Source organism: Bos javanicus, chromosome 13 (genome assembly GCF_032452875.1).
Source record: "Bos javanicus breed banteng chromosome 13, ARS-OSU_banteng_1.0, whole genome shotgun sequence".
Classification (NCBI taxonomy): domain Eukaryota; kingdom Metazoa; phylum Chordata; class Mammalia; order Artiodactyla; family Bovidae; genus Bos; species Bos javanicus.
Window position 1 is genome coordinate 3,298,897 of NC_083880.1, and position 576,716 is coordinate 3,875,612.

The 576,716-nt window shown below is 43.1% G+C and overlaps 7 protein-coding genes and 1 non-coding gene across 11 annotated transcripts; 3 read left to right on the forward strand and 5 right to left on the reverse strand.

Moving 5' to 3' along the window:
- The first annotated feature begins 490 nt into the window (after window positions 1-490).
- On the forward strand, window positions 491-84,553 carry SNAP25 (synaptosome associated protein 25). 4 transcript variants are annotated; one of them, XM_061435609.1, is made up of 8 exons: window positions 491-639; window positions 52,040-52,174; window positions 54,115-54,156; window positions 61,005-61,053; window positions 71,384-71,501; window positions 75,365-75,490; window positions 77,836-77,980; window positions 83,264-84,553. In XM_061435609.1, exons 2-8 carry the CDS (start codon window positions 52,103-52,105, stop codon window positions 83,330-83,332), a joined length of 621 nt encoding a protein of 206 aa, XP_061291593.1. In that variant the 5' UTR covers window positions 491-639; window positions 52,040-52,102; the 3' UTR covers window positions 83,333-84,553. The 4 variants fall into 4 exon arrangements, with proteins under 4 accessions (XP_061291593.1, XP_061291589.1, XP_061291590.1 ...); XM_061435605.1 differs by lacking the exon at window positions 71,384-71,501 and adding an exon at window positions 71,662-71,779 and having other exon boundaries at window positions 494-639; XM_061435606.1 differs by lacking the exons at window positions 491-639; window positions 71,384-71,501 and adding exons at window positions 717-823; window positions 71,662-71,779.
- A 123,019-nt stretch (window positions 84,554-207,572) lies between these two features.
- Window positions 207,573-215,406, reverse strand: MKKS (MKKS centrosomal shuttling protein). Its single transcript, XM_061435610.1, has 4 exons — window positions 214,422-215,406; window positions 211,239-211,414; window positions 210,227-210,337; window positions 207,573-208,076 (listed from the first exon to the last, which is right to left on the reverse strand). Exons 1-4 carry the CDS (start codon window positions 215,404-215,406, stop codon window positions 207,636-207,638), a joined length of 1,713 nt encoding a protein of 570 aa, XP_061291594.1. The 3' UTR covers window positions 207,573-207,635.
- Window positions 215,407-215,609: 203 nt separating this feature from the next.
- LOC133258908 (uncharacterized) lies at window positions 215,610-215,790 on the reverse strand. Its single transcript, XM_061435613.1, has one exon. The coding sequence runs from the start codon at window positions 215,788-215,790 to the stop codon at window positions 215,629-215,631; it is 162 nt and encodes a 53-aa protein (XP_061291597.1). The 3' UTR covers window positions 215,610-215,628.
- Window positions 215,791-219,236: 3,446 nt separating this feature from the next.
- On the reverse strand, window positions 219,237-219,446 carry LOC133258907 (uncharacterized). Its single transcript, XM_061435612.1, has one exon. The coding sequence runs from the start codon at window positions 219,444-219,446 to the stop codon at window positions 219,255-219,257; it is 192 nt and encodes a 63-aa protein (XP_061291596.1). The 3' UTR covers window positions 219,237-219,254.
- Window positions 219,447-226,312: 6,866 nt separating this feature from the next.
- Window positions 226,313-226,420, reverse strand: LOC133259965 (U6 spliceosomal RNA). Its single transcript, XR_009740628.1, has one exon. It is a non-coding gene; the product is annotated as a U6 spliceosomal RNA (small nuclear RNA).
- A 5,661-nt stretch (window positions 226,421-232,081) lies between these two features.
- Window positions 232,082-445,079, forward strand: SLX4IP (SLX4 interacting protein). The gene is given in 12 exon segments (XM_061435611.1): window positions 232,082-232,168; window positions 250,073-250,128; window positions 366,887-366,976; window positions 373,995-374,115; window positions 412,913-412,990; window positions 420,685-420,773; window positions 441,945-442,048; window positions 443,127-443,357; window positions 443,359-443,576; window positions 443,579-443,691; window positions 443,693-443,739; window positions 443,741-445,079. Coding segments are annotated over 11 exon segments (1,260 nt in total). The 5' UTR covers window positions 232,082-232,168; window positions 250,073-250,101; the 3' UTR covers window positions 443,883-445,079.
- Window positions 445,080-461,281: 16,202 nt separating this feature from the next.
- JAG1 (jagged canonical Notch ligand 1) lies at window positions 461,282-505,854 on the reverse strand. Its single transcript, XM_061435614.1, has 26 exons — window positions 505,256-505,854; window positions 504,531-504,836; window positions 495,936-495,987; window positions 490,546-490,800; window positions 488,884-488,944; window positions 485,036-485,166; window positions 484,709-484,828; window positions 483,894-484,007; window positions 482,647-482,760; window positions 481,949-482,062; window positions 481,490-481,536; window positions 480,976-481,149; window positions 480,329-480,479; window positions 479,344-479,508; window positions 478,768-478,881; window positions 478,042-478,155; window positions 477,844-477,957; window positions 477,591-477,707; window positions 468,093-468,120; window positions 467,604-467,689; window positions 466,143-466,256; window positions 465,389-465,498; window positions 465,069-465,302; window positions 464,730-464,861; window positions 464,178-464,328; window positions 461,282-463,474 (listed from the first exon to the last, which is right to left on the reverse strand). The coding sequence occupies exons 1-26, from the start codon at window positions 505,334-505,336 to the stop codon at window positions 463,017-463,019; spliced, it is 3,657 nt and encodes a 1,218-aa protein (XP_061291598.1). The 5' UTR covers window positions 505,337-505,854; the 3' UTR covers window positions 461,282-463,016.
- Window positions 468,161-468,754, forward strand: LOC133258910 (reactive oxygen species modulator 1-like). Its single transcript, XM_061435615.1, has one exon. It carries the CDS (start codon window positions 468,414-468,416, stop codon window positions 468,651-468,653), a length of 240 nt encoding a protein of 79 aa, XP_061291599.1. The 5' UTR covers window positions 468,161-468,413; the 3' UTR covers window positions 468,654-468,754.
- Window positions 505,855-576,716: the final 70,862 nt, after the last annotated feature.

Here is a 576,716-nt window from a genome sequence, read left to right on the forward strand (position 1 = left end):
GGTTGACAGGGATGCCCCTTCGGACCAGCTTTTTTAGAAAAAGCAAATTGCAGCTGAAATCCCCCACCCTCTTACTCCTCCTCTGCCTTCCCCTTCCGTTTCATGACTCAACCAAAGACTCAACTCAGCAGGGGAAATTTTTTGTATATATATAATCGCATATAGTCCATGTATATAACACATATACATACAGACACACACCTATACAAACAAAACAATATCAGAAGACCAGTCGCAAGATAAATGAATTTGCCTGTGCCTGGGTGTTAAAGTGGAATCATAAGAATAGTCCCGTTCGGGTGTTTATAAAAAACTAAAATACAAAGCTTTGCAGTAAAGCGAGCTGGGAGCTGAGTCAAGCGCTCAGTACCTCGCGGCTCCTCCCCTCCCACCCCCGCCCGCGTCCTCCCCCCGCCCTCCCCTCAACACACTTCCTCCCCGCCCCTCCAGGAGATGGCTATTAAAAGCTGCTGACGTCAAAAGGGACGGCCATCTTTGATGAGGGCAGAGCTCACGTTGCATTGAAGACAAAACCTCGGGGAGGTCAGGTGCTGTCTTTCCTTCCCTCCCTGCTCCGTGGCTCCTCCACACTTGGAACCTGCAGGGGCCGGGCGAACACCACCCTCTGGAGAAGCCAAGGTAAGGAGACCCCCTCCCCAGGTCGTGGTTCTGGCACTGGCTGGCTGCATACCCAGAAGGGACCACAGCTGGGCAGACCAAGTGAGCTTGGGTAAATACAAGAATTTGTGCACCCAGGGTGCGGTATTCCGTGTGTGCGCGTCCGGCTGGACTCCCGCCTAGGGCTTTATAAAGTATTTTCGAGGTGAGCTGCTTGGGGAAGGGGTGAAAGGGGATAGTGCAGATGGAGCGATGGGGTGGAAGCGCAAGAATACGTACGGAATAACTTACTCTTTTGAAACAGTAGTGGGACCCTCTGTCTCTTCCATTTTGCGATGCAGTTTTCAGAGATGTTTAGGCTGCTGTTTGTTTTTTTTTTTTCCCCTTCTGTAGATCAAAACAAACCAACCCTGTCGTTCTGACCTTATTATCATGACTGCTGTCGTTAGGGAGGTATTATCCAGGGAAGAATTAGGTAGAAGGCAGGGTGTGGGCGCTGGGAGGCGAAAGAAAGGGGAGTTCCCGCCCCGGGCAAGCTGAGCTGCAGCCGCCACAGCAGCCTCCATGCCCCACAGACTTGATTTATGCCGCCTGCTCCACGTCAACAGCAGGCTGGCGGAAGGCGGGCGGGTAGTGCTGGGTGGGAGGGCTCTGCGGAAGACTGGCGGGGGCGGGGGCGGGGGCTCGGGCTCGCCTCCGGGACTGCGGCGGCCCGCTCTCAGCACCCTGGACAGCAACACCAGGGGACTGCGTTGGCGCCCGCGACCTTTCAGCACCGCGGATAGCGGTCCTGCCACAGCGCCGCATTTACCTGCGGCAGAGACGCCTGGCCAGGGCTAGAGGTTTCAGGCCAAACTGCTTCTCTGAGACTCCGATCTCTCGGATATCCCTAATAGAGCAGGCATAGTAGGTTAAAAGGAAAAAATAAATCCTTCCTACCGGAACCCTCTGCAGGCAATTACCAGTTCCCATCCTTAGCTCCTGCATAGCTTCAGAAAAAAGTCTACTTACGGAAATTTTCTGTGTTACCCTCTCCCTCTCCTTACCCCCGCCTTTTTAAGGTAGAAAACAAACACATTTTTTAAGATCTGTACTTATCTTCCAGTAGGCAATCAGGGGTTTTATTTATTTATTTATTTATTGACACAAAATAGATCTGTCTACAGATCCTAGGTGGTCATGGATAGGGTATATACAAAGATGGCAACACGATCTGTTTATAGGAGTGTTATATCTTTTGACATGTATCTATTTGATAAAAAATATGGGGGTAGTTGAACTAAGCAAAATCAACTTCAATAGTGAATCCCTCTTCCTCTCCTTTATCTTTGTGATTAGGCATGAACAGAAGCACATACCCATAAAAATACATCTCTAAGACATATTATGGGTCTTGCAGGGTATAGATTTAACCTCTTTGGCTGTGGTTTCAGAATGAGAGGAAGTGTTTCCTATGGACATTGGTTATCTCAGGATAATTTTCTGATTTTGACAATATTAAGACTGGTTTTCCTCAGGAGAATCCAACTGTGTCCTTCAATGTGATGCAGATGGAAGGACCATGGTGTTAGACTGAAACTGGACTCTGACCTAAAGATCTGTGATTTCCTTTCCAGCACTGCGGGATTTTGCTGAGGCAGTGATAAGTACTTTGATTATTTTCTATTCTGACATTTTGAGCCTCTGAGTGAACAAAAATTGTTACAGGGATATTTCCAGCCATCGGTATGGACAAAAATCAATATAAAATGACCAGGAACAAAACTATGCTCACTGAGTAGTTGTTAAATAAGAGTAACAGCATCATGTGTAAGAATGTAGATACCACACATTAAATAAACGTTAGCATGATCCCTTGAAAAGTCTTAAAATAAGATCTTATATTGGGGCTAGTTAGTCATTAAGTCCAGTCATTTATATGCTGGAGGTGCTCAAATGCCCTATCCACATAGAGAAAGTACTTTTCATTCCTGGCTATTTATTTACTACTGTTTTACAGTTTTTTATGGATAACTATGTGGTTCCATGTAAGTATATATTCAACTGTTGTTGGATACAAATGTAAAATTATTATTTAAGTGTATGTAACTACATAGATGAATTTTATAACTCTGCAGTCTACAGATGAAATAAACAACTGTGTTTTAGTGATGGGAGGAGGGGAGACAAGATGGCTAGGAGTCTTTAAAAATGCTTTGACTCCATGCTGCATGTCCAGACAGCTCTCTGCGTAGTTGCGACAAATGAAAAAGCTCAACGCTTCCGAATTACGTGCTTGGTCATTAGTAATTACTGCTGGGTTTGTTTGCTAGTGGAAGACTGGGACGGTGGGGAAGAGGTAGAGGACTGCAGTGAAGCTGGCAAAGGGCACAGATCTGGGAGGAAGTGTTGATGTGCACAATTATGGAGCTTATGGCTTACTGAGAAGTTAAACAGAAATGTAATTGAAACATGAATTTTAACATTTACATTATGGATAAGCTTCAGGGAAAAAAAATCAAGATATTTCCTATCTTAAGTTTTAAATTTAAAAAATCCAGGGCAATACAGTGAGAAGAGGCAGAAGCAGATGGATGTAAAGACTTGCCAGGAAACATCAACACAGACCTTCTGACGGTACCTGCCTGTTTGCTCGCTGGAATTTTCTGCTTTACCACCTTGGCATTCAGAACGTGAAACAGTTTGCAATCTTATTAACCTCTCCATGGTAAAATCTGCCAAGAATTCACTGTCTTATTTTCACTTTGTTAAACATGCATGACCACACATGCACAAACACAGTACCAACTGCCCCTGAATTAGATTATATAAAAACACTTCTAAAGTCTTAAGTCTTGACCATCAACCAGAAGACTGAGGTGTCTGCCAGTAGCACCTCTTCTTGTAGCAGGCAGCCTTCAGCAGATCATGTAGGTGTCAGTGATTAGGAGAAATGAGAGATAATTTGAGAGAGAAGTTGGGAAAGAAGATATGAAGGATTAAAAATAGATGAATCTGCTTTTTATATGATGCACTATGAATAAACTTTTTCTCACATCATGGAACTGATTTACAGCTCTATAAAGGGAAGAAAATTGGTTTTTTCAGCCTCAGTGCTAGATACATTTCTGCAATGTCATCCCTTGTCAGCAGAGACAAACCTGATTGAAAGATATTGATCAATCAGTGAGCACCAGATACATAAATGAACCCCACTGAAGATATAAAATCTCATGCTTATATGGTTTTTGACCTCAATAAGTTTAACATCTAGTATTCTTAATGAAAACAATAAACAACAAACATTTGTAAATAATACCAGAAAGAAAATACAATAAAACAGTAGAAGGAAAATCATGAGGGAGTATATAATTATTTGCTAAGTCAATGTGACCAAAAGTAAGGAATAAAAATTCTTAGGGCAATATTTCAGTGGACTAGAATGATCTGAGAGAAGAAACAGAACCTAAGCTGGCTTTTGGAGGTTGGAGAGAGGTGGGGGGAAGTCTGCCAAGTAAAAGTTACAGCACAGGTAGAACTACAAGTTAAACAAACTCAAGTTATGCTCAGCAGACCCCAAAAATGCCCATCTATTTGGGTGGAGTGGGAGGCTTGTAAAGGGGAATATGCTAGAACAGTGAGTTAGAGCCATCTATGAAAGGCCTTGAATGCTACACTGAGGAATTAGTGCTTTATCCTTTGAAGATGATTTCTGAGCAGAAGCTGATGTACAAAGTAGCCATGTCTTTTTTTAGCATTTTGGAATTGCTGTTGACCGAATGGAATTAAATTTGCATTCTCTCATAAATAGACAGTGGCAAAGTGTTATCATAAAGGATGATAAATTAAAAAAATAATAACCAGTCCTCATTTAGTCATCTGTTAAGATCACCCTGCATGGAGGGAACGGAGACTCAGATATAGAGAATGGACTTATAGGAGAAGCAGAGAGTGGGACAAATGGAGAGAGGAGCATTGGCCTATATACACTACCATGTGTAAAATGGATAGCCCGAAGTGGCTGTGTTACGCAGGGAGCCTGCCTGGTGCTCTGGGATGGCCTAGAGTGGGAGGAGGGGAGGGGAAATATGTATAATGATGGCCGATTTGCACTGTTGTACAGCAGAAGCCAACATAATACTGTAAAGCAGTTTTCCTCCAATAAAAAAAATAAAGGAAGCCAGATATCTCAAAAAATAATAAATTTTAAGAAAGATCATCCTGCAGTATACACATGGGCTTCTAAGTCCTACCCAGAAGTTAATTGTAAGTTTCAAATTTTAATTATTGACTGGAACAAATTATTCAAGATGAGTGTCTACCAAGAAGGTCGAGAATCGGGTCAGAAATCTGGGGATGAGAGGTATCCAGAAGGTACACTTGAATAATAATCATGTGGAACACTCTTGTGGACTCTCTGAGTATTCTGCATTGTCAAATACACTAACTGGATAGATGGGGAAAGAGGCCAGGCTTTCTATTCATGTTTCAGGCAGCATGACACATACAACCAGTTCCCAGTGGCCAAAACTGGAGAAAAAAGAAAGGAAGGAATAAAAGATGCTATGATAAAAGTTTGAAAAACTGAGGTAAAGTGGGCAGTATATCATATTTCTTTCCCTACCATCCTAGCATCCTAGCTGAATTTTGCTGATTACTGTCACTCCAGGGCTTGCTTGAGGTCTGAACTATACCCATTTTATTTTTAATCTTGTGGTTGCTACTCTCACAGCAGAGCTTCACAATTCCAAATTCTAATGTAACTGCTGAACCTGAAATAGTCCCTGGCTTCATGTGGAAAAATAAATGGCAGTTGCAGATATAGATCTTGTTGCTATTTCAATTCTTGCTCAGAAGTGTCAAGGGACTATTCTCATCTGTCCTTCACCAAAACACTGGCAGGAGAGACATCCTTAGGATAACATGTTGATTTCCAAGTTGACTCCCTGTGGCGAAATTGCAGATAGTGACGTTTGATGCTTTAGAAGGTCAGGCTGATGGTTATTAAACTGAGTGCAGAGGGCCTTCCAAGTTATTAAGTAGAAGGGAGGAGATAGAACAGAGCACTGAGGAAACAGAACATGGTGAGTGGAGAAAGTTTTTTAAAAGTAATCTTACAAAAGGAAGGAGGCTTCAGAGAAATTTCCAGAGAATGCTGTCTGCACTTTGAACTCTTCAGAATTACTTTCATTGCTGTAATGATAATAGCTACTTGTTTCTACATAATTTTCTTCACAAGGATCTCAAAGCACTTCACCCAATATAAAATCCAAGCAGTTTCTAATGTCTAAATAAATGATGCAAACCATAGTCAGTTCATATATGATATTAGTAACATTTAGTAAGCCATAAATCTGAGAACAGAAATACCCAAAGCAGTGACTAATCAGAATAGGTCTGTGGGGGAGAAGAGTGAACCTCTAATTCTAAAAGCTTTTACCTGTGCTAGCTCACTGAATCCTCGTAACAGTCCTGTAATCAGGGTACCATTATTGTTTCCATTTTACAGAAGAGGAAACTGAGGCAAAGAAAGGCTAAATAACTTGCCTAACATTACAGAGCAGAGCCAGGGTTTAAATGCAGTCTGTGTGATTTCAGAGTCTAAGCTATACACTCTGCAACCTCTTGCATCATCTGCATTTTTCATGTTGGCCAAATAGGGCACAGAATATACATGATTTTTTGTTTGTTTGTTTGCACTATCTTTCCCCTTTCAGTTTGATGGCAGAGCATGATGGCAAGGATGCTTGCTGATCAGGAGCCAGGAGATCTGGATTTAGATCCGAAGCAACTGCTTTTTCTTTTCTTTTTTTTTTTTTTTTGGTAGATTTTTTTTTTAATTTATTTTTTATTATTTTTTTTTTTACTTTATAATATTGTATTGGTTTTGCCATACATCAACATGAATTTCTTTAAATGAATCATTCAACCACTATTGAATGGTGGAACTGAGTTCCACTTGGAACTCAATTTCTTCATCTACTGAATGACAGAATTGAATGAATGTTTTCCAATATCCTTACCATATTAATGAAGTTAATGAAATCCGTGGTGAAAAGTCTAGGTGGGTGAGTCTGAGCCAGTTTACCTGGTGGTCTCAGAGGTTACTGCCTAATACTGCTTCAGTAACTGACCTGACTGCCTCTCTCAATGTGAGATTAATTATATCCACCGCTCCTCTGCTCCTCAGTGTTTCTCTCTCTTTTTTCCCCCTCAATAATTTCTTTGACATCATCTTTCTGAGGCCTTTCTGGTCAGACTTAAGAAACCTTGACTTTTTTCTCAAAGGCCTAATCTGAGTCATCACTGCTTTGGGAGATCTCCCCTCCTCAATCAGATTTATTGCTGTCTGGCACAGACTGTTTTTTTCAACCTGCCTAAACTTTTTACAATTCTTCTTTCAACCCAACTAACTGTTTTTAAAATTTTATTTCTAAACCCCCTTTTGATCATGTCTTCTGTCTGATTTAAAGCAATTTATTAGCTGCTATATCCTCATTCTTCTTTCTTCTCCTACCTCTTAGAAAAGGGGAGAGAGAAGCTTTTTATAGAGTCTGTGAGATCATAAGTACTTAAAAAGCAACATTTTCATATGAACTGAATTACATGATTTAAGTAGCCAGCTCAAAAACTAATAAAATTTGGAGGATGGGGAGAAGGTGGTGAAATAACATTACAAAAAAGTTTCAAGGATGAGGGACTAGGAGAGAAGGAAGCTTTAAAGGCTATGAGATTTAAAGTTCAGAGGTTACAGCTGGCGGTACAATATATGTTAATTAAATTCATAGTCACGTGGGGATTAAATTCACAAGTTCCAGAAAAGCCTTGTTCCCCTTGTTGCTATAACCTCATTCTTACTGCAGACTTCAGCATCTTTCCATCAAAGTAAAGCATGAGGAGATGCTAACTGATTTTCTTACTGCTGACTCACAGAGGTTAGTTTCAGCAGTGATTAACTAATAAGAAGAACAAATCTGTATCCCCAAAAAGAGATGGGGGAAAATCCTATTGAAGTGTTAGTGCTTCCTTTTAAACGCTTAACAACCATTCTGGAGGAACTCAAAGTGAATTAACAATGCTCAGACTGGATTGGTGCTGAATGACAGCTGCGCTAGGTTTGTGAATTGCTTTCTGTGGTTTTGAAAAATAAATTTGATCCTCTTAGTTAGTAAAACAAGCTGAAGTATAATCCCTGTGAAGGGAAAATTAAAACAACTTACTTATCTTTTATTCTATTGTTGGGTTTTTGTTACTGATTTTATTTGGTTCCTATTACCGAAAGAGGCTTCCCTGGTGGCTAGACTGTAAAAATCTGCCTGCAATGTGGGAGACCCAGGTTTGATCCCTAGGTTGAGAAGATCCCCTGGAGAAGGGAATGGCCACCCACTCCAGTATTGTTGCCTGGAATTGTTACCTCCTCCAGGACAGAGGAGTCTGGTGAGCTACAGTCCATGGGTTAGCAAGAGTCAGACACAACTGAGCAACTATTGTGTTATATTACCCAGAAATGGCTAATTCTCATATCTTAAATTGAGACTGCACTTTCTGTCCGCTCACCTCATTTTCCAAAATTGTCCATTTCATACTTGAAGAAAAGGTTGTTTTTCTTCTAGAATGGTTCTAGGTTCAACAAAATGCCTATCTTGTCCCAGTTTCTCCATCATTTTCTATATCCAAATGACCCTACTTATAGATTTTGAACTTGAGAGATGATTTTTTATGCCTACAGGCTTGAGTGAGTGGTTTCTGTTCTTTACTGATGAGATGTAAGAAAACAAAAGCCTCTCAGCTGCCCCCAGAGGCCAGAGTTTCCCTGGGCTCCTGCCTCATCCCTATTCTAGAGAAATCTCTCAGTGAAGCTTAGAGAGTCCTGCAAGTTGAACAGAATTCCCTTTCCACAGAGAATCTCAAGCCAAATTGCTGATCTCTTCTATTCATGTTCTGTACAGTTTCAAAGAATAGTGACTGACAAATTGTGAAGCAGTATATTTCTTAAATTTCACTGAGGTTGGTCTGACAGCCAGTTGGAGGCAAATCACACTGCAGCATAAACAGAAAGTAGAGGGAAATAAATGCCAGTAAGTCTGCTAGGAAGAACACTGGCAAAAGATTTCAGTATGCAATAGTTCTATCGAGTGAATTTTTTCATTTTCATAGGACAGTCCATTATAACTTCATTATGATACTAGAAAGCAAGATAGTATTCCTGATTTATGCTTGAGAAATTGCTGAATATATGAACTTTTTCCAGTTTCAAAGTGACTATCCCTCTATTCCCTCCTCAAACATAAATAAGCTGTCATTATAGCACTCTTCACTAATTAATTCAATAGATACTTATTGAACGTCTGTCTTGTCCCAGGAAAGCAGTACTGGTTAGTGAAGATAGAGCAGTGAATAAAACATACATGATTCTGCTTTCAGTGTATTTTTGCTGGGCATCCGTTCTTGATGTATTTTTCTTTTAGAAGACACATTTCACATAGACTCCCTTTTAGACTCAAGGACATGAACCCAACTTAGAAAAATATTTGGCTCTCTGTCCAAAATATGCAACTGATTGAAGGTTTCTACTCAGTGATCAGTGTCCATGGAAAGGTTGCCATCATAAGCAAAATGTAAATTAAGAATCATCCTTAGCCATCTAGGAACTTAGGAAATATCTAAGATATTCCTGTGTGCAAATTTGTCTCTATTTGTGTGGCAACAAATTAGGATATCACTAAATTTCCTTTATATTCCTGTTATATTACAGTACCCCAATCTCTCCCTATATAGACCATTCCCCACCACTCATGGAGAGAATAGGTCAGGCTTCAAGAAACATAGTATTTTCTAGGTCAGAAAACCTAGTCCCAACTATAAAATTCGTGGCACAAAGCAAGAATAGAGTGACTGAGAAAAACAGCAACATCTTTTAGGTGACAGTACCTCCCAAGCCAATCCACTCCCCTCCTCTGAAAACTCCCTTAAATAAGTTTCAAAGATTCAGGAACAAACAGAAGAATGTAATGATCTCCCAGCTCTTGCTTTTCAGAATCTACCTCTCCTTACCAATAAGCAATGCTCCCATCTTCCTTATAAGATTTATCACATTGCTTTGTAATTATGTACTTGTGAATTTCTCTACCCTAACGGACTATAAAGGTCTTTGAGACCAAGAGCAGTGTCTTAACCATCTTTGAATCCTCAGCACTTGTAACAATTCCTGTCACACACCAGGTATACAGGAAAAGAATGAGTGAATGGGAATGCCAACTACCCCTTTGCAGCGAATTCTACCACTGTAAGTAATTTCTTCTTTTATTGATCAGATATTATGATCAGAACAACTCAGAAATACAGATTCACCCTAAATGTTGGAATAAAATTATGTCCTAAAGAATTATGTTTGTTCATCCCAACTAGCTGCCAAAGTTTGGCAAATAATTAATTTTTCTGACCTGCTGTTTTATCACCTATGAGTCAAGAGTTAAAATGCTAATGAAGAATCAGAAGAATCTCAAGAAAAACCTTACTAAAAGTAGGTTTATATTCAGATATGAAAAACCACTGAAGAATGAAGAATATTGCCTATGAGTGATTTAGGCCAGTTTCACATATAAAGCCAAGCTGTTTAAGATATATAAGCTGTTAAAATTCTTTACTTTTCATTAGGATAGAAAGGATATTTTTGATATTTTTGCTGCCTCTCTTCTCATGTTTCCTGAGACATATAGTCAATGGAGACAGACTGGTGGCTTCAGCTCACTCTTGTTGTTGAGACCACGTATTTTGCTCGCTTCTGTGATGGAGTGGTGGCCTGGTATATATGAACTCTCCATGTTGAGTTAACTTCTGAGAAAATGTCCTCCAAACACAATAATTTCTAATTTGTCCTCTCAAACATCCAGTGTCCTCTTGCCTAGGAGAGAAAACTAAACTGAGACATGATGTGGTAAATTAGTCCCATTTATCATCCACCTGCCAATGCAAGACTCAGGTTTGATCTCTAGGTCGGGAAGACCCCCTGGAGAAGGAAATGGCAACCCACTCCAGTATTCGTGCCTGGAAAATCCCGTGGACTGAGAAACCCAGCAGGCTATAGTCCATGGGGTTGCAAGACAGTTGGACATGACTTAGCAACTAAACAACAACAATCGCTAAGAAAAAGCCATTACCAACGGAGCGTTGAATTTTGCATCCCCCTCCCCCGCCCCTGCCAGTCCTTCTCTTGAAACAAGTCTAAAACCACTGAGCGGTTACTCTGTGCCCTACTTTCCCCAGCTGAGGGAAGGCACCACTTGTTGGCCACCAGACTTGTTGCATGCCCACAGTACGCTGTGCTAGACCTTGGCATACGTTATCTCATTTAATTTCCATGGCAACCTTAAAAGCCTTTGGAATTTTTGTCTCTCTGACTGCAAAGCCCATGCTTTTCCCTACCACCTCATAAATTTTCTCATGAGTCGCACACAATACATTGAGATCTTCTTTTAGAAAATGTGCTCTGATGTACAGAACATGAGTCAGCAAGGTCTGAAGAATTCTGTCCTCTGGACGAAAAAGTTCAGGTGAGATATGGTGATGTGTGCTACCTGGAGAAACTCATTGAGCGCTGAATCAAGCGTCAGAGGGCTGCATACCCAGCCCATCCCTGCCGCTTCAGTTATATCACCCTGACCAACTTGCCCAGCTTAGACTGAGCCTCAGTTTTCACATCTGTGTGAAGAAAGCAGTGGCAGCCTTGCATGCGTCTTGTGATGCTATGTGATGCTGAGCTTGTGGAATATTGTTACCTGCCCCAGGGAAAGAAGGAACTGGTGTCATCATGTTCCACTGTCCACCGTTTGCGGCGCCAGACGTCCAGTGTGCTTTATCGCAGGTCACATAAAGGCCATGTGCTTCTCTTCCTCTTTGTAGTGTGGATGTTGCTTATGGAAACAACAGGTCACACCACCACATTATTCTTTTATCTTCAGCAGCATGCATGATAAAATGGAAAAACGTGTCAACAGTCTTTGGTTTTTCTATTTGTGCAAGGATTTTTCAAATGCTTTTGAATAGCACCTCTGCTCTGGGAATGGCTTTGTGAGTCTCAGGATAGCTTTTGGAAATGAAGAAACTCGGGCTATGCTTTATCAAAGCACTGGTCCCCTCTTGCTTAAGGCCTTAAGTGTTAAGGCCCTTGAGGAGTTAGAGATGATATGAAAAATTCCCTGCTCTGCTTTAGCTTAAGAAAAAAATTTGCTGTAAGTTAGTGAACTGTTGCTGAAGCTACATCTGTTGGCTTCATTTTGTATTGAGTGTTAATGTTTTTGTTGGGGACCATTGGGCTCCTTATTAAATATTGTACGTGGGCATGTGTGTTTTTGTATATGCACATAATATATAGACAGAGAGGTACAAACACAGACTCTCTTGCAGCCAGCTCCAGGTACAAGATTCCTACATGTGTCACCTCATCAAAACCTTTACCTTTATTCATGAAAACCAATAAATATAAAATCAAATATATAATAGAACAAGTCATGTGAACTGCAAAATGTATGCTCCAGCCTGCATTCACAGAATGATTTCCCTCCAAAGTTGGAAAATGCTCCCAAAGCAATTCTCTATGCAGCAGCGACCTTACATTTTAGGGGAATTCTTGCAAATTGAGACCCACGAAAGGAGGAAGGGCTTCAGAGATAAGTGTACTCAGGCACAGCAAGAATATCTTGGGCCCTGGCTTCCCCCTTATCCCTCCCAAGATGCAGAACATGCCTCAGAAGATTTGCAGCTTGGAGGAGCAGAAAATGTAACCTCTCTGTGGATAAGAAAAAGAAAAAGCCAAATGGAGGACTGGGCTCTACTTGCTCACTGCCTGTTTCCCATCTTACAAAGCACTTAAGTTGGGTGTTGGAAGGGCAAATAAAGAAAGGAGTGGAAGGAATGGTGGAAACTATCTTCCCAAAGAGTGAAGGTTCCCATTTTAAGGGACGAGGGAGGAATTAACAAGTCTGAGGGATGCTCCTTCCACACAGCTAATAAGAGAGGAAACTTGAGTTTTCAGATCCCAAGCACAATACTGCTGACCCTCCACAGTCATTGCTGTTTACTCTGGAACATTGGCTCTCAAACTGTCATCTCTGTACCAGCTACATCAGTGTCCCCCGAGTTTGTTAGAAATGCAGCTCTCAGGCCCCATCCCGTCCCACTAAGTCTGAAACTTTAGGGATGGGGCAAGAGCCTTCCTGTTTCATCACTTCCAAGTGATTCTGGTACACGCTGCAGTTTGAGAACCAATAGCCTTTAGTAGGTCCTTCAAGTTTTCACCCTGATCTTGAACGGGGTCTGATGAGGATGAGGCATTTCCCCTGTTCTCTGCCACACAAAAGCTGTGCCTAGGTATTTGGAGAGAGAAGTCCTGTCCTGGGCCTCTGGTTAGAAGTGTCCACTCACTCTTCTGAGTGAGTAGTTAATAATATATGGATGCTGTTGCCCATCAGAATGAGTTTGAAAGATGAGGAAGACAAATGTCCACAGAATGAAGACAGGGGTCATGGGTGGGGAACGTAGGGCTCCTTTGTTATCTTTTCCCCCCTGCGACAATCTCTGGCTCTTAGATTCTTCCTCCCCAAACTTAGAAAAATTTAACATCTCACCAAATGACAGAGTAGCCCCTTCTTTCTGCAGTTCCAGCCTGCAGCCTCTGAAGGATACCAGAGAGGAAACAGTACCCACTGTGCAAAGAATAAAGCACTTCTCCATGCCTTTGCTTTGGGCGCTTCAGTAAACTGCAGCTGGTGCAAGAAGGGAGTCTGACCTTTTCCACTCATCCCGCAATGTTTTGTTTTCTGCTCTGGATCAGAGCACCAACTGTCCTTAGAAAAAGGATCCTGACAGCTCACATCAGGATCTGTGTGATTTCTGTCCTCAGCTCACATAGAACCGTAGGTTTGAGCTATGGCAGAATGTACAAATGGCATTTAAAAAATAATAATAATAACAAATGACCAGGCTCAGAGCTAAATTATTTACCAGGCCACAGGGTGAGCATTAAGCAGGACTCCTAACTCACAGTTCAGTGCTCCTCTCCGGTCCTGTTCTTCCTTGCCAGTCCTGCCTCAGCTCTTCCAAATTTCCTCTCCACTCAGGAGATGTCTCAATCTGCTGTTCCCCTCAGAGATCTCAGGCTTCAAATGGTGACCCAACATTTATAAAAGCATTTGAGGAGCATTTTGATTCTGAGCTTCCAGGTAGAGCATCCTAAAATGATTGGCTATATTGCTTGTGTCTATTCGGGTTTTGCACATAACAGAAAAACCCAAATATAAATTATTTAGGCAAAAATGGAGATGAATGGTTGCTCAAAGAATCTGAGTAAATGTTGAACAGCCAAACCATGAGAAGGACAGAGAGGTTGCTGGAATTCAGGAACAACCCAAACCTAGTGTTTAAGCACCTCCAAGGCTCTCCTGCTGCCTCGTGTCAGTGCTTCCTTCTGTACACTGACTGCACTTTCTCTCCTTAAAAAGTCAGTTCCTCCCTCCATATACCAGAAACATGGATGCCTAGTTTGTGCTCCCTGCACATCCACTATTGAAAACGGACGGCCCTCTATTGTCTACTGCCCATGTTAAAAGCCCTCAGAACAGCTCTGGCTGGTGCAGCTTGGGCCAGGTGCCCAGCTTATATCAGTTGATTGTGGGTGTGAACATCATGCAAGATTATGTTTTATGTGCTGGAACCACACAATGCAGTTGAGGGGAGAACCAGGTTCAGGGTTGGTATGATAAGCCGCAGTGTCTCCTACATGCACAGACTTAATTTTTATCAGGTCACTGACCAAATCTGGAGAACCCCATAGACAGAGAAGCCTAGCAAGCTACGGTCCATGGGGTCGCAAGAGGCAGACATGACTTAGTGGCTAAACTAAACCAAACCCAAACCAATATTTAAAGACTTTTTTTTTTTTTTTTTTTAACAAATTGCTTCCCGTGATATGACCTAATTTTTTAACTTCATGACAGCTCTCGAAAGGAAAGTTATTTTAAAAGTAACCATTTTGTGGCTATGCAAACTGAGGCATCAGAAATTTGACTGCCCTGGGAAACATCAGCTACCTACGTAAGTTGACGACAGTGCCAGCTCAAGGAAAAGGACTGATCAGATGGCTGGTTTTGCTTTTAATCCATGGTTAACAAGCTAATGACCCCAGGCTTAATACTGTCCCCAGGCTTGCTTTATTGGGCCAATGCTGAGTTTGCAAACACTTTAAATCTGAGTGCCTTAACACAGTATTTCTGTTTCAATTTGCCACAGAGCCTAGCACTAAATGTCTTTATATACCTGCTTCAATTCACACATCTATTATTTTGCCAGCCTGTAAGGGCATTTGAGTTTGTTTCCACTACCTAAAAGTAGTGATTTTCTTGGTGATTCTATGATCCTGCCAGAATCAGATACATCTAGAAGTTTCCTGGGTTATCTTTTCCTAGTCTTCATAGGTGATGTCAGTATTTGGAGACTAGATTGGTTGTATTAAATAGGCCAACCAAGTTTGTTTTTGACTTTTAATCTGAATAGAGTTAGCTTTTTTTTTCCCCCACTGATCCTCCTGGCAATCAATCTAAGGAAGTCTTTGGATCCCTTTGCAGGGTGATATGTTTTAATGTATAAGATGAAATACTTAGGATTTCATAGGAAATCAACTAACGTATAGCTATCAAAATATTTAAGTTGTGGGATAGCAATATATAATCTTTTAAGTATTTAAGTATTAAGTAACAATGTTTGGTCCAATAACTACCATAATTTCAAAGTGGTGCTGAGAATATAATATTCTGAGATATTTTCAACCACTGTAAAGTAATATGAAAACGTCCTAAGATTTCTACTGGCAGCTCATTAGGGTTTGAGCCCTCCCGGTGCTGGGGTGGGAGGAGGCTGATGGAGGGAGCAAGGGGAGTCTACATGCCATCTAGGTACCAGTGACAGCCGGGAGACCCTGAAGCCATTAGTCTTTGTTATGAAACAGTTGACCTTAAAACTTAGTAGTTTGAAACAGCAACCATTTCTGATCACTTATGGGTCTGCGGGTAACCTGGGTGGTTTCTTATTCAGCTAGTAGATTGGCTGGAGTCCTGTTGGTCCATGATGTCCTCACTTCTGTGGATGGTGGTGGGTCCTGGCTCTTGGCTGGGGCAATAGGAGTGACTGGACCACATATCATCCAAAAACAGCATGAGCAGGCAGGCCGCCATGTTTCGCATTTCCAAGTCCATTGAGGCCACGTTCATTATCGTCCCATTGGCCAAAGTAAGTCACGTGGCCAAACATACAGTGAGTGGGGGAGGGGCCACCCAAGATTGTAAATACCCAGAGGGGAATTATTTCAGCCATTTTTATAAAATTATCAACCACAGCCCCCACCAATCTTGGGAGCATAAGTCACAGAAACCCCTCCACCACCACAGGCTGGGCTCGAGGCTCTGCCTGTCCATCTAGGGGCTTCCACTAATTTCCACAAAGCAGGGAACTTGGGCATGCATGATTATGACCCTGTCACCCTATGGGCCTCGGTCCCTTCCTCAGCTAGAGTTGGAGCCCTTGGCCTAAGCTTGGATATCCTTGAGTCAGGAAGGCACCTGTAATCTTTTACTGAATCTCTCCAAGGTGGCCAAGAAATCATAGATCCAGATGTCTAGTCAATTCAGGAGGCAAAGGGAAAATTTTCTGCTCTAAACATTGAGGATGAGTAAGCATTTCTGTGCTCCAACTGGAGAAAAACATCAGTTTCTTACTGTTTTGTGATGATGTTCCTTTACCTGAAATTTCACTCGGGCTTGTCTCAGTGAATTTGTATTTGAAGTTTTTTCTTTGTCCTTCCAGAAGTCTCCTCTGTATAAGAAAACCCCGCTTTGTCCTCTAATTGCAAAAGCTCCCCATAACGGTAGAAGCCGCCCTCAGCCAACCCACTATCCAATGAGGGCTTTGGAAATGAGAACCCGAGGGAGGAGGCAGTGGAAAAACCCTGAAAGCTTTCCAGCGGTGCTGCTGCTTCACGGAAAACAAGCCAGATACCTGCATCAGGACCTCACAGCAGCCCCACCAGAAACTTCATCTTAGCTCTTCTGCAGATAAGCAGGGGACATCTGGCTCACCCCACTTTCTAGTCACGCACTTCCAAAGAGTATCCTGAAACCTGGGTGTTCATTTTTTCAAACCACTTCAGATGGCAGATGACAGGCTCCTGAGGATAAGACCCCAGGCAGAAGAGCTGTCCACTTGTTCAGTCTTGCAGCAGCTTTAGTTTACTGAATCCCCAAAGTGGGAAAAAAAAAAAAAGGAAGAAAAAGGAAAATGCAAAGGCTTCTAAATGTTTTCATCGGAATGCTCTCTTAGGTAGTGTCCTCCTAGAAGCAGAGCCTGGGAGAAGGATGCAGCACTCTATTTGGGAGGTGATCCTAGGAAGCAGGGTGGTGTGCAGGGAGGCTAGCTCAAATGGGAAGGAAGCCAACACAAGGGGCATCAGAGAGCAGAGTGCCGCCTGCAGGGGTTCAGTCCCGGCAGGACCTCTCTCAGAGGGAGCGTACAATATGCCTGAATTGCCCCACATGAAGGGCATGGAATCTGGGGGTACTTATATACCAACTCCCATCCTTAAGTGGCTAAGTGCCACTTGCACCCAGCCCTGCGAGATGCCAAGCTTACTCCCAAGAAGGCAGAAATCCCCGAAGGCACATAGGTGCTTGTCATACATGCTCTTAGAATATAAGGGAGAGGAGAGTACCGAGGTGATATAGGCAGAGAATCAAGAATGATTGCTACAGTTTTGCAAACTGTCATCTCCAGACACCCCAAGCGTCACAGCTGTCTCCAGCTTTGGCACATAGATATTACAACCCTTCATTTATTCAACATGTATTCACTGCACTCCAACTGGGTACCATTTATTCAGCATCTCTGTGCTAGTCACTAAGCTAAGGTTTTTGCATACATCATCTCATTTGATTCCCATGATAACCTACAAGGTATTATTAGTCTCATTTAACAGTTGATAAAACTGAGGTTTAGTAAGTAATTTAAGGTAAGTAAGTTACCTTAGTCTCTTGGCTTGAAAATGGCAGAACTAACATTCTCAACCAGGCCTATCTTCAAGTCTAAGCTCTATTCACAGTAACCCCTCTCTGAGGGCAGTGGGCTGTCCCTCTCATCTCCCAGGCCCCCCTACCCTGGGTACTGTGACCACTCTCTCTAAGCTCACTACATCTTTGAATCTCTGGATCCTTAAACATTCTCCAGCCCACACCCACCCGTCATCTGTGCTCCCCCATCCAGCATCTGTCAGGCGCTTTGTCTGGTCCTGCTGCTCCTGGTTTCCTACTGAAGGAGTCAGAGAACCATATCTCTGTGGCATCTTGTGATCTTAAGGCTGATTGCACCCATGGGCCCCTAGCAGACAGAATCAAACGGTTTGTTTTTAAGCACCAAACCAAAATGTAAGTCCCACTTTATCGTTGTTAACATTTAAAAAATAAAATGGCATGGGGTGAGGACCGAGAGAGGGAATAATTCTCTCCAGCTTGCCAGCCGGGGAGTGGGAGGGAGGTGGCAGCTCTCGCAGTCCCAGGAAGGATGCTGCAGCAGTCGGCACAGAACGTCAGCCTCCAGGTGGCAAAAAAAAAAATAGGAAGGGGAGCATGTGGGGTGCAAAATGATGGTGCACAACTCCATTTTAGAACCCGTATATCTGACTTCATGGGGGCCTTCCTGTCATTTTAGAAAACATTATTGATAGAACATCAGTGCTGCTCTGAAGCCAGTATTGGTGAGTGGCTGAAACTCTCCACCCCTCACCGGACAAAAACAAGATAAAGTTGGCCTTGAAAGAACCCAAACTGGGGGGAGGGAGGGTCTCTGATGGAAAAACGCCTTGGTATAGATCAATGAATGTAAATTTCATGCCATGGGTTCACGGAACCCATTTAAATGACATACTCTAAAGTGCTTTAACGGAGATATGGAGATAAAAGCTAGGGCACCTTGGGTCATTCAGGCCTAGTTTGAATCCCATCTAAGACACCAGCTCTAGTTGCTTCTGAACCACTCAATGTGGTGCCCCAGGGATGGGGTTCCATCGTAGAATCATGGAACGTTGAACTGGAGAAAATGTTGAGAAGCCTTCGATTCAACCCCCTCACTCACAAGTAAGGACACTTTGGGACTTTTGTTATGAGTACAGCTTCCATGCTACGCTGCAGTACCTGTGAGCCTTTCCTAAGTAGAGGTGTGGAGGGAGACAAGAGGGGGCAGAAACCCTCTGGTCTGGGGGAGGTAGCCTGCAAACCCATAGCGGCCTCTCTAAAATCCAGGTGTAGTTCTTGTCTATTGCTGCATAACATTATTATCGCAACCTTGTGGCATAGAGTACCTCACGGCCCCATGGGTCCTGGGTCTGGGCCCTGAGTGGCATAGAATGTCTCACGGTCTCCTGGGTCCTGGGTCTGGGCGCTGGGTGGCACAGAGCATCTCATGGTTCTGTGGGTCCTGGGTCTGGGTGCTGGGTAGCATAGAACATCTCACTGTCCCATGGGTCCTGGGTCTGGGCGCGAGGTAGCATAGAATACCTCATGGTTCCATGGGTCCTGGGTCTGGGTGCTGGGTAGCATAGAACACCTCACGGTCCCGTGGGTCCTGGGTCTGGGCGCTGGGTGGCATAGAGCATCTCACGGTCCCATGGGCCCTGGGTCTGGGCGCTGGGTGGCATAGAGCATCCCACAGTCCTGTGGGTCCTGGGTCTGGGCGCTGGGTGGCATAGAGCATCTCATGGTTCTGTGGGTCCTGGGTCTGGGCGCTGGGTAGCATAGAACATCTCACTGTCCCATGGGTCCTGGGTCTGGGCTCTGAGTGGCATAGAATGTCTCATGGTCTCCTGGGTCCTGGGTCTGGGTGCTGGGTGGCATAGAGCATCTCATGGTTCTGTGGGTCCTGGGTCTGGGCGCTGGGTGGCATAGAGCATCTCATGGTCCCGTGGGCCCTGGGTCTGGGCGCTGGGTGGCGTAGAGCATCCCACAGTCCTGTGGGTCCTGGGTCTGGGCGCTGGGTGTCATAGAGCATCTCACGGATCCCATGGGTCCTGGGTCTGGGCGCTGAGTAGCATAGAACATCTCATGGTCCCATGGGTCCTGGGTCTGGGCACCGGGTGTCATAGAACATCTCACGGTCCATGGGTCCTGGGTCTGGGCACTGGGTGGCATAGAGCATCTCACGGTCCCGTGGGTTCTGGGTCTGGGCACTGGGTAGCTGGGATCTCTGCCTGGGGCCTCACTGGCTGCTGTCCAGGGTCAGCTGGCTACACCTCCTGAGGGCCTCTCCCAGGCATATTTGGGTGGTTGGCAGGATTCATAGGACTGAGGCTTCGTTCCCTGGCCGGCCAGCCACCAGGAGCCATTCTCAGTTCCTTGCAAGCCCCCTCGCAGGCCCTTTCAGAAAGCTGCAGTCTACTTCTTCAAGGCCAGTGGGAGAGTTTCTTCAGGAAGGGCCAACCAGCTCCCTGTTCTAAGGACTTTCCCCTGATTAGGTCAGGCCCACCCCCTAGATGATCTCAAAATCAACTAATTAAGAACCTTAACTACCTCTGCAGAGTCCCTTTACCTCTTCCATTTGACATAACCTAGCCACCGGGTTATGTGTTATCCTGTCACAGTCACAGATGCCCACACCAGTGCCCAACGGGGGGATTACACACAGAGCTTATGGCGGAATCTTCAGCACTGTCTTTTTTTTTTCCCTGATGTGGACCATTTTTAAAGTTTTTAATGAATTTGTTACAATATCACTTGTGTTTTATGTTTTGGCTTTTTGGCAATAAGGCATGTAGAATCTTAGCTCCCCAACAAGCAATCAAATCCATACCCCCTGCATTGGAAGGCGAAGTCTTAACCGCTGTGCCACCAGGGAAGTCCCTTGAGTGTTGTCTTAGAATCCTGCCCCCACACTGGGGAAAGGCCAGTTCCGTTTCCTATAGCCCTTCAACTGTCCACAGGCTCCTCTCCTGAGGACGCCCAGACCCAAATCCATCAGTGGCCTCCCAAACGACCCTATCTCATCAGCTCGGTCTCGCTCTGAACTGGGTAATTTGGTTATTTGCAGCCTGCCTTCCAGCCCGAGTTGGGGCCCCCATGCACTTTTCTGACCTTGATTGCCTCAGTCCACAGTCATTGTTCCAGAAGAGGCAAGGCCTGTGGAGCCCTGGAAGAGAAGGCAGGGGGCTCTGGAGGAATGCCTTTCGGTGTTCGCCGTTAGCAGCCCTGGGGACTGATGCAAAGGCTTCAGTCTCGGTGTGGGGCCAGCAGTCACGGCAGGAGCCGGGGTCCCTGGTGCGAGCTGTGGAGACGCCTCTGCTGTTGGGGGTGGGGAGGACGCCCCTTGGCCTCACTGAGCTTCCGTGGAGCTGAGCAAAAGATCTGGGGCCGCTCACCCTGCTCGAGAGGGGCTGTGAGGGCTGTGGGCCATCGGTACATGAGTCCCACCAAAGCTGGGGCGCCCCGAGCCAGGAAGAGCAGTGAGGACGTGGCCAGAGAGATGGGGACTGGAACAGATCTCGAGGGGCCAGTCTGACAGAGGAGTGCCATCGCCGCGCAAGGGTGGCCTCTTTTTCTGTGATTTATAGGCTGTCTGGTGACGCCTCCTGGGCCCCAGAGGTCGTCGGTGGGCTTAGATCCCCTCGACGCGGCGTTGGAGCACCAAGCACCGGCGCCTCAGCTCCCCTCCTTCCGTGCACTTTCTGAGCATCTGTTACGTGCCCAGTGCTCCTCTAGGCGAACAGGGCCAAGAGTCGGGCAAGATCGGCAGGGAGATACGTTTTAGCAGGAAGAGGCAGGCATCCAACAAGCTGGCAGACCAAAAACGGTCTCGGATGACACAGGGGCTAAGCAGATTCAGAGAGGGTGAAGTGGAAATGAGACGGGTCAGGGTGGGCCTCTCTGAGGGCGGATGGGAGTCCAGCCCCAGAGGAGGAGGTGCCAGCCCTGGTGGGGGCGTGTTTCAGGATAGTGGTTCAGAGCCCTGAGGCAGGAGCCAGGCTGGTGTTTTCAGCAGCAAGGGATCAAAGCTGGTGGAGAAGGAAGTGATGTGGGATGAGGCGGGGTTGGGAAGTGCCAGGTCCGCGAGGACCACTGGGCCTTGAGGAGGGTCCAGCTTTTGGTGGAAGAGCACTGGAAACCTCTGGAGGGTTCCTCGGAGGGGCTTTATCTTTTTCCAGCATCATTCTGGATTGAGGTGAAACAAGAGCAGAAATAGGGAGCCCAGTAGGAGGCAACTGCGTCTCCTGACTGTGGCTGTGGATGGAGAAATTGAGACCGCATGAGAGCCATACTAGGGGTGCCCAGGGAGACACAGATGGTGGCCAGTGAGGATCATGGGGTGGGAGGACCCTAACTACTGTCCCCCAGTCACCACTTGGAGCGGGATGCAGGCAGATATAAGTCTGGTTCCCTGGTTGTAACAGAACTCAAGTGCAAGTGATTTGATGAAGGATTCTCAGGTCAGCCTGTAAGAGTGTGAGGAGAGCAAGACGGGGAAGGGGAAAGAGCCCAGCAAGGATGCCATCTCAGCCAGGGACTAGCCTCAGCCTGGTCCTGAGCTCCGGAGGGCATGTGGCATCACAGTTCATCCTGCCTTGAGGCAAGGAGGTAGCTCCGTTCAGCCAGTCACTGGGCAGCCTGGACTCCCAGGCATCTCAGGGTGGGGTGGCCCATGAGCCAGGGGCAGGGCTCAGGGCAAGTCTCAGGTGTAACCTGTAAGCACAGCAAGCTTGACCTCTGGGGAACTGGTACACCTTCCAGTACAGAGTAATTGGGATCTAGGCAGGGCACCTCCAGCATCCCTTAGGGTAGCCATAACTCACCTGAGTGAGGGAGTGAGGTGACTAGGCCATAAAGTGCCCTGAAAACATTGGAACCAAATATAAATAAATTGTGAGCTAATATGGCAGGTCTGTTACAGGAGGAACTTCTCATTGTCCACAGGTTCTCTTCAAAAAAGCCTGTAAATAGTCAACTCTCACTAGGCACTTAATTGATTCCCAGATGTTCCATTCACTCAACTCCTCAGGAATAAATTTCTGGCATGCTGGATGATGTCATAAAACAAGCTCTACCCTCAGAATAAAACAAAGCAGAAGGATGAGTTTATTGCAAGGCTTTTGACCTGTGAACTGGAAAGCTCAAGACTCCAGGAGCAAAGAATTCTAAGTTGCTCACAGGCTGAGGGATTTATGGGATCGATACAGAAGCTATTTGGCTTTTTCAGCTGATTGATTGCCCAGTGATCGTTCTTATTTGGGTCAGGGCAGCTGAGTCAGGATCACAAGGAAATCTAGAGCTAATGGGAACAGAACTAGAGTTTGGGGATTGGCTGGTGTCCTCTGCTGATTTCTGAGAAGAGCCGTAAAGTCCTGTAAGGCTCACTTATGTTTCCTTTGCATGCCTATATTGACCATCTTGATTTCGTCCCTGACAATAGCAACTCCATTTTAGTTTGGTTCTACAAAGGGAGGTCTGAATACCCATTTAACCAGCATAATTATGATTAGGCCCACCTAACCAGTACACCTGACCTGCCTCTTGAGAAATCTGTAGGAAGCAACAGTTAGAACTGGACATGGAACAACAGACTGGTTCCAAATCAGGAAAGGAGTACGTCAAAGCTGTATATTGTCACCCTGCTTATTTAACTTATACGTAGTATACATCATGGGAAATGCTGGGCTGGATGGAGGACAAGCTGGAATCAAGATTGCCGGGAGAAATGTCAATAACCTCAGATATGCAGATGATACCACCCTTATTGCAGAAAGCGAAGAAGAACTAAAGAGCCTCTTGATGAAAGTGAAAGAGGAGAGTGAAAAAGTTGGCTTAAAGCTCAACATTCTGAAAACTAGGATCATGGCATCCATTAGTTCATGGCAAATAGATGGGGAAACAATGGAAACAGTGACAGACTTTATTTTGGGGGGCTCCAAAATCAGATGGTGATTGCAGCCACGGAATTAAAAGACACTTGCTCCTTGAAAGAAAAGTTATGACCAACCTAGACAGCATATTAAAAAACAGAGACATTACTTTGTTTTTTCCAGTAGTCCTGTATGGATGAGAAAGTTGGACTATAAAGAAAGCTGAGCACCAAAGAATTGATGCTTTTGAACTGTGGTGTTGGAGAAGACTCTTGAGAGTCCCTTGGACTGCAAGGAGATCCAACCAGTCCCTGCTAAAGGAAATAAGTCCTGAATATTCATTGGAAGGACTGATGCTGAAGCTGAAACTCCAATGCTTTGGCCACCTGATGTGAAGAACTGACTCATTGGAAAAGACCCTGATGCTGGAAAAGATTAAAGGCGGGAGGAGAAAGGGACAACAGAGGATGAGATGGTTGGATGGTATCACTGACTTAATGGACATGAGTTTGAGTAAACTCCAGGAGTTGGTGATGGACAGGGAAGCCTGGCGTGCTGCAGTCCATGGCGTCGGACATGACCGGATGACTGAACTGAGATCACAGAGAAGGAAGCAGTAGCTCAGGTGTAGAGTCACCTTAAGGCAGCTGCCCCTTTGACTTTACCTAAAAGGAAGTAGCTTTACTGCTCAACTCCTAAAAGTGTGGATCAGTGGTATCCAAAACTTGTCTGCAGATCAGAATTCCAATGGCTCTTATAAAAATTCCAAAGCTCAGGCCATATCTTACAGCAATCAAGTCACAATTTCTGGAAGCATTTTAAAATAAACTTTTTACTTAGGAATAATTTTAGGTCTACAGACAAATCACAAGGATATTACACTGCCCATCCAATTTCTCCCACTGTTAACACCTTACATTTTCACATTTTACATTTGACACATGGTACATTTGTCACAACTAAGAAACTGACATTACTATTTATGGAATTCCGGATTTTATTTGGATCCTACCAGCTTTTTCATTAACGCTCTTTTCCTGGTTCAGGATCTAATCCTGGTACCACATTGCACTTAGTTGTATGTCTCCCCCATGTCCTCCGATCTGTGGTGGTCTCTCCATCTTTCTTTGATTTTTATAAACCTTGGTAGTCTTGAGGAGCATTGCCCTGTACCTGGTAGAATGTCCCCCAACCTGGGTTTGTGTGCTGTTGCTCTTAGCATTAGACTTGAGTTATGGGTTTTTGGAAAGAATATGGCAGAAGTGAAGTGTCCTACTCACCACCTCCTGTCAGGAGGGACAGTAAATCCATGTAGTATCACTGGAGAGGTCTACCCCCGGGACTTGCCAAAGGCGCATGCACGCGTGCTCGGTCATTTCAGTTGTCTCTGACTCTTTGCGACGCCATGGACTACAGCCCACCGGGCTCCTCAGTCTATGGGACTTTCCAGGCAAGAGTACTGGAGTGGGTTGCCGTGCCCTCCTCCAAGGGATTTTTCCGACACAGGAAAGTTGAACCCTCATCTCCTGTATCTCCCGCTTTGCAGGTGGATTCTTTACTGCTAAGCCCCTGGGGAAGCCCACTTGCCCAAGGCAGAGCTTGTCAAGTCTCTCCCTGCAGAGTTACTATTTTTCCTTTCCGTACGCTCATGTTAGAAACTCAGCACTGAATCTAGCCCATCCTTAAGGTGTGTGTGTATGTGTGTGTAGTACCCAGACCCCACTCAACCAGCAAGAACCTGAGGGGCACACTTCCATAGCCACCGTACTGACCTCATCTCTTTGCCTTAGTTCCCAGTCACTATTATGCAAACTTCTCAAATGATCCAGGACTTGGCATACTCCTCAGACCCCCTGAGACTGAATCAGCACTTCTTGGCTATGTTACCTTGGGCAAACTGTTTAGTAACCTCTGAGCCTCAGTTTCCTCATCTTAAAAAAGAGTATTAATATCTATTTCTAAGATTTATTGTGAAGATTACATCAGATAATGCCTATAAAATTTTGACTACAGTGCCAGATACAGAGCAAATATTCCATAAATGTTAGGTACCAACCATAATAGTAATAATAGAAGTAGTAATGCCTTCCTTACTCCACCCATGTGCATTGGACATCTAGTACCACAATAATTTGTCTCAGTGATGAAAAACAATAAGTTGGAACTTATATTTGAAAGGAATGTATTAAACAATTCATTCCATTTTGTTTATGTATTAAATGAACACTTATTTAGCATTTACCTAGTGCCAGGCACTCTTCTAATCATTTTCATAAATATTACTTCATTTGGTCTTCAAAAAAAGCCTATGAGGTAGGAACTACTCTTAACCCCATTTTACAGATAAGAAAAACTGAGGCACAGTGAAGTTAAACAGCTTGCCTAAAAGGACATGGCCAGAAAGTGGCAGAGCCAGGATTTGAACTGAGGAGGTCTGATTTTGGAGTCCATGCTTATAACCACTACAGTATTTTAAATGGTACTGTCAAAGGTATGGAGTGTTATGAGACTGTTTAAAATGGGGCATGGCCTGGTCGGGGAAGGGGACTCCATCAGGAAGTGTACCTGTGAAATCTTGGGTAAACTTATACCAGGAAAGTAAGTTGGGAGTGAGATAGGGGAAGGAGAGCAGAGATGTATGATAAGATTTGGTTCTCTCCAAGGCCATGTGATGTTAAGTATCCTTTACACAGGAAGTCTCTTTCTTACTGCTTTCTCAATTCTTGAAGACGCACTTGGGAAAATTCAGCAGGTCTTTGATGTTAGGGAGATGTTAGGAGAGGGGAGGACACTGCTTTCAATAACTCAAACTGGTGGTCAGTATAAAAGACTCTGGACCATTCAACACACACTTGTGCTCTGTCTTGCACACTTAAGAAAGTCAATCTGTCTTTCATATTTATGTCAAGAGTTTGGTTAACACAAAGGAAGCTTCTGATTGTGAAAACCTAGGTTAGCTGTGTTTCAGGAGAATGAATTTTCTCTTAAATTTGTGAGTCTAAAGAAAGTATTATTTCCTGGATAGGGTGGGTTTCTGAGTACTGCCAGGGCCTCACCCTGAGTATGTCTCCAGATCCATGTTCTTGCACCTGGACTCGGCTACAAACTTCTTGGTGCCAGAAATACTATCCTGTTTATCATTCACACACATGGCACTAATTCCCACTCAGTTGGTGCTTGGTACATATTTTTAAATGAATTTATAATTAAATAGACTCATGAATAAGTCTATTTGCTTACTTACCACTGCAGCCTATTTGAAACCTCAGAAGCACATGTAAATCATAAGCTGTCTTTTCTCTTATCCTATTTTGTCCCCATGTAAAATCATCTTTCTGCTTCCAAATTTGGCAAGGAATAGACTGAAATTTTAAACATGTCTTTACCTACATCTGAGACTTCAAAGCTTCATGCCCTTCAGCCCAGGTAATGAGTATCCTCGAGGTTTGGCATTATTTAGTGGAGCTCATTGGAATTCATCTTATACTTGACTGTGTTGATTCCACTTCTTTCTGAAGCCTGCTGGGAAAACACAGAATTCTAGGGCTTTCACTAGGGTCATGTTGATTCTGAACTGATTCTGAGCAGTTATATTTCACAAATAGAGTCTTACTTGAATTTTCCTGATTGACAGCAAAAAACAAACGAACAGAAAAACATGGGTGGTGGGCATGTGACGTGTGTTCTGTGCACATCTGTCCGTGTTTGTGGGGTGGGCACAGGAGGTGGAAGAAAAGAGATGAAAATGACTGACCGATTTATTGAGAGGCAAATCAGTTCATACTTGCAAGGTTTTTAGTGAAGATTGCATGATCAACTGGACCCAGGAAATTTTAATGTTTGGCTGAACCATAGAGAAGAGAGAAAAGAGGTAAACCACCTTGACAATGGCAGGTGTGTCTAGGGGGATGCTTTTCCCACCCACCATGCCCAGAATCTCCACCAGTTCCCCAGCTGGCATCCACAGCACTCACTGAACCCGAGTGAAAAGTACGTGTGCTAGGAAAACTCACTTTCCAGACAAGTCTCCTGAACTTCCTACCAAATCACCACTTTTTAAGCCATAAAGAATTTCATGGGCTCTTTGAAATCCATAAAGAATGCATATGCTAAAAGTGTCCCTAAAAAGAGAAAGGTGGGGATAAAAGAGGCAAATCGATCAATACCCATCACAAATATTCATTCTCCAGAAGCTGCTCACCAGGCCCAAGTGCAACATCCTATCAGGGCTCACATGATCAGCCCCACACAGCATTTACTGACCATCTGCCACATCCTAGGCACTGTCCTGGCATGTGGCTGCCGTCTAACATAAGGGTTAAATGGCGGGTGTTCCAGCCTCAGATCTGGCGGAAGTTATGTAATCTTCCTGTTTCTCGTTTTCTTCACTTATCAGATAGGGAAATGGTAACGGAGTTGCTGCGGAGAGTATCACATTTTATTTTCCCAACTTCATTCTTCCTGTCCGGGCCCACAACTTCAGTATTATCTTTCAGACAAAGCTAGATGTTTAACTGGAAATAAATTTCAGCTTCAATAGAGGAAAAGGTTAAGAATAGAATGGCTGGTTGTTCCTGAAATGCCATATGAAAAATTTATATTAAGTCAGGCTTCTTTTTTTCCTCTTGGCCTATTTTCTTTTATTAAGGATGTGAAGACAGCACCTTCCATTACTGCCGTGCCTTCTGAGCATACTTTATTTCCGCTCTACTTGCTGCCTGCTGCTTACTCATCCTGATAGTACCACTATCTTTAAAACTCCTAACATAGAAGGGTATAAACAAAAATGATTTCCGGGTATGGAGAGAAGAATAGGATGATGGCACTTAGTAAACTTGATGTATACCCGGTATATCAGTTAGCATTTGCTGGGTAACAAATAGCCCCCTCAAATGTAGTGGCTTCAACACCATTTATTTAGCTCATGATTCAAAGTCAGTAGTTTGAGTTGAGTTCAGTTGGGCAGTTTTTCTGCTCGTGGTTGGGCTCACTCTATGGTCAGTTGCTAGGTCAGGTGGATGCTAGTTGGTCTAGAGTAGTCTTAGCCGAGATGACTTATCTCTGTTTCACATGGTCTGTCTTATAATCCACTAGGCCAGCCTGGGTTTGTTCACCTAGAGGCTGCATGGATACAAGGAGGTATAGAAGTCACCCCAGTCTAATCCATCATCTGAAGCCCATGCCCATGGGTAATGAGGCCTAAGATGTTTTTCTTCATGATAGACCACATAGGAATGAGCAAACTCACACACATGTACACATGTACAAAAGCCAATAAAATATATGCTTGGCTCTAAGGATAAAGAGACCCATGAGGACCCATATAATACTCCACAGCCACCGAACACCTCATCCAATTCAGTTGTTAACACTTTCTCTCCTTTAATGCATATCATTTTTTATAGTGTTTCTTCTGGTTATAAAAACAATTAATTTTAATTGCAGAAAAAGTATGTAAAGAAAAGTATAAAAAAGAAAGTCAACAATGATCTCACAGTCCAGAAGCAATAATTATAAATAATTATTTATTATATATATGCAAGTTCTCGGATAACCAGGCATTACTGTGAGATTGGAGGTTGTTATTCATTATTAGTTATATAGTGTTACATAGTGTGTGTGTGTATATGTGTGTGATTTCTGTAGTTATTCATTCATTCATTCATTTATTTATTCCTTTCCCTGGAGAGGGGCTCAGCTGGGAAGCCCTGGGATGCACAGTGTTATGAGCCCTACTCCCAGCAGCCTCTGGTTACTGATATTTAAGGGACTGTCCTCATCAAAAGAGGTGAAAAAAAAAAATTGCACAAAAGTTTTGCCTTTTGAAGCTACAGAAAGGAACTTGCTCCAGCACCTTCTGTGCTGTTTTTCATTTCACTGGATTTCTTACGGGGGAAGAAACGAAAGCCTCCCTGTGGTTGCCAGGGCGTCATTACGTGCTGACTGCGTGGAGTGTGGCTTCTGTAGCCGTGTATGATCAGCTCATGGCTTTCTGAACGTCTGCCCTTGCTACTCAAAGTGTGGTCCAGGGATCAGCAGAACCACTGGGCAGCCTGAGAGACAGCAAATTCATAAGCAGCACCCCAAACTCACTGGACTAGAATCTCTGTGGTTGGAGCCCAGGAATTTGTGTTTAACAAGCTCTCCTGGCGATTTTGACAGCTACGTTTTTAGAAGCTCTGGTGTTCTGAGAACTCTGTAGAACGGATTGATTTGCTCCCAAAGGAAGACAACTGATCTGTGGAGAGTTTTGAGTTTGCTCACCTAGTGACCCTCAGGATCACCTCGAGAGCTTATGAAAACATAATTTTGGGGGCTGCATGCTCAGAGACTCCAGTTCAGCTGCCCTGGGGTGGGGTTCGTGAATTTGTATTCCCAGCGAGCCCCCTAGGGCTGCAATGCTGCCAGCCCTAGATCACACTCCAACTAGCACCACTTTAGCCAACACCCTTCTGCAAAAAAGAAACTGACCTCAACTTTCAAGAACTTTTTGAGATCTCTGATTTTATAGTTACATTTTAAAAGGATATCTTCTTAATTTGGGAACTCACTTTCTTCAGAAAACCACTTATTTTTAAAACATTTTTTAACCAAAGTCTGTGGCCTCATCGACTCAAAAGGATATGAGTTTGAGCAAACGCTGGGAGATAGTGAAGGACAGGGAAGCCTGGTGTGCTACAGTCCATGGCGTTGCAAAGAATCAGGTACAACAGACCAACTGAACAATGATGACAAAAACTTTTAAAATAGAGCTAGTTCTGGTGCATTTCTGAAAGAGCTGGCTGAATCCAAGTGAATAGAAGGGTGCAAGGTACAGTCATAATTTCATGTTCTGGGAACTTTGGTGGCCTTCCAACTGGTTTCATTAGAACCAGAATCCCTGGCAAATATGGCTGGGGCTACATTTTCTGGGCACATTAGTCAGGCCCTACAGAAGTGACATCTGATGGCCAGCAGTGGCCTCTGTGTCTCTCATATTCCCTCCACCTTCTATGACAGAGGTCAGATAATGTGTGTGTGTCTGTGTGTGTGTGTGATTTCTTAAACTGCTCATTGGATTCTCCAGTAAATATTAACATACATTAATTAAGGACTAATTGCCTCCAATGGTCAAAGGAAGACTGGTGCCAAAAAACTGCAGGAAATGAGCAACATGTGTGTGAGCGCCTGCTCAAGTGTGAGAGCCCAGAGCCGGGTCAAACCAAAGCTGTTACAAGGTGTGTGAGTGCCTGCTCAAGTGTGAGAGCCCAGAGTCAGGTCAAACCAAAGCTGTTACAAGGAAGGGTGCGCTCTTACCCTTGTCCTCAAAATGAGTCATTTGATGTTTTCTGTGTGCTAGCCTCCCTCAAAGGGTGGCTGTTGAGGACCCATGAGGGGGTAGTGGAGAGGTCGGTAACATAAAGAGGCCAGTGTAACACGAAGTGAGAAATACGAGGACAGGACACCCAGGGGCACACAGGAGTCGAGGGGGCCTTGGCCCAGGCTACCAGCCTCCTCCTGGAGATACCACCTGCACTGAATTCTGAAGGCTGGGCAGAAGCTGGCCCAATAAAGAAGGCAGGGCCGAGTCTAGGGTTGATACTGCGGCAAGCAAAATCACAGGGATTTGGAGGATTACAGTAAAAGTAGGTAAGCATTTTCATCAAGCTGGCTCCCGAGGGAGCAATGATTAATAAGCACGAGACAGATTCTTTGGAAAATGTTAAACAAACCTGCTGCCACCTCCAAAAAGGAACACATAAATCGATTTGAAAGGATCTATGTTTGCACTTGTGATTAAAGCAGACCAACCTTTTCCTGGGTGGCTTTTCTGTTTCCATTTTGTTATTCATGAAATCTTTCATTTCCCATCACATCCCTTTGAGGTTCTAGTGAATTGAACAGTAGGCCCAGAAAAGCCCATTTGCCTGTAATCCCTGCCTCCTAGAAAATGAATTTATGGAATTTTTAGGTATTTGTGCAGCTACCAGAAAAAGAAATCTCAAACCTGGAGAAACGGAAAGAAGAGGAACCTGGAGACTCAAGGCATGCATTCTCAATACTCTTGTGTCTGCCAGGTTATTACACCAGCACACGCCAAATACAAATGTAAGCCTTGTTTCTGCCATGGTTTCCATGACCTTCTAGAACCATCTGGAGTTCTACCATACTTAAGTGGATAAGAAAATGGGTGCCTTAACTTACTGTCTGGAGACATAGGGATACATCGACACATTCTCAAATCACACGTGCAAACTCAGTAGTGTCCAAAGAGTTAAAGCATGACTGTCCTCTCAGCCCATAGTAAGTATATTCTAAAGGTTCCTTTATGTCATTAGTGAGAACCAGTAGGCTAGGAAAACACACTCACAGAGCATTTGAGGAATAAAGATTTATATAACCAGGAAAGGATGTTAGAATAAATGCTTTCAGTTAAGTATGAAACTGATTAATGTCTTATAGGGCAATAGAACTGTCATACTTGGGATTATCTTTTCTATTAAAGAGAGACCATTTGTATCTCTATGGACAAAAAACTCATTTGCTCAGTTGTCTATAAAGTACCATTTAACTTGATATTCTGTTCTCTAATTAAGAGGAAATAGTGAAAATTTTGGGGGTGATGGATATAGTTATTACCTTGATCACGGTGCTGGTTTCATGGGCAATGTACCTGTGACAGTACAGTTTAAATATGTGCGTATATTATATATCAATTATGCTTCAATAAAGCTGTTAAAGAGAAAGAGAAAAAATAATAAGCCAAACAAAGAAACATTCCTCTATAATGTTAGACAATTCTCCAGTCTGATAGAAAAGGATGTGATCATTCTCCTTTATTTCCAAATTTTGGATAATTTTTATTAACACCAATTAAAACAACTGATTCTAGAATAAAAGAGATTTAGGTTTTGGTCACTTGCCAGTTGTGTGACCCTGGCAAAAATATTTAAACCTTCCTAAAGCTCAGGCTTTCTATATGGAAAAAAAAAAATGAAGATTAAAAATAGCCTCCTATATAACTAGGATTGAAGGAAATAATACATGTGGAATGCTTAGCAAAATACCTAGTACATATTATATTGAGGACTAGTCAGTGTTCACTGTTTTTAGTTACTGTTTCTAAGGAAGAAAGGGCTTCCCTGGTGGCTCAGTAAAGAATCTGCCTGCAATGCAGGAGACCAGGGTTTGATCCCTGGATCGGGGAAATCCCCTGGAGAAGGAAATGGCAACCCACTCCAGTATAGCTGAGGAGCCTGAATGAGATAATAAAGTGGATAGAATACAGGCCAAGAATGAGGCACCAAGAGTACTAAGAACTCCGTCATCTTGACCACGGCACCTCCCTTTACCTTACGTCTCACTTCTCACCTGTGGACTAGGAGAAGAATAGATGAGCACCCAAGTTGGTTCTAACCCTTAAGTAGAACTCACCAGGCCTTGGGCCAAATCCTCATGGAAGTCTGGCTTCTTCTCATCCTGGAGCTACTCACAGCTCTTGGAACTATTGGTCCCCAAGGCTCTGTAACCCAGTGGTCAAGGGGAAAGACTCTGGATTCAGGCTCTCTGGCTTCAGATCTCAACTCTGCTACTTTCCAGCTATGGAACCCTGGGCCTTTCACTCAATCCCTCTGTTCCTTGGCTCCAAGCACCCTCCTCACAGAGTTGGTTATTACCCTGCATCTCAACACGGCTGGGCAGATGCTCGGCGCTCAGTGGCCCTTGCCTTATTATTAGAGCCTTTGCATGAGTGGCTGGGCAGCCAAGGGTCCTGGGTGTGTCAGCAGAACTGATGGGCATTGTTGACCTTCTCAGAGGGATGAGGCTTGAAGACATTTTTATATGCAGAACAATTTCCCTTTGGGCTGTCATTCAGTAACAGCTACAAAGGTATATATTTGTGTTACTAACACACATTGACGGCTGCATATACAGTCTAATGACACGGAAGTTCTGGTGATCATGCACAGCCCGGCACTGGAGGGAAGGTGTTGACACTGCGCAGGGCCCAGGCAGGCAGGCTTCAGGGTGAGCTGGCCAGGCTTTGCCCCCGCTGACTGGCAGGGATCCCTAAGCAGGATGTGCCTCGTGCTCCCACAGAGCCCACAGATGGCTTCCCACCTGCTTTAGGCCAGATGACTTCTCCTTGGTTTTGGAGTACTGCTCTGCCCAGGGCTGCTAGAAGATGCATCTCCAGAGGCTCCTCCCCCAGGCACTGCGGGCCTGCCATGAGATCCTGGGTCCCTTTCACCAGCTTTTTACACAGTGTCCGCAGCTTCTGCTGCTCAGACAGGCCCCACCTCCTGCCATACAAAGAGCTGCCCCTGTATAGCCCCGCAAAGCTCGCCTCAGTTAGACAGAGTCTCAGAAATGCCTGCCGAGTCTTCGTGCCCTTCATCCAGGCAGAGGCTTTTGCCCATGACTAACTGGGGTGGGAGTCCGAAAGCCCAGCTCCCTGGCCTCAAGGCAGCACATAATCTCAGGCTGGTTTTACACTTTGTGGCTCCCTGCAGAATGAGCCTGTCTTGCCTGATGTCCTCCCCTTCTTCAGCCTACTTCCTCTATTATTCTCTCCCAGGTATCTGCTGAGACTCTTCCCCAGGAGAGTCTTGTACACAGATTCTTGGCTCAGGGTTGGCCCCTGGGAGGAATCAGTCCAGGACCACCTCCTTTCTCCCTGCTGTCACCAGTATAGAAGTGTCTTTCTGCCCAGAACTTGTGGGACCCCTATGGAGAAGGGCCCAACTTTTTTTATTTTTCTGTTTTATACTGGAATATAGCCAATGAACAGTGTTGTGATGGTTTCAGGTCAACAGCAAAGGGACTCAGCCATGCATATACATGTATCCATTCTCCCCCAAACTCCCCTCTCATCCAGGCTGCCACATAACATTGTGCAGAGTTCCCTGTGCTATGCAGTAGGTCCCTGTTGGTTATACATTTTAAATGTAGCAGTGTATACATGTGGAGTCCAACTTTGAAGTTCCTACAAAATCAGGGCTTGTTTTGAGCAAGGGACCACCCTGAGCGACTGGTTTTGTAAGCACCGTGAGAGGCTTCCCTGGAGGCTCAGATGGTAAAGAATCCACCTGCAATGCAGGAGACACAGGTTCAATCCCTGGGTTGGGAAGATCCCCTGGAGGAGGACATGACAACCCACTCCAGTATTCTTGCCTGGAGAATCCCATGGACAGAGGAGCCTGGTGGGCTGCAGTCCATGGGACTGCAGAGAGTCAAGCATGACTGCATGACTAACCCTTGGGTGCAGGAGGAGAAGCAGGCTGGGAGGCTTAGAGTCACAGTGGGTGAAGAGAGCAGCATTCAGAACCCTCCAGGGGTCAGACGACATGTTCTTAAGGCAAGATGCCTTCTGCTCAGACCTGTATCACTGGGAGTTTTTTCTCATGCATGGGGAGGCCCAGAGCCTCAGGAGCTTCTCCCCAAACAGGTGCAGCCTGCTCTGAGCCTCACTGATGTCTGCACAGTTTGTTCAGCTTCCTCCTTGAATTCAGCCACAGCAGGGGGTCTGGGCATCCTACTGTTTCTTCATTTGAAGTGAGGGGATGGCTGAGACGTGGTGGGACTCTTCAGCCCAGCCATCTGCCAACTAAGGGTCCCTGAAGTGACCTCAGGGAAGGCCACGCCCTACAGCAAGGGAAAGACCTGGAAGTTTGCTGGGTTGAGTTTGCCAGATCACACATCCCCAGGGGCCCTCGGGTTAATGCAATGACTGTGAGCACCACCCTGCCAGGTTTCCAAACGCTGGATGGTCTCACAAGGACTTTTTGGTGCTGGGAAGCACTTCTAAGTGATACTTGCTCCCCTGGCCACAGATGACACCTTTAATCTCGGCGACCGTCTTTCGTGTATATTTAGAGGAGCAAGTAACTCCTTGATCAAGATCGAGGCTGGGTGGGGGAGGGTCGATGAGTTAGGGTAAGCTAGTCTCAGTTTCTGAAACAGTAACATGATTAACACACACACACACACCTTTCCTCTGCCTTCTCAAGGAATGGAAGTACACTGAGGTCAGCTGTTCCTCTTTGTAACACAGTCACTAGGGGTCTGTACAATGTCTGGAAATAGGAGATGAATAGTGACGGTTTCTCAGACTCAACAAAGCTAGCAGAGTGATAATGCTAATGAAGTACAGCTCATTAAAAAACTGAGTAGGAAATGTCATGTGGCAGCCTGGAAGGGAGGGGAGTTTGGGGGGAAATGGATACCTGTATAGGTTTGGCTGAATCCTTTCACTATTCACCTGAAACTGTTATAACATTGTTATCCAGCTATACCCCAATACAAAATAAAAAGTAAAAAAAAAGAAAAAGACTGAGTAGGCAAGTCTACCTTCCTTATGATTTAAAGAGGGATTTTAAGGAATAGAAAGGAGAAATTCAGGTCCTGCAGTCATCAAAAATGTTTCTGTGTTCTTGAGCATAATTAAAAATTCTGGGCTGCTTTTCTTTTGTGTGATATGGCTTTGATAGATTTCGTCTTCATTTAATTATTTTAAATAAGGATATTATGCACAGAACAACAAGACTATAATTATTATAGAAATAATATTAAAAATAAATATATGTAAACAAAAATATATGAAAAGGGATCCCACTAAATTCAGAATTGATAATAACTCGATCGGAGACATTACATAGAAAAACCTTTCTTCATAGGTAATGTAAGAGTAAAACCAACATTACAAAGGGAGAATATATAAAGTAGAACAGATGGATTTAGGCAGGCCTGTTATTGGCAAAGCTACAAGCTGCTTGCAGACAGATTAAAGCCATCTTAGGGAGGATGAGATTTGAGTTGCTTTTCAACACCCAAGAGTTCTCTGAGGGAGCATTAAAACCAGAACTGGGTATCTCTAAGAAATAGTGATGGTCAGAATTGAGACAAGAATACAGTCAAAATAGTTTGTTAGTAGTTTAAACCTTCATGAATATCTGTGAGTCTATCACCCATTACAAAGCACAGTTAACTAACCTACATGTTTTATTTTATATAAATTAATAGAGAAAGAATGAATTATTCCACAAAGAATGTTCAAAAAAGGGATTGTTTGGAAAACATATGAAATTAGAGTTTTAACTGTTTCTATATACACTCTAACATAAATTTAAGCTAGATTAAAAAGTTAAAAATAACCACTAAGAAAGACTGAAAGAAAATGAATATTTGACTGTTATTAGAATATTTAAATAGCTTGTAAATAAAAAAATTGAAGAGATCATCAGTTTAAAAGTATACATTGATAAGACTTTATAGGAAGCAGTTTTGGTAATATGTCTCAAGTGTCTGTGAAACATTTATTTGTTTATTTTGACCTGTAAATCCACTCCCAGAAATCCATTATCAGGAAATAATCCAAGAAGTAGATAAAGTTTCTATGTAAATATGTTCATGACAGTCTAACTTATAACAGGAAAAAAAGAAAACAAAAGTAAAGAGTATTAAATATCTAGGGATAAGCCCAATGAATCATAGCACATTTATATGATGAAGCACAGTATATAGTCTTTTAAAATATCTGAGAAACATTTAATGATTACTGAAAGTTTTCAAAATATAATTAATAAAAGAAAAAACAGGATGATATATATAATTATATTCTAACTGAAAGGTAAACTTATTTATATACATACACACATATATGTCGATTCTAAATAGTTCAATGGTTCTCAAATTTCCTGCAGTTAGAATCACCCAAACAGATTTAATATATCCTCCTGTCTAGATCCATTCTCAGAGATTCTCATCGAATTGCTCTGCAGTGTTCCCCAGACATCTAGATTTTTTTTAAGTTCTATAGGAGACTAATGTGCCTCCCACCCACCTCATATTTGAGAAACTAAAAAAAAAAAAAAAAAACCACTCCTTTTCACTAAGCATACCAGAAGAGAGCACTCCACTTTCCAAAGCAAAAGAAATTCATCAGGTGGCAGCTACAAATTTCATGGTATAGTGCCCATGGCACAACTCACCTATTCTATATTAAGAAAACTACCAAAACTTGGAAATAAGACAAGAAATTGGATACAAGTCTAAGCGACTCACCTAAGGATTACTTACTTCTCTTTGTATGACTTTCTATTAACTTCTGATCAGGCTCCAGACCCTGTGAAGATCAGCTTGGAGATTTTTGTGTGCTAAAGATTTAAATGATTTCTGTCTAGTATAAAAGCTACAGTTTTACTGCCCTATAAGATATAAACCAGTTTGTATCTAATTTAGCAATCTCAATGCAGCATTATTATATATGAATTATCTGTGAACAAGCTTTTTTATCTAGTTGCTTCCCTCATTAATGAATTAAATAAATCTGTTTTTTAAACCTGAAAGCAAATGGATTTTTAGAAAATTGTTTATTAAGCTCTGATATTTATTTATTTATGTCCATACCATACCACATGTGGGGTCTCAGTTCCCCGAGTAGGAATCAAACCTGCACCTCCTGCCTTGGCAGTGCAAATCGTAACCACTGGACCTCCAGGAAAGTCCCTAAATAAATATTTGGCATATTTTTACTCTATACTTTCATGAGAGTTGTGTTTTTAACTTTTGGGAATTTTGCGTTGGATTTATCTGTGATCAAACACAGATTCAATGATAGAAGCGAACACTGGAAATACATTGAGTGGGGATTTAATCCGGCATAAATATCTTAGCACTTGGGCACAGGAAGCTTCTTTCTCTCTGATGTTCTCAGTATGTGCCAAAAAAAACCCCTAGGCCCTCTGCCCACAAGATTTAATCCAAAGTGCTCTCTGCCCACAAGATTTAATCCAAAGTGCTTTTTTTTTTTTTTGCATTGATTGATTTTATTTTTAAACTTTACATAATTGTATTAGTTTTGCCAAATATCAAAATGAATCTGCCACAGGTATACATGTGTTCCCCATCCTGAACCCTCCTCCCTCCTCCCTCCCCATACCATCCCTCTGGGTCGTCCCACTGCACTAGCCCCAAGCATCCAGTATCGTGCATTGAACCTGGACTGGCAACTCGTTTCTTACATGATATTTTACATGTTTCAATGTCATTTTAAACCCACTCCATATTCATGTTGTTGTTGTGTTGTGTTGCGTTTTTTAGTCACTAAGTCATGACTGACCCTTTTGCAATCCCATGGACTGTAGTCCGCCAGGCTCCTCTGTCCATGGGATTTCCCAGGCAAGAATACTGGATTGGGTTGCCATGCCGTCCTCCAGGGGATCTTCCCGACCCACGGATTGAACCTGCATCTCCTGCATTGCAGGTGGATTCTTTACCACTGGGTCAGCTGGGAAGTCCATATTAATGTTAGGGAATGCCAAATCAAGTCATCTAAGAAACCAGATTTATACTCTGGTGACTTGTTCTAAGCACCTGGAGATTTGAGTAAATCTCATACTACAAATCAGTCTTTGGTTCCCAAAGACTTATACAATCACATCAGAGACCCTTCACTATCTCTTGGAGTCCTTCTGCATTTAGCTGAGATTTCTGATGCTCTGGCCAGAATTTTTTATTTTTTGTTCACACTCTGTCTGTCAAGTACTTAATGATCTGGAAAATGCTAGACTGTAAGCCAGGAGCTTTGCTATTTAAAGAAACCCTAAAGTAAATTCATTTCTAGAACAAGTAATTTTCCATGAGTTTCTTAGTTTAATTGCCTAGTAGGTTGTTCCATGATGGGTGTGCTTGGAGTGGGCTTGAGTTTGAAGGTGCTGGCTGCTTCAAGAGACAGAGCTCTTATATAAGACCAACAAAAAAATATATTATCTCTATTAGAGGTGAAAATTATATAGTCCAGGGGCAAATGCCTGTATTGTTTGATGGGAAATTATCAACAAAACTAAGAAATAACCATTAGGTTGGCATTTTTGGTTCTCTTACCTCCATAAAGTGGACTTTGCTAATGAAACTACTCCTTCCTGGGAGCTTGTCCACTTAGGAAATATTTTCCTGGTTTCTACCCACCTCCTATCCTTTAACACAGAGAAGCAGATGGTGTTGCTGATCAATGACTCCCAGTTGCCATGGCACAAAGACCCCACTCTTGAGAAGGGCCTGGCCTTGCAGCATCACCATCGTAAATTCACCTTGACTTCCCTTATACAGCCGAAGAACACAGGTTTGAAAAGAAATTTTACACATCGCCTAATCCAGTGTCCTCTCTCTTAATTGAATCCATCCACCATGGGCTACCACCCTTTCCCTGAGTATTTCCAAGAAAAGGAATTCGATCCATCCAAGATGTCACACTCAGACCTTAGACTTCAAGGTTCTTTACTGAGCCAAACTCTCTTTTTCTATAACTTCCCCCCAGCGCTGGTGGTTTTGTTCCTTGGAGTCCATTGCACATTGTCTTCTGACGATTATTTGTAGATAGTCACAGCCTCCAGTAGTTAGAACTTGTGGGTCTCTTCTGACACGACTTTGAAACTAGATATTGTGTTAGAAAGAAAAAAAGATTCAGGATGAAGTGTTCTCTTCATACAAATATTATCAGAAAAAAGACACAACCCTCACAACCCTAGATGGACAACCTGTTCTACCAGTGCATATCCCAACTTTCTGTTCTTCGGGACACTCCAATAAGTACCTTGCATGAAAAGCTTAATCCAGGAGATTGCCAAAACATTCTAGTGGGAGGATTCACATGACCTTGTAATCAGACCATACCAGTGATTCTTAAAGTGTGTTCCCTGAACCATCAGTAGCAGTATCACCTAGGAGTCTCTTACAAATTATCAGGTCCTATTCCAGAGTTACTTACTACCTCAGCAAGCTGTTTTTGCAGGCTCTTCAGGTGAGAATCTGTGGGCAAGGGAATTACCTAACCATAACAGAATTAAGAACCAAATTCCAACCTTAGGCCAATGGCACATTCTGGACTGAGAAAGTATATATGTGTGCAAGTGTGCATACACATACACACACACTTTATGTTATGTGGGATATTAGTGCCTGTATTTCTAGCCAGTTCCTATATCTTGAACACTATCCACCAATGAAAAAGCATCCCTAACATCCATTATGTTAATTAGCAGGGCTCCCAGTAGATCCCAGGTGAAGGATACTGAAGCACTTGGAAGAGCTGTTTCAGGAAGGTGGACCTCCGGGGTTCACCAAGACCATCATCACGTTTCTTCCTTGTAACCATCACGTTTTGTTCTGCTTTCTTCTCTCCCAGCTAAACACCCTCATGCCTTCCTTCATCCTTAGTATAATATGATTTCAAAGCTCTTGACCCCCTTGTACTCCTCCCAACTTCAAGCTAACCACAAAGTGATGAGTATGAATTCTGATAGATATCACTTGGTTTTTGGACTCCTTGATTCCAGGGAAAGGAGGCCTGGCTAACCACAAAGTGATGAGTATGAATTCTGATAGATATCACTTGGTTTTTGGACTCCTTGATTCCAGGGAAAGGAGGCCTGGCTAACCACAAAGTGATGAGTATGAATTCTGATAGATATCACTTGGTTTCTGGACTCCTTAATTCCAGGGAAAGGAGGCCTGGCTAACCACAAAGTGATGAGTATGAATTCTGATAGATATCACTTGGTTTTTGGACTCCTTGATTCCAGGGAAAGGAGGCCTGGCAGTGGAGCAATGGCAGGTGAGGTCTCCAAGCGTGACCCTGAGCGAGCTTTCGGAGTGTCCACTGAGTTCAGGATGTCTCTCGCTTTAGGACAAAAAAAAAGCTGGGCCTCTGTACTCCTTTGCCAGCAGGTTGCCAGCTGTGGGTCTGCCCAGAAGGACCTGGGGACTTGCAGGTGATCAAGCAGATCAGGTGAAGCCACATTAGGGTGGCTTTACAGAGAGGGTCACGTGCACGAGTCAGGAGTGAAACAGAAATAGGGGGTGACCACATGGAAACAATGGCGGGAAGTCACAGGGAGGCAAGCAGAGCCCCAGTAGCATCTGCAACTGAAGGCAAGGTGTCAGGAGACAGAACATACCGTGGCTTCCTTCCAACTGCTGATTAGTCATGTGGGCATAGGAAGAATTTGTTCCAATGAGAATGAGGGTCTTTCTGCCTGGTCCTGGCTTCTATCTGTTCATGTGCTCCTGAGTGAAATCATTTTATTTAGGGCATTTTGTTTTTCATGTGGCCAAGTATTAGTCTTACATGGATATTGTCCTTCCCTTGGAAACCAAGCCAGATACCTTGTAATACAACATTTTAATCAGTTCCTTCTGAAGGCAAGATGGAGGAGGAGACCTGAAAGCAAAGAATTCCAGCTCAAGCTCCTACAGCCACCCTGTAGAGGAAGCCGTTCCTCTCCAGCTGCAGGCTGGGTGTGGCTGCACTAACCTGTGTACTCGGCAAATACTGGTTAGATGCACGAACCAGTTACTGTGGTTTGCTTTGACTATGATCAGGGTGAATGAGATGAGATTCAGTTCTGCCTTTCCCTCTCTCCTGGTCAGTGATTCCTCCCAGCGTGGCTCCCACGTAAACAGTCAGAAACTGTTGCATAATACAAACCTCATTGCTAAATACCCATCTGACCACATTTGCAAAACAGAGAAAGGAAACATTGGCATTTTTGAAAGGGGAAATTTAGGCATAATCAGTGTTGGTTGTGGCTGGCTGCCTTGTTGCAATTAAGAGATGCCAAAGCTGGCTGCATTGAAATGCCAGGCCACCCCTGACCCAAGTCCCTAAAAAACAAAAACCAAGCCAAATCTGCCTGTCAGCCATGATGTCATTAATCCCAGAATAGACCAGGAAGGGGCTCATTTGGGAAGTTAGACTTCCCTTATCAAAGGAAACCAGATCAGGACTGTATCCATATAACCAGATGTACAAATATAGAGTCACATTTAGGAACAGTGTGGGATGCAACGGTTTGGAAGATAAATAAACCCAGCTTAAAAAGAACTGGGCTCTAATGGTAGTCAGTGCCGTCCTTCAGAAACACTCAGGGGCACAATGACACTTCTGCAAGCTGGTTGAGATATTTGTCACTTGAGATGGTTCTTAAGTCAAATTCTCCTATAAGGAGTGTATCCATGGTATTTAACCCAGCGCATATTATGCTATCAATTGAGAACGTGGTGGGGAGAAGCAAAGACCGCTGTTTCAGATCAAGATGACCTCCTAAATGCTGGACAGCCGTGCACTTGGACTTCTAGATGGTTTTATCATAGAACTACCAGACCATTGAGTACTTGCAGGACCCTTCAGCCTTACATGATACTGCACGTGGATCCTCCAGTTCTGGACACATAAGAAGGACCTGTGGTTTTGTCAAAAATACAGATTCTGAGACCTGGCAGTCTGGTGGTTAATATTTTGCTTTCCAGTGGGAGTGCAGGTTCAATCCCAGGTCAGGGAGCTAACCCCACATGCCCCAGGGGCAAAATAACAAAACATAAAATAGAAGCAATATTATAACAAGTGCAACAAAGACTTTAAAATTGGTACACCTTAAAAAAAATTTTTTTTAATGCATATGCCAGCCCCACCTTCATAGATCCTGTTCCATAGCTGGTGTGACTGGAAATTTGTATTTCAATAAGCGAGTAAAATGTTTTAGATGCAAGGAGAACTCAGACCATGCTACCGAGAAGCCCTAAGTCACTTGTGACTTATCTGTGAACCACATAATGGACATAAAATGGACATATGATAGTAAGTCAGTTCATTCATGAGCCACTTATTCTTTATGTTTGAAAGATACTCTTTTCATTCAACTAAGACATTTATTAAAACCAGTAGTGAAAAGAGGTTAAATTTCATGCACAAGAATGTTCAAAACAGAGTAACAGGGAGCCAAATGTAGTCCACACTTTGAAGAACTTAAACAGCCATGGATCCAGCAGACTTAACAAATGGCCATTTTTAACAGTAGAACTGCAAACAGAATCTTGTTGCCTGTCATCTGCTGAAATTATTCTTTGCTCTGGTCCTGAGTTTAGCATTAAGACCTGTATTTGCATTATCATCATTTTCTGAAGAAGAAGAATTTATCAGGACCGTCCATAGAGTCTCCAGTATGCAAAATCTCCAACTTTCTTTTTTGAGTTCTAATGATCTTAAATGATAAGTCTTAACCTTATAGACTCTATTGTTTGGGAAGATGAAAAGTCTCCAGTGCGCTTTTTCTTATAAGCATCTTCTCTGTGCATTCTGAATGACATAATCTCATTGAAATCAGCCAGTTTGTCCACTTCCAAGGACAAGACTCTGTTGTGAAATATTTAGAACCATGGCCCCATGGAGCTTTAAGCTTTTGGGGAAGCAAATGCTGCTGGAAGTCTGCAGGTTGTGTAGACAGAGTAGAGTGAAGTAATGCATCCAGTCTGAGTGGAGGGACAGGCAGGGTCAGGCTCCAGAGGTGGGGCTCTCGGTCTCTTCCACTGCAGCTCTGTGATCTTGGTTGGTTATCAACTGGCACATCATTCATGCTTAGTGTGAAGATGATGTGTTTAGGGCAGCACGTCTCAAACTTTTCATGCTTGGTGATCTTCTATGGCAGATGATCTGATTCTCTAGGTCTGGGTGGAGCCTAAGATTCTGCATCTTCAACCTCCCAGGAGAAGCTGATGCTGCTGGTCTGGGGACCACACTTGGAGTAGCAAAGGTTTGGGGGACCCTATTATAAAACCCCATATAAAGTTTAATGTAAAGTTCCTGACCTGATTTCTATCACTTATTAAATTCTCAATAAATGACTATTATTACATCTAATATTTTGACAAAAGAGTTATGTGACATATAATGTTGCATAATTGCAGCTGATTTATCTTAATCAAGAAAGGCTGCTTCAAACCTAGGCTTAATTCAGATAATTCAGAATAAATAATGCTCCCACTGTGCTTTAGGAATCTTAGAGACTTGTCTCAGCAGCAAAAACTGTACTCACCATTCTCTTAGAGTGAGCATTTTAGATCTTGTAGCTGCATTAACCTCAAGGAGAAATTTCAACTGGGAAAATAATAGCACTGGGCCTATCCTTGATAACATTCTTGTACCATCACAGTTGGGAAAAGAGACCTGCCTCCAACCGTACCAAGTACTGGTCTCTTCTGGAGGGGAGGAGGAAAGCCCAGAGTAACAGAAGGCTGCCCCACTGTTAGCCTCTGAGTCATGAGCCAAGTGAGAGCGCCCACAACTTGGATGTGTGATACTGGTTTGTTCTTGTTGTAGCTCTTTGGGTTTATTTACTGTTTGCTGAAGATGAAATGGATAGGGTAAGATATATATTCCCTCCTTTGAGTTTGACCTAATTTGTGCAACATAAATAACATAATGGAATGGGGTACACAGGTACAATATTATTCTTTAACACTGATAAGAGCTGCAATCCACCATGAAAATGTAGCCATTGGGCAGGGTCTATATGTATGATAACACAGCTGCAAAATAGAAAAAGCAAATATGGACTGAAATATAAGAAGGAAAGAATAAAACAATCGCTCCTATGCAGAATGTGAATACACAGGAATCAACAGATCAAGTTGACTAAGGATTTCAGAGAGTTTGAATAACACACCTTCCTTTTCAGTTCCATCTGATGGGGGTAGGTAGCTAGATAGTGTCAAATACAGAATAGACCTTCTTTTCAAACACAAATTAAACATTCTCAGAAGTTGACCATATGTTAGGGTGCAAAGAAAATCTCAGCAAATTTCAAAAAGCAAGAATTGTATGGATTGTCTTCATTGATCATAATGAACGTAAAATTAGAAATTACCCAAAAATATTTAATTTAAATTTTAAAATCAAATTTTCAAATAACTCTTGAGTTATAAAAGAAATTAAAACTGAGATCTGAAAGTATTTAGAAATAAATAACAAAGACCATTCTATATGTCAAAACATGTAGAAAAGGGCCACAATAACACACAGGACAATTTATAGCAATAAGAAGTGTACTGTACCAAAAATAAGAAAAAATGTAAAATGAATCTTTTGTCAAGTCAAGAAGATATAAAAGGAATAGTGTAGTAACACATCTTAGGAAGAAAAGAAGTAAAATAAGAATAAAGGTAAGGGGAAAAAGAATTGGAGATTAAAAACATAAGTAGAGATGATAAATAATATCAAAGTTGGAATATATGTGAGATATATCTGTCAGTTGGAGAAGGCAATGGCACCCCACTCAGTACTCTTGCCTGGAAAATCCCATGGACGAAGGAGCCTGGTAGGCTGCTGTCTAGGGGGTCGCACAGAGTCGGATACGCCTGAAGCGACTTAGCAGCAGCAGCAGCATACCTGTCAGTGAGTGTGAGTGAGTGAAAGTTGCTCAGTCGTGTCCGACTCTTTGCGACCCCATGGACTATACAGTCCATGGAATTCTCCAGGCCAGAATACTGGAGTGGGTAGCCTTTCCCTTCTCCAGGGGATCTTCCCAACCCAGGGATTGAACCCAGGTCTTCCACTTTGCAGGCAAATTCTTTACCAGCTTAGCCACAAGGGAAGCCCAACTTCCTTAAAAATCTAAAACTAGAGTTACCATATGATCAAGCAATCCCTCCACTGGGCATATACTCAGAAAAGAAAAAAATTCTTATTTGAAAAATTAACTGCATTCCAATATTCATATATATATATGTGTGTGTATATATACATATATATATATATATACATATATATATATGAAGTATTACTCAAGCCATAAAAAACAGTGAAATAATGTCATCTGCAGCAACATGGATGGACTTAGAGATGATCACATTAGGTGAAGTAAGTCAGACAAAGACAAATATCCTATGATATCACTTCTATGTGGAACCTAAAAAAATAATGATACAAAGAAACTTCTTTTAAAAAAAACAGAAACAGACTCGCAGACATAGAAAACAAGCTAATAGTTACCAAAGGGGTAAGGGGAGAGGAATAAATTACGAATTTGAGATTAACAGATACACACTGCTGTATATTAAATAGATAAACAAGCACCCTGTGGCTCAGCTGGTAAAGCATCCGCCTGCAATGCGGGAGACCGGGGTTCGATCCCTGGGTTGGGAAGATTCCCTGGAGAAGGGAACGGCTGCCCACTCCAGTATTCTGGCCTGGCAGGAGCTGCAGGAGAAGAGAGACATGTCCTATAGAAGCTTCATTCAAACGATTAGCAGTGTGTGGAGACACAAAGATGTCGGATTCAGCTTTCTGTAATAATTCAGCCAATGGATATTGGTGTATATAGGTTTTTTATTTTTATTTATTTTTTTTTTATGAAAGTGTGAAACATGAAGAGAAATAGATGTTAGCTCAAGGTACACTCTCTTACACTTTCTCCACGACATTCCTGCCCTGTGGCACTTGGACTGATAGCTGGTGTCCCCAGGATAATGGCCATCCATGTCTCTGTCAACCTTGTACATCAAAGCCACACATCTATATATCCATACTCACCCACGCTTCTTGAGTCCTAACCCCGTATTTGAGTCCAGACCCTATACTGAGAAAGCAGTCTTAACCTAACTCATGTAAGTAAGTAAGCCCGTTCATGACAGAGAAAGGGTTTTCTCTAGAGCCTACCTGTCCTGTGTCCAGTGTGGGTCTCAAATAGACTTGCATGCAGAAGGAGAATGAAAACTTCTCAAACTGCATTTGATGGCAGTGGGTAACTGCAGCCAGCCCACTCTCTACTGAGTACCTCAACAGCGGCAAATCCTCAAGACATCTCTGTCTCCAACACAAACCAGTGCTGCAGCTGAGGCTAGGAACCTTGTTCCACAGCTGGTCGTGAAAGCTAGGAGTCTTTATGAGGGCTGTGTGCCCATCCCAGATTAATCACACAAATTAATCGGACTTGCAGTCCCAAAACTCTGTCAGTCAAAGGCAAATTCACTTTCATATTAATATTTCACTCCATGCGTCATTTCTTGTTTCAAAATGTGGTCCAGGAGGCACGAACCCCATCACAGGAAGCTCCATCGCAAAGCTCCAGAGCTACAGACAAACAGAAAAACACACACACCCTGTATCTGTATATGGCAAATATATGGTGCCCATGGGCAAGAACTGCTTTAAGGATTTCTGTTTAACTTTATTTAGCCTAGGGATTAGCAACTGTTTTCTGTAGAAGAGCAGAGAGTAAATATTTTCACTTTTGAGAGCCCTGTTGCCTCTGGCAACCACTCAGCTCTGTCAAAGTGACCTAAAAGGACCATGAAGGTTGGGGAACAAATGAGTGTGGAAGCGCTCCAGCAAAGCTTAGTTTACGGACCCTGACACTTGACATATACAAGATATTTTTCTTCTTTGAGTCTTTTTAACCATCTTAAAATGTAAAAAGCATCCTTCACTTACAGCCAGAATAAAAGCTGTCAGCAATCTGGATTTGGCCATGCTTTCCGGAAGCCCCTGGTTGAGTCCACTGTTTCTCCAGCTCTAAACAACCACAAGGCCTTGCCCACCCCACCTGGGGACACTTATTAACATTCCGGGGGAGTGTTCTGAGGAGCAGAGCTACTCGAAGTGCCTTCCGTGTACCAACACCACCAGCATCTCCAGGTTGCTCGTTAGAAATGCAGAATCTGGGACCCTACCTCTAACTGACTCAGAGTCTCTGAGAGTGAGAACCAGCAATTTGTTTCAACAAGGTTTATGGTGAGTCTAATGCCCATTGAGGTTTTAGAGGTACCGCCCTGGATCACATCTGGAAAATCGTTATCTTGGAAGCATCAAATGCCACCTAAGGGTGTCAGAATGGTCCATTTGTTCGTTCAACAAGTCATTTAACGTGAATTGAACACCTACTAGGGACCAGACCCTTTGATAAACACTAGTGATTTGAGCTAATTAATAGGATACTGTTGGGCCTTTAATGGACTGGGAGAGAGAATTTACATCAGAGCCCCAGGGAACAGATTTGAGAGGCTCTGCTTCTAATTTCCTCACTTACTAAACAGGCTTTGCTGGCTGAGGCCACACTAGCAGCTTGGGCAACACCCAAGATGGAAAGTGAAGTAAAGTGAAGTCGCTCAGTCGTGTCCAACTCTTTGCGACCCGTGGACTGTAGCCCACCAAGCTCCTCCATCCATGGGATTCTCCAGGCAAGAATACTGGAGTGGGTTGCCATTTCCTTCTCCAGGGGATCTTCCCAAACCAGGGGTCGAACCCAGGTCTCCCACATTGCAGGCAGACGCTTTAACCTCTGCGCCACCAGGGAAGTCCTTAAATATAAGAATACAGTCTCTCAGAAAACCTCCTATAGAGACACAGAACTTCAGATCCAAGTACTAACATCAAAGATTTCAAAGGGAGGAAAGGAAGCCAGGTTGAAAGAAGAAGGGGGAGGAGGCGGGAGAGGGGGTGAAAAGGGTGGCCTTACAGACATCTGCCACCTACAGATACCCAGGCGTTATGGGACTTTACCCTGGGCCTCCAGAGAAGGGAGGACTGGAACTCGGCCCTACCAGAAATCAGAACCAGAATTTGTGTTCTCTGCCAAGAGGAGGTGATGAGTCTCCAATCCTCAGCTCACGCTGAGGGCCCTTTGACCAGATTCCTGCATCCAGGACTGGGGGACTAGAAAAATGGGGAAGGATAGGAAGGGTTAAGGAGAGGAAAGAGAGAGGGAAGGGGAGAGAGGTCAATAAAGTCTCTTGTTCCTTGCTGGTCGGAGCACTCTGGCCAGTTGTCCACATCAGGAGGAGACCAGGGACAAAAGGGTCCCAGTTGCAGCTGCTGGGTCTGGTCCATTAGCAGGCAAGCTGGCCCCTGAGTACCCCAAGATGGAGATTATGTGCTAATCTGAGTGAAGTGTTGCGTATCAGTTCAGTTCAGTTCAGTCGCTCAGTCATGTCCAACTCTTTGTGACCCCATGAATCACAGCATGCCAGGCCTCCCTGTCCATCACCATCTCCCGGAGTTCACTCAAACTCACGTCCATCAAGTCAGTGATGCCATCTAGCCATCTCATCCTCTGTCGTCCCCTTCTCCTCCTGCCCCCAATCCCTCCCAGCATCAGAGTCTTTTCCAATGAGTCAACTCTTCGCATAAGGTGCCCAAAGTACTGGAGTTTCAGCTTTAGCATCATTCCTTCCAAAGAACACCCAGAGTTGATCTCCTTTAGAATGGACTGGTTGGATCTCCTTGCAGTCCAAGGGACTCTAAGAGTCTTCTCCAACACCACAGTTCAAACGCATCAATTCTTTGGTGCTCAGCTTTCTTCACAGTCCAACTCTCACATCCATACATGACCACTGGAAAAACCATAGCCTTGACTAGACGGACCTTTGTTGGCAACGTAATGTCTCTGCTTTTCAATATACTATCTAGGTTGGTCATAACTTTTCTTCCGAGGAGTAAGCGTCTTTTAATTTCATGGCTGCAATAAATGCCATTTCACTATTAACATTCTTTCAGCTACTGAAATTACTGCTAATTGATATCATTATGCTTCTTCTGGTGCTGCCTCTTAGAATCTAATATGCGTGGGTTTGGGGGGTGTGGGGGTGATTTATCAAATACCAACAATAAATGTCCCAACAGAAGATCTGGAGGTTCATTCCATGCTTTCGTTCCCCCTATTCTTACCAGGAGAGTGGACACTGCTGTCTCAGCTTTGAAATACTATGCACCTGAGATCTGTCAGATGCATCACCAACCCCCCAATCACAGACATACCCCCACTCTTTAGAGCAAGACAAGAGCTGGGAGCACCAGGGAATGGGGATCGTGAAAGTGATTAAAAAAAAAAAGAAAAAGGTGTCTATCACACGGTTTTGCTGCCACTGTGCCAAGTGCCCGTTCGCCAGGTCCCTATAGGTGACCATGAGCTTGAGCTTAGTGGTCCCTGCAGCTGTTCTTCAAGTGCTGAGAATAGCAACTTTAAGAGGAGATTGCCAAGGAAACACATGAGACGCACACGCGCGTGTGTGTGATGCTACAGATCTGAAAGCACACGGACCTCTGCCTTCTAACAAACTGGTCTATTTAAAGGAAAGTTAGGTTTCTTTCTACCTCCACCAAGGCAGCAGAAATACAAAGATGAGAACAGGGGAGAAGGTGCTCTTGTTTGTCTCCACGTGGAAATCCTTTGAGAGGTGCTGCTTGGAGACTGGAGACTCAGGCCCTGTGCTGGTTCCCCAGGTTTCAGGCTTCCGTGGGTGCTCAGCACTGCGTGCAATGTGCCTCCTGCCCAGCCATCAGCAAAGGAAAGCTAATTAAGAAACACTAGACTGGTTCTACTTTTGGCAAAGGCTACAGGTTTATCGTGAAGGTGCAAGCCTTTCTGATGACTAAGCTCCCACATCCTTACAAATGAGGTTGATCAGAACTTCCTATAATATATGCCCCTCCCCAGTAGCCAAAGAGACTGGTATTATTTGCCCGGTTGAGAAAGCTGGGCTCAGAGACATTGATAAACTTGCCCAGAGTTACCCAGCAGCTGAGTGCCAGAATCAACAGTCCACCTCGGCCTTTCTGATATCACAGCTACAACCTACGATGTACTCAGTGTTTCCACTAGGTCACCACTTTATCCTGGAGAGCAGACCCCAGCCACAGAGGATCACAGGAATTTTGTTTCTGCTCATCTCAAGGTTCAGGAGTGGTTTGGTATAAAAATTGCTTCCAATTTCTGTTTCCTAGATCCCTAATTTCTAAAATGGAGACTTACGCTAAAACGCAAAGCATTTACAGCTCTACATCATAAGAACTTACTCTGGTGACTAATATGGAGGAGGAAGCGGGGAGGGGAAGCAAGGGGCCGATTGGCTTTGGAGGGAGCACTCTGGTTATCTGTAATTTGTACAACACAGGATTTCAAGAGCATAACCAGAAAAATGCACAGGTCACGTTTCACCACCAATGACCCATTCTTCTTTGGAAAAATTCCTATGCACCCCCCACATCAGCCCTCTAGACAATCTGTGATAATAACTGAAAGACACTATAGATTTTCTGTCTTTTGCTTCTGAATACAATAGAATATCTCAAAAGTCCATGCTGTATTATTCCATTTGTATAAAATTCTAGGAAATGCAAACTAATTTATAGTGACAGAAGGCAGATAAACCATTGTCTTGTCATCGTGAGGAAGGTGGTGGACGCAGGGTACAGTGTAATGGAGTGAGTGGGTGGGTAGGATTACAAGAGGCCTGAGAGGAAACTTCTGGGGGTGATGGATATGTTTACTTTCTTAATTGGATCATGGTTTCCTTGGGAGTATGTTTCAAGATGTCTCAAATTGTGTACTTCAAAGATGTGGGATTTATTGTATGCCAATTATGCCTCACTAAAGCTGATAAGAATAAAATAAAAGTAAACAAGTGCAAGGTTAAATGAATTCTAACCCGGAGCCACATTCTTCCATTCCAAACGTGGGTGGTGTGTATCTTTAAGAATGCTTCATGAGTAGACGGGTATCTAGCTCCACTGTAAAGTAGGCAGAGAGGCACTCACGTGGCTTTTGGAGAAGCAGCTTAATCCGGTGCCCTCCTCTCTGAGCACCGCTTCCAACTCAGAAGATTGCTGAGGCATGGAGACAGAGAGCGTGGACCATTTAGAGCTTCCGCTAGTTGGGCACAACAGCGTGTATACATAGAAACACTCATATGGTCAAACCTTTTTCTTTCCAGGCTCCGTGGCCAACCCGTCCCTGACGCCCCGACCCAGGCGCCACGCCCGCCCACACCGCTACCATGGCTGAGGATGCGGACATGCGCAATGAGCTGGAGGAGATGCAGCGGAGAGCTGACCAGCTGGCCGATGAGGTGATAGAACCCAGCCCCGGGAAGCAAGCAAGAGATGGGCAGCCACGTAGTCTATTTTAGTCAGGCTGAGGTGGGAAAGAGCTTCTTCTCGTGTTTCAGAAGAAGCAGCATTGATTTCCTATATACCTAAGGCCTCTGCAGACAGGAATGGGTTGGTTATAAAACTTACATGCAGATCAGTGACTGAGCCCAAACTCCCAACTTGTGAAAATCTAGAGAAGTCACGATGCTTTGAGAAAAGCAACGTCTCTGGATGTCTTACAGCCAGTGGTGTGCAGGAAATGGCTCACTTCTGAAAGCTGGTTGTTACATTGTCCAGAACTTTGCAAGCTGGTATTAAAATTGAATTATATAAACTGAAATGAAATAGATTCTATTAAAATCAAAGGTAATAAATGCTTAAATCTCATCACATCCTAATGATTTTACTACAATCTATGCTTTCAAAGTTCTTGGCATGTGCAGTATCTGTAGTGTGAGGATATAATCTACCAGCGTGTGACCGATGAACCTTCCCAAGTTCACCTTTAGTGACACCACGGTGCACTTAGAAATCAGAGAGGGAAAAAATATTTAGACCATGGAATCTGCCAACACTACAAATGAGGACTTGACCTATTGTTTTGTTGATCCTCTAGACTTAAGAAAGTGGAAAAATATTAATAACAGATTAAATTTTGAAGGATGAACATCCACAGCCATTACACTATAAAACACACACACACACACACACACACAAACAATTGAGCAAATCTTCCAGTATTTGAAAACTATGATTGTCTTCAACAGAGAAGCCACTTGCATCATTGACAAATGAATAGAATTGTAACATACATCTTTCTTCACTTTGCTTTTATTCATTAATGTAAATGAAAATATCAACCAAAAAAAAAAAAAAAAAGAAAATATCAACCAGTGTTCATACCAGAGCTGCACTTGTTGTCTTCATGCTTAGCTGTGGACACAATAGTTCAGCAAAATAAACAAAGTTTTCTGTGAAAATCCATTGGCTATATGGAATTTGCAATAAAGAGTATTATGTATTTTATTAGTAGTAGTAAGTTTTATGCTATTATATAAATAGCATCCTTTATATCATTTATATCCATCCTTTATATCATTAAAATAACACACTTTTTTTTTTCTGGTGAGCCTATTGTTAGGCATTTACCAGCACACCACTGCTTACAGCTCTTCTATTTCAAAAAGCAGCCTGCTGACCGTTCTTCCCAGAAAGTGAACATGCTTCATGTTCCTAAAAACTCTTGTCCCAAATAAGTTTGTCACTTAAAAGCACAGCTTTTGAGAAATCACACTCATTGCTGAATTCTAATAATTTCAAAAGAACTGAGAAAAAAGTGACCACACTATGCCCAAGGGACCAGTGCTGAATTCATTTTTTCTTATCTTAGAACCGAGATAATTATAGCTGTCTCCTGTAGGCTAGTCATTTCAAACACGCTTGATTTTTTTTTCCACCCTAGGGCAACAACTTAATTTGTACTGATAAGAACTTCCAATTGTGTTTCTAGGAGCTTTATAAGAAACTTGATGTTAGATTCATCTCAATTCATGAAAAACAATGTCTTTAAAATTCAATATTCTTCATCCAGAGGGACAAAATTAGTCCTCTGCGTATTTGAGATAATTTTTCATGACTCCTCCACATGCAGAATTATCTTTTCCGGATTACTTTGTCTTTGATATCAAGATCAGCTTCATATGGTTCTAATTTTATGACAATCAGCTTTAATGTAATTGCTTTAAGGAATCTTATTATGTAGAAAGCCTGATAGGAAAGAGATTGAAATTGTGTTTCTGTTACAAACTTCAAAGAACATGTGATAATGGCCCTATGTGTTTCCCAAGTGAAGAAAGTTTTCTGATTTTCCTCGACCTCTGGATCCTGCACTCATAATATTTATGTTTTTTTGTCTCAGTCTCTGGAAAGCACCCGTCGTATGCTTCAACTGGTTGAAGAGGTAAGGAGTGACCATATTTTAAGATGAACATTCCCTTTGGCTGACGTATTCTTTGCCTAGGCCCTTTGTCTTTCCCTTGGCCACCGTCCCTTTGACTTCAGTGTGAACGTAGGTACCAGAAAGCCACATAAGGAAGGAGATGCTGTATTTAAGCTGCCAAGTAGACATCAAAGTATTCACTCTCCCTCCAGCCCAAGCTAAGTCTGGAAAGCAGAGGAAAATGGTATTTCCAGGTAAATAAATGCTCCCAAGAAATCTTAAAAATATATCAGAGTGATGTTTTTTTAATATACAAAAGAATTGTCCGCATAAAAATCCTCATTTGTACTGATTTGGATGCCTCTAAATTGCATCTAATCTTGGCTTTCTGTTCTGACTTTAGCCACATGTATGACTTTTAAAAATATGTCTCCATAGAGGCATCATATTTTTAAAAATTGTTAGATTTAGAGTCAGGAACTAAAATTTGTGAAATAATAGGAAAATTCCTTAATAAAAGGAAGCATTAAGTCTAGTCATGTGAATATAGCTCTTTTTTCATTCCTGACTCTGGACTGAACATTCATTTGCAAGGCATGGTTAATGAATCCTTGACTATTTTTAAATGGGTAAAATAGGGCAGATAGCAATAATGGAATCAAAAGGGCATTTGCAATAAACTCCACTTATTCCAATTTGGGAGAGCAGCAGTCAACCAGGAAGAATAAATAGATTAATTGAACTTGTCCACTGGGAGAGATGAAGTGGAAAAAGAATGGGATGAGCTATATTTATCTTAACTGAATAAAACAAGTCTAATCGTTTTTATTCAGTGAGATGCTGTTTTAGCTATGCTTTGAAAATGCTTATCAACGTATGAATTCATGTGTGGTTATCATCTTCAGAGATCTTGGGGGTTTTCTAGCAGAATGATTAAATGAGCCTACTGGCCTCATGCTTCTGTTAATTGCTTCTGCAATGACATGAAAGGAGGAAAAGATAAATTTTATAAGGCGAAAGGAAAGGGCAGCCATCTCTCACACTATAGAAGCCATCATTTTCCCTTATTTCTGCAGCTTCAGCTTCTCAGCTAAGAATGAAATAAAGCTAAATGTGACTTGTCACAGGAAGGGGAGGAGAAGGTGACAACCAAGAACTTGGAGGACCCCCAGGAGGGTGGGGGTGGGCTGCTAAACGAAATCTGTTGTCATGAAAAAATGATAGTGTGAGCCTGCAGTGTAACAGAAATTGGTCTCACAGGAGGGCAGGCCAGCTAGGGGCCCTGGGCAGGCACACGAGGAGGCAACCTTCGCTCTCTTAATGAAGAGAAATGTTTTCTTTGCTCCATCCTGGGGACACCATTCATGCGGAAATACTTGAGGACCAAGAAGGAAGCACAGATATACTAAATCTAAGAGTGCTGGCAGGGCTTTCCGAATAAACGTGTTGCCCCTCAACCTGTCATGAGAACAAGTGAAAGGAATAAATCTGAGTAACATCCCCACGTGAGCTATCACGGTGACTGGAAGGCAGGGAGCTTGGAAGTCAGCTGATTTCATTATCTTGATATATAATGATACATCTGTATGACCTTCAACTGTGGCCTCCAAGCTCATATTTAACTTGTGTGTATGCACATGTGAAGCAAATTTCTAATCTACAGGAACTATCACCATTTGCCCTCCTGTGCAATGTTGAAACACTGCCTAGAACATGACAAGTGATAGAGAAACGTATCCAACGCACCTTTCCCCCCGCCCCTCCCCACCTGAGCCTTTGGGCTGTGCACACTTCTCTTTTGTGTGTCTTCTTAAATTGCAGGCAGTGTTGGCCAGTCTTGGAAAAGAAGCATCTGCTCTAATTCTCTAATTTATTCTGGAGGAAAACATCTCAAAAGCTCTATTGATTGAAGTAGGATTCTCAAATCATACATTTTTGTTTCTCCTAAGTGTTTCTGCCAAGCATAAAGTTGCATCTTAGATCAGGGGATGAAGCATATGGATGCTGTTTCCTACCTCTAATGAGAGAGAGGAGGCTATTAGACTTTCGATCCTTAGGAAGTTATGAGCAAGGCATAATGAGACTAGATTGATTGCTCTTATATCCTCCTGGGTTATTTTATATTGATGGTCGGATGCCTCTTATGTCTAGGGCATTGACTAGTCAGATGATATTCTGCTTTTGAATCAAGAAGGAAATTCTCTTTAAAGAGAATCGGCATTAAATATTCATCAAGGGCAGAAATCATTAGGAAAATTCGAGCATTGAAGTACTAGGATCTTGCCCATGATCCCAAAGTACATCAGTGCTGTATAATTTGAATTGAGCTGAATGCTTACTGAAATTCAGTCTTAAAGACAGGAAAGGTTACTCAGCTTGTGAAGTCTCCCTAAGGTCAACAGTTCCACTTTCAGTGCAATATAGGACTTTGTGCCATCCTTCGTGGACTGCAGGGTATAACAGAGTGGAAGCATGGAGGCTTAGTTTTTAGTAGAAGCTACCGTGAGCCTATCAAGGACAATGTAAAGTCACACGGTCAGTGGAGAAAGTTCAGAAAAGCTGAATACCATATACACTTAAAAATATTGGAAATCACATAGCACTTGGTTTTTAGGGAGAGTTGGGAACTGGCTGTTTTGATGGATGCATTTCAACAAGTATTTACGGAATGCCTGATTCTGGGGGTGGAAGATAAAAATGGATATCATGCAGGAAAACTTACGAAAATAGTTCTCCAAAGTCAAGACTCCCCCTCTTAGGAGCACAAAGGAGAGGACAGTGATTTCTAAAGGAAGAGTCATAATACTAACTGCAGGAAACGGTGTCTACACGTTAATGCCTTGGGCCATGAAGCTAAACCAGGAAAAGCCAAGCTGCTGTAGGGCAGGCTGATCCTAAAGCCCCACAAAGAGCTTCATGCCATGGTGGTTACTGAGGGCTCCCCAATGTTGATGGGTGTTTTAGCATCTTTTCATTCCAACTTATCTTTTGAAACATATTGGCCACAAGAAGAAAGTAAGTATTCTAAAGCTATGTCTTTATTATGCCATATTTTCTACCAAAGGGGAGATCAGGCTGCACAATTGTTTTCAGGTAGACAGACGGGAGGGTGTTTTGGAACTCTAGCAGTTGAGAGAGTACCCGGACTGGCCTAGTTTTAGCTCAGGTGTATTGGACTTTGGAGAAAGCATTTCAGGATGACAAAATAAAGACTTTAAAATGTTCTATAAACATTGTCTTAGTTCATCAGCAAGAAAAAAAATAAGACAGAGAAATACAAGGTAAATAAAAAGAAATGAAAAAAAAAGTCCCTGACATCTCCAATTCCCCCTGTTATTAGGTAGACAGGTTTCCCAGGAATCTCAAACAGGAACCAAGAATTGAACTAGGACAAATATAGAACCACCTCCTCTCCCTCCTTGCTATTAAAACATAACACTCGTCTTCTCAGCCATGTATTTGTCTGGCCCTTACCTTAGTTCCAGGGGAAGAGTAAAAGCTTAATAACCATTTAGTGAATAAACCAACCTAGGGACTTCCCAGTTTTATTTAGCATCTCTGTCTTTGTCTGAAACATGGGGAAGCATCTAGACCAGTGCAAGTTCGATGCATGAAGCAGGGCACTCAAAGCCCGTGCTCTGGGACAACCCAGAGGGATGGGATGGGGAGGGAGGTGGGAGGGAACTTCAGGATGCAGAGACACATGTGCACTGGTGGCTGACTCATGTCAATGCATGGCAAAAACCACCACAATAAAGTAATTACCCTCCAATTAAAATAAGTTATTTTTTTTTTTAAAGAAAAACATGGGGAAGCATCTAGAAAGGTCAAGTGACTATTCCTCAATCTCAGTTGCTGGCTGAGCTAACACGATCCAGTATTCCTGACTTTCTGATCTGTGCTCACTGCTTCTGTTCTCCCAAATTGAGGCATATCTGGATTGTTCAGTGAATCATTCCAACAGTGAAATATTGAGCGCCAAATTGAACAAAGAGGAAATTATGCTTGCAGGGCTTCATATAAAATAAATGAGTAGAGCAAAAAGGGTCAACAGCTGAGAGCTGGGTTGACTCAACTGAAATCATTCATCTGTTGCCCATCCTCTGTCCCCAGTAGAATGGAACAGAGATCTCATACATGACCTTGAGTTGAGTCCTCACAAAAGAAGATACTCCCTAAGATGACTCTGTCCTCACCAGAACTTGCATTATCACATCTGTATGTCTGAACGAGCCATCTGCTTCTTAAAATTTCTTCTCATACGCAATGGCTAAAATTTTCAGAAAAGGGGCATAGAAATTAAAGTAGCCCATGAGGCTCCTCTGTCCATGGGATTCTCCAGCCAAGAGAACTGGAATGGGTTGCCATTTCCTTCTCCAAGGGATCTTCCCAACCCAGGAACTGAACCCAGGTCTCCTGCACTGCAGGCAGATTCTTTACCATCTGAGTTACAAGGAAAACCCCTGTTAAAGTTCAGGCTAGTGTAGATGAATTTCCATTTATAGCACATTGAAGAACAACGTTTTGAAGTAGCTTCTGGGGTCTAGAATCTTGCTGCTAGTATACATCCTTGCACCAGCCAGCACTGATGATCTTGTTCAAGATGCAAAATCTTTGGCTCTATCGCAGTCGTACTGAATCAGGATCTATATTTTAACAAGATGTTTCCTATGCAGGGGATTCACATGCACATCAAAGTTTGAGAAGCAGTGATCTAGAAGCTTCTTACGGTAGTTGGTAATGATATTTTTGTTTGCCCAGATATCCTGCTATAGATGCAGTTTGTGAAGGTGTTTGTTTTAGTAACCCGATTGTAATGCTAACTGTAGGCCAGGCACTGTTCTAGCACTGTGCTAGAACAGTGAATTCAGGTAACAACTTGAACTCAAGTAACAACTCAGTGAGATATGAACTATTATGATCACGGTATTACAAATGAGGGAACTGAGGCCCAGAACACTTAAGACCCTTGGCCAAGGACCAATAGCCAGGAAAGAAAATCACCAGGATTCCAGGGCAGAGCCTGGCTTCAGAATCTGTGCTGTCAATGACTCTTGAAGTCACGCTGAGCCATCACTTTCAAAACTATATCCTGAATTGGCAGCTAAAGTTTATCAAAATGTGTTCAAACACTAGTTCAGAAAGATACATGCACCCCAGTGTTCATAGCAGCATTATTTACAGTTGCCAAGGTATGGAAATGACGTAAGTGTCCCTCAACAGATAAATGGATAAAGAAGCTATGGCATATATATACACAATGGAATACTATTCGTCATAAAAAAGAATGACATTTTGCCATTTGCATCAACATGGATGCACTTGGAGGGTATTATGCTAAGTGAAATAAGACAGAGAAAGACAAATACTGTATATCACTTTTATGTGGGATCTAAAAAACACAAAAGACTAGTGACTAGAACAAAAAAGAAGCAGACTCACAAATATAGAGAACAAACTAGTGGTTGCCAGTGAGAAAAAGGAAGGGGCCATATAGGGATGGGGGAAAGGGGCTATTATGAGATATATGAAATCAGGCATGTGAACCTTGTGAAAATTATACAGCACTTTAAAGAATCTTTCATTCAATTTTTTTTTTTTTAAAGCAAAATACTTTTCTGTCTGGGAAAGTTAACTGCACACATTTTCTGAAACAGTGAGTTTATAAAAGCTCACAGAAATAATTTTCGTTGTTTAAATTTTTTGAAGCCCTATTGGAATTGAATCATTGAAGAACTGTTCAAACAACAACAACCCATACCTTCTGTTGACCTCCAGTAACATCTCTCTCTCTCTCCTAGTTTACTGTAAGCCAGTAGAAAATAAAAGGAGCCATGAGAGATGTGTTGTTTTAGAATTTATTCTCAGGGCTGCCATGAGTATTCCTTGGAAAACCAATTAATCCAAACTTTAAGCAGTACCATTTAATACCTATCAACAGTCACCCTGTGAAATGGAAGGTCTTTACTTAACTAGTTAGGATTCCTGGGAATGATGATTCCTAAGTATGAGCAATACAAATATCTCTGCTCCTTTTCCCACCCATCACCAACTCCCACTTCCCTCCACCAAATAGTTCAGGGCTGTTGGACATACTGAGATCATAACGAGTGAGGTGTGGGTGCCTTTTATAGACTTCTCCTGACCTGAAAATCTGCAGTAAAACTTGTGGATGAATTATTTTCTCACACTATATTGTTGTGCAGAATTTTAGATTTCATTAGCAAAAGCCCTTATCTTCATCTTTCAATCCCTTTTCTAAATCTTGCAGAAAACCTCTCCATAGAGAAAAATAAATGGAAGATTGAATTTCCTTTTGAGCGGTATTTCTCAACCTTTGTGATGCAGTCATCTCTTTTGATAACCCTAAAAATCTCACCCCACCTCCCACACAAGATTCCACACACATCCTCCCAGTGGACCACCCTTCCCCAATTCACTGATGGAAACTTTCTGATATATCAAGCCAGAGAAGTTTTAGTCTCAAAGATTTTGAAATATTTTCTTTCTGTGGTTGGTGTTACCAAAATGATAGGCATTTTTATTTTCCAGATATAGAATTACAGTATGATATTATATGTGTATATTCCAAGTCCATGTCAAGCCCCAACCCCAGTTCTACCCCTTGGAGACTGAGCTGTATCGCCCTCTTCTATCTGAGAATCACTGAATGATCAGATCCATAAATGACCCGCTCCTCTGAGTCCCTCCCCAGCCCCTAATATTCTTCACCATATTTCCTTCCTCTTTTTCCTTTGATCCTTCTTCATTTTCCATTTCTAGGGCTAATTGTCCCCTTACTGATTTCTCTTTCTCTCTTTTCTCTCTCTCTAACTCTTTTTCCACTTTGCTACATTATTGGAATGTAGAGTAAAGATGCTGGTATCAGGACTTTGGTTATGTTGGATGAACAAGGAGGTAAGTTCAGATTTCTTCAGTAAGAACAATTCCTCCTCTGAATAAAATGCATTTAAAAATGATTTGTGCATCCACAGGTGGTCATTGCATGTGTTACGCACATATAGAAGTGTAAGAGTTATAGTTTTCATCTTATTTTTTTGTTCCTTTTTCTTTTAAAGAAATTGGTATATGTATAGAAATGTCTTCATGGTTGAATAAATGGTACTACACTCTCTGTTATATGTGTTGGGGTAAAAGAATTTTGAAGGCAAAAGTCATTTGTTTGGATTTTTTAAATGATAATATTTTGGACAGTTTGGGGATTCTCCCCCTTAGCCCCAATCTTTCCCATAAATTTGGTGTTCTTCTAATAATTCCTAGATAGAATGAGACTGGCCGTTTTGATTTATAAGTCATTATGAGAGTTCCTTAAATAACTAGAAGCTTTTTTAACAGGCCATAAACTGAGGGAAATCATTGGAAAATGGAAAATTGAACCACTTAAAATATTTTAACTTTTTCATTTAATTTTAAAAATAGAGGCAGTGAAAATCAGAGTACCAGCTATTTAGTATAGCATCTTTATAGTTTACGGTGGAATCTAGAAGGGAGTACTAACATATTTCCCTTTGACTTATTTGTCTAGTCATTCAGTGATGCTTTAATTCTAGCTAGAAGTTAGTTGCCTGATTCCATTCTAAATTCTTATCATAACAAACAGATTTGGCAGAAATATTTTCTCTTTATTTGTATTTAATGTCAGCATTAGAAAATTCTCAGCAATCATGAGAAATTTTTAAATGTCAAAGATAAAAAGGTAACATTTATTTAAAACATGGAACATCATAAACAAACTCCAGGAATAAATCTCAAATTGAGAGGAAAATTGCCTTAATATGTAAATCATCAGCTTACATGTAGACTAATGAAACTATGCTTTACCCAACGACAGTAATAAGATGCCACTCTTTAGCCAACGGCACGACTTTTTTTAACTGATAATAATCAATACTGTGAATATGCCAGGAAAACAGAAACCCTCAATCTACATGTGGGCATTGTTGATTGATACAAACATTTAAGAGTAATTTGATAATATACACACATTTTGATGTGTGCCCATCTTTCAACCAAGATATTTCACTCCTAGAATTAGATGCTGCAGATATTCACTGACAAATCTGTGAAGAAAAATATACATGCCTTACCTATGATACTGCAAAACTGGATACAACCTAAGTGTCCGGCAATGAAGAGGCCAACCACATTAATTATGGTATGGCCATAAAAGAAATTCTGCATAAAGTGTCTGCAACCATTGCAATATATAATATAAATCTTTATTTACTGACCTCTGAGGAGTTGGGGCAGGGACTGCGAGGGACTGAACTACTCTTAGGGGTCCTCTGAGAAACAACTGCTAGGAATCAATTAGAAATACATTGGTGAAGAGGAGACAAGCAGGAGTAGGCAGGGAGAGCCTTTTGTGATGTGGGCCTGACACTTTTGAGAGGGGAGAGGGTGGATGGAGGCTTGGGTAGGAATCTCATACTGCAATGCTGCTCTGAGAAAGTCTCAGCCAGACTGATGTGCAGCCCAGGAGCAAAGACTACCCAGCGGGGCAACACCATGCTGGGCAGGATTGCCTCCAGGCTAGTAAGTCACGCTCAGTCATTGGCTAGGAGCATCCCAGAGTGGGCGTGGCCTCCATGTAAATATGGGAGATCATAGACGTGCGACAGCTGGAGGTGTCTACTAACTAAAGAAGCCCTCTTGGAAGGAGATCTGAGTATACCCTCATGGCTGTCAGTAAAGACATTTGTTTCTATATTATTTATTTGTATTAAAATTTTTCAATAAACATACACTAACTAACCAGTTTTTTAAAATCGAGAGAAAAGTTCTTTTAAAAAAAACAATGAACATCAATCCCAACACTTGCCCTCTCATTTAAAAAAATATAAATTGCAAAATTAATACAAAAATAATTAAGTCTAGTAGAGTTGTATTTTGAAGGGATTACAATAACTATAGCAGTCTTCAGAATTCCTCAAATGAATTTGCTATAAATTTTAAGACTTGCTGACTTGATCTGTATAACAACGTCCCAGACTTTGAAATTCAGGATGCACTGTCATTGCGTTTTTTAAAAATTGTATTTAATTAGGCAACATGTGCCCATATAGAAGAGTGGTACTTCATTTCCAGTGCTAAATTGATACATATACACTCAAAAAGAAATATAGAGTTCTACCTTATTAACTCTCTTTAGTTAATGATTTGCATATGAAAGGGCTAGAAAAGAAGCATTGCAATAGAAAAAAAGGATAATGCCATTTTACCCCTAACTATAAAGCTTTGACATAAAGACATGAAAAATAATACATAAAATCTGAAGTTAAAAAAAAGTAAGATATTGAGTTGCAAATTACATTGTACTTTGATGAAGAAAATCGAGACAAAATTTGCCAAAATCTCCAAACAAATGCAAAAATAAATTATTCTTAAACATAAGTGAGTCCCAAGAATATCTTTATATTATTCTCAGAGAAACAAACCAAGAGTGCAGATATTCCCTGCAAGACAGATCATGTTCTCAGCTAAGACATTTCAGTTATGGCCACACAGCTAAATTCTCGGCTGAACATATTTCCTAGGATAACGTGGGTTTTACCAGATGCATGATGGATAATTGATATTGAAGAGAAACACACAACTGTAAACCTTCAAAAGTAGGTGGCTTCTGCCTGATCTTAAGTGGTATATGTTCCGTTTATACTGTAAGAAGAGATTAGGATCTTTTTAAATGAGTCAACAACTATCTTCTCTGCCATTGTAAATGCATTTGAATGCTGTATATGCTGTGTTTAGTTGTTTAGATCAGTAACTGCTTTAAAATTTCTCTCCAATTTATGCTCTACTAATTTTATCTTCGCCTGAACACCGAAAGTGTTGACTGCTTCTACCCTTCAGCTGCACAGAAGTCTCAAGAAACAGTCATCCTCCTAAAGAGCCATTCCAGGTTGCCCTGCTAAATGCTTAAACTCAGAAATTCCTTATGGGATTCTTGTTTTATACTCAGGTATCAGGAGGCCATGGAACACTGAGCATGACAGCTGACCCTGGAAATGTACTGCATCCTGGGATTTTTCTGTTCTACGAAAGAAATCCCCCGATATACCCTTACCTCTAATGTGGGATGATTTAAACTTTCACTTCCATATCTCTTGTCCCCTTTGCTGGTTTTTACTGGGTTATATGTTTGTTTAGATGCTGAAAATGTGGCTCTTGGGAAAATCCAATGGGAAAAACTCCAAACTAGACAGTGAAATCTTTGGCCACTGCCTGGCAGAGTAAAGGCACAGTAAACCATCAGCCAGAGGGTCTGCCAACATTTCTAAATGGTTCATGGCCCTACAAGAGAGCATTTGTGAAAACATCCCTCTTGTTAAAGTCCCCTCACCAATCTCTCTTATGAATGACTAAAGCTGCTATTGTCCTATATGGTAGCCACTAGTCAAGTGACTATTTAAATTTATTTAAATTAATTACCGTATGTTCATCAGTGCACAGGAAAATTAAAATCATATACTCAGCATGTGTAACTGGATACACTCATGAAGGCTTATACATTGGGTCTTGCTATTCTTCTATTTTTTTTCTTATTAGATTGAGGATTCTAATGGCCCCATGCTGCTTTACTTAAGTAATATTAATAGAAAGTAAAAGTCACTCAGTCATGTCTGATTCTTTGTGACCCCATGGACTATACAGTCCATGGAGTTCTCCAGGCCAGAATACTGGAGTGGATAGCCTTTCCCTCCCCAGGGGATCTTCCCAACCCAGGGATGGAACCTAGGTCTACCTCATTGCAGGTGGATCCTTCACCAGGTGAGCCACAAGGGAAGCCCAAGAATACTGCAATGGGTAGTCTATCCCTTCTCCAGCAGGTCTTCCCGACCCAGGAATCAAACCAGGGTCTCCTGCATTGCAGGTGGATTCATTACCAACTGAGCTATTAGTAGAAATGATATCTAAACTTAGATCCCTAAGCATCCTGCCATTGGTGGGTCCATCACAAATAACCAGTCATCCAAATATCATGGCAGAAATAAGAAAGAACAATTTCTTGCCCCAACATATAGTGTGATGTACTGGAACACCTCCCCAGTCCAAAACGTTATTTCCCTCCCAGTCTCCAAGAGGAAACAGAGAACAGTCAGAAAGTAAGTTTAGGGAAGTAAGGAGCAGTCAAGCCTGAATACTGCATTGCATCAGTCTCTCAGATGTTGTTGTCCATGTCAGAATGGAATGAGGATATTGATTGCTTTCAAGCATTTCCTGAGAAATATCTTCACACAAATCATTGAAGTGCTGTGAAGTCCCTATAGTCCAAACATATTCACAAACATAACTCGATTACACTCTAAAGATTGATATTATTTGGGGTACCTACTATGTGCCATGGCACTGAAGAAAACAGACAAAAGTCCCTGACTTCATAACATTCACATTCTAAGAGGGGACAAGAAAAAGGAAAGAATGTTATCATTAGAATATCTGTGACAAAATTGTTCCATGATGTTTTTTCAGGATTTGACTTACATTGTGTATAATGATACATTCAGCCAATATTGGTAAATATAAAATAGTTTTCAGAATCAACTGTTCTGAAAGAGCTCCAGAATTCTACTTTGTTATGATCTTTGCTGTACAAGCTGCAACCCATGGCAGAAGCCCACTCTCAGAAATAGGGATTTGACTCTGCCTGTTTGTATGTTTTCATCTGGATTCTCTGGTTCAGAAATCTAACACTTGTGTACCAATTTGCTTTTATTTATGTTATTTTCTAATCCTTGGAGACACAGTGAGTGGGGCTCCTATATTTTGCTGAAAATACTAACTTGAGAAATTACTTAGGAAGGGCAAACACCTGAATGTATGTCCGCATGCCATAACCTGTGCATGTGTCAGCTTATTGGTCGAGCCCAGCATATTTGCCCTCTCTACCCAGATAGGGGAATATGGGCCTACCTGCCCACAGTCCTCTTGGTTTCAAGCACTCTGCTGGGCCATTTCAGTTCCTCTCTGGTAAGAGCAGACTTTCAGGAACCTTGTCCTGACCAGTGGGGAGAATGTGGAGCTCCAGAACAAGCCAGAATGCTGGTGGAGGTGGAGCGCCCCCAGAGGAGGGATGCTCTACTAGTCTCTCACAAGTTCAACGAGAGCAACTAAGATTCAGGCAAGATCACTCAAATGAACTTGAGAGGCTTCAGATTTTTGAAGCAATGTAGAAACAAGTATTTCAAATCATTCTTTACAATCAATGCCACCCACAGTGAACACATCAAAAGAAACCTTTACTTTCATAATTCTAGGAGAAAAAATCTTACTGCAGGAACCACTTTCATCTTCCCCCAGACACCTGCAGGTGGTAATGAGCCATGCCGAGTGGGGCCACCCAAGACGGACGGAGCATGGTGGAGAGGTCTGACGAAACGTGGTCCATGGGGGGAGGGAGTGGCACACCACCCCAGTAGTCCTGCCTTGAGAGCCCCGTGAACAGTATGAAAAGGCAGAAAGATAGGACACTGAAAGATGAACTCCCCAGGTCGGTAGGTGCCTAATACACTACAGTGGAGAAATAACTCCAGAAAGAATGAAGAGATGGAGTCAAAGCAAAAGCAATACCAACTGTGGATGGGACTGGTGATGGAAGTAAATTCCAATGCTGTAAAGACCAATATTGCATAGGAACCTGGAATGTTAGGTCCATGAATCAAGGGAAATTAAAAGTGGTCAAACAGGAGATGGCAAGAGTGAACGTCTACATTCTAGGAATCAGCCAACTAAAATGGACTGGAATGGGTGAATTTAACTCAGATGACGATTATATCTACTACTGCAGGCAGGGATACCTTAGAAAAAATGGAGTAGCCATCATGGTCAACAAAAGAGTCTGAAATACTGTACTTGAATGCAATCTCAAAAATGACAAAATGATCTCTATTCATTTCCAAGGCAAACCATTCAATATCACAGTAATCCAAGTCTGTGCCTCTACCAGTAATGCTGAAGAAACTGAAGTTGAATGGTTCTATGAAGACCTACAAGACCTTCTAGAGCTAACACCCCAAAAAGATGTCCTTTTCATTATATGTGCCTAGAGTGCAAAAGTAGGAAGTCAAGAGATAGCTGGAGTAACAGGCAAATTTGACCTTGGAGTACAAAACAAAGCAGGGCAAAGGCTAACAGAGTTTTCACAAGAGAACGCACTGGTCATAGTGAACACCTTCTTCCAACAACACAAGAGAAGACTACACATGGACATCACCAGATGGTCAACACCGAAATCAGATTGATTATATTCTTTGCAGCCAAAGATGGAGAAGCTCTATACAGTCAGCAAAAACAAGACTGGGAGCTGACTGTGGCTCAGATTATGAACTCCTTATTGCCAAATTCAGACTTAAATTGAAGATTCAGGTACGACCTAAATCAAATCGTTTACAATTATACAGTGGAAGTGACAAATAGATTCAAGGGATTGGATCTGATAGACAAAGTGCCTGAGGAACATGGACAGAGGTTCATGATATTGTACAAGAAGCAGTGATCAAGACCATCCCCATAGAAAAAGAAATTCAAAAAGGCAAAATGGCTGTGAGGAGACCTTACAAATAGCTGAGAAAAGGACAGAAGCAAAAGGCAAACGAGAAAAGGAAAGATATACCCATTTGAATGCAGAGTTTCAAAGAGTAGCAAGGAGAGATAAGAAGACCTTCCTCAGTGGTCAATGCAAAGAAATAGAGGAAAACAATAGAATGGGAAAGACTAGAGCTCTCTTCAAGAAAATTAGAGAGACAAAGGGAACATTTCATGCAAAGATGGGCTCAATAAAGGACAGAAATGGTAGGGACCTAACAGAAGCAGAAGAAATTAAGAAGAGGTGGCAAGAATACACACAAGAACTGTACAAAAAAGATCTTCATGACCCAGATGACCACGAAGGTGTGATCACTCACCTTGAGCCAGACATCCTGGAGTGTGAAGTCAAGTGGGCCTTAGGAACCATCACTAGGAACAAAGCTAGTGGAGGTAATGGAATTCCAGCTGAGCTATTTCAGATCCTAAAGATGATGCTGTGAAAGTACTGCACTCAATATGCCAGCAAATCTGGAAAACTCAGCAGTGGTCACAGGACTGGACAAGGTCAGCTTTCATTCCAAAATCCCAAAGAAAGTCAGTGCCAAAGAATGCTCAAACTACTGCACAATTGCACTCATCTCACACGCTAGCAAAGTAATGCTCAAAATTCTCCAAGCCAGGCTTCAGCAGTATGTGAACCATGAACTTCCAGATGTGCAAGCTGGATTTAGAAAAAGCAGAGGAACTAGAGATCAGATGGCCAACATTCGCTGAACCATCAAAAAAGCAAAAGACTTCCAGAAAAACATCTACTTCTGCTTTATTAACTATGCCAAAGCCTTTGTGTGGATCACAACAAACTGTGGAAAATTCTGAAAGAGATGGGAATACTGAACCACCTGACCTTCCCTCTGAGAAATCTGTATGCAGGTCAAGAAGCAACAGTTAAACTGGACAGGAACAACAGACTGGTTCCAAATCAGGAAAGGAGTATGTCAAGGCTGTATATTGTCACCCTGCTTATTCAACTTATATGCAGAGTACATCATGCAAAATGCCTGGCTGGATCAAGCACAACCTGGAATCAAAATTTCCTGGAGAAATATCAATAACCTCAGATACACAGATGACACCACCCTTATGGCAGAAAGCAAAGAAGAGCTAAAGAGCCTTTTGATGAAATTGAAAGAGGAGAGTGCAAAAGTTGGCTTAAAATTCAACTTCAAAAAATGAAGATCATGGCATCCAATCCCATCACTTCATGGCAAATAGATGGGGAAAGAATGGAAACAGTGACAGACTTTATTTTGGGAGGCTGCAAAATCACTGCAGATGGTGACTGCAGCCATGAAATTAAAAGATGCTTTCTCTTGGAAGAAAAGCTATGACCAAACTACACAGCATATTAAAAAGCAGAGACATTACTTTGCTGACAAAGGTCCGTCTAGTCAAAGCTATGGTTTTTCCAGTAGTCATGTATGGATGTGAAAGTTGGACTATAACGAAATTTGAGCGCCGAAGAATTGATGCTTTTGAACTGTGGTGTTGGAGAAGACTCTTAAGGGTCCCTCGGACTGCAAGGAGATCCAACCAGTCCCTCCTAAAGGAAATCAGTCCTGAATATTCATTGGAAGGACTGATGCTGAAGCTGAAACTCCAGTACTTTGGCCACCTGATGCAAAGAACTGACTCATTTGAAAAGACCCTGATGCTGGGAAAGATTGAAGGCAGGAGGAAAAGGGGACAACAGAGGATGAGATGGTTGGATGGCATCACCGAATGTATGGACATAAGTTTGAGTAAGCTCTGGAACCTGGTGATGAACAGGGAAGCCTGGCATACTGCAGTCCATGGGGTCACAAAGAGTCAGACACCACTGAGTGGCTGAACTGAACTGAAGCCAGATATGTGCTTCAATCCCACCTCAGATCAGCTCTCCAGGAAGCCCTTAGCAGTTCCTCCAATGGGGTTGTCATCCCTATTCTGTCTGTTCTTAATGTGCTTCTTGTTTTGAAGATACTGGGCTCCACTTCCCCAAACCAATCTCTCATTTGATAGTTATTTTGATCTATAGACTAATTTATTGCATTCCTTAAGGAAACTGAAATGAAGTGTTTGGAAAAGTACTGAATTCTCTGGAATGTAAAGAGTTGTCAGCCATCCATTTTTTTAGCCCCTTCAAGAATTTTCTTAAAGATATGACTATACCTATATTTATTCAGCAAAGTTTGCCAGCACTACACTGTTATTTCCTGTGGCTATCACATACTAGATAAACATTCTGTTTTCCCCTGTCTCTTGAAAAGCAGAGCAGAGACAGCAGATTCCTAATAAGCTGAATTCTGTTCCTTAGCCCCACAAAAGACAACACAATAGCTTCTTATTTTCCAAATGGACAAGCAGTCTCTCCAGTTTGGAATGACAATTTAATGTGAAATTGTTTTTAAGTAATTATTTATGCCCTTTTATACAGGGAAGTTTTTTTATACCAGTTTTATTCTAATCATGTCTTTCTTCCCAGAGGTATAGGCATGCATGCATGAAAATACAGTTGAAAAGAGGAATTGAAGTGTGAAGGTTTTGTAAATAGCCGGCCAGGACATCCCACTGCTGCCTTAATGGTCTTATGTGCTCAGTCGCTATGCCGTGTGTGACTCTTTGTGACCCCATGTACTATAGCCCACCAGGCTCCTCTGTCCATGGGATTTTTCAGGCAAGAATACTGGAGTGGGTTGCCATTTCCTTCTCCAGGGATCTTCCCGACCGAGAGATAGAACCCTCATCTCCTGCAACGGCAGGCAGATTCTTTGCCACTGAGCTACCTGAAAAGCTGAAAAGTCATAAAAGCTGTTTTAAAAATCACTTCATGGAACTTATAGTTTACTCAGTTTAATGACACCACTTTTGAAAAATTAATCAAGTTGATGAGTGTAACCCTGGCAACCTAGAAGTATGATTTGTTTTTATGGCCATCAGTCTATGTCTTAAGATACTGTCTAAAGTCAGCTTTCCTGGCAGTGATGACTTAGTACTGTTTCATGTTCCAATCCATTGCCTTTCTCCAAGAATTTAATGGTCCAGTACCTGTAATGTTGCTGTGCTGATATTGCTTTTCTTACAGCTTCTATGAATTGAATATTAAAAACCAAAAACTGCCTATGGCCTGCCTTTGGCTAGACAGCCATTCCTAGGGGGAAAAAAAGATATGGTACCCATTGCTAATTATCACTATAGTTGTTCTTTTTCCCAAAGGAGAAAGTGGATTATTTTCTATCCTTAGCTGGTTGGGGATGCTAAAAACCAAAAGAAAGAGGTGTTTTAAAGTTGAAGCAGACACTTTCTCTAGTACCATTGCATTTGAATGCCTAAAACATAAACTAACACCCTATTTTCTTTCTCTTGGGTTTCACTGGTGTCTGAGTAAGTGAATACGCTGTGCTGTTTTCCTGGACATTCAGAATCAAGCAGGCTTACCTACCCCACCCCATCATGTCTGAACTGTAAACTATATGAGCATCACTTTTCATTTTCTTCCATCCCTGGCTGCATAGGGCATCAACAGCCGATTCTAGCAATGCATCTCCTCAGACAATGCATTGTAATAGCTCTCCCTCTTTTTCAAATTCCGTTTCATTTCTCATGTTCTGTTGAAAACCCCCAAAAAATTCATTCCACACTGTCATCCCTTTGTCCTAACCAGAACAACTCGATCGTGTTGAAGAAGGCATGAACCATATCAACCAAGACATGAAGGAAGCTGAGAAAAATTTAAAAGATTTAGGGAAATGCTGTGGCCTTTTCATATGTCCTTGTAACAAGTAGGTACTGGGTACCAGCTCTAATCTGTGGCGTCCAGTTTTCTTTCTTTCTTTTTTTTTTTTTTAATGTCAAAGTGAATGTCTGAAGTTTTGTCTTTTTTTTCTTTGTCCTTTTCCATCCGCTTCATTCTGTGGGGATAAAATACTTGTGTTTAATCAGAACAACTGGAACGCATTGAGGAAGGGATGGACCAAATCAATAAGGACATGAAAGAAGCAGAAAAGAATTTGACGGATCTAGGAAAATTCTGCGGGCTTTGTGTGTGTCCCTGTAACAAGTAGGTGCTGCCTGCCTGCCTGAAGCTTTGATTTCCCAAGGCCCATCTCCAAGCCTTGACAAGCTCATTCCTGCTGGGTGCAAAGGCAGGATGAGTATGTGGCATGCAGAACAGATCAATACCGTCTCTAATGCATTCATCTCATAGCATAGATGATATTAGTGGGAGTAAACTGTTGATGCATTAAAAATCAGGCATACTACAGTGAAAGCTTCACTGTCAGCAACTTTTATTGATGAACGTTTCAACATTTTCCAGAAAGTGTACCTCAAGACAGAGACTAACCTCAAGAAAGAGGCACCACCCAGGGAATTTTATGTTCTCTAAATCCCAAAAACCAAAATTGCAGATTTAGAAAAGACTGGGGGTAAGTTTGGAAGTTGAGATACACATATGTATCAAGGTTTGATTTTTCAGAAGCAAAAGTAACAGGTAATTTGGCCCAAACAAGCATTCCATAAGTTAGAGAGTAAGACAGAGATTCACCCTTTCAATTGCCCACCAGTTACCAAATCTGGTCAGCGGTTAGAACATAGATGCCGCAGCTGCACCCAACGCAGAGGCAAAGAGTCCTTCAGCAAGAAGTGCTCACACCTTAGCAAATTGGACCCATCCCTCTCCAATTCTTCCTTTTGGAAGATCTCCCGTACACTGGCCGAAATGTTGAAATGTGTAGATTTTGCATGCACAACATCACAAAACATTCAACTGTTAAGGTTCTGCAACGCTTTTTTGGAATGTAGCAGAAATGTGACATGTGGTTATAAAGGTTTGCAACAGAAGGAACCTGAAAATTAGTGTTCTGGAAGGTAGTCTTATTTGACTAGCAGTGGGGAAAAAAAAAAAAAATGCATGAGCGGATTGTCCAACATGCATTTGGAAAATTAAACCCATTACCCGATTCCCCTCACCCCTCCTACTTCCCTTTGAACAGAAGCCTTTTTCTAAAAGCTCTCCTGATCCTAGCTTTTAGAATAGAAATCGATGTCATTTCTAGCTGATTATATGACCATTCACATCCTTTAAACTTTGAGGCTGATTTAAAATATCCCACTTCCTGTTTAGGAGGGGAGGGGCTCAATTTACAAATAAATTTAAGTGTTTTTTTTGTTTTTAAAGAATGATCTACAGTAAAACCTGATTAACTGGAATCTAGCTAACTTGAACCTTCAAGTATATTTATATTTGTGTTCGTTTTGACTTTTAGCAAAAAGAGGCAAATAAACAAAGGGGAAAATCCCATCAGGGATTTAACAGCATTTCTCTTAAAGGTCAGTCTAGGCAGTTTGCATTCTCTTGCTCAGTCTTCATTCTGTAAGTTCCACATCCAAGCGGACCAAGCAATGAAAGCTGAGCTGCAGAGGAAAGGCAAACAGACATATCAAGAGAAACCAAAACCAAGGAATGCTTTGATCATGTTCCCTGCCCTAAGACTCTAAGGCAGGAAAGTGGCTCAAGAGTCTAACAGAGAGTCAGCCATCACTCTTGATACTAAATTTACCTCCATGGCCCACTGTGTTAGGAAAGTCCTATAATTCACCAAAATAGCATTCCAGTTAGTCAAGATTTAACTGTTCATCATTTTCAGTGGCCACTTGCCCCCAGGTGAGATGTCTACCTATTTTGTGATGAATTTCATAGATACATTTTCCCCATCCACCAACTGTGTGGACAAAGGGTGGAGGCAGGCCCCCCTCCCTCCCTGTGACAGATTCTAATGCTCAGATGAAATCACGACCCCTGGGAATTCCACGTACTAGTTGGCACTAATTCCTTATTACACAAGAGACCCTAACTGAGCTTCAAAGCTTGACTGAAGTGTTCCCTATTGTGTGTAAATAATGCTTTAAAAACCATGTGTCACAGCACAGTGGCTGGTGGCGCCCTGCACTCTCTGGGGGCTTCGCCCTGTCTCGGCATGTTTCAAGGGACTATGGTAGATGTCCCGCAGTTATGTGAGTCTATGTGCAGCATTGTGGGTGCAGTGATTTGCCTTCGTTCAGAAACGCAAACTTTCCCACTCCCTTGACTGCCAAAGATGGTACACAAGACATTTTACATAGCAGAAAGCATCACAAGGTCCATATAACTTCTGTTAATGTAAGGAGGGAGGGGATGGGGATTTGGAAAATAACAAAAACAAAGCCATACTCTAAACTCTATTAAATTCATTTTTGGATCCTGTCCCACTAAGTGGCCCTGGCTCTTTAGAGCAGTGAATTCTGACTGCTTGAAGGCTATGGCATTATACATTAGATGTGGGAGTTGCTGAATTTCCATCTGTACAATTTTCCAATTTGTCTCTGGGGTTTCTTGGTCCCTAATCTTCAAATATTAGTCTTAGTGCCAGTTTTAATAGATGGCTATGGTCCTCCAGGAAAAAAAAAAGGTTAAATTCTGGTGTCGTATAATAGAGAATAGAAAATGTGAAAACAGGACCCAAAGAAGTTCTGTTCTTGGACTAAAAAGCGTGTGGCTTCTACTATGCAAAGAACATAAAAACATCTTTGATTGCTCAGTTAAAATACACCCACCAAAATATGCTGCACACGTGTCTATTGGGCACAATAGGTATGCCTGGATTTTAAGTCTCTCTCCAAGGCAGCTCAGTGAAATATAGCCCACAGAGACCACACCAGTTCCATACCACTTTCCCCTACCACATCCCAGGATAGTTTGAAGTAGGCAGCTATAACCACTCCCGTCCTGTCCCTCAGTCCAACAAAGAAGCTATTGAACCTGCGTTTCAAATCCTCATGAAGGCTATTACTGTCCTGCTACTGCCTTTTTTGAGAATGGTCAACTTCTGGAGTAGTTTGGCTTAAATGAGAATGCTTCACTTTCTACTCATGCCTGTAGCTGGTGCATGAAGAAGATGTAGAGGGATTTCCCTTTTTGGTGCTAGATGGCTTGTTCTCTCTTCTATTTTCCTGCATTCATTTCACTATGCCTCTTTTACTTTTTGTCTCTGTGGACAAAGGTTTGTACATCGACTCTGGATGTATGGTGACTGTTTGGAAGTACCGATATATTATCTAATTCAAATCACTCTAGAGGCAACTCAAAGACCATCACCCTTGGCCAACCACCAATCCTGTATGTTCTCCATGCAGAGTGAGAATGCTTGGTTCTGCACATGCATTGGGGGAAAACAATTAAAACGGGAATCTTTGCATGATGGTGTGTAAAAACTCGGTCCAGGATGTTTTTCTTGATGACAGTGTGTTGCTGTGGTGTGATAGACACACTCTACTTGGCAGTCTTGTTTTGTGTCTGTCTGCCAGTATGTTTTTTTCTGTGTTTTGTGTCTCCAAATATAACCATGTCATTGAAATAGAACTGAATGTCCTCCAACTACGTTAATCCTTGTCTTAAATCCAACTAAACTAACTAAAATGAAATCCTTAGTAGCTGAGGCTTGGTGGTGGCCAACTGTTTGGGTCTGGATTATGATATATCGGTATTCTCTAATGCCTCGAATTAAAACTCATTCGCTTGGTTCGGTTCTGAGCTTGAAGAGGTAATGATTGTTGTGAGCTTGATGCACCGCCCTTTTGCTCGTCACTCACCCTCTTTTTTGCATAGGCTTAAATCAAGTGATGCTTACAAAAAAGCCTGGGGCAATAATCAGGATGGAGTTGTGGCCAGCCAGCCTGCTCGCGTGGTTGACGAACGGGAGCAGATGGCCATCAGTGGTGGCTTCATCCGCAGGTGAGCCTTGTGCAGCTGGCACTATAGCAGTTGCCTACTTTTGAGTGACAAACCACTCCAACCTGAGTGGTTTTAAAACAACACTGGGAAGTTCCCTGGCAGTCCAATGGTTAGGACTCGGTGCTTTCACCATCATGCTCTGGGTTCAATCCCTGCTCAGAGAACTAAGAGCCCACAAGTCGAGTGGTGCCACCAAAAAAAAAAGAAAAAAAAACACCATTTTTTTTTTTTAACTTCTGAATCTCTGTGTTGACTGAGCAGGTCTTCTGAGAGCATCTCCTGGGCTTGCTCATTACATGCAAGTGGGTGCAAGATGATCTAAGACAGCAGTGCTTCCTTGTCTGGTGACTGGCTGGGGCCGTGGGTATGAGGCGTCCCTTCTCTTCTATGCGACCTCTCCCCAGGCAAGCCCATGGTTCTTGTGTGGTGGTGACAGCACCAAAGGGTAGGCTCCCACGTGCAAGCACTTTTCAAGCCTTTGCCCACATTTCACTGGACAAAGCCAGCCACATGACCACATCCAGCATCAGTGTGCAGTAAACAATGTTTCACTCCATGACTTTGATTGGACAGAATTTATGAGATTATGTACAGAGATGTGGGCAGGGTCGATAATAAGGAATGGTGAAACATCTATGAACTAGCAATGGCAGGAAGGATACTAAAGGGACAGGAGAGAACTGTCACCGGAGCCCAACAGTAATTATGGCTGTGGGAAGAGGTTGAGATCAAGAGAATCTCTAGAAGTGAAATCCAGGTGTCAGTAGTTTTTAGAGCCCCTCAGATTTTAATATGAATAGAAGGCTGAGAACTACGGAACCAGAAGTAAGTCGTAGCTGCTGACGATCATTTATGTAAACTTCTTTTCTACATACGAAACCTGGGAAGTGCCCCTTTAACTTTATCTGGCCTAGATTGCTTTAAAAACCCTAGAGGAGCAGTCTACATTGGGATTTACCATGAGGGATGGGTTTTAACCCCTGTGAGCAAATTTTAGCCCATCGCCATCTGTAGGAGGAAAAACCCAGACATTCTGAAATAAGTATCTACCATTTACAATAAAGTTAGTGTGGTATGTGCCCATGTCCATTAGCTGGGTCAAAAGCAGGTGCCAAGAATGAGAGAGAGTGCAAAAGGTTTATTAGAGAGCAACATTGGGGAGGGAAAGGGGGGAAGTAAGACTGGGAAAGAGCTGTCAGACCATCAGGCAGAGCTGGCAAGCAATCTACCAACTCATTGGGAACTCCACAGCAAAGTTGCTCATTGGAGGAATTCCACGGTAGGTAGAAATGACTAAGTCTTTGTAAAAAGTCTTGCTTCGTCATTGCCTGGGGCCACCTTGAGAACAAGACCTCAGCTCAAAGCAGACCTAAAGGAATGAACAATGAGAAGCTGTCAGCTAATCACACTCCTTACAACTGGGCGATGAGTTCTTTCTTTTTTAAAACAATGAGTTCTTTCTTAAAGACAGTTTGAGCAGTGCATGGATCCATACAGTGCAGGGGGTGAACTGTGGCTATATAGTAGCTATTAATAAAAATGATATGTAAATAAATTGCAATTAGAAGTTTTTTTAAGGAAAAAAAAAAGTGCCTTCTTAACTTTCAAGCTGAGTTATGAAAAAAATGGGAACTCCCTTTGGGGAAGGCCTTTTGAGAGCCAATTCCTTCCTCCCTACGTAGGCTGAAACAATATTTTATCACAGTTTTCTTCCTTGAAATCACCTACTCACAATGTCACAAAAAACCACATAGCATCGAAACCTGAGCAAGTAAAAATCGTCTTGAAAAAGTAGTTCCCTTTGGAGTTCTTGGGAGCAAATAGGATTAAGGGGCAGACTGTTATTCTCATTACTCTTCCCATTAATGTTTGTCCCAAATGGAGAAGTAGATGAGTGGAGAAACTCTCTCACTTAGTACAATAGCTTTTCTTTCCTTATAAATTTGAGTCTTGGAGATTTTGATTGACATTTCACAAAGAAAAATACAGTTTCTAACTGGTTCCACCTTCATTCTCTAACCTGGAATCCTCCCAACTAAAATGATTTTAGCCTCAAAACATGAAAATTGGGATAGTCATAAAGGGAGGAAATGAGGTGTTGGTAGAATTGAGAGAAGTGATATATTAATCTGCTTAATATGCTGTCTTTAAAAGTAGAAATTTAAGTGTTCAATAATGCATTTACAAATTATTTTCCTATCTACACAAGCTAAAATGTTCTCATATAGAACAGAGATTTAAAAAGGATCGGATTGATACCTGGAGATCAATAGATTTTCCCTAAGCTTTGGGTCCTGGGCATTTGAGTTTTTCTTACCTTCTAAAACCTCTTCTTTGATGCCCAGGGTAACAAATGATGCCCGAGAAAATGAAATGGATGAAAACCTGGAGCAGGTGAGCGGCATCATTGGAAACCTCCGTCATATGGCCCTGGATATGGGCAATGAGATTGATACACAGAACCGCCAGATCGACAGGATCATGGAGAAGGTGAGCACGGGGCAGTCAGCAGGTTTCTGTTGCTTATCACCTTCTCTGAAATAACCACCAAGGAAGCGTGAATGGCTTAACAAGACCCTCAAACCGTGACTTTGGATTCAGGCCCTGGTAGATAGACATCTTCCCCTTAATTTTCTGAGACAGAAATACAGCAACAGATAAGTAAATAATAAGGTAGAATTTAATCTAGCAGATATTCCTCAGGGCCACCTTTACTATAGGCATTGTGCTAGGCATCAAAGGACATATTAAGATGAGAAAGACACTATCTCCACTGCCAAGAAACTCATAGCCTATGGGAGGCAGTGAGCATCCAGAGGAAAATAATTTGTCAAGAAAGTTGCACATCAGATGCTAAGTCAGGTTAGATGGGGAAAGATTTCAAGGGTCAGGGGATGGGAAAATCTCACCCAAAAAGATGAATTTGAATCGAGTCTTGAAGGTTGGTTAAGAGCTTGTCAGAGATGATGTAGGAATAGAATCAGGAAATGGAGGGAAGAACAGTTATTTTAGGTTTGCCAGAAGATGAATACGAGCTTTGATTCTCTAAGTGCGGAAGCTCAAATGATAGTTCAAAAAGGCCCAGATTCCATTTCCAGTTCAAAAGTGCACATGTCCAGATCTCGAAGTAGGCAACATAATCTAATGAAATTGAGTTCATATAAGGACACCAGATGTCACACTAAGACTGAGCCGCCTAGTGTCAGAAAGAGTAGAGACAGTCAAATGGAAAAAGATAGGGTTGGGGGCTTCAGATTAGGAAGGAACAGAAAGAAGCACTGGAAAGCTTTTATAAAAAGATTTGGGGCACCCACACCTGATATTCTACACTATGCAAATCTGATAAGTCTCTGTCTTTGTGTTCCATCCCCTCCCTAATCAGTAGACTCCTAAATATTATTTATAATCTCAAGATATCCAAGTGCCAACAGGGAGAAATAGGCAAATTATGAGTTTAATGGTAATTGTGCATCTATAATCAATTCTACTTAGCTAATCTTGTATGATGTGAGTTTATTCCTTGGAAGATATTGAAGTTTTGAGCCTGAAACCCTGAGTTTCTTTTCAACAACTCATTCCACTTTGGTTGGGGGTCAAAGGGCAGTTTTTGTGTTCTCTTGAATCGTAAGACTAAATACTCTGTGTCTTGGGATCTGAGCATCCTCCACTGACTTAAGAAAGGAATGAGTAGACTTAAAGGGAGCGTTTTGCCCTGTTGTGTTCTATGCACTTTATAAAGATATTTGACTGCATAATATTTTGCCTAATCAATATTGAGCTCCACAAATGTCAGTGTAGTTGACAAAATACCTGTGCTTTGCTTACTTCACAAGTCATGCTTATTGTTGGTAAGAGCCTTTGATGTGCTAAAGCTTTTAAGCTGTGTAAATCAATAGATTTTTAGAACAATATTGAGAGTTTCAAAAAGCCCTGGAGCCAACAGAAATGGATCTAACCCATTATGGCCCAGAAAAATGAACTAAGAAATAATTGCTGAACCACCTTCCAATAGGAAAATGATTCGGGGGGAAAAAAAAAAAGAAAAGTAGCCATTTTTCTATCCAAGGACCCAATTGACTCACAGATGTAGGGAGATAAAATATCTCTAACTCAATTAGAGTCCTAGAGAGAGAACTTCTACTAAGAAAGAGGGGTCAAGTCTTTATTGACAGAGCTGGGCTTTAAGCAAGCAGTTTTCCTGGAAAGGCAGGTGGCATCTTAATCTACCACTTCACATCTCTAGGTCTATTCTTTAGGGGAAAGTTTTCATTCTGGGCCCAGTTTACTGCAAGAACCAAGACTTGTGCAGCTATAGGGTTTCATCAAAAGTCAGGCAAGTGGATAGGAAATAGCCATTATAGTTTATCTCATCCTTGGATAACGAATTGCTTAAGAAGTGGGGCAGGGGTCTAGTTCCCTTCTAATAACTAGCCTTTTTTTCCTCAAAATAAAAATGTGGATATGATTGAGATAAAACCCATTTCAATTCAGCATTGCCCCAAATGATACATGTTACATGATTATTAGTAGACTTCCACCTTCTTTTGCAAATTCTTACTTCTGATCATAGAAAATGGTGTGCAAAGATCTGCATATCCAGGATTAAAATCATACTGTAGGACTAAAGAGAATCTTCTGTTTCTCCCATATTCTCTCATGACCCAAACAACAACCCTCACCCAACCCCACCAATCATGATCCTTTCTCATCACTTCAATTAGTAGTGAAGTTTTGGGAATCCAAAATAATGCAGTCTTCAGTACATTCCTATGGACTGTCAAGAAATTACTTTGTCCATTTGAAAACCCTGTTTTCTGATTTAGGGTATTTATAAATAGGCAGTCTTCTAAGGCTGGAATTGTATGATTCTTTTAGAAATCTATTAAAATGGGGCAAGTTTCTGTCAGGTCTTTATGGGAACTGTTGCTAAGGAAACAATAATGTTCAAACTTGGATTTAAAATTGTCAGTGCAAGATGCAAGGCACACATCACATCTTTACTGTTAAATACAGTAAAGTTGAAGATTGAGCATTGCTCACAGTCTCCCATCAGTATGGAAGCATGGCGTTTGAAAACTAAGATCTTGAGTTCCAGCAAGGCTTTCCTGCTCACCAGCTTCACGACCTGGTTCCTCATCTGATACTGGAGTGGGTTGCTATTTCCTTCTCCAGGGGAAAGATAATAAGAGAACAGTTCAAACCTGGGATCAGAACAGCCTATCATGTAAGATACAGATATCCTCTTCCAGAAGTCAGAGCTGTGCCCGAAAAGCTACTTGCCATGGTCTGGAGTTAAGATTTCCAGAGTGTTCAGAAGCGTGGGCTAAACAGCCCCTTCTACCTCTTCCGCTGGTTTTTTGGATCAGGTTTTCTCACAAAGGCAAATCATGTAATGTATCTTGAGTGTATTAGCAAGTTTAGGATTCTCTAAATAGAAATGTGAAAACAGAGATGGGATATATTGTATAAATATGTCCTACAAGATATAAATAGAGTAAACACAGATGCATTCTCCAAATACCAGGAAGACAAGTGAAAGAAGATTATCTCAGGATTTTTTTCCTAAAAGCACATATGTTATATAATATAATAAAGATTTGGCTCCTGTGGTGTCAGATATTGTATAGGCTGGAATTTTGATATGCTTCGGAAAGAACTGAGGTGGACATCACAGATGCTCATTGACGATACGTCTGTTCTAGCTCCTCCCAGATTCTTTGAGTGTATCCAAAGAGTAGCCTTATGCTCTACTTCAAAACATTCTCTTGTACCATCACATGAAGCCTCACCAGTGCCTTCATAATGCAAGAAATCCTAGAATGTTTGCCTTCAGAAATGCTGTTTTTAAATGTATGTTTTTTCCTTATTTGGTGCCCAGTCGTGTCCGACTCTTTGCGACCCTGTGGACTGTAGCCCACCAGGCTCCTCTGTCCATGGGATTCTCCAGGCAAGAATACTGGAGTGGGTTGCCATTTCCTTCTCCAGGGGATCTTCCCAACCCAGGGATCGAACCCAGGTCTCCCGCATTGCAGGCAGACGCTTTAACCTGTGAGCCACCAGGGAAGCCTTTTCCTTATTTGAGCAGTTCTCAAAGTTAAGTCTGGAAAAGCATAATCCAATCTTAAGGAACATTTCACATTGATCTGAGCTTCTGATTTTCCTTTGGATCAAAGTGTTACTATTTCTGATAGGACTTGTAGCTAACGAGGGAATACTAAAGCGTTCGGGAATACTAAAGCGTTCAGGAAAACTGGAGAGAAATACCCATTTTCCAAATTACAAGCCTAAAGGTCAAAACTACGAGTCTAAAGATCCAAACAATCAAGGAAAATTAGTGTTCTGCCTTAACTGTTTTGAAGTCAACTCTTAACTATCCAAACAGATGGTAAGGAACCATTGCCAGATAATTCAAAGCTATGAACAGCCTAGAAATATTTTTCTTTCACTTGGCAAATTTCTATTTGAATAGTGGTAACTCTAGTGTCCTGGGAATTCACAACTAAACTGGATAAAGAAGACACAACTTGGTGGAGATTACAAAGCACCAGGCACAGTTGTTGATGTGAAAGCAGTAATCAGCGAATAAGTACTGTTGCTATAAACCAGTCCAGTTTCCCTGCCCTGCCTCTCAGTTTCCTGGCCCCTTCCCAGGCTGGAGAGAGACAGACCACATTACCAACCACAATAGAGCAGAAACAACAGCCACAAAGGAACGTTTGTCTTCCCTTCTGCTTGCTGACTCGTATGTTCTTCGGTAATGTTAGGAATAGTTCATTTTCCGGAGTTTAACAGTATATCCAGGTAGTAGTCCTAGGTTTCATGATGCATGTAGAGCGAAAGAGAACTCAAGCAGTGAGGCAGTCAGTCAAAATACAAAATGATAGTAAGTGTGTCTCTGTTAAAACAAGCCAGTTATCAAGCTGACAGGAGTAAGTCTTCAGAAATGGGACTAAAAAATATTAAATATTGCAAAAGCAAACCACGTTTTCACCCAACAGCAGTAGTTGTAAGATAAGATATATTGAGCGCTTCATTTCTGCAAAACATTATTCTAAGACCATTATGTGTAGCAACTCATTTCATCCTCATAGCAAACCTAAGTAGTAAGATGACTAACAGTGATTATAGTGTGGACTCTGACTCTGGACCTTCTGACTCTGGTTTCCCCATTTATTAGTGCTGTGACGTTAGACAAATTGCCTAAATCCTCTCTGCTTGGTTTCCTCAGTTGGAAATAGGAGCTAACAACAGTATATCCCTCAGTGTTGATATCAATCTTGATGTTGTCCCAGTTGAGTGAGCAGGACCTAGTAGTGGTACTGTGCTCGCCAGCAGTGTTCTTTACTGCCCCCAGCTTACCGTGCAGAAAGCTGAGGCCCCAAAATGTTAAGTAATCTGCCCAAAGTGACACTGCTAGTAACTGTACAAATAGCAGGAATTCAACTCAATTTAACAGATGTGAATGTCTGCCATAGAAGTCGTTGGGTGTTGTTCCAGAAGAGAAAGATAAATGATATGTCTCTGTCCTCCAAAGAACACTCTGTGGTAGGGAAAACAGTCTTGAGAACTAAGTCATGAGATCAAACTTCTGTGATCATGCTCAAGTCCAGCCAGTGGTTCTGGGAACACAAAAGAAGGGATGGTTCATTCTGATGAAAAGGAAAGTTTCAAAATGCCTTCACCCAATAGGAGGCATTTGAACTGGACTCTGAAGGGGTCCAATAGAATTCTAATGGGTAAACTGAATTTTGTTTTTCTTTCCCCTTTTTCTAGGCTGATTCCAACAAAACCAGAATTGATGAGGCCAACCAACGTGCAACAAAGATGCTGGGGAGTGGTTAAATGGCCCGTCTGTGTCTTCTTCCAAATGCTGTTGGGCAAGATAGCACCTTCATGCTTTCTCATGGTATTACCTAGTAGGTCTGCACACATGCACACATCAACCTGCCCCCATTGTGAATGTTGTTTTGTGTCATCCATCAGCCCAACGATACTACGTGTCTTCTGTTTTTTCTGGGTCTCTTTCTTTCCAAAGGCTATATATAGTGGTCATTTGGTGGCTCTAACTTTTTATGTAAGATGTCTTGGGTTTCATTTTACCTTTTCTCTTTTCAATGGTGTTTGCTGAATGATAACAAATTAGGAATGCTCAATGTGCTGTTGATTCTTTCAGTACACAGTATTGTTCTTGTAAAACTGTGACATTCCACAGAGCTACTGCCACGGTCCTTTCTTTGGGTGTCAGGCTCTGAAACTCAAAATTTGCTGTCTTTGGTTCCTCATGGCTGTCATCTGTCTTTATGATTTCATGATTAGACAACGTGGAATTACATAACAGGCATTGCACTCAAAGTGATGTGATTTATGCATTTATGCATGAGAACTAAATAGATTTTTAGATTCCTACTTAAACAAAATCTTTCCATGACAGTAGCATACTGATGAGAAAACACACATACAACAACAGCAGCAACAGCAAAACAACAACAAAGCATGCTCAGTATTGAGACACTGTCAAGATTAAGTTATACCAGCAAAACTGCAGTAGTGTCACTTCTTTCTGTCAATATTTAAACTTATCAATCATAATCATCCTTTTTTAAAAAAAATAATTTTGAAAAAAGATGGGTTTGACATACTCACCATTCAATCATTTCCAGCAAAATATACGTTTGACTGAAATTATGTCCAATGGATGTAATATAGAGTTTGTTTGCTGCTTTTGAAGACTGTGTTTTGGAGAAAGCGACCTTGCTGTGAAACAGTGTGGAGATGTAAATTTTATAAGGCTGACTCTTACTAATCACTATTTCCCCTGTGGTTTGTTATCAGTACAATTCTCTGTTGCTTAATCTAGAGCTATGCACACCAAATTGCTGAGATATTTAGTAGCTGATAAAGAAACCTTTAAAAAAAATAATGTAAATGAATGAAATATAGATAAACTATGAGATAAATATCATTACGGCATGTAATATTAAATTCCTCCTGTCTCCTCTGTCAGTTTGTGATGTGATTGACATTTTGTAGCTAGTTTAAAATTATTAAAAATTATAGACCCCAGATGTCTGCTTTAATTTCTTCATGGACCCTGTCTGAGTTTGTACTCACATGAGAAGAAGAAATCTGGCTACAGTCCCATCACTCCTAAGAAGTCTGTTCTGTGTGCTAAGGACACCGTATGGGAAAAGCAAAGGTGTCCCTTCTACACATGATCCATTGGCATTGAAACGTGGCATGATTTTTATAATCTGTTTCAAAAATTCTTATGTAGAGATCAGTGTTGGCCATGGGGGGAATGTAATTCAACCAGAAGGCACAGAAGAAAAAAAAAAAATCCATAGGAAAAATCGGTAGTACTCAGACTTGGCTGTACATGGATTAAGGTATATTAGGTGTCAATCAACTCTCATCTTCCTTCTCTCCAGTATCACCCCACCAAACTGAGCCCACCACGACCACCACCACTGCTGCCTCCACTTTATTTAACAGCTTTAATGACATATCATAACATTCACCATTTAAAACGTATAATCCAGTGTGAAAGTGAAAGTCCTAGTTGCTCAGTCGTGTCCAACTCTTTGCCACCCCATGGACTGCAGCCTGCCAGGCTCCTCCATCCATGGGATTCTCCAGACAAGAATACTGGGGTAGTTTGCCATTTCCTTCTCCAGGGGATCTCCCCAATCTAGGGATCAAACTTGGATTTCCCACATTGCAGACAGATTCTTTACCATCTGATCCATCAGGGAAGCCAATATATTCAATATTTGTGTTATCCAATAGTTTCTAGTATATTCACAGTTGTGCAATCTAATTTTAGAATATTTTTATCATCCCCCAAAGAAACTCCATACCTATCAGTAGTCATTCCCATTCCACTTCCCTCAGCCATAGGCAACCACTGATTTAAGTTTTGTCTATAGATTTGCCTATTCTGAACATTTCCTATAAATGGAATGGTACAATATGTGGTCCTTTGTGACTAGCTTCTTTTATTCAGCATCATGTTTTCAAGATTTCATCCATAGTGTAGCATGTATCAGAGTTTTTCTTTTTATGGCCAAATAACATCTATTGTATGGAAAACATTTTGTTTATCCTTTCATCCATTGCTGGACGTTTGCAGTATTTTTACCTTTGGACTCTTATCAGTTATGAGGCTCTGAACATTCACACACAGGTTTTTGTGCAGACGTGTGTTTTCAATTCTTTTGATGTCACCACTTTCACTCCCATTACTGTCTCTGCCACCGTAACCTCCATCATAACCTGTACCCTTCCAGCTCCTCCACCACCACTGCTTTGACTACCACCACCTTGACCTTGCCACTACCTCTACCGCCTCCGAATCATCCTAACTAGCACCTCCTTTATCACTGCTCCATCCCCAGTCATCACCACCACCCCATCACCACTGCTGCTGCTGCCCTTGCCTCCCCCTCCACCGCGTCACCAGTGCCATCATTATCTCCTCACTCCTGCCACCTCTGCTGCTTCCCTCTCCTACCCCGCAGAGGCAATGCAGGTGAATTCGTCCTGATCACCTTGGCTCACTGCCAGGTCATTTTACCAGTAGTTCCAGAGGTTTGGTGAGAGCTGTTAAGAAAGGAAACCAGTGATGACAAACTCATCATCTTCAGCAAATGTTTGCAGTTCTTTAGCTTCTCCCCAAGTTTTAGAACAAGTTCTAGAGATACCCAGATGCTCAGGGAAGTTATTCTAAGGACCAACTTTAGCAACACATTTATGCCTTAAAATTAGGTAGTAGAGAGGATGCTCAAAGATGGGGAAAATAAACATACTATGTATGTCAAAGCAACTAAGGGGTTGATCTATGGGCTGTGTTAGAAAATTCTTTTCCCAGCTCCATCTGTTCTTAGTGAAGTGAGTGTGTTTCCACATTGTTTGAATAATTAAAACCCCATACTGGATATATGAAATGTAGGACATGGGCATCCTGCTTTAAGGTCCAACACATAATTCATTCTGAAGCATATTTCCTTGGATAATTGAGCTTGTCTAGCCTCAGCTCTAATGCAGTCCGTTCCTTTTGGCTAAAGGAAGACATATTCTCCAGGGATGAATCAGATCTGGGTAATGCACCAACTCAGGAAGTACACTAGAAATACAATTATTGGGGCAAGGCAGAATACTGCAAGGCCTAAATCTTCTACAAAAACACTAGAAGGTGGTCCTGGGTCCTAGTGACAGAGCCCTTTCCTCTTGTCTGCCTCTCGTTTCTCCTGGTTCTCCTCCTTCCACACCCTCTCCTGGCCTCTGCTCTGACCACCTCGCCCCAAGCTTTGTGGCACTCATTTGTCAGCCCATTGACAACTGCACTAGAAACTGAGAAAAAGGGAAGAAAATTCATACTTCTGATCAGCTAATACAAGCCAGGTGCTGTGCAAAGTGCCTCATTTATGATGACTCATTAAATTCTTAAAAATTCTGTAACCTTGACACTATTAGCCCCATTTTGCAGAATAAATTATTAGATTACCTGAACCAGATTTATCTTATTAAAGCTAGTAAGTGATACTGGCGTGATTTGAGCCGGATGTATGCCTCCAAAGCTGTAGACAGACCTAGAAGATAACCCTTCCCAAGTGGCTCAGTGGTAAAGAATCCATCTACCAATGCAAGAGTCATTGGACGCTTGGGTTCTATCGGTGGCTCGTGAAGATCCCCTGCAGGAGGGCATGGCAACACACTCCAGTATTCTTGCCTGGAGAATCCCGTGGACAGAGGAGCCTGGCAGGCTACAGTCCATAGGGTCCCACAGAGTTGGACACAACTGAAGCGATTGAGTACACATGCACACACATTCAAGCTGGAGGGTTTATCTGCTCAGATAAGTCAACCACTAAATATGAAGTATATCTGACGGTAAGTGTGCCAGAGAAATGTAAAACACTGAAGGAGATAAAGAGTGTAGGAGGTGGGAGAGAAGATGCTATTTTTAAAAAGAATGATGACTATACTCAACTGCAGGTAGGCTGGGTGAACTGGCAGCTGTCTGCTGAGGCTCCTCCCCTTTTCTCTCTGTGGTTTCTCATTCTCCAAATCAATCAGGATTTGCTTTCCTGGCAAAATCAGATAAGTCCAAGAAACAGAGTTCAGTTCAGTCACTCAGTCCTGTCCAATCCTTTGCGGCCCCATGGATTGCACCATGCCTGGCCTCCCTATCCATCACCAACTCCCAGAGTTTACTCAGATTCATGTCCATTGAGTCAGTGATGCCATCCAACCATCTCATCCTCTGTTATCCCCTTATCCTGCCTTCAGGGTCTTTTTCCAATGAGTCAGTTCTTCACACCGGTGGCCAAAGTATTGGAGCTTCAGCATCAGTCCTTCCAATGAATATTCAGGACTGATTTCCTTTCAGTTCAGTTCAGTCACTCAGTCGTATCTGACTGTTTGTGACCCCGTGAATCCCAGCATGCCAGGCTTCCCTGTCCATCACCAACTCCCGGAGTTCACTCAGACCCACGTCCATAGAGTCAGTGATGCCATCAAGCCATCTCATCCTGTCGTTCCCTTCTCCTCCTGCCCCCAATCCCTCCCAGCATCAGAGTCTTTTCCAATGAGTCAACTCTTCACATGAGGTGGCCAAAGTACTGGAGTTTCAGCTTTAGCATCATTCCCTCCAAAGAAATCCCAGGGCTGATCTCCTTCAGAATGGACTGGTTGGATCTCCTTGCAATTCAAGGGACTCTTAAGAGTCTTCTCCAACACCACAGTTCAAAAGCATCAATTCTTCAGCATTCAGCTTTCTTCACAGTCCAACTCTCATATCCATACATGACCACTGGAAAAATCATAGCCTCGACTAGACGAACCTTTTTTGGCAAAGTAATGTCTCTGCTTTTCAATATGCTATCTAGGTTGGTCATAACTTTTCTTCCAAGGAGTAAGCGTCTTTTGATTTCATGGCTGTAGTCACCATCTGCAGTGATTTTGGAGCCCAAAAAAATAAAGTCTGACACTGTTTCCACTGCTTCCCCATCTATTCGCCATGAAGTGGTGGGACCAGATGCCATGATCATCGTTTTCTGAATGTTGAGCTTTAAGCCAACTTTTTCACTCTCCACTGAAAGTGGAGCCTCTTTCATCAAGAGGCTTTTTAGTTTCTCTTCACTTTCTGCCATAAGAGTGGTGTCATCTGCATATCTGAGGTTATTGATATTTCTCCCAGCAATCTTGATTCCAGCTTGGGCTTCTTCCAGCCCAGTGTTTCTCATGATGTACTCTGCATATAAGTTAAATAAGCAGGGTGACAATATATAGCCTTAACATACTCCTTTCCCAAATTGGAACCAGTCTGTTACTCCATGTCCAGTTCTAACTGTTGCTTCTTGACATGCATAGAGATTTCTCAGAAGACAGATCAGGTGATCTGGTGTTCCCATCTCTTGAAGAATTTTCCACAGTTTGTTGTGATCCACACAGTCAAAGGCTTTGGCATAGTCAATTAAGCAGAAGTAGATGTTTTTCTGGAACTGTCCTGCTTTTTGATGACCCAACGGATGTTGGCAATTTGATCTCTGGTTCCTCTGCCTTTTCTAAAACCAGCTTGAACATCTGGAAGTTCACGGTTCACATACTGTTGAAGCCTGGCTTGGAGAATTTTGAGCATTACTTTGCTGGTGTGTGAGATGAGAGCAATTGTGTGATAGTTTGAACACTCTTTGGCATTGCCTTTCTTTGGGATTGGAATGAAAACTGACCTTTTCCAGTCCTGTGGCCACTGCTGAGTTTTCCAAATTTGCTGGCATATTGAGTGCAGCACTTTCACAGCATCATCTTTCAGGATCTGAAATAGCTCAACTGGAATTTCATCACCTCCACTAGCTTTGTTCCTCATGACGCTTCCTAAGGCCCACTTGACTTTGCATTCTAGAATGTCTGGCTCCAGGTGAGTGATCACACCATCATGATTATCTGGGTTATGAAGATCTTTTTTGTATAGTTCTGTGTATTCTTGCCCCCTCTTCTTAATGGCTTCTGCTTCTATTAGGTCCATACCATTTCTGTCCTTTATTGTGCCCATCTTTACATGAAGAGTTCCCTAGGTTTCCCTAATTTTCTTGAAGAGATCTCTAGGCTTTCCCATTCTATTGTTTTCCTCTAAGAAAAAAGGCAGAAGCAGGCAAAATCTCTTGAGATCTAGGCTCATTGCTTCTACTACTTTCTATTAGCCAAAACAAGTGACAAGACCAATTCAGATTCAAGAGACAGGGAAATACATTTCTTATTAGGAAAAGGTTAAATTCATACTGCAAAGGGTGTGGATACAGAGAGAAGTGAACACAGCAGTCTTGGCCATCTAGCTATGATGTGTATGGAATTTTCCTTTCCTCCTCTGCATCCTTATTCTCACAGAGAAACAAAAGTTCAGGGCAGACCCTCTGTGTAACTTAGAGTAGGTACATGCAGGTATTCCTCCCCTTTAGTGGTGGTAGTAGTGGTGTTAGTTGCTCAGTCATATCCGACTCTTTGTGACCCCATGGACTGTGGCCTGTCAGCGTTCTCTGTCCATGGGATTCTCCAGGCAAGAGTACTGAAGTGGGTTGCCATTCCCTTCTTCAAAGTATCTTCCTAACCCAGGGATCGAACCCAGGTCTCCTGCTTGCAGGTAGATTCTTTACTGTCTGAGCTACAGGGAAGTCCCATTCTTCCCCTTTAGTCATATTAAAAAATAATAATAATAATAACGGAGGACGCAGCATGCAGCTGCCCAAGGGAGGAATTGAGAACCCAGAGCAGAGTCCGGCACTGCTGACAGGATGTGGCAGCCAGTCGATAAGACTGACCTTAATCCCAAAATAATGAAACTAATCCCTCCTATTCAAAGCAATAGGGTTTCAGCACCGTCATTAACCCCTACACACCAGAACTGGAAAGGAAACACTTTAAAATGTTCAAAATAGAACTGGATCCTTGACCAGCACTTGGCAAATACCCTTATTCTAGAAACTTCTGTGGTTTTTCCCTGTCATCTTTTATTTGTTGCTATTTTGTGAGAATTTACACTGAAATTTCTCAAGAGAATGGTGCTTTCTTTAATTTTTCTTTCCTTCCAGTCTTTTCTGTACAAAAATATACTCTTCTCTTTACTAAGAGGATAAAAAAGACTGATTACTCAGGGATGAAAAAGAAATTATGTGTGTCAGAGACAGCTTAAATACACACAAGATGTATCCTGGGTGTCTAGGGGAGTGGGGGTGTGGGAGGTGACTGCTGTCTTCCAAGGCACTGTCTTACTTCTTTAAGGGAACTGTGACAACCACCAGTTTAGGAAAGATGAGGCAAGTGCTAAGGGTGTGTGTTTTTAAACTTTCAGAGGCCGGGGGAAGAAAAAGCCCAAGAGACCTAAACCCATATCTTCATTTGCTATTAAAGGCAAAACCCCCACCTAAACCAATGAGATTCTCCAGGAGGCTAAAGCTTTTATCTGTCTCCACTGATAATCCACTTTATCTTCCATATCTATCAATTTGACCACGGCAATGGCCCACTGGAATTCCCAGCCTCCAGAATTTCATTTCTGCACCTTAAATATGGAGAACCTGCTCAGCTCTGAGAACAATAAACAGTCAAGATATCCCTACCAACTATCTCAATATAATTATTATTCCAGAGCAGTTATTCAAACCAAGAAGAAACACGAAGTACCTTGGAAATGGTTTCCTCCAAACTCTAGGGGCTGAATCAGGGGCATTCCAGGCTGATTTCTCAGAAAACAAAGCTGAGATTGATGCATAAGTCTAAGTAGTTTATCTGGGAGTGTGATTTTAGAGAGCAGGAAAAAAGGATAGGAGAGTGAAATAGCAAAGGAAAGGAAGCAAATGCCAGAATGCATACCAATTAGCGAAGTACAGGCACCTGGATGTTTGATTTCCATGGGGAAGCTGAGCCCTATGAAATGCACACCAGGGCCATCTTCTTAGGGCAAGCAGGAGAGATTCGCCCATCAGCTTTTATCTCCCTTTGGTCAAGGGTAGCCACAGGGCAGAGCATCAATTCCCTTGTACTTCTTAGTGATGCTCTTGAATGTCAAGAGGTTCTTTTTAAGGATGTCCCACAATAGAGGATCAAAGAATTCCAGGCAGAAGTGAGAGGTGAGGCTGAGGTGGATACTGTCTGCCCTTGTGTGAAACTGGTTGAAACCTGCATGACATTGGTCACCACTTCTGTGGCTGTGGTGAGAGAATTGGAAGGTATGTTTAAGAAGCATCTGATGTGCTTTGCATACAGTTTTGTGGGTTGCATACTGCTCAGTCTTAGGAGTCATCACTCACATCATAGCAGCAGCTCCCTATTTCCCTGCTTTATAATTAGGGTCTCAAGTGAGATTTTGTTTGAAAAAGCTTCCACTGCTTAAAAAAAAAAATGTAAAAACAACATAAGATGAAGTATTTAAAGCTTCTGTTTTACTATAATTTGGAGGACCAACAGATATAGTTTGGAAGACCAAACTGAAGAATAGATTGAGGGGTTGGGAATCAAGTTCTAAATACTGGTGGTGGATCAAAGATTTTGGATAGCAGCAGAAAAGTGATAAAGAAGGCTTGGTTTTGAGTCCTGAAGACCCAGAGACAAAGGGTCAGGAAGCTTAGCATGAGGTGGGCGATAAGGAAAAGTGACATCACGGAAGATAGCATTGAGTGATTCTGGCAAAATGACAGCAGAGAAGAAATTGAGGGGGTGGGGGCAGAGAATGGTGTAACTAGTCAAAAGGGAATAAGAAAGAGATATGAAAGAGAACTTTTAGGCGATACTATTACCTGAAGGATTGGAGAACAGGGGCTGATTATAGACTCGGGCCCCTGTTGCCACTTCTCTTTCATCTTCTGAAAATAACCTGACCCGCAGTCCCTGGTCTTTCTCTACCTTTATGCTCACAGCCATCAAGGTGACCTTGAATATAAGCTTCTACACTGCAAAGCTGCTTTCATCCTCAGTCTCACCTATATTGCCGCAAAGTTCAGAGAAAAATTCATCTCCGACCCAAAACTTCACACTTCATTGTCTTGTGTTCTTACATATCTGCTCATGCCCTTCAAACTCATCTAAACTTTTGGCTGCTCCTCCTCTGTTCTTTCTCAGTCAGTCCAACTTCCTAACGTCACCAAGATGCTTGGTACACAATGCTCTCCACTCTTGTGTTAATATCTATAATTTCCTGCCCTTCAACCCTGAATGATAAGCCCCAGGCTCTGAATAATACAGTCCTCTGCCTGGCCTCTCTTGTATGAACTCCTTGGGAACACAGGGTAAAATCATACAAGTTCCTGGACGGGTGCCAGTGAAAACAAATGGTTCCGCTAGAACTCTCATGCGTGTAGGTGGCAGTGTCAATTGGTACAACCACTCTAGAGAGCAGTTTGGTGGTATATTTGGTCCTCCATACCCAGGATTCTGCATTTGCAGATTCAACCAAACACAAATCTCTTGGTAAGGAGCTTGAGCACCCATAGATTTTGGTATCCAATGGGCCTGAAACAAATCTCCTGGGAATAAAGAGGAACCATATTTACAAAAACTAAACATAAGCAAACACTACAATTTAGCCATTCCATCTACAAAAGCTAAACACAAGCAAACCCAGGCAAACACTATGATTTAGTCATTCCATTCCTGGATATCTACCCATCAGATATGTACTGTACCTTCATTGATCAAAAGCATGTACCAAGATATTCATAACCAAAGTATTCATTATAGACCCAAAGTGGGCTTTACCCAAATGCCCATCAACTGTAGAATGAAGAAATCTTTTATGGTTGTTTGCACATGGAATTCTTATAGCAATAGGAATGTACAAACTATTGATGTACAAACTATATATTGCTAAAGCAATATGCGTGGACCTTACTAATTCAATGCAGGATGAAAGAAGCCAAATATAAAGAACATTTTTACTTAAAAAATGTTGTTGAAGTATATTAGATTTACAAAGTTGTGTTAGTTTCAGGTGTTATTTTCAAATGTACTGCAAAGTGATTCATTTATATGAATCACTATATATATTTATATATATTCATTTATATACATATGTGTATTTTCTCAGATACTTCTTATTACAGGTTATCATAAGATAATCTATCTTGAATATAGCTCCTGTGCCATACTGTAGGTCTCTGCTGCTTCTTTTAAATATAGCAGAATATATGTGTTAATCCCATATTCCTAATTTATCCCTCCTCTCACTTTCCCTTTGATAACCATATGTTTGTTTTCTATCTGAAGAACACTTTATTTGAGTTTATGTATATAAATTTTAAAAACAACATCAACAAAAAATCAATCCACAGAGTTAGAATTTGGAATAGCAATTACCCTTGGGGTGAAGGGTTAAGAACTTAACCAGGACACAGGGAAGTTTCTGGGGCATTGATAATGTCCTGTTTCTTGATATCAATGCTGGTTACATGTGTGATTCAGTTTGCACAAATTCACTGAACTCTATATGATATGTGTGCAATTTTGGGGATGTATTTTATATACCTCAGCAAGAAGTCTCAAAACAACAAAATACAGTCTCCAAATACATCTGGCTCTTCCTTCAGCTGTAAGGGTCTTTTAAATATAAATAAACAAGTTCTGGCCTACCCTTTTCCTTTCCTTTCTACAAGCATGATTTTACCTTTTATTATAAGACAAAAACTGAAGTTTCAGAAGGAGCATAGTTATGAGCTCTGTGGAAGTTCCCCTTCTGTCTGTCTTTATATTCTTGTGTTAGCTAACTGCTTTTGCTCTCTCATAATGTTGCTGCAAGAAAAGGAAAGATACACCCAGCTAAAGGCAGAGTTCCAAAGAATAGCAATGAGAGATAAGAAAGCCTTCCTAAGTGAACAATGCAAAGAAATAGAGGGAACAATAGAATGGGAAAGACTAGAGATTTCTTTAAGAAAATTAAAGATACCAAGGGATTATATGCAGAGTACATCATGAGAAATGCTGGGCTGGAAGAAGCCCAAGCTGGAATCAAGATTGCTGGGAGAAATATCAATAACCTCAGATATGCAGATGATACCACCCTTATGGCAGAAAGTGAAGAGGAACTAAAAAGCCTCTTGATGAAAGTGAAAGTGGAGAGTGAAAAAGTTGGCTTAACGCTCAACATTCAGAAAACGAAGATCATGGCATCTGGTCCCATCACTTCATGGGAAATAGATGGGGAAACAGTGGAAACAGTGGCAGACTTTATTTTGGGGGGCTCCAAAATCACTGCAGATGGTGAGTGCAGCCATGAAATTAAAAGACGCTTACTACTTGGAAGGAAAGTTATGACCAACCTAGATAGCATATTGAAAAGCAAAGACATTACTTTGCCAACAAAGGTCTGTGTAGTCAAGGCTATGGTTTTTCCTGTGGTCATGTATGGATGCAAGAGTTGGACTGTGAAGAAAGCTAAGTGCCGAAGAATTGATGCTTTTAAACTGTGGTGTTGGAGAAGACTCTTGAGAGTCCCTTGGACTGCAAAGAGATCCAACCAGTCCATTCTGAAGGAGATCAGCTTTGGGATTTCTTTGGAAGGAATGATGCTAAAGCTGAAACTCCAGTACTTTGGCCACCTTATGCGTAGAGTTGACTCAGTGGAAAAGACTCTGATGCCAGGAGGGATTGGGGCCAGGAGGAGAAGGGGATGACAAAGGATGAGATGGCTGGATGGCATCACCTACTCGATGGATGTGAGTCTGAGTGAACTCTGGGAGTTGGTGATGGACAGGGAGGCCTGATGTGCCTCATGGGGTCCAAAGAGTCAGACATGACTGAGTGACTGAACTGAACTGAAGGGACTATTTCATGCAAAGATGGGCACAATAAAGGACAGAAAAGGTAAGGACCTAACAGAAGCAGAAGATATTAAGAAGAAGTGGCAAGAATACACAGAAGAACTATACAAAAATGATCTTACTGACCTGGATAACCATGATGATGTGTGGTCACTCAGCTAGGGTCAGACATCCTGGAATGAGAAGTCAAGTGGGCTTTAGGAAGCATCACTATGAACAAAGCTAGTGGAGGTGATGAAATTCCAGTTGAGCTATTTCAAATCCTAAAAGGTGATGCTGTGCTCAATATGCCATCAAATTTGGAAAACTCAGTAGTGGCCACAGGACTAGAAAAGATCAGTTTTCATTCCAAAGAAGGGCAGTGCCAAAGAATCTTCACATTACTGTACAATTGCACTCATTTCACATGCCAGCAAGGTAATGTTCAAAATCCTCCAAGCCAGGCTTCAACAGTACAAGAACTGAAAACTTACATGTTCAAGCTGGATTTAGAAAAGGCAGGGGAACCAGAGATCAAATTGCCAACATCCATTGGATCATAGAAAAGGCAAGAAAATCCCAGAAAAACACCTAATTCTGCTTCACTGACTATGCTAAAGCCTTAGACTGTGTGGATCACAGCAAACTGGAAAATTCTTCAAGAGATGGGAATACCAGACCACCTGATCTGCCTCCTGAGAAATCTGTGTGCAGGTCAAGAAACAATAGTTAGAACCAGACATAGAACAATGGACTGGTTCAAAATTGGAAAAGGAGTACATCAAGGCTGTATATTGTCACCATACTTATTTAACTCACGTGCAGAGTACATCATGTGAAATGTTGGGCTGGATGAAGCACAAGCTGGAATAAAGATTGCCGGGAGAAATATCAATAACCTCAGATATGCAGATGACACCACCCTTATGGCAGAAAGTGAAGAGGAATTAAAGAGGCTCTCAATGAAGGTGAGTTGGACACAACTGAAGTGACTTAGCAGCAGCAGCAATGAAGGTGAAAGGGGAGAGTGAAAAAGCTGGCATCAAACTCAACATTCAAACAACTAAGATCTTATCATCCAGTCCCATCACTTCATGGCAAATAGATGGGAAAACAATGAGAACTGTGACACTTTATTTTGGGGGGCTCCAAAATCACTGCTGACAGTGACCAGCTATGAAATTAAAAGACGCTTTCTCCTTGGAAGAAAAGTTATGATGAACATAGCGTATTAAAAAGAAGAGACATTACTTTGCTGAAAAAGATCCATATAGTCACAGCTATAGTCATGTATAGTTGTGAGAGTTGGACCATAAAGAAGACTGAGTGCCAAAGAATTGATGCTTTTGAACTGTGGTGTTGGAGAAGGCTCTTGACAGTCCCTTGGACTACAAGGAGATCAAACCAGTCAATTCTAAAGGAAATCAACCCTGAATATTCATTGGAAGGACTGATGCTGAGGCTGAAGTTCTGATATTTTGGCTGCCTGATGAGAAGAGTTGACTCATTGGAAAAGACCCTGATACAGGGAAAGATTAAAGGCAGGAGGAGAAGGGACGACAGAGAACAAGATGGTTGGATGGCATCACCAGCTCAATGGACATGAGTTTGAGCAAGCTCCAGGAGGCAGTGAACAATAGGGAAGCCTGATTGCTGCAGTCCATGGGGTCTCAAAAAGTCGGACACGACTGAGCGACTGAACTGAATGTTGCTGCAGGGGACCAACCATGCATCTCAACCCTTCAGCTTCTGCTCTCATCACTTAGTTCTGCATTCTCTAAATCTTATGTAGTAAGATTCCCAGAACAGGGACTCTATTTACCTTCTCCCTTATTTTTACAAGAAGAAGCATCATAGGTTGCTGACTCATCTACATTTGAATTGGTTGTGCTTAGTCACATGCTCACTCTTGCTCCAATTAGCCATTACTGGAGAGTTAGATCATGTGATGCAAACATAGCCACCTAGTCAGCAGGAGCTTTAAGGAAAGAGAATGCAGTGCAGTGAGTACCTATTTATATCTATAAATTCACCTTAAATCTTTAGTCTAAAAGATTTATTTTTTAATTTAGATTCTCCCAAAGCAGAGCCTGAGTCAAGGAGTTGGGAGGTCATCCCAGGGAGCAGGAATGAGGGCTCTGGTAAGGAAGAAAAGCCGATACAAGCATGCGTTGTCAACATCACTGCTCTGAGCAATGGAGCTCAGTTCCATGGGCACCTCTGAAAAATTTACAGAATGCCTCTCAGAATCCTCCATTCTAAAGAGGAGAGGCAGTAGCACACTTTTTTCTTTTCTTTTCTTCTTACTTTACTAAGATATAATTAGCATACAACATTTTGTAAGTTTAAAGGGTACAAGGTGATATTTGATATGTGTTCATATTGCAAACTGATTATCACAATAAAGTTAACTAACACATCCGTCATCTCACAATTTTGTGTGTGTGTAAGAACATTTAAAATTTACTTTCTTAGCAACTTTCAAATATATAATGCAGTATTATTAACTATAGTCTCCATGCTGAATATTATATCCCCAGAATATATTCATGTTATAACTGGCAAGTTTGACCCTTTGACCAAACCTCCTGATCACCCTCATCTGGAGCTCCTGACAGCCACTATTCTAGTCTCTGTTTCTGTGAATTCAGCTTTTTTCGGGTCCCACATGTAAATGAGATCACATAGTATTTGTCTTCTTTTATCTGGCTTACTTCATTTAACATAATGCCCTCAAAGTTTAGTCATGTTGTCACAACTAGCAGGATTTTCTTCCTTTTCTAGCTGAATAATATTCTATTATGCATAAATACATTTTTAAATGTAGTCATCTGCTGATGGATACTTAGGATTGTTTCCATGTCTTGAATTATGAATAATGCAAGCAGAAGCCTTTAATTCATTAATTCACATTCACATGGGTGTGATTGATTCCCCCACAGAGGTATTAATTCCCCAATCCCTCTAAGATTGCTTGTACTGAGCAAGCTGTCACTGGTGCGCATGGCATTGGAGAAGTTCCGGACAAAAGGGAATACTCTAAGTACAAACCAGAGGCAAGATGATGCCTGCTCGAAAAGGCCGTACAGGACTATTTACCCAGCCATGGCTGCAGTCAAAGCTGAGGCCAAGAGACCATGGATGGATCTCCTACTGAGAAATAGTTAACAACCCTTGTTGTCTCCATTTTCTTGTCTACTCTCTGCAATATATCTCTGACCCTTCCTGAACTTTAATTCAACTCTTGGGCAGGAACAGCATGAAATTCAGCATAGTTTCTGGATACAAAACCAAGAAAAAACTTTCCAGCCTCTCTGGAATATTTGATACTTTTGACCTCTGACTTCAAAACTCAATCTTCATGTTTTAAGAAACCACTTTCTTCTGAAACTTCTCAGTCTCCTTTCTCTTTTCTCAGTCTCTGAATGTTCTCTTCCTCTGCCCATCTTTTAGGAGTTGATGTTTCCCTAAGGTACTAAATTTGGTTCACTTCTCACTCTACATAAAGCCAACATTCCCTGTAAAAGCTTCAGCTACAGCCTCCAGGCAGATGTTTAAAACTGGGGCTTCTCTTCTGAAGCCCCAAATCATATCTGCCTGCCTACTAAACACCTCCTCCCAGCTCACCCACAGACATTTCAAATTCATCATGACCCACAATGAAATGCTTACCACTCCCCCTTACAAAGTTTTCTCCTTGGTACTGAAGCCAGGTACCACTCACTCCCTCACAAAATCTGTTGCCAAGCCTTGTTTACACCACTTCTTAATATCTCCCTTCTCTTGCCCTCTTCTTATCTGTGGCTATATCTGGAAGATCATTGATTCAAGACTAGCCTCCCCCAGGGGATAGATGCTTGGGTTCATACCACTCCCAGTGGAGAAGGCAATGGCACCCCACTCCAGTACTCTTGCCTGGAAAATCCCATGGATGGAGGAGCCTGATAGGCTGTAGTCCATGGGGTCGCCAAGAGTTGGACACGACTGAGCGACTTCACTTTCACTTTTCACTTTCATGCATTGGAGAAGGAAATGCCAACCCACTCCAGTGTTCTTGCCTGGAGAATCCCAGGGACGGGGGAGCCTGGTGGGCTGCCATCTATGGGGTCACACAGAGTCGGACACGACTGAAGTGACTTAGCAAAAAAAAAAAAAAATTACCACTCCCAGAATGAACTTAAAAAATCACCAATCTGTTCATGTTATGTACCTTCAACCTTTCAATGGCTACCTTTTTAAGTTTTCTGAAAAAATGGGCTTCCCTTGCACCTACCTCAATCTCCCAACCCACTCTAGAAAACACCTGCTCATGCTTAGGACTTCATTCAGGCATGAGCTGAAGTCTTCCACCGCCCTGACTGCTCTGAGAGATATTTAGGCACTGCCTACTCACTCTTCCAGAGACCCTATTAGATCCTCACGTATGACATGCATCATGTTGCACTGCAAAATTTGCCTGTATATTTGTCTCTTTCTTGACACTATAAACTTGTATCAGTTACTATTTTTGTGTAACAAGCAATCACACCAGCTCTGTGGTGTGCAACAATAAATATTAATGTCTCACATTCAGTTCAGCAGATCTGAGCTGGCTGGTTCTGCTGGTTTCTGCTGGGCTCCCTCATGCCTCTGTGGGTCGTTGCATTTCCCTCTGGTCTTACTTTGGCTGGGACGGTTTAGCTTGGATAGCACTGTTCCATCTGTATCTTATCCTCGAAGGTAGAGGTTTGACTTCATTCATCATGGCACTTGATATTGAATTGTTGAGTTGAAGGATGTAGCAAGATAGCTAGTTCATATTGAATATGTTAAACAGAAAGCACTAAATTGAAGCCAGCAGCACCCCCTACTCTTATTCTCATAAGTATGACTCTTTTTCACTATTTCCATGATTATGATGTAAGACTTTATACCCCTTGCAACCTCTCAGCAGACCATTCACATACCGGTATTTTATTCACATACTGGTATTTTATCCACAGGGTAACTTGTTTGCCTTCTCTGGAGCTATTGGAAGGAAAGCTCCTCTGGTGGTTTAAATTCCTTGATGTTCCCTCCAGTAGATGAAGCCTAATTCTCTTCCCTTTTAGTGGACATTTAGTGACTCACTGCCAAGGAACAGAATAAAGCAGAAGCGCTAGTGTGTAACTTCTAAGACGAGGTTGTCAAAGCCCTGTGACTTCTTCCTTGTTTCCTCTGGGACCACCAGCTTTAGGAGCAGAAGGCAGTTTCCAGGTCATGAGGTCACTCAAGCATCCCTATAGAGAGGGCTTCATGACAAGGAACTGAGGCCTCCAGCCCAGGGGCACAGGAATCAGCCTCCTGAAAGCAGATCCCGCGGCTCCTTCTGAAGGCTGTAGTAGTCCTGTTATCAACCACAAGTTCATGTGCCTGGTGCACAGTGAGGCTGAACAGTAAAACAGTGGAGTTTGGAGCAGAGAAAAATTCATAGACGGGCCATGCATTGCAAGGTTAAGTGGGTGGTCATGTCCCTCAAAATTCTGAATTCTTGGAAAGGGTTCAGGAAAGCATTTTAAAGGCCAGGTGAGGGAGGGGCATTGCCAGATGTGTGATCAGCTTGTGCACAATTGTCTGATTGGTTGATGATGAGGTAACTGGGCAATTAACATTGTTAATCCTTAGGCGCCCGAAGTGCTAAGTGCTCATGATCTTCAAGTAGTTTATTTCTTACACTTGGTGTTGGTTTTAGCATCCGAAAAACTCAGGGAATATGCATGAGATACGACTATCTGGGTGGGCTTCCCAGGCAGTGCTAGTGGTAAATAACCGGCCTGCCAGTGCAGGTAGATGTAAAGAGACTGGATTTGGTCCCTGAGTTGGAATGTTCCCCTGGAGGACAGCACAGCAATTCACATCAGTAGTCTTGCCAGGAGAGTGCCACGGACAAAGGAGCCTCATAGGCTGCAGTCCATGGGGTCAGTCAGACCTGACTGAAGCAACTTAGCACACATGCACGCACTATTATCTGGGTACTTCAGAGAGGAGCTACAGCAAAAGATATGGGGGTGGGATCTGTCCCAGGAAGGCCCATAGTGTCCTACTCAGTTACAGCCCCAAACAACATTTTGACAGGAACTTCACGAGAGACCCTGAATCAGAATAACCCCTGATTCTCAGAAGCTTTGTGAGACAGTCTATGCTTGTTGTTTTAAGATGCTAGGATTGCGGAGAGTTTGTAACATAGCAAAAACCCTCTTTAATGGACTCTACACATGGACATCATCAGATGGTCAATACCGAAACCAGATTGATTATATTCTTTGCAGCCAAAGATGGAAAAGTTCTATACAATAAGCAAAAACAAGACCAGGAGCTGACTGTGGCACAGACCGTGAACTCCTTATTGCCAAATTCAGACTTAAGTTGAAGAAAGTAGGGAAAGCCACTAGACCATTCAGATAGGACTAAATCAAATCCCTTATGAGTATACAGTGGAAGTGACAAATAAATTCAAGGGATTAGATCTGTTAAACAGAGTGCCTGAAGAACTAGGGACAGAAGTTCCTGACATTGAACAGGAGACAGGGATCAAGACCATCCCCAAGAAAAAGAAATGCAAAAAAAGAATGGTTGTCTGAGGAGGCCTTACAATAGCTGAGTAAAGAAGCTAAAGGCAAAGGAGAAAATGAAAGATATACCTATTTGAATGCAGAGTTCCAAAGAATAGCAAGGAGAGATAAGAAAGTCTTTGTCAGTGATCGTTGCAAAGAAACAGAGGAAAACAATAGAATGGGAAAAATTAGAGATCTCTTCAAGAAAATTAGAGATACCAAGGGAACATTTCATGCAAAGATGTGCCCAATAAAGGACAGAAATGGTATGGACCTGACAGAAGCAGAAGCTATTAAGAAGAAGGGGCAAGAATACACAGAAGAAATGTACAAAAAAGATCTTAATGACCCACATAACCATGATTGTGTGATCACGCACCTAGAGCCAGAGCCAGACATCCTGGAGTGTGAAGTCCAGTGACCTTAGGAAGCATCACTACAAACAAAGCTAGTGGAGGTGATGGAATTCCAGTTGAGCTATTTCAAATCCTAAAAGATGAGTGCACTCAATATGCCAGCAAATTTGGAAAACTAGGCAGTGGCCACAGGACTGGAAAAGGTCAGTTTTCATTCCAATCCCAAAGAAAGGCAATGCCAAAGAATGCTCAAACTACCACACAATTGCACTCATCTCACATGCTAGCAAAGTAATGCTCAAAATTCTCAAAGCCAGGCTTCAACAGTACATGAACTGTGAAATTCCGGATGTTCAAGCTGGATTTAGAAACACCAGAAGAACCAGAGATCAAATTTCCAACATCCGCTGGGTCATCCAAAAAACAAGAGAGTTCCAGAAAAATATCTACTTCTACTTTATTGACTATGCCAAAGCCTTTGACTGTGTGGACCAAAATGGGAAATTCTGAAAGAGATGGGAATACCAGACCACCTGACCTGCCTCTTGGGAAACCTATATGCAGGTCAGGAAGCAACAGTTAGAACTGGACATAGAACAACAGACTGGTTCCAAATAGGAAAAGGAGTACGTCAAGGCTGTATATTGTCACCCTGATTATTTAACTTATATGCAGAATACATCATGAGAAATGTTGGGCTGAATGAAGCCCAAGCTGGAATCAAGATTGCCGGGAGAAATATTAATAATCTCAGATATGTGGATGACACCACCTTTATGGCAGAAAGCAAAGAAGAACTAAAGAGGCTCTTGATGAAGGTGAAAGAGGAGAGTGAAAAAGTTGGCTTCAAACTCAACATTCAGAAAACTAAGATCATGGCATCTGGTCCCATCACTTCATTGCAAATAGATGGGGAAACAGTGGAAACAGTGTCATACTTTATTTGGGGGGCTCTAAAATGATTGCAGATGGTGACTGCAGCCATGAAATTAAAAGACGCTTGCTCCTTGGAAGAAAAGTTATGACCAATCTAGGCAGCATATTAAAAAGTAGAAATATTACTTTGCCAACAAAGGTCCATCTAATCAAAGCTATGGTTTTTCCAATAGTCATTTATGGATGTGAGTGTTGGACTGTAAAGCAAGCTGAGCGCAGAAGAGTTGATGCTTTTGAACTGTGTTGGAGAAGATTCTTGAAAGTCCCTTCAACTGTAAAGAGATCCAATCAGTCCGTCCTAAAGGAAATCAGTCCTGAATATTCATTGGAAGGACTGATGTTGAAGCTGAAACTCCAATACTCTGGCCACCTGATGTGAAGAACTGACTCATTAGAAAAGACCCTGATGCTGGGGAAGATTGAAGGCAGGAGGAGAAGGGGATGATAGAGGAAGAGATGGTTGGATGGCATCACCAACTCAATGGACATGAGTTTGAGTAAACTCCAGGTGTTGGCAATGGACAGGGAGGCCTGGCGTGCCGCAGTCCATGGGGTCGCAAACAGTCGGACATGACTCTGCAACTGAACTGAACTGAACTGAACTGTAACACAGCAACAGATAACAAATATTTGTTATTTGAATAACAAATTCAAATAATTGTGAATAAATTATTGCACCTTCCCCTAACGATCAGGTTCCATAATTGCAACCTTGCAGTGGCTTCTAAATAGCATAAAGGGGAGAAAAGGCAGCAGCAAAACCCTTACCTTGGAAGCCCTCTTTTGTTGTTGTTGTTTAGTCACTGAGCCATGTCCAACTCTTTTGTGACCTTGTGGACTGTAGCCCAAAAGATTCCTCTGTCCATGGGATTTCCCATGCAAGAATATTGGAGTGGGTTGCCATTTCCTTTTACAGGGGATATTCCTGACCCAGGGATCAAACTTGAGTCTCCTGTGTCTCCTGCATTGCAGGTGGATCCTATACTGCTAAGTCACCTAGGAAGTCCCTGGAAGACTTCTGCTGCTGCTGAGTCACGTCAGTCGTGAATGACTCTGTGGGACCCCAGAGACGGCAGCCCACCAGTCTCCCCTGTCCCTGGGATTCTCCAAGCAAGAACACTGGAGTGGGTTGCCATTTCCTTCTCCAATGCATGGAAGTGAAAAGTGAAAGTGAAGTCGCTCAGTCGTGTCTGACCCAGTGGTGCGCCATTGCCTTCTCCGGGAAGACTTCTACCTAATACTTAAAAAAAAAGAGAGAGAAAGAGAGAGACAAAAAATATCTCTCTACCTTCCTTGGAGGCTAATGGAAAACAATCAAGTTTTAGGAGGGACTGTTAAATCTGACTACAAACACTGTCCCGGAAATCTGAGTTGGGAATTTGTAGAAGAACTAAAAAACTCTAACATCATCCCTTTGACTGAAACCCAATTCCTAATCTTCAGATTCCATATTTATCCACTACCCCCTCAGAACAACTAGACTGCCAGAACTCTAAAATGACACCCAGTTTCTTGAAGTGTCGCATGCTTTGTGTTCCCTAGGTTGGCTCTGAGACATGAAACACTGCTGGAGAACTCCTGTTTTAAACCCAAAGGTGATAATGAGGGAAATTGTGAAACTCCTAAAAATCATGGGAAAAGGGATCCGCGTTTGTGGTTGTAAGTTACGGTTGTTTAGGAGGCAGGAGAAGGAAAACGGACAGAGGAGGAGACTAGAAAAAGAGCATGGCAGAAAATAAACACAGGCTCTGCAGGTGCAAAGTGGAGGGGAGCCCCAGGTCAGAGGCCTCAGGAAGCTTCCGAGCAGGCTGAGCTGGAGGTCTTGATGGGCAGGTTCACAGGGGAGCGGCCACCCACCCACACACAGCCAGCTCTGGCCAATTATGTGAGGCCTTGGGGATCCTCACATCTCCCCATTAGCCACTGAACAGCAGCATCTACCTCCTCTTCATGCCAAGAAACAAACACTTGCTAAGATGCCACTTTGCACTCAGCATGGTACCAAACCCAGAAAATACAAAAATTAATAAGGCCCTTGGGGATTCAGAACTTAACAGGGAAATTGACTTAGGGACAGTCATACAAGAGAATAGGGGGAAAAATAATAGAGCAAAAGCAACGAGAAAGGATTGTTCAAGGAACTGTGGGAGGGACTTCCCTGGTGGTCCAGTGGCTGAGACTCTGTGTTTCCAAGGCAGGCAGCCTGTTCTATCCCTGGTCAGGGAACTAAATCTCAGAAGCTGCAGCTAAGAGTTCACATGCCACAACTTAAAACAACAACAACAAAAATCCCACATGCCATAACAAAGATGGACGTTTCTGCGTGCTACAACTAAGACCCAGTGCAACCAAGTAAATATTCTTTTTTTAAAAAAGAAAGAAACTGTGGGAGACGGAGGAGGTGTGTTGACTCAGCCTGGGGCCTGGAGGTGGTGGGAGGAGGGGTCTAGAAGTCTCCCTGGAGAGGCAGCACCTGAGCTGCAGACAGGCATCATTCTGTTGGAGTGTGTGTTGCAGGGACAGGTAATACCAGAAAAAGGTAATATTCCAGTTGTAATACTTTCTGATGGTTTCTATAATAAATTACCATAGTTGGGTGGCTTAAAATCATAGAGTTTTATTGTCTCACTGGTCTGGAGGTTACAAGTCTGAAGTCAGGGTGTTGGTAGAGCCATACTCCTTATAGAGGCGCTAGGGCAGAATCTGTTCCTGCCTTTTCCAGCTTCTGGTGGTTGCAGGTACTCCTTGGCTTAAGGCCACATCGATTTCTGCCTCCATCTTTACAGGGTCAAATTTCCCTCTGCCTGTCTTATAATGACACATGATTGCATTTAAGGCTCACCTGAAGAATCTAGATAATCATCCATGTCAAGATCCTGAATAATTATAAAGATGTAAAGATCTGTAAAGATCCTTTCCCTTGCCAGACTAACAGTTTCCAGGGATTAGTACTTAACATCTTTGAGTGACTTTTATTCCATGTGCCACAACAACCTAAGACCTACATGTGCAAAGACCACAGTAAGTGGGTATTTTAGCCACCCTCCAGCTGAAGGAAGAGTGAGCAATGAGGAAGGTAGACATCTAAGCATGAAGCACGTATTTACAAAGATTGAGGACATTGGGGAAAGTCAGGAGGTCAGTGAACGTCAATGGAGGGGTCCCAGGGCCTGCAAATTCTTACTGAAAGCACTGATGGGAGGTGCCCCACGCAGACGATGCCACATGAACCAGGGGAACCCACCACCAAGGCTTGAGTGACATTGGGGTATTAAAGGGTGGTCTCCTGAGCCAAAGTGGCACGTCTCTTAGTGCCCTTCACGCCCCAGAGCTCCGCAGGGGCTCAGGTTGAGGCTACAGATGAGACCACACCTCCATCCCACTCCTGCCTGGCTTTGCCCTGCTCTCCTCACTCCATCAGTTTCCTCCTTAGTGCCTGCCCTAAGTAAGAATTCTCATCTCAAGCTCAACCTAAGATAGCTTCTTCCCCTTATGACGATGTGAATCTCAGGATGGTGTTAGCTAAGAGGTCAGCAAGCAGAAGTTCAAAACAGTTGTCAATGAGTTCTGGGAGAATGCTAATTCTATACGCACTAAAATGAGGGAAGAAAGTTTTAGCAACAAAATTGATATTCAGTAAGTGTTAATAGATACCAAAAATTTGATGGTCTGCACAAAGTAGAGTGTTTTTCCCTTTTCCCCGTAACTGGTTTCTAATTAAAGTCTATTCCTTTGGCACTTATCTCATTCCTCCTTGCACTGAAAATTTGTTTTTGCAACACATGTTTCGTTTTCACTAACTAAAGTCTTAAGTCTTTGTGGATGAGGGCCATGCAGTAGGGCTTTCCCCCCATAATGCCTGTCACCATAGCTGCCATTCAATCAGGTGCTTCACTAACACTCAAAGTTCACATTCACCTGGTTTACATGGGCTTTAGCATTTACAAAGCACTTCACGTACCCAAAGTGTGGCCGTGGGCTAGTAGCACCAGATTCACCTGAGAGCTTGTTAGAAACGTAGAATTTCAGCCCGCAGCCCAGATCTGCGAGTGAGAGCCAGCAGGAATCCACTGGCAATGGATAGATTGGAGAGACGATTGTGGACAGAAAGCCACAAAGAAGTGCGAGAGCAGCAGGAGCTGATCCTGCCTCAAACCTGCCTCCACTGTGTCCTGCCTTAGGAGTGCTGGGCCAGGCCAGTGCAGCCCCATTCCGCCACTGAGCTTCAGACCCCATGTTCAACACAGGCTGCTTCAGCAAAGGGCTTCCCTCAGCCTCTGTTTTCTCATCACTGAAACAGGAATAATCTCAGTACTAGCTCACACTGCATAAATAAATTGTGGTTCATCCATGGTACAAAGGAATACTGTGCAACCTGAAGAATGAGGTGGGCTTATATCTGTTGCTATAAAAAAATGGTCAACTTATATTTCTATGTAACACAAGATTCTGAACAGTAAATTGTGCACGTGTCTGTGTGTGTGGTTAAATATAAAAGATGTTGCGTGTATATGTGCATTATACACATATGTATACATTGCCTATGTGTGTTCCACATATGCATTACATATTGTGTTAAGTTAAAGGATTCATTAACATAGAAATAATTATTACTTATATATTGTGTATGTGTGTGTGTGTGTGTAAGAGTTCTCCAGTTTTAACCTCTCATACACACATACTGATTATAGGTGAGATTCAGGAATATCAGTGAAAATAAGAACATCAAATTCTTGTATATGAGAAATGTATTTTCTAAGAAGGCAGCCAACAAAGAATTAAATACATGAATAGGATAATTATAGATTGTGACTAATGTTATGAACGAAGCTATCTAAATGGTCTGATTGCAGCTTGGGAGAGGCTTGTTGATAAAGGACAGTGAGGATCTCCAGGAGGAGGTGATGCTTAAGCACAAACTGATGCAGAGTGTGGTGACTCACATTGCTAAGGAAAGGGCATTCCAGAGGGAGCAGTGTGGGCAAAGGCTCAGAGACGGAAGGGGCTGGGCTTATTTGAGGACAAAAATAGAGCAGGTCAGTAGAATAGGATTATAATAAAAGGATGGAACAGTGTTTTATAATAAAACTCAGATGAGCAAGCATGGTATGCAAATCTTGAGAACTGTGCTAACATATTGGATTTTATCCTAAGAACATCATGGACATCACCAGATGATCAATACCAAAATCAGACTGATTATATTCTTTGCAGCTGAAGATGCAGAAGCCCTATACAGCCAGCAAAAACATCACCACAAGTTAACTGTGGCTAGATCGTGAACACCTTATTGCAAAATTCAGAAGTAAATTGAAGAAAGTAGGGAAAACCAGTAGGCCATTCAGGTGCAACCTAAATCAAATCCCTTTTGATTATACAGTGGAAGTGACAAATAGATTCAAGAGATTAGATCTGATAGACAGAGTGCCTGAAGAACTATGGACAGAGTTTGGTGACATTGTACAGGAGGTGGTGATCAAGACCATCCCCAAGTAAAAGCAATGCAACAAGGCAAAATAGTTGTCTGAGGAAGCTTTACAAGTAGCTGAGAAAAGAAGAGAAGCTAAAGGCAAGGAGAAAAGGAAAGATATACCCATCTGAATGCAGAGTTCCAAAGAATAGCAAGGAGAGATAAGAAAGCCTTCCTCAGTGATCAATGCAAAGAAATAGAGGAAAACAACAGAATGGGAAAGACTAGAGATCTCTTCAAGAAAATTAGAGATACCAAGGGAACATTTTATGCAAAGATGGGCTCGATAAAGGACAGAAATGATATGGACCTAACAGAAGCAGAAGATATTAAGAAGAGGTAGCAAGAATACACAGAAGAACTATATTAAAAAGATCTTAATGACCTGGATAACCACGAAGGTGTGATCACTCACCTAGAGTCAGATATCTTGGAGTGAGAAGTCAAGTGGGCCTTAGGAAGCACCACTACAAACAAAGCTAGTGGTGATGATGGAATTCCAGCTGAGCTATTTCAAATCTTAAGATGATGCTGTTAAAGTGCTGCATTCAATAGCCCAGCAAATTTGGAAAACTCAGCAGTGGCCACAAAACTGGAAAAGGTGAGTTTTCATTCCAATCCCAAAGAAAGGCAGTGTTCAAACTATAACAAAATTGCACTCATCTCACATGCTAGCAAAGTATCAGGTTTCAACAGTACATAAACTGAGAACTTCCAGATGTACAAGCTGGATTTAGAAAAGGCAGAGGAACCAGAGATCAAATTGGCAACATCCATTGGATCATAGAAAAAGCAAGAGAATTCCAGAAAAACACCTACTTCTGCTTCATTGACTACACTAAAGCTTTTGACTGTGTGAATCATATGAAACTGTGGAAAATTCTTCAAGAGATGGGAATACCAGACCACCTTACCTGCCCCCTGAGAAACCTGTATGCAGGTCAAGAAGCAACAGTTATAACTGGACATGGAACAATGGACTGGTTCCAAACTGGAACAGGATTACATTAAGACTGTATATTGTCGCCCTGATTATTTAGCTTATATGCAGAGTACATCATGCAAAATACCAGGCTGGATCAATCACAAGCTAGAATCAAGATTGCGGGGAGAAATATCAATAACCTCAGATATGCAGATGACACCACCCTTATGGCAGAAAGTGAAGAGGAACTAAAAAGCCTCTTGATGAAAGTGAAAGAGGAGAGTGAAAAAGCTGGTTTAAAACTCAACATTCAAAAAACAAAGATCATGGCATCTGGTCCCATCACTTCATGACATATAGATGGGGAAACAGTGGAAACAGTGACAGACTTTATTTTCTTGGGTTCCAAAATCATTGCAGATGGTGACTGCAGCCATGAAATTAAAAGATGCTTGCTCCTTGGAAAAAAAGCTATGACCAAGATAGACAGCATATTAAAAAGCAGAGACATTACTTTGCCAAAAAAAGGTACGTATAGTCAAAGTTATGGTTTTTCCAGTAGTCATGTATGGATGTGAGAGCTGGACCATAAAGAAGGCTGAGTGCCAAAGAATTTATGCTTTTGAATTGTGGTGTTGGAGAAGATTCTTGAGAGTCCCCTGGACTGCAAGAAGATCAAACCAGTCAATCGTAAAGGAAATCAGTCCTGAATATTCACTGGAAGGACTGATGCTGAGGCTGAAGCTCCAATACTTTGGCCATCTGATGTGAAGGACTGACTCATTGGAAAAGACCCTGGAAAGATTGAAGACCAGAGGAGAATGAGATGACAGAGGATGAGATGGTTGGATGGCATCATGGACTCAATGGACAAGAGTTTGAGCAAGCTCCAGGAGATGATGAATGATGGGGAAGCCTGGTGTGCTGCAGTCCATGGGGTGACAAAGAGTCAGACCTGACTGAAAGACTGAATAACAACAACAATCAAAAGTTTTATCTAGGGGAATAACACCCTCTGAAATGTGTTTTTAAAAGATCCCTTGCCTGCTGAGTGGGAACAGCCTTGTGGGGAAAAGTGAGGGAAAGTGGGGCTGCTTCTAAGAGGCCCTAGCACAGATGCTTTAAACTAGGGCAGTGACTGTGTAGGTGGAAAGAAGTGAGCAAACTCGAGAATGACATTGGAGATAAAACCAGAACTAGACCATGGATTAAAAGATAAAGGATTGGTATGGGAGTCAGTCGGCCCTTGATTGATCTAGATTGTCTCTACCTGAGACAAACGTAACAACTCAGTTCTGCTCCATATATCTCTCATTCTCCAGCAAGAAAGGCTGGGCACATGTTCCTGGAGACAGCAGAGACACAAACCACAGTGGAAAGGAAGAAGCTCCTTTTCAAGCCTCTGCCTGAGTCACATCTGCTCATATCCCATTGGCTAAGGCCAGGTAATATGGATAAAATCAGAGTCAAAGGGCAGGGGAGCAAGCTCAGCCTCTGGAAGGAAGACGCTGGAGAGCCACAGGGCCAAAGGCGTGGATACCAGAAGGGCTGAAGAATAGGAAGACAGAGCTTTTCAAAGGACTGGCAATGCTACATTAATAGCTGGGGACCGGAGACAACAGAGGTTAACATGGTCCTGAAATGTTGAAAGTGATAAGTGCCTGTCACCTAGGAAGCCAAGGATTAAAGTGATGAAATCAATGCTAGTCTGTGAAGTGCCTTAGGGTCCAAGGCTATGCCAAATATTCAGGATTCTCTGCTCTCTGACCAGTTTTATTTTATCTCAGTGAAGCAGAAATTGTGGGACAACACGAGATAGGCTGGTAAACAATTTCATTTTCCCTTTAGTTAAACTATAAGTCCTTCTCAGTTATTATTTAACTGGTGCCTTCCCTGAGTGCCTCCCTGATAGCTCAGTTGGTAAAGAATCCACCTGCAATGCAGAAGATCCCAGTATGATTCCTGGGTCAGGAAGATTCCATGGAGAAGGGATAGGCTACCGACTCCAGTATTCTGGCCTGGAGAATTCTGTGGACTGTATAGTCCATGGGATCCCAAAGAGTCAGACACACCTGAGCGACTTTCACTTTTTCCCCCTGAGTGAGATTTGCCTGGGTCCCACACCCCCAGCCTCGCAAAGCCCATAGCAATTTCTCTAGAGGAAGCAGAATTTCTACTACTATCCTCAGGCAACCCATTCCAACAGTCAGGTGAGGGTGGTGGTGGTGGTGATGTATGGTCACTCTTTTTTTTTTCCACTTAGGACATAAATTATAGGTCCTTAACGGCATCAATTGTAATGTAACCTCATTGGGACAAGAAAGGATAAGCAAGCATCTCCCTAAAATTTCTAGAAACATAAATAGCAAAGAAATAGGACATTTAAACCAACAAGAGCCTTTAGCATTAGGTCTGCAGATGTTGCTTGCTTCTCTCCAGCACTGTAGATCTGTGGCCTGTCTCTGGGAAGGAGCGGGAAGCCTTTGGGCACCTTGCTCAAGAACAGGAGATAAAAGTCATGCTCTGGCTATCCCATCTGCTTCCCTGAAGAGGGAAATATTATAAAACAGTAATGCCAGGGCTCCAGGCAAAGCAGTTTCTCAAGGGATCTCTGAGTTAATTCAACCAACATGTCTTCTTCCATGTAAACTTAGAATTGTGATAAGGGTGGGGCAGACGGCTGCTGAATGCACTGGCTGTTGGTGGACAGTGCAAATGAAAAGGTGCCATCTGTTCAGTTGTTGAAAAATGATGATGCATAAATGCGACTTTTTTTTAATGTTCCATCTGGGTATAACTGAATTGCCTCTTTAAAATAAAAAATATCCTTCTTTGATATAAATCCTTTCTTGTAATGTTCTCCATCCATTCTTTGTTTTTTCTGTAGGGTTTATTTCATAAGAAGTATGATGTGAAATATTAAAAGCTAAGAACGAAGGCCTCTAGGGGATGACTGTGGTGTTTTTGTTTCTTTGCCTGACTTGTTCTTTATTTTCTTGTCATTTCAAAAATACTTTCCATATGCAAAATTTCCTCTCACCCCCACCCCCCAAAAAAATACCCTTACTGAATAACTGGAAAGACATGCGGAAGGAAATTATCAGTCTGTTTTCTACATAGAGGAAGAAAACAGCAGATGAATTTGCCAAAATACCCAGTCGCCCACATTTCTAAACCAAGAAAAGGTGTAATTAATCTCCTTTTAGAAAAATTGTGTTGGTTCTCAATAACATTCTGAGAATAATAGTAAGGGCAATTAGAAGCACAACTTGAATTCAGAGTGACTACCTTTTGAAGCACTGAAAGCATAAGCAGGAACAAAAGTATATGGAGGAGTCTTTAATGTGCCTCTCTCCAGGTACAATTATAGATTTGAAATCTGCTGTTACTTTACCATGGCAACCTTCATACTTAATTTCCCAACCGTTGAACTCCTGTCATCCTATTGCTTTGAGAGAGCCCTTCAACTACTGCTTTCCCTGAACCCATGTCATGTCATTGCCTTAAAAACCTAATATTCCTCCAAGTACATGCTATGAGCACACTTGCCCAGACCAAGAACAACAGCAAAGACTAGGAAGAATTTAGCTATGTTCTCAGCAAAAGCACTTAGATGTGTTCTATCTGAATGATGGATACCAACAATTGAATGTAACTCTGAACAGTGCCGACTTTGAAAATAGAAACTTGGTTTCTTGTTCTATGCAATTCCCTTTAAATAAAGTTATTAACTATCTACAGTTGCTGGGAGCCTCAGGAAATACATGATTAGAATAAACCATATTGTCTGATCTCAAGAAGTTTACAAATATGGAGGGAGAACTAGAAAGCTGCATCACCTGGGACTTTGTTAGAAATGCAAATTATCAGACCCCACCCCGCCCCCACCCCCCGCCCCCGCCCAGACCTTCTGAGTCCAGATCTCGGGGAGGCAGGCATAGAAATCGATTTTCACAATTCTTCCATGTGATTATGATGCTCTCTAAACTTTGAGAATCACGGCTATAAAGCAATAGAGCCATCGCACTGTAAGAGAGATACAAAGTGCTTTGAGTAAAGGGAAAATCACATCTGCTTTGGAAGGAGGACTTCCAGGATTGACTGTTTCTATAAAGCTTTAAAAGCTTGCTAAGATATTGAAATGTAGGGAGTGCAGTGGAAGAGGACATTCTGGATGAGTGAAGTGAAGTGAAGAAACAGAATTAAGAAAGCAGAAGGCAAATCAGAGAGTCTAGATTGATGAGCATGGAGGGAGATGGAGAATGGGATCAGAAGACAGGTTGGGGTCTCAAGTGCCTGCTGAGGAATGAGCTGTCTAACTTGGTGGGCAATGACAAGCCACTCCGGTTTTTAATCAGAAGAGTAACAGGATTAGAGGGGTGTTTTTGGAAGATTCATCTAGGGTTTCCACAAGATAACGGTGTAGGAAGACATGCAAAAAGTGGGAAACAATTGAATCGACAATTGCAATGGTTTGGGTAGGTGATAATAAAAAGTTTCAACTAGGGAGTTTTCAGCAGAGATAGAAAAATGAGGAAATTAATTGGAGAAGATTTGAAGGACTAGATCAATAAGATTTAGCAATTAATTCTACATTAGGAGGGAAAGAATAAGGAGAATCAAAACCTTGATTTACAGCAAGAGATTAGTAATGTCATAAACCAAAGAATAAAGTAATTAGGAAGAGGAGTTGGATTTGGTAGGGATTTGTTTTGAACGTGCTTAAGGCTCTGTGGTAGGGTCATTATGAAATTGGGAATGCAGGCACAGAGTTTATATTTACAATGTTTCAGCTGCTTAGGGCCCTGCCTGGCTAAGCACATGACCTATAATATAGGCACATGACCTATATTCTGCGAGTCAACCTCACAATGACTTTGTGAGAAGCATTATTATACCCATTTTTTATTACCTAAATTAGATTCTGTGGCATATACAGAAAATCTGAGCTAACAATGGCTTAAACACATAGAGTTTATTTTAGCATGTAGAAGAAATCATAAAGTGCAAGGCTGAACAAATATGTCACAGCCAACAGAGTCATCAGGGAGTCAAGTTTCTTCTAAAGTGCTCTTCATCAGCAGATGAATGGATAAGAAAGCTGTGGTACATATACACGATGGAGTATTACTCAGCCATTAAAAAGAATACATTTGAATCAGTTCTAATGAGGTGGATGAAACTGGAGCCTATTATACAGAGTGAAGTAAGCCAGAAGGACAAACACCAATACAGTATACTAACGCATATATATGGAATTTAGAAAGATGGTAACGATAACCCTGTATACAAGACAGCAAAAGAGACACTGATGTATAGAACAGGCTTATGGACTCTGTGGGAGAGGGAAAAAAAAAAAAAATAAAGTGCTCTTCAGCATCCTACAGTGGGGGACTCCATCCTCAAGAGATCTCAACATTCAAGATTGCTACTGAAGCTCCAGCCATCAGGGAGGTGATGGCTAAAAAATATGAGAATGGATACTTACTGAATATAAAGAACAGGAGGCTGGAAGAAAGAGCCTTTGAAGAATGACCTGAAGGGAGACCTGCAAGGATGCCCAGAAGAAAGAAGCATTGTTCCCACCACAGGCAAGGAAACAGGCTTCAGTACGAAAGGCGGAGCAGGCAAGCGGTGTCCAGTGGTGCGGCCCTCAGGGCTGAAAAATGCTTACTGGATCGGAGAGGGTGAGGTCCTTGATGACATTCCAAAGAACAACATAATTCAAGTGTTCTGTGGCAGTAGATCTTAGAATCAAGGAAATATTAGGTGGTGAAGCAATAACGTCTCTACCATAAAGTTTGGTGCTTTGGGGAAAGAGAAAATCATGATAGTGGCTGAGTTGAACAGTGTTGAGGTAATGTTTCCTTAGATTAGAAGACCTGAACATAATTTCCTTTTATGATGTCAGGTCTCTGGGAGACTAGATTTAAATTGCTTGAATGTGCATTGAGACAACAAAGTATGACTTCTTCCATGATCAGCAGCTCCAATCTGATTCCTCCCAGGGAAAGTGAAGCAAATATTCGCTGATATTATATCATAATAAATGGCTGATATTACATTTTGTAAAGGCTGTCTGATAATCTTAATTAATTCATTTTTGTTTTTCACTTCAAAAGCTGGCTGGAAAATCATCTAGCCCTGCCTTGTGTTCTTGAAGAAAAATTAAATTGCAAAAGCGAGGATGTTTCATTAGCCTCTGCCCTTTCTCAAGGTCAGCGAAGGCTCTCTGGATGCTTTTGCAAGGCTGCAGAATCTGAAATAGCAGGGCTATGGCTCCATTTCAGCAAAAATAAATATCATATTACAATACATTGTTTTTGCAGCTGACTGAGGCTTTGGTGTAGGGGAGATTTCATTCTACAATTGCAAATAAAGAGAGAAGTTGCTGGCAGGGCAATGTACAGTGTTTGCATCATTCTTTATGAAGCCATTTTCTCCCCTCAAGGAGTGCATTCCCAGAAGACTTTTTCCCCCAACAAGCATCTGGTGTTTCTGCAGTGCTCAGCATGCATGACTTGCTTTGAAGGCTGTTAAAAATCAAGACAGATAGTTGGACCAGATTCCTTGGTACATTTCATTCCTCACTCCCTAACTTTATCCCTCCCCCTATATCCTGCCTCGCCCAAACCCTTATACTACAAAACTATAAAAGACGGGCAGAGACTAAAACTACAGCATACTTTGAAAGTCTAATTTTTTAACCTGAAGCTAGTGAGCCATAAAACCCTAGGAGCTAAAAGCTGCCTCAGACAAATCCAAATCTTCTAGCTTTAAAATAGCTACATATATTTTACCATTTTAGCTATTTTGAGGTAGATTTTCTCACACATGCGTGCTTATTGAAATTAAATGTGTTTCATCTTAATCCTCTTTTTTCTGCTGGAGAGAGAACAGAGGGCACTTGTTTTCTAACTCATAAAGAATAAATTTGAGCACCTGGGGTAGGCATTAAGTCATCTGACTATGTGATTTCTATCTAAACTGATTATGTCTGATGCTGCTTTGGAAACTAAGTACATGTAGGCAAGGGAGTTGACTTACTTGAACCTGCCTTTTAGTGTACAGGTATTACCACAGGGCTGTCATGGTTTGTATCCCTCAGAAACAAATCCTAAGAAGAGATTTTGAGGAAAAGTATCTTATTTTGGAGGTGATCACAGGAAACACTAATAGGGGAGTGGGAGAGTGAGCAGGGAAGAAAAGATATTTAATAAGATCAGATCATGCATCGAACCTGGACTGGCAACTCGTTTCCTACATGATATTTTACATGTTTCATTGCCATTCTCCCACATCTTCCCACCCTCTCCCTCTCCCACAGAGTCCATAAGACTGTTCTATACATCAGTGTCTCTTTTGCTGTCTCGTACACCGGGTTATTGTTACCATCTTTCTAAATTCCATATATATGCGTTAGTATACTGTATTTATGTTTTTCCTTCTGGCTTACTTCACTCTGTATAATAGGCTCCAGTTTCATCCACCTCATTAGAACTGATTCAAATGTATTCTTTTTAATGGCTGAGTAATACTCCATTGTGTATATGTACCACAGCTTTCTTATCCATTCATCTGCTGATGGACATCTAGGTTGCTTCCACGTCTTGGCTATTATAAACAGTGCTGCGATGAACATTGGATAAAAAAAAAAAAAAAAACCCCCCCCCCAAAAAAAAAAACCAAAAAAAAAATAAAAAATGTAAAGATTGACAGATCTTAAAAAAAAAAAAAAAAAAAAAAAAATAAGATCAGATCAGATCAGTCGCTCAGTCGTGTCCGACTCTTTGTAACCCCATGAATCACAGCACGCCAGGCCTCCCTGTCAATCACCAACTCCCAGAGTTCACTCAGACTCACGTCCATCAAGTCAGTGATGCCATCAAGCCATCTCATCCTCTGTCGTCCCCTTCTCCTCTTGCCCCCAATCCCTCCCAGCATCAGAGTCTTTTCCAATGAGTCAACTCCTCGCATGAGATGGCCAAAATACTGGAGTTTCAGCTTCAGCATCATTCCTTCCAAAGAAATCCCAGGGCTGATCTCCTTCAGAATGGACTGTTTGGATCTCCTTGCAGTCCAAGGGACTCTCAAGAGTCTTCTCCAACACCACAGTTCAAAAGCATCAATTCTTCGGCACTCAGCCTTCTTCACAGTCCAACTCTCACATCCATACATGACCACAGGAAAAACCATAGCCTTGACTAGACGAACCTTTGTTGGCAAAGTAATGTCTGTGCTTTAGAATATGCTATCTAGGTTGGTCATAACTTTCTTTCCAAGGAGTAAGCGTCTTTTAATTTCATGACTGCAGTCACCATCTGTAGTGATTTTGGAGCCCAGAAAAATAAAGTTTGACACTGTTTCCACTGCTTCCCCATCTATTTCCCATGAAGTGGTGGGACCAGATGCCATGATCTTCGTTTTCTGAATGTTGAGCTTTAAGCCAACTTTTTCACTCTCCACTTTCACTTTCATCAAGAGGCTTTTGAGTTCCTCTTCACTTTCTGCCATGAGGGTGATGTCATCTGCATATCTGAGGTTATTGATATTTCTTCCGGCAATCTTGATTCCAGTTTGTGTTTCTTCCAGTCCAGCGTTTCTCATGATGTACTCTGCATGTAAGTTAAATAAACAGGGTGACAATATACAGCCTTGACGAACTCCTTTTCCTATTTGGAACCAGTCTGTTGTTCCATGTCCAGTTCTAACTGTTGCTTCCTGACCTGCATACAGATTTCTCAAGAGGCAGATCAGGTCTGGTATTCCCATCTCTTTCAGAATTTTCTGCAGTTTATTATGATCCACACAGTCAAAGGCTTTGGCATAGTCAATAAAGCAGAAATAGATGTTTTTCTGGAACTCTCTTGCTTTTTCTATGATCCAGCGGATGTTGACAATTTGATCTCTGGTTCCTCTGCCTTTTCTAAAACCAGCTTGAACATCAGGAAGTTCACGGTTCACATATTGCTGAAGCCTGGCTTGGAGAATTTTGAGCATTACTTTACTAGCATGTGAGATGAGTGCAATTGTGCGGTAGTTTGAGCATTCTTTGGCATTGCCTTTCTTTGGGATTGGAATGCAAACTGACCTTTTCCAGTCCTGTGGCCACTGCTGAGTTTTCCAAATTTGCTGGCATATTGAGTGCAGCACTTTCACAGCATTATCTTTCAGGATTTGGAATAGCTCAACTGGAATTCCATCACCTCCACTAGCTTTGTTCATAGTGATGCTTTCTAAGGCCGACTTGACTTCACATTCCAGGATGTCTGGCTCTAGGTCAGTGATCACACCATTGTGATTATCTGGGTCATGAAGGTCTTTTTTGTACAGTTCTTCTGTGTATTCTTGCCACCTCTTCTTAATATCTTCTGCTTCTGTTAGGTCCATACCATTTCTGCCCTTTATCGAGCTCATCTTTGCATGAAATGTTCCTTTGGTATCTCTGATTTTCTTGAAGAGATCCCTAGTCTTTCCCATTTTGTTGTTTTCCTCTATTTCTTTGCATTGATCGCTGAAGAAGGCTTTCTTATCTCTTCTTGCTATTCTTTGGAACTCTGTATTCAGATGCTTATATCTTTCCTTTTCTCCTTTGCTTTTCACTTCTCTTCTTTTCACAGCTATTTGTAAGGCCTCCCCAGACAGCCATTTTGCTTTTTTGCATTTCTTTTCTATGGGGATGGTCTTGATCCCTGTCTCCTGTACAATGTCATGAACCTCATTCCATAGTTCATCAGGCACTCTATCTATCAGATCTAGTCCCTTAAATCTATTTCTCACTTCCACTGTATAATCCTAAGGGATTTGATTTAGGTCATACCTGAATGGTCTAGTGGTTTTCCCTACTTTCTTCAATTTATCTGAATTTGGCAATAAAGAGTTCATGGTCCTAGCCACAGAAAGCTCCTGGTCTTGTTTTTGCTGAAAGGATGTTTTAATGAGAAGTTGGGAGCTTCCCTGGTGGTGCAGATGGTAAAGAATCTGCCTGCAATGCAGGAGCTGCTGAGTCGCTTCAGTCGTGTCCGACTCTGTGCCACCCCATAGATGGCAGCCCACCAGGCTCCGCCCTCCCTGGGATTCTCCAGGCAAGAACACTGGAGTGGGTTTCCATTTCCTTCTCCAATGCATGAAAGTGAAAAGTGAAAGTGAAGTCGCTCAATCGTGTCTGACTCTTAGCAACCCCATGGACTGCAGCCTACCAGGCTCCTCCATCCATGGGATTTTCCAGGCAAAAGTACTGGAGTGGGGTGCCATTTGAGATCTGGGTTCAATGCCTGAGTCGGGAAGATCCCTGGAGAAGTGAATAGCTACTCACTTTGGTATTCACTGTGGGAAACCGGTGCTTGAACCTGTGGAGACCTCTAGGAAGCTCTGCGGAAAATGCACAGAGATGTCACACTTGAGTAGTGGGAAAACTTGGGCATTCATCAACCAACTCCCATGAGTCATTAGTGACAGTCCTGGCCAGAGATGTCGATTCTTCCCAAGTTTATCTGTAGATGTAATGTAAAACAAATCAAAATCCTAGCAACTGTTTTGCAAATATCAAAGGATTCTAACATGTATATCAAAAAGGAAAAGACCTGGAATAACCAACACCATATTGAAAAAGAAGAGAGACTTAAACTGCCCAATTTCAAGACTTACTAGATAGCTACCATAATCAAGACAGCATGGTACTAGGGGAAAAAATAGATACATAGATCAAAGAAGCAAAATAAAGAGCCCAGAAATAGACCCACAGAGTATAGCCAAATGCCTATCACACAAAGTCTAACTGATCTGTGACAAGGGCTCAGAGGCCATTCAATGGAGAAAGAACAGTATTTTCAATAAGTGACACTAGACACTAGATACAGGCCTAACACTTTGACAAAATTTAACTCAAAGTGGACGCTGATAGACTTAAATGTAAAGTGGACAACTGTGAAACTTCTGAAGAAAATGGCGAAAATCTTTATGACCTTGCGTTGAGAGACAGTTTTTAGCTGCAAGACCAAAACTGATATGTTGGATTTTATTAAAATGTAAAACTCCTGTTCTAAAAAGACACTTAAGAAATAAAAGACAAAATAGAAGAAAACAATTGCAAAACACAAATCTGATAAAGGACTAGTATCCAACATATACAAGGAATTGTTAAAGCTCAATAATAAAAAAATCCAATTAAAAACTATAAAGATTGTCATACTGGATAAAAACAGCAGGTAGAATATGATCCTGATTTTGTAAATAATAATCATAACAAATAAATTTTTTTCAATAGCCAAATCCTTTATTCTCTCATTTTTCTAAAGGGAGTTGTAAACTGTAAATATTTCCTTTCTTAGATCCTGTTTTTTCTAAACTTGCATAAATGGGATTATACAATGGAAGAAGGAATTGCAGGACAAAGAGTGACAGGCAGATAAGGTAAAATCCTTAAAGGGGAGTAGGTACACAGAGAGCGTGGAGGCCTCAGGCCCCATGCTTCATAGACTGTGTGTTGTTACTGTTGTTTAGTAAACAAATTGTGTTCGCCTCTGTGTGACCCCATGGACTGCCAGGCCTCTCTGACCATGGGATTTCCCAGGTAAGAATATTGGAATGGGTTGCCATTTTCTTCTCCAGGGGATTTTTCCAATAGAGGGACTGAACCCTTGTCTCATGCATTGGTAGACCGATTTTTTACCACTGAGCCACCTACCCTTTGGTGGTGACAAGACCTCAGAAGGAAGCTTCCATGGGTAATGAGCCTCCCATTGGAGCAGAGCTCTCTGTGCTCTTGCAGGCTCTGAAATAGTACAGCTCCTGTCCTCCTGAACTGCTGGACAACAGACAACGATGAAGGATACCATGGTGGGTAGAAGGGCAAAGGCCTTCCCCAACTCTGCAAGTAGTGATTAAGCCTCTCTGTTTTCTCTTTGACTTCAAGGAAAGTCAGGAGCCTCAATACTTACAAGGATCTCTGGACAACCTTGTAGGTTGAAAATCAGAGATACACTTAATTTTATTTGAAGAAAATAAAGACACAATGAGTTTGCTTATACGATGTCATATGTGCTGAAACACGTGAATGGAAAAACAACTGTAAGAATGCATATAAAAATGATTATAGATGGGGAACACTGGGTAAAGATTACTGATGATTCTTTTTTATTTAGCTGTGCTCTTTGATTTCCATACAATGAAAAAATATTACCTATCGTAAAATGGGGAAGGGTAAGCTGAGTGGTATGGTATAGAGGGCCTAGGTTTTAGACCCACATAAACCTGGGTTTGAATGACTAATTCTTTTACTTATTAGCTTGGAGAATCTGAGAAAATTATTTCCATTTCTAAACTTCATGTCTTCATCTAAAAATGCCAGTGATGTCAATCTTGCAGAGATATCATAGAGATTATAATCAGCATAGAGTGCAGAATCCTTTTCTACATAATTGTACTCATGATAATTGTACACTTTAGACTGGTGAACTTTGTAGTATGTAAATTATATCTCAGTACAATTGTCAAAACACACACACAAAATACCTATAATACTGTTGTATGAATATTTAGACCAGCTATGGAAATAGCTAACTTAGATACCTTGAAGCGTATTTATAAGTTTGGCATATATCCATCATTTATATCTTTAAATTAAAGACAAAGAAAAGAGCATTGCTTTCTTTTTCTCTAATGCCAACTCTGAAATTTTAAGGTCTTCTCCTAAGAATGACCTTAAAATGAGTCCTAAGAATTAGAGGTCTATCTGTGTTCCTTACATTGCTCAGAGGTCACTTAGTCCCTGAATACCTGGCATTTGTCTTCTACTGAAATAGAAAGAACAGTCTTTGTTAAGGGATGAATTATGGCCCTCCAAAATTCATATATTGAAATCTTAGCTTTCTTACCTCAAAATGTGACTGTGTTTGAAGATGGGGGTCTTTAAAGAAAGAGTTAAGTTAAAACAAGATCATTAGGGTAGGCCCTAATCCAATGTGACTTGTGTCCTTAAATGCAGAGGAGATTGGGACACAGAGGGAAGGCCGTGTGAAGACACTGGGAGATGTAGATAGACATCTACAACTCAAGGAGAGGGGCCCAGAAGAAACCAACCCGGAAACACCTTGATCCTGGACTTCTAGCCTCCAGAATTAGGAGAGAATAAATTTTTGTTGTTTAAGCCATCCAATCTGGGGTACTCTGCAACAGTAGCCCTAGAAAACAAATACAGTCCATCTGCTTGCTGAATTTTGAGACTGTCGAGAGAAATCCAGTTAACATTTAGAAAAAGCTCAAGAATCCTTTCTCAGAAAAGTTACCATTTTTATAAAAATTGTTATCTAGTATGGTGCACATACTTAAAAGTATGATATGTGGCAGCTATTTATATTCCAAGACATATAGCAAAGAGACTTAATCTTTAGATGGAAATAAAGTGTGACAAGAAGGAACATATCAAATTACAAGTTTTTGTGGTATCCCTCTTCATTCACTTCCGAGGATATAGGATTTGCTTGGTTTTGTTTGGCAGGACATTGTGCTGAGAGACACAGTAGAAACAGAAAAATTGAAGATGAGAAGATGAAGTTATTATCTCTATTTAAAAAAAGAAATAATAAGGAGAAGAGTTTGCGCAACTGAACACAAGTGAGAGAGAAGAGATTCAGGAATAGCCGTTAGAGGTGGGATTTGGGGGTTAGAGGAAGAGGTGTAAGAAAGTAGTCAAGAAGGCTTGCTAGACAGAATGAAGTGTGGTGTCTTGGTGTCTTTTAATTTCTCATGAAAATTGTCATAAGACTTTCACATTATTCTCCAAAGCATTTGATTCAAGTTTCAAGGATTCACAGTGCTTTTCCTGACGTTCCAAAATGTTGAAACTTGTGAAATCAAAAGAGTGTAGCTTGAAGGACATCTCATTCATGTAGTGTTTCTCTTAAAATTTTCCACACCGTGAAACACAAAGCAATATGCTCTAAAGACAATGATTAAGCAAAGGGTATTTTAAAGTTTACTCTCCTTCCCTTTGATTTCTCCAGCTCCCAAGTACCTGCTATTCAGTCCGTCTGTTGTCCTGTTTTGATTGTTTCTGGCAAACAGACGCAGGAGGAGAGCACGGTTGCCTTTTCTGTTTTATAGAACCTTAGAGAGACAGACATGATGTTAGTCAAGTTTTCTTTTGTAGGAAGAAGTTATGAAGGACTGAAATACAGCCAAAACATTCTCGGATGTTTTCAGTGGAAAACTAGCAATGTTTGTCTCCAAGTTATCCGATTCTGCAGGGCCTTTACATCTGTCATTGTATTAATGTTCTCCACAGATCTTTAAGTTATAGACAACTGAAAGAGATAAAAATGATTCTTGTCCACAGATATGCAAATGCATTTGGAGGAGGTTCTATTAATTTTCCTCCCTCTCTGTGGAAGAAGCGATTTTGGCACCAATGAAGCAAATCCAAATTCACTGCAACATTCCTGATAGCCTACATACGTGTATTTTTTGGGAGTCTCCTTTGAACTGGTGGTAACATCCTAGCAGTTCTCTCACTAATTAACGAATTAAATAAAATCTTTGACGTGTGCACATTTTTTATATTTATGAGGATTTTTTAAAAAATTATCTTTTAATACTTTCATAAATTGACTGTCTCTAAGCTTCTAGGAGCCCAGCTGAACCTTTTACCTGAGATTGAACTAGACATAATAAAGTGAACTGCTCTTTTGGAGTGAGGAATAGCAGGGGATGGCTGGGGAACAGCATAGCTGAACTGACCTCTCTGTACCTTGTCAAGAGTCTCAGCTGTGTCCATCTCCAATGAACCCAGGATAACTGAGTTATGATCTGCATGACATTTTTATCTCTGACATTCAGTTTGACTTTCAAGTCAAATCAAAGAGTAGGAAAAAAGAAAAACATGATCCAAAATGAAACAGCATATTTTGCAGCTTGTCACTACACCATCTAGTCTAATGTGAAAGAAAATCCATTTCATTTTGCCACTGCCTGCTGATTGGCGTGAACTCGGCTCTCCTTCAAAGGTTCAGCCTCTCCTGAAAGTCGGTACAGTCGGTACAGTCGGTATAGTCATTGCTGTGAGCCGAACTGGAGTTGGAATTTTCAAATTCCCCTATGGCTTGCTTTTTGGGGAAAAAATACATTTAATGAATGGTTTTAGCATACACTATTACTTTGCCAACAAAGGTCCGTCTAGTCAAGGCTATGGTTTTTCCTGTGGTCATGTATGGATGTGAGAGTTGGACTGTGAAGAAGGCTGAGTGCCGAAGAATTGATGCTTTTGAACTGTGGTGTTGGAGAAGACTCTTGAGAGTCCCTTGGACTGCAAGGAGATCCAACCAGTCCATTCTGAAGGAGATTAGCCCTGGGATTTCTTTGGAAGGAATGATGCTAAAGCTGAAACTCCAGTACTTTGGCCACCTGATGCGAAGAGTTGATTCATTGGAAAAGACTCTGATGCTGGGAGGGATTGGGGGCAGGAGGAGAAGGGGACGACAAAGGATGAGATGGCTGGATGGCATCACTGACTTGATGGACGTGAGTCTGAGTGAACTCTGGGAGTTGGTGATGGACAGGGAGGCCTGGCGTGCTGCGATTCATGGGGTCGCAAAGAGTTGGACACGACTGAGCTACTGAACCGAACTGAACTGAACAGCTACTTTAATTCTATCTCACTTTCATGTATGGAAATAAAGGTAACATAAGAGAAGCAGAGAAGCGGGGCAGGCCAGAGGCCGGTACACCGGCTGCAGGGACTCGGGAACCTGGCAGAGCAAGGCCACGCAGGCACGTGAACCAGAAGAGGCCGCCTCCGGGGTGCAACGCTGCGGGGTCTTTCGGCTCCGGGGTCTTTCGGCGGCGTGCCATGAAGCGCTATCTTCACGGATGCTCAAGTGTCGAGCGCAGTGTTCCAGCTGAAGCGCATCACCGAAGGCATCCTGGAGCGGCCGCCGGACCAGAGTGGCTGTGTACAAGGAGCCCTAGCTTCTGGACGAAGGCAGGGCATTGGGCGAGTGTGGCTTCACCAGCCAGGCAGCGTAGCCCCGGGCCCTAGCCACAGTGGGGCTAGCCTTCTGGGCAGGTTTTTTGAGGCCCTGCGCACCCACCGAGCCCTTCTCCAGCCCACCTGAGCTACCAGGTGTGATGGAGCCACAGGACCCAGGAGGCAGTACCAATGAACAGGCTGTGCGATGAGAGCGACCCCTCTCCCCATCCACCCAATAGAAGAGATTTGAGTATTTAAAAAAAAGAAAGAAAAGAAAAACCAGCCCAGATGTTGGTATTCCGCTCATCCATATTCTGGTATTTTCCTTCAGGCATCTGGAGATAGCACTTAAAAGGAAAAGTAGCAGGTAATCTTGCCTTGGTAACCATGTATACAAAAGGAGATAAATAAACATACAGAACCGGTTGTATTTTTGGAAATGGTGTTGGAGCAAAGGTTTTCAGATAGCCATCCAGATTAATCCAGTCCATGTTGTTTCTTTAGAGGCCTACTGTCGCTAGACCACAACCAGTGTGAATTACAGACGCTGGTGAGATTCTGTAGACTCCCTGGTCCCATCTGCAAACAGGAGTAGGCAAAATGCCATCTTAACCTCAATTCTAAGAAATAAATATTGACAACATTTTCACCTAGGTTATCCGCAGGGCTGAGTTTCAGCCAGCACGAGCAGTTTGTGAACTGGTAGTGCTGACTGGTAGTTAACCATGACTGTGAGCCCCTTGGGTTATCCTCAAGTTATCTCAGTCATCCCATCCTCTCTCCCATAGAGCCCCAGAATCAGCCAGCTCTGAGACTTAACTCGTGCTCAGAGTAGAGAAACAACCTTCATTGATGAGTCCATGGCAATTGCCAAGTGTCCTCAATATTTGTGTGCTAAATATTCTTCACTTTATACCCCATATTACATTCCTCACATTACCAAATTGTTCACAGTCTATTTTTAATTAAGTTCCTCTAGGCATCCACCAGCACATCACAAAATCAATGCAAATCTCTTTAAAAACAGCAAGGACAAGTAAATAAATAAATAATAGTGTTCTCAGGACCAAAAAAAAAAAAAAAACAAAACAGGGACAAATAACAAAGAAAAATTCAGGAGAACCAAACCAATCTTGACCAACCTAGACAGCATACTAAAAAGCAGAGACATTACTTTGCTGAAAAAGGTACGTATAGTCAAAACTATGGTTTTTCCAGTAGTCATGTATGGATGTTAGATTTGGACTATAAAGAAAGCTGAGCACTGAAGAATTGATGCTTTTGAACTCTGGTGTTGGAAAAGACTTTTAAGAGTCCCTTGGACGAAAAGAAGATCCAACCAGTCAATCCTGAAGGAAATCAGTCCTGAATATTCATTGGAAGGACTGATGCTGATGCTGAAACTCCAATACTTTGACCATCTGATGTGAAGAACTGACTCATTGGGAAAGACTCCGATGCTGGGAAAGATTGAAGGCAGGAGAAGATGGGGACGACAAGGGATGAGATGGTTGGATGGCATCACTGACTCAATGGACATGAGTTTGAGCAAGCTCTGGGAATTGGTGATGGACAGGGAAGTCTGGCGTGCTGCAGTCCATGGGGTCACAAAGAGTCGGACACGACTGAGCGACTGAACTGAACTGAAGCCAATCTTAATACTACATCCTGGGGTCTCAGATTCAAAAAGGATTGTGAAAACTATTCTAACAAAGAACTCTAGCACAGTCAAATGAAGACTGAGGATTGAAGAACTACACAGCCTGGTCTAGTGGAAATGACTGGGATGTTTATCCACCCACTGGCAGAGGGGCCTCCAATTGGGAAAGTCTGTAGGGCAAGGACAAAAAAAAATAGAAAAGAGAGGAAGCTTTGCAGATTACTACCTCATGTAATAAAATACACTGTTCTGTGGAGGTCTAAAAAAAAAAAAAAGAAAAAAATCTCTGATTTTATACATGTGCTCAATCCAACTTGTGTGCTCAGAAAAACTTATCCATTTTGATTTCATTTTGTTGTTGTTTAGTCGCTAAGACTTGTCTGACTCTTGTGACCCCATGGACTATAGCCCACCAGACTTCTCTGTCTGTGGGATTTCCCAGACAAGAATACCGGAGTGGGTTGCCATTTCCTTCTCCATTTTGATTTCTAGATTCCCTCAGTTACTGATACTGTGCTTCTACACACCAAAGATCGGATGCTGCTGCTGTCTTGCCCACATCCCCCTACTCCTCTGAGTGGCTTGGTGCACACTGGCCCAGCTTTCAACAGCCAGTCTCTGCATTTCTTTCCCCAGGGTTTTCACTGTCCTCTGGAGCCCCCTCTGCCAGTCAGTGTATAAATGTCCCAGTTCCTTTGACACTCAGGTAGGATAACCCTGACATATTCTTCACTAGCTTACAGAATTTCCCCAGCAAAATTAAGCTCCAGTTCTCCATAATGGTAACTGACTCAGTGAGACACATCACTGACTCTTTCTTCCCCATCTTAGAAGATTGCCAGTGTGTATTTCCCTCACCTCCTAAATAATCCTGAAACCTTGCCAATTTACACTCAAATTAACTCCCAAACTACTCTCAAATCCTTGTCTCAGGACCTGATTTTTAGGAGAACCCAAAATAAAACTCAAGAGACATTCATTCACTCACTGAACTCTTTTGAGTATTTCTTATTTAAAAATCAAATATTTTACAGTTTAATAATCATTTCAGGTACAGTAAACAGTATTAGGAAAGCATAGTTGATGATTATTTTCATATTATATGCTTTTATTATTAAATTCATTTCTGTTCAGTTAAGTCTTAAAACCACAGATATCCAGTATCATTCCTTATGATATGAATATAATATTAAACACTTCATTTCTTTGGTGTTGTAAAAATGTTTTGTTGAAAAGGAAGAAAGGAAAAGAAAACTATTCTACATACACTACAATGGCGCCCAACTTTATAATCCAGTTCTTTTCTTGAAGTATATAGAAGCCATTTATATACAGGAATTACAGCTATATAAATGGCACTAGGTAATTTTGATTTTATACCTTTTAAAAATCTGTCTTCTCCAAGTTATCCCCAATAAGCATATGTAAATCATAATAGCAATCATTAGAAATGAAATTCTTAAGAATAGGCCCTCTCTTTTCTTCAGTTTCAGTGGTACAGGAGATTCTGAGGTTGTTTAAGCAAGACAACCACAAAGAAGAAAGCAAGCGTGGGAGCAAACTTTTCATGATTATCCACATAAATTAACTATGCCAGTAATTAATGACAATATGTGTTTTCTAGAACCCAAAACCTTCTCAAATTATGGTACAATTATGTGTTTATTTTGTTTAGTTGTGTATCTGACTTTAATAGTAGATACTGTTTAAAAGAAAATACTTAGAGGGTCTTCCCTGGTGGTTAAGACTATACACTTGCATTGTGGTGGGCATGGGTTCAATCCCTGCTCAGGGAACTAAGATCCTGCCAGTAGCATGACATACCGCCCCGCCTCCCAGCAAAAATTTGCATTTGGATGCAAGCTAATACCGTACTTATGATTTGGTCAGGTTGTATGTTCCTCTACCACTGTGTATTCTATATTTTACAGTTTAAATGAGAATGATTAATAATACGAAACTTTGGGATTTTGAAGAAACTGGTTATTAAAGTCTTTTCAAGTATTTCTACTTTTTGGAATTTATTGAAAGTTTTTTGTGTCCTGATTTTTTTTTTAATGTGGTCATTTTTATGAGTATTTCATGGGATATTGAGAAAAAATACATGTGCTCTATTTTCAGGGTATAACTTGATAAATATCAATCAGTTCTACTTTAAAACTATGCTGTTTAGACCTTCATTTATCCTTTCATATTTTTAATACACTCAAGCTACTATAAACTCCAAAGTAATTTTAAGTCCTTTACTACAACATGCTTCTATTTCTCATTTTATCATCTATGTTTTTGCTCTATGATTGTAGTTGCTATGTTATTTGATACATAGATATTTATAACTGGTATGTTTTTTGGATTCTTCAAAACTACAAAGTGCTGAATTTGGGGCTGAGTCATACTTTCTGATACCATGATCCTAATCCCTCCATTTTTAAAAATGTGTCCTTTTTTAGTAGATTTTGCCCACTCTTCTATTCTAAGCGTCCTGAATCACTTTGTTTGGTGTGTCTCTTATGTGACATAGAATTCACATATTTTTAATTCAATCTAATCTGAAATTCTTATTTTAATATGTCGGTTAAACCATTTATAAATACTGAGATGGCATATGTTTGTTCTTGGTTCTATCATTCTGTCTTCTTATTTTCTGCTTTTATATATTGCAAAGACTTTATCCGTATAGTCTGTTGGTTTGTTTTCTGTCTGTAGCTCTGAGTTTTAGGAAGATCTGTAGTTCTGTTCTGGTGATTACTCTTACTAATGCATTTAGCTAGTACATAATAGTCCTCTGTTAAGTGACTTAGCAGCAGCAGCAGCAGCAGCAGCAGCATGAGAAATAATAAAAATAGCATTTTCTCTTTCTTCCACAATCCTTTCTCTCCTCTACCACTCATATCAATAATATTACGTTTCTTACTGTTATCTTTGCATTGTTAAAAATGTGTGCATCTATTCTTTGATTGAAAGTGAAGGTGAAGTCACTCATTCGTGTCCGAATCTTTGCAACCCCATGGCCTGTAGCCTACCAGGCTTCTCAGTCCATGGGATTTTCCAGGCAAGAATACTAGAGTGGGTTGCCATTTCCTTCTCCAGGAAATCTTCCTGACCCAGGGATTGAACCCGGGTCTCCCGCATTACCATCTGAGCCACCAAGGAAGCTAAACACCATAGTGGCAGTCGTCCAGCTTTTAATGATGTTATTTAAGTCAGAGTCACTATGGATGAGAAAATCATCACATTTAACTACCATCTGAGCTCCAACTTCTGTAGGTTGTAAAATTTCTGTATTATCCATAGTCCTTTCACATGAGTGCATCACCTTCTGAAACTGTATTCTTACAGTGCTTTCTGAGATCTGTTTTTCTCCGGGTCCTTTTACTAATTTCTTGCTTTCTTCCTTCTCTTCCTTCTTGCAGCTGTTGCTCATCTCTGTTGCTTTATTTATTTCACAGTCTGTGGATCATATTGCCTCCTACTTTCACAGAAGATGAAATCTATGAGGGAGTAGAAGTTTTTTATTCTTCTAGAAAATATTATACAATTTTCAGGAATTAAAGAAGAAAGAGGCTTGCTTATACAGACTTGCTCATACCTGAAGTCCCTAGACTGGTGTTTTCTGTTGTTTTGCTTTCTGAACATGTGACCCTTACTCATCCAAGTTCAGAATTAAGCCCCTTGAAGAAACACAAAAGAATGACTCCAATCATAGGAATTGTAGGTGTTTTAACAAGACAACGAAGGAGTCATTGGTAGGATAATCTTTTCTAGCACCTCTCAAGGTGCAGAAGTAGACAGCTCACTATTCTGGCTAAATAATTATCTGCGCCAATTTAACCATTCCTCATTTGGTAATAATCATTTTCCTTTCAGTTCAGTTTTTACAAGTCTAATTTCATAGAATTACAGATTATTAGCAATAAGACTGATGCTAAAGTTTATGTTCCCAAAAAAGTTTCAGCTGTCGATGTTTTTTTCTTGGAAGAGAAACATCTTTTGCTTATTCTTAATTACTCAAAGGCTTTTAGAAATTCAAACATGACAATAACTCTCCAGGCAAAGATTTCAGTCAGTGAACATTTCTATCTAGATTACTTCAGCAAGATTAATAAAATTGAAAAGAATTGTTTGTCTATAAAGTTAAGGAACTGAGAACACAACCTATTGGTTAGGTCATGGTTCCCCATTGCTTAATTCTCCCACCTTCATGAAATATTGGCCCAACTGTAACAAGGGTTTGATGGAAATTCACTAGTAAGAAGATTCAAGCCACTGTCTATTACAGGCTAGGGAGTCTGACTTTCAATGTAGTCTTACTGATTACTTTTGCAAATGCTGTGAATACTCCAAAAGGAAAGGCTTTGCATGTCTTGATATTCCACTGGGAATCACTAGAACTTGAGGGATAAGGACGAGAGCAGTCTGGTGCAGTAGAACAAAAATGAGCTTTTGGACCCAGCAGTCCATATACTCAGCCCCACCACTTACTGGGCCTCAGTTGCCCATCTATAAGATAAAGAAAATTACACCTTTCTAATACAATGGTATGAAGACTGCCTAAGGTCATGTACATAAAGCACACAGGATGTAGCAGATAATTGATAAAAGTCATTGGCCCTTCTTTGTGCTTCCCAGCTCCTCCTCTATTTCTTCCTTTATTTTTTTTAAATTTTATTTATTAATTTATTTTTGGCTGTGCTGGGTCTTCATTGCTGCATGAGTTTCCTCTAGTTGAGGCGAGTGGGGGCTACTCTTTGTTACAGAGCACAGGCTCTAGGAGTGAAGGCTTCAGTTGTTGCAGCACATGGGCTCAGTAGTTTGGTGCATGGGCTTAGTTGCTCCATGGCATGTGGATGTCCCCTGCGTTGGCAGGCGAATTCTTATCCACTGCACCACTAGGGAAGTCATAATTCTTCCTTTTTTGCCTTGGACTTAAAGTAGTGCATTTCTTTGTTGGGAGAAGGTAATTGTTTACCTAGTGGAGCGTATATAGTCCTCTAGTGATCTGGAGATCACGGAGAAGGCAATGGCACCCCACTCCAGTACTCTTGCCTGGAAAATCCCAAGGACTGAGGAGCCTGATGGGCTGCAGTCCATGGGGTCGCTAAGACTGAGCGACTTCACTTTCACTTTTCACTTTCATGCATTGGAGAAGGAAATGGCAACCCACTCCAGTGTTCTTGCCTGGAGAATCCCAGGGACGGGGGAGCCTGGTGGGCTGCCGTCTATGGGGTCACACAGAGTCGGACACGACTGAAGAGACTTAGCAGCAGCAGTGATGTGGAATGAAATGGAATTTTTGCTCCCAAGTCTTATTTGGCTTACTAGTGACCTGCCCGAATATGGCATCTCTCACTTTGTTTTGTAGTTGCTTTTTGCATATATATCAAGGGAAGCCTCTTGATTTCAAAATATTCAAAGGCTATATTTTCTTCAAATCTATATATTTACCCTGTTAGTTATCTATTGCTGTACAAAAATTACCCCCAAATTTAGCAGCTTAAAACAACAAATGCTTATTTCCTGGTGTTTCTCCAGAAGAAACTTAACTGGGTGATTCTGGCTTGGGTTCTCATAAGATTGCAGTCAAGGGACTTCCCTGGTAGTCCCGTGGCTAAGACTCTGTGCTCCCAATGCAGGGGGCCAGAGTTTGATCTCGGGTCAGGGAACTAGATCCCACATGATGCAACTAAAAATTCACATGCTGCAAATGAGAAAAAAAAAAAAGATTGTAGTCAAGCTGTCTGCTATGGCTACAGTCATCATTTTTCATATTTTTGGTTTTGTTTAATATCACGTCAAACAGATTCTCTTTCTGCCTTTTTCTTTTTGAGGTTCGATTCTTTATGAGACAGAAACTCCAGCATCAATTTACTTTTTAAAAAAACACTCAAATTACCCCTAAAGACAGTCTATATCCTCTTCAAAGAATTTAATACAGTTAACGGCATGGATTAAGGCCGGTGACGATAGTTGGCTTGGCAATAGGTGACATGTTGTATGAAAAATTATGCACCTTTAAACACAAGAATTGTATTCAGCTCACACACACGGAGTTCAGGGACTCAGGAAGCTGAGGGAACAAAGACTCCCATCTCACACTGACTGTGGGCTTACCCCAAGTCAATGAAATGGCAAGTGCTAATTGAAAGGTGTGTGTTTTTGCCAAGTTGAATTCATATAAGTTAAATACATTTATGTTCAATACAGATGTGTTGAAATGTAAAGACATTTTCTAATTTATGTGTAAGCACTGAATTATTAGTTTTATAGGATTTGATATCTCACCTTATGCATTTTCTTTCCAGTATTTTAGAGCTTTGCTCTGCTTGTTCATTAATGTTCTAGTATTTAAGTACTTGGAAACCAAAGACCTTTTCCCAGAATTTGATGAACTTTTGGTATGTCTTATTCCAATCATATAGATAATAATTTAGCTAAAATTATATGCTTGATTTTTTACATTTATCTTGAAGGAAATCCTTAATTTAATTAAATTTATGCAGTATGAAAGGCAGTAGTATATCTCAATCACAAGTATAAAGTCCAACTAGACACGCACAGGCTTTTGAATTAAACCTATCCCTCAGTATTGGTTTGTTGTGCTCATTCCTCTAGCTGTTGACTGGATCTCCTGGCTGATAATCAATGGCTTGAAAGTTTAAGAAATATTATATTTTCAAAAGCATTGTTGAAAAACAAATTTGAGAAAAATTTTATTGATCGTTTTCCCTAAACTGGAATACTGTTTATCTTTATAGCTGAATCCCTTGTCCTTGTTCACAGGAGGTCAACATTCTACTGCAGCTGAGTGGACAAACCAAGTCTAAACTTTCAGTTGGACAGAAATCTAGAGGTCATTAAATGTTGAATGTCTTCCTTCTGTTATCATTGTTAAAAAATAATATCTCCTATCTGAAAATCTAGTGCTTGCATTCTCCATGGAGAACAATTTCCTTCCAAGCTGTTATGTAATCTCTATTCGCTGAGTGATGTCTTTACCACTAGCTGTGTTTAATAATTTGCTCTGATGTGTAGGTACAGACGCAAAAACATTTTGGTTAAAGGTAAAGGAGTTTTAAATAAATTGGCTCCTCTGATCAGGAAGAATACTACTGAAACATATATGCCATGACTACAGTGGTTTCCATCAAGTTTGCCCACTGAGTTTTTCTAGAAAAATGCCTGGCACATACTACATGCTCAATGAATATTTGTGGAATGATTTTATGGTTGGAGCCATCTTTTAGGTGCCATTAACTTTTGTCACATATTTTGTTTTATTTTAATACCTCTGTATGAGTTTCCTAGGGCTGCCATACCAAGTTACCACAGACTTAATGGCCTGATTACCAAATTACCACAAACTTAGAGGCTAAAGAGCCTCTTGTTGAGGGTGAAAGAAGAGAGTAAAAGCTGGCTTAAAACTCAACATTCAAAAAACTAAGATCACGGCATCATTTCATATCAAATAACATCATTTCATATTAAATAGAAGGGAAAAAAATGGAAACAGTGGGAGATTTTAATTTCTTCGACTCCAAAATCACTGAAGAAGGTGACTGCGGCCATGAAATTAAAAGATGCTTGCTCCTTGGAAGAAAAGCTATGAGAAACCTAGATAGTGTATTAAAAAGAAGAGACATCACTTTGCCGACAAAGGTCTGAATCGTCAAAGCTGTGGTTTTTCCAGTAGTCATGTATAGATGTGAAAGTTGGACCATAAAAAAGGCTGAGCAATGAAGAACTGATGCTTTCAAATTGTGGTGCTGGAGAAGACTCTTGAGAGTCCCGTGGACAGTAAGGAGATCAAACTACTCCATCCTAAAGGAAATCAACCCTGAATACTCATTGGAACAACTGATGCTGAAGCTGAAGCTCCAATACTTCGGCTATCTGATGTGAAGAGACGACTCATTGGAAAAACTCCTGATGCTGGGAGAGACTGAAGGTAAACGGAGAAGGGGGCAGCAGAGGAAAAGATGGCATCACCGACTCAGTGGACGTGAATTTGCACAAACTCTGGAAGTTAGTGAAGGACAGGGAAGCCTGGAGTGCTGCAGTCCATGGGGTACCAAAAAGTCAGACATGACTTAGCCACTGAGCAGCAACAACAGTGGCTTGAAACCAAAGAAATTTTCTCTCACAAGTCTGGAGACCAGAAGTCTACAACCAATCTGTTGGCAGGTCACACTTCCTCCAGAGGCTCTAGAGATAAATCCTTTTCTTGCCTCTCTGTTGCTTTGTGGCTCCATAACTCCAGTCTCTGCCTCCAACTTCACATGGTCTTCCCTTCTGTCGGTTTCTTCTTCTCTTCCTGTAGGGATATTTGCCCTTGGATCTAGGATACACTTTATTAACCCAGGTGGATCTCATTTTGAGATCCTTCCCTTAATTATTACAGACATATTTTTCAAAATAAGTTCACATTTACAGGTACCCTGGGGTTAGAATGTGAACATACATTTTTGGTACCCCAATTTAACCCACTATAACCTCTGATTATCAGTTTTAAAATTCTGTCCATTCAACACACATTTTGTTAAATGTCTATTTTGTGTCAGACCCCAAATGAAGTGAGGATGCAAACATCACTGTGATACAGCCACTGACCTTCTTCAGCCAGATAACACTATTTTAAAGATTTTTATTCTAGATCTCTCAGACTTGGAATAATATAAAATTGAAATTTTATTTAAAATAGAACAGAATTTAAACTCACATAAAATAATGTCCTGTCTACTCTGAAATCTCTTCATGTTAGTTTTTCCATGAGTTCTAATGAACACAGTTCATTGCTGTTAATTTTTCAGTTGTGATACCATTCATCATTTCAGATATTATTTCACAGTAATCCCTTTCAAAAAATTCCATGATGTGAGACACTTTTAATTAGTTTCACCATATTTTATTTCACTACAAATCAGAGTTTGTGCAGGAGCATTAAACTCAGTGAGAGCCTATTTACCTCTGTGCCTTTGTGTCATTAAGGTGTCATCAGTATTTCTCTGACTGAATTTAGCAGTATTTTGTCTTTAGCTGGTTTCTCTGGCAAGCACAGCCTGCAAAAATGTAGATAGTATATTTGCAAAATAATCTCAGGGAATAGGAATATGGTATAGAAAGAGGACCCCAGGGCAGGAAAGAGAAACAAAACAGGAATATCAAGTAAGACACCACTATGTGGCAACTGGTGCTTGACCACATAAGACTTTTTTGAAGAATCTTATAAAATATATCACAGGGACAAAATAGGGACCATTTACCCACCCATTGGCTTCCATTACTCATTGGTTAAGAGCCCACATCCCCTCTCATCTGGTTGCACACGTGTAGATGCTGACCTGTTCCCTAAGGTACTTGCATAAAAAGGGAGTGGCTGGTCTTAATGAAATACATTCCCCAAAGATGATCAAGGAATGTCCTGAACTGGTCACTGTAGCAATAGGTGGAATAAAAGATAGGGCCAAGTTCAGTTCAGTCACTCAGTCGTGTCCGACTCTTTGTGACCCCATGAATCGCAGCACGCCAGGCCTCCCTGTCCATCACCAACTCCCAGAGTTCACTCAGACTCATGTCCATCGAGTCAGTGATGCCATCCAGCCATCTCATCCTCTGTCGTCCCCTTCTTCTCCTGCCCCCAATCCCTCCCAGCATCAGAGTCTTTTCCAATGAGTCAACTCTTCGCATGAGGTGGCCAAAGTACTGGAGTTTCAGCTTTAGCATCATTCCTTCCAAAGAAATCCCAGGGCTGATCTCCTTCAGAATGGACTGGCTGGATTTCCTTGCAGTCCAAGGGACTCTCAAGAGTCTTCTCCAACACACTGTAGCAATAGGTGGAATAAAAGATAGGGCCAAAACGTTATGCAAATGAGCATGAGGGGTCCAGCATACTTTTACTTCCATACTGCCAAATGGGTTATCCTCAGCTTATGAGACTGTAGTTTTAGGAGCAATATGAATCACATCACTGGAATTTCACATCAGGAAACAAGGCCTTCAGATGGCTTCAGAGGTGAATTCTATCAAACATTTAGAGAAGAGCTAATGCCTATCCTCCTAAAACTCTTTCAAAAAATTGTAGAGGAAAGACCATTTCCAAACTCATTCTACAAGGCCACCATCACCCTGATACCAAAACCAGCAAAGGCAACACCAAAAAAGAAAACTACAGGCCAATATCACTGATGAACACAGATATAAAAGTCTTCAACAAAATTCTAGCAAACAGAATTCAGCAACACATTGAAAAGTGTTGGGGGCCAGAGTGAGGTACTCCGCCCATGGCAAAGGTCATGAGGAAGGAGGCTCGACATACGCAAAGGCGGGATCGAACCTCAGGAGTCCCCCTGGAACCCCCATTACCAGAGCCTGCCTACTTTACTACTTTGTGCTCTTACCTACACCTCTGACTTTACGGGGGGCTGTCCCCCACCACCTCTTTTGGAGAAGGAGTTAACTTAGAGCTCCAGTTTATAATAATTCCTGGGCGTGATAAGAGTGTTTTAACCTACAAACTCCTCTGAAGGTTCTCTAGCCTGCCTGACAGGCTTGTCCGGCCACATGTGATCACTCACAGCCTCCCAACCGTGAGAGGCACAAGATGCTTTAAACCTTCTAAAAACAGGTTCCTTAGAAAAGTTAGAAAACTATTAGTATAAGTATAATGGGCTAATTAGAAATTGTGTTGGTGAAGGGTTTTTCATTTGTTGAGCCAATGTTTGTTGCTAAGTCTCCATATCCCCTGCCCTTACACACATTAATGAATATATAGAATTAACCTTTGATATTAATCACGTTAGACCTTAGGCTAAGTAAATTCTTTCCTTAACTAAAACCCACTACACCCTCACCCTGTAGGAATGTAACTTTATTTGGGTGGCGTCTGTTTTGAGACTAATCAGCCCTGGAGAAATAAGTGTCCTGACTGACTGACCGCTATCACAAGGAGAGGGTTGTAAATTGTCAGCAGGCCCCCCTGGCCAGAAGATGATGTAACACCCCTAAGACCTCTGTATACATTTGTGTGAAGCACCTGACTTTAATAAAAGTCAGGACTGCTGTCCCCACGTGACTTTTGTATAACATCTCAGTGTATAAAAACAGACTCTGGAAAATAAAGAATTGGGATCAGTTTCTCGAAATACTGGTCTCCCCATGTCGCTCTCTCTCTCACTTGGCTGAGTCTCCATCTGGAGCGCGGAACCCACCATGCTTACTAATTATGCCTGGGCTTCTAAGATCCGACCGGGGAGGCCTCAGTGTCTCCTCTTCTTCGGGAGAATGGAAGGATGCCTGCGGCCTACGTAAGTGGTGCAAACTTCTTGTCTTGAAGTTTTATTGGTCTCCCGCGTAAACCAAGCTACTCAGCCTCTTTTCTCCACTGAATTTTCCTACTGAGCTATCCTCATCCTATTACTCTTTATATCTTTGATAAAATATTTAAATAAATAAATAGGTCGCCGACGCCGTCCCCGCTTCGAATACCCTGGATCAGCCGGGGCAGGACCCCGGCAGAAAAGCTCACACACCATGATCAAGTTGGGTTTATTCCCAGGATACAAGGGTTTTCAATATATGTAAATCAATCAATGTGATACACCATATCAACAAATTGAAAGATAAAAACCGTATTATAATATCTATAGATGCAGAAAAAGCCTTTGACAAAATTCAGCACCCATTTATGTTAAAAACTCTTTAAAAAATGGTCATAGAAGGAACCTACCTCAACATAGTAAAGGCCATATATGATAAGCCCACAGCAAACATTATTCTCAATGGTGAAAAATTGATAGCATTCCCTCTAAGATCAGGAACAAGACAGGGGTGTTCACTCTCTACACTAATACTCAATATAGTTTTGGAAGTACTACTTTGGCAATCAGAGAAGAAAACAAAAAAAAGGAATCCAGATCAGAAAAAAAGAAGCAAAATTCTCATTGTTTGCAGATGACATTATAATGTATAGAAAACCCTAAAGATACTATCAGAAAATTACTAGAGCTAATTAGTGAATTTAGCAAATTGTGGGATACAAAATCAATACACAGAAATCACTTGCATGCCTATATACTAACAATGAAAAATCAGAAAGAGAAATTAAGGAATCAATCGCATTCACCATTGCAACAAAAAGAATAAAATATCGAGGAATAAACCTACCTAAGAAGACAAAAGAACTGTATAAAGAAAATTATAAGACATTGATGAAAGAAATCAAAGATGACATAAACAGATGGAGAGAGATTCCATGTTCCTGGGTAGGAAGAATCAATATTGTGAAAATGACTATACTACCAAACGCAATCTACAGATTCAATGTGATCCCTATCAAATTACCAATGGCATTTTTCACAGAACTAGAAAAAAATTTTTCACAATTTATATGGAAATACAAAAGACCCTGAATAGCCAAAGCAGTCTTGAGAAAGAAGAATGGAGCTGGAGGAATCAACTTTCCTGACTTCAGACTATACCACAAAGCTATAGTCATCAAGACAGTATGGTACTGGCATAAAAACAGAAATATAGACAAATGGAAGAAGGCAGAGAGCCCAGAGAAAAACCCACACACCTATGGGTATCTTATTTTTGACAAAGGAGGGAAGAATATACAATGGGGCAAAGACAGCCTCTTCAATAAGTGGTGCTGGGAAAACTGGACAGCTACATGTAAAAGAATGAAATGACAACACTTCTTAACACCATACACTTTAAAGATAAACTCAAAATGGATTAAAGGCCTAAATGTAAGACCAGAAACTGTAAAACTCTTAGAGGAAAACTTAGGCAGAACACTCAATGACATAAATCCAAGCCAGATCCTCTATGACCCACCTCCTACAGTAATGGAAATAAAAAACAAAAGTAAACAAATGAGACCTAATTAAACTTAAAACCTTTTGCACAGGAAAGGAAACTCTATACAAGGTGAAAAGACAACCCTCAGAATGGGAGAAAATAATAGCAAATGAAACAACTGACAAGGAATTAATTTCCAAAATATACAAGCAGCTCAGACAACTCAATAGCAGAAAAACAAACAACCCAATCAAAAAGTGGGAAAAAGACCTAAACAGACATTTCTCCAAGAAGAATATAGATGGTTAACAAGCACATGAAAAAATGCTCAGTATCACTCATTATTAGAGAAATGCAAATCAAAACTACAATGAGATATCACCTCACACTGGTCAGAATGGCCATCATTAAAAAGTCTACAAACAGTAAATGCTGGGGAGGGTGTGGAGAAAAGGGAACCTTCTTTGGGTTCCAATTTTGTGGGAATGTAAATTGATACAGCCACTATGGAAGATGGTATGGAGATTCCTTAAAAAGCTAGAAATAAAACCACCATATGACCCACCAATCCCACTGCTAGGGATATATCCTGAGGAAACCAAAATTTAAAAAGACACACGTACCTCAGTGTTCATTGCAGCACTATTTACAACAGCTAGAACATGGAAGCAACCTAGATGTCCATCGACAGATGAATGGATAAAGAAGTAATGGTACATATACACAATGGAATATTACTCAGTCATGCAAAGGAATGCATTTGAGTCAGTTCTAATGAGGAGGATGAACCTAGAGCCTATTATGCAAAGTGAAGTAAGTCAGAAAGAGAAATATAAATATCACATACTAACACATATATATGGAATCTAAAAAAGATGGTACCCATGAATTTATTTGCAGGGCCACAGTGGAGAAACAGACATAGAAAACAGACTTATGAACCCAGGAAAAGGGCAGGAGAGGGTGAGATATATGGAGAGAGTAACATAGAAACTTACATTACCATATGTAAAATAGATAGCCAATGGGAATTTGCTGGATGACTCAGGGAACCCACACAGGGACTCTGTAACAACCTAGAGGGGTGGGGTGGGGAGGGAGATGGGAGGGAGGTTCAAGAGGAGGGGACATATGTATACCTGTGGCTGATTCATGTTGATATTTGGCAGAAAACAACAAAGTTCTGTAAAGCAATTATCCTTCAGTTAAGTAAAATCAGATTAAATCCCCCAGAAAAGAAATCTTAATAACTAAATGTGCCATTTAGACTTGAAACTATTTTTTGAAGTATTACTTAAAGATTTTTAATATAGTAAATCTAATGTATGTTAAACCTTAAAAAAAAAAAAGAAAAGAAAAGAAACCAGGCCTCTGATCTTGGAGAAGTGTGCCTTAATTTCCTCATTTGCATAAGAGGATAACAAAAGCCACACTTACCTCATGGATTTACTGTAGTGAAGCCAAGATGAGAAAATATACAGAAAGTGCTTAGCCCAGTGCTAAGGATTTTCTGACACTAACTTTCTGATACCAGCTGGGTGTCCAATAATCCAGTTGCATTCTGATGTGCATTACCAGGAGCTAGCACATACCGGATGCGACTGGTGCACTTAGCACGGGCGGCTGCGACCGGCGCACTTAGCACAGCCAAGAGGAGCTACCCACGTCCGAGGTCAGGGGCAGAAGCCGGGAGGACCCCATGCCCGAGAATCCGCTGGATCATCGAAAAAGCAAGAGAGTTCCAGAAAAACATCTATTTCTGCTTTATTGACTATGCCAAAGCCTTTGTGTGGATCACAATAAACTGTGGAAAATTCTGAAAGAGATGGGAATACCAGACCACCTGATCTGCTCTTGAGAAACCTGTATGCAGGTCAGGAAGCAACAGTTAGCACTGGATATGGAACAACAGATTGGTTCCAAATAGGAAAAGGAGTACGTCAAGGCTGTATAAAGCAACAGTTAGCACTGGATATGGAACAACAGATTGGTTCCAAATAGGAAAAGGAGTACGTCAAGGCTGTATATTGTCACCCTGCTTATTTAACTTATATGCAGGCTGGAAAATCCCATGGACGGAGGGCCCTGGTGGGCTGCAGTCAATGGGGTCTCTAGGAGTCGGACACAACTGAGCGACTTCACTTTCACTTTTCACTTTCATGCATTGGAGAAGGAAATGGCAACCCACTCCAGTGTTCTTGCCTGGAGAATCCCAGGGACGGGGGAGCCTGGTGGGCTGCCGTCTATGGGGTCACATGGAGTCAGACATGACTGAAGCATCTTAGCAGCAGCAGCAGCAGCAGAGTGTATCATGAGAAATGCTGGGCTGGAAGAAGCACAAGCTGGAATCAAGATTGCCAGGAGAAATATCAATAACCTCAGATATGCAGATGACACCACCCTTATGGCAGAAGGTGAAGAGGAACTAAAAAGCCTCTTGATGAAGGTGAAAGAGGAGAGTGAAAAGGTTGGCTTAAAGCTCAACATTCAGAAAATGAAGATCATGGCATCTGGTCCCATCACTTCATGGCAAAAACATGGGGAAACAGTGGAAACAGTGTCATACTTTATTTTTGGGGGCTCCACAATCACTGCAGATGGTGACTGCAGCCATTAAATTAAAAGACGCTTACTCTTTGGAAGAAAAGTTATGACCAACCTAGATGGCATATTGAAAAGCAGAGACATTAGTTTGCCAACTAAGATCCGTCTAGTCAAGGCTATGGTTTTTCCAGTGGTCATGTGTGGATGTGTGAGTTGGACTGTGAAGAAGGCTGAGCACTGAAGAATTGATGCTTTTGAACTGTGGTGTTGGAGAAGACTCTTGAGAGTCCCTTGGACTGCAAGGAGATCCAACCAGTCCATTCTAAAGGAGATCAGCCCTGGGATTTCTTTGGAAGGAATGATGCTAAAGCTGAAACTCCAGTACTTTGGCCACCTCATGCAAAGAGTTGACTCATTGGAAAAGACTCTGATGCTGGGAGGGATTGGGGGCAGGAGGAGAAGGGGACGACAGAGGATGAGATGGCTGGATGGCATCAGTGACTCAATGGACATGGGTCTGAGTGAACTCTGGGAGTTGGTGATGGACAGGGAGGCCTGGTGTGCTACGATTCATGGGGTCGCAAAGAGTTGGACACGACTGAGTGACTGGACTGAACTGAACTGAGCACATACCTCCCAGGTTGATGGCTCAGTCCCATGAGACTGCCCCCTCCCCACCCTCAGATGCCAGCTGCATGGCCACAGGGTCCCATGCCACCTACACTTACGGTTGAAAGCTACAAATTCATAGCTTCCTATGCCCGCTCAAGTTTGATAATTAACTGAAACAACTTGTAGAATTCATCAAAACAATATACTTACAATGATCATTTTATTAGGAAGTATACAAATGAATAGTCAGATGAAGAGACACATGGGATGCAAGGTCTGGCAGGTCCTGAGTGTAGGACCTAATGCCTGTGCAGTTAGGGTCCACTACGCTACCAGCACATTACATGTATAAACCCAAGCCTCACTGCTGAGCTTTTTAATTGAGGTTTTATTGAGTAGACCCGCTTGATTAAATCATTAGCCACATGATTAAACTCCATCTCCAGCTACTCTCCCCTCCTTAGTAGTTGGGAGATGGGGCTGAAAGTCTCAACCTTCCAATCAGGTGTTTGATTTTTCTGGTCACAAGCCCCCATCCTGAAGCTCTATAAAGCCCCCATCTTAAGTCATTTCATTAGCATAAACTCAGTGGAAAGCGGTGGAAAGCGGCTCATTATGAATAGCAAAAGATACTCCTATCATTGAGGAAATTCCAGTGGTTTTTGAAGCTCTGTACCAGGAACTAGAGACAAAAATCAAATGTATTTTTAAAAATTATACTGCAGCATGATACATAAGAAGCTTTTGTTGAACATGGATGATAATTATTCCTAATTTCTGGAAGTTCTACCAGGTACCACCATCATCTATCATCACCACCCACACAACAACTTTGCTTCATTAACTTTTCAATTAAAAAGTAAATCTTTATATGTTGTTGCTGTTCAGTCACCCAGTCATGTCCAACTCTTTGCGACCCCATGGACTGCAGCACGCCAGGCCTCCCTGTCTGTACCCATCTCCTGAAGTTTGCCTAAGTTTATGTCCATTGCATCGGTGATACCATCCAGCCATCTCATCCTCTGATGCCCTCTTCTTCTGTCCTCAATATTTCCTAGCATCGGGGACTTTTCCAGTGAGTTGGCTGTTCGCATCAGGTGACCAAAATACTGGAGCTTCAGCTTCAGCATCAGTCTTTTCAATGAGTATTCAGGGTTGATTTCCTTTAAGATTCACTGGTTTGATCTCCTTGCTGTCCAAGGGACTCTCAGAAGTCTTCTCCAGCATCACAGTTCAAAGGAATCAATTCTTTGGTGCTCTACCTTCTTTACAGTCCAACTCTCACAATCCTCCATGACCACCGGGAAGACCATAGCCTTGACTGTACAGATCTTTGTTGGCAGAGTAATGTCTCTGCTTTTCAACACCCTGTCTGGGTTTGTCATAGCTTTCCTGCCAAGAAGCAATCATCTTCTGATTTCATGGCTGCAGTCACCATCTGCAGTGATTTTAGAGCTCAAGAAGAGGAAATCTGTCAGTACTTTCACATTTTCCCCTTCTATTTGGCAAGAAGTAACAGGGCTGGTTGTCATAATCTTAGTTTTTTTTTTAATATTTAGTTTTAAGCCAGCTGTTTCACTCTCCTCCACCCTAATCAAGAGGTTCTTTAGTTCCTTTTCTCTTTCTGCCATTAGAGTGGTATCATCTGCATATCTGACATTGTTGATGTTTCTCCCACCCATCTTGATTTCAGCTTGTAATTCATCCAGCCCAGCATTTCTCATGATGTGCTCAGCATATAGGTTAAAAAAACAGGGTGACAACAGACACCTTCACAGATCACTACCTGGTCATGTATCACTAATATGTCCTGCATAACTCAATGAAACTATGAGCCATGCCATGTCAAGCGACCCAAGATGGATGGGTCAGAGTGGCAAGTTCTGACAAAACATGATCCACTGGAGGAGGGAATGGTAAACCACCCCAGTATACTTGCCATGAGAACCTCATGAACTGTATAAAAAGACAAAAAACTTTATGCATACATACATACACAGAGTAAAAGAGTTGGAAGTGGTTAAAGTACCAGCTCAATTTAATTTCCTTTGGCAAAATGTAGGAAATATATGTTTAAAACAAAAATACAAGCAATAATTCCTGAAAGACCTCCTAAATGAAGGCATTAGATGGAGTAGGGTGCTATTACCTAGAAGCATAATCAACAGTTCTTGTTCTCAAGGTTAAAATTCTAGGCAGGGAGAAGTGCCATTAGCTTGAAACTGAACATTATGAAAGATAAATATGTGGTACAGAGAGCAAGCAAAGTAATATTGCAAAGCCATTCTTGAGCAAATTAATAAATGTATTCTACAAACAATACATGCCAGAGACAATCTATACAAATAAAGGAAGTGTTTATAGGCAATTTTTAATATCGGGATTGGTAGAATTTAAACCTTTGGAGGAACAGGAGAGGACCTTGAAAGATGTAGAAAGTGAAAGTTGCTCAGTCGTGTCCGACTCTTTGCAACCCCAGGGACTATACAGTCCATGGAATTCTCCAGGCCAGAATACTGGAGTGGGTAACTTTTCCCTTCTCCAGGGGATCTTCCCAACACAAGGATTGAACCCAGGTCTCCCACAGGTGGAGTCGTTACCAGCTGAGCCACAAGGGAACCCTGAAGGATGTAGAAGGGCAGGAGCAAAATCCAGGAGAAAAGAAAGACAAAATGCAGCCCAAACTTTTGTCTGAGTAACTAGCTCACCCTTGCTCATGTTTTAGGTTTGAAATTAGCAACACAAATCTAACATTAGCAATGTGTCTAATGTTAGACACATTAGCAAAGGGTCTCATGTTTATTCATGGTCTTTTCACTATAAGGAGCCTGTGAGGATCTGTTGGGGAGTTTATTGTAGCAAAGGAGGGAAAGATATTGAGGTCAGTTGTAAAAATGGAATCTATGAAACCAGTGAATTCAGGACAATGTATTCAGGTCACCAAAACTTTGTGAAGAAACAAATATTATGAAGAGGGGAAAAGTGGGAATTTTTTATATTCTTGAAATCATGTAAGTGATCTGAGCCAGAAACATAGGCGGAATGTGACCCAGTAGGGCAGGGAGTTCCACCGAGCGTGAACACATACCCACTGGGGGCTGCCTCCATGAGGACCTGGCTTCTCCCATCTGTTAATGAGAAAAAACATACCCAAGTGAAGTAAATAGTAATTAGAGGTGGACCTAGCAGTGGCCTCTAGGGCCACCTTGGCATTTAGATCACAAAGGATAAAGTCAAAATGAAAACACTCTTAAGTTATTTATAAAGGGATTAAACTGAACCTGTTTGTGCAGGAGTTTCTAGGCCCAAAAGATATTTCTCTCCCTGGCCTTGGTCAGGGTCAGTCTATAACAAATCTAATGATGCTATATCCACATGGTCTGACTATTTTCCTATTGGCATTGCTACATGGAAGGAATCTTAAGCTGAAAATGACAGCTGAGAATGCTGACTTAGGATCTATAATATTGTGATTTATATTAATAATAAGAAATATACATTTGGTGTTCTTTTCACTTTCCTGGTACAGAGCTCCTAAAAGACTTGTAGTTTAAGTGTGGAGAACCATAATGGTATCTTTTATTATGTTAATGAGGTGACTTTCAGAAAGCCCTAGGTTCCCTAAGAATGTGAGAGAGAGATGTGAGAATTGGACCGTAAAGAAGGCTGAGTGCCAAAGAATTGATGCTTACTATTGTGTTGTTAGAGAAGACTCTTGAGAGTCTCTTGGACAGCAAGGATATCAAACCAGTAAATTCTAAATGAAATTAACCCTGAATATTCACCGGAAGGTCTGAGGATGAAGCTGAAACTTCAATACTTTGGCCATCTGATGCAAAGAGCTGACTCATTGGAAAAGGCCCTGATGCTGGGAAAGACTGAGGGCAGGAGGAGAAGGGGACAGAGGATGAGGCAGTTGGATGGCATCATCAACTCAGTTGGCATGAGTTTCAGCAAATTCTGGTAGATAGTGAAGGACAGGGAAGACTGGCATGCTGCAGTTCATGGAGTCCGAAAGAGTTGGACACGACTTAGTGACTAAACAAAAACAACAGCCTAAGAATGCAGGCTTCTAGCTTGTTAGAGGGTCAGGACTTTCAGTCCCCTGCGCCCTCCACCCACCGCTGGCAACCATGGGGGAGGGGAAAGGAGATGGAAATTGAGTTTAATCATCCATGGCCTATGATTTAATTAACCATGCTTATGTAAAGAAGCCTCCATTAAGAAAGACAGAAAAAGAGAGGAAAGAAAGAAAAAAAAAGAAGGAAAGAGAGCTTCTAGGGCAGTGAACAAGTAAAAATTTGGGGACAGTGGCATGGTCAGAGAGCACAGACTCCTCATACGTCTCCCATACGTTGACCCTATGAATCTCTTCATCTTGCTGTTGATTTGTGTCATTTAAAATCCTTTGTAATAAATCAGTAATCCAGTGAGTAAACTGGTTTCCTGAATTCTGTGAACCACTCTAGCAAATTAATCAAACACAAGGACTGGGTTGTGTTTGAGTGTGATTGGCTATATAATTTACAGCCAGCTGTTCAGAAACAAAGGCAACAAAATGGACTGTGATTGGTATCTGAAGTGGAAGTCTGTCTTGGGGACTGAGCCTTTAACTTGTGGAATCTGATGCTCTCTCCAGGTAAATAGTGTCAGAATTGAGTGGGATTATAGGATACCCAGATTGGTGGTGTGGGGAAAAGACTCACATGTTGAAACAGTGCAGAATTGTAGGAGTACAGTGGTGGAGCCTGCCCACAGAGCATACTGGGAGGAGCACAAAAGTCAATAGTAATGGCTATTATTTCATTTGACCTTTACAACCCCAAGAGAAGAATACGCTTTATTGTTTCTATGTTCTGCAGATGAGAAAAAAGAGCTCCAGGAAGATTAAACAATTTTAATAGTGATAGCTCATCTAGAAACTAAAGCACACAGGTGCTCTGACTACAAAAATAAATGCTGTGAGCTTTCTATGCATTAATATTTTTCTGTCTAGTCCATGAATATTTTCCATGATACAGTTGCGGACTCTGTTTTCTGTATTTAGTATGTTTAGAACCTGAACAATAAGGCACAAATCACCTCTCAGGAAGCTCAATATGCTTTTCATTCTTTCTAACTCAGTGTTTCATTTTGCTTTGTTTCTTAAATAATTCATTACTCATTTATAACTTAATAAAATAAAATTCTTCTTCCTAAACAATTGGAAATCTGAAGCAATAATAATTTTTATGGACAGAGATTCTGCAAAGGCATATGAAATTGCTATGTGGGGAAATTTATAACGTTCTGGAAATCTGAAAAAATAAAAACAAAAGCCAATACAAACTGTACTGCCATAAATCATCAGTCAGTTCAGTCACTCAGTCATGTCCGACTCTTTGTGACCCCATGGACAGCAGCACGCCAGGCTTCCCTGTCCATCACCAACTCCCGGAGCTTACTCAAACGCATGTCCATAGTATTGGTGATGCCATCCAACCATCTCAATGTTGTCGTCCCCTTCTCCTCCCGCCTTCAATCTTTCCCAGCATCATGGTCTTTTCAGATGAGTCAGTTCTTCGCATCAGGTGGCCAAAGTATTGGAGTTTCAGCTTCAACATCAGTCCTTCCAATGAACACCCAGGACTGGTCTCCTTTAGGATGGACTGGTTGGATCTCCTTGCAGTCCAAGGGACTCGCAAGAGTCTTCTCCAACACAACAGTTCAAAAGCATCAATTCCTCGGCGCTCAGCTTTCTTTATAGTTCACATCCATATAACCACTTTTCCTTTTTGTGTTTCTTTTTCTTGGGGATGGTCTTGATCACTGCCTCCTGTACAATATTAGGAACCTCTGTCCATAGTTCTTCAGGCACTCTAACAGATCTAATCCCTTGAATCTATTTCTCACTTCCACTGTATAATTGAAAGGGATTTGATTAGGTCATACTTGTATGGTCTAGTGGTTTTCCCTACTTTCTTCAATTTAAGTCTGAATTTGGCATTAAGGAGTTCATTTTCTGAGCCACAGTCAGCTCCCGATCTTGTTTTTGCTGACTGTATAGAGCTTCTCCATCTTTGGCTGCAAAGAATATAATCAATCTGATTTCGGTATTGACCATCTGTTGATGTCCATGTGTAGTCTTCTCTTGTGTTGTTGGAAGAGGGTGTTGTTGGAAGAGGGTGTTTGCTATGGCCAGTGCGTTCTCTTGGCAAAATTCTGTTAGCCTTTGCCCTGCTTTGTTTTGTACTCTAAGTCCAAATTTTCCTGTTACTCCAGGTATCTCTTGATTTCCTACTTTTGCATTTCAGTCCCCTATAATGAAAAGGACATCTTTTTGGGTGTTAGTTCTAGAGGTCTTGTAGAACCATCCAACTTCATCTTTTCCGGCATTGCTGGTTGGGGCATAGACTTGGATTACTGTGATATTGAATGGTTTGCCTTGGAAATGAACAGAGATCATTCTGCCATTTTTGAGACTGCATGCAAGTACTGCATTTTGGACTCTTGTTGACTATGAGAGCTACTCCAGTTTTTCTAAGGGATTCTTGCCCACAGTTGTAGATATAATGGTCATCTGAGTCTTCTTTGTTAGAGCCACATCTGGTAAAAAAAAAAAAAAAAGATACTAATAAATTAAATGGAAAATTTGCATTCGAGTATTATCTCTATAGCTTCTAATCATAAACTGTTAGGTGGGACAATGGACCTTAGTTTTAGATTCAATAAAATGAGGATAATAATATTTACCCTTTGAAATATTGCTAAAGTTATGTCAAATGTGACATCATGATCTCCATTGGGTTACCATTATCAAAACCAGAGACCCAGAGAAGAAAGGGAGAAAGGTGCAGAGTACTTACTTAAAGAGATAATGACTGAAAATTTTCCAAGTCTGGGGAGAAATTTGGAAATCCAAGTTCATGAAGCACAAAGTTTCCCTCTAAAATTTCAACCTGAAAGATATTATCCAAGACATAGCATAATAAAACTGTTCAAAGAAAGAGAGAATTTCAAAAACAGCAAGAGAAAAAAAATGTCATATGCAGAGAACCACTATGTCAGCAGATTTCTCAGCAGGCAAATTATAGTCCAGGAAACATGGTAATATATTCAAAATGTAGAAAGAAAAAAACTGCTATCCAGAATACTTTACTTGGCAAAGCTGTCCTTCAGAAATGGAGTGGCAATAAAGACTTTCCCAAACAAGCAAAAGCTGAGGAAGTTCATCATGACTAGACTTGCCTTTAAGAATGCTGAAAGGAGCTTTTCAAGATGAAAAAAAGGATTCTAATTAGTAACACTAAAACATATGAAAATATAAAACACCTGTAAGGATAAGTATTAATATATGGTCAAATATAGAAAACTATAATACTGTATTATGTTGGTGTGCTAAGAACTTAACTCTAATATAAAGCCTGTTGCTGCCATTGCTAAGTCACTTTAGTCATGTCCGACTCTGTGTGACCCCATAGATGGCAGCCCACCACGCTCCTCTGTCTCTGGGATTCTCCAGGCAAGAACACTGGAGTGGGTTGCCATTTCCTTCTCCAATGCATGAAAGTGAAACGTAAAAGTGAAGTCGCTCAGTCGTGTCTGACTCTTTGTGACCCCACGGACTGCAGCCTACCAGGCTCCTCCATCCATGGGATTTTCCAGGCAAGAGTACTGGAGTGGGTTGCCATTGCCTTCTCCAAATATAAAATCTAATGGAAAAAATTATAAAAATAACTTGTAGCTACAATGTGTCAATGAATATACAATATAGAAAGAGGTAAATTGTGACATTCAAAACAAAATGTGTGTGTGGTTAAGTAAAAGGGTAGAATTTTTGTATGCAATTGAAGTTCAGTTGTTATTAGAGTAGAATAGACTATTATGACTATGTGCTCAGTCACTCAGTCTTTGTGACCGCATGGACTGTATGACACCAGGTTCTCTGTCCATGGAGCTTTCCAGGTAAGAACGCTGGAGTAGGTTGCCATTCCTACTCCAAGGGATCTTTATGACTGAGGTATTGAACCTGTGTCTCCTGCTTCTCTTGCATTGGCAGATGGATTCTTTACCAGTGCCACCTGGGAGTGTTTTATATAAATCTTATGGTGAAAACAAAGCAAAAATCTACAGTAGGTACACAAAAGATAAAAGGAAGGGAATAAAAAACTACCAGTATGGAAAATCATCAGTTACCAAAGGAAGACATCAAGGGAATAAAGGAACAAGAAAACTACAGAACAACCAGAAAACAATTCAGAAAAATCATACTATAAGTCCTTACCTATTAATAATTATTTAAGTGTAAAAGGATTAAATGATCCAATCAGAAAGTATACAGTAGCTGAATGGATTAAAACAAAAAAACAATGCCCAAATATATATTGCTTACAAAGACTCACTTCAGTTTTAAGGACACATGTAAGTTCAAGGTGGAGGAATTGAAAGAGTTTCCAAGAAATTGGAAGTCAAAAAAGAATAGGAGGTAACTATATTCATATTAAACAAAATAGATTAAAAAAAGTAACAAGAAACAAAGAAGGTTGTTATATGATGATAAAGAGGTCAGTTCATCAAGAGAACACAACAATTTAGAATATATATGTGAGATTCCCTGGTGGCTAAGTGGTGAAGAATCCATCTCCAATGCAGAAGACATGGGTTCCGTCCCTGGGTTAGGAGGATCCCCTGAAGAAGAAAATGGCAACCCACTCCAGTATTCTCGCCTGGAGAGTCCTATGGATGGGGGAGCCTGGTGGGTCCTTCGGGTCGCAAAAGAGTCAGACACAACTTAGCAACTAAACAACACTGGCAAATATACATAACAACAAATATATATGCACCCAACATCAGAGGACGTAAGTTTACACAAATAGTAACAGATCTGAAGGGAGAAATAGACAGCAATCAATAATAGCAGGGGACTTCAATAGCCTGCTTTCAACAATGGATAGATCATTCAGACAGAAAATCAGTAAGGAAGCACTGAACCTGACCTGTACTTTAGACCATATGAACCTAAAAGGCAGACCCAGAACATTTCATCCTACAGCAACAGACTATACATTCATCTGAAGTACACATAGAACATTCTCCAGGGCCGATCGTGTCACAAAGCAAGTCTTAGGAAATTTATGAAGACTGAAATATACCAAGTATCTTTTCTGACCAAAATATTATAACACTAGAAATAATGACAGGAGATCAATTGAAGAATTCACATATATGTGGGAATTATACAACTCCTGAACAAAACGTTAATCAAAGAAGAAATCAAAGGGAAATAAAAAATATCTTGAAACAAATAAAAATGGCAGCACAACATACCCAAACTTACAAGATGCAGTAAAAACAATTCTAAGAGACAAGTTTATGAATAATCACTTGGAAAAAAATGAAATCTGACCTCTGTCTTATACCACTCACAAAAATTAGCTCCAAATGGATTAAAGGCTTAAATTTAAAATGTGAACTAAAAAACTATTAGAAGAAAATATGGGAAACCCTCCTTGACATTGGCTTTTGCGATGGTATTTTAGATATGACACCAAAAGCACAAGCAACAAAATCAGAAACAAGTGTACCTCCATCAGACTGACAGCTTTTTCACAGCAAAAGAAACAACCAGCAAAAGGAGAAGGCAGTCTAAGGAACTGGGGCAAATATTTGCAAACTGTCTGATGAGGGGTTAATATTCAAAATCTGTAAGGAACTCATATGACTCAATAGCAAGAAACATAAACAAATAAGCTAAATAATATAATTTAATCCAGTTCAGAGAACCTGAATAGACATTTTTCATACAGAGAGACTGTAGAATGATCATTGCCAGTGGCTCAGGGATGGAGAAAATGGGGAAATGTTGGACAAAGAGTACAAACTTTTAGTTTTCAGATGAATAAATAGTAGGGATCTAATGTACAGCATAGTGACTAGTTAGTAATATCATATATTTGAAAGTTGCTATGGGGTTAAATCTTAAATGTTTTTAACGTACACACAAAGATAAGCATGTGAACTTACGGAGGTAATTACTAACTTTATGGTGGTAATGGTGGTATTATTTCACAATATATATGCTTGTGAAATCATTACATTGTATATTTAAACTTATATAATGTATATGTCAATTACATCTTCATAAAATAAGTACTGCTGTTTTGACCTTGTGTTACCTCAGTCTATAACTAATTTGTAAAAGATCAGGAGCAGTGGTCTTGAGGTCCTATGCATTGACTCAACAGAAAAAGATTATTTGGGGGAAACATGACGACAACTTTGAGATAACCTGTCTATTCATACTAGAAAAATAACCCAATTGTTTTAGGTTCAAAGTCCAGCCACTCTGTTGCTATAGTGCGTAAAGCTCTATACTTTGCATGGTGTTATTTCTTGCTGCCTCTGAAATATATTGCAAGCAATCTTTTAATTAACTTCAGTGTTGTTAGTTCTGCCTAATTATTCTCTAGAGGCAAACCAGAAAATACAGACATGAAAATAAAGCTTGGTATTACAGTGAAAACAGGTTGGTAGTGGGTAGTGAAAATGACTGAAGAGTAAGTAGGTGATATTTCTGCATAGTCTATATGTAGAATAAAAATCTCTACAGCCATGAACATTTCTAAATTGACACCTCTGGTTATAAAAATTATAATAATAGCTTCATAGAGTTTTATACAAACAATATAATTAATATAGTTTTGTATTTCAGTTTCTGCTGATATCTTAGTCCTGATTTTTACAGAGCCCTTCCCCTTGCATGGAGAAGGCAATGGCACCCCACTCCAGTACTCTTGCCTGGAAAATCCCATGGATGGAGGAGCCTGCTGGCTGCAGTCCATGGGGTCGCTGAGGGTCAGACACGACTGAGAGACTTCACTTTCACTTTCCCCTTGCAAGTTTCTAATTTTAATTCATTAAGTAGATTGTACATTTTCTATGAAAAGACCATCACATAGTACATTCAGTTGCCAGGATTTAAAAACTCAAGCTAATACAAACAAACCAAAAACCACAAGCCAAAAACCATTTTTTAAATAAGCGTTAATAGAGACTTTTTGTGTGTTTATTCTCTATTCTCTAATCACTTAATATTGGACCCGCAACACAGATACAATGCAAAGAAGGATGGTCAGATTTTTTGAAATTAATCTTAGGATTGCTTATTATGGCAAAAATGGAAGATAGAGTAAATGGAAGTTTCTGTTCCCTGCTACTTCTAGATTTCTATTTTGTAGAAAGAATATCTTTTAGTAAAGTACAGGAAAGTGGTTGCTTTTTCTTCCTTGTGACAAATGAAGCTGAATAAATACATATATATTTTTTCCATAACACCTTTTGTGTTCAAAGGTTAAGCAGGCTTCTAGAGGGACAAAATGATGCTATTAAATAAAATGCAAATCTTTAAAGAGCATCTGTATTATATGAAAGTGAAAGTCACTCGGTTGAGTCCAACTCTTTGTGATCCCATGGACATGGAATTCTCCAGGCCAGGATACTGGAGTGGGTAGCCTTTCCCTTCTCCGGGGGATCTTCCTGACCCAGGAATCCAACTGAGGTCTCCTGCATTGCAGGCAGATTCTTCACCAACTGAGCTATGAGTTAAGCTCTCTGTATTATATATCTTAGTTCAAAACCATCCAATGCTTATTAGATCAATTCTGCAACCTCACATGCACTTAGGCACTTAGAGGATTTCTACTTTAAATATTCTCACACTTTTCAGAATTTTTCAGCATCTTAGCAGCAGCTCAGAGGCTGCCAAGTGTGCTAAGGACGGACTTAACATAGACTGATGCTGAAGCCCAGGTTATGTCCTCCTCACTGTAATCCATGGGGTCACAAAGCGTCGGACACGACTGAGCGACTTTCACTTTCAAGTTCAAGGGGACAAAGTTCTAATCTCAGCTAATCATTCATGAAATAAAGAACAGGGAATGGTTGACAGCTAGAATATATAAAGAACTCATACAAACTTCCCTGGAGTCCAGTGGTTTAGACTCTGCACTCCCAATGCAGAGAGGACAGGTTTGACCCTCGGTTGGGGAACTAAGGTCCTGCATGCTACACAGTATGGCTAAAAAAAAAAAAAAAATAGAACTCATACAACTCAGCAGCAGATCTGACAAAAATTGGCAGATGATCTGAATATATATATTCTTGAAAGTTGCTGAGAGGGTGAAATGAAATAAGTAGATGATATAATGCAGATGTTAGTGACACTTTGGTGGTGATCATTTTATAGTATAAAAATGTACAAATCAACACGTTGTATCCCTTAATTACACAGTGTCATATGTCCTTTATGTCTCAACAAAACTGGCATAAATAATTAGAATAGAATAGGATAGGAATATTGCTCCTAGCACCCTTACATGATCTTCAGTTCAGTTCAGCTCAGTCATGTCCGACTCTTTGCAACCCCATGAATCACATCACGTCAGGCCTCCCTGTCCATCACCAACTCCGGGAGTTCACTCAGACTCATGCCCATCAAGTTGGTGATGCCATCCAGCCATCTCATCCTCTGTCGTCCCCTTTTCCTCCTGCCCCCAATCCCTCCCAGCATCAGAGTCTTTTCCAATGAGTCAACTCTTCGCATGAGGTGGCCAAAGTACTGGAGTTTCAGCTTTAGCATCATTCCTTCCAAAGTAATCCCAGGGCTGATCTCCTTCAGAATGGACTGGTTGGATCTCCTTGCACTCCAAGGGACTCTCAAGAGTCTTCTCCAACACCACAGTTCAAAAGCATCAATTCTTCGGCACTCAGCTTTCTTCACAGTCCAGCTCTCACATCCACACATGATCACTGGAAAAACCATAGCCTTGACCAGACGGAGCTTTGTTGGCAAAGTAGTATCTCTGCTTTTGAATATGCTATCTAGGTTGGTCATAACTTTCCTTCCAAGGAGTAAGCGTCTTTTAATTTCATGGCTGCAGTCACCATCTGCAGTGATTTTGGAGCCTAGAAAAATAAAGTCTGACACTGTTTCCACTGTTTCCCCATCTATTTGCCATGAAGTGATGGGACTGGATGCCATGATCTTCGTTTTCTGAATGTTGAGCTTTAAGCCAACTTTTTCACTCTCCACTTTCACTTTCATCAAGAGACTTTTTAGTTCCTCTTCAATTTCTGCCATAAGGGTGGTGTCATCTGCATATCTGAGGTTATTGATATTTCTCCTGGCAATCTTGATTCCAGCTTGTGCTTCTTCCAGCCCAGCATTTCTCATGATGTACTCTGCATATAAGTTAAATAATCAGGGTGACAATATACAGCCTTGACGTACTCCTTTTCCTATTTGGAACCAGTCTGTTGTTCCCTATCCAGTTCTAACTGTTGCTCAAGAGGCAGGTCAGGTGGTCTGGTATTCCCATCTCTTTCAGAATTTAAGAAGGGCTAATTCAGATAAAGTGTCTAAATCAAGCACTTCTCAAACTCTAACATGTATTAGAATCCCTTGGACCTCTTGTTAAAAGGAAGGTTCCTGCTCATATCTGGGTGGGACCTGAGCATCTCTTTTCCTAGCAAGCTCCCAGATGATGTCCATGCCATGATCCACTTTGGGGAACAAGAGTCTAAAGCCTAGATCACACTCCTTGACACACAGTCAGCACTTAACGAATAGGTGTTATCTTATTCGCTTATATACCCATGCATAAAATGAGGCCACGACTACATGAAACATGACATGAAACGTTTTATAAGTTATGTGCAGAGTCTACATATTCTCTGTCTTATGAATGTACATAAATGTGGCCACAAAATAATGGGACATAGAAACTGCATGTGATAATCACCCTGGTACCTTGACAGTCTCAAGTTAGGGTCAATGTTAGATTTTGCTAGAATTGAGTACACTTTCTCATTTAACTTTCCAACTTCTCATTGATTAACTTTTAAGACTGAATATTGCTCCTCAAATTATAAGTCCCTTAAACTGCTCTCTAAAAGTTCAGAAATGGTTAAATCAGTACACCTGTTTTGGCTGACAAAAGCTAGTCATTGAAGAATATGGAAGGCTGCAGCATGCTGTGATGCTAATGAAACAGTGAGTGAGGGACTTTTCATTTGAAACCTGGAATTACTTTATTTTTTTTTAATTGAAGCACAGTTGATTTACAATATTGTGCCAATCTCTGTCCAGCAAAGTGACTCTGTTTACACATACATATTTTTTAATATTCGTTTCCCTGATGGTTTACCAGAGGACATTCAATATAGTTCCCTGTGCTATACATTAGGACCTTGTTCATCCATTTTAAATACAATGGTTTGCTCTACCAACCCCAAACTCCCAGCCCACCCCTCGCCCTACCCTCTTTCCCCTTGGCAACCACGTCTGTTCTCTATGAGTCTGCTTCTGTTTTGTAGATAGGTTTTTTTGCACCATATTTTTGATTTCACATGAAAGTGATACCATATGATGTCTGCCTTTCTCTTTCTTACTTACTTGACTTTGCGTGATAATCTCTAGTTGCACTTATGTTGCTGCAAATGGCATTATTTCATTCTTTTTAATGCCTGAGTAGTATTTCATTATATATATCTACTACATCTTCTTTGTTCATTCATCTGTTGATGGACATTTAAATTGTTTCCATGTTTGACTATTGTGAACAGCGCTGCTGTGAACATAGGGGTGCATGTATCTTTTTGAATTATAGCTTTGTCTGTGTGTTTTCCAAAGTTGGATTGCTAGATCATATGGTAATTCTATTTTCAGTTTCCCGAAGAACTGGCATACTGTTTTCCACATTAGCTGTGCCCACTTACATTTCCACCAACAGTGTAGGAGGGCTCCCTTTACTTCAAACCCTCTTTAGCATTTGCTACTTGTAGACTTTTTAATCATGGCCATTCCAACAGTTGTGAGGTGGTACCTCATTGTAGTTTTGCTTTGCATTTCTCCAGTAATTAGTGATGTTGAGCCTACTGACCATCTGTATGTGCCTACTGACCATCTGTATGTCTTCTCTGGAGAAATATCTATTAAAGTCTTTGGCCCATTTTTCAGTTGGGTTATTTTTTTGTTGTTTTTGAGTGGTATGAGTTGTTTATGTATTTTGGAGATTAAATCCTTGTCTGCAGTATCATTTGCAAATATTTTCTCACATTTTGTAAATTGTCTTTTGTATGTGTGTGTGTGTGTGGTTTCCTTTGCCATGCAGAAAGCTTTAAGTTTGGTTAGGTTCCATTTGTTTATATTTGTTTTTATTGCTATTACCTTGGGAAATTGACCATGGTATATCTCTGATATACCATTTATGTCAGAGAATGTTTTGCCTATGCTCTCTTTTAGGAGTTTTATGATGGCTTATGTTTAAGTCTTTAAGCCATTTTGAGTTTATTTTTGTGTGCGACATGAAGGTGTATTCTAACTTCATTGATTTAGTGCATCTGTCCAACTTTCACAGCACTTATTTGCTGAAGAGGGTATCTATTTTATATTAATGCCTCTTTTGTTGAAGATTAATTGACCATAGGTGTGTGGGCTTATTTCTGGGCTTTATATTCTGTTCCATTGATCCATATGCCTTAAAAAAAAATACTGTTTTGATTATTGTAGCTTTGTGATATAGTCCACAATCTGGGAGAGTTATGCCTCCTGCCTTTTTATTCCCCGCCCCCCAGGATTGCTCTAGCAGATCTTGGTGGGGGTGGGGGGGGGTTATGGTTCCAAATAATTTTTTGGATTATTTGTTCTAGTTCTGTGAAAAACATCATGGGTAATTTGATAAGGATTGCCTTAAATCTGTAGATTGCTTTGGGTAGTATTATCATTTGAACAATGTTAATTCTTTCAATTCTGGAGCACGGGATATCTTTCCATGGATCTATATCCTCTTTTATTTCCTTTATTAATGTTTTATAGTTCTCAGTATGTAAGTCTTTTACCTCCTTGGTCAAATTTATTCCTAAGTATTTTATTTTCTTCGTATATTTTAAAAGGTTTTTTTGTTTTGTTTTTTTTTTTTTACATTCCTTTTCTGATATTGTATTGTTAGTGTAAAGGAATGCAATCTTTGGGGTTACTTTAAACCATGAAATTATTTTAAGACATAAGGAAAGTCTTGAAGTTTAATTTTGAGTATCCTTACAGATGGAATACAGAGGGACAACTTCAAACACTGAACTGAAAAATATTACCATACATGGAAATCTATTTCAAAATCACCATGGAATACCCATGTACTGCTGGTGTGAGCATTTTGGAAAACCCATTGGCAGCGTCTGCTAAAGCTGAAGGTCTGTATGCCATATGACCCACTTATGGAATCCCACTTGTAGGCACACAACAGGAAAGTATTTGCATGCTTACTGAGGGACATGCACGAGAGAGCTTAAAGCAGTACTAGTCACTGTAACCCAGAGCAATCCCAAACCAAAGGCCATGAATGGTAGCAGCCTATCATACAACGGAAACCACACAGCAATGCAACTAGTGGAACTACAGCTGTGGCAACAATGTGGATGAATCTCAAAAATATGTTGAGCAAAAGAAATAAAATTAAAAACAATGAAATTAAATACAGACATGGAAAACCAGCTTATAGTTACCAAGAGGGGAATCAGGGAGGATAAATTAGGAGTTTGGGATTAACATATGCACACTACTATATATAAAATAGGTAACCAATAAGGACCTGTTGTATAGCAAGAGAAATTATACTCAATATTTTGTAATAACCTAAAAGGGAAAAGAATCTGAAAAAGAATATTATATATCTATAACTGAATCACATTGCTGTATACCTGAGACTAACATATCATTGTAAATCAAATGTATTAAAAAAAAATAAAACTTAAAAAAAAAGTGAAATTAAAACCAAACAAAGTTAACCTATAGTCTTAATTTTGGATGGTGCCACCACTTGGGGTGGGGGCCATAGGAAAGACTGCTGGAGTGCTGGTCATGGTCTATTTCTTAGTCTGGACACTGGCTACAGAGCATGTAAGCTTTGTGATAAGCTGTCTATCTGCTTGCTTGTAATTTGTGCAGTTTACTGTATGTATGCTATGTATTGATAAAATTTACATTACAAAACCCCCTGAGACTGTCTTAAAAGTGATTAATACTTTTGAAGTGCTTGGTTATTCTAGTCAGTAAAGTATTTGAGAAAAAATAGATGATTTGTTTATGAATTTTTAATCTGTCTTTGATCTGACACATCTTAGCTCAGATCCATTCTTTAAAAGATGATGTCAAAAGAAAAATCTTCAGAAATACACTTAGAAAAAAAGTAGCATGTTTCTTAAAGGAGGGCTACAGCTTCCCAATTTCTATTTTCTTTTCATTAACCTGTGAGGTTCCTTGAGCAAAAGCCAATTAAACAATCACAGACTCAAGGGACCCCTTCCTTCTTCTGGCCGAGAAAGTCAGTGAGCAGAACTTGGGAGGCAAAAATCAGAAGATCTGAAAAGGATTCCTGAGTTTTCTCAAAAGCTGCAAGAACAATGGATCTGTCCTGAACCACCCACCATTAACCACACTGAAGTAGATGAACTTTAAAAAGAAAGAAACAAACGCTGTAAACTTCTTGGGAAATGAATCATCATTGAAAATTATTAGCCCACATGCAAGATGCCATTTCTAGGTGCTCCCAAAGCTTTTTAATATTCCCCTCATTTCATCTCTCCCTAAAACCCATCTCTCAATCCAAATAAGTCTCTTCTTTTATTGCAAGATCTCCTGGTTGGGTCTCTAAGGTTGGTCCCTGAGGAATCATACAATTTTCATTACAAATCCAGCTTGTTTGTGGGAAGAAATCTGTTAAATGAGCTTTTCCAGTGTATACCACTGTTCCTGTTCATTTGTTTCCCTTCAGCTTTTCCCAGCTGAAATTCACTTTTAAAGCTTTTTTTTTTTTTAAACAGCAGCTTGCAGTCTACAATCTCTTATTCATAGTGCCCAAATAGGAAAAGCTCTGAAAACTAAGTTTCCTTTAAATTTAATGACAAAATCAGAACTCACATAAAACTGTTTATAGTGTCTATTTATCTCTCTTACTGTGAATTTTTATGTTTCCTTGCAGAGATTTAAATGTGTTTATTACAGGATGCTGCTTTGGACCTCCCTGGAGATGTAATACAATATGCCAGGTATGCACTGCATTAACTTTCTACACTTCCCGAATTTCCAGTTCCAAAGCACATCTGGGATTGTGGAGCTGTAAACAAGAATTCCTCTCCAGGAGTGGAAATGAACTTATTCAGCTACTAGAGAGATTTAGGTTAAATTTAAACAGCAGTCTTATGGCCAGAAGAGTGTTTCAAATGGATATTTTCTCCCAAAAGCCTGTATAGAGAGATCAGAACCAATATTTAACTTGGAATTCAAGCTTAAAAGTTAATTCCAGGCTGACTACAGGACTCTGAACCCTACGTATCAGGTCTTTTTCCTACTGGTGAGATAAGGAGGTAGATACAGGATGCAACTCAACACGTTTGGGGTGAGTCACATAATTAGGAAGAATGGAGGATAAAATATGAATGTTATTGCAAACGTTTGATGTGCCTATTTTTAATGTCTGAAGCAGGTGATAAAACTCAGTTCCCTGAATCCATTTTGTGGATTCCTCAATTGAGAGGGTTATTAGAGTGATGATCTTGGTGGAACCTACTTGCCTCCCACTTAAAAGTCTCCTCTGTGTGATAATAAAAAGATTGTGAGACTTTGCAAACTAAGAAACCTCTGTATTTCATTTGCTTGAACTTCCATTACCGTAAATGTCAAGCTTAGCTGCACAAGCCATGTTGCATAGAGGAGGTATGGTAATTTAACCAAACTGTAGATAGCTGGTTCTCTAGTTTGGTGCATCCTTTAGAAAGAGATTAATGCTTGTAGCCCACACTCAGAAATTCACATTTGTCTGGAGGGCTTCTTGAATATCAGAAGTTTAAAGTTACGAGGTGATTTGACCACATAGCCAGACCTGGGACTCCTGCTTCAAAGAAGCCTCTTAAAAAATTCGAAGATATACCATCTCCCAAGATGTTTGGGGGATATGCCTTTATAATGACATTGATAAAGCTATTATAAGGGACATTATATCAGCTAGTTATCACTGTGTAACAAAACCAGGGGTAAGGGCTAGACAGAAGGTAGAAGAGTTTTTGCAGTAGTTATGGAGAAGGAAATGGCAACCTATTCCAGTATTCTTGCCTGGAGAATCCCATGGACAAAGGAGCCTGGCGGGCTACAGTCCACGGGGCCGCAAAGGGTTGGCCACGACTGAGAGACTTCACACACACACACACAGACACACACACACACGCACACACAAATGCCAACCAAGGATTAAAAAGGAACAATGTAGACAGAACAAAAGAATGGGATGAAATGGACATCTGCTTACCAAGGAGAAGAGTTAAGAAGAAGTGACAAGATTACACAGAAGAACTATACAAAAAAGATTTTAATGACATGAATAACCACCATGATGTGGTCACTCACCTAGAGCCAGACTGCCTGGAGTGTTTGTTGCCTCAAAGAGCATTTCTAGGAACAAAGCTAGTAGAGGTGATAGAATTCCAGTTGAGCTATTTCAAATCCTAAAAAATAATGCTGTTAGAGTGCTGAGCTCAATATGTCAGCAAATTTGGAAAACTCAGTCATGGCCACATGGCTGGAAAAGGCCAATTTTTATTCCAATCCCAAAGAAAGGCAATGCCAAAGAATGTTCAAACTACTGTACAATTGTGCTCATTTCATATGTTAACAAAGTAATACTCGAAATCTTTCAAACTAGGCATTAGCAGTATGTGAATCAAGAACTTTCAGGTGTACAAGCTGGATTTAGAAAAGGCAGAGTAGTAAGAGATCAAATTTCCAGCATCCGCTGGATCATAGAAAAAGCATGGGAATTCCAGAAAAACATCTACTTCTACTTCATTGACTATCCCAAAACTTCTGATTCTGTGGATCACAACAAACTGGAAAATTCTTAAAGAGGTGGAAATACCAGACCATCTTACCTGTCTCCTGAGAAATTTGTATGCAGGTCAAGAAGCAACTGGATATGGAACGACGGACTGGTTCCAAATTGGAGAAGGAGTACCTCAAGGCTGTATATTGTCACCCAGTTTATTTAACTTATATGCAGAGTACATCATGCAAAATGCCCAGCTGGATGAATCATAAGCTGGAATCATGATTGCTGGGAGAAATATCAACAACCTCAAATATGCAGATGATTCCAATCTAGTGGCAGAAAGCTAAGAGGAACTAAAGAGCCTTTTGATGAGAGTGAAAAAAACTGACTTAAAACTCAACATTCAAAAACTCTAAGATCACAGCATCCAGTCACATCACTTCATGGCAAACAGAAGGGGGAAAAGTGGAAACAGTGATAGACTTTATTTTCTTGGGTTTCAAAATCACTGCAGATGGTGACTGCAGCCATGAAATTAAGACATGCTTGCTCCTTGGAAGGAAAGCTATCACAAACCTAGACAGCATATTAAGAAGCAGACATCACTTTGTTGACAAAAGTGTGTACAGTCAAAGCTATGGTTTTGCTGGTAGTCATGTATGGATATGAGAGTTGGACCATAAAGAAGGCTGAGCACTGAAGAATTGATGGTTTTGAACTGTGGTGTTGGAGAAGACTCTTGAGAGTCCCTCGGACTGCAAGGAGATCAAAGCAGTCATTCTTAAAGGAAATAAGTCCTGAATATTCATTGGAAGGACTGATGCTGAAGCTGAAGCCCCAGTACTTTGGCCACCTGATGTGAAGAACTGACTCATTGGAAAAAGCCCTGATGCTGGGAAAGATTGAAGGCAAAAGAAGGGAATGACAGAGGACGAGATGTTTGGATGGCATCACTGACTCAATGGACGTGAGTTTGAGCAAACTCCAGGAATAGCGAAGGACAGAGAAGCGGGCATCCATGAAGTCACCGAGTTGGACATAACCTAGAAACCGAACACCACCACTACTGGTTGAATTGAGTTTAGTTGTCAGTCTGAGCACAGGTCACTCAAAGCCACTGGTCTTTCATCACTCTCAGCTGGTTAGACATGATGAAGCACAGGGTTCATTTTGGTATATTTTAAAACTAAAACTCTAAAAGAGTGGGGCTCAGGCTTTAATGTGCACACAAATCCCTTGGGCATCTTGTTGAGATGCAGATTCTAATTCTCTAGGCTTGAGATGATTCTGAGATCCTACCAGTGGCCAGGAGACTGTTTTTCAAGGCCTGAGTTTTTCAAACTTCACTGTGCATTGGAATCACCTGGAGGGATTGTTAAACGCAAGCCCACCCTCACATCCTGATTCTGTAAGTCTAGGGTGGACCTGCAGAGAAGGCAATGGCAGCCCACTCCAGTACTCTTGTCTGGAAAATCCCATGGATGGCAGAGCCTGGTAGGCTGCAGTCCATGGGGCATGAAGAGTTGGACACGACTAAGCGACTTCACTTTGACTTTTCACTTTCATGCATTGGAGAAGGAAATGGCAACCCACTCCAGTGTTCTTGCCTGGAGAATCCCAGGGACGGGGGAGCCTGGTGGGCTGCCGTCTATGGGGTCGCACAGAGTCAGACATGACTGAAGCGACTTAGCAGCAGCAGCAGCAGCAGCAGCAGGGTGGACCTGAAATCCTGAACATTCCTGCCAGGTGATGCTGCTAATTCAGGACCACACTTTAAGTTTTTAAAAAAATCAGTTAAATAAAACAGTTACTCTTTTGGATTTATTGTTAATATCTGAATATTTGCTTTCAAATTGAAATAAGCATCTAGATAAAATATTGAATAAAAATTTCCTTGTGAGCTTTATGTGCTAAAATTCAATCATTCAGCTGAAATTTGTATTTATTACTGAAAGAGTAAAATACTATTATAATGAACAACTGTGAAAGGTTTTTACAATTTTAGGTAAAAAATTAATTATTAAAAACTTTTAAATAGTTAAATCAATAAAGAAATAAATCAGCCTAATAGGAATATTAAGCATGAATGCTGGGTAACTTTAGGAAGAATAAATTATTCTTCTTGAGGCAATAAATATTTGTACAATTTTAAATGAGAATAGAAGGCTGAATAATTGAGATTATCTACAAATCATGTTTATAGAGTTTGCATAATTATTAGATTTGTATCATTTATGAGATTGAACAAAATATCTTCAAAAACTATATTTCCATTTTGCTATTTAATTCCATTTGGGCTGTGAGTTTTTAAAAAAAATAACCTGTCCTAGAAGTTCATTTTAAGTTGACAATATTTGGCTTCAGCCTATTATTTATTTTAACACTAGGCTATTTGGCATTCAGCCAAATTGAGGATTTGGTACACTTCCAACATGACTCAAGAGCTGGATTAAGGGAGCTCCCAAGATACTGGGTCAGGCACTGTCCCGAGGGTTTCTGCTCCTGATGAACTGGAGCATCTCACATCTCCCTAGCCAGCTCCCCTCACTGAGGATTTTGGGGAAGTCAAAGCCAGTCCATTGAACTCCTTTATTTCAAGGATCAAGTGAGATTAGGGTTGCCAGATTAAATACAGGATGCCCAGTTAAATCTGGATTTCTGATAAATTATTTTTTAGTGGACGGATGCCCAATGCAATGTGTGAGACATTCCTGTATTTCTTTTTGCTATGTCTCACATCATTAGGCCCCAGGTGCAAGACACTTGTCCATGGATTATAATACACCTTTATTTCAGTAATTTTTAAATGTGGGGGGAAATGAATATCTTAGAATTAATAAATATGATACTTTGACTTGCCTCATTTATATAATGAGAATATCATTATCTTATTGAATAAATATGAAGATCCGACCAAGAAATTAATAATCAGTTCTTGTTGCTCAATCCAGTTTTGAATTGCACAACAGGAACTTTAGCTTCCAAGGTAGAATGTTTTCCAATGACTGCTCCTGTCAAAGTAGCACAAGAGGAGGTTACAACTTCTTATAGACTTTTTAGGACAAATACTGTATAATTCCAATTATATGAATTATCTAAAATAGTCAAAATCATAGAAAGTAGAAAGGTGATTACTGTGAGTTAGTGGGGGAAGGGAGGTAGAGTAATTAATATTTACTGGGTATACAGTTTCAGTGTTACAAGATGAAAAAGCTTTAGAAATCTATTGCAAGAAATGTGAATACCTTTAACTCTGCTTGACCACTTACAAATGGTTAAGAAGGCAAGTTTAATGTCATGTATGTGTTACTTCAATGAAAAAATTCTTATAGTCTATTCGTTTAAAGTTCCTTCCTGTGTGGGTCAATACTAAGTCAGTCTTATGATCACTGAGTGAAGAATTATCTTTATTATTAAAATGCATCAGAATTCAATGTCGTATAAACAGAAAGTAGCTGAATCCATGAGTCTGTATCACCTATGCACTCATCCATCCTTTGATCCATTCATACATGCATGCATACATCAATCCATCGATTTATTCATTTAATAATTCATCTGACAGCTATTGAATTTCTATTCTGTGCCCAGTACTGGGATTAGATATGAAGGAAACAGAAACAGAAAATGTCCTTGTGTTCAAGGAAAGGTCCAAAAATGTATTGCAATGCCCTACTTCTTAAGAGACTATAATACTTTTTGCATCTCAAATCTCTGGAAAATAGTTAATTTCTTCTTTCACATGTAATTCTCATCCCTTTCCCTTACTGACTATTCAAATCCCACCCATTTCTTCAAAGGCAACTCACACCCTCCTATTCTATGAAGTCTTTCCTGGATATTACAAATCTCTCCCTTCCTCAGATTCCTAAGTTCATTAAAGTACATAATTTGGCTGCTAATTGGGTATTGGATGAGTAAAATATGTAAAGTGTTAGAGAGTTATATGAGCTAAGAGGAAAAATCAAGTGGGAAGAGAGGATATTAATATCTGCAAAAGAGCTGGGTTGAAATTTTAAATGAAGTAACCAGTAAAACTCTTACACAAAAGCAGAATTCTGAGTCAGATCAGATCAGTTGCTCAGTCATGTCCGACTCTTTGTGACCCCATGAATCGCAGCACGCCAGGCCTCCCTGTCCATCACCAATTCCCGGAGTTCACTCAGACTCACGTCCATCGAGTCAGTGATGCCATCCAGCCATCTCATCCTCTGTTGTCCCCTTCTCCTCCTGCCCCCAATCCCTCCCAGCATTAGAGTCTTTTCCAATGAGTCAACTCTTTGCATGAGGTGGCCAAAGTATTGGAGTTTCAGCTTTAGCATCATTCCTTCCAAAGAAATCCCAGGGCTGATCTCCTTCAGAATGGACTGGTTGGATCTCCTTGCAGTCCAAGGGACTCTCAAGAGTCTTCTCCAACACCACAGTTCAAAAGCATCAATTCTTCGGTGCTCAGCTTTCTTCACAGTCCAACTCTCGCATCCATACATGACCACAGGAAAAACCATAGCCTTGACTAGACGAACCTTTGTTGGCAAAGTAATGTCTCTGCTTTTCAATATGCTATCTAGGTTGCTCATAACTTTCCTTCCAAGGAGTAAGCATCTTTTAATTTCATGGCTGCAGTCACCATCTGTAGTGATTTTGGAGCCCAGAAAAATAAAGTCTGACACTGTTTCCACTGTTTCCCCATCTATTTGCCATGAAGTGATGGGACCGGATGCCATGATCTTCGTTTTCTGAATGTTGAGCTTTAAGCCAACTTTTTCACTCTCCACTTTCACTTTCATCAAGAGGCTTTTCAGTTCCTCTTCAATTTCTGCCATAAGGGTGGTGTCATCTGCATATCTGAGGTTATTGATATTTCTCCCGGCAATCTTGATTTCAGTTTGTGTTTCTTCCAGTCCAGCGTTTCTCATGATGTACTCTGCATATAAGTTAAATAAACAGGGTGACAATATACAGCCTTGATGAACTCCTTTTCCTATTTGGAACCAGTCTGTTGTTCCATGTCCAGTTCTGTTGCTTCCTGACCTGCATACAAATTTCTCAAGAGGCAGATCAGGTGGTCTGATATTCACATCTTTCAGAATTTTCCACAGTTTATTGTGATCCACACAGTTAAAGGCTTTGGCATAGTCAATAAAGCAGAAATAGATGTTTTTCTGGAACTCTCTTGCTTTTTCTATGATCCAGCGGATGCTGGCAATTTGATCTCTGGTTCCTCTGCCTTTTCTAAAACCAGCTTGAACATCAGGAAGTTCATGGTTCACATATTGCCAAAGCCTGGCTTGGAGAATTTTGAGCATTACTTTACTAGCGTGTGAGATGAGTGCAATTGTGCGATAGTTTGAGCATTCTTTGGCATTGCCTTTCTTTGGGATTGGAATGAAAACTGACCTTTTCCAGTCCTGTGGCCACTGCAGAGTTTTCCAAATTTGCTGGCATATTGAGTGCAGCACTTTCACAGCATCATCTTTCAGGATTTGGAATAGTTCAGCTGGAATTCCATCACCTCCACTAGCTTTGTTCATAGTGATGCTTTCTAAGGCCCACTTGACTTCACATTCCAGGATGTCTAGCTCTAGGTCAGTGATCACACCATTGTGATTATCTGGGTCATGAAGATCTTTTTTGTACAGTTCTTCTGTGTATTCTTGCCATCTCTTCTTAATATCTTCTGTTTCTGTTAGGTCCATACCATTTCTGTCCTTTATCGAGACCATCTTTGCATGAAATATTTCTTTGGTATCTCTGATTTTCTTGAAGAGATCCCTAGTCTTTCCCATTCTGTTGTTTTCCTCTATTTCTTTGCGTTGATCGCTGAAGAAGGCTTTCTTATCTCTTTTTGCTATTCTTTGGAACTCTGCATTCAGATGTTTATATCTTTCCTTTTCTCCTTTGCTTTTCACTTCTCTTCTTTTCACAGCTATTTGTAAGGCCTCCCCAGACAGCCATTTTGCTTTTTTGCATTTCTTTTCTATGGGGATGGTCTTGATCCCTGTCTCCTGTACAATGTCATGAACCATAGTTCATCAGGCACTGTATCTATCAGATCTAGGCCCTTAAATCTATTTCTTACTTCCACTGTATAATCATAAGGGATTTGATTTAGGTCATACATGAATGGTCTAGTGGTTTTCCCTACTTTCTTCAATTTAAGTCTGAATTTGGCAATAAGGAGTTCATGGTCTGAGCCACAGTCAGCTCCTGGTCTTGTTTTTGCTGACTGTATAGAGCTTCTCCATCTTTGGTTGCAGAGAATATAATCAATCTGATTTTGGTGTTGACCATCTGGTGATGTCCATGTATAGAGTCTTCTCTTGTGTTGTTGGAAGAGGGTGTTTGTTATGACCAGTGCATTTTCTTGGCAAAACTCTATTAGCCTTTGCCCTGCTTCATTTCATATTCCAAGGCCAAATTTGCCTGTTACTCCAGGTGTTTCTTGACTTCCTACTTTTGCATTTCAGTCCCTTATAATGAAAAAGACATCTTTTTGTGGTGTTATTTCTAAAAGGTCTTGTAGGTCTTCACAGAACCATTCAACTTCAGCTTCTTCAGCATTACTGGTTGGGGCATAGACTTGGATTACTGTGATATTGAATGGTTTGCCTTGGAAATGAACAGAGATCATTTTGTCATTTTTGAGATTGCATCCAAGTACTGCATTTCGGACTCTTTTGTTGACCATGATGGCCACTCCATTTCTTCTGAGGGATTCCTGCCCGCAGTAGTATATATAATGGTCATCTGAGTTAAATTCACCCATTCCAGTCCATTTCAGTTCGCTGATTCCTAGAATGTCGACGTTCACTCTTGCCATCTCTTGTTTGACCACTTCCAATTTGCCTTGATTCATGGACCTGACATTCCAGGTTCGTATGCAATATTGCTCTTTACAGCATTGGACCTTGCTTCTATCACCAGTCACATCCACAGCTGTGTATTCTTTTTGCTTTGGCTCCATCCTTTCATTCTTTCTGGAGTTATTTTTCCACTGATCTTCAATAGCATATTGGGCACCTACTGACCTGGGGAGTTTCTCTTTCAGTATCCTATCATTTTGCCGTTTCATACTGTTCATGGGGTTCTCAAGGCAAGAATACTGAAGTGGTTTGCCATTCCCTTCTCCAGTGGACCACATTCTGTCAAATCTCTCCACCATGACCCGCCCTCTTGGGTTGCCCCATGGGCATGGCTTAGTTTCATTGAGTTAGACAAGGCTGTGGTCCTAGTATGATTAGATTGACTAGTTTTCTGTGAGTATGGTTTCAGTGTGTTTGCCCTCTGATGCCCTCTTGCAACACCTACCATCTTACTTGGGTTTCTCTTACCTTAGGCGTGGGGTATCTCTTCACGGCTGCTCCAGCAAAGCGCAGCCATTGCTCCTTACCTTGGACAAGGGGTATCTCCTCACCGCTGCCCTTCCTGACCTTCAATGTGGGATAGCTCCTCTAGGCCCTCCTGCGCCCGCACAGCCACGGCTCCTTGGACGTGGGGTTGGTCCTCCAGGCTACCACCCCTGGCCTTGGTCGTTTGGTTGCTCCTCCCCGCCGCCGCCCTTGGCCTCGGGCTTAGGGGCGTGGGGTATCTCCTCCCGGCCGCCACCCCTGACCTCGGACGTGGGTTAACTCCTCTCCTCGCTGCACCTGGCCTCGGGTGTGGGTTGCTCCTCCCTGCTGCCGCCCCTGGCCTCAGGCATGGGGTGTGTGGTAGCTCCTCCTGGCCGCTGCCCCTTGCCTCGGGTTTAGGGGCGTGGGGTAGCTCCTCCCGGCCGCCGCCCCTGACCTCGGACGCGGGGTAACTCCTCTCGTCGCCACCCCTGACCTCTGACGCTGGGAATCTTCTCTTGGCCGCACCCCCGACCTCGGATGTGGGCTAGCTCCTCTCGGCAGTTCCTGTGCCGTGGCAGTCTGGTATTCTTGGCCGCTGCCCCTGATCTCGGAGGTGGGGTAACTCCACTTGGCCGCTGCCCTTCGGGCATGGGGTCCTCCCAGCTTCTGCCCCTGACCTCAGACGTGGGGTGGCTCCTCTCGGCCGCGCTACGGCGCACCATGTCGCAGCCACCTGCGCTATGGCGCGCCCGTCGCAGCCGCCTGTGCTAGTGACCTGAATAAAGTAAAGGGTAAGCAATCTGGGTATTTGGGAGTGTCCGTTCAAGCAAAAAGAATAATTAATAGAATGGTCCTGATCTGGGAGAGTGCCTAGTATGTTGGAGGAACAGGAAGGAGACCACTGTGGTTGCAATGAAGTCAACAAAGGAGTGAAACTGGGAATGAAGTCAGAGAAGACATAGAACCAGGTCACGTGGAGCCTGTAGGTTTTACTAAGAATTTTGGCTTTTACTCTGACTGGAATAGGGTGCCATTGAAGGGTTTGGGAGGAGAAGTGATCTGATCTAATATTTATTTTCTCTCTACTTATTTTTAACATTATCTCTTCATCCTCTGAGTTGAGAATAGAATATGAAGTTGGGTAGAAGTGAGGAGGCTACTGTAATAATTTAATCAAGAAATAATGATGGCAGGAATCAGTGGTGGCAGCGAGGTAGACCGAAGTAGTTGAATTTGGACTATATTTTAAAAGAGCTGTTAGGATTTGCTAATGGATCAGAGGTGGGATGTGAAAGAAAGAAAACAAAAGATCACACTTGCGCAGCTAGAAGCAGCCCTTGACTAAGAATGGAAAGATTGTTTGGAGTGTATATCCAGTTTGGAGTACACAGATGGTATTGAAAGCCAGGATACTGGGTGAAACCAGCTAAGGAGAGCATGTAAGTAGAAAAGAGAAAATATCCGAGGACTGAGCTCTAGAGATGTTGCTGTAATTATCTCCATCAGAGCAGAACACTCTGTCCTGCCAGAAAGGAGTGTTGCCCAAGTCTTCATGATCCTTAAATCTTAAGACAGGTTAGGAAATCCTCTGGAGTGGAAATTATAAATGTTCACTGGGCATCTTTGGCATTAAGGAGAAAACAGAAAAGAGAGAACTTTGGAGATAAAAATTGTGCTACAATTCACGGGCTCGCAAAGAGTCAGACACGACTGAGTGACTGATCTGATCTGATCTGGTCTGATGAGCACTCTGTGATACCTGTAAGCTGTCTATAGCATGTGAAGTGGACACAATCTATATAAGAGAGAATAAGACAAAAAATAAGAAATGATTTGGTAACTGAAGAAGAATCAATGTCACAAGTGTGACCATCTGACACCAATTCTGTACTACCAACTGGATGTCCAACAAATAAATTCTGATGCTAACTCCCCAGCATTAGTGCAGACCCCACAGACAAGGCCTGAGCAAGACTGACCCCACCTCAGACACTAGCCACAAATCAGATTCCAGGACATCTGCACTGCTAAACAGTTGGTTACAAATTCAGGAGCTGCATGAACCTCTCACTGTTTATAATTTGCTAGAATAATTTGTGGAATGCAGGAAAGTACTATTCTTAACAATTACAGTTTTCTATTAAGAGTATGGATCTGACAGATGGAGCAAGGCACGGGGCAAGGTTGGAAGATAAGGCAGAACTTCATACTGTCTTCTCATGGAATTCAGGTACGTCAATTTCCCGGCACATCGAGTTATTCACTCACCAACCAGGAACCTCCCATGAGCTTCTGTGTGATGGTAAACCGGATGTATCAACTTGATTGGGTCACTAGCTGCCTAGATATTTGGTTAACCATTATTTCTGGGTATGTGTGTGAGGTGGTTCTGGATGAGGTTACCATTTGAATCAGTAGACTGAGTAAAACAGGTCATCCCCCACCAACGGAGGTGGGCCTCACCCAATACATTGAAGACCTGAAAAAGCATGAGTAAGAAAAAATTCCTTCTCTCAGCTTGGCTGTCTTTGAGCTAAGACATTGCTCTTCTCCTTCCCTTGGACTAGGGTTTGGATGGGAACTATATTATTGACTCTCCTGGGTCTCCAGTTTGCCAGCTGCAGACCTTGGAATTATCAGCCTCCATAAGGAAATGGCAACCCACTCCAGTATTCTTGCCTGGAGAATCCCATGGACAGAGGAGCCTGGTGGGCTACAGTCTATGGGGTTGCAAAGAGTCCGACATGACTGTGCAACTTCACTTTCACAATAATATGAACCATTTCTCATAGAAAAATCTATGAACATAGAGAAACAGGAGATCTCTTCGTCTCTCCCCCACTCTCTTATGCTCTCATTTGACCCTTCAACAACATGTGTTTGAAGTGCACACTCCACTCATATGTGGATTTTTTTCAATAAATTCTATAATACTACATGATTTATAGTTAGCTGAATTCACAGATGCCAAACCACAGATATGGAAGATTGACTATAAAGTGATACACAGATTTTCTAATGCACAGGGGTCAGTGCTCCTGACTGCCACATTGTTCAAGGGTCAACTGTATACTGCTGGTCCTTGAGAACCCAGATTAATGCACTCCAGAGATTTTCTTGTGGTTTCAGTACTTGGGTGTGATTGATCATATCACTGTCATATGCTTGAACTCCATCTCCACCCCCCTCTCCTTCTAGGAGGTTGTTGTTCAATTTCACAGTCGTGTCCAACTTATTATGACTCCATGGACTGCAGCACGCCAGGCTTCCCCATCCTTCACCACCTCCCAGAGCTCACTTAAACTCATGTCCACTGAGTCAGTGATGCCATCCAATCATCTCATCCTCTGTCATCCCCTTCTCCTCCTGCCCTTAATCTTTCTCAGCATCAGGATCTTTCCAATGAGTCAGCTCTTCACATCAGGTGTCAACGTATTGGAGCTTCAGCATCAGCATCAGTCCTTCCAAAGAATATTCAAGACTGATTTCTTTTAGGATTGACTGGTATAATCTCCTTGCTGTCCAAGGGACTCTCAAGAGCCTTCTCCAACACCATAGTTAAAAAGCAGTAATTCTTCGATGCTCAGCCTTCTTTATGGTCCAACTCTTATGTACATACATGACTACTGGAAAAACCATAGCTTTGACTATACGGACATTTGCTGGCAAAATAATGTCTCTGCTTTTTAATATGCTGTTTGTAATAGCTTTTCTTCCAAGGTGCAAGTGTCTTTTAATTTCATGGCTGCAGTCACCATCTGCAATGATTTTGGAGTCCAAGAGATAAAGTCTGTCACTGTTTCCATTATTTCCCCATCTATTTGCCATGAACTGATGGGACCAGATGCCAAGATATTAGCTTTTTGAATGTTGAGCTTTTAGCCAGGCTTTTCACCCTCCTCTTTCACCTTCATCAAGAGGCTCTTTGGTTCCTCTTTACTTTCTGCCATAAGGATGGTGTCATCTGCATATCTGAGGTTATTGATATTTCTCCCGGAAATCTTGATTCCAGCTTGTGCTTCAATCAGCCCAGCATTTCACATGATGTACTCTGCATAGTAGTTAAATAAGCAGGGTTACAATATACAATCTTGATATACTTCTTTCCCAATTTGGAACCAGCCCATTTTTTCATGTCTGGTTCTAACTGCTGCTTCTTGACTTGCATACAGGTTTCTCAGGAGGCAAGTATGGTGGTCTGGTATTCCCATCTTTTTAAAGAATTTTCCACAGTTTGTTGTGATCCACAACAAAGGCTTTAGTGTAGTCAGTGAAGCAGAAGTGGAGGTTTTTCTGAAATTTTCTTGCTTTTTCTATGATTCAACAGATGTTGGCAATTTGATCTCTGGTTCATCTGCCTTTCCTAAATCCAGATTGAATATCTGGAAATTTTTGGTTCAAGTACTGTTGAAGACTAGCTTGGAGAATTTTGAGCATTACTTTACTAGCATGTGAAATGGGAGCAATTGTGTGGTAGTTTGAACATTCTTTGGCACTGTTTTTCTTTGGGATTGGAATGAAAATTGACCTTTTCCAGTCCTGTGGCCACTGGTGAGTTTTCCAAATTTGCTGGCATATTGAGCACAGCAGTTTCACAGCATCATTTAGTATTTGAAATAGCTCAGCTGGAATTCCATCACCTCCACTAGCTTTGTTTGTAGTGATGCTTCCTAAGGCCCACTTGGCTTTGTACTCCAAGACGTCTGGCTCTAGGTGAGTGAGCACACCATTGTGGTGATCTAGGATAATTCCAACTTTTAAATCATGGTTGGTCTTTCTGGTGACAAGTCCCCATCCTAAAGCAAACTCACTATGAGTAACCTCATTGGCATGACAAAGACATTTTTATTACAGAAAATTCCAAGGGTTTTTGAGGCTCTGTGTCAGGAACTGGAGATAATGAGATATTTTCTTTATTATACCACAGTGTGAACCATTGCATTCAATATTTTCCAAAATGGCTGCAATGCTATGTCATTTGGCACACTTTTCTTTGTAATTCACTTGGCTGCACCAGGTCTTAGTTGCAGCATGGGGGGATCTAGTTCCCTGACCAAGGAGCAAACCTGGGCCCCCTACATTGGGAACATGGAATCTAAACAACTGGACCACCAGGGGAGTCCCCCCACCCCCTACTCTTCTTACTGTCCTCCTAAGGAGACATGGTAACTATATTATTGTTTAGTCACTAAGTTGTGTCCTACTCTTTTGAGACTTCATGGACTGTAGCCCACCAGGATCTTCTGTCCATGGGATTTACCATGCAAGAATACTGGAGTGGCTTTCCAATTCCTTCTCCAGAGGATCTTTCTAACCCGGGGATTAATCCAGCATCTCCTGCATTGTCAGGCAGGTTCTTTATCACTGAGCCACCAAGAAAGCCTGATGACTTCATTTCCTCCCCTTAAATTTGAGTGTGCTTGTGACTACAGTGACAGTGATGCTAGGTGACTTCTGAAGTTGGTTTGTAAGAGGTAAATGCAATTTTTGCATCATCTCCCTTGGGACACCTGCTCTGGAAATCCAGACACCATGCTGTGAGGAAACTCAGGCTACGTGGAGAAGCATCTATATGTGCTTTGGCTGACAGGTTCTGCTGAAGCCCCAGCAGACAGCGACACCCATCGCTAGACATCTGACTGAGGAATACTTCAAGAGGACTCTGGCCTTAGCTGCCACCTGCCTGCAATTGCATGAGAGACTCCCAACTGAGAACTGTAGTTGAGACAGTGAGCCTCCAAACCATGAGAGATAATAACAATAACAAGTTATTGTTGCTGTTTTATACCACAAGTATGTTGTGGGTGGTTTTGCAGCAATACGTAATTGATACACAGGGATTTCCCATGAATGAAATTTAGCTGATATGAACAATTTGCTTTTTTTTTTTCATCTTGGGAATAAAATCTAGATGAATGCACCCAATAAAATGAATATGTTGAAGGAGAATTTCATGCCTGGACTCTACTCCTAATGGAGTTTTCTCATTTGCTCCCTATATGACCTTGGACAAGTCCTGACATGCGTTTGGCCCCTGGCTTTTCATCTGTTAAAGGATGGGAGTGATGTGGATGACTAGAGTGTACTGTTCAGCCAAGTTTCTTGCTTTCTCTGTTCTCAGACATGAAACTTCCATGGTTATATTCTTCTTTCACAACAGATAACAATGGAAGGTTGGTTCATTTTGACATTTTATACTACAGTTAAAGGAAGAAACAAGTCTTAGCCCACAGGCTGATAAATCTTAAATATTATACATTTTTATAAAGAAAGAGTAAATTGTCCTGGAGTAATTAAACTCCAAGCTAAGACTTGAGCAAATTGGTTTGAAATACTATAAACTGATCACGAAGCACCTTTCACTCAGAAAATTGTTGTCAGTTCTTTTTAAAATGTGTGCTTTGAAAAATTACCTGTCACTGATGATTTTCCCTCCACTCTTCTGAGGCTGAGAATGATTTAACTCAAACTCTATAGTCAAAGCTATGGTTCTTCCAGTAATCACATACGGATGTGAGAGTTGGACCATAAAGAAAGGTGAGCACCAAAAAGTTGATGCTTTTGAATTGTGGTGCTAGAGAAGACTCTTAAGAGTCTCTTGAACTGCATGGAGATTAAATCAGTCAATCCGAAAGGAAATCAAGCCTGAATATTCATTGGAAGGGCTGATGCTAAAGCTGAAACTCCAATACTTTGCCCAGCTGATGTGAAAAGCCGACTGACTGGAAAAGATCCTGATGCCGGGAAAGATTGAAGGTGAACAGAAAAGGGGGCAGCAGAGGATAAGATGTTAGATAGCATCACAATTGAATGGACATGAATTTGAGCAAACTCTGGAAGATAGAGAAGGACAAGAAAGCCTGGTGTCCTGCAGTGCCTGGGGTCACAAAGAGGCAGACTCGACTTAGCAAGTAAACAAGAACAACTGTAGTTTTTAAGCCTAGGCTTTCAAAGTTAAGAAGCTAAATAAATTTCTGTAATTTTGGCTTTTGATGCTCCTCTATATGTAATCTGAGGAGCTGTGGCTGTGCGGGCACAGGAGGGCCGAGAGGAGCTATTCCACGTTCAAGGTCAGGAGGGGCGGCCATGAGAAGATACCCCTTGTCCAAGGTAAGGAGCAGCGGCTGCGCTTTGCTGGAGCAGCCGTGAAGAGATACCCCACAACCAAGGTAAGAGAAACCCAAGTAAGATGGTAGGTGATGAAAGAGGGCATCAGAGGGCAGACACACTGAAACCATACTCACAGAAAACTAGTCAATCTAATCACACTGAGCACAGCCTTGTCTAACTCAATGAAACTAAGCCATGCCATGTGGGGCCACCCAAGACAAGTGGGCCATGGTGGAGAGGTCTGACAGAATGTGGTCCACTGGAGAAGGGAATGGCAAACCACTTCAGTATTCTTGCCTTGAGAACCCCATGAACAGTATGAAAAGGCAAAATGATAGGATACTGAAAGAGGAACACCCCAGGTTGGTAAGTGCCCAATATGCTACTGGAGATCAGTGGAGAAAAAACTCCAGAAAGAATGAAGGGATGGAGCCAAAGCAAAAACAATACCCAGCTGTGGATGTGACTGATGATAGAAGCAAGGTCTGATGCTGTAAAGAGCAATATTGCCTAGGAACCTAGAATGTCAGGTCCATGAATCAAAGCAAATTGGAAGCGGCCAAACAGGAGATGGCAAGAGTGAACATCGACATTCTACGAATCAGCAAACTAAAATGGACTGGAATGGGTGAATTTAACCCAGATGACTATTATGTCTACTACTATGGGTAGGAATCCCTTAGAAGAAATGGACTAGCCATGATGGTCAACAAAAGAGTCCAAAATGCAGTACTTGGATGCAATCTCAAAAACGACAGAATGATCTCTGTTCATTTCCAAGGCAAACCATTCAATATCACAGTAATCCAAGTCTACGGCCCAATCAGTAACACTGAAGAAGCTGAAGTTGAATGGTTCTATGAAGACCTACAAGACCTTCTAGAACTAACACCCAAAAAAGATGTGCTTTTCATTATAGGGGACTGAAAAGCAAAAGTAGGAAGTCAAGAAACACCTGGAGTAACAGGCAAATTTGGCCTTGGAATATGGAATGAAGCAGGGCAAAGGCTAATAGAGTTTTGCCAAGAGAACACACTGGTCATAGCGAACACCCTCTTCCAACACAAGAGAAGACTCTACACATGGACATCACCAGATGGTCAACACTGAAATCAGATTGATTATATTCTTTGCAGCCAAAGATGGAGGGGCTCTATATAGTCAGCAAAAACAAGACTGGGAGCTGACTGTGGCTCAGACCATGAACTCCTTAGTGCCAGATTCAGACTTAAATTGAAGAAAGTAGGGAAAACCACAAAACCATTCAGGTATGACCTAAATCAAATCCCTTAAGATTATACAGTGGAAGTGAGAAATAGATTGAAGGGACTAGTTCTGATAGATAGAGTGCCCGATGAACTATGGACAGAGGTTCGTGACATTGTACAGGAGACAGGGATCAAGACCATCCCCATAGAAAAGAAATGCAAAAAAGCAAAATGGCTGTCTGGGGAGGCCTTACAAATAGCTGTGAAAAGGAGAGAAGCAAAAAGCAAAGGAGAAAAGGAAAGATATAAGCATATGAATGCAAAGCTCAAAGAATAGCAAGAAGAGATAAGAAAGCCTTCCTCAGGGATCAATGCAAAGAAATAGAGGAAAACAACAGAATAGGAAAGACTAGGGATCTCTTCAAGAAAATTAGAGATACCAAGGGAACATTTCATGCAAAGATGGGCTCGATAAAGGACAGAAATGGCATGGACCTAACAGAAGCAGAAGATATTAAGAAGAGGTGGCAAGAATACACAGAAGAACTGTACAAAAAGATCTTCAAGACCAAGATAATCACGATGGTGTGATCACTGACCTAGAGCCAGACATCCTGGAATGTGAAGTCAAGTGAGCCTTAGAAAACATCACTACGAGCAAAGCTAGTGGAGGTGATGGAATTCCAGTTGAGCTATTCCAAATCCTGAAAGATGATGCTGTGAAAGTGCTGCACTCAATATGCCAGCAAATTTGGAAAACTCAGCAGTGGCCACAGGACTGGAAAAGGTCAGTTTATTCCAATCCCAAAGAAAGGCAATGTCAAAGAATGCTCAAACTACCACACAATTGCACTCATCTCACACCCTAGTAAAGTAATGCTCAAAATTCTCCAAGCCAGGCTTCAGCAATACGTGAACTGTGAACTTCCAGATATTCAAACTGGTTTTAGAAAAGGCAGATGAACCAGAGATCAAATTGCCAACATCCACTGAATCATCAAAAAAGCAAGAGAGTTCCAGAAAAACATCTATTTCTGCTTTATTGACTATGCCAAAGCCTTTGACTGTGTGGATCACAATAAACTGTGGAAAATTCTGAAAGAGATGGGAATACCAGACCACCTGACCTGCCTCATGAGAAATCTGTATGCAGGTCAGGAAGCAACACTTAGAACTGGATATGGAACAACAGACTGGTTCCAAATAGGAAAAGGAATACATCAAGGCTGTATATTATCACCCTGTTTATTTAACTTATATGCAGAGTACATCATGAGAAACCCTGGGCTGGAAGAAGCACAAGCTAGAATCAAGATTGCCAGGAGAAATATCAATAACCTCAGATATGCATTTGACACCACCCTTATGGCAGAAAGTGAAGAGGAACTAAAAAAACCTCTTGATGAAAGTGAAAGAGGAGAGTGAAAAGGTTGGCTTAAAGCTCAACATTCAGAAAACAAAGATCATGGCATCCAGTCCCATCACTTCATGGCAAATAGATGGGGAAACAGTGGAAACAGTGTCAGACTTTATATTTTGGGGCTCCAAAATCACTGCAGATGGTGATTACAGCCTTGAAATTAAAAGATGCTTACTCCTTGGAAGGAACGTTATGACCAACCTAGATAGCATATTTAGATTTAAAGCAGAGACATTGCCATCAAAGGTCCATCTAGTCAAAGCTATGGTTTTTCCAGTGGTCATGTATGGACGTGAGAGTTGGACTGTGAAGAAAGCTGAGCGCTGAAGAATTGATGCTTTTGAACTGTGGTGTTGGAAAAGACTCTTGAGAGTCCCTTGGACTGCAAGGAGATCCAAGCAGTCCATTCTGAAGGAGATTAGCCCTGGGATTTCTTTGGAAGGAATGATGCTAAAGTTGAAACTCCAGTACTTTGGCCACCTCATGTGAAGAGTTGACTCATTGGAAAAGACTCTGATGCTAGGAAGGATTGGGGGCAGGAGGAGAAGGGGACGACAGAGGATGAGATGGCTGGATGGCATCACCGACTCGATGGACGTGAGTCTGAGTGAATTCCGGGAGTTGGTGATGAACAGGGAGGCCTGGCGTACTGTGATTTGTGGAGTTGCAAAGAGTCAGACACAACTGAGCGACTGAACTGAACTGATATGTAATCTGACCTCTACATACCTTACGTGAAAATATATTCCAAATGGGTTGTGGATTTAAGTATGAACGGTAGATTAATAAAGTAAAAAAAAAAATAGAATATCTTCATGACTTTGAATAGGCAAATTTTTTTCAAAGCCCAATACAGAATTCTCATCATAACACAAAGAATTGATTAAATTTGACTATATAAAATTATAAACTTCTGTTCATCAAAAGACACCATAAGGGAATTAAAACACAGCCCACAGAAAGAACCCTTGTATTACATTTATCCAAGAAAAGACTTTCGTCCAGGATATATAAAGAACTCCTAAACAATCAATGAGGAAGAAAAAAGATGGCCATCTGATAGAAACAGGAAAAAGACTTGAATAGATACCTTATTAAACAGAATACCTAAACAGCCAGTAAACACTTGAAAAGGTACTCAACTTTATGCAAATTAAAACCATAAACAAAATAAAATCCACCAGAATAACCAATTATAAAGACAGAAAAGATTAAATGTTGGGTAGGGTGTGGAGCAACTGGAACTTTCACATGGTTATTTGTGAGTTGCACTGGCTTTATCTACTAATGCTGTGAGCATACATGTTTCAGCAGTTCCACTCCTAGTTATATACCCCAAAGAAATTCATACATATGCTCACCAATGACATGTACAAGAATATTCTTAGCAGTGCTATTCGTAATAGCCAAAACCTGGAGACAACTCAATGTTCATCAACAGAAGAATGGGTAATGAATAAACTGTGATCTATTTAGACAAAAAAATAGCCAGAAGAATGAAATATCAATAACTTCACAAAACAACAAGGATGACTCTCATAAATGATAGGTGAAAGAAGATGGACATGAATACTGCTTACTGACAATATGCTGCCCATGGAAGCAAATTTAGAGATAATCACTAATGTCTTTACCTATTACCCATGAAGGGAATCAGAACATGCCAACTGAAGACATGCCACAATGGCATTTTGATTTTGCTGTTGTTCAGTGGCTGTCATGTTAAGCTAAAGGCATTTGAGAAATAGCAGGTGCCAGAAAGCCTCTCTGAACTCCCTTTCTACTCAAACACACTTTATAACATTTCCCATAAGAAAGCTTCCCTCCTTGTACCAGGAAGAGAAAAGCATTCTTATCATTGGAGATGATTTGATGCCAAAATGGATTTTTATAAAACAGCCCTACTAAAATAACCCTTATCTCCCATTGGTTTCCACTCAATATTTCCTTGCTGTGCATCCTGGGACACTCAGGCAAATCACATATCCTCTGCGCCTCAGTTTCCTCATCTGTATTACTATTATTTGGTAGGGGGAGAGGAGGCATGCCATGGGGCTGTGGGATCTCGGTTCATTGCAAGGGATTGAACTGGGGCCACTGCATTGAAAGCTCAGAATCCTAACCATGGGGCCAGCAGGGAACTCCATCCCCATATATTTCCTAGTTCCCTTCGCATGATTTACTGTCCCAGCCCAAACTCCTTTTTCTTGTCACTTCCTCAAAATTTATCATGTCTTTGTTTACAAAAAGTATTTGAGCTCTTGATTCTAACTGCTTTTTTTGTGTCTCCATTTTTCTCCTGAAGATTCTTGTGTGCACATAAAATTATTAAATAAAATTGGTATGCTTTTCTTCTATTAAGGAAGTAGGATTCCATTTATGTAAAATACAAAAAAACAGATGAAACTAATCTAAGTTAGAAGTCAGAATAGTGGTTTCTGTTAGGAGGAGGTGGTGACTGAAGGAGACTTAAAGAGAACGGTCCTGTTTCTTGATCTGGGTGCTGGATACATAACAATGTTCAGCTTGCGAGTACTCATCACAGGTGTGTTTATGTGCACATTTCTCTATGTATGCTGCAGTTCAATAACGTGTAAAATAAAATAGCAAAAACATTCTCCAATCTTTTAGAAGACTGCACCTAAGAATGTAATTATAGTTATTCTATCTGATGGGTGTTTTCTTAAAAATAATAGAGTTAATCAAATTTGGATTATTTATTTCAAGTGCTCAAGTGGAAGCAACTCTCTAAAGAAGGCTGAGATGAATCCTTTGATACATGAATAATTACGGTTGGTGACATTTTGGAGTTCAGATGCTCTCAGAGTGAGACTTTTCTAAAATCTAGTTTCATATTTTGATTCTCGGATCAATATATGTAAAAATAAAATTAAATTTTGCTCACTTGGGAACCTAATCATATTAAGACCTTTTGAAGATTTCTCAATCATGACTCCACTTTTTAATGTTTATTTCCACCTGCATTGGGCCAATATAGCCAGAAAAGTTCTTTTGAACTTCATAAATAGCAAAAGCACTTAGAGGCAGAAATTTAAATGTATGCTCTGTTAATATTTTCATGTCAATGATATTATCAGATATGTGAGAGAATTAACATGGCATTCAATAGTTTAAAGGAAAAAAAGTTTTGTAATATTGAAATTGTTAGGACTTGTTTACAGTTACTGCTCTTCTTGAGGGCAAAATATATATATATATATATATATATATATATATATATATATATATATATATCACATATATGTATACCCTATCCCCTTTATCCATTCATCTTTTCATGGGTCCAGTGGTGGGTGAGGACAAGTCCTGGAAATTGGCAGCCCACTGGTGGGCAGAACTGAGTTCTGGGGTCTCTGGCTGCCCAGTACATGGAGGTCCTGGAGTTGCTGTTGACCTGCTGGTGGGTGATGCTGGAGCCCAGGTGGTCCCAGGCTTGTGTTCTCCCCATGGTGGGTGAAGCTTATCTTGAGGCTAGCGCCAGCCCACTAACAGTGAAAATGTAGTCCTAAGGTCTCTAGCTGTGGGACCAAGGATCCAAGAGCTAGTGTCCACCCTCTGATGGATGGGTCTGGGTTCTGGGCCTTCTGGTGGATGGTACCTGGACCTGGGGTGGCTGGTGGTTCAGGGAGTCCTACAGCAGCTATTCTGTGGTGGGTGCAGCTGTGTCCCCAGCTGGCTAGCTTCTTGGCCTGAGTGGGTCCTACTACTGATGCCTGCAGGCTGGGTGAGTGGGTTCAGGTCCCAGAGTCAACAAGCTAGAAATAGGACTTTCCAGCACCAATATCCCTGTGGTAGAAGAGCTCCCCCAAATGGCTGCCACCTGTGCCTGTGTCTACAGAGTGAGTCCAGGTGCCTGTTCCCTCTTTAGGAGTCCAAGATCAGTAGGTGGGTCTGAGCCAGACTCCTTTCACATTACTGCTTCTGCCCCTAGTCTTATAGCATGAGAGACTTTGTGTGTGCCTATAACAGTGGAGTCTCTGTTTCTTCCAGCCAGCTGTCTGACGCTTCCAAAAGTGAGCCCTGTGTGAGTGTGTGGTCGGTCTCTTCAGTTGTGTCTGATGCTTTGTGATCTCACGCCTGCCAGGCTCCTCTGCCCGTGGGGTTCTCCGGGCAAGAACACTGGAGCCAGTTACCATGCCCTCCTCCAGAGGATCTTTCCAACCCAGGGAGTGAAACTGCATCTCTTACATCTCCTGCATTGGCAGGTGGGTTCTTTACCACTGGTGCCACCTGGGAAGCTCAAAAGTAAGCCCCCTGGCCTTCAAAGCCAAATGTCTGGGGCCTTGTCTTCCTGGCCCAGGACCCCTGGTCTGGGGAGCCCAATGTAGAGCTCAGACCACTTGCTCCTTGAAGAGAACTTCTTCAGCTGTAATTATCCTATTTGTGGGTCACCATCCAAGGGGTATTGGTCTTGACTATATGCCATTTCTACACTCCTACCTGTCATGTTGTGCTTCCTCCTTTCTATCTTTGGTTGTAGAAGACTTTTTCTGCTAGTCTTTAGGTCATTCTCATCAATAGTTGCTTTGTAAATAGTTGTAATTTTGGTGTGCCAATGGGAGGAACTGAGCTTGGGGTCTTCCTACTCTGCCATCTTGGCCACTCCCCCTCAATAATTTCTCATTATTGATGTGAAAATCATCATACTTGAATTCATTTTGATATTAAATATCCTTTAAAAATTATGCAATTTTGCAGACATGTCTGACAATCCTAGATATCAATTAACTGTTTTGCAGATTAATAATGATATGTAGCTTTTTATTGTTCAGCCTGGTTGACTATATCCTGAATTCATAGCTGCACAATCTGTTTAATGTACTTTAGGCAGATTTATTTTTGTAGCAACTTGAAATACAAAAGAAAGACAAAAGCAGTGGTTTCCACTTCACTGTAATAAATGCAATAATTATTTTAAGAGTAGTGCTCACTAAACTTTCATTATTCTATTTAGATGGCAAGCTGTTATTAACAGGAAGCAAAATGCTATTAACAACACATGCTACAGGGTCATCATTAACTGTGCTAGACTATTACTTTTGTAGCCCTTTAGACATACATGCACTTTAGTTTGGCATGATGTCCCTATCATTTTCTATGTTTGCTTGATATATTTTAGGATGTAGATCTTCAACAGGAAAACCAAAAAGAGCTTTCTTGTTTGGAATTGCTAGGTCCATGTTACATCAATAGGCTTTTTTAATCCATTTAAACAGTAAAACAATCTTTTGAGATATAGTAATAATGATGTTAAAGCCCATAAATTATTTTATATATTTCTCACTTTCAATGTTAATTTAAGTATTTGAGGACACAATTAAATGATATAACCTTCCTTATTTCAATATCCTAAAATATATGTTTCTCATTGACTAGGGAAGATGTAAATTTATGAAACTTTTAACATCTCAAAAAAAAGTTCTTTAAAAAGTTCCAACTATCCCCTCTTACTATTCAAATTGTACTGTCAGTCTAAGTCAATGCAATGAGGTCAAAAAAGTGGGGGAGAAAAGAAGAAAACTCTATTCACTAATAGTATAACTGTTTATCTCCAAAGCCCAAGACAGTCAACTAACTAGAACTAGCAAGGAAGTTCACTAAGGAAATTGAATTAGAGTGTAACACACAAAATTGCTTTCTGCAGGTTTGTTTTAACCAGTGGAGAAACATGACATAAAGATATCATTCACTGTAACAAAAAACTTATAAAATAACTAGGAATAAACTCAACTATAGAACATGAAAGACATAATGATACAAAATATATTAAAGAACTAAATAAAATCAAAGTTAAGTTTGGAGATAGACAATTTTTCAGGATTAGCAGCCTAAATATTACCTAGATGTCTTTACCATCTGAGCCACCAGGGAAACCCAACATAGGTGTCAGTTATGTACAAACAACGAAATCCCAATTAAAATCCCAAAGAATTTTCATGGGCCTTGTCAAGATAATTGTAAAATTTACCTTGGAGAGGAACAAAGTGGTGGAGGAGTAGGTGGACATGGAGTACATTTCTCTCCATGGATACATCAGGGATATACCTTCAGACACAGAAGTGCTTGCAGAACACCAGCTGAGAGCAGGCAGGAGTACCTGACCAGTGGAAAAGAATATATGCTGCTGCTAAGTCGCTTCAGTCGTGTCCGACTCTGTGCGACACCAGAGATGGCAGCCCACCAGGTTCCCCCATCCCTGGGATTCTCCAGGCAAGAACACTGGAGTGGGTTGCCATTTCCTTCTCCAATGCATGAAAGTTAAAAGTGAAAGTGAAGTTGCTCAGTTATGTTCGACTCCCAGCAACCCCATGGACTGCAGCCCACCAGGCTCCTCTGTCCATGGGATTCTCCAGGCAAGAGTACTGGAGTGGGGTGCCATTGCCTTCTCCAAAAGAAGATATAGAACCATGCAAAACTCGATAGGATGAAGGAAGTAGGGGGAAAAAGAGGAGAGTTCATAGGATTGGACCTGCCCTCAGCAGGTGGGGAACTGAAGCAGGAGTTTGATCCCAACATTAGGCAATTGTTTGGGACAGAGGAGAAACAATTGATGTTGAGAGTGAAGCAGCTGATCTGTGACAGTCTAAATGGAATGAAAATCACACAGACTATCTTTGCCGCAGCCATCCATATCCCGTACAGGAACACAAGTCCCCTAGATGGCACCGTGGCTGGAAGCTGGAGTATAGGGGTTGTGGGGAAATCCCAGGGTGAGTTCTGCTATTGACTGTGGGGAGACATCTCTGGGTGATATGAGGAAGGAGATTGTGGTGTGAAATTTCTGTGGAGAAAAACCAGGCAGCCATGGAAGCAAAAAACCTCACCTCTTCCCACCAGAATGCAAGCACAAGTCATATAAACCACTGGACCAACCTTATGAGGGCAGAAACCAAAGGAAGAAAGAATTCAACCTCAAAGCCTGGGAAAAGGAGACCTCAAACATGCTAAGTTAAAAAAAAAAATAACGAAAAAGCAGAGAAATACTGCACAAATGAAGGAATAACCTGGAAACACATAAGTTCAAATAAATTAAGAGGAAATAGGGAAATTACCTGAAAACTGATTCAGAATAATGATAGTAAAGATGATCCAAAACCTGGAAAATAGAATGGAGAAAATGCAAGAATCAATTAACAAAGACCTAGGAGAAATAAAGCATAAACATACAGAAACAAAAAACACAATTACTGAAATTAAAAATACTCTAGAAGAAACCAACAGCAGAATATCTGAGGCAGAAGAACGAATCAGTGAGCTGGAAGACAGAATGGTGGGAATAACCTCTGAAGAGCAGAATAGAGTAAAAAGAATGAAAAGAACTGAGGATAGTATCAGAGACCTCTGGGACAGTATTAAATGTACCAACATCCCAATTATAGGGGTCCCAGAAGCAGAAGAGAAAAAGAAAGGGTATGAGAAAATTTTTGAATAAATTATAGTTGAAAATTTCCTCAATATGGGAAAGGATATAGTCAATCAAGTCCAAGAAGTGCAGAGTCTCATACAGGATAAACCCAAGGAGAAACACATTAAAACACATACTAATCAAACTAAAAAAGATGAAACACAAAGAAAGAATATTAAGAGCAGCAAGAGAAAAGCAGAAAGTAACATACAAGGGAAACCCCACAGGTTTAACAGCTGATCTTTCAGCAGAAACTTTGCAGGCTGGAGATGGAAGGATAGACAGAAAGGGAAAAATCTTTCTGTCTATCCTAACCAAGATTACTCTACCCAGCAAAGATCTCATTCAAAATTGATGGAAAAATCAAAAAGCTTTACAGACAAGCAAAAGTTAAGAGAATTCAGTACCACCAAACCAGCTTTACAACAAATGTTAAAGGGACTTACATAGTCAGCAAATACAAGAGAAGAAAAAGATCTACAAAAGTAAACCCCAAACAATCAAGAAAATGGCAATAAGAACATATATATCAATAATTACTTTAAAGGTAAATGGATTAAATGCTCCACCAAAAAACACAGACTAGCTGAATGGATACAATAAAAGACTCATATACATGCTGTCTAAAGAAACCCACTGCAGACCTAAAGACACATATAGACTGAAAGTGAAGGGATGGAAAAATATATTCCATGCAAATAGCAAGCAAAAGAAAGCTGGAGTAGCAATCCTCATATCAGACAAAATAGACATTAAAATAAGGAATGTTACAAGAAACAAGGATGGGCACCATGTAATGATCAAGGGATCAATGTCTTCCAAGAGGAAGACATAACAATTGTAAAGATGTATGCACCCAACATAGAAGCACCTCAGTACATAACACAAACACTAACAGACATAAAAGGAAAAATTGACAGTAACACAATAATACTAGGAGACTTTAACACCCCACTCACACAAATGGACAGATCATGAAAACAAAAAATTAATAAGGAAACACAAGCCTGAAATGACAAATTAGATCAGATGGATCTCATTGATATCTTCAGGACAGTCCATCCAAATGCAGAAGAATATACTTTCTTCTCAAGTGCACATGGAACATTCTCCCGGATAGACTACATCTTGGGTCACAAATCAAACCTCAGTAAATTTAAGAAAATTCAAATGGTGTTAAGCATCTTTTCTGACCACAACATCATGAGACTAGATATCAGTTACAAGAAAAAAAGCTGTAAAAAACACAAAACATGGAGAGTAAACAATACATTTCTAAAGAGCAAACACGTTACTGAAAAATCAAAAGGGGAATAAAAAATTCCGAGAAACAGTTGACAATGAAACCACAAAAACTCAAAACCTATGGGATGAAGCAAAAGCAGTTCTAAGAGGGAAGTTTATAGGATTACAATCCTACCTCAAGAAACAATAAAAACATCAAATAGACAACCTAAAGAAATAAATGAATCAGAGAGAAAAAAAGAAAAACAAATTAAAAGAAATGAGGACAATCTCAGAGACCTCCAGGACAATGTTAAATGCCCCAACATTCAAATCATGAGTCCCAGAAGAAGAATACAAAAAGAAAGACCATGAGAAAATACTTGAGGAGATAATAGTTGAAAACTTCCCTAAAATGGGGAAAGAAATAATCACCCAAGTCCAAGAAACCCAGAGAGTCCCAAACAGGATAAACCCAAGGCGAAACACCCCAAGACACATATTAATCAAAGTAACAAAGATCAAACACAAAGAACAAATATTAAAAGCAGCAAGGGAAAAACAACAAATAACACACAAGGGAATTCCCATAAGGATAACAGCTGATCTTTCAATACAAACTCTTCAGGCCAGGAGGGAATGGCAGGATATACTTAAAGTGATGAAAGAAAATAACCTACAGCCCAGATTACTGTACCCAGCAAGGATCTCATTCAAATATGAAGGAGGAATCAAAAGCTTTACAGACAAGCAAAAGCTGAGAGAATTCAGCACCACCAAACCAGCTCTCCAACATATGCTAAAGGATCTTCTCTAGACAGGAAACACAAAAAGGGTGTTTAAACTCAAACCCAAAACAATAAAGTAAATGGCAATGGGATCATACTTATCAATAATTACTTTAAATGCAAATGGGTTGAATGCCCCAACCAAAAGACAAAGACTGGCTGAATGGATACAAAAACAAGACCCCTACATATGTTGTCTACAAGAGACGTGCCTCAACACAGGGGACACATACAGACTGAAAGTGAAGGGCTGGAAAAAGATATTCCATGCAAATAGGGACCAAAAGAAAGCAGGAGTAGCAATACTCATATCAGATAAAATAGACTTTAAAACAAAGGCTGTGAAAAGAGACAAAGAAGGACACTACATAATGATCAAAGGATCGATCCAAGAAGAAGATACAACAATTATAAATATATAAGCACGCAACATAGGAGCACCACAATATGTAAGACAAATGCTAACAAGTATGAAAGGGGAAATTAACAATAACACAATGATAGTGGGAGACTTTAATATCCCACTCACACCTATGGATAGATCAACTAAACAGAAAATTAACAAGGAAACACAAACTTTAAATGATACAATAGACCAGTTAGACCTAATTGATATCTATAGGACATTCCCCCCCCAAACAATGAATTTCACCTTTTTCTCAAGCACACACAGAACCTTTTCCAGGATAGATCACATCCTGGGCCATAAATCTAGCCTTGGTAAATGCAAAAAAACTGAAATCATTCCAAGCATCTTTTCTGACCACAATGCAGTAAGATTAGATCTCAATTACAGGAGAAAAACTTAAAAATTCCAACATATGGAGGCTGAACAACACCCTGCTGAATAACCAACAAATCACAGAAGAAATCAAAAAAGAAATCAAAATATGCATAGAAATGAATGAAAATGAAAACACAACAACCCAAAACCTGTGGGACACTGTAAAAGCAGTGCTAAGGGGAAGGTTCATAGCAATACAGGCATACCTCAAAAAAAACAAGAAAAAAGTCAAATAAATAACCTAACCCTACACCTAAAGCAACTAGAAAAGGAAGAAATGAAGAACCCCAGGGTTAGTAGAAGGGAAGAAATCTTAAAAATCAGGGCAGAAATAAATGCAAAAGAAACAAAAGAGACCATAGCAAAAATCAACAAAGCCAAAAGCTGGTTCTTTGAAAGGATAAATAAAATTGACAAATCATTAGCCAGACTCATCAAGAAACAAAGGGAGAAAAATCAAATCAATAAAATTAGAAATGAAAATGGAGAGATCACAATAGACAACACAGAAATACAAAGGATCATAAGAGACTGCTATCAGCAATTATATGCCAATAAAATGGACAATGTGGAACAAATGGACAAATTCTTGGAAAAGTACAACTTTCCAAAACTGAACCAGGAAGACACAGAAAACCTTAACAGACCCATCACAAGCACAGAAATTGAAACTGTCATCAGAAATCTTCCAGCAAAAAAAAAAAAAAAGCCCAGGTCCAGATGGCTTCACAGCTGAATTCTACCAAAAATTTAGAGAAGAGCTAACACCTATCCTACTCAAACTCTTCCAAAAAATTGCAGAGGAAGGTAAACTGCCAAACTCATTCTATGAGGCCACCATCACCCTAATAACAAAACCTCACAAAGATGCCACAAAAAAAGAAAACTACAGGCCAATATCACTGATGAACATAGATACAAAAATCCTTAACAAAATTCTAGCAATCAGAATCCAACAACACTTTAAAAAGATCATACACCATGACCAAGTGGGCTTTATCCCAGGGATACAAGGATTCTTCAATATCTGCAAATCAATAAATGTAATACACCACTAACAAATTGAAAAATAAAAGCCATATGATTTTCTCAATAGATGCAGAGAAAGCCTTTGACAAAATTCAACATCCATTTATGATAAAAACTCTCCAGAAAGCAGGACTAGAAGGAACATACCTCAATATAATAAAAGCTATATATGACAAACCCACAGCAAACATTATCCTCAATGGTGAAAAATTTAAAGCATTTTCCCTAAAGTCAGGAACAAGACAAGGGTGCCCACTTTCACCACTACCATTCAAGATAGTTTTGGAAGTTTTGGCCACAGCAATCAGAGCAGAAAAAGAAATAAAAGGAATCCAAATTGGAAAAGAAGAAGTAAAACTCTGTTTGCAGATGACATGATCCTCTACATAGAAAACCCTTAAGACTCCACCAGAAAATTACTAGAACCAAACAATGAATATAGTAAAGTTGCAGGATATAAAATCAACGCACAGAAATCCCTTGCATTCCTATACACTAATAATGAGAAAATAGAAAGAAATATTAAGGAAATAATTCCACTCACCATTGCAACGAAAAGAATAAAATACTTAGGAATATATCTACCTAAAGAAACTAAAGACCTATATATAGAAAACTATAAAACACTGGTGAAAGATTCAAAGAGGACACTAATAGATGGAGAAATATACCATGTTCATGGATCGGAAGAGTCAATATAGTGAAAATGAGTATACTACCCAAAGCAATATATAGATTCATGCAATTCCTATCAAGCTACCAATGGTATTTTTCACAGAGCTAGAACAGATAATTTCACAATTTGTATGGAAATACAAAAAACCTCGAATAGCCAAAGCAATCTTGAGAAAGAAGAATAGAACTGAAGGAATCAACCTGCCTGGCTTCAGGCTCTACTACAAAGCCACAGTCATAAAGACTGGCACAAAGGCAGAAATATAGATGAATGGAACAAAATAGAAAGCCCAGAGATAAATCCATGCACCTACGGACACCTTATCTTTGACAAAGGAGGCAAGAATATACAATGGAGAAAAGACAATCTCTTTAACAACTGGTGCTGGGAAAACTGGTCAAGCACTTGTAAAAATGAAACTAGAACACTTTCTAACACCATACACAAAAATAAACTCAAAATGGATTAAAGATCTAAACATAAGACCAGAAACTATAAACTCCTAGAGGAGAATATAGGCGAAACACTCTCCGACATACATCACAGCAGGATCCTCTATGACCCATCTCCCAGAATATTGTAAATAAAAGCAAAAATAAACAAATGGAACCTAATTACAATTAAAAGCTTCTGCACAACAAAGGAAACTATAAGCAAGATGAAAAGACAGCCTTCAGAATGGGAGAGTTCAGTTCATTTCAGTTCAGTTGCTCAGTCATGTCTGACTCTTTGTGACCCCAAGAATCGCAGCAGGCCAGGCCTCCCTGTCCATCGCCAACTCCCGGAGTCCACTCAGACTCACGTCCATTGAGTCAGTGATGCCATCCAGCCATCTCATCCTCTGTCATCCCCTTATCCTCCTGCCCCCAATCCCTCCCAGCATCAGAGTCTTTTCCAATGAGTCAACTCTTCCCATGAGGTGGCCAAAATACTCGAGTTTCAGCTTTAGCATCATTCCTTCCAAAGAAATCCCAGGACTGATCTCCTTCAGAATGGACTGGTTGGATCTCCTTGCAGTCCAAGGGACTCGCAAGAGTCTTCTCCAACACCACAGTTCAAAAGCATCGATTCTTCGGCACTCAGCCTTCTTCACCCAACTCTTACATCCGTACATGACCACTGGAAAAACCATAGCCTTGACTAGATGAACCTTTGTTGACAAAGTAATGTCTTTGCTTTTGAATATGCTATCTAGGTTGGTCATAACTTTCCTTCCAAGGAGTAAGTGTCTTTTAATTTCATGGCTGCAGTCACCATCTGTAGTGATTTTGGAGCCCCAAAACATAAAGTCTGACACTGTTTCCACTGTTTCCCCATCTATTTCCCATGAAGTGATGGGACCAGATGCCATGATCTTCGTCTTCTGAATGTTGAGCTTTAAGCCAACTTTTTCACTTTCACTTTCATCAAGAGGCTTTTGAGTTCCTCTTCACTTTCTGCCATAAGGGTGGTATCAAATGCATATCTGAGGTTATTGATATTTCTCCCGGCAATCTTGATTCCAGCTTGTGTTTCTTCCAGTCCAGCGTTTCTTATGATGTACTCTGCATATAGGTTAAATAAACAGGGTGACAATATACAGCCTTGACATAGTCCATTGTCCTATTTGGAACCAGTCTGTTGTTCCATGTCCAGTTCTAACTGTTGCTTCCTGACCTGCATATAGGTTTCTCAAGAGGCAGATCAGGTAGTCTGGTATTCCCATCTCTTTCAGAATTTTCACGGTTTATTGTGATCCACATGGTCAAAGGCTTTGGCATAGTCAATAAAGCAGAAATAGATATTTTTCTGGAACTCTCTTGCTTTTTCCATGATCCAGCAGATGTTGGCAATTTGATCTCTGGTTCCTCTGCCTTTTCTAAAACCAGCTTGAACATCAGGAAGTTCACGGTTCACATATTGCTGAAGCCTGGCTTGAAGAATTTTAAGCATTACTTTACTAGCGTGTGAGATGAGTGGAATTGTGTGGTAGTTTGAGCATTCTTTGGCATTGCCTTTCTTTGGGATTGGAAAGAAAACTGACCTTTTCCAGTCCTGTGGCCACTGCAGAGTTTTCCAAATTTGCTGGCATATTGAGTGCAGCACTTTCACAGCATCATCTTTCAGGATTTGGAATAGCTCAACTGGAATTCCATCACCTCCACTAGCTTTGTTCGTAGTGATGCTTTCTAAGGCCCACTTGACTTTACATTCCAGGATGTCTGTCTCTAGGTCAGTGATCAGACCATTGTGATTATCTGGGTCGTGAAGGTCTTTTTTGTACAGTTTTTCTGTGTATTCTTGCCATGTCTTCTTAATATCTTCTGCTTCTCTTAGGTCCATACCATTTCTGTCCTTTATCGAGCCCATCTTTGCATGAGAATGAGAGAAAATAATAGCAAATGAATCAACTGACAAACAACTATTCTCAAAAATATACAAGCAACTCCTGCAGCTCAATTCCAGAAAAATAAATGACCCAATCAAAAAATGGGCCAAAGAACTAAATAGACATTTCTCCAAAGAAGACATACAGATGGCTAACAAACACATGAAAAGATGTTCAACATCACTCATTATCAGAGAAATGCAAATCAAAACCACAATGAGGTACCATTTCACACCAGTCAGAATGGCTGTGATCCAAAAGTCTACAAGCAATAAATGCTGGAGAGGGTGTGGAGAAAAGCGCACCGTCTTACACTGTTTTTGGGAATGCAAACTAGTACAGCCACTATGGAGAACAGTGTGGAGATTCCTTAAAAAACTGGAAATATAACTGCCATACGACTCAGCAATCCCACTGCTGGGCATAAACACCGAGGAAACCAGAATTGAAAGAGACACGTGTACCCCAATGTTCATTGCAGCACTGTTTATAATAACCAGGACATGGAAGCAACCTAGATGTCCATCAGCAGATGAATGGATAAAGAAAGCTGTGGTACATATACACAATGGAATATTACTCAGCCATTAAAAAGAATACATTTGAATCAGTTCTAATGAGGTGGATGAAACTGTAGCCTATTATACACAGTGAAGTATGCCAGAAAGAAAAACATCAATACAGTATACTAATGCATATATATGGAATTTAGAAAGATGGTAATGATAACCCTGTATGTGAAAGAGCAAGAGACACTGATGTATAGAACAGTCTTTTGGATTCTGTGGGAGAGGGAGAGGGTGGGATCATTTGGGAGAATGGCATTGAAACATGTATAATATCATATACGAAATGAAGCACCAGACCAGGTTCGATGCAGGATACAGGATGCTTGGGGCTGGTGCACTGGGATGACCCAGAAGGGTGGTATGGGGAGGGAGGTGGGAGGGGAGTTCAGGATGGGGAACACGTGTACACCCATGGTGGATTCATGTTGATGTATGGCAAAACCAATACAATATTGTAAAGTAATTAACCTCCAATTAAAATAAATACATTTATATTAAAAAAAATAGACAACCTAACTTTACACCTAAAACAACTGGAAAAGAACAACAAAAAAAACCAAAGTTAGCAGAAGGAAAAAAAAAATCATGAAGATCAGAGAAGAAATGAAAGAAACAACAGTAAAAATTAATAAAACTGAAAGCTGGTTCTTTGAGAAGATAAACAATATTGGCAAAACTTTAGCCAGACTCATCAAGAAAAAAAGAAAGAAGAATTAAATCAATAAAATTAGAAATGAAAAAGAAGAGATTGCAACAGACAATACAGAAATACAAAGGATTATAAGAGACTATTATGAACAACTATATGGCAATAAAATGAACTACCTGGAAGAAACAGACAGATTCATAGAAAAGTTCAATCTTCCAAGATTGAACCAGGAAGATACAGAAATTATGAACAACCCAATTACAAGCACTGAAATCAAAACTGTGATCAAAACTGTCCGAAAAAACAAAAGCCCAGGGCCAGTTGGCCTCGTAGGTGAATTCTATTAAACATTTAGAGAAGAGTGAATGCCTATCCTAAAACTCTTTCAATAATTTTCAGAGGAAGGAACACTTCCAAACTCATTCTATGAGACTCCTGTCACCCCGATTCCAAAACCAGGAAAGACAACACAAAAAAAGAAAATTACAGGCCAATATCACTGATGAACATAAATGTAAAAATCCTCAGCAAAATTCTAGCAAACAGAATTCAACAACACATGAAAAAGCTCATACACCATGATTAAGTTGGGTTTATTCTAGGGATGCAAGGATTCTTCAATATATGCAAGTCAATCAATGTGATACACCATACTAACAAATTGAAAGATAAAAACCACATGATCATCTCAATAGATGCAGGAAAAGCCTTTGACAAAATTAAACACCAATTTATCACAAAAACTCTTCAAAAAATTAGCACAGAAGGAACCTACCTCAACATAGTAAAGGCCATATATGATAAGGCCACAGCAAACATTATTCTCAATGGTGAAAAACTGAAAGTATTCCCTCAAGATCAGGAGCAAAACAAGGGTGTCCACTCTCATCACCATTATTCCACTTAGTTTTGGAAGTCCTAGCTATTGCAATCAGAGAATTTAAAAAAATAGTAATAACAAAAGAAATCCAGATTGGAAAAGAAGTAAAACTCTCATGGTTTGCAGATGATATGATACTATACATAGAAAACCGTAAAGATAATACCAGAAAATTACTAGAGCTAATCAGTGAATTTAGCAAAGTTGTGGGATACAAGGTGAGTACACAGAAATCACTTGCATCCCTATATACTAACAATGAAAAATCAGAAAGAAAAATTAAGGAATCAATCCCATTCACCATTGCAACAAAAATAATAAAATATCTAGGAATAAAACTACCTAAGGAGACAGAAGAACTGTATATCGACAGTATAAAACAAAAGACGCTGAAGAAAAGAAATCAAAGATGACATAAAGAGATGGAGAGATATTCCATGTTCTTGGGTTGGAAGAATAGATATTGTGAAATTGACTATACTTACCAAATGCAATCTACAGATTCAATGTGATCTCTATCATATTACTGATGGCATTTTTCACAGAACTAGAACAAAAAATTTCACAATTCATATGGAAACACAAAAGACCCCAAATAGCCAAAACAGTCTTGAGAAAGAAGAATGGAGCTGGGGGAATCAACCTTCCTGACTACAGACTATACTACAAAGCTACAGTCATCAAGACAGTATGGCACTGTCTTGAAGAGAAATATAGACCAATGAAAGAAAGAAAAAATATAGACCAATGGAAGAAGATAGAGAGCCCAGAGATAAACTCATGCCCTTATGGGTACCTTATTTTTGACAAAAAAGGCAAGAATATAAAATGGGGCATAGACAGCCTCTTCAATAAGTGGTTCTGAAGACACTGGGCAGCTCCACTTAAAAGAATGAAACTAGAACACTTCCTAATGCCATCAACAAAGATAAACTCAAAATGGGTTAAAGACCTAAATGTAAGACCAGAAATTGTAAAACTTTTAGAGGGAAACATAGGCAGAACACTCAATGACATAAATGCAAGCAAGATCCTCTATGATCCACTTCCTAGAGTAATGGAAATAAAAACAAAAGTAAACAAGTGGGACCTAATTAAACTTAAAAGAGTTTGCACAGTAAAGGAAATTGCAAACAAAGTGAAAAGACAATCCTCAGAATGGGAGAAAATAATAGTTAAGAAAACAACTGGAAAATAATCAATTACCAAAATATACAAACAGCTCATACAAGTCAATAGAAAAACAAACAATGCAATCAAAAAGTGGGAAAAATACCTAAACAGATGAAATGTCTGTCCAAAGAAGACATACAGATGGCTAACAGATACATGAAAAGATGCTCAACATCATTCATTGTTAGGGAAATGGAAATCAAAACTACAATGAAATACCACCTCACTCTGGTCAGAATGGCCATCATTAAAAGTCTTCAGACAATAACAGTTGGAGACAGTATGGAGAAAAGGGAACCCACTTTCATTGCTGATGGGAATGTAAAGTGATATAGCTACTATGGTAGTCAGTATGGAGATTCCTTAAAAAACTAGGAATAAAACCACCATATGATCCACCAATCCCACTGCTAGGCATATACCCTGGAGAAACATTGCAGCACTATTTATAACAGCTAGAACATGGAAGCAACCTAGATGTCCATTGACAGATGACTGGATAAAGAAATTGTGGTACGTATATACAATGGAATATTACTCAGCCATAAAAATAAATGCATTTAAGTCAGTTCTAATGAGGTGGATGAGCCTAGAGCCCATTATACAGAGTGAAGTAAGTCAGCAAGAGAAATATAAATATTGCTTACTAATGCATATATGTGGAATCTAGAAAGATGGTACCAATGAATTTATCTGCAGGGTAGCAATGGAAAAACAGAACAGACTTAAGGACACGGTCAGGGGGAGGGGAGGAAGGAGAGGGTGAGATGTATGGAGAGAGTAACATGGAAACTCACATTATCATATGTAAATAGATAGCCAGTGGGAATTTGCTGTAACACTTAGGGAACTCAAACAAGGGCTCTGTGACAACCTAGAGGGGTGTGATGGAGAGGCAGATGGGGGGAGGCACAGGAGGGAGGGGACATGTGAACACCTATGGATGATTCATGTTGATATTTGGCAGAAAACAACAAAATTCTGTGAAGCAATTATCCTTCAATTAAAAATAAAATAAAATTTATCTGAATCCCCAGAACCTAGAACAGAACCTGGCATATAGTGATAGTGTTACCCATGTGGGGTGATTTAACAATCAGTGAATGGACAACTTTAACTTCTACCTATTCCCAGGTAGCTCAGTGGTAAAGAATCTGCCTGCCAATCCAAGAGGTGCATGAGATGTGGATTGTGTCCCTGGGTTGGGAAGATCCCCTGGAGAAGGAGATGGCAACCCAGTCCAGTGCTCTTCCCTGGAGAATCCATATGGACAAAGGAGCCTGGAGGGCTACACTCTGTGGGGTCACGAAGACTTGGTCATGACTGAGTGACTAAACACAGCACAGCAAGTAAGAATCATGGATCAAAAAACTGACTGTGCATACTCTATATTTGATTTCATATTTTGAAGTTGTTCCTGCAGCAGAGTCCCAATGTTTCCATTAATTCATTGATTAAGATGAAAATAAAAACAGAAAAGATTCAAATATGAGAAGAGAGGTTCATCCATGAAGATAAACAGGATTTAATTTATAATAGAAAATGGTGAAGATATTTCTTGTAATGCTCAATAATAAAGAAAAATACAGCATTTAAACAAGAACTTGAATTCATCTGTGTTTTAAAGACCTTATTTTCACGTGCCATGAAGATAAAAACATTCTATTATACTTCATCATCAAGTGTAACCTAATTTGGTAAAATATTCATGCACAGTAAGTCCACAAGTAAAATAAGAAAGAATGGCTGACACTTTCTCCTGAGAAGTTGATGGAAATTCCTATCTTAGTTTTAATAAGTCATTTAATTTTCATGAGTAATCTAAGAATTTTCAAGTTGCTTACATAATTATAAAATAGATTCAAACATTCTTCACATATATTTACTCATTTCTTACAGTCAAAACATATATAAACAAGAGTAAAGAGATTCAGAATAGTACCTTTGAAGTATCTTAAGCACCATTGATAAATCAGTTCAGTTCAGTTCAGTCGCTCAGTCATGTCCGACTCTTTGCAACCCAATGAACCACAGCACGCCAGGCCTCCCTGTCCATCACCAACTCCTGGAGTCCACCCAAACCCATGTCCATTGAGTTGGTGATGCCATCCAACCATCTCATCCTGTCGTCCCCTTCTCCTCCTGCCTTCAATCTTTCCCAGCCCCAGAGTCTTTTCAAGTGAGTCAGCATCAGGTGGCCAAAGTATTGGAGTTTCAGCTTCAACCTCAGTCCTACCAATGAACACCCACGACTGATCTCCTTTAGGATGGACTGGTTGGATCTCCTTGCAGTCCAAGGGACTCTCAAGAGTCTTCTCCAACACCACAGTTCAGAGGCATCAATTCTTCGGCGCTCAGCTTTCTTTACAGTCCAACTTTCACATCCATACATGACCAATGGAAAAACCATAGCCTTGACTAGACAGACCTTTGTTGGCCAAGTAATGTCTCTGCTTTTTAATATGCCGTCTAGGTTGGTCATAACTTTCCTTCCAAGGAGTTAGCGTCTTTTAATTTCATGGCCGCAATCACCATCTGCAGTGATTTTGGAGCCCAGAAAAATAAAGTCAGCCACTGTTTCCCCATCTATTTGCCATGAAGTGATGGGACTGGATGCCATGATCTTCGTCTTCTGAATGTTGAGCTTTAAGCCAACTTTTTCACTCTCTACTTTCACTTTCATCAAGAGGCTTTTGAGTTCCTCTTCACTTTCTGCCATAAGGGGGTGTCATCTGCATATCTGAGGTTATTGATATTTCTCCTGGCAATCTTAATTCCAGCTTGCGCTTCCCCCAGCCCAGCGTTTTTCACGATGTACTCTGCATAGAAGTTAAATAAGGAGGGTGACAATATACAGCCTTGACATACTCTTTTTCCTATTTGGAACCAGTCTGTTGTTCCATGCCCAGTTCTAACTATTGCTTCCTGACCTGCATACAGATTTCTCAAGAGGCAGGTCAAGTGCTCTGGTATTCCCATCTCTTTCAGAATTTTCCACAGTTTATTGTGATCCACACAGTTAAAGGCTTTGGCATAGTCAATAAAGCAGAAATAGATGTTTTTCTGGAACCCTCTTGCTTTTTTGATGATCCAGCGGATGTTGGCAATTTGATCTCTGGTTCCTTTGCCTTTTCTAAAACCAGCTTGAACATCTGGAAGTTCATGGTTCACATATTCTGAAGCCTGGCTTGGAGAATTTTAAGCATTACTTTACTAGCATGTGAGATGAGTGCAATTGTACAGTAGTTTGAGCATTCTTTGGCATTGCCTTTCTTTGGGATTGGAATGAAAACTGACCTTTTCCAGTCCTGTGGCCACTGCTGAGTTTTCCAAATTTGCTGGCATATTGAGTGCCATTGATAATAAATGTTAATGATTTGTTGACATAAATTCAATCCATTTTTCTTAAAAAGTCAGGGAATATTAAATTTCTTTGCAATGAAATCACCTAGTCAGTATTCATAGATGTGGCTGAGTCACTGATAAAAATAATATATAACACATTTATCTATGTTTCTAGTGAACCAAGACTGCCAGAGGGATTTAATAAATATGCCCATCATGCATAGTCTCTGACATAACCTAAGATAATTAAAATTATGCTGTTACTGTCTATATGATTACTTGAAAATTAAGCAAATGATTGAATATCCTTGTGATCACTCCACCAAAGTTTATAAATTTGTAATTTCACTTTATCACAAGTAAAATTTTTAAACTCTTTCTAGGAGTTTCTAAAATAATGTGGAATTCCCAGCCTGTTGAAATCTGCTGGAAGATTTTTCCTAGCTCCTATTTATTAAGTGCTGCTTACATGCTTACATTCTGTGCTAAGAGCTTTAAATTCATTATTTAATTTACATAACAATCACTTGAGATTAAAAAGCTCACAAGAATTAAGAGCTTAGTTAAGTATTTAAACTAAGGTCTCTCTGTCTTCAAAACACCAGAATTCTCAAATACCTGTATCTTGACTCCTTCTATCTATATAGATTGCATAGATATGTCTATGTCCTCAAATCTGTGACAGTCTATAAAACACATCATCAACTTAATAGTAACTATTTTGTGTGGGGAAAAAGACACCCAAATAATGTATACTTTGGTTTTAAGACGCTTCAATATTAGAAAAGTTAAATGTAAAAATATGCAACAATAACAACAAAAACCAACTCATAGTTATTAAAAAGATCTATGGTGTATTAGCAATGAACAGTATTCATGGTCTTCTAAAATATAAAATCAAAATATTTTCTGGTAATGGAAAATCATTCTATTCAAAATAGCAACAGAACAATGAAATACTTAACAATTCATATAAATCCCATCCCTTGATCTCCAAGGAGAGTAGAAGGGCTGGAGGTTGAATTAGTTGCCAGTGAACAATGATTTAATCAATTATGCATATGTAACAAAGCCTCCATAAACCCCAAAAGGAGAGCATTCTAAGAGCTTCCCGGCTGCTGAACAGGTGGCAGTGTAGGGAGAGTAGCCCTCCCTGAGAGAGCGTGAAAGCCCCTTGCCCTTTCCTCATGACTTGCTCTGTGTATCTCTTCCATCTGGCTGTTGCTGAGTTATATGCTTTTTATAGGAAACTGGTGATCTTGTGAGCAACATGTTTCTGTGAGTTCTGCAAGTCACACTAGCAAATTAATCGAATCCAAGGATTGGGTCATTGGAACTGCTGATCTATAGGATCTATAGCCAGTTGGTCAGAAGTACAGGTGATATCCTGGGCTTATGATAGGTGCCTGAAATTATTTTATTTGAAATTTGATTATTAGTGCATTTAAAAATATAATGTGACTTCTAGTTTCTCATCCAGTATATTAGGAACTTAGAAATCATCTCTACATCCAAACAAGTAAAAAGTCGAACAAACTGAAAAATCGACAACTTGCCTTAGATCTGTGAAATGTTGCTCTGATCACCAAATGTGTGTGAGTGTTTGTGTGTGTGTGTGTGTGTGTGTGTGTGTGTGTTGGAGGTGGGATAGACACCTTTCCCCACACCAGTAAGCAATTCTCCAGATATCAGCAAGGTCCTACAATTCAACTCAATTCTGACACTCTTTGCCTGGAGAGAGAACATCAGATTCCATAGGCTCAAGGCTTAATCCAACAAGATCTCCCCCTGCTCCTCCTAAGGAGGGAAAACCCTGAGAAGCGCTGGTGAAGTTCAGAGTCCAGGAGCACCAGCTCACTGGAAGACCAAGACCTAACCATAGGACCTTAGAATGCCACTCTTCTCAGAATTTACCACTGCCTCATGAAAGACCTCTTTACCAAGATCCCTTTTACACAGTGTGACATATCTGCCTTCTAACACCTGATGAGAGTAAGCATGACGATGGTGCAAAGAAGGGGAGTACCAGAGGCACAGGGTGATTTAAGGAAGAAGCGGGGCAAGGAGATAGAACCCTACAAAAAAGATGATTGTAATTAAAGGACAACAATAAACAGAAACGAATTGAAATGTTTGGTGGTGAAACCTGGTTTATGGATGCCCATTGTCTCTGCTGGACAGATTTTACTCTATGTACAGCTGTAGCCCTGAAGAAGGAGGATTTACATCTTGACAACTTTAGCTATCTATAGGGAGTTGAGCGGTGAAACCCTCAAAATACCTAAGTCCTGTGCCCTATCCTGTGAACACGATCTTATTTGGAAATAGAGTTTTCGCAGATGTAATCAAGTTAAGGATATAATCAAGTTGACATCAGATCATCCTGGATTTTGAGTGAGTGCCACCAGGGAAGTCCCCCAATGTGAATTCTTAGTTGGAAATTGTCAAGTTTCTTCATTTCCCTCTTAAGTCACAGTTTGTTACAGATAATGGTATTCCACTAATTTTAGCATACCTAGTCTATTGATTATCTCTCCAACAAATGGCTTAGTATACATATAGGAAAAATTTAAGAGATCAGATACTCTTTTTTGAGTATTACTATGTCCTATATAAAGAAGCATAAAAATCTACTTGTAATCCCAAAATACAGGCTAACATTGGGTTTAGAAACATCTAAACTCAAATTTTGTACATGAATGGCAAAAATTTACAAGGATTATGGGATACTTCCCTGGTGGCTCAGATGGTAAAGAATCCGCCTGCAATGCGGGAGACCTGGGTTCAATTTGTGGGTTGGGAAGATGCCCTGCAGGAGAGCATGGCAACCCACTCCAGTATTCTGGCCTGGAGAATAGCCATGGACAGAGAAGCCTGGCAGACTACAAGTCAGACACGACTGGGCAACTAAGCACAGAGTTACTAAGTGGAAATACTTAGCTACTTGAAAAAAAATTATAAAGCTATCAGATGTTCAAACTTCCCTCTTACTTCAGATTAAAAGATAGATTTATTTATACAGCTGAAACAGGACCCTATAACATATGTTTAGTCTCCTTGACTATTCTCCAAAGATTATCAGAAATGAATAACCTGACTAATCAGATATTTTGACAGGGCCCACATTGATTTTGAGAGTGATTTTTTTTACATGATATTCTTAAATAGTAACCTATATAATTTATGTCATTATAAACAATATTGTTTTATTTTAAACTTATCCAAAAAGCTGTTCAACAATATAAGAATACAGAATACGATAGGTCTTATAAAAGTGCTTATAAGTTCTTTTCAATCATATGAATGCCTAAGTAGTTTTGATCATCAAACTGAGTCTGAGAATACCTATGATAATAAAAAATAATACTACTAATAATTTAAATATACTGTGGAAAATACTTCACTCTTAACAGTTGATTTAAATGTTTAACATATAAAAATTCTCTAATAGTATAAGTGGAAGAATTAAGAAATTGGATATTTACTAGACCAAATGAATATTTTGATGTAAAATGTCTTAACTTGTATTAGTTCTCCACTTTTTTTTCTGTGCTGCCAAAATCCTAACTTCTTTAGATTAATAAGATGCTAATCCCTACGGTTCAGTAAACTTCACTAATAAATAATAATGATAGAACACGAGACATGTTCTGTGAGTCCCACAGACATGCTGAGCCATGTTCACGGGCTTCATTCTCCTCTGTATGATGCTCCTTTCCCTTTTTTTCTGTAGCTATCAGGGCTTCCTGTTCTGTCCCCCGAGGAAATGCAATACAATGGTTAGACTTCATCCTACTTTATCAGCAAACAATGCCCAAAGCTTAACTCAGTTGATATTTTATTGTTGTTATTTCTGACAAGATGAGCTCCTTTGAAATTATTTTCTTCAAGAATTTGCATCTCATATTTTACCATCTGAGGTTGAATGATGATTTCCTTGTACTGTTGTTGTTATTTTTTTTTTTTTTTAAATTTCCAGTGTTTTCTACTAAAGATTGTATACCACTTTAGAAAACATGAATTTATAAAAATACTTCAACAAATTTATGACACACTCAAAATGAGAGCACTGGTGTTTCACAAAGAGACGTTACTGAACTCGGCAGAGTTAAAAACGACAATTAGAGATGGCTATCCTGAGAAGTGGAGACCTCCATTAACTGATGCGGTCGGGTCGAGAGGTTTGCTCCAGCGTCCCTTCTTGGGCAACAGTTGAAATGCAGTCGAGGGCCAAGGAGACCCGGGACACTTCCCATGTTCCTAAGTGAGACCCTTTCTTAAGTGAATATAAAAACCCCTTGGTAAACACGTGTGAAGAACACTACCTTTGTGTTCGGAGTGATGGTGAAATGCAAAGCCATGGCATCAAGAATTTTTTTTCCACTTGTGTGATCAAATTTTTAGTATGTAATTATAAATAAGCTTTACTCTTGCCTTTATTAGGGGTCGACTGCTTCCTAACAAATTACACCCAAAACTTAAAGCAAAGTTTATTATCTCATAGATATATGAGGAATCAATCCAGGAGTGGCTTTTTAGATGCTCTGCTTCAGGGCGTCTCATGAGGCTGCAAGGATAAACGTTAAACTCATCCTGAGGCCCACTAGGGAGAAACTGCTTCCAAATCCACTTCTGTGGTTACTGGCAGGATTTAGTTCCTTGTGGGCTGTTGGCTGGAGCCTCCCGTAGTCCCTTGTCCTGTGGGCCTCTACTTAGGGAAGCTCCCAACCTGGCCAATGGCTCACTCCATCAGAGTGATATTGAAAAACAGGCCTATCTTTTGATCACACAGTATCGGAAACAATAGCCATCACTTCTGTGGTATTCAACTCATTAAAATCTAGTCATTTGGTTCCACTTACACTCAAAGGGTGTACGCCAGAGGTGAGATCAGTGGGAGCTATCTGGGAGGCTGCCCATCACGTGCAAGATACATCCACCTCCTTCCCAGATGCCCCAGATACTCATCACATTACAACATGAGCTAAAAGTCTAGAACCTCATTACTGAAGTCAAGTCAGGGTGGGTGAGGCTCCCGGGGTGTGATTCTTAGCTCCAGGAGCACAGGTCCTCTCCATCTGTAGACCCACAAAAACGAGTTATGTCTTGACATACAGTGATGGATCAGGCATAGGATAACCATCCTAAGACACTCCTGTTCACCAAGGGAGAACAGGGAAATGCAAAGGAATTTACACGTAGCCCACACTCAGACGGAGGGATTAGACCGGGGTCTACAAACCAGGAGGCGTCTCGAGGCTGCCCACCACTCTACCTGACTGACCCTAAAAATAAAGGACATGAAATTTTAGAGAAATATTTTATGAAGCTTGCAGTGTAGCTGATTTTTGGATATATATTGTATTGCTGTGAGTTTGTATTACAATTATTTTCTTTGACTTAGGATAAAAATTCTTTCAGATTTGTAAGAATTTTGGAGGAAATTGCTAAACCATTCTATCTCCCTCTATCATGACTATAGATATGACCACTGACTCTTAGGTTGTTTAATTTTTCCAAACTTTTCAACATGTTTTCCTAAAATTTAATGTAACATGTTGTAGCTCCATACTGACTATTCTAGCTATATTCCGTATTTCTTCTTCAATTTATCAATATATTTTGCTTTTCAAGTTATATTCCTTGATATGACATGTCTTTGAGTATGAGAATTGTTGTAGTTTCTTTTTGGCACTATTGACTGAAATAGAGAAATAGTTTTTCCACTTCTTTATGCTGTTTAAAATGAAAAAGTATGAAAGTGAAAGTTGCTCAGTCATGTATGACTCTTTGTGACCCCATGGACTATACAGTCCATGGAATTCTCCAAGCCAGAATACTGGAGGGGGTAGCCTTTCCCTTCTCTGGGGGATCTTCCCAACCCAGGGATCGAATCCAGGTTTCCCACATTGCAAGCAGATTCCTTATCAGCTGAGCCACAAGGGAAGCCCGAAAATACTGGGGTGGGTAGTTTATCTCTTCTCCAGGGGATCTACCCAACTCAGGAATCAAACCAGGGTCTCTTGCATTGCAGGCAGATTCTTTACCAACTGAGCTGTCAGGGAAGTTACTATATAAAGTCTATTTTTTTCTTGATTACACATTTCCTCAGAATAACAGAAATGAAGAACAATAATACAAACTAGCAATTGCAGGTAGAGCAGCTTCTACATCAATTACCCAATTACTGAATGATACAGTCTCAGATAAAGAACCTGGAAATTTTACTGAATGTGCAGTTTGAATACTTCTTTTGAATGAACAGTCTGTATCAGATGCTTTGTGATACTTCGGAATCTAGCTTTATACTTTAAAAATAAGTAATTACTACTAAGTAAAAAATATCTATAAAAGCATATCCAAGCAAGAACATAGACTAGGATGTTTTAAAATTTCTGTATGCTCTTAGAATGACGTCAAAATAACGAGAACAGAAACTTATAACAATCTACAGTGGTACCTATGAACTCACTGACATAATTACCATATTTTCAACAATGCTTCATATTTTTATTATTCTATAGTATTTCTATTCAAGAATCAATTCTTTTTTCCTTAAATAAGTAAATCTATGATTTTATGAATCATCAATCTCAATATGGAGAACAGGCCTTTCAGAGAGAACATATAAACTCAATGCTTTTCTTTATTGACACGTCACTAGTTTTTCTTTTTGTAAGATAACATTACATCAGTTTGTATCTTCAATGACACATGAAAGATCCAAAATCAAACTGGCAGTCTCCACAGCCACCTGCAGGCCACTAAGCTTCGCGGTAAAGCAGTCCAAGGTCAGGGTGTCAGCCGAGCCTGTGGCTTCACGGGAAAGGCAGGTTTGCGGTGGGAAGGGATGACGAGCACTTCTTAGGAAGGACCAGCTGAGTTCTTCCTGGCTGCTGTAGAGTCCACAGCCACATCTGGAAGGCAAATCTGGCCAGTTCACAGCAGAAGGCAAATTGGCCTGAACCGACCAGAAGTGTCCGTATTTGCTATCGGTAAGAATTTCACCTCCGTCGTGCTCTAGAGAGCCAGCGAGAGATTCAAGTGCGCTGCAGAATGCTTCAGTGATCAGCTGGAGTTCTGTCTGAGAGCATCTCTCATCTCGAAGAACACTTTCTGGCTCATTACGGGTCTAGAGAGTAACAAAACCATTGAAGACATAGAACAGAGCAATTAGGATGACAAAAATGTTTCTGAAAAATACTTGATCAAACACTTAGTCATACAGTACTTGGCTGTTGGCACAAGGCTAATGGGCAGGGATGGGCCAGCTGGCCAGGCTAATCCATTAACCTGGTTGTTACAGTAAAAGCATCCACTGCTACTGCTAAGTCACTTCCATTGTGTCCGACTCTGTGAGATCCCATAGATGGCAGCCCACCAGGCTCCCCCATCCCTGGGATTCTCCAGGCAAGAACACTGGAGTGGGCTGCCATTTTCCTTCTCCACTACCAGTCATTTTATCAGAATGAATGACTCAGAATTAACCCCACCATCAATTTGTTCTGAAGGATTGCCAGTAGCGGTAGTGCCTTTGTACAACACGAAGGACAAGGCATAATAAGTGAATCACAGGCTTCCATACACCCAGAAGGAAGCTCGTGAAGACTAATGAAGTCACAAACGAAGTACTTATTTATACTCAGTAAACATTTGAGATTTGTTTAAAATGCAAATACATGTGTTATAACTAAGACAAAAACCATCTAGGGACATGTATCATTTTCACCTTAATGTTTAAAAAATAAGTATTCTTCACTTTAATTAATGACAAGGTTATATAATTTTGAATTGCTTTTCTTCCACCGTTCTAAAAAGTTTATTCTAGAAATTTCATGAGAGAAAAAGTAACACATTAACAAACTCATCACTGAATGATCGTTAAAAATCTGTATCTTAATTACTCAAAAACAATGACCATTTTTTCCTTTTGCCCAGGAGACTGGAACCAGATATCATGTCTACTGCACATTCCCTCCCCACATTTTCAGTGCTATATTGTTTCCTCAAAAATCCTATTCACTGTCCTTCTCCAAAAGACTTTTTCCAGTCTACTCAGTTCCATTTGCAGACTATATTATTGTCTCTTCAGCATCAATAGATTGGCAATGGTTTTGTTTTTCATAATGTACATTCTGATAACTTTTCATGAAGAAGCTTTATATTCATACAGATTTTAAGTTATTTGGGGAAGCAAGTTATTTGGGCATGTCTGTGGAAAACATTCACACACTCACCAATCCCAGGCATCCCAGAGACTCTGCACTCCTGACTGATCAAAGAACCAACTGCAAGCACTTGGAAAACACATACCTTTTTGTAGCTACTTTCAAAGAAAGTAGGTCAGTGTTAATGAAATAATAAGAAATATGATGTGTGACATTTATCTACTATTAGGATATGGAGTCTCATAGATTAATAAAAACAATTCTATTTAATAGAATTAACATGTATCATAAATGAATACCATTTAAAATTATAACAGAATCTAATGATTAGATGCTTTAATAAATGAAACTTTTTCTGGAATATTCAGAAGGTACTGAAGTTTTTTTGTAGAATCTCAACACTTTCATCATGAATATCAATTATTACTGTATCTTAGCAGTAGAGATCTCTAGGACGACAACTCCCATCAACAGAATACTCATTCAGTACAAATGAACTTACTTAGAAAACAGAAACAGACTCACTGATTTTGAGAACGAGCTTACAGTTGCTGGTGGTAGTGGTGGGAAGGGATAGTTAGGGAGCTTGAGATGGACATATACACACTGCTATGTTTTAAATGGATAACCAACCAACAAGGACCTGCTGCGTAGCACACTGAACTCTGATAAATGTTATGTGGCAGCCTGGACGGGAAGGGGGTTTGGTGGGGAGAATAGATACGTGAATATGTATGGCTGAGTCCCTTTGCTGTTCCCCTGAAATTACGTCAACGTTGTTTGTTAATTGGCTATACCCCAATACAAAATTAAAAAGTTAAAAAGAAAAGAAACTAGAAAAAACCCCAGAATGCTCATTTCAACAGGCAGTATATTTAGACAGTCCTCAAAGAATGTGATCATCTGCTAAAAGGCTGGATTAATAATCATTGTGATAAAGATATGAGCTTATATTTTCAAGTATTATTTTCCTCAAGTGTTTTTAAATACAATATTGATTTCAAGACTACTGAGAAATTAAGCATTAAAGGCTCCAGAGTATTATCATCTTATTATCTCATAAAATGCATGTTGCTGAGAATTCAGATAATTTAGGAGGGACTATCTAACCTACCTTGTGTCTGATATATGCCACCAGATGAGTTTCAGTACAGCCACCTCCCAACAAAACATACGGGTCCTTGATTGTTAACTGCAAAGCATGCAGTGCTGTTTGACACGTGAGCTAAAAAAGAAACAATCACCAGAATCTGACGTTGACATCATAAACACGAGGAAATAGAGCCATGTTTTCAAGGCAACTTAGACAGTGGACTCAAGGAGCCTGATTTTAATTGCAAAAGAACAAAACTAGTGTCACCATGGTTGTCATGTGATGAATACATTTTGGAATAATAAAAATTAGAAACGAAAGACTACTTTAGCCAGATGTTTGTTTTCATGGACTGGATTAATATTCTCCTTCATATACATTTAGCTCTTCAAATTGAGATTCACAAACACAACTGGATCAGCAGAGTGCTAATATTTCTAACAAAAATACCTGCATCTAAATAAATTAGCTGTATAAATGCTATATAGAATTTATTTCAAGCTGCTATGGAAATGATCCAATCCAGCAGCAATAAAAACACACAGACCTTGAATATTTACCAGGCTAGAGCCTTGAGTATCCATTCTGCTAGTCTGTGACAGTACCATTGGGCATCACTTTCACTGTATAAAAACTGCATGTGTTATTGCTGTTTGTGAACATCTCTGTTAAGAAGTGGATGATGGGTATAACTGGGGAACCTATTTCTAAGTGAGTTATTCATACACATTAGCATCAAGTACACAATTCAAATTAATTTCTTAAGAAAATTTCCCATCAAGGACTTTTACATTGCTTGTAGATTACTAGAAATAATAAGAGGCAACATATGCCAAGTTTCTATATCACAGGAAAATAAATCAGCTTACTTATAACTGTAATTCTCACATTTTGGTTGTTTTTGCTTTCTACACCACCTAGGAAAGTTGTGAAAAAAGCACAGCTGACTGATGTGAAAAAAATTATAGTACCTATCTGATTCTTTAATCCCTGCCCCAGTCCCTAGATAAGGAATTCAACATTTATTACCTACCTTCAGCTCATCCCAGGCTGTGTCATTTCTGTTGCAGAGAAGCAGGCTACAGATAGTTGTTTTGTTAGGAATAAGATGAAAAAAATGTTTGCAGCCAAACTTTGCAATGCACAAATCTTTTACACTTCCATAACTACTGGGGGAGATTGAGCCCAGGGAACCAATAGGCCATGTTCCTATTTTTTAAAAAAGTTTAGAAAACACAAAATAGATGAATAAACATGGAGCTTACAATCATTTAAAATTACAATATCCATTCCTAGCAAATATAAAAGTCCCAAAAGCACAGCATTTAAAATATGAAATATAGGATAAAGAAATAATAAGATGCATCTTCTTAAACTATAAATAGTATTCTATTATTCAAATGATGTGCAAATAAAGCAGCGGTTCTTTTGATTTATAGACTTCTTTGAACATTTGTTAGAAGCAATTCTGCACTCTCCAGAAAAAGGCATGCACAATTTTGCATACCTTTTCAGGAAGTCCAGGAACCTTGGAAGCCCATTCAGGGATCAGAGACCCCAAATTAACAACCACACTAATCTGAAATAAGGATGAAATTAGGAGACAGGATATTTTTAAAAGGTGTTATTATTTTTACCTTAAAACTCACAAACTAAGCTATGCAGAGGGCTGTATCACTGAATTCCTTTGGGGCTCCATTTAGTGAACATACAGGATTTTTTTTTCTTTGCCAAACAATTGTTTGTATGTAAACAACTACCTAAAGCATGTCAAAATAAAGTATGTGAACTTATTATTTCATTTTGTTATTCTTTATATTTTGCCCTCCCTCCTGCATAGGTAAAATAATAAAATTTTACAAAACACAAATTAATAAAAAAATGAATGAAGGAGAAGTTAGGATGACTTGAAGGTTTCTAAAATCTCTAAATGTAATTAAGTTATATAAGAAATGGCAACAAACTTTTAAGAAGTAACAATGGTTTAAAGTCTTAAGATTAAAACTATAATTCAGCAATGCACCTCCTTGGGCCAGTTTCCTCTCAAACGAATGGAATTAAAACAATAATGTCTAAATATTCTTGCAGCTCATGAACAATTTCACTTCTTTGAATATCCTTTCTTCTTTACTTCTGAAGTCTCAAAGAACAAGGAATACTTGAGGGATCTAAAATTTAAGAAAAAGAAACAAACCCTACATCTTGTACAACTTCAATGGTGGAACCAACAGAAAATTTGTAAGGCAAGGCTCAGCTTTCCTGCTGCCCAGCCTCTGATGTGGAGCAAATCACTGAACTCTTCTTGGTGGGCTTCCCCATAGGACAGTAAAGTGGGGGTGATCATGTCCATTTCACAAATTAAACCAAAAGTTAAAAATGTTTTGTAAGCCATGACAAGCCTCATACCCACCAGTCTACCAAGCACAATAACCCCATTACTCATCCTAAATTATCCAAAAAGAGGAATTAGGTTTGAAGCAGGAGGGAGAGGTAATTTCAACCTAGATAAAATGGATTAGGCCCAAACATACTTCATCTATTGTTTAATGGAGCCACAGGGGCCTGATAAAGAGTTTTTCTCCCCGCTTTCTCTTTTGTCTCAAAAAAGTTTCTGTCCCCAAGATCCAGGACTATAATTCTGGCTTTATGTAAAAGTGTTGGTTGCTCAGTCGTGTCCAAGTCTTTGCAACCCCATGGACTATAGCCTGTCAGGCTCCTCTGTCCATGGAATTCTCCAGGCAAGAATACTGGAGTTGGTAGCCATTCCCGACTCCAAGGAACCTTTCCTACCCAGGGATCAAACCCGAAATTATGTGGGGGAACAGAGCACAGCATGTCTATAAAAGAAGTTCACACTCTCCCCAATCCCAGGCACCCACTGGTAGTGCTGCAGTCTCTCGATGACACTCCTAAGCAACCAACCAATCAGCAGCAAATACTTGGAGAACGCTTAACTTTTTGTATCCATTTGCAAGTGAAATAGGTCAGCTCATGTTCTACAGCACTCTAGTTATCAGTGGGATAAAAATCAGTTGTGGGCTGGTGTGGAAACCAAATGCCCACTTACACTATTTCTATGGAAAAATTCTTCAGTTTAAAAACTGACATCATAGTATTTAATACTCAATATTCATAACTTGAAATCACCTGCTCATGAAAAGCCAGTAAATACTTAGGGATGTGGGTCTGACCCACAACATCACTAATGAGTTCCAAAGAGTGATTGCCATTATTTCTTAACAATTTCCACTCTGATGATCGTCTGACAATAGCCCAGATATACTAGGGATTCGATACTGGCACTCACACTTCTTCTCTGATGACTTATAAAAATAGTCAACTTTAACAGTTTTACCAAAATTTATTAAACTCTTAAGTCCAACCACTTATAAATTGAAATTTATCCAAATGAAATGATTCTGATAGGTTATCAATGCAGTTAAGAGATAAAGACAAGTGGCTCAAATCAGGAACTCTCTAACTTGTCATTTCTCTTGGTCTCTATTAGGTGACTACCAACCTGTTTCCAATTTGCCAGGTTTGTAAAATACAGTGAAATTCTTGCCTGTTATAATTTTATATGTTAATAAATGTATTATTGTTAATTCAACAAACATTTTAGAGCCCCTACTACGGACCAAGCTTGTTTTAAACACTAAAAGTAAAAGGCAACCCCAGCTCTCAAGGAGCCTAGCTGGAAATATCTGGGATATTTAATCATGTGTTAGCTTTAAACAAACATACACCCTAATAATACACACACATACCCTAATTAGAAACCACTATTTAGGCAGAAGTACAGTTGATTGTTGGAGTTAGATAACACAAAGTGACTTAAGAGCTTTGTAAAACTCAAGTAGAAGAAATCTGTTTAGATTATGAGACTTTATATGACTGTAAGAATGTTAGCTTTCTTGATAATCTGTTGAATGTTTGGGGGTTAATAGCTGTAAATTATGGCAGACTCTGCAGTACATTTGGGGCTGGAAAATACCTACAGAATAGTCATCATCACTCAATTTTTAGTAAGTGAACAATACAGGATCTTTTTCAGAAACAACCTTTGCTGCCAGAAATGATACACACACACACACTGTGAGGTTGGCAGCTTTTCAAATTGTTCAATATGTTAACACAACACACACCAAGAATATCTTTGCTCAAGGGAAGTGTGATTTATTAACTATAAAGGGCAAAAACTGAGAGTGCTTTTTACCTGTCACTTTACTCAGGGGTTCCATCAGAGACACGCCAATTCTGTCTACAGCAATAACATGATGAGTTCTGAGAAACTGTTTCAAAGATGGGTGTATAACTTTTTGACACAAGACAAGATCTACATGGTCACTAACTAGTTGTTTTCCTAGGTTAAACAACTGGTCCAGAGCTGCATTTTCAAGAGAAACTCCGTAACTGACCAACAGTGTTCCTTCTCCAGTATCAGAAAGGTCTCCGGATAAAGACACACAAAAGAGGGCCACCTTGAAGGAATCTGATTTTTTGATAGGTAGTATCTTCATCAATTGAACTTCTGATACTTCAATAAGTATTCCAGGTAACACAGCAGAATCTATAACCCTTTGCCCTTTTAAAGGAACAATTATACTCTTTCCTAAAATGATGTGCTCTTGGGCGTTCTCTGGAATTGTAAGCAGAAAGGCTCTCAGAATCAGAGTACTGATATGGTCAACTTCCTTTGCGATGAGCATGCAGGCAGGTTTACTTGTTAATATGCTGCGTACCAAACTCAGGAGGATCTGGGTGCTACTAAAGTCGACTGGGATTCGGCAAGCACAGCCCTCAGATTTCAAGTAACTGGTGCAGAGGCTCAAAAGATGCTTATTTAACTTAATAACCGTGGTGGGTGCCAAGCCTAGTCTCTGAACATTTTCGACAAGGTTGCAGCAAAGAATGGCTGTGAATAAGCCGCCATCGCTGAAGCAGGCCACGTGATTCCGCACGGCGGCCGTCAGGACCTTTAACACGGGGTGGCTGACGGGCAGGCCGGCGAGAAGGGCAGCCGACTGGGACGTGGTGACCACGGAGCCGCCCCGGCCGTTGTGCAGCTGCTTCAGCCTGCCCGCTGGGCCGTAGCACGACATGACAAGGCCCTTCAAGGCCGCCAGGCTGGCCCTGGCACGCTCGCCCGTCAGGGGGTCACTTCTGCAGATAGAGGGCTTTTTAGCTTCTAAACGAGACATGTTACTGCAAGGTAATTTGTGAAGAAAGTTTTTATTTTGTTAACCAGAGTTTTCTATTCATTGTATTGTCGTGGGTTTTAACATTTAACAAGATTATCTTTTAGGAATCAAGAGTTAGGATTTACAGCATTGTGGCTCTAAAATTAAATACTGAGCTCCATGCTTATGAAGCGAATCGGCACATAAGGATCGATATAATGACATTTTAGTAATTCCAAATATTTATTTTACTTCATTATTCAAATTCTTTTGTTTGCCTTCAGGCTGAGACTTTACAGACTGTTTTGCAGCCCTCTGTATAAAATACGTTCCAAGATGGACACCTATGAAGGAAACCACAGCTACAAGAAGCCAGTTCTTTCTGATCCAACTGCTATTTTTCATCTCTTCTTTCTAGCTCAAGCTCTGACTCAGAGCTGCTTCTTTCTACAAGAAATAAAAATAAAAAATATTTTAGAGAAGTAACCCCAAAACACTGTATAATTGAAGCTTAGTAATTAATTTTAATGCTCTGCTCCTTCTTTAGAAAAAGGAACCACCCACAGGTACAAATCTCCAGAAAATGAGAAACTTAAGACTAAAAACATCCATTTCTTTATTCTTCAATGAATCTCTATAAGGAAAAGTACTGGTATTTTAATAATTCTGGAATGCACAACAAAGTCAGGAAGCTTATAGTACACAGTTTTTTAATATGATATGGTTCTAGAAAATGGTGTGTGTATATATGTGTATATATATATATAGTAAAACTCATAGAATCTGGTCTCGAGGTCTCAAATGTTTTTATTCTCTTGCATCAAGTCTCAAATGTTTTTATTCTCTTGCATCAAGATCTAGTGATATTTTTTTCTCTTAACTTTGGTTTGCTTGGAAACCTTAGGTCTGAATATAAGTACATTTGTATCAAATCCTATTTGTAAATAATTATGAAAATGAGATAACCGTCAGGATTCCTAATATAGACACGATCTAATGTACACTATCTAGTCTACATCTAGCTGGACAAATGTGTACAACACATTTACCAAAGAAAAAACCATGTTTAAAATATCTGGCTAAAGTCAGAGCAATCCTATGTAGTTTTACCCTATCAGTTAATGATACTCAGTGTTGATATCTTACAACTAATCCACTCCCAAACTACAGCTATGACAATAAATACAAAAGCCGGGGAATGTGCTGGATGACAAGGAGAAAGACAGGACTGGATTGGCAATCTGGCCTCAAAGAGGGTAAATAATGTACAATGCTGCCGTTTACCAGGTGTGCCCGCACTTGTACTAGTTTCCTTAATGAGGCTGGAAGAAGGGAGCCGGAGGCGTAAACTTCTGATACTATAATAATGTGTGGAGATCTGTTGAGGTTTGGTGCTTTGAAGGTAAAGGTTCAACCAATTAGCGGTTATTTTCATGAATATACTAACCCTGCTAACCACGTGGACCGTGTTTAGCATAAATAAAACTAACTGAACTACTCAGACTACAGTCCTGCCCAGAGTAGACTATGGCACAGTACTATACAGACCAGGAAGGTGATCTGAAGACATGCAAAGATGTGAAGAGAACAAAGGAATGTTATGCAAAGTGTTATTTTGGTTATCACACCTCCCAATTTAGTTACAGGGCTGTAACCATGGCAACTGGGCCCAAATAAAGCGAAAGCAAGGATGGCCAGCTTTCTCACTGCAATGATAAAGCTATAGTTGTGTCTTTTTACAGCACAAGGAAAAAAAGTTTCTGTTCATCTCATATGAGAAAGAGCCAAATAACTTAAATATTATTTCAAAGCTTATTTTAGATTCAGCAAAATCTGTGAAATACATTTAAATGCAAGCTTAGTGAAGTGACTTCCATATGTAAATTTGCATATTACAACACCCACACAAACCACAGAAACCACAAATCTTAACAGACTGTGACCAATAAAGTGATTTACCTGGTTACTTTTCAATACATAATAGTGACATGCGACTTTTCAAAAGGGGCTAAATTGGCCCCTCTCACATCTTGTGGTAGTTGGACCAGTAACCACACATTTTGGCTAGTATCTTTATGAGAAAGGAAGAAAGTGTTGGTGACTGCCAAATCATTTTCAGGATGTCAAAACTGCTGACTCATGGTCCTATGTCTTTCTCTAGACAACATAACGTTCAACTGAGAAAATGGGGGACATAAAACACAGGGCTGGCTTATAGAATAGGTTTGGAAGTGCCAATTCAGTTATTTCTTTCTTCCTAACAATGTGACCTATTATTCCTAAAGTTAACATCACATGAATGGCCCTGACTATTCCTGGATGCACTGGCCTGGCAGATGGTCTTTTTGCAGTGATGGATAACAATTAAATATTAATAATACTAAAACTTCCATGACTGTATTCTCAATTCAGAGCTATAAAATATGATCTAAAGAAATATAAACAGGTAAAATTTTTTCCTAAAAGGAAGCAGGGTTCTGTGGAGAAATGGCTGAGGCAAGAAAGAAATGAGACAAGCTAGGGACTTTTCCTGTCAAAAAGTAATAGTTATTAAAAAATGACACAGGAAACAACTGACAAAGGATTAATCTACAAAATATACAGCAGCCCATGCAGCTCAACGCCAGAAAAACAAACAACCCAATCAAAAGGTGGGCAGAAGACCTAAACAGACATTTCTCCAAAGAGGACATAAAGATGGCCGACAAACAATGAAAAGATGAGCAACACTGCTCATCGCTAGAGAAATGCAAATCAAAGCTGTAAAGGGTGTCACCTCACACTGGTCAGAATGGCCATCACAAAAAAGTCTACAAACAACAAATGCTGGAGAGGATGTGGAGCAAAGGGAACACTCTTGCACTGTTGGTGGGAATGTAAATTGATAGAGCAGCTATGGAGACCAGTATGGAGATGTCTTAAAAAACTAGGAATAGAACTACCATGTGACCCAACAACCCCACTACTGAGAAAATTGTAACTGGAAGAGATATGTGTACCCCATGTCCGTTGCAGCACTTTTTACAACAGCTAGGACGTGGAAGCAACTTAGATGTCCATTGACAGATGAATGGATAAAGAACTTATAGTACATATATACAATGGAATATTACTCAGCTATAAAACATTAACACATTTGAGTTAGTCTTAACGAGGTGGATGAACCTAGAGCCTGTTGAACTGAGTGAAGTTAGCTGGAAAGAGAAAGACAAATATTGTACATTAACGCATGTGTAGGGAATCTAGAAAGATGGTATTAATGAACCTATTTGCAGCACAGCAATGGAGAGGGACACATAGAGAACAGACACTGGACACAGCGGGGGAAGAAGAGGGTGCAACAAACTGAGAGAAGAACATGGAGACATATACATCACCATATATAAAACAGATAGCCAGGGGGAATTTGGAGGGAATCTAAGATGGGACAATTTAAGCATTAAAAAGAATATTGATGATAATGACTGTGATAATTCAAATTTATGCCAACTTCTGAATTCATCAAGAGCAAAAACTCTCATTGCTACTAGAGCATTAACTTGTTATTATAAAAACTGATGAAGGGAAACAAGGGCTTCCCTGGTGGCTCAGTGGTAAAGAATCAGCCTGCAATGCAGGAGATGCAGGTTTGATCTTTGTGTTGGGAAGATCCCCTGGAGAAGGAAATGGCAACCCACTCCAGTATTCTTGCATGGAAAATTCCATGGTCAGAGGAGCCTAGTGGGCAACAGCCCATGGGGGGTTGCAAAGAGTTAGACATGACTTAGCTGCTAAACAACAACAAAGGAAAACAAAGCCTATATTTTGCTTTTCCTATATAAATGCATTTTGAGGGGGTAAATCAAACTCACCTGAAACTTGCAAGCCTGCTACTTCCCTGGGAGGTGGTTCTTCTTAGGACTTGTAAGTGCCAGACTGTCTGGTTCAGAGAGGTTGTCCTTACTAGGAATTTGGAAAACAGGGCTGCTTTTGATCCTGTGCCACCCCAAATGTATGAACCCAATCAGAGGTACCATAACAACCAGAACTTTGTAGTCTTTCCAGAAGTTCTGAAAGCCCATAGTACTTCAGCATCAGTGTACCTAAGAAAAGGTTGACAGTTAAAAACAAAATTAAAAAAAAAAATCCCTCTAAAATTACACCTCTAAAGCACAAGCAAAATACTGCCCTCTAATAAAAGCTACCTGTTAAAAAGTTTCTAAGTACAATACATTGCAATGTTATTTAACAAAAAGAGGTAAGTTGCAGACTTACAGGGATAGCAGGAGATCAGGCTTGGAAACATACAGGACAACACTAAAAGTTTAGTCAGCAATTATGAAGGAGCAACATCACCTGCTGGGAAAGCTGCTGGAAACTTTGGGAACACTCATGCATCAATGTTATTGTCTTTATATAATTAATTTCTCTGACCCACAACAAGTTAAATCTATTTAGTCACAATTTTAACAGAAGAACCAAATGGCAATCCTTAAATATGCAGTGAGAATTCAGATTCTGCATTCTGATAGGATGTGAGTGATGATCTTTCCACTGAAATGTTGCCAAGCATTGGTCCCAACTGTAGCAGAAGACTTTTGGCTTGAACTCTGTGAATGCCATCTCCACATTTCTGTGCTGAGCCTCTGCATTTAGAGTGTTTACCCTCATCACTAACTATATCCTGTAAGGGTTATTTCTGCTTTACTGACTATGCCAAAGCCTTTGACTGTGTAGATCACAACAAACTGTGGAAAATTCTTAAAGAGATGGGAATACCAGACCACCTGACCTGCCTCTTGAGAAACCTATATGCAGGTCAGGAAGCAACAGTTAAGAACTGGACATGGAACAGCTGACTGGCTCCAAATCGGGAAAGGAGTACCTCAAGGCTGTTTATTGTTACCCTGCTTATTTAATTTACATGCAGAGTACATCATGAGAAACGCTGGGCTGGATGAAGCACAAGCTGGAATCAAAATTGCCAGGAGAAATATGAATAATCTCAGATATGCAGATGATACCACCCTTATGGCAGTTAGTGAAGAAGAACTAAAGAGCCTCTTGATGAAAGTAAAAGAGGAGAGTGAAAAAGTTGGCTTAAAACTCAATATTCAGAAAACAAAGATCATAGTATCTGGTCCCATCACTTCATGGCAAATAGATGGGGAAACAGTGGAAACAGTGGTTGACTTTTTTTGGGGGGCTCCAACATCTCTGTAGATGGTGACTGCAGCCATAAAATTAAAAGACGCTTACTCCTTAGAAAAGTTATGACTGAACTAGACAGCATATTAAAAAGCAGAGACATTACTTTGCCAAAAAAGGTCCGTTTAGTAGAAGCTATGGTTTTTCCAGTAGTCATGTATGGACGTGAGAGCTGGACTATAAAGAAAGCTGAGTGCTGAAGAATTGATGCTTTTGAACTGTGGTGTTGGAGAAGACTCTTGAGAGTCCCTTGGACTGCAAGGAGATCAAACCAGTCAATCGTAAAGGAAATCAGTCCTGAATATTCATTGGAAGGACTGATGTTGAAGCTGAAACTCCAATACTTCGGCCACCTGATGCGAAGAACTGACTCACTGGAAAAGACCCTGGGAAAGATTGAAAGCAGGAGAAGGGGACGACAGAGGATGAGATGGTTGGATGGCATCACCAACTCACTGGACATGAGTCTGAGTAAACTCTGGGAGTTGGTGATGGACAGGGAGGCCTGGCGTGCTGCAGTCCATGGGGTCACAAAGAGTCAGACACGGCTGAGTGACTGAACTGAACTGCTAAGGGTTATTGTCAACAAAGTTTACTTGAAGAAACTAGGGCTAGGAACTTGTCTGCAGTTTCAAAGCTCCATAGTATTAAGAACAGTTTTTTTGCTCTGTCTGTTCTGGAAAGCATGAAATGTGGCCCAGGAGGTCTGTTTCTGATGATCTCTTGGGTTTGGGGTTGTAAGTCTAGATGACCTCTAAAGACTTCTTACACTTTTTTACTCAAGGGAGCTCACTAGGCTTTAGTGATGAGCTTATACACTCATAATGCTCTGAATGGACCCGCTCTCCAAGCTCCCTTCTGGGCAATGAAGGACAATAAGGACTGTTAAGAATTAGGTTCAGTGGCATATATGTGAGTTCCATTATGAAATCACTTATGGTAATTTTGTGTGAATGTGTTTAGAAAAATGTCTGAACATAATTTTTATTTATACCTTCCCTTTTAAGGCAAGATTAAAATATAGGACTAATGAGCTACATATCTGAACTGTGTTCTGTATGTACATATTAAAAATAAACAATACTTAGAGTTATGCCTATGTACATATATTATTCCCAGCATTAGAAACGATTTCTCCTCGAAGTACAAATTCACATTTCATAAGGACTTTTTTGCTAACTTAAACAAATTGCTAGAGAAATCATGGCCTGCTTTGTAACTTCAAGTATTTTTAGCCCTCTCTCTTCTCTCAAGGGCTTTGGCATTCTATATGCTTTTTTGCAACCTTTAGGACCATACCTTTTATTGACAAACTCATGTTCTAATCTTTGGAGAAAGTCAATCACAAATAACTGTATCATGATTACATTTCTTTGTGGAGCCCACTGTGCAAAAGCCTTTGGGGCATTTGAGATTTGAGGAACAATAAAACCTCTGAGGGAGGCCCTGGGTGATCAGGAATAATGAGGGAAGAGCTTGAAGACTTACTTCTGAGATGGAAGGAGGGACTTGAGGCTGTGCCAAAGTCAATGGTCTGTGTTGACAGGTGGCATTTTTGTCCACAAAATACCTTCAATTAAAGGATCAGGATATACTGTCCTTTCACATCCAGTCTCAATACTTAAAGGTGACTTTAAGCATCTCCAACTCTGTCCCTTTTGACATGAGCTTGTCAAGTCACAGCACTTTTCATAGACAGCACCTCTGCCCCTGTTTACTTCTCATGATCACTAACATATCATCGTATTTGTCACTTCTTCGTGAGTTATGAACTTTTAGGAAAACAGCTTATAGAAAAGACTCATTAGGAACGGGGGTAGTAGTGGTTTAGTTGCTAAGTCATGTCTGACTCTTGCGACCCCATGAGCTGTAGTCCACTAGGCTCTCCTTCTCCATGTTTGGAATGAAAGAATAAAATAATAAAGCTGAGATGAATAACTCAATAACCAAACTTCAGAATAAATCCAGGTCCAAGCTGTAACAGCAATGTCTGGACTGTGGTACTATTCCCTCCATGCACAACAGATCACAGTATGGAATGTCATGTGCTAGGAGCCCTCGGATTAGGATCAGCGTGGCTCCCTGTACTCAACGTCTCTTTGGGTCTTCCCTGGGTTAAGACAAGGGAGGTACTCCATTCTGTTTATATTGTGTTTAACAGGCGAGTATCCTTTTCCACTAGAATAAGATGCATTAAGGATCAGTGCATCTTTTTCTAGATTTAGGTTTAGTTCAGCCTTGCAATTAGTATCTATTTTGGCTGAAAACTCATTATTTGCCAAATGATCACTGAGGCCCAGCAACAGCACTTCCTGATATAATAATTTTAATATTTGCTCAACACCCACATGCAGCCATTTCCTCATATTCTCTGCGTCTCATATATTGATTTGGCTAATGGAGGTGAAAAAGCAGGTAACTGACTTCCAGTGATTATTCTGTCGTCCTTTGTGAGGCTTGGAAGATGATAAAGATCAGAATGACAGGGCATTTTACTTTACAAAGTACTTTTAGAGTCTTCACATTTAAATCCACATAAACACGCTGAGTATCACACCATCTCCAGCAAGTAAGATAGACTCACAATGGCACAGCAATCTTCACCTACTTCGTTTCTTTTACTTAGCGTCTTTCCAGCATTTTATATATACTGTCGCTTGTATAAATCACATACCAGGGCAGACACGTTAGACTTTACTAAATAAGGCTCCTTGCTAGTTGTAAGAAAAAGACAACAAAGTAGTTAGTGAAGTAATGTGTTCCTTATTTTTCTCGTATCTTCTTGTGGGGCTTTTGCTATGCTAAGTCACTTCAGCCGTGTCCAACTCTGTGCGACCCCATAGACGGCAGCCCACCAGGCTCCACCGTCCCTGGGATTCTCCAGGCAAGAACACTGGAGTGGGTTGCCATTTCCTTCTCCAATGCATCAAAGTGAAAAGTGAAAGTGAAGTCGCTCAGTCGTGTCCGACTCTTAGCGACCCCATTGATTGCAGCCTAACAGGCTCCTCTGTCCATGGGATTTTCCAAGCAAGAATACTGGAGTGGGGTGCCATTGCCTTCTCCGTGTGGGGCTTTTAAATACAATCAAATATACTAGGGGTATACAATTTGATTTAATCCATTTTTTTCTTCTAAAGTCTTTTTGTGGAATATTTTCAAAATGAAACTTAGTATCACTGCCCTTTTCTAAAAACTATAACACAGGCTTACTTTTTAAAGTTAGAAAATACAGTAATAAGAAAGCTAAAAAAATCTGTAATCTTTTTGGTTTTAACAAAAATATGACTGCAATATACACTCTCTCTTTGTAATCTCTTCTCCCTCCAATAATATAAATTTTCATTATGATTTTTAGTAGTTATATAGCTTTTATGGCGATATCCTAATTTAACAGATCACTGATTGATAGGAATCTGAGATTTTTTTCAGTTTTATTGCTAAACATGCTGAGTACTCTTGTAAATCCTCCAGAGTCCATGCTATAGCCTCTCTATGCTGCTTCTCAGGATAATCAAAGTCTTACTAGAATTCCTAACAATTAACTCATTTTTCAAATGAATTTAACAAGAAGGTTTTTAAAACTTTGACTTTTATAAAGGTTCACAGTGCTGAACAGCAGGGAGACAGGGAGTTCCAACTTGGGGATGGAAAACAAAGCTGGATACAGCTTTTCTTGAGATGGCCCTTCCCTCAAAACATTTGGCAAAGAGTTATTCCAAGTGGTGTGGAACTATTTTATGGACAGAAGAGATTCCTAAGTCTGAAGCAAGATTTTCTCAAGAATATGCTCAAAATGATCACATTTGCCAGGCAAAAACAGGCTGGCTTCTAAAATGAGTTAGTGCTTCTTCATTCACAGAGCGTTTCAAGTTTGCTTGGACTAAAGCAGTGACACAGACCACAGCAAGAAGACGTCTTCCCTCTCCTTACCCTCCTCCAGTCTACCTGCCACTGCCCGTATCTTTCCTGGGTCCTCTCTAAACACGCTCCTAAGAAAAGCAAATGAAAGCAGAAGGTGTGGGGCTCTTTTGCAAAGATGGAGGAAACTAAGAAAAAGGAAAAGAGATTAGTAAATTTTACATTAGTAAACAGAAAGTAGATATTTACAGTTTTATCCATTGAAATGCCTCTGTTAAGTATAGAAAATGTTTATACACCATTGACACAGATGCTTTCTTATATCCTTCTTTCCAAAACAAATACTTTGTATTATTCAAAAAGTTTCCTATTTTTTCTATTTGTTTCCATAGCAATTTTATGAGACCAGTTTATATATGAGGAAACACTAAATGACTCTAAAATTATTGTCAGTTAATATGGCACACATCTTGGAGTTTGGAGTCCTAAAGTCTAGGCTGGTATTCTTAATGGCAATTTTCAAAAGTTGAGTATTAGTATCTCAGCTTTGGCAAGAGTCAATCAGAATTGCCAGTGCATAATGATGTGTGCCAAGAACATTCTGGGCACTGCTGAATAGCTGTGCGGGTCGCTGAGGTCAGGTTCCCCAGTGTATTACACCTGGCATGTCTTTATTCTCACAGCGGGATACATTAGAGGTTAACAGGTCTTGTGCCACTTGGTCCAAAATGAGAGGGCAAACAAGCCCATATCCTCTAAACACACACCCATGATCTAGTAATGGATGAGTGGAGCTAATTTTAGCCGCTATTTTTTTTTTTTTTTAGCTCAGTTCTTAGTGCTGAATAAATAGTGAGAAATTAATGAGCAGAATGGAGAAAAACTGGTTACATCTCTGCCCCACTAAAATATCATAATCTTTTTGACTGCATAGAACTGATCAGTAACGTGAAGGGCAAAAAAAGCACTTAATTCTAAACAACCTGGCCCTGGCTATCAGATTACTCTTTGTATGCACGCAGTTAAAACCACCGCGTTTCGCTATCCATTAGGCCTACAATAACCCGGATGCAGGCAATGCGGGGAAGGCTCTCATTCTGCCTATTGGGCTTGCGGGGCGCCATCTGCTGGCCTCTTGAACACAGTGTAAGGCAGATTCTTACGTCTTCATTTGGCTCCGTTTAAATTTGAAAAAAAAAAAATGTTTAAACCATTTTTAAAAATTATTGAATGTAATTTAAACATGAAGAGAACACTAAATGGAAAGTTGAACAGTTAATTAACCCAGCTCTTGTGGCTGTGATATTTCATTAAATTTATTGGAATTGTATAATGCCTTTTCTTCTGGCGTGACAAATGTTGATTTTAAGTATCTGTGAATTCCTCATTCCTGAAATCTAATTACTGACCCTGAAAGTAGTTCTTTTTATCCTCAATTTTAATACAACAGTTCACATTTTGGCAATTTTGTGTACACGTTAGAAAGGACTGCATGGTGTCTTCAGGCCTATTGAACTGACTGGTATGCCAAACAGAACAATAATTTCTTTTTCTTTTCCCCCTTTTCTAACTACATCACCTAAAATAACAGCTTTGCTGAACTTTGTCTTGTCAAAACACAGACAACAAAAAAATTACTGTCAATCCTTGATTAACTGAGTGGACCATGTGTCTTAGTGGCTTAGTCCTGTCCCGACTATTTGTGACCCCACGGATAGTAGCCTGCCAGGGTCTTCTGTCCATGGAATTCTCCAGGCAAGAACAGTGGAGTGGGTTGCCATTCCCTTCTCCAGGGGATATTCCCCACCTGACCCAGGGATCAAACCCGAGTCTCCCTCACCGCAGGCAGATTCTTTACTGTCTGAGCCACCAGGCTTACGAAAAAATAATGGAACGCTTCATGAATTTGCCTATCATCCTTGCACAGGGGCCATGCTAATCTTCTCTGTATCGTTCCAATTTTAGTATATGTACTGCCGAACCTGAGCTCTAAGTTTCCTTTCTGCAAAATCTTTCCCCTACCTTGACCAGTAGGCAGTAACTGGTCAGAATCAGCTGACCAGCACAGCCTGGTCTGGAGCGGGTCAGGACCAGGCGCAGAGCATGGTAAAGGCATAAGCATTTTACGATCTCTGATATCCTCTACTCCATTACTGTGAATTCAGTGTCTTTATAAATAAGTAGTATACTGGAAGCATCACAAGTTTTATATGGGAGCTTTTAACTGTCCACAACCTAAAATTTGAACAGCAAGTGAATAAGTAGCAACTAACAAGGAAAAGACGATCAGCTTTCTGGCAGGCTGTGGCTTATCAGAAAAGTGTGGAAAGTCGTTATAAAACTTAGGGTTGTCTGAGAATCTTTCCAGTCCCTTTCACCATCTTTACACCTGCCATTTGACATGGAAGCTGGTGGGGAGTTACTGAAGACAGTGGAGTGGGCTCTTAGTGCTGCAGCAATGCCTTTATGTTCCCCTGGTCAGATCTGAATCTCAAAAGGGCTGGTTTCTGTCCTCACCATTTCTGAGATTTCTATTTTACTCTCTAACTTGGTTTCTTCAGATAACCTACTGGCCAGAGGACACTGTGGCTACTGGGTCTGAGCCCCTCTGCTTCCCGCTCCCATGTGGTAAAACTTCCGTCTCAGCTCCCATTTTCACGTCCTTCCTCACTGTCTCGGAGGAGGACCAGACACTTCTGGTCAGTCAGTCCCACCTGCCACTGTGTCTTCAGGGTCCCAACTCCATCACCCACCCCCCCAACTTCTACTTTCTATCTCCCACTTGGAACTGGTCTTCCTCCTTGGCAAAACTGTTTTTCTCCACTGAAAAGGACCAAAAGCAAATTCCCTAAAGCCACTACCCTTTACTGGCCCTTCCTTCTAGGTACTAGACACTGATTCCTTTCAAATAACACATTTCTAGAGCCAATTCCCAGGAGAAGGCAATGGCACCCTACTCCAATACTCTTGCCTGGAAAATCTCATGGACAGGGGAGCCTGGTAGGCTGCAGTCCATGGGGTCGCTAAGAGTCAGACATGACTGAGCGACTTCACTTTCACTTTTCACTTTCATGCATTGGAGAAGGAAATGGCAACCCACTCCAATGTTCTTGCCTGGAGAATCCCAGGGACGGTGGAGCCTGGTGGCTGCCGTTTATGGGTCGCACAGAGTCGGACACGACTGAAGCGACTTAGCAGCAGCAAAGCTAATTCCCACTTCCATCTTCACACCCAAGTAATTTGCTTTTGTTCCACTCTCCATGGAAACCGCTTTGACTATAAAGATCACGAATCTCTCCCTATAATCTCTCTACAGCACTTTTGATGAGTTCTTGAAACTCTTTAAGTACCTGAGGCTAGTCTGATCCTTCTCGGTCTCCTTTAATGGTTCCTTGGTCTCCATCCACCTGTTCACCCTTCTCAAAGCTCTGTCCTTGGCTGTCTTCTCCCTCTGTTCATTTCCTGGGTGTCCTCATTCACAACCAAAGCTTCTACTTTAGCTTTGTGACTCCCATGCCTTCATTTCCAGCTTAGTCCCACATGTCCCATGCTGCTGTTCCCCACAAGTGTCTAAACTCATCTCATATAAAAATGAATCCTCTTTCCTTCCCAAATTGCTGTTTCTCCTCTACTTCCTGCTTTTTTTTTTTTTAAATAAAGAAATTATCTACCTCACTGTTCAACTAGAAAATCTAAATACGGTGGATTCTGCTGTTTCTTAAACTCCCCATCAAGTCAGTCACCCAATTCTCCATTTGACCTGACATTTCTTTTGCACAATTTCTCCCTACCACCATAGTCCAGACCCTCATTACCTCACTTGCTTCTAGTCCAATGGTTCTCAGTGTGGTTCCTTCGCCACTGGCAGTAGCATCACCTGGGAATTTATCAGAAATGTAAACTCTTGGGCTGCCCCGGAGCGACTGAATCAGAACTCTATACTGGGATTCAGTAATCTGTGTTTCAACAAATTCTTTAGGTAATTCTGAAGCTTAAATCTGAAAACCACTATTCCACTCTCTACCCTCTTAACACTGCTATCTTGGTGAAAACAACAACAGATACAGTTGTGTTGCTCAGAAGCCTTCAATGACATTTTTGACTAGAAGTGAAACCTACACTTCTTTGTACAGCACAAAAGATGGGATCTAGTTCCTGCCTACCAGTTTCCACAAGGTAAAGCACAATACATCGTCTTAGTAAGAATGCACTGTTGTGTAGTGATTAAGTGGACAAGCTGTGGAATCCTATTGCCTGGGCTTTGCATCTCTGCCTTATTACAGTACAGCTGGCTGTGACCCTGGATGATTCCTTAACCTCACAATGTACATCATCCATAAAATGAGAGTAACACTGACAGCCATATCACAAGGTTGTTGTGCAGTTATCACACACCTGGCACTCACGCTGGACTCTGTTACTAGATTTCAGGATGTTATAGAAAAGGTTGCTGCTAAGTCGCTTCAGTCATGTCAGACTCTGCGCGGCCCCATAGACAGTAGCCCACCAGGCTCCCCCGTCCCTGGGATTCTCCAGGCAAGAACACTGGAGTGGGTTGCCATTTCCTTCTCCAATGCATCAAAGTGAAAAGTGAAAGTGAAGTCGCTCAGTCGTGTCTGACTCCTAGTGACCCCATGGACTGCAGCCTACCAGGCTCCTCCGCCCATGGGATTTTCCAGGCAAGAGTACTGGAGTGGGGTGCCACTGCCTTCTCCCATAGAAAAGGTTAACAGGCTCCAAAAGTGAGGGCCAGGAAAGTTCATCATGAAGGAAAGAAGGAAACTCAAGGACAAAGCAAAACAGCAAAGACAGGGTGATAAATTCATATTTGTTTCTCTGACAACAATTAATGAAGTTAATGGTGCTAAGTGATTAAATATGAGGGTTCCATATGAGGGTTCCATCATCCATAATGATGCTTTGAGTAATGACGGAAATCAAATTCTAACCTCCCCCACTAAGTATGATCTTAAGCAAAAGACTTATTTCTTGCCTCAATTTCATAGTCCATAACATGGTGCTATATAATGAGAATTCCTATATATTTACCTAGGACTTCCCTTGTGGCTCAGACGGTAAAGCATCCGCCTTCAATGAAGACCAGGGTTTGATCCCTGGGTCAGGAAGATCCTCTGGAGAAGGAAATGGCACCCCACTCCAGTACTCTTGCCTGGAAAATCCCATGGATGGAGGAGCGTGGTAGGCTACAGTCCATGGGGTCGCAAAGAGCTGTACACGACTGAGCGACTTCACTTGGTCTTGGTCTTACCTACGTAAATATTTATTGTTTATCCAATATCTGATATGTGAACATTCAATACAGGGCAGCAATTATTCTTATTGTATGTACAATATCTTCAATACAAATCAGATATAAAAACAGGCACTTCTGGAGACTCCTGTCTGATCCAAGCTCTGGGGAGTGTGCAGACAGATGTCAGTCCCAGGACTGACTGTGGGAAGAGTTGAAGTTATGCTGTCTTTCGGGAACAGTGGGTATCCAATAACTGATCACTGCAGGGATATAGTCTTGATTCTTCCCTCCAACTTAGGACAACTCTCAGAGTTACTGTGAGACTTGGTAGATACTCTCCTTGGGACCATACTGCAGCTCAACTTTTTCTACCCACCATTCTACCTCTTTTGTTCCTTGGTAAGATCCAAAAAGTACTAATAAATGTCCTGGTCATAAATCTCCTTAGGTCTGCTTCCCAGGGAACCCCATCTAGGACAATCTGGAAACATCTTGTTCATTTATCAATGTACTTGTTGACTGTTGCCCCTCCCATTATTAAATATAAGGTCAATGTGATCAGGGCCATGCTCGTGTTGGCCACTTCTGTATCTGCTAACTAGGCAGTGTGACAAATATGAATATAAACTGCCGGTGTTAATGAATGCATCAATGAAACTGCGGGTAGAGCGAGCCTCTGAAACACCAACAGGATGTGAGCCTGCTCTGGAATGGGAGGAAGAAGCATATGACCTCAGGAGGCCTCCATCTCAACAGGGTTTCCATGCCCAGAATGTCCAAAGCGCCAAGTCCTGCTTCTGCCGTCCGAGCTAGTACTGCCACACGCTGCGGAGTGCTCCCGTCAGAGGGCGGCTCTCCAGGCAGACACAGGTCTCAGGGCCAGGGCATTCGGCGCCTTCCCTCGGGCGCCTTTTCCGTCTACGTTTCGGTGCGGCCGCGCGGATCCGAGGGAGGAGAGTGCACACCCGGCGCTGTGCGCACACCTTCGGAGCACCCCCGCTCCTCCGCGTTCCTCCCGGCAGCAAGCGCCCAGCGCCGAGGCTGCAGGTTAAACGCAGTCTCTAAGGAGCCGGCCCCCCCAGCCCCGTCCCCGGTCTCCTTCAGTGACCTTTCCGAGCGAGGACGAGGCACCGAGGAGCCCCGGCCCCCCTGCAGCCGGGCAGAGAGTCGGCTCCCCGCGGCGGCCCTGGCCTTCTCACCTGCCTGCCGGCCGCCGCCCGCAGCCCCCAAGGCCGCACCTCGCGCCGCCGCAGCTCCCGGAGTTAGGCCCGCTCTGGGAACCGAGCATGCGCAGCCCCGTGCTCGCGCAGGCCCGCGGCTCCTCCGGGCGTTGGTGACGCTTTCGGCCGGGGACGCGGTGGTGGCGACCGGAAGACCGGGGGCGGGGCTCGTCTGGCGTTTCTCTAGGCACACTGTCGGAAGTGGAAACGTTAAATGACGGGTCACACGGCCTTGCTGAGGCACAGTGTCTCCCTTTTTGCCCGCGCTTAAGAGGCGCTTATGGAATGGAAACGTGACCAACCGCTCTCGGCGGGTCCCGGGCCTTCCGGCCTTGACCAAGGGCGACGCGCCGGATCCCGCGGCCGCTCACCAGCCCCGGTTTTCCGGAGCGACCGCCCAGAAGACCCGGAGAGAGGGCGCCGCCGCGGCCGCCCCTGTGGAGTGGGGCGTGCGGGAGGCCCTCAGCGGTGCGGCGGCCGCCCCTCGTCCACGCGGGGGCTTACGGGGGTCGGAGGCCCCTGAGTCTGTGCGCTCGCCGGCTAGCTCATGTCCGTGCCGTCACCCCTCCCGCTGATGCGCTCGAGGGCCAAGACTGCATTCTTCCGTTCAAAGGAACTGTAAGAGAAGTTATGCTCATGGATAACTGTCTCACAATGCACCCGCCATTGAGAAAGCCACCTTCATCTGCCAACCCGTGTTTTCTATACTCGTTCCCCATCAAACTTTCGGGAGACTTTTCCCCTTTTTGTGCTAGTAATTTTCAAGAAACATTCGTGTCACACAAATGTTGAGTTTTATTTTTCTCTCTTTCGATCGCCCTTCTCCCTGGCATAGCGGGTAACTGGTTTGTCACCGGCCAATCGAGCTCGCCTTGTTCGCGGTCCCTAGATAGAGGTCCTTCGCCGCCATGATTGTTTTGGGCCCTCGTTGGAAGCCGCAAGACCTTGCACGGAGGACATTATTGTTTTTGGAAGATCCCGCGCGCTCTTCCGGCCGTTAGCTTAGTGTTCGCCGCCATCTTAAGTCCTGGTTGTGGCTTCAAGCGGGCCTCGAAGCAACCCAGGCCATCTTGTGTTTGGGCGGCGGCTGCAGGGCTTCTCTGCGCGCCCGGGAAGCCGGAAGGAGGTCGGCACCCGGAACACCAGAGCTTCCAAAGGCTGGCTTGGGAGCTTCTGGCCTCCTTTCTAGTCTGAGTTTGCACAGCCAGGTACCCTGGACAGTAACTAAACAAAAGCCCGACCCCAAACCCTGCCACCATCGTAGGTAAGAACTTGGAAATGCTGGGAACCTAAGACGTTCCTTCCCTTGCACTCAGCTGTGAGCCCAGCTCCTCTCCCGCTTCGGTTATTTCCTTTGATTAGTGAACCTTTCCTGAATCCTTATCCCTGTGCTTCCTCCTCTCTGTTTTAAACAGAAGGGTGCCGGAAGCCTGGGCTTGACAGTGGAAGTTTTGGCCTGGGAAATTGTTATTATTTGGACGAAATGGAGTACAGTGACAGGGCCAGGTATTTATATCAAACATCTACATTGTATGGAGAAGGCGAAGGCACCCCACTCCAGTACTCTTGCCTGGAAAATTCCATGGATGGAGGAGCCTGGTGGGCTGCAGTCCATGGGGTCGCTAAGAGTCGGACAGGACTGAGCGACTTAGCAGCAGCAGCAGATTCTCCTTCCCAGTTTTCAGTTTGTGACATACAGATTGTGTTTGTATATACATTCATTCATTCAGTACATTTGTTGAGTACCTGGTGTGTACTAGGTTGTAAGGATTCTGTAGTAAATGAAAACCACTTTATTTCATGAAGTTTCCATTCTGTCACCTTGAGAGCTACTAGGTTGGGCAAGTAACAGTGTTTTCTGGTTCTTAGACCTGCTATAATATACAAACAAGTATTCGTTTGCTCCTTCGCCTATCTTCCCCCGCTCCTTTTTCCTCCTGGACTAGGAATAAATCATACTGACACTTTATTTCTTGGATCCTGGACCTGACTGCATTTGTAGATGAACTGGTTAATGTTACAAACAATATTCAAGGTACTTACGGCCTTGCTGCTCCAGTTGTGAACTGTGTGTCAACCGCTTGAACATCACCTGGGAGCTTGTTAGAAACGCCGCTGACTCAGAATCTGCCCTGAGAAGCGCATCTTAAGTTCAGACAGCACTGACTGAGGGCACGGACTAAAGACAAAGACTTTCTCTTTACAGCTTGTGCTTCTGAAACAATATATGGTCAGTATAGTCACGCTTTAAATGAAGTGGACGTGTGGCTTTATATTCATCAGTTTAATGTCAAGATGCCAATTTAGCATTCTAAAAAGTTGAGGATTTGTCAGCCCCATATACTGTTATGTAACATTTGCTATGCAACACCTTTTGTCCTATGTGCATGCTTTATTTTTAATTTATTTGAAGTTGAACTCAAAATTCTGTTTGTTTTCAGTAGTTCAATATCAACTTGGAAAACCTTGGAGCATAGTTTACCAAAGCTTTTTTGGCACCTTGCATTCTGTCATTTTAAAATAACAAATCTAAATTTAATTTATTTCAGGGGTTCTCAGCTTTGATTCTCAGCTATGAAAAAATCACTTGGGGTGCTTAAAAAAACCAACAACCCAGACCAGTATCAGTAGACTCTGAGATCTGTGGATGGAATTTAAGGAAGTTAAGGTATTTGAGAAACAACAAATGAGTTTTATATTTTCTGTGTTGCTATTTGTTAGATTTTTCTCCCTTGTAGATTTACTTAAAATAATTATGAAGAGAGTTGGACTGGAAATGTGGTGAACTAGCTTCTTAGTAACCCATCAGCTTGCTGTTTATTGTGTCCTAAGCAAGTTATTCAGTCTTTCTTTCCTTTATCCATCTAAATATTAATTGGGAAAAGAAGAATGAAGGTCCTGTTATGTTTTATTTAGTCTCTTGTGTATGTTGCAAAATGTAGTGGATATTTATATTCTGTGCATGTGAGGAAAAGAAGTATTTTGCAAGTGCAATATTCACTGCTTCTGATTCCTATACTGTATCTTGTATATGCTGGTAAGCATAATGGGTCTGGAAATGAACTCTAGAGCCAGACTCTCTGGGTTGAAATCCTAGCTCTTCCAGCTACCAGCTTAAACTGATTACTTAACCCTTTTGTGCTTCAGTCTGTTGTTTAGTTGCTAAGGGGTGTCTGACTCTTGCTTACCACATGGACGGTAGCCTGCCAGGCTCCTCTATCCATGGGGTTTCCCAGCAAGAACACTGGAGCAGGTTGCCATTTCCTTCTTTAGGGGATCTTCCCAATGCAGGGATCAAACCCGAGTTTCCTAAATTAGCAGGCAGATTCTTTACCACTGTGCCACCTGGGAAGCCCTATACCTTAGTTCAGTTCAGTCGCTCAGTCGTGTCCGACTCTTTGTGACCGCATGAATTGCAGCACTCCAGGCCTCCCTGTCCATCACCATCTTCCAGAGTTCACTTAAACTCACGTCCCTTGAGTCAGTGATGCCATCCAGCCATCTCATCCTCTGTTGTCCCTTTCTCCTCCTGCCTTCAATCTTTCCCAGCATCAGGGTCTTTTCCAGTGAGTCAGTTGCTTCATCTCAAAAATAGGGTTGATATGAGGGTCAGATAAGTTAATACACGAGAAGTGCTGAAAACAGTGCTTGGCACATAGTCACAGCTATGTAAATGTTAATTAGGTATTATTCTATTTAAGTCTTCGGATTATTAAAGTTTTGTTGATACATTCAAATCACTAATGGGTAAAGGTATTGTAGTTCCATGACTTTTTAGGCCACGTATCCATTTGGGAAAGAGGGTGATTTAAATACAATATGCCAAGCCAGGAAGATGTGTGAGTGAGAGGTTTTTTTAATGATCTTTTTCTTTTCTCTGAATAGCTTTATGGAGGTATGATTGTCGTACAGTAAACAGCACATACTTAAAGTATACCGTTTGATGGTGATTTACATGTATATACCAATGAAATCAACACTTGAGTCAAGATAGTGAATGTACTCATCACCTCCCAAAAGTTTTCTCTTGTCCTTTTGTAAACCCTCTGGGCTCTTCTAGACAACTGCTGCTCTGTTTTCTGTCACTCTTGCATTTCCCAGAATTTTATCTAAATGGAATCTTCATGTATGTGCTGTCTTGGGGGGTGGGGTAGTCTGCTTTTTTTCACTCATTATAATTGAGGGCCATCTTTGGTGCAAGTATCAGTGTTTCATTCCTTTGTAATTGCTATATTCAGCAATTTGTTAGACTAATTTGTTTGCACATTTGTTAATTGAAGGGCATTTGGGTTGTTTTTATTTTGATAGTGGTCATTTTCACATTGGAAAAAAAAAAAAGTAATTATTTGGTGGCCAGTCAGTTCAGTCGCTCAGTTGTGTCCGACTCTTTGCGACCCCATGAATCGCAGCACGCCAGGCCTCCCTGTCCATCACCAACTCCCAGAGATCACCCAAACTCATGTCCATTGAGTCGGTGATGCCATCCAGCCATCTCATCCTCTGTCGTCCCCTTCTCCTCCTGCCCCCAATCCCTCCCAGCATCAGAGTCTTTTCCAATGAGTCAACTCTTCACATGAGGTGGCCAAAGTACTGGAGTTTCAGCTTTAGCATCATTCCTTCCAAAGAACACCCAGGCCTTCCATATGCAGAGAACCTAGGAGGTGCCAGTAGTAGACTGTGTTTGTTTGGGACTTTGTCTTTGACATTGTTTAGTTTATGCATTCATGTTTTCTGAATGAAACGTTATAGTTTTTTAGATGCCAAACATGTCATCTATATTGAGTTGTTAGTGGGTTGGATCTCTTTTATTGAGATATAATTTATATGTAACGTAATAGTTTCATATGTACAACACAATTGTTTGATATATGTATATATAGTTAAACAATTCAGGGGGTTAGGGGTGCTGACCCTCTGTGCTGTTGAAAATCTGCATACAACTTTACAGTGACAAGCTCACAACTCAGCCCCCATCTGAGATTCCACATCTTTGAATTCAACCAACTGTGGATCATGTGATACTGTAGTATGTATTTATTGGGAAAAATCCAAGTGAAATGGATTCTCATAGTTCAAACCTTGTTGTTCAAGGGTTATCTGTATAGTACGGTTTTATTAACTGGTCACCATGTGGTACATTCCCAGGGCTTACTTATTTCATAACTGGAAGTTTGTACCTTTTGACTCCCTTCACCCATTTCACCATCCCCTACCATCCCTTCCTCAAAACCCCACCCCCTGCCCTTGCCCCACCAACGACCACCAATATTTTCTCTGTATCTGAGTTTGGTGTTTGTTTTGTTTTAGATTTCACAGAAAAGTGGATCATATTATATTTGTCTTTCACTGTCTTACTTATTAGAAGAATGCCCATTATGTTGTCATAAAGAGCAGGATTTCCTTTCTTCATGACTTGAATAGCATTCCATTATATATATGCATACACCGTAATTTCTTTATCCATTCATCTATCATGGACACTTAGGATGTCTCCCCTGTCTTGTCTATTGTGGTTAATACTTCAGTGAACATGGAGGTGCAGATTACCTTTTCAAGTTAGTGTTTTTCTTTTCTAAAGATAAATACTGTGAAGTGGAATTGCCACATCATATGGCAGTTATATTTTTAATTTTTTGAGGAACCTCCTTACTGTTTTCTATAGTGGCTAACCAATTTAAATTCCCATCTACAGGACACAAAGGCTCCCCTTTTTTCACATCCTTACCAATACTTCAGTTGCTCAGTAGTGTATGACTCTTTGTGACCCCTTTGACGTCAGCACGCCAGGCTTCCCTGACAGTCACCAACTCTTGGAGCTTGCTCAAACTCATGTCCATCGAGTCAGTGTGTCGTCCCCTTCTCTTCCTGCCTTCAGTCTTTCCCAGCATCAGGGTCTTTTCCAGTGAGTCAGTTCTTCACATCAGGTGGCCAAAATATTGGCCATCACCAGCACTTATTTGTTGTCTTTTTGATGATAGCTATTCTGACAAGTGTGAGATGACATCTCATTGTGATTTTGAGTTCCTTTTCTCTGGAGATTTGGAGGTGCTGAGTAGGCTGTCTGAGGTCATGTAAAAAGGTAGGATTTGAACGCATGTCATTTTTGCTAGAACCCGAGACCATGACTGCCTTGTGGGTCAGTGCCTGTTTCTGACAAAGTATTAAATAAAAATTAGATGCTGTTTTTTAGTGAAGCAACCACACAGGGCCAGGTGGGGATTTTCTGTGGGCCCCACAGGAATGGGAGGCCCAGAACTTGGCTTAGATGACCACGTTAAGGGTATAGAGTGAACTGTGGACTTAATCTTGGTAGGAGATTTCAGTATATGACCTACATTTAAAGAAAAAGAAAACAAAATCCTAATTTTTTTTGTGTCACTTGCATTATTTTCCTGTTGTTTCCATTTGTTTTTTTTTTTTCAAGTTCACTTTGGCATTCAGAATTATCATATGAATAATAGGAAAAGCTGATTCACTACTTTTTTACACTGTAATTACCTTTTCAAATTTTATCAGAGTTGTTGTCAGCAAGATCTTTACTCATTTATCATTTTTCCTTGGTATTTTGTTAAGGTTTGTGATTTCTTCTTCATATTGTCCTTTTATGCGTGTGTGATAAAATTAGATTGGGGGAGTAGGGGCAACAGGTTATGAAATGATTTCTCATTCCTGAATTACAGTTGTTCCTTCATAAATTCTAGGGCCTTTGTTGTTTTAAGACAATAGAAGAGAGTATAACATATTCTTGGTAAAGTTTGAAATCTGGAGATTAGAAGCCTAAAGCTAATTTCTGATCTTTTAAATCCTGAGTACGTGCTTTGGCTTGTGATGCAGACCGGCAGTGCTAGATGGAAGACAAATGTGAATTTCAGAGTGCCTTGAATTTTCCCACAGAATAATCTAGAAGGTCACAAACTTTAATAGAGTTTATCTCTGCTTTGTATTTAAATGACAGGACAATCGTGATATTGTTTCATCTACTTCCATTCCCTCCCCAAATTAATTTTCTTAAGGATTTTAGGATCTTTCCCTCTCCACTAAAAACACATATTTTTGGTGAGGTCAGACGCTATTGAAGACTTTTTGTGAAAGAATGCCTGTTTACAGGTCAGAGAAAATGGGCTCAAGAATGCAGGGTAGAGGATGAGATACTGTTTGTAAGACATATACTTTAACTTCTCAGTATGTTTATGAAGATTATATGCTTTGAGATATTTGGAAAATTGATCTTTTTGGAGCTTGTTCTGAACTTCTTAAAAACAGGGTGTAAAGTAAAAATTCTACTGCATGTAGACTCGAATCGGCAGCTCTGATAAAGCTTTTTTAACATTTATTCTTTGAACCCCAGGCCCTGAGCTTGCTGTTCCCTCCTTAAAGTAATGCTAGGAGCCTAGGAAGGTAATTTTTTAAGGTGCATGTTTGCTTTTTAACTGTGTGTGTGCACATTTATCTTTTAATGATCAGTATGTAGAGGCTAGTAATACCTTTTTCATTCAGATGAATGTAAGGATGTCAGTATTTTAAGGACAAAAACAAGTCACTGAAAACCTCACATTTATGACCTAATAAGGCTGAAACTCCAGTACTCTGGCCACCTCATGCGAAGAGTTGACTCAATGGAAAAGACTCTGATGCTGCGAGGGATTGAGGGCAGGAGGAGAAGGGGACGACAGAGGATGAGATGGCTGGATGGCATCACCGACTCGATGGACGTGAGTCTGAGTGAACTCTGGGAGTTGGTGATGGACAGGGAGGCCTGGCGTGCTGCGATTCATGGGGTCGCAAAGAGTCAGATACTACTGAGCGACTGAACTGAACTGAACTGAACTGATGACCTAAAACTTCAACCAGGTATCTCTTGCCCCTTATGTTCAATACAAAACACTTCCATATTTTCTTTACATTTATATGCATCTTAGCTCTCTCAACTTTGGCTGCATGATATATGTAACTTACGTGTTATTTGTGTATTGAAATAGGACCAGAGAGTACCTTGACCTCCTGTTTAGAGGGTTTAATAAGGAATTTGGGATTTGGAGACAGTAAAGATGTATTAGATCAATAGGTATAAGTCTAAAACAGTAACACAGTCTGTAGCCACTGATTTCAGTAACATCAGCAGATTCCAATTAGCAGGCTTGACACTTACCTTTGCCCTGCTCCAGGTTATCAGAGGGAATAAGAATGGCCCCTGTTCTCAGAAAGCTCTGGTTACAGGGAGGGGAGGGACTGAGGAGCAGAGTTAAGTGAGTGGAGGGGGTGTGGAAGGGCTGGGCTGGCCCAGAGAAGGGACCCTTCACCCTGGGGATCCCTAGAGAGCTCCTGAGGAGCAGGCGGCAGCTCAGTTGGGTTTCCAATGATAACTCGATCTTAGGAAGAGAGGACCTTCTCTAGTGTGACACGCATATGTACACATATGTGCTGGCCCTGCGTGTTCAAGGTCACATGCCCAAGTTGGCTGTGGAGGCCTCGGAGCTGTGACGGTCCCTGAGCCGGGGGTGGTGGGGCTCGTACCTGCTCCAGTTCCTCGCCTGACGGTTTCGAGGCTGGAGAGTGCCAGGATGGAGACTGGAGCTTCTTGGAGAGGCCTGGGCCCTTCAGGACGACCAGCTCTTTGGGGCCTGAGACCGCCTGGCACCCCCTCCTGTGGTTTTCCCTCCTTGGGGGAGGCAGATGGCTGTCTGCGGCTTCCTCTGTCCTGTCCCGGACGACGCGCTGAGAGGAGAGAGCGCCCTGTGTGCTGCCCCAGGCCCCTGGCAAATGGCCTTCCTGTGTTTAGACTTCAGCCTCCCAGGGTTTCATAAAAGGACAGTGAAGGCCTTGCCCCTCACCGCCCCAGGGTGGTCGTCAAGGCAGCAGTAACGCAAGGGGTCAGTCAGAGATGCCTACGGGCACTGCCGCCACCTCGCCAGATGTGGGGAGACTCAGCAGGGAGGCTGGTGCTCTCTGGTGCTTCTGCTGCCCGTCCCTTCTGTTGGCCTGTTCTGTTATGAATACGCGTCTGCACGTCTTACACACACCTTCTCTCAGTTTGTGGTTCCACCTCACCCCCCTCCCCAACTGAAGTTTAATTTTTTTAACCTTTTTGTTTTGAAATAATTATAGATTTGCCCCAAATTGGCATAAAAGTACATGGAGTCCCCTGTACCCATCACCCAGCTTCCTCCAGTGGTGACATCTTTTGTGACTAGAGTGCAGCTATTAAAACCAGAAAGCTAACATCGGTACAACCTCCAGAGCTTATGAGATGGAACCAGTTTACATGCATTTGTGTAGCTGTTTTTATCATGTGTTTCTATTCCTGTAACCAGCACCACAAGCACAGTGCAGAATTCCATTGCCAGAGCTTCCTTCTGCAGCTTCCCTATTCCTAACCCCTGGCAACCACGAATGTGGTCTTCGCTTCTATAATTTTGTTGTCTGAAGAATGTTATATGAGTGGGATCATACATTCTATAACCTTTCAGATTGTCTTTTTTTCTCCTGAGGATCATCCCCTTGAGATGATCCAGCCAAGCGGTCGTGTGTGTCAGCGGTTCAGTTATGGTTGCTGAGTGATGTCCCATGGTACAGATACGCCAGATCTGTTTAACCACTCACCCACTGAAGGACACCTGGGCTGTTTCCAGTTTTTGGCTGTTATGAATAAAGTCACTATGAACATTTGGCTACAAATTTTTATGTGAGCCTAGGTTTTCATTTTTCTGGGGTGAATTACCAGGAGTGCAAATTTTAGATTATGTGGTAAGCACATGGTTAGTTTTGTAGGAAGCTGTCAACAATCTCTTTTCTAGAGTGGCTCTGTGATCTTTACAGTCTTTCCAGTAGTGTAGGAGACATGCCTGTTCTCTGCATCTCCACCAGCATTTGGTGTTACCTGTTTTTTTTTTTTTAATCTCTTTTTTTATTAGCCATTCTGGTAGGTATGTAGTGATGGCTCATGATGTTGAGTGTTTTTTTTAATTGAAATATAGTCAGTGTATACTGTTATGTATAGTCAAGCCAACAAAGGTCTATATAGTCAAGGCTATGGTCTTGCCAGTCGTCACGTACGGTTGTGAGAACTGGACGATAAAAAAGGCAAGGCTTCAAAGAATTGATGCCTTCAAACTGTGGTTCTGGAGAAGACTCCTGAAAGTCCGTTGGACAGCAAGGAGATCAAACCAGTCAATCTTAAGGGAAATCAACCCTGAATACATGTTGGAAGGACTGATGCTGAAGCTCCAGTACACTTGGCGCATTGGAAAAGTCCCTGATGCTGGGAAAGATTGACAGCAGAGGAGAAGAGGGCGTCAGAGGATGAGATGGCTGGATGGCACAATGGATATGAACTTGGGCAAACTTCAGGAGATGGTGAGGGACAGGGAGGCCTGGCATGCTGAAGTCCATGGGGTCGCAAAGAGTCGGACACGACTGGATGACTGAACAACAACTGTTTTTTAGTTTCAGGTGTACTATATAAATGATGCCTCATTTGCATACAGCATAAAATGATTCGAGTGTCTTTCATGCTTACTTCCCATGTTTGTCCTCTGCTGACATACCTGGTAATGTCCTTTGCCCACTTTTTGACTGGATTGGTTTTATTTTTTTACCATTGAGTTTTGAGAGTTCTTTATGTGTTCTAGTTTATAAGTTGTTTACTGGTTATGTGGATTGCAAATATTTTATTCCAGTCTGTAGAGAAGTTTTAATCTTAATACTGCCAAATCTACCATTCTTTTTCTTTTTGGGTTATACTTCTTGTATCTAGTTTAAAAATACCTTCCTTTCTCAGAGCTTATGAAAAACATTTGCTGAAAGCTGCTAACTTTTCACATTTGAGTTTGTAGCTCATCTGTAGTTGATCTTTATGTACTGTGTGAAGTAGTGGTCCAGTTTTCTATTTTTCCAAGTAGACACACGGTTGTTGGACCACAGTTTGTCAAATGAACAGTCTCCTTATTTCCCACTGATGTGCACCACTGCTCCCGTCACCGTTTCCACGAGCCCAGGGGCTTGTTTCTGGCCTGTGAAGTCTGTTCCTTCAGCCTGTTTGTTTCCCCTTTGCCAGCACATTATTTGATTTACTCTGGCACTGTGGTAGTTTTGCAGTATCTGGTAAGACTGACTCCCTTCATTGTTTTTCTTTTTTTGTTTTCCTTCTCTCTTAGTCCTTTTTGTTCTTCTTCAGATTCCCTGTTTAGGATTGTGCCTGGGATTGCATAAAGTTTGAACAATGTGATGAGGTCTGGCACATGTCTTATTAAATTCATCTCTAGATATTTTAAGTCTGTGGAATGCTAGTATGATGATATTTTCAGAAATCTATATCTTCTGCTTGTTTCAAAGAAATTGCTTTTAACATTCATCAGTAAACATGTTTGCTACTTTTTTTTTTTTTGGTAGATGCTTTTCTCACATTAGCTTGTTTCTATTCAGAGATTTCTAGTGTTTTTCTTTTCTTTTTTTTCTATTTCTATGAAAATCATCCTGTGCTTTTATTCTGCTTCAGTTTTTAAGTATGGTAATTGTTCTAGTATTAAACTGACCTTGCACTGCTTGGATAAACCTCACTTGGTTCTGAAGTATTTTTTTAATGTATTGCTTCTGTTTGTTTAGGGTTCTTGTGTCTAAGTTCAGGCGTAGAACTGGCTGTGATTCTCCCTTTCATAGCCTGCCCTTGCCCAGTGTCAGTCTCTGGGCTTCATAGGCTGAGTTGCACGGTGGGAGGGGCTCCCTTTCACCCTCTGCTCTGGAATCATGTGTACATTTTGGCATTATTTATTCTTGGAAGAGCTGCTGGATTTTGGATCTCTTCTTAGATCACCTCTAAGAAGAGACCTTAGAGGTCAGCCTGTCCAACAGCATTGTTCTTCTGAGGCAGAAAGAATTAAATGCTGAGGCTCCAGTCCAGAAGGCCTGGTCCACTGTCTCAGGACTCAGCAGCCTCATCATTGTAGAAGCCCTAATCCCGACGTAAAGGTAACAGCCATTTTATTACCTGAGAGAGAGGGCACAAAGCCTTCACATCAGAGTCCACACAAATTCATAGGGAGACTTGAGAATCATCCCATCAGTATGACAAACAGGTCCCCTAGGTTTCTAGGGTCATCGGATTAAGTTAAAGAACCGAGAGGGGAAAGGGAGCCTTGGGCAGCACTCTGACAGCTCATGGAAAGCTGTGGGGAACAGGCAGAGGCTTCCCTGGCTCCACTGTGAGCAGCTCTGTGTAGGAATAACTCAGCGGGCCATTAATGCATGTATTGCCCTTTGTGATGACAGGTGATAATTTTCACCTGGAATATCAAATATTCACTGTATGGTGTTTTTTCATGAAAGTCAATAAAGATTCAGTGTATTTTTTGGAAAATTTCCCAGAAACAGCAAACATAAAATAGTGTCAGCTCCTGTTTCAGGATTATTTCTTCATCCAGCAGACTTTCTTGAGCACCTTCTAACTTTGATAACCTGCTCCTTCCAGGATGGATAAGTGTGCTTTTACCTGTTTGGAAAACAGCAAATTGTTTGGGTTCATTTTATGCTTCAGCTCCTCCTGTAGTTCATTTCTAGCCCCTGTGCATAAAGCTGTAGTGAGGCAGAGGATATGCGCCTTATCTAAAGGACTTCAGCAGGTGTGCAGGCTCAAGGTCTACACAGCTGCTGTCCAGATGCGTTACGTGCTTTATCTTGGTGCCCTGTCACATAGCATGATGGTAATTAAATTGATTCAGGCCACATTTGCCTTAGCTGTGGAGTCCCTTCCTCCCTTCTCCACACCCCCCACCTCTTCTGTCTCTTACCTTTCCCTCTATTTCTCTTTCTTTGATGAGCAGGAGAGAACCACCCTCCTGCAGCCTTGTTTGAAGTTGTGCTCCGTGTTGGGAACGTCTGCCTTGGCCAGGGGAACAAGGACATGCCTACCTTGGCAGCCCAGTTAGCCTTTGACCTCGCAGTTCTGCAGGGGACAGATGATGCTCGATGGCTCTCAGTGAGGTGACCTGACTCTTCTCCTGCCCTCGATCTTCAGCTGTGAGACCCTGGCCTGATCCCCCAAGTTCTTGTTGGGGGAATAGATGTCAGGCCTGGGAATAGATGGTCTGTAAGGGTGTCTTATAGTTGTAAAATTGTTAGTTTTTTGAGATTGCAAACACTGTGGGAACAAGTGAAAAAAAAATTGCATTGAGAGGCAGAATGCCATATGGTATTAAAAATGGGTTAAAAATGAGAGTAAGGTTATACAGTTGCTTTTTATTTATTTATTTTTTGCATGCAGTCTGTTTTATACTAGAGATCATATTATTTCATATAAAAATATGCCTTTCAGTTCTGGATTCTTACAGATTGTATTTTTGAGACGGGGCTTTGATGATGCTTTTTGAAGAATCCAGATCTTAAAACATAAATGCAGCTGCTCTTGCTTTACTGATTAAAGGGGGGGGAAATGAGCATTTTAAGAGTCAGCTGGAACCTTATTGTGAATTGAAAATATAACTTTCACTGTAATATAGCTCTTAATCTATCTAACAGCAGATATGGTCTAAAGCCTTGTAATAGTCTTCTGCGTGGGCCACCTGTCCTTCTGGAAAAGGAAGACATACTGGAAAACCAGTGTGTAATTAAAAATAATTAGGTCGCACGTGCTTCAGATTTGGTTGGATACTTGTTGGCAGTACTCTTTTCCCTGTTCCTCTGTCTAGCTGAACTACTAGTATCCTCTAAATATCCCCACAGAGGGACTCCCTAAATTCTTAACAGAAGTTACTCAAACCTGATTTAATATATTTAAAGGAGCTGACTGTGTGTTTATCTGGCTCAGATAATACAATGTAATTTTAAAGATTTAACTAGTTTTCAGAACAACCTTTATGGATGTTGTTTTAAAGCACATGTTCTTGACTTTCTAGAAAGTTATTTTTTCCATTTACACCTCTGTAGAAATGGGCTTGCTAAGATGAACGTCATTAAAAAACATTCTAAAGCATATGCATTGCATTGTTCAGGGAACAGAAGTGAATAGATTAAAATGAAATTAAAATGATTTAGGGTTTGGATAAAGAAAGATATTTTTGTCTATTAAAAAATAGAATCAAAGATTATAAGATTTTTTTTTTAAATTTCCCATTGACTAAGTAATAATAACTGTTAACACTCATCTGGGGCCTACTATTTGTAAATGATGAGACTGTTTTCATGTACTTAGTCCTTTCAATAATTTTAGGTATTGCTACCCCTATTTTATAAATAAGGAATCTGGGATTCAGAATAACTGCTTTTCTTCTTTTGCATTATGATTTATTGCAGGATATTGACTGTAGTTCTCTGCTGTGCAGTATCATATTGTTGTTTCTCCACTGCAGGTATGCTGGTTTGCATCTGCTAATCCCAGAGTCCCAGGCTGTCCCTCCCCAGCCCTTTCTCCCACTGGCAGCCCCCGTCTGCTCTCTGTCTGTGAGTCTCTTTCTGTTCTGTAGACAAGTTCACTTGTGTCATATTTTAGATTCCACATGTGAGTATTTGTCTTTCTCTCTCTGACGTACTTCACTTAGTATGATAATCTCTAGGTCCATCCAAGTTTTGCAGATGGTATTATTTCATTCTTTCTCATGGCTGAGTAGTAGTCTATTGTATGTGTGTGTTGGAGAAGACTCTTGAGAGTCCCTTGAACTGCAAGGAGATCCAACCAGTCCATTCTGAAGGAGATCAGCCCTGGGATTTCTTTGGAAGGAATGATGCTAAAACTGAAACTCCAGTACTTTGGCCACCTCATGCGAAGAGTTGACTCGTTGGAAAAGACTCTGATGCTGGGAGGGATTGGGGGCAAGAGGAGAAGGGAACGACAGAGGATGAGATGGCTGGATGGCATCACTGACTCGATGGACATGAGTCTGAGTGAACTCCGGGAGTTGGTAATGGACAGGGAGGCCTGGCGTGCTGCAATTCATGGGGTCGCAAAAGTCGGACACGACTGAGCAACTGATCTGATCTGATCTGATCCTACGGAAAAAAAGAGAAATTCGTGGGCAGTTCACATGGCCCTTGTGATAGTTAACTGTCAACTTGTTTGGGCTAAGGGATGCCCAGATAACTAACAGACATTATGTCAGACATTATGTCTGTGAGAGTGCTTCTGGAAGAGATCACCATTTGAATTTATGAACTGAGTAAAGCAGATGACCCTCCCCCGTGTGGGTGGGCATCATTCAATCCACTGAGAGTCAAAATAGAACAAAAAGGTAGAGGAAAAAATGAATTCAAGATCTAATTTGGGATATCCATCTTCTCCCGCCCTTGGACATTACCACTCCTGGTTCTTGAGCCTTTGGACTTGGACTGAATCACACCACTGGTTTTTCTGGGTCCCCAGCTTACACACAGTGTATCGTAGGACTTCTCAGCCTCCAAAATTTCATGAGGCAGCTCCTTTAATAAACACATGTATATATGCATACATGTGTGTGTGCATTTATATCTTCTATTCATTCTGGAGAAGCTTGACTAACACACCCCTCTATCCTGCTATAGTCTCCAAATAGAAGACTGAAACCTCCTCTTTTAGGGAACTGGATCTAAAAGTACTGACATCAGGGGTTCCCCAAGGAAACAGTCAAGACAGATGGTTCTAAAGTGAAGGCCACACCCACAAACCCCACATCTGTGTGCAGAACTAACTTCCATCTCCTAGTGCCCCACTCCCAAATACACACACATAAACAACGACAAATCATCTACCATGTAAGGAAAAACTCTATTATGAAAGAAAGTTAAACAGAAAAAAAACTACTTGGCTGAAACCCAGACTATGCAAGGAGAAAGACACTTTCACTGATATCAGCAGGATAGAAGATATTACATCAATAAATATTTTTTTAAAGGAGCTTCTGAGAAGGATAAATATCATATTCTAATGCATATAAACAGAATCTAGAAAAATGGTACTGAAGAATTTATTTACAGGGCAGCAGTGGAGAAACAGACATAGAGAAGAGACTTATCAACATGGGGAGAGGGGAGGAGAGGGTGAGATGTATGGAAGGAGTAACATGGAAACTTACATTACCATATGTAAAATAGATAGCCAACTGGAATTTGCTGTATGGCTCAGGAAACTCAAACAGGGGCTCTGAATCAACCTAGAGGGGTGGGATGGGGAGGGAGATGGGAGGGAGGTTCGAAAGAGAGGGGATATATGTATACCTATGTCTGATTCATGTTGAGGTTTGACAGAGAACAACAAAATTCTGTAAAGCAATTATCTTTCAATAAAAAAATAAAACATAAATAAAAAGGAGCTTCTAGAAAGCAACTAAAACTATGATAAGTGAAATTTAAAACCTTAATAGAAGGACTAAAGGATCAAGTTGACTAAGTCATCCAGGAACTTCAGAAATAATAAAGATGAAAAATAAGAGAGAATAAATGAAAAAACTAAAGGATCCGTACAAAAGTACCAACATGTAAAACTTAGGATTGAAACAGACACATATCAGGGCATATATAACAGGAAAATTTCAGACATTGTTGAAAAAAGGATTTTAAAGTATGTGTACAGGAGGGTGAGTTGAGGGAGTGGGTGAGTTGAGAGGAGGGGGATGGGAAGAGAATATTTGGCTCCAAACTACCCAAAGCAACTCTGGAAGCTAAAATAATGGAAAACTATCCCCCAAAATCTGAAGAAAATTCTTTTCAAACTCCGACTACATTTAAACACAAGGGGGTGTGGGTGAAAACATTTTTAGATGTGCAAGATCTTAAAAAATGTATATTCTGTGCATCCTTTCTCAGTAAGCTACTAAGGATGTGCTTCACCAAAATGAGGAAATTGATCCCAAAAAAGGGAAGAGACAGGAAAAAGGAAGGCTGAGATAGGCAAAAGGCAGAGGAAATCCCTGGATCTGGTGAAAGCAGATTCCTGCCTGGGACCCATGGGCTAGACAAGCAAAGAACCACAGTCCCGGAGAGGTGTCTTCAGGAAGTGTCTGGGCAGATGCAGATGAACTTCAGACAACCAGTATGGAATATGAGATTGAATTAGGACAGGTATGTGGAAAGCAAAGCAACTGAATAATACAAAGCAATTGCTGATTCCAGGATAAACAAAAAGTATGCAGAAAATAATAAGTAAAGAGTACTTCACACAGTTCAGTTATGACTAGCATTTATAATCATGATAATAAACAGCAAATATTGGCCTAAATAGTACTATGCTTTCAACAAAATTTAAAGAATGGGAAATGTGTGTGTATGTATGTGGTATGTAAGGTTAAAGGGAGCTCCCTTTAACCTTAATGGAATGTTTTAGAAACAAAACCTAAAACCAATAATAGCAACAATCTACACAGCCACAATAGTAATCATAAAGCAGCAATACAGCATGAAATTTAGTGATAAGGACTCAATTCCTTTTTTAAGTATATAGTTGATTTACAATGTTGTGTTAGTTTCTGCTGTACAGCACAGTGATTCATTTATACATATATATATACGTTCTTTTTTATATTCTTTTCCATTATGGCTTATCACAGAATAGTGAATATAGGTCTCTGTCCTACAGAGCAGGACCTTGTTATTTACCTATTTTATATACACAGTTTGCATATGTTAACCCCAAACCCCCCCTTCATTCCTTCCCCATCCCTACCCCTCTTCTCTATGGATACGGATCCAATTCTTAAATGCTAAATTCTGCTCCAACCTGCAGAGCAAGCTGGAGAGAGCTGCTGTGGAGGAAGGGATGGGGTGGGAAGGATGCCTTAACTCATAAGTCTTGTGCGTGGAATTATCTGCCTGTTTAGATCCTGCACAGATACTTTTTGAGCAGCACTGTCCAAAAGAAATGTAATGCAAGGCACAGATATAATTTTAAAATTCCTAACAGCTACATTTAATAAAAAGTTAAACAGAAATGGTTAATTTTAATAATGTGTCTTATTTAACCCAATAAACCCATCCCGTTATCACTTCAGCATATAATCAATATAAAAATGTTTACATTCCTGATGTTTTAACTAAGCTTTCAAATCAGGTATGTATTTTGTTTCCAGAACCTTAATTTGTACTGGCTACGTGCTAAGGGCTCAACAGGTACTTGCAGTTAGTGGTGACCATAATGGACAGTGCAGTTTAAGGGATTTTGGTTATATTATAAGAAAAGCACTTATTATACAAACAGCTTGTGTGGCTCAATATTAAAAAAAAAAAAATCAAAAAAATAGGCAGAAGACCTAAACAGATATTTCTCCAAAGAAAACATACAGATGGCCAATATGCACATGAAAAGATGCTAAATATCACTAATTATTGGACAAATGCAAACTACCATGAGGTACCGCCTCACACCTGTCAAAATGGCTATCATTAAAAAGTCAAATAACAAATGCTGGACTGTGTGTGGAGAAAAGGGAACCTTCCTACCCTACTGGTAGGAATGTAAATTGATGCAGCCACTATGGAAAACAGTATTGAGGTTCCTTAAAAACATCAAAAATAGAACTACCACATGATTTAGCAATCCCATTTTTGGATATATATATATATATGCAGACAAACCTATAATTCAAAAAGACACACACCTCTATGTTCACAGCAACACTATTTACAACAGCCAAGACATGGATTTCTTCTGATTTTTCTTTTTGGTATTGGTGCGTGTGTGCATGCCAAGTTGCTCAGTCGTGTCTGACTCTTTGCAACCCCATGGACTGTAGCCCTCCAGGCTCCTCTGTCCATGGGATTCTCCAGGCAAGAATACTGGAGTGGGTTGCCATGCCTTCCTCCAGGGAATCTTCCTGACCCAGGGATTGAACCCACATCTCCTGCATTGGCAGATGGATTCTTTACCACTGAGCCACCTGGGAAGCCCCTTGGTATTGGTATCAGGATGTAACTGGCCTCTTAGAATGATTTGAGAATTTTTGTTATGCTTCTTTTAAAGGGTCTGTGAAGGACTGATATTAATTCTTCAAACATTTGGTACAATACATCTGGGCCTCTGCCTTTCTTTGTCAGCAGATTTTAAATTGCTAATTCAATATAATATTTTTGTTAAGACCAGTTATAAGTGGGCATTCATCTTGCAAAAATACATATTGATATTTGATTCTTTAGCCAACCTTTCTCTGATATAATATCCAAATAGAAAGAAATTTTAATATACCTACTTATAACTTTCTTTTTTCTTTTGTTAAAGGTCTGTAATTATTCTGGAACCAGTAAACCATGGCATCAAAGAAATTTGCTGTTAAAGTAAGTGTTGCTTAATAGCTTTCTTTAAAATGATTAATCACTTTCTAAAATAACCAAGCCCTGTATTAATTGAAAATAGAAGCCCTGAACTTTCCTTTTGCTTTTTAAATTTGGGAGACCACTGAAAACTTGAAGTTGGTGATTGAAAATGAGAAAATGAATAGTTCATATGGTCATGGCAGTTTCTTGATTAAAGTCTTTTATAAATGCCTTTGGGGCTAACTTGGTCCTTAATGTTAAAAATTATGGTTCATGACATGATTTTTGATTATGACAGAGCAGGCAAAAGAAAAGAGGCAGGCAGCCCGTGCTGCACCCCAGTGAGTAGCAGGAGCTAGTTCTCCTGCCTCATGGCCCTGCTTTGTTTTCCTCTCATAAGCATCTCTTCTTTATCTGTTGATGACTGGGTCTGACCCTTGCCTGTGAGGGAAGGGTCACCTGAGAGGGAAAAGAGAGGAGAAGAATTGATAAATAGTGACTATGATTGGCCCTCCAGGTTGTGCAGCCAGGGGTCCTGCCTCCCAGCAACTATAGATTCCGTCTCCCTAGAGGGACCACTGCATGAAGGATGCTTTCACATACGCGTGCTCTTTAGGGCATGTTCTCTATGCTAGTGTTTCATTAAGCAGAAATTGAAAACATCAAATCACACCAATTCTAGTGGTTGTTAACCAGATCAGATACTATATAATATTGTAGTCATGTCTTACCTTTATGGAGCCAGTGCTCATTAGATTTACAACCTATTTATAAATTTCATCACTTAAAATTATTTCTAGTATTTGTATATTCTGTATGTAGTTTTCTTTCTGTGAGAGATTATAAGGTGAACTTTCACTATTTGTCTGTCTAGAAATGTATTTGGTTTTCCTCTAGAGAGTAAAGTTTGTTTAGAATTTCAAGTTGCACATCATTTCTCCTCAGCACTTTAAGGTATTTTCCCTTGTCTTCTGAAATCTCTTACTGCAAGTGAGAAATGTTTTAATTATCAATTGGTACTAAAAAACCACCTGAAAATATAGTGACTTGAAACACAAGCCGTTTTACTCTCAGGATTCTGGAGGTCACCAGAAAAAAACGGGTTGGTTTTTCCATTTGCGGTTGACTGGGGCTGCAGTCATCTGGGACCTCAGAGCAGCTGGTGCATCGAAGCTGACGACTGTAATGGCTGACTGTGCTGCAGTCTCACCTGGGCTGTTAGTGCTGCCCTTCAGTTCCCATTCAAGTGGCTGCTCAGTATGGCTTGGGCTTCTCCTAGCTTGGTGGCTGAATTTTGAGGGATGGGCTCCCAGGGCAAGAGTTGCCGGAAGAAGGAAGTGTGTAATTCGTCCAACCCTTGAAGACCTGGGCTCAGAAGTCTCAGATGCATTTCCTCCACATTCAGTTGGTCAGGGCACTCAGAGGTCAACTCCAGGGAAGATGGAGCTCTTGATGTGAAAAGCAGCTTGTGCTCACAAGGAGGGGAGCCACTGAGGGTGCATCTGTGGAGACCAGTCAGCTCAGAAATCTACTTGTGATTCCTTTCTCTGTTACCTTGCTTATCAAGCTATCTTGGTTCTCTGTGGTTACTTTTAAGGTTTTATCTTTGTCTTTGATAATCTACAGTTTCCCTGTGAAATCTTGAGATATAGACTTATTTTTATTTATCTGGCTCAGGATGCAATGTACTTCCTTTGGAGGAGTCAAGTCTTTTGTCAGTTTTGGAAAATTTTGGCTTTTTTCTCTTCAAGTACTGCGCGTCTCTGTTCTCTCTGTTTCGTTCTCAAAAAACCAAGATCATGGCATTCGGTCCCATCACTTCATGGCAAATAGATGGGGGAAACAATGCAAATAGTGACAGACTTTATTTATACAAAATCACTGTGAACGGTGACTGCAGCCCTTGGACATTTGCCCTTGGAAGAAAAGTTATGACATACCTAGACAGTGTATTAAAAAGCAGAGACATTTCTTTTCCAACAAAGGTCTGTCTAGTCAAAGCTATGGTTTTTCCAGTAGTCATGTATGGATGTGAGAGCTAGGCCATAAAGAAGGCTGAGTGCCATAGAATTAATCATTCTGAACTGTGGTGTTGGAGAAGACTCTTGAGAGTCCCTTGGACAGCAAGGAGATCAGGAAATCAACTGTGAATATTCATTGGAAGGACTGATGCTGAAGCTGAACCTCCAATACTTTGGCCAACTGATGTGAAGAGCTGACTCATTAGAAAAGACCCTGATGCTAGGAAACATTGAAGGCAGGAGAAGGGGATGGCAGAGGATGAGATGGTTGGATGGCATCATCAACTCAATGTGCATGAGTTTGAGCAGAATCCTGGAGATGGTGAACGACAGGGAATCCTGGCGTGCTGCAGTCCTTGCAAAGAATCAGACAGGACTGAAGCTCTGAAAGACAGCGATTCTTCTGGAACTCTTAAAACTTGTGGATAGTCCTGTATAATTGTTTCTTATATGCTAGAGGGTGATATTAACTCATCCAAGACTGAGCCCTTGCAGACTCTCTACTCAGAAAAAGACTGGGCCTCTTGCAAAGCTTTGCCCAAACTGACTGATCCATTTGGGCAGACAGTACTCATCAGGGGCAAAGCGTGGGCCCCAGGCACCTGATTATGTCAGAGTTGGTCTGTTGATTTCCAAAGCATATACCCTGCTGTGACAAGTTCTGCTCCCAGATTGCTCAATCTCACAGCTGCACCAGGTGGCGCTAGTGGTAAAGAACTGGCCTGCTTGATCTCTGGGTTGGGAGGATCCTCTGCAGGAGGAAATGGCTCTCCACTCCAGTATTCTTGCCTGGGAAATCCCATGGACAGAGGAGCCTGGCAGGCTGCAGTTCATGGGGTCGCAGAGAGTCACAACTTAGAGACTGAACAACAGTAACAACAAAATATTTTCAGAATCTTTAAAAAAAAAAAAAAAAAGATACAAATGAGCATATTTACAAAACTTAAGCATACAGACATAGACGTATTTCCACTGTTACTTAATGTTTGAAATACGTGGTGGGAAGACCTACAAGCCTGGCCCTGCAGAGCCGTGGAGCGGTTTCAAGTTTACTTCTGCTGGAGCCATTGGCACTTGGGTGGTTTTGGACCAGGTTTATGTTCATTTCAGGGCTTGGAATTCCACCACCTGTGGGCAGTCTGACTTTGTAGCCCACAACCAAGTGTGGCACAAGCTTCGTGCTTTCAGTCTTTTCCACTCTTGTTCTCGCTCTTCTCCTCCCCCCTTCCCTTTCTCAGAACCCTGGGTCGGGGGCAGGCTTCCATGCTGCCTCCCTTGGTCAGGGAGCAGAGAGGTTTTTGCATTTTCATGAAGGGCACAGTTTCTCAAGAGAAAGAAGGAAAAGCTCTCTTGAATAGCTTTTATTCCAAGAAATTGTGGACAAACTTATCCACATGAACTAGAGTGTATTATATGAGATATCTCCAAATTGAGTATTTATTTCTATAATATTTCTGTTTCAAGCTTTGTATTATGTCTTTAAGCTATTATGAAGAGCTGAAAGTTTTCTCCACAACTCCTGACTTAACTGGAATCAGTTTATTCCCAACTCCTCTCTCTCCTTTTCCTACCCTCTTTGGGCATTAGGATGCCAGCTCTCAGCTATCCTGGCTTCCAGATACTCTGACAACCAGGCTTGAACCTTTCAAAGGCATGATTATTTTTTTTTCCAGCTTGATTGAATTATTGACATAAAACCCTGTGTAAGTTTAAGGTGTACAGTGTGTTGGTTTGAGAAACATATAAATTGCAAAACGTTTATTTACCATAATGTTTAGTTAGCAAACATATCCTTCACTTAATTACTGTTTTCTTGTTACGGTGACAACATTAGAGCTTTACTCTCAAGTATATGGTACATTGTTGCTAACTACAGTCACCAGGTTGTATATTAGCTCCCTGGAACTTTGTTGTTTTTTGGTCACTAAGTCATGTCCTAGTCTATTGCGACCCCATGTACTGTAGGCTGCCAGGCTTCTCTTCATGGGATTTCCCAGGCAGGCTTATCTTATAACTGAAAGTTTCTACCCTTAAACCAGTATCCTTTCATTTACCTACCCCCTCAACCCCGTACATCCACCACTCTACTCTGTCTCTGTGAATTCAAAGGTTAAAGATCCCACATGTAAGTGAAATCGTACAGTATTTGTCTTTCTCTAAGGTACTGACTGCACTTAGCATAGTGTCCTCGGAGTCTATGTTGTTGCAAATGGCAGAATTTTCTTCTTTGCTATGGCCAAATAATATTCCACTGTATGCATATACATTTTCTTTATTCATTCGTACGTGAATGGGCATTTAGGTTGTTTCCATGTCTTCACTGTTGTGAATAATGCTGCAGTGAACACAGGAGTGCAAATATCTCTTCAAGATAGTGATTTCATCAACATTGTTAATAGGCTATACCCCAATATAAAATAAAAAGTTAAAAGTAGTAGTGATAAAAAAGATAGCAATTTCATATTTCATATCCTTCACATATAATCACAGGAGTGGGATTGCTGGATCATATGGTAGTTGTATTTTAAAATTTTTTTGGAACCTCTGTTTTCCGTAGTTGTGCCACTAATTTACATTCCCACCACCCGTCTACCAGGGCTCCCTTTTCTCGACATTGTCACCAGCATTTGTCTTTTTTCATAATAGCTACAATAGCTTGTGTGGTTATAGCTCATTGTGGTTTTTAGGTATATTAGGATATTGACTAATACTGTTAGGGATTTATTAATTTTATTATTCTTTTCAGAGAACCAACTTTTGGCTTTGATTTTTTTTTTTTTCCTGTAGGGTACTTGTTTCCTGTTTTATTGATTACTTTATTATTTCCTTCCTTCTATTTTGAGTAAATTTGTCCTTTTTCTAGCTTCTTAAGGTAGAAGTTTAAACCATTGATTTTGAACATTTTTTTTTTCTAATATATACACTTAAAGCTATAAATTCCTAAGCACCTACTTCGGTTCAGTTGTTCAGTCATGTCCAACTCTTTGTGACCGATGGACTGCAGCATGCCAGGCCTCCCTGTCTATCACCCAACTCCCAGAGGTTACTTAAACTTATGTCCCTCGAGTCAGTGATGCCATCCAACCAATGATGCCATCATCCTCTGTTGTCCCCTTCTCCTCCCACCTTCAATCTTTCCCAGCATCAGGGTCTTTTCCAACGAGTCAGTTCTTTGCATCAAGTGGCCAAAATATTGGCGTTTCAGCTTCAGCATCTATCTTTCCAATGAATATTCAGGACTGATTTCCTTGAGGGTGGACTGGTTGGATCTCCTTGCAGTCCAAAGGATTCTCAAGAGTCTTCTCCAACACCACAGTTCAAAAACATCGATTCTTTGGCGCTCACCTTTCTTTATAGTCCAACTCTCACATCCATACATGACTACTGGAAAAACCATAGCTTTAACTAGATGGACCTATGTCAGCAAAGTAGTGTCTCTGCTTTTTAATATGCTGTGTAGGTTGGTCATAGCTTTTCTTCCAAGGAGCAAGCGTCTTTTAATTTCACAGCTACAGTCACCATCTGCAGTGATTTAGGGGCCCTCCAAAATAAAGTCTGTCACTGTTTCCATTCTTTCCCCATCTATTTGCCATTAAGTGATGGGATCAGATGCCATGATCTTCATTTTTTGAATGTTGAATTTTAAGCCAACTTTTGCACTCTCCTCTTTCACTTTCATCAACAGGTTCTTTAGCTCTTAAACTTCACTTTCTGCCATAAGGGTGGTGTCATCTGCCTATCTGAGGTTATTGATATTTCTCCCGGCAATCTTGATTCCAGCTTGTGCTTCATCCAGCCCAGCATTTGGCATGATGTACTCTGCATATAAGTTGAATAAGCAGGGTTACAATATACAGCCTTGACATACTCCTTTCCTGATTTGGAATCAGCCTGTTGTTCCTGTCCAGTTTATTAACTGTTGCTTCTTGACCTGTGTACAGATTTCTCAGAGGGCAGGTCAGGTGGTTCGGTATTCCCATCTCTTTCAGAATTTTCTGTAGATCCTAGTTTATTGTGATCTACACAGTCAAAGGCTTTGGCATAGCCAATAAAGTAGAAATAGATGTTTTTCTGGAAGTCTTTTGGTTTTTCGATGATCCAGCGGATGTTGGCCATCTGATATCTGGTTCCTCTGCCTTTTCTAAATCCAGCTTGCACATCTGGAAGTTCATGGTTCATGTACTGTTGAAGCCTGGCTTGGAGAATTTTGAGCATTACTTTATTAGCATGTGAGATGAGTGCAGTTGTGTGGTATTTAGAACATTCTTTGGTACTGCCTTTCTTTGGGATTGGAATGAAAACTGACCTTTTCCAGTCCTGTGGCCACTGCTGAGTTTTACAGATTTGCTGGCATATTGAGTGTAGCACTTTCACAGCATCATATTTCAGGATTTGAAATAGCTCAACTGGAATTCCATTACCTCCACTAGCTTTGTTCTTAGTGATGGTTCCTAACGCCTACTTGACTTCACACTTCAGGATGTCTGGCTCAAGGTGAGTGATCACACCTTCATGGTCTGGGTCATGAAGATCTTTTTTGTACAGTTCTTCTATATATTCTTACCACCTCTTTTTAATATCTTTTGCTTCTGTTAGTTCCATACCATTTCTGTTCTTTATTGTGCTCATCTTTGCATGAAATGTTCCCTTGGTATTTGTAATTTTCTTGAAGAGATCTCTAGTCTTTCCCATTCTATTGTTTTCCTCTATTTCTTTGCATTGATCACTGAGGAAGCCTTTCTTATCTCTCCTTGCTATTCTTTGGAACTCTGTATTCAAATGGGTATATCTTTCCTTTTCTCCTTTGCCTTTCGCTTCTCTTCTTTTCTCAGCTATTTGTAAGGCCTCCTCAGACAACTGTTTGCCTTTGTGCATTTCTTTTTCTTGGGGTGGCCTTCACCCCTGCCTCCTCTACAATGGCATGAACCTCTGTCATAGTTCTTCAGGGACTCGGTCTGTCAGGTCTAACCCCTTAAATCTATTTGTCACTTCCATTTGTTAAGCACCTGCTTCCATCTGTTTGTCAAGCACATAACTTATTTCTATCCTTTTGCTTTCATAAAGATGCAGTTCAAGTAGTAATTTTGCTTTGATTCATATCAAAATATTTTCTAATTTTCATATTGTTTCATTTTTGATTAATGGGTTATTCACATGTGTAGCTTCTAAGTGTTTGGAAATTTTTCAAAAATCATTTTGTTATAGGTGTTTTGTATAATTCCTCTATTTTGGTTAATATTTTATAAACACTGGAATAATCTGATGGTTGTTGTGTACAGTAAACTATGTATCTGACTCATGTCAAGTTTGTTACATGTGTTGTATAAATTTGCTATGTGTTTACTATATTTTGTCTACTTGATTAATCAGTTGAGAGTGCTGTATTAAAATTTCCAACTATGATTTTAGATTTGTATATTTGTCCTTTTGTTGATATTTGCTTTGTATATCCTGAGGGCTTCCCTGGTGACTCAGTGGTAAAGAATCTACCTGCCAGTGCAGGAGATATGGGTTTGATCCCTGGGTGAGGAAGATCCCCTGGAGAAGGGAATGGCAACCCACTCCAGTATTCTTGCCTAGAGAATCCTATGGACAGAGGAGCCTGGCGGGCTATAGTCCATGGGGCTACAAAGAGTCAGACACAACTTAGCAACTAAACAACAGCATTATCTTGAGGCTCTATTAATAGATATATACAAATTTATCATTGCTTTTTCTGTTGAATAGAATCTTTAATCAATATGAAATATCTCTTTTTATTTCCAGTCATAGTTACCCGAAAGTCTACTTGTCTGATATTAGTAGGGCCTACATTTGACATTCTCCAACCAAATAGCTGGGACCCCACTGGATTCCTGAAGCCCAGTAGTCATTCATTGCCACCCATGTAAGGAAAGTTTTTAATTAGCATTTCCTTGTCTGTTCTTAATTATGAATGGACAAAAGATACCACCATAGATGTAAGGATGACTTGAGAAACAGAGTTCCAAAGAATAGCAAGGAGAGATAAGAAAGCCTTCCTCAGCGATCAATACAAAGAAATAGAGGAAAACAATAGAATGGGAAAGACTAGAGATCTTGTCAAGAAAATTACGGATGCCAAGGGAACATTTCATGCAAAGATGGGCTCAATAAAGGACAGAAGTGGTATGGACCTAACAGAAAGAGAAGATATTAAGAAGAATACACAGAAGAACTGTACAAAAAGATCTTCATGACCCAGATAATCACGAAGGTGTGATCACTCACACTTACCTAGAGCCAGACATCCTGGAATTGAAGTCAGGTGGGCCTTAGTAAGTATCACCACGAACAAAGCTAGTGGAGGTGATGGAATTCCAGTTGAGTTATTCCAAATCCTAAAAGATGATCCTGTGAAAGTGCTGCACTCAATATGTCAGCAAATTTGGAAAACTCAGCAGTGGCCACAGGACTCATTTCAATCCCAAAGAAAGGCAATGCCAAAGAATGCTCAAACTACCACACAATTGCACTCATCTCACACATTAACAAAGTAATGCTCAAAATTCTCCAAGCCAGGCTTCAGCAATATGTGAATCGTGAACTTCCTGATGTTCAAGCTGGTTTTAGAAAAGGCAGAGGAACCAGAGATCAAATTGCCAACATCTGCTGGATTGTCGAAAAAGCAAGAGGCTTCCAGAAAAACATCTATTTCTGCTTTATTGACTATGCCAAAGCCTTTGACTGTGTGGATCCAATAAACTGTGGAAAATTCTGAAAGAGATAGGAATACCAGACTACCTGACCTGCCTCTTGGGAAACCTGTATGCAGGTCAGGAAGCAATAGTTGGAACTGGACATGGAACAACAGACGGGTTCCAAATAGGGAAAGGGATATGTCAAGGCTGTATATTGTCATCCTGTGTATTAATTTGTATGCAGAGTACATCATGTAAAATTCTGGGCTGGATGAAGCACAAGCTGGAATCAAGATTGCTGGGAGAACTATCAATAACCTCAGATAGCAGATGACACCACTCTTATGGCAGAAAGTGAAGAGGAACTAAAGAGCCTCTTGATGAAAGTGAAAGAGGAGAGTGAAAAAGTTGGCTTAAAGTTCAACATTCAGAAAAGATCATGGCATCCGATCCCATCACTTCATGGCAAATAGATGGGGAAACAGTAGAAACAGTGGCTGACTATTTTTCTGGGCTCCAAAATGAATGCGGATGGTGATTGCAGTCATGAAATTAAGACGCTTGCTGCTTGGAAGGAAAGTTATGAACAACCTAGACAGCATATTCAAAAGCAGAGACATTACTTTGCCAACAAAGGTCCGTCTAGTCAAGGCTATGGTTTTTCCAGTAGTCATCTATGGATGTGAGAGCTGGACCATAAAGACAGCTGAGTGCCGAAGAATTGATGCTTTTGAACTGTGGGTGTTGGAGAAGACTCTTGAGAGTCCCTTGGACTGCAAGGAGATCCAACCAGTCCATCCTAAAGAGATCAGTCCTGGGTGTTCATTGGAGGGACTGATGTTGAAGCTGAAACTCCAGTACTTTGGCCATCTGATGTGAAGAGCTGACTCATTGAAAAGACCCTAATGCTGGGAAAGATTGAGGGCAGGAGGAGAAGGGGATGACAGAGGATAAGATGGTTGGATGGCATCACCGACTCAATGGACATGAGTTTGGGTAGACTCCAGGAGTCGGTGATGGACAGGGAGGCCTGGTGTGCTGCGGTTCATGGGGTCGCAAAGATGACTGAGTGACTGAACTGAATTGAACTGAGTAAGAAAACTGAGAAAGAGAGGGGAAAAAAGCTAATGAACCAACTAAGGGGGGTAGGGTGATTCTAGTGAGTAAGAAAAGACTTTGAAAAAATTTGAAATTATATCTTCCTAGCAAAAAAAGAGACTGTTAAAACTATCTAACAAGTTGTAACAATAAGCATGTTATGAATAAGGGAAATTCCCCAGAAAATGTAAGTGTTCTTGTAAATTTAAAATATAATAGAAATAAAAATTTAGTAGTGTACCGGACAATAGATAAATATCTGCCCAAATAGTAGAGCAGAAAGATAATAGATAAAAAAATGGAAATATACCATGGGCACTTTTTTTGGTGGTCCAGTGATTAAAACTCTGAGCTTTCACTGCATCGAGCATGGTTCGATCCCTGATCAGGAAACTAAGATCCCACATACCATGTGGCAAAAAAAAAAAAAAAAAAAAAAAATAAGGTGAGGGGGAGGATAGCGCAAAAATGTTAGAAATTAGAGAGAGGTATAGTCTTAGAATGAAAAATTAGCATTCTGGAAAGGAAAACAAAAAAATGATGGAGAAGAAAATTATGAAGAAATAATAAAATTACTAGAAATGATAGCACAAAGTTACTATTTGAAAATTTCTGTGAGTGGACACCTAAAAAAGGCAGTGAGAACAAGTAATACTTAGGCATATTGTGCTAAAATTTCCTAACAATGGGAACTCAGAGAAGATCCTGAAAGGAAAATAGGTCACATGCCGAAGATCAGATTCAGAGCAGCCTCCTCAGCAGCCGGAGCTGGACAGTGGAGCAGGGGCTTCGGTATTCTGAAGATGATGGATTCCAACCCTGAATTCTTCCCTCAGCCCTGCTTTAGATCACATGGTCAGCTGGAATAGAAGTGTTTTCAGACTTGCAAAGACTAAAAAAAGAGTCCTTCTAATGTACTCAATTTTAGGAAGGATGTGATTTCTCCCAAATGCAAATGTGAACAGAGAAAGGATAAGATATAGGATCTTGGAAATAGGGAATCTAACAGGTGAGGGTCTCAGCAAATCCCATAATGATGAGCTATGTCTTATGCTTGGAAAGTAATGTTTGGAACAGGACAGATGGTTCCATGGACAATCTCCCCAACAAAAAATGAAATAAATAAAATAACACATGTATTTAAATGTATCGAAAGGAGTTTTGTAGGCCTGTCAGAGAGTGTGGGAATGATTTAGTGCTAGAAATAAGGGAACCTAAACAAAAGGAAAGTGACGTAGCCCTTCATTCTAAGCAAGCAAAAGACTATGCAAGATAGAAAAGTAAGCATAGTATACTACACTCCTCAGCTTTGAACATTTCCTATGTTGTGGTCTCCAAATTTTGGAAGGCTGGCAAAGGGGATGTGTGAGAGAGTGGGTTGTAAGCATTGTGTTTTCATTTTCCACAGATAGTGCTTACATTTGAAATAATAAGAGGTTATAGTATAAACAAAATATCTAGAACTATTTAGTAAATACGAGGTGAAATGTCTAAAAGTTTTCAGTGTGGTTGCTCCTAGTGAGTGAGAGTTGGGGTGGGGGTGGAGGCCGGATGGGGCAGAAGAGGCCTGTTTTTTATATTTCATTTTAATCTGTGTACATAAATTGCTATGACAAAAAATCAAATGAATAAATGTAAGTTAAAAAGAATTAACCTATGCAGATTTTCATACTGATGCATTTACTTTTGACCCTTAGGGTTGAAAAATACCTGGATAGAACATGATTTCCAAAGTAACAGAAAACCAGATGAACACCAGTTTGCCACTCGCACCTCAGGTGTTTATTCTTACTCCAAATAGTATTAATTATCCATGCAGACAGATTATTCTTATTCAAATGAAGAAAGGTCTTCTGACCTTCCTTTGAGGAAGAGGGCTTTTTTTTTTTTTTTTAACTGCTGTGACCCTGGTCTTGATCTTTCTTATGATTGCTACCTAGGCTAGAATTCCAGGAAATGGCAGCAGTGTATGAGATGAAAAAGTCCTTGGAACCCCAGCTTTCAGGGTCTCAGGGCAGGAAGACATGTCCTGAACTGCAGTGAAGGCTTTCTTAGCTGAGAGTAGTAGTGGCAGCAGACACATGTCTTCCTGGGGCTCTTGAGTGATCCTAATTCTAGCTCTGCAGCCTCCCCATTATTTCAGAACTTCCATAATTATTAGTTCTTTAGAGAACCAGGGGGCAGCAAATTACATCTGACACAGAGGAGCTGCCTGTTTTTGTAAATAAAGTTTTATTGAAACACAGACACTCCCATAAAAGCACCCTTGCTGATTTTATGCTATAATGGCAGAATTGAATAGTTGCAACAAGAGCCTTATTGGTGCAGAGTCTGAAACATTTATGATATAAGCTGATTTAAGTGTATAAATGTATCTCTCAAGGCACATCTCAGTTCCTGCCAGCCAGGTTTCAGAAGCTCAGTATTCACACGTGGGTAGTGGTTGCAGCTGGATTGGACCACTCGGATCTGAATCAGTGCTTCCTTGTGTACCCTTGCTTCCTTGTATCTTGTCAGAGTAGGCTTTCAACGAAGATACCTTGGGTTAAACTGGCTGCAAGGGCTGGGTAAGTTAGGAAGGTCAGGGCAACGCCATTTCCTTTGCAAGTGGAAGCAGAAAATAGACATGGACATATAATGTATTCAGAGTTTATTAAGAAAATAAATTTAAATAATAAATTTCTATTGAAATTGTCAAATCAGTATTCATGGCATCTACCTCTGAAAAGTTTAAGGATTGATTCCACTACAGGTTTTTAAAAAAACTATGCAGTGTCATCAAGTCTCATTCCCATGCAGTTATAATTACAATCTTATTTAAAGTGTTCAGCTTTGGTTCCAGCAGAGCAGTACTGTGAAAGGTTCCTACTTCATTGTCTGTCTCTGTTTGTAGATCATTTCCTCTGCTTCCTGCATCTGTTTTCTTGGATTAGTTAGGTATTACACCAAAGTCTAGAATTCTTTGGCTACAAAGCTTGCTCTGCTGTTTCCCCTCCCCGCAGCCCACTTTATTGTGGGTGGGAAAATTTTTGTTGGGAGGGTTTGATTAATTAGAAGGGATTCCTGGCTTCCCTAGCATTGGCAGCCTGGGAAGATTAGAGCCTGGCTTAGTGACAGGCCAATCTGTATTTAAGGAAAAACTCGGACCAGCCAGATTTCCCTGGAATGTGGATCTGGCTTTGTCTTCTTCCACAGGGAGTGTGTAATGACCGCTGCCTCCTCCTTCCCACCCACTCCAGGAGACCTGAGGCTTTTACTTGTGTTGATAGTTGTCTACTTTTTATTTGGCGGAAGGGGGTGGGGAGAGCAGGGGTGTGGTGTGTTAGACTACGGTTTAGGAAGGCTGAGTTATTTTCTAATTCTAAAAGTAACAGATTTAAGATTTTATTAATGTTAGCACAGAGAGGAGAGATTTTTACGTTTAAAAAAGTCTCCTTGCATCTTTACTATCAACGTTTTTCTTTCCACTCCTTTGTAGCAATTATAGTTTTATGTGTTCCCCTCTAAATTTCAATTAACCTTAATCTCTGCATTCCTAAGAAAAACTGCAAAAAGAGAAATATGTCCAAGAATTGACAGTAGTTTTCCCTTTATAGTAAAAGTGAAGAGCAACTCTTTGAACTTCCAGAGAGAGAAAGTTTATGAATAGCAAGTAGCAAATGGGCTTTTGTCTTGCTGGTGTGCCTCAATGAATAACTTAAGTTCTGTGTCCTAGGTTTTTCAGTTACCTAAAGGGGAGTGTAGTACTTTGTCATCAGTACTCAATGCAGAAAAAGTTATACTGATGTATTGAAAAAAGATTTATGCAAATATTTTCATACTGTTTGAGTTCTAGTTAATGACTGTTAAGTTTTAAGAAAGAATAAACTGATGTGTTGTAACAAAATAAATCACGCAAGTTTTCAATGGTTACTTTTTCACCCCAGTATTTATGTATTTATTTGGCTGCACTAGATCTTAGTTGTATCGTGTGGGACCTAATTCCCTGACCAGGGATCGAACCTGGGCCCCCTGCAATGACAGCTGAATCTTAGCCCCGGGACCGTTAAATGGTTACATGTGTGTGTCGTCAGTCACTCAGTCATGTCCAACTCTTTGTGGACCTGTGGACTGTAGTCTACCAGGCTCCTCTGTCCATGTAATTTTCCAGGCAAGAATACTGGAGTGATTTCGAGTTGCCATTTCCTATTCCACAGGATCTTCCCTACCCAGGGATCCAACCCACATCTTGCATTGCAGGTGGATTATTTACTACTGTGCCACTTGGGAAGCCCAGATGGTTACATTCTTTACTAGAAATAAATCTAAAGGAAGAGCACGCAACCTTTATCCTTGAGAATGTTTTTCCAAAGGAATTTGTCTTTGTGAAACTTTTCAAGGTGAAAGAAGTACCTCTGTCCTTCTCCCAGTACTTAAAGTCTTCATCTTCCAGTTCCTTCTTAATTCTGCCTATTCTTTGGGCAAACTTGAAGTTTTAAAGACATACAGGATCCCTATGAGTTTGCCTGGTGGAGGATGACACACACCAAGTTGGCTGCTCTTCCTTCCCCACTGCACAGTAAACTTGTTCTGTTTCATTGCTCCTGTTGGGAACTCAATGTGTGCTGAGTACTTGATCTGGAATAAAATTCATAGACGTTCACCAGCTATCACCCAATTAAATTCTGCCTCAGGCTTAAAGCTTTCAGGGACCATCACATTCCAGTGAGAGCATTTGTTCTGCGTGTTGATGACTTTGAAACCAAGTTCTTGTTTAAATACAATCCTGGCTTCTCAAACCCTCTTTTCAGTTTCAGCTTTCCACCTGCCTGCTGAAGTCTATGCCTAAATTGATCCCTGAAACTGCACACTAAAAATTCAGTTTATCCTATTTTCTTCTAAATTGGCGTTTGCTTTGGATGTCCCTGGACTTAGCAGCCTACGCTGTCTCCTGGTCCTTCCCTCACCGTCGTGTGTAATGCATCCATCCTTAACAAAGTGTCCTGGACTTGCTTCTTCTCTCTCCTTTTCTTATAATTCAGCCTTTATTATCCTTGTTGTTTATATTTCTGCACTGATCTCAGCATGATCTCTATGCCTTTCTTGTGTTGCCATTCCAGTGCCTCTAGAGAAGTGCCAGGATAATGTTTTCTTAACACCATTTTCACCATGTTATTTCCTTGCTTAAGCGATCAGAAGTAATTCTTTCTGTTAAATGAGATCTAATCTAAACTTGCCAGCTGACTTCAAGCCACTCTGATAACTCTTTTCCCTTTCCTCTTTAACTTTGACCCATATTTTCATCTTGAAACTTGGGAACGTGTCCACCTGTTTCTATGAAACTGATGAATTTGCATTTCCTGCAGTGGTCTGGCCTGTGGTTTTCTGTCTTCCTGTGCCCTCTCACCTTTTCTTGCATAGTCTGTAGCATCAACTTTTCCCAGGCTTGACCAAAGGCTTGCTTTTATTTTCACACAAGATCTAAACCTTTCCTGTGTTGATTACCCTCTCACGTTGTTCCTCTGACTACGCGCAGTTACACCATCATGTGTTATATACACACACACACTCTCTCACAGCATATTCCTCTTAGCTACATTTCCCAAGACAAAGGACCTGTGCTCTGCTTCTTGGGTATCTGCCTTGAGTAATTCAGAACCTTTCTGAGGCGCCCAGTATCCCTCATTTTCATATTACAAAGATGAGGAATTTCTTTCCTCATGTCTTACGGAGAACAGGGAAGTCACTCCAGCTTAGAGTTATTTCATACTGGTCTTTTTTCAGTCCCAAACAGGAAATGTTATAATCTCCAATTTTATTTCTTTTCTTTTAAAAAAATTTCGTCTCAACCTGTTTCTCCTTTTAGGAGTTCCTCTTTGAAAATATTTTAAGTGATTCTTTTGAAAATAGTCTTTGTTAATAGCTAAAATGACGTTGTGTAGAATTTGCTTCTATGAGGCCTTTAGGAAAGTAAATTGTTTCAGTACAGTGATGTTAATTCTTTGGACATCTTTTTATTTTATTTTAATCAGGACCTTACTGTTAGACTATGTAGACTATGGTATTTAGATTCTTTTCCAACATGCATACAAAACACATGTATATTATTAACTTATGCTAGTGTAAAAAAAAAATCTTAGTAGAAAAGCAGATTCAGGATGTCTCACAGATACAAGAGCTCATTCTGTCTCTTGAATTCTCTCTGAGGGCTGTAGAGGGCATCATTGTTCCACGAGTAACTCAGTAGACATGGCGATCCAAGAAAGGACAGCAGACCAAGTGCTTTTAAAATTGCTGGCTCGTTCCTACATGATCATGACATCCTAAATGCCGATGTTTGTCAGCCTGGGAGTTGTGTGTTTACCGCACCAATAGCCTGCTAGCCCGTGGATGTGTAGATCGCTGTCTCATGGACCTCCTGACCAGGAAACACAACTGTTAACCACAGCAGTAGGAAGCAGTCAATCCAAACTATCCACAGAGGCCTCAGAGAAAGCCTTCTCAGTGACACAAGACTGCCTCTGGCATGCCGCCCTTCCAGATTCTGGAAGCGGAAGCAAGGGGCTGAGGGTAAGGGTCCTTTTGGTCCTGAGAAGGCTTTGGGACCCCAGCCCAACCCTGGTCCTAGCAGTAAAGACTGGAAGGATTCGGCTGGGACAAAGTCCTTGAAGTCACAGTGTTATTATAGTACTGTACTTCCTACTCACCTTTCCTTATTGTTATTGTTACATGAACTTTGGAGATGTGAGGCTGAAGAAGTGAGCTGTGGGGTGGGGACTCACAGAGGGTCGTTGTGTTCCAGAGCCCCTGGGAATGGAGATGATACTTCACTGAATGGCCCACATGTGCAGCAGTCCAGTCATGAGCCCAGTGATCTAAAGGTGCACAGTGTCCATCTATTCTTATTGTCCTCTTCAGGGCTTCTCTGGTTGTAACCTCTTGGAATACCCATGATTAAGTAATATAGGAACTAGGCCACTGCATATGTCACTTTTTTGCACGTGAGTAGCATGTGACAATAACATTCTGATTTTCGGACTACTAGAAACACCAAAGAAGGAATGAGTTTGTAATAGTCACTCTACACAGCAATAGGCACGTGCTATGTTTTGTGAGTGTGGTCTGAGATAAGGGAGAATGTTACGCCATTTGTTTCACAGAGATTTGGTGTCATATAGGTTCTGGCAAGGCCTGTGCCAAGTCTGACATCCTAGTTCTCATGACCTGAAAAACGCACTGTCTCTTATGGGTCAGTATTGAGATCATGTCTTATAAATTTCTGTGATTCTTTGTATCCTTTTCATGTGACTAGGTTCTTTTACAGTACTTCTTGAGATTTAGATCCTCAGATTTTTGAGGAAGATATCCTAGAAGATGAAATTAGCCTCAGACTTTCAATCAGGGTTCCTGATATCATGTCATGGCCTCACTTGTGAAACGTGGATGACTGGATGAATTGTGTTTACCCCTCTGAGCATCCATTTCTTCAACTATGTGAAAGTGCTGTTATTCCTGTCTGTTTAACAGAGTTTCTTATGGGTATCAAAGTAATAATTAAAGACAGTGCTGTCAGAGTGTTCGGGAAAAGAACACTTTATGCGGTAGTTATTTTACAGTGACATTCTGTACAGTGTTAGAGGGACTTGGCCTGGGTGTCTTACTTGTTCTTGCTCTCATAATTCTTTGGAGTGAGGACTAGTCTAATTCTTTTCATATGTGAGGTGTCAGTTAGCAGATCTTCATTTATCCCTAGTGTGCAAGGCCCTGGGTTAGGCACTAGAGACACAGACAAGGGTGATGATTGCCTGTCCGCCTCCTCAAGGTGGTTTGTAATGAGAAAACGTGTCCCAGTTTAAACAGCAGTAGGTTAGGTGACACAGACGCTGCCTTGCAGAGCTGAGTTGTGAACGAATGAGTACGGTGATTTTGTTCAGGTCTCTCTCTTTATGGGACATTGTGGCAAAACCATAGATCACTCAGGTTTTGGGGAGTATCATTTGTGTGTCAGTTTCCCTGGTGGTGGGTAGCCAGGGCCAGAAACCAGAGGGCTTAGATTTCAATCCTTGTTGTTGGTTCTTGACTATGGGCAAGTCAGTTAACCTTTTGTTTCAGTTAGCCACAGCTGTATAACCAAGCAGCCCCAAACTTTCATAATTCCACGGGTCAGAAAATCTAGGTGGACAGTCTCTCTGCTTCACATGGCATTGACTAGGTCAGTCATTTGGAATGCATTCAGATACCCACTGGGTCGGAAAGCTCAAGAGGACTTCGCCCCCATGTTGGTTCCTTCTCCCCAATGCCTTTCTCTTCCCAAGGTGTCTTGTCATTCAGTTGTTTAGCTTGAGCTCCCTTACAGCATGGCGCTGGCCCTCCAGAGGCCATGACGCTGGAAGCTTCTCGGCTTCCTAAGGGCTGTGTCTAGAGCTGGCAGGCTCTTCTACCATACTCGAGCCATATGCATGTGTGCTCAGTCAGATCCAACTTTTTGCAACTCCATGGACTGTATAAATAGTGCTGTTCATTGATTTTTCCAGGCAAGAATACTGAGGTACGTTGTCTTGCCCTCCTCCAGAGGATCTTGCCAACCCAGGGCTCAAACCTGTGTTTCTTGCATCTCCTGCATTGGCAGGCATATTCTTTACCGCTGGCACACCATATTCTGTTGGTCAGCAAATCACAGGGTCTGGAGAGAGAAAATAGCCTCGTCCTCTTGATGGGATGAGCAGCATGCTTGTGCAAAGCGGGGAGGATTGTTGGTGGCCATCTTTGGAGACTGTAAAGCATTTCTTCGTATATCTTAGATCTTATCTGTTCAGTGAGGTATTGAATTACTGAGTCTCCAAGGCCCTGTCTGGCCCTATATTTTTATAATTCCATAAATTCTTACTGGAGGAATTTTTTGTGTATGATGCAGTGGAAAGAATTTGGGCTTTGGCTGCAGAAAGGCCTGGGTTTGAACCTGGTCCTCACCACTGACCTGCTCTTTGGAAAGTGATATAAGTCTTTGTTCCCATCTGTTAAAAAGGGTTAATTAGTGTTAATATAAACTCCCTTCTGGGTTAATTGTCCATCTCAGCACAGAGTCATCACTTAGAAATAGTTAGCATTGTTTCCCCTTTCACTTCTTCCTTACCTGATAGGGGCCTTTTCAAAGCCAATATTAGTTGAAGACTTTAATTGCCATTCATTTTGCTTAATTTTGATATAAAGATGATTAAGTATTTAATCTTGTTTTGCTGGTACAAGGGAATTTTTCTACTTCAAGTAAGACTGTTCAGTTTATCTGTTGTGGTTTTATATATTATTCCTATAACACTGTTGCTCCTTAGAAAGCATATTTAAAAATAAGTATTTTGAAAACACATTTTTGGTCTGTGAACAGCTGACTTATTTGGCACCTGTATCTAGTATCTTTTGTCTGGAAGAAACAAAAAGCCATGTGCAGTGGCCAGCATGCAGTCTGCCTGTTTGCACTGTTGCGGTGCCTGGCCTGTGGACCAGCACTGGTGTGTGAGGATGGGACGTGCAATTCTGTCAGCCTAACTGGATCCGAAGTGAAGCTCAGAGACAAAGGACAAGAAGAGAAAAGACAGAGTCTGGTTTTCAAAATATGTTCCCTGAGCCCAGCATAAGCATTTCTAGTGCTAATTGCACTATTTTTATATCAGTGTTATTGTGAGGGCTAAATGAGATGATGGACTTCCCTGGTGGCTCAGACGGTAAAACGTCTGTCTACAATGTAGGAGACCCAGGTTCTATCCCTGGGTTGGGAAGATCCCCTGGAGAAGGAAATGGCAATCCGCTCCAGGACTATTGCCTGGAAAATCCCATGGACAGAGGAGCCTGGTAGGCTACAGTCCATGGGGTCGCAAAGAGTCGGACACAACTGAGCGACTTCACTTTCACTTTCACTTTTCACAAGTGCTTAGCAGAGGTAACCATATAATAAAAGTTAGGCACTATTTCAGTAGTAATCATCATCATAACAAAAAATATGCATTACTGAGATTAACTTTTTTCTTCCAGTGTTTCATGAAGCAGCTTGCTGGGTTTTCTTTTGTTTTGTTTTTTTTTTTTTTTAAAGCTACCAGAGTTCTTATTTATCCTTTAAAAAATTTTTTATATAAAATTTTTAATTTTAATTGGAGGCTAATTACTTTACAATATTGTATTGGTTTTTTGCAACTGATCTCAGTCTAAGAACATTTCATGTTGTCAAGTAAATAAAGTCTTGTTTAAGCAGTGTCTGAAGGTACTTAATAATTCTGAAGATAATCCTCCATTTAAAGTGATGTTGAGAGATCATATAACATAGCTATGCAAATATATTCAAAGCCTTAATGTTTGTGGGAGTAATTAATGCTATTGAATGAGTCCTCAGGCAGTGTCTGAACTCTGGTTGTTGTTTGCTGTTAAAAAAAAAAAACCTATTCTTTCTCTAGACCTCCTTTCTTCATTTAGACAATCTGTATCCTTAAAAGTCCACATGGAGTCGTTTTCCTTTCCTTTCCTTCCTTTTCTCTTCCTTTCTCTCTTTCTCTCTCTTGTTTCTTTCTTTGATTTGTGGTCAAGTAAGGATCATGGTTAACCCCAGAAGGAAGGCCAATAGGGCCGCAGGGGGCCTGGACCCAGCAGGACCTGGGCCTGGGGGCCCGGAGCCTCTGTGCTCATCAGCCTGCTGCCTCGGTCGCTTCCTCTTTTTCTCGCCTGTAACCACTGTGTGTAAGCCAAATCCCCAGATGAAAGCTGTGCATTGGTCTTTGCGGCCTGGTGATTCAGAGGCATGGGTGCTCTTGGGTGTCAGTGTCTGACCGCGGAGCTGTCGCTGTCACTTACCTTGGCCCCCTCTGGCACCTCCATCCAGCGGGTGCTCTCACTGAGGGAGCCTTGGGCTCAGGGTGGCCACGGCAGCTGTCTTGCCTGCGCTTCCTTGTCTCGGCTTGAGGCTGGTCTCATCGTCTCGTCTGTCTCCTTTGGGCCAGCATGTGGAGAGGCTAATGTAAAGCTGCTCTGCCCTTGGCGGGTGGGATTCCGGGCAGAGCCAAGGGCCCTCGAGAGCGCAGTGCTCTGGGGTTTGTACAGCACCCCCTGGGAGTGCGGCCTTCCAGGGGAGTGAGCCAGGCCCTGGTCCCAGCCCCATCCAGGTGGCTCAGCTGCCGTGGCTTTGCTCATTGGTCCCGGCACAGAATTTAACTGGGAGCGGGACCAGGGAGGGAGAGATGGCATAGAACACACAGAAAAGCATGATGTAGTCCAGCTCCTTCACAGACAAGGTGAGCATCCTCGTGGGGCAGAAGGTGAGGCTCTGAAAACTTGCTCAGGAGAACTTCAGTTCAGTTCAGTCACTCAGTCGTGTCTGACTCTTTGCGACCCCATGAATTGCAGCACGCCAGGCCTCCCTGTCCATCACCAACTCCCAGAGTTCACTCAAACTCACGTCCATCGAGTCGGTGATGCCATCCAGCCATCTTATCCTCTGTCATCCCCTTCTCCTGCCTTCAATCTTTCCCAGCATCAGAGTCTTTTCCAATGAGTCAACTCTTCTCATGAGGTGGCCAAAGTATTGGAGTTTCAGCTTTAGCATCAGTCCTTCCAAAGAACACCCAGGACTGATCTCCTTTAGGATGGACTGGTTGGATCTCTTTGCAGTCCAAGGGACTCGCAAGAGTCTTCTCCAACACCACAGTTCAAAAGCATCAATTCTTCGGCACTCAGCTTTTTTCACAGTCCAACTCTCACATCCATACATGACCACTGGAAAACCAAAGCCTTGACTAGACGGACCTTTGTTGGCAAAGTAATGTCTCTGCTTTTCAATATACTATCTAGGTTGGTTATAACTTTCCTTCCAAGGAGTAAGCGTCTTTTAATTTCATGGCTGCAGTCACCATCTGCAGTGATTTTGGAGCCCAAAAGTCTGACACTGTTTCCACTGTTTCCCCATCTATTTCCCATGAAGTGGTGGGACCGGATGCCATGATCTTCATTTTCTGAATGTGGAGCTTTAAGCCAACTTTTTCACTCTCCTCTTTCACTTTCATCAAGAGGCTTTTTAGTTCCTCTTCACTTTCTGCCTTAAGGGTGATGTCATCTGCTTATCTGAGGTTATTGATATTTCTCCTGGCAAACTTGATTCCAGCTTGTGCTTCTTCCAGCCCAGCATTTCTCATGATGTACTCTGCATATAAGTTAAATAAACAGGGTGACAATATACAGCCTTAACATACTCCTTTTCCTATTTGGAACCAGTCTGTTGTTCCATGTCCAGTTCTAACTGTTGCTTCCTGACCTGCATATAGGTTTCTCAAGAGTCAGGTCAGGTGGTCTGGTATTCCCATCTCTTTCAGAATTTTCCACAGTTTATTGTGAACCACACAGTCAAAGGCTTTGGCATAGTTAATAAAACAGAAATAGATGTTTTTCTGGAACACTCTTCCTTTTTCCATGATCCAGCAGATGTTGACAATTTGATCTGTGATTCCTCTGCCTTTTCTAAAACGAGCTTAAATATCTGGAAGTTCATGGTTCACGTATTGCTGAAGCCTGGCTTGGAGAATTTTTTTTTTTATAATTCAAAATATTTATTTTTTTTAATTTAATTTTATTTTTTAACTTTACATTATTGTATTGGTTTTGCCATATATCAACATGCATCTGCCACAGGGTATACACGTGTTCCCCATCCTGAACCCTCCTCCCTCCTCCCTCCCTGTACCATCCCTCTGGGTCGTCGGAGTGCACCAGCCCCAAGCATCCACTAGCGTGTGAGATGAGTGCAATTGTGTGCCTTATTTAAAGAGTAACGACTGTATATGTTAGTCACTCAGTTGTGTCTCACTCTGTGACCCTATGGACTGCAGCCCGCCAGGCTCCTCTGTCCTTGGCATTCTCCAGGCAAGAATACTGGAGTGGGTTTCTGTGCCCTCCTCCAGGGGATCTTTCCAACCCAGGGATTGAACCCGCATCTCTTACATCTCCTGCATCGGCAGGTAGATTCTTCACCACTAGTGCCACCTGGGAAGCCCCTAAGGACCATATAGGGCTGGTGCTAATCAAGGCTTTTGGAGGAAGAAACAAGCATGTGCAAACTACCGAACTGGAAAGGGTGCTTTAGGATAGGGAGGTGGAGTGTCTCAGAACCCTGGCCCGGGCTCTCTGGTTGAGCCCGGGAAGGTCGCAAGACAGCCTCAGGCTGCCCGTGGCAGCTCCCTGTGGGCCTCTGTTTGAGGAGTGGAGCCCTGTTCTCTGTCTCTGCTTGTTACCCATGCTTTGCTCTCCTGTGCATGATGTGCACCATCGCGATGGTGCCTCACCTCCCCAGTGATGTCTTTTATAAGCCTGCAGTGCATTCCACCCCAGTGCAGCCTTCTGGAGGGAAATTTGGGTAGGCATCCATCATTACTCCAGTGACTGTGGCACAGGGGCAGGGGCACTTGGTGTGTCATGACTGTCCATGCCCCCCTACCGTTGGGCCTGGCAGTTGTCAGGATTAAATGCACAGATGAGCCTAAAAGTTACACAGCAATATTTTAAAGTTTAGAGACTTCACTATAAAGTTTCTCTTGGCAGTTCCATAGAAGGCCTTTTTATAGAACATAACAAGTACTTCAAGTATGTGGTGAAGCCTCTGGGGCATCCAAGAGGTAACTGGAATAATCTGACCCTTGAGAAATTTCTCTTGGTACTGAGGATGAGGGCGATCATAATTACTGCATTGGCTCAGACAGTAAAGCATTCATCAGCAATACCAGAGACCTGGGTTTGATCCTTGAGTCAAGAAGATCCCCTGGAGAAGAAATGGTTACCCACTCCAGTATACCTGCCTGGAGAATTCCATGGACAGAGGAGCTTGGCTGGCTGCTGTTCATAGGGTTCCAGAGAGTCAGTCACGACTGAGTGACTAGCGATATTTACACTTTGCAACTTGCTTCATTGTTGATGTGCTTGTTGAAGCATTTTAGGGTCTTCACATCCTCAGTGTGTATATGTGTTATAACAGTTAAAATATTGCAATAATCAAGTCAAGTACCAAAGAGGGTGTCATCCTACCAGAATTTTTGAGTATCTACTCTATGGTTGGCATTCTGAATCAGGACTCTCAGTAGGATGCATCTGGCCTTAAATCTTGAGTTCTGAAGCACTGAGTGCATTCCAACAAACCCCTAGTTAGCCATGAGTCTGCATATTTGTCTCTGACTCAGCATTCCATTGTACTTTGCCCTGAGTGCAAAACTATAGAAAGTGCATTGTAGCTTCATTTTTAATTGTCATCAAGCAGTGCTGCATGCCTCTGTGCAGTCTCCCAACAGCTGATGAAATGCTTACTCTTTTAAAGATGGCCTGATGGAATCAGATGGTGCCGCATCATTTCCGACGCTGCTGGGGTCTGTTTCACTTCCTACAATGACTGATCCTCCATCGGCCATGACATTGCATTCCTGGGCTGCTGCCCCTCACTGGGTTGGTGGCTGGACTGTTTATTTTTAAGAAAAGTTAAAATTATCCAGGGAAGGATGTCTTCTGTAAAATTTACATGAATCAGCCTCTCCCTGCAGGGATCTTGGGAGGGGTGTGTATGTGTATAGACTAAAAAAAAAACATTTTCTGGAAAATTTTAAATCTATTAAAGGGGAAGGAGTATAATGAACATAGAACCCATCTTCAAAATTGTGGACAGTTTTAAGTAATATTCAAGCTAAAGGCTGGTTTAAGAACAGCAAGTGGTACCATGTGACTCCATCACTCGTGTGTTTAAGCTGACTTTTCCAAATTTCAGCACTGTTTGTAATTCTTCTCTACAAAACCAGAAAAGCCTTAGTTCTACCATCAGTCTTTGGTTTAAATAGTATGAGAAGTATGAGATCTTACTGGGGCCTTAGTGTGAGTTTTCTCATGACAAAAGCAGCCACCCAAACATTTTGGTGACCTTGGTTCTGAAGATGCTAATATTCCTTAGATTTCTGAGTTTACTGTGAAGGGAATTCTTGTTGAGATATCAGTGCATGGTGGTTAGATGGGCCCACCTCTTTTCCTACCTATGGGATCCTGATTCCTCCTCTCCAGTGTTGGGATGGCTTCCCCCATGGCTCAGCAGGTAAAGAATCTGCATGCAGTGCAGGAGACACTGGAGACAAATGTTTGATCCCTGGGTTGGGAAGATCCCTGGAGGAGAAAATGGCAACCCACTCCAGTATTCTTGCTTGAAAAATCCCATGGGTAGAGGAGCCTGGCAGGCTACAGTCCGTGGGGTTACGCAGAGTCAGACATGACTGAGTGACTAAGCAAGCAGGGTGGGGATAATAAGTGCCAACCTTCACATTGTTGTTACGTAGAAAGTATTTAATCCAGTGCCTGGCAATTGTTAACATTCACTAAATTGAGCCCTTAGCAATCAAGTTAAAGATACCAGCTGGGAGAGATTCTTACATTGTCTCGTATCTTGGGATCCATTGCCTATTCCAGTTCTTAAGTTATCTTCCTTCAGGATGTGTCTTCCTATTAAGTAATTTTTATTTGCTTTCCATGTTTATTAGGTTTTCTCTAATTGTTTTAATCTCCTTTTTCTTATATTTTTCATTCTGAAAAATGAGTATAGAAACCATACCACAGTAAACATGGTCCTAATGTATAGCACAGGGAACTATATTCAATATCTTGTAATAAACTATAATGGAAAAGAATATGAAAAGAATATACACACACATACATTTAACTGAACACTTTGCTGTATACTAACACAACATTGTAAATTAACTATACTTTTCAAAAAATTGCACCATGACTATTGAAACCTTTTTACTGTCAGTTCATCGATATTCAGGGTTGTCAATTTCTTGACTGTCTTATTTTCACTTATTAATTCTGTAATAATACTGATTTTGATTCTCAATTTGTTTCTTTATTTTCCCCCTTGATAGTAATCTACTATTCTTTACCAGATTACCCCAAAATTTAGACATTAAGACAACAAACCTTGCTGACCTAGCTAGGTAACTTTTCTTCAGTATCTCTCACAAGGATTCCGTCAAGATGTCAGCTGGGCAGCGGTTATTATCAAGGCTTGATTGGTGGAGCCTTATCAGTACTTCCAGGCTCCCTCAGTGATCCTGACAGGAGATCTCAGGTACTTACTTGCTGTTGACTGGAGACATCTACACATGGGCGTCTCCATAATGCAGCTCACAACATGACAGCTGACTTTGCTCAGAGAGGGCAAGAGAGAGTGCCCAAGAGGGAAGCCACCGTCCTTTTGTGAGCTTCCATCAGAGTGACATCACACCATCAGCCCTGCCATATTGTTTGCTAGAAGCAGATCGTTGAGCCTGGCCCACACTGAAGAGAAGGGGAGCGTGGAACCAAGAGATGAGGACGACTGGAGGCCGCCTTAGACGCTGCCTGCCTCACCCTCTTTCTCATGTTGTTGTGTTGCGTCTATCTTTGGGCTCTTGAGTTAGTGAGTTTAGCTCCTAACTGCTATTTATCACATTGTGTTTTATTTTATTTTTAAAATTTTTATTGATGTGTAATTGATTTACAGTGTTGTGTTAGCTTCAGGTGTGTAGCAAAGTGATTCAGTTATACATCCAATATCCGATTATACATATACACTCTTTTTTAGATTCTGTTCCCACATAGGTCATTACATAGTATTGAAGGGAGTTTCCCGTGCTATGCCATAGACCCTTATTATCTATTTTGTGTGTAGCAGTTTGTGTATGTCAATCTCAATCTCCCAGTTTCTCTCTCCCTCCATTTTCCCCCTGGTAACCATAAGATTGTTTTCTACATCTGTGACTCTATTTCTGTTTTGTAGATAAGTTCATTTGAACCATTTTTTTAGATTACTTATAAGTAATATCATGAGATATCATTCTTTAGGGACAAATAAGTGACAAGTGAGTGGCTTACTCCACTTAGTATGACAGCTTCTAGGTCCACCCATGTTGCTGAAATCACATTGTGTTGCCTTTTAGGTTGGCCTTGTACCTTTTGTTCTCCTCTCGTATTATGTTTTTGATGGAAATGCACTTAAAACCGTGCCATTTATTTCAGTCTTGATCTCTTGGTGCTCCTACTCAGACATTCTCTTTGCTTTGGTGTAGTATGAGTGACTTTTTAATATTCTTCCCTCTGTATCTAAAGCCAGTTTGATTTCCTTTCAAGCTGTAGTTTGAGAACTAGGTATTTTGGCCAGCCTACTTTTATGTAGCTCTTAAGGATGGCCTCTGGAGGAAGGAAACAGTTGAGGTGAGGAGGTTAAACACCAGAATACCTGGATTCCTCCTCTCTTCTGAGGCCTTGTTAGCCACCCTGTGTTAGAGTTCACCTCTAGTCGGGGAGGGCTTGGGCAGTGCTGGATCCTCTTCCGTTGGGACATCCTGTTGCTAACTCTGCCTCCCAAATGCTCATTTACCATACTTCATAGCAGGAAGTTCAGTTCAGTGCAGTGTCTGACTCTTCGTGACCCCATGGACTGCACCATGCCAGGCTTCCCTGTCCATCACCAACTCCTGGAGCTTGCTCAATCTCATGTCCATCGAGTCGGTGATGCTATCCAACCATCTCATCCTCTGTCATCCCCTTCTCCTCCTGCCTTCAGTCTTTCCCAGCATCAGGGTCTTTCTAATGAGTCAATTCTTTATATCAGGTGGCCAAAGTATTGGAGTTTCAGTTTCAGCATCAGTCCTTCCAATGAATATTCAGGACTGATTTCCTTTAAGATGGACTGGTTGGATCTCCTTGCAGTCTAAGGGACTCTCAAGAGTCTTCTCCAGCACCACAGTTCAAAGGCTCAGTACTTTGGTGCTCAGCTTTCTTTATAGTCCAACTTTCACATCCATACATGACTACTGGAAAAACCATAGCTTTGACTGGATGGAACTTGGCTGGCAAAGTAATGTCTCTGCTTTTTAATATGCTGTGTAGGTTGGTCATAGCTTTTCTTTCAAGGAGCAAGCGTCTTTTAATTTCATGGCTGCAGTCACCATCTGCAGTGATTTTGGAGCCCCCAGAAATAAAGTCTTGTCACTGCTTCCATTGTTTCCTCATCTATTTGCCATGAAGTGGTGGAACTGGATGCCATGATCTTTGTTTTCTGAATGTAGACAAGCATATTTCCTGGAGTAGGTAAGTGGGCTGAGGAACTTTGGGGATAATGATAGAATCACTCTAAAACTGAATTATGATGATGGTAGAACAAGTCAACAAATTTACTTCAACTCATCAAAGGGGGAACTTAAAACAGGTGAATTTTATGATATGCAGATGGTTTGCTACTACTGATTGGAAGGTGTGTAAGTGAGAGTCCTACCTAAAAATGCAAATTCGATTTTAATTACTTTCTAACTGTAAAAGAAACCAGTAGGAAAAAGGTGGAGAAAATGAAAGTAATGCCTTCCTAAAAGTATTCTGTGATGAGATAGCCTTTTATTTATTTTATCCTAATAGTAAAACATGGAGTCTAGTAGAGTCAAATCTTGATGGGCTTTAGATAACAAAGATAGAAATAATGTGGCTGCTGCTGCTGCTAAGTCACTTCAGTCTTGTCGACTCTGTGTGACCCCATAGACAGCAGCCCACCAGGCTCCCCCGTCCCTGGGATTCTCCAGGCAAGAACACTGGAGTGGGTTGCCATTTCCTTCTCCAATGCGTGAAAGTGAAGTCGCTCAGTCGTGTCCGACCCTCAGCGACCCCATGGACTGCAGCCTTCCAGGCTCCTCCGTCCATGGGATTTTCCAGGCAAGAGTACTGGAGTGGGGTGCCATTGCCTTCTCCGAATAATGTGGCTGAAGGAATTAAAAAATAACCCCCACTTTTTTTAGCAGCAGCTTCATTAATATAGCTAAGGAATATTTATTACGGGCTTGTTACTCTGGTGATCAATTAGAAAGACACACAAAGAAATATGGCAAGCTTCCCATCAGTCAGCCTTCCAGTAAACAGATGGGCAAAGACTTCTGTGTGCTTGTCGCTGTGTGAGGCACCACGGGATGTACAGAAATTGGGAGGTCCTTAGGGGGAGGGCTGTGTCTTATGAATTCCTCCTTTCTTTTTTCCTGCTGCGCCCCATGGCATGTGGGATATGAATTCATTTCTATGGCTGTGATTCTTCATATATAATAGGTGCTCCGTGGATAATTAGCACATAAATAAATGAAAGAATAAGTAAGATAGAGTCCTTATCCTCTGGAAAAGTTGTGTTCTGCTTAGCACACTAACCCATGTAAGGGGAGTGGTCCCATGTCAACGCCAAGTGCTCATGTTGTCCATGTCGGGCCTGAGGAGGAGGAGCTGGCGGCCAGGACTGCTCAGCAGAGCCTGTGCAGTGAGTGGTACCCAGGTGGGTCCACCTGAATCCTTGACAGAGAATACATTTGAATGCTGGGCATACACAGGCTACAGGGTAGAAAAGAAGTTGGTTTGCGGGAGACCTCAAAGAGCAGGTGCTGACTCTGGTTGTAGAGGGAAGAACTGGAAGTTGAGTTGAGTGGTGAGAGTGGCTGCAGACTGCCTAGTGCCCAGGATTTGAAACCCAAAATGAGATTGGGTTTGTTTCATGGGGCATAAGGGAATTGGTGGTTCTTGAGCCAAAAGTGATTAGATTAAAATTTAGAAACTTGCTGTTAAAGTTATTGATGGACCGAGTGGGCAGTTTGGCTATTTTCACATCTTTTACCCAAGATGCTTATGTATTTAGGAAAGTTTGTATATTTGTTGTGACATGGTCTTTTTTTTTTTTTTTTCCTGGCAGCTTAAGCAAAATAATCATCAATTCTTCACTTTTTTTGTTTGTTTGTTTGTTTTGCTAGATAGGAATTCTCACACTGTCTTGTAAGAACAAAAATGTTTTATCTGAAACATTCAAGCAGAAATTCTTTTAGGGCATGTCATATATAGGACACCAAGTGCTGCCTGGAGGGTTCAAGTGGAGCTATGGCACACACAAGCGGAGCAGACAGTTAGAAAAGTAGCTATGTGGTGTCACTAGGGTTGAGAGGAGGGAGGAGCCAGGAAGGAGAGGTTTGGCCCATGTGTGTGCGAGACACTTTCCCATGTCTTCTTTTAATCCTCATAATGTCTCAGTAACATTTTTAATCCCTACATGACAGAGAAGAAATGAGACCCAGGGCCAGTGTCTATGGACATGAGCATTTCAGGTATCAGGTATATGCTTGGGTGAATTTTCTGATAGAATTCTTTTTTGTCTTTTGTAAAATTAATTTTTATTGGGTATAGCTGCTTTGGGCTTCCCAGGTGGCACAGTGTATGTATAGAATCCACCTGCCAAGCAGGAGGCATGGGTTCAATCCAGAGGTTAGGAAGATCCCCTGGAGAAGGAAATAGCATCCCACTCTAGTATTCTTACCTGGGAAATCCCATGGACAGAGGAGCCTGGCGGTCTGCAGGCCATGGGGTCGCACAGAGTGGGACGTAACTTAGTGACCAAATGGCGGCAGCAGTCGCTTTCCAACGTTGTACAGCAAAGTGAATCAGCTATGCATATGTATACACACATACACATAGACATACGTATACATCCCCTCTGCTTTGGCTTTCCTTCCAGGTTAGGTCACCACAGAGCACTGGGTAGAGTCCCCTGTCTTACACAGTAGGTGCTCATTCGTTATCTGTCTTATATGCATATCAATAGGGTGTGTGCGTCAGTCCCAGCCTCCCAGTCCCTTCCACCTCGCCCTTTCCCTTGGTACACATACATTTGTTCTCTACATCTGTCTCTCTGCTTCTGCTTTGCAAATAAAATCATGTATACCATTTTTCTAGATTCCACATACATGTGTTAACATACAACTGATAGAATCTGGGTAGGAAAGGCAGTCAGGTCTGTGCGTCTTGTAAGTCAGCACTGTTACATGTTTGCTGGGATGGATGATCAGGCAGACGGTATAACCAGGGCAGCTCTGTGTATGTCCCTGTTTACAAAGTGTTAGACTCTCAGATAATAGTCCTTCAAATATTGCTTAGAATCAAATTCGTTACACTAAACATTCAACCCTAGCATTTCTTGGAAGGTTTAAAGATTGAACCCTTTGGAAAGATTCTAATCTGAAAAAATCTCTCCTGTTGGAACAAACTAATGCTTGAATTTCAGCACTCAAACTTGGTTTCTTTTGAATCATCAAATGAAGGGTGCAATTAAGTGTTAATTTAGTTTGCTTGATCACTGACTTTGATCCACTTAGCGTGGGCCTTAGTTCCTACTCAGTAAACAGAGTTTTTGGATTAGAGCAGCCCTCACACCCTTGCAGCTCTGAACTTTCTGTCCTGTACTGTAGAAAACTATTTATTCCTTAAGACAGTAGCTCTTTGAGGGTTAAAAATGAAAACAACAAGAAGGAAAGCCACATCCAGTCTAATCCTGCTCAGCTCTTATTTACTCCGACATTTTTGGGAACTGTAATAACTTGTTAGATCTTGTGCAGTAAAACATGATTCCAAATTTTCCAAGCCCAGCTGTAGATTAGGATTCTAAAGGCCTAAATGGAAAAGGGTGGGCGTGTGTTTGTCAAGAGGCCACTTAGGGAAATCAGTTCCATGTAATTTTTAATACAGTTCTTTGGATAGACTTTTTTATGACTCAGTGTTACAGATGTCATTAATTTATAATGGAAAATAGTGAGACAATATGAAAATTTTCTTCAGCCTCAAGAACACTTAGGCAACAGGGTGAGTGATGGTTGAACAGTTTGAACAGAGGCTGCTATGAAATACCACTGCTAGGCACCAGGCTGAAGGGTCAGTCTGGCCTCTGGCCTCTGATCCTGCTGGGTTGGCAGCCAGTCCCTGGGTTACTAGGGCAGCAGAAAGAACCAGTCTTGTTGGAAATGCAAGGCTCTCAAGGTTTCTTCTCACCAGAGGAGATTCTACATGCATTTCTGCTCTGGGCAAGCTAAGAAAGGTAGTCTTGGATAAAATAGGAGAGTGGGTTTAATTTGTCTTCCTTCAAAGGCTTGTTTCCACACACTCACCTCCTCTGAGCAGTAGACACTTTAGAGATGAGTACTGCAGAAATATTTCAGGCGTCTTTGTGAGGGAGGAAGTTAAAATATCTTGGTGAACGTTGATCAAAGGGTAAGATGTTTTCCTTTCTCTGGTTTTGAAGGTTTCATTGGCTTTTTCAAAATATCAACATATTGTGGGTGACTTCATAAGTAGGGACTCCATAGCCTAAGCTAGAAATAGAGAGAATCTTGTGAACAAGAAAGGCTGCTGGTGTGAAATTGTGAGACTTGGGTACAGCTCATATCATGATCAGAGTTCCTCCTGCTTAGTCCTTGTTCTGGGTTGAATTGTGTCCACTTCCCACCCACCAGAAGATTTGTTGAAGTTCTAAGCCCTGGTGCCCCAGAAGGTGACCTTATTTAGAAACAGTGTCAGTAAGGGGTAATCAAGTTTTAGTGATGTCATTAGGGTGGGCCCTAATCCAGTAATACCGCTGCCCTTATAAAAAGGGGAAATTTGGATACAGTCACAGGCAGAAAGAAGGCCACGTGAAGATACTGGGAAAAGGCCATTTTGCAAGCCCAGGAAAGACTGAGGCCACCAGAAACCGGGTGAAGCCTGGAACAGCTTCTCATCATAGCCCTTGGGAAGAATCCACCCTGTGACAACCTTCTTTGCAGACTCCCAGGCCAGAAACTGTGAGACAATACATTCCTGTTGTTTTAAGCCACCCAGTTTTTGGTACTTTGCTACAGCAGCCCCAGGAAATGAATATAGTTCTGATCCCTAAAAGGCACAGAACTGTGAGCAAGAATCTCAGTGTCCTGGGCTTCAGCTTCCCTATTTGTAAAGTAGCAGTCTGAGAGTGGATGATGTCAGGACCTTTGTGCTCTGACACTTGGTGATTAATTCTTCAAAAAGTGCACTTGATTTCCAGCAAAGTCACTGCTGTTGTATTTCCTAATGTAGCTTTAAATACGCAACAAATACATGTTTTTTGTTTTTTTTCAGTTCCCACTTTTCTTCTGTTCACTCAGGAGTCATTGATGATACTTCCCTTAAACTAGATATTGGGCAAGGCTGTCCTTCCAAGTTAACCCACTAGACAAATGACAGCATGTCTAGTCTGTATAGAATGTGTAACCAAAAGCATTTAACTATCATCTACTACCTGGAGGTTAAAGTATTTTGAATGTCAGTTCTTTAACTTTTCATCCCTAGATTTGTGGCTTGATTTCTTTTAGACATCCACAGACATATTCTAGTTTCCCAGAGGAGCCTGCCACATAGACATAGGACACTTCTCAGCTCCATAATCAGTAGTGTAGGCAGCGTACAGATAGTAAAATAAGGGAAAACGGTGTTACCTTTGAACCTTGTTTTTTCCTTTTCTTTTCCTTAATCCCTATATTACTGTGGATAATTTTTTTAAATGTGCCTTAAGCTTTTTAAGGAGAGATAAGTAATATAAAGTTTTCTTCTCATTCTAAAAGAAATCACTGTGTGTTAGGGTCAGAGTACAGGAAGGACAGGTCATGCGATGACTGGTACACTTGCCCTCCTGAGGTTCTCTCATGGTCTTCCTGTTTCCCTCAGAACCCTTTTAGAGCGTCTTCCTCTAGAATATTCGCTGTCCTCAGTCTGCCAGCACTGAGAGACCGAGGGGCCAGGTGAGGCCTAGGGAGAGAATTTTAAATGGGGATAGGAGGAGCCCTGGTGGGCTGTGATCCTTCATTGCCGAGGGCCTTCATTGCCCTGTTTTCTCTGCGCTCCTTAGTGAGAGGGTTAGGAAATGGCTAATGAGGACAGTTTTCACTGTATTCAGCCAAATTAAAGGTAATGATTTTATTCCCATGTTTAATGTCACTTGTCTGGTTCTTCAAGAATTGCTATGCCATCTTCTGAAGTATTTTAACACATGCCTTGTTTTCATGCCTTATGTCTCCCTCCAGTCTGACTTAAATTTTCTTTTTCTTCTTCATATAATTCTACTCCACCCCAAAGATAAATAATCTTTCATAGATTAAAACACTGGGAAGGGCCTAACATTAAGGTCCTTAGTGTTGGTGTCTATTCTAGCGAGGCTCCAGTGAATCACCGGTGTGGGTTATAAAGAATGACACACCTTAGGAAAACATTGTCACCATGAGAGGCCTCAAGAACAGCTCTGCCACCTGAACCTAAGACTTGTGTTTTAAAAGGAGATATTTTTAATATTTAAACTAATGAAACTCTGTTTTTTAAAAGATTACAACAATCTTTGTTAAAGTTCTATGCACAAATTATTTATGACTGTTTTTGATTTCATTTTGTGCCTAAACAAATTATAATAATTAAAATATTCCCCTTCTGGCTGTCTCTTCATGTGGTTCTAAGCCTCTGCCCTGGGCTGGGTTTAGCAGATCAGTGGAAACAAAGGACTTGTTCAGCTGAATTGTGCATGTGGTTTCCTGCAACATTTTCTTCTTATGGTGTTAAGTATAGATTAAAGATAAATAAATCTCCCCTTTTTATATTAAGATTCATGGTATCATAGATTCCTCTGACATCACATTGTTGGGTCTAGTCATTCATTAAAATTTTGTGAATTTTACCAGCTCTTTGATTCCAGTGCCTTTTTTTTTTTCTTCTGGAGAATAGTGTTTTGGCATTTTATTTCTTCCTCTGTGCCTTTTCTGAAAGACTCAGTGAAATAAAGGAAGGATTTGAGACTCAACCAATCTTTGTTGCTACTAGTTAATAGAAGTTGAAAAGATGTAATGGGTTTTCTGCAGCTTAACATCACTAACTAAAATAGTGACTTAGATTTATTTTTTTCATTGCTGTTTGATCATTTTATCTTAGTGTCTCTGTCGTTTTCCCTTCTCCCTCTGAACATAGCTTCTCCTGGTAAGAGTCCAGTTTGCATTCATTATTTGATTTGAATGCTCTGATTCAGTGGTTCCCAACTTGTTGCTTTCTGCTGCCACACAGATGGCTTTCACATGCCTCACACGCTCACAGGGGTGTACCCAGGGTTGTGCAGAATGCTAAGCAAGCTCCTGGTAATTCCGCCCCTCTCTTTCCCATTCAGGATGGGACAGAAGGAAGCAAGTGAAAAAGAACTGTTTTGTCACATGGCCGTCAGTTGTTCCACTTTTTAATAAAGCAAATTGTTATAAATTCTGGTGCTTGAGATTACTGTCTTGCCTTATTCATTTATAGGTTCAATGGCTTCTTAAAAATAGTTCTATTTGAAATACTAAATAAAATGGATAATAACAGAAGGGAGCACCTCTGTACTCATTCTCCAGATTGAACATTTCATGACATTTTCCCAAACATAGTATCTGCCACTTTGTTTTCTAGATAAGAAAGGAATTAATACTTTTTCATTACCCCTCCTTCTCCCTTGGGTTCCCTATTTTTACATTATTTTTTTTCTTTTTATTTTTTTTATTGAAGAGTAATTGCTTTACAGAATTTTGTTGTTTTCTGTCAAACCTCAACATGAATCAGCCATATGTCCCCTCCCTTTTGAACCTCCCTCCCATCTTCTTTCCCATCCTTCCCATCTAGGTTGATTCAGAGCCCCTGTCAAGTTTCCTGAGGCATACAGCAAATTCCTGTCGGCTATCTGTTTTACATATGGTAATATAAATTTCCATGTTACTCTTTCCATACATCTCACCCTCTCCTCCCCTTTCCCCTTGTCCATAAGTCTGTTCTCTATGTCTGTTTCTCCATTGCTGCCCTGTAGATAAATTCTTCAGTACCATTTTTCTAGATTCCGTATATATGCATTAGAATACAATATTAATCTTTTTCTTTCTGACTCACTTCACTCTGTATAATAGGTTCTAGGTTCATCCACCTCATCAGAACTGACTCAAATGCGTTCCTTTTTATGGCTGACTAATATTCCATTGTGTATATGTACCACAACTTCTTTATCCATCTGTCAGTGGACATCTAGATTGCTTCCATGTTCTAGCTACTGTAAATAGTGCAGCAGTGAACAATGGGATACATGTGTCTTTTTCAATTTTGGTTTCCTCAGGGTCTATGCCTAGGGGTGGGATTACGAGGTCATATTGTGGTTTTATTCCTAGTTTTTTAAGGAATCTCCATACTGTCTTCCATAGTGGCTATATCAATTTACATTCCCACCAACAGGGCAAGAGCATTCCCTTTTCTCCACACCTTCAGCATTTATTGTTTGTGGACTTTTTGATGATAGCCATTCTGACTGGTGTGAGATGATATCTCATTGTGGTTTTGATTTGCATTTCTCTGATAATGAGCGATGTTGAGCATCTTTTCATGTGTCTGTATGTTGTCTTTGGAGAAACGTCTGTTTAGGTCTTTTTCCCACTTTTTGATTGGGTTGTTTGTTTTTTTTGGCATTGAGTTGTATGAGTTGCTTGTGTATTTTGGAAATTAATCCTTTGTCAGTTGTTTCATTTGCTATTATTTTCTCCCATTTTGAGGGTTGTCTTTTCACCTTGTTTATAGTTTACTTTGCTGTGCAAAAGCTTTTAAGTTTAATCAGGTCCCACTTGTTTACTTTTGTTTTTATTTCTATTACTCTAGGTGGTGGGTCATACTGGATTTTGCTTTGATTTATGTCATGGGGCATTCTGCCTATGTTTTCCTCTAAGAGTTTTATAGTTTCTGATCTTACATTTAGGTCTTTAATCCATTTTGAGTTTATTTTTAAAGTGTATGGTGTTAAGAAGTGTTCTAATTTCATGCTTTTACATGTAGCTGTCCAGTTTTCCCAGCACCATTTATTGAAGAGGCTGTCTTTGCCCCATTGTATATTCTTGCCTCCTTTGTCAAAAATAAGGTACCTATAGGTGCGTGGGTTTTTCTCTGGGCTTTCTATCTTGTTCTATTGGTCTGTATTTCTGTTTTTGTGCCAGTACCATACTGTCTTGATGACTGTAGCTTTGTAGTATAATCTGAAGTCAGGAAGGTTGATTCCTCCAGCTCCATTCTTCTTTCTCAAGACTGATTTGGCTATTCGGGGTCTTTTGTGTTTCCATATGAATTGTGAAATTTTTTGTTCTAATTCTGTGAAAAATGCCGTTGGTAATTTAATAGGGATCACATTGAATCTGTAGATTGCATTTAGTAGTATAGTCATTTTCACAATATTGATTCTTCCTACCCAGGAACATGAAATATCTCTCCATCTGTTCATGTCATCTTTGATTTCTTTCATTGTTGTCTTATAATTTTTTTTGTGTACAGTTCTTTTATCTCCTTAGGTAAGTTTATTCCTAGATATTTAATTCTTTTTGTTGCAGAGGTGAATGTGATTGATTCCTTGATTTCTCTTTCTGATCTTTCATTCTTAGTATATAGAAATGCACATGATTTCTGTGTATTGATTTTGTATCTTGCAACTTTGCTAAATTCACTATTTAGCTCTAGTAGTTTTCTGACACTGTCTTTTGGGTACAGTATCATGTCATCTGCAAACTTTACTTCTTCTTTTCCAATCTGTATTCTATTTATTTCTTTTTCTCCTGTGATTGTCATAGCTAGGATTTCCAGAGCTGTGTTGGAAAATAGTGGCGAAAGTGGACATCCTTGTCTTTTTCCTGAGCTTAGGGGTTATGCTTTCAGTTTTTCACCATTGAGAATGATGTTTGCTGTAGGTTTATCATATATGACTTTTACTATGTTGAGGTAGGTTCCTTCTGTGCCCATTTTTTGAAGAGTTTTAATCATAAATGGGTACTGAATTTTGTCAAAGGCTTTTTCTGCCTCTATAGATATTATCATATGGTTTTTATCTTTCAATTTGTTAATATGGTGTATCACATTGGTTGATTTGCATATATTGAAGAATCCTTGTATTCCAAACCCAACTTGATCACGATGTATGAGCTTTTTGATGTGTTGCTGAATTCTGCTTGCTAAAATTTTGTTGAGGATTTTTGCATCTATGTTCATCAGTGATATTGGCCTGTAGTTTTATTTTTTCATGTTGTCTTTGTCTGGTTTTGGTAGTAGGGTGATGGTGGCCTTGTAGAATGAATTTGGAAGCGTTCTTTCCTCTGCAGTTTTTTGAAAGAGTTTTAGAAGGATAGGCATTAGCTCTTCTCTAAATGTTTGATAGAATTCTCCTCTGAAGCCATCTGGTTGTGGGCTTTTGCTTTTTGGGGGAGATGTTTGATCACAGCTTCAATTTCAGTGCTTGTAATTGGGTTGTTCATAATTTCTATTTCTTCCTGGTTCAGTCTTGGAAGATTGAACTTTTCTAACAACCTGTCCATTTCTTCCAGGTTATCCATTGTATTGCCATATAGTTGTTCATAATAGTCTTTACGATCCTTTGTATTTCTGCATTGTCTGTTTTAACTTTTTCATTTCTAATTTTGTTGATTTGATTCTTCTCTCTTTTTTTTTTCTTGATGAGTCTGGCTAAAGGTTTGTCAATTTTGTTTATCTTCCAAAGAACCAGCTTTTAGTTTTATTTTTCTCTACTATTGTTTCTTTCATTTCTTTTTCATTTATTTCTGCTCAGATCTTTATGATTTCTTTTCTTGTACTAATTTTGGGAGATTTTTTTGTTTTTCTTTTTCCAGTTGTTTTAGGTGTAAAGTTAGGTCGTCTATTTGATTCTTTTTTTTTTTCTTGTTTCTTGAGGTAGGATTGTATTGCTATAAATTTCCCTTAGAACTGCTTTTGCTGCATCCCATAGGCTTTGAGTTGTCGGGTTTTCATTGTCATTTGTTTCTAGAAATTTTTTGATTTCCCTTTTGATTTCTTTAGCAATTTATTGGTTATTTAGAAACATGTTGTTTAATCCCCATGTGTTTGTGTTTCTTACAGTCTTTTTCTTGTAATTGATATATAGTCTCATAGCATTGTGGTCAGAGAAGATGCTTGATATGATTTCAATTTTCTTAAATTTACTGAGGTTTGTTTTGTGACCCAAGATGTGGTCTAACCTGGAGAATGTTCCATATGCACTTGAGAAGAAGGTGTATTCTTCTGCATTTTGATGGAATGTCCTGAAGATATCAATGAAATCCATCTCATCTAATGTATCATTTAAGACTTGTGTTTCATTATTAATTTTCTGTTTTGATGATCTGTCCATTGGTGTGAGTGGGGTGTTAAAATCTCCTACTATTATTGTGTTACTGTCCGTTTCTTTTATGTCTGTTAGTGTTTGTCTTATGTATTGAGGTCTTCTATGTTGGGTGCATGGATATTTACAATTGTTTTGTCTTCCTCTTGGACTGATCCCTTGATCATTATGCACTGTCCTTCCTTATCTCTTGTAATATATTTTATTTTAAGGTCTATTTTGTCTGATATGAGGATTGCTACTCCAGCTTTCTTTTGCTTCCCCTTTGCATGGAATATATTTTCCCATCCTCTCACTTTCAGTTTTTATGTGTCTTGAGGTCTGAAGTGGGTTTCTTGTAGACAGCATATATATATGGGTCTTGTTTTTGTATCCATTCAGCCAGTCTCTGTCTTTTGGTTGGAACATTTAATCCATTTACATTTAAAGTAATTATTGATATATATGTTCCTATTGCCATTTTCTTGTTTGGGGTTGATTTTGTAGATCTTTATTCTTCTCTTGTATTTCTTCACTATATAAGTCCCTTTAGCATTTGTTATAAAGCTGGTTTGGTGGTACTGAATTCTCTTAACTTTTGCTTGTCTGAAAAGCTTTTTATTTCTGCATCAATTTTGAATGAGATCCTTGCCGGGTACAATGATCTTGGTTGTAGATTTTTCCCTTCCATTGTCTTTAATATTTCCTGCCATTCCCTTCTGGCCTGCAGAGTTTAGGCTGAAAGGTCAGCTGTTAATCATATGGGGTTTCCCTTGTATGTTACTTGTTGCTTCTCCCTTGCTGCTTTTAATGTTCTTTCTTTGTGTTTAGTCTTTATTCATTTCATTAGTATGTGTCTTGGCGTGTTTCTCCTTGGGTTTATCCTGTATGGGACTCTTTGTGCCTCTTGGACTTGACTGACTATTCCCTTTTCCATGTTGGGGGAATTTTCAAGTATAATCTCTTCAAAAGTTTTCTCATACCCTTTCTTTTTCTCTTCTTCTCGGACCCCTATAATTTGAATGTTGGTGTGTTTGATATTGTCCCAGAGGTCTCTGACACTATCCTCAATTCTTCTCATTCTTTTTACTTTATTCTGCTCTTAGAAGTTACTTCTGCCATTTTATCTTCCAGCTCACTTATTCATTCTTCTGCTTCAGATATTCTGCTATTGATTCCTTCTAGAGTATTTTTAATTTCAGTAATTGTGTTGTTTGTCTGCATGTTTATTCTTTAATTCTTCTAGGTCTTTTAAAATTGATTCTTGCATTTACTCCCTTTTGTTTTCAGGGTTTTTGATCATCTTTACTATCATTATTCTGAATTCTTTTTCAGGTAGTTTGCCTATTTCCTCTTCATTTATTTGGACTTCTGTGTTTCTAGTTTGTTCCTTCATTTGTGCACTATTTCTCTGCCTTTTCATTATTATTATTATTTTTTAACCTAACTGTGTTTGAGGTCTCCTTTTCCCAGGCTTCAAGGCTGAATTCTTTCTTTTGGTTGCTACCCTCCTAAGATTGGTCCAGTGGTTTGTGTAAGCTTTGTATAGTGTGAGATGAGTTTTTGTTTGTTTGTTTGTTTGTTTTTCCTCTGATGGGCAAGGCTGAGTGAGGTGGTCTGCTGATGATTGGGTTTGTATTTTTGTTTTGTTTGTTGTTTAGATGAGGCGTCCTGCACAGGGTGCTACCGGTGGTTGGGTGATGCCGGGTCTTGTATTCAAGTGGTTTCCTTTGTGTGAGTTCTCACTATTTGATACTCTGTAGGGTTGGTTCTCTGGTAGTCTAGGGTCTTGGAGTCTGTGCTCCCACTCCAAAAGCTCAGGGCTTGATCTCTGGTCAGGAAGGAAGGTTCCACAAGTGGTTTTTTATGGCATTAAGTGAGATTAAAGCAAATATCCTACAACGAGAAACCAAAGATGAACTGCAGACAAATGGCAGTTACAGGATCATGAAAATAATAATTAAAATAATGGAATATACACATACACTCATGAGCAAAGTCAAAACAGTCCAACAAAGATAAAGTAGAATAGATTGACTCAGCAAAAAAGGAAATCATAAATTGTATTTACCAGTTAAGAACAAAACTAACTAAAGCACAAACTGGAAAAGAAAACTAAAGCAAGGTGCCAAGTGGGGAATAAAGTAATGAAAACAAAACTAACAAATATATTGAGAGGACAGGAAAGAAAGAAAACAAATAAAGAATAGATATGCAAAGTTAAATAGAGGTAGATGAAGAAGATTTATATACATTAAAGATTAACTGCAAGAGGAAAAGACCAGTAGGAAAGGCAAACAAAGGTATAAATGTATAAAAAATATAATAGAGTTTTAAAAATTAAAATTACAAAAAAGAGAAGAGAGGAAAAAAAGGAAGACGAAAGAAAAAAGGAAAACTCCACAGAACTGCAAAAGCCCAATGTAGAGGCAGAGGTTTATAACAACAATAAAAAAATGTGACTGAGAAATATAAGAAGAAAAAAAAAGCTCAAAAGCTTAATTAGATTTCATCAGTTCTGTTCAGTTTAGTCGCTCAGTCGTGTCCAACTCTTTGCAACCCCATGAATTGCAGCACGCCAGGCCTCGCTGTCCATCACCAACTCCTGGAGTTCACTCAAACTCAGGTCCATCGAGTCGGTGATGCCATCCAGCCATCACATCCTCTCTCGTCCCCTTCTCAATCCTGCCCCCAATCCCTCCCAGCATCAGAGTCTTTTCCAGTGAGTCAACTCTTCGCATCAGGTGGCCAAAGTATTGGAGTTTCAGCTTTAGCATCAGTCCTTCCAAAGAACACCCAGGACTGATCTCCTTTAGAATGGACTGGTTGGATCTCTTTGCAGTCCAAGGGACTCGCAAGAGTCTCCTCCAACACCACAGTTCAAAAGCATCAATGCTTCGGTGCTCAGCTTTCTTCACAGTCCAACTCTCACATCCATACATGACCACAGGAAAAACCATAGCCTTGACTAGACAGACCTTTGTTGGCAAAGTAATGTCTCTGCTTTTGAATATGCTATCTAGGTTGGTCATAACTTTCCTTCCAAGGAGTAAGCGTCTTTTAATTTCATGGCTGCAGTCACCATCTGTAGTGATTTTGGAGCCCAGAAAAATAAAGTCTGACACTGTTTCCACTGTTTCCCATCTATTTCCCATGAAGTGATGGGACCAGATGCCATGATCTTTGTTTTCTGAATGTTGAGCTTTAAGCCAACCTTTTCACTCTCCTCTTTCACTTTCATCAAGAGGCTTTTTAGTTCCTCTTCAGTTTCTGCCATAAGGGTGGTATCATCTGCATATCTGAGGTTATTGGTATTTCTCCCGGCAATCTTGATTCCAACTTGTGCTTCTTCCAGCCCATCGTTTTTCATGACGTATTCTGCATATAAGTTAAATAAGCAGGGTGACAACATACAGCCTTGATGTACTCCTTTTCCTATTTGGAACCAGCCTGTTGTTCCATGTCCAGTTGTAACTGTTGCTTCCTGACCTGCATATAGGTTTCTCAAGAGGCAGGTCAGGTGGTCTGGTATTCCCATTAGATTTCATAGTGCCTATAAAATTGACAACTACAAGTGAGTGGGTGGGGGGAACAAAAAACATCGAAAGGAATCTACAGAACACGTCAAAACATAAGAATAATAAATGTTTTTCTTGAGTCACTGCTGTCAGAGTCCTTTCCCTTGCTGGGAGTCAGTCTACCTCACCTCCCTAGGATGCCCTCCAACACTGTGCTGATCTCGGACCTGCTCTGGGGGCAGCTCAGATTCTAATCTGGTCCTACTCCTCTGTGTTCTTGCCTTCAATGTCCACAGCTATCAGAACTAGTGAGTTTTCTTTTGTGGGAGCTCTCAGTGGCCTTTTATATATTCCATAGACACAGAGTCTGCCTAGTTGATCGTGTGGATTTAATCTGCAGCTTGTGCAGCTGGTGGGAAGGTTTTGGGTGTTCTTCCTTAGCCACACTGCCCCTGGGTTACAGTTGCGGTTTTATTTCCACCTCTGCATGTGGGTCGTCCACGGGGGTTTGCTCTTGAGGCTTCCCTGGAGGACTTGGATTTGCCCCTGTGAGGGCCAGGTGTGGAGGTGTTGCAGCTGCTTGGGTCACAGGGGTTCTGGCAGCACCAGGTACTCAGGGGAGTTGGCGGTGAGGGCAGCAAGAAGTACAGAACTCTAGAAGGGTATGGCAACCAGTATTGGCCAATATGCTCCAGTATTCTTGCCTGGAGAACCCCCTCCCTGACAGAGAAGCCTGGCAGGCCACAGTCTGCAGGGTTGCAAAGAGTCAGACACGACTGAGGTGACCCTCTACACATAGATGCAAGAGTTTTTTTGCCTGTGGCAACTCTGCCCCAGTGAGGGTTGAGTTTGAGGGTGGTGCAGTTGTTTGGCTTGTGGGGACCCTGGCGGCATCAAGTGTGCAGGGACATGGACTGCCTCAACCCCAGGAGTTGTGGCCCTATCAGAGTCTTTTTTGGAGCCTCTTGTAGCTGGCGATCAGAAGGCCTGTTTGGCCAGTCTTTCTCCATAACTCTGCCACTTAGCTCTCCATAGCTCAGGCACTTAGAGGCCTCCCTTGCCTGGAGTCCATCTCTGTTGTTCAGTGCATCGGGCATAGAGAGGCCTGCCCCCTGGCTGGGGTCCTACTCTGTAGATTGGCACGTCAGGCACTTAAAGGGGCACCCTGGGTGGGGTCCTCTGTAGATCGGTGCATCAGTCACTTAAAGGGGCACCCTGGGTGGGGTCCTGCTCTGTAGTTCAGTACGTCAGGCATTTGATGGGCCAGCCTCTCTACTGTTCAGCTGCGGATGCTGGCATGTGGGGGGAGAGAGGCTATGATGATGGCTCCACCCCCTATGCATGACTCAGCAGTATCGCCTTGCTTCCATGGCTGCCTGGCTTTCCTCCACAGGCATTTCCCACCACAGTCTCCTCCCTCACATCCCCTCAATCCATCTCTCCACAGTCAACAGCAGCCCTCGCCCTGGGATTGCTCCACAATCCCCAAACTCCAGCTCCCAGCCGTTGTGCCTTTTAGGGGACCAGCGTCCTATCTGGGGTCTGTAGGGGTCAGCAAGGTCTGTCTGATTCTCATTCCGTTTAGGTTGCCACTGATCAGCTGTTTCACTCCCAGCCTTAAATGTTTCTTCTCAGACTCAGACAGTTGCCCTGATGTGGGGATTGGACCCCTGCTTCAGTTCTCCCGCCCTCTGAGGTCCAGTCCTACTAACACTCCTGTTTCCCCCCTAGTTCCTTCGTCCTACCGAGTTTTGCGTGGTTCTGTATATTCTTTTCCGCTGGTCGGGTCCTCCTGCCTGCTCTCAGCTGGTGTTCTGCATGCACTTCTGTGTCTGAAGGTGTGTTCCTCGTGTGTCCGTGGAGATGTATACTCCTTCTCCTTCTCCTCCACCATCTTGTTCCTACATTATTATTTTATCCAACTAGATTCTTTATGTTTATTCTCTGTAATCCTTTTTATGACACATTTTGTTCTTGGTTCTTTGTGTAAATGGGTTTCATGTTTATCGCTAGGCCCTTCTCCCTCTCTGCTTACCTCTCAGTGGGCTGGGGTTCTTCAAACTAGAGAATCTTCAAGAAGGGCTTCTGGATATTATCTTCTCTGAGGTTTTTGTTTTTTATTCCTTCTTGACATATGCCTTCTTGTCAGGTATGTTGGGACCAGTGACTTGGATGGATGGATGTTCTTGGGTTTAACTTTCTTTCCTTCAGAGCACTTAGACTTTGTACCATTGTCTTTTCCATTAAATGATGTGGAGAAACCCTTATGACTGAATTTTCTGTGTGTACAGCTGACAAATTCCTGAGGTCTGTAATATAAACAGCTTTTTAGTGATTATGCTCTACCAGTTTTCCCCAAAACTTGATGTATCTTTTAGATAACAATAATTTTTTTCCCCTTAACTTCATATATAGGAGGTTTATTCTATTACATTTTTAAACTTTTGTATTATGTGAAAATGTGATCAGATCAGATCAGTCGCTCAGTCGTGTCCGACTCTTTGCGACCCCATGAATCGCAGCACGCCAGGCCTCCCTGTCCATCACCAATTCCCGGAGTTCACTGGCACTCACGTCCATCGAGTCAGTGATGCCATCCAGCCATCTCATCCTCTGTCGTCCCCTTCTCCTCCTGCTCCCAATCCCTCCCAGCATCAAAGTCTTTTCCAATGAGTCAACTCTTCGCGTGAGGTGGCCAAAGTACTGGAGTTTCAGCTTTAGCATCATTCCTTCCAAAGAAATCCCAGGGCTGATCTCCTTCAGAATGGACTGGTTGGATCTCCTCGCAGTCCAAGGGACTCTCAAGAGTCTTCTCCAACACCACAGTTCAAAAGCATCAATTCTTTGGTGCTCAGCCTTCTTCACAGTCCAACTCTCACATCCATACATGACCACAGGAAAAACCATAGCCTTGACTAGACGAACCTTTGTTGGCAAAGTAATGTCTCTGCTTTTGAATATGCTATCTAGGTTGGTCATAACTTTCCTTCCAAGGAGTAAGCGTCTTTTAATTTCATGGCTGCAGTCACCATCTGTAGTGATTTTGGAGCCCAAGAAAATAAAGTCTGACACTGTTTCCACTGTTTCCCCATCTATTTCCCATGAAGTGATGGGACCGGATGCCATGATCTTCGTTTTCTGAACGTTGAACTTTAAGCCAACTTTTTCTCTCCCTACTTTCACTTTCACCAAGAGGCTTTTTAGTTCCTCTTCACGTTCTACCATAAGGGTGGTGTCATCTGCATATCTGAGGTGATTGATATTTCTCCCGGCAATCTTGATTTCAGCTTGTGTTTCTTCCAGTCCGGCGTTTCTCATGATGTACTCTGCATATAAGTTAAATAAACAGGGTGACAATATGCAGCCTTGACGAACTCCTTTTCCTATTTGGAGCCAGTCTGTTGTTCCATGTCCAGTTCTAACTGTTGCTTCCTGAGCTGCATACAAATTTCTCAAGAGGCAGATCAGGTGTTCTGGTATTCCCATCTCTTTCAGAATTTTCCACAGTTTATTATGATCCACACAGTCAAAGGCTTTGGCATAGTCAATAAAGCAGAAATAGATGTTTTTCTGGACCTCTCTTGCTTTTTCCAAGATCCAGCGGATGTTGGCAATTTGATCTCTGGTTCCTCTGCCTTTTCTCAAACCAGCTTGAACATCAGGAAGTTCACGGTTCACGTATTGCTGAAGCCTGGCTTGGAGAATTATGAGCAGTACTTTACTAGCGTGTGAGATGAGTGCAATTGTGCGGTAGTTTGAGCATTCTTTGGCATTGCCTTTCTTTGAGATTGGATAATGTGATACAAACGAAAAAAAGAATATGGGCATACCTTGTTTTATTACAGTTTGCAGATACTGCTTTTTTTTTTTTTTTTTAACAAATTGAAGGTTTGTGGCAATCCTGTGTTGAACAAGTCCATAGATGCCATTTTTCCAACAGCATTTGGTTTCTTTGTATCTCTGTTTCACATTTTGGTAATTCTTAGAGTATTTCAAATTTTTCATTATTATTATTTTTCTTATGGTGATCAGCTATCTCTGATGCTACTGTTGCAAAAAATTACAACTCACTGGAGAGTCATGATGGTTAGTATTTTTAGCAATAGAATATTTTTTAATTAAGGAATGTACATTGTTTTCTATACACAATGCTATTGCACACTTAATAGACTACAGTATAGTCTAAACATACCTTTTACATACTCTGAGAAACGAGAAAATTCATGTGGCACCTCTTATTGCAGTGGTCTAGGACCGAAGCCCCAGTGTCTTCGAGGCCTGACTGTGTATGTAAACGACATCCAACAGAAGAGATCCTTCTGCCTTTTTCATTTTCAAAGTTTCTTGGCTGCTTTGGGTCTTTTGGTCTTCCTTAAAATTTTGAGATTTTCATTCAAGTGAGATTAAGTTTATACATCAGTTGGAGAATGTTGTTATCTTTATGATTCTGAGTCTTCGAAGGCCTTAAGCAGGATTTTTTGTTAAGTTTATTTGTAGACATTTTGTTTTTCTTGCTTCTGTATGCTATGCTAAGTATGCTAAGTCACTTCAGTCGTGTCCGACTCTGTGCGACCCCTTAGACGGCAGCCCACCAGGCTTCCCCGTCCCTGGGATTCTCCAGGCAAGAACACTGGAGTGGGTTGCCATTTCCTTCTCCAATGCATCAAAGTGAAAAGTGAAAGTGAAGTCGCTCACTCGTGTCCGACTCGTAGCGACCCCATGGACTGCAGCCTACCAGGCTCCTCCATCCATAGGATTTTCCAGGCAAGAGTACTGGAGTGGGGTGCCATTGCCTTCTCCAGCTTCTGTAAATAGGATCTTTTATTCTATTATGTTTTGAAATAGATTATCATAGGGTTTAGGAGAAACCACCAACCTTACTAAACTCTCTTATTTTAATAGTTTATTTTAAATAGTTTTATATTTAATAGTTTCTGTAAGATTCTCTTGATTTTTCTAAATGTATTCAGTCATTATCCACAAATAACATCAATTTTGTCTCTAGTATTCACTTCTTACATTTCCCCTTTCTATTTCTTGAGTCATTGCATTGGGTAGGGCCCCTAAATCAGCAGGAATGTAGTGAATGCTTGTCTTATGCCTAATTTTAATGGAAAGAATCTTTAAGTCTCACTGTTAAGAACAGTTCCTGCTTTAGGCTTTGATAGGTACCACTTTTCAGATCAAAAATGTTCCCTACTGATCTGGGTTTTGACCACATTGTGTCATGAATCAATGTTAAATTTTATTGAAGATTTTTTTTTTAATTTATTGAACTGATTATATTTTTCTTTTAATCTCTTGTTATGGTACATTACATTAGTATATGTATATATGTATATAGTGTATGTATATAGTGTAATATGTGTTCTCCTTTTGTCAATATTATTATTCTTGGGATAAACTCTGCTTTGATTTGCCAGTATTACACTTAGGATCATTGAAACTATTTTCAGTTAGTTTGAAATTATTTCAAACTAATAAATGAGCTTTATCTTTAATTTTCTTTCTTTCTTTTTTTGGACTTTCTTTTTACTGATCTTAGTGAATTGAGTAGCTCAGTTTTTTAAAAAAATTATTGTAGTTTAAATAAGATTGAGGTTATCTATTTCTTGAAGACTTTGTAAAACTCTTCTGAAACTCCCTGGGTCTGAGTTTTTGGGTTGGAGGATATTGACTTTTTATTATTGGTTCATTTTCTTTAACACTTATTGATTTGTACATATTTTAGTATTTATTTTAGGTTTGATTTAGTGATTAATATTTGTTAGAGAAGCAGGCATTTCATCCATGTTTTCAAAAATATTGATACATTGAATTGTTATAGTTTTCTCTTGTTATTTTGTTTTAAAAACATTACTCTTAAGATTATGTCATCCTTTTCATACAGGATTATTTATTTGTGCAAGAGGTTTACCTGCTTAATTTGTTTTTCTAGTAAACCAGAATTAGGTTTTGTAAATGTTTGCTATTTTTTAATTTTCTGTTTAATTTCTACTTTATCTCTTTCTCACTTTCTCTCTCTACTGCTCCCCCACCACCGTTCCACCATTTCATTCTGTATGTCTCTTTCTTTGATTTATTTTGTTTTAAATTGAATTTATTTTAATTCCTTCTTGTGTTTTAGAAAATTCAAAAAATGTTGCTTCCAAGTATCACCTTTACTTTAACTGCATTTTATATATTTAGATGTTAATTTCTAAATATTTTGTGATTTTCATGGTTATTTTTTAATTGCTTTTTGTTTAGGATTATATCTTAGATTTTGCAAATAAGTACTTAAAAGAACATTTTCTGTAGCCTGAATGATAGCAACTGTTGGAAATTTGAGACTTCCTTTTAGACCTCAGTCAGCTTTTGTAAATGTTCCATGTATAATTGAAAAGAATTGGCATTCTACATTTATTAAATACAGGATTCTATTTAAATAGCAGATCAGGCTTACTAATTTTATTTCTCAAATATTCTACCTGACTTCTCAGTTTCTGATGCTATCTCTGACTGTTGTTAATAGATTTATTGTTTTCTCCTTATAATTTTGTTAATTTTTGTTTCATATATTTTGAAACTGGTGCTACTAAGCACAAACAAATGTATGATTTTCTATTATCCTTACATATTTTTCTATTTTTATTATCAAATATTAATCTTTTGTCATATTAATGGTTTTTTGCTGAAATAATATTTTGTTTGGTATCAATATTTTTTTAACCAGTTTATATTTTGGTTGAACATGAGACCTTTGTTTTTCCAGCTCTTTGCAGCTTCTTTTTTGTAAGCATCAAATAGCCGACTTTTGTTTGGTTTGTTTGCCCAGTATTATAATCTATACTTCTGTGTCAGTTACATTTATTGCAAATATTGTGATATATTTGGATGTATTTCAACTGCAGTATATTTTGCTTACCATTTATTTTCTTTGGATCTTCCCCTTTCCTGCCTTCTGCCAAATTAATCAGAACCTTTTCTCATTTCTGCCCATGTGAAGTCAGTCACTCTTGTGGTTTGAAATACATGTATAGTAATTCTTTTCTTATAGAACTTTAGGTAAAATAATGTCCAACTACAAGTAGCAGAAACCAAATAGAGAGGCACAGACAAGTAGATGTTACTCTTCTTGCACAACACAGAAGCTGGAGGTGGACCTGCCATCAGGGACCTGGCTCTGGTCCAGCATCGTCAGCCTATCCCCTGTGACGGTTTTTCCTTCGTCAGCCTATCCCCTGTGACGGTTTTTCCTTCGTCAGCCTATCCCCTGTGAGGGTTTTTCCTTGGTTTTGCTGCTTCATGGCTGTGAGCTGGTTGGTGCACTTCGGGCATCAGTTTCCTGCGTGCTATGAGCCTCTCATAACCGGAAGCAGGCTGAAGACAAATTGAGAATGGGGTTTGAGGTCAGACCATCTGCAGTGTCTCCCACATATATTTCATTCTAAAATTTTCTATCGAATTCTGTGGTTGTTCAATATTTCTATCCTTTTTGCATATTTCACTATAATTTAGTATATTTTATTAAAACAAGCAACTTCCACACTGTTTTCTTAATACAAAATAAATTGGTTATTGACTTTTTTTTCCAGTCATAAGTTTATGCATAAATGGATGTGTGTGTCTCTTTTTAAAAATTAGTACCTAGACTGATTATTGCTTCCTTTATACCTTGCTTTTCCTTCAAGACTCCTTAAGTGAGAGATTGTGGGGGTCTTTGGGGGATAGACTGTGTTAGTTGTTTGATGTTAGAAATGTTTCTGCAGAATCTTGGATGGTAGTTTACATGGATATAAATTTTTAGGTCAACAGTGATTTTCCCTGAGCATTTTAAAGGTATTACTGTTCCACTGCCTGCTAATTAGAAATATTCTACAAGATTTTATGATAACTTTTAAGCTTCACAACTTTCTTTTAATCTCTAGTATTTGTGGTTTCACTCTAGTGTATCTGGGTGTGGATTTGTTTTATGCTTTTTACCCAAAATCATTTTCATCTGAGGAATCATTTCCTCAATTTTAGAACATTCTTCACTATACTCTCTTGAAATATTGTTTTCCACCATTATGTCCAATTTCCTTTCCTTAACCCTTATTCTAACCTTATTGCAGCCTTTCAACTTGTCTTCTGTGATATATGTGTTCTCTCATACAGATGTATTCCTCTGTTTGTTTTTCTTTCTGTTCTGTTTGGGGAAGTTCCCCAGTAGTATCTGCTAGCTTACTAAAATTTTTTTCTCAGTCAACTTACTTTAGTCTAGACCTTATGCTGTTTAAATTTTTTTCAAAATATGTTCTAAGATTTCTTATTTTTTTGTTTTCTATTTTTCTTATCAGTTTATTTTTTTGTCTATTATTTCTTTATATTTTAAATGAAAAGTGTTTTCATGTATCTCTTTAAAGTTCTCAAATATATTTATTTATAAGTCTACTAGAATTTTCCAGAAAATTAATTTTTTTTTTTTTTTTGTGGATGTGCCTTGCAACATGCAGGATCTTAGTTCCTTGAGCAGCAGTGTTTGAACCACATGCTCTCTGCAGTAGAAGTGTGAAGTCTTAACCTCTGGGCTGCCACGGAAGTCCCTAATTATTTTTGTAATTGGTTTTATTGCCTACCTTTCTATCCATTAGAATTCTGTATATATTTTGGAATTTGGTGTTTATAGGCTCATTTTGAGTAGGTGGTGGTGATGGCTGTTGCTACTGCTGTTTCTTCTCTTCTTCTTCCTCCCCCTCCTCTTTCTCTATTGTTTTATTTTCCTCTATTGCTCTCTGTATGAAACCCTTATCTCTAATTTGCATTTTCTATAAAGTTGTCTCTTCTCACTGAGAACCAGTTCTCTCTTCTCTTGGCTTCTCCAACATGAGGTCTAGAACCACATCTTAGAGTATATTTAATTCGTTCCCAAGTTCACATTGTTCTCATGTTTTAAGGTCTTTTAGATTGGGACGCATCTGTAATTCATGGTCAGTCATGGCTTAGTTGGTGATTTTTGTTCCTTAGTTATATGTAAAATTATATTATGCCTTACAATTGATGACATTATAGATTTGATGAAATATCAATAGCTAGTGTAGTTTCAGATCATCTGTCCTGCAGTCTAATGGGTTCTGTCCGGCTGAACCAGTGAGCAGCTCTGTTTAGCTGTCAAGGCTGTGTTTGTATTCTCCTGCCTCCTTGTGACCGAAACATTCTTTCATCTTACTGTCTTAGGTCATCTGTTAACAGTTTTCTTCTGGGTAGTCCTTCCTCAGGCTTTAGTCCAGCCTCAGGGTTCTCTTTCCAGTTGTTCTGCAGGAGACTCCCCTGCTCCTGCCTCAGGTCCTGGCTTCTACCCTGCCCCTAGCTTATCTCACAGTCATTTCTTTGAATTAATGTTTTAAATTGAAGTGTAATTGATTTACAATGTTGTGTTAGTTTCAGGGGTTCATCATGTATATATGTATAGATTCTTTTTCAGATTCTTTTCCCATATAGGTTATTACAAAATATTGATGTAGTTCCATGTGCCACCCAATAGGTCCTTGTTTATCTATTTTATATACAGTGATCTGTTCATGTTAATACCAAATTCCTAATTTATTTCTCCCTGTCTTCCCCTGTGATAACCACAAGTTTATCGTCTATTTTGTGAGTCTGTTCTGTTTTGTGAATATGTTCATTTGTTTTTTTTTTTTAAGATTACGAATATCTGTTGTTATTGTTATTTAGTCACTAAATTGTGCCTGACTCTTTGAGAGCCTATGGACTATAGCCTGTCAGGCTCCTCTATCCATGGATTTCCCAGGCAAGAATACTGGAGTTGGTTGGCCATTCCCTTCCCCAGCTGATCTTCCCAACCCAGGGATCAAGCTTTGCATCTCCTGTGTTAGCAGGTGGATTCTTTACCACTGAGCCACCAGAGAAGCCCAGATTCCATATATAGCTGATATTATATGGAATTTTGTCTTTGTCTGTCTGACTTACTTCACTTTGCATGACCATTCTAGGTCTATCTGTGTCTCTGGCATTATTTCATTCTTTTTTTAATGCAGAAATATATATATTATATATATGTATCAATTTATCAGCATATCACATCATCTTTATCCGTTCATCTTCATGGTCATTTCTCACCCATATCTGAGTTTTGAACTTTGCTTTATCAATCATTTTGCTAGTTTGTGGATGGTTTAAAAAATGTATCCTTGCCACAGGGATGCTACAAGATGAGAACTTAATAGATTATAATGATGACTATTCTTGTTGACCTCTTTTCCTCTAAGTAGAGAAAATAACTTAAAGTAATTGGACTGTGTGTTCTTTGTTGAGGGTTTAACTGAATCTCACAGTAAATAGAGCTAATTGTGATGATGACTGCTGTCCAAGATGCAAATGAGCTCAATAATTTAATCCAAGGAAATGGCACATGTCAAAGATGAAAAAAAGAAAAGCTGTAGTTATTGTCCAATTCTTAGGTGATTAATTTAAGAAGCATGCACCCCTTGTTCAGGAGACCAGAAGATTCTTTTTAAATCGTATTCCTTTATTAGATATTGCTGTCTGAGCTCTGGGGATAGGAGAGGGCTTTGCATTTATGATATTCTGTGTCAAGATTTTGCATGTTTGTTTGTTTTTTTTTTTTTCACATGAGGGAAAAAGATGGACTTTCCTAAGAGTCTGTTAGTATATTCTTTGCCCCTACCTATGCACTGGGTACTCATTTTGGGATTCTGTTTTGTAGCCGACTTTGTTTTATGTGGTCATGTTCTCAAAACAGATGCTTTCAAACTGCATCAGAAGCAGCATATGTGGTGTGAGCACGTTAAGCCATGTCTGCAGGGGGACTGTGCATCAGAGCACTCTACAACAGTCTTTTCCTGAGTTTATTTGGCCTGGTCATCCTTCTCCACTGGCCTGATGAAGTTTGATTAGATCAATTTGTTGTTTTCTTTACATGAGTTATGTATGTGTAAATCTGGAATGTTCCTCTAGGAAGCACTAATTTAGCCATATGTATCAATACTTACCTTGATTGTGGTTAACATAGGTGGAGCTATTGCAGTTACTATTTAGCAGAAACCCTAATGCCTTGGTGGCAGGGATAACGGTGATGGTAACTAGCGTGTATGTATGTATGAGCCCCTTCAGTCAGCACCCTGCAGTGCGCTGATCAGCGCTTCGCACGGAGCACCTCATGTAAGAGCCACAGCACCAGCCGTCTTGTGACCGTTCACTTTCTTTTCAAATGAGAATCTGAATGTGATAGCTCACTCTTTGTGTCATCTTGGCTAGGGCATAGTACCCAGTTTCTGGTCAAATACCCATCTAGATGTTGCTGTGAAGGTATTTTTTAGATGAGGTGTACATGTCAATCTATAGACTGTGAGTAATGCACGTTATCCTCCATAATGTGGCTTCACTGCATCCAGTCAGTTGAAGGCTTTAGAGAAAGAACTGAACCTCCAGACTGCCTGTAGACGTAAGCTTGCCACACTAACTCCTCCCTGGGTGTCCAGGCTGCCAGGCCCACCAGTCACTAGCCAGTTTGTAAAAATACATCTATCTGTCCCTCCATCTCTGTCTGTCTTCCTCTCCCACCATCTCTACAGTTCTGTTTACACACACGCACACACATGCCCCTACACTGAGACATCCCAAGCTGTCTAGCTCCAGCAGCTGTGTCCTAAGGCAGTACCGAAAAATTTCTGCCACACAGATAATTCAGTTTACATTTGAATTTTATTTATTCTCCCTCCCCTCTCATTTATCCACTCAAAAAGAGATGCTAGTAAGTAGGAATTCAAGCTTAAAAGGAGAAGGGTCTTCATCTTTAGAGTCACCGCCTTCACTGAAGAGTTATGGTGGCTGTTTGGAGTTGCCAGAGAGCTGTGGGCCCTCCCTGGGGTCCTGGAGATGCAGTGCTCGTGTAGCACAGCAGATGCTCTTCCTTCAGGTGTCACTGTTCATGAAAGATACTTCCGTCTCCACAGCAGGCGCCTCTCTTTATCACCTCTTCACTATCACTACTCTGCTCGGCATTGGAGTCTGGTCGCCAAAGGCCCTCCCCTGTCAGAGAGCTCTTAACTTATTGAATGGCTGCAAAGGTGATGGTCATGCTAGATGGCAGGTTATGCTTGCTTCTGCTTAACCAGGCAAGCAGACTCTAAAAGGTCTGATGGTAAAATGAGAATTTTGGTCACCATCAAGAAAGGTCTATGTCTCAATGTATTCATTTCTTCACATTTTCTTCTGACACACAGACTAAGAAACTTTAATGCTTCATTATTTTTGAAAATGTGTTCATACTTTGTAATGTTCTAACTACCCATATAAAAATGTAATGGGTACAAGTGTTTTTAGAGTCATAATGACTAGGTAGATCATTTCTCCTTTAGTAAATGTAGACGTGAACTCTGATTTGTGTGCAGTTTCACGTAGCAAAGAATGAACAGATTTTTCATTGGGTGGAGCTGAGAGGGCAGTTTATTATTTTTTCTTTAGGATAAGTACTCAAAAGCGTGTCCCCACACGTCCCCCCTGCTTCCACTGATGAACGCCTTTATTCTCTGAAGGCTCCAGCCTCCATCTCATGCTCATGCCCTTTGCTGTCTACCCCTCTGCCTACAATGCTCTTCCCCCAGATAACACCTTCTCTTTGAGGTCTTTCTTCATCACCCCATTAGAGGAGAATGTAAAAGCTGGCTTAAAACTCAGCATTCAAAAAATTAAGATCATGGCATTAAGTCCCATCACTTCATGGCAAATAGATGCGGAAGAAGTGGAAACAGTGACAGATCTTATTTTCTTGGGCTCCAGATGCACTGAGAACAGTGACTGCAGCCATGAAGTTAAAAGATGCTTGCTCCTTGGAAGAAAAGCAAGGACACACCTAAACAGCATATTAAAAAGTAGACATCACTTTACCAACAAAGGTCCACATAGCCAAAGCTATGCTTCTTCCATTCGTCATGTACAGATATAAGAGTTGGACCATAAAGAAGGCCGAGTGCCGAAGAATTGATGCTTTCAAATTGTGGTGTTGGAGAAGACTCTTGAGAGTCCCTTGGACTGCAGGGAAATCCAGCCAGTCCTTCCTAAAGGAAATCAGTCCTGAATATTCATTGGAAGGACTGATGCTGAAGCTGAAGCTCCAATACTTTGGCCACCTGATGAGAGGAGTCAAGTCATTGGGAAAGACCCTGATGCTGGGAAAGATTGAGGGCAGGAGGAGAAGGGGTTACAGAGGATGAGATGGTTAGATAGCATCAGTGACTCAATGGCCCTGAGTTTGAACAAACTCCCAGTGATACGGAAGGACAGGGAAGCCAGGCATGCTACAATTTGTGGGGTCGCAAAGAGCAGGACATGACTCAGCCCTGAACAACAACAGTCTGCTAACTACCCATGCCCCTACTTTTTCTCTTGCTTCATCCTTCTCTGCTACTCAAATACTTCACTTTTTTTTTGTGGGGGTGGGGTTGTCTGTCTTCATTGTAGGGATTTTTACCTGACGTATTCTCTGCTATGTTCTTAACACTTGAAATAATTTTGGGTCTACAGTAGGTACTCAGTAGATATTCAGTGAATTTGTAGTCCTGATATAACCTTTCAGAATGTGTCTCTAGATCTTTAGACTTGATGGTTAGTACTGCCTTTCCTGCTCTTTGACCTTGGCATTAGTGGCCACAAGCCTGGTTCCCCCTCAAGTTATAGTGCCTTGGGTGGCCGTAGGCACCCCTCCAGCCTTGGTACAACTGTGGCCCACCAGTGTTAGAGCCTTCTGTGCTTGCTGTCTTTTCCCCATATTCCCTTAACTCATTCATTCAGCCTACATCCACTTAATCCATTCCTTCTGGGTGTGAATGCAGGCCTCTTGGGAGCTCCTAGTTCTGCAGGGCCCACTGTCCTCAGAGCTCCTGTGAGTGAAGTAGCTACTGCATGTCCTGAACAGCTGCCCAGGGACTGGTGGGCGGACTTAAGTAGAGGTGGCCTAGAGGCACGTCTGGGTTGGCTGGACCGTGGAGACAACCAAGGAAGCATGGCAGTGCTGAGCTGCCCCTGACGAGTAGCCACGTGGGCCGTTTGTGTGACACTGCTCTTTAGGCCACCTTGCTGCCAGTGTGCATGCAGGAGGGCTGGTGTGTGTGCCTTGGGCTTTCACATGCCGCAGTGCTTGCATCTGAGGGACACTTGCATTCACAAATGCCAGATTTCTTTTCTTAGCCCAAGACAGAAATCGCCTCTGTGTATGTTTCCTGGGCTGCTGTAACAAAGGACCACAAACTGGATGGCTTAAGAACAAAACCTGAGGAGCTTCCCTGGTGGTCCAGTGGCTAAGGCTCCACTATTCTAGTGCAGGGGGCTGGGTTTGATTCCTGGCCAGGGGCTTCCCTGGTAACAAGTGCTAGTGGTAAAGAACCCTCCTGCCAACGCAGGGGACACAGGAGATGGAGGTTGGATTCCTGGGGTGGGAAGATCCCCTGAAGAAGGAAACGGCAACCCACTCCAGTATTCTTGCCTGGAGAATCTCATGGACAGAGGAGCCTGGCAAGCTGTAATATACAGGGTCACAAAGAGTTGGACACGACTGAAGCGACTTAGCGTGCACGCACACAGGGAATTCTATCCCACATGTCGCAACTAAGAGTTGGCATGCTGCAAATAGGTCCTGCACGCTGCAGCTCAAAGCTCGTTGTCCTCAGTGAAGATCGAAGATCTGAGTGCTGCAACTGAGACCTGCCACAGCCAAATACAAATTAAATACTTAAAAAAACAAAAAACAATATTTTTTGTCTCATAGTTCTGGGGGCTGGAGGCCAAAAATCAAGGTGTTGGCAGGGCCTGCTTTCTCTCTGAAGACTCTGGGGAGGATCCTCTCACCTCTTCTAGTCTCTGGTGTTTCAGTCTTTCCCCCCCACCATCATCATCATCATCACACTGCGACCTTCCCTCTCTCTGTTTCTGTCTTTTCTTCTTCTTATAAGGACCTCCTAACCTCAACTTGGTTGCATCTGCACAGTCCCTATTTCCAAATAAGGTCACATTCACAAGTTCAGGGAATTAGGACTTTAATATCAGTATATCTTTTTTTAGTGGGAAGTGGGGTGGGAATACAGTTCAGCCAGCAGCACTCTTTTTGAGGCAGAAGCAGTAACCAAGGAGAAAGGGGAGACATTTTCTAAGGCTAGAGAGCAGAGTTGTGTCTTTTGTACAGTTTCAAGTTTCCCTCAATACTTTTGTCTTTATTGAGTGGCTTGTCCTAGGATGGAAATCTTTCCTCTCCAGACCCTGGAGTGCAGTTTACTTGGTTAAGTACTCCTGTGTACCTTCTCTCTCTGGGGTCTGGGAGCCCTGGTAGAATAGACAGATGAGCTATGAATGGAGAGTTCCCTAAAAATGCAGGAAGAAGCATCCTGCTGCAGGTGGAGGCCAGTCCTGTGGCGGGGGTGGGGCCTCAGCCCTCCAGTGGGGCAGTCGTGGACGGCTGCAGCAGGATGGGGTGGTAGATAGGTGGTTGGAGACTTTGATGTCAAGGGCTCCCCTCCAAAGGTGTCCTTAGGGCTTTGCTGCTCGTTGCTCTGTGGCAGTGTGTGGCAGGTGGGCGGCACTGCAGTTGCTTGGTGGACTGAGGAGGCATCCATCACATGTTCTCCTCATGGAGAGGCAGAACCCTGGCCCCCTGTTCGCCCCCTTGTAGTGCAGGAGCCCAGTTACCGGGTCTGTGCAGGAGCCCCAGCAGCTAGAGAGAGGCCTCCGAGAGGCTGGAGGGATTTTCCTGTCTGGAAAGATGGTGGCCACCGTGGAGGAAGGCCAGCTTCATGGCCATGACCCACTGTCTGCAAGGAAGAGTGTGCAGCACACACCCAGCAGTGCTTAGGTAGCCGGAAACGTGGCAACTCCATACCCCCAAAGTGATCTTTAAAGTGGACTTATTTACACTGTTGTCATAGCAACAGGAAAACTCTTCTGACCTATAAGCAGTGGAAGACTCTGTAAAAGAAACTGTAGACGGAAAAAAAAAATAATGCAGAAAAAAAAAAAACAAAACCTGTAACAACGTACCATTCTTTCACTTATTCAGTCAATTGAGAATAACAGTTCGTGCATTTGGCAGTCAAATGGGAAATGGCCTTGCGTGTTACAACATGAACCTGATTACATGAAGTGATTTATTTTCTTGTTTAGACACAGTGTACCAAGAACCTTCTTCAAGTGGAAAGCTGTTAAAAACCTGAGAACCAGCAGTGCTCACTAACTTACAGGAATGATAAATGCAAACAGCCCAGAATCCAGAAACTGTCTTGAGAATAACAGTTTATACTGTCTTTTCTTTGAGCATCTAAACCCTAGACTCTGGGAGTAAGTATGCAACTTTAGTCCATCAGATGTAGGTCATTTTTCTTTCTGTGAGGTCTATTTCACTTATATCTTGTCTGGACAGGGTGGAGCCCCTGCTTAAATTCTATTTCTAGCTTGCAGAAAGACTGAATTATCGTAGACCAAAGCCAGTGCTACTTGGAAAATGGGAAAGGCGAAGGAGACAGGACATGTCTTCCTGTCTGGCCCAACTGTGAACTTGGCTGGGACCCTGTCTCTGGTGGGCGCTCCTGGGAGGTTGCACAGGCCTGGGTCAAGCTTCTGGGCCGGGCCTGTTAATGCCTCTCATCTCGTGTGAAGGCCGGTCCTTGGGGACTCTTTCCTGGCTCTTTCTGCCGCTTGACTCTGTGGTCAGCATATTTGTATGTGACCTTCACTAGAAATCTTTAGCCCAGAGACCTGGTATGCTGCTCCTGTCCTCTTTCTCAACCGTTTTCTATCTATTACATATATATATAAAATTCTGTACTGTATATATGCACATATAATTCAGTTATATCAAATTATAATTTTTCTTCAAAAACATACTGCAGTGAGATTTCCTGAAGCCCTCCTGCCCCTCCCTGCTGCCTTTAACCCGTCCCTCTGTTCCTTTGCCCCCACATGTCACATCTCAGTTCCCGCTCTGGCTGGGGAGCTGCATCCAATGGGCCCGTTGTATGCAGCTCCTCTCTGTGTTCATGGCTATGATACTGAAATATGATTCAGGACCACACACAGATAGCAAAGTCTCTGGCCACTTAAGCATGTAAACAGTCTAGCTTTTTATAAAGTGGAAAAATATTTCTTGTGCACTATTTTAACATGATCAGCATGTTGAAACTTGGTGAGCAACTGTGTCAACATTTCTTTGGCTGGAAAGAGCCAACCTGGAGAGCCTGGTGGTAACATATAAAAAGCGAAGCTGCTTTGTTTACTACTGGGATTTGGGCAGCAATTACAGCCTGCAGTTGACTTGCAGACTTGAGACATAAGTGAATAAGTGAAATCATTATTTTTTGCATCATGATTAGGCTAGTTGAAATAATGATTCCTTGTCAGATAGCTAAGATTCCTTCAGAGAATCAGAGGAAAATGGATAGCTGAGTTCCCATGAAGTCCTTTTATAGAAAAACTCACATCGTACCTGGTCTGCCAGTGTCTTCTTTTGTTTCAAATATTTACTGAACACCTCAAACATGTCAGATTCTTTTTTACACGCTGGGCGTGCGGATTAAGTGGGATAGACGGGCTATTGGCTCATGGTGCTTGCTGCTGCTGTCTCAGGGGAAACAGTAAATAAGAAATCAGGTACACAAAAAAGACAATATCTGTGATTGCTCTGAGATGGGTTTGCTCAACGTCAGATATTTATGGAGGGCACTTTTGAGTCTATTAGGGTAGCTCAGAGTCTCCAAACTAATGCATTTCTTCTCTTACAGGTCTCCCATGCTAGCACAGGAGGCAGACAGTAAGCAGTAACCAAAATAAGTACATACATTAGGGCTTTCCTGGTGGCTCAGTGGTAAAGAATCCACCTGCCGGTGCAGGAGACACGGGTTCAATCCCTGATCCGGAAAGATCCCACATGCAGCCAAGCAACTAAGCCTGTGTGCCACAACTATTGAGCCTGTGCTCTAGAGCCTGAGAACTGCAAACTCTGAAACCTGCGCACTCTGGAGCCCATTCCCCACTGGAGAGGCCACCACAATGAGAAACCCAAGAACCCCAGCTAGCGAGTAGCCCCCACTCGCCACAGCTAGAGAAGACCCCACAGGGCAATAGCCGAAAAGAAGACCCAGCATGGCCAAGGGTAGATAAATAACATTATAGATAGAAAACAACATGCATTCGATAGTGTGTTCGTCACTGGTAAGGACTATCCAGCAGCAGAAAGTAGAACAAGGTGAAAGGTTACCAGCAGTGAGACCGGAAGTGGACAGGCTGCAGTTTTAAAGCGATGATCCTTGGAAAGCCTGCCCGAGAAGGCTGGGCGAGCTTGACAGGTCAGCTCAGAGGTGTCTGGGGAAAGAAGGTCCTAGGCCTGTGGAGATGCCTGTGTTTGAGGACAGCCAAGGGGTAAGCGTGGCTGGAGTGGGAGGAGTAGGGAAGGGCAAACAGGACACCCAGGTAACTGAGGGTGTCGGTGTGGGAGCAGCGCCATAGCTGACAGAGCCATGAGGCTGCTGTTTGGTTTTTTAAATTTTAACATCACAGACTGATTTCTGTCTGACTATGCTGGCTCTCCTTGCTGAGTGCAGCCTCTCTGGTTGTGGTGAGCCAGGGCTGCTCCCTAGTTGTGTGTACAGGCTTCTCTCTGAGGGGGATTATCTCGTTGCGGAGAACAGGCTCCAGGGCGTGTGGGTTCAGTCGCTGTGGCACACAGGCTCAGTTACCCTGTGTGTGTGGGCTCTTCTCCGACCAGGAATCAAACCTGTGTCCCTTGCATTGGCAACCGGATTCTTAACCACTGGACCGCCAGGCAAGTCCTATTGCTTTATTAATTTTTAAAACACGTATTTATTTGGCTGTGCCAGGTCTGAGTTGAGGCATGCAGGATCTAGTTCCCAGACAGGAATGAACCTGGGCACCCTGCACTGGGAGCATGAAGTCTAAGTCGCTGGCCCACCAGGGAAGTCCAGGGGCCGATCTTTGGGGCACAGGATGTCAGGGAAGGCTCTGGATGAGGTTGTGAGGCTTGAACTGAGACCTGAAGGGTTTGACGAGCCTTTCGCCTGTGGAAGAGTTAGGCAAGCCTGGTTCAGGCCTGGGAAACGAAGGAACAGCAGGGACCAAAGGCTCAGGATAGGAAAGAGCACCTCCCCGTCCTCCATGTTGCCGTGTGAAAGCGGGGCCGGGGGAGCTGGGGAGGGGGAGACGGCTCAGTACGCACTGTGTGGTCTGGGCAAGGTGTGCAGGTTTCCCTTGGAGTGAATGAGAGAGGTAGAGGAATGTGGCGATGCATGCCTTTCTACTGTCTTCTAAGGTTTGATAGCGGGAGGAGAAGGCAGCCTAAGCCACATCTGGAGGGAAAGCTGCATGCGGGCTGGGGCTTGATGCCCTTCCTCCGTCCCTGGCCCCTGAAGCTCAGCCCGAGTCTGCTGATGAAGGAGGCACACAGGCAGGGGGCGTTTGCGTGGACGGACACGTGGACCAGTGACTGACTGACATACCTCCCAGGCGGACAGAAGCCTGTTATCTTTTATTCTTTGAGTTACTTGGAAAACACAGACACAAGATTCCAAGAATAATATACCAGCCATCCAGAATTTATAGTGCTTAATATTTTGGCGTATTTGCGTCCAGCCTTTGTAAAATTGACTTCTCTGAGACCTGGGTTTGATCCCTGGGTTGGGAAGATCCTCTGGAGAAGGGACTGGCTACCCACTCCAGTATTCTTGCCCGGAGAATTCCATGGACAGAGGAGTCTGGTGGGCTCTGTAGTCCACGGGGTTGCAAAGTGTCAGATACGACTGAGCAACTAACACTAAGACTTCGTAAAATTAGCACGTGCGTGTGTGTGTGTGTGTGTGTGTGTGTGTGTGTATTCTTTTCAATTCCGTCCTCAGTTGCTTTCCCAACTCTAGAGGCAGCCATGTTGAGTTGACCGAATTGGCTTTTAGCAGATCTTCTGTTTCTGGTTTGCACCTGGGGATAAGGAAGGCAGAGAGCAGAGCTGGCATTTCCCAAGGCTGGTGGCAGGCGTGGGAACCCAGCTCTGCCCTGTCTGGAGTCAGGCGGTATCTGTGCATGGACCTCGCCCTGGGACGTCAGGCCTGTTCCTCGAGCCTCCCACAGCGCTGGGCCCCAGGCCCACGTGGACAGAGCCTGTGACAGCCCCACCCTGAAAGCCCCTCCCGTGTCTCTCACTGGCATCTCTTTAGCATGATGTGTCCTGGATCAGCTTGTCCTGGCTCCTGACATCATCAGGATGCGTGACAACTTTTCCAGATAACCAAAGCAGATCCCTTTTTTATTTGAAACACTTTTGGTGGAAATTATCCTCAGATGTCTTGCAGATTTAGATTTTCTGAGTGTCTTAGATAAGATCTGTTAATCTTCTGTGGAAGATTAAGATCTGTGGATTGACCAGGGTTATTCCTTTGCACATCAGCGGCTGTGTCCATTGATGTTCCGGGGACCGCACACAGCTTCCTCCAGCACACAACTTAAGGCTGCTTTGCTGAAGCTTTGCTACCAGCGTTCGCTGATTTGCAGCCCTCTCTCTCCATCAGCCAGCAGCTCTTCCCTCTCACTGTTGTCAGTAGACTTGCCTCTGACTCTCCCTCAGTTCCACTTCTCACTCCTTACCTAGGAGTCCCCCTCTGCTTTGGCCTGGGAAACAGATAATCAAATGAAGAACATGCTGGGTAAAGTCACAGAAGGCTCCAAGTGGGTGCTGTCCACTGAGGGCTCTCTAAGTGAGGGTGTCTGTTGGACTGGCCGGCAGACATGGTTCGACATGTGGTCTCTTCCAGATGACTGGTGCTGAGAGTAGCACTGTCCTCTGAGGCCCAGTGGCTGCATTTCTCCCTTCCTCACTCACTCCTCCTTCCTTGAGATTCTTCCCACCTTCCCTGAACAAGAGCTTGGGACACAGGGCCTCTTAGGAGCTGCTGTGGTGGCTGCCCTCAAGTTATAATTCAGCGTTAGAGAAATATGACTGTAAAATTGTTGAGGAAAGTCATTACTGGGTCTGTAAAGCTTCTTTTTTCTAGAACCAGCTGTTCAGTTTTAAAGGCAGGAGGGAACATTGAGAGGATCTCATTCTAGCACCTAGTTTTACAGCTGAAGAAAGCAAAGCCCCAAATGAAAACTGACGGAGTTCACCAAGTCCGTAGTTGCTGACTGAACAGTGCTTCCGTCGTGGAGCTGTCTGGCCTTTGTGGTCAGAGGCGCTGGCTGTTCACTGTCATGACCTGAGCACACAGGCTGGTAAGGGTTGTGGGAGCGGGAAAAGTAGATGCTCTCTCTTCTGTGCCTCGTTTCCTGAGCTTGGTGGGATGCCACCTCAGTGTAGACTAGACTTTTTACTGGTTAATAAAAGTGATTGAGAACGTATTCACTGTATCAGCAAAGGTTTATCCAGAAAGATGTTCATTGCAGCATTATTTACAGTAGTGAAAAATTGGAGATAGGTGGTCCACCATTGGGCTGATGAATAAATTTTGAAATAGCTCTGAAATTGAATATTACACTGTCATTAAAGCTGCATGTACAGAGTTATTAATAATAAAGGTGTGACAAAGTCACTGGTTATCTTTGAGTGTACTGTTATTAAGTAGGCAAAATTAGGAAGTAAGGAAAATAATATTGAAATTATGTACCATATCACCTTAACTATATAAAAACTTTGAAGAGAGGAAAGACTGGCAAAGGAATATCCAAAATGAGAGTTTTTTTGGTGAAAGGCTTTTTTAAAATCATTTTTTCCTGTACTTTACAGAGTTTCTAGAATGTCTGTCTACTATTTTTATAAGCTAAAAAGTATTCTTTGATGATGCAGTGTGGGGAGAGGAGTGCAGAAACAGCACTGAACAGGGAGACAAGCTGAGACACCATATTCAAACCTGCACAGAAGGAAGGCCCCTCCTAGCGGCCCTGCCGAGCATGGTGCCACCAGACAGACACGCAGGCCAGGCTTACCCTGCAGTTGTTGCTGTTCACTCAGTTGTGTCTGCCTCTGAGACCCCGTGGACAGCTCCCTGTGCTTCACCCAGAGTTTGCTCACACTCATGTCTGTTTCCTTACCCCTAAATGTAATTGTCTGGTTCTTAACCAGAGAAACAGTGATTTGCTCCAGCACTGGAGGGAAGAAAGGAAAAATTGGCCACATTGGATTGATTTATACACAGACAGTCCCACACAGTGTTTTATTTCTTTTTACATTTAAAATGTTTTCAGGAGTAACATTGGTGTGTTTAGAGCCCAGTTGTCATGTAAGCTCTGAGTCTGCTGTCTGTGCCCAGTGACAGAGGTCCTTGTTGGTGGTGCTCCTGTGAGCCTGTGTGTGAGGCCCTGCCCTCGGCCTTGGCCCTTGCGGGTTTTGTTGATCAGCTTCTTAAACAGAGCCTAAGAGGGAAAGAGGACAGGTGGGACAGGGCACACAGGCGGGGAAGAGAGGAGCCCACCGCCCAGCGCTCTCTGAACACAGGGGAAATAGAGCTCATGCTTGCTCACTTGCTGCTCTGTGGTAGACGGCAGGTGGGAAGGGCCAGATTCTAGCAGATGCAATCTTACTGAATCTTCACTGCAATCTTCTGAGATAAGAATCATCACCCCCTTGTTTCAGATAAGGTAACTGAGACTCAGCTAGCACTTGGTAGAGTTGGAGTACCTAGCCAGGTGTGCAGAGCTCCAAGCTCAGGTGCCTCCTACAGTGAGGGCAGCTTACACTCCAGGGAAGTCAGGAGAGAGCCCCTGGCTGAGGACCACGGTGGGCTGGCCTGTGTTGCCACGACAGACGTTACTGGGGCGGTAGGGGAGCCGCAGGGTTCACTGTGCCCCCAGCACACTGGCCATGCTGCCCATGTGGTCTGCCCGGGAAGGCCGACGTGGAGCTGGGCTCCCACAAGTTCCAACAGAAGTACAAACCCTGACCTTTTCCTCCTGCCAGTTTTATGGAAATTTCTGCAGGGCACAAGGCAAAGGGTCTCTGAGGGCTCAGGCCCACTCTCCCAGGTGGCAGGTGGGGATGGGTGGGCACAGACGTGGAGAGGACATAGCTGCTGCTTCAGCAGCTTTGTTAGGGTTGAAGTTCCTCCTCTTTCCGCCAAGTCAGAGACTGAACTGCAAATTGCTGTCTCCTCTGAGGCGGCGGTGGCTGAGCCTGCACCTGGGTCATCCGCATGAGCCCTGATGTCGGGTCCTCCTGGACCTCCCCCAACCCCATCCCCTTTCCTTCTGCTGAGACTTGTCCGCCCCGGGCCATTCTCACCGTATCTCCTGCCGTTCCTCCTGCGTGGGCTCTGGCACTGCATCCTGAAGCTGGTGAGGGCCTCCTCCTGGTCAAGATGTGTCTCTCCTGCCCTTAGGCCTCCACATCTGCTCTCAGGCCACCTGGAGGTGGGGGTGGTACCAGGCACTGGTCCTCATGTGATCTTACGCTTCACCTCTCTGGGTTCAGTTGCCACGTTGAGGAAAATCATACACACCCAACAGGGTGGGCATGGGGACAGCGGGAGGACAGGTGATGGGTGAGAAGGGGTCTCGCCGCCTCCTTCCCTCTGTCCCCACTTCCTCCTCCTCCACTCAGCCTGAGCATCCTTGCTCCAAAAACCTGTCTCATTGATAAAAAGCTTTGGATTGGTGGACTGGACTCTTCTTAGCTGTGGGATTTTGGCCGAGTTACTTACCTCCTTTGAGCCTGTTTCTTCATCTGCAAGGATGAACATAGAACCATCTACCATACTATTTTCTGTATGTAATTTGTTTTATAAACTGTAAAGCACCACGTGCAGGAGGAGCATTTATTATGCATCCTGTGTCCATCTGGCCTGAGAGAACTTGAGGTGAAGGTGCGAAGATGCAGTAGCCTTATGAAAAGGCATTTCGTGCTAATAACTCATGAAGCAGACGGACGGTGTGGGTTCTAGTAGTATGCTCACCTTCATCCGTTTATCCAGTGCCCTTATTCTCAATGTTTCAACTGAGAAAGCACACCCATGCTTTCTCCTTCGGCTCTTTAAAAGCCCTTGATTTGGGTTCGGCTTATCAGTGAATGACGCTTCGTCCCTCGGGCACTGAGGAGCACCTGAGTCGTGCTCGGTGGCCACACTTGCGTGCTGTGCACCCGCAGCGGGAGCCACGGGCCTCTGACGCCATCGGCTGGCCTCGCCCTGCCACGGTGAGCGGGTCAGGGCCACTCCACTGCAGACCAGGCCACTGCAGCAAGAAGGGGCCTGAGCTTAGCCCCTGGCAGATGATCAGTGGGTCTTGGTTGAATGGACCCAGCATGAATTGGGCACAGTGTGACTCTGCAGAATCCTGCCAGGCAGAACCACTGGGTCTGTTGTTTGGGACCAGCCACTTCCTGGATTAATCCATCAGCCACGTTGGTCTGTTGGCACCCTGGTCTTGCCCCTCCGTTCACCTTTCTGGCAAAACAGAGTTTCTGGCAAAACAGTTGTTTTCTTACTGTTTTGAGTTGCTAGTGGTCCTTTAAAACTTAAAGTTTGCGAGACACTGTTCTCATGATCTGGGACATCTATTTAACCTTTGGTGTGTCATACTTCCCTATCAAGAAGATGATATGCACTCGTTTTTCAGGGACACATAAAACTTTCTTTATCATAATCACAGAGGGATAAAAGAAAAACCCCTGAAGTTGTTTAGTACCAACTGTCACCCTTCGGCAGCTCCCTCTGCACCAGCCCTGGTTGGTGCTGCCTCCTGGGGCAGCGTGTCGGGCACGTTGGACCCTGAGAATGTCTGTTTATCCACCTGTCCACAGGCAGTAAGTGAGCTGAAATCTGCCTACCTAAAACCCGCCCCTGGTGGTTTTAATTTTGTCAACAGAGTATGTTTGCCAGTCCTTCAACAATAGTAACAATAATATACATGATTAATTTAATAAAAGCAGCAACAGCAGTGGCTCTTGTGATCTGATTTGCTGCTCACCATCTGCCTGTGAGGAAGGTACTGTTACTATGCGAGCTCACAGATGAGGCTCAGAGAAGGCAAGGACCCCAGGTAGGACCTCACTCAGGACCAAGGTGCTGACTCCCTCCGTCCCTGGGTGCCAAGACTGGCGCCTGTCCTTCCCACCCCAAATCTTTTTTTCTTCCATATTATGTAGTTCATGCTATTGGGCCTCCCACATAGAATGATGTTCTCAGTCCTGACACCCGGATAGTCCTACTTCTTTGTATCCTTTCTAGTTTGACAGAATGCTCTGAAAATTTGGTGCCCATCAGGAAGCTGTGTTTTGATAAATTTTAGTTTCGTTTGAAATATAGAATTGCTACATAGTAGAAATCCATGTTAAAAAGAAGTGATTTGCTCTTATATTCTTGTCAAAGAATAGCACACAGATGTGACTGTGGGCTCAGAGTCCATGAGTTCCGATAAGCCTAGAACAATGGTTGTCAGATTTTTTCGGTAAAAAGCCAGATGCTGGATATTATGGACTTGCTGGACCATACGGTCTCTGTGGCATGAACTGAACTCTACCAACACTGATGAAAGCAGAGGTGCTGTGTAAACAAAGGAGCACGGCTGCGTTCTAGTAGAACTTGATTTACAGAAACGGGCAACAGCTGGGTTTGGACCTTGGCTCAGTTTGCATTAACGGGATTGTCCTTGATGGTGAGAAAAGGTTTACAAGTGGATGTTAAGTAGGAAAGTCCTAGTTATTTTGCAATAAATATTAATAATACACCCTTTTAGTTTCAAAAGGGTCTTGGTCAAGAAATTAATATGTTGTCACCCTATATGTTCCATCATTTAAGGTTTTATTTTTAAAAGCACATTATTTGGCTGCCCTCAGCCCTCGTTGTGGTGTGCAGGGCCTTCTGGCTGTGGCGTGTGGGCTCTGGGCTTCCCAGGCGGGGCAGGGGCAAAGAAGTCACTGCAGTGCAGGAGATGGCAGGCTCCATCCCTGGGTGGGGAAGATCTCCTGGAGGAGGGCATGGCAACCCTCTCCAGTACTCTTGCCTGGGAAATCTCATGGACAGAGGAGCCTGTTGGGCTGCAGTCCATGGGGTCGTGAAGGGTCGGACACGCCTGGGCACAAACACATAAACACACATGTGGGATCTAGTTCCCAACCAGGGATCAGGGCCCCCTGCATTGGGTATGCAGAGTCTTAGCCACTGGATCACCAGGAAAGTCCCACCTGAAGATCATTAAATGAGACCACGATGAAATAGGAACTGCTCTTACTTCTGTTTTGTGACCTTTCCATAGATTTCTATGCTTTTCTAGTCTGAGAGGAGGGCCTGGCGTGGAGGGGAGCACTTGGAGGTGGGGATGCAGAGACTTTCCAGGGGAGTGGTTACAGCTCAGCTTTGTGCAGAGCTTCCTCTGTGCAGGGTGTGATATAAAGGGCTTCACACAAACCATCTCCAGAAATATATACTAATCCCATGCGTGAAATAGGATTATTATTCCCGTTTTACTGATGAGGAAACTGAAGCACAGAGGGTTAGGAAATTTGCTCAGGGTTGCAGAGCTTGTGGTTGGATTTGGATTTGAACTGGATGATCTGACCTCAAATCTTCATGACCTAGATAATCACGATGGTATGTGATCACTCAGCTAGATAGAGCCAGACATCCTGGAATGTGAAGTCAAACGGGCCTTAGGAAGCATCACTACAAACAAAGCTGGTAGCGGTGATGAAATTCCAATTGAGCTATTTCAAATCCTAAAAGATGAAGCTGTGAAAGTGCTACACTCAGTATGCCAGCGAATTTGGAACACACAGCAGTGTCCACAGGCCTGGAAAAGGTCAGTTTTCATTCCAATCCCAAAGAAAGGCAATGCCAAAGAATGCTCAAACTACCACACAATTGTACTCATCTCACACGTTAGCAAAGTAATGCTCAAAATTCTCCCAAGCCAGGCTTCAATAGTATGTGAACCATGAAATTCCAGGTGTTCAAGCTGGTTTTAGAAAAGGCAGAGGAACCAGAGATCAAATTGCCAACATCTGCTGGATCATGGAAAAGGCAAGAGAGTTCCAGAAAAACGTCTATTTCTGCTTTATTGACTATGCCAAAGCCTTTGACTGTGTGGTTCACAATAAACTGTGGAAAATTCTGAAAGAGATGGGAATACCAGACCACCTGACCTGCCTCCTGAGAAATCTGTATGCAGGTCAAGAAGCAACAGTTAGAACTGGACATGGACCAACAGACTGGTTCCAAATAGGAAAAGGAGCACGTCAAGGCTGTATATTGTCACCCTGCTTATTTAACTTATATGCAGAGTATATCATGAGAAACTCTGGGCTGGAAGAAGCACAAGCTGGAATCAAGATTGCCGGGAGAAATATCAATAACCTCAGATATGCAGATGACACCACCCTTATGGCAGAAAGTGAAGAGGAACTAAAAAGCCTCTTAATGAAAGTGAAAGAGGAGAGTCAAAAAGTTGGCTTAAAGTTCAATGTTCAGAAAACGAAGATCATGGCATCTGGTCCCATCACTTCATGGCAAATCGATGGGTAAACAGTGGAAACAGTGTCAGACTTTATTTTCTTGGGCTCCAAAATCACTGCAGATGGTGATCGCAGCCATGAAATTAAAAGACGCTTGCTCCTTGGAAGAAAAGTTATGACCAACCTAGACAGCATATTAAAAAGCAGACATTACTTTGCCAACATAGGTCTGTCTAGTCAAGGCTATAGTTTTTCCAGTGGGCATGTATGGATGTGAGAATTGGACCATAAAGACAGCTGAGTGCCAAAGAATTGATGCTTTTGAACTGCCATGTTGGAGAAGACTCTTGAGAGTCTCTTGGACTGCAAGGAAATCCAACCAGTCCATCCTGGAGGAAATCAGTCCTAAATATTCATTGGAAGGACTGATGCTGAAGCTGAAACTCCAATACTTTGGCTACCTGATAAGAAGAGCTGACTCATTAGAAAAGACCCTGATGCTGGGAAGGATTGAGGGCAGGAGGAGAAGGGACTACAGAGGATGAGATGGTTGGATGGGATCACCAACTCAATGGACATGAGTTTGAGCAAGCTCCAGGAGTTGGTGATGTACAGGGAAGCCTGGCGTGCTGTAGTCCATTAGAATGCAGAGTCTGACACGACTGAGGGACTGAACTGAACTGAACTGATCTAACCTCAGAACCCGAACTCCAAGGCTGATCAAGTATGGTATAATTAAATAAACTGATCGAGCCAAATGGAAACAGGGCAGGAGTGGGATGAGGCAGGACCCTGCTCTTTCTCCAGGTAGAAGAGCTGGCCAACATCACCTCCACCTTTCCACCTTAGGTATAAATATCAGAGGTCGACAAGTATTAGATGGGACCTTTCAAGGGGAGTAAAGGATGTACAGAATCCTTAGGCTTTCTGGTTGGAAGATGCCTCAGGGCACTGGGGGATCTGCGGCCAGAAGCTGCCTGATGGGCCCCGAGCATCCCTGGGCTTCGAGTGATGCAGGGCTTGAGGAGCCCTAAGGGGTGCTTTTTATATCAGAGCCACCTCTGGCCTGCTCAGGGCTCTTGTCTCTCTGGGCCAAACGGTGAGATGGAAGAGGGGTCCTGACCACGCTTCCTGCTGTCCCCGTCCTCTGAACAGAGTGGAACTTCCACGTCCAGCAGCAGCATCTGTCTGGGACACGTGTGACTTCTAGTGGGACAGGGGAGTGAGAGTGGCTCCTCTCATTTCTGGACTCTTAGAGGCTAGTTCCATGTTTCTAGCTCAGTGACTTAAAGAGAACACCAAGTTGCATATAATTTTCAAAGGGAGTTGCCTTCTTTGGATAAACTAGAGCCAAAAGGAAATCTTCAAAACTAATTCCATCAATTTGTATTATTCTGGGTGGTATTTTTTTGTACAATTTCCAAAGCAGTGACCCTAACCACAGTGAGGACAGTCCTTTGGAGTTTTTGCAACCTACTCAGTCAGAGAAAAGCACAAAGGAGGGGGCCTGTAGGTTTGGTTAGAAGCGTCCTCTGGGGACTGGGAGGTGAGAGGAGAACCAGGGCTCTGGCCCCTGGCCGCGCCTTTCAGCGTGTGTTCATCGAGGTGTAGTACACACGGTGTGCTTTCCCAGACTTTCGGTGTTGCCCCAGGACAGCTGTCTAAGTTCATTTTGGCATCAGAACAAATGAGAGGATGTTTCCCGTTTGCCGGACTCTTGCCACAGGTTCTTTCTCTGTTCTGTTAAGCTCCTGGCTGAGTTCTTTCCTCTTGTCCACATTTTAACTGGTGCTAAGGCACCAAGCGCAAAACTCTGCAAACAGCTTTCATCTTCGGGCATTCTGGTCAGAGCACACTGCAGTTAGAGTTCACACAGCACGGAAGGCTCCCCCTCTGCATGATGCACTAAACATTTAATAACTGTACAGTAATCCTGGATAGTTTCAGTGGGCCACACGGGAGCCTTAATGTGGTAAAAATGTACTTCTTCACTGTCAAGTTAACTTGTGGCAAATTGAGAGAAATTCTTCGAAGCAACTTTGAGGGGTTGGACATTTATAAGCCTAGAAACAAATAGTGTATTCTGAAAGTAGTGTTTATGTAAAAAGAGATAATTGAAATAGAGTATTAACCCGGAGTTTGGTGCGTTTCTTTGCAGAGCAGTCCTTTTTAGGTTGGAGAGCCGTGTCCCTCCATGACAATGCAGAGAGGTTGTGAGTAGGGCCTGTGGCCAGACCAGCAATGGAACACAGGTCCGTCTGGCCCCAAGATCATGCTCTTTGATTCAGAATGTGGAGTGTTTGAATTTGACCTCTCTTGATGTAAAATCCTGCACTTTTGGAAAAAAACAATCAAAGGTCAATGTGTATTATTAATTAATTGAATTCATATTTATTTCTAAGTGGAAGCATTTCTTAAGAAATTGTTCTCTGTGAGACAGGTGTGCATCTGTACCAATGCAGTTGTTTCCAAAAGCTCAGAAAGGACTGATTGAAACAAGGACCAAGTCCAGTATTGTAATTTTCCTTTGTTTTGGCGTATTTAAAATAGTCTTACTCCAAAGGAAATCCAGTCAAAGCACTCACAGGTATAATGTGCATAAGTTAAGGATTTAGGAAACTGATATTTCTCAAGTATTTGGGGAGGAAATGATGTCTTCTGAATTAGCTTCATGACATAAGCCTGGCTCATTTCACTTGCCCGAGTACTGTATCTGAATGATATCTATATCTATATCTATATCTGTATCTATATCTATATTTATTTGAAACATTTGTTGTTGTATTTTAGGTCTGTTTACATGGTTAGTATCAGAATATCAAGTAATTTGTTTTTTAAAGCCAAGATTATTATAAGAGCAATAATGTCTTTACCTCTGACTTTGTTGTGTGGTCACTTGCAATCTCTCACTTGCTTTTTGAGGCTATTTTTATCTATACCACAGTACCTGGCCTACTGCCTTCTTGCCCATGGTTAGTACACACACACACACACACACACACACAATCTAGATCCTGGCAAGCCCTTACTGTATGAGGTGAGACTTTGATTTTTGATTCAGAGAAAATGACAGTCACAGTCTACAGCCTGTGGTAGACTGCGACTCTGACTGTGGTGGTTATTGAGTGACACTGAGCTATGGCTCTGGGGGCTGTTTCAGGAGAAAATTTCCCCACGTTGGCAGCACTCAGGAATGAAGGTTGTGCTTCTCAGACATGTGTTTGTTTGCACGTCAATTCTGGGATGTTTTACAATAAGTCAGATTCTTGCTTAATGGCTCTTCACCATCAAGATGGGTCTGACAAGGAGACGCTCCCAAGCTCACCCCACTGAAGGCATTCATGAAGCAAACATCAAGTAATAAGTGGGCTGCTGTGTTTTTAGGCAAGAATTTGCTGGCATTAGCAAAGAAAACCCCAGCATGGCTCAGGTTGTCTCCATTGACTTCTAATCGTCTTTCCCTTTAACAGAGTGAAAAATGTCTGGGCAGTTACGCTTTGTTCTAAAGTGGCCCATAATTTTGTCTATGTTTTACATCCCAGTGGATTCCCAAGACCAAATATGGTATCGTTTCTCAGAGAGGTCTCCTTTTCTTTCCCTTCAATCTATACAGTATTTAATAGATTTATTTTGAGGTCATGATTATCTTTTAGGTCAGCCTGCAACTTAAAACCTGGTAGACTGATGTGGTGAGCACGATAGTAGCTTAGAGGGACTGTGGGATGAACTGTGCATGTCTGTTCTGATCACTTTAAATTAAAAGCCATCATGTTTGAGAAAGCATTTGTAAGAACACATGAAATTGTTTAGACCAGTCTTTTCTCTCAACTCCATGCCATCATTTCTTACTGGTTCCATGTTTCCATATATACCACATGCAAAAAGACTGCTTCTGTTTTATCCACCCTCACGTGGTTGATGCCCTGCTGGGTGTTGTTGCGCTGCGGAAGATCAGGGGTACTGCCATTCCCCTGAGTCCGGCTTGATGAGGGGCACATCAGCGAGAAGAGAAGGGTGGAGGGGCTGGATTTGAGACAAAAGACACATGGGCCGGAGCTCCCTATGAGGTACGGTTAAACAGAGGGTTCTAACAGAAATGAGGTCGGTGAGCATCTCCTCACATATAGGAAATGTACAGTGCTGACGTTTATCAAAAGAAATGAACACGTAGAATGTGCGCTCTTAGGGTAGTGGGAGTCTCTTACTTAGAAGTTTAGTTTCTGGAGACGTGGCAGCCAGCGTGAGGTCCCAGCTCCGTTTCTTCAGCTTATGGACTGTGAGCTGTCGACTCAGGGCTCGGTGACTAATTTCTGGGGAATGGGTGTGGGTCCCCGCTTCACTGGATCAGTCTGAGGAGTGAGTGGAGAGCACTCCCTGTGCTGGGGGGGCCTGGTGCTCGCACCCCGCCCGCTGTGTGTGCTGACATGGGACAGCTGTCCCTGGGGCGCGGGGCTGGGACCATGCTGGACCCGTTCACGACGGTGCCTGGTGCAGCGTGTCAGCTCCCATCCCTGCGATCCTGAGCAAGGCTGTTAGCTTCTCTAGGCCTCAGTCCATGGACAGGTCTGTCAAATAAGAGCTTTGCTCTCCAAGATCCTTCCAGAATGAAAAAAAAATTTTTTTTAATTGAGAATAAATAGTACTTTAATATTTCAGAGTGCTGTTCAGGAAAATGAAGAGTTCTGCTAGGAAGGCACTTGCTAACTTTGGGAAAATGTTGATTAAACCGACATTGTTGCTTTCCTGTTGGAAATTGAGTCTTGTCACTCTGACAGATGGCTGCTCTCCGACCAGCATGTTAGCCCTTTCTAAGGAAGGCAGAGGATGCCTGCCTAGCACCGATGATTAATGCTGTCCACAGAAAGGTGGTAATGAGTTTGGTATTTTTTTTCCTGCTTTGTGTTCTGAAAGTAATATTTCTATAAATTCACTGTAATAAAACTGTTGCGTTAGATACATTTAAAAAAAATTTTATTTGGCTCTGCCGGGTCTTAGCTGTGGCATGCAGAATCTTTAGTTGAGGGATGCAAACTCTTTAGTTGCTGAATGTGGGATCTAGTTCCCTGACCAGGGATCAAAAAATAAATCCAGGCCCCCTGTATTGGGAGTGCAGAGGCTTAGTCATTGGACCACTAGGGAAGTCCCTGGATACATTTTTAAAAGTCCACTTATATTGAGTACGACTTACATGCAATAACATGTACCCATTTGTGTGTAGAGTTGAGCGAGTTGTGACCAGTGTCTGCACATCTGTGTAGTAACCACTGCCTTGCTGCTGTTTGGTTGCTCAGTCGTGTTCCACTCTCTGCCACCCCAAGGACTATAGCCTGCTGGGCTCCTCTGTCCATGGGATTCTCAAGGCAAGAATACTGGACCGGGTTGTCCTTTCCTTCTCCAGCGGATCTTCCCAACCCAGGGGTAGAACCTGGGTCTTTTGGTTGGCAGGCAGATTCTTTATTACTGAGCCACCTGGGAAACCTACCCACTGCCTTAAAGATGTTTAAAAGCAACTTTATTGAGATATAACTCACATACCATAAAATTCCCTCATGAAAATGATATTTAAATCCAGTGAGTTTTAGCATATTTGCAGGGTTGTGCAACCTTATCACATAGTAAGTTTAGAGCGTTGTCTTCACCCTAAAAAGAAACCCCAGGCCCATTAGCAGTCACTCCCCATTCCTCCTCCATTCCACCCTCCAACTCCTAGCCCTAGGCAGCCATCATTCTACTTTCCGTCTTTATAAATTTCCCTATTTTGGACATTTCATATAAGTAGAACTATACATACAGTATGTGGTGTTTTGTGACTGGCTTTTTTCACTTTGCAATTTGTTTTCAGGGTTCATCGATATTGTGGCATATATCAGCACTCCATTCCTTTTCATGTTTGAATAATACTCCATTGTATGGATATACTATCTTTTGTATATCAGTTAATGAACATATTGTTTGTTTCCACTTTGGGGGTACTATGGATAATGCTGTTATAAACATTTGTGTAAAAGTTTTTGTACGCTTGCTAGGAGTGGAATTGCTAAATTGTATGGTAAGTGTATGTTTAACTTTTTGAGAAACTGTTTTCCAAAGTGGTTGTATCATTTTACATTTTTACTAGCAATGCATTGGAGAAGGAAATGGCAACCCACTCCAGTGTTCTTGCCTGGAGAATCCCAGGGACGAGGAGCCTGGTGGGCTGCCGTCTGTGGGGTCGCACAGAGTCGGACACGACTGACGTGACTTAGCAGCAGCAGTAATGTAGGAGGATCCAACTTCCCCCACAATCCTCATCAACACTTATTGTTGTCTGTCTTCATGACTATAGCCATCCTAGTGGTGTGAGGTGGCTTCTCATTGTGATTTTAATTTGCATTTTCTTGATGGCTAAAGATGTTGAGCATCTTTTCACATGCTTGCTGGCCATTTGTTTATCTTTTTTACTGAAATGTCTATTGAGATCCTATGCATTTTTAAATTTGGTCACTGTCTTTTTTCTGTTGTTGTAAGAATTCTGTGTATATTCTTATCAGATACATGATTTGCAAATATTATCTCCCATTTTTTGAATCATCTCTGCTTTCTTGATGGTGTACTTTGAAGCTCAAAAGTTTTAATTTTGGTTAAGACTACCTTATTTTTTTCTTTTGTCACTGTGTTTTTGGTATCATATCTAAGAAATCTTTGCCTAACCAAGGTCGTAGAGGTTTACATCTATGTTTTCTTCTAAGAGTTTCAGAGTTTCACATTTGGGTCTGTAATCCATTTAGAGTTAATTTCTGTATATGGTTTGATGAACAGATCCAACTTCATTCTTTTGCATGTGGTATCCAATTGTCTCAGCAGCATCTGTATTACATGTGTGAACATGTATTTTTTTTGCTTTTCTTTTTTAATTCTTTCCCCCGTCTAAATTGTCTTGGCATCACATTATAGACTTTGAAAGAAAAGCAGTAGTTTTATTCAACCCTCTCCCTTCCCAGAAGTGATGACTCTAAACCTACTTAGCTGTTTTTTTCTGATTTTTACCTCTATATTTCTAAATACCATGCTTATATAGCAATTCTTGAGTATTATGATGAAACTCTCAATATATTTGAATTTGAACCATTTTAATGTACATCCATATTGTGTTTCATTGTGTTTCATTATTACGACAATGTTCTATTATGACATTGTTTACTGCTGAGCTGAGTAGTAGTATATGCTGAGTACATTTCTTTTTCTTCCTGTGTCATTTTTGTTTTCCTTTGCATTGACCTGTTCCTCCCCCCATCTTGTTTCCATTGCTTGCTGTCTTCTGCGGTCTGGCCGGTCTGGCCCCACCCCCGCCCCCCACAGCGGGTCTTTAAAGCTCCTGCCAGCGCGGTTCTCCACATGGCCAGACCCCACAGGTGATCTTCTATGCCGTTTGTCCCCTGTGTCTTGCCGAGTTCTTTGCTCAGGAGGGGTCATCCTTCCTGCAGCTGTCTTGCTTTATTCATTCCAGGCTGGGTGCTCTGTGGGTTGCTGTCTTCCAGAGGCGCCTCCTGCTCTTCTTTTTGCTTCTCCTCTCTACTCTTCCTGAGATCTCCTCTTCCCAGATTAGCCAGAGATCCTTACATACACCTGAAGAACCTGATGCCCAGATTAATGAAGCTCCTTATTAATATCCTTGACTCTTGATTCTTTTAATATTTATTAGTATCTGAGCCACCAGGGAAGCCCTTTAATAGATATTAACTATTAATAGATATTAATGTCTATTAGGATAGTCTACCCTATCCTTCTCATAGCTACCAAAAATGATTTGAAAGCAGTTAAGAATCCTGAGTCAAGAACACCTTCCTTTCCCAGAACGAAAGTCTCAGCCATCAGAACCACAATTCTAGGAACCAGGAAGTTCCCTGGAGTCCACAGGTGGTTCTGTGTCCCCAGTCATGGCTGCCGAAGGCAAACACTTTCCTCCCCATAGGCCTGTCTTCACTGAATCTGCGTCTCTTTTGCATACAGTCCTGGGTTGGCTTGACTCCTGGGGCACATCAGAGAAGAAGTTGGAAACACTTTCAGTTAGGAGCAGAGGGAATGCTAGAAAAAGAAGTGCCAGTTAGCCAAGGGACAGAAGGCAGAATGATTGTTAAAGTCAGCTTATGGTTGATAGACCTGAATTACACAGCATTTAGTATCTCGTTTAATGTCACCACAGAAAGTTCTGCACTAGCTAGGCTCACAGAGGCGTCGCTTCATCATGGCGCTTCTGGTGGCTGCCCGCCTCCTCTCCCCCTGCCCGCCTCCAGCTGTCTATCACAGAAGCTCTGTGTGAGGCGTTGTGCAAGGTGTTCCTCATAGACACCAGACTGTTTAAAGGAGTAAGTGAGTTTGAATTTTCTGGAAAGTAATTTTATGTAGGACAACCTTTTGTCACAGTTACAAATAAGAGAAATACTACCTTACATCCTTATGAGAATAGGGTACCTGGAGGCCTGACTTAACCCCCTTTCTCTGCTTTTGAAAGAGGAGCCTGGGGACTTCCCTGGTGGTCCAGCGGTTTCGAATCTGCCTCCCAATGTGGGGGACACGGGTTTGATCCCGGTCCAGGAACTAAGGTGCCGTGTGCCACGGGGAAGCTAGGCCTGTGTGCCACCAACCACTGAAGCCCATGCACCCGAGAGCCTGTGCTCTGCAACAGAGTGCCCGAGTGCATTTGCAACAGAGAGCCGCATCGAAGACCCAGCACAGCCAAACATCAAATAATCAATTTAAAAATAGCTTTTAAAAGAAGTGTGATTGGTTTTTCTAAAAATTAAAAGAATTAAAGCACAGCCTAATGACTGTCCTTATAAATGGCATTTCTGTCATTGAAACTGTTTAATAAGTTAAAAAAAGTATGTATGTTCATATGTATGTATATTTCAGTGGTAATTTTAGAAATCTCCTGATCTCTCTCTTCGTCCCATCTCCTTTTCTCCTTGTGTCTTACTGTTGTAACATCATCTTGCTTAACTAGGAAATCTATTATTAGAACATGTCAAGGTTCTAGAAAGGCCAGTTTTGCACAACATGTTGAAATAAAAGCATATTGAATGTGTTCTTTGGGATGCTATCTTTAAATCTGGCCACTTCTTAGAACAAAAAATCTGGAAGTGGTTTTAGCCAGTATCAGTCCTGGCCCCTTCAAGATTGTCCAAAGGAGATTGAGGTTAAGATTTTTCTAGCGAAGGCAGGACGGAAGTGGAACCAGAGCATCTCCGGCTGGGCCGCCTCTCACTTTGACATCAGGAGGGAGCAGCCTTCGGTTCTGGGGCCTGAGCGAGTCCTTGCACCATCAATGGAACTAGCTCTTGCATTCAGCACGTTCTCCAAGCCAGAGCAGCCACTGTGGCAAGTGACAGAGGAGGCGGAGTGAGCGGCAGGCTGGGGGCAGGCGGCTCAGAGAAGGGGGGTAGGCATCTGAGCGTGTGGTGATTCGCAAGCCTTAGAAATGATTACTGGTCAGAAAAAAACGTTTTGATCTTTCACTGTCAATAGAAAATGCAGGTTGTGTTACAGTTAATGGGAAGGGATTATTAATTTCTCCCTAGTGTTGCCTTTTTCTTGGGATCTTAGATCTTTTTGAAAAAAAAAATAAAGCCCCCTCCTCCCAAAGCTCAGTGCTCCAAACTGGTGTTTTTCGTGTTGCTCCTTTATGCCCCACCCCCCCCAGGAGAGTGGAGGTGCCCTGTGGGGGGAGCTTGTCCCCTCTTTGCCCCATTGCCCCAGGCAGCTCCACAGGGAGCAGAGGGGAGGGTGAGGGGGGAGGCGCCCGGCTCCCGGCCTCTGGAGCCCGTGGGAGGAACTAAAACCTGGGTTTTGCCAATCTGTTGGTCCTCACCTGGTGCCTCCCTGTGTCCTCCCCTTCCCGCCCGCCCACTGGGTGTTCCAGAGAAGGCGGGTCGTTTCCTTTGTGCTGTCAGCCCAGGCGCTGTTACTGCCTTCCCCACAGAGCACCCTCTCGTTCTTGTTCACAACCGCTGATGCCGTTAATCCACGCATGCCCCTCGACCCGGGTGCGCAATGGAGACGGGGGTCTCTCCCTCCTGGTGCAGCCTGCCGGTGGGGAGCAGGCCACACTGCCTGGGTCCTTTCTGAACACAGAGTTTGGTAGGATGGCAGGGCGTCACCATCAGCCTGAGCACAGAGCCTGCCTCGCTTCCTTCTGTGGCTGTGCTGGGTCTTTGCTGGTCTGCTTCCTCTGGTTGTGAGTTGTAGGGCGCAGGCTTCTCACTGTGGTGGCTTCTCTTGTTGTGGAGCACGGACTCTGGCGTGTGCGGGCTTCAGTGGTTACAGCACGTGGCTCAGTAGTTGTGGCTCCTGGACTCTAGGGAAGTCGGGGACCACGACTGCTTATTCCCTCATCCTCCCCAGCACCTGGCAGAATGCCTGGCATCAAGGACCCAGTACTGCCTGAGTGAATGAGTGAACAGTGTGTTGCAGGAGATGCTGCATGGGAGCTGGAGGACATATTTTGTGAGAAGCTCATTTGAAGCTTTAAAATCATGAGCAGATTAAGGAGGTGAAGTACTTTTTAAAATGTGAATGAGCAGAGGTGGGTGTGATGTTGGGCAGTTTGCCTCTGTTCCTGCCTAACACAGGCCCAGGAGGGTGGGCGGGCTGATCTCACACAGAGCCCACAGCAGCTCCGGGGTTGGGAGGCAGGGCCCCGCGAGGGCAGAGAGCTGCAAACTTCGTGGGGTAGTAAAGTGGACAGGCCGTATCCCCTTGGCACTGACTGTGCAGTTACAGGCCTACTTCACGGAGCTCCGGGCGGGTGCCAGGGGCCTTCTGCAGCGTCACCTTGGTTCTTCCCAGACTCTGGTGCAGCCTCAGTGGTTTCTGAGTTTACATATTACACGTTACAGGCGTGGCCGTGGTGGGAGACACTCTGGACCACGTGCCTTGCCCGAGTCCCACATTGCTGAGCGATATGAAGTGATCATTCTGTCCTGTAGGGCCAGGCCAGCGGATGAAGTCAGGTGCACACAGGGCTCCCCAGGGGCCACTCTGTGGTGACTAGTCGAGAGTCATAGGGAAGAGATTTAACTGGGAATGCAGCTCACTGTACACATACGAATGTCTTTAACATCTAAAATACTAAATAATTTTTCAGATTGCTTTCAAGTTTTCCTTTGACCCGTGAGGGTGCTGGATGGTAGTGGAGCTATAAAAACATTAGGCATGTACATTTGCACATTGAGAAGACAATGAAACACGGTATCAAGAAGGACAAGTGGGATCCAGTTACTCACTATTTGATCTTATCTTTTCAAAGCCTTAGTTTATAGCTCTCAAAAATGGGGATCGTGATTTGTGCTTATCTGTATTGTAAGGTTTTCTGTTGATGGGTGGGGCTGTGTTCTCTCCCTGTTATTTACCTGAGGAAATCAGTCCCGAATATTCATTGGAAGGACTGATGCTGAAGCTGAAACTCCAATACTTTGGCTACCTGATGCCAAGAACTGACTCATTTGAAAAGACCCTGATGCTGGGAAAGATTGAAGGCAGGAGGAGAAGGGGACGACAGAGGATGAGATGGTTGGATGGCATCACCGACTCTACAGACATGAGTTTGGGTGGACTCCAGGAGTTGGTGTTGGAGAGGGAGGCCTGGTATGCTGCAGTCCATGGGGTCGCAAAGAGTCGGACACGACCGAGCGACTAAACTGAACTGATGACCTCAAGTGCATCAAGCCTAAATTTCAGTGAAGCCTCTCCATCAGACATCTGAAGCTCAATGTGTCCAGAAATCTCATCTCTTACCCTGTTACACTTGCTTGTTTCTTGGACATTTTCCCCTTCCTCTCTCTCTATTTCTGCCGCTGTCATCTTGGTTTAGGCCACTGTCTTCTGTTGCCTGACTCTTGTAGCCACTTACCTAGTTGCATGCCTTTGGTTTCTCCCTTTGGCACTGATCCTCTCATCCAGAGCCAGGGTGATCTTTTTTATTTATCTGTGTGTATGTTTCTTGTGTATAAGACACATGTTTATCATGTATGATATAAAGTCCACAGTACATCATCTAAAAGGAAAGAAAGAGAACAAGAGAGTCTTATCCACTCTGCTTTGTTTTTGTGTTTTTGTTTTGTCTTTTCTGGGGGGAGGGATGGGGAGGGCTGCACTGTATGGCCCAGGGACTCAGTTTCCTGACCAGGGGTCTAACGTGGGCCCGTGGCACTGAGACTGTGAAGTCCTAGTGACTGGACTGCCAGGGAATTCCCATCTCCCTTGTTCTTTTGTTTTAGATGTGGTTTTCTTTATAGCTTATGTAGTTTCAAATATCAAATAGCAGTACTCCAGGATTGTAATGAAAAGTAGCAGACCCTGCTCCTCCACTTTTCCTTATCCCTAAATCTTGTGCCTCAGAAGATACTTCTTTCTGGCTGTTTATATTGTACAATTGCTTGCTTTCCAGACTTTGACATTATCTCCTCGCTTCTGTAGATGGGAATTAGCACTGCTGTGCCTCTTGCTTCTCACTTGCCCACGAGGAAACGTTCCCTCTTGGTGTCCTCCATAGTTACATCACAGTGTTTAGTTGAGACTGTCTTTAATGTTTATATTATTATAACTCTACAAGTATTTTCATTGCTGTGCCAGACTGTGTTCCACGAATATTTCCTTATTTTTATGTTTTGTTTTCCCTGAAGTTTTGAGTTGCTTGTTTGTTGTTATAGTTTTCTTTGTTGCTGTCACTCTTTATCTCCGCAGTCATGCAAATGAGCTATAAAGTCCTTCCAAAGACTGTCTCCGCACAGCCCACGCCACCAGGTGATGCATCAGTGCACTGCTTCGTCTGGTCCTGCAGCTGCCACCCCGCTGCCTGCTCTGGACCGGTGGCTCGTAAGGCTCAGCACGCGGGCATCGCCCTCAATGCGTTGTCACCCCCGTCCTATGTCAGGTCCTCTTCCTTACAGTACTCTTCCCACTCTCTTGATTTACTGTCTGCTTGGTGCTTCACGTCTTAAGAAACCCCTGAGGAGGGGCTGTGGACGCGGGGTGAGGGCTCGGGGACCCTGTGGCACATGTTCCGCTGCCTGCCCTCCTGGAGCTGAGCATCTGAAGGACCGCACCATTTACAGACGTCCTCTCCTCACCTCCTTGCCAGGCCTGCTGACTGGTCCTGTTTGTCCTTGCCTACATTAGAGGCAAGAGCATCACCTTTCCCACCACACCTTCCTGTGTGATTTGACATCACTGCATACTTTCACACCTTTGCATTTGTTGGTGCTGTTCCCTTAGTCTGGAGGACTCTTCTCCAATTTTCTACCTGGTAAAAAAGTCTAGACATCAACCCAGATGTCTGTTCAGGTAATAAAATTGTAGCTGAGAAGGAACATTCCTACTTTTGTGTAGCAAAGTGTGAAATAACAGTTTTCTTTTAGCAGGAGTATGGCAGTTGTTAGATTTAGGTTTGTCAACTGCCTTGATCCGTTTTGGAAGGACTAGGGTGTGTAATTCACTAACAAATCTGGTGAATACTATTTCCTCAGTTTCAGCATAGCAGACTTCAGAGATGGTAAGCAAGCTAACCGATGCCGACTGTTGGTCAGAGATAGATCTTCAAGATTGTCATTCAGTGGTTGTCTCCATCAAGTTATTTTTGACTTTCTGAGATATTTTTAGTAGACCTCTGTTCTCTCTCAGTGGTGAAAGCTGAAGTCTGAAATCAAGTCTGAAGTTGGTGGGGTCTTGCTCCCACTGGAGGCTTTGGGGGAGAACCCATCCTTGGCCTCCAGCAGCTTCCAGTGCAGGTGGCCGGCTCCCTTGTCTTGTGGCCACATCCTTCTCTTTGTCTGCAGGTCATCTTCTCACCTGTGTGTCCTTGTTCTGTGTTTCTTGTATGATTGGATTAGGGCCCATTTGATAAACCAGGATGATCTTGTCATTTCATAATCCTCAAAAACATGTGCAAAGACCTTTTCTCTAAATAAGGTAACATTCACATGTTCTGACAATTAGTCACCATGAGGGCTGCCATTCAACCCATGAAAGCCTCCAAGGTAAGGTGCCCTTCGAGATATATGGTCTCTGCTGATAAACATACATTGTTTTTTGGTCATAGTGACCACATCAGTCAATATGTTGCAGGTTCATTCAATCATTTTAACAGATAAACCTGCCACGAACCAGGCCCCGTGCCAGGTCCTGGCTTTATAAACACTAACACAGACACAATTCTGCTCTTCAGACGCCCACAGTGCTGCAGGAGGGATCAGCTTTCCCCAAGCATCCTCATCTATTATTTGAATACATAATTTTATTTTGAGTAACAGGAGAGATACGGAGTTAGAAATACAAAGAGAAACTCTGGCAAGTGTTTTAGATATGTGGAGAAGGTACAGAGGGGACTAGTCAAAGGACTGTTAATATTTAATAACTTACCAACCAGCAGTGTCTTGAGCAGACTTTTAATGTGCGAAGTGACTTGATGGTAGAAACCCAAACTCCTCGGTAAACCCAATGAACTCTACAGAATCCTCTCAGTTTATTTCACATGAGACCCTTGACTTCTTGCCCTAAAAGTTTACTCCATTCTATTCCCAAGGAAGGTATTTTCATAAGGTGCAAATCAAATGGAGGTTAGTCTTCAGCCTTTGGAAATGCTTTATTGCTTTCTTTTGTTTTAGGGCTTTATTGTACTGAAAACGGTTTTTTTTTCAATTATTCTTATAAGGTTCTCTTGGACTTGGGTAATAAGGAAGAATAACTTACAATCCAAAATTATAACCTCTAGTAGATGTTCTAATCCAAATTTTCTTCACAGTGCAGTGTGTTCTAGACAAGCTGTTATCATGAATAAAGGACCTAAGTTTGTCAGTGATTTCCTTACTGGGGGAAACAAAGATTGACACACATGTAAGATTATCCATTAATATAAATACTCCTTTTCATTTGCATTCCGTCCTGCATTTTCATCTGGGAAAGACAAGGGTGCAGGAACAGCTGGTGCCTCTGTAATTGCACACAACCCCCAGCCTGCCTGTCTGTGCACTCCCGGGAGTGTGGGTCACAAGTGTCACCCTCTGTCGTGCATGTTCCAATAAAATGAAAAGGCTGACACACCTGGTTTTTCTTCCACACCTTCCCCAAGTAATTGATCATTATGGGGGCTGTGTAGCCATTTATCAGGTAAGAATAGAATTGATTTTATGTTTACTTTTTGAAGCTAGAAAATAGTTTTAAGCTCTTAGATAATTTAGGAAATTTTCCAACTTTGTACTATTTTCCCAACTTTTCTAAAGTTTGAAATGATATCAAAACAAAACAACATTAAAGCAACTTGTAAAATCCTTGCAAACATGACAAGAACTGGAACCTTCCTGAGAACGTGACGTTAGTTTCAAGCATCGCCACTGTTGAAATGTAGTTAGTTCTCAGGGCGGGAGTGACTCGTTCAGTGGGGTTTGTGCCTCCCGTTGTCACTTGTCTTTGCACCCTCCCTCTTCGCTCTGCTTCATCTGACGCTCACAAGTGATAATGAAAACACCAACTGACATTGACAAAAGTGAAAGAAAGTGAAGTCACTCAGTCGTGTCCGACTCTTTGCGGTTCCATGGACTGTAGTCTACCAGGCTTCTCTGTCCATGGGATTTTCCAGGCAAGAGTACTGGAGTGGGGTGCCATTTCCTTCTCCAGGGGATCTTCCTGACCCAGGGGTCGAGCCCAGGTCTCCTGCATTGCAGGCAGACGCCTTACCCTCTGAGCCACAGCAGCTTCCATCGACATCAACAAAGCGGAACGTAATTTTACTAGGTCACCTGGGAGGGTTGAGAGGGCCAAGCTTCATTGGCTGGTGTTCTATTTGTGGATTATTTTCCTTTCTCTCTTCTTTTTTAAACCCCTGGGAACTTGCATTATTGTGCCAGACTAGGTCTTCAGAATAAGCCCTGGACTTGCTTCCCTGCGTCTCGGGACAAGCAAGGAGGGCCTTGACTCCTCGACCTCAGTCTGAAGACCCAGAAGAAAGAACGCAAGAGTCCAGGTGAAGACCCACCCTGACTGTAGTGCTGGCCAGGATTTGTCCTCCAGTACTGTTGCCCTGGCCTGGAAAGTTTGCCTGGTCATGTTAGATGTTCTTGCAATTTGGGATTTTCCTTCCAGGCATAGATGTAAACATCTCACCACCCTTAAACTCTGTGTCCAAATGCAACCCAGGTCAAAGTTGAAGCTATTGAAGATGTCTGGAGTTTTCCATTGTATCACATGCCTCATCAACATGGGAGCTATTTATTATTTCACTTTGAGCTGTGCATGGAAAATACCTGGTGATATATTCATGATTGCTTGGATGGATTTCTGAGTCTCTTTGCTTTGAAGTAATAAGTTTAGTATGGTGTCTGACCAAAAGTAGATTCAGATTTTGCTCATAGCTTTAACTTTATTAAAGGTCCAGCTTGAGGAGGAGTAGGTTAATGTAATTTCTCTGTCATGCTAATAAGATATGTGTGATTTTTATGTTTAGATAGTATGTGTTTTGCTTTTGCAGCTTGTGAAAGAAGAAGATAAAATAAATGCCTTGTTGGTGAAAAGTGATCCTGACCACTCACATTCTTTTTTTTTTTTTAATCCTAAATTTGTTAAAATTCCATATCACTATGAAAGGAGGATCCGAAGTCTTTGAAAATCCGAAGACCCTTTCCCACAATTGCTGTCATGTAAAATGTTCTTTTCAATTCTAGCCCCCTGGGATATAAATTAGCTTAAGCCAAAATTAACAATACTCTTGATGCCAGGACAGTTTCATGAGTTCAGGAAGCTTTTTGAGCCTCTGCCCTCAGAAAAGACTCATCTTGGCAGTTGTTTTATTTCTCCATTATTTCTCCATGGAACGTCCAAGGCTACGTGAAGTCCCAGAGCTTTCACTTAGGGCTGGGCCTCGGGAGTCCACCAGCAGGGCTGGGGAGGGGAGGTTCTGGTTCTTGCTATCGGGGTGTGGCGGCCTAGGCAGGGCTGAGCCCATAGAGCATGGTGCTTCTTGGAATTTTTGGGAATTTGTACTGGGGAGCCAGCTCTGAACAGCCTGGAACTCTGTCACTTAATGTTGAAGTGAAGCTGCTTTGTAAAGACACACACAAAAAAAGTCAAAAAGTATTTCAGGGGAAATAAAGACTGTTTTTGGAAACAATAATAGCATAGAAAGACTTTCCTCTGTTACCTGCCTCAGAGGAAGGCAGTGAATACAGTCGTGGAGGTTCAGCTTTGGCGATCTGAAGCACAGTACTACTCTGGTTTGTACTGCCCTTTATCATGTCTGTTTGTTTCTGGTGTAAGTCTGTATATTTAGATGGTTCTGTGAGTCTTTGAGCTTTTTTCTTTGTGAGGTCTGTTTATACATTTGGAAACATTGGTGAGCATGGTACCCCTGGTGTTTTGTGGCTTTGAGCTTTTGATTCTTTTCTGAGGCTGCCGCCATGACGTTAAGCTTCGGTGGAGTCAGGAGCATCAGAGGGGAGAAGAAAATGATTACCAGTGGTTAATAGTATCCCGGAGCTTTAGGAGTTTGGGAAGAGTGCCATTTCCATGAAGGAGTCTGAGAGCTCACATGGTGAGAAGCTCCCTGACCACATGTAAATTGAAAAACAGATTTCAAAATCAGTTTTGATTAAAATGGGAATTTGAGCCTGCCGCTGAAAACCAACCCTCTTGCTATAAATTAGTTATGGCATGAGCACAAGGGTTTGGTATAGAGGCTGTAAGCCTTTTTTTAATCTCACTTCAGATACCGGTTTGATTATAAAAAGAAAATAATTAATTTTGGTATTGAAACAAATTTTTTAAAGGGAGGTTCTGTTCCTACAGTGACTCTAAGGTAGAAAAAGAACAACCACTGATGCTTTTCAAAAGAGCCAGTGTTGCACTTGGGTTCAACGTAAAACTATAAGTGGCAGGTCTCAACTAACACAGTTCATCATGTTAGACGCTTGACGAGGTACTCCTTAAAGTAGGTGCATCAGTGGCCTATGGAGCAAACATTTGTGGAGTCTTGAGCTTTAAACATATAGTTAGGTTGATTCTGGCTAACTAGGTTGTGCCGTGTCTGTCTCGTGGAAAGACTGCTGAGCGACAGGACACTAGTGTGGGGTGCCTAGTAGATGGTATTGGGCAGCAGCCCAGCCTGTGGCATTGCCTCCCTTTCTGGGATCAGAACCCCCACCTCTGGCTGCTGTGGGATCAGACCCTCACCCTCGCCTCCTGCCTGCAGGGAAGTTCAGATAGTGAGGGGAAACTGGATTTTTAGACACAGATACAGAGACTGGTGAATGTTCGCAAAGATGGTGTAGTCTCTCTTTTCATTGTATAGGGTTTATGAAAGATATGTATATATCTCAGATGTATCGATCTATATTTCAGATCAGCATTGTGTTTATATGTCCTTTTGGTCTTATTTATGTTTGCCTCCTTGTTCTAACATAGACTGAAAGAAGTGGATTCAGTCTCCTGAAACTCTGGATTTCTCTTGTTCTTAAACATTTTATTTATTCATTGAACATTTATTGCTTGCCTCCCATGTACCAGGAATGGTTCTTGACCTTGGGAACACAATTTTGAGTGAGATTGACAAGGTCCCTGGTCTCACAGAGGTAACACTGTGCTGGGGGAAGACAGATGCTGCCAAGGGAAAAAACAAGATGATTTCAGATGCCAACGAGAGGAAGAAAGGGAGCAAAAGACAGGAGATGGATAAAAAGGGACTAGAAGTGGCTTCAGTTGAAATAGGCTGGGCAGAGAGCCTCTCCCAGGGGAGGGAAGGTAGCATTCGTAGAAGTCCAAGTAGAGAGAGGGAGGTGCTCCCCGGGATCTGGTGGAAGCAAGCTGTGGCAGAGGAAACAGAGGGGCTGAGGCAGAAGTGACCGTGGCGTTTTGGAAGAGCAGGTGCAAGGGGTTTCTGTCTGCATCTGTCAGTGATGCTGGGTTCTCGGGAGAGCTCCCATTTCCGTGTAGCTTTTGTCCTCTGTCACTGTGAGTGTCCTCCCCCAGCTCATTTCCTCCTCCTGCTGCGACTGATCGGTTGTGTGTCAGCGGTGTTGGTGGCTTTGCCTCTGCTGGCGGGGCGGTGCCTGTACTGAGTCCTGGGCTCCTCTGAGTCACCCAGAAGTTTCTCCGGTTGACCAGAGTGGTCTCTAGAATTATGTGTGCACATTCCCCGGTGGCACTTGGAGGGAGGGAGATCGTCCACCTTACTCTGGGGAGAACATTAGAACTCATATCTGACTTTAGCATAATAAAAGATTAATCAGAAGACTGCCCCCAGCACTCTCGGCTGGGGCTTCTCTTTCTGGACAGGTGATCCACGGGAGGAAGGGGGCCTCTGTGGAGGGCGCACCTGTGGGGCCCTCACCTGCTGTCACTCTCCGGGCTGGACATACTGTGCAACAGACTTTGCATGGTGTCAGGGTGATTGTTTCATAAAGCACAACCAGTCTCCAGTCCCCACCTCACCCCAGCTCCCGTAGTGGGATATTGTGGTGAAAACTGCCAGAGTCTTGAATAGAGTTTTACCCTCTAAGTGACACCCCCACCCCAAGGTAGGTGGGTGTGCCCCCGCTGAAGTTTGGACTTGGTGATGGCTTGCACGTGGTTGCTGAGAAAAGAGTAGTGTCAGGGTCTTGGAAATGAGCAGGTGTTGGTGCCTCTGGCTGAGCCAGAGCAGGGAGGAGAAGCAGTCTGGGGAGAAGGTGTCGGTCTGGACAGGTGGGGAAGTCACGGTATGAACTTGAGGTTTCATCCTTAGACTCATGAATTCCCAAATGGTGAGAGAATAACCTAACTCCACACATGTTGCTGGACTCATGCCCTAGCCCCCCACCCATCCACCACTCGCTGTTGCATAACTTTTTATTAACCAAAAGCAAATTATTTGCTTCATGAAACACAGACAATGAATAAGCCTGCACAACGGAGTGAATGGTTTGTCAGACGAGGTCGAAGAGTGCTCTGTTCAGAAAAGATCAAAGACGCTGAGCTGGAGAAGCACCGTTTGGCAAGATGAACTGGGAAACATAGGGAGCTGAGTCTGACAAAGGGGTCTGAGAAGTCAGGGACCCAAGTGAACTGGTGATCTGCCCGCCGGTGCAGAAGATGCTGGAGACATGTGTTCTATCCCTGGGTCGGGAAGATCCCCTGGAGGAGGAAATGGCGACCTACCCCAGTATTCTTGCCTAGAGAATCCCATGGACAGAGGAGCCTGGTGGGCTACAGTCCATGGGATCTCGGGGTCAGACACAACGACTGAGCAACTGAGCACACACACACAAACCCACACACACACACACACATGGTCGCTCCAATTTGCAGCCTTCTAATTTGCTATTTACATAAATTCTTCTCCATTCAGAGATCTTTAAAGCAACATCTTGTTTTTGGAATGTGAAGTTTTATGGCTAGTAGGACCAGGGAGAGATGGTAAGTTTGAAATGTGTTGGTTGGGTTGCAATGAGCTGTACTTCTGCATCATTCATTGGAAATATTGGAAAGGTAAGTATTTCAGCTGCCTGTTAATTCATCCCAGGGAAGGTAAGGAAGGCAGCAAGCCCGGGTCTTTGCAGGCGTGCTCCTTAGGAGCCTGCCCGTGTGTTTCCTGAGGTCTGAGTGCTTTGGCAGGTTGTTACCCTGACTGCAGGTAAGGCCTGGCCTCTGCTGCCTGCCAGCCAGGCCGCCGTTGCCCTCTTCTGGTAAGGGGCTCACGCTGCAAATGTCCCGAGTTTTACAGGGAGGGAAAACTCCAGCTCATCTTTCACTGTTGGTCAACTACACTGCCAGCTGGCAGAAAGTCCTATAGTGAAGTGAATGTTTGGTTTAAGATGTTGTAAGATATACTCAGACCATGGAACCATGTGAGGGTCTAACCTTACTTACAGTTTTGGCTCTTGGGGGCTACCTTCAATATCCATATCGTTTTCCACAGTCAGGCAACTTTCTCTTTGGCGAAAAAGAGTTCCTTCAACCTTTTCTCTGCCTAGCAAACCCCGTCTGACTGCTTCATTAGCTCACACATGTGTGAGTTTGCATCCCTGATAATGGCAGCAAATGCAGGGAATATGGTTTTAATAAAATTTTCGTATCTAATATCTCTGAAGCATTAGGGCCCAGAACACTATAGGCCTGGGCTGAACAATTTATATCCAATAGGAGCATTTTAGCCTTGCTTGATGACATACTTACACAGTTTTTAATTTAGAGATGAGTTTATGTTACATGGGAAAACTTAAGAATATATTAAAATAACTAACTGTTGGAAAGGGGACGTGAGGATATGGGGTTACCATGTATGGTGGTGAAGCTGTAGCCAAAAGCCAGTTTCTGTTCTGCTGAGGCTTGTTCTTTCCGGATGCGTCTCTGACTGGCAGCCTGTCTCTCTCTCCCCACCTGGGAGGGAGGTAAGCCCTCGAGTGAACCATCTGGGCTTTGCTGTTTCAAGGACCATTGTCGTGAGTACCTGGAGTGGAAATACTATTTTGTGAAGCATTTAAGCACTTCCTTAGTACAACACTATTTAATAGATTTTTAAATGACCCATTAAGTAGCTATTTGGCACTTAAAACCTTGAGAGTGTCCCCAGTCCAAGCTAGCTACCCTACTTGTTTTGGTTACTAAGGATCTAAACACATAATGTTGATCTTTTTAAGCTGGATCAGTTTGATGTTTGCAGTTCGTTGATCAGTATAATTTTTCTAGGAAGTTAATAATGACAAGACATACATCAAATAGTCATGATCTCAGTATGATATTAATGATGCATGAGACGACTCTTCAGGGTTACCCCATCCACCCTGTGCTGAGACCCCCCACAGACTGCCCCGAATAAAAATGGTCAGACAACTGTCTCTCCCACGAACGGGCAGTTACCATTTAGATTTTTACAAAAGTAGTGATATAGTCGATTCTAAAAATGTTATCTGTTCAGAATTCCTGCATTTATTTTTTCATTCATTCATTCCTTGGTTTAGGCCTTTCCTGCATTTATTTTTTCATTCATTCATTCCTTGGTTTAGGCCTTTTTTGAGGTTAGTAGTAACACACAAATGCTTTATAGAGTGGAGGTAATCTGTCAGTTGGCCTTGTGATTAATCATGGGACAGAATTGTTTGTTAGCAAATTATATCTTCAGACTCATGGAAAAAACCCTCATTGATAACATCCATCAGGATCATGGCTGAGAGGACCCTTTCCGTGTTTTCTGGGCAGTAGGGCAGGAGGAGCAGTAGCCCCGGCGCGCTCCTCCAGCTGGGCATTTGGTGGGGCATCTTTCGCTCTGGACTCTCTGCCCTTCTCTGTCTCCCACCCCCGCTGGCCCTGGATCTCAACCTGTCCTCCAATGCCTGAGAAAGCCCTCTGACTTCACATGGGAGTTTCTGGAGCAGGACCTCTTTCCTTAGGCACTAATGACAGCATGAACCAGATGATCCTTTGTTGTGGGCCGTCCTGTGTATTGTGAAACATTTAGCAGCTATTCTGGACTCCACCCTCCAGATGCCATTGAAGACAACCCTAAATGCTTCCAGACGTTGCACGCTGGGGAGTGCAGGGGGAGATGGGGGTGATTTTTGCCTCAGAACCGCAGTTCTAGACTATGAATGGTGTATTCCTTCTGCTTTAGCCGCATTACTTGGAGGTAAATTGCACTGTCACACTTTCTCAGTAGGTGCTGATATATGGCACATGATGTATTTTAGCCTGAAGATTCATTAATTTGAGGAATTCAGGGTAAGGAATAGATTTTCTGTTGAAGGCTAATGCTCAAGGGAGAGTTAATCAGGGGGTGCATACCAAAAACAATTTAATTTAGCTTCTTTTTTCTCACCAAGAAAAATATTTAGTTCCCTAGTTTGTTTAAATTAGGAACAGGCATAATAAAACTTTATTTCATAGTAATAACTAACTGTAAACTTCATCCTTGCCATGTTGAGGCAGAGATGAGGAGGAGAGGATCGAAGCAGGCAAATGATGTGTAGAGATAAGGAAGAGTAAAATCTAAAATGGAAAGAAGGGACAGGAATTTGAGGAGAACAGAAAGCAGATTGGAGGAAGAAAGACTTGACATGATAGTGACTGTCTTGAAAATTGCTCCTGCTGCTCATCTAGCGGCAGAGTTCTCTTTTCAAAAATTATTACTTGTTACCTACTAATGATTAGTAAATTTATCTGATCAGATCAGTTGCTCAGTCATGTCCGACTTTGCGACCCCATGAATTGCATCACGCCAGGCCTCCCTGTCCATCACCAACTCCCAGAGTTCACTGAGACTCACGTCCATCTAGTCAGTGATGCCATCCTGCCATTTCATCCTCTGTTGTCCCCTTCTCCTCTTGCCCCCAATCCCTCCCAGCATCAGAGTCTTTTCCAATGAGTCAACTCTTCGCATCAGGTGGCCAAAGTACTGGAGTTTCAGCTTTAGCATCATTCCTTGCAAAGAAATCCCAGGGCTGATCTCCTTCAGAATGGACTGGTTGGATCTCCTTGCAGTCCAAGGGACTCACAAGTGTCTTCTCCAACACCACAGTTCAGAAGCATCAATTCTTCAGCGCTCAGCCTTCTTCACAGTCCAACTCTCACATCCATACATGACCACAGGAAAAACCATAGCCTTGACTAGATAGACCTTTGTTGGCAAAGTAATTTCTCTGCTTTTGAATATGCTATCTAGGTTGGTCATAACTTTCCTTCCAAGGAGTAAGCATCTTTTAATTTCATGGCTGCAGTCACCATCTGCAGTGATTTTGGAGCCCAGAAAAATAAAGTCTGACACTGTTTCCACTGTTTCCCCATCTATTTGCCATGAAGTGATGGGACCGGATGCCATGATCTTCGTTTTCTGAATGTTGAGGTTTAAGCCAACTTTTTCACTCTCCACTTTCACTTTCATCAAGAGGCTTTTGAGTTCCTCTTCAGTTTCTGCCATAAGGGTGGTGTCATCTGCATATCTGAGGTTATTGATATTTCTCCCAGCAATCTTGATTCCAATTGTGTTTCTTCCAGTCCAGCGTTTCTCATGATGTACTCTGTGTAAATTTATCAGTGTGCATAAATCTTCAGTTGCTCTCATTAGTAAATCTTCAGAGAATTCTTGGAAAGACTGGGAGGGAGGGGAGAGAGGGAGTGTGTGCAGGGGACAGGGGTTTGCTGGTACAAAGGATCATTATATTTTGGTTCGTAGGGGAAAAAAATGACCAGTGAAATATATCACCTCCAAGGGTAGGAAGAATCAAGCAGATACCAGGGTCTGCTTCCCTGTCTCTAGTTTGTAAGGGCAAATGCAGACTTCAGATTGAAATCGTTTAAAGATGACCTTTTCCACAGTGGTTCTCAACCCAGCAAGCAGGCTACAATCAGGTAGGGAGATTTTAAACAATCCTGATGTCCAGGCCCAATTCTGCTCTCTCCCAGTCTGATTACGTTGGTCTGGGGCAGGATTTGGACACAGGCGTTCAGTATTACCCAGGGTATCCTGATGAGCTGTCAGGGGTGCACAGCCCTCTTCTTAGGCCGATGGGCCTCAAAGTGTGGTCTTCAGCAGGAGCAGCATCACCTGGCAGTGTTAGAAATGCATGTTCTCTGTCCCACCTCCAGCTGTGAAATAAGAAACCCTGGGCGTGAGCCTTGGCAATCCGTGTCTGTAACCTGCTCTCCTGATGAATCTGATAAATGGTCAAGTTTGAGAAACACTAGTTCAGGCAGTAGGTAGCGGTGCTTGGAAGACGTTGAATCCCGAGTCAAGAAAACGGAGTAGCAGCTGGTAGAAATATCAGCTGCAGTCGCTGAGACCATCTTCAGAGTTCAGTCGCCTCGGGAGACTCCTCACTTATGCAAGGAGAGCGCCTGGGAGCTGTAACTTTCCACCGAGAGCCTTCATGAGGCTTAATTGCTAACGTGTAGGTAGCAGCTGATACCAAGTTGTCTCTCCCACTGGTTTCTGTGAAGCTTTCAACCTTGCTCTCAATATTCCTAATTAACGATCTTCAGCTTCTGAAGCCATTTCATCAGTGGTCTCCTGTCCCAGCACGTTTCCCTTTGAGCTGTCCTTGAAAGCGGTGTTATTCCCAGCAGTCAGTTAGAAAAGGAAAATGGAAGCGGCTCTATGCAAGTCCTGTGACCAATTAACTGCCTCCCTTCTCTCCCCTTTGCCATTCTGTAAAGAGGGCTCGGGGAAGAAAGCCTCCGACTCCCCCAGCAGGCCCCGCCCGTGGTCATCTAAAGTCTTCTGTCATCCTATTTGCTATTTCAATTTCCTGCCTTAGCCACGAACTAGTTGAAAATTCCCTTTGAACTCGTGCGCATTTTGTAGAAACCTGATGAAGCAGCCATGAAAGTCGTTAAGAGTCCTGAGATGCAGGGCAGGGCTAGAAGGGAAATTCAAGCACCAAATTTTAAGGTTCATTCTCAGGGAAAGCCAAGGGATTAGGAGCGATTATGGTGGCTGCAATAATAATTTTAAGAATTCTCCTTGAATTTTGTTTTCTAATTTGATAAGGCAGGGTCAAAGTGAAAGGGGTGAGAGGTGAAGGGAAACTTAAACTGCTTAATCCTCTAATTGTCAGTAACAGCTTTTACGGCTTCACTTTCTCTTTACAAGGAAAACACCTTGAACTAAAAAAGTTCTGTTGGATCAGCACCGACTGTGGTAAAGTTCAGAGAAATTTCCCAGGTTAGTCCCTATCATTCCCTCACATGCCATCCTGAGGAGGCTTCTGGAATTCCCTGCAGGATGGGAATCCCCTTGCATCACCAGGCACTTCCTATTACAGGGTTCCCAATGTTTTCTCTTTTGGTTTTAGTCTCTCATTCAAATAACAGGACCAGGGTTTCTGAACCAGGAGTCACTTTAGGGAAGTATCTGTGCTGTTCAGGACAGTAACTACCAAGTAAAGTAGCCATAAGTTCATTAATAAATCAATTGCTAATAAATATGCCAGCAAATTTGGAAAACTCATCAGTGGCCACAGGACTGGAAAAGATCAATTTTCATCCCAATCCCAAAGAAAGGCAATGCCAAAGAATGCTCAAACTACCACACAATTGCACTCATCTCACATGCTAGTAAAGTAAGGCTAAAAATTCTCCAAGCCAGGCTTCAGCAATATGTGAACCATGAACTTCCAGATGTTCAAGCTGGTTTGAGAAAAGGCAGAGGAACCAGAGATCAAATTGCCAACATCCGCTGGATCATCAAAAAAGCCAGGAGAGTTCCAGCAAAACATCTATTTCTGCTTTATTGACTATGCCAAAGCCTTTGACTGTGTGGATCACAATAAACTGGAAAATTCTGAAAGATGGGAATACCAGACCACCTGACCTGCCTCTTGAGAAACCTATATGCAGGTCAGGAAGCAACAGTTAGAACTGGACATGGAACAACAGACTGGTTCCAAATAGGAAAAGGAGTATATCAGGGCTGTATATTGTCACCCTGATTATTTAATTTATATGCTGAGTACATCATGAGAAACGCTGGGCTGGATGAAGCACAAGCTGGAACTAAGATAGCTGGGAGAAATATCAATAACCTCAGATACGCAGATGACACCACCCTTATGGCAGAAAGTGAAGAGGAACTCAAAAGCCTCTTGATGAAAGTGAAAGAGGAGAGTGAAAAAGTTGGCTTAAAGCTCAATATTCAGAAAACAAAGATCATGGCATCTGGTCCCATCACTTCATGGCAAATAGATAGGGAAACAGTGGAAACAGTGTCAGACTTTATTTTTTGGGACTCCAAAATCACTGCAGATGGTAATTGCACCCATGAAATTAAAAGATGCTTACTCCTTGGAAGGAAAGTTGTGACCAACCTAGACAGCATATTAAAAAGCAGAGACATTACTTTGCCAACAAAGGTTCGTCTAGTCAAGGCTATGGTTTTTCCTGTGGTCATGTATGGATGTGAGAGTTGGACTGTGAAGAAAGCTGAGCCCCGAAGAATTGATGCCTTTGAACTGTGGTGTTGGAGAAGACTCTTGTGAGTCCCTTGGACTGCAAGGAGATCCAAACAGTCCATTCTAAAGGAGATCAGTCCTGGGTGTTCTTTGGAAGGACTGATGTTGAAGCTGAAACTCCAATACTATGGCCACCTCATGCGAAAGTTGACTCATTAGAAATGACCCTGATGCTGGGAGGGATTGAGGGCAGGAGGAAAAGGGGACGACAGAGGATGAAATGGCTGGATGGCATCACCGACTCGATGGACATGAGTTTGGGTGAATTCCGGGAGTTGGTGAAGCACAGGGAGGCCTGGTGTGCTGCAATTCATAAGGTCGCAAAGAGTCAGACGTGACTTGAGCGACTGAACTGAACTGAAACTTATAAACTAAAAACTTAAATGAACTAGAATTAAACTCCTAAGTTATATAAGCCTCAATGCAGGTGCTCTGTAGCCACATGTGGCTTGTGGCCAAGGTGTTGGACAGAGAGACACAGAACATTTCTGTCATCACAGGAAGTTATCAGATCGCGGTTTGTTGATTTTGTCACCCCCATTAGTTGGAATACTGCAACTGCAAATGATACCATTATTTGTTAACTATTCCCAGTTTTGGCTGGATGGCATCACCGACTCTATGGACCTGAGCTTGAGCAAGCTCCAGGAGTTGGTGAGACAGGGAAGCCTGGCGTGCTACAGTCCATGGGGGCAAAGAGCCTGACACGACTGAGCGACTGAACTGAACTGATTCCCAATTTATTAGTTAGCTACTCTTTTTAACTGCTACTCTGTTTTTTTCTCTTTGAATTTAATCCTAAGGATATCTCTGTGAGAGCTATCCCCTTTTATAGACAAGAGGATGAGGTTCAGAGAGCCTGAGAAACTTGCTCCAGGCTTTATAGCCAGTAAAAGCTACAGCCGGTGGTGGGATACACGCCTTCTTGAATCTAAAAGCCCGTGCTTTGTATGTGAAATTGTTTCCAAAGGTAGCTTCTCAGATTCTTGAGATTGGTAAGCCCACATCCTTACGGGTACGCGAAGAAAAAACAAAACACTAACCAGTGTTGTGCTGGATGATTGCAGTGGCCAGTCAATCAAATGCAGCAAATCAGTAGCATACCTTTCCCTGTGTCGTTTTCCTGACAGCTCCCGACTAGCCCAGTGCCCCGTAATAGCAAGGCAGTGTTTATACAGTTGTCTGTTTTCATGTGTTCTCTGTCAGCACAGTGTAGTCTCCCAGCTCGGCTGCTGAGCATACCCCGTCCCATGGCACATCGTTTCCTGGTTGGAAAGCCTGCTGGCCAGAAAGTCTTCCTTATGTGAAGCTGATACTTGTCTCCTTGGGATTTCTCTGCTCTTAACTGGTTTTGTATCCCTAAGGCCCTAAAGCACTGAAAAGGATCATTCTTCCACCTTTAAAAGTCCTGGTAATATTATTTTATCCTGATTGTTTTCTTTTTTAGGTTAATCATTTCACTTGCTTCAATTGATCCTCATAACGTGATTTTCAGTGTTGCTCTTATCCTGGTCTCTCTTATGGTTTGTCTCTATTTGAATGTTGATACTAATTGAGCGTTAAATGTGTAAAACATAGCCATTGTAATGCTTATCCTGGCCAATACTGTGAAGGCAAACTAAAAGGACATTTCCATCATCAACCACAGCATTATGCTGTCCACTCACAGAGCTTCCCCTAGACTAAGATGACCTCTGTGCTCGGGCTGTTAGTTTTTTTGAATCAAATGTTGAACTTTGTGCTTGCTTAGTTGCTCAGTTGTGTCCGACTCTGTCCAACTCCATTGACTGTAGCCCACCAGGCTCCTCTGTCCATGGGGATTCTCCAGGCAAGAATACTGGAGTGGGTTGCCATGCCCTCCTCCAGGGGATCTTCCCAATCCAGGGATCAAACCAGGTTTCCTGCACTGCAGGCTGATTCTTTACCATCTGAGCCACCTACATATATTCTTGTTAAATCCCATCTAGTTAAGTTGAGGGCTTCCCAGGTGGCACTAGTGGTAAAGAACACGCCTGCTGATGCCAGGAACATAAGAGACTGCAGGTTTGATTCCTGAGTTGGGAAGATCCCCTGGAGAAGGGCATGGCTACCCCTTCCAGTATTCTTGGTGGGGAAATCCCATGGACAGACGAGCCTGGTTGATCTCATCTTTCTGAGTTACAGAGATCTAGGTTTTTTTGTTTGTTTCTTGTTTTTGTGCCAGATTCAGTTTTTGCTGTGCAGCCTCATCCATTGACTTTGTGGCATGTTCACCACGTCTTCATGTCACTGCTGGGAATGTGGACCAAAACCAGGGTCAAGGGAAAAGCTCTTTACCATCTCCCTCCATTTTGTGGTTTAGCCATTAATGACTTCTGTGGTTATCGTTGTTGAACAAGTTATGAATCCATCTAAGTGTCATTTCATCCATGATGAAATTTTTCTGTTTTTTCTTTACCAAGATTCATTTGTTCATTCACAGATTCATTCAGTCAATATTTGCTGGGACCAGGCAGGCCCTCTTGCAGGGAGAACTGTTCAGGTTTGTTAACAGATGGGTTGCAGAATATGAGAGACACAGAAGCATCCGGGATGACTCCAAGGTTTTGACCTGAATGGCTAGCAGAGTGGAGTTGTCATTTCCCAAGTCAAATCAGGTAAACCTAGTGGGAGCAGATTTGAGGTTAACGTGTTAGTAGTTTGGTTTTGAACTTGTGAAGTTGTACATTTCTATTTGAAGATGGAGACTGTCTGACTGGATATGTGTATCTCCAGCTGGAGAAAGGTCTGGGTTGGAACAGAAACATTGGACATGACTGATATGTGAAGCCTTGAGACTAATGGGAGTGTAGGTGGAGACAAAGAGATCAAAGGACTGAGCTCTGTTTAGATGTTGGTGCAGTGGGGACCAGCGTGCAAAGGAGGCTGAGGAGCGACCAGTGAGGAGGGAGAACCAGGAAAAGCATGGTGGCCTGGAAGTGAGGGTTTCAAGGATCAAGTGAATGAACCACTTTGTTACGATGGCGCCGAGGGCTTCCCTGGTGACTCAGTGGTAAAGAACCTGCCTGCCAGTGCAGGAGACATGGGTTCGATCCCTGATCCAGGATGATCCCACATGCCACAGTACAACTGAGCCCCTATGCCACAACTTTTGAGTCTGTGCTTTAGACCCTGGGAGATGCAACTCCTGAAGCCCATGTATCCTAGAGCCCATGTTCAGCACAAGAAAAGTCACCGCAGTGAGACGCCTGCACACCACACTAGAGAAAGTCTGAGCAGCAGTGAAGATCCGGCACAGCGAAAAATAAATAAATAAAATTATTTTTTTAAAAGGTGGTGCCGAGAGTCACTTACTGTGAAAACTGAGAACTGTTTACTGGATTGGCTGCGTGAAACGTCATAGGTAACCTTGACAAAAGCTGCTTTGGTTCTGTTGTTCAGGCAAAACAATGTTACGGGAAACTGCCTGATTCCCGGCTGAGGTTCGTGTCTGCTTTGTCAGTCAGATTTCGCCAGTTGTCACAGACTAGGCGCCGTGGCAGAGGGTACTGAGGTTAGTTGTCGTAACTTGGCTTCTTCTGGATCCTCTCTAATAGTCTCTTAGGGCTCAGGTTTACGGCCACAAAGCCTGCCTTCCTCCCCCTTCTGCAAAGCGCAGTGCCGTCTGCCCCTCTCCAGGATCTCGTGGCGACTCCAGCGCTTCTCATTACCCCAGGGGCCAAGCTGTGTGCAGTGCTCACCCTCTTTGTGCTTCAAGGTAGGTTTCCCTGAACCCAGTGGTCTGGACTCATTTAAAGGACTTAAGTGCAGTGTGTGACCTCCCTGTCTGTTTTGGGCTTACAGCTTCCTTCCCTTCCATTTCTGGGCTTTACTTTCCGTTTCTTCCTAAGACCCTACCTTGGTCCGTCCAGTAGTTTTCCTTTTCCCTTTGGATTTCTGTCACCTTCATCCTCATCCAGAGGGCAGTTTTTAAGATGCTCAGGGAAGCCTTATTGTATCTGTGGTTCTCAACCCTGGCTGTACATCACATGTATCTTTGAAGGGTTTCTGGTTTTTCTTTTTAAGGAAAATAATAATTTGAGTTTCTTAGAATTCTAAGACAATTATCGTCTTATCATTATGATAAAATCATGGTGTACTTTCCTCGTGGGTTTTAGAATTATATTCTGATGATCCGTTGCCATCTGTTGTATTACATTGTGAAACCCAGTCAGATTTTTTTCCCCTTCCTTTCTAATGTAACCTCCAGAAAATTTCCTGTATTAGTATAAAGCACGCCAGAGTAGTCCTCAATGAGGTATAGTAGCCTACTGCAGAAGTTCGTAGACTTGAACCTGCACCAGAATCATCTAGAGGGCTTGTTAAAACACAGGCTACTGGACTCCACATCTGTAACTTTTGGTGGAGCAGATCTGAATTTGCATATCAGACAAGCCCCAGAAAATACTGATGCTACTGATGCTGTGAGCACTAGACCTCCAGACTCTAGTGGACAAATATCCTTAAGGCTGTATGCACAGAGAGCTTTCCTGAACCGGCAGAACCAGGGTGGCCGGGCGCAGAGGGGGCTGGCGCGTGACGGGGCTGGGCCTCTGAGACGTCAGTTGCCCTGGGCCCTGCAGCAGTGGAGACTCCTCATGTGCCAGAGGCCTCGGGTCCTCCCTCTGAGGTGGGCTTTGGCTGCACCGTGTGCCTGGCTCCCTGTGACTTCCTGTGACGGTTATAGTAGCCTTGTCTTGAGCCTGTCAGAGTCGGCTTGGAAAAGCCTTAGCCCTACCCAGGTTAGAAGAGTAAAAGGAGCCCCTTTTATCACCAGAACCTACACAAAAATAATACTCCAGAGACAGTTAGATGACAGCTGGATTGAACAGAGGTGCCTGTCACAGCTCTACTGGACAAGTCCTTTGTTATATTTGAAAATAGAGCAGATTCCAGAGGAAAAGTACTAATGTGAAGAGCTCCTTAAGATATTTTACATTAACCAGATAAACAGAATTCCTCCAAGGTATCCAGAGCCACCTGAGTGCTCCTCAGAGATGCTCTGGTTCCCCCACGCCCACCCCAAGAGGCAGGAAACCTGTGTCACCATCCTGGATCTCCCTTCCTCTTTCAAGAAACCTCCCTCCAGGACTGACCACCCTGTCAAACAGTCCACACATTCTGACCATTGATTACTAGGGGAATATTTACAGGATTTTTGTTTTCATTTTTGATTCATTTATATTCTGTGATAAATTTCTGTAACTGATAGGCTGCACTGCTTTCCATTTGTTCTTGACATTGAAGAATGCCATAATTCTTTGGGAATATAAAAGAAAGGTTTTTAACATGTTAATTTTTAAGGCTTACATTGAAATTCACATTCCAAAGCTTCTTTTTTTAAAATTTATTTATTTTTTAATTGAAGGATAATTGCTTTACAGAATTTTGCTGTTTTCTGTCAAACCGCAACATGATCCAAAGCTTCTTGATGACATAGACTGGGTAAAGCGGGGAGCAGAGTTTGAGGACATAGAGGGTAAAGCGGGGAGCAGAGTCTGATGACATAGACTGGGTAAAGCGGGGAGCAGAGTTTGAGGACATAGACTGGGTAAAGCGGGGAGCAGAGTTTGAGGACATAGACTGGGTAAAGCGGGGAGCAGAGTTTGATGACATAGACTGGGTAAAGCGGGGAGCAGAGTTTGAGGCGCCAGCACCCCTCGTGTTCACCACTTTTCGTTTTCAGCTTACTGGGTGGTTGGCCATTAGTAATCCTGAGCACCCTTCTGACCAGCCGAAATGCTACTAAACTGAATGGGGCTTGTTTTTCTAGTAACTTAAGACCCTCTCAAGATAAGTTCCCTATAGACAAGTACAGAATAATTTCTGTCACAGCATCTTTTCATTTCATGCTCTCCGTTGCAGAAATACATGAGAAGAGGGTTCAGTGTAACCCAGTGTGATTACAAGCAATCTGTTCTTCTTCTGAGAAGCAGCGTGTGGTCAGAGTAAAGGGATTATGAGGCATTTATTAGCTTTTAATAGGAATAGGTGGAAACCTGTGCCCAGGCTGTTTGTAACTCTTTTGGAACTGACAATTAAGACTTCATTTAAAATAATCTGGAGTTGGAAGCAGATTCTACCTTTGGAGACAAACAAAACAAAATAACCATTTTGATATTTGGCAAAACTAATACAATTATGTAAAGTTTAAAAATAAAATAAAATTTAAAAAAAAATAAATAAAATCTAAAAAAAAAAATAATAATAATAACCTGTATTTCTTTCTTGAGCCCTTTGGATGGTTAGCACTATGCTCCAGTCTTGTGCCTGGATTCTCTCACTTAGTCCTCAGAACAGCCCTGTAAAGCATCTTTCCTTATTGTCCTGTTGTGCTGTAAGGGCCTTAACCTGGGGCCTGTGGTCTGAGGTGCAGGCAGGGGGCTGTGCCAGGCCCATGCTGCCCCTCACCACCCTGTTGCTCGCTGCTCACAGGCTCTGTACGTGGCGCAGGCTGGTCTCCTAGGAATGGTGGCCTGGGGGTTCCACTGAAAAGGAGAAGTTTTGGAAAATCGTTGAGGTTAGTGTTTAAAGAAATGAAGTCAGTTCTTACCTTTCCAAGGGAGTGACTGAGGGTGTGTTTCTAGCTGTACTCTTCATACAGTGATGGATTGTAGAGGCTGCAATTCGTCCTCAAATGCTCCGTAAAGGTTCCAGAGCATCTGTGAAACTTAAACCAGCCTTCATCACACCACTTTGTTGTCTGCTTTCTTCAGAGCGGCACTTTGCTCCCCTTCTCAGATCTTGTCCATGGAGACTGTGAAGCACTGTGTGAGCACTTTAGGTAAGACCCCCCAAACCCTTTCTCTGCAGGAGACCAGAGACAACCTACCGAACGACACCAGCCCCTGGTTCTGTTTTCTCCCCCTTTTTGAAGCTGTCATCGCAGCTGTTAGCTCTGCTCTACTGCCATCTTCTTTCCTCACTCCTGTGTGATTTGCTCCCTGCCCATGTACAACCTTTTCCCAACCATGGCAATAAATCTGTTAAGAAAAACAAACATGAGACTGGGAAGGCCTATAATCCCTGACCTATAGTCAGACGCCCTGCAGCAGAAACCAAACAAGAGAGACACTCTCACTCCTCTTGATCCCTCAGACAAGTGACACCTGCCCTGCATCCCTCTCTACCAGGAGAAACTTGACTTCAAGGGACCAGCCATCCATTCACAACCAAGGGAAGCCCTGAGTGCATTCCCTCTAATGGGTCTGAATTCATGTAGGCGATCCGGGGTTTCATCAGAAGGTGGGACCCTGATCTTCTGGCGTGGGGTGGTGGACATGTCTACCTGTTTTCTAGAGTGACAGCATTCTGTTCATGTAGGAAGGACCCTGAGTTGTAAACACTGAACTTGATGCTGTTCTCAGGACGGGATATAGGTGAGAGGGTGGTAATTTCTCCTAGTGAGAGAGCAAGCCAGACACTTAAGTACTTTTCATCACTGATGTAGTTTTTAAATTTATTGGGCAAACAATCTTCCCTGCCATCTGGGTGCTAGACTTGGTACTAGCCATTGATAACCCAGAGGTAACGGGAAGGTGCACCTCCCCAGAGTCAGCCCCGGGAGCAGGGAGGCAGGTGGTCCTGCGTGGACAGCCTGTGACGAGTCCCACGACAGAAGCACAAATAAAATCCTGTGGTGGCAGAGAAGAGCCCATTCTCGCCTAACTCTGGCCAGATAGCGCTCTGGGGGCAAGAGCTCATTGGTTGCTGCTGTTTTTGTCTCAGCTGACTCCACTGAGCTTCTCCGTGCCCTGTGGTTTTTACCGTGATGTCTAGCCTCGAGACAGGTTGCCAAGACGAAGTGGAGCCCATGCTCTCCTGTTGTCTGTTCTAGAGCGGAGGGTTGGGGGGGGGTTTGCCTGCTGTGCTTGGGGGACCTGCGTGAACCAGCGGATACCGCATCAGGTGCCAGACCTAGAGTGGCTCTTTGGGAAGCCTTTACAGGAGCAGACACATTGTGGGCCAGCAGAGTCCAAGTACAAGGTTGTAAACCCAAATACCAGCAGGAGATGGGACCTGAGAGTATACGGCATCTTGAAGGAGACCCAGTTATGTCCTTTGATAAAGGGGGAAACATACCCAGAGAGAGGGGAGCTGGGGCAGCCCTCCTAAGCCAGGCTGTGGTCAGAGGAGCTGGCGGTCTTGGAGTCTCGGTGCCGGCCATCCTCCTGTTTGTCAGCAGAGGCCTCTCTCCAGGCCGTCTCTGTGCTGGGCCCCTGACTTCACCCTGTCTAATTCTGTGCCTAAGATTCTAGAATGTTCCTCGCGCCTGGCCTGGCAAGTACTGTTGGCCAGGACCCACACCAAACAAAACCCAGCCCTGATCACCAGGGATCTTTGGAAAGAGAGAGAGCTCTCAGGCTCCTCGGTGTCTCCAGAATGCTGAGTTGGGATGTCTGTGCCTCTCCTGGGTGTCAAGAGTTAATGCAGGGCTGTACCGCAGGGCTGGACCCAGGACCTGGCACCCCGCAGGTGCTCTGCGAATCGGGGCTGCTGTGGTCGCCAGCTTGTTTCCCCCCGGGAAGTGTCTGCTCCGGGAGATGGTCTCCTCCACCGCCCCCTAACCTGCCTTGCCGCGACCACTGGTATACGCCCTCCTAAAGGGGTGCTGGTTTCTCCTCTCAAACATAAACTCCAAGCTGGGGTTTCCAGAGTGAGTGAGTGAATAAGGAGCAGGCCCAGGGGGTTAAATGGCCAAAATACTTGCCTTGGCTTTTCTTCACCCTGAGCTCTCTGGCAGGGCTGTCAGCGTCATGCCTGCCACCCCACCCATCTTGGGCTCAGGGTGTCATGGTGCCCTCTGCACCCCCTTCTCCCCAGCCCCACCTGCTTGCTCCAGGCCCTCCATGGCGGGGCTATAGCCTCCAAGCTGCCCCGTCGTCCAACAGGATGCCTGCTCCCCAGTAGCAGCCGCAGGAGCTGAACTCTGGGCCTGCCTCCAGCCCAGGAGAGGGAGCTGCGTGGTCCCATTCAGAGCCTTAGGGTACCCTGCCAAGTGTGGCCCAGCTGGGTGTTATGGGTCAGCTCGGCACTCATCTGGAGGAAAAGGGGGCCAGTGTAATGGAGGAGGTTCCAGGCCAGGTGGCCCTAAAGGGGCCCCCACGAGGGGTCAAGAAGTGAGTCCCAAGGGGCCTTCACCAGGGGGGGATTCCTTCAAAGCAATGCATGTGGGTGGACTCCGGAATCCGGCACCTCTGGACCTGACTCCTGGGGCTGTCACTTCCCGCCTGTGTGATCTTAGACTTCACCTTTGCCTTCCCTGACTCCACTTCCTTACCTCAAAAAGTGTGAGCGACAGTCCTGTTCTTTCATTGCTCAGGGGCGAGCTTTACATCAAATACTGTGAATTAAAGGGAGAGTTTTAGACTGTGCCTTTTCTTGAGAAGTCATGGGACTTTTAAATTTTGTGCTCTATTGGTTCGTCTTGATATGAATGTATGTAATATTTTGTTGAAGTCTTTAGTAAAGTTGATGCTCTGGGAAGACAATTCCCTTGTGCTTTTATGAAGACCTTTAGGAGAAACGTCTTTCTGGATTGCGTATCAGGATGGACTGGGTTATCCTCAGCACTGATTTGTTCTATCTTACAGCTTCTGATGGACCTCTTATTTCTCACGTTGGTAACTGGTGCAAAGACAGCAGAGTACTACAGAGACTTAGGACGCGGTGGGGCTTTTGTTCAGACCTATCATACCTGTCGCTGGCTTCATTTTATGTCTTGACTCTTGTTTTCCTTATTTATTTTCCCATTTAAATCTTTGCCTTGTTAAGCCAAGCTGCCTTAAATCCTTCATTCCAGGTGGGTGTATGATGCCAGTGACACGTGACAGAGCTCATACAGGAGTTGCCCCCAGGGGAATGGCTGGACCTGCCCATACGCCCACCCTTGCCCTTCCTCCCCGTACCCAGCTGCAGCTCCTGACTGTCCTCCGAATGTCCTCACACCCACCCCTCCTCTCCCAGAGCTGCCTTCTGCTGACTTTCATTAGGGGGTTTTATATATATATATAGTATGTGTGTGTGTGTGTGTGTGTGTGTGTGGACTGTTTGGGTTTATTTTTTTCCTTTTTTATAAATTTTTAACTTTTAATTGGAGAATAATTGTGTTACAGTACTGTGTTAATCTCTGCCATATAGAAACATGAATCCACTATGGGTACACGCACATCCCCTGCCTCTCGAGCCTCCCCACCAGCTCCCACCTCCCACTCATTAGGGTTTTGTGGTGGCTTTGAACCTGGAAGCCTGGCCCTGGGCATTTCTGCCTCCAGCCTTGAGTCTCCTTGCCCCTCGGGGCACGTCTGCGGCTCCTCCGTGTGCTGAGCCCTCCTGCCCTGTGGCCTCAACTGCTGACCTGCCCTGTGTCCACATAATGAGACTCAAGTGTCCCCAGAGCACCCCCGGCTCTCTGGGCTCTTTCTCCACCATTCGGCTGTGATGCCTCCCCTCCGCCCTGGCCTCCCTCGGGCAGAGTTGGGAGCTCCCTCTGGTCCAGGGGTGTTCGCTGTGGTCATACCTCCTGCAGGGCTTACCCTGAACCCCCCCGCCCCAGGAGGGAATAAATAACTGAATGAATGAAAGAGAGAATGTGGGGAACCTTCCACACGTCTCAGAGTTCTGAACCTGTGTCTGAGATGCCAGCATGAATGAGAAGTGTTAACATCCTCACTTTGCACTTCATTGTAAAATTAGAGGACAAGATTTCTCTGATCTGGAGGAGGAAGCCTTGGTACTCATTAAGTTTTGGCTCTGGAATTTTTAGGCAAGAGATAGGAAAAATCACCAACATACTTGGTTGGCAGTGAGTTTGGGGTGAAGTAATCTGAGGATCCTTGAATTCCCTTTTTGTAAAAGATGGAAAATGAGCGGTTGTCACTGGTGATGACATAGTTGTCACCACTCCAGAATAAGGAGGGAGAAAGTGATTCCCTGACACATCAGTGTATGGAGCTGTCTGAATGACCCTGGCCCTGGAGCGGGGAGTCCCCAGTTTGCAGATGAGGCTGTGCTTTGCCCTAAACTCAGAGCTCAGGTGCCCTTCTCCCTCCATCTCCCTCTCCCTCTCTCCCTCCCTCCCTTCTTCCCTTTCTTCTTCTCTGCCTCTGCATAGTAAGCATTCACTCTGAGCCAGCACTGTGCTGATCCCAGGGGTTGCAGAGGGACAGAGGTGTGGTCACTGTCTCCACCCAGGAGCTGCCAATCTGGCATGGGAGGCCCCTTCATGGAGCAGCCACTTCATGCAGAAGCAAGCACAGGAAACATCACTGATCTGGAGGAGGACGGGGTGAACCCTTCAGAAAAGTTCCAAAGGAGTGGCCACACTCCTTCAGGGATGTGCAGGGGCCCACTGAGCACGGGAGCACTGCTGCTTTGGAAGCAAAGAGCACGTGCCCAGGAGCCACGGGAGACGGTGAGGATGGGGCCTTAGCAGAGCTCGGGCCTCTGCACTGCGGGCGTGGCTCTGCTGAGGCTGAGGCTCTGAGAAGTGGTCCTGATGCTCCAAGTGGGAGATGACGTGAGCGAGGAGCCAGAGGGGAGGGGAGGGGGGAGGAAAGTATTTTAACTCTTGAAGAAGCAGAACTGGCCAGGCGTGGTGACCGATGGTGCAGGCTGAGGGGAAGGGAGGGGTGAGGGGTGACTCTCAGGGTTTTGGCCGAAACCTCTGGGTGGAGGAGAGAGGAAGCTGGACCGGCCCTGGGCTGGCTGACTCCCAGCCCAAGCCGGGATGCAGCGCTTCCTCTCTCTGCAGCCACTAGGCTGAGAGAGAGCGTGGCCTGTGTGGAGGACTCTGAGAGCCACTGGTGCTCTGTGCAGAAGAGCTGGCGAGAGGAGAAGCAGGCTCTAAGTGTGGAGGGGAGGGCTGGAGGCCTCGCTTCTGGCTGCCATCAGAGCTGGCTTTCCTGCTTTTTTCCCCTTTTCACTGCTGTTTACTCATGAGAGAAAAGAAGCAAAGCTTTGAGAGCAGGGACTTCAGAAAGGCAGAATACCTGTGATTAGTGTGGGAACTGCAGAGTTCTTGTTGGAGAACTCAGAAGGCTGGCTGCACCCCTCTGCGGGAGCAGGGAGGCGGGGTCTGGCAGAAAGCTCAGGAAGGTTTGAGTACCAGACTGAGAGTCAGTGATTTTTTTTTTTTTTAAAGACATTCTGGTCAGGCTGCTTATAAGCAAACAGACTAGCTTTTTTTTTATTTTTGTTTTATATTGGAGTGTAGTTAACACTCCAACGTTAACAATGTTTTGTTAGTTTCAGGTGTACAGCAAAGTGATCCAGTTATACAAACACGTATCTATTCATTTTCAGATTCTTTCCCCATTTAGGTTACTGCAGGATATTGAGCGGAGTTCCCTGTGCTCTGCAGTAGATCCTTTTTGGTTATCTGTTTTAAATACAGCAGTGTGTATGTCTGTACAGCAGTGTATATGTGTACATAGCTTATTTGTGATCAGAGCTACAAATGATGAAATGAAAAGTGAAAGTGAAGTCACTCAGTCGTATCCAACTGTTTGCGGCCCCATGGACTGTATAATCCTTGGAATTCTCCAGGCCAGAATACTGGAGTGGGTAGCCTTTCCCTTCTCCAGGGAATCTTCCTAAGCCAGGGATCGAACTGGGGTCTCCTGTTTGCAGGCAGATTCTTTACCAACTGAGCTATCAGGGAAGCCTGCACAAATGATGAAAAAAATAGCAAATTGGATCTTAATATTCAGTTCTTTCTAGAAAGATTCTACACAGTATCAGTTCACGTTGTTGAAACATCACTATTTGTTTTTAATGTTCTGTTTTGTATTGGAGTATGCTCAAAATTCTCCAAGCTAGGCTTCAGCCATACGTGAACCATGACCTTCCAGATGTTCAAGCTGGTTTGAGAAAAGGCAGAGGAACCAGAGATCAAATTGCCAACATCCGCTGAATCATCAAAAAAGCAAGAGAATTCCAGAAAAACATCTATTTCTGCTTTATTGACTATGCCAAAGCCTTTGACTGTGTGGATCACAATAAACTGGAAAATTCTGAAAGAGATGGGAATACCAGACCACCTGACCTGCCTCTTGAGAAACCTATATGCAGGTCAGGAAGCAACAGTTAGAACTGGACATGGAACAACAGACTGGTTCCAAATAGGAAAAGGAGTATGTCAAGGCTGTATATTGTCACCCTGCTTATTTAACTTATATGCAGAGTACATCACGAGAAACGCTGGGCTGGAAGAAACACAAGCTGGAATCAAGATTGCTGGGAGAAATATCAATAACCTCAGATATGCAGATGACACCACCCCTATGGCAGAGAGTGAAGAGGAACTAAAAAGCCTCTTAATGAAAGTGAAAGAGGAGAGTGAAAAAGTTGGCTTAAAGCTCAACATTCAGAAAACGAAAATCATGGCATCTGGTCCCATCACTTCATGGCAAATAGATGGGGAAACAGTGTCAGACTTTGTATTTTGGGGCTCCAAAATCACTGCAGATGGTGATTGTACCCATGAAATTAAAAGATGCTTACTCTTTGGAAGAAAAGTTATGACCAACCTAGATAGCATATTCAAAAGCAGAGAAATTACTTTGCCAACAAAGGTTCATCTAGTCAAGGCTATGGTTTTTCCTGTGGTCATGTATGGATGTGAGAGTTGGACTGTGAAGAAGGCTGAGTGCCAAAGAATTGATGCTTTTGAACTGTTGGAGAAGACACTGTTGGTGTTGGAGAAGACTCTTGAGAGTCCCTTGGACTGTAAGGAGATCCAACCAGTCCATTCTGAAGGAGATCAGCCCTGGGATTTCATTGGAAGGAATGATGATAAAGCTGAAACTCCAGTACTTTGGCCACCTCATGCGAAGAGTTGACTCATTGGAAAAGACTCTGATGCTGGGAGGGATTGGGAGCAGGAGGAGAAGGGGACGACAGAGGATGAGATGGCTGGATGGCATCACTGACTCCATGGACGTGAGTCTGAGTGAACTCTGGGAGTTGGTGATGGACAGGGAGGCCTGGCGTGCTGTGATTCATGGGGTCGCAAAGAGCTGGACACGACTGAGCGACTGAACTGAACTGATACTCAATTAAGTGTGTTGTGATAGTTTCAGGTGAGCAGCAAAGAGACTCAACCAGACATACATATCTGCATTCCCCCCCAAAGTCCTCTCCATCCAGGCGCCCACGTAACATTGAGCAAAGTTCCGTGTGCTATGCAGTGGGTCCTTGTTGGTTAGCCATTCTAAATATCACAGTGTGCACATGTGCATCCGCAACTCCCTGACTATCCCTCACCCCCGTCCTCCCTGCCCCACCCTGGCAACCTTAAGTTCCTTCTCTAAGACTGTGTATCTCTGTTTTGTGAGCTCATTTGTTTCATTTCTTTTTAGATTCCACATATAAAGGATTTCATACGATATTTCTCCTGTCTGACTTACTGCACTCAGTATGGCGATCTCTAGGTCCGTCTGTGTTGCTGCAAATGGCATTATTTCATTCTTTTTAATGGCTGTGTAATATTCCATTGTGTATAAAACCATCACTATTTTTTTTTTTAATTTGGAAAATCATCCTTGCTAATGACAAAGGAATAGCAGAGAACTTAGTTTGACCGAACAGTCGGGCGGAACACCCACAGGAGACCGGGTGGAATGTGTGTGAGGCACGTCTTCCCTCTTTGGAGGGGCTCTTGTTCTGGGATCTCTGGAGCCCTGACAGCCCATGGGCACTGAGCTTCCATGGGAGAAAAGTTACATCCTTATTTTGACCGAGTTCTAATAAATTTTGTTTTTATTGTGAATGAAGTGTTCAGAAGACAATATTATTAGCGGTATTTGTTACCATTAGAAATCACAGCTCTTTCCATATTGTAATATAATCGTGGCAGATATCTGAAAACATCACATGTGTTCGTCATTGATTTGGATTTATAGATTATTATTGTTCAGTCACTAGGTCGTGTCCGACTCTTTGCCACCCCATGGACTGCAGCACGCCAGGCTTCCCTTCACCAACTCCCAGAGTTTACTCAAACCCAAGTCTATTGAGTCGGTGATGCCATCCAACCGTCTCATCCTGTGTTGTCCCCTTCTCCTCCTGCCCTCAATCTCTCCCAGCATCAGGGTGGTTTTCCAATGAGTCGGCTCTTTGTGTCAGGTGACCATAGTATAGTAATAGCCAGTGCTTTATTGAGCAAGTACATCCATTGCTGTATCACAAATTCTAAAACGTAAATAACTGTATTTCAGTGTAATTGGTTTTCTGTTTAGTTATATGCATTGTGTCTCCGTGCATGTAAAACATTATTATGAACAGGTTTCATCAGCTTCACCACTGACCCAAGAGGTCTGTGTCGCATGAAGCTTAATAACCCCCGGCTAAGATTCTGTAGTTGTGGCGTGCTACCTCCACCTGGTGGCAGCATATTCCTTAAAGGTTAAATTGATAACAGAAGAAACTTTTAAAATAACATATTTGGATATGGTTTTCAAACCTTTTTGACCACAGCCCACAGTAAAAATTAGGCTTTATATCCTAACTCAGTATACTCATACTTAAGTTTCACAAAACAAGACTTAACTTTACCATGTGACACACTGATAGCTTTTAGCCCATTTCTGTTTCCTTAAAATGCTGATTGCAACTCATTAAACAGTAATTCTGGGGTAACACTGTGCTGTTTGACGTCGTGGGAGACCATCTTTTATCATACTTCACGATTTATTACCCAGGCCAAAGTTCACTTATTCCCACACATTTTCAGGGACATAATATTTACATTTAAAGTAACTGTCAACAAATATGAGTGTATCTTTACACAGTATTTTTAAAAATGTGTAATATTGATATGTGCAGTGGAATGAGCTGATTTTACTTGTATCACAAGACAGAACAATCCCATCATCACAACACGTCAGTCTCTGCCTAGGCAGTCAGATCAGATCAATCAATCACTCAGTCGTGTCTGACTCTTTGCGACCCCAGGAATCGCAGCACGCCAGGCCTCCCTGTCCATCACCAACTCCCAGAGTTCACTCAGACTCAATGTCCATCGAGTCGGTGATGCCATCCAGCCATCTCATCCTCTGTCGTCCCCTTCTCCTCCTGCTCCCAATCCCTCCCAGCATCAGAGTCTTTTCCAATGAGTCAACTCTTCGCATCAGGTGGCCAAAGTACTGGAGTTTCAGCTTTATCATCATTCCTTCCAATGAAATCCCAGGGCTGATCTCCTTCAGAATGGACTGGTTGGATCTCCTTATAGTTCAAGGAACTCCCCAAGAGTCTTCTCCAACACCACAGTTCAGAAGCATCAGTTCTTCGGTGCTCAGCCTTCTTCACAGCCCAACTCTCACATCCATACATGACCACAGGAAAAACCATAGCTTTGACTAGACGAACCTTTGTTGGCAAAGTAATTTCTCTGCTTTTGAACATGCTATCTAGGTTGGTCATAACTTTCCTTCCAAGGAGTAAGCGTCTTTTAATTTCATGGCTGCAGTCACCATCTGCAGTGATTTTGGAGCCCAGAAAAATAAAGTCTGACAGTGTGTCCACTGTTTCCCCATCTATTTGCCATGAAGTGATGGGACCAGATGCCATGATCTTTGTTTTCTGAATGCTGAGCTTTAAGCCAACTTTTTCACTCTCTACTTTCACTTTCATAATGAGGCTTTTTAGTTCCTCTTCACTTTCTGCCATAAGGGTGGTGTCATCTGCATATCTGAGGTTATTGATATTTCTCCTGGCAATCTTGATTCCAGCTTGTGTTTCTTCCAGTCCAGCATTTCTCATGATGTACTCTGCATATAAGTTAAATAAACAGGGTGACAATATACAGCCTTGACGTGCTCCTTTTCCTATTTGGAACCAGTCTGTTGTTCCATGTCCAGTTCTAACTGTTCCTTCCTGACCTGCATACAAATTTCTCAAGAGGCAGATCAGGTGGTCTGGTATTCCCATCTCTTTCAGAATTTTCCACAGTTTATTGTGATCCACACAGTCAAAGGCTTTGGCATAGTCAATAAAGCAGAAATAGATGTTTTTCTGGAACTCTCTTGCTTTTTCCATGATCCAGCAGATGTTGGCAATTTAATCTCTGGTTCCTCTGCCTTTTCTAAAACCAGCTTGAACATCAGGAAGTTCCCAGTTCACATATTGCTGAAGCCTGGCTTGGAGAATTTTGATCATTACTTTACTAGCATGTGAGATGAGTGCAATTATGCTGTACTTTGAGCATTCTTTGGCATTGTCTTTCTTTGGGATTGGAATGAAAACTGACCTTTTCCAGTCCTGTGGCCACTGCTGAGTTTTCCAAATTTGCTGGCATATTGAGTGCAACACTTTTACAGCATCATCTTTCAGGATTTGGAATAGCTCAACTGGAATTCCATCACCTCCACTAGCTTTGTTCGTAGTGATGCTTTCTAAGGCCCACTTGACTTTACATTCCAGGATGTCTGGCTCTAGGTCAGTGATCACACCATCGTGATTATCTGGGTTGTGAAGATCTTTTTTGTACAGTTCTTCTGTGTATTCTTGTCATCTCTTCTTAATATCTTCTGCTTCTGTTAGGTCCATGCCATTTCTGTCCTTTATCGAGATAGCCCATCTTTGCATGAAATGTTCCTTTGGTATCTCTGATTTTCTTGAAGAGATCCCTAGTCATTCCCATTCTGTTGTTTTCCTCTATTTCTTTGCATTGATCGCTGAAGAAGGCTTTCTTATCTCTTCTTGCTATTCTTTGGAACTCTGCATTCAGATGCTTATATCTTTCCTTTTCTCCTTTGCTTTTCGCTTCTCTTCTTTTCACAGCTATTTGTAAGGCCTCCCCAGACAGCCATTTTGCTTTTTTGCATTTCTTTTCCATGGGGATGGTCTTGATCCCTGTCTCCTGTACAATGTCACGAACCTCATTCCATAGTTCATCAGGCACTCTATCTATCAGACCTAGGCCCTTAAATCTATTTCTCACTTCCACTGTATAATCATAAGGGATTTGATTTAGGTCATACCTGAATGGTCTAGGGGTTTTCCCTACTTTCTTCAATTTAAGTCTGAATTTGGCAATAAGGAGTTCATGGTCTGAGCCACAGTCAGCTCCTGGTCTCGTTTTTGCTGACTTTATAGAGCTTCTCCATCTTTAGCTGCTAAGAATATAGGCAGTCACTGTGCTGATTATTTTGACCATGGATTTAATCTTGGTTTTCTAGAACTTTATATAAATGGAGCCATACAGTTCTCATTTTAGCCTCACTTTGCTCAGTGCAGTGTTACTGAGATCATTCCATGTTGAGCAGGTCAATGGTTTGAAATATAGTACAGTTTGTATTAATATATTCTCCTGGTGAGAGACTTCTGGGTTGTCTTCCATTTCGACTCTCGAAATTAAAACTTTCATGCACGTTTGTATACATGCCTCTGTGTGCACATGTTTCATCTCTCGCAGGTAAATACCTGAGGTAAAATTGCTGGCTCAGATGGTAAATAAATATGTTTAACTATAGTGAGCAGACAAACATTTGCCAGGGTGGTTGATCCATTTTCCGTTTCCACTAGCAGTGTGTGAGTGTGGGTCGCTTCCCATCCTTAACCTACGTGTGACGTGCATCAGTCTTTATCCCTGCTGGCACTGCCTTAGGTATGTAGTTGTGTCACTTAGTAGTGAGTGTTAATTTGCATTTACTTGATGAATGATAATGTTGAACACTTTTCCACGTGCTTATTCACCAGTTGTTTATCTTTGTCATGGAGTGTCTGTTCAAACTTGAGTTGTTTTTTTAACATCAATTTGTAAGAGTAGTTTTTACATATTTTGGGCACCAGTCCTTTATCTCATTCATATGCACTTATGAATATTTTCTCCTAGTCTGTGACATACATATCTATTTTATTAATGATGTCATTTGATGAGCCAAAGTTTTTTAATTTTGATCAAGTCTAAGGTAGTGATTTTTTCTTTTATATTTAATTTTCTGGGTCTTGTCTAAGAAATCTTTTCCTACCCCAACATTGGGAAGATAGATGGTATTTTTTTTTTAATGTTTAGGTCTGTGATTCATCTCAAATCAGTTTCTATTTATGGTGTGAGGTAGGTGTCAAGTTGCGTTTTTTTCCCCCCATATTTTGTCTCGTATTCTCACTATTTGCTGAAAATATTTTTTTCACCCTTGAATTATAGCACAGAATTTAAAAAAAAAAAAACTGTTTTGCCAAAGGGCTACAAAATTGAATTTCCCTGCTGGCCATAAACCAACCAACAATACTTTTCTTAGTTAGTTTAGTTCATCCATTTATCTTGTGATTCTCAAGTTACTTTATTCACATAGTATGAGGTTTTATGAAGCTACATCTTTTTATAGGGTCTGTAGCCATGCCACAGAGCTACTGGTTCTGTGGCTTTTTAAATTAGATTGAAATTAGGTAAAATTAAAAATTCAGCTTCTCAGTCAACAAAAGCCACATTTTAAATGCTCAGTAACACATGAGGCTATTTTCTTCCCTATTTACCAGTGCAGATAGAGATGTTTTCATTTCTTCCACAGTACTAGATAGCACTAGCCTATAGAAAAAGAAAGACTGGTTTTATATAGTTTTGAGGCATATTTTAATGAAACTTACTTAGTTTTGATACTGTCATTCAGCATCTTCCTTGCCCATTTTCATCTGTCTGTGCTTCTATTTCTATTCCAAGATGTATAGTCCCAGCCAGTGCTTTTGTTAGTCTGAAAATGCAGTTACTTCTGTCTGCTCTCTCCCACCTGGAAGAAAGAATTTCCCTGTGTGTGTCTACCAGACTCCTTTTCTGGAGCCTACCTGGCACTGACCTTTTTAACCCTTCTCAGTGTTAACTGCTGAATTTCTGGGCATCCTCCGACAACTTATAGTGTAGAGATAGGTATTTTCTCTTTCCTGTCCTGATTAAAATTAAATTTCTCCCTGGCATTTCTATAATAAATATTAAAATTGCAAAAAGCAACAAGTTATGAGTTTTATCATACCCCATATTAACATTTCTGTCCAGCAGTGAACTTTGTTGCCATTTCATCATGAGCAACCATGTAGGAATTTGTAAGCTTTTCTCTCATTGTTCACTGGGTGTGAGCTAAGTCTTTCATTAATGTCTTTCAGTGTGGGAACTTTGCTGTCCTGGTGGATCTTCATGTATTGCCGCAAGGCTCAAGCAAAGACACTAGCTGGTTTTCTGAACAGAAGAAAGAGGTACCAGGAAACTTTTCACTATTTTTTTAAATTGAAATGTCGTTGATTTACCATGTTTCAGGTGTACAACAAGTGATTCAGTTATACACACATACACACACACGTATATTCTTTTCAGATTCTTTTCCATTATAGATTATTACTTGATATTGAATATAGTTAGTTCGCTGTGCTATACAGTAGGTGCTTAAAACTTTTCACTATTTTAAATGCAAGGAGCTGCTCTTAAGAGGAACATTAGCTTTTTTTCCAGCTCTCATTTTCATTAATGGACAGTAAATCTTGAGTGCTGTTTAATCCTTGAAGAAGAGTTGTCTTTGCCACAACAGACATACTCCTGCTTTTTCTGTTGTTGTTCCTTCAGAAACTGACACATCCATCTATTTCATATATTTCATTTGCCACTCTAGTATTTAAACCAGAAATTCCCTACCTCTTTGTTTGAGGGAAAGGGTTCTTTGTATTAAAAAAAAAAAAAAAAGATGATGAAGAAGGAGAAGTTAAAGTGACTTTTCCAGGTAAGCAGGGATTGTAAACCTCACTGGTCGTAATGGATGGACTGAGCCCCTGGAGCAGGTGTGGGTTTTTGTCACCTGTCTGAAATCTTCTCCTGTACCACATGATCCTTTGGCAAAAGTATGGGGATGGGTGACAGCAGCCCTCCTCTTACAGTGGCCAGTTGCAAAGCAGGTGGCCAGTCAGTAAAACAATTGATTGTATGACAGGACTGTGGTGTTGAACCTCCTCAAACCTCAGCCGCCTCCCCTGTGGATGAAGGGTTCCCCCAGACCCTGGCTGAGTCCCTCCCAGCTCTCATTTCTGTGGTCCCACCAAGTGCTGCTGTGGCAAAGGCAGAAGGTGCCTCCAGCTCTCATCACGTGCTTGGCTTCCTTCTCGAGACCCTTCCTTATGAGCGAGCAGGACAGTGAGCCTGTGGCTTTTACGTAACTTGCCAAACGTAACAGCCCTTGGTATCTTCCATGATGTTCGTTGATCACAGTAGCTTTTTAGAGCTAGAAATAAATCCTATTACCAGGTGGTATGTGGAGAAAAACTAGTGATGGTGGTACTTTTTGGCACCACTTCTTTACCCCTTTACTGTGATGACTGTTTTCACTCAGCTTTTGGAGATGACGAGAAATCTCCTAAAAGAAAATTTATAAGTAATACATTTTCAGTCAAAGGATAATATTATTAGGACTTTGTTGATCTCTGTTCATTTCCAAGGCAAACCATTCAATATCACGGTAATCCAAGTCTATGCCCCAAGCAGTAACACTGAAGAAGCTGAAGTTTAACGGTTCTATGAAGCCCTAGAAGACTTTCTAGAACTAACACCCAAAAAAGATGTCCTTTTCATTATAGGGGACTGGAATGCAAAAGTATGAAGTCCAGAAACACCTGGAGTAACAGGCAGATTTGGCCTTGGAATACAGAATGAAGCAGGGCAAAAGCTAATAGAGTTTTGCCAAGAGAACGCACTGGTCATAGCAAACACCCTCTTCCAACAACACAAGAGAAGACTCTACACATGTACATCACCAGATGGTCAACACGGAAATCAGATTGATTATATTCTTTGCAGCCAAAGATGGAGAAGCTCTATACAGTCAGCAAAAACAAGACCGGGAGCGGACTGTGGCTTAGATCATGAACTCCTTATTGCCAAATTCAGACTGAAATTGAACAAAGTAGGGAAAACCACTAGAACATTCAGGTATGACCTAAATCAAATCCCTTATGACTATACATTGGAAATGAGAAATAGATTTAAGGGATCAGATCTGATAGACAGAGTGCCTGATGAACTATGGACAGAAGTTCATGACATTGTACAGGAGACAGGGATCAAGATCATCCCCATGGAAAAGAAATGCAAAAAAGCAAAATGGCTGTCTAAGGAGACCTTACAAATAGCTGTGAAAAGGAGAGAAGCAAAAAGCAAAGGAGAAAACGAAAGATATACCCATTTGAATGGAGAGTTCCAAAGAATAGCAAGGAGAAATAAGAAAGCCTTCCTCAGCAATCAATGCAAAGAAATAGAGGAAAACAACAGAATGGGAAAGAATAGAGATCTCTTCAAGTAATTAGAGATACCAAAGGAACATTTCATGCAAAGTTGGGCTCGATAAAGGACAGAAATGGTATGGACCTAACAGAAGCAGAAGATATTCAGAAGAGGTAGCAAGAATACACAGAAGAACTGTACAAAAAAGAGCTTCACAACCCAGATAATCATGATGGTGTGATAACTGACCTAGAGCCAGACATCCTGGAATGTGAAGTCTGGTGGGCCTTAGGATGCATCACTACAAACAAAGTCAGTGGAGGTGATGGAATTCCAGTTGAGCTATTTCAAATCCTAAAAGATGATGCTTTGAAAGTGCTGTACTCTATGTCAGCAAATTTGGAAAACTCAGCAGTGGCCACAGGACTGGAAAAGGTCAGTTTTCATCCCAATCCCAAGAAAGGTAATGCCAAAGAATGCTCAGACTACCACACAACTGGACTCAACTCACACGCTAGTAAAGTAATGATCAAAATTCTCCAAGCCAGGCTTCAGCAATATGTGAACCGGGAACTTCCAGATGTCAAGCTGGTTTGAGAAAAGGCAGAGGAACCAGAGATTAAATTGCCAACATCCACTGAATCATGGAGAAAGCAAGGGAGTTCCAGAAAAACATCTATTTCTGCTTTATTGACTATGCCAAAGCCTTTGACTGTGTGGATCACAATAAACTGTGGAAAATTCTGAAAGAGATGGGAATACCAGATCCCCTGACTTACCTCTTGAGAAACCTGTATGCAGGTCAGGAAGCAACAGTTAGAACTGGACACAGAACAACAGACTGGTTCCAAATAGGAAAAGGAGTACATCAAGGCTGTATATTGTCACCCTGCTTATTTAACTTATATGCAGAGGACATCATGAAAAACGCTGAGCTGGAGGAAGTACAAGCTGGAATCAAGATTGCCAGGAGAAATATCAATAACCTCAGATATGCAGATGACACCACCCTTATGGCAGAAAGTGAAGAAGAACTAAAGAGCCTCTTGATGAAGGTGAAAGAGGAGAGTGAAAAAGTTGGCTTAAAGCTCAACATTCAGAAAACAAGATCATAGCATCCGGTCCCATCACTTCATGGGAAATAGATGGGGAAACAGTGGCTGACTGTATTTTTCTGGGCTCCATAATCACTGCAGATGGTGACTGCAGCCATGAAATTAAAAGACGCTTACTCCTTGGAAGGAAAATTATGAACATCCTAGATAGCATATTAAAGAGCAGAGACATTACTTTGCCAACAAAGATCCGTCTAGTCAAGGCTATGGTTTTTCCAGTAGTCATCTATGAATGTGAGCGCTGGACTATATAGAAAGCTGAGCGCCGAAGAATTGATGCTCTTAAACTGTGATGTTGGAGAACACTCTTGAGAGTCCCTTGGACTGCAGGGAGATCCAACCAGTCCATCCTAAAGAAAATCAGTCCTAGGTGTTCATTGGAAGGACTGATGTTGAAGCTGAAACTCCAATACTTTGGGCACCCGATGCGAAGAGCTGAGTCATTTGAAAAGACCACGATGCTGAGAAAGATTGAGGGCAGGAGGAGAAGGGGACGACAGAGGATGGGATGGTTGGATGGCATCACGAACTCAATGGACATGGGTTTGGATGTACTCCGGGAGTTGGTGATGGACAGGGAGGCCTGGCGTGCCGCAGTTCATGGGGTCACAAAGAGTTGGACACCACTGAGCGACTGAACTGTTGTCCTAATTTTGCTAAGGATACCCAGCGACCTCAAACTGGGAGCAGAAAGGCATAGGGTTCTGTGTGATGGGATTTATCATGCTAGTGGCATGAAATGTTGACATTATCATTCAGGTAAATAGCCCTGAACTGTGCTCTGCAAGACTTTGTGTTTGATAGGCCATTGCCTGCTCCTCCAGTCCACCTTCATGTCATTCCAACCTTTGGCTTCTCAACATATGTCTCCGTGATTCAAAACATTTAATTCATACCCCCAAAGTGACCAATATGCATCCGAGGGGACCTCACCCAAGAAGTTTGACTTACATTAGCAGCATCCTCGGAGAAGGCAATGGCACCCCTCTCCAGTACTCTTGCCTGGAAAATCTCATGGACAGAGGAGCCTGGTAGGCTGCAGTCCATGGGGTTGCTAAGAGTTGGACACGACTGAGCGACTTCACTTTCACTTTTCACTTTCATGCAATGGAGAAGGGAATGGCAACCCACTCCAGTGTTCTTGCCTGGAGAATCCCAGGGACGGGGGAGCCTGATGGGCTGCCATCTGTGGGGTCGCACAGAGTCGGACACGACTGAAGCGACTTAGCAGCAGCAGCAGCATCCTAGAATCCACCATTCCAGGCCCAGATTTTCCTCCATTCTCTCCCAACTCTGCTGCCTCGGCTTTAGACCTTTTGTGTTGATATGCTGTCATTTTTGCCAAGAGTCAGTTGATTTGGAAGGCTTTACAATAAATCTGTGAGTACGTGACTCACTTCCCAGCCAAAGCGTGAAGCCAGAATTTTCCAGGGTGCCACACGCAGCTGCAGTGCCCTGCCTGTGCTGCTGTTGGGGCCACAGGGCGCGCCTTAGCGACGGGACTCAGGGCGCGATGGGGCCTGCAGGGCTCCGCTGTGGGCCGTGAGCGGGCTCTCCACTCAAAGCCAAGGATACGCTCTGTGGCTTCTACCTCACGCTGTTTCTTCAAAATATGGTCACTGACTTTAAAATGGATATGGGATAATGTGTGTGTGTTTAAGAGAAGAGAAGAGCTAGTTGAGGATATGACTTTAGCCTATGTTCAGTGTGCCAGGACTTTTATGTTTTTTAAATCATTAGATCATCTCAAGATTGGGATATCATGAGCAATCAGTTTGATTGCATTTTAATAGCTACTCTGAGTAATGAAAGTCTTAAGAATATCCTGTTTCTTTTCAGAAAAGGAACTCATCACATGTATTAAACATGTGTTTATTTTGAGTCCAGCCTGAGTAGTCTTTGTACCCAAACAGTTGAACTCAGGCTCTTCCCCTTGTAAACCTAGGAAGCACAAATGAACCCCTGGGAGCCTGGAGATGTTGGGTACAACTCTCTCTTGCTCATTGATTGGTCTTCCTGCTGCCCCTTGAGTTTAGATGGGAATTTGTCTTTCCTTGTCTTGCCCTGGTTCTGAAGAGAACAGTGCTTCGCCAGGTGTGCTGTGGTCAGTTACTAGGGGACCTCGACGCAGCACACAGGATCCACCTTCCATTTGTCAAACCTGCTCAGGAAGGAAAGCCCCGTAACTGCAGGGAGAGAGTTTGCATATGTGGGCCTTGGCTTTATTTTTGTCCTCCTATTTTTAGTTGTGGCCTTATAGGGCATTTATGGCCAAATTTTAGCAATCCTTGTTTCCATGTACGTCTTTCACATATTTTCTAGCTCAGTCATCGTTGAACCCTGCATGTGAAGCAAAATTCTTTAATTGTTAAAACAACAGTATGAGCAAGGCTGCCTTTCTGTTGCACCAACAATGCCGAAACCTTCAACTGTAAGTGAATACCTCTGTGTCCACAAGGCACCGCATCTCTGGGCTGCAAAATGAGATCAGGAAGGAGGAGACCAGAGTTTGTATTTTATCGAGAAACGCATGTTTGTAAATTAAGTCCGGTGTTTTCTGTACTCTTTGAAGAGTACGTGTATTTGCAACAAAAGAAAAGCTTGGCTCTCGTTGCCCTTCAAAGCAGCTTACAGCTCTGTCCTCGTTTTAATTTATGAAGATTCTAAGAGATCAACCTGAGATGGCATCGCAAGAAACCAGTGAAACAGGTTTGAGGTGACCTGAAAACTCTGAACCTTCTGCAGAGTCCTTAGGAACTGAACCAGAATTATCCGTCCTTATACACCAGTTCTTAATCTGGGTTAAGAAATTTAGATTTGGGAGCAATTTTATTTTCCCTTTCCCTACATCAGATTACGTTTTTCTGATAGTATAGCTAACGTGAGCAGTGTCATCCCATTGTACAGTTAGGCTTTAAGTTTTATTTTTCTTTTTTATAAATAACACTGATACATTAAAAACAGTAGCTCCAGAAATTTGGGATGTTGACATTCAATTAAAACCATGTTTTTCTGTTGCCTAATAAATATTAATTTACTTTTGAGCAATATAAGAAGTAAAATTATTTTTTACTGTGAATAGATGAATAGAGAGCAGTTTTCACAGAAGCTTATACAATGTCATCAACAAGCCTATGGAAGAAAATCAGACTCTTGATTTCCAGTTCTGTGTTCAACTTACCATCAGTGCTGTTGTTTTTCAGTAGATTTGTAAACCCCAGAAACTAATGAATTATAGTGGTTAGATATTAAAGTTTTTTGAACCAAGTTTTAAAAGTAGGAAATTTCTGTGTAAAAATCACTGTCTCTAGTTCCTCTTAAATCAGAAAATCTGGTGGCACTGTGCGGTGGGTCCCAGCATGAAGTCTCAGGGCACTGCCCCTTCTGACTGGCTGGGGCTCCCCCTGACTTGCCCTGACTCTTTGGCTCCTCCCAGTCTGCAGTCCCTGCCCAGTAGGCCCATCTCTGGGGCTCCCGCTTGTAGCCAGAGTTGGCTCTGTTCTGTCTTCTACTTGTCATAGTCCCATTGGTTGATATTTACATGAAAACAGCCTTTCCCTCTCTGATTTTCTCACCTCCTTGCCCTGATTTTTACATTGGTGTTTTTATCTTCCTTTTAGAAATATGAAACTGAGGCAGAGAGAAATGAAGAGAGGCAAAATATATTTCTTAGATCACAGAGTAAGCCAGCATCATGGTTTCAAACAAAGCTTAGTGGCAAATTTAAACCTTCAGCATTACCCATGAACATATGTAAATGCCTTTATTCATAGCTAAACTAAAAAGCAAACAAAATGAAATGTTTGATTTTGGCTTTTTCATATGCATGATACTGACTTTTTTTGCACTGTGTTGAATTAGAAAGTTATGTGTAATTTTTTTTTATTTACTTTAGGAAGTCTGTTTACTGTTAAAAGAAACCATTGATTCAAGAGTGAAGGAGTACTTACAAGTTCGTAAACAGCACAGGCCATCAGATACAGAATTCACAAGATCCAATCCCTTGTCCTTAAAAGGTAGGCACGAACTACTTTGATTTCGGATAAAATTTCTGCTTTGTAGAGATGGCAATTATGTTTGACTCTGACTGTCAGAGTCAGAGTTGTGTTGTTGTGTAGTGATACATTTTAAAAATACAGCCTAATGAATATGCTTTGTTTGGGTAAAGAAAATTAATCAAAAAGCCCTAAAGGGCTTTTAATGGTAGGCAAAATATATAAAAATAGAAAATACAACATTCCTAAGGAAACTATAAATTCTTTAAAGGATTTTTTTTTGACAAGTAGTCTTGCAAATAGATTTGCAATAATACTTAATTTGGGGTTTTATGCTTTTCTAAATGCTTTCATATATGTCACTATCTCAGAGGTTCTCAGCTGGGGGTGGTTCTGCCTCAGGGGACATTTGGTAATGCCTGTGACAGTCTGGATTGTCATACCTGGGGTGGGAGCCATGGTAGAGAGCTGTTGGCCCCTGGTGAGTAGGGGCCAGGAATGCCACTAAACATCCTACAGTGCACAGGGCAGCCCCCTTCCTGCCAACCAGGCAGTGTCCCCCAGATGTCAAGGGCACTGAGGTTGGAATATCCCAACCCCTTACCCTAACACCCTGTTACCCTGAGAATGGTAATATCTTTGAGTTATGGGTGAAGAAGCAGAGGATTGTGAGATTAAGGGGGTTGCTTGAATAAAATGTCATCTTCTTGAGGACCAAGATCATCTCCTGTATCTGGCATCTTCCCCTCCCTTCTCCCCACCCCTGACACTTAGGCTATGCCTAATGCAGAGATTTGGGGATATGAATGAAGGACTTCCCTGGTGGCTCAGACGGTGAAGCGTCTGCCTACAGTGCAGGAGACCTGGGTTCAGTCCCTGGGTTGGGAAGATCTCCTGGAGAAGGAAATGGCAACCCACTCCAGTATTCTTGCCTGGGAAATCCCATGGATGAAGGAGCCTGGCAGGCTACAGTCCATGGGGTTGCAAAAAGTTGGACAGACTGGGCGACTTCACTTTCTTTTACCTTTTCACTTTCAATGGAGGAGGACTTAGATGACAAGTGGCAGAGCCTGAACCCTCAGCCCAGTGTTCTCTCCACTCTGTCATCACTGTGTTTTTTAAACTTTTTAAGTTAGCGTTTCATGGCACTCTGTTGCACAAATACAGTCTACCCCTGTTAATCCTCAGAGGTCAGTACTGCATTGCTGTGAACTAGATTATGCTAATGTAATAGTTCTTTAGGGAAACAACGGTTAACGTCCTCCCCTTTAAAGGCAGACTCAGTCTGCACCGTGTACTTGGGCACAGCTGGTAAGGAGGCAGATAAAGTTTTCTCAACAGAAAGCCTCAAACAAACAGAATTTTCAATCCAAACAATATTGTATTAGATGACACTTTGTGGCATTTTGCTTAGGAATAGTTGAAGTCTTGAGAAAAACTGTAGCAGACGTGGTGAGTGGCCCTTTGTAACTAACTGAGACGGAAAAGGAGCAGAGAGAGTTCTGAGACCCCAGCTCCACCATGGTCATGGCTTGCTCAGCACCAATTCTCAGGTGGTCCCTGCCCTGGTCTCCTCTCCTCAGTTGAGTTCAGTTCAGTTCAGTCACTCAATGGTGTCCGACTCTTTGTGACCCCATGAATCGCAGCACGCCAGGCCTCCCTGTCCATCACCAACTCTCGGAGTTCAATGAGACCCACATCCATCTAGTCAGTGATGCCATCCAGCCATCTCATCCTCTGTCGTCCCCTTCTCCTCCTGCCCCCAATCCCTCCCAGCATCAGAGTCTTTTCCAATGAGTCAACTCTTCACATGAGGTGGCCAAAGTACTGGAGTTTCAGCTTCAGCATCATTCCTTGCAAAGAAATCCCAGGGCTGATCTCTTTTAGGATGGACTGGTTGGATCTCCTTGCAGTCCAAGGGACTCTCAAGAGTCTTCTCCAACACCACAGTTCAAAAGCATCAATTCTTCTGCGCTCAGCTTTCTTCACAGTCCAACTCTCACATCCACACATGACCACTGGAAAAACCATAGCCTTGACTAGATAGACCTTTGTTGGCAAAGTAATGTCTCTGCTTTTTAATATGCTATCTAGATTGGTCATAACTTTTCTTCCGAGGAGTAAGCGTCTTTTAATTTCATGGCTGCAGTCACCATCTGCAGTGATTTTGGAGCCCCCCAAAATAAAGCCTGCCACTGTTTCCACTGTTTCCCCATCTATTTGCCATGAAGTGATGAGACCAGATGCCATGATCTTCGTTTTATGAATGTTGAGCTTTAAGCCAACTTTTTCACTCTCCACTTTCACTTTCATCAAGAGGCTTTTTAGTTCCTCTTCACTTTCTGCCAAAAGGGTGGTGTCATCTGCATATCTGAGGTTATTGATATTTCTCCTGGCAGTCTTGATTCCAGCTTGTGCTTCTTCCAGCCCAGCGTTTCTCATGATGTACTCTGCATATAAGTTAAATAAGCAGGATGACAATATATAGCCTTGACGTACTCCTCTCCTCAGAGAAGTGCTAACTGCTCACTCTCCCAGCCTCTCTCCCAGGTGGGGAACTCACAGTGTTCTGACCTCAGGATGAAATCCAGAGCCTTTCTTGGGCTCATGTGGGCAAGAAGTTTGCTTTAAAACAGAAAATTAATCTTACTCTACACACAATTTTAATTTGTTTTCCCACCTAACATAATGTAAAAGTCCTTGATTCATTTTTGGCTGGGCTGAGCCCCACGTGTTGCATGGGCTTTTCTCTAGTGGCCCGTGGGCTCCCCTCTGGAGCACTGCACAGGCCTCATTGCAGAGCCTCTCCTGCTGTGGAGCCTGGGTTCTGGGCACATGGGTTCAGGAGCTGCAGTCCCCAGGCTCCAGCACACACACAGGCTCAGTAGTTGTGGCGTACTGGGCGCGGTTGCCCAGTGACACGTGGGATCCTCCTGGACCAGGGGTTGAACCCATGTTTCTTGCATTGGCGGGTGGATGCTTTACCACTGAGCCACCAGGGAAGCCCTTATAGAAGTCCTTTAAAACATGCATCACCATTTTTAAAATTTAATAGATAAGAAGTGGTGTCACATTCTGGTTTTGGTTTGCATTTCTTTAATAATTAGTGATACTGACCATCTTTACATGTGTTTATTAACTATTTGTGTATCTTTGGAGAATTGTCTGTTGGCCCATTATTTAATTAGGTTGTTGTAGGAGTTCTCTATATGTTCTGGATATTAATCTCTTATCAGATATGATTTGCAAATATTTTCTCCCCTTCCTAGAGAAATGGAGAAAACAAAGCCTTTTCCCATCTTTATAATGTCCTTTGACACAAAAGCATTTTTAATTTTAATGTAACCAGTTGATGTCACATCCATGAAATCATTTCTAGATTCAATGTCATGGAGATTTTCCCTGTTTTTTTCTTCTAAGAGTTTTATGGACTGCTGTTAAATTAGGCCTTTGATTCATTTTGAGTTAACCTTTTATATGGTTTAAGTTCAGGGTCTCACTTCATTCTTTTACTATTCAGTTTTCCCAGTGCCGTTTGTTGAAAAACCTGTCCTTTGCCCCACTGGGTGGCCTCCGCATCATTATTGAAAGTCATTTGACCACAGTCGTAAGCGTTTATTTCTGGGCTCTCTCTTCTATTCCTTTAGTGTGTATGTCTGTTTTTATGCCAGTACCACACTGCTTTGATGACCATAGTTTTGTAGTAAGTTTTGAAATTAAAAAATGTGACTCCTCCAACTTTGTTACCATTTTTCAAGGTTTATTTTGGCCACTTGAGGTCCACATTACTGTTTTTAATAACTACATAGAAGTCCATCAGTTGTCCGCCGTCTGATTTATCATTGGGACATTTAGGCTGAATCTCGTACTTTCGCTGTTGTAAACAGTGGTACAGTGGACATCTTGATGATCTAGATGTTTGCACACTTCAGTTTCTTTATAACATTTCTGTCTGTCTGTCTGTCTATTTGACCGTGTCAGGGCTCAGCTGCAGCTGAAGGGTCGCCGTTGCATCACGTGCAGTTTTCCCTCATGCACAGACTCTTTAGCTGTGGTGTGTGGGCTCAGTAGTTGGACTTAGTTGCTCCTTGGCATGTGGGATCTTAGTTCCCCAACCAGGGCTCAAGCCCACGTCCCCTGCATCACCAGGGAAACCCTAGTATTTCTGTTTCATGTTCATACTTGTATTGGTTTGTAAGAGCTCATTAATTAAGGATATTCATACTTTGTGTGATATATATATTGCAAGTAATTTGCCTCTAGCTTGGTTTATTTAACACACAACTACAAATGCGCAGCCTCTTTTTGCCTTCGGGAGCCTCTGAGGTGCACTTGTGGGATGAATGCCAGGCTTCCCTGGCGGGGATTAGTCGTGTGGTTGATGGCTGGATGGAGGCAGGGGCTGCTGATGCAACAGTGTGCTGCTCACTCTTGGGTGGAAAGGCTGTGCAAAGTATCCCTCTTGGAAAGTCACCTCAGCGTGACAGCCCATCTTCTTTCTGCTTCTGGGGATAGATGGCCTCCGAGCACACGTTCTGCAGCCCACCCCCTATCTGGCCCCCTTTCTGCTGCCTCTGGCCAGTCCTCGGCCCCACCTCGCTGGACACTGGACGCCGCCAGCAGCCCCCTAACTGGTGCCCCTGCGTCTGCTCTGGCTGGTGCGCCCCCTGTGGTCAGCACCCAAGTTAGGGTAAGACCTTCACGTCACAGCCTCATCTTGCATACAAAGCCCTTCAGGCTTTCCCCTGGGCTCCAGGGTGAAGGCTGGTACTCTGAGGTGACCACCTCTGCAGCCTCATCTTGTGCTGCCCATTCCTTTCATGCTGCAGCACAGTGGCCTCGATCCCTCTCTGGCACTCACCCAGGGGCCTGTGCTGGCATGGGCCCTCCCCATCTCCTTCCACTCTCCACTCCACGTCCTCCTGTAGGGAAGCGTATCCTTGTCCACAGTCCCCAGGTTCCAGGCCCGCCAGCACCCTGTGCTTTGGTTCACACCATTTGATTCATGTTCATCTCTGCAAATGGGTAAGTCGCCTGAAAACAGGTTCTGCCTCTTTTATGATCTATAGCACATTTTCCGGTTCTTAAGAACTGTTTGTCCAGGTGACGAGTTACATGCATGAATGTAGCTCTCCTCTTCCCAGGAAGGCCAAGACTGCTACAACTCACCTCTCCTGCCCTGTCTCCTCCCATGGCTTCCCTTTTCTATTTCCTGCAAACCTGCATTTTTGACACCTCTGTGCCTTTATACTTTCGGGTTTCTCTTTTGTCTGGAAAGCTCCTGTTATTAGCTTTTAAGACTTAGCTCAAATACTTCTTCTCCAAAGTCTCCCTCAGTTTGCTGTCTTCCTTGCTCACAGCACTTTATAACACTGGCCACTGTATTATGACTGTAATGTAATCATTTTGCCTGTGATTTCATTTCTCCCTCTCTTTGGTGGTAAAGATTGAGGGATTGTCACCCCATGGCTTCTTCTTTTTTTTTTTTTCCTTTGAATTTCCATGCTGCTTAACTCGAGAGCAGAAACAGACAGCTCTGCTTCACCTCATTGCAAACTGTTCATTTCTAAAGGTCAGAGCGTTGTCCACCCATCTCCCCAAGGTTGCCTTCCACAGGGGGCCAAGGCTCATCATCTCCTGAGCCAGGTACACCTGCCAGGATGAAGTGGGCACACACGGTGATGCGCCCATCCAGACTGTTTATTATCAGCATCACTTGGCTGCTCCATAGTCTTACTTTAAATGACTTTTTCCAAAAGCACTTTCAAAGCCCCGAGCCGTAAGGAAAGCCTTGCCTGTTTCCTCCTCAGTGTTCCGTTCGGTGTCTCGTGTGCCCTGAAAACAGAGTTGTTCTTACCGGCTTGGTGGCTTGGGTGAAAGTTGTGTGGTTTTCGCTTTTGTGTAAATTGGCTGTCTTCTCTCATGTGCACGAGTTTCTTACCTTTCTTATTTGCAGATCTGAGTAATGATATTGTGCTTCATCCTGGGGTAGACACTGATGCTGGGTGAACTGAAGTCAGTAGGCTGGTAACTTTGCTGATTACTCTAAAAAAATTAATATGTTTCATGCTCTGAGTTTCATGCTCTAAGTTATCCTTATTAAAACTAACATAAATTACTTTGAGGCCATTTCCTTAATCATAAAATACTGAGGAATACAGAGACTGCTGACAAAAACTCAGTCAGCAAACAGCATAGCATAGACATTTGCCAACAGCGTCATCCTTCTTAAGTCACCTGGAATAACTTCAATTGATTTAGTAAAATTAACATTGGAAGAAAGTTTTTTTTTTTTAAGACTTAACTGTCAATTTCTGTCAACTCTACCTCATTAATATTTTTCCTCTTGGCCTTGCCAATATTGGGTGTTACCAGTATCTTAATTTTTGCCAGTCTGACAGGCCAAAAATAAAAGAAAAAAAAAATGTCTTGTCCTTTGATTTTTATCTTTCCTTTTTTGTGTTCGTTGACTGAGCTGTGTGTTTGTAGCCCATGCTTACCTTTGTGCTGGGGCATTCACCTTTTTCAAGTTTTTCACTTTTTCTCAGTGTCACTTCCGGGTCAAGGCTGTACTTAATCAGCTCTTGAATCACTACCACAACCTTCTGATTTCACTTTCAGTTCATCCACATCTCGCTTCCAAAGTGCTTCTAAAATGACCTTTTGAAAACAAAAATGTGATAATCTTCACTGTAAAGACTTTTGTGGTCAGGAACCTTAGTTGCCTCATGAAAAGAAAAGTGAAAGTGAAGTTGCTCAGTCATGTCTGACTCTTTGCAACCCCATGGACTGTGGCCTGCCAGGCTCTTCTGTCCATGAGATTCTCCAGGCAAGAGTACTGGCATGTGTTGCCATTCCCAACCCAGGGATCGAACCCGGATCTCCCACACTGCAGGCAGGTGGTTTGCCTTCTGCCACCAGGGATAGGCTTTGTTTAATTTAATTTCTCCTTGAGGCTAGCTGGCATCAGTCTGGCTCTTCAGTGGAGAAGCTGTTGATTAAAGATAGTATAGATAGTTCACAGGATCTACCTGTGGGAAAGCCAGGCAGCCTGGTTCTGAAGCTGCACAAGACAGCACAGCCTCAGCCTCAAGATGAGGGGCGGAGCTTCCCTGGTGGTTACAGTGGTTAAGAATCCGCCTTTCAATGCAGGGGCACAGGTTCGATCCTCTGTCAGGTAACTAAGATCCCACATCCCACAAGGCAACTAAAGCCTGCAAGCCGCAACTAGAGAGAATCCTGCAGGCTGCAGTGAGAGACCCCGAGTGCTGAAACTAAGACCCAAGCAACACAGCCAAATTTAAAAAAGAAAGAAAGAAAGAATCTTATTTTTTAAAAAAAGATGGGGGAGAATGGCTTTGGTACATGAGCCCTTTCAGTTGCCATCTATGAAGCTCAGGACTGAGCCTGCAGGAGCGTGGCAGCCTGGCCCATGGCCACGGCACTGTCTTCCTCTGAGCTCACCACAGATCCCATGGCCACATCCCGGTTACCGGTGAGCCAGGGAGCCTGAAATGCTTCACTGTTTTTACCTTGGAAAAGTGGGGCTTAACAAAGTATGGGAAGTTACCAAAGCACAGGGAAGATGGTCAGAAGTTTTGGGAAGGTGGAAACGAGTTAGCAAGGTCCCCTGAAGGTTTCGTGTTGGCTTCCTTCTTCATAAACTTCTGAGCAATGATGAGCTTTTGCAAGAACACAGCTTTCCCAACTACAGGTGAAATATGCTCAGTACCCCCTCCAAGAAAGAGAAGCCAAGTCTCACATCTGAGCTCCACACCCGAGATTTCTGTGTGATATTTATTCCTCTTTCCCATCATTCAGAACCCATATTGGTTTATTTATTGGCTAAATGATGAAGCTAACTATTGCCAACATACCTCGAATAAAAAGCCAAAAACTTGCTTAATATGTAAATATATACGTGGTGCAGCAAGGAAGACAGTTTAGGAAGATGCTACCGTTCTAACTTCTATGGTCAGTTACATGAAATAAATGGTTGGTGTTTATATCTTCCTACTTGTAATTTTATTTCATATTCCCTTTGTCTTTAGGCAGTAATTCAGCTGATCAGGACTCTTGACTTGGCAAGGTGACTGACATCTTCCTTCCTAAGGGGTTTGAGCCCTCAGTGGTCCTGCCTTTCTGAGGCTGCCATTTGTTATTTTTCAGTCACTCAGTCATGTCTGACTCTTTGCGACCCCATGGATTGCAGCACGCCAGGCTTCCCTGTCCTTCACCATCTCCCAAAGCTTGCTAAAACTCACATCCATTGAGTCAGTGATGCCATCCAACCATCTCATCCTCTGTTGTTCCCTTCTCCTCCTGCCTTCAATCTTTCCCATCATCAGGATCTATTCTAATGAGGCATCTCTTTGCATCAGGTGGCCAAAGTACTGGAGCTTCAGCATCTGTCCTTCCAATGAATATTCAGGACTGATTTCCTTTAGGCTTGATTGATTTGATCTCCTTGCAGTCCAAGGGACTTTCAAGAGTCTTCTCCAACACCACAGGTCAAAAGCAGCAATTCTTTGGCCCTTAGCCTTCTTTATGGTCCAACTCTCACATCCATACATGACTACTGGAAAAACCATAGCTTTGATTAGATGGACCTTTGTTGGCAAAATATTGTCTCTGCTTTTTAATATGCTGTCTAGGTTGGTCATAGCTTTTCTTTGAGGAGCAAGCATCTTTTAATTTCATGGCTGCAGTCACCATTTACAGTGATTTTGGAGCCCAAGAAAATAAAGTCTCTCACTGTTTCCATTGTTTCCCCATCTATTTGCCATGAAGTGATGGGGCCAGATGCCATGATCTTAGTTTTTTAAATGTTGAGTTTTAAGCCAACTTTTTCATTCTCCTCTTTCACTTTCATCAAGAGGCTCTTTAGTTCCTCTTCACTTTCTGCCCTAAGGATGGTGTCATCTGCATATCTGAGGTTATTGATGTTTCTCCCTGCAGTCTTGATTCCAGCTTGTGCTTCATCCAGCCCAACATTTCACATGATGTACTCTGCATATAAGTTAAATAACCAAAGTCACAATATACAGCCTTGACATACTCCTTTCCCAACCTGGAAGCAGTCCATTGTTCCATATCCAGTTCTAACTATTGCTTCTTGACCCGCATACAGGTTTCTCAGGAGGCAGGTAAGGTGGTCTGGTATTCCTATCTCTTGAATAATTTTCCACAGTTTGTTGTGACCCACACAGTCAGAGGCTTTAGCGTAGTCAATGAGGCAGAAGAAGATGTTTAGTTTTTGCTAACTTTTAGCACTGGATGCACTCTACTTGGTCACACCCATTGTATTGTATGTTACCTGTACACCTTGTATGTTACCTGTATACCTGGTTGCTTCTTTTGTACACCATGGACCAGCATTTCAACCCCACTTTGGTCTGTTTGTCTAATGTGATGAAAGAGGTCTAATGTAATTCACCCTCCATGGCTGGCCGTCTCCTGCCATGTGAGAGTTGGTGGTGAGTCTCAGATTAGTTGCATTTGGCAGGGCTCAGCCTCAGTGCATTTAAGTCTGTGTTGTTGAGCCCAAGTGTAATATTCATCCTTGCCATTGTGGCCACCTCCCTTATGAATCCTTGAGCAGCTACTTTGGCCCCTGTGAGAAGAGGCTGGCCAGCGCCCTTGGGGCAGGCTATCTGGTCCAGCTTATTATGAGATCCTCTTGCTGGGGCCTTTCAGAGAACGTTCACATCAGATCCAGATATTCTCACATGCTGGCTAACTTTTCCCCAGGTGTCCCTGTCCCAGCGTTTCTGTCCGTTGCAGAGTAAATCTTTTCCAGTCTTATACTCAACACCGAGAAGACATTTTCACAGAGCTGCCCAGCCCTTTGTGAGATGACCTGAAGCCAGTTTCTGTTATCCCCCTCTGATGGGTTACAGTGGCAGTCAGAAACTCCAAGACTTAGCACTGTCTCAGAGCCAGTGTCTAGTCATCCTCAAAAGCTCTGGTATTTCCCTTTTATCACTGTTGTTCGTGTTTAGTTGCTCAGTCATGTCCGAGTGGACCATAGCCTGCCAGGCTTCTCTGTTCATGGGATTTCCCAGGGAAGACTACTGGAGTGGGGTGCCATTTCCTTCTCCAGGGGATCTTCCTGACCCAGAGATTGAACCTGTGTCTCCTGCATTGGCAGGTAGATTCTTTACCACTGAACCACCCGGGAAGGTTTTCTCACTGTGCAAATTCCCTGGTAAACAGTTGCAGACCCGAAAGGGAACATTACAGAACAGACTTGCAATATTTTTGAGGATTTCCTATCAGCTTGGCACTGTAGCCTGACTGACAGGCCCCAGAACGTCGCACCATCTCCCTCTGGCCTTGGCGTGTGCTGTCTCCTCCCCTGACACCCTTCTCCTCACCCGCCCCTGGGCTCGCTCTGCATCGCCCTGCAGGCTTGTTCTTCCCGTCGTTTCCCTCCGGGAGCCTTGTCTGGCTCCGGGCGTCTTCTCTCTCAGGGAGCTTTTCCCCCATCTTTTGGCATCCTGGCCAGTGGCATGCTCATCACTCCCTTCTCCTGGGGCGGGGGTTCTCCCGACAATCACTTGGCAGGAGGACACATGGTAGAGGCAGTGAAGGAATGAGCAGAGGCTGCACTCAGCGGTGTTTGTTGGCCCTGGCTTCGTGCTCTGCTTCCGTCACGGCATCTGTTGCCCCTTCATCAGAAGGCAGGTGAAAGCAGCCTGGGGGTTACAAACTGTTAGTGTTCCACAGTTGGTCTTAAGAAAGGCAAAACCACATCCTGTGCCATCCTAAGAGGAGCCGCGGTATTTTCTGTCCTTTCTGAGGAGAGCTGCCCTCCGGCCCCGCCCATCCCAGGTGACCTCCAGCATCACTGCTCGTCCTAGTTACTGTTTCTGCGCGTCAGCCTGCTGGGCGCCAGCGCTGTGCTGGGACTCCCGTGTACCCACGGTGGATGCTCAGGGCTCCCCTTTCTAGCAGCGTCCTTCCCCTTGGTTCTGAGGATGAGAACCATTCAGCATTCAAGCAACTTGGCCCAGCTCTGATGACTGGCAAGTGTCAGGGGCATCTGACAACATGGCTGTCAGGGTGCCAGCTTCTGTTCACTACTCTGGCGTCTCTGTTGCCGTGGCAGGACTGTGTGTGTCTGTTTTCTCTTTTAGTACATTTTCCCTCTAATCATGAAAACAAAGCTGTGTTGAACCATGTGGAAGCCAGGAATAGCGTTCTACTTGACCTACTATGTGGGAATCTTTGTTTTAGATTTTTCCCCCCTCCTCTCTTGTTCACAAGGTAGAAGAGGAGAAAGCAACTCCAAAAGAGGGCTCATCTTCTAGCTCCAAGCACTTACCTCAGTGCGTTGTCTAACTGTTCAGTACACTTTTGTGTTTGTAGGGCAATTTTTTTTTTTTTTTTACTGCCATTGTTCCATTCTGTGTAACCTTTTTCTTACAGTTAACATCTAAGAAACCCAGTCCTTTGGAAAATGCCATAAAATAAATTAAATTTTCCTGGGCACTGTGGTTTCTGTCTGCCTTGGCTTTTGATTTGGCTTTTCTTCTAAGCTGAATGCTCCTCTAAAAATCTTAGCTTGAATCTCCAGCCAAAGTGTGTAGCTTGCTCTCCTATGGCATCCGAGGCATCTTCCTCGAATGTTCAGGGCTGGGTGGCCAGGCCCCCTCCCTTCATCTACACCCACGCAGCATCCCCAGGGGTGCTTGGAGGAGGGCACTTTACCACCATGTTAGGAAATCAGCGGGTGTTCATACTACAGGAGGAGCACAAGAAAAAGACGAGAATTGCCAAAACAAGCAAGTTCTTTCTATTCTTCCCTCCGCCTGAAAAACGCTCCCCTCCTTTCCCCAACGACCGAGGTGCTGTCCCCGCCAAAGAAAGCTTTCCCCCTGCTCCCCCGACACAGGCCTCATTGTGAGCTATGCTCCCCATGTCCCCAGGAGCACACATTCATCTTTGTGCTGTTTGTTTGGGTTTGTATTTATTTTCCCAGCCCATTGAAAAACAGCACCTTTTCCTATTTAAAAGAAATTTTAGAAGCAAAACCCTTTTCCCTTTGAGCCCAGCCCTTCCTCCGTATAAACCATCAGACATTTTTAGTGTTAGTTGCTCAGTCATGTTCTACTCTTTGGGACCCCATGGACTGTAGCCCGCCAGGCTTCTCTGTCCATGGGATTCTCCAGACAAAATACTGGGGTGGGCTGCCATTCTGTCTCCAAGGGGTCTTCCCAGCCCAGGGATTGAACCTGGAACTTCTACACTGCAGGCAGATTCTTTACCGTCTGAGCCACCAGGGAAAGCCTTCAGCGAGGACAGTGAAGGCTTGCTCTCTGAGACACCATCCTCACACACTCACGTTGCTATCCTTTCCTTACACATTAGGGACAGTGAACATGACTGTCTTTCTGACAGTCTTAGCCCTGGTGAAGCACAGACCCTGGGCGGAAAGCCCACCTTAGACGTCACCTCAGCCTGTATTACCACCCGCCCCTGCCCGTCAGCCACGGCCTGGGGCTGTGGGCGCCGTTAGCACTGCACTGAAAGGGTGCCTCTGACTTGGAGGGAGGAACCGGGCACCCGTGTGGTTTTACAGACAGTAAAACCGCACCACAGAGTTTCAAAGATCTGTCGTTCTGCTAAATATCCTTAATATTGAGACATTGTTTTTTTTCCTATTCACAGATCTTTACAATAGAAATGGATTTCCCTAGATGTGTCCTAGGGCACCGTGGCAACATGTGTTTTCTCTTTACACATGTGTTTAAATAGCTTTGGTTATTATTTACATTTCTTCCCATAATGTACTCCATCAAAACATTTGCTCGGCTTTCATCCACATGTGAGAAGCTCACCAGGGCAATAATGGAAGCCAGTGCCCGTAAGGCCTTTGGGGAATGTGCCACAATTCCAGCAGAAATGACTTTTTCCTGGAACTGGAAATTTGTAAAACTTGGTTTTACACTTTTTACCAAAAGTGTGCTAAAGCCGCCCTGATAACACGAGAGGCTCTGCATCTTCAAAAGCTGGGGAGACTGGGCCAACCATTTTTGCAATAAATGGAAAGAAAGGCAAAATCTGTGAACTTTTACACATTATGTTTCCACTTGTTATAGTTACCTGTTGTGGACATTGCTTAAGTTGTAGTAACTTTTCTTTTATTTTTTAATTTTATAAGAAATTAAAACACACAGAAAAACTAATATGCAAAGCTTTGAAATATATAATATAATATAAATATAATATAATATAAAAGCTTCGAAAAACTTAGGATTCTTTTCACCACATCAGGAGGTTGTCGAGTACCAATTTGAACTACCTAGAAGACCTTTCCGTTAGTATAAACTTGATTAAATGGACCCTGCTGGCTGGTGCGTCAGCTGCTTCCCCCCGTGCACCCTGGCCTTCTTTCAGAAACCCCTGCCAGCACATAGGCGATGCAGTGATTTCTCCCTCATACAGCAAAGTCTGAGTTGCCATTAGAAGATGTGCTCAGTCACTCAGTTGTGTCTGACTCTCTGTGACGCCATGGACTGAAGTCCATCAGTCTCCTCTGTCCATGGGATTCTCCAGGCAAGAACACTGGAGTGGGTTGCCATTACCTCCATGGGATCTTCCCTACCCAGGGACTGAACCCATGTCTCCTGTGTCTCCTGCCTTTGCAAGCAGATTCTTTACCACTGAGCCACCTGAGGTGCCATTGCTGAGGTTCAAATTACTATGCCGGTTCCATTGGGGCTTTTCTGGTGATGCAACCCCTGGCTTAGTGGTAAATAATCCGCCTGCCAAGGCAAGAGGCTCAGGTTCAATCCCTGGGTTGGGAAGATCCCCTGGAGAAGGGAATGGCAACCCACTGCAGTATTCTTGCCTAGAAATCCCGTGGACAGAGGATCCTGGCGGACCGCAGTGCATGGAGTTGCAAAAGAGCAACTTAACAGCAACAGCAAACCCCATTTTTACTTTTGAGTTTGCTTGGGCTGGTTCACTTTCTGCTTCCAAATTTCTTCATATTCAGAAACTGGGAAGTGCAAAACAACTTTACCAAATCCCCTGGGACTCTTATGATTCTAGAAAGATCTTTGTCATCAGATGGTGGTTGCAAGACTTTTTTAAGGAGTTCTCAATTGGCTGAGAGCCCAGCCCATTAATCAGCTTTATGAAGACGGACCATGTATTAACTAGAGCTTCCAAAGATGCGTCCTCCTTGGTGGCAGGTGGGACTGGCTGGCTTCCTGCCCTGTTGGGAGAGCCACCTGCCACTGATGAGAGGAGTGGGATTGCACCATTCTGTGAGTGAGCTGTCTGTTCTGCCACAGTATTTCTAATGGTGACAGCTGGATGGGGGAGCCTGAAGTTCTCATGGTTTACCCAGGGAAAACTATGGTTTTTCCCTTGCATGTTGCAAATATGGCCCTTGGGACACTTGCCTTGTATTATTCAAATGGTTTGGCTGTCACATTGTGTGTGTATGTGTGTGTGTGTGTGTTCAGGTGACAGTTGGGGGTCAGAGGAGATAGTGAGACGCAACCCTACTAAAAAAGCTGAATTTTCCTTTGGCAAATCCCAGATAAAATCTTAAAGAGTGACAGCCTCTCCTGAGTTTGACATATACTAATGAGGAAAGTTCTCCTCCCCTACCCCCCCACCCCTCTCCACCCCCCGCTCCTCAGAAGGCAGTGGCCGTTTCTCACAGAGGTTGCATATAATTTGTTAATGTGTGGGATGACAAGGTATAGTGGAAACTGTTTACCTTGGCATGTACTGTGCATTTCTTGGGAGTTTTATGTCCATTGCCCTGTAGCAATAGCCTTCCTATGTCTGGGAAGCACTTATGGCATTTACCAGCTTGTCTGTTCCCTTCAAATTCTTTTCCTTTGGCCAGAACTTCTGATCACAATGCCAAGATTTTACAACTTGTCGCAATTGAGTTTCACATCACTAATATTAATAGCCACTGGGAAGCTCCAGAGAGAAAGCAGATAGTAGTTATCTGACTGACTAAATGTCTGTAAGAATCCTTTGACTTTGAAGGACACAGAGGGCACGTGAAGAGGCTCTGTCTAGTGGAGGGGAGCACGCGGGGGTTTTGTGTTTGGGACTGGGAGCTGATAATTAGTTATCTTGGGAATTTGGGGGACGGTAACCCAAGTGATGATTAAAAGCTGGAGTGCTTTCGTTCTCAAATTCCCTAACACGACACCCTTTTATTCAGAATAAAGATGGAGAATCTAAAATGATGGTTGTTGCAGTGGTTGTTTTCAGCTTACTACTGCAGTTGTTTGCAATGAAGACAATTTTATATTCACTGAAATGTGTAATATATGAACTGGGCAGAGTGTACCCACTCACTTTGGTACAGGAGACATTTATATCACCTCTAAATGAATCCACCGCAGGTTTCTGAGGGAGGTGGATGTTCATGAAGCATTGCAAACCCCTGGGCTATTCCCAGGGAGTTGAGGAGAGGCACATTTAATACCTGCTCAGCCACACTTAATTGTGGAGCTGGTTTATATTTGTTGTTGCAGTGCAGTGCTGTTATTACTTAGAGCCTAAACTCCAATCAGCTTCAAATGGATCTCAGCTATTTGATCATAAACTATTTCACTAATGGGAAACTTGGCTTAACCTATTGTGTGGAATGTCTTGAGAAAGTCATCCATGTCTACATTAAGCAAAACCCAGACTAGCTCCACACGACCTCATACCTAAAAAATGAATCCCTGGGAAGAGATGCTGGGTTTAACTTTGAGGCCAAGTTCTGGGGTCATAGGTTGGTGTGTATGTGCTCGTAACTGTGTATGTTTGTGTGTTTCCGTGTGTCTTTAATGCATAATATAGATATGTATAAACCCACAAATATAAGCTGCTGCTAGAGAAAATAAAAAGTTACAAGGCCTGAAAGGAGACACCAAAAATATGATTTCCGTCCAAATATTTGTAGGAATTTTACTTAATTGCAACCAGAAGTCTGACCTGGAAGTGTAGTGTTTTGACCTCCTAGCTGTCTGGTTTCCTATTTGCAGTGTTTCGCTCTCCCCCAGCTGTGAGAAAATATATTTTACACGGTTTTAACCCTGTGTATTCTTAGAATCACTGAAGTAGGAATTATTCTCCTGGGGGAAGAGAAATTCTCATTATTTACAAGAATGACTCGTAAAGGTTTCTTTTAAATAGAAAACATTTTTGAAACACTTAGCAAATCTTTCTCTGTAAGATATGTTTGAAAATAAAACAGCTTCTGGATTTCCTTTCAAGGTAATGTGAACTTCTGGGAGACTATAAGATTATTGCGATGTGTCGGTTTATCCTCATTTTAGTAAAATACTGTTTAATAACAAAAGTGTACGCTTTAGAAATAGTTCTCTCATGAAGAGGCTTTTTTCCAGTTCTAGCTTATTAAATCTTTTGTTCCTAGCCTTTTAGAAAAGTAAAAATAGGGCTGAATAAACTTTGGGAGGCTGTAGTGGTGTTTGGTATTCTAATGGGCCAAAAGACAACACTGCCTTGTAGTTAGGGTGACTTAGGTCTAGGAGGCCTACTGTTGAAAAACTGTAGAATTGACACATCCGTTGCTCATAGAGGCATTTGCTGAATATAGCAAGATGATGGAGAATGTTGTTTCTGTGTAGCCTTAGAGAGTTTGCCTCAGACTTCATGGATTTAAGAGTGAGAAACACTGACAGTTCCCATCCATTTAGCTCAAGAACATTTCATCCCATGCTCCTTTTTTGTTTTTTTTAATAATAGCTTTCTTGAGATATAATTCATATACCAGGTGATTCACTCATTGGACATAAACGATCCAGTGGTTTTTGTATATTCAAAAAGCTGTGCAACCATAACCAGAAAACATCTGAGAACATTTTCATCACCCAGTGAAGCCATTACCCACCGTCTCACCCAACACCCATCTTGCCGTCAGCGATTGCCGTTTCTATCGCTTTGCTTAGTCTGGACCTTTCGTATAAGCTGAATCATACAATATGTTGTTTTTGTTAACTGGCTTTTTAAATGTATCATGATGTTTTCCAGGTTCTTCCATGTTGTAGCATTTATCAGGAGTAGTTCTTTTTACTGTCAAAATAGTCTGTGGTATGGCTATATCACATTCATTTATTTGTTCATTGGTTGATGGACATTTCTGTTGTTTCAACTATTTGACTATTAGGAATAATGCTGGTATGAACATTTGTATAGGTTTTTGAGTGGATATTTATTTTAAATTCTTGTGAGTATATACCTAAGAATGGAGTTTCTAGGTTATTTTATACCTCTGTATTTAGTGCACTGAACTTTCAGCCTGTTTTTCAAAGTGGCTGTACCATTTTATATTCCCACCAGAAATGTAAGAGGGTTCCATTTTCTCCACATCCTGTCAGCACTTGTTATTATCTGTCATTCTGATTATAGCCATCCGAGTGGATGTGAATGGAATAGCAAATGGCAACCCACTCCAGTACTCTTGCCTGGGAAATCCTGTGGACAGAGAAGCCTGGCGGGCTACAGTCCATGGGGTCCCAAAGGGTTGGACACGACTGAGTGACTAGACAACAACAAACGGATGTGAAGTAGTATCTCGTGGTTTTGATTTCCATTTTCCTGATGGTTAATGATGTTTTCCATCTGTTCAGATACTTGTTGGCCATGTGAATATTTTCTTGACAAGATATCTTTTCAAATCCTTTGCCTATTTTTTAAAACGAGTTGCCTTTGTATTAGTGAGTTTTTATAAGAGTTCTTTACATATTTGAGATACAAATCCTTTTTCAGATATATGATTTGCAAAATTTTTCTCCTTGTCTAAGGATTGTCCATTCACTTTCTAAATGGTATCCTTTGAAACACTTAAAGTTTTAAATTTTGATGATGTCCAATTTATCTGTTTTTTTTTTTCTTTTCATTGCTTGTCCCTTTAATATCATATCCAAGAAGCAATTACATGAAGCCTGTGAACATTTACAAGTATCTATTTTTTAAGACTTAATAGTTTTGCCTCTTACATTTAGCTGATTAACCCATTTTGAATTAATTTTGTATACAACGTGATGTATGGGTTCAACTTCATTTCTTTTACATGTGGATATCTAGTTGTCCCAGTACCATTTATTGAAAAGATTATTCTATCTTCATTTAATTGTATTGGCAGCCTTGTCGAAAATCAGCTGACAGTAAATAAGAGGGTTCATTTCTGGACTCTCGATTCTATTTCTGTTCATTTGTCTTTATGCCAGTGTTGCACTATTTTAATTACGATAGCTTTGTAGTAAATTTTAAATCATCCCCCCATTCTTTTAAAGAACTATTTTCTTGTCTTCCCAGCAAGGTTAGAGCTGACATTTACTGGTCAGGATCAAGACTCTGTTTTAACCTAGTCAGTGTAAGCACCATTTTAAATTACTGTAAGCAATTGTTTTGACAATTGTTATAAAACAATTGTTTTAACAATCATTATAAAACAATTGTTTTAAGAATCATATAAAACCTGACTTTAAATGAATTAATTAAATACTGATTCTGCCAGGGTTTTAAATTAAACTCTTTCACAAATGTATCAACTCCAGTTACTCCATTTTAATCAAATCAATGAAGAGAAAAGTGATTCTTGGTATAGTCAAGGTCTTCGTATTAATGGGAAAACCTCGGGGTTATCAGTATTCATAAGGCATGACTGGGGACACGCATGAGTCTCAGTCACTCTCATTAAAATCCTTTACTTTAGGTTGTAAAGTTGACTGTGACTTAAAGTCTGGTCTCCTTTGCTTATCTGTCCAGCCTCATCCTTCATCCCTTTCCTTCTGTGCATTTTGAACCCTGCCCACCAGCATCCCCAGGAGCCACCAGGAGTGGCCTGTGGTTTTACACAGACGTGGGTGCAATGCCCCCCACCCATCCTCAGTCCTCCTAGTGGAATCCGCCTGACGCTTCCACACTCTGCCTGGATGTTCTTGGGGGAGGTTCCTTGGGGATCTCCCTCCTCCCAGATGAATCTGTTTGTTCTACCCTTTGTTTCATTAGACACACCCTTTCTTGGCACCCGCAGTTCCTGCAGCATCTGTTGTTGCCCTTCATGGTCCTTCTCCTCTGTCTCTTCTCTGGGGTAGATGTAGGAGCAGCAGGGCTTGGATGCCTCTGGTTTGAGTATTACTGTTAGAGGAACAGCTTTTGACAGAACAGCATATATATATATATACACACACACACATGTATATTTCCTATTCATGTTGGTCCCTATAACTCCTCTTCCGTAGTCATTTTCGGTAGAATGCCTTGAGACTATGGGGAAACTCCAGTGTGCTGCCAGCCTGCACCTGCATGACAGCTCATCAGTGTGATGTGTACTGTCATGTTCAACTTCTGTTACATGACTAACAGAATTTCTGGGCAAAGATGAGCATTCCAAGCTTGTTTAACCCTGATGGCCTTACTGCCATTTCCAAGGAATCTCTGATTTTTACTAAGTTCAGTAAAGTTTTTGTTGGTGGGTTTGTTAGAAAAACTGTATTTTGAGAAGGGAGCTGAGAAAAAGTTGACCCTTGCTGCACTGCCTTGAGAGGGGATTTTAATGGCGGGAATGAGCAGAGTGGAAGGGCAGACACAGGTGGATGGGAAAGAAATGGGCCTCAGAGCTTGGGACCTCAGGGTGAGTCCAGGGCCCAGGGCTAGGGGTGATGACAGCAAGTATGGGCAGGGCTGGCATGTCGGGGGACTCTGAGAAGTACTAGAGCTTCTTGTAGAACCTGGGCACAGTAGGCTTGGCGGGAGGCAACTGCCCCTGAGAAAGGGTGAAGGCAAATGCAGTAACCCAGCAAGTAACGCAAGGCCAGGGAGGAGCACGGGAGGGACCAGGCAGGGCTGGAGGCTGGAGGAAACGCACGCGCTCCTGCCCTTGTGTGGGTGGCCTCAGCTTTGAGGCTCATAGTGGCTCCAGGACCCCATTGAGAGCCCCGGAACTCCCCGTGGGCCACTTCAGGTCCTGCAGAGGGCCAAGCATCCTCAGATAGCAAGCAGAGAGGCTCACATCACATGGCCCTTCTCGTAAAAGCAACTAAGGGAAGAGAGAAAGTTCCTGTGAAAAGAGCAGGGAGCTGTGTCTCAGATCTCAGTTAAGTGAGTTTAAGCGTGATCTTGAAAATGTGAGGGGAGAGAGAAAGAACAGGGGAAGGAGAGTGGTTCTGTGGGAGGCACCGCCAGGAAGCTGGGAGGTTTGGGATAATGAAACGTTCTGGGAGGCTTTGTGGAGCCTCAGGGGATGGTGAGTTCTCAGCATTCAGCAAAAGAAAAATACGCAAGTCAAGTGGGAATGGGGTTTTCATGGAAGGATGGAGCAGCGCCTCCTCCCAGGGCTGGGCGGCTGCATGGGCTACGGCTAGGGGACAGCTCAGTCCTCGCCCGGGTGCATCTGACCCTCTCCATGGGCCTGAGAGGGTCTGTTCACTGCGGTTCTACTCTGGCCCTCTCCATTGCTCATATTTCCTGGACACCTCCCTTTCTTTCAGTCTTAGCCATGTATTTAAACCTGTTTTTTCTTTTTCCTGGATTCTGTGTTTTTAGTGGGAGGGTCTCCTTGAGCTCAGCCTGTCAGATTCCTCAGATTCAGTTTTTAGCAGTATGCTCATTTTACTGCAAGGCTGTATCTTTTAAAGAATGGTGGACTTTTTAATTCCATACTTAATTTTGATGTTGTGGCTTGAGTCTGCAAACTATATATATATCTGTATCTATACCTATCCATATAACTATATCTGTAATCAAGTTATATTTTCAGCTTGGGCTGCTAATAGTTAAAGAATCTGAGAGTGAGGTTACGATTCCTGTTTTAAGTACAGTGGTGTGTTTACTGAGGCTTCATAAAGATAGAGCTTTATACTTACCTGTTGGGCTATTTCTGCTTCAGTTGCCTTTTAATCTCCTTAGAAAAGATGATTCTAAAGATTACTGCTGAATTTCACAACATATAAAGAATACTTTTACATTCTTTATAAAATATTATTTCCAAAATGAGCAAATTACCTCAAAAAGCAAGCTTTAATCAAGATTTATGTTCTGAGACTTTGAAAGAAGGCTGTTGTTAACACAAAATATTTAAAAGAAAAATGAGCATCTTTTTTAAGATTCTTGAATATTTTCATCCAGTGATGGTGTTTCTTTTTTAAAAAAAATAAGCTTCTTCAGAAGAATCTTCACTCTCATTTTGTAACCTAGAAATTTCAAATACATACAACAACAGAATCCTGCAGCGAACCCCCACTTCCATTGTCCAGCATCACATTTTTAACATATGGCCAGTGTTATTTCATTTGTCCTTTTTCCTGTCCCTCCCCCCAATTATTTTAAAGTAAATGCTGGATATCATATTATTTTACACAAAAATGATTCAATATGTATAGCTCTAAATGATGTGTTTTTGTTTTTTTTTTTTAATGATCAGAGTGCCACCCAGGAAAAGAAATATATTGATGTCATCAGATATGTAGTCTGTTTTCAGAGTTCTCTGAATATCTCTTCAATTCCTTTATAATTGGTTTGTTCAAATCAGGGTCCAAACAAAGTTGATCTACGCATTGATTGCATTCCGCTGATTCTCTTTACCTAAGATAAATATCTCTTTGAACCATGAGAACACTCCTCCCAGCTTTTTTTCCATGTTATTTACTTGTTGAAGAAACTGGGTCAAGTGTCCTCTGGAATTTCCCACATTTGGGGTTTGGCTGCATCTGCATGGTGGAGTTCACATGCTCTTCCAGCCCTGTGTTTCCCGTAGCCTGGCAGTGAGCGCTCTGATGAAGTCAGGGCCCCTGTGCTTGTTCCTCGTGCAGGAGCCCTCTGTGGTAGTTGGGCTGTACTTACCACAGCCTCTCATTGGGCAGCACATGATGCTTGGTTGTATCTCTTTTACTCTCATGTTAACAATGTATATGTGGCAATAATGGAGTTTCTGTTTTATGATCTTTTTATCAGTCAGTATTTTCCATTGGTTCTTCTGATATTTCTACTATAGTACATCAAGGCTGTATATCGTCACCATGCTTATCTAACGTATATGCAGAATACATCATGAGAAACTCTGGGCTGGAGGAAGCACAAGCTGGAGTCAAGATTGCTGGGAGAAATATCAATAACCTCAGATATGCAGATGACACCACCCTTATGGCAGAAAGTGAAGAAGAACTCAAAAGCCTCTTGATGAAAGTGAAAGTGGAGAGTGAAAAAGTTGGCTTAAAGCTCAACATTCAGAAAACGAAGATCATGGCATCCGGTCCCATCACTTCATGGCAAATAGATGGGGAAACAGTGTCAGACTTTATTTTTCTGGGCTCCAAAATCACTGCACATGGTGATTGCAACCATGAAATCAAAAGACGCTTACTCCTTGGAAGGAAAGTTATGACCAACCTACACAGCATATTGAAAAGCAGAGACATTACTTTGCCAACAAAGGTCCATTTAGTGAAGGCTGTGGTTTTTCCAGTAGCCATGTATGGTTGTGAGAGTTGGACTATAAAGAAAGGTGAGTGCAGAAGAATTGATGCTTTTGAACTGTGGTGTTGGAGAAGACTCTTGAGAGTCCCTTGGAATGCAAGGAGATCCAACCAATCCATCCTAAAGGAGATCGGTCCTGGGTATTCATTGGTAGGACTGATGTTGAAGCTGAAACTCCAGTACTTTGGCCACCTGATGTGAAGAGCTGACTCATTTGAAAAGACCCTGATGCTGGGAAAGATTGAGGGCAGAAGGAGAAGGGGACAACAGAGGATGAGATGGTTGAATGGCATCATCGACTCGATGGACATGGGTTTGGGTGGACTCCGGGAGTTGGTGATGGACAGGGAGGCCTGGTGTGCTGCGGTTCATGGGGTCGCAAAGAGTCGGACACGACTGAGTGACTGAACTGAACTATAGTAAACATAAGCAAAATAAAGTTTAAAAGACCACATTATGTATTCTTCTAAACTTTGCCTGTAGCATCTATAGTTGGTTCCTTTTTTAACCAGAGCCTCTATGAGATCTGATTTAGCATCTTAATTACGATCATAAGTCATTGTATACCTATCGCTTTAAGTTTTACATATCAAAATGATGTACATTTTGTGTGAACTCTAAGGACTTAAGGAAGATAAAAAAAAGGAAAAGCAGGTGGTGAGGTTTTTGGTTTCTTTTCCATATGAAAAACTTGATCAGCGGGCAGTTAAGAAAGAGAAAAGAAAACAAAGAAGGCATGAGAGGTGTTCTTTGAAATCTTCCAGAGGTGCAATAATAATTGAGCTGATATTCACTGGCTTCTCATAAATTGTCTTGGTAGTCTGGGCATTGAGTACCTTAGAAATTAGCTTTCTCCATGCCTCTTCACTGTTGCTATAATATTCTTGCTAAAGGCCTATTTGTTTGTGTTTAAGGAGCCAGGGTAGTTTCTCTCTTATATTCACTTACAGAACTTGCGTTTTGTTTTTGTGTTCCAAGAACTTTGTCAAGTACCACCATTACTTTACCAAGCCTCCTGCTACTAATTTTATTATAACAGACCAGTAAATCAGCAAAATAAGATTTAGAGCAGTGACTTCCAAACCTAAACTGTGCATCAGAATCCCCTGGAGCTTTCTAAAAACAATCTAGTTCTCTGGCACCTCCCCAGCTCTACATAGATTATCAGATATGAGGGTTGCAGGAATCCTATGCATGTGTCAAAGACCCTAGCTTTGGAGATTCAGATTCCCCAAGTGATTTAGATATGGGAAGGGAGCTCATGCTTGGGAGTTGGAAAAACTCGAGACCCATAGATGGTTGCTTGAACTTCACAGTGGTTTATTTAATAACTAGAAGAGACAGTGGGATTGATGATAAATGTTGGACATATTTGGTGTTTTCATCCATGGCTGGATGAGTGCATCAAAAATGGCAAAAAGACCTAGCGCCTTGTAAAGGAGATACGAATCGCAAATGACTGACAGTCCTGAGAGGAATGTTCGTTGCAGACGTAGGCTGAGTAGCGCATAGAGAACAGAAAACAGCCTACCTCCACCCAGAGGAGAAAGCAGCGACCGCCTGTGTGAAGGCCAGAACCACAGTAAGGGCCTTACTGACTGAGAGGCAGGGCCTGCTGAGAAAGCCGGCAGAGCCTGGGCAGCAAAACGGGGATGTGTGATGCGCTCCCTTCACTTCTCCAGTTTCCCCTGGAGCGCCTCATCCTTGCAGAGTGCCTGGAATAGACGCTTGTCCTTCTGTGCCCTCTTTATCACCCTCATTCATCCTTCTGCTGTGGAGTTACTCAGAAGTGCTCTCAGCCACCTCTTGTTGGTCAGCTCCTAGTGTTTCATTGTATTTCTGCCTTTGCTAATGCGTTTGATCTTGAAGCTCTTTTCCCTTAACTTCTAAGACCTCTGTCCCCTGGTTGCCCCTCTTCCTGTCCGGCCATGTCTCCTTGTCCTCTTCACGTCTCTTTTGACATGCTCCATGGTGGACGTTTTTGCCCTTTGCCCAGAGTTGACTCAGCATTTTCTCCGGTCTTCACATCCCTCTGAAGTCCACGCCTCATTTCTGTGTGCTTCCCAGACAGCTGTGCTCACTGTCTGAAGCTTGGGTCATGGTCTTACTGATTCCCACCACCACCAACCCCCCGCCCCGTTCCCGCCTCCATTCACCCCACCAACAAAGCCGAGACCCTCCTCTGCCCTCGTTGGTTGTCGACCACCAAACCTGTCTCTGCTTCTGTCCCTGAAGCGTCCCTTGAACGTGTCCCTTTCTCATTAGTCCTGTGACGACCTGCGATCCTCATCTTGCCCCACTTGGCTTGCGGGAAATTCTACCAGTTTCCGCCGCTCTGTGCCATCATGGAAATGCAGGCCCATGTACTACATATTCTGACATTTCAAGCAGAGCTGGAAGTCCATATTTTCATGTAAACTTTCTGAATCCTTAAAATGCTTGTAACTAATTTAGAAACTTTGATAACACCATGTGCACCTTCATAGGCCACTAGTTTGTAATGTTTTACTTAAACATAAGGTAAAAATATCAAAGAAAATGTGATTTTGTTGTCTTTTGGCATGAGAAAAAGCTTTATATCAGAATTTCAAAACAAGACATGTATTTGACTAAATAAAATTGGAAAACACTTTGGCCAAATAAAAATACTATAAACAGTTAAAATATAAGTGATACTATGGGAAGAAAAAATTTTCAGTTAAAGGTCAATGTAGTTCTTATAAAATTATGCTTATAAATCAGTGTAAAACATAAGTTCAGAAAAGCTCTGTTCCCTAATAGAAATAAACAGAGGACGTGTAGAAATACAAATGAATCTGAAATAAAGCTTGTCCTTACTTGCAGTCAAAGAAATAGAGATTAAAAAGCTGTGAGCAGTGGTGAAGCCATGCGCACCTGTTCTGTATTTGAAGGTCCAGTCTTGATGCGTATGTGGGGAAATGGACATGATCGTATACTCCTGGTAGGAATTTGAATTGGGCTTCCCTGGTGGCTTAGGTAGTGAAGAATCCACTTGCCATATGGGATACCTGGATTCGATCCCTGGGTCTGAAAGATCCCTGGAGAAGGAAATGGCAACCCATTGTAGTATTCTTGCCTGGAAAATTCCATAGACAGAGAAGCATGGTGGGCTGCAGTCCATGGGGTCACAAAGAGTGGGACATGACTGAATGACTAGCACTTTCACACTTTAACTTTCACACTTTTCTGGAATGGAAGGTGGCAATTTCACATTGGTCAAAGTTTTAGCAGAATTCTGGAAATTAGGAAAAGAGAAAACAAATTTATCATTAAAAAAAAAAATCAAAGTTCCAGGAAACAGTAAAAAAGACACTAGGAGGCAAGAATTAAAGTGGAAACGACTAACAACTTTCTAAAGCATTGAAGGATATGTTCATATGTTCTCTGGTTTAAGAAATCTCAGCATCCCAGCAGGATAAATTTTTCAAAAGATCCTAGATATATTGTAGTAAATTTCAAAACACGAAAGACTTAAAGTGTTAGTCAGTGTTAGACAGGCTTCTCTGTCCCTGGAATTCTCCAGGCAAAAATACTAGAGTGGGTAGGGGAATCTTCTCAACCCAGGGATTGAACCCAGGTCTCCCACATTGAAGGCAGATTCATCACTGTCTGAGCCACCAGGGAAACCCCTGATGCCCCAACGTGGGGCCAAAAAAAGAATAAATAGAAAACCGTAATAACCCCTGTTAAAGAATTTAGACCACTATTTCAGAAGTACTGGATCTGAACATTTTACCAAGGAATTCCCTCAAAATTTAAGAAATAGGTAATTGCAATTTTGTATAACAGAATAATAGCTAACATTTCCAACTCATTTTAGTATAACTTGACACTAAAACCAGATAAGGACAATACAAGAGAGGAAAGTTACAAGCCAGTCTCACTCAAACAATAAAAATAGAAATCCTAAACTAAATGTTAGCAACCCAAATTTGACAATGTGGAAGAATCATGACAGATGCCAAGTTGGTTCATAATTAGAAAGCCTATTAGTATTTATCATAATTAGAAAGCCTATTAGTATTTACAACATTAATATGTTATAGGAGAACAATGCATATGGTAACTAGATTGAAAAAAAAGTAGCTATCATTCATGATAAAAAATTCTTGGAAAGATTAGGATCATGTCTACAAAAGTCTATAGCAAATATTGTTCTCAGTAGTAAAACATTAAAAGTGTTCCTTTTATAACTGTGAGGACCACAAAAGTGGTTACTACAATATTCAACAATTACTGGAGGTTCCAGCCCAAACAATAAGACAGGGAAAATAAAACAGGTGAAATATTGGAAATAAAGAACAAAATTTTAGGGGGTAAATGTATACATAGAAAAGTCTAGAGGAAATATGCAGACTAATTATTAGAATTAATAAGATTTAATATCTTTTTCAGCTGTAGGTCAGCATATAGAAATCATCTTATTATAGCAGACAGTTGGAAAATGTAATTTTTAGGAGCTGATATGTATAGCGGTAGCAATTAAAAAAAATGGGAAGTTCCTAATAGTAAACTTAATAAAGTATGCAATAAATTTATGTAGAAAATTTTTAAACTTTATCGAAAGACATTTTAAAAGTCCTTAAAAATAACTGGGAGACTTACCATGTTAAATGCATATGAAATCTCATTATCATAAAGATCTTATTTTCCCCAGCTTAATCTATAGATTGAAGGCCTTTCTAACCACAGCTCCCAACAAAGTTTTTTCCATGAAGTTTGACAAGCTAATACTAAAAGCTGTATGACAGTCTGAAGGACCAAGAATAACTCCAAGTAATTTTATGAAGAGTGGAAACTGTGTTGAGGATCAGGAGAGGAACTTGCACTACTGGATATTGGGATTTACAAATGAAGCTCAGGTAATTACCACAGTGTGCACTGACTCTTGGTCAATGGAATAAAATAACTCAGAGAGACCAGTTTATATATGACACAGCTGGCAGTTCAGATCATTGGGGACCTTCTGTTTGACTGTTCAATAGAGAATTGGGGAAACAGAGACTGTTCAATAGAGAACTGGGGAAAGAATAAAAGTGGATTCCTAATGGACACCATACACAAAGTCAATGTACATAGCATTGAGACTTGTTAAAAAATCAGATCATAAAGCAGCATTTCTAACCTGTCTCCATTTGTGTAAAAAGAGACAAGAATATGTGTGTGATTATATATCCTGAGAAAAGATCTGGAGGATATTGAAGTTAAGGTGACAAGTGACTGTCTCTGGGTGGTTGGATTTTTGCTGATTTAACCATCTCTTTATGCCTCTTTTTTGTTTCTGTTTAGTTTTTCTTTTTTTTAATACATTAAGTGTATATTACTTTTAATTAGAAATTTTTTTTCATTTTTAATTTTCTGCCTATTTGGTATCTATTTTATTTTTAGTCTTCTTTGAGATTATCTTTTCAAATTCTTCTTGGCAACTTCCAAACTGCCTCCTCCTTTCACGCACAGAAATAACATTTTCATTGTAATTTTGATTGAAATTGTCTGGCGCATAATAGTCACTCAGTACATGTTTGTTAAATAGATAAATACGGGGACAATTCACATCTTAACACTGGTTAAGACTTCCAACCAAGAACATGATATGTTACTCAAATCTTTTCAAGTCTTTTTTTTCCTAAATGTGAGCTTTTCTGTTTTCTAAAAATACAGATCTCACACCTTCATGCAATTATTGTTTTCTAAAATGGTATAATCTTTTCTTCCCCCCCCCACATTGAGTCAGACCGTTAACTGTGTAGCTTTGCCATCAGGACTTAGAAGTGTCAGAAAGATGATTAAATGTAGATAAGCATATCCTGTGTAGTGAGGTCAAGGACCGGGATTTATTTAGCTTAGAGTAAATGACTGCATTGAAACTGAATACCTGTCTCCAAGCACGTGATAGTGGCCAGCTTTCCTTCAACTCTGCTGAAGACAAGACACAGGAAAATGAACTTCAGCTAGAATGTGAGTGACTCAGATTAAAGATTGCAAACTGACAGTGTGATGCCAAAGTGGCCCTTGGGAACATTTTCTTTGGACTGTAGAATATATTATAAAACTTTGAATTCATTGCTAATTTGAAATTTTGGAGGTCTCACATGAAAATTTAGATTTCCAGCTTTTCTGGCAAGGCTTAAAATCTAGTATCCTGTGCCGGAGTTTCAGTGGCAGCTGATGGCTGGAACTCCAAAGCGACTGCCCCTCTTTAAAACAGCTGTGTGCTTTCTCCAGTTCTCCATGTCAGAACCCAGCCCTTCCTGTTATCTGCCTTGCCCTCTAAGCATTTTAGTCTGCAACCTCAGCTCCAGTGATAAAGGAAGAACTGAGTTGCCCATACACAGGCATGGCATTTTTCATTTTCAGGGTTGTTTTTAAAATGTGGTTTAAATATGGTCTGACTACTAAGCAAGAAGTGGACCAGGTGATTTCTCAAAGGTCTTTCCTGTCCTGTGAGTCTGTGATCCTGTTGGAATAGTGCCATGGTTCAAGAACTCAATGCATATGGTTGTCGAAGCTGCAGTGCGCCCATTGCAAGGCACAGAGCCCACAAAGCTCATCGTTCATCTGGTATTTCTTCATGTTGGGCATAGGAAGTTTGACAGATTTTGCAGAGGACCTGTTTCAAGAGCCTAGAGTTCAAACAACTAGCTACTTAATTTAGAAGATTTGCTAAAAGTCTGGTTCTTTTGTACATAGTTATATAAATGTGAGTGAAGGACTTTGTGAGTAACTTTAAGTTTTATAAGTATCCAGTATCACATCACTCCCATCATTACTGTGGGGCACCATTGTTTTGAATATCATTTCATCTGTGCTTGAATATCATCTAAGCACAGTTTTCATACTTAATGTTAAGGGTATATATACTCTTATAAACAAAAAAGTAGGAAAGCAGTGTGGGAAAAAAATCTGAAGTGATAATGTCTCAGTCTGTGGAAAATTCTTAAAGAGATGGGAATACCAGACCACCTGACCTGCCTCTTGAGAAATCTGTATGCAGGTCAGGAAGCAACAGATAGAACTGAACATGGAACAACACACAGGTTCCAAATAGGAAAAGGAGGATGTCAAAGCTGTTTATTGTCACCCTGCTTATTTAACTTGTATGCAGAGTACATCATGAGAAATGCTGGGCTGGAGGAAACACAAGCTGGAATCAAGATTGCCGGGAGAAATATGAATAACCTCAGATACGCAAATGACACCACCCTTATGGCAGAAAGCAAAGAACCAAAGAGCCTCTTGATGAAAGTGAAAGAGGAGAGTGAAAAAGTTGGCTTCAAACTCAACATTCAGAAAACTAAGATCATGGCATCTGGTCCCATCACTTGATGGGAAATAGATGGGGAAACAATGGAAACAGAGACTTAATTTTGGGGGGCTCCAAAATGACTGCAGATGGTGACTTCAGCCATGAAATTAAAAGATGCTTGCTCCTTGGAAGAAAAGCTGTGACAAACCTGGACAGCATATTAAAAAGCAGAGACATTACTTTAACAACAAAGGTACATCTAGTCAAAGCTATGGTTTCTCCAGAAGTCATGTATGGATGCGAGAGTTGGACCATAAAGAAAGCTGAACACAGAAGAATCAATGCTTTTGAACTGTGGTACTGGAGAAGACTTTAGAGTCCCTTGGACTGCAGGAAGATCCAACCAGTCCACCCTAAAGGAAATCAGTCCTGGGTGTTTATTGGAAGGACTGAAGCTGAAGCTGAAACTCTAACTTTGGCCACCTGAGGGGAAGAACCAACTCATTTGAAAAACCCTGATGCTGGGAAAGACTGAGGGCAGGAGGAGAAGGGGATGACAGAGGATGAAATGGTTGGATGGCATCACCAACTCAATGGACATAAGTTTGAGCAAGCTTGGGGAGCTGGTGTTGGACAGGGAAGCCTGGCATGCTGCAGTCCATGGGGTTGCGAAGAGTCAGACATGACTGAGCGACTGAACTGAACAGCACTGAACTGATGGATCTTGTAAATAATAATAGCATGTGGCCAGTGGTATTACATACAGAGTCTGTCATGTTATGGGTACTGAGGCTACAGGTAGAAAATTTGTTTTGTTTTTTTCCTCACTAAATTTCAGTTCAGTTCAGTCGCTCAGTCGTGTCCGACTCTTTGCGACCCCATGAATCGCAGCACGCCAGGCCTCCCTGTCCATCACCAACTCCTGGAGTTCACTCAGACTCACGTCCATCGAGTCAGTGATGCCATCCAGCCATCTCATCCTCTGTCGTCCCCTTCTCCTCCTGCCCCCAATCCCTCCCAGCATCAGAGTCTTTTCCAATGAGTCAACTCTTCTATGTGGTGCCCAAAGTATTGGAGTTTCAGCTTCAACATCAGTCCTTCCAAAGAACACCCAGGACTGATCTCCTTTAGAATGGACTGGGTGGATCTCCTTGCAGTCCAAGGGACTCTCAAGAGTCTTCTCCAACACCACAGTTCAAAAGCATCAATTCTTCGGCGCTCACCTTTCTTCACAGTCCAACTTTCACATCCATACATGACTACTGGAAAAACCATAGCCTTGACTAGACGGACCTTTGTTGGCAAAGTAATGTCTCTGCTTTTCAATATGCTGTGTAGGTTGGTCATAACTTTCCTTCCAAAGAGTAAGCGTCTTTTAATTTCATGGCTGCATTCACCATCTGCAGTGATTTTGGAGCCCCCTAAAATAAAGTCTGACCCTGTTTCCACTGTTTCCCCATCTATTTGCCATGAAGTGATGGGGCCAGATGCCATGACCTTCATTTTCTGAATGTTGAGCTTTAAGCCAACTTTTTCACTCTCCACTTTCACTTTCATCAAGAGGCTTTTTAGTTCCTCTTCACTTTCTGCCATAAGGGTGGTGTCATCTGCGTATCTGAGGTTATTGATATTTCTCCCGGCAATCTTGACTCCAGCATGTGCTTCTTCCAGCCCAGCGTTTCTCATGAGGTATTCTGCATATAAGTTAAATAAGCAGGGTGACAATATACAGCCTTGACGTACTCCTTTTCCTATTTGGAACCAGTCTGTTGTTCCATGTCCAGTTCTAACTGTTGCTGCCTGACCTGCATATAGGTTTCTCAAGAGGCAGATCAAGTGGTCTGGTATTCCCATCTCTTTCAGAATTTCTACAGTTTATTGTGATCCACACAGTCAAAGGCTTTGCCATAGTCAATAAAGCAGAAATAGATGTTTTTCTGGAACTCTCTTGCTTTTTCCATGATCCAGCAGATGTTGGCAATTTGATCTCTGGTTCCTCTGCCTTTTTTCAAACCAGAGAAGTTCCCGGTTCACATATTGCTGAGGCCTGGCTTGGAGAATTTTGAGCATTACTTTACTAGCGTGTGAGAGGAGTGCAATTGTACAGTAGTTTGAGCATTCTTTGACATTGCCTTTCTTTGGGAATGGGATGAAAACTGACCTTTTCCAGTCCTGTGGCCAGTGCTGAGTTTTCCAAATTTGCTGGCATATTGAGTGCAACACTTTCACAGCATCATCTTTCAGGATTTGAAATAGCTCAACTGGAATTCCATCACCTCCACTAGCTTTGTTCGTAGTGATGCTTTCTAAAGCCCACTTGAGTTCACATTGTAGGATGTCTGGCTCTAGGTGAGTGATCACACCATTGTGATTATCTGGGTCGTGAAGATCTTTTTTGTACAGTTCTTCTGTGTATTCTTGCCACCTCTTCTGAATATCTTCTGCTTCTGTTAGGTCCATGCCATTTCTGTCCTTTATCGAGCCCATCTTTGCATGAAATGTTCCCTTGGTATCTCTAATTTTCTTGAAGAGATCTCTAGTCTTTCCCATTCTGTTGTTTTCCTCTATTTCTTTGCATTGATCACTGAGGAAGGCTTTCTTATTTCTTCTTGCTATTCTTTGGAACTCTGCATTCAGATGCTTATATCTTTCCTTTTCTCCTTTGCTTTTTGCTTCTCTTCTTTTCACAGCTATTTGTAAGGCCTCCCCAGACAGCCATTTTGCTTTTTTGCATTTCTTTTCCATGGAGATGGTCTTAATCCCTGTCTCCTGTACAGTGTCACAAACCTCCATCCATAGTTCATCAGGCACTCTGTCTATCAGATCTATCCCTTAAATCTATTTCTCTCTTCCACTGTATAATCATAAGGGATTTGATTTAGGTCATACCTGAATGGTCTAGTGGTTTTCCCTACTTTCTTCAATTTCAGTCTGAATTTGGCAATAAGGAGTTCATGATCTGAGCCACAGTCAGCTCCCAGTCTTGTTTTTGCTGAATGTATAGAGCTTCTCCATCTTTGGGTACAGTATTTGGCCACAAGTAATTATTTTGCTCACAGGTTTTTTTTTTTTTTTTCTTTTTTTCTTTTTAATGGGTCTAACCAGTTTGCCCATTTGTTTTGGCATCAAATAGACATAGCTTTATTGTGACTCAGAGTCCAGTACTGTCCTTATTTAAAGACATGAAATGTTATCTCAAGGGAAATGTTTTGGAGTCTCTAAATGTCTTGGGTAATAAGTGAAATTTTTAACCCAGGACCAAATATTCCATTTACCCACCCAAATTGTTTCCCAGTTGTGGTCTTAGACTAGGCTCCTGTGTGTATTCTTAAACTTATGAAGGACTCTTGTTTTTGGTTCCCACAGAACAATTTCTTTCTGCATCCACACCCACATCAGCAGTGATGAAGGTCAGACTGAGACCCACAGAATGTTTCAGAGGGCTCCATAAAGTCTTTTCCCAAGGCCACGTGTCATACTTGGTTTGTCCTTTAAGTTCTAACAGATGGTATCAAACTCATGACTTTTCTAGCCTTGACCGTCTGATAAGGACAGGTATCACTTTCCAAATAGGCACAGTTCCCAAAGTCATGACTTATGACATCATCTCTCCTGAATGAAATAGCTTTAAAATAGATGCAGTCTCCATCTTTTAAGTATGTTCTGTGTTCTGGAGTAATCCAGCACCAAGACAGTGTCCGTACTTGATAGGTATCAGCCCCTTTCTTCATGCTGTCTTATTAAATCTTACTCAAGTCTTCATCTGGTGAGTGAGCCCTGACTCACGACCTCAGCCTGGAAACAGTCACAAGTCTGAACCGGCTCACAGGAGGGAGCTGCTGCTAGTTCAGCCAGGAGGCATCTGGTTGCCACCAAGTGCCCTTTCTTCCAGCAAAAGTAGACCAATATGAGACCACTCTCCCACCTGCTTAAGTAAGCTTACCTTAGCTGAAAGTTGAAGTATTTATAAATTTAAGGTTTTGTTTCTTTGAAATCAACTTTAGGACTAAATCTTCAAATCATCTCTGTTCTAGACTTCAAATTGTGATCACAGCTTTAGTTTAAACTTAAAATTTCCTGCAACAGCTAAAGAAGCCATCAACATTAATAAGTGGCTGGCATTCTAAAAGAGTGGATAAAAGGGAAAGAGAGAGATTATTCTAGGTGAACGAGACAAAACCAGATGCAGTGTGTGACCTTTGGTTGGATTCTAATTCAGGAGTATCAGTAATTTGGGGGACAGTTTGAGAATTTCAATGTGGACCATTTAAGCAATAATGTCATGTCAGTTACGATTATGGGATTTTGTGATGTAGGAGAATGTCATTGTCTAGGAGTCTGTATTACATATTGTGGAGTTATCTGTAAGGGTATCTATTCTGAAATGGTATATAGCAAGTGTGTATGTGAAATATGATACAATATTAACCATTATTGAGTCTAGATGGTGGGCTTTGGGTGTTCATGGCACTGTTTTTCCACTTTTCTGGGTGTTTGAAATTTTTCATGCTTGTGAGTAATGATACAAACGAAGCAGTTGTCTCGGAGAGGAGTGCTGTGAGCCACAGTAAGTCTTGCTGAGGGCTTCCTGTGGTTTGAGAGAAGGCTTTGCTGGAGGGGATTCTGAGTGGTGGGTGGAGCGTACTGTGAGTGGTACTTTCCTGCCCAGGCCCCAGGCTAGCCATCCAGGGGCTCAGCAGGTGACCCCAAGGCGGTTTCCCAGGCTCCTGTGAATTGCTTTCCTAATCACAGTGGGAGAGGGCTTCCCACCACAAGCTGGACCGCAGCTTCCCCTTGGCAGTCTTGCGGAAGCTCAGGTCACATTGGCCAGGAATCCCTGGAAAACAAGCGAAGCTGGATGGCTTTACAGTAAAAACTCCATGTTGTAGATTTGCTCTTAGCATCTTGGGATTGTGAAATATCAATATAACGACCCAAATAAACGACCACTTCCTTCAAAAGTACTATTACTCATTGGAGCCCAGTACTACTTAAGACTAATCTGCTGCCTCCCTAAGTCAGGGTGGAACTTGTTCAACTCACATTTGATTTTTTTGTTTTTTTGTTTTTCCTTTCTATTTCATAAAGTCTCTAAATTTCTAATAAAGCCAGTTGGAGCAGTTTATTTTAGACAGAATGCTAAATGAAATAGTAGCAGAACTCTGTCCTTAAAGCAGAGACCACCCTTTCTTTATCTCACAAAATGACCCCATCTCCTTTTTTTCTCGGGTTCTTGATGTTCTTTGGAGAAGAGTAGAAGGAAGTGCATTGGCAACAGGTCGGCATCTAGAACGTCACTGGGGCATTGGGAGGTTGTCTGTTGGGAGGTGGTGGGCAGTACGGTAGCTCCTTATAAAGCATGGCGCTTGGGAGGCACAGGGATAGACTTTGGGGGCTGCTGGGGAGACGCTGGCCTCTGGCTGGGACTGGACGCCTCGTACATCAAGCAGTGCAGTGTGTGTCTGTCAGTCTGTCAGTCGTGTCTGGCTCTTTGTGACCCCATAGACTGAGGCCCGCCAGGCTTCTCTGTCCTTGGAGTTCTCCAGACAAGAATACTAAATTGGATTGCCGTTCCCTTCTCCAGGGTATCTTCCCAGCCCAGGGACTGAACCTGGGTCTCCTGAATTGCAGGCAGATTCTTTACTGTCTGAGCTACCATGGGAACCCAATTATTTTTTGAAATAGACCTACCTGAAGACTACTGGTGGTAAGATGCTTCCATGATAAAGCAGTTCTCTCTCTAATCCTAGTCTCTATTTGTGGCTAAAGATAGATTTTTCAGGCTAAGGAGGACCACAGTAGCTCTCAAGAAAATAGGCATCCTTAATTGTGATTTACAAGTGCCTCTAGATTTTGGAATACCATTGCCATGTAATTTTCAGATGAAAAGGTTTATGATTTATGAAAAGGTAAAGATGAAATCACTTTATGATTTCCATTTTGCTTCTTCCTCCCAGCCCTGACCCCAGTTCTGGGCTTTTAGAGCATCAATATTGCAAGCCTGTAGCTGGTGCCCAAGAAGGGGGAAGCAGAGGGTCCCCTGGATTCTTTGCCAAGCTGCCATTTAGCTTTCAAGCATAGTGGAGCTTTGCTTGAGCCCCAGATTAGTACACAGTCTCAGAGGCCTGCTCAACTCGGTGAAATCAATGTCATTAAAGAGCAAAGATAATGCAGTCTTTATCACTGCCTGTTATCTGTGGACAAATGAAATACAGCTCCCTAAGTATGTCAATTCAGTGTATTTCAACAGCTGTGAGTTTCTTACGTATCAGAGTTAGGTTGCTGTAAGTACAGACACAAACACTTTTTGTGTTTTCTCTCTCTTCTGCTTTCTCTTTAAACAGTAAGGTTTCCCACAGCCAGTATAATTTGGACTAAGCAAGTGCAAATCTCTTTTACATGGTAAACTTACCATTTCTGTTATAGGTGTGTTCAGCAGGGTTTTCCACTAAAACCATAAGAAGACACCGGGTTAGGAAGGATTCCCTTCAAGATAATCCTGTCCTGGGGGCAGTGAGGGGAGTGGGACAGAGGAGGAAAGATTTCAGTAAACTCCACTCTCCTAATAATGTCAGTAGTAAAACAGTCAGAGTTTGACTTATGCTGCTTTATTTTCCTAGAGGGGGAGGCGGTGTATTGAGACAGCTGACCAAGCAGGATTTAGTTATCACTCAAGTGGTATCTCCAGATACCAGGCTTCCTGAACTCATACTGGAACTTTCCTAGTCAACTTCAGATTTAGCCCCTTCCTACCAATAACACTTTATTCCTGGAGAATTTGTACAGCGAAAAGAGTTTTGAGAATTGGAGCATGTTCTCTGACCCCTAATCACGTGGAACTATAAGCGTTAAAGTGTGATCCGCAGCAAAGGCAGAGTGACTTTGATAACGTATTCTTGTTGTTGTTCAGTCCTTTGCAAAATTCACATAATAAACCATTACTTTTAAAATCACTTCTCTTTGTGTGTTTCTATGTCCCTGACTACCATCCCCCTCCCCCAGCTGCAAGACAAATAAACAGATGTGGATGTCACTTCCACTCTCGCGGTGACCTAAGGTCCGAAGTATTTGTTTTAAAGCACTCAGAATAATGCCAGTGGTGTGCATATTTCATTTGACATTTTAAGCAGAAGAAAGCCACATGACCAAAATGCAATCCACTTCAAGTGTGTTAGGAAAAAACATATTTCATCTCTGTAAACCTGGAGATTATCCTGTCATAGATGTCACTGTTGTTGCGAAATCCCCACGGCTAAAGCAATTGTGTAGACAGAACATCAGGTCTGTGGTCACTGATGTTCTGGATCTTTCTGCGAGGATAACAGAAGGATACTTGAGTGTAGAACTGGAAACTTCTTTAATTGTATTTTTTATATATAAATTATTTCAAAACAAGGATCGTATTGGTCTTTGGAGAGTCCAGTGGACCTGGAGACCACCTCTTTTAACTCCTGGACCTTCCAGTTTTATGACTAAAACCCTGACTCTGAGGATAAGCGATTTGCTGAAGTTGTTTGAGGACCTGGGAACCCTCACCCTTCTTCGGTGGGCCTTTCACTTCTGATTCTTCCACCGGGTACCCAACTGTGTTTACCAGACATTTTTACTTGATCATTTCTGGAGGCTCGTTGACAGAGTGCTTTATACTTGGAGCAGAGCTGGAAGGGAGGAAAGAAGGGAGGGATGGAGAGAGGAGGGAACTATGTTGGTACTTCCCATGACTACGGAAGTTTTGTTGCTGCAGAATTTGATGATGGTAAGAGGAATGGTGATGTCTCCATCGTTACAGATGGTGGAGTGCACTCCTTCAGACCAGGTTTCTTTAGCTTAACTTTATGCTTGTGAGATTTAGTCCTGATATGGCCTCTAGCTGAAGTTCATTTACTTTTAGGGGCAGAGTAGGATTTGCACTGTGTGACTGTTACCTCCCCCACACCCCACTTTGTTTTCAATGAAAAATTCTACTTTTGATGGATATTTGCATCAGTTCCGGTTTGGGACTTCTGTGAAAAGTGCTATTCATGCACCCTGTGTTTATGCTTGAGTTCAGCTTTAGATTCTGAAAGCAGCTGTCAGTGCATGAGAATTCCTGTTAGCCCACATTCTTGCCAACAGTTGGTGTTCATGGCCTTTTCCAGTTTGGCTATTCTGGTGGTTGGAGAGTTTTTTCTGCCTCTTTTTTGGGGGGAGGGAGGGGGACTTATGTCATATTTCGTTTCATCACATCCTATATAAAGACTTTATTTGAATTAGAATAAATTATAGGCAAAACACACTCCTCTTCAAATACTTTAAACTCTTCGTTATGTGAGCTGATAAGCGTGAGCATCAGAAAGTGGCCAATGGTACAACCGCTCAGCCTGAATTAAGCATCCTACCTGAGGGCCTGATTGTTAGGCCTGTTTGGTCCGACCTCCTCAGTTAGGCCATTTTCCAGATAGAGTAACTGAGCCGTTTCAGTGATTTTCCAGATAGAGTAACTGAGCCGTTTCAGTGATTGGAGGCTGTTCCAGGTGCCGTGGCCAGGCCTCCTAGGAGTTCCTCAGGCATGTGCACCTCTTCCTCTGGAAGAGGCCTCTACAGATCCTCCTACTCTGACTCCCTAGGCAATCACTGAGTGCTCACTGGGCGGCAGGCGCTGGGCCGGGCCTGTGGGGTTCCTTCTCAGACAAGCGTTTAGTCTGATGCTGGCCTCTTTCACTTTACAGGCGTTTTCATTTTACTTTATTGCAGTATAGTTGATTTACACTGTTGTGTTGGTTTCAGGTGTACAGCAGAGGCATTCAATTATACGTATATATATACATTCTTTTTCATATTCTTTTCCATTATGGTTTATTAGAGGATATTGAACGTAGTTCTCTGTGCTATACAGTAGGTCCTTGTTGCTTATCTTTTTATATATAGTAGTGTGTATGTTAATCCCAAGCTTCTAATGGATCCCCCTTCACATTTCCCCTTTGGTAACCATAGGTTTGTTTTCAAAATCTGTGAATCTGTTTCTGTTCATAAGTAAGTTCATTTGTATCATTTTTAAAATTCGATCCCACACATGAGTGATGTATGATACTCACTTTTCAGGTTACGGCTTTAACATCACAGCCTACTTCCTAAAAAGAGGAATACGTCTCCGCTGCCTGAGGGGCTCACCAAGGACAGGTAGGAAGCCGATTTCTTGGGTCATTCTGCACAGTGAGTATGTCCTTAGAGAAGGAATGAAAATTAAGGAATGACGATTCCTAGTGGCCACATAGCCTTCATGAAACTGAAGTACTAATTAAGAGTGTTTGCAAGCGCTTGAGATTATTTTTTTCCATCTTGCTCTGTTCACTGCCTGCCTCAGTCCAGTGAGCGGGGCCATGCTCCGCCTTCCTTTCCTGCTGCCTCTTGGCACTTGAGCATCCAGAGTCACTTCAGACAGTTAGACCGCTGTCTGTGAACACTGAGGCCTTGGAGTACAGAGCGAGCGTATGTGTGAAAAAGTGTATTCCCGGCCCTGAGCTGCCAGGGCCTCTCCGTAGGTGTGTGATGGGGCCCCCTGCCCCCACGACTCCCCGAGTCAAGATGTCCACTGAGGAGATGAGGTCAAATGTGTCCAGCCAACAACAACAGAGTCAGATGCTAACAACTGCTCTCCAAGTCCATCTGAGCTTTGGAAAGAAAATTTAACTCAGCTTCCTTTGCTGATTTTAGTAAATAAGATATGAAACAGGGACATTAAAAATGAACTATGCGGCAACTATACTCCAATAAAAACTTAGGAAAAAATAAAAGCAGTAGTACTTCTGGCACCCCACTCCAGTACTCTTGCCTAGAAAATCCCATGGACGGAGAAGCCTCGTAGGCTTCAGTCCATGGGGTCTCGAAGAGTCGGACACGACTGAGTGACTTCACTTTCACTTTTCACCTTCATGCATTGGAGAAGGAAATGGCAACCCACTCCGGTATTCTTGCCTGAAGAATCTCAGGGACAGGAGAGCCTGGTGGGCTGCCGTCTATGGGGTCGCACAAAGTTGGACACGACTAAAGCGACAAAGCAGCAGCAGCAGTACTTCCAAGTAAAACACAGTATTCTAAACAAAGCAACAACAAAAAATGAACTGTGTAAAGGTTTGGTCTTGGGATCTTTGCAATTATCTGCACTTTCTTAACTTTAAGTGTCACTTGACTGTATTACTCTCACGGTGGGGCCTTCCACTCTGTTCAATCCTCTTAGTCAAATAAATCAGTTAACTTTGTATCTGTTAAAATACAGACTAGCTACCCTTCATGGTAGGGACTGCCATTGCCTAAATTTTTATTTAAATGTTCATGAAAATCTCAGTTACAACCTAAGCAGAGTGAAGGGCTTTCTGTTGATAAATACCTGGCACCAAATTGCTTAAAATCTGCTGTTCTAGCATTCTTATTTTTCAGAGGAATCATTTGATCAGATCAGATCAGATCAGATCAGTCGCTCAGTTGTATCCGACTCTTTGCAACCCCATGAATCATAGCACGCCAGGCCTCCCTGTCCATCACCAACTCCTGGAGTTCACTCAGACATCGAGTCAGTGACGCCATCTAGCCATCTCATCCTCTGTCGTCCCCTTCTCCTCCTGCCCCCAGTCCCTCCCAGCATCAGTCTTTTCCAATCAGTCAACTCTTCGCATGAGGTGGCCAAAGTACTGGAGTTTCAGCTTTAGCATCATTCCTTCCAAAGAAATCCCAGGGCTGATCTCCTTCAGAATGGACTGGTTGGATCTCCTTGCAGTCCAAGGGACTCTCAAGAGTCTTCTCCAACACCACAGTTCAAAAGCATCAATTCTTCTGCACTCAGCCTTCTTCACAGTCCAACTCTCACATCCATACATGACCACAGGAAAAACCATAGCCTTGACTAGACGAACCTTTGTTGGCAAAGTAATGTCTCTGCTTTTGAATATGCTATCTAGGTTGGTCATAACTTTCCTTCCAAGGAGTAAGCATCTTTTAATTTCATGGCTGCAATCACCATATGTAGTGATTTTGAAGCCCAGAAAAATAAAGTCTGCCACTGTTTCCACTGTTCCTCCATCTATTTCCCCTGAAGTGATGGGACTGGATGCCATGATCTTCGTTTTCTGAATGTTGAGCTTTAAGCCAACTTTTTCACTCTCCACTTTCACTTTCATCAAGAGGCTTTTGAGTTCCTCTTCGCTTTCTGCCATATGTCATCTGCATATCTGAGGTTATTGATATTTCTCCCGGCAATCTTGATTCCAGCTTGTGTTTCTTCCAGTCTAGCATTTCTCATGATGTACTCTGCATATAAGTTAAATAAGCAGGGTGACAATATACAGCCTTGACGAACTCCTTTTCCTATTTGGAACCAGTCTGTTGGTCCATGTCCAGTTCTAACTGTTGCTTCCTGACCTGCATACAAATTTCTCAAGAGGCAGATCAGGTGGTCTGGTATTCCCATCTCTTTCAGAATTTTCCACAGTTTATTGTGATCCACATAGTCAAAGGCTTTGGCATAGTCAATAAAGCAGAAATAGATGTTTTTGTGGAACTCTCTTGCTTTTTCCATGATCCAGCGGATGTTGGCAATTTGATCTCTGGTTCCTCTGCCTTTTCTAAAACCAGCTTGAACATCAGGAAGTTCACGGTTCACATATTGCTGAAGCCTGGCTTGGAGAATTTTGATCATTACTTTACTAGCATGTGAGATGAGTGCAATTGTGCAGTAGTTTGAGCATTCTTTGGCATTGCCTTTCTTTGGGATTGGAATGCAAACTGACCTTTGCCAGTCCTGTGGCCACTGCTGAGTTTTCCAAATTTGCTGGCATATTGAGTGCAGGACTTTCACAGCATCATCTTTCAGGATTTCGAATAGCTCAACTGGAATTCCATCATCTCCACTAGCTTTGTTCGTAGTGATGCTTTCTAAGGCCCGCTTGACTTCACATTCCAGGATGTCTGGCTCTAGGTCAGTGATCACACCATCGTGATTATCTGGGTTGTGAAGATCTTTTTGTACAGTTCTTCTGTGTATTTTTGCCATCTCTTCTTAATATCTTCTGCTTCTGTTAGGTTCATACCATTTCTGTCCTTTATCGAGCTCATCTTTGCATGAAATATTCCTTTGGTATCTCTGATTTTCTTGAAGAGATCCCTAGTCTTTCCCATTCTGTTGTTTTCCTCTATTTCTTTGCATTGATCACTGAAGAAGGCTTTCTTATCTCTTCTTGCTATTCTTTGGAACTCTGCATTCAGATGTTTATATCTTTCCTTTTCTCCTTTGCTTTTCACTTCTCTTCTTTTCACAGCTATTTGTAAGGCCTCCCCAGACAGCCATTTTGCTTTTTTGCATTTCTTTTCCATGGGAATGGTCTTGATCCCTGTCTCCTGTACAATGTCACAAACCTCATTCCATAGTTCATCAGGCACTCTATCTATCAGATCTAGGCCCTTAAATCTATTTCTCACTTCCACTGTATAATCATAAGGGATTTGATTTAGGTCATACCTGAATGGTCTAGGGGTTTTCCCTACTTTCTTCAATTTAAGTCTGAATTTGGCAATAAGGAGTTCATGGTCTGAGCCACAGTCAGCTCCTGGTCTTGTTTTTGCTGACTGTATAGAGCTTCTCCATCTTTGGCTGCAGAGAATATAATCAGTCTGATTTTGGTGTTGACCATCTGGTGATGTCCATGTATAGAGTCTTCTCTTGTGTTGTTGGAAGAGGGTGTTTGTTATGACCAGTGCATTTTCTTGGCAAAACTCTATCAGTCTTTGCCCTGCTTCTTTCTGTATTCCAAGGCCAAATTTGCCTGTTACTCCAGGTGTTTCTTGACTTCCTACTTTTGTATTCCAGTCCCCTATAATGAAAAGGACATCTTTTTTGGGTGTTAGTTCTAAAAGTTCTTGTAGGTCTTCATAGAACCGTTCAACTTCAGCTTCTTCAGCGTTACTGGTTGGGGCATAGACTTGGATTACTGTGATATTGAATGGTTTGCCTTGGAAACGAACAGAGATCATTCTGTCGTTTTTGAGATTGCATCCAAGTACTGCATTTCGGACTCTTTTGTTGACCATGATGGCTACTCCATTTCTTCTGAGGGATTCCTGCCCGCAGTAGTAGATATAATGGCCATCTAAGTTAAATTCACCCATTCCAGTCCATTTCAGTTCGCTGATTCCTAGAATGTCGACATTCACTCTTGCCATCTCTTGTTTGACCACTTCCAATTTGCCTTGATTCATGGACCTGACATTCCAGGTTCCTATGCAATATTGCTCTTTACAGCATCGGACCTTGCTTCTATCACCAGTCACATCCACAGCTGGGTATTGTTTTTGCTTTAGCTCCATCCCTTCATTCTTTCTCGAGTTATTTCTCCACTGATCTTCAGTAGCATATTGGGCACCTACTGACCTGGGGAGTTTCTCTTTCAGTATCCTATCATTTTGCCTTTTCATACTGTTCATGGGATTCTCAAGGCAAGAATACTGGAGTGGTTTGCCATTCCCTTCTCCAGTGGACCACATTCCGTCAAATCTCTCCACCATGACCTGCCCTCTTGGGTTGCCCCATGGGCATGGCTTAGTTTCATTGAGTTAGACAAGGCTGTGATCCTAGTGTGATTAGATTGACTAGTTTTCTGTGAGTATGGTTTCAGTGTGTTTTCCCTCTGATGCCCTCTTGCAACACCTACCATCTTACATGGGTTTCTCTTACCTTGGGCGTGGGGTATCTCTTCACGACTGCTCCAGCAAAGCGCAGCCATTGCTCCTCACCTTGGACGAGGGGTATCTCCTCACCGCTGCCCTTCCTGACCTTCAACGTGGGGTAGCTCCTCTAGGACCTCCTGCACCCGCGCAGCCACGGCTCCTTGGACGTGTGGTTGGTCCTCCTGGCCACCACCCCTGGCCTCGGGCGTGGGGTTGCTCCTCCTGGCTGCTGCCCCTGGCCTCGGGTTTGGAGCGTGGAGTATCTCCTCTCGTCGCCCCCCCTGACCTCGGACACTGGGTATCTCCTCTCGGCCTCCCCCGCTGAGCTCGAACGCAGGGTAGCTCCTCTCGGCCGTTCCTGTGCCATCGCAGTCTGGTACTCTCGGCCGCTGCCCTGACCTCGGACATAGGGTAACTCCTCTTGGTTGCCACCCTTCGGGTATGGGCTCCTCATTTGATAGAACTGGCAATTTTGAATTCTAATTCTTTTTTTAAAAAACTATTTTAGTTATTTATTTTTTTAGCTGTGCTGGGCCTTAGTTGTGGCATGTGGGAGCTAGTTTCCTGACCAGGGATTGAACCTGGGCCCCTGCTTTGGGGGGGTTAGGGAGGTCTCTTGAATTCTGGTTCTGATTCACTGATGAGCTACTGTATTTCAAGATTGTCATGTTGGGAGAGGAAGTACAAATAATGAATTCTGTGGCTTCATTTCCCTTTCCAGAAAGCCGGAAACAGACTGGTTATCACTTATCTCAATAAGATGTTCTAAGCATTAGTGAATAAATATTAACTGCTTTGTTAACTTTGTTTTTCTGCCTTTTCAGTGTCCCATCTATAGTTACCTAGCCAGATAAAGCATCCATGTAGTGAAAGTGAAAGTCACTCAGTCGTGTCCAACTCTTTGCAACCCAATGGACTATACAGTCCATGGAATTCTCCAGGCCAGAATACTGGAGTGGGTAACCTTTCCCTTCTCCAGGGGATCTTGCCAACCCAGGGATGGAATCCAGGTCTCCAGCATTGCAGGCGGATTCTTTGCCAGCTGAGCCCCAAGGGAAGCCCAAAGCGTCCATGTGGGGTCAGAGGTTAAACACACCCAAGCCCCCTGCAATGGGGGTTTCTGCCTGAGGACCAAAAGGGAGAAACAGAACAGCACGTCAGGCCCGGGTTGCAGAGACTGAGCAGCTGCACGTCTTGTGGTGAGCTGTGAAGCACCAGGGCGGGGTTCTGAGCAGGGTAAGCGGAGCTGTTGTTGAAACTGCTAACCCACTTTCCCCAAGTAGAATGAGTTGGAGGAGAGAACGCGACCCCCAAGGAGACAGCAGGTGAGGAGAGAGTGGATCCCAGAACATCATTTTGATGTAATTTAGCCTCTCCAAGTGGTTGAGGCACTGACTGTGCAGGAGTCATGTGTCTGCGTAACTGACACTTTCACGCCTGTTCTCTGTCTCTGTCTCAGGGCCCTCCCACTGACATTTCTTGTGGGCAGTGTGCATTGTATGTAAAAGGCTTCACTTTCATGACTCAGAATAATAAAAATTGGTTACATCTAAAAGGAAGGCTTTCCCTTTTAGAAACAATTAGCTTTCTTTCCGTTGTAAATACGATACATGTGTATTATACAAACACTGAGGCAGTTGTTTAGGCGCTGAGTCATGTCTGACTCTTCTGCGACCCCAAGGACTATAGTCTTCCAGTCTCCTCTGTCCATGGGATTTCCCAGGCAAGAATACTGGAGTGGGTTGCCATTTCCTTCTCCAGTTCAGCCAGTGAAGTGAAGTGAAGTCGCTCAGTCATGTCTGACTCTTTGTGACCCCATGGACTGTAGCCTATCAGGCTTCTCTGTCCATGGGATTTTCCAGGCAAGAGTGCTGGAGTGGGTTGCCATTTCCTTATCCAGGGGATCTTCCCGACCCAGGAATCGAACCCAGGTCTCCCACATTGCAGGCAGACACTGTACCGTCTGAGCCACCAGGAAGATCCAAGTAAGAAAAGGGGGAAGAGAAGACCCTCCCACTCCCCATCCCCCACCCCAGAATATTCACTGTTAACATGGGCTAAACGTCACTCCAGACATCACCCCAGAGGTCCATGGGGGCTGCGTGGATGAATAGAGATGGACAGACAGACGGAGAAGCAGGCACATTTACTATTCAATCATCCTTTCATTGAATGTTGAGGAGTCTGGTTCTGTGATTCATTTCACCTTCCCCACCCGGAAGTCAGTGGTTTTGCTTTAAGAAATTGTAATCATAGGTCGTTGCGACTGTGGTATAGTTGGACCGGCTTTCCTATTGCACATCTTTTAAAATTTATTTTATTGTTTCTGGCTGCGCTGGGTCTTTGCTGTGCGCAGTCTTTCTCTAGTTGTGGCGAGGGGAAGCTACTCTCTAGTTGCGGTGTACCAGGCTTCTCACTGCAGTGGCTTCTTTTGTGGCAGAGCACAGGCTCAGAGCAGGCTTCAGGAGTTCAGGCTTATGGACTCGAGAGCACATGCTTAGCTGCCACACCACATGTGCAGTCTTCCTGGACCAGGCATTGAACCCACATCTCTTCCATTGGCAGGCAGATTCTTAACCACTAGACCCCCCAGGGAAGTCCTTCTATTGCACATTTAACTGTTTCCTTAAGAATGATCATTAATTCCTAATCTCCAACACTGCTATTTTCATAGCCTGGTTCAGACTGGGAATTTGCCCTGCAGCCTAGGGAACCTCTCCAAGGCCAGGTGACTGAAGAGGGGAGAGGGAAACTAGCAAGAACACTGACAAGGTGTGTTTTCAGATTTCCTCCCTCTTCCTATGTATGTCTGAACACTCAGCAGTAAATGTTGATCCTGTCTCCCAAATGTGAGTCTGAACAGAAAACAGCAAACTGACCCAGGAGGAAAGCTGTGATGGCCCTGGGTGCCTGGGGCTTTCTAGGGATACCATGGTCCAGGGGCTCAGGTGGATCCATCTGCAGCCTCCTCCTCTGCCCCTGGAGCTTTGTGCTTGTCCTGTGCTGTTGATGGCAAACCCTGGAAGGAGGGGAGGGGAAAAGACACGTGTCTGATACGTACATGCTTATCAGTGTAAGGCAGAATTCTTGGACCAAGCATTTCTGTGTTCAAAGTCTTTTGATACCTCGAGTGATGTGATTTCTTTCCTTTTGTACAGAACTGCAAGTGTTTCCCGACAGGTTTGTGGTCTGTGTAAGTCAGCTTGCATTCAGTCGTGATCTTTCGGCAAGTCAGAGTGAAGATTTGGTATGTATTAAAAACTCTATAAGCAAATCTGCTTGAATGAAAAGTTACTGTAATAAATAGAACTGTTGAGCCCTCAATGCATGTTTTAAGGAACCAAAAATATCCTATTTTGCGTGATAATATTGATTCATTGATATGCTGTTTTTTTCCTGAAGACTTCTTGAGAATTTAGCGTGATCAGTAGTATAGCAACATAAAATGAGAAAGCACATACTACAAAAACCGTGAAAATGCTTCTGATAGTATTTAAATGAAATATAAAGCATTCTTTAAATGAAGTGAGCAAAATCCACATGTTTCCACTGGAAGCTTTCATTGGGGTCAGTGGCTTTTGAATTCTATTCCATGGTGAATCACTGACATTTTCATGGAAACCAGTACTTTTCCCCAATGTGCTGTTTCTTAGCTGATAGGATTTGTTTTCCCTCTCTTTTCTTGTGCTCAATTTTGAGCTCCGTCAATCTTATTTCTGTTTCAGCAGAGCTCTTTATGCAGACAAGTAGATTCTGAAAATTCACTCCTAATGTTATAGCTTACAGCCTTGTCTTTTAAGCTTAGCACATACATTTGAGAGTCTCCGTGGGGTGTGTGTGTGTGTGTCTTGCTGCAGTCACAGCCCAATCTGTCTGAGCTTACCTCTGTACCAATTTTTGTTTTTCATATTTTTGGACTTGTGACTTGAAACTTTAACAAAAAGGAAAAAGCGTCTAGCAGACCTTGAACCTGGACATGATATATGTCATGATTATTATGCTTCTAAAATAATTTGTGGGGATATTAGATTACCCCTTATGTTTGTTATCTTTTAATCCATTTGAAATTTGGCCCTCATGGTCCAAAACCAGCTTCTTATCTCATCTTAAATAAATACATAAGAAAAGTGTTTTAGAGACTAGAAGGCTGAACAGAGACCCAAGAAGAGTCTTCTGAGGATTCATATTTAAATTTAGATACCTTTGTCCAGAACAGGTGAGCCCTTCAGAAAATGCAATGAGGCACTTATTCCATCTAGCAGCTAAACTCTTAAGTATACACATTAAGTGCAATAAATGAAGCACATCTAGTGACAAGTGTTAAAAGTTTATTTCAGAAGCATTTCTAGAATGTTGAATTATCTTAGTAAATTAACAAATACTAAAGTAATAATGCTGCTGGCAAACAACTGTAATGTAATATAGCTTAACTGATTCTCAGACCAATGAAAACAGTGATTTGTGGTTCGAGAAGACAATTGTACCACAAAGTATTACTGTTTTCAAATAGAATACAGAAAAAATTAGATCTTGTATGACATGTAATATTAATACTTAATATTTTAAATTATTAAGGATGAGTTACAACATCTCCATACAAATGAAATATCATCCTCCTTAGGGGCACTGGTATTTGTACAGATGTAAGCTTTCTATAGCTGCTGTCATATAAATCTTATAATCTGGAGGACTTCCTAAATGTGAAGAATTTTCATTATGAAAAGTTGACTGGTCTGAGCGTTTTGCACAAGCCAGTTCCGTTTTCTTATCTTCGAAATGTTCTGATATCCAGGGATAACACTGGTAGCTCACCAAGTCAGCTTATGAGAAAAGTGCCATTTCCATCTTGAGGCTTTTTCACTGTTTTGCATGCTTCCCTTTAGCTGTGGTCAGCCTTCAGCTTCCCTTGTCCTCACCTCTGACCATCCTTCACATGCACACTTCCCTCGGTCAGCTAATGCTGGGCACTGACGGGGCAGCTTCAATCCCTGGCACCTCCGAGCCCCTCTCTGTGTGTCCAGCCCACCTGTGCAGCCCCTCTTCGTGGTCCTGTCCCCCGTTTCCTTTCAGTGCCTGCTCCAGGAATAATAGCACACCCAAGTCAAGCAGGGGGCCCTGTCACCCACAAATGCCCCATCCAGCCAAGACCCTAGTCCTTCCGTCCCAGGTGCCTCCGAGTCAGTCCTCCCTGACGCTTGGCCTCTGCAGAGCCCTCCCGTCCTGTCCCGGCTACGTGAAGATCAAAGAACACCTTTCCCTGCCAGGATGGCCTCCTGCTGGTAGACGCCTGTGGGGTCTGGCCCTCCTCTGACTAGCCCTTGAACTTCCTTTGTCCCTTAAAGCTTTGGATCATTTTATCCGTTCACAGGGGCACTCGCCCCAGGGCCAGATCCATCTCCTTTCTCTCAGTAGTTACTTTCCAGGAACTAGGGGAGGCCTGGGAGTGGGCTTCCTGACTGGCGTATTGGAGCCGTTTTGGGGAAGAACATCAATCATTTGTCGGGTAACTGTTGACTTCGCTCCCTCTTCCCCAGCTGCAGAAGTGGCGGGGGAGAGTGGGCACCGGGCAGAGCCTGGCCGCCTTACTTGTGCTGTGGCCCCAAGTAGAGGTTGCTTCCTCCTACCCCTTTCCTCTTTTCCTATCGGATCTTCAGTGTTGAAGTGATGACTGGCTGGAAAACCTGGGAGCGTCTGTTTAGAGCTGCTCCACCTGGATGCAGGGCAGCCCAAGAGAGCAGCCGTGCCAGACGAAGGAGCGCCCAGGGAGCGCCCCATCTTTGGGGGCCGAGTGAGTGCAGCCACGCCGCTGCCCAGCACTGGGAAGGTCTGTCTCCCGCCCTGCACGAGGGCCCCATGCGGGGAGGCGCTCCGTGTTGCAATAGCTCTGTCCCGAGTGCCCTCATGCCAGGGATGTGGGAATTGTGCTGTGTACTTTGGGAAGAAAGGGCATGATTACGGGATGAGTCACTGTATTTTTCTTACTACAGTTTCTCATAAGAAATCTCGAAGCCCTTATAGTCTCAGTTTTGGAACTATTGCTAAAAGTGGGTCCTTTTGCAGTTTTTACCTTTAGTTTCAAAGTTTTGCTTTTCCCCCACCTTCTTTTTCTTAAAAATATGAACAGCAGGAAGCTCAGCAATGTTGTCTTGCATATTTACAAACCCAAGTCCCTGTGTCAAGACTGCTTTCTCTGATGTAAAGCCTGGGAACCTTTGGGAAAGTCAAAATTATTTCTCATTTTTATTATTCCTTTATTAAGGGAAATAACCAATAATAACTGAAGCCATAACTTTACTTTCCAAAGTAATAAGTTTATTGTGTAAATAATCACAGACCCATCTGGATCTGGGACATTTCAGAGTCAGCACAAAGCTGCTGTCTCACAGAGCATTGGTTACAGCCACTCCTAGTCTCTGGTGGCCCTTCCCATCTGTTCTTACCATCACATTCTAACATAATTTGCTGAGTGCTGACTCTGTGCCAGGAACTCTGGCAGGCACTGCGGAAACAAAGAAAAAGAAAGAAATCATTCTTGCCCTCAAGGAGCTTACAGTCTTGCAGATCAAGGGCTGTGAAGGTGACCTGGCGACCCAAAAATTTTAATTTAGGTGGAGCCTCCCTTTTTTTTAAGGCGTATCCATTCTGTACCTTAATGGTTCATTTGGCCCCTCTCTACAATTCAGAAGGAAAGTTCAAAAGTCTTATTTTCTTTTAAACCTAAGCTGTAAAAACCTGTGATTCTTTGGGAAATTTAAAAATGGTGTTTAATACTAGTGCTGCAGAAAAGTAGATGTGGGCGCTAAGATGTTTAGGCTGTCTTCCTCACCTTCCTTTGACATGTGACCAAGCTGTGAAAGCATCTGCCAGGAGTCTTCAGAAAGCACTACCCCTCGCCAGAGCATCCTCTCAGTGGAAGGGTTGCTGGCATGCCCGACAAGGGACAATAGTTAAGCACTAAACTATTGTTCAATCTTAAAGAACACTCCATCTAGTTTATGAGTATAAAATTGAAGTGAAAATGAGTCTAAAGAAGCAATAAACTGCCCTTGCCTGGGTTATTTTTAGCCTGGCTGTCCTATTTCTCAGTTGTGAGTAACTGAACCTCGGTGGGCCTTAGTCCTCCTGTCAGTCAAGGGAGAGAGTATCAGAGTATATCAAAAATCCTTTCTCACACTGTTTCTACCAGAAAAAGTGGATGAAAATACATCTAAATAAAAATCACAAAATAATTTTACACAAAAGAGCACTTGACTTGTAGCTTTAAAAGTTGAGATTGGAAAAAAAATTCAGGGGAGGATTATATTTTAATCTTAGGAAAGATAAATAGAAATTGAAACATTTTAGTCCTGAATTTTTTGTTGTTGATGTTCAATCACTAAGTCATGTCCAACTCTTTGTGACCCCGTAGACTGCAGCATGCCAGGCTTCCCTGTCCTTCACTATCTCCTGGAATTTGCTCAAACTCATGTCCATCGAGTCAGTGATGCCATCCATGTTCCATGTCGTCCCCTTCTTCTGCCTTCAATCTTTCCCAGCATCAGGGTCTTTTCCAGTGAATCAGCTCTTCGCATCAGGTGGCCAAAGTATTGGAGCTTCAGCTTCAGCATCAGTCCTTCCAAATGAATATTCAGGATTGATTTCCTTTAGGATTGACTAGTTTGATCTCCTTATAGAAGAAATAAAAGAATTTGTGTACTAACTTCATAACCCAACAACAGAATTCTTTAACTTTCATGAGCAAACTTCCATATAAGTTTAAAACAGATCATTCAAGAAAGGAACTCTTTTTTAATACCAAAAAATTAATAAGTAGTGGATGATTTTTCTATGTTTTTCTTACTGTATCACAGACTTTAAGAATCCATTCTTCTTATTGTATTTCCTAAACAGTGCTAGTGGTAAATTATATGGAAGCCATTAACAAGAGATTCATGTAACACTAGGAAATTTTCCTTGAGTGGGAAGAGGTAATTTCCATATTTCACATTTCCCACAGTGTTTTGAAGTTGGTTTTTTACTTAATAACAGCTTACCAAAATTGTACATGTTCACTGTACAAAAAATTTCAGAATCAAAACATATACAAAGAAAGTAAAAATTACCCATAACTCCCAACCCAAAGATAGCTTCTGTTAATGACCTAGTCTGCACTCCTCTATACTTCATACTTGATAACTGAGGTTGGTCTGTATTTAGTTAACAGGACCCGTTCATTTGTGAATTGTGTGTTTATGTCCATTTTTCTATTGGTACTTTTGTATTTCACAAACTTCTTACTATATAAAAACTTCTTACATAGTAAGGAAAATAACTTTCAGTGAGTTTATCATTTTCTTTTCAATCACATGTCATTTTTGCTGCTTGGTAGATGTCTTTGTCCTCGACAGGGCCTGTGGATGGGCCGGATAAGGATGGGAACTATAGCAGCATCCATCACACACCTGTCCTGCGCTTCTGTGGATTGGCAGGGGAATGATCCTAATGGAAATGCTGTGTGTTGGGGGATGAAGATGCTCTTGGTTGGTCTGGTCTGTCTACAATAGTTTTTTTAGACAATGACAGAGACCATAAGAAAGCTTTTTCTCATGGAATATCATTTTTTTTTTAAAGATGAGCTATCCTTTGTTGGTATGGGACTTCCCTGGTGGCTCAGACGGTAAAGCGTCTGTCTACAATGTGGGAGACCCGGGTTCGATCCCTGGGTTGGGAAGATCCCCTGGAGAAGGAAATGGCAATCCACTCCAGTACTATTGCCTGCAAAATCCCATGGACAGAGGAGCCTGGTAGGCTACAGTCCATGGTTTCGCAAAGAGTCAGACACGACTTAGCGACAGGGCAGGGCTATCCTTTGCTTGTATGTTCCAGTAGCCTGATCTTTTGTTCTCCTTTCCTAATAATAAAATTCTCCCAAAGAGTTAGCCAGCAGTGTTTGTTAATGAGTTGTCTCCTGTCCCCTATTTCCAGCCCTCCAAAGGAATCTGCCCTTGGCCAAGTTAGAACAGGAAGGATAGATAATTTAGCATAGAAATTGGCTTGGTTAGAATAGTTAGAGAGGGTAGATAGAATGGGGAAGATCAAAAGGGTAGTTAGAATAGGCTGTGTCTATGCCCCCTGATCCTTTGTGCCTTTGCCCCATCATGTACCTTTCCTTCTGAGAAACCTATTGTGTCCCTTTGATGACCACTTAGATGATTGATTGACTTAGGAAAAACATGACAGGGAATAAAACAAGTGAAATGGGGACCTGACTTTGACCACCACCTCTCCCCTCACTCACTTGATGACCTTGGACAAAGCATTTGGCTTCTTGGGATTTGTTAAGCAGAAGTAAAAGTGATGCCCGGGACTTCCCTGGTCCAGTGTTAGAATCCTCCTTCCAGTGCAGGGGACTCAGGTTCAATCCCTGGTCGGGGAACTGAGATCCCATACGCCTTAGGGCAACTAAGACTGTGCCCTACAACTACTGAGCCCTGGTGGCACAACTGAAGAAGCCTGCGTGCTGCAACAAAGACCCAGGCAGTCAAAAAAAAAAGAAGTAAAAGTGATGCCTGCCATGCAAGTGAAACGATGAATATAAAAGTGTCTTGTAAATTCTAAAGTGCTGATGCAGTAGTAATTATCATCACCATCATCATCTCATCATTCCCGTCCACCATTCTTCCTATTCTTAACCTGAAGAAGAGCTCATTTAAATGCCATTAATGCTAGATGAAATTAAAAGACGCTTACTCCTTGAAGAAAAGCTATGACAAACCTAGACAGCGTATTAAAAGGCAGAGACATTACTTTACCAACAAAAGTCCATATAGTCAAAGCTATGGTTTTTCTAGGAGTCATGTATGGATGTGATAGTTGAGCCATAAAGAAAGCTGAGCACCCAAAGGTTGATGCTCTCAAACTGTGGTGTTGGACAGGATTGTTGAGAGTCCCTTAGACACCAAGGAGATCAAATCAGTTAATCCTAAAGGAAATCAACCCTGAATATCCATTGGAAGGACTGATGATGAAACCGAAGCTCCAATACTTTGGCCATCTGATGCAAAGAGCTGATTCAGTGGGAAAGACCCTGATGCTGGGAAAGATTGAGCGCAGGAGAAGGGAATGACAGAGGATGAGATGGTTGGATGGCATCATCAACTTGATGGACATGAGTTTGTGCAAGTTCTGGGAGATAGTGAAGGACTGGGAAGCCTAGCATGCTGTAGTCAGTCCATGGGGTCACAAAGAATCAGACATAACTTAGCGACTGAACAACAACAATACCAGATTAGCAAAGAGCTAAACACCTTACCCTCTGTGCTAGTGAGCTTCTGAAGAAGCTCAGTTCTTATTTTTCATCTCATTTGCCAACCCAGCATCATTTTGCAGCTATAAAAACTAACGTACCAGAGAGTTAAGTGACACATCCTCGTTTAGCCAGCAAGTCGGTGATGGACAGAGGGACACAGCAAAAGCATAAACTTGTGACCTCCTGTGGGAGCTCTGCTCACCACCATCCACAGGGGGAGGAGGGAGAGAAGAGACCACCCACTTAAAATGCCTTTCTTTCCAGTAGCTGCCAGTAGACTCCCAGTGAGACGCTGCTTTGGAGGAAGGACCCGGCCACTGCTCTAAGGTGCAGAGGAGTTGGGAAACAGCAGATTTTTCAGGCTGGGTTCCTAAAAGTGCACACAGCCCCTAGAACACCCACTGTGAGAGAGCACAGACCGAGACGACGTGCAAGGGGATCCTGTCGGGAACGTTCATTAGTAAACAGATGATTTAGAATTCGGTGCTTCCTTTCCCAAGCAAGCAAGGCTGTATGTGGGGCGAGGTTCCCAGACTTGTCCACAGAAGCCGTTGCTATCATGAGATTGGAGACTTGGAAAGGGGGTCTCACTGTCTGTTCGAGGGAGATGGGAAGAGCTGTTCCTTCTGTATCCCTGGGCAGAGGGCCAGCTCTGAGCAGAATTGTGAAATGAGACAGTCATCTAATGGCTTTGCTCAGGCTCTCACGCCTCTTTCCCACCAACAGCCAGGCTTGTAGTGGGCCTCGCTGGCCAGGCCTGCCACCCGCCGGCTGTCCTGAGCGTTTCCTCACCTCTTTCCTCTCCCATCCTGTCCAGACCCACCTGCTCGGCCACAGGAGACGCTAGGGTAAAGATAACCACCACCAATGAAGGACTGGTGACCTTCCTGCGGGTGCTGGCAGTTTGCAGCCCCAGGCTTTTGTGCGGGAAGGTATTTTTGAATAAGAGGTAGGGTAGTTCTGCCGGGGTGATGGCCATTAAGTTTCTGTTTTTCACAGCTGTTTCCCTTCAACTTTTAAACTGGGCATTATTAACCTCTGATTCATGAATCATCTGAATTTTTTTTTAAAGGGGGATATGAATTTTTATGACCAGTGCATTTTCTTGGCAAAACTCTATTAGTCTTTGCCCTGCTCCATTCCATATTCCAAGGCCAAATTTGCCTGTTACTCCAGGTGTTTCTTGACTTCCTACTTTTGCATTCCAGTCCCCTATAATGAAAAGGACATCTTTTTTGGGTGTTAGTTCTAAAAGGTCTTGTAGGTCTTCATAGAACCGTTCAACTTCAGCTTCTTCAGCGTTACTGGTTGGGGCATAGACTTGGATTACTGTGATATTGAATGGTTTGCCTTGGAAACGAACAGAGATCATTCTGTCGTTTTTGAGATTGCATCCAAGTACTGCATTTCGGACTCTTTTGTTGACCATGATGGCTACTCCATTTCTTCTGAGGGATTCCTGCCCTCAGTAGTAGATATAATGGTCATCTGAGTTAAATTCACCCATTCCAGTCCATTTCAGTTCGCTGATTCCTAGAATGTCGACATTCACTCTTGCCATCTCTTGTTTGACCACTTCCAATTTGCCTTGATTCATGGACCTGACATTCCAGGTTCCTATGCAATATTGCTCTTTACAGCATCGGACCTTGCTTCTATCACCAGTCACATCCACAGCTGGGTATTCTTTTTACTTTGGCTCCATCCCATCATTCTGTCTGGAGTTATTTCTCCACTGATCTCCAGTAGCATATTGGGCACCTACTGACCTGGGGAGTTTCTCTTTCAGTATCCTACCATTTTGCCTTTTCATACTGTTCATGGGGTTCTCAAGGCAAGAATACTGAAGTGGTTTGCCATTCCCTTCTCCAGTGGACCACATTCTGTCAGATGTCTCCACCATGACCTGCCTACCTTGGGTTGCCCCACATGCATGGCTTAGTTTCATTGAGTTAGACAAGGCTGCGGTCCTAGTGTGATTAGATTGACTAGTTTTCTGTGAGTATGGTTTCAGTGTGTCTGCCCTCTGATGCCCTCTTGCAACACCTACCATCTTACTTGTGTTTCTCTTACCTTGGGCGTGGGGTATCTCTTCACAGCTGCTCCAGCAAAGCGCAGCCAATGCTCCTTACCTTGGATGAGGGGTATCTCCTCACCGCCGCCCTTCCTGACCTTCAATGTGGGATAGCTCCTCTAGGCCCTCGTGTGCCCACGCAGCCACGGCGTGGGGTTGGTCCTCCTGGTCACTGCTCCTGGCCTCTGGCATGGGGTTGCTCCTCCCAGCTGCTGCCCCTGGCCTCGGGCTTAGGGGCGTGGGGTATCTCCTCCCGCCCGCCGCCCCTGGCCTCGGGCTTAGGGGCGTGGGGTATCTCCTCCCAGCCGCTGCCCCTGACCTCGGACGCGGGGTAACTCCTCTTGTCGCCGCCCCTGACCTCAGACGCTGGATATCTCCTCTCGGGCACCCCCCCCCGCCCCCCCCGCCCCGACCTCGGATGTGGGGTAGCTCCTCTCGGCCGTTCCTGCGCCGTCACAGTCTGGCACTGTCGGCCGCTGCCCCTGACCTCGGACATGGGGTAACTCCTCTCGGCCGCGCTTAGCGCACCCGTCGCAGCCGCCTGGACTTTAGCGCACCCGTCACAGCCGCCTGCTCTTTAGCACGCCCGTCACAGCCACACGCTAGTAAAGTAATGCTTAAAATTCTCCAGGCCAGGCTTCAGCAATATGTGAAATGTGAACTTCCTGATGCTCAATCTGGTTTTAGAAAAGGCAGAGGAACCAGAGATCAAATTGCCAACATCCGCTGGATCATGGAAAAAGCAAGAGAGTTCCACAAAAACATCTATTTCTGCTTTATTGACTATGCCAAAGCCTTTGACTGTGTGGATCACAATCAACTGTGGAAAATTCTGGAAGAGATGGGAATACCAGACCACCTGATCTGCCTTTTGAGAAATTTGTATGCAGGTCAGTAAGCAACAGTTAGAACTGGACATGGAACAACAGACTGCTTCCAAATAGGAAAAGGAGTACGTCAAGGCTGTATATTGTCACCCTGCTCATTTAACTTATATGCAGGAGAAACGCTGGACTGGAAGAAACACAAGCTGGAATCAAGATTGCCGGGAGAAATATCAATAACCTCAGATATGCAGATGACACCACCCTTATGGCAGAAAGTGAAGAGGAACTAAAGAGCCTCTTCATGAAGGTGAAAGTGGAGAGTGAAAACGTTGGCTTAAAGCTCAACATTCAGAAAACGAAGATCATGGCATCTGGTCCCATCACTTCATGGGAAATAGGTAGGGAAACAGTGGAAACAGTGTCAGACTTTATTTTCTTGGGCTCCAAAATCACTGCAGATGGTGATTGTACCCATGAAATTAAAAGACGTTTACTCCTTGGAAGGAAAGTTATGACCAACCTAGATAGCATATTCAAAAGCAGAGACATTACTTTGCCAACAAAGGTTCGTCTAGTCAAGGCTATGGTTTTTCCAGTGGTCACGTATGGATGTGAGAGTTGGACTGTGAAGAAGGCTGAGCGCCGAAGAATTGATGCTTTTGAACTGTGATGTTGGAGAAGACTCTTGAGAGTCCCTTGGACTGCAAGGAGATCCAACCAGTCCATTCTAAAGGAGATCAACCCTGGGATTTCTTTGGAAGGAATGATGCTAAAGCTGAAACTCCAGTACTTTGGCCACCTCATGCAAAGAGTTGACTCGTTGGAAAGGACTCTGATGCTGGGAGGGATTGGGGGCAAGAGGAGAAGGGGATGACAGAGGATGAGACGGCTGGATGGCATCGCTGACTCGATGGATGTGAGTCTGAGTGAACTCCGGGAGTTGGTGATGGACAGGGAGGCCTGGCATGCTGCGATTCATGGGGTTGCAAAGAGTCGGACACGACTGAGCGACTGATCTGATCTGATCTGATCTGATGAATTTTTATGTTTTTCTGGTGAAACTATAACAGCTCTCCTTTAGTTTTCAGAGTGCTCGATGAGCACCCTCCCTTCTTAAGAAGCACTGATTGCAAACCTACATATTTTCTCGAGCGTCCAAATTTTGTCACACTTGTGTGGCACCAGAGACTCAACTCTAAGGCCCCAGGTTGTTTAGGATTTATCGTTAGGCTCTTGAGGGTTAGATAAGTATAAACTGGAAAATCCCTATGAAATGTGTACTGCCTGCAAGATCACTTCCTTGATTTTTTTTCACTAATTTCATTTTCAGGTTAGCATTCTTTGCAGCTATTTTATTGGTACTCCCAAAGGTCTGTACAAGATAGCTTCATAGTCATTAATTCAGAAGACATGAAAACTTTTAAAAAGTATTTAAAATTTTTAAAAAAAAATGCTAGGGGGTCTGCTGTTAACCCAAGTGGCAACATCATCAGCAAACGTGTGCTCCTCTTCCCCTTAGAGACGTGTCCTTTCTTGTGAGGGTAGAGAAGCAGAGGGACCAGGGGCCAGAGGAGCCTGCTGAAGCAGAAAGGCTTCCCACTCACAGTGGGAACTAGGCTGATGACAAGGCCTCATGGTCGTCAGTGTCCTCATCTCTGAGATGGAGGAGGGCGTGTCTGCCAGGGGGGCATCCCAGGAGGACTGGTCCCTCTCCAAGTGCTTCTCTCTATAGCGTCTCAGGACAGCTGCCCTCCACCATTATCACATGTAAAGAAAGCATCTGCTGGCCACAGTGGGATCCAGAAGATAACACTTTGCTCTTCATTTCCCTGTGTTTGCTGTGGTTCCAGTGAGTCAATGCACCCATGTCTATTCCTGTGTTTCTTTTCATTGTTGATGACTGCTCCATCCCACCTGATTTTTCCTTTTCACTGCCTTCACTTATTAAATATCAAATAATGTAAGAAAATCTTAGAAGTGAAATTTGGGAGAGACAGACCTCTTCCTCATTTTAGGACCATTGCTTCTACATGGCCGTGTTGCATCGTAGTCCAAGGCTGTAGTCATTGTCGTAGTTCACGCTCTACTTGGGCTACTTGGAATTCATCAGGCATCACACAAGAATAACTTTCCTTTGTGCTTTTATTATTGTAAAGTCATGAAAAACTGAAAGTAGTTTGTTTATTACTTTAATATTAGTATTTGCCCCCCCAAATAAGCTAATACGATATAACTTTTGCTTTGCTTTTTAAAAGAAATTTTTAAAATTTATTTTTGGCTGTACTGGTTCTTAATGGCTATGCACAGGCTTTCTCGTGTTGCAGTGAGTGGGGGCTCGCCTCTCGTTGTAGTCCGTGAGCTTCTCATTGCGGTGTCTACTCTTGTTGCAGAGCATGGGCTCTAGGCATGCAGGCTAAGTAACTGTAGCATACGGGCTTCATTACCCGTTCGCATGTGGAATCTTCCTGGACCAGGGATCCAGCCCCTGTCCCCTGCATTGGCAGGTGGATTCTTGACCTCTGGACCAACAGGGAAATCCCTGCTCTGCTTTTAATTGTTTGCAAAAGACTTTTATTGTTTGTGAAGGGCTGTTGCATACAATAGCTTGTTCTGTGCAGCAAACCCAAGAAGAGATTATATCAGCCTTAAACCTTTTAGTTTTCAAAGAACAGGAAGGCTAACTAAATGTTAGGAAAAAAAGGAAGGTTTTTGGCTCGTGTGCCTCAAAAGCCCACACTGTGAGTATGTTGATCAGAGGCACAGACTTTCATCAGGACTGTTTCTCACAATCCATTGGGTCTGCCTTCCACACTGTTTGACACATGCTCAGCCTGTGTGTGGTAGTGGTCCTGGTGGCTCCAGGTTCATGGCAGAAGAGAGCAGGCCCCAGCAGTCCATGTGTCTCTCTGAGGCTCACAAATTCTGGACTCGACTGGCCTGGCCTGGGTCACAGACCCACCTCTGGAGTCAGGCTTGGACACGAGACCTCCTGAAATGCCTGGACATTAGAAGGACCTTGGGGACATGATTCCCTAAGAGAGAAATCCATTTCCAGGAGATGGTGAGTGCCCACTGTGTAACTATCATTATCCCCCCACTTAAAAAAAAAAAAAGTAGATGAGGAAACTGATGCTCAGAGAAGACAAAGGGCCTGTCTGGACACTACAGTGACATAGTGACCAGGACAGCAGATGACCCCGGGCACATGGGGAGGGTGCTGTAGGGGACCAGGCCTTCTTCCTCAGTCCTGGCCCAGCTAGATGTGTGGCTCGAGACACTTAGCCGCTTGGGCCTCGTGCCATCAAATAGGGACACAACCTGTCTGTCAATCTCAGTGAGGCCCCAGTGAGGGGTGGGAAAAGGACTTTAATCACCTAAGCTTCCTACAGATAGAAAGCATCCTTCACCTTCTTATAAACCCATGTGGTCTGTGCAGGCATCAGATTTTCTTTCACAACAACGTCAAGAAAACATGTTCAGTCCTTTCCAGTTTCCAAAGTGTGCTTCGTATACCTCGCTGCGGTTAAATTCCCTACACAATCATGAACCAACTCTAAAGGGCTTCAGGAACCGGCTCTGGGACCAGCCATCAAGGGGTCCGTTCCTTGGCCTCTGTCCCCTTCGCCTCTGTGCTCCACCCCGCATCCTGGGAGCATGGAGCCCGTCTGATCGGTTCTGGGTGTTCCATTCTCAGCAGATGTGATTATGAGGAATTCAGAGACAGCCACGTTATGACTGTAACTTAGGCTGCATGTTCTACTAGTCCATGAATTACCTACTTCTAAAATATCCTGGTTGAGTTGTTAATTATTTTCATTTGGGAGTAAATAAAACAGAATCCGAAGAAACTCGTATATAAAACCATGAGAAAATGGATCCAAGTCTGAGAAGATAAAGACTGCAAGTACCATACTGCTACATTAAGTGTTACTGTGAGAAAAGTTCTTAACAACACTGAGGGTCTTTTCTTCCCCTTCTCCCATTATTGCCTTCATACCTAGCAGGATGTTTTACAGTCCTGGACACAAGCATTTGGCGGCTCTGTCATACCATCTAGCTGGGGCTGAGAGGGGGGCCTGTGCTCCAGGCAGCAGGTGGGCGGTGTGGCTGGTGTGGGCTGTGACACTCGTGCCCACACAGTGCCTGACCTCATGGCCTTCAGGCTCTGTGCCCCTCGGCTGGCACTGATATCCTGGGGGCCTGCAGCATGACATTCCCAGCAGAAGCCACAGTCTCAGGTGAGCAGCGCTTGGCCATGCTGCTCGTCCGCCAGTGGGACATGATAGTGACAAAACTCCTCGTCTCCCCAAACGCTTTTGAAGGTGGCATTGGTGAATACACAGAAGCAGTGCCTGGCACTCAGTTTCAGGTTCGCACGTAGTGGGTGGTCACTTCTGGCCAGATATGCCTGCTCCAGAGTCATCCCTAACTCCATTACCCACCTGGCCCACAGCTACCACCCTGTGTCTCTGCTTCCCCTATACTGCAGAACTCCTCAAAGGTGTCATCCACACCTGTGCTGGCCAGTGCTGTGGCCACCAGCCACATCTGGCTGTTAAGAGAGTGAGAAAGTACTGGAAGTGTCTAATACACCCCAGATTTCAAAAGCAGTCCACAAAGGTAAACTCTGTCAGTAATCGTATATTGATCACTTGTTATGAAGATAACATATGGATTCCTTGGTGGCTCAAGGGTACAGAACCCACCTGCCAATGCTGGAGACATGGGTTCAATCCCTGGGTTGGGAAGATCCCTTGGAGAAGGAAATGGCAATCAACTGCAGTATTCTTGCCTGGAGAATCCCATATACCAGAGGAGCCTGGCAGGCTACAGTCCGCAGGATGACAAAAGAGTCAAACATGACTCAGTGACAACAACAGTGTGTTATTGAAAACTGGTGTCATCGATTTCCTGTTTTTCATGGGTCTCTGGGAGATTTAGTTACCTGCACAGCTCAGGCTGTATTTCTACTTGAGAGTCCTTGTCTCCACTGTGCCTCCGCTTCACTCTTGAACCCCTTCCAGGTACACTTAGGTCCCAGCACTTCACCAAAAATAACTTTTGTCAAATCACCCTCTACTAATGACTTTTCAGTCCTAAATGTTCAGCAGGCTTAGACGTGGTTTTCACTGTTGATGAAGCCCTTTCTCCTGTTGCCTCCAGGGACACCAGGTTACCTTGCCTCTTCCCTCTCCTTACTGAAAATTCCTTCTTAGTCTCCTTTCTGAATCCTCCATGTCTTCTCAACCTCTGTTTTCTCACCCAAGGGCACTCCCCCTGCAGCTCATCCACACAAAGCCTTTAAGTGCCTACCACCTCTGTGGACTTCCCAGCTTGGTGTCTGCAGACAGAACTCTCTGGAAACTGTAGCTTAACCACCTGCTCAGCATCTCCATTTAGACATCCAGGACAGCTCTTAAAGCCTACATACCTAAAACGGGCTTCTTGGTTTCATTTCCCCAAGCCTGCCCCACCCCCAGTACTTCCTATATTAGTAAAGGGTAACTTCCCTCATCAAGCTGTTTAAACCAGTACTTCTTGTATGGTTAAAGGGTAACTTCCTTCATCCACAGATCATGGAGTTATCCTCAACTTTTTTTCTTCTTCTCACTTTTTGTATATAGTCCATCAGCTCATTCTGTTGGGTCTCCTTGATTTCCGATCAAACTACTTCTCACCACCTGCCTCCTCCAAGACCTGTCATCCTCAGATGGACCATTACAGTAGCCTAATCACTGGCCTCCCTGCCTCCACCCTTGTCCCTCCATTATACCCAAGGTGATCCTTTCAAAATACCAAGTCACTTTTCTTGGGATCTTCTAGTGGCCTTACCGTCATCATCAACACATACACACCTACACACAATATGTGTGCACCTCACCCCTGTTCCCTGATCCCTGCCCCTCTTCTTCATAAGTGGCCCACCCTCCACACAGATCTCTGGGAAAAGCTGTCCTTCGTACCTACCACAGTCTTCCCTGACCACCCAGCGACCCCTTCGAGGTATGTTTCTCCTCGTGACACTGTCAGCGCCTGACACTGTCTGTCTGCTTGCTGTCCTCCCCGCTGGAATGGGGACCCCATGAGAGGAAGAGCATGTTCTGTGGGTCCATGTACTTTCCAGGTCTAGGTCCTCAAGGACCTCCTGCAGCGGCTGGCCCTGAGTCCAGTGGTGCCGACTGGATGACTCTGCTCAGTTTTCAGTTTCACACCCTTGTAGGACAAGAGTTTAGTAACTCTGCCGGGCATCAGGATCACTGGGAAACTTACCTAAAATTCACATGCCCTCACCCCACCCCACTTTGGAGACCCAAAATGCAGTAGATTCTGGGGTAGACTCCTGCATGTTTTTGAACAAACTCCTCAGGTTATTTTGAGGCCTGATACACCTGGGCCACCCTCTACCAGATGCTGCCGCAGTGAGCAACTCTACACTGTGTACCTGTCACTCTGCTCTGAGGATCGTATTTCCATGTGTTATCAGCAGTCCTTGAGTCACCTGGGAACCTAAATATAGCTCTCGTAGCCCCACCCCAGATCTTGTGAGTCAGAACTTCCAGGGATGGGTCTCAGGAATCTTTTTTTTTTTTTTTTAAGCCTCTGAGAGCCTTTGGGAGGCCCAGTTGTGCTGTGTGCCCTCCTGGAGGAGGATGTAAATTAAGAGTGAGTATTTTTAATGTCTTTTTAGTCCAGCTTCACTCCCCATCCCTCATTAATCCAACAGTATCCTATTCAAAAGTAGTTGTACTCAAGTAAGTAAATCCTTGATTTGTCCACGATTTAAACTTGCTCTGTAATTTGAACATCCACCAGTGTTTCTAACTATTGGGTTGGCCCAAAAGTTCATTCAGGTTTTCCCTGAATTGCAACACAGCCTCATTCTGGTGGCTACTTTCTTTGTCATCTTTTGTATTTAAGAATTTAAAATATGTCTCCCAGGTTGGACTGGACAGCACTGGAGGTAATGCCTACCCCACCATACTCAGATTCACCTGCTCAGCCTTCACATTGAACCCGTGGTGGAGCACGTGGCTTTGGCTGTCCTCAACTTCATATGCATACACTCTCTGGTCTCCAGAGCATCCCCAGGGATGGAGGCAGGCCTGACCACTTGTTCTGGGCACCCACATGAGCTGCTCAAGCTGCTGAGGAGGGTGTCTCCCTAATTAGACTTCTGGGTCCAGTAGCCTTGCCCTACTGCTGTTTGTTTTTTTTTCCTGAAACTGTATGCGGACAGCTTTATAAGCCAACCCAAATTCCATGGACAGATGAGCCTGGTGGGCTACATTTCATGGGTCACAAAGAATCAGACATGACTGAGTGGCTTACACTTTCACTTTCACGGGTGGAAATTTTTAAAACCACAATCCTCAACGTACTACCAAAGATAAATAATTGAGAGAGGGGGCTGGCCATAGTTGCAGCATTGTATTCCTTAGCTGGACTCCAAGCTAGCATCCAAGTGGTGAGGGATCACGGTGATTGATGATGGCCCAAAGCAATCCTCTTGGTTTACCTGTTTCTTAAATCCTGAGTCCCCATGGGGTGCTCTCTCTGGGCTTTGGATAGCCTGTGCTGTGCTGTGCTTGGTCACTCAGTCGTGTCTGACTCTTTTTGACCCCATGGACTGAAACCCTCCAGGTTCCTCTGTCCAGGGGATTCTCCAAGCAAGAACACTGGAGTGGGTTTTCATGCCTTCCTCCAGGTGATTTTCCCAACCCAGGGACTGAACCCAGGTCACCTGTATTGCAGATAGATTCTGAGCCACCAGGGACAGCCTACCAGTAGCCTTTTGGAGTATGTTGTGTTTGTCTGTCTTCTTTGCAGATAGTGTCAGGGTCGTTAGTCACATAGAATCTGGAAAGAAGCAGGGTCACCTGGGTAAGCCCCGGAGGCACTTGCCACCTTCACAGCCTTAAGAGTCTTGCCTCTGGATAAGCTACAGTTGCATTTTGATGCCAGATGTGAGACACCATTAGTAATCAGGATGAGTCCCATGGGATATCCTGTTCCCAGGTGAGAGCTGCTTCCTCTAGAGTACGTGTTCAGGGCACCGGAGGCTGCAGTGTGGTGACAAAGGGGTGTGAATAACCCTGGAGATGTGAGAATGAGAGATTTCTAATGAGCTCTGACAGTTCAAGGGCTGAAGGAGTCTAACCTCTTTTTTCCCCTGCCCACCCAGTCTTCATACAAATGTAAATATGCCTCCTTCGACAAATTGACAAATTGCCAAATGTGGTTTTAATTTGTAAGCAGGAGACCCTGCCTTGCCTTTTTCTTTCTTCTTTTTATTTATTTATTTTTCTTTCTTTCTTTTTTTGAAAATATGAAGTCACAGGCTTTGCACTTTTTGAGCGGGACATTTCCTTCTGTCACTCTTGCTGCTGTTGTTGTTTTTCTCTTCCAAGGACATTTTCCTCCATTGTTGTCAGAAGAATTCGGGATGAGAGTCCGTTGTCCTGTTTTTTAGAGGTGTTTTTGAAGTTCCCATAGGAAATGCAGAGTGCTCTTTAAGCTTAAAAAATAAATAAATAGAGGGAGCGGTTAAATCCAGTGTGAGATGCGAAGAGTGTCTGTATCACGGCCTTATGTTTTGTGGTCTGTGCAGTATCCATTGTTGTTATTTATGACCCTGTCTCCCTCCATTGTGGACTTCTTCCAGCCTTGGGGAATTTACATCATTCCTAATAGCAAAAGGCTTTCTGGTTCCCACAGAGTTGTTCAAAGCCTGACTCATGCTCCTTATGTTAATTGTGCAGCTCTGAAAATACAGCACTTTACAGGGTGTGGTTGTAAGGGGAAAATCTACTGTACTTACAGGGCATGTTTAGAAGCGTTTCACACATAAATCTCAATCTCTCTCTCTCCCTCTCTTCCTCTCTCTCTCTCTGTCATTTAACTTTTAAACTAACACTTTTGGGTCAACAAACCTAGACAGTGTATTAAAAAGCAGAGACATCACTCTGCCCATTAAGGTCTGTACAGTCAAAACTATGATTTTTTTGATATTCTTGTACGAATGTGAGGGTTGGACCATAAAGAAGGCTGAGTGCCAAAGAATTGATGCCTTTGAATTGTGCTGGAGAAGACTCTTGAGAGCCCCTTGGACAGCAAGGATATCAACCAGTCAGTCCTAAAGGAAATCAATCCTGAATATTCATTGGAAGGACTGACGCTGAAGCTGAAGCTCCAGTGCTGTGGTCACCTGATACGAAGAACTCATTGAGAAGATCCTGATCCTGGGAAAGATTGAAGGCAGGAGGAGAAGGGGACAACAGAGGATGAGAAGGTTGGATGGCATCACTGACTCAATGGATGTGAGTTTGAGCAAACTCCAGGAGATAGTGAAGGACAAGGAAGCCTGGCATACTGCAGTCCTTGGGGTTGCAAAGAATGGAACAGGACTTAGCGACTGAACAACAGGAAGTCTTAAGGGAAAGAAAAGGGACTAGCATTAAAATGCAGTGAAAGTGAAAGTCTCTGAGTTGTAAGTCTGACTCTTTGTGACCCCATGGACTATACAGTCTGTGGAATTCTCCAGGCCAGAATACTGGAGTGGGTAGCCTTTCCCTTCTCCAAGGGATCTTTCTAACCCAGGGATCAAACCCAAGTGTCCCACATTGCAGTTGGATTCTTTACCAGCTGAGCCATAAGGGAAGCCCCAAAATGCAGTATAATCCAATAAAACCAATTCTATTCTGTTCACTAACTCTTAAAACTGACTTGGGTTATAACTAGACCGTGAGTGACATTGGTCCAGGTCTAAACCTCAGGAGAGTTCATGAGAGCAAAAGGTTGGTGCTCAGTGGTGCAGGGCAGTGATTGGACGAAGTTCATAGCATCGCTCTGTGGGACATGCAGGCATTATTCCAATGGCTGCAGCCTACTAGGCTCTCTGGCGTGTCAGTCTTACTTCCAGTGTAGGTCTGCTGGTACCTTACCAATACCATTCCTTGTGGCAGCAACATTTTACTATGAAATTTCATGGAGAAGGGTACTGAGAAACATACTAGAAATTGAAAGAATTTAACACCTTGTCTGAATTATCTAGGTGCTAACCAAAAGGAAACAACTTTCCAAAAGAAAGAAATTGGTCAATATTGATGATGGTTGGGAGATTTGTACTTTTTATAGCTACTTCTTTATGAAGCTTCCGTGTTTAAGGATAGATAGATAACCTAAGAATTATCTAAAACCATGTTAGTGCTGTTAGTTTAAGGGGGAAATAACTCAGGAGTGTTTTAGTAACTAGGAATCTCAAACTCTGGTTTTCAAAGTACCAGTATTGAAAGGCTGAACTCCTGACATGTTTTGCAAAGGCCATACTCTATTTTTATAGATAGAGAAGATGTAAGAATTCTGAAGTTCATCAGGGTACAGACACTGTGCCCCCAGTTCTCTCTGGAAGGCCAGGCCCACAGCCACGTGGTCACCTGGCTCGGGCATCGTCACATCCGGGGCCTCAGAGCTCTTGGTTCTGGCCGAGAGTTCCCGGATGGCTTGGAGTCACCATCTTGCATGTTTGTGGCACACATTCACGAATGAAACGTGTACTGGGAATCCAAGAGAAGTGGTGGTGTTCAGTCGACAGTTGGGTCCGCCTCTGTGACCCCATGCACTGCAGCATGACAGGTATCCCTGTCCTTCACCATCTCTTGCTCAAACTCATGCCCATTGCGTCGGTGATGCTATCTAAACACCTCATCCTCTGTCGTTCCCTTCTCCTTCTGCCTTCCATCTTTCCCAGCATCAGGGTCTTTTCTAATGAGTTGGCTCTTCACGTCAGGTGGCCAAAGCATTGGAGCTTCAGCTTCAGAATCCATCCTTCTAATGAATATTCAGTATTGATTTCCTTTCAGACTGACTAGTTTGATCTCCTTGTAGTCCAAGAGACTCATAAGAGTCTTCTCCAGCTTCACAGTTTGAAAGCATCACTTCTTCAATGCTCAGCCTTCTTTATAATCCAACTCTCAGATCCATACATGACTACTAGAATAACCATAGCTTTGACTATACGGACCTTTTTTGGCAAAGTGATGTCTTTTTTTAATACACTGTCTAGGTTTGTCATAGGACATTCTAGACTGAAAAAAATTAAAATAACCTAACACTATGTAGTTTCAACCTGTCCTCACCAAACTAAATCTGTTCACTGGGGCATTTGGAATGGAAATGTTTTCCTCCTGTGCAGTTAACAGATTACTGGTTGACTTTTGTTGTCTTTTGCAGCAGCCAGGAAGAGCTCTTCACAGAGCATCAGGGGATCGTACTGGGCGTGTGGAACAACTACTTCCTTCCAGGGCAGAGCCCAGGAGAAACGTTCTGCGAGAAATGTAGGTCCTGTGGGTTTCATCTTGTTCTCTCCAAACTGTCTGTATAGATGGGGACACAACACGAGGGCTAGACTTCAGCAAGAGTGCATGGACCCTAATCACAGAAGCCCCTCTGGCACTGATCCTGTCCAAAGTCACAGAGCTGGGACTTTTTCTACCTTCCAGACTTTTTCTCTTGCTTTCTGGACAGTGGGAAACAAGGCCTGGCTTCACAGGTATGTTGCAAGGAGTAATTAGTGACAAACACTTTGAAGATGAAAAGCACCTGTTGATGGTGTTTCATACAACTTTCCAAGCAACCCCAGACAAATCGGGAAACATACACTGCTTTCCTCAGGGGCCTCTTCTGACCCTCATGTCATTATGATAATCTTTGGGAGAATGATAGCTGTAGTAAGAATATGAATACATGTATTGGTTTCCAGATGAAAGCTTAACCTAAAGAAATATTTCAGCCTCAGTATTTTGAGTTTGGTGGTTCAAGAAACGTCTTTCCATTCACAAGTCTACAAATATATGCCAAAATCTCTGGTCTGTAAAATCTCCCTGGCCAGCTTCTATCCTGCCCCTCCAAGTGAATGTCACACAGTACAATCTGCATTGTCTGTTGTATATATGTTATAGACAAGGGAAAGTTTAGGAAGTTTCTGTGTGTTATAGAAAAGTTTGTGTGTGCGTAGAAGAACGTGCTTGTGTGTACACACACACACACAGACTCTGTGTATTTGCTTCTGGGGAAAAAATCAATATATCAAATATAGGTAATGTTGATATTTAACATCTGAAATGAATGCCTCCCTGCCTTAGTTAAAATATGAACTCCATTATAATGCCATTGTTAACCAGTGATCAATAAGTAAAGTGTGTCCCAGTGTGTTGGAAACTGTGAAAGCTCTTGCTTGATCCAGTCTGCATATCAATAGACACTTGGGATTTTTTGTGAGATTGGCCAGGGGGTGAGGAGAAGGGAGGTTAACACATGCCTCCTGCTTCAAGTGTAAGAAATATGACATGGGGATTCCAAGGGAAACCTGGCCATCACAGGTTTACAAATCAAAAAATTCTTTGTTTGTTTTAGTGTGAACAGAACTGAGACTAAAAGCAGCACCATGAGTGGATCTCGGAGCAACAGGACCAGTGTGGGAGCATCCAGTCACTCGGTGGCTGCAGAGGGAGCATGGAGGAGGCGGGGGCTGCCAGCCTCATCCAGCCCCCCGGCCATGGGACAGGCGGAGGATGACAGGAAGGCATCTGAGACCCACCAGGGGCTTCCTGCTCTGAAGCTGGAGAAAGGTCATCAGGCCTGGCCAGGAGCAGCAGAAACCTCATCCCAGGGTGCGGTTGCAGACCGGGCTTCTAAGCAGGAGCCTTGTCTGTGGCTGTGAGTCAGCATTCCCCGGTCCAAAGCAGAGTCCTCGAGGGGCCAGAACACCGCAGAAATGCAGGAAGCGCAACCCTGCGGGAGATGCCGACCACCACAAGAGAGTTTCTCTTAGAAGTGATCGATTAGCCCCGAGGGAAATAATAGTGGGAAAAGCAAAGTTGCCAGGGTCCTGCCAACTTGAGAGCTGTCAGATCCGGGGTTACTTTTGAAACAAGATTTGGCAGAAACTGCATCTAATGAAGAGTTGCATGTTTTGGAAAACTCTCTCCTCCAGACATCTTACGAAAAATAAGCCAGGGCAGGCACAACTCAGCCACAAACACTGAAAGCTTAGCTCTGACTCAGGGCAGCCCAACCAAGAAAAGAAAAGGGTGGAAGCAGCTACTTGCTCACAGAAGAGGATTGCAACCCCGTCGTGGAGGATGTCGTGACCAGACCTGGGACAAATGAGCAGTGTGGCCTAGAAGCCATGACTTACAGGAATTCAAATGATCATTTTCAGTAGAAGATATGTACCTGCATTGGGCTTCACTTTCAAATCAGCAGCCTCCAGGAGCTTGTTCTGACAACACCGCTCCTTTCTGGTTCACACTTTAATATCAGAAACTTACTTTAGTGCTAAAGAGCCATTGGCTTTGTTGGCAGTGACAGCATCCATAGAGGAAGCACATGAAGAAACCAGTGGTGTGCCTCGTCACATCCTTGCATGAAGCACAGTGACCGTGATGCTGTCTTTGCCGGCCAGTCCTCCTGCCCTGCAGCCTGAGTCGGGCAGCAGTGGTGAACAGGCTTACGGGTCACCCCATCTGCTTGCGGCCCCAGCGTCATATCTGAAAGTATGTGAGAAAGGCAGAGCCTGGGCCCCACCCAGACCTACAGAATGAGAAACTGGGTGATTCTGAAACCTGCTCAAGTTTGGCAACCCCCGGGCTAATTGCAGACCCCTTGGGATTGGTTTCCTGCAGCCTGACTGTCCTGGCCCCCAGCGCATCAGCAGGGCCCATGTGTGGACATGCAGCCATCACGACCCCTAAGACTTACGAAGCACCTGGCTCAGGGTGTGAAGCACTGTTCCCAGGTCCTTAAGCATGGTGGCCACAGCACCCCGGGAGCTGTGACTGCGCTAAGAGTTGCAGGACATTTACATATAGTTTGGCCTGACATTAGGGGGAGACGTCAGAGAGGCTTGTTCTTTCTTGTAGTTCAGGCATGTCCCTACCCCTTGCCCCTGCCCCCACCTTTAAGACTCTGGTGAAGTTCAGAACAGATCCAAGCCCAAGAGGAATTCAGTGGGCAGAGTTTGCAGTTCCCCACTTGGAAGGCTGCCTTGGAAATCTAAGGGCAGCTTAGATTTCACACCAGGAGACTTCCATTTGCAGGATCACCCACTGTTGTCTCCAATGGGCTTGCTGAAATGTCATGTAGTGAATCATAGCAATGACTTATTTTGGATGGACAACTACAGTAGATTTTCTTAACCAAGTTTTATTCTGAAATAAGGAAGGAAACTATATTCAAAGGCCACCCATCAAATGTGTCTTTTTTTCCTGCTCAACATTGGGTGGTCCTTTGAAGTAATACCTCCTCCCTAGTAACACAGAAAATCAAGATATTCCCCAAAGTGTAGGAGTTAGCAAAAAAAAAGAACAGAAAAAGCCCAACAAAATGAAAGAATATGGAAATGGACACAGTGTAAGTTCATTCTTAAGATTAGTGGTTTCTCCCAGCTCATTCTGTCCATCCCCCACTCGCCTTTCCTTAGATTGTAGGGCAGGACTCATGAAGAGGCAGCCGAATTTCATGGCACTATTTTGGGTCGTGAAGCTAAGTCTTCCTTGCCATGCCTGGCTGTGGATGCAGGCCTTCTTCTTTGATGCTTCAGACTCTTCTGGAGACTTCTTCCCTTCCTGGGAACCCCAGCCTCACCATCCCCACCAGAAACGTAGCCCTGCCTACTGACGTCTCTTCCTCTTCCCTCCTAGCTCTTAATCTTCCCCCAGGTGCCTCCGTTCACTGGGCTCCACAGTAGAAGAGGTAGCCCAGCAGAATACCAACCACAGTGGAGTGGAGTCCACTCCTCCAGGAAGTGCAGACTGCCCAGGGCAGAACCCTCCTGAGGAGGTGATAGAACATGGTCTGTCCTGAGCCCCCTCTCAGAGTCACCCGTTTTCTGGGTGTGCTTGTCACTGAAGTGTTGTTGAGTCTTAAATAGAAACAGTTGTTGCAATAGTTTAAGCAGAGAGGGCACAGAATAACAACCCAGGTGATAGGCCAAGAAACAGTGAGCTCCCTGGAAGAGTCTGGAATAAGGAAGAGCCATCCCAACAGCTGCTGCCTGCCCCAGAACCAGGGGGAGCTGTTTGAACTAGAGGCACCAGAGAAAGTTTTTATCAGGTTTTTATTTCATTAGTTAATCTGGGCCTGGTGGTTAAAGCCAGTACTTGTATGTTTAATGATTATCTTTCAAGAAAATTCTTGGCTTTAGAGTTTGGTGTATTTGTGGATATAATGATGACTGAGTTTCAGACTTCCCACCTCCCAATGCAGAGCACATGGTTCAGTCCCTGGTCGGGGAACTAAGATCCCACATGATGAGGGGCAACTAGAGAAGGCCGTGTGCCGCAGCTAGAGAAAAGCCTGTGCAATGCAGTGAAAAGCCAGTGTAGCCGAAATTTAAAAACAGAAAAGTTGTTTAACAGCTGTGTCATTGCACAGCTGTAGATCAGTAGGGTCTTTCTCACAGCCTTCATGTACATGGGTTTTAACAGTATTAGCAAAGGGACCAACTTTCTGCTTCTGCACAGGGGCATGTGTTTGAGGAATTTCGCCTTTAAGCATTTTCCTTCCACATGTCTGAAACACCCCTGGTTCTCTTGTTTCTTGAGTGGTTGTTTGATTCTTTGGATATTTGGAAGTTCAGAGGGGAAAATGGATGCCAGGTTTTTTGTTGCTTATTAGGTGGGAAATGAAGAATTGGTTCTCTACTGCTGGAAGTGGGTGTGTTTTGATATTCTTGATAATCTTAGTAATTCATCTACAAATCTGAGACTCTGTCAGTATTCTTGGTTAAAAAGAATAAGTTCTTCAGCCACTCACTTAATAACCTAAATTAAATGTATATTCAAGTTCCTGTAACTCTGATGCTTGGAAGAAATATGGATACTATTGATTAATGTTATAACTTTGAACTCCCTAACTTTCTCAATGTCATGGCTTCTAATTCACCTCCATGTGCTTCCAAATGACTTTTTAATAGATTGTTGTTTTTTTTTTTTTTTTAATATCCATAAATGTCTGAGAACAGTCAGTGTGACTTTTCTTCCACATTTTTCTTTTCTTTGCCTCTGGAGGTTACCTGTCATCCAGCCGTGCATGTAAATTGTGAAATGCAAAGGAGCAAACATTTGGGCAGAGAGGAATAAATGTTGTAGCTTTTGTTCACTCATTTTAAATGAAGAAAGTAGGAAAATGTATTTCATTTAATAAAAAGCACGAGTCCCAAAAGCCCTCTGTAGTTTTATTTATGGAGAACATAGCTTCTCTCTAAAAAATGTTTCTCAAGATATATCTTGAAAACATCAATGGGATCACAGTTTGTTTGCTTTCAGTGTCTTATTTGGACTTTAACCTGAATTGTGCATGTTGGTGGCCTTTGACTTCAGGCCGAGCTGGGAGAGGGCAGCGCACAGGAGGGAAGGGAACCATCACAGGAGAGTGCTGGGGTCACGGTGCTGCCATCCCGTGGCCTTGAATTCATTCTGGGCAGGCCCCACTGCAGTCTAACACACAGTTCTGGAGACTGGTCCTCCCTTGGCTTTCCTGAGAGCCAGCACCACTCTCCAGCATGCTGTGCTATGGCTTGCATATAGAAATCCTTTTCATTTCTTCTTTTCTTTCATGAGGAAATCTCCATGCATGGTTTGTCAGGACAGGAGAGTTCAAACCTTGTTATTGAAATACAAATCAATTGAAACGTGTTGGAACAAGTAGGAAAACAAAGTTAAGCTGATTTCTGTTAAACAGTTTAAAGTCTTCTTCGGTACCAAATAAATTAAGCGTTGTAAAGTGAAGTTAATTCGGATAATCACTCAGGGCAGAGGTCTAACCATATAGATCACGGGTATTACAATTTATGGTATAATTAGATCCTCAGAAATCTGCAGAACTCCCTCTCAATTGGTTTCTGTGTTTACTTAACAAGACACGGAACAAATACATGTCAATGTGTAGCTGAACTGAAGGGACTTGAGTGGATGAAGTTACTGCCTTTAACTGTCAAGAACTACTCAGGGTCAGGGTTGGATTTAATCATGTAAGTTGTGTTATGCAGCATGATTGCCATTACAGTTACTTATTAAAAATCTTGTTAATTAAACAAATCAGTAAAATGAGGAAAACCATACATTTGATCCCAGAGCACCTGACCAGGCAACTAAGGGTGTGGCTTTTTGTTGGTTTTTTTTTTTTAATTGTGGCTGCTCTGGGCCTTCACTTCATGGCAGCATGCGGGCTCTTCATTGCGGGGTACAGCTTTTCTGGTTGTGGCACACGGCCTTCCCTAGATGTGGCACTCAGGCTTAGTTGCCCTACAGCATGTGGGATCTTAGTTCCCCAACCAGGGGTCGAACCCACGTGTGCTACATCAGAAGGCAGAGTCTGAACCACTGGACCAGCAGGGAAGTCCCCTAAAGATGTGGATTTGACAGAGCCCCAGAGTAGATGTTCTTCAGTCAAGGCAGAAAGCCAGTCGCGGCCTTCATCACCAGGCGAGGTGTCTTCTCCCACTGACCTTACTCTCTTGTTTGGTTTCAGCTACTAAAATAGTTTCCCTGGTGGCTCAGGTGGTAAAGAGTCTGCCTGCAAAGCAGGAGACCTGGGTTCAATCCCTGGGCCTGGAAGAGCCCCTGGAGAAGGGAATGGCTACTCACGCTGGTATTCTTGCCTGGAGAATCCCATGGGCAGAGGAGTCTGGTGGGCTACCTTCCATGGGGTTGCAAGAGTTGGATACAACTGAGCGATTAACACACACTAAAATAGTTTCAATGGTTGTGCATTCCTAGGGGATGAAATTAGTGTGTAGTAGTAAATGAACCTATTTCATGAATAAAAAATAAAATTGTTTTAGTGTGTATCACTTTTCTTTAAAGCAAGTAAATTAATTAATCCTAAGGAATATGCATTCAAAATGCCCTTTTCTGAACACACAATTTAAAATCATCTTTTATTGGTTGGAGACTTTTTCCTCCTTGGAGCAGTTCTGATGGTTTGAAGACTGTTAAAATAATCAAAGGAGCTCCTCATTTGAACCATTGGCCCTAAAAATTTAGGCCTGGAACACCCTGTGCAGATGTTGTGATTAAATGTAAGACTAGGGGTGGTCTTTACAATGTAGCTATATTCCCACTTCTCCCATTTGTGAGCTGAGATAGACTCCTCTAGTGAGGGGTTAAAGTATGTGACCTTGACTTCTTTCCAGAGAATCTTGACATTTCCCAAGGGGATTCCTTTCCATTTCCGAAGTGCAGCACTGAGTGAAGTCCTGGGCCGCGGCCTCCTCTGCGCTGCCTCTTATGACAGGTTTCGAGGCCTCTCTGGTTGCTTGCAAATATATTTCCCTTTGGATCCTATGCATAATTTTTTAGAAGCATTTCAAATCAGATTGGGATAATACTACCTGACTCAGCATGAAACGCTGAGAGCCACTGCACCCAAGCCATTTCTTGGTGTTTCAGTCACAGGCCCCAAGTGCCAGCCCAGGAAAGCCACTCTTCCCTGTCTGCTGCTGCTGCCAACCCTGGTACTTTGCCACCAATTGGTTCCTGTGGTTTGGAGACAAGTCACATAACCTCCCAGGCCTCGGTTTCTTCATCTGTCCAATAATATTTGACAGTAAGTGCCACGCCTGGCTCCATAGAACCCCGAGGTAAACGTACCACTCTATGCGTTAAAACTCGTCTGGTTAAAAATGGGTTCAGTGTATGGACACTGGTCACACATTGGAAGGACCTTGTGGGTCATTAGTAGCTTCTAGTTAAATCAGAATCCTTGAGATTTGGCCTAGGCATTGGCAGTTTTAAAAGCTCCTCAAATTCCCATGAGATGCCATAGTTCAGAACTGTTGTTTAAAAGTAGGGGTGGCAGTTTTTGTGTGTCTAAATACTGGGTGCTAGAAGAGGCAGGGTCTACGAAGAGCTGAGTATCCTTGAGAAGGGCTTTGTGCAGGTCAGAAGTGGGCCTGACAGACAGCTGTGGGAAGCTGCATGCAGCACAGGGAGCTGAGCTCGGGCTCTGTGACGACCTGGGGGTGGGGTGGGGTGGGGACGCCCGAGAGAAAGGGGGTGCGTGTGTACGTGCAGCTGATGCAGTTTGCTGTGCAGCAGAAACTACCACAACGCTGTGAAGCAGATACACTCCAAAAACGAAACATTTCTACTGGAAACTGGAAAAGGCTTAGGTGACAAGGTACCAGTAGGTGTACGTTTTACTCCCACAGAGAGACCCGTTCTCTCTTCTGCAAGTCCCCCTGTGTTAGTTAGCTCTGCTGCTTTACACTCGACACATCAGAGCCCAGCTTCCTCTTTGTAGGCACTGAGACATTGTTACCCTCCTACAGAAGATGGGTTTTTAAAGCACCTAAGTAATTGTCTGGGCTTTGCCTTTGATCCACTATCATTAATATCATTAATAAGCTCTCAAAAGTGCGTGTGAATCTCAAGTTCACGCTTAGCAGGGCAGTGGAAGAAAGAACGCTTTTAAAATAATTTGGCTCAGAAAGCACATCTGAAATAACCCTGTGGGAAAAAGAGGAGAATTTCTCATCCTCAGAAGGATTACCTAGGACAGAGATGCTGACCTTGTGTTTTAAGTTCACTTACATTTCGTAAAACCTCATTCATCCCCCAGCCTGATTTATTTTAGGAGGTGAAGCAGGCTGTGGGAGGGGAGTCTGGTGCTATGCAGTTTTCATGTTTGCTTTCTGTTTTTTTTTTTTTTTTCCACAGTTACCCAAAGATCATAACATGCATATATTTCTTTAAAAAAAAAAAAAAGTTTGCTTCATGAGCTTTACTACAGCTTTTCTCTCAGAAATCAGCGCTGAAGAATTCTTTGCTCTGCAGGCTTCCACAGCGATCCAGTCCCAGAAGGCGGGTGCCCAGGGCGAGCAGAGCAGTGACCTCTGTGGGGGAGAGGTCAGCTGAGCAGCGAGGCTCAAAAGGGAGGAAGAAAAAGCAGCTCCTCAGCGGGGAGTTTGACTTGCTTCAGGGCAGAAGAGCTTTTATAAATAAGGTCCCAGGCTCCCACGCCCTCTCGCCGGTCTTCTGTTACCAGTCCTGTCTCTGCCCTTAGACACATGCGCACACACTCATGGACACACACAGACATACAGACACATTCATGGACACACAGTAGTGGATGCACACACACACTGACACACATTCAGACATACAGACACATGGACACACTTAGACACAAACATTCATGGATATGCATACACAGTCATGAACACAGACGTACACACTCATGAACACAGACATACACACATTGACTCATACACACAGATACACATACACATTCATGGACACACAGACACAAACATTCATGGACACCTACAGACATGATCATGAACACACAGACACACACACACTAGTGGACACACAGGAACACAGTAGTGGATGCACACATAAAGACATTACACATGGGCGTACATACACACTACACAGTCACACTCATGACACACGATACACTGGTGGACACAGACACTGATAGACACACATGGACACATGCACACAGTCACACTCATGGACACACTCAGACACACAGACACAATCCTGGACACACTTTTGTGGACACATACTCATTGCTACGCAAACTAGTGGACATGTACACACAGACATGCTCACGGACACACCCTGGTGGACACACACCCTGGTGGACATGGCCCCGGCTCTCACTTGCCGTGCCTGCCTCTCCCCACCTGCCTCTAGATCTTCAGTTGGACAGACATCCTTCTCCAGAGGAGCAGGTGATGGATTGGCTGGGGATTTTTCTAGGCCCAGTGGCTCCTACGGCCCTTTCAGTTCCTCCACAGGCTCAGCTGGTGAGAAGAATGTGGAGTGCTCGTTCCCAAACCCACCGTGGGTGCCTGGGAGGACTGAGACCAACCCATCCGTCTGTGCCTGCTGTCAGAGGGAGGAGGGGGATGGTCAATCAGGACGACCTCCAATCTCCATGGGACACACAGGGCCAGAGCTGGGAATGTGTTCTCACAGGAGGGGCCTGGAAGACCTTCCCCAAATGATGCCGGTGTGGACAGGGGCTTGTGAAACAGCAGCTTTGCTTTGCTGTGTATATTCTCCTTCCGCATGCTTTCCTGTGAGCCTCTTGCAGTGCCCTCTGCTCCGTGACCCTGCAGAGCAGGGTGGAGCCTGCCTGGGCGGAGCCTGGGGCATCTAGCAAAGCGTCCTCGGGTGGCTCTGCCATGGGAGGAATGACTCTCCGAGTCAGAGACACAGGTACCAGGTCTGCTGGTGGCTGGCCGGGGGCAGCGCTCAGCATCTTCTGGCTTTTCTCAGGACCTAATGCAGAAACCCCTTGTGCTGAATCCCTTTCCTATTTTCAATCTCTCTGACTTCTACTGTAACCAGCCAGAAAAAACTCCCTGCTTTTAAATCTCCACTTGGATAATCATTGCATTTTAAGGTGAACTGATTTGGTAACTTTAATTATGTAAAAAAAAAAAAAAATCCCTTCACAGTAGGACCTGGATTAGTGTTTGGTCAAATAACCAGGGGTAGGAGTCTCTAGGGACCGTCCACCACCAGATCCAACAGCCCTTGGCTCTTTTCTAACACAGGTGCAGTTCAAGGGAGAGAATGGGGGGGCTTCCTCGGTGGTCCAGTGCCACCAAGTGAGAAGAAGGCCATACTGCCAAGGCAGGGGGCAAGGGTTTTCATCCCTGGTCTGGGAACTAAGATCCCACGCATTGTGCAGTATGGCCAAAAGATTTTTTAAAAAGTGAGAATGGAGACAGTCATTGAAATCTAGCTGGACTTCCTGTTTTAATGGACTCTGGTCTCACGTGACTTAGAGAAATACAGAGGGTGCGTTCTTTCTTGCTGCCCTCCCTTTCTGTGAATACTGACCAAGTGACACACATTTCTTATCACCATTTTGCAGATGGGGAAACTGAGGCACAGAGCATTTTGGAAACTTTCACGAGTTGGTAAGTGGCAGAACTGAGAATCCAGGCCTGTCTAAACCCCAAAGCCCAGTGACTTCTGTTGAGCCACAGTGGTGTGAGCCTAACACCGCCCAGACAGAAGATACTGGCGCCAGGACTCAAGGAAGAAAGTGCTGCAGGGAAATCAAGGAGGTGTGGCTCCGGAGTGCAGGCCCTGACTACTCAGGGCTCGGTAGCTGAGAAGGCGAAAGTGACAGGCAGCCAGCTAGGCCGCGGTGGAGGCCTGTCTGTTTGAATTTAACTACAGTTGACTTAGTATTGTGTTAGTTTCAGGTGTACAGCTTCAGATGCTTTGCTTTACAGATAATTACAAGATACTGAATATAGTTCCCTTTGCTATACAGTAAACACTTATTGTTTATTCTATATATAGTGGTATGTATCTTTTAATCCCATACTTCTATAATAATTTATCCCTCCCTCTCCCCTTTTGCCTTTGGTAACCACAAGATGATTTTTTTCCTCTGGCTATGAGTCTGTTTCTGTTTTGCAAATAAGTTGATTTGTATTATTGTTTTTTAGACTCCACATATAAGTGATCTCGTATGACCTAAATCAAATCCCTTATGATTATACAGTGGAAGTGAGAAATAGATTTAAGGGCCTAGATCTGATAGATAGAGTGCCTGATGAACTATGGACTAAGGTTCGTGACATTGTACAGGAGACAGGGATCAAGACCATTCCCATAGAAAAGAAATGCAAAAAAGCAAAATGGCTGTCTGGGGAGGCCATACAAGTAGCTGTGAAAAGAAGAGAAGGGAAAAGCAAAGGAGAAAAGGAAAGATATAAGCATCTGAATGCAGAGTTCCAAAGAATAGCAAGAAGAGATAAGAAAGCCTTCTTCAGTGATCAATGCAAAGAAATAGAGGAAAACAACAGAATGGGAAAGACTAGGGATCTTTTCAAGAAAATGGGAGATACCAAAGGAACATTTCATGCAAAGATGAGCTCGATAAAGGACAGAAATAGTATGGACCTAACAGAAACAGAAGATATTAAGAAGAGATGGCAAGAATACACAGAAGAACTGTACAAAAAGATCTTCACAACCCAGATAATCACGATGGTGTGATCACTGACCTAGAGCCAGACATCCTGGAATGTGAAGTCAAGTGGGCCTTAGAAAGCATCACTATGAACAAAGCTAGTGGAGGTGATGGAATTCCAATTGAGCTATTCCAAATCCTGAAAGATGATGCTGTGAAAGTGCTGCACTCAATAGGCCAGCAAATTTGGAAAACTCAGCAGTGGCCACAGGACTGGCAAAGGTCAGCTTTCATTCCAATCCCAAAGTAAGGCAATGCCAAAGAATGCTCAAACTACCACACAATTGCACTCATCTCACATGCTAGTAAAGTAATGCTCAAAATTCTCCAAGCCAGGCTTCAGCAATACGAGAACCATGAACTTCCTGATGTTCAAGCTGGTTTTAGAAAAGGCAGAGGAACCAGAGACCAAATTGCCAACATCCGCTGGATCATGGGAAAAGCAAGAGAGTTCCAGAAAAACATCTATTTCTGCTTTATTGACTATGCCAAAGCCTTTGACTGTGTGGATCACAATAAACTGTGGAAAATTTTGAAAGAGATGGGAATACCAGACCACTTGATCTGCCTCGAGAAACCTATATGCAGGTCAGGAAGCAACAGTTAGAACTGGACATGGACCAACAGACTGGTTCCAAATAGGAAAAGGAGCACGTCAAGGCTGTATATTGTCACCCTGCTTATTTAACTTATATGCAGAGTACATCATGAGAAATGCTGGACTGGAAGAAACACAAACTGGAATCAAGATTGCCGGGAGAAGTATCAATAACCTCAGATATGCAGATGACACCACCCTCATGGCAGAAAGTGAAGAGGAACTCAAAAGCCTGCCAAAGATCTAAATAGACATTTCTCCAAAGAAGACATACAGATGGCTAACAAACACATGAAAAGATGCTCAACATCACTCATTATCAGAGAAATGCAAATCAAAACCACTATGAGATACCATTTCACACCAGTCAGAATGGCTGCGATCCAAAAGTCTACAAATAATAAATGCTGGAGAGGGTGTGGAGAAAAGGGAACCCTCTTACACTGTTGGTGGGAATGCAAACTAGTACAGCCACTATGGAGAACAGTGTGGAGATTCCTTAAAAAACTGGAAATAGAACTGCCTTATGATCCAGCAATCCCACTGCTGGGCATACACACTGAGGAAACCAGAAGGGAAAGAGACACGTGTACCCCAATGTTCATCGCAGCACTGTTTATAATAGCCAGGACATGGAAGCAACCTAGCTGTCCATCAGCAGATGAATGGATAAGAAAGCAGTGGTACATATACACAATGGAGTATTACTCAGCCATTAAAAAGAATACATTTGAATCAGTTCTAATGAGGTGGATGAAACTGGAGCCTATTATACAGAGTGAAGTAAGCCAGAAGGAAAAACACCAATACAGTATACTAACGCATATATATGGAATTTAGAAAGATGGTAATGATAACCCTGTATACGAGACAGCAAAAGAGACACTGATGTATAGAACAGGCTTATGGACTCTGTGGGAGAGGGAGAGGGTGGGAAGATTTGGGAGAATGGCATTGAAACATGTGAAATGTCATGTATGAAACGAGATGCCAGTCCAGGTTCAATGCACGATGCTGGATGCTTGGGGCTGGTGCACTGGGACGACCCAGAGGGATGGTATGGGGAGGGAGGAGGGAGGAGGGTTCAGGATGGGGAACACATGAGAAATAAAGGAATAAAAAATTAAAAAAAAAAAAAAAGAGTGAAAAAGTTGGCTTAAAGCTCAACATTCAGAAAACGAAGATCATGGCATCCGGTCCCACCACTTCATGGGAAATAGATGGGGAAACAGTGGAAACAGTGTCAGACTTTATTTGTCTGGGCTCCAAAATCACTACAGATGGTGACTGCAGCCATGAAATTAAAAGACGCTTACTTCTTGGAAGGAAAGTTATGACCAACCTAGATAGCATATTAAAAAGCAGAGACATTACTTTGCCAACAAAGTTTCGTCTAGTCAAGGCCATGGTTTTTCCTGTGGTCATGTATGGATGTGAGAGTTGGACTGTGAAGAAGGCTGAGCACCGAAGAATTGATGCTTTTGAACTGTGGTATTGAAGACTCTTGAGAGTCCCTTGGACTGCAAGGAGATCCAACCAGTCCATTCTGAAGGAGATCAGCCCTGAGATTTCTTTGGAAGGAATGATGCTGAAACTGAAACTCCAGTACTTTGGCCACCTCATGCGAGGAGTTGACTCGTTGGAAAGGACTCTGATGCTGGGAGGGATTGGGGGCAGGAGGAGAAGGGGACGACAGAGGATGAGATGGCTGGGTGGCATCACTGACTCGATGGACGTGAGTCTGAGTGAACTCCAGGAGTTGGTGATGGACAGGGAGGCCTGGCGTGCTGCGATTTATGGGTTCGCAAAGAGTTGGACACCACTGAGAGACTGATCTGATCTGATCTGATGATATTTATCTTTGTCTGGCTTCACTTTGGTATGATAATCTCTAGATCCATCCGTGTTGCTGCAAATGGCAATATTTCATTCTTTTTGTGGCTGAATAATATTCCATATCACATCTGCTTCATCCATTCATCTGTTGATGGACAGATGTCTTGGCTGTTCTGAACAGTGCTGCGATGAACATTGAATGTGAAAGTGTTAGTCGCTCAGTCATGTGGGACTCTGCGACCCCATGGACTGTAGCCCGCCAGGCTCCTCTGTGCATGGAATTCTCCAGGCAAGAATACTGGAGTGGGTTGCCATGCTCTTCTCCAAGGGATCTTTCCCACCCAGAGATCAAACCCAGGTCTCCCACATTGCAGGCAGATTCTTTATTTACCATCCGTGCCACCAGGGAAGCCCCTCTATGAACGCTGAGGTGCATGTATCTTTGTCAGTTCAAGTTTTCATCTTTTCCAGATATATGCTCAAGAGTAGGATTGCTGGATCATATGGTTAGCTCTATTTCCAGTTGTTTAAGGAACCTCCGGACTGTTTTCCATAGTAACTGCGTCAGTTTACCTTCTGTTCAGGCCTTTTTACCCATGTTGGATCAAGAACTCACAGTTCGCAAAGGTAAAGATGCCAGCCATGGACGCAGCTGAGTGAGGTGGGAGGCCTCGCTCAGCGCCCCACCCCCACACTCCTTTTCTTTTATGTCTTGGCCACTTCGTCCTTAGTTTTGTGCAAACCTGTTGCTGTTTCACATTTGTGCTCTTCCTTTCTGATTGGTGCCTTGAATTCTTTCAAAAACACTTCCAGAAACCGTCCTGCGGAGCCAGAGAGCCCCCGAGGATATCTGACTGTCATCATCCTGAATTTGGGGGGGTGTACATTTCTGTCTCCAGGACGGCGTTTTCCTAAATGGGTCCTCGAGGGTGCCTTGGCGCATAGGAAACTTTAGCATAAAGCGTGTAATTCTGGGCTCCCCAGCATGAGCAACAGGTTGAAGACGTGGGATCCGCTCCGGCCCCTCCTCGGCGGGTGGGGACACGTGGAGGAATCCAGTGGCCCATGGGCGGTTCCGGGAATCCCCGGATGTGTCTATGCTGGCCCTGGCCACGGATGGCATCACGTTCAGCCGCCTGGGAGTTTAGTCCTTTAACTAGTCGGGTGCTATTTGCTCTGTAGCCTGCCCTGGAGGCAAGCATGGTGGAGGGGCTGTGAGAGCAGGCCTGCTGCAGTGGCAGTCACCTGACCCCGCCCGCCCCTCCCAGCTGCTGCCGAAAGGACCCTCTTGAAAACCCGGTGAGGTGCGCCTGTGCGTGCAACGCAGAGGGAGGGGCAGGATGTAGGCGGCTGTCGCTTGCTTTCCTTTCTCACCCTCTTTTCCTGCGATTCATTTTCTAATTCCGTGAAGCAGAAACTCAAAAGGAAATCCGAAGCTGGCCAAGAACAAGGGATCGCCTCCAAAGGAGCAGGGCCATGTCTGCCTTTGCTTTGGGGAATGTGCATTGTTCGTGGGGTCGTAAAGCTGTCAATTTCTAGGCAGAGTCTGGAGGAGGCAAGCTCGGATGGTCACACTGACTTTGTGGTGGCATCCTGTGCCTTCATTTTGGTCCCTTGCTCACTTCCCAAGTTTGCATCTTTGACAGTCACATCAAGGGCAGATTCTGGAGATAAACCTGACAAATCCCCAGAAGACGCTGAAAACACAGCAACCCAGCTGACAGCCCCAGATTCTAGCCCTAATTCTTGCTTACTCGGTGTGACCTGGAATGGGTCCCTGATCCTCTTTAGGTCCCAGTTTTCCCACCTGGGAAAGGAAGGGCGGATCCTTTGCTTGGGAAGGTCTCCGATTGCGTTACTATCCAGTGAGTCTCCCATTAAGTCTTTTCAGCTGCACTTTCTGAGAAAGGCTGAAGTAAAGCAGTTTTTCCCCCTTCAGGTGGAAAAGAGAGCCGGGGCCAACCCGTCTGTCTGGGTGCGGACCTGTCATTAGGAAGCCAGCTGCCAGCTTGTGTTCCCTTGGGATGGAGGAGGAGCCCCACGGTCCCTGCCAGGAGAGGGTCCCTTTAACAAAAAGCTGGTGCCGCCATCTGCTTTTGCCCTCTGGGTAATTCAGCTCCTGGGTGCCCTGATGTGGAGAGTGGCGAGGGAGGCGTTGGGGGGGGGGGGCGGGTAGGTCAGTGGGCAGGCCTCGATTCAAGGTTCTTATTGGACTTTAGAGCCTTTACTCGCCGAGTTAATTTCCCCAACTTGCCTATCACAGGTTAATACTGGACCCGTGCATAATGATACATAATTTAAGACTTGTAAAAGCTGCCCAGGACTTGAAAGGAACACAGTCTAAGCCAGGAGCCTGTGCCTGGCATGCAAGAGCAAGTAACACAGGTAGAATTTATGTCCAAAGCGGGGGAGCCGCACCCTCGTGACACCATCTCAGAGGGTGCCACGCTGTGTGCAGGCCCTTCTGTGCCAGGCGGCAGCACCCGAGCCCTGCAACCATCACCCCCACTTGCACTTAACCACCACTGGAAAGCAGTTAGTTGTTCACAAGGGGAAGTTCTTTATTCTAAGACCCAGGAATATCTCATGGATGTAAAGTGACACAACATGATTGCCCTAATGGTTTCTGAACTCTGTTTTTAAGACTTCTGGGGCCAGAACCCCACAGAACTGCCCTGGGGCACCCTTCTACTTCTGATAGCCAAGCTGTCTGTTGGCATAGTTGGAGCCTGACATAGCCTGAGTCGGGATGTTTAGCTGCTTGTGGGATGGAAAAAAAATGTTAAGAAAAATAATTGTTGTTTTTGCAAACTATCTATTTAAAAACAGAACCTCAGGAAGCAGATTTCTGTTTCAAGGCTCAGATGAATCAGAGCTTACAAAGTATAAATACACATTAGCAGGAGGAGGCTTCCCATAACCCAGTGCTGGTGTGCCTTCCCAGCCCCGGAACCTCTGACTCCTGCTTCTCATTCCCAGCAGAGGCAAGAAAGCAAGCCTCCATGGAAGCGGAAGTGCTGGAACCTCGCTCAGCCCGAGTTGCAAACCTCTGCAGGCCAGTGGAAGTTTTGTATTTTTTCTTTAAAAGCAACTGGTTGTTCACCACACACTCGCTCACTTTAGGGTCGACAGGTGTATGCTGTTCGGAAATGTGGCAAACCCACAGGCTGATTCCTTGGGCTCTTTGCTACCTAAGAAAGATTACCAAATAAGTTAACTTTGACTCACTGACCCCTCAGATCAGCCAATAAAATGAAGCGCTTACACCACAACTTGCTCAAGGGGTAGTGTAATTGATTTACTTAAAAATGATGTCAGGTGGCAATTGAGCAACAAACTGGCTTCCAGACTGCTTAATTCAGTTTAACAAGGAGGAAAAACCTTGTAATTAACGGAAGAGCTTGAATACTTTGGAAGCTGTTTTCAAAGTCTGCCATACCTAAGCTGGGGAGGGTGGGGGTAGGAGGGGACAGCTTGTTGAAAACTATAAGTTCCCAGGCCCCGCTTGCAAGTCAGGGGCCAGGCCTGGGATTCTGCATTTAAGAGAAACCCCTTTGCAAGTTCTGCTTCTCTGCTCATCACCCAGTCTCACTTGACTTTTAGTTAAGCTATACTCCCTTTTCTGTTCTAAGTCTACATTGTATATATATGTCTAGAATCCTAGGACAGTTTCCCATCCTAAAGCAACCAGCTTTGAGCTGCTGTTTTCCTGGAGTTTCATGGTATATATGTACTAATGTTGGAATTCTAGTTCATCACGTTTCTGATGGGAAAATTCTTCATCTTCCAGAGCCTGATTATAGAGGGCATAGAGCTTTCAGGGGGTGGGGGGGGGAAGGTTCTGGGGCTCTTCTCTTGCAGTTTCCTGCCCCCAGGACAACCAGGACTCCAGTGCAGGATGCCTGCTATCTGAAGAAAGGTTGACACCTGCCCTTAACAACCAAGGTCCTGGCTTCGAACTGTGTCCAGATGAGCCTGTCTCCTCCTTTCCACCACCCAGTGTGACCTGTGTAGACGGCTCCTTGAAATAACAAGATCACTCCTCTCTTAGAACAAAGAACTGCAGAGGTCATCAAACTTTTTTCTTGGCACACAAGCATCTGGCAACTACCCAGGGAATTTGGGGGTCCTGCAGAATCCAAGTTTACAAACCACCAGAGCAAGGTAGTATTGGAATTCAGATTTAGTCCTGCTGGTCGGTCTGCTCCTCCCTCTGACCCCACCCTGCAAAGAGCCGCACCCGGACAGGGAGCAGTCATGGGGACCACCCAACTCCACAGAGAGCCGCGCCCAGACGGGGAGCCGTCGGGGACCAGGCTCGTCTCGGTGCTTGTCCTTGGTGGCACCTCCCAGGTGAGCCAGAACTCCGTCCCCGCCCCCGACCATGCACAAGGAACAGGGGCCTGCCATCCGTTCTTAACCACGACACCCGCTGGGACACAGCTCCTAACCTGGTAGAAAGAGAAGGGTCCCAAGAATGAAGCAAGATCAACATCCGCATGGCTTTTCCTGCGCTCAGCCTGGCGCTCCAGGTGGACGTGCACCACGAAGACTGGATGGGGTGCACAGCCGGAGAGCAGCGGCTGGGCGGAGGGCAAGCTGGGGCTTCCTGCACAGAGGAGGGCACTCCTGGCAGCTCCCTGAAGCTGCTGGAAGCTGTCCACGAGCCCGTCACTGGCGGCTCAGCCTCCACACAGAAGGTGCCAGAAGACCGACCCCCCCCCACACACACCCCCGACACCGCGCTGGCATGCCTGTTGCCCACAGCTCTCCTGCCCGTCACCGGCGGGACAGCCCAGTGCCGGCTCCCAGGGCTGACCAAGAGGGAGGCCGGTGGCAGCTCACCCCTGGGAGCAAGGTGATGAGCGGTGAGACGGGCCCTCACCCCCAGAGCCTGGCATCACCACCTCCTGGAGGCCAGCCTGGAGGCAGGAGCATGCACAGAAGCCTCGAGGGTGTGGTCCGCAGTGACGCCAGGACAGTCCTATTCATCCAAGTAGCCAGAGAGGAAGAGAAGGCATCCTGCCTCCCTCCTAATCCCTCAGCACCGATTCCAAGCTATTTAAAACCCTCTAAGGTGGGTATCGCCCCAAAGTTGCTCAAAACAATTCACATCCACACTGCAGGCCATTAATCCAGTGGTGTTTATTCAAGCAGTATTCACACTCGCTGTTGAATAACAAGGGCATCAAGACCCCAAAGATGGGGCTCTCACAGCTCCAGCTTCACAGCAGCCTCTCTGGGAGGGGTTTCAAGAACTTAAGATGAAGGTGATGGCTGAAAAGGCTTGCCGTTCTTGCTCTGGGTCCCCGAGGAGTACAGCCTGCTTCTCTCATCCCGGTCACCAGACAGACCCAGGCCAGCAGCAGAGGCACAGCTGGGCAAAACTACGTAAGCTCAGAAGAGGCCACACTGGTCCATGTTTTCGTACAAAAAATTTAATAAATATGACTTTTCAAAATGTATTGCCAGGAACAACACAAAGATGCATGTTTATGTTCGTATAACACTAAGAGGACAATACAAAGGATCTTCATGGTCTCAATGGTGAACTAACAAAATCAGTTTTGAATAAGCCTTTTTGAACTTAAACTTCATCATAGCGTTTTGATTTCCTCACTTAAGGCAGGCAATGGACTCTATGGCAAATCTAAACAGTGATCTTACTGGACATTTTATGGTTCAAGTATTCAACTAGCTTATTAGAATACTCCCTAAATGCAGTAGATAAAAAAATCAAATCAGTCTTACATAACGAATGGTGAAAAGAAATCAGAATTTACAAAATGAGATTGGTGTGCTTCCAACTTCACACAATTAATTTGATATTTTTATTGATCTTCAACCACTCAACGTTTTGGCTATGTTTAGTCATAGCTCACCTTGTTCCCTTAAACTGCTAGGCAGCAGATCATCTGCCTGTCTCTCTTCAAGTCTTAAAAAAAAAAAAAAAAAAAAAAAAAAACCTGTTCTAGACTAATTCTCAAACTGCCTCTCAGTCGGGGTTTTAAATATCTGACGTCGTACGGAAAAAAAAAAAAAATTCCACCAGTATTCCAGGCACAAAAGGCCCACCCTATTGTCTTAAACTATTTTCAAACACCTTAATTTTGGCTTATAGGCAACACATAATAAGAAAATAGGTTCAAAAAAATAAAGCCATACGCTTATAATGCTATCAAAAACCTTCAATTCTAAACACGTACATATAAATAAAAAGGAATGATGTCTTAAGGCTCTTGATTATTAAGTTAATAAATCAAATATACACAGTGATTAATAAAAAAAAGAATTATTTACATAACTATACAAAATTCTACTTTTGACACATTTTTCCTCTTTAAATTCTTCATTTTACCAGCAACTGCTGACATCAAAGTCCCCCCTCCCCCAACAACAACAAAATACAATAATAAAAAAAATAAATAATAAACTCATTTGTGATAGTTGCTGTGGTTCTGAGCTGCAAAGGCACTTTTCAAATACAGAACTACTTGGACGTCATCATAAAACCAATATACAAAAACAACTCAAGAGTCAATAAATATAAATAAAAACTATGATCCTAAGACTGCATCACCATCGGGACATCTGGCAGAAATGGAAGCTGGGCGTACTCCTGGGAGCCTGATCCGGAGGTGCGGGCAGGCGGGGGCGGGGGGCCCGGTGTTTGCATAGCTGCGCGGTGTGGTGCCACCCAGCCAACCACGGAGACTACCACTGCCAGTGTAAGCCAGCTTGTCAGAACTTAAATTAACACGCGACTCTACATCCAGGACAGCGCGGGGCCGGAACACGACAGACAGGGCGGCTGCGGGAGCGGGAGCCCCGGGAGCCCCTGGACAGCGCCCGCCCGTCTGCTATACGATGTACTCCATGCGGTTCAGGCTCTGCGCGCTCTCCAGGTCTCTGTTGTCCTGTTTGTTTGTCCAGTTGGGGTGTTTGGCCGGCGTGCCATGGGCGGGCTTCTCCTCTCGGTCGACCAGCGTGTACGTGGCCTGCTTGGCGAAGCGTGCCTTCTGCTGGTGCTTGTCCATGTCGTCCTCCTCCACCTCCGAGTTGTGTGTCCTTATTTTGGACATTTTGGAGTTCTTGCTCTCGTAGTCCTTGACGGGGACCGTGTTGGGCCCATGCTTCTCGATGGGGTTCTTAATCTGGTTCAGCTGCTCGCGCACGTTGTTGGTGGTGTTATCCTCGGAAGCGGCGCGCGCGTGGCTGCCCGGCTTCCGGCGCTTGCGCACGCACCAGTAGAAGGCGGTCACCAGGCAGCAGACCCAGGCCACGGTCAGCACCGAGCTCAGCAGCGGCACCAGGAAATCTGCACGGCAGGGCAGCAGCGGGGAGCCCGGTGAACCACACCGCAGCCCCAGCCCTTTCCCCACCCGTACCGTCCCTCCCGGCGTCCTCAGAGACCCTGCTGGCCTCCCCAGAGAGACCGGGCCAAACGGCAGCCCATACAGGTGCCCACCTCCGTGTGGGGAGGGGCGTCTGGGCCAGGGGTGGGGAGTCCGGCTACTGAGACAGCTCATGAGATGAGTGGTTCTCAGAATCTTCAGAAAGAGGGCCCTGGGATGCATGGCTCCAACGCCCCCGGGGGTCCCTTGCCAGCTATAGCACAGTGATGCTCCAGGGATCCCTGGGGAACTCCGGCTGCCCTGCAGGGCCACTGAGCCATTCATCAAAGCTGTGCTTAGGATGGACTGTTTCCCAACCCCAGAGCACAAGCAGGCTCCACGAAGACACATACTCAGGGTACGGCAACACTCTGCCAGGGCGGTGCCTGACAGCCAGAGACAGCCCGCAGGCAGGGGACAAGTCAGGCCACCTCTGCCCACAGTCATGGGATCCAGTCATGTCAGCCAGCCTCTGTCTTCTTGCTAGTTAAAAATGGGGGTCCTTGAACAGGGAACCGGCAGGTAACTTCCCACCTGGGGGTTTTCCTGGATGTAGCTTGTGCTGGTCTTATTGATGAGCTGGACAGGACAGTCCCCACAGAAAGGGACCCCGACCCCACCACCTACCTGTTCTGCTCTTCAGAGGACGCCTCTGAACTCTCACTTCAGCAACGGCAGCAATCAGCGAGCTGTTCCCGTCACGTTTACTGACGAGATTTATGATTTTGTCGGTGATCTCCTTGATAGGGTTTCCATCATCCCGGATGTCTTCAGCAGACTGGAAAAGGAAGCATCAGACCCAGGGGGTCAGGGACACTCACCAGTCACTTTTACTCAAAATTATTTGACCATACATGTATGCCATTCCCTGGCGGCTCAGACGGTAAAGAATCTGTCTACAGTGCTGGAGGACCCAGCTGGGGATTTCTGGGCTGCGAAGATCTCCTAGAGAAGGGAATGGCAACCCACTCCACTATTACTGCCTAGGAAATCCTATGGACAGAGGAGCCTGGTGCGCTATGGTCCATGGGGTTGCAAAGAGTTGCATACGACTGAGCTCCTAACACACATGTACGTCAAGCTCTCCTTCCATGTATCTGTTCATCTGGATACCAGCTAAGTGAGCTTTCTGGGCTACTTCCAGTGAAACGACTCGGTGTGAATGGGTCTCATACTCACAATGGCCACGTGTATTTCATTGTTTGCAGAAGGGGAAGGCTCGCAAGCTATGTAAATCGAATATTCGGCAGAAACATTCTTCAAAATATTCAAATTTCGCAGTTCGCTGCAAATATGCTCCGTGGTGAGACCCTAGAATGATATTTTAAAATCCACACGTGTGTAAGGGAGAGGAATGAAAAAAGACTGCTGTTTACTTGAAAGGGAGGCTGCGTGCAAGCCGAGCTTTGGTGAAAGACAAGAATCCAGGCTAAGGAAGAGATCCGAGCTCATGATGTCTCTGCTTTAGGGCAAGTGGACACACCCCACCCTCCAGAGCCAGCCAGAAGTGTTCCATACCGGCGACATCATCTCCTTGTTGAAGGTGAACGTGATGTTGGCACAGTTGTCCTGGTAGTAGGGGTCGGACGCACACTTGGTCTTCACGGGCTGGAGGCTTGATGACCGGCACTCGCCCACCCCAGTGCAGGGGCGCACAAAGCACTGGGTGTCCAGGATGGGCACGCAGCTCTGCCCGCTGGGGCACTCGCTGTGCCCTCTGTGCAGTGAGCAAGGGCGGGGGCCACACCACACCTGCAGAGACAGAAGGAGTGCAGCTCAGGAGGCACCCGGCAGCGGCCCGCATGGCCCCAGGACAAGGGTGGCCAGGCTGTGCCTACCTTGGAGCAGGCCACCCTCCCATCCAGGCACTGGCAGGCGTTGCAGTCGGCGTCCCACTTGGCCCCGTCGGGTATCACGCTCCCCATAGTGACGCACGACCTCCCTGAAACTGAGGCAGAGACCTGTGAGTGGCAGGAGCTGCCGTTTCTGTGGACCGTCCTCCTGATTCTTCACTCCCTGCCCAGCAGGAGATGCTGATGCCCGTCGCCCTCTGCCCTGTGACAATGCAGCTGCTCCCAGCGGGCAGGCATTCTTGGTCACCCCCCAGCGGGCCCTGCACCTGGCCACACGACCAGCTATGGTCAGTGCAGCGTCCAGGGACAGGAGTGAGCGGAGTCTCCCCCTGGGAGTGAGCTCGGCCCCTCGAGAGCCTGCCATGTGCCAGGAAAAGGACACACCCTGGGTAGTGCTGGTCCAAAAAGGGTGGGGTGGCACACAGAACAGAACTGGGTGCCCAGCGTGAGGCATCCAGCACTCTGCTTGCCCTGTGTGCCCACGAGCATCACAACTGCCTGCTGTAGGCACAGAGGATGGGGAGGGTTGTTACAGAGCATAATGGTGACAAAAGCTGGCTAAAACTAAGTGACTCTACTTTCAAAGGACCCTCAGGTTTCCCGGTCCTGGGGGTCTCCAGCAGATGTGCCCTCTGTGTTCTCTCCCTGAGCACAATGTCCTCACACAAACAGTCAAAAAGGTGGCTGCAATGCCTGCTCAGCCCAGGGGACCCATGGCAGCGGGACCTGGCCCACATACCTTCCTGGCATTTGGCACCACTGTGCCCTGGGGGGCAGATACAGCGGTAACCATTGATCTCATCCACGCAGGTCGCCCCGAAAGCACAAGGTGAAGACTGGCACTCGTTGATGTCTAGGAGAAATGGTCAAATTTAGGCTCCAATGGGAGGCACCAATGCTTTTCTGATAAAATACACAGACAGGATCTGCAGGCCTAAGTATAGGCTGAGTGCATTTTCATCATGTGACCAGCACCCAAATGAAGAAATGATCATCAGTACTGCCAAAGTCTCCGGTCACTGCCACCCAAGGGTTACCACTAGCCTGACTTCTAACAGCTTAGAATTTCTCATTCGGGGAAACAGCAATTTTTAATTAAATGCTCCTTTTCTCTGATAGTGTAATTTAGAGAACAATGGCCAGCAAAGATCTTGAAAAGGGTCAGCTAGCAAGTATCTTAGGCTTTGTGGGCCATGTGGTCTCTTGTCACAGCTGCTCAATTCTTGCAGCATGAAAGCAACCCTTGACAGTACATAAACAAGAGTGTGGCTGTGGGTCAATAAAACTGTATTTACAAAAACAGGCAGTGGGCCAGATTCGGCCCCCAGACCATCATCTGCCAATCCTTGATTCAGAAACATGAAATAGACACAAAGTCCCCCACCCAGTGGAGCCCCTGGTGGCTCAGTCGGTAGAGTCTGCCAGAAGTGCAGGATACCCGGGTTCAATTCCTGGGTCAGGAAGACCTGGGAAGATCCTGAGTTGGGAAGACCCCCTGGAGAAGGCAATGGCAACCCACTCCAGTATTCCTGCCTGGAGAATCCCATGGATGGAGGGGCCTGGTGAGCTACAGTCCATGGGGTCACAAAGAGTTGGTCACAAGTGAGTGACTTCACTTTCACTTTTCTTTCCCCCACCCAGTAGTTCTTGAAGATTCAGACTTGGGGACTCAAGGAGGACCAGTTTAAAAGTTTAAACAATTATTGAGGGATAAGAACATACACAAAGAAGCACAACTGATCTATAACTTTTTTTGGCAAAAGAAAGGGCATGTAAAAAAGTAGGGAAAAGGCTCAGAATAAACTGTAAACTTCCTAAAAAACTGGATTTCCTGACCTCATTTTGTCTGAATCATTTCAGTGGGGCCTGATCAAGCCTTGGAAACCACAGCCTCAGCCCTTCCTGTGGCTGAGGTCTGAGGCTATGCATCCTTGCCCATCGCTTCATGCTACCACAGGAGAAGCACACTTTTCTTATAGCCTCAGAGTAGATTAACCATCACTTGCTGTGGCCGAGGCTCTCTCCCCAGGAGCGAGGGTGGCTGTGCACCCCAGGGAGAGTCCAGCCAGGGGCATCTTACTCCCAGCTGGAAGCAGGAGACTAATTGTCAAGGCTACTCAGAACCATGGCCATAACTGTTTTAGAGATGAAAACTTTTAGACTAAGGGGTGGGGAGACAGCAGTCAGAGGTGGTCCTTACTTATTCTGCAGTCGGGCCCAGCGAAGCCAGGGGCGCATTCACAGCGGTACCAGTTCTCACCATCCACGCACGTGCCGCTGTTGTAACTACGAGAGCAAAGGCCACTTGGTTACCACCTCCCTGTCTGCCACTCCCCTGCCAAAGGTGGCCCCACACCGGTTATGATGGGCAGCTCTCAGCCCTGCCCACACGCACCAGTGCCTGGGTCCCACCCCCAGAGCGTCCAATTCACAGTTCCTGGTTGCAGGAGCTCCGGTTGCGTCCCAGGTACTAAACCCTCCAAGTCTGAGCATCACTGCTCTAAACGTGGACACCATCTGACTGAAGTGTGGCCCACGGACTGGAGTGATGGGCACTGCCTGGGAGCTTGTTGGAAAGAAGGAATCTGCAGCAACCCCCAGCTCTCCTGAATCAGAAGCTGGATTTTATATAGGAGGCCCACACCTGTCACAGCCAACAAGTGCCTGCATAATAGGGCACCATGCTTACCAGGGATGAGGACTGCAGTCGTTGGTGTCTGCAAAGTAAAAAAAAAAAAAAAAATTAAAAACTTAACAGGGAAGCCTTCTTAGCCCTAAGTGAAAACACCCGTGATTTCCACAATACCCAAATGATAAGGCTGTCATTAACGCCAGCAGGAGCTTAAGACCCCTGCTCAGTTGGAACCAGGCCCACATCACACTGCTGCAGTCACCATGGGACACTCATACACAGGAAGAGGCCCTGGGAGGGGTGGGCAGGGGGCTGTGAGAATGGTTCTTGGTCAGACTAGGGCCGGGAAGCAAGCCACCATCAAAGCCCACGAGCGAGATGCCGGTGGCCGTGGGTCCCTATGGACAGTCCCAGCCAAGCTGCTTTGACCGCGTGAAGATGGGCTTTGTGATGCGTTGCGCCGTGGGCACGGCGGCAGGGGCACTCTTCGGCACCTTTTCCTGTCTCAGGATGGGAATGCGGGGTCGGGAGCTGATGGGCGGCATTGGAAAAACCACGATGCAGAGCAGTGGCACCTTTGGCAAATTCATGGCCATCGGGATGGGCATCCGATGCTAATCAGGGCAGTGGTTGCACACAACATCCACCCCCTCCCGTCAGTTCCATCCCATGTGTACTATAATAAAGCAAGTCTTTGAGTATTCGGAAAAAGAAAGAAAGATTAATCATAACGGAAACGATTCTACAAATAAAAAATGTTTCTTTTGTGGCCAAATGGGGCATTTTTGCCAGCAATGTCCTGCCAAGTAGGGACAACAAGCCGTGCCAATCAACCCCAGGTAGCGCAGGACTGGACCTCAGTTCCACCAACGCAACAATATTAACCCCTGACGTGCCGGTTACTCTGATTCCAACGGGAGTGGCTGGCCCCCTACCTGAGGGCGTTGTAGGACTTGTGCTGGGGCGTGGCTCGCTTTCCCTTGAAGGGATTTCGGTGGTGCCTGGTGTAGTAGATTCTGATTATACTGAGGAAATTAAAGTTTTGATCTCGCCGCCTACTAAAACTATGCAAATTAATAAAGGTCAAAGAATAGCACAGCTTTTGCTTTTACCTTATTATCAGATAGGACTTCTCAAGCTAGGGGCCCCAGAGGATTTGGATCCAGCGATCTAGGTTTTTGGGTGCAGGAAATTACAGCTTCTAGGCTTTTAAAAGATCTTTTAATTCAAGGAAATAAAATGTCAGGGCTGTTAGATACTGGAGCAGACGTCTCTTGCATTGCTGGAAAAGACTGGCCCTCGTCCTGGCCAACATGCTTAACCAGTGCCAGCTTTGTAGGAATACGGTCAGTGCCCTTGGTTGCTAAGAGCTCACAAATTTTGACATGGTCAGATGAGAAGGGGGCACAAGGCACTTTTTGTTCATATGTGGTTCCTTCACTACCTTTTTCTTTATGGGGGAGAGAGATATTATCTCAGGTGGGAATGCTTTTATATAGCCCAGATGAAAATGTTACTAATCAAATGCTGCAAATGAGGTATAATCTTGATAAGGGGCTTGTTAAAGATCAGCAGAAAATTGTTTCTCCATTAGAGGCGGTTCCTAACAAGAATAGAGAAGGTCTGGGATATTCAAATTTACCCTAGAGGCTCTTGCTCTTGCTGCCGACCCTATTACCTGGAAATCTGATAATCCGGTATAGGTGGAACAATGGCCCTTAACAGCTGAAAAGCTATAGGCAGCTGAGGATTTAGTTATGGAACAACTGACAGCCAGCCATACAGAGCCTTCTAATAGCCCCTGGAATACTCCTATTTTTGTTATTAAGAAAAAATCAGGAAAATGGAGATTGTTACAAGATTTGAGGGCTATAAACACAACTATGGAAGACATAGGGGCCCTCCAGCCGGGCCTCCCTTCCCCAGTGGCTGTGCCTTTCCAGTATAATGTGATAGTTATAGATCTACAGAATTCTTTCATTACCATCCCCCTGGCTGTTCAGGATTGCAAAGGGTTTGCTTTCAGTCTCACTTCAGCTAAAGGGAATGAAAAATAGGCTCATCTTGTGTCAGAAATTTGTAGGCCAAGCTGTGCAAAATGCTAGAGGAAAGTATAAAGATCTATATTTGATACATTATATGGATGATATTTTGGCAGCTCATAAGGACAGAACCTTGTTACAACAAATTTTATCTGGATTGAGGCCTTGGAAAGATGGGGTTTAAAGATAGCTCCAGATAAGATACAAGTAAATCCTCCTTTTTCTTATTTAGGGAGGGTATTAAATACCCATACCATGAGTCATGCCCCTTTGCAGCTGCGGAGAGATCGTTTACTAACTTTAAATGATTTCCAAAAATTATTAGGGGATATGAATTGGATATGGCCACATTTAAAACTGACTACTGCAGATTTAAAGCCTTTGTTTGTTTGCTTAAAAAGCGATCCTAATCCCAGTTCTAAGAGAAAGTTGACTAGTGAGGCAGAGTGGGCTGTTATTAAAGTGGAGGAGGCTTTAAATGATCAGTTGATTAGGATTAATATTACCAGAGGATGGGGTTTAATTATTCTCGCCACAGAGCATACACCTACAGGATGCTTGTGGCAAGAAGGCCCATTGGAATGGCTCCATCTACCAGTGACCCCAAGAAAAATAGTTTTATCTTATCCCAGCTTGGTGGCACAATTAATTATAAAAGGTAGAAAAAGAAGTGTGGAACTTTTTGGAAAAGAAGTAGCAAATATAGTGATTTCATTCAATAAGGATCAACTGCAATTTCTTTTACAAAACAGTGATGATTGACAAGTTGCCCTGATATGATTTCAGAGGTCAAATTTTGTTTCATTTGCCCTCAAGCCCCCTACTGCATTTTTTGAAAGCACATCCAGTGATTTTTCTGAAGAAATTTTCTATTCAACCTTTGGAAGGGGCAATTTTAGTTATCATAGATGGTTCCTCTAATGGTAAAGCAGTCACAATTATTGATGGAAAATCCCATGTTCAGGTAACTGAAGAGACATTGGCCCAGAGAGCTGAGTTGAGGGTGGTTATTTGGGCTTTTCAGCATTTAAGAGACCACACCTTCAATCTTCTGACTGACTCCCGATATATTGTAGGGTTATTTCCTCATATTGAGACTGCTAATATTCCAGAAAATAAAACTACCATCTTCTCCTTGTTATTTGATTTACAGAAGGAGATCAAGCATAGAGATAAGAAATATTTTGTGGGACATAGTAGAGCCCATTCTGGCTTACCCGGCCCTTTGCATGAAGGAAATGCTTTGGCAGATGCATTAACTAAAGTAATTGCTTTAAACTTACATGAAAAGATTGACAAGGCCAAAAATTCTCACAAAATTCATCATCAAAATGCAGCTGGTTTAAGGTATGAATTTCATATCTCTAGGGAAACAGCTAGACAAATAGTTATGTCCAAATTGCCCAATATTTAATCCATCGCCACCATTAGGAGTAAATCCCTGAGGCCTTAGGCCTAATGCTCTCTGGCAAATGGACGTAACTCATATCCCGGCCTTTGGAAAACTGTTCTTTGTGCATGTTACCCTGGATACTTTTCTCATGTTATTACAGCCTCTGGTAGATCAGGTGAAGCAACAAGAGATATAATTCAGCACCTGTTTCAATGCTTTTCCCAAATAGGACTCCCCGAACAGATAAAAACAGATAATGCCCCAGTTTATACTTCTGCTGCTTTTAAGAGATTTTGTCAACAATTATCCATAGTACATTCAACAGGAATACCTTATAATCCCCAAGGCCAAGCCATAGTGGAAAGGGCACACCAGACTTTAAAAAGTCAGATAGCTAAATGGAGACAGGGAGAATTTAAATATTCCTCTCCACATCATGTTTTACATCATACTTTGTAATTAATCATTTAAATGTGGACACACAGGGGCAGACTGCAATGATGAGACACTGGACTCCTGAAGGGGCTACGACTCGGCCTCTGGTTAAGTGAAAAGACGTCCTTACAGGAGAGTGGAAAGGGCCAGATATACTGCTAACTTGTGGGAGAGGGTATGCTTGTGTGTTTCCACAGGATTCCACTTCTCCTGTTTGGACCCCTGAGGTTACTAAAATCCCTGGGGTCCTGGAGTCCGGGACCGAGGAAAGATGGGGAGACCAGAAGCTCGTCGGGTCCAGACCTGAGGGAGCCAAGGAAACGCCAAAGGGCCAGTGACCCTTTGCCTGAGGCTTCATGGCTAGTGCATCACTTCAGGCACCTGGTGCTTCAGGAGAGACATGCTGCTCGAGCTCAACCCTATTCTGCCCCACCTCGTCGCTGTCATCGTACTTAAACAACCACCTCCAGCACGGTACCAACTTGGAGCCAGCTAAAACATCTCGCTCAGTAGGCTGAAGAGTTAATAGAAAGGGGGAGATATGAGGCTACTCCTATGATAATGTTTGTGGCTATGCTTGCTGTGTTGGCTTGTCAGCCGAGGCCCTCCAGTGAAGAAAAGGTACATTGGGCCTATTTGCCTAATCCACCTTCTTTCCAGCCTGTTGATTGGATGAATGAGCCCATTCGTGTTTTTGTTAATGATACTCTTCTTTTTGCCAAGTTTTGCCAAGAAAATGTACTGGTCATAGCAAACACCCTCTTCCAACAACACAAGAGAAGACTCTACACATGGACATCACCAGATGGTCAACACCAAAATCAGACTGATTATATTCTTTGCAGCCAAAGATGGAGAAGCTCTATACAGTCAGCAAAAACAAGACCAGGAGCTGACTGTGGCTCAGACCATGAACTCCTTATTGCCAAATTCAGACTTAAATTGAAGAAAGTAGGGAAAACCACTAGACCATTCAGGTATGACCTAAATCAAATCCCTTATGATTATACAGTGGAAGTGAGAAATAGATTTAAGGGATTAGATCTGATAGATAGAGTGCCTGATGAACTATGGACTAAGGTTTGTGACATTGTACAGGAGACAGGGATCAAGACCATCCCCATGGAAAAGAAATGCAAAAAAGCAAAATGGCTGTCTGGGGAGGCCTTACAAATAGCTGTGAAAATAAGAGAAGCGAAAAGCAAAGGAGAAAAGGAAAGATATAAACATATGAATGCAGAGTTCCAAAGAATAGCAAGAAGAGATAAGAAAGCCTTCCTCAGAGATCAATGCAAAGAAATAGAGGAAAACAACAGAATGGGAAAGAATAGAGATCTCTTCAAGAAAATTAGAGATACCAAGGGAACATTTCATGAAAAGACAGGCTCGATAAAGGACAGAAATGGCATGGACCTAACAGAAGCAGAAGACATTAAGAAGAGGTGGCAAGAATACACAGAAGAACTGTACAAAAAAGATCTTCATGACCCAGATAATCACGATGGTGTGATCGCTGACCTAGAGCCAGACATCCTGGAATGTGAAGTCAAGCGGGCCTTAGAAAGCATCACTACGAACAAAGCTAGTGGAGGTGATGGAATTCCAGTTGAGCTATTCCAAATCCTGAAAGATGATGCTGTGAAAGTGCTGCACTCAACAGGCCAGCAAATTTGGAAAACTCAGCAGTGGCCACAGGACTGGAAAAGGTCAGTTTTCATTCCAATCTCAAAGAAAGGTAATGCCAAAGAATGCTCAAACTACTGCACAATTGCACTCATCTCACATGCTAGTAAAGTAATGCTCAAAATTCTCCAAGCCACGCTTCAGCAATACGTGAACCATGAACTTCCAGTTGTTCAAGCTGGTTTTAGAAAAGGCAGAGGAACCAGAGACCAAATTGCCAACATCCGGTGGATCATGGAAAAAGCAAGAGACTTCCAGAAAAACATCTATTTCTGCTTTATTGACTATGCCAAAGCCTCTGACTGTGTGGATCACAATAAACTGTGGAAAATTCTGGAAGAGATGGGAATACCAGACCACCTGACCTGCATGAGAAACCTATATGCAGGTCAGGAAGCAACAGTTAGAGCTGGACATGGAACAACAGACTGGTTCCAAATCTGTCATGAGTATGTCAAGAGTATGTCAAGGCTATATATTGTCACCCTGCTTGTTATATGCAGAGTACATCAATAGAAACGCTGGGCTGGAAGAAACACAAACTGGAATCAAGATTGCCGGGAGAAATATCAATAACCTCAGATATGCAGATGACACTAACCTTATGGCAGAAAGTGAAGAGGAACTCAAAAGCCTCTTGATGAAGGTGAAAGAGGACAGTGAAAAAGTAGGCTTAAAACTCAACATTCAGAAAACAAAGATCATGGCATCTGGTCCCATCACTTCATGGGAAATAGATGGGGAAACAGTGGCAGACTTTATTTTTCTGGGCTCCAAAATCACTACAGATAGTGACTGCAGCCATGAAATTAAAAGACGCTTACTCCTTGGAAGAAAAGTTATGACCAACCTAGATGGCATATTGAAAAGCAGAGACATTACTTTGCCAACAAAGGTCCATCTAGTCAATGCTATGGTTTTTCCCATGGTCATGTATGGATGTGAGAGTTGGACTGTGAAGAAGGCTGAACGCCGAAGAATTGATGCTTTTGAACTGTGGTGTTGGAGAAGACTCTTGAGAGTCCCTTGGACTGCAAGGAGATCCAACCAGTCCATTCTGAAGGAGATCAGCCCTGAGATTTCTTTGGAAGGAATGATGCTAAAGCTGAAACTCCAATACTTTGGCCACCTCATTCAAAGAGTTGACTCATTGGAAAAGACTCTGATGCTGGGAGGGACTGGGGGCAGGAGGAGAAGGGGACAACAGAGGATGAGATGGCTGGATGGCATCACTGAGTCGATGGACGTGAGTCTGAGTGAACTCCGGGAGTTGGTGATGGACAGGGAGGCCTGGCATGCTGCGATTCATGGGGTCACAAAGAGTCGGACATGAGTGAGCAACTGAACTGAACTGAACTCTTCTTTTGGGCAGGCTTCCATCTATCCTAATAATGTTAAAACAGTGGTCAGCACTCCCTTCAATTTTTCAGGCGTGTCCATACCTTCCTCTCTACAAGGAGCAGCTCCAGTTTTGAATGGATGTGTTAGCACTTCCTTGAAAGGCATGCTTACTGATTCTCTGAGAAGTGATGGCAAGAGAGACTTTTGGTCTTTACAGCTGCTGATGCCAGGGGGTGCAAGAAAGACTATTTGATGCCTTAAAAAAGGCAGCCCCTCATTTAAAGGACTGTCCGAGTTGTGCAGTCCCCACTTCGGACTCTGATGAACAAGGACTACAGGCTTGGGAAAGCATAAGCAGAATTTATGGCTTTCCTCATTGGAAAGAATGCATGTACGCCATAAAGTTATCTATTCCCATTGCTGCCACCGGACATTTTCTGACCGAATGGGGGTGCCCCTATCTTTCTAATCAACGATGGGGCTTGATTTATGTAGAACCTTATAGGTCCACATGGAATAATTCATTTCTCCCTATGGCTTTAGTAATTACTAGGTGGCATGCTGATGGATGGGTTCCTCCTTTAGTGAGCTTCAATGGAACGGGTCCCATGCAGCCTGAGTTATGGAAAGGACTGGCTGCCATGGCACCTGTGATTTTACATAGACCTTTAAATGAACAAAGATACATTGCACGGGCCTGCTTGCATTCTCCCTATGCCTTTTTGTTGGCCAGAAATCAGAGTGATTTGGAAGTTTCTGAAGGAGAAACTGTTTACAATGTTATATGTGTGAATTGTTTTATATCAAATTGTGTTGATGGGAATGATTATAATTATAAGGCTGTGATGATTGTAAAGCAACCACCATATTTGATGGTCCCTGTAAAATCAGAGGGACAATCGTTTGACGATTATGCATTGAAAGTTTTATATGAACTTAATGGCTTAATTTCTCGACCTAAGAGATTCATTGCAGCTCTGGTTGTGGGAATAACTGCCTTGATTGCCATAATTGCATCAGTTATGGTTTCTGCTGTTGCCCTGTCAAAAGGAGTGCATACAGCCTCGTTTGTCAATCAGCTGTCCAAAAACGTCTCCATAGCTCTTACTATATAGGAAATTATAGATAAGAAAATAGAAAATAAGGTCAATGCTTTAGAAGAAGCAGTTTTGTTTATGGGGCAAGAAATTACAATTTTAAAAATTAAATTGTCTTTAAGGTGCCATGCTGAATTTAAATGGATGTGCATTACCCCTCTGCAAGTGAATGAGTCCATGCACTCTTGTGAACGCATTAGGAATCATATTTTAGGCATCTGGAATCATTCAGATTTTAGTATTGATATTTCTAAGTTACATCAGGATATTCAGAATATGAAGCAGGCAGAGTCTGACTTTTCCTCTCAATGGCTTTCTAATTCCCTCTTTGAAAATCTGGAGGGGTATCTTTCCCATGGATCCTTTTCTATAATAATGATTAATGCAGCCATGTGCTTTTGCCTGTTAGTTCTGATTTGTGTAATGGCCCTGTGCCTTTTTAGAATACTCAACCAAAATGTTTCTGCTCTATCTACTGAGTTTCATACCTATGCTCTAAAAAATAGAAAAGGGGGAGATGTCGGGAGCCGTGTTAGGCATTACTGACAAAATGGAGGCACAGCCCCCAGCCCCCTCTCCTCATTCAGCAGGCACAGACCTGGGATTAAGGAGTTAGGCCTTGTAATTCTGACTTGTCTTTTCCTCTCCTCCAATGAGTTGACTGAAAAGGAATATTAAGGTGCTTATTGTTCTTGAGAGGAGCATGAGAAGGCACAAAGCCTTCTGCAGCTGTGCTCAGAAAATAATTCATAAAGTTAATCATTGACATTTGTTCAAAGAGTTACAAACGAGTGTTCCAGGATGAGCACATAGGCCGTAGCTTGAGGCCATGGGAGGGATTGCTATCTGAAGCCTATTTGTGAGGAGAATGTTTATGGCAAAGAAGTTTACTGAATGTAGGGCTTAGAAATAATTAGAACACTTAGAAGTTAAAGATTTAAGGAATGTTGTAAAGTTAGCATATTTTACTATAGCTTATAGAAGTTAGGAATTTTTAGAGACACTATAGCTAGAAGCCTTTTTAAGAGATAGTGAGCTCAGGATGTTAGGGACAAACAGGATTTAGGAAGATAAGTAATAAACTGAGGACTGTAGCATGAGTTACAATGTAATCACATGTTAACTATAGGACACATTAGAGGAGGTAGATAATAGATGATAAGGCTGATTCCCAGAGAATCACTGAAGCAGGAACTCTGAAGAACAACGATTTATGGAGATAATAAATCTGGGAGAGGGGAAACTGAAAATGTCAAACCTCTGGCCTAATGTTTTTGTAAAAGTATAAACGAGAATCTTAAACTTGAAATAAACAGGCAGTCCAAAGAAAACTGAGAGGCTGTCTCATTCACTGACACCGTTCACCTCTTCAGGTCGAATCCCTGGCTGCTGGAGTTGGACTCCAGCAGTGGGTGACTTTCTCATGCCCGGGGCAGGGCTGCCTCCCATCAAGGCCCAGGTGATGTGCACGGAGCCATCACACAGCTCTGCTTCTGGTTTCCATCGCCAGCCCCCGGGGGTCAGGATGGGCTCTTGCAGAGCTCGGGGTTGGGGGGACACTCACTCTGTGTGCAGATGGGCCCTTCCCAGCCTTCCTTGCAGACACACGTGAAGGACTCGCCATTGACCACGCAGGTACCCCCGTTGTGGCAGGGGCTGGGCAGGCAACTGCTGTTCCGGGCTGCGAGACAAGAGCAAACAAGACCATGCTCCCTGAGGCTCCAGAGACCTCGCGAGGGACAAAACACAGGCCCCGGAGAGCGGTCCCAGGGACTCGGATGCCCTGCGCGCACCACAGCCGCAGGGGCAGAACGTACCTATGTTGCAGGTCGTGCCTTCCCAGCCTCCAGGGCACATGCACTTGAAAGCGTCCCCCTCGTCATAGCAGGTGCCACCGTTATTGCACGTGGCCTCGTCACACTGGCTGTCACCTGGACGAGGAGATCGGTGTGAGCCCAGGCCGCCCTCCCTGCACCCCCAGACACAGGCCAAGGTCCCCGCCGGCCCCCACTTACGTGAATGGCACGTCTTGCCTTTCCACCCATTTTTACAGTCGCAGTAAAAGTCATTGACCAGGTCGCGACAGGAGCCTCCGTTGTGGCAGGGGTTCTGGCTGCAGTCGTTAATGTCTGCAGTGAGAGCAGACACCCAGCTGAAGCCACTCCCAGGCCCTTCAATGCCCCACAACGTGCAAGAGGCACGTCTCTCCACCTTCACCCCATTTTCCACTCCCAGTTCAAAAACCAGCACAGCCAAGCCGGGACTTAAGCAGGGTCAGCCTTTCCCAGGAATAAAGGAGCCCGGGACAAGTCATGTAAGTTCAACTCAGGATGGGCAGAAAAGATGACCCCTTTCTTTGTAAGCTGGGAGATCAAGCATGCTAATTCCAGGGGCTAATTCTCAAAGCATCTCCAAAGACACTCCCTCCCATGGGCTGGCCTGAGCACCACTACAGGAGTGCACACAGGCTCTCCGGTCCCACAGCAGGAGCTGCTGGGGCCTTGCTTCCAGAAATTCTCACTAAAAGGAAAGGCCTGCCGGGCTGCCTCTGCCCCCCGCCCCAGCGCGGCCGTCCCAGGCTGCCTCTGCCCCCTGCCCCAGCGCGGCCGTCCCGGGCTGCCTCTGCCCCCTGCCCCAGTGCGGCCGTCCCGGGCTGCCTCTGCCCCCTGCCCCAGCGCGGCCGTCCCGGGCTGCCTCTGCCCCCTGCCCCAGCGCGGCCGTGCCCAGGGAGCCCGACGCACTGGTCTCGCAGTGGGCCCCCTCCCAGCCGCCGCTGCAAATGCACGCGTAGGAGTTCACGCCATCGATGCAGGTGCCGCCGTTTCTACAGGGGTTGCTCTCACAGTCGTTAATGTCTGGGGAAGGAGGGGACACAGAACCTGGGTGAGTGCAGGACCAGCGATGCCACTGCCAGCGCTCTCCTAGGAGTTTCAAGCTCCTCCCGAGAAGAGCCACCCGACACCGCCACACTGAACTCCATCAGGACTGTCCTGCAACCTGACAGGCAGCTGGGGAAGCAGGGGCCTCCAAAGGGCAACCCGTCCATTCTACTGAACATCCTCACACGAAGCTGCTCAGTGAGGGTCAGGAAGAAACTGCGATGGAAGGCGGACCCCCCTACCTATGGAGGTTTCACAACCTCCTGAAACATATGTGCTAAAGACCCCAGAGGCATCAGTGATCTCAGTTAAGCACCACCTCGGTCTTGGATCCTAGACGGCACCCCTGAGCTGGTCTTGCCTAAAAGGATCCAGGCCCCAGCCCCGCCCCCACGGCTAGGCCAGGCAAGGTGGGGCCCTGACGCCACGTGGTCTTACTTTCATGGCAGTACGTTCCGGTGAAGCCTTTGTTACAGTCACAGGTGAACTTGCCTCCCGACTGACTCTTGCACTTCCCGTGCGGGCCGCAGACATTGGAGGAAATGTAGCGCACCCCTTCCGGCGTGTCATTGGAGGCCATGGCCACTGTGCAGCTGTCAATCACTGCAAGACAGACCCGGGCTCAGTGCCCCGCCAGGGACCCAGCATTCCCAAACCCAAGACCCAGGCCGCCTGCTCTCCCAGAGGCAAGCGCCATTGGCTACTGAGGGTAAGAAGCCCCAAGGCACCTCGGGGGCCAAGATGGCCATGTGCTGCATGCACTGTGACAGGCAAAGCCAACATTCCACGCAGAGGAGAGTAGTAGTTGCTTTTTTTTTTTTTTCTGTGGTATTTATTTCCTGTGGAGCCGAGCAGCTCATGCACGCAGGCCCTGTCCACCCTTCCTGCTACATCCACCAATTCTGCTGGAAGCTGGCTGACGAGGAGGAACGGCTTTCCCCTCCACTCAGTGGCACACAGGGCTGCAGGACGGACTTGCAGAACCTAGGGCTAAGCCACCTCACACGGCCACAGGCGCTAGTTACATTTAAGTAAATTAAAGTTAGGTAAATCAGGGTTTCTACTTGCCCCGATCACTCTCTAAATGCCCTGGACCACATGTGGCCTGAGGCTCTTGTACCTGCTGGTGCAGAGACCACCAAGGCAGAAGGCGCTGCTGAAGTGGGTGCCCCAGGCAAAGTCTCGGCTTGCAGACCAGCCCGTCCCAGGACAGGATGCTAAATGAATTTCCTTCTCTCCCCAGGCTACTTGCAGGCATGGCCCCTCCACTGGCGGCCTGGGTAGATTGTTTCCACGTGTTCTGGCTTCCCTCCAAAGGGGCTATCAATCTACACTCCCCTCGAGTGTCCCAGGGCAGTGACAAATGGCCAGAGAGGAGGAGGAGCTTCGCAGAGGAGCCAGCGTTGAGCGGGACAGACGGTACCTTCGCAGGGGGTGGTGCGGCAGTGGTCTTTAAGGTGGGAGCAGTTCTTGCCTTCATAGTCCTCAGGACACTTGCAGAAATAGTCGCTGGCTCGGTTGTAGCACTGGGCACCGTTTTGGCAGGGATTGGGCTCACAATAATCGATGTCCAGCTGTGGGACCAGGGACCAGGCAGGGAACAAAGTAAAACAAAGGCGTGATTACGACTCCTCTGGGGCAGCGGCCCCTGGAACGTGACCCTTCCAACTGCTTCCGTCAGGAGGACATGCAGCACGATTTATAGCTGTGTCCTAGACACTGTCCAGGTAAGCATTTGAAAAAGCAGGGCAGAGTGGGAGAGCGCTGGGTCTGAGATGAAACAGACAAAAAGAAGGGGCGGGAGGGAGGTTCAGGAGGGAGAGGATACGTGTGTCCTCATGGCTCATTCACGCTGTTACATGGCAGACACAACATCGCACAGCAATTATCCTCCAGTGAAAAATAAAGAAATCAACAGACACCCGGAAGACAATCACTCATCAGTCTCCTTTCACTGCTTATCTCGAAGAGATCCCTAGTCAAGAGGAGACTCCAGGCAGTGTTGGGGGATGGAGGGAGAGGAGGAGACATCTGTGAAAACCTGGCCATCTGCGCTCCAGCCTGGCTCACCTGACAGAGGTTTCCAGAGAAACCAGTGGGACACAGACACTGGAATCTGTTGATTTCGTTCTGACAGTGACCCCCGTTGAGACAGGGGTTGCTGGCACACTCATCGATGTCTGTCTCACAGTGATCACCTGCATAGCCAGGTGGACAGATACAGCGATAACCATTAACCAAATCCTGGAGGAGGAGAAGGAGGGGGAGAAACACATGCATTTTTTTCGAGGTGCTGCACAAACACGGGGCTTCGGTGGTTCAACGTGACTGTTTCGGTTCAGCTGATTCACTGAAAGAGAGGCCATGCCTTTCCAAACGTGACAGAGGAATTTCTACGTGCATGCCGTCAAGACAATTCCCAGGAGGGAGGCTGGGGGTAACATGAGCCCGGGCGAAGCGTCCAGAGCCTCACTTTTCATCTGCAGTTTAAAATCCCCCAGGGACAGAGCTTTCCGGGGGTCCCATCAATCTTTAGGCTTGTTGTCAATCAGTAAGGTTTTGACTGAAGCAAAGATTTACATACCCGACAGGAGGCATCATTCTGACACTGGCCGACGCAGTCATTAATATCTAAAAAATAAACAAGCCATCACATCAGAGGGACAATTTACATTGAAATTGGGCTTAATTGAAAAGCCTTCTCCTCTCAGGACAGATTAAAAACCTCCAATCAGATTTCCTGTGTGCTTCCCGTGAGATAAGGTTATTACTGGGTGGGAACACTCCCTAATTCTTCCAGACTGAGCAACTGTAACTTCACATCATTGTTTTAACCACCTTATCAGTGTACGGCCTTTTTACCAGCTAATGAGCCTGATAACAAGTATGTTTTCACTGAACACTCCTTCTCCAAAAACATTCCCTCTATAAGGTTTTCCTTCTACTCCTCAAGTCTTAAACCTGGAGCCTGACTATATATAGCCGGCCAACACCTTCAACACCCTGGCGTCATGAAAATCAAAGTGCTGAGAACCTCACTCACTTATGTCACAGTTTTGACCCATCCAGCCTGGGAGGCAATTGCAGTAGTAGCTGGCAATCAGATTCTTGCAGGATCTGGCATTTACACAAGGTTTGGCCTCGCATTCATTTGCATCTGAAAGAAAGAGGATGAACAGTGAGAAATGGGGTTCTACCCCCACCCCAACCCTCCCACACCCACAAAAGAAACCACCAATAGTTTGTCTGAAGTGAGACATTTCAGTAAGCTCGCTAAATAAGAGATACTATCTGGAACATCTGAATCCTCTAGCCATGATCCAATAAGGCACGCTGACTGATCACTTCCCAGCTGCTGTGAACAGCCAGCCCCCAACCAGAGGGCAGAAAGCACCAGGCACTTCTGCGCAGAACCCAGCGCAGCCTAGTTGCTGGGATTTAAAAGTGGCAGAAAGAATGCAGACAGCTCATTCCTCATGAGATCATCCCCGTTTGGAACCCAGCTGAACACTTCTCGGACAGACGATTGACATGGTTCGAGGAATCCCACGACTTTCCCACAGGGCCTCCAAAAGCCAGGCCATTTGCATACGAGGGATTTCTCCCAGGCTCGCTGGCGCGACCCTCGATAATAAATGACTTCTCGGGAGGGACTGCGCGTGAACTGGCACAGCCGGTCACATGCATCTTCCCCAACAGCTTGAAGGACTCACGCTAACTCTGGTGCGGGGGCTCTCTTACCTAACTGGCACGTTTTGCCAGTCCACTGGGGCGGGCACACGCACTGAAATCCGTTAACCAAGTCCTGGCAGGTGCCCCCGTGGGCACAGTTATTTGGAGAACAGTCATCAATGTCTGTTCGACAGAGAGAGGAGAGGGTTGGCAACTTAATCTCAGTCCATTTGATAATCAGGTAGTTTAACACCACCCCTCACATGAGGGACCTTCACTTAAGAGCAAGGCACCTGAAGTGACAGCCACGATGACGGTAAGGCCCGATTTTAGCTTTAAATCCCCCACTGGCCCAGTTCATCTAATCCCCGACCTAAGCAGGCAGGACAGCCAGCTGGATTCCTAGGCGTCAGCCCTTGGTAATTTGGGACACCATCTCTGCCCACCTTTATTTCTAAAGAAAAGTTTCATCTCAGCTCAAAGGTAGCTAAGGAGCAGTAAGGATAAATAACTTTCTTCACTGGTGAAAAAGATCACATTCTTATCTGCTCACAGAGTTCTCCCAAAATAACATGCCTGGGGTACCCAACCTCCCACTTCTGCACTGGACTCCAGGGCCTTTGGAGGGGTGGTCTCCTGCACACTCAGGAGGTGGCAGACTCTCCCTATGAACCTGCTCGCTGAGCCTTCATGCCCCAGGAAATGGGAAGAGAGGACGCCACCTTTCTCTGTTGAAACAGGGCGCGGCTGGCAGCAACCAGAGTCCCACAAGCAGTGGGGGCGATCCCAAGCCCGGGCCAATCCTTAACTGTGTCGCCTCCTGCTCTCAGGAGTAGATGACAGCGGACCTCAGGCCTGGCGACACCCCAGGAATCCAGGGGCTTGTTAAGGAGTACAGACTCCCCACCTCCAAGGGAAATGGTAGGACCCACACATCTTGGTAACTCGGTAGCCCTGGTCCCTCTTGGAAAATGTTTGTCCCCACAATGAACTTCAGTAGTGACAACCTCCCCCACAGGTGGTGTCTGCAGGGCTTCGAGGAGAACCACCGCCCCCAGGATTCAATCCAGAGGAGGCGGGGCTCCAGGGGGAACGTGCAAAGGGAGAAGCTTTCCCGGGGAGCCTCTTCCCGTCAGAGCTGCACGTGCTGACTTAGGAGGCTGCCTCAGACAGGGGAGCCCCTCCCACAGAGACAGACCTGGCACTGAGATAACATGGGGCCTCGATAGCCCTGCATCTCGACACAGTGATCCTCGGCCCCCACCACACACCCACCCCCGCACGGAGAAAGGACACAGGTCAAAGCCCGGACTTACTTGTGGAGCACGTAGGGCCAGTCCAGCCTGGAGAACACTCACACTCAAACCCCAGGGAGGTCTCCTTACAGCTGCCTCTGTTGTGGCAGGGATCAGAGAGGCAGGCGTGCTCCGCTGTGGACACCAGAGGGCCATCAGCATGGGACACCCACCAAGAGGCTACCGGACGCAAGCTCCCCGCCCACCCCACCCAAAGCCCACCCCCGGGCCACCAGCTCGAGCTTGTTCAAGAAATGATGCATATACACTAACATGTGTAAATAGACAGCCAATGGGAATTTGCTGAATGACTCAGGGAGATCAAACTGGGGCTCTGAAATAACCTAGAGGGGTGGAAATGGGTGGGAGGGAGATTCAAGAGGCAGAGGACACAGGCGTACCTGTGTTAACATAGGTACAACATATTAATTCATGTTGATGTATGATCAACAAATCAAACCAATGTTGTAAACCAATCATCAATTTAAAATAAATAAATATTAAAAAAAAAAAAAAAGCAAGCAAGCAAGCGTGGGACACAACCCCACTGTGTCTGGGGAAAAAGGAAGTCATCTTTCTTGCTAAGCTCTGGTCACCTTTCTCCCAGCTTCCGACTGGAAGCTGGGTCACTGCCCTGCACACGCTGCCCCGATGCAATCAGCCACACCCAAAACACCTGAGCAACTGGAGGGAGGTTTCAGAGAGCCAGGGAGCTGCTGGGAGCACAGATCTTAACACCGGAGGGCAGTTTCACCTTTTCCAAGTCTCTAAGTGTATTTGAGCTGAGCAGACACAAAGAGTAGAAAAGGGGCTTTCTTTGCACCTAGAGCGCTTACCGATTTCACAGTTGGGCCCGGAGTACCCTTCGGGGCAGGAACACTGGTATTTGTCAGGCCCTGTGTTGCTACAAGTTCCCCCATTGAGACATGGCTGGTGGGTCCCGCAGTAGTTGAGATCTGCCAAAAAGACCCCAAAGAAGTCTCTCAAAGATCAGAGAGACGGCCCATCTGCTGCGTTCCTAGACCCATTCCTCTTTACAAACTAAAACCAAGAGAAATAAACCCAAATTCACAGCGTTAAAGGCAAGTTCAAGCAGATTTGGAATAAAAGCCCAACAAACAAATGTAAAGGAAAGTGGAAACCCAGTCCCCGCATGGACGCACCTTTGTCGCAGAGCTGGCCGCCCCAGTTGGTCTCGCAGAGGCACTGCCAGGGCTCGTTACACGTGCCGTGGACGCAGCCGGGGTGCGGGATGCACTTGTCGCAGTACAGGCCCTGCCAGCCGTACTGGCACCTGGGGACACACAGCACGCCAGCCTTACCCTCCAGAGCTGGCGGGGAGAGCCGAGCCAGAAAATACAAGCCCTCGAAGCCCAGGCTTGCTAGTTTTGGTGACCGCCTGGTAGACGCTCAAGGTCCGTCCAGGGGTTCCCTCTGAACAAACATTTTCACAGTGGGACCGAGGGCCCCTCCGAGGCCCAGGTGACTCCCGACAAAAGGCGGGCTGTCTAGGGAGAGGCCCTCGCAGGGCCTTCCTGCACAAAGCCCCTCTCTCTTCTCGGGTTCCTGCAGGAGCCCAGGGTGGGGAATCAATCAAGCCCTAGGGGCAGAGGAGAGAGATCTCCCTCCAGTGACAGCAGCCACGCACAAGTCCTGCAAATTTGGCGAGTTTTACACCACAGCTCCACTGGGGTCCTTTTCAGAGCAAGGCATGACCCCAGCACACAACAAGGCATCAAGATATCAAGGGTGGCAGAAAACTGCCTCCTACGGAGGCGTCCTGAGACGGGACAAGGAGGGAGGAGGCACCCTTCCTCACAGAGATGGGGTTGGATCTCTGGACACATGTCTGCAGGGACAGCGAGGAAAGCGGACCGTGCTCAGAGCCAGCTCTGTGGGTGACCTATGACCCATCATCGTGGCTGCTTATGCTCTCTATTCTATAGCAGTTATTTCTCACTTTGCAAAAACCGAGTCAACTCAGTTTATCCAGTATTGGGGAAGGGAGGTGCGTTTCCTTGATAAATAAGCGCATCACTAATCGGACTCTTTGGAGGCCAGAGAGTGCCTTTGATCCTCAAACAAAACCAGAAGCACACACCTTCACCTGGGACAGGGCTCAGCTACTCTTCCCTCAGGTTTCAAGCCCTCTGCAACTGTGTCTTCTCAGAAATCCAGCTTCAGCAAACAGGTTGGAGCAGAGGGAAGGGGGCCCCCATGGCAGAGTGAAGGGGGAGTAAGCAAGGGAGAGCAATAGGCAAGCATTTCCACGGCGGGCCCACGAAAGCTGTGTCAGAACCGTCTCCCCCTTCCCACTCAGCTGAACTTGGGAAAACAAGCACCCCAAGACGCAAAGGCTTTCTGCTTCCAGAGAGCTGAAGGCAAGTTAAAAATCTTCGTCATGGGAAAATTATAGGGATCCAGCTAATGGCTAATCACCCATGGCCGCGAGTCAACTTAGCCCCTGAGAATTCTGACTAACCACTTCCTAACTTCTAAAAGCAAGCCATCCACGCCCCAGTACAAAGAACCACCAGGATGTGCGGTTTAAAAATCAGACACAGGATTCCGGTTGATCTGAAATGAAACTTCAGTCTAAATGACAAATGACTATTTAATGGAGTAAAATAAGAACAAAGTCAATGCTTTGGTAGCAATTTCTTTAAAAGTGGACCCTCAAGTTGGTGGGAGTTCACGGTGATGCTTTTGATACTCTTAGCCTAGAAGGTAGATATTAAGAGGGAGTTGCTTTTGAAATAGCATTCTTGTCACTGTCTTTCCCCTATTCCCTCCCAAATGAGGGCTTGCTACACCTCTTCAATTTGCTTAACAAAATGCAAGAAGAGACAGCTGAGGACCTGCCCTCAGCTCTTAATTAATGAGAGCTGGATCCCCAAGCATAAAAAAGGAACCACAAGAGGCCACGGATGACTTCAAAAGAAAACAAATAAAAATACTGACCCTAAAACAGGCATCCACAAAGTTGTCCCAGTTTAATAATATATGATTAAGGTTCTCATGAGAAATTGAAGCGACTTTCCTCACAGGATGATTCACAATTAAGTTTGATATTATTGGCAGGCTTGCAATGAAGCAAGACCGTGCATCCAGGAAAAGGAACCCAGGTCGACTGGGGAGCAAGAGAGGCAGGCAGGTTCTCTCATGTGGAGGAAACAGAACAAAAACACACCCTTGTCGGCCACCATCCAGAGGGCTGCTTACAGGTCGCGGGCCATCCAGCTACGGAGCAGCAGACCGACCAGAACTTCCTCTGGCCGCAAGAGGGTTCTGTTATCATTTTTCTTTCAAGGGAAGGGGAAGGAGCCGGGTGGAAGGCTATGCAAATGCTGTGTGGGAAAGTCACACCTTCAGTCAGTAAGGGCCTGCGTGTCCAGGCAGGAGTGGGAGGGAGACTTTGAGAGAGGAAGGGCTCAGCTCTGGAGACAAAGCCTGTTGTTCTGGCTGGGAGGGCCTCCCCTGGCAGCGGCGTGTTTATTCTGATGACGGGAGCAGAAATCAGCCCCTGGCTGATAGTCATCTGAGCCCAACACAGGCGGGTGCCCGCGAGCTCGGCTGCTCTGAACCCGCGAGCACCCTTCAGGAGCAGGGCCTGCTCCCCACGATGGCGCCAGCTGCCCCCACTGGTAGGGTCCGCCCCAAACCCCCTCGGCTTCCGGGAGCATAACCGCCTCTCTGGAGTGCAAGGACAGGGACATCTCAGAGCAGCCTCTTCCGTTTGACCTCAGTGGCCCTGAGCTCTACTTCAGCCTCAAGCCTCAGAGCTCAGCGCTCCTGGAGGCGAACAGAGGTGGCAGGGAGCACCCCGAGGTGCAGGCGACCAGGGCGGTCCTCTAGACTTTCTGAGTAGCAAAACCATGTGGCTGAGGTGGGCCAGTCAAAATGCAGATTCCCTGGGCCCAGCCGAGGGAGTGGGATCATCTAGGTGCAGGGTGGTACCCTGGAACCTGCATTTCCACACACGCCCGGTTAATTAGGGGAATGACACAGTACCGAGGTTTGTCCCTCCAGCAACAGCGGCATCACTGGAGGCTTGCTGCAACTGCTGAGACTCGATATCCGCCTGCCCCTCACCCGCCCCCGACTCAGAATTCGAGACCTCACAAGAGCCCCAGGTAACGTGAGTTTGAGAGGCACTGCTCTAGACTACGGATTTGTAAGCTGCCCTTGGCTCAAACTGGAGTGGCTTTGGGGGCGAAAACAACAGGTCCGAAGGACCCATGTAGTGTCACATTAAATCTGCTAATCCTTCAGGTCTGGGAGGGGAGTAAAGTGGGTGCTCCTGTCAAAATGCCACAGACAGCCACAGCATTTCCTGAGACAAGCCTTTCCCAGATGGGCATGATGCACATTTCAAGAAGTTCCAAAAGCTGTAAGCGGGAAGTTGGGGGGGGTGGGGGTGGGAAGGTCTAGGTTTGGCTTCTTGCATTGTCCCGCGCCATAAAAGAACAGACTTCAAAGGTCGGCAGCAAAAGTCTGCATTCATCAGGCTCAACTGACAAGATTCCAGCCCAGCCATTAACCTCTCAGCACCGGCCGGGCTCCCGCCTGCGAAGGGGGCCAGGAGCTCGTGCTAATCCCATTCTAAAGAATGCTCCACTTTCCCTACTGATGGGAAAAGTGGGGGAGGGCCGGGAGACCGAACACCGCGGCGGTGGGGGGAGGAGAGAGCCCCCAGCACCAACCCAGTCCTGGACAGTCCATTAGCACTTGAAGGGGAAGATTATAACAACGTGTTATCAATTTACAGAACCGTTAATACATGAAGTCACTCGCTATGCCCAGAAGTTTTTTTTTTTTCCAAGAGAGAAGCATGTACATTCCAGTGGACAGCTGGTATAATTTAATAAGCTTCGGATGTGCTTATTTGAATTTTTTTTTGGTCAAGTTTTCTTGTCCTCCAATGAAAGATAGGCATACTCACCGTAGAGTCAGTCCTCTTTTTGCATTAAAGGGATAATTATTAGGGGGAAAAAAAAGTCTAGTTGTTTACCTGCAATCGCCTGGGAGTTTGCAAGACCCATGCTTGGGGCTACAGCCCTGTCGGCAAATAGCTGTAAAAAAGATAAAAAAGGGAAACAAAGAAGGGTGAGTCAGTGCTGCCAGTCTCTCGCAGGGCCACAGTCACGGGAATGGCCTCATCCGACAAAATCCACTGTTTTAAGAGATCTCATTTCAAGTACACTATAAGGAGAGGAAGATGGGAGGTGCCCCAAGAACGAATCCAGCTTTAAACTCCAAGGCCACGTGAGCAGATCCTCAAACGCGACGCTATGTGTGGACAAAAAGCAGGCAAGTGGGTAGGGGAAGGGGTGCCTCTGAAGGATGCCTGCCCTGCTCCCACCCTCGCCAAAACAAAAAGAAGGCCCAATCCTCCCCTGGTCATCTTCCTTCCTCCATCCTCCAGCCTTCCTAGAACCCTCCGACCAAACACCTGGGTCTCAGAAACCGCACGGGACTCACAAAGCCAACCAGGCCGACCTTGCTTGGCAGGCTAATCCACCAGCCGGATCTAGTGGTACTTTTTTTTGCAAAGTATTTCTACAAAGCAATTCTGCTTCTTTTACAGAAAAAAATTTTTGAGCAGACATTAAAAAATAGTGGGCAGATACTTTTAAGTAACTGTTACTGATTTTTAGGACATCAACTATTTAAAATATGTTTATCAGTCCTTTTATTTGGATCCCAGAAAGGCTACCTTTTCAAATTCCTGTCTCTAATTATTTAAGAAAGCATTTTTGCCTGAGAGACCAGCAAATTCTTCTTTGCTCTGCCCTTCAGCCACAGTTCAAAAATTCATTTTTTAACTTGAGTTTATCTTAAAGGAATTTACCAAATTATATGAACCAAGCAGAGTGCGTTAATGTTCGTAAGGGCCTATTATATGGTTAACTAGAATTACCCACCAATTTGCTCTGAATGAGAAGCTTTGTAAAGGTGAAGCCCACAGACAATTCTGTGCACATCTGTGAACTGGTGCCAACTCCCTGAATTCTAGCAGTCGGGGATGACAATTGACGGGACGTCTGAGGTGTATCCCACTGTAGGTACATTCGATTCACCGCTCACTCTCTCCCCCAAAGCCCTGCCCCCAGAGATGCCCAGTGAAGGTTGCCGGGAGGCCACCTTGAGCCTAGGGTGTTGTTTCTCACAGGCTCTCAGACACTGGCTGGGTAACCCCATCTCAGCCAGGATCTGTGTGAGGTCAGGGGCCTTAAGCACGGACCCTGAGAAGCAGGGTCAGGCAGAGAGAAGGCGCTGACGGCAGCAAGCAGAAGAGCAGCGGCTGAGCCGGAACTGGAATGAGCCGGAGCCTGGCCTTGGCCCGATCCCAGGTGCAGCTCTGGAGTGCGGACTGCAGCCCTGAATCAAGGCTGCGGGGGTGTGGCCCGCACACACCCGTGTCAGCCACTCACAGGCTGAGCCGGAGGGGCTAGGCGTCAAGCAGCATCCGTTTAGCCCAGGACAGCGCTCCGGAGATGGAGCCACTGTGCGGGGTTAGCGGGCAAGACTCACTGGGGGAGTGGGTACTGACAGCAGCTTTGTGTCTGGGGCCTAGAAAACAGCCCCCATCTCCCAGCCCGAGACGCCACCTGACCGGAGGCGGGTGAGACTGTGGCCCTCACGGTGACAGCGGTCGAGCACGCACACACACCTTTGTTGCACTCGGGGCCCATCCAGCCTTCCATGCACGTTTTGTTCCCATTCTGGTCGCAGGCATAGTGTCCAAAGAAGTCGTCTCTGGGTCGGCAGAACTTATTGCAGCCGAAGCCATAGTAATAGTCATCGCAGGTTACTCGGATCTGATACTCAAAGTGGGCAACCCCTGTGTTCTGCTTCAGTGTCTGCCACTGCCGGCCGGGGTTGATCATGCCTGAGTAGGAAGCCTTTTCAATGATGCTGTCAGGTTCTGGAGGGGGGGGGGGGGGGGGAAGGATTAATCACAGTGACCTTCACATCGGAGATTTCTCCCCCAACCATTCTGATGATTTTTAATAACAAATGCACCTGGTACAAAATGGCAGAAAATAAGCCATTCACCTCCCTCTCCAGAGGCAACCACCATACATTTACCTTCTTACTTCCAGTATTTCATTGTTTGCAAATAAAGTGAAGTTATCTACCTCACTTCTGACATGTGCACTGAGGTTGTTTTTGGCCTTTTGTTAATAAGGAAGGCCACAAGGAACGGCCTTGAACGTATTTGCCTGCATGTTGTTCTAAAAGAAAGAAGTATCCCCGAAACAGAAGTACTAGGTCAAAGACACACACACAAACCCACTTCCACCCAGAAAACTCCAACCACCAGAAACGAAGCCCTGTCCTCCTGCTCTCCCACCAGCAGAGCAAACTTTCCCAACAGCAGTGCCAACACTGCGTGTTACTGGACCTTCTCATTTAATGGGTGTTTAACCGATCGTGAGGACCCTTTTGACAAAGCCGCGTGTATCTCTTCCTCTGAACTGCAAGCCTGTTTCTCTCCTTCACCAACTCTTCTTTTGCTGCTGGTAATACTGGTTTGCAAAAGCTCTTTATATGTAATAGAAAGAGGCCCCTCTCTTATGGAAGGCTACTCTCCAAGAAATTTCCTTATCCCAAGTCAAGGTTAGCAACCTTTCTTTTCTGGTTTTAGAGTTGCGTATTTTGCTTTAGAAAAGCTGTGTCTACTCCCAAACTCTCCACTGGAAGCCAAAGAGTAATTCTGGGTGTTTTTTTTTAAGTTGAAAACTTTGCTGCCTCTTAAGCTGGTGTTTAAACAGCAATACCACGAACTTGATGTATTTGAACTTTCACCTTTGCCCAGAGGGCAGATGGGAAAATCATTCACCCCAGTTTACCAACAGGTGGACTGAAGGTTTTTTCCAACCAAGTCAAGTTCCTTAAAGACTGCCTAGACTCAGCCGGGGCCAAAGCGGCTCCAGAAAGAGGCAGTGGTCCCTGCCCTGAGGTCACGCATCATCTAGTAGGGTAAGAGACAAATACAAAAACAGCTCCAAACTCAGGTGTCCAGAGCTCAGAGCAGGGCTGTGAGAAGGAAGCGAGGCCCCAAGTCAGCACCCAGCCTGGTCCTGTGTTTATTTTCTTAAACCTGCCAGTACCAACCCTGGAAGCCTTGTCAAATCTAAGGCCGCCTTGGAGCGACCGTTAGGGCCTGCGTGCAGTGTCTCTGTGATTCTTACCCACCCACACCCCTGTTTTTCTAGGCCCAGGGCCTGTGCTCATTTGCAAGGCTGGGCAAACGCCACGGGTGACCAGGACACGGGCCTCCTGGGTGGCCTCGGCCACCCTCCACCTCAAACAGCACCCAGTCCACACCCTCTGGGCGCTTACATTTGGGCAGGACAAGCCTTGGACAAGCCCGCATACCTGCAGACCTACACCCCAGCACGCATGAAGCACCTGCAGAGAACGCTTTCCTAACCTGAGTTTTGCAAATAAACACGGGCCAAAGAATGACAAAAATGTCCCTCTATTAACTGTGTGTTTGCTCTGCTGGTTCAATTAAAAAGTGGAGTGAGCTATTACCATGTGACGATGAGATCTTAATAAAGGAATTAAACACACTGGCCCTGGCTCCGAGGCCTCCCCTCCACTCAGGCAGGTAACAACAAACAGTTCAGACGGCAGTCCAGGGTAATCCGAAAGGCACAGGCTGCCGTGTCAGTGCTCTGGTATGCTTTCTGTTTCCGGAAGATGTTGTGGGACATCATGTTGGAATCCTCAATGGGGCGAACAGGGCTGTACAGCTGCCCTCATACCTGCATGACAGATTCTCCCTAAGGGCTGAGAGGGAGCCTAGTGTGTCTGTGACACACTCCTGGCATCCGGGTTACAGAGAGCATGTCTACTGACTGCTTCTTCTAAGCTCCTGCCACCTGAATCATTCTTCCTATCAGCTCAGGGCACTACCAGTGTTTCTGGGCGAGTTCAGTTGGCAGTCCGGCTTTAAGACTGGAAGGGGGACTTCCCTGGCGGTCCAGTGGTTAAGAATCCACATTCTAATGAAGGGGATGCTGGTTCGATTTCTGGTCTGGGAACTAAGATCCCACAGGCCTTGCAGCACAGCCAAAGATAACAATGATAATAAATAGTAATAAAGAGAGTAGAAGGGGATGTTAGCAGGCCTTCCTGCAATCGTGAACTGTGTGAAGATGGAAGGCAAAGTACCCGCAACAGTTCTGCAGGCCAAGGAGGAGGGCATGAGAGGCGAGTATGAGCAGAACCCTGGAACCATGCCAACCACAAACTTAGATGGCAACCTTGGCCAAGAAGGCTAAGTAAGATATAAGGAAAACCTGGCCTCAGGATGCCAACTTGTGTTTACATACCTATTGATCAGAGTGATAAAAAGAAATCATTTGCTCTGGGAAACAGTAAAATCTACACCCTTAGATAGCTCAGTCCTGAGAGGTAACAGCAATGACCTTGAGGGCAGATGACAGCAAGGCCATCCTATACTTCCTGACATATGTGTATCTCCTGGGCTTCGCGTGGGCCGGGCTCTGCTCCTGAGGGTTCACTGCAGAGCTGCTGTGAGAAGGCATTCTCAGTTCCAAAGCTCAGGGCTCTGCCTCTAAATCTGAAGCCTTGTTTGGTCCCTAAAGAGCAGCCAACTCCATTTGGGTTACTACACATCTTCAGGTTCTTCCCTCATGGAGGACTGTCCCCCTGGGAGGCATAGAGCGTGAAGGGAGTAAAAAGCAAAAGTCTCCAGGGAGAGGGAACAGCACGTGCAAAGGCCTTGAGGCAGGAGAGAATGTGATGCATTCTGGTGACTGGTGCGGTACGATTATATGTGACAAACGACAGTGTGGCATGTGAGATGGAGCAGACAGGGAGACAAAGCCGGGCTGTGAGAGGGGCTTTGGGGCCACACAGATACCTGTCCCAAGGACAACAGGAAGCTGCCAAATGGCTCTTAGAAAGGTGACACTCAAACGTTACACTTTGAAAAGATGAAGATGGCAGGAGAACACAGAAAGCACCAGAAGCGGACCAGGGCAGATAGAGGTCCATTAATTCAGCCGTTACTATAGGAGTTCAGGCATGAGCAGAAGGTGGCGCAGACCAGGACTGCAGTGAGACGCCAGTGAGGTGCTGGACACAAGACTTTCAGGACTCGGAGGTGGATTAGAGGCCGATGCGGAGAGAGGGCGGTACATAGGGAGTGCCGCCCAGACTCCTGGATTATGGTCCTGGGCGTTCAAACGCTGCTGCCAGTCACCCATCGAGGGCCCTAGGCAAGCTCCGCTTTGGGAAGGGAAGATGACACATTGGGTTCTGAACGTGCTATAATTCAGGATACCTTAGAAGCACTGCGAAGGAAAGCTGGAAAAGCAAGTGGGTAAGCCACTCCCAGCAAACCCGAGCCCCTCCTCATTGGGTTAACAAGGTGAGCTCAGTGCCCTGCAGGGGACACCCTGCGACTTGGAGGCAACCCTTCACTGTAGGAGTAAAGGTCTGAAAGGCCTTTATCCCCACCCCAACATTTTGATGTACTTCCATGGTTTTACCTCCCAGCAAGGACGAGAGGCTCCAGAACCCCCAAATGGAGCAGACAACCCTGGGCAGCTCTGGGCGGGCCTCCGCTTCCGGGGAAGAGCCCCCTGGCCTGTGGGTTGATGGGAGGCCTCAGAAGGGCCCTGCAGATGCTCGGGGCTCTCTGCACACCCCGGCAGGTATCCTGATCTGGCTCTCACCAGGAGCCAGCAGGAACCTCAAGGATGCTCGCTCCACCAGCCTGTATCAACATTGACACCGGGAGAGCTGAGGAGCCTATCCCTGCCCCACCCCCGTCACCCCAATGCTTAGTGACCACTGCAATCAGGTCCCTGTGACATAACACTCACCCAACCCCCAACACATGGCAGGGGAGGGAGCAGAACCAACAGGTGCCCACAACCCTGACTGGCACCAGCCACAACCCAGGCTGGGCACAGACTCCCCTCCCCCCACCCCCACCGCAGGACAGGGCATCACCCGGGGACGGGACAGACGACAGATCTCGACTCAGATGCTAAAGGGAGGGGGTGACCCAAACAGCCTGCAGCCTCTGGTAACGGGCTCAGCAGCAACCAGGTGGGCCCAGGCAGCCCAGTGAGATAGGGCTGGCCCTATGGTGCCCCTTCTGGTGTTCACCGATCCCAGAGTCAGGAAGAAAAAGTAAGGTGAGAAGAGAGGGAAATGTTACCAGCAGCAACACTCCAAGGGTCAGGGTCAGAGGATGAGCCCCGCGGAGGGAGAGGTCAGAGACAGCGGGCTGATGAGCCCCTCCTCTTGTGCAGAATCGGATTTCAGCGTGAACCAAGATTCCCCATGACAACCACCCAGATCCTGCTGGCAAAAGGGGTACTAACAGAATCAGCCAGGGAGGGGAGGCGTAGTTTGAAGGTACAATTCAGGAGCAGAGGCCCTGTTCTAGCCAGACAGCTGCCATTCCCACTCGCGTCCTCCAGGGCTCCCCCAGCCCCTGCGCCCACCCGCCCGCCCACCCCCAGAGGGCAGCCCGTGCTGAGAATAGGGTCAGCTTTCAGACGGGGACAAGGCCAGCGTGGTGGCCTTGGAGCAGCCAAGCTGGCACTGGAGCCAGCTTCAACGAAAGGACTGTCATGCCCAGTGTGGGAAACAGACCACTCAGGCCTCACCTGCCCACCGAGTGAAATTCAAGGTCGGTCTTTCAAGCCCAGAGCCACCTCTGGGGCTTTATCTTTCTGATGAGAGATTAAACACTCACTTAAAATTTAAATGGACTTTTTAAAAGTCACTACTTTGATCCTTTCACAGTCTACAAGGTTTTAGAGTTGTAAAACCATTAAGATCTCTATCCTAAAGATAATCTAAGGCCTGTATTCAGGGGCTGAGTTAACTAGAAATCTGTTCTGGCCACTTAATATTCCAAGGGAACATTCTAGGGGAAGGGATGGAAAAAGACTCCATGGAGAGGTTCAGGATGGGGAGTGGGTGGGTACAGAGGAGCTCTGACAGGCCCGGGGACTTGCGGTGTGCTTCCAGACTCACAGCTTGAGCCTGTGGTTTGATACTTACGGACAGTGTCATTGCTGGAATCCCACGCCTCCACGAGCAAAGTGTAGGACCTCTGAAACACAGATAAACAACAGCTCAGTATTCAGAAACCGGGGTCAGCTCGCAAAGGTCAGGCTTTCTCGGCCTGCCTGCATGCTCTGCCAAACAAAACCGTGCGCCAAGACGGGACCCGTCTTCGCCGTGAAGCGAGGTCCTGGGTGTTCAGACCCAGACCAGCTCCCCACCCACCCCCAGCACCCACCCCAAGTTGACAGAAGACGCAGCGCTCCCTGTCGTCCACAGGCAGGTCGCCCCAAGTCCCGAGCAGGAAATGCCCCCTCCCGATTTGTGCACACTCGGCGGGTGGTTTCCCCAGACGTCCCAGCCCCTGAGCCTGTGGCCTGAGAAAGCTGCACAAAGAACTGATTCTCAGCTAAGCTACCAGGTATCTGGGCTGGGGAGTGGGGGTGCTCGTCCACTGAGGAGGGCTGCGGACTGCTGTTTCACTCCGGGCCTTGCTGGGGAGGCCCCCGGGGGCCCCCTTTCCTTTTCAGAACCCTTTGAAAGCCCTGTCTATGTGAGACCATCTCGGCTCCCACAAGTATCAGGTGACTCTAGGAAGCAGGAGGGGTGGGTAGGTGCAAAAAGACTCTGAAGACAAAGGCAGCAACCTAACTTAGGGGTGCTGTGCCGGGGGTGGGGGTGCAGTGCTGGTAGAAGATAGGAAAGAAAGTATAAAAGGAAGAAAGAGCTGCACTCCATGGTTATATTTATTGATAAACTTTATCTGTCAATAAGATCTAACATTCCAGGAATAATCAGAGTCCACTAACCAAACAAATTCCCTGGATACTGGCGGGATGCCAGCCATTCTACTGAAGGCACCTTTTATCTTTCAGCTTATCTCAGAATTCCACCTCTCCCCTCAAAATCCAAGCCATTAGCAAATTCCCACTTTTACTCAAATCTTCATTTGTAACTTAGGATGAGGTCAGTCTCACAAAACACCAGGCTTTCAAGAAAGCGTCTGCTGTCTTCGTGATGGGAAATATGTCCAGGAGGGGGTGGAATGGGAAAGGCGGGCACATGAACATTTCTCTGCACCCCTGCCTTTCACTGTCCAACACCAGTATGCTGGGAAGAGCAGCGTATATCGATCAAACACTGCGCCACAAGAAGGTAACTACAAGGTGAAGGCAAAAACAGAAGGGGGTAGGAAGAAATTTAAAAAAAAAGGAGCTTCATTCATAACTCAAGGCAAGCTTACTGCTCACACAGCGACCCAGCAGGTCTTTGAATATAAAAGTATCTTGTGATAGACCCTGCCTTGGAATTCAGCCGAAATATGTTTCATACTCAAAGCAGAGTAGGATTCCATTTCGTTCACTGATAACTGTGGGAAAATGCTCTGAGAAGCAAGCAGAACCAGGCAAGCCGGGGCATATACCCAGCCCTCTCCTGCAACCAGCCAGAGGTCCAAATTCACTGCTGTCATTGTTGATATTTTATTAGCGAAAGTTACACCTTATTTACTGCCTCTGCGTTTCCTACGATTTCCTACAAATTACAGGACCCCTCCCTGAGAACAGCAAGAAGTGAAGTTTCTCTACAGACGTGAGATGAGAGCCAGGTCCAAACGAGGCCACACGTGGGGCTGATGCTGGATAACGAAGCCCTTCACTTACAGGTCACGACAAGACCCACCTCTCCACTTGCACATATTGCTGCAATTTATCCTCTGATTAAACGCACCAACACGTGGAGTTCTGACAGACTTGCACCAGCACTAAACACGTAATGCCCACAAGCCCCACGCAAGGAAGGGCCTCTGGGATCAGCTGGCGTGACAGCAGCAACTGCTTAATGCTCAAGGGAGGGGGCGGCATCGTTCTTACACAAGGTCCTAGGAGGCCAGGCTGCCTTCAGACTCATCCTCCCAGAACTGGGAGACCTCAGAAGCCGCTGGCCAACACGCCCCGCCTTGAGGGGAAGGAGGGCCTGCATCTGGGTCTTCCCACGAACCGCCTTCTAGGAAACAGACGTGGGCTGGGGGCTGCAGCATTGGCGGTCTTGGACGGTCTCACTCCCAGGCTTCAGAGCAGGGACCACAGGTCTAGGACTCACCTCCCAGGGCAGGAGGACTCCTCCCCACCCAACCTTCAGGGCAAAGAATCCTCTCGGAGGCCCCTATTAGGGGGCACTCTCATCCCCCACTCCGTCCCCACACTATAGATCAGCAATCGAGATCATTTGGCAATGATTATTAGTTGCCAGGGAGCTTTAACTTTTCCCAGGCCCATGCTTGACCTCTGTGCATCCCAGAAGGTACATCCAGACTCCAGGGTCCAGACCACGCATGCTCACCTTATGCTGTCAAGGCCAGGTACCATGTCCCAAATCGGCATTCCACTACAATCACATCACATCCAAGTGGCCACTGCCAACCTAACCCCAAGGGAGGCCGAATCCCAAGGCCCTCCTCACAGCGTGGTATGGGGGGCAGGTGAGATGACTGGCAGGTGTTCCAACTTACTAATAAGTTCATACAAACACCCCCACCCCCAAAGAAACACAAAAGAAAACTGCACACACCTGGATTTTTCTTGGTTTCAAGCTATAAGAATAGGATTCTTATATAAAGCTACCTGGCATTCACCTATTTTTCCTTTTTTTCCCCAGAAAAACAGCCAGGGGGCAAAGCAGGAGGGATGGGCAGGATCAGGCCTTCAGTTTGGGCTCACAGAGTGAATGGCTCTGCCCCTCCCCAGCTCCAGGGAACCTGGCAACCCGGGAGGTAGGTCTCCATTCCGTGCAGCAGGAAGGAGTAATGGTCAGCTTTCAGAAGGCCCTTTGGAGAGGATGCCCTGGGATTCTACTTCGAGGAGGGTCCTGGCCTCAAAGCGCCCCCGTGCCTGCCCCCGTCCCTGGCACCTGGGCTGCGGGAGGCCTGAGTTCCGCACCCATCCTGCCTGCGGGGGTTACCTTGGCACCGGGCAGAGTGGCCAGCACTTAATTGCCACATTAAGAAGGGGGATGTGAGAAACAAGGTGATTGTGCTGATAGCTGGGAGCTTCCTTTTCCTGGCAACAGTGGCAGCCAAACCAAGCCCTGAGAAGTGGCGGCTTCCCCTCCTGCAAAGCTGACAGACAGCCAGCCCACCCTGCAAACGGCACGCGTGCAGCATCCAGAGGCCCTGGTGGGTGGCGGGGGCACGCCCTGGGAGCGCCCAGCGTGCCCGGGGGGCCACTGTATGCAGTCATCGCCCCGGTCAGGCTGGGGCCCTGGGCTCTGCTGACTCGACGGTCGCGTCCTGTGGCTGGCCCTGTATCTGCACTATTTGTGAGGCGGCAGCATTATTCCCTGTAATCCTCGTTTCAGTCAATCCGGCCACACTATTGTCCTGCCTGCGTCTGGGTGGCCAGAGTAGAATATATTCCAGGCACAAACATATTACATAAAGGCTCCAGAAATGCCATGTGTGGGCACACACGTGCTCACCCCGACAACTCACGTGTGTGGCAGGGTTTGGGCAAAGTGAGGCACACAGCAGGGACGGCCACCCCATGGCGGCCCAGCTGAAACCTCAGTCATAGAAAGCAATTTAGTCTGCAGGGCTTGACATTTCAATAGAGTCTGATCTGGTTACAAAGGGTGATTTTCTCATGAAACTCCACCTCAAAGACTCACCAAGCGGGGCCCCAAAGCTCGGATCCAGATTGGAGACTCTCAATGAGATGCCCCCACCCCCTTTCCCATCATTACCCCTACCTGTTTGAAAAGCATCCCACTGATAATTAAATGCACCAGTTACAAAAGGGTGGCGAGGTTAATAGATAGAATACCGAGAAGCCAGCCAAGCACAACCGTCCGGTTCACACAGAGCAAGCCTGAACAAGATGCCTTTCTACTCATTTACCAAAAGGGCAGAGAGACTGGGCTGAGCTGGTAGAGGACCCTGGACGTTTGACTCTTTATGTAGCACTTTTAACCACTGGGACCCACGCTGTGGAACTGCCTCCCTGCACACACACTGCACCAGAGACAAATGTCTTTGGTGCCATAAAATCAAGGGCCACGGGGGAGGGATCAGAGACCAGTATGGGAGTCACAACACAGGCACTTACCCCCCCACCAAACCACCCCCCAGCAACTCCCCACCCCCCACCGGAGCCAAGATAGAAGCAGGACATTTCAGAACCCAGAAGCCTACTCCTCCTCCCCTACCATACTCCTCCTCCTCTAGAAAACCCAAGAATCATCACTTTCCGTGTGTACTATTAAAAACATCTTCCTAAAGTTTAAAACTAGGTTAGCTGTGTTTGGGTCTAACTTTTTTTTTTTTTTTAATGTATTTAAAGACTGGAGCAGCTTGGCACCTCACCTCGGCAGAGAGGGTAGAAACATGTCTCTAGAAGTTTACCAAGGGGAATTCTCAGGAATATTTGCCTTTACGGATTACCATGCTAATTGTATGCATGTCCAGAGATTATGCATTCTTACACGGTAACTAATCTTGAACGCTTGGCACTAGAACCAGGTTCTGGCCCTCCTACAATGGGCCAGCAGCTGCTCCGAATCCAGCCCAGGCCTCTGTATTCCTGTTTTCAGATCAGGACATGAAGACTCTGTTGCCTTGGCTTCGTTTTTTCATGAACAACATTTTTCCTCCAAGCTAAACTTTACACATGCCTTCATCCAAAGGTCCGTTACAACCCTTTGCTGTATAGATTTTAGGCAGCGTTCAGATTTTTAGGCTGGCTTTCCGGGAGGCTGCGTGCTTTGTAAAGGGCTGCTGCCCCTCCTCCTCACCCATCCAACTTCCCTAAGTGCCTGCATGCCAAAAGCTCTACCAGTCTTGAGAAATGTTTGAAATCCCTGTAGAATGATGGGTGTGGAGTTGGTGGGTTGCAAACTCATGTAAGTACTGGAGATTTGAATAAGTTGCTAAGAAACAAGACAAGAAGAAGAAGAACACACCGAGGCTACACCTGGAAGAGGAAAAAACTATGAGAAACCTAGTACCTTGCACAGGGAGTCCAAGCGGGGAGCAGCCATTGTGCAGACCCACAGCACCAAGCGAGCACAGCTCAATTTTCTCCCTGGCCAGGTTTTGCAATGTAGACATATCATTTCATTGCTTTAGTATGGGGGAGGTGTTTTAGGGCAAAGGGTGTTTTCCCCATACACAGAAAGTCCCTTGCTGTGAGCATGTGCGCATGTGAGCTGTTTGTGTGCACGCACACTAATCACGTGGGTGGCACATTCTGACTGCAGAAAGGGGCCAGGTCCAATGAGAACCCCATCCCTCCACTGGCTACCCAGGGACCAGGGACCTGGAAAGTGAGAGTCGCTCAGTCATGTCTGACTCTTTGAGACCCCATGGATGATACAGTCCATGGAATTCTCCAGGCCAGAACACTGGAGTGGGTAGCCTTTCCCTTCACCAGGGGATCTTCCCATCCCAGGGATCGAACCCAGGTCTTCCGAATTGCAGGTAGATTGTTTACCAGGGAATTTACAAGGGAAGCCCCAGGGACGCAAAGGACAGCATAAAAGGCAAAGGCATGTCAGTTGCAGTCTGTAACTAACCTTATAGCATCTGATTTACCCAGTGTCAATGGCATTTAAATAAGAGGCAGAGAGGTGAGGTGCCTGAACTGCTTCTGACAAAGTTTCTCCAGATTCACTTCACTCTAGGGCCAGCAAAACAGCAGTAGAGCGAACTGGGGTTCCTAAAAAGCTTTTCAGGCTGGATAGTGGTAATTATACTAATGTATTTTTAATGAGCAGGCACTCCTGGGATTTAGTACTAATTTTGGAAAGTGCAACTTACCCATTTCAGTGATTTCTAAATGGTTATTCCCCAATCTTTTCCGTTGAGCCCAATTACCTTTGATAATGTATGGTCTTATCACTGGGTTCCCTGATTGGAGGATCGTAAATCAGGCTCATTGCTTCAAGTCAAGCCCCTTCCAGCAGCACCACTAGGGTAGTCAGAGCCACTGAAGAAAACCACCACCAGGCTGGGGCAGTGGACCCAAGTGGGACATAATCAAGAGGGCAGACCCACACCACAGAGCTTCTCACAAGGGCACTGTGATTATACTTCACATCTGACCGAATCATTTCCTCCTCTCCCATTCCAGACCATGAGCAGTTGTTTGATTTGGGTCATAATTCCAAACAAAAGACGTGAATTACACCACCTTCTAAAGTGACCTTCTTCTCTGCACTCTGAACCACCTCTCTGCCACTTTCAGCAAACCTGGGAGGACCCATGCAGATGGTAACTGTGGCTGCCTAAGGGTTAGAAGCTTTGGGGCCTGGAAGTTCAAGGTGTTTGTTTTAAAAAACCATATTCTCCTGAATTCTGTACCCAATTCAGCTATCACCTATTCAAGATAGCCCCTTTAAATAGACACACTCATTAATATTTAATTGGTAAGCTGAAATGAAGCTGTGCAATCTACTTCGATACTTATCCAGCTACCTGAGTGCTTTCACTTCAGTTAACACTCACGCTGCAATCATTCTTGCACGTTACAGACGTTAGGGTTTCTCCAGCCACACTGGAGCAAACAACAGGGCACACCCCAAGTCCACACTCCCGTGGGAAGTCAGGCTTACATGGCACAGCAGCCCTTCTGGGGGTGATGGGGTGGGGACGTGTTTATGAGGGACACAGGCATTTGGCGCAGCTTCAAAAGAACCACGCTCGCAGTGCAGCCCCAGCTGTCTTCCCCATTCGAGAAAAGCCAAGAGTCTATTTCATGGTTGGTGACCCGTGGGGCCTGGAAACCACAGAAGAGCACCAGCGAATCAATCGGCTCCCTGCCCTCAGACACCACTTCCGCTCGTTCCCATCTAGGGCTCTCTGCCAAATGTCAAAAGGAGTCAGACACACCTCTGGGTCGGCCTCCCCAGCCAGCCTGGGGAGCAAGACTCCTCGTGCTCATCCCAGCTGGTTCTCTGACCCTGCTCCCCACAAGGAGCCTCAGCCAGCCCTGAAGCTTTCCCACATCACTAATAGGATTCCTTTTATGGTCTTGTGAAAAGCGAGGGGCTCCACACAGATCCTGCCGGCGGTGGAGCCACCTGCGGGCCCCTTCCCCCTAACTCCAAACACACGGTCAAGGGCGAGGGCCGTCAGTCCTCACAGTAAACTTGGGTCCAGCCAGATTAAAACGTGGCCAACCTCTTTAGCTTAGAGTTCTCCCTAATAGGGGATTAACAAGATAAACACTCTGTAAAAGTGAAATCCCGCAACAGGCCCAGTCCTCCGTTGTCAGCGAATCCCACAAACCACAGGGGTTTATAAGCCCCTTTTAATGGCACGTTTCTGATAACTGTCTTATCTCAGACAGGCAGAGGGCACTTTGTAATGCCAGCTCCAGTCAGCGCGGGCCTCGAGAGCCGCCGGGGCTTCCCACACACTCCGAGGCCAGCTCCCTCCCCCCTCTCGCAGTCAGGATCCCAGCCCCAGCCCCGCGGTAGGAGGCGGCAGAGCGCGCCCCGTCCCAGCACGTGGTGGAGAGGACCCCGCGGGGCATCGAGCGCCCCCTCTCACCGCCCGCCCGCCCGGCGCAGGGCCGGCAAGCCCCGGTCCTGGCACCGAGTCACGCCTCCCGGGCGGCGGGAGTGGGCCAGAGGGCACCCACACGTCCCCCTCCCCTTCCTGCTGCGACCGCGCTCATCTCCTTCCTCCCATCTCGGGATGCTGCCGGGGCCCCGCCGGCAGACCCTGCCGCGGGGGACCCGGGCCTGGAGCGGCTCTGGAGCCGGGGGTCTGTGTATTTGCTCCCGCAGGGCTTGCCTCAGGCTGGCCGCCCGTTCTAGGCTTCTGCGCGCCCCCCAAGTGCTCACGGGGGCCGCGCGCCTGCCGGACGAGGGCGCACCCCCGCCCTTCCCGGGGAAGTTTGCAAACACAGCTGTTCCAGAGCCCGGGAACCGCTGGAAGTGAGGCCACCAGAGCTACGCCGCGCGGGGGCGAGGGCAGGAAGGGAACTGCAGGGGGCGGAGGCTCCCGGGCCCGCGGCGCGGGCGAGAGCCCGGCCAGCCCGCGGCGCCGGCCCCCCCAGGCCCTAACCCGGTCCGGAGGGCGCCCCCGCACGCACCGAAATCTCCCGGGGAGCAGCGGGAAGCGGGCTCCCCACACCCTCCAGGAAGGACACGCCCGCCCTCCGGGCTGCTCACGGGAAACGGGAGGGTGCCAATTGGACGGCTTTGAGAGGCCAGAATTGTGCCCAGCCGCCTTCCACAGCGCATCAGGTTTAATTGGTTGAGCAAAGATCATCCATAATGACCTCCTGGCTCGGGCGGTTACTCTGGGGCCTCCAAGTTGCAAGTTTCAACCGGCCCTCCCGGGAGCCTTGCCCGACAATACCCTCTCGAGCCCCACTTTCCACTTTTTTTTTTTTTTTTTTGCGCGTTGCAAAAAGCATCCGGACTGGGGCTTGCCAAGATCTAGCACAGAGCCCCGGCTCCCTGACCACCACCTCCATAGACGTCCCGGGCCTGCGCCGAGTTTCCAGCCAAGGCCCTTTAAATCCCTCTCCTCTCGCAAGAGAAAGCAGAGCTCGGCCCGCGGGTCCGACCCCGGCCCGGTCCGCCACTCACCGGCCAGGCGAAACTGAAAGGCAGCACGATGCGGTTGCGTTCGTTGCCGCGACTGGCTTTGAGGTCGAAGGTGTTGCCCCCGATGACAGGCGTGGACCCCGAGCCGAAGCTGCACGGCCCCCCGGCCGTGACGCGCGACTGGTACTCCTTGAGGCACACTTTGAAGTACGTGTCACACTCGTCGCGGGAGCACTTGCGGTCCCCCGGGTTCCGGGAGCCGCCGCAGCAGTTCCCGTTCTGAAGCTCCCCGTTCACGTTCTCCATGGACAAGATCTCCAGCTCGAACTGCCCGGAGGCCCCGCACACCTGCCGGCGAGGGAGGGAGAGAGGTCAGCGCAGGGGAAAGTTGTTTTCTTCGAGGGTGGAAGCGGCGACTCCCTCCCCGCCCTCCCTGACGAGCCCTTGGCGCCAAGTGAAACTCATTTTGCAAAACTGGGTGCAAGGACTCAACGCGATTCCCGGGCTTAAGAGGCTCGAGTGTGGGAACAATCCGACACGACGGTCCCCTGGGAACAGGAGCGGCGCGAACCCGCCGCCTGGAGGGTACATTTGGGAGCCCGGGGGTCCCCCTGGTCCAGGTGCAGCCTACCGGGCGCAGGGGCCCAGGCGGGAGCCGGAGCCCCAGGGCTCCGAAGCCCGCTCCAGACGCTCAACCGCAGGCGTCCAGGAGCGCCGCGAGGGGAAAGAGAGGGCGGGCCGGGGAGGGAGGCCCGGCGGGCTCCTACCTTGGCTCGCAGGGCGCAGAGCAGGGCGAGCAGGAGGCTCAGGGGGCGCCCGGGCCGGCCGCGCGTCCGTGGGGACCGCATCGCTGCGCCGCGCGCCGCGGGCACTCGGGACGCCGCCGCCGCTGCTGCTCGCGCTGGTGCTGCCGCCGGTGCTGCCGTCGCCGCTGCCCCTGCGGCCGCCGCGTCCCGGCTCTAATATACTCCGCCGATTGGAGCATGCACGACTGGAAAACAACACCACTTTTCAAAAGCCCTTTCAAGAGCGGCCCGTTCCAGAAGGCAAAGAGCCCGGCCTCCTTTTATTATTCTGATGGCTTCTTTGAGGCGCTCCCCCTCCTCTTCCACCTCCTGGCTTTCTTTCCTTCTCTCGAGCTCTTTTATTATTATGATTATGCGCAGCCTTTTATTCCCTTTCAGATCAGCTGCTTGAAGAGGAGGGAGGGAGGGGAGGAAGAAAAAAAAAGCCGGAGCCCAGCTCGCGGTCCAGCCGCAGGTAGCACAATGACGCGTGCCCGCTCGCCCGGCTCTCGGAGAGGGACTCAGGGAGCCGGTCTGGGAGCCGCGGCCCGGGCTGGCCACCTCTACCCAGCGCGCGGGGCCGGCGCATGCGCCCGTTCATATTCATGAGGGGCGTGCCCACCCGCGCCACGCCCCCGGCGCTGGGGGGAACGGGGAAGGGCCCGGGGGCTCCGCGGCCCGCGGGGCGGCGCGGGTGCTTCGGGGCCGGTGCAGACCTCCTGGCTGCGGGCGTTCGGGCCCAGCGGGAGCGGGTGGAGCGCGGGGGGACGTGAAGGCTCTATTGCTCGGGTGCGCGCGGGCCCCGCGCAGACCGCCCCCTCGGGCGCTCCGGGCAGTGAGCCGCCGGCTGCACGTCGGGGTGTAGGCGCCGCGGCGCTGCGGAGCGGTCGAAGCGGGGCGGCTTCCGCCTTCCGAGCCGCCTGCGTCAGCTGCGGCTTCGCCCCGGGCGCCGGGCCCGCTCCCCGAGAGCGAGCGAGCGCGTCGCCCAGAGCGCGCGGCTGGCGGCGGCGGGGCTGGCGCGCGGGCCGCCGGCTGCTCGCCCCGCGGAGGCGACCTGGGCCGGCGCTGCTGGGAACTTGGGAAAACTTTCCCGGAGCCGGGCTGGCCGCAGAGGCGAGGGGAAGCCTCGGCCGCGCCCCGCTGCCGCCCAAATCCGAGTCTGCGGAGCCCGGGAGGGCCCCCGGCTTCCTTCTCCAACCGCGCCGGGGCGGAGGCGGGGAGGTCGGCGGGGTAGGGGGCGAGGGCCCCACGCAGGCTCGGCGAGCGCCCGGTGGTGAGGCCGGAGCCCTGGGACTCGCGCCTACCCGCCCCGCCGCCCGGGACGCAGTGCCGTGATTGCACCTGTAGGCGGCCTCGGAGCCGCTCTGGGTGGCCGGAGCCCAGCCTGGGAGAGACTGTCTCCCCGCCGTCGCCCAGCAGCACAACTGGGCTTCTCTGGGGGTAGCAGTGGAAACCAATGCTATTTTCTACCTTGAGGCGAGCCTCGCAATTAACAGCGACACTCTAGGTCACAACCAAGGTCAAAGGAAACCTGCCCAACGCCTCTATCAGCCCCTTTCTGGGGGGACCTGCTGCTGTGTTGGAGGGGATCTCTTTAGGGAAAAGATCGATTTCCCTTGAAAGGTGCACCAAGTTAGACCTCTATATGGGGTACGTTCTACGGGAAAGCGTGACTATTTAGGAGCCGGATCATGGCTCAAACCCTCAGAAGCTGTTGACCACGATGGGCTGCAAGGGTCAAGGGAAAATATTTTCCAAGCTCCTGTGTCAAAAGAAAATAAAAAGATAGCTAATTGTGGTTATTTGTGGGTGGGTCGATACGGACAGTATTTTCAGTACTTGCTCTCATCAGGCTAGAGAATAAAACAAGGCAGCTAACTGACCTCTTTACACTGGTTCAGGATCACCAAGGATGGTTTAGGAATACTGGCATTTTAACAGTCTAAGACGGAGAAGACAATGGCACCCCACTCCAGTACTCCTGCCTGGAAAATCCCATGGACGGGGGAGCCTGGTAGGCTGCAGTCCATGGGGTCGCTGAGGGTCGGACACGACTGACCGACTTCACTTTCATTTTTCACTTTCATGCATTGGAGAAGGAAATGGCAACCCACTCCAGTGTTCTTGCCTGGAGAATCCCAGGGACGGGGGAGCCTGGTGGGCTGCCATCTATGGGATCACACAGAGTCGGGCACAACTGAAGTGACTTAGCAGCAGCAGCAACAACAGCCTAAGAGAGACAGCTTTTTAATGGTAATATGTCCCATCTTGATGGTCATTGGTGAGAGAACTAGTCCATATTTTGGAAAGGACATTTCCAAGAGCAGAATCATAAGCAGTAGCACCAGGGGTGTTTTGCCGTAATGTACCCCAGTCCTAGCTCCCCCCAATTATCCTAAATACAAGGCATCCATCTTTCATACGTAATCACATCTAGACTTTTCTCACCAACATTTCCATACAAACCAATCTCTCCCACCTCCTATCTGCCCCCTTCTTACCTCTGCCCCCAAATTTTCCATAATTGGGGTGCTAAGTAATGGTTTAAAAGCAAAAGGTTGGTATTGGAAAAAATTCACAAAGGCTAGTAAGGTCTTCAAATGCTCACTCCTTGCTGTTCCCCACGTCTGAACCCGTTTTGTTTCTGTGCCCCTGTGACCTCTTCCACACACCCCTCAGGAAGGAGTCAAGCCGTTAGCTGAAGAGTTTAGATCCAGCCACCCAACTTAACTGAGAGGACTGCCTGAGATGCCAGATGCCTTCAGGTGGGAATATGATGTGCACATAAGCTGAGGTTAGCTCCAGGCCACAGGTGAGGTTAGCCCCTTGAATAATAACATGGATTTCTGAGGGATGGAAACTGATTAACCCTACCCAAAATGAGTGACTGAACTGAACTGAAATGTCAAGTCACAAATAAACATGAAATTCTCGGGTGAAGAGTATGGTGCCCCTCACCTTCCTGAGCTTGGGAACCCACTTTTAGAGAAGATAGCTGTGGGCTAGAAGGGATTCTTTGGAAAATTTTCAGTTGAGCCTTTTGCAGCTAGTTGGTACTCCCCCAAAAAGCCAGTCACGTTTTCCACAACCAACATCAAGGAGACGCTCTGCCCTCTACTTCCTCCCAGCCGGTTCTCAGCCTCCCTCCCTGGAGAATGGGGAACTACTGCAGAAAAAACTCCAATATGCAAAGTCCCCCTTGGCCAGAAGTCCTCAACCTTTTTGACAGCAGGGACTGGTTTTGTAGAAGACAATGTTTCCAGGGACCAGAGATGGGGAGGGATGGTTTCAGGGATGGTTTGGGGATGATTCAAGCGCATTACACTGGTTGTGCGTTTTACTTCTTTATTACATCAGCTCCACTTCAGATCACCAGGCATTAGATCCCAGGGGATGGAGATCCCTGCCCTTGGCCACTTGCATCCTGACTTTGGGTGTAGCCTCTAGTAAGTGACCATTACGGAAAAACGTTCCCATGAACACCATCACACCTGTAAGAAGGGGAGAGGCTGGTGGCCAGTTCCTGTCTAGCTAGTCTTGTGCGCAAATCATAACTGTCTTTGAGTATATTTCTATTTTAATTTTAAAAAGATGATGCATTGTTTTTCTTTTTCTACCAAACTTCCCTACCTTTGCTGAATCATCGACAAACAGTAATACTGAACCCCCTCCCCCAACACACACACAACAAAGGCTTACTTAAAGACATTCAAGCTATAATAACTGTATTTAAATACATTTAGTTGGCTTAAGTCCCTGGTTAATTGACACTGTGATGAAAATCAGCAAGTCAATATTTATTGAGAACTTCATGACGTGCAACAACATGAGTGATCTCAGAAATATGAAGCTGAGCGAAAGAAGCCAGACACAAAAGACTGCATCCTGTCTGAATCCATTTCTATGACGTTCTAGAACAGACAAGACTAATCTATGGTCAAAAAAAAAAATTGAAAGAGTGGGGAGATAGGAAGGTGGAGAGGAGCTGGGAATGGCCTGAGGCCTCTTTTGAGGGATGGAGAGAGGGATAAGGATCTGTCTCTTGATAAGGCTTTGGATTACACAAGTGTATGCACTTGTCAGAATTCTATTAAATAGTACACTTAAGATTAGTGCATTTCATTGAGTGTTCAAAAATAAATTAGTAATACTCAAACTAAGTTAGTTATACGAGTGCTGAAGTATTCAGAGGAAGAGAAATGCTATTTGCAACTTGAAAATGCATAAAAAATTAGAGGGACTGATGGATGAAGGAGGCTGGATCACTTGATATATGCAGGAGCAAAATATTAAAGTGTTAGTGATAGGATCTAGGTGGTGGGCACACTGGTGTTCATGTAAAATTCTTTCAAACTTTTCTGTGTTGAAAATTTTTCACTATAAAATGTTAAGGAAAATAGCTATTGATGTGTCAGGTATTATTTAGGTCCACAGAATAATGGACTGAATAAACTAGAGGGCATGCTTCTAAGGGATGATGATAGTTTTTTTTTTTTGTAGTTCAAATGTTGTTGTTGCTTATCAACCAGATGATGATAGTTTAGATTGTGGTAGTGAACACACGGGGCTTCCCAGGTGGCGTGGTAAACAATCCGCCTGCCAATGCAGGAGACGTGGCTTCTATCCCTGGGTCAGGAAGATCTCCTGGAGAAGGAAATGGCAACCCACTCCAGTATTCTTGCCTGCAGAATCCCATGGACAGAGGAGCCTGGCAGGGTACAGAGTTGGACATGACTGAGCACACATACAGTGAACACGAGGAAGGCAGTTTCATTCCCCCACACTTTTTCTCCTAATCCTTTCTTTCCAATAAGTAAGAGTGAGAGTGAGGTTGCTTGGTCGTGTCCGACTCTTTGCGATCACATGGACTATAGCCTACCAGGCTTCTTTGACCATGGGATTTTCCAGGCAAGAGTACCGGAGTGGCCATTTCCTTCTCCAGGGGATCTTCCCGACCCAGGAATTGAACCCACATCTCCTGCATTGCAGGCAGATGCTTTACCCTCTGAGCCACCAGGGAAGCCCAATAAATAAGAGAAGAAAGAAAGAAAGTTGCTCAGTCGTGTCCGACTCTTTGCGACCCCATGGACTGTAGCCTACCAGGCTCTTCTGTCCGTGGGATTTTCCAGGCAAGAATACTGGAGTGGGTTGCCATTTCCTTCTCCAGGGGATCTTCCTGACCCAGGGATTGAACCTGGGTCTCCCGCATTGTAGGCAGACGCTTTACCATCTGAGCCACCAGGGAAGTCCACCGTAAGTAAGAAAGACAGGTCCAAATAGAGAGAAAGGGTGTGTGAAATATCTTTCAGTATCTTCCTTTTTCTTTGAGGATGAAGTTTGTGCAAGTTCATGAGCCCCCTTCCATGGAAAAGTAGTTGTGATATGTTTATGTCCCTTTACAGCAGGAGCAAAGAACATATCCATGTCCTCCAAGCTCTCTACCATATGACCGTCTCAGAAAATATAAGCCTTTGTAAACTCTGTGTAGCTAGCTCCCCAGAGAAGCACATCGTTTGATTACACAGCCACCTCCGTGAATTATTCTTATTCTTCCACATCACAAGGAGTCCTGGACCAGAAAGAAAGAACCACCTATGGGCAATAAATTAGACATTAACAAATCAGGATAAAGTTATACTTCCCACCACCATCATAACCAGATAGCAATTTATACACCCAAGCACTGAGTAGATCTAACCATTTCCCCCCCAAAGCTTCATTTTACATACACAAGAGATCTGAATTCATTTTCTTTGGAAACTAGAACGATGAATTTCTTGAATTGTCAACAGTAATTTTGTATGAGCTTTGCTTTAAACATTGTTTTGGTTTTGCTTTGAGCTCAGGTATTTATAATTTTGCCTGTCTTGCCCCAACCCTGTTTCACATTCATTATCTGGAAATCTATCAGGCCAAATAGTTACGTGTCCATGTCCTCCTTAACAAGCCAATCACAGAAAGTCGGGAAAATCCCCAAGATAGAGAATTCAGGAACCCTGGGACTAATTTCCTCATTTCACTCCTTGAATTAAAACCAAAAGGGTTTTAAATGACCTTTCATAAGTTTGTATCTGCCTGCCTGCAATGCAGGAAACCCAGGTTCGATCCCTGGGTCAGGAAGATCCCCTGGAGAAGGAAATGGCAACCCACTCCAGTGTTCTTGCCTGGAGAATCCCATGGACGGAGGAGCCTGGCAGGCTACGGGCCATGTGGTCGCAAAGAGTCGGACACAACTTAGTGACTAAACCACCATAGTTTCATCATTTAATGGGGCAGGGAGAGTACTTATAGAATGTCCTGTTTTTTAATTTTTATTTTTTATTGTGGAGAGTCTTTGAAAGTGAAAATCTTGTGTGTAAATTGCTGTTAAATTGGCATTCTCAAACAACCATAAATGATTCACCCACCTTCCTTTTTCTGGTGATAACGTAGTGAGTTTTCTGTTCTGTGAATGACACCTGAATGACTTGACCCATGGATGTTCTGGGATAATATTTTTGAAACTAAATTACCATTTGTACAGTTGACTGATCTGAATGAAACTACCAATTTTCTATAATTTGAAAGTGTGACTGAACTCTTATAAATCTTTTCATCTCCTAAAAGGCTCTGAAAATTACACTTCCAAAAGCAGGTGAAGTGAAGTGAGTGAAAGTCACTCAGTCGTGTCTGACTCTTTGCGACCCCATGGATGATACAGCCCATGCAATTCACCAGGCCAGAACACTGGAGTGGGTAGCCTTTCCCTTCTCCAGGGGATCTTCCCAACCCAGGGATCGAACCCAGATCTCCCTCATTGCAGGCGGATTCTTTACCAGCTGAGCCATAAGGAAAGCCCTAAAGCAGGTAGCATTTGGAAAATGTTTAATACCGCAATACAATTCACTTTTCAGCACTTTTTCATCTTGTTTGCACTCAACTTTCTAAACCTGTGCAAACCCAAATCTGCCTCCAGAACTCAAAAAAAAAAAAAAAAATCAAAGTGGTTGTTGGAACTAGAGAAAAGGAGAGCTAAATATATCCAGTTATCTGAGAAAGTTTTAAAACATGCATAAATGTGAGAGTCAAAGAAAGATAATTACACCTGCCAATGGCATGAAAGCCACAGGGCTTCGAATCCCAGTATTGCATGTTTGGGTTAATGGTTCTCAATAAATAACAAGATTGTGTCTGTGTTTGACATTTTTGTTCTCAAGCCAGTGATTTCTTTACTGATGGCTTTCTCTCAAAAGTTACTAAGGACATAAAATGTGGATGATTGCAATGCTTAAGGTTATTTTTTCATTTGGAAGGTAAATAACTGTTTTTATTATTGTTTTGATGCCAAGAGCACTCAAGGATGGCTAAAGAAACATTAGCTTGAGCACAGAAATATTGGCACAAGGAGTAAGTTTCAGATCTGTAGTTACAGGTCTATAAGTTTCAGATCTGTAGTTACAGGTCATAACAGGTTACTGACACACAGATTTTCACAGACATCATTCAGAAATAATTTAGGAACACATCATAGATTCTTTTTTGTAAATTAAGGCATAGAAAACTTTGAATGATTATAAAGAAAGTTTCAATTCTAAAAGATTTCAGTGAACTGGTAATTTTTTTTCAAAGGCAGGTAAAAACTAGAGAAGCCAATTACATTATTTTAGGATAGTTTGGCAATAATTCATGTGAGGAGGAGGTGGGGGTTTTAATAGACCACACCTGTGACATACCTTAATTGTGTAATCAGGCTGCTAAGAAGTAGGGCCACAGTACAAGGTTGAATTACTAGAAATGCAGGGGGTTAGCAGTCATGGAAAAATAGCCCCAGCATACTCCCCACTAGCCTTAACACAACTGAAGGGTTCTCACCAGCTCTCAGCATTATTTTTTAACAGTTGTGGTAAAATACACATAAGATAAAATTTGCCAACCTAACCATTTTTAAGTGTACAGTTCAAAAGTGTTAATTAAATCCACATTGTTGTGGAAACAATCTTCAGAACATTTTCATCTTCTCAAACTGAAAGTCTGCACTCGTTAGACAATTCTCCATTTCTCCCCTCTCTTGACCCCTGTCAATCACCATTCTACTTTTGGCCCACAAATGTGACTAGGTACCTCACGTAAGTGGAATTATACAGCATTTGGCTTTCCGTGGCTGTCTTATTTCATTTAGCTGATGTCCCCAAAGTTTATCCATGTTGTTGCATATGTCAGAATTTCCTTCCTCAGGCTGAATTTGTATGCATATGCTACATTTTGTTTATCCATTCTTCTGTTGATGGACACTGGGCTGTTGTGAATAATGCTGCTATGAACATGGGTCTACAAATATCTCTTCAGGATCCTGCTTTCAATTCTGTTGCGTATATGCTGGGCACCGTTTTAAGAGGCATATCGACCGATTGGGTCACGCTCAGAAGGTGGTGAAAGATCAAAAACTGGAGACCTTTAAGGAAAGCATTTAAAGGACTTGGGAGGGTCTTGTTGGGAGAAGAGGGAAGAGGAGGCGTAGCAGCTGTCTGCAATATTGGAAAGGCTGCCTTAAGTTGGGGGAGCAGACTTGGGATGCTGTAAGTGGCAGACTCAGCTTAACAGGTGGAGGTTATAAGGAAGTTGATTTTGACTCAGCAGAAAGACAGACTGTTTCCATAAAAGCTATTCCTCAATGTAACAGGCTGCCTGGGAGGTAGTGAGTCCCTACTCTTGAAGGTAATCAAACAGGCTGCTGGGACCACTTGTCAGCAGCAGGAGAGAGGGAGGTTCCTCATCCTGGGTGGGATGTTGAACTTGGTGGTTTCCTAGGAACCTCATCTCTATGAGGCAATGGCAAAGTAAACGGGTAGGGTGGGAATTCAGATCTCTACCCACAAAGACAATCTAGGAGCCAGTTTTGGACAAACATGATGCTGACCCCGCTGATTGGGGATCAGCAGAGCCTAGTGTGCATGGGTGAGAATGGCATGGACTTATCCGCTTTCCTGAACTGACTTGTTGAAACTGTCACACTCATGTTCACCTAATGGCTGCAGCAAATAAATCAAGTATAAATGTTGCAGAGTTGGTCACCTTAGCCCCGGCCTATTACCTTCATCTCTCCCTTGCTCCTCTGCAGACCGTCTGAGGCCAGCAGCATTGGCTCCCTCTGGAAGCTGGAGAGAAAGGCAAATTTTCTGGCCCTCATCCCAGACCATCCTATCGGGATCTGCAATTTCACAAGATCCCCAGGTGATTCATATGCACGCTAAGGTCTCATCCACACTGAAGACAGAAACAGTCTTTGCATTAGATAAGCAGAAGTTATCAGAGGTTCTTTCCACTGACTGGTGGCCATATTGCATTACTGGGTTGGTTACTCAAATCTACATTTTGGGGGTCCCATCAATCCTGAGCTCCGTGTCGTAATGGGAATTTCTTACATTTATTTTTTCAACTATATATTTATACACCAGCCTGGTCTTTAAAAAAAGATTTCAAGTGACTTTCAGGTAAAATATGTGAACAGATAAATATCAGGACCAGGGAAAAGGGAGCTTGAAGGTAGATCTTAACCAGGGAGGAAAAATAATAAGTGAAGACAGGTCAAGCGCAACTACCTGACTGGAGAACTGGATGATGAGCTTGCCAGTGGAAGAAAACAGTCAGCTGCAAGATTATCTGCAGAGCGCCAACCAGCTGGTTCCTCATTTGGAGCAAAGCTTTCCCTGGTATTTTGTGATGCAAGATACCCACGTTTATGAAGGTGCATGATTATGAAAATATAGAGGGGCTTGGGTCTTATATTTATGTAACTCTGAAAATACAACTGTTTCTCAGAATGAGACACCTGGAGTTGAGGCCTGACACCAAGCACTGCTCTGAGAAAGTGGTGCGGGGGTGGGCAGGAGAGGAAGATAACTTGGTCCCAAGGGTACATCTTTCTGAGAGTTATACTTAATCCAAAAATGATCCCCAACTGTCTAGCGTGGCGGCTTTTTTTGTTTCTTGTTTTTTTTTTTTTTTTTTTAATACTGCTCAGCAACTATTACTGAATCACTGAATAAATTCTCATGTGTGGGAAATGATTACAGATTAAAATCCTAGCAATTTAATTGTTCTTGTTCAAAAAACATTTCACAAATCGCCCTGCCCAAAGATTGACCCAGTGTAAGTTCTAACAATACAGTCTGAGATCTCTGATCTTCTAGTTTACATGGTTGTAATTACCTAGGTCAGTAACAGAGTGAATTTCTTTCTTTCTTTTTTTTTCAATTGAGTTCTCCTCTTGTGTAAACTTATTGATTTTGATGAACTCAGTAAACTTTTTCTGGGGAGTAAAACTAATGAGATATAAGTACCTTAATTGTGAGAGAGGGTACTTATAAAAAGCTTTTTTAGATAAGTACTGAAATAAGCCATTTAACTTTCTCAAAAACATGAGTTTTATGAGAGAAAAAATGGCATTTTGGCTAATCTTCAATCAAAAGATACTAGACTTCATTTTTTTTTTAATCTTGATTTTTTCCAGACCTCCACTCCACAGATAATAGTAATAAGGTTATAAGCTTAGAGCCAGGGAGTTTAAATTTACTTCTCAAGCTTTCTTCATCTAGCCTTTCCTGCTTTCAAAATTGCATTAATACTTCACCTGGCACAAACCCAACATTATATATTATGTCCAGTTCTGTTTTATTTTAATCCTCTTCATATTAGCTCACAGTTAAAGCAGCTCTCTAGTGGTAGCAACATGAGAATAAACTGGACATCAAAATTACATGAATAACACCTAGCATAAGGTGGTCATATAAACAGTACAGTATATTCTTAAGCAGACATTTGATATATATTCATTAAAATACTCTGTAGACCCATTTCATAAAGGCATTGCATAAGAAAAGTGCTCAATTAGCTCTAAGATAGTTTTTTTTTTTAATTACAAATTAATCTATGACTGGTGAATTGCAGAAAATCGCCCCAACAGTTTGCCACCTCCTTCTGCCCCAGCCCCACGTCTGTACTGGCCTCATGACTTGCTGTGGCCACGAATCAGTGCAGAAATGACGGTGCACCAGCTCAGGGCACAGGCCCAGAGAACTCGCTTCCCTTTCGCTTCCAGACTCTGCCATGGGGACTTCCCTGGTGGTCCAGTGGCTGAGACTCTGCACTCCCCATGCAGGGGGCCCGGGTTCGATCCCTGGTCATGGAACTAGATCCCACATGCCGCAACGAAGGATCCTGCGTGCTGCAACCAAGATCAAAGCTCCCACGTGCCACAACTAAGACAAGGTACAGCCAAATAAATAAATGTTAAAAAAAAAACCACACACAAAAACTCTGCTACAGTCATGGGGCAAGCTGCGTTAACTGGCAGGAGGGTGAGAGATTATGGGCAGGAGAACTGAGTGATCCCAGACCAGATTTTTCTTGACCAGTCTCATCTGACCCACCAGTTGACTCCAGAAACCAGGAAGCCCAGCCGACATCAGGAAGCCCAACCTCCCAGGTGACTCACAGACTTGTGAGAAATAACTGCTCCGTTTTAAGTCAATAGGTTTTGGAGCTGGTTTGTTATACAGCACTATTGTAGCCGTAGATAACAGTATGGTTTCCATGGGTGAAATTTTTGAATAGTTTTCATTCAGTTTATTTAAATGAAATTCCCCCAAACAAACCACTCACTTCTTACATCCACCACACCCATCCTCTTGCAACTGCCAATCTGTTCTCTATATCTAACAGCTTTTTTAAGTTTCCCCATATAAGAGAGGTCACATGGTATGTCTTTGACGTATTTTACTTAATACCCTCGACATCCACCCATATTGCTGCACATGGCAAGATTTGTTCTTTTTATGGCTGAATAATATTCCAGTTTACATATATATCACAATTTCTTTAGCCTTTCATCTACCCATGGCATGTAGGTTGTTTTCATATCTTAGTTGTTATTAAGTAATGCTGCAATGATCCTGGGATGGGGGAAGTGCAAACGTCTTTTTAAAATATTGTTTTTGTTTTCTTTGGATAAATACCCAGAAGTGGAATTGTTGGATCATATGGTTTCATTGCAATCCCAAAGAAAGGTAATGCCAAAGAATGATCAAACGGTCACACAATTACATTCATTTCACATGGTAGCAAGGTAATACTCAAAATCCTTCAAGCCAGGCTTCAACAGTACATGAACTGAGAGCATACAGACATAAAAGCTGGGTTTAGAAAAGGCAGAGGAACCAGAGATCAAATTGCCAATATGCCCTGGATCATAGAAAAAGCGAGGGAATTCCAGAAAAGCATCTACTTCTGCTTCATTGACTATGCTAAACCTTTGTGTGGATCACAACAAGCTGGGAAAATTCTGAAAGAGATGGGAATACCAGACCACCTTACCTGCCTCCTGAGAAATCTGATGCAGGTCAAGAAGCAACAGTTAGAACCAGACATGGGACAACACACTGGTCCCATATTGGGAAAGGAGTACGTCAAGGCTGTATATTGTCACCCTGCTTATTTAACTTATCTGTAGAGTACATCATGAGAAATGTCAGGCTGGATGAAGCACAAGCTGGAATCAAGATTGCTGGGAGAAATATCAATAACCTCAGATATGCAGATGACACCACCTTTGTGGCAGAAAATAAAGAGGAACTGAAGAGCCTCTTGATGAAAGTGAAAGAAGAGAGTGAAAAAGCTGGCTTAAAACTCAACATTCAAAAAACTAAGATCATGGCATCTGGTCCTATCACTTCATGGCAAATAGATGGGGAAAAGTGGAAGCAGTGACAGAGTTTTTTTGTTGGGCTCCAAAATCACTGTGGATGGTGACTGCAGCCATGAAATTAAAAGATGATTGATCTTTGGAAGAAAAGATGACAAACCTAGGCAGTGTATTAAAAAGCAGAGACAGCACTTTGCCAACAAAGGTCCATATAGTCAAAGCTATGGTTATCTTCATAGTCAGAAATGGATGTGAGAGCTGGACCATAAAGAAGACTGAGTGCCAAAAACTGATGCTTTCAAATTGTGGTGCTGGAGAAGACTCTTGAGAGTCCCTTGGACTGCAAGAACAAACCAGTCAATCCTAAAGGAAATCATCACCAAATATTGATTGGAAGGACTGATGCTGAAGCTGAAGCTCCAATATTTTGGCCACCTGATGTGAAGAGCTGACTCATTGGAAAAGACCCTGATGCTGGAAAAGATTGAAGGCAGGAGGAGAAGGGGGTGACAGAGGATGAGATAGTTGGCTGGCATCATCAATTCAATGGACATGAGTTGAGCAAAGTCTGGGAGATAATGAAGAATAGGAAGCCTGGTGTGCTGCAGTCCATGGGGTCACAAAGAGCTGGACATGAGTTAGCAACTGAACAACAACAATGGTAGTTGCATTTTTAGTTTTTTGAGGAACCTCCATACTGTTCTGCATAGTGGCTGCACCAATTTACATTCCCACCAACATCGCACAATTGTTCCTTTTTCCACATCCTTGCTGACTCTTGTTATTTCTTTTTGATGTCTCTTTGATGAATAGTCATTCTGACAAGTGTGAGTTGATACCTCTTTGTGGTTTTGATTTGCATTTCCCTGATGACTAGTGATGTTGAGCACCTTTTTGTGTACCTGTTGGCCATCTGTATGTCTTCTATGGAAAAATGTCTATTCAGAGCTTTAGACCATTTTTTAATTGGATTTTTTTTTTTTTTTTTTGGTGATTGAGTTCTTTTGGATATTAGCCTATTATCAAATATGTGATTTGCAATTATTTTCTCCCATTCAGCTGATTGCTCTTTCATTTTGTTGATTGTTTCCTTTGCTGTGCAGAAGCTTTTTAGTTTGATGTAGTCTTACTTGTTTATTTTTGCTTTTGTTGCCATGGGTGAAATTTTAAAGAAAACAGAACCACAAAAATTACTTGTAAGCATGCAATGAGTAGTAATTACCACTAGTAAACTTCTGTGAGTTAAGCATAGCCTGGGCTAACCAACCTTACTCAGTGGCCTCCACTTCAGAAAGGAAGCTGAAATGTGAGCTCAGGTGGCATTTTTATACAAATAACCTTGCGTCTGCTCAAGTTATCTTAAAAATATGTTATTTGCAGGATCCCCTAAAAAAGTCAAGATCGAGGCTCTTGTAAACATCCTTTGCTTAGCCTAGTCATCGATTTGAACTATGTCCTTCATTCCTTCTTTAATAAATATTAACTGTAACCCACAGCATGGAGAATTCTGGCAGCTAATAGGCTAATTTTTGTTCCAAAGAGGGGTAAGATGTTATATTTTCCAATAGTCAGTTTGGATGAGCTCCCAAAACTGTATATGCCAGTTGTACTTGTTATTGTAGTTACATCATTTAATTCACTATCACATAAACCAATGAAATATGAGTGCTGGAGGAAACATGTTGCTTCTATGCAAATTAAATTGAATATAGCTTGATGACAATAAGTGTGAATTGCTAAAAATAAATTCTTAGTGAGTGAATATGAGCAAGACAGCTTTAAAACGGAGTGGGAATCCTCAAACATCTTGTGAAAAGGCAGATCATTATTATCAGTCTGGGGCAAGCCTGGGAGTCTGTATTTCTCATGAGCTCCCAGGTAAGGCCAGTGCAGCTGGTCCCAGAATGCACTTGGAGGAGGGATGCTCTCAAGGCCATCGGCACTGGTGCAGAGGCCGGGATGTCCCTTGGCAAGAAGCAGCGGTCCCAAATGGTCCTTTAATCATGTTATCCAAACAATATAATTTGCCTTTCATTTTGTCAATGAAGAATTTGAAGAGGGAACAAAAAGGGAAACTGTATTAAAAGGATGAGAGCAAAGAAGGATGCCAAGGCCATGCATTCTTCGTGAGATAAAGGAGGAAGCCCCAAGGGGAAGGAGTTGGGACCATCTGAGTAAGAAAACCCACTGCTTGTGTCTGAATGTGATCTCCTCTGGGAAGTAAATGGAATATAGTCACTTGGTCACCAACTGCAGGAACATGTGATGGGATCTAGAACGCTCATTGGTTACCACCATCAGGAAGAGGGAGGGTGTGGTTATGGGGGAAGCCGCACTAGGGCAGAGAGTTTCAAAACTTCTATTCACACCATTCATGCCATAAGTGTTACTATTCCCTGCACATGGTCGTCTGATCACCACCATCATACTCAAGATCCGGATATTCCCCCGCCCATCGTGGCTGCCCCTTTGGGCTCAACCCCCTCTCCCCAGCCCTGTGGCTTTGCCTTTTCTAGAACGCCATATGGATGGAGCCACACAGCATGCAGCCTAAGTCTGGTTCTTTCACTTCACATAATGCATTTGGGATTCTCTGTGTTGGTTGGTGTGTCAACGGCTCAGTCCTTTTTCATTGCCTGGTGATGGTTCGTTGCTGGGATGTACCGCAGCATGTTTATCCATCCCCAGCTGGGAGACCTTTGAGTTGTTTGGGCTCCTCATGATTATGAGTAGCTGCTATAAATATCTGAGTGCAATTTTTTGTGAGAACATAAGGCACCATTTCCGGAGAAGGCAATGGCACCCCACTCCAGTACTCTTGCCTGGAAATTCCCATGGATGGAGGAGCCTGGTAGGCTGCAGTCCATGGGGTCGCTCAGAGTTGGACACGACTGAGTGACTTCACTTTCACTTTTCACTTTCATGCATTGGAGAAGGAAATGGCAACCCACTCCAGTGTTCTTGCCTGGACAATCCCAGGGACGGGGGACCCTGGTAGGCTACCATCTATGGGGTCACACAGAGTCAGACACGACTGAAGTGACTTAGCATAGCATAGCATAAGGCACCATTTCTCTTAGGTAAATGAATACCTAAGAGTGAGATTGCTGGGTTCCCATGGTAAGTGTATGTTTGTAAAAAACCTGCAAATGAACCACTGAAGAGAAGCTGCGGTCAGAGGCTCTGCAAAAGTCAGGGAGGCTGGGGTTACCTCCCCCAGCCACTGTCAGCTTCTAGACCCATCTGCTGAAGCTCTGTGCCTCCTCTCTGAGGGAGGCTTGGAGCCCACCTTTCTCACCAGCAAATGTGCAACCTCCCAAACACCACCCTCCGGGGTCAGGCTTTGTTGCCAGATAATGTGACTTTGTAAAGAAGCCCTTCTCCTCCCCCCAAAAAGGAGGCTAAGAAAGGCTCTCAGATCAATCCTCAGCAGATACGCGGAGTCACAAAGCTCCAGCAAATCCTTTATTCTCCCTTTGGAGCAGCTGCTGCAGCACCCCGCCCTGCAGAGCCGGCCCCCAGTGGAAACCTGAAAACTATTCATATCATTTAATCCTGTTGAAAATCCTCTCTGCTCTTTCACTGAGGTGCGGTCGGCCGAGGTAAACCTGGGCTTAATTCATATGTTGGAAGGGAGATGAAAGGTGTCATCACATGATCTGACATCCTATCCAGGAGGCTGACTCTTCCCTAATGTGGAAGAGTCATAACCCCTGACTGAGAGGAGCTAAAGTCAAGTCTTCAAGGAACAGTCCCATTTGGACTTTGTTTTACTGTGCACTCACTTTAGAAGACAGCAAAACTGCAGAAGCAAAGTAGGTGGTGTGAGGGGATTTGAGAAGCCCTTCACTATGGCTCATTCATGTTAAGAATCTACCAGATTTTTTACACTTCATACCAGACATGGGGAAAGAAGACTCTTAAGACCATTTTTACCCTATTGCCAGTCATAGCCATGAGGCTTGGGTTTCTCCTCTGGCACCAAAAAGTGTGAGATCTTAGAACCAAGTTATTTAATTTTAAGAAACTGATCCTAAGATACTGATATATCCAGAATGATCATCAGACCTACTCTTTTTTCTTCTAGAACTCGTTGATACTTACCAGTACCAACAGGCCCCCAGACCTTCTCTGTTCTTTCCAGGCTGGGAAAAGACTTCTTATGAGTTCCATGGGTCATACAGTTAGAGAGAAAGCAAAAGAACATAAGAAACTGGATGCATAATTTCACAGAATACATTCTTTCTGGCTTGCTTTGAGACCCAAGTAGGATTTGGAGAATAAGTGGTCCCAGGTGGGCTAGTTTAGGGTGACTTCCTTATGAGGAAAACTATTATAAGGCCCCCATGAAAATGCCAGTCTCCTGGCAGATGACATTTAAATGCCTTCCACTGGGTGAGGGATGGCCCAGGAAGCACGCTGGAGAAACACAGATGGAAGGACCATCCTGGAGAGTTTGTCATCCTATGGTCCTTGAAATGTGAGGACAGCAGCAGGCAGATGAAACCTGTGATCAGTGTTCCCCATCTCTGTTACCTGTTGGGGTCACCTGGGGAACTTTGAAGAGTATAGAGGCCTGGGTCCCACCCCCAGAGACCTTAGTTTAATGGGTCAGGGTTGCAGGCTGGGCACTGAGACTCTTTAAATCTTCCAGTGTGTAGCCATGGTTGAAACATGCCTCTGGACAAACTACGTCCCAAGTGGGCAGATAAATGCATGACATAACCAGAGCCTTCTCTCCCCTGGAGGGCCCATCAGGTGTGTGTCTCATGGTGCTATGGGCCAGGGAAGTTAGGTGAGAGGAAGCTGTAGGGTATGTAACAATTGGGATCTGCAGTGGTCATGAGAGAGAAACTGGGAAAATGCCACATTAGCATTTGTCAAATGGGGAATGGGACTGGGTGCCAGAGAACTAGGAAAGCGTGGAAGAGCCCTGAGTACAGTGTGTTTCTTCTGGATCATGCTTGCTTTGTGATCAAAGTTCAGATTATTTTCATATGTGTTTTCTCATGCCTCTAGAGGCAATAAAGCATAAGGAATAAAAGATAGTCTTGGGTTAGAACCCCAGCTATGCTTTGATTAATGCTGCCATTTGGGCAAGTGAACCCCTCTAAGCCTCAGTTTTCCTATCTGTAGAATGGAAATAATAGTACTTTACTCATAGGGTGGTTGGGAAACTGAAATAATTATGTAAAATAGTTAGCTCGATGCTTGGCATGTGGAAAACTTCTCATGTGTTTTAGCTTCATTTACAGTTATCATCATGCACAGGGTGTGGGGTGGAGACCAAAGTCCATGGGTGAAGATTTTCTGACTGAGAATGGGAACTAAAAAATATTAAAAACTCCAGAAGCTAAGACTGATGGAGCTCTTCAAGAGAGACAACCTGGGGCTTCCCTGGTGGTCCAGTGGTTAAGAATTTGCCTAACAATGCAGAGGACACGGGGTCCGATCCCTGGTCCAGGAAGCTCCCGCCTGCCTCAGAGCAGCTAACCTCTGGAGCCCCCGAGCTTCAGCTGCTGAAGTCCCGTGCAGGGCCTGCGCTCTGCAAAAAGAGAAGCTGCCAGGGCCGGCAGCGCTCACCCTACGGGGAAGGGGGACCCCGCTCCCGGCCACGGAGGAGGGAAACGAAAATAAATACACACTTTTTTAAAAAGAAAGACACCCTGACGGGTAGCTTTGAGCTCTGAGCAGCTTCTTCTCTCTGAGGAGGTCTGTGTTGGTCGCACTTTCACAGAAGAGGCTAGAATGTAACCAGGGCTAGAGGCTGGGGGTGATGAAGTAATTGTGCCATGAAGATCTTGTCGGGTCGGTTTGAGTTGAAAGTGGAGTGTCTAGAGGAACAGTAACACTGGCCTGTGGACGGAGCTTGACTCTATAGGCGGCGCAGCAGAGTGGGTGTGGGGCTCGGCCCCTCAGCGAAAGGGGGTGCGTCCTGGGCCCGAGTGAGCGCACCCAGGGGAGGAGGGCGGGGGCAGACACTGGGTGTGCTACGGTCGTTGGGAGGCGTGTGTGTGTGTGTGTGTGTGAGAGTGTATGTGTGAGCATGTTAGTGAGAGTGTGTGTGTGTGATGAGTGTGTGTGTATGAGTGTGTGTGTGACTGAGTATGTGTGTATGTGAGTGTGTGTGTGACTGTGAGTGTATGTGTGAGTGTGTGTATGAATGTGAGTATGCGTGAGTGTGTGTGTGTATGAGTGTGTGTGTGAATACGCATGAGTGTGTGTATGACTGTGTGTGACTGTGTGAGAGTGTGTGTGTGACAGTTTGTGTGTGAGTATGTGAGTGTACGTGTGTGTGTGAGTGTGTGTGTGTGTGTGTATGAGTGTATGTGTGTATGTGAGTGTGTGTGTGACTGTTAGTGTATGTGTGAGTGTGTGTATGAATGTGAGTATGTGTGAGTGTGTGTGTGAATATGCATGAGTGTGTGTGTATGAGTGTGTGTGACTGTGTGAGAGTGTGTGTGTGACAGTTTGTGTGTGAGTATGTGAGTGTACGTGTGAGTGTGTGTGAGTATGTGTGTGTCAAGAGAGGCCCAACTTGAGGCCAGTGAAGAGCCCACTCTCACGTGAGAGGGCTTGTTGAGGTTTCTGGCCTTGAACCTGCACTTCTTTTGTGTGGCCACCGGAAATGTGAGAAGGCTGGCAGGAAGGGTCTCGAGTTCACTAGAGATGGAATTGAACACCTCCCTGTTGGATGGACACGGCTGCAGCCACTTCACACACGCTGCTGGGTGGGTGAAGTTCCTCATCTTAAGGAGCTGTGGCTGACTCTGAAGCCCCTTTTCATGGCAGGGGCGTGGATGCTCCCAGTCCCCTCTGGGAGGCTCTGCTCCCTGGCCCCTGCTGAGCCCTTACTGCATTTTTAAAGTCCTGCAGGGCTGACCTGTCAGCTGCCAAGCAGCTCCCTAAGATCTCCCAAGTGGGGTACTTCTCACAGTCCAATGTACAGAAGAATTGCTTTGAAAAAGTGTTAAATAGGGACTTCCCTGGTTGCCCAGTGGTTAAGACTTTGTGCTTCCAGGGACCTGGGTTCCATCTCTGGTCAGGGAACTGGATCCTGTGCATTGCAACTAAGACCCATTGCAGCCAATAAATAAATAAAATTGTTAAACAGATTAATTCCTCTCACCCACAGCAATGCAGATGTAACACAGCAGGGGTGGGGCCTGAGAAGCTGCTTTTTAACAAGCTTCTAGATGCTCCTGCTGCTGGAGAAGGTGATGGCACCCCACTCCAGTACTCTCGCCTGGAGAATCCCATGGACGGAGGAGCCTGGTAGGCTGCAGTCCATGGGGTCGCTAAGAGTTGGACACGACTGAGCGACTTCACTTTCACTTTTCACTTTCATGCATTGGAGAAGGAAATGGCAACCCACCCCAGTATTCTTGCTTGGAGAATCCCAGGGATGGCGGAGCCTGGTGGGCTGCCGTCTATGGGGTCGCACAGAGTCAGACACGACTGACACGACTTAGCAGCAGCAGCAGCAGATGCTCCTGCTGCTGGGCCAAGGTCTACATTTTGCACAGCCTGCCCCAGCCCCTCTGGAAGTTTTGAGTATGTGCCTTTGCTTACCGGCTGGGGTCGGGGTGGAGGGGGCAAGTGGATATTAGTCAGTTCTCCAGGTGCTGTGGGTTGGGATTTTGGCCTCATGTAGGGCTTCTCGGGGCAAGCTTATTAATAGAACTCAAATGTTGACCCTTTTAGAGGAGAATTTTCATAAACCAGAGTCTGGATGTCAAGTTCTTCCAAGAAGAGCTGCCATTTCTTACTGGGTCCCGTTTTGGCACATGAGACATGAAGGATAAGATGAGGATGAGACATTTTGTAAATCTAGAATCTGTATGCCAACAATGCTTTGGTGTAATATACTTTTTTTTTTTTTTACACTGGGGGGTGCTGAGAAGAAGGCAGGCTTCTCCTCTTAATGAACGTCTAGACAATTTTGTCCACTCTGCTGAGTTTCCTTTGCAGTTTGAATCTCAAAACCAAAATTTTCCACAGGGGATCCTTTTGTTTCTTCTGGATCTGCCAGAATGAAATCCTCAATTCGGTTTGACCCCACCCCACTTTCTTTCTGGACCTCACAAATAACACTTAAAATGTGAACAGAATCTCTTTTTTGAAGGAGCAAAGTCTAATCTCAATGTTCTGTTAAAAGAAAGACATCTGGATTGACAGTCCTGGTTTTTTCAAACACGTGGACTTCTGAGCTTCGGTAACTGAAGGAGGGTGTAAGTTTCTGCTGCCTCTCAGAGCCTCAAAGGTTCCCCTATGATGGCCGAGCTGAGAAATCAGAACAGTCCAGAGTTTGGTGTAAACAAGTCCTCTTAATTCCTATTTGGGGTTTGTCACTGCCTGAATAGCTGAGCAGTCTCTATGTGGAGTCATTTTACTTAACCATTCTTATTTTGTAGACTCACCACCCATCCCAAGGTGGCCCTAAATGGAGTGAGGCCCAGTGTCTCCACGAAAGGAGGTGATTCTTAGGCAACAACTGGAGTTTATTTTGATCTCTATCTTTTGAAGCCAGAAACTGTTCATGTGTAACTTTAAAGAAAACTGTGATTTTTTTTTTTTTCCTAGAGCAAAGCTGTAATTTGAAGTCAGGATTCTATTAAAAACAGACAAATAATTCCCATTCCTTCCTGGTCCTGCCTATTGTTTTCTTAAGTTTGTTTGGATTCTCAGATTGAATCCTGCTGGCTAACCTTCCAAAGAGAGGGTCCCGGCTGCTGCCATCCAGCGAGGTGACTGTCTCCTAAGCTCTTTGGGGAACACATCCTGTTTCCCCATCAAAGAGGCATTTGGAGGATGTGGGAGACTGTCTCTTGTCTTCCCTGTTCAGGCAGCCTTTATTTCCTCCCCGTGTTTTGTCTATAGACTGCTTCAGTCTTCCGAAGAACTGTCCCTAGGAAGCAATGTTGGTCGAGAGCCAATCTCATTTATAGGTCATAAGCAGTAAACCATGGGATTGGTTGAAGGAACCCATGTCCTGCCCCTAACAAGTGGTCCCCCTCCACCATCCTGCACACACACACATCAGAGACAAAGATCTGATACACGGTACCTCTAGATGCCTTCACTGATGATGCTCTAAGTGTGCCACATCCTTCCACGCCATGGAGGGCATCCCTAATCCTGTGACTGTGGCTCCTTTTTCTCGGGGGGGCCTAAGGTGACCAAGATTTTTCATGTAGCCAGTGTTCACTAATCAGAGCCTGGGTGTGAGTTGTAGCCTAGCAGCCATACATGAGTCAGGTGTTGACTTTTCTTTTGAAAGGAAATTATTCTGGAGACCGTGACACAGAGATATCATCACTTTTCTGTGACTTTGACTTTTTCTTTTCCTGGGTCCACACGGCCATGCTGGCCTACATCAGGAGAGCAATGCCACCCTGCCCTGGATTTTCTTGCTCTGAGAATGGTGTAGGTTCTTACCGGGGCTTGCCGAGAAAATTCCTAGTTGAGCAATAATGAGAGAGGAAACTTTTTTCCCCTCAATCTAAACCTGAAAGATCCACTACTGATTAAATATATCTGGTCAAGAATCACTTCTCTTAAGCTCTAAACTGAAACCTCTAAACCCTGAATATTCTTTCCCAGAATATTCCAGAGACAACCGGGCAAGCTGTATGATTTCCAAGTTGCTTTTTCCTTAGGGAGAATGAGTGATGTTTGAGCTGGGCAGACATGGAGCTCTGCGCATCCTGATAAAGATAGGGACTTTAGGCTAGCAGAAAAAAAAAATCCAAATAAACAGATTTTCAAACAAACCAGCTTTCCTTTTGGTAGCTGAAAAGGAAACCCCACATCCAGGAGGAATGCAGATCAAAGCAGAGTCTACAAGTGATGCAGAAACACATAAAATAACAAACAAGCCTGGTGGGAAGAGGGACCTTTTTGTAAAAGAATAGGCCTCTTCAAATTACACTGAAATTGAATGCAAGATTGCAGGCAAAGATACATGAATTGGGAATACAAAGCTATAGTTTCTTTCCCCCTTTTTTGGAGCCGAGGGTATACCTTTGATAGGTCAGATTGAAAGCCACTAAAAGCAACGGACAAAAGATAGCCCCTTGTTGGAAACCTTGCCAAGCCTACCTTTTGCTTTGCCTTGGTCTCCCTCTTTCTTGGTATAAAGTGGACAGAATAATGAATCTGTTCTGGTTGTAAAAGTGGAACCCGAATCGTAGTGGTCTCTGAGCATTCCATGTCAAAAATTGGGCCTTTTCACTCTGGCAAACCTAGTTCTAGTTAAAAGTTTTCCCAGGTGAGTTGCAGGTTTTAAATTGTTGACCTGATGACATCCTCATTCAGAGGCTATCCTTTTCCCTGGCGTTAAAATTTATTTGGGTCAAAGTCTCAATTGGATCATAGGTGGCAAGCTGCAAAACCAGTCTTAGGACACTTGATCTTTGGGAATTAAGCTCCTTTAAAATCCTATCTGTGTTCTGATAGTGAGGTGCTGAGTGGCTACCGAAGACACAGACTTCTATTGGTTGCTATCACTCACAATTTAAATGTCGAAGTAACTGTCAGTGTTAAGCATCTACTTTTTGAGAACCACTGGAATAAGTGCTTGTGCTATCTGTGTAGCTCAGTCGGTAAAGAATCTGCCTGCAGTGCAGGAGACCCAGGTTTGATCCCTGGGTCAGGAAGATCCCCAGGAGAAGGCAATGGCAACCCACTCCAGTATTCTTGCCTGGAGAATTCCGTGGACAGCGGAGCTGGTGGGCTGTAGTCCATGGGGTTGCAAAGAGTTGGGCACGACTGAGCGACTAACACTTACTATGTACTAAGTCACTTCAGTCATGTCCAACTCTTTGTGACCCCATGGACTGTAACCTGTCAGGCTCCTCTGTCCATGGAATTCTCCAGGCAAGAATACTGGAGTGGGTTGCTATTTCCTTCTCCAGGGGATCTTTCCGACCTAGGGAGCGAAACTGTGTTTCTTATATCTCCTGCATTGGCAGGTAGGTTCTTTACCACTAGCATCACCTGGAAAGTCCTGGAATAAATGGTTGGTGGAGTTTGAATCCTCTTTAAAGGACCTTGGGGTGTTAACTGTATGTTTAGTTGAGCTTTTAGCTCATTTCCTACCTCCGTTTGGAAAGGGGAACGAAGCAGTATTAGCTTCACCTGGGAGCATTGCCTGAGGTCTATTCCTCAGAGTGGAATTTTGAGTCCCAGAAGGCAATGGCAACCCACTCCAGTATCCTTGCCTGGAAAATCTCACGGACAGAGGAGCCTGGTAGGCTGCAGTCCATGGGGTCGCTAATTGTCAGACATAACTGAGCAACTTCACTTTGACTTTTCACTTTCATGCATTGGAGAAGGCAATGGCAACCCACTCCAGTACTCTTGCCTGGAGAATCCCATGGATGCAGGAGCCTGGTGGACTGCCGTCTATGGGGTCACACAGAGTCGGACACGACTGAAGCGACTTAGCAGCAGCAGCATGTTTATAGTATCTTCCAACATATTGGCTGGTGCCAAGTTGTTCTCCAGGGTGGTTGCCTCCATTCCAACCCTGCCACTGTGTAATAATAATTCTGTGTCCTATTGTTTCATACTTTCCCTAACACTGATATCATACTTATTCCTTTTTTTTTTTTTAACCAAATTTTGATGACTGGAAAACAGTACTTTGTTTCAATTTGCGCTTTCCTACTTGTGAAACTGATTCCCTTTCTAGATGGGAATTTCCTCTTCAGTAAACACATCTTTTGCCCATTTTCTCCCCTTTTGAGTTGTTGGTCTTTCTGTTGCCTGTTTGTGGGAGTGAGGTCCCTCTTCCAGACAGTGACTATTTACCATGCGTGACAAGCAGTGCAGTATGTGGCTTGAGTTTATTTTTTTAATGGTGTCTTTTAAATATATATAATTCTATTTATTTGTTTTGTTTTGGGCTGTGCTGGGTTTTCGTTGCTGTGTGGGCTTTTCTCTGGTTGCAGCGAGCAGGCTGCTCTCTGGCTGGCGTGTGAGGGTTCCTTGCGGTGGCTTCTCTTGTTGGGCAGCACAGGCTCTAGGGCACGCAGGCATCCGTATTTGCAGCGGTGGGCTCGGTCAGCTGTGGTTCCGAGGCTCAGAGCGCAGGCTTAGTAGTTGTGGTACCCAGGCTTTGTTGTTCCACAGCATGTGGAATCTTCCCAGACCAGAGATTGAACTCGTGTCTCCTATGTTGGCAGGCAGAGTCTTTGCCACCGAACCAACAGGGAAGCCTTGGTGTCTTTTAATAAACAGAAACGTTAACTTTTAATGTTGTTGAATTTATTCATCTCTATTTTTGTGATTTGTGGGTTTTGGGGGTTTTTTTTGGTATATTGTTGAGAACTTTACCCTCAAATCATAACAGATTCTCCTGTATTGTCCCCATTAGGCCTTTAGACCACCTGAATAGACTTTTGTGTGTGGCATAGAGCAGGGACCTAGCTTTGTGTGTAATGAGCTGTCCCACCTGCAACATAAATACGTAGTCCACTGTTTGCTCGATAACCTATGGTTCCTCATCTGTTACCTGTCACCTTTTCATGTATGAATGGGACTGTTTCAAGAGTCTCTATTCTGTTCTATTTATATTTATCTTTGTGCCAATACTATACTATATTCACCACCATCACTGTACTTATTGATACAAATATTGAATATTTGGAAAATGAGTTTCTCCCTTCATTCATCCTCATTCTCTTTAAAAACTGACCTGGCTGTAATTGGGCTTTTGTGCCTATGTGTGGATTTTATAATCTGATTATTAAGGTTCATAAAAAAACATATAGACATTTTTACTGAAATTACATTAAAATTATATTTTAATTTGCTGATTAACATTTTATGATTTTGGCTTTCCATCGATGAACATGGTATAATACTTTGAGTATTAAATTTATTTATTAATGACCTTCAATAATTCATTTGTCTATGAAATATTTGCATATTTTTGTTAGTTTCTTAGGTACCTTATATATATTTTTGGCAGTTTCTATTGTTTGCCACCAAGAACTCTGGCATATGCATTCACATTTACGCTCCCAGTTGAAAATGTCTTAGGTGTTCAGTGAAAGTGAAAGTCGCTCAGTTGTGTTTGACTCTTTGCAACCCCAGGGACTATACAGTCCATGGAATTCTCCAGGCCAGAATACTGGAGTGGGTAGCTTTTCCCTCCTTCAGGGGATCTTCCCGACCCAGAAATGGAACTGGGGTCTCCTGCAGGAGGCTGTATAATACATGGTTCTTGCCTTTGTATCTCACATTTTCACTGAGGAGCCAGGACACATGGAATGCCAATCATCGTCAGAGCAAGTTGGTGCTGAGTAGTACAGAAGAGGGAAGAGGCTATAGATGAAGTGTTTAGTTGGAGAGGGTCTCATAAAACAAGTGCAGCTGGAAAGTTGAGTTAGATCTTGATAAAGAGATAAGATGTATAAGTTGGAAGAAAGTCTGTGAACATAAATTTAAGCCTATGAACATCAACATGTGTTTAAGCAACAGAAATTTGGGGTTAATGAGAGACAAGGGTGTGGCCAGACTCTTGATGGACTTGAATGCCAGGATAAAGCACTTGAGCTTCATTTTTTCCATAGCGAGGCTTCCGAAGCTGGATGATACATCAAATTGTAATAGTGTGATTGTTTCCTTTCTACAAAGAGGCATAAGAAGTCGGCTTTCCTTGTGATAAATCTTTTAAATTTATTTTGGTTCAGAGCTGGTGAGAGTGGAGGCACAGCAGTTGCTCTACATGGAATCAGTACCTTAAGGATAGGTTTTAGAGTGGGCATTGATTTCAAACATTAGGAAAAGCTTTTGTTCTAGGAACTGCCAAGGAAGTGTGGCCCAAGTACAGTGAACAACGTGTCTTCTTTTTACCTTCATTTTCTTCCTGTAAAAAGCATCTTATTATCAGCATTTCCCAAAGTACTATCTTGGGGTTTCCTGAGAAATGGTCAAAGCTGGGCTAGAGCTTCCTGAGAAACACAAAGGGATCTCCAGCTATCCATGACCCTCATGACATAGTTCTCCTGACTTTCCACGGCCCAACAGGTGATTTATTTCCTTCTCCCTCAAAATGTGTTTTCAATTTTATTGAAAGTTTGCATGTTCTTTCTTCACTGAGCATCATGCCCTCTTTCCTGAAAGAGCCAGAGACCTGTCTCAGCTGCTATGGCAGGGCCGCCTGACAGTGGTGGGGAACTGATAGGACCTGTGCAGTAGGGGCTGGCGTTGGGGCTGCCAGCCGTCAGAGGAGGCCTCCGGGACGGGCCACCTTCTCCTCTTAAAGCCCAGGAGACAGCTCTCTGCAAGAGCCGCAGAGCTTGCCTGCTGGGCCTGTGCTAGCACTTGGAAATCCAAGGAGGTATCATTCATCGGGGATGTTGAAGTTCCAGGAAGACAGTAGCAGACAATGCTGCTGTACATTTCATTCTCAGAAGCATCAGGAGGCTCTGAGTCCACAGTACCATTCAGTTCTTTCCCCTCACCTGGAAGCTCTGCTCTTTCAGCTGCCCCCTTCCATTCTTCCTTCTCTAGCCTTCATCCCCTACAGTGGGGAAAAGCATTCCTGGCCATTTTGCAATGAAAGGCCAACAAAAATGCACCCTGTTATTTCTGAACACCCCCCCAACTCCTGCCGACACACACGTGTATGTCAATGAGTCACCACCCAGTACTCAGTGTACCGTGAGCATCAGGTTTCTAGGCAATGGGCAGCATGTCCCAAGTGAGATGTATGTCCTGAGACCACATAAGATTCTTTGGAAACAATAGCAAACTTGACAGTAGTTAGGCTGTTATCTCTCAGCTCTCAGCTCTCCCTGTATACTCTGTAATTCTGGAGCTCAGACCCCGTTAATCCTGGTTTAGCTTTGCCAGCTGCTGCCCATAGTGGGTGCTAGATTGAGATGACAAGGTTGGAGGAGGCAGTCCGAGCTTTCTGTTTGAATGGGCATCACCAGAGTATCCTTTATTCTCTGGCTGCTGATGCTGCTAAGTCACTTCAGTCGTGTCCGACTCTGTGTGACTCCATAGATGGCAGCCCACCAGGCTCCCCCGTGCCTGGGATTCTCCAGGCAAGAACACTGGAGTGGGTTGCCATTTCCTTCTCCAATGCATGAGAGTGAAAAGTGAAAATGAAGTTGCTCAGTCGTGTCCGACTCCTAGAGATGCCATGGACTGCAGCCTACCAGCCTCCTCCATCCATGGGATTTTCCAGGCAAGAGTACTCGAGTGGATTGCTGTTGTCCGTTATTCTCTGGCAGTAGGAGTTAATTGGTTTGTGGTTTATTTCCCATTTGCAGCATCAGCTTGCTCGCACCCCCTCAGGCGCTCGGTACCAGTTGCCGGGGTCCCTCCTCAGAAGCCTGGGTCTCTCCCTCTGGAGTGACTGAGTCCTGATCCTTTTCAGTGGCCCCTTCTCAGTCCCACAGGGCCCCTCCTCTCCTCCATCTAAATTTTAATAATTCCAATCTCTTACCTTTGTTTCCCCAGCCCTGGGAGGGCAGCCTGCTTTCTCCAGCTTCTGTCTCCTTGAGACTCTGGCCTTCCGTTTTTGTCTCTTCAGTTATTAGCTGGAACTTTATACCTGGTTAACAATTCCTTCTATTACATTCTCTCTTCAGTCTGGTGTGATTTCTGACTGGACCTGAGCAGACCAGCGGTTCTCAAGTCTTAAAGTGCATCAGAAATGCCTCATGAAAGCACAGATTTCTGGGCCCATTTCTAGAGTTTCCAATCCAATAGTTCTGGATGGGTCCAGGGATTCGCATTTCTAGCAAGTTCTCATGAGATGCTGACCCTGCTGGTCCAGCAGTCACACTTGGAGAACCACGGCACTGGACAAGGCCACCTGCCCCACATAAACCCCATTGGTTAATGAGTTAATGATTTTTTAAAATTTATTTTTCTATTTTTGGCCGTGCTGGCTCTTCATTGCTGTGCATGTGCTTTCTCTAGTTGCTTGAGTGGAGGCTACTCTCTAGTGGTGTGAGGGTATCTCATTGCAGTGGCTTCTCTTGTTGCAGAGCATGGGCTCTAGGCATGTAGGCTTCAGTACTGGGCATGTGGGGTTATTTGTTGTAGCACACAGGCTTGGTTGCTCCATGGCATGTGGAATCGTCCCAGACCAGGGATAGAACCCATGTCCCCTGCATTGGCATGTAGATTCTTAACCACTGGACTACCAAGAAAGCCCCTTAATGATGTTTTAAAAATGAAGTAATATGAGGTCCAGGATGCTGCCACTTGCCAAAATAATAAGAGGGGACCAACATCTCACCAGCTTTCCTGCAGTGTGATGGATCAGAAGGTGTCACTCCAGAACGATGTGTGAGACATACTTCTGGCACTTTAGAACCCACAGGTCTTGGATGAGGATGGATTTAAGGAGGAATGACATCTCAGTGGTTCTGCACAGTAGTATATTTGAACAAAAAACTCCATATCCTACACCTGGCCAAGCTGAATGGCTTCATCTTTGACTGTTCTTCACACTCTTTACTTAGAGTATACATAGTGATCTTATCTTTTTTTCCCACCCTGCATGTTATGGGATGGCAGTGAGGATCCTAAATCCTCCTCAAAGGAATAGAAACCATGTAATAAGGAGACACTGCTCTTCTGCAATTCCTTAGCACCATGCTTGGCTTGGTTGGCAGTGAGGTGAGGAGACCAGACAAGGGAATTGGAGCATGAAGGTCATCAGAAATCCAGATGAGGGACGAGTCCAGTGAGGGACAAGATGGGAATGCCAAAGCTCACTGAAACCAATTGCTATAACTATGCAACAGATTCCCCACAAACGAAGGACTCAAACCGGCAGCAGCAAAAATATTCATTAATAACAATATTTATTTTCTTGTGAATCAGTAATTTGGGCAGGGTTTGGTGGGAATAGCTCACCTCTACTCGATTCAGGATTCTTTGGAGCAGCTTGAAGGCTTGACTGGAGGTCCTGTGATGGTGTCCTATGGTGGATGCTAGTCGTGGGGCGTTAGGTGGGACTGTTGGTGGGAGCGTCAACATCTGACCTTTCAATGGGACCTGGGTTTCCTCACAACCTGGTGGCTAGGTTCCCAAGTGTGGATAGGGAGAGAAGGAGACAGAGAGAGATGGAGAGGGTCGTGAGCACCAGGCAGAAACGGCACCTTTTCCATGACCTAGCAGCCTCGGAATTTCCATCGCACCACTGCTGCCATATTCTATTGATTGGCCAGAGCAGCTCGAGCCTTGGTTCAAGAGAAGGGAATCAGACCCCCGCTTCTCAAACTGAAGAGTGTCAAGGGTCTCAAGAGTACAGAGGACTGGTGGTTTGGGGAAGAAAACAGTCTGCTATCCCATTTATTTTCATCGGAAGCCCTGGCCATCTTTACACAGACAGACCCATTCTTCTCATTCTCTGGGGATTGGAGCAGAGGGAGATACATGACGTGGGAATGGGGCCAATTGGATTCCGCCCTGGCTGAGAGTGTAAGTAACTCAGAGAGTGAGGTGTTGTATACCTGGATCTACTCCTGGAGCTGTGGTGGCCTGTGGACTGGAGAACTGGGGTAGGAAAGAAGGAAAAAAGGAAAGAGGAGATGGAGTCTGTTCCTAGTGGTTCCCCAACTTCTTCAAATTGCCCCACTGGATTTTGCCATCTTGAGGCCCTCTTGTGTGGTAAAAAAAACAATTCCCTCTTTACTGAGCTAGTTTGCATGGATTTCTCTAGTCTGGGTGGATGGCCAGGCAGGGGAAGATGGATTGATTCCTCTCTGTTTTGCACTAGGTTGTCCCTGGATCTGTTTTCCATGGTTCCTGCCCTTTGATTTTATGCTTCTTATCAAGGATGGCCCCACCTACCACGCCCATAATTCCTCAACAGATATTAAAGGCTCAAGCAAATGTCTCATGGAAAGAGGCCAGGGTAAGTAAATGAGCATTTATTTACAAATTAGCTAGGTTTATTTTAAGTTTTATTTACACAAAAGGCCACATGGGGAGATGTTTCATGAACACATTTTATTGATAAAAATAGGTGGAACACTGTCACGGTTTCCATCAGGCTGTTCCCCACGTTCCTGGACCCTCTACTGGCTGACGGTGTCATGCCTCGGCCTCTGTGTGCTTTGATGCCAGCAGTGGGAACTGCTGACCTTCTTCAGAGGACCACCCTTGGGCTACTGGCGCTGCTTTGCCCATCCTGCAAGCAGGGATCCAGAAGTACCTGGGAACTTGTGTCTGCTGGCGCAGCCTGGAGCCGGTAGCTGGCAGTGTGGGTGTGTGGAAGCCCCACTCACTTGCTTCCAGGTGGGACAGAGCATGTGCCATCATTCATGCCACAGGAGCCCACAGAATCAGACTGGGGCTGGGACTGGGTCTAAAATTGCCACTTCCTGGGACTTATTTCTCCTGTCCTGTTTCCCCATCCTTCTCCTATTTCTCTGGGAGTTCTTCCTGAGTAAAAGAAGAGCTTGATCCATTTAAGCACATGAGACCTTGTCTCAGGTTCTGCTTCTTGAGCACCTGGCCTAAGACATGGAAATTCTCTAAAATGGAATGTGATATCATGGTAAGAGAAAAGTCTTTCAAATGGTAGAATTTGGACTCAAATCCTTGCCTACAGAATTGATCTAATATATACATCCATGGACTCAGTTCACTTTCCTAATTTTGTCTCCAAACCTAAAAATTGGAGGTAATAATCACTACCTTGTGACTACAATCTTGCAAACATACCTATTTTATGTCTATAAATCTGTAATTATATCCTAAACAGTATTTGAAAGCTATAGGTCAACACTGTCCAATAGGCCTTTCTGTAACGATGGAAATGTTCTCTGTACAATTCAATACAATGGTCCCTAGGCATATACGGCTGTTGAGCGTTTTAAATGTGGCTCATGTGACCAAGGAACTGAATGCTTCATCTTAATTAGCTTAAATTTAAGTATAAATCGTCACATGTCACTAATGGCTACCATATTGGACAGTTTGAGATAGATCAGGTGATAGAATTGTAAAGTTAATTTCCTAATATTTAATAATTGTATGGTTGATTGTGTAAGCCTTGATTTTGGAAATACACACCAAAATATTTAAGGGTAAATAAACATCATGTCTGTTTTAACTTATTTTCAAAAAATTTAGAGGAAATACATACTATCACTGTTATATATACATATATATATATATATATATGCTTCTATCATATTCTCTATGGTAGAAATCAAAGAATATCATATATATATTCATATATCATGATTCTTGAACAATGCAGTGTGGGAATTGGGGCACTCAGCTTTGGCAGAGTCAAAAATGCACATAGAATTTGCAATCAGCCCTCTGTATCTTTGGTTCTTCTGTATCCATGGTTCCAAATCTGCAGATTCAACGAACTGTGGATCATGTAATAGTGAAATGTTATTGTTGTTTAGTCACTAAGGTGTGTTTGACTCTTTTGTGACCCTGTGGACTGTAGTCCACCAGGCTCCTCTGTCCATGGGATTTCCCAGGCAAGAATACTGGAGTGGGTTGCATTCCCTTCTTCAGGGTATCTTCCTAACCCAGGGATTGAACCCCAGCTTCCTGCACAGCAGACAGATTGTTTACCACTGAGCCACTGGGCAACCCACTGAGTTCAATCATATGTTCTTCAAGGGTCTCTCTCTCTATATATATATATATATATGTATATATATATATATTATATCAGTATATAAAATACATATTTTGTATCAGTTTTGTTAACTGTTAACATTTAAAGAATCTGAGTGAAAGGTATACAAACTTTTTGAGGTAAAGAAAGGGAAAGGGACTTCTCCGGCTATCCAGTGCTTAAGATTCCATGATTTCACTGCAGGGAGCATGGGTTTGATCCCTGATTAGGGAACTAAAATCTTACATGCTGCTGGTGCAACCAAAAAAAAGTGGGGGAATAAAAAAGATAAGCTCTTAATTATTATAATAATAAACCAGAAAGTCATATTTGAAACTGGTTACTTCAGAGGTAGCTACACACGTGTATTTTGTAGAAATATGAAAGTAAATACTAGAATAAAACTATTCAATTACTTGAAATATTAAAAATGTCCATCAATTCTTTCCATTCCATTCTGCATGCCCCTTGCAGTATAATTTTGAAAGTGTGATCATCATTTTTGAAACTGGAGTTAGCTTGTGACTTGCTTTGGCAGGTGGAATAGTAGCAAATATGATACAAGCAGAGGATTGAAAGTACTTGTGCTTTGGTATTTGCCTTTCTTAATGCTCTCAGGCTCTTGGAAACTGTAACTATCACCATGGAAACAAGCCTTGACTGGCCTGCTAGAGGAGGAGGGGCCCTGTGGAGGGAGGCCCTGACATGTTGGTCATCCTGGCTCTCCCAGCTAAGGTCCCAGATATGAGTGTGAGGCCATCTAACTCATCTAGCTACCAGCTAACTCAACAGCTGACCTCGTACATGAGTGAGCCCGGCCAAGACCAGCAGAAGAACCATGCTGCTGAGCCCAGCCCAAATTTGCCACCCCACGGTATCAAGGGCTAAAGGAGTGACGGTTATTTTAAGCCACCGTGTTTTGTGTGTTTTGTTTCCCAAGAAAAGGTAACTGACAAAAAATGCTCCTCTAGGGAGAAGGATAAGATTGCAATATGCAAATATAACATGGCTTTAGGAATGTGGATTTTTGAGCTAGAACCTACCTTCAATCTCCTAGCTGTGTGAGCTTTAAAAATTTCATTAACCGATTGCTTTTTCACATCTGAAAAGTAGAAATGATAATACAACTTCTTATATTTATTTTGAGATTAAATTTTTTAAAATGCAAGTAAAAGACTCAGATAGTACTTGGCACATAATAAATGTTCCATAAATTGCTGGAGATGTGTGTGGGGTGGAGAAAGGCAAAATAACACTGGGGTTGCAATCAGAGGTGGAAGATAATGTTAAGTACACTGCATTAGTAAGAAAAAGGAGAGTTTGATTCTTCTCTCTAATATCTTCTGGCTCTGTCATTTTTGTTTTCTAGACCTTGGTTACCTTGGAAAAAATTTTTTACTGATGGAATAAACTGCCTCAGTAGATTTTTTCAGATTCCAAGGACTGTGATTATATTTATTTTAATTCTGTTGTTTGTAAGAATCCCTTACTTTTCCAAAAAGAAGGTCATAGAGATCAGTCAGAATTACTAGGGTATAAGATGAATACAGAATGAAGCAGGGCAAAGACTAAGAGAGTTTTGCCAAGAAAATGCACTGGTCATAGCAAACACCCTCTTCCAACAACACAAGAGAAGACTCTACACATGGACATCACCAGACGGTTAACACCGAAATCAGACTGATTATGTTCTTTGCAGCCAAAGATGGAGAAGCTCTATACAGTCAACAAAAACAAGACCGGGAGCTGACTGTGGCTCAGATCATGAACTCCTTATTACCAAATTCAGACTTAAATTGAAGAAAGTAGGGAAAACCACCAGGCCATTCAGGTATGACCTAAATCAAATCCCTTATGATTATACAGTGGAAGTGAGAAATAGATTTAAGGGCCTAGATCTGATAGATAGAGTGCCTGATGAACTATGGAATGAGGTTCGTGACATTGTACAGGAGACAGGGATCAAGACCATCCCCATGGAAAAGAAATGCAAAAAAGCAAAATGGCTGTCTGGGGAGGCCTTACAAGTAGCTGTGAAAAGAAGAGAAGTAAAAAGCAAAGGAGAAAAGGAAAGATATAAGCATCTGAATGCAGAGTTCCAAAGAATAGCAAGAAGAGATAAGAAAGCCTTCTTCAGTGATCAATGCAAAGAAATAGAGGAAAACAACAGAATGGGAAAGAATAGAGATCTCTTCAAGAAAATTAGATACCAAGGAAACATTTCATGCAAAGATGGGCTCGATAAAGGACAGAAATGGCATGGACCTAACAGAAGCAGAAGATATTAAGAAGAGGTGGCAAGAATACACAGAAGAACTGTACAAAAAAGATTTTCACGACCCAGATAATCACAATGATGTGATCACTGACCTAGAACCAGACATCCTGGAATGTGAAGTCAAGTGGGCCTTAGAAAGCATCACTACGAACAAAGCTAGTGGAGGTGATGGAATTCTAGTTGAGCTATTTCAAATCCTGAAAGATGATGCTGTGAAAGTGCTGCACTCAATATGCCAGCAAATTTGGAAAACTCAGCAGTGACCACAGGACTGGAAAAGGTCAGTTTTCATCCCAATCCCAAAGAAAGGCAATGCCAAAGAATGCTCAAACTACCACACAATTGCACTCATCTCACATGCTAGTAAAGTAATGCTCAAAATTCTCCAAGCCACGCTTCAGCAATACGTGAACCGTGAACTTCCTGATGTTCAAGCTGGTTTTAGAAAAGGCAGAGAAACCTGAGATCAAATTGCCAACATCCGGTGGATCATGAAAAAAGCAAGAGAATTCCAGAGAAACATCTATTTCTGCTTTATTGACTATGCCAAAGCCTTTGACTGTGTGGATCACAATCAACTGTGGAAAATTCTGAAAGAGATGGGAATACCAGACCACCTGACCTGCCTCTTGAGAAATCTGTATGCAGGTCAGGAAGCAACAGTTAGAACTGGACGTGGAGCAACAGACTGGTTCCAAATAGGAAAAGGAGTTCGTCAAGGCTGTATATTGTCACCCTGTTTATTTAACTTATATGCAGAGTACATCATGAGAAACGCTGGACCGGAAGAAGCACAAGCTGGAATCAAGATTGCTTGGAGAAATATCAATAACCTCAGATATGCAGATGACACCAGCCTTATGGCAGAAAGTGAAGAGGAACTCAAAAGCCTCTTGATGAAAGTGAAAGTAGAGAGTGAAAAAGTTGGCTTAAAGCTCAACATTCAGAAAACAAATATCACGGCATCTTGAACCATCACTTCATGGGAAATAGGTAGGGAAACAGTGGAAACAGTGTCAGACTTTATTTTTGGGGGCTCCAAAATCACTGCAGATGGTGACTGCAGCTATGAAATTAAAAGACGCTTACTTCTTGGAAGGAAAGTTATGACCAACCTAGATAGCATATTCAGAAGCAGAGACATTACTTTGCCAACAAAGTTTCGTCTAGTCAAGGCTATGGTTTTTCCTGTGGTCATGTATGGATGTGAGAGTTGGACTGTGAAGAAGGCTGAGCACTGAAGAATTGATGCTTTTGAACTGCGGTGTTGCAGAAGACTCTTGAAAGTCCCTTGGACTGCAAGGAGATCTAACCAGTCCATTCTGAAGGAGATCAGCCCCGGGATTTCTTTGGAAGAAATGATGCTAAAGCTGAAACTCCAATACTTTGGCCACCTCATGTGAAGATTTGACTCATTGGAAAAGACTCTGATGCTGGGAGGGACTGGGGGCAGGAGGAGAAGGGGACGACAGAGGATGAGATGGCTGGATGGCATCACTGACTCGATGGACGTGAGTCTGAGTGAACTCCAGGAGTTGGTGATGGACAGGGAGGCCTGGTGTGCTGAGATTCATGGGGTTGCAAAGAGTCGGACACGACTGAGAAACTGAACCTAACTGAACTGAAGATGTAGATTTAAGGAACAGGCAAATTCAGACACAAACATAGCTGCACAAATTAATGTTAGAAAAAGCTAATTACTAAGGAGTTCCAGGAAGGAAGTATATCTTTTGAAGTTCATGATGGGTAGATTTCTATAAGAAATAGTGCCTTTCAGAGAGATTAGTAATGGCTGAATCAGTGTAAGCTGAGACATTAAATCATGTCACAGACTTCCTAGCAAGCTCAAAGGCAGGTGTGCTGAGGTCATGTTAGCTGCTGTAACAAAAGAACTCAAAATGCATAATCACTCAAACATGATAAAACTAGTTTCATTCCTTGCAGGTGGATCTGCCAACCTGACATCTTTCTGTTTTTAACACATGGCTTGATTGCATCAAGTGGATGAGAAGAGAGCAGGGATGAGCACCTGTGAGAGATTTTATAGCAGTTACCATAAAGTGAGCCCTTACATTCCACTGGCCGGACCACACCTAGCTGCCAGGGAGGATGAGAGATAAAGTCATGTGTGTTCAGAAAGAAGAGGAATCATGTTTTGTGAACTTCTCTCTAGTTTCTGCCTCGGCAGGTACACACTGAATACAAGTAATACTGGGGGCACAACAGTGAGGAATGATAGGGAGTCCTAAAGGGAAATATTGCCTCCATGTCTAAATGGTGCCAGGTAGAAATGCAAACCATGGACAGCCAGACCTCCCAGTCTCTAAGGAGCAGTGAGGCTTCTCAATTGATATGTAAAATCTCTTGACTGTAAAATGTTGGTGATGAATTTATTTAAACAAACAACAATATGTGGAATGTAGCAGCAGCAGTAGGGACTTCCCTGGTGATTCAGTGGTTAAGATTCCAAGCTTCCACTGGAAGGACCTGGGTTTGATTCCTGGTTGGGAAAATCAGATCCTATATGCAACAGGGCGGCCAAAAAAACCAGTGTAGAGTATAAAGAAAATGCCTGTGCAGGTCCAGCATTCCCTACATATTTCAGGCTACCAATGTGTAGTACCTATGTGTAGTACCTATGTGCTACATGGGAAAGTCCCAGAAAATCAGATAAGAGCCTAGGAGGCAGATAACCTACAGGTGACAATCAGCCTGGACTGCCCTAGGCAAAACGATAAAGGGGAGAAATCAGCCCGAGTGCTTGTTAGGCCTCCCTCCCAGGGCCTAGGAGAAGCTCCAAGGGGACGGGGAAAAGCCCTTTGATTAGACGTTTCCAGACCCTTTTCAAAGAAGAACTGGTCTTGTCTTCTGTTGCCGTGCAGGACATGGTAAGAAAGCAGCCATCTACAACCCAGAAAGAGAGCTCTCACTAGGAACCCAACTGCCTATCACCTTGACCCCAGTCTTTTCAGCCTTCAGAAATGCTCAGAGGATCAAACATTGTGGAGACCACTGAGTGATATAGGATGCCCATTGTCACCTGAACTCATCGTTAAGGTGACAAGTTCAGCATTCCAAGCTGCCTAAAAGCCTTTCAACTTGGGTCTAAACTTCTATGCGTGACCCTGAGGACAAATTCTTACATCTGTTTTTAAAGGAAAATAAATAATAGTTTTTATAGGGAAAAAAAAAAAAAAGCAAGGATTGGTGGCAAAGCTGAGGATGGTGACTAGAAAGAAGGGAGAAGTAAAATGGCTGAGAAAGGAAGACCCATGTCTGCCTGTCTTCAACCGTGTCCTGCCTGCCTGTGACACCCAGAGAAGGTGGGAAGGGAGCAGGGTATGGTCTTGGGAAACGGGTGATTTCACGCTTAGTCACAGATGCAGTGTGTACTTACCGGTCCAAGACAGAGGTCCAGTCTGCATAGACACACATTTCCTGTAACCCTGTGACTAGCTGTCAGGTTCAAGTTTTATACAAAATTGTGGTTGTGTCCTAGTCATACTTTTGGTGATTTACAAAGACTATAAACACTGGAACTAAATGCCTATTGTTTTCTTTTATTCTTGGTAATTTGGTAATGACCTCAAAGGTAAGCCATGAATGCATATTTATATTGTAGAGCAGTGTGGAAAATTCTGTCTCTCTGGTGTTTTAACCTTCATCCTAATGGTCAGTGGCATGCTAGGAAATGCCATTTTGTGCTGGACACTGAGAGAAATTGGTTGATTATATACCCCTCCATCCTGCTGAAGGGTTTTATGATCCAGGGAAAGAGGCAAGAAATACACAGTATTGAAAAAAGCAAAACAGTGTTCAATACAGGCAGGGCATATAATTGAGAAATGAATGGTGGAAATGGAGGAGCTTGAGGCATAGATGGGGAAGGGAGATGGATTGGTGTAGAGTTAGGAGTAGACCCACTGTCCTGTCTTACACAACAGTCCTTCCTAAAGATGTGTCAAATATTATTGTCCTTGATTTTCTTATGCATAGATTGATGGTGCTCTCAGTTCAGTTCAATTGCTCAGTCATGTCCGACTCTTTGTGACCCCATGGACTGCAGCACGCCAGGCTTCCCTGTCCATCACCAACTCCCAGAGCTTACTCAAACTCATGTCCATCACGTCGGTGATGGCATCCAACCATCTCATCCTCTGTCGTCCCCTTCTCCTCCTGCCTTCAATCTTTTCCAGCGCCAGGGTTTTTTCCAATGAGTCAGTTCTTCACATCAGATGGCCAAGATATTGGAGTTTCAGCTTCAGCATCAGTCCAACCAATGAATATTCAGGACTGATTTCCTTTAGGATGGGCTGGTTGGATCTGCTTGCTGTCCAAGGGACTCTAAAGAGTCTTCTTCAACACCACAGTTCAAAAGCATCAATTCTTCGGTGCTCAGCTTTTTTTACACTCCAACTCTCACATACATACATGACTACTGGAAAACCATTGCTTTGACTAGATGGACCTTTGTTGGTAAAGTAATGTCTCTGCTTTTTAATATGCTGTCTAGGTTGGTCATAGCTTTTCTTCCAAGCAGGAAGTGTCTTTTAATTTCATGCCTGTAGTTACCATCTGCAGTGATTTTGGAGCTCAAAAAAATAAAGTCTGTCACTGTTTCCACTGTTTCCCCATCTATTTGCCATGAAGTGATGGGACCAGATGCCATGATCTTCATTTTTCTGAATGTTGAGTTTTAAGCCAACTTTTTTACTCTCTTCTTTCACTTTCATCAAGAAGCTCTTTAGTTCTTCTTTGCTTTCTGCCATAAGGGTGGTGTCATCTGCATATCTGAGGTTATTGATATTTCTCCTGGCAATCTTGATTCCAGCTTGTGCTTCATCCAGCCCAGCATTTCTCGTGATGTACTCTGCATATAAGTTAAATAAGCAGGGTGACAATATATAGCCTTGACGTACTCCTTTCCCGATTTGGAACCAGTGTGTTGTTCCACGTCCAGTCCTAACTGTTACTTCTTGGTGCTTTAGTCCCTTTTGAAAAAATAAAAAGAAGTGAAGGCATTTTAAGCAAAAATTTGGAATATTTTGTTGAATTTGAAGCTTATTTTATTACAGTAACTTTGGTTTTGCCAGATGTGATGGTCACAAGTATGGTGCATGGTTGTAGGCTATGTTGATGAAGAGACCATGGCTTCCCACTGAAGGACTGACCTCCTGGATTGGAAACTTAGAAATGCCCTTTCCTCTGAAAAACTCTCCACCAAATCAGCAAAGCTCCCAGAAGTCTCTGCTTAGAAGGGTTGAATAAAAGTCCTTGTATGGTTTTGCTCATTATTTATGTCAAAATGAAAAATACGTTCTTTACCCATGATTAGAAGTATCTTTTTCATGGCTATAGCACTAGCACTTGAGATGATGTCCTCCATTTGGCAGTGAGATAAGTGGAGAAGGGAATATCATGCCAACTTTGGACAACATATGATTGTGTATTTTTAGTTATGATCCAAAGTCACAATTTGGCCTGTGAAGCTGGTTTTATCTCTTTGCCAAGTTGGGCAAGGAATCTTGGCTGAAAGATGCTTTTTAAAGACCTGGAGTATTGGACTAGATGTCAAGACACTTGTATTTGCACTTCTTTGGTGCCACTGTTTGCAAAAGAAAGGTGTCCTGGCTTTGCTGTTTCTTTCCATTTTAATGCACCAGGAATGATCCCGGAGCCCTCTTACAGAACATGGTATGGCTATATCAGAACTTCATTTAGAAATATTTAGAATCGCCTAAGTTGGAGTGTCTAGAATAATTATTGTTTAATAATGCTACTATTATAATATATAATAGTGTCTACTATTATTATTGCTGCTTTGTTATTACAGTTTTGGTCATGGTTATAGTACCAATGTCTCTGTTTATTATAAAGTGAGATGATGACTGGTATTCTTTCCAGACAGCCCCAAACTGTCCCGGAGAAATTAAAAGTGAAAATAATTTATGTCACAGTGCTGAGGAAATGAAATACCCAGTGGTCAAGAAATAAATATGTCAAAGCTTCTAGCAAAATATGAAGTGGGAATGTAGCTCCAGACTGTGTGGACCTACTCACTGCCTTTCACTGTGGAACCAGCTTTAATATTTTTGACCTCACCATATGGCATGTGGGATCCTACTTCCCTGACCAGAGATTGAACAAGTGCCCACTGTGCTGGAAACACTGAGTCTAAACCACTGGACCACCAGGCAAGTCCCCAGAACCAGCTTTAGATCTCAATATTCTGCTTTGTATTAACTTTCTTTAGACCTACCTAACTTATAAATCAATATTTTAGTTTATAGTAACCCTGTTTAGACCTACCTGAAGTTATACACAAAAGTAGGATTTTGACTTTGCAGTTATATTGTCTTGGGTGATAATGCTCTCCCAAGTCACAGATTTGGAGACAGATAGGAGATCATTTTAGCACCAGCATCTTCTTCCTGACTACTTGGACACTTCTATATTGTCAGTCTCTTTGGATAAAAATTATTTTTAAATTTATGAAAAAAAACCATCCAGGACTCAGAAACAATCTGGGCTTCAGAGTATCATCCAGGAAGTCATGTACAGGAGACTGCAGGTGGCAAACGAGGGTGAAGTCCACGGTCAGAATGAGAAGTAGCCAACACCAGCCTTGGCTGGGAACAGGGGACCAGTGCAGTAATGTGATTATGATAATGTTCCACAACTCTTTGTGTGCTGCCTGTGTTCCCTGCAATTCACTTTTGGGAATCGCACAGTCTCTGTCTCTGGGCTCATCAGCTGGCCCAGCCTTTGTGTTCCTAGCCTGTCATCCCTCCCCGGTCCGGGAACCTCTGAGTGCCTTGCTAAATGAATTCATTGTGGGAACAAAGATGGGGTGGTCGCATAGAGATGGCTATCTTTTGTTGTCAGACATTCAATCCCATAGAGCAATCCAATTACTTAAGCTGTTTCTCTCAGTCTTATTAGGGCTGGCCACGGAGGCCGGCTTGGATGCTGATTGCTGCGTCTCAGAAGAATGTGGTGGAACAGATTAGCGCTTTAATGAGAGACCTTCTGAAGGCCAGATCGTTTCCATTGTATATGTATTGAGATCTAGGAATCATTTTTAGGCAAAAGCCCAGAGTCACTGTTACAATGACTGATCAAAGGATGGCTGGAAATCTGTACAACTGCTTGAAGAAATTTTATGGGTTATAAAATATTGGCATGGCTTCTGTCTGTTATGGGCTATCTGCTAAAAATCTTTGGTAGGCTGGGAAAAGGAAATTGCTTATTGGCATTTTATTCTGTGGGGTGGATATCTTTGGAGTTTGCATTTGAACTCTTTCCTCACTGTGTTACAGGTCAAATTCTATGCTCAGTGCTAACATTCCAGGAATGTGGACTGCACAAAATCAACACAAGCCTTACTCTATATTCTGCTGCTCAGAAAAACAGACCGTGAGAGGGTGGCTCAGACAAGGGTGAATGGACGATTGCTAGGAACAGATAGCAAGGGTGGGGTAGATTGCCATGGTTAATGTGTAAGGTTGAAACTTGATGTTAGAATGAAAGTTAGGAATTAAGTTTGAGAAGCAGCTTAGGAAACTCTTGCTCTGGCTGTTGAGAAAAGATGATATTGGGGTTTTGTTTTGGCAATTAGTTTTCATGCTGAAAGAAACAATATCCAGGCCTTATAGGTCATGCCTATGGCTCTGGGAATATTTCTGAAATATCAGATGCAAAGAGCTTTTATTTTAAAAGAAGGGCAGCTACTCCCATTTGGAAGGTTTTAAATAAATAGAAAAAGTTTTTTTTAATATAAATATCTTATTATTTAAAACAGACATAAAAGTACTCATTACTCAGCTTCAGTAATTAATTGTAGCTAATCTTTCACTTATGCTTTCTAATGTTTCTGGAAAACTCCCCATGACTACTACACTCTAAAAAACAGGAACTCTTTAGCAAAGCTTCAACTGCAATAGCATTATTGTGCCTTAAAAATATTAACAATAGTTTCTTTTTTTTTTTTTGAACAATAATTTATTAACAGCCAGGAATTTTTACTAAATTAAATTTCTCATAAGCATAAGATACTAAGATACTTGGCCAATTTCTGGAAGTATTTTTGGCATGGCATATTTTAGATAATTTTAGATAATAAATGCATCTTTTTCCCAGGAGGGTATTGCTCATCTCCTTCTATGCAGACTTATTCCAGATTCCATCAAGATGTTAGAATAAGAATAAATTCTATTTGTATGGAATTTTGTAGTTTTCAAAATACTTTTATGTGTGTAGATATTTTGGTTGTTATATTAGCCTCTACAAAACAACTGAATGTATTAGAGATAAAGAAACAAACATAACTGGTACTTGAATTTAACTCTTTAACGTCAGCAAAATGTTCTTTCTCCTTTACTGTTGATTTTCACTCTCTTTCAATATAATGTGGTAAGTTGTTTTTGATTCTTTGTGACCTCATGGACTGTAACCCACCAGGCTCCTCTGTCCATGGGATTCTCCAGGCAAGAATACTGGAGTGTGTTGCCATGCTCTTCTCAAGGGGATCTTTCTGACCCGGGGATCAAACCTGCATCTCTTATGTCTCCTGCTTTGGCAGGCAGGCTTTTCACCAATAGTGCCAATGATTTCTATCAAAAAGTAAAATTCCATGGGCTTTGTGTTAGACTGAATTTCAGATACTGATTATACTCAGTTATATATAATCTTAGGTGAATTATTAACCAAGTGGAAGCTCAGTTTCCTCATCTGTAAACTGGTGAGTGTAATAATGTAACTTCCTGGCTTATAGCAGAATAAAGTGAGCATGAATAAAGGGTAGCGGAGGATGCCTAGTTGCGTGTATCTTTGCTTCTCAGATAATGGCCTGGATGCAACCCCACCTTTCACAGTGTGACTTTACTTCCTCACATCTTGAATCTGAGCTGGACTTGTGACTTGCTTTGGCAAGCAGAATCAACAGAAGTACTGTCTTGCCATTTCCTAGGTCAGACCTGAAGACGCTTATGTGCTTATCTGTTTTCTTGGGTGCCTGCCATGACCATACAAGCCTTGGCTAGGCTGCTGGGTGGTAAGAAATGACCTGGAGAGCCCAGTTGTCACAGTGGAGACCATCCTAGATCAGTCTGTAGTCAGTGACCTTCATAATGTGTGAGAAAGCTTAGCTAACATCAACAGAGTTCCCTCTCTACCCAGCCTGACACTGACCACACACGTGTGAGTCCTGCCAAGACCAGAAGAACAACCCGGCAGACCCAGACAATTATGAGTGGTAATACATGCTTATTGTTTTAAGCAACTAAATCTGGGGGTGACTTGTTATACAGCAATTGCTAACTGTTACACAGTAATTAGAGAGACAACATTAACATTTATTAAGTTTGAGGGGAATTAGATAATGCTTCCATTCTCTTACCCTCATTCAATCCATCTGTTTTATAAATGTTAGATAGATCACCTCAATTAAGTGATTTTTGCATGTTTCTTTCTACTGTTTACAACTTTGCAGCTCTTCATTCCTGTAGGAAGTAGCTCAAAGTCTTCAGCATGTGACTCAGCAAAATCTGACTCCAACTACCTTTCTGTTATTTTCTTCCAGTACTTTCCTATGCTAATTTTTTCTAATAAACTTCTTTTTATGAACATCCAACTTTAAGTGTTTCTTTTTGTGCTTTTGCTCTGTCTCTAAGTCTCTACCTAAAATGTTCTTCCTTCTGGCTACATGCTATTCAGGGGAGCTCTTAACTTCCTGAAAGCTTTCCCAAATGCCTTTAGTCATGTTATTGGCAGCATGTCTTTATGTCACTGGCTTAGCAATGAGCCATTTTTGCATTCTGACCATTTATGTTGCATCTTTTATTACTGTATGACTTTCTAATTGTATCCTTCTTGGTGATAAGAATCACATCTCATGTTTTTGTATCTAAGACAGTTGTTAACACAAAGAGTTCAATAAGTATTTGGTCACCATTGAATTGAAGGTTAAAGGGTATGATGGTACATATCCATAGAGAGAAAGGGGAGATCATTGTGGCATAAATAAATTAGGAAGGCCTCTTGGAGAAAGAGAACTTGTGCTGGATCCAGAAGCCTGAGCAGAACTTCAAAAAATAGGAGGAAGTAGAGAGAGGGCATATGTATAGTAAAAATGCTTGGAGGCAGGAACCAGCACAGTGGGTGTATTAGTTAGGATGGGCTAGCTTGTGATAGAGCAACAACCATCCCCCAAATCTCAGTGACAGATGCAGTGGAGTATCACATATCAGTAGGAGGAATCTGCTGAAACTCATCTTCACTTAGGGATCCAGGGCAATGGAGTTGCTACCATCTGGAGTTAATCGGTCTTTGTGGCAAAGAGAAGAGATGAGAAAAATGAATTGCTTCTTAAATACTTTCACCCAGAGGTTGTATATGTCACTTCTGTCTGCATAGAATTCATTGGCCAGAGGTGATCACATGGCCACACCTAACTTCATGAGTACCTGGCTGGAGATGTTTAAAAGATATTAGTAAATAGTTTTAATCCTCTTGGGTAGTGGGAGGTGGTAGCCTGGGACAAACTAGCCTAATCAGATAAAGGTTACACAGTGGAGAAAAAGGTAAGAAATTAGATGGATTGGATAAAATGGGACAAAAGTATGGAAAGTCTTTTGGCCCAGGAGGAGGAATTTGTTGTTGATATTAGGCAGTAGGTAGCCATTGTAGAGTAGATTTTTGAACAGTGAAAGGGCATGATGACAGCTGTGTTCAAGTAAGATAACCGTTACCTTGCAAATAGGATGAAGAGGAGACTGATAGGGAGCCGTTCCATAAACTTTAAGGCTTGGAGTGCTGAGCACTGGTGGGGACTGAGCTAAGGGGGATGTCTGTGTATGTGTGTGTGTGAGAGAGATACAAGATACTTCAAAGTAAGATGCCACAGGATTTGGTGATGGATTGAAGTGGTAGACTGAGATCTGGAGGATCGATGTCTTTAGTATATGCAGCCCCTTTCCTAAAGTAGGAAGAGGAGGAGCAGGAGGATGAGGTTCAAGCTAACTCATACACTAAGCTAGTTTCAGACCTTCTGAATCTGTGTGGACTTCATAAGATAGTGACTGAAACAAAAAAGAGAGGATCTCATTCAAGTCACAAGTATGGTGTGTGTGTCTGTCTGCCTGTGTGTGTGTACAAAGAAAAATAGACTTCCTTGGATCACTTCAATGCCCTGCTCATTTCTTTATAAAGCTGTAAGAACCAACCAAATGCAGAATTCTGATTTTGTTTTCTACTGAGACATGCAAAGTCACTGGTGCCTGCTTTCTTTGGTTTAAGAAAAAGAGAGTTGGAAAGGTCATCCAAGATAGGAATAAATAGAGGCAGAGGCGAATCAATGTTTAACTTGGAAATATTTTTCAGTTAATCATCTCTGACCGCTCACACTAAGAGGGCAGTCCCGGAGTGCTGGCACGCTTGTACTGCAAGCCACCAAGCTTCCAGTAAAAGAGCCAAATGTTAGGATCCGTACAATCAGAAAGACTGCCTACTGTAGGTTTAACCTAAAATGGGGAGGAAGTCTTCCACAAATGTATATCTAGGGCTATTTTGACTTACAGATTTTTGCTTCCAAGTCAGAAGTCATGAAGCCATAAGATTTTCCTTGTTTGGGGGATTACCATTTAAAAGTTGGGACTTTTACCTGGTAGGAAATTTGTTGAAATGTGTGGGAAATCATCTTGAAATCTGTTTTCTGGCTTTCTTTTCCTGTTTTTACTGATGGTATATGTAATTGTACAGAATACTACATAATATGGTTTCTTAGTTGGGGGCTGTTTTGATGACTTTTTTGGTCACTTTATCAAAGGAAGCCAATCAATAAGAAAAGTTTGGAAACTTTATGGGGCCCATGGGGCTAATATTTGGTCTTATAAGAAATAGATTTTTTAAGTTTTTATCCATTTTAGTTTGTTTGCAGATGGTCAGTGATGAGGAAGCACAATGATTTGACAGTCTGTGTTCATTCTCTCTTCTGTAGGAGGTGAAATAATGATCTATCAGACAAGAGAGGTAACTTATCTGGCCTTTGAATATAACGTTCCCATTACATTCATATAAAGCCCAGTTTGTAAAGAGAATTCTTAACCCAAGCATCACCTTTGACTTAAGGCCATCGTTCTTGTGAACCTCAGAGCGTATGGTGTGTTCTTTTGCAACCCAGCACTCCAACGAGTTTCCTGTACCACAGACATTGCTTTCCAAGCAGACAGTAATACAACCAGTGCCAAAATAATAAATACTCTAGGAGCGCAAAGATGTATTTCTCTTAGGAGACCTGGTCTTTCTAGCATTCTCATTCTAGATGGGTGAAACAGCTTGTAATAATTCAACAGCAGGGAAATTCAGTGAAGCTGTGTTTGAATTAAGGGATGTCTTAATTTTGGTTTTGCCTTTGTGTGTGTGTGTGTGTGTGTGTGTGTGTGAGTTGCTCAGTTGTGTCCGACTCTGTCACCCCATGGACTGTAGTCACCAGGCTCCTCTGTCCATGGAAGTCTTCAGACAAGAATACTGGATTGGGTTGCCATTTCCTTCTCCAGGGGATCTTCCCAACCCAGGGACTGAATGTGGGTCTCCCACATTGGGCAGGCAGACTCCTTACCATTTGAGTCATCAGGGAAGACCTGGTTTTGCCTTTGGGGAGCTTTTAAAAAAATCGGATTTTGAATGCTTTTGAGGAATTCACATAGATTCTATGGATTTTACAGGAAATATAAAATACTATGTTGCATGTGTCTTATATTCAAAAGAACAAATTCTATATCTTTTATGTTCTTTTAGGGTGAATGGACAGCAAGATACTGATGGAACACTAAAGAAAGTCTTTTATTATGGATTGGATCTTTAATCTTGTAATGTCTTTAAATGATGTCACTTTAGATTTTTATTCTTAACAATCCCATTGCTTGGGCTTCCCAGATGGCTGAGTAGTGAAGAATCTGCCTGCAATGAAGGAGACACAGGAAACATGGGTTCAATCCTTGGGTTGGGAAGATTCCCCAGGAGGAGGGCAAGGCAACCCACTCTAGCATTCTTGCCTGGAGAATCCCATGGACAGAGAAGCCTGGCGGGCTACAGTCCATATGGTCACAAAGAGTCAGACACGACAGAGGCGACTTAGCATGCACGCATTCCATTGTTTGGAACCTGGGTTTCAGACTTCTTATCTTGTACTGTATCCTCAGTCATCACCTTGGTCCACCAGTAAAGTTTGGCCATGAATTTATTATTTATTTATTTAGGTCAAAATAAGAGGTGTGTTCCCTTCCTATTGCAGGATTCAGTCTCCTTCAGAGTACAATTTATGGCTCTTGGGTTAGATGGACAGCTCTTATGCTGTTGGTAAGGCTCGCCTCCTATCTCCTGCCAGCAGTGGCCAGGTAGGGAGCTCTGCATTTCTAGGCTGACTATGGGCTGGTCTGAGGTCACCTTGAATGGGACAGGTGGTGTCTTCTTCACGAAGGCTCTCATTGTCCAGCAGTCTTGTCTGGACCTGTTCACATGGTGATAAGGATCTGAGAGAGACACGTGATTGTTTTTTCAAGACGGCACACTGACATTTCCATTGCAAGTTGACCAGCAAGCCACAAGGCCAGTCTAGATACAAAAGGTAAGAAAGTAGACTTCCTCTTGATGGGAGGAGCTGTAGAGTCTCTTGGAGAGAGTGTAGATACAGGGAGGCCATTGCTTGGAGTCATCAGTGCAACCAACTGATTGCATCATAATGGGAAATAATCATCAACAAGGCTAGTGATCTCTGCCCCAGGTGAAAGGTCCATGACTTATAGCCAACTGCTCGAGCCATATTTCAACAAGTGCAGTCTGTAGGTGCTCTACCTCCCACATCAGGGTCACTGTAGGACTTGAGGTGCCCTAAACCTACCGCATTATATTTTGGGGTGAGTCCTACAAATCTGCATGTTAATCAATATTCCCAACCCTACCCCACAACACACTCAAGTTTCAGAATCTCTGCTTTAGAGTCTCCTACCCAGCATGAAAACATGTAGAATAAAGTAAGAGTATGTTTTTTCAGATATATAAAATTTATTTTGAATTTAAGTACAAAAAATATAGATAGACATTTCCAATGTATTGCCTTAGACAAATTCTTACCTTTTCCCAAATTATGATAAATATAATATGACAAAATTATATTAATTAGTAAACTCATACTGGTAGGATAATCACTACTTTTGGTCCTTTGATTTTATACCTGCAAAGGGTCCCTAAAACCTGATGCATCTCAAAATTGGGCTATTTCCCCTTCCTCAACGATAATGTCCAAGTCAATATTCCTTTGGTTTCTTTCATAAGAAGACTCAGAAACTTACCAAGATGTTACCCCCTCTAGGAGCCTGTGGTATAGCAAAGATGAAATATTCATAAATTTATATTTCAGGAGAAAAGGACATAGATATATGGGGGTCATAGGTTTTATCCAGTGCCTCCTAGCCTATGAATAGGGATGGAAGATACTGTTATATGTTTGAAATCTACCTTTCTCTTCCACTCAGAAGGCTTCAGTGGGAGTCAGATGCCCTTCAGGTAGAGACCAACTCTGCATATGTGTGTGTGTGTGTGTGTGTGTGGTGAGTGTGTACATGTGTGTGGTGTGTGTGTGTGGTACATGTGTATGTATATGAGTGGTATGTATATGTGTGTGTGGTGTATATGTGTGTGTGTGTATGTGTGTGGTGTGTATGTGCTTTTGTATGTGTGGTGTATGCATGTGTGTAGATATATGTGAGTGGTGTGTCTATGTGAGTATGTGGTAAGTCTGTGTGTGTGTGTATGTGAATGAGTGGCGTGTGTGTGTGTGGTGTGTGTGCACAGTGTGTGAATGTGTGTGTGTGTGGTGTCTGTGTATGTATGTGCCTGTGTGTCTGTAAGTGAGAGTAGTACTATCATTTCACTGGAAACTGCCTTTGAGCCATAGACTGAAAATTTAAGATATTCTGGAAGAAACTTTTGAGATCAACAACGTATTTTAATGAACACTCAAAGGGAAAAAACCTGAAAGAAGCAAAAAGAGCTTTAGAAAAGACCAGTTCTCGAGTTAAACTAGTCGCCTTGATTCCAGTCTTTACTGGAACAAATTTAGCAAGTGCGGAGAGCAGATGAGTGTCTGGAAGCAGCCTTGGCCTCTCCTTCTCCTCCTTTGCTTGCAGACCCTTCACGGCACCAGCTGCCTCACTGGGTTGCCACATGCAAGTACCTCAGGGGTGGGGAAAGCGCAGGTGAGTGGGGCTGTGTGGTTCTGAGTATATATAATAGCGGTGGGGGGCCTGTGGGAAACTGGAAACTGGAAGTCTCATTGAGAAGTACTCAAAATCATATTTTTAGAAGAAAAATTGGACCTAACCAAAAGAATACACATGTGGGTCAATTCATGTCTTAAACCACCTGTGTGCTACCCCTGGGCTGGCTCAAGTTCAAGCATGATAATCTGGCATTTAAGATTCTCTATGGCCTGGCTTCCCTGGTGGCTCAGGTGGTTAAAGAGTCTGCCTGTAATGTCAGAGACCTGGGTTCAATCCTTGGGTTGGGAAGACCCCTTGGAGAATGGAACGGCTATCCACTCAGTATTCTTGCCCAGAGAATTTTATGGACAGAAGGGCCTGGAGGGCTACAGTCCATGGGGTCGCAAACAGGCAGACATGACTGAGCGACTTACTTTCAAATAGAGTAAGGTTTTCCTGCTCACTTTTTTAAAAGATGTTTTTGATGTGGACCATTTTTAAAGTCTTTACTGAATTTGTTGCAATATTGCTTCTGTCTGAAGTTTTGGTTTTTGGCTACTGGGCAAATGAGATCTTAGTTCCCTGACCAAGGATCAAACCTGCTTGATCAAGAAGCAAAACCAAGGATTTCCCCTGCAGTGGAAGTGCATGGTCTCATCACTGGACAGCCAGTGAAGTCTCTTCATGCTCATTATTAATTCAGCGAGGTGTAGGGAAAGATCACTGGGCTTTGGAATTCTTGGGACTGAATTCTGATTCCACCACTCACTGGTCCCCACAGCCTCAGATGAGTCTTGTGTATTTTTCATATGTGCATTGTGGTTTGTGATGCCTGCCCCACCATGCTCATTTTTTCCCTAGGAACATACAATCATACCATTCAGAGCTGTGCCACCAGTATGGCAGCCACTGGCCTCATGGGACCACTGAGCACTTGGCAGAGTGTTAGTGCCACAGAGGAACTTGATTTTTTAGTTGCCTCCAGGTTTAATTCATTTAAATTGAAATTGAAAACCTGCTTGATTTACTTTTCAGAAAACTTTTTAAAGAATGACTGGAATAGCTGACTTTATCAATCTAGTTTTTTTTAGTTGTAATTTTTTCTGAAATATAAATGCAGATCAAACATTTCTCATGAAAATTAAGCATCTGAATTGAGAGACCTAAATGGTACTAAAGTACACAGTGAATTTTGAAAATACAATAAAGAATATAAAATAGCTCATTAATAACTTTTTATGTTTACTACATGTTAAATAATATTTTGGACATAGTGGGTTAAATTAAGTATAGTTTTTTTTTCTTTCTACCCTCTACATCAACCCCCTTCCCTCAATTTAAGTATATTGTTACATTGATTTCACCTCTTCACATTAAAAAAAATGTAAAATATCACATGTGGCTTACATTACATTTCTATTGAGCACTGCTGATCTACATGAAAACTTTGAATAAACTATGATGTTTTTATCAGCAATAAATACTGTACAAAGAGGGTCCAATATTTGTGAGAGTAGCTATTACATCTGTCTTATTCCCCATCTTATAACTGGGGCCCGGCTTGTTCCCTGCACAAATCAAAGGTGATAAAGATTCTTCCAACAAATGCATATTTAAATAAGTTTAAATATTTATGAAATGATCACGTATTCAAATGGTATCTGTGTTGCATTGCCTATAAAATGAGGGAGCTGTAAAATGATATCGAAGTGGCTTCCAGCTCTAAAAGACAGTGAAACTGACAAGGTAGATACTGTACAGTATAGTGCAACATGCTGCCACTCTATGTGTAGATGTGTGGTCTTTTCACTTGGCTGCCCTATTGGGATTTTGGTAGAGTATCTTTAAATACAACACATCCCAATGCAAGAAAGACAAGCAAGTCTTCATTGGATGACAAGAAGTGCCTCGTGTTGCCAGACTGTGTTTAGGAATGAGGGAAGCAAGCCTGGCCCAGGCCAGCATCTGTGTCGTGGACCTGGTCATGTTGTCTTTGCTAGTTTTGCTTTTCAGTCAAACTACAGTCTTATTGGAAAAATCACTTTCGTCGACTTTCTTGCCTACAGATCAGAAAGTGTTTTGTGTATCTGAATATTCTACACCTTGAAGTGCGAATTTGCTCTTGGAAAGTCATATGCTTTCTTAGAGAATGAATTGTCACCTCACATGTTCCATCTGTCCTCCAGGAAATATGTTTATTTTTAGTGAGCAAGCTAAACCCTAGAGGGGTAAGTGTAGACTCCCCCCACTTCCTTTCATTTTGTATGGAGTGTAGGATTCTCTTGACAATTAGCATGTCAGGTTTCTGAGGTCCCTGGAGCTCTTCTTGCAAGGAAAAGTGTATATGGTTGTAAATTCTATGTTTAATATATGTATATGTGTTTCTGTTTCCATGGGAGATGTTACAGTATGATTTATTGCCATAGATGAAATTTCACATTTGAAAGACCAGCTTTTTCTTTTGGAGTATAGTTGCTTTACAATGTTGTGTTAGTTTCTACTGTACAGCAAAGTGAAGCAGCCTTAGGTACACATATATTCCATCTTTTTTGGATTTCCTCTCCATTTAGGGAAAAGACCAACTTTCATTCCGTGGGATTAAAGGTGAGAAGCTATACTGTGTTGTGGTATTTCTTTGGAAATGAATGGGAGTTTGGCATTTTCCTCTGCTTCTTACTGATGGAAGTTGTGAGGATTCCAGTGTCTTCCCCTGAGAGTTATCTTCCCTTGGCTGCCATCCTAAGTTTTGAGATGTTTATTCTAGAAGCAATTTAAACAAAAGAGAGGAAATGCCCTGGACTAGTGGCTGCATGTAATCATCATGAAAAATGCTTGATATTGAATCAAAGGAGTAGAAGATGTTATCGATTCTATACACTCTTATCTCTCGGGATGGGACTCTTTTGGAGAAACGAGGATAAAAGAAAAGAGTGTTGGGGCAAAACTGGCCCATTCATAGTGCATGTATTTCCCTCTGTCCTTCTTTTCATTGTCACCCTGTGAATGAAGAAACCTGATGAGTTGTGAGCTAATACAGTCTAAGGGTTTTTCTCCAAAAAAGGGTTTCTACAAAACCCTTTCTCACTGATGGTGTTCAGTGAGTTAAGTTTCTATAGTGTTACTTAAATAAAAAAGAAAACTCGTGAGCATTATAATGAAAATGGATTCAGGCAGGAGTCCTCAATGGATACTTAATCTAGAGGTGGAGATTCCATGGAGAACAGAATACTTACATCATCTCAAGGTATCTTAAAGTCCAGAAGGGAAAAGTTAACTATGCAGTAAAAACATGGGACAGCACTGTCATCAGATGATAGACATTAGCATCACCACAAAGGGGCACATGGTATTACAGGCCCAGAGATGGGACAGTTTGGGAAGAACACATCCTGATGTAGTATTCCAGCCCCAAAGGTAATCCATGAACTGCATCCTTCATCCCCCAAATAATTGTTACAATGGTCATTATTGGGGACACATGATGAAATTTGTCTGTCGACTGTAGATGAAAAAGTATTATGCCATTGTTAAATTTCTCAAATTTGATAGCTGTACTGTGATTATGTAAGACTATTCTTTCTTTTTTTTTTATCCATTTTATTTTATTTTTTCTAAATTTTTAAAAGAAAATCCATCCTGAACCCTAAGACTATTCTTAAGAAATACACATTGATATATTACAGAGTAAGGCATCAAACATGGAGCCTACTCTCACATGGTTCAGAACTGATTATATTTGTGTGTGTGTACACCTATATACACACACAGAAAGAAAGGGCTGCATTAAGCAAAAGTAGCAAAATATTAAAGTTTGTTAAATGGGTGGAAAGGGAGTTTAGCCTTTGCAACTTTAAATGTGAAATCATTTCAAATGGAAAAGTTTTTTAAAAAATAGAGCCAACCTCTCCACTACACACACATACACATGTATCTCTTGGGGTAAAGGTTTTCTAGGAGAAGAATTTAGAATACAAACAGCCTGAACATTAGAGGGAAAATGTGAGGATGAACCGTGGAAGCACCTTCTCATAAATATTCTTGGAAGCAGTCATTTTACGATGACAGACTCCAGGATTTCTGGGTCCATCAAGGTAATCCCGTTAAAGAAATTTCAGATGCCTGCAAAGCCCCGAGAGTCCAGGGTGTAGGGTGATGAAGCCCTGGTTGGAGGGTTGATTTATTGGCTGGCTTAACCCGCTTGTTACTGGGAACTTGCAGAGCAGCGGTGTGGGTCAAGGCTGTGTGCCCTGAGCTGTCCCTCCGGAGGCAAGGAGCGCATGCGCTCTCCTGTAAATTGCATTGTAGGGGCGGAGATTAGCCAGCCACCTTCTGTTGGTGCCTGGGCATGTCTGCGGTGGCTCCACCGTCGCTTGTGAAGCATGTGGAGGAAAAGTTGGTTCTTCATGCAAGCTCCGGCATCCGGATAGCAGTCATCAGTGACTCACGAGGTTTTAATTGTGCAAGCTTGCCTTTCTTGTAGACTCAAGGCTGAGACAGTGCACCCATGGACGCTGTTAACAGAGCCTTCTAGAAAGGGGAGCGCTTGCTAACCAGCCCATTAGCATGAGAGAGAATGAAGCTGTTGTTCAATCAGTCCTGAGAAAAATCTCAGTGGGATCTCCTTTAACAAACACCTGTAATCTGGGGTTACACCAACACACAGTTAATTCTTTATACAGACCTTTGTCGTGCTTTTGGAAGCATCCTGTGGGGGTTACATAGAAAGAAAAATTCAGCTTTTTATTACTTAATCACATCACTCAGTATTAGAGGTTTTCATTGTCTCATAAATTGCTTTCCAGGGGTAAGGAAAGGGGGTTTGGAAGAAAGTTTGTTATTGACTTGCCTCATTTCCAATTTTGTGAGCTTTCAAACAAAAATTCTTGTGTTCTCTTTTTATTTGTTGATTTAAAAAAATATGACTTTTGGGCAGGCAGGATTGGTTCATTTCCATGGCCATTTTGTCCTGATATCAGTATGCTTTAAGCATTATTTTTCTTAAGTGTAAATGGCATAGAGAGCTATAAATTATCCACATGCATTTGACTATGACAGTAATTATTTTTGAGTGTCACAGATCAAAAACACAACAGAGGATGGAGCCAGTGTGGATCTAGCAAGCTTTCAAAGGTATTTGCTTTAAAAGAAAAATGAAGTCCTAAGATGAAGGCTTCTACTTTTCAATGTGCTGTGCAGAATTTCAACCTCATGATCTCTTATCAGCTCTGAAAGGGGACACGGTTGTTGTCTTTGCTTAGCAACAGTTTTAAAAGTTTCCATTTTTAGTTTCATGGGTAGGGCTGTGATTATTTTTTTTTTAACATGATTTGAAATGTTTTACAGGGGGCTCTCCGTTCAAGTCGGGGACTACCAAACTCTACTTTTTCACTTAGCACCTAGAAAAGAAGTCAAAGAATGAAAGAAAAGGATTTTATTTTTTCAACAAAGACTAGACTAGAGACACACCTAAGCACAGCATGAAGCTTTCTAGCAGGGAGTTCATTTTCCATGTATATGACTTATTTGGCAGAGTAATATGGTCCCAAGACTTCTGATTTAACAGTTTTAAAAAATTCCATGGCTTAGCATGCAAAATGGGTGTGGGATTTCTAAGGCATAATTGCAGTGGAGGCCGAAGCTTTTTGGAAGCCTGGCGATTAAGGTGGGTGACTGAGATCTCTTTCTGAACAGAGAGATGCTTGTGTCTCTCTGGGAAATGCTGGTCTGGAGAGGAAGCAGGGGGGTTCATTTCAGTGCCTGGTAAACTGGAGCAACTGTCTGGAGCCCTCGAGATGGTGCTGCCTTTCACTGAGTGTTTCTTACCTGGATTGTGCCTTTCTTGTAAGAAAGAAGAATGATTTCTTGGACTATGGTCTTCTTTAGCTGGTGGGTGTTTTGAGGCATGCGCGTGTGTATCTATGTATATGTATGTGCACATATATACATTTTTTAAGTTGGAAAATTTCTAAATTTATTCTTCATTCTTAAGACCCTGTGGTATGGTATCATGAGTACCTCTCTCGTGTGGCAGGAGCAAGTCTCAACCAAGACTTGAGAAGTCTCAGTCAAGTGAGAAGTAAACAAAAGGCTTTCTCTTTGCAGACCTTCCCACAGGATCCATTTCTTCTCATCACTGTTCACAGCAGTGACAGAAAAGGAGATAATTTTCCTTCTCTTTCTCCTTCATGTTCTGGCAACTGGACAACTTTCTCTTGGGACCAAAAGCATTAAGGCTGACCCTGGGTTTCCTCAATGTGGCAGATTGACTTTGCTTAAAGAACCCAGTGAAACTCCTCTGGGAACACCAGGGCCACCAACTCTCTTTCCAAAAACACTGACTATCTACAAGATTTATCCATGCATGGTGCTTTTTTCCCACCAGTTATTTTAATGGCACTGAGCTCTGGCTGTATTGTAAACTATGTCTACTCATTTACTGCATTAAGAAAGAAGCAGGTATTTATTCCATTTCGTGAGGTGCTGATTGGTTGTAAAATGTCCTTGTAAAATCTATTCTTACTGTTAGCCTCATTTGCACAAAGAAAAAGTATTTGGAATTTTCCAGAACTGCTGAGCAGTCACTCTGACAGCCTCGTGTTTGTTGAATTATTAGAAAATCCTGAGCCTGTGAGAACCCCAGGAAGTCTTCTAGTGTGCTCCTCTGGCTCTGGGTGAATCAGCCACTCTAAATGGTCATGCGTGTTACTGGGGCTTTCCTGTCTCACATCCAGGCATCTCCTGGGAACAAGATTACAAGACTTCCCTTTGTAATCTAATATGATACGTATCAACTTATGCACGAAGAATTCATCCTAAAAACTAAGCTGACATCTTTCTGGACTGACTTAAAGCCCATTTTTGGTTGTTTTCTCCTCGGTGATAGGGGGCTTTGATCTAATAACACTCCATATATTACTCAGCCACCCTGAGGGGCCAATCTCAGTTCCTTTAACCATTTCTCTCCTCTGCTTTTTTCCAAATCTATAACCAGTCTAGTTTTTGTCTTCTTTAAACAATATATTCTTTAGATGTCTACGACTCACTTGTTTTGTTTTAAGGTTTTGTTTTGTTTGTTTGTTTTAAATTGAAGTATAGCTAATTTTCTTTCCTGATGGCTCAGCAGTAAAGAATCCACCTGCAAGGAAGGAGACAAAGGAGATGTGAGTTCTATCCCTGGAATTGGAAAGATCCCCCGGAGGAGGAAATGGCAGCCCACTCCAGTGTTCTTGCCTGAAAAATTCATGGACAGAGGAGCCTGATGGGCTACAGTCCATGGGGTCGCAGAGAGTTGAACACAACTAAGCAAGCAAGAGAGCTAATTGTAAATGTGTTAGTTTCAAGTGTACAGCAAAGTGATTCAGTTATATACATATTTATATGTTCTTTTTCAGATTCTTCTCATGTATAGGTTGTTACAAGATTTTTTTAACATTCAAAATTTTGTGCTACTTCTGTTCATGTTCCCACTGTTTTCTTCTTAACCCACATGCCAGCTGTGCCTCATTTAGCCAGGCCAAGAACATGCATATTATCCTGTGGTGGCACAGCCCTCTGTCAGAGGTGCCTGCAAAAGATGCAAGCAAAGAGAATGGGGAAAAGGATCAGGCATATCAACCTGTGTTTTTGTCTAGAACACAGACTGCAGAGGAAGTACGTATTTAATAAATGAATTCTGCCTAAATAAAATTTCATTCTTGTTATTTTCCTTGCCACTGTACCACCTTTGCTATTAATCTAAAAAGTTTCCTATTAAGATATTTTGAAACTTAAAAGCTATTCCTCTTTTTTATAACCTTAGGATAATGGAATGTGTTATACTGGAGATTTTTGCATTAATTAGACACTCTCTTGGGGTACAGAATTAGCAGTTTGGTTGATCTTTCAGTGACTGGTATTACCAGAAGCTGTTGTGTTCCCCAGACTAACACTGATAAAAAGGGACTTCTCCCAGAACGCCATGGGCCTTTCCAGTTAAAACTAGGATGGGTGTAACTTCTTTACTTCCTGAAGCTATATCAGTTACAAATATGTGGAAACAGAGAAGATTAAGCTATTGTGGTGAATTTGTTTCTGAATAATTCATATTCTTTTTCCCATGTAGAACTGTTCATTCTCCCTGTTGCCTAGATATAAACTAATTATTGAAGGCTCATTACATTTCTTCTGAATATCAGAATTTAACCATGATGTTCAGTTTGGGAACAGGATGAGTTTTTAGTGTCCCAATGAACAGGATGTAGTAAAAGTTTTTTAAAGAGTCAACTCTTTGCCATGTACTTTGACCATTATGTTTCACTAATAGTGTTTTTCTATCTTTTAATGATTGAGGAAAAGCAGTTTACAATTTTAGCTTTATGCATGGCTTTAAAGTAAATCAGGGCTTCCCTGATGGCTCAGCTACTGGTAAAGAACCTGCCTGACAATGCAGGAGATGCAAGAAGCATAGATTCAATCCTTATGTCAGGAAGATACCCTGGAGAAGGAAATGGCAAACTGCTCCAGTATTCTTGCCTGGAGAGTTCCATGGAGAGAGGAGCCTGGCAGACTACAGTGTATGGGGTTGCAAAGAGTTGGACATGACTGAGTATGCACACACACACACACACACACACAGTGAGCTAAATCAAGATCATCTTCCAAATCATGTTTTAGTAAAAATCATCCTACCCTCAATTTTAAGTCAATGAATTTTTAGGTTTTGTCATCTTATTGATAAATGTCTTCCCTTCTGGAAGGGTTGCTAGCAGACTGACTTTCTGCATGATTTGGTTTTCTGTCACTCTTGTTGAATGCAGTGCCGTCTTGCTTAGTAGGAAACGAGCCGTTTGAGCGCCAGTGGCTAAGGAGCTGATGTTGTTCAAGTCTGTCTGGTACAGGGCGCCCCTGGGGCTATTTACACATGCTTGGCCATTTGACTTGTTGATCTCCCTTGTCAAGTAACTCATCTAGCATCCTGGGTATTTCTTCTCATGTCATTTTCCTGGAAATGGCTTAAGGTCTATGTTTTCTCATCTACATCATATAGAGGCTTAATCCTGGGCATAGAACAGATAATTCTATTAAATGCCCACCACTTTATACTCATGTCCTACCTTTTAACAGATATAAGAATCCCTGGCTTTTCCTGGCAAAACATCCACAGCCCTAATCTCTTCCTTCCTCTTCACCTCCTTCATCTTAAAAAAAAAAAAAAAAGCCTCAGATAGACTGATAATTTTTTAAAGTACCATGCTATACATTCTGAATGCCTTAGTGGAGGGAGGATTAAGAGGGCATATTTTAATTACTCAAGTATGTGTTAGGCTCTACTAGATGCCAGCTCCTGAGGTCAACTGAGGTCGAAATTTCACATTTCTCATCTCCAAAATGGCAGTGGTTGAGGACAAGCAGAAGCAAAGGTGTTCTGACCTTGTGTGCAAATGTTATTAGAGATGACTTCACAATGGCGAACTGGAACAGAGCACCTGGGACCTAGGCCACAGGAAAGACGGTAAACAGCTGTGCCCTTCAACGAGGTGTGGGGGACTCTTTCTAGGCTGTCTTTGAGAAATAGAATGGAAGTGTCTACTGGCCAGGGGAGGGATTTACCTGGTTGAATAGGCTTCTTACTATAGACAAAACCAGAACATTCAAGAAGACTGTGGTTTGTTGCTGAGGTGATGAGACAGATGGGGCATAAATACTCTTTTTTACCTCTGTTGCCTAAAATGCTAAAGCTCTGGAAGAAGAAGTAAGAGCTAGCACTCATGGGGTGTTCACCATGTGGCAGGAATCTATTTTCATCCTTTTATATACTATCTAATTAGATGTCATGGTAAACTTTTAAGCTAGGGACTATTACTATGATTTTTTCAGATGGGGAAATAGATACGAAAAGCATGAGTACCTTGCCCAAATCCATGTAGCTAGTGGAAGGTGGAGCCAGGCAGTCAGATTCCATAGAGCTCTTAACCAGAAAACGGGGCTCCTCCCTGTGTATGATGCTTCTTGTGCTACAACTTGGAAGAAAGAAACACATCTTTCTTTCTTTTTTTCAAGATTTTTCTTATGCGGATCATTTTAAAAGCCTTTATTGAATTTAAAGACTCAATAAAATTCAATATTACAGTTTCAATATTGCTTCTGTTTTATTTGTTCTTTTTTTTTTTTTTTTTTGCCACAAGGTATGTGGTATCTTAGCTCACTGACAAGGGATCAAAACCCGCACCCCTTGCATTGGAAGGCAACATCTTAACCACTGGACGGTCAGGGAAGTCCCCTTTCTTTTTCAAAAGTTAGTTTCCTAGAGAATTAGAGTGGTTTTTGTCTACTTGAACATAGGCATCCAATCATATAATGTGGGGGGAAGCATATGATTGTTTTTAATGAGCGTAGACATTTCCAGGGAATTAACTCAGATTGTGGAAACATTTCTGCCTATGAAACTCTTGGAGGTGGTTTTGCTCTTCCAGAAAAACACATACTCTAAAGTTTGCACAGAAGAGCCCTGGAGCCCCCCTGGGAGAGTGGGAAGAAGTTTCTTCTTAAGCTGATTGATGGAAGCCCCAGCAAAGTGGCATTTGATGGAAGAGGCTCGATCAAAGCCAGTAAAGCTGAGTGTAATTCCTTAAATGTATCTTTATGTAAACAGGAGGACTCCATACAATTTAAAAATAACACAGTCGAGTAAGTAAAACAATTGGAGATATGCATCTGATTCAGATCGAATTCAGCCACTGCCACAAAATTATCTGATGAGGGAGATTTTGTGCCACATGTTCAAAGCCGGCTTTAAGTCCTTAAGAGGTATCAAAATAATCAAAGTGTTTTCTTTGCTCTTAGCTGGCTTGTGGAAGAATCATAAATGGTTAAAACGTTTATGTTGATCAGAAACCACAGTTGGAAAATGGAAAAAAAGTGTTTCTGTGCAGGGAGAAAGCAGGGAGAAAGGAGACTCCCACTCTTATCGCAGCCTTTCTCTTAGGACTATAAAGATCTCTGCCTCAAATCCCAGCTCTAAGCTAGCAGACGCTCCTTAGAGGGGAGTATGTCTTTTTTTTAATTGGGGTACAGTTGCTTTACAATGTGTTAGTTTCTACAGTCCAGCAAAGTGAATCAGCTATGCAAATACATATATCCCCTCTTTTTTTGAATTTCCTTCCCATGCTGCAGAGCATTGAGTAGAGTTTCCTGTGCTATACAGTAGATTCTCATTCGTTATCTACTATAGCCATGAAATTAAGACACTTGCTCCTTGGAAGAGAAACTACCCTGCACAATAAAAAGCAGAGACGAGAGACATCACTTTGCTGACAAAGGTCCATATGGTCAAAGCTACGATTTTTCCAGTAGTCAGGTATGGATGTAAGAAGTGGGCGTAAAGAAGGCTGAGCACGGAAGAGCTGACGTTTTGAATTGTGGTGTTGCAGAAGACTTTTGAGAGTCCCTTGAACTGCAAGGAGGACAAACCAGTCAACCCTAAAGGAAATCAACTTTGAATATTCATTGGAAAGACTGATGCTGAAGCCAAAGCTCTAGTACTTTGGCCACCTGATGTGAAGAGCTGACTCATTGTAAATGACCCTGCTGCTGGCAAAGACTGAAGGCAGGAGAAGAAAGGGACAACAGAGGATGAGATGGTTGGATGGCATCACCAATTCAATGGACATCAATTTGAACAAACTCAAGGAGATGGTAAAGGACAAGGAAGCCTGGTGTGCTGAAGTCCACGGGGTCACAAAGAGTCAGACACGACGGAGTGACTGAACAACAACAACGTAGTATCAATAGTGCATATACGCCAACCCCCAAATCCCAGCTAATCCCGCCCCCTCCCCCCATGGTGTCCGTACATTTGTTTTCTCATCTGGGTCTTTATTTCTGTGTCACCAATAAGATCATCTATACCATTTTTAAAGTGAAGAAGAACTAAAAAGTCTCTTGCTGAAAGTGAAAGAGGAGAGTGAAAAAGTTGGCTTAAAGCTCAACATTCAGAAAACGAAGATCATGGCATCTGGTCCCATCACTTCATGGGAAATAGATGGGGAAACAGCAGAAACAGTGTCAGACTTTATCTTTTTGGGCTCCAAAATCACTGCAGATGGTGATTGCAGCCATGAAATTAAAAGACGCTTACTCCTTGGAAGAAAAGTTATGACCAACCTAGATAGCATATTCAAAAGCAGAGACATTACTTTGCCAACAAAGCTCTGTCTAGTCAAGGCTATGGTTTTTCCAGTGGTCATGTATGGATGTGTGAGTTGGACTGTGAAGAAGGCTGAGCACCGAAGAATTGATGCTTTTGAACTGTGGTGTTGGAGAAGACTCTTGAGAGTCCCTTGGACTGCAAGGAGATCCAACCAGTCCATTCTAAAGGAGATCAGCCCTGGGTGTTCTTTGGAAGGAATGATGCTAAAGCTGAAACTCCAGTACTTTGGCCACCTCATGTGAAGAGTTGACTCATTGGAAAAGACTCTGATGCTGGGAGGGATTAGGGGCAGGAGGATAAGGGGACGACAGAGGATGAGATGGCTGGATGGCATCGCCGACTCGATGGACGTGAATTTGAGTGAACTCTGGCAGATGGTGATGGACAGGGAGGCCTGGTGTGCTGTGATTCATGGGGTCACAAAGAGTCGGACATGACTGAGTGACTGAACTGAACTGAACTGAACTGATACCATTTTTCTAGATTCCTCATATGTGCATTAATATACAGTATTTGTTTTTCTTTTTCTGATGGGAGTGTATCTTTTAATGTGAAGAGAATCAGAATTGGAAAAGGGATTCCCAAACTTGACTGATTATTTTAACTGCCTGGAATACTCTTTTGAAGGTAGAAAGTTTCAGGCTCCTCCCCAGGAAGGATTTAGCAGATTCAGATTGGAATCTAGGAAAAGGAATTTTAACAAATCTCCCTAGATGGGAGTCTTATAATCAGCCAGGACTGAGGACCACAATCTAGTGCACACATTTTATAGACAAGTAGAATGACATTTGGCAAGGGTAATTAACATGCTCAATTCCTATTCTAGAGGTAAGCTGAGGCTAGAATTTCTTTTCTCCCCCGCTTTTTTTCTTTTCTTTTTTCCCTCCCCTCTCCTTTGCCTCCTCCTCCTTCTTTGTCCTCCAGCTTCAAAGCTTTTTTCCAAGTCTCTGAGTACATATGCTTCGGCAGTTAGGGATGAGAGTGTGCTTGTGTGTGAGCGTGCCTCAGGATGAGGATCTGTCAGTGGAAGATGTTAAGTGTTGGCCTGTTAATCTGAATTGTCATCAGATGGGTAAAAATCTCTGACTCTGGGAACTAAAATGTTTGTCCTGTGAAAATATAATTATTTAATGCAGTCTCCTGGGAGAAGTAAAAGGCACACACACATGCACACACACACAAGAAATAAGATACATTTTTCAAAGAATTTTTCAAGAGAATATTTAATTTACTTTGTCCAAGGCTTGCAATCATGTAGAAGAGTCAGGCCTTACATCCTAGAAAAGATAATTAGACAAGTGGAAAAGCATCGTTTTCCTACTGGTATTTCCCCTCCCCAAACCATTTTCTCCTCCAGTGAATTTTGTACTTCTTGAGGTCAGGGACTACATCTTACTCCTACATAGATCTCCAAATGCCCACCCCAATGTCTAATATATAACAGTGATGATCATAATGATGATTTATTGAGCATTTATTGAGCATTTATTGAATCTTCAAGACTATCCTATAATCTAGGTGCTCTTAAAACCCAATATCCCATATGGGAAAATATCTATGCAAACACCATCTGGTTTTTTACTGAGCATAGCGGAAGCACCACTTCTGTCCTTGAATGGATGAAAAGAGGTTCAGGACCAGATGGGACTTTTGCCAAGGCATGGGGGTGGGGATGAATCAGATGAAGAAAGAACTGGGGCAGGACGATGCCTGGCAGAAAGAAGGATTGGCAGTCTGCTTGAGATGTTGGGAAGCCATAAAAGTGGGCAAGCTTGAGAGCACAGAGAGGATATCTTCTTTAGAAGGTTTGAGCAGAGAGGCAGTAGGAACCACTTTGGGAAAGGGAACTTGGGTTGGACCCAGGTGGCCTTGAAACCTTGGTTGAGAACCTTAGATTTTATTCTGTCCATATCAAGGAGCTGGAAGGCTTTGAGCAGGGGTACAAGCATGGTAGGAAGTGCTATTCTAGAATGACTGTGTCCTGAGTGTGGGGAGGTGTGAGGCACCACAACTTGAAGTCCCTGTTCAAAGAAATAGGGAGATTTGGAGGAAGGACCAGTTAAAGGGGAGAGAAGAGGCTGAACTCCTCTGTGCCTTGATTGGACTAGAATGTCCAGGTCAGGTGCCATCTCTAGCAGGTAGCTGGACCTATAGGGTTGGAGACAAAGATATGGAAATTGGATTTTTTTGACAGTAGAATTTTGTTGATAGTAAATGAGATCTCTGAGCTGGAGAACAAGGAACAGGAAGAAAGAGCATTCAGGAACAAGATCTTATACACCTGATATATTTGGAAAGCAAATAGAGTCTAGCATGTAATAAACATTTGCACTTTATTTAGAAATAGCCTCTTGTTCTATACATCATTGTCTCTATTCCTGCCCAGCAAATAGGTTCATCTGTACTGTTTTTAAGATTACACATACATGGATTAATATACATTTGTTTTCTTCTTTCTGACTCACTTCATTCTGCATGACAGACTGTAGGTCCATTCCACATCTCTACAAATGACCCAGTTTCATTCCTTCTTATGACTGAGTAATATTCCATTGCATATAATGTACCACATCTTTATCCATTCATCTGTTGATGAACATCTAGGTTGTTTCTATGTCCTTGCTGTTGTAAATAATGCCACAGTGAACATTGGGGTGCATGTGTCCTTTTAAATTATGTTTTTCTCATGGTGTATGCCCAGGAGTGGTATTGCTGGGTCGTATTGCTGGGTCATACAGTGGGGAATGGCGGAGAAGGCAATGGCACCCCACTCCAGTACTCTTGCCTGGAAAATCCCATGGATGGAGGAGCCTGGTGGGCTGCAGTCCATGGGGTCACGAAGAGTTGGACATGACTGAGCGACTTCATTTTCACTTTTCACTTTCATGCATTGGAGAAGGAAATGGCAACCCATTCCAGTGTTCTTGCCTAGAGAATCCCAGGGACGGTGGAGCCTGGTGGGCTGCCGTCTCTGGGGTCACAGAGTCGGACATGACTGAAGCGACTTAGCAGCCGCACAGTGGGGAATGGTCGTGCAGACACAGTGGGGGCAGGGGAGGTTGGGACGAATTAGGAGATTAGCATGTGTGAGATGGATAGCTGTGGGAAACTGCTGTGAAGCACAGTGGATCAGCTAGGCACTCTGAGCCGACCTGGAGGAGTGGGACCCGGGTGGGTGGGAGGGGGGCTCAAGAGGGAGGGGCTATGCAACTGATTCACTTTATTGTTCAGCAGGAACTAACACAACATTGTAGAGCAGTTACACTGCAATAAAAGAATCATAACACTCAAAAATTTCACTCTGAATATTATCTGATATAAAACTTGATTTCAAATAAAAATGCTCTCCTGTATATGATTAACTGTCTCATGTGCTCATCTCACGTGTGTGTTTATTCAGAGAGATTTTTTCCCCTCAACTGCTTGCAAGTCATTTCCATCAAGCTGTTTGCCCCCTGGAAATCTTTCCAGAACCTCAAACTTAACACTATTTCCCTAACTTGGCTTTTCAGTTCCCAGACTTGACTTGTGTTTGGTGTCCTCTATTTCTGTGACAGCCTCCTATCTTCCAGGCTCAAAACCCTGGATTCTCCTTCATGTTCTATTTGCTTCCAAGGCCCAAAATGTTGACTTCTTTGTACTGCTGTTAAGTGGCCAGTCTCCTCTCCTCTTCCACATTTCTGGGCTTGATTTTAGGCCCCCAGTACCTCTACCTGGGTATGATGCAATAACCTCTTAATCCATCTTCCCATGTTGACACTCCCCTCTGTTGAATCCATCATATACGCTACTACTACCAGATTCATCTTTTGGCAATGAATCTTCTGACTCACCCAACCCTCTTAAAATGCTTGCACAGATGGAATTTACTGACAGTAGTGGTTTTTTATGTGGCTTCCTAATCTTGTCTAGAAACTCTAGTAGATCAACTGGATAAAAGCAGTCTGTTCTGGTCACACCAGGAGAGTATCCTCAACCATTGCCCATTCTGTCTTCATGACATCCAGAACTCAGTGGAAGAGATGTGAATAAACGCCAGTTTCCTGAGCCTCATCATCATGGCCCTCTGAAATCTCCTCTCAATGTATTTTTTCAATCTTACTTCTCATTTGTCCCCATTTAGTCCTAAAGAGTTGAGTCAAAGGGAACTGTTATTTCCATGCACCCTCTCTGCTCTTCCCATTTGTATCTTTTGCTCATATGAATAGAATTCCCTTCTGTTTAGTTTATGCACCCTGCATCTGCATATGTTTTTCAACATCCACACAGGGAGCTCTACTCAGGACTCTGTAACAAACTACATGGGAATAGAACCTAAAAACGAATGGATCTATGTATAACTGATTCACTTTGCTCTACACCTGAAACAAACACAGCTTTGTAAATCAGCTATATTTCAATAAAAGTTAATTTAATTTAATTTTTTTAAGTTAATTTTAAAAATGACCTGCTCAAAACTTCCTCAATCCATCCTCCCTTACTTCTAAGTAATTTCCATTCTCCTTAATGCCTTGTTGTCCATTATCTGGGTCTGTCCTAGGAATGTGTCACTTTCTGCTTTATTTATTAGAAGTATTTAACGCCAGTTTTCTCTCCCTTTGTAGACTGTGAGTGAAGTCCCGGAAATCAGGGTAACTGATGGATTTGCCCTTGTATTCTTTCTCAGGGACACACCTTAATCTTGGTGCTTGCAGTTATTTGCTGAACAAATACCTGATTTGTGAGCATCTTGAAGGAAGAGATGAGGGCTTCGTTATGACTATGCATTTCCCATCATGTCTCGTGCAGGGCTGGGTTTGTAGCAGGCCTCATATTGAGTATATAAAACCAGCAGGTGCTTTCCTTTGCAGCTGTGATATGCTTCCCTCCCTTTTCAGACGTCTTTTGGAAGCCACAGATGGGAGACCCTCTGGAGAGCCACAAAAGAGGTATTTGTTAATCCAGTATAGAGGTAATGGGAACAATATTGCTATCACCATTGTGTTCATGGCATTCATGGGCTAAAAGGGGGTAAAATGCACTTCAGACAGTTAGAATTTTAAAATGCCTTTCCTTGTTTTGTCTCTTCCATCCTAGATCATCTTTCCAGTAAGTATTCTGTGGCATGTTCCCTTTGAGGTAATTTACTGCATGTCACTGTCTTTAGGGCAGACCTTCTGAAAGGATCTGGAAAGAATCTAAACTAATGGTTTGGAACTTTTATAGTTACACATTTCTAGTGAGGTGTATAAAGGGTTTGAGTTGAAAGAGCCCAGAGGACTGTGACAATAAGCTTCTGGTAAGGACAGAGGGAAGTCTGAAGGAGTAAATTAAAGTACTAGATGCCCTTTATACTGCTCAACTTCTCAGCATGAGTGAGGCCCAGTTTCCCAGCTTGGGTCACAAGTTTATCTTCTCTAAGGGCTGTGAAAGCAGCCACAGAGGCAGGGGATGATGGATGGAGTTGTTCTGAGGAAGGGTGTGCTTGGAAGATCTGCTGGGGTCTTGAAATTCTCCAGGAGGGTTCAAGAACTTCTTGTGGTCTAAATTCAGTAAAATGAAAAAAAAAAAAAAAAGGTTTGACATAAATCATTTGACTTAATTGTATACATTCAATATCATATAGGAGAGCTTGATTGCTTGTGTGAAGTAACAGTGGGGAAGATTTTTGTGATCTCTATTTTTTAAAAGTAAAAATAAAACATAAAATTAAATATTTCAATTAAAATTTTGATTAAATACAAGTTACCATTCCTCACATATATGGTATTCTCTTAAAGATGTCAATCTCTTAAAGCATACAGGCTCAGAGATATGCCTGCTCTAACCTGTTCCTCATCTCTTTTGCCATTGGAATTGCTCTGAGTTTTCCATTGCTAAGAAAATCAGGTATGTTTCTTTGGCATAGATGATCTTATTTACAAAGCATAAATAGAGACAGAAGTAGAGAACAAATGTTTGGGTACCAAGGGGGAAAGGCATGAATGAGATGAATTGGGAGATTGAGTCGGACACATGTATGTTTTTGATGCTGTGTATAACAGATGACTGATGAGAACCTGCTGTACAGCACAGGGAACTCTACTCAGTGCTCTGTAGTGACCTAGATGGGAAGGAGATCCAGAAAAGGGGATATTTGTATACCTATAGCTGTTTTACTTTGCTGATTCATAGTAGAAACTAAGTTTAAAGCAATAATGTGCCCCTTCAGTTTTGTTCCACTCTTTGTGACCCTATGGACTGTCAGGCTCCTCTGTCCATGAGGATTCTCCAGTCAAGAATACTGGAGTGGGTTGCCATGCCCTCCTCCAGAGGATCTTCCCAACTCAGGAATTGAAACTGCATCTCCATGTCTCCTGCATTGGCAGGCCAGTATTTTTTTTTTTTTTTTACAACTAGCACCACTTGGGAAGACTTAGAGCAACTATACGCCAATAAAAATTAAGAGAAAGAAAATCAGTTATTTTTCAAAGTAACTCACTATTCTCATGAAAATGGAAATAAAGTGCATAAATTATGGACAAATGATTGGACATTTTAGTGTCATTTTTTGGTTACAATATTCACAGTACTTTTATGTTAAATGTTGGCCCATTTACAGATCTTACCATCTTTTGTTGTTGTTCAGTCACTCAGTCGTATCTGATTCTTTGCAACCCCATGGACTTCAGCACGCCAGGCTTCCCTGTCCTTCACTATCTCCTGGAGTTTGCTCAAATTCATGTCCATTGAGTTAGTGAAGTTATATAACCATCTCATCCTCTGCTGCTCTCTTCTCCTCCTGCCTTCAATCTTTCCCAGCATCAGAGTCTTTCCAGTGAATCAGCTTGTTGCATGAGGTGCCCAAAGTATTGGAGCTTCAGCCTCAGCTTCAGTCCTTCCAATGAATATTCAGGGTTGATTTCCTTTGGGATTGACTGGCTTGATCTCCTTGCAATCAAAGAGATTCTAAAGAGTCTTCTCCAGCACCAAAATTCAAAAGCATCAGTTCTTTGATGCTCAGCTTTATTTATGGTCCAACTCTTACATCCACACATGACCACTGGAAAAGCCATAGCTTTGACTGTATGGATATTTTGCCTATGGAATGTATAGCAAAGTGATGTCTCTGTTCAAGAATGGTTAAAGACCTAGGATAGCTCAGTTGGTAAAGAATCCGCCTGCAATTCAGGAGACTCCAGTTTGATTCCTCGGTCAAGAAAATCCCCTGAAGAAAGGATAGGCTACCCACTCCAGTATTCTTGGGTTTCCCTTGTGGCTCAGCTGGTAAAGAATCTACCTGCAAAGTGGGAGACCTGGGCTCAATCCCTGAGTTGGAAAGATCCTCTGGAGAAGGGAACTCCAGTATTCTGGTCTGGAGAATTCCATGGACTGTATAGCCCATGGGGTCGCAAAGACTTGGAAATGACTGAGTGACTTTAACTTCACTTCACTTTCAAAGACTTAGGAAATAAAATAACCATATCTTGGTTGGAGTTGGAACTCAAAGGTCTGTTAACATTTCTTGTAGAATGATATCACAATATTTATTTCTTTCTAACATTGAATATGCATTATAAAGCAGGGCATAATGATGCTGTTTTAGAGTTTCATTGTTTGGTTTAAATTTTATCTTCTCTAATAATTTATCTGTGTGACCCTGGTCAAGTCACTTAACTTTCTGTATCTGAATTACTTTATCTGAAAATAAGAACAGGCCATGTCTGTATTAGTTAGCTTTTACTACAGTAGTGCTGTGTGACAAACATCTCCTTCTCCAACCTCAGTGACTTATGACCATAAATATTATTTTCCTTCTCAAAAGTCTGTAGGTCAACTGGGAAGCCGTGTTCTAGGCTGAAAGGTAGATTCAGTTCTACATCATAGGTACCAGGCTGAAAGGGAAGAGGTTCTGTGAAGGGGATGTTAGGAGCACAGGAGAGTGAGCCAAACCACTGAACAATCCCAGTCAGAACTTCCATTTGTATAAATTCACATTTCATTGCTCAAATAAGTCGTAAAGCCAAGTTCAGCATTGAAAGGCAGGGCAATTATCCTTTTCTCATGGAATGAGGAAGGCAGAATGAGTACTTGTTCACTAATAACATCTACCTTACTAACCTAGAGTTGTTTGAGTGATAATTGTACAATAGCTTATAACTCTTAGAATAGTTACTTGTCACATAGTAAAAAATCAGTAGCATTCCTTACTATTACTTATAAAAAGATGGTTCCATAAGTTGAAAGAGAGAAACAAAGGAACCTCTGGAAACCCAGTCAGACCTTAATGAGATTCATGTGACAACTTGTCCAGAGGCTCTTCCTTGTGCCCAACTTCTTCCACTCCTGCTGCAGAATGTAAAGACTGTTAGCAACATGAGAGCAGAGGAGAGATGCTTCTTTTTCTCTCTCCCTCATCCAGGATGGTGCTCGCTTGGCCACTGATTACATAATGGTTGAAAAATGCCACAGATGTCAACTTCTCAGAACCCATGTAGTGAGTTGTGAATCTCAAGAAGTACTTAGCCGCCATTAATTGCCTCTCCTCTTTCCTTATTTCCTTTCTTCCTTCCTTCTTTTCTCCTTTGCTCCCTCCCTCTTTCCCTTCTATCCCTCCTTTTTTTCTTCCTTCCTTCCTCTGCCTTTTCTCTCATTTCTTCTTTTTAAAAGTAAAACGAGACTTTTAGCAGATGAATAGCCTGGATCTCAGTACTTACTGTAACCACTGACTCTTATGAATGAATATTTCTTAGGGTCTTCAAAGCAGACATTGGTACAATGCTTGGGATGCAAGATATTTGTTAGGGTTTGGGAAAAAGGAGAAGTCAATCTAAAACTGTGATAAAGCCTTAGCCAACCAGGCATGGGCTCTGGAACTAGAATTGCCTTCTAGATCTTTCCTGAGTTGGATCAAGATGATCACACCTTTATATTTCTTTCTAGACTAGCCATTTGATGTGGACTGTCCAACAAGTGGCATGGCTTGGGCTTGGGAATGCTGTGACTGAGGCAGACACTGAAGGAGCTGGCAGCTGGAGGCAGGTTGTAGAATGCATACCCTGCAGCTAGTCAGCAAACCTTTACTACAGAGGGGTCTGTGTGATGCATCTCCATATCAACCACAGTACTGAGCCCAACGTTGTTGTTGTTCACTTGCTCAGTCACGTCTGACTCTTTGCAACCCCATGGACTGCAGCACACCGGGCTTCCCTGTCCTTCAACATCTCCTGGAGTTTGCTCAGACTCATGTCCAGTGAGTCGGTGATGCCATCCAACTATCTCATCCTCTTTCTCCCCTTTTCCTCCTGCCTTCAATCTTTCCCAGCATCAGGATCTTTTCTAATGAATCAGCTCTTCGCATCAGGTGGCCAAAGTATTAGAGCTTCAGCATCAGTCCTTCCAATGAATATTCAGCATTCATTTCCTTTAGGATGGACTGATTTGTCCCTCTTGCAGTCCA

Excerpts from the sequence above, each read along its gene's own strand:
- SNAP25 (XM_061435609.1), top strand. The coding sequence starts at position 52,103 with ATGGCTGAGGATGCGGACATGCGCAATGAGCTGGAGGAGATGCAGCGG. Across the intron at positions 54,157-61,004 it reads TGCTTCAACTGGTTGAAGAG|AGTAAAGATGCTGGTATCAG; the intron begins GTAAGGAGTGAC and ends ATTGGAATGTAG. Across the intron at positions 77,981-83,263 it reads TCGACAGGATCATGGAGAAG|GCTGATTCCAACAAAACCAG; the intron begins GTGAGCACGGGG and ends CCCTTTTTCTAG.
- MKKS (XM_061435610.1), bottom strand. The coding sequence starts at position 215,406 with ATGTCTCGTTTAGAAGCTAAAAAGCCCTCTATCTGCAGAAGTGACCCC. Across the intron at positions 211,415-214,421 it reads ACCCCTGAGTAAAGTGACAG|GAACATGGCCTATTGGTTCC; the intron begins GTAAAAAGCACT and ends TTTAAAAAATAG. Across the intron at positions 208,077-210,226 it reads TGGCATATATCAGACACAAG|ACCCGTAATGAGCCAGAAAG; the intron begins GTAGGTTAGATA and ends GTTACTCTCTAG.
- LOC133258908 (XM_061435613.1), bottom strand. The coding sequence starts at position 215,790 with ATGAAAAATAGCAGTTGGATCAGAAAGAACTGGCTTCTTGTAGCTGTG.
- LOC133258907 (XM_061435612.1), bottom strand. The coding sequence starts at position 219,446 with ATGGGCTTTCAGAACTTCTGGAAAGACTACAAAGTTCTGGTTGTTATG.
- LOC133258910 (XM_061435615.1), top strand. The coding sequence starts at position 468,414 with ATGCCGGTGGCCGTGGGTCCCTATGGACAGTCCCAGCCAAGCTGCTTT.
- JAG1 (XM_061435614.1), bottom strand. The coding sequence starts at position 505,336 with ATGCGGTCCCCACGGACGCGCGGCCGGCCCGGGCGCCCCCTGAGCCTC. Across the intron at positions 480,480-480,975 it reads TCTCTGGAAACCTCTGTCAG|CTGGACATCGATTATTGTGA; the intron begins GTGAGCCAGGCT and ends CTGGTCCCACAG. Across the intron at positions 478,882-479,343 it reads CGGAACGTACTGCCATGAAA|ACATTAACGACTGTGAGAGC; the intron begins GTAAGACCACGT and ends CTCCTTCCCCAG.